We start from the raw sequence: 576716 nt of genomic DNA on the forward strand, positions 1-576716 counted from the left end.
ATTGAAAAATAGCAGCAATTGGACAGCAGCTGCTGTCTCATGGTGATGAATCATACAATTTGAATAACTTTATCCATGAATTCGCAGAGGAGGGCTAAGTTGTTTAAGTTGGATCTGGTATATTTTGGAAAGTAACTAATCAAACAGAAGACTGAATTAGAATACTGTCTAACAATGAGAACCAGCGATTTCAACTGACACACCTTTTCCCTTAAGTGAACTTTGCCCAACCAGCACTCAAAATACAGTAACAAGTGAATGTCATGCTTAGCAACCTGTAGGAGAAATATTTGGTATAGGGTGATGGAATCTTTTAAAACACCCAACATCAACGCAAATTCTGCAACTACATTTATTAATTCAAGAAAAGAAATGGCTCAAGAATAATTACAAGATTAATATCCTTTCAGATCGGTCTTGTTAAGATATGCATCTCCATGTGAAAACCCATATCAATAGTTTACAAGGAACTTCCACAGAAATGCAACACTGAACAAAAAATGGCACACAATGCATTTTCTTTTTAAAAAAGCACAACAGCAGTAGTACCATTAAATCAAAGAAGCAGTACACACAAAAGGAGCAAAGCTTCTTCAAAAACACAGCTACAGCAAAATACAGAACATACACAGCAGACACAGAAACAAATGAATTTTCATACAGAAGAAAAACTGTGCACATAACCAGTTCAACATCCAAACATTTAACAGTTGAATTAAATTTATAAAGCTCATGGTACCTTTGGAAGAGCTAAATAAAAAGCATGCTAGTGGAACCATAATTATCCTGCTGCAACTGCTTGCATAGAGGTTGTTTCACACCACCAAATGCAAAGCATTCTGAAGTGAGAAGAGTATGCTGAAAGTGCAGTAGAGTTCGTGGTGCACATAACAGTAACATGAATTATCTGAAACACTAGCTCATTTTCCATTGGAAGTCTAATCATTTACACTTAATAGCTTTGCAATATCACATACTTAGGTAAACAACACTATTTCTCCTAGCATGCTGACAAAGGGTGAAATGGTGTTTTTGCAGAAAGTTTATGCGTTACACTTGCAAACGGAATCAAAAATATGCATACATGTAAGCAAATCCTCTTTCATTTACTAAGTCATCTTAGACCAGCATTAGCACAAATGTTTGATCCACAGAACAATTAAACATTAAATTTTACTTGATTGTCTTTTAGCAGGATTAGATTCACATTCTAAGACAACTCAAGTTGCATAGTTATGGAGGCCCACGTTAAAGTTGTGATGTGCAGAGTTCCTTAGTTATACTTTATGGTAAAGTACTTCATTTTAGCCTCATGAAGGATTAGCTACAAAGTGTTTGTTTATGAAACCAATTACAATTTTCCTGTGATCATTAACTGATTCTACTCCCACCCCACTCAATGTTCCTGTTTAATGTACCAATTCTCTCGATCTCATTCAGTGGAGCGGCAGCAAGGTTACTGTGACCTAATTTCATAACTGCAGCTACATGGTCCAAGTGTGCTTGTAAGTGGTAAATAACTTATTGGTATTTGAAATTTTCAATGCAAAGGTGAAGGAAGATGAGGTACACTCTAGCTCCTCAGACTTGAATAGCAAAACTTACAAGTAGTAGCTGAGTTACAGCATTGACAATTTATGATTTTGTTTAATTCAGAAGGGTGACACTTCACCTAATCTGTGCTATTGAGCCACATTATGCAGCTGAATATTTAGCAGTGTGTGGGGGTATTTTGGCTCTTTTTCTGAAGTCTCAAAATGTGCACCTACTTACAAAATACTTAAGCTTTTGTGTTGTGTGAAACAATTACATTAATGAAACAAGCTCCAAGATAAAGGATTTTAACATCAACTGTCATTTTCCACCAGCATGGACACCAGAAGTTCTGTTGCAGGGTTACGATTACATCCTTTACAAACCATGATTTTCTTGCCTCCATAATTGAGGTACTAAATAAAGGGCTAAGGCCCATCAGTACAGGACAACAGCAAAGTTGAAAATAAAGAAGAATATTAGAAAACAGCATTAGGTGATCAGTTTGGGTTTCAAAAGCCTGAAAACTGTAGGGAGGATTAAATCTGAGGAAGATGAATAGCTCCAGTTTTCAACCTGCTGCAAGGTAACATTTTTAATGTATGAAATGCTAACTCCTGGCCTGGCAATAGGAGTTTAACACCTTTTAAAAAGATTTTCCTTAGTGTTTCCTGCGTACATTGTTATAAAAATGGTTGCACTGACTAAAAAGAAACATGGCTTAAATTTACTTTGAAATAGCTGAAAAATCATTGCTATTTAATGAAGAATCTCTGAAACAATTTTGAATTTTTAAAAAAATTCTTGGCTCATTACAGCCAAATATGCTACTCCAGTCGCATTAATAAAGATTCAAAATGCATTAGTTTCTGCTCCCTCCTCTCCCAACTTTAGAAGTTGCATTCACAAACAGCTTTGTGTTTTAAAAACACTTAACAGAAGATTTATAACAACTGACAACACTTATAGGCAACAAAACAAAGCTTATATTGTGGGTATGTTTTTCTTTGAAAATATACAATGTGATATGCAATATGCAGCCCTGCATAGCAATATCTGGAAAAACACATCAGCTTCAAAATAGGAAAACAATGCAAAATCTGGTACATTGGGCTGATACCATTTTACTTGATCCGACTCTCCCAGAGTGTCAGAATCTGTACATATTACATACTATGATTTTACATACTGTGTGCCACTTTTTATTGAAGTCTTTTTCTTCAGGTTTTACAGTTTTATAATGCAGGCTTAAATGCCTAAATTCTACAAATCTGGCACTTTGTTACGATGATCCAATTCCTTCACCTACCAAACAAAGCATTCCCTTTCTCATCTTAATTCTGGTAGATTTCCAAAGTGCCAGTTTGCTCTACGTATTTTAGTCCTCATTTATTTCTCAAACCAGTCATTCCTTTTTGATACACTTCCTCAGTTCAGATCAAAAGAAACATCTCGAATGGATACAATTAACATATCAATGTTCTTTCTTCAGTCTTTTTCTATCCCTGGTTTTGCAGTATCCGACATTCCAGCTGGTAAATCTTGAAGAATGTAAACAAGCACCAATAAAAATAGGCCCCAACATCCCCAACACGGAGATAGTTTTGCCACTCTCAATTAACTTGTGCTTTCTTAAAAAGCACTTCAGGAATTTACATTCACAGCTCCATGTGTTTGCTTCTCCCAGTTAAATCTGTGGAAAGCTCAAGTTCACTTAGCACACTGTCTTCGGAATAGGAGTCAAACTGAATCTGAGCAAAGTAGTACGAGCCTTTTCAATGGCCTCAAGTCTAGCAACCAAAAACGAAAGTGTTTAGCTCTCATCTTCTCTGATTAGCGTATACTGGATAGGCTAGTGTGACATTGAGAGAGTCATTATGCTGTACAAGCGATGTGTGCTGATAATGTAGCACCAGTTCTCTAAGTGAGTTATACAAATTGTACGGCTCAGCAAATCCATATCCTGTGGGGGTTTTGTTTATGACACAATGTTTTACATCACCATCAACCCTACAAAAGAAAGCAAGCAACACCATTAACAATGAATGGCCACAGAAATATTAACAACCAAATGGAGTTCTTTTATAAAGACAAGATATAAATATTTCCAATTTTAAAAAAAATCAAAATATACTTCTTAGCTTAGGGTGCATTGCAGGCTATTTTATTTTTATACAGTGGTGCACCAAGGGATGAAAAGTATACTCTAACAAGGGAAATTGGGATATTGCTATAAGAAAGGGTGTCACCTCAGACTAAACAATTAACCATAGATTAAATAGGTGGCTTGAATGTCAATCCGTGACCACATAAAAGAAACCATTACATTGAGGTATTGGTAGAAAGTTGGTAGAGGAAAAGTCAGGCACTGGATTTTTAAAAGAATAAAAACAAGGTATGGGGCTAATAATGATGGTCAAAACTTGTCATGTGGAATCTGGTCAAATTATTAGTTAAAAATTGCCATCTTAGATCAATTGGTAGCATTCTATTCCCCATCAACAGCACGTTCTAAACCAATGACTTTTATCACCCTAGACGGTCAACAGCAGCAGATACACTGGACCACCATTACCTGCAAGTTCCAATCAAAAGGCCCAAATAAATCACTGTTCTTTCTTTGTGGAAGAGTCATAATCCTGGAAATGATTATCTAACAATATGGTGGGTGCACCTATACACCAAGAAGAATTGCAGTGGTTGAAGGAGGCAGTTCACCATCTTCAAAGACAGTCATGGATGGCCATTAACTGCTGACTCAGCCCACATCCATGAATATAAAAAAAGGAGTTGTGGCTTCAAGCCACACCCCAGGACATAACACTCTGGACTCTCAGCGAAGGTTGTTGTTGCAAGTGAAGTCCCTCAGATAGAATGCTAAATTGAAGCCTCATCTAACATTTAAATCATGATTTTTTAAAATTGTAATCTTGCTATGAACAAAGAATTCTACAAAAAAGTATGAGACATTTTGTTACAGATTAAATTGAATGTTAATTTGATTTATACAAGCAAAGATTTTGCTTTAAAATTTCTAGCATATCTGTAAAGGATAAGTATACATACACGACTGAGCAAGCGTAACAGCCTGGTTTGCTGCTCTCCCTGACTAGGAATGTTCCATCACGTTTTCCTCTCAGTAAGCTCTCTGCCCGAGTCCTGTTGATATTTCCTACATTCCATGTTCGTTCATCATGATGGGGTAGATCTTCATCATCATCTACCATAGAGTATTGGCTAAAAGAAATCAAAATTGTTTTCAATAATAAAAACAAAATATATAGAAATGTGTACACTCTTTTAGAAATTAGTTGCTCACTTACTCTTCAGCATTCTCATTCTTAATTCCAAGCCATTCATTGATCTTCTTTTGCCGAACACCCTTCTGCGTCAACCACCTTCAAAAAGAAAATTTAAAAAAGATATTACTGGGAGTGTAATTGAATTTAAGTGTACTTTGTGGGACATGGAAGACTGTTCTGAATTACCACTAACTGTATAGGTCATGTTTCTTTACCCAAATTAGTTATGACTATACATGTCTCCATCACTACATTCAAAAACACAAATCTATGCATTGACAAGTAGCATCTAGAATTATCTTGTTTACTGGTACAGGTGAAGCACAGAATGCAATAGCGGTAGATTTAATTTCCAAACCAAGTGATACAGTTGAGTCATGAAGTTAAAAACTGATGCTAAGACTTTATTCTAAGCATAAAGAACGAGAATCATATAAAACTTATTTGAAACGCTATCACAATCCTGTTTTTGATTATAAATATTGGCTTTAAAAAAAAGTTAAAAACAAAAACACTGCAAATGCTTTAGTTCAGAAATAAAAACCAAAAAAATTCTTGAAATACTTAGTATGTCAGACACCAGCATTGGAAAGAGAAGCAGAATTAATATTTACGTTTCTCCTTCCAGAAATATTGCCTGACCAAAACATTTCTGGAGTTAAATGCTCTTTAAATAAGAACTTTGCTTACGAAAGGTATTGGTCTCTTGTCTTTCTTAATTGAATCAAATCAGGTTTAATGCTGTTCATTCTTTTGTCAGTTTCTCGATAAACAGCTGCTTGTTTCTTCAATTCTTCTTCTAATCTTCGCTTGCTGTCAACAATCTCACTGATGCGGGACTTCAGTTTTTCATAATTTACCATAATTCTGGAGAGAAGTCAAACATTAACAATGACGAAGTTGAAAACAAATGGCGATATTTTGATACTAAACTGTAAAAAGAGATAATATACAACCTTAACTATAAAAAGACCATCCCTCATGATACGTTCTAAAGTCCATTCCACGAAAAATAAGCAAACTAACCAAAGAGATATGAGAATTAAAAAACACTAAATCCAAACAAACAAAAAAGCATGCACAAAGTCTATAATCAGGAAGAGAACCTAACCAGAGAATATAAAAATATTATAGAAAAACAAATAGAAAACAAAAAAATATGAAATGAAATGAAAGCACTAAAACATGAAAGAACTGGGAGTACACAAGAACAAAAAAAAACGACTGGAATAAAGGAGGATGACAACAGTAAAAGGAATATTACAATGGTGAAGATAGAATGAGAGAGATATTAGAAGAATATTCCACATGTGAGGACTGTTTCAGTGGCTAATCAAAAATCTAAAAGCGGTGACTGTGGAGTATCCATGTACAAAAATCCAGTTGGAAAAGGAAGTCTGGCACACAAAAATATAAACTTTTATCTTCAAAAGACGTTAGAGTTATTCCAGAAAATTAACAGACCAGTTAGCTTTTTAGCAGTAGTCAGAACGACACGAGAGTATTCAGATAACAGAAGATAATAAAAAGTAGTCAATAAAGATTTCTGCAAGGGTAGTGTTTAACAAACCTTGTTTAATTCTAAAAAGGTCAAGAGGAAGAAAAAGACAGATGACAGGAGTACATTGCACCTGCTGCAAAACATCAACATTCAGAAATTTTTGATGTTACCGGGTCAAAATCATGGAATTGTCTCCCTAAAGGCATTGTGGACCAACCTATAGCACATGTTCTGCAGTGGTTCAAGGCGGCAACTCAGCACCTAGGCACAGGCAGAAAATGCTAGCCAGCCTGCAACACCCACGTGATTATATAAAATAAATGACGTATCATGGAAACACTTGTAATCAATAGTCATGAATAAGTTAGCAGAACAAGTTTGAGGCTGAAAGTCAGAAGTTAAGGAAAGTTTGAGACTGGCAGAAAAATGGAAGGTATATGTCCCACAAGGATTGATGTTAGTACATTAGCTGTGTGTACTGTAAAGATGAGATATAAATTTAAACTATCAAATGTTTGTGGTGGCAGTGGTGTTGGGGGCAAGCAAATAGTCAGTTACTAATGCCGAAGACAGCAGCAAAATACAGGATGCCAAATAATAATGATGGTTTGATTAATGGTTGGCTAAGTCAAAAATAACGCTCCATATAGTGAAGTATGAAGTAATTTCTTTTCATTGACAAAATAAGGAATTCACTTAATCCTTGGAAAGTCTGGAAGCTAAATGAAATATGGGCATATAGATACATGAATCAAAAGTAGCCACCATACAAACTGATAACCCACAGTGTGCACAGTAAATACAGCATACACATACCCATTCAATGCTAGAGTAACAACATTCAAAAGCTGTATGTAACATTAAATTTATATAGAACCTAATATGTGCAGTTCTTGTTTCCATGCTACAGAAAAGATAATGAAGCACTGCAGAAGAGCAGAAAAGGATTTAAAAAAGTGTGCTAACAGAATTTAAAACTATAAATAAATGTGGTACTGGTTGGGGGTGGTTTCTTCTCTGGAAGAGAAACAACTTTGGAAAAAATGAAGTGATTCAATAGGGTGATTGTGGAGAAACATTTTCTAATCGCGGGCAAGTCTGGAACAAGGGATATAAAATCACAAGTGTTACACTGCTGAAGGAGGCCTTTCAGCCCACGATGTCAGCACCAGCTTGTTAAATGAGCATCATTACCTGGAGACAATATGCCATTTTCCTTCCTGTGCCCTTGAAAATTATTTTTTACAAAATAAATTATTCACTACCCTCTGAATGCCTCAAATCAAACCTGCCTCCACCACATGTCCAGGTACTGCATCCCATAATCCAACTACTCGATTGAAAAAGGAATTCTTGCCATATTTGCTCTACCTAGCCCGATCACTATTTTGAAGACCACTATCAGAGGTCTTCATCATATTCTCTCCAAGGAGAACAGTCCCAACTTCTTTGATCTATCTTCATATCTGAAGTTTCATATTCTTGCAAACAGCTTCTGCACACTACTGTGTTCATATCCTTCCTAAAATGTAGCACCCAGAACTGTACACATTGCTCCTATTGTGGTCTAACAAGTGCCTTACACACTGATAAAATACACAGATAAGATAGGTTTCAAGGGAACAAAGCAAAAAAATGTTTCTGCACAGAATGGTGAAAATGCAAAACTTGCTGCTAATGAGTTATTCAAGGAGAGGTTTGATGCATACATGTGAGAGGTGTATGGAGAAGAATAAAAAATAGTAATGAGATGGAGGAGGCTTGAATTGAATATAAATTCTGGATAGATAGATCAGGTGAATCCAAGTTGTTTGCTCTGATGCTTTAGATTCCATGTGATTCATACAGAATATTACAACTACGAAAGAAAACTTGCATTTATAACTTTTCAATACCACTTCATACATCCAAGTGCCTTACAAATACTTTAAGTGTAGTCACTGTTGTAGGAAACAGCACAGAAACCAGCCAATTGCAAACCAGTTCATCCTGGCCTTTACATAAGGCTTCTCCAAAACTTCATCTAAGTTCACCATGGGGAGGTGGTAGTTTAATGAAAATGCTACTGGACTAGTATTCCCGAGTCCAGATCAAAGGTCAGCAAATGATGGAATTTAAATTCCATTAATCAAACTGGAATTAAAACCTGCTCTTTGTAATGGGATCACAAAAGCTTCATCGACTGTTGTAAATACTTATCGCTAATATCTTATAGGGAAGGAAATCTGCTATCCTTACCAGGTCTGGCTTGCATACAACTCCAGACCAACAGTAATGTGGTCAACTCAGAAATGCCCTCTGAATTGATCGAACAAGCTACTCAAGTATTTCAAAACTCCCTTCAGTATATCCTCCTACATCATGTATGCATTCACTGACCCTTAAATTCATCAATACCATGTATCATGGAGTGATGGTGGCAACGATTTCCATGTTCTCACTATTCTCTAGTTAAAGTTTCTTCTGAATCCTCTATTTAACTTTCTAAAAAAAATTAAATAAAATACCAAATGAAACAAAAAAAAATTACCATTTCTGGAAACTAGACCGTGATGAACTTTTAAAAAAATCTAAACCAAGAAGATTAAACTAAGACAAAATACAAACCTCTGAATCTCTTTTTCATTTCCTTCTCGTCTGAATTTTTCAATATACTCCTTGCTGTACCTTTCCTGCGTTTGACACTGTTCCTCAAATATTTTGATTGTTTCATTAAATGCTTCAATAGCTGTCCTTTTCATTTGAATTTCCTAATTGAAAAAATAAATTAGTATGCACAAAACGCAATATTTATCAGAAGTGCAAAATATTTGATGCACTACAGAATTCACTCCAATAAAAATATCAATTTTTAATGGAAGCAACTTAGTAATTGACAAAAAAAACTCACTTGAGATGTTCTTGTACATTCTTCATAAAGTCTGTCGTACTCTCTACTCTTTTCCTGGTACTGAGTGTGATACTCATGCAATTTTTTGCCTACTGCATCAATGTTGTCCTCTTTCACTACCTGATCCTGAAGAAAATGGAAGATGACATGATACAAAACTACAAATACTATGCAATATTTAAAATATGGTTGCTCTTGAAGACCATCTCAAGTAGTATTAAAATGTCTAGATTTAAATACGTAGAGTACAAGGAAACATACAATAAATATAGCACAGCAGGCTTTCTTTTAACAATTTAAAAGAATAGGATATCCTTCAAAGTATGATAAAGTTCAGAAATTGGACTTAACTATACACAAGACCAACAGGTATATTTTCCTTCAATACAATACAGTCTTTCAACATTCAGATCAAAAAGGTCATGTCATACCTGCTGGAACTTAGAGACTGGGTACAATAACTTAACATCTAGTTTAGGGTTGTACTGTGCCAACGATTCATGACGATAGTGATTTATAAGCTCCACCACGGAATTGAATGTCAGTGGGTCAGAAAAGCCATATTTGCCATCTCGATGAAAAATTTTGATTAACTTATTGTTGCCTCCTTTCCTGCAAAAGTGACATTTCACAGGTTCAGGTGATATGTTGCATGTTAATATCTATTAAGATGTTCCAAAGAATGAATATTTGATAATAAATGTTCAGAAAATTTACCTCAGGGTAAGAGTATAGTCACCATGCATTTTTGTTGAAGCATCACGGACTAAAAAGGTACCATCAGCGGTGTCTCGCAGTTTTTCATTGACTTCCTCTCTGTGGGGTTTGGCAAAACGGTGGGTCGGAGGGAGGAGTTGGCAGTGGTGGTTGCGGGGGAGAGACAGACAAAAGAAAGTTGCTCAATTAGACCATTCTGCAAAACTTTTAATTCTGCATGAATTCTAGCAAGATCATCACTTTCTTTGGAATTCTGATGATATTTTGCAAATCCATAATGAAGTAGTGAGGTTTAGTTTAGACCGAGGACATTGGCCCAAATTTCACATCAAATGGAAATGATCCACAGCTAAGTTATATAGCCAATTGCATCTGGCAAGGTATGCCTACGAATTTAGTTAGCAGGAACAATTAGTTTAGAAGTATTTACAAAGTCCGACTGGAGAAAAGTACTGGCAAATGCAAAGTTGTCACTTTGAGAATTAGCTTTATTTCTACCTTAGGTCATCCTTCGTTTAGGAAAAGGAAATTTATATTCCAAACAAAATTTTATACACTATAGATAACGTGTACAGTTTAGAAACAGATTATTCAGCCAACCTAGCTCGTATTGACACTTAGTTTGAATGAAACTGTCTCCAATCTTTCCTCATCTAAAATCAAATCACAACCCTCCACCATTTCCATCTCCCTCAACTGCTAGTCTACCTTCCCATTAAACTGCATCACAACTACTTCTTTCAACCATATCCTGTGGCAGAGTGTTCCACATTCATATTATCCTTTTAGGAAATTTCTTCTGAATTCCCTATTGGATTTTCTGGTGACCCTATTATTGATGGTGTTGAGTATGCTCTTCCCAATATGAGTAACATTCTCTCTAAATCTACTTGCATCAACACCTTTTGAAATTTTAAATATGTCTGTTGGGTCACCCTTGGAACTTTTTTCTTCTAAGGGAAAAAGAGACTCAGCCTAGAAATTCTTTCCTGATATGTATGCTCATGAAACCAATCCAGTTCGGTTTTATCCTGAATTGACAGTCATGAAAGAAATCTTTTCATCAAAATGTAATCTTGACTTCTGAACACCTCTTTGAATTAAGTAATGTTCTTCTGTTCTATCCTTGCTGACGACCACAAAAACTCACTATTCAAATAATTAAAATTTCTGGTTTGCTGCTATCCAACTTTAAGTAATCTTCTGCCTTGCAACCCTCTGCTACTTATGTTTGGAACATACGAATACAAATAACTAGGTATTTCCCTGAGCAGCTGTCTGAGATGAACTAATATGCTCAGTTTTATTCCGATTTGGGAGTACAGAGAATATAATCAAAGCTATAGGCTTACCTTGAAATGTCTCCCCAGTACCATTCAGCATCCTGCAGAGACATATTGCTGTTTATCCCGTTATTAGTTACAGGTGTGGGTTTTGGTGGCTTTGGGGGTAAAGCTGCGTAATTAAAAATAAAGAACAATTACATAAAATTCCCAACTTAACAAATCTGCTTTGCAATGCTATAATATGGCATGTACAAAATATTCTGAATAAAGCATTAAATAGAAGGGGAAACAAAAAAGTTTCATCATTTGCCAATGAGCCAAAAACTCCACAGTTTAAATTTGAAGCAAATAATGTGGATGCTGGAAATCGGAAACAAACAAAATGCAAGAGAAACTCAGCACAAATACTGCCAGACTTAGAGGGAAAGAGTTAATGTTTCAAGTCCAATAATACTCACGTTTAAAGCCCATTAGATCATGAAATAATACTGGAATTCAAAATGTGAACTTTGTTTCTTTCTGCACAGATGCTGCCAGACCCAAGTTTCTTCAGTATTTGTGTTTGCAACATCACATATTGCTTTAAAATGCTTTAAAATAGTCAAATTGCAGAGCAAAATGTACTAATTAAAGTAGTGGTTGCTCTGTTTAAAATCAGATTCTGTTCAACTTCACTTTACTGAAGCATATTACATTTATAAATCAACCTGCTTTGATGTGTTATGACATACCTCCATCCCCTGGACTTTCTCATCCAGAGATAGAGACACTGTCACTGCATCTCAATATCATTAATGAAACATTTCACACCAACAGATAACGTATCTTAGCAGCAGTCCAGAAAACTAGTTTCCGAAATTAGTAGGTTGACCAAAATGATATAAGTGCACTAGTACAGGATATTCTTGCTGTAAGGATTCAATTACAAGGAAATGCATCTTCACACAATATGGAGAATACTCCATCTATAATGAGGTCAACTTTACTCCTTCCTTTCATTCCGTTCTGAAGAGTGTTCCAAGATTTTGGAAAGCAAAAGGGACAACAATAAGAATAAACCAAAGAAAAACTTTCAATTTCTGACAAATTGGAGTCAAATAGCACAGAAACAGGCCCTCGGTACAATCAGTCCCTGCTGTCCATGCATCCATTCCACATATGAACCACGCGGTATGTAAAAACACTATCCCTCAGGTCCTTTTTAAATATTGCCGCTCTCACCTTAAAAATATGGCCCGTTGTTTTGAACTCATGCACCCTAGAGAAAAGACCTTTGCAATTCACCTTATCTATGGCCCTTATGGATTTTATAAACCTCTAAAGGTCACCCCTCGACATCCGATGCTAGTGAAAATAGTCCCAGTCTCCCAGCCTCTCCTTGTAGCTCAAACCCTCCAGTTCCAGCAACATCCTGGTAAACCTTTTCTAAATACTCTCCAATTTAGTAACATTCTTTCTATAGCTAGATGACCAGAATGATACAGTACTTCAGATGAGGCCCCACCAACTACTTGTACAACCTCAACTTGGCATCCCAACTTCAATACAAAAAGGTTTGAGAAATGAAGACAAGCATGCTAATTGCTTTCTTCCTCACCCTGTCTACAAGTGATGCAAATTTCAAAAAGAATTATGCTCCTGAATCCCTAGGTCTCCGTTCTACAACACTACCCAGGGCCTTACCATTACGAAGTCCTGTCCTTGTTTGTTTTACCAAAATGCAATACCTTGCATTTATCCAAATTAAACTCTGCCATTTCTCAGCCCACTGATCCAACTGATCAAGACCTCTTTGTAATCTTAGATACCCTTCTTCACGGTCATCTATACCACCAATTTTGGGTCATTTGCAAACTTACTAACTATGCTTAAGTTCACATTCAAATCATTTACATTAAAATATTTTAAAATATGACACTAAGACTGAAAATCAATACTACACAAGAGAATTGGAATCCATGCACTACTCTGACTTTATACTGAAATAATCTGGGTGATTTTCCAGGTGACGAAGTACAATACTGATATATTACTAAAATAAATTTTTAGGTGATACACAAACTACATCAAATTGTAAGCATCTCACATGATTTTAAAATTAAATGCAGAAGCACATTTTAACGTAACCACTAGCTGGTATTAGATGATCAGCAGGAAATTATGTAGATAAGAATTGTTAATTAGACATTCAGTTTACTGCTGCAATCAATTCACATTTGACAGATAAATTAAAATCTGAAATTTAAGCATGACCTCAACCTTTTCAAACAAACAAACAATCTTTCTCCATCCTCAAAAAAAACTACTTCACATTTCAAATTTATGGATATAGTTTACAAAAAGCTGCTTCAAAATACTTCCACACCTATTAAGTGTAATTCTCTCCCAACAACTAAAGTAATGAAAGGGTTAAGGCACTGTACTGAAACCTTGCTTAAAAAGGTTTTTAAATGAACCATGCAGAAACAGATTCTGCAGCCAATAAAAACAATACTGCATGATTTTTTTCAGCTTCAGTGGATATTAAACCTTCAAAAGATTAGTCATTAATATAGTCACAACACTCAGCATAGCCTAGCTCTTTATAGGATTTTAGATGAACCTTAAATATGGTGACTAGGACATCTCACTAACCACAATACCTTTTAAAAAATTATTTCAGCAAATACTATTGTGCTTTTACAAAGAAAAACTACAAGTTTTCATAAATCAACTACTTATTCGTCTCAATTTTGTGAAATAACTGTTTAAAATGGTAGATAAGTACTTAGCATTTAGCAAGAATGTTAACAGCTAGCTATTTTATAATTAATATTTCAATACAAATAAAACTAAAAGCAGAAAGAACAGCCACATGCTTAATCTAAAGTGATGTATCATTTCATTAATTTAGTTCCAGAAATGTACAGATATAGTTCTTAAGCAATCTTGATCAAGTAACTTTCCTCTTAAAATCCTGTTCTTCTACAGATAATTATAATTTCGTAACACAAGTAAACAAATATATACTGCTCTAGCAATTAATTTAATTTTGAACTTGTCAATAAAATACTATGCTACAACTAATAAAAAGTAGTTAATGAAGCTGATAGGACTGCACAAATTCCACTGTTGACCCATTACAAAAAATATATTTTGATGAATGCATAATTTTTACATTGCCACTTCAGTTTCAAGAATGCGCATAGTTATTTACCTTCCTGAATACCAGCCACAAATTACTAACCCTATAGCAAGATAAAAATGACAAATATTTCACTAGAATTTTAGGCTCTCTGTTTTGACACAGATTGCTTTCATTATTCATCCTTGTCAAATATGCCAAATGCAGTCCTATCTCCTGTTAAATGGAATTACAAGCACAATGTAAGTACCCCCTTCAGCACTAAAGTTAACATATCTAATATAAGAGGAGGGAAAATACTCATCAGCAGCAACAAATATGCTTTGTCTAGACTGAAAATTTAAACATTTAACATCCAGAAATCACAAACAACTTCACTATTGTCACAGATTGTGCACAAATACCTACATTAAACCAGTGCTGTTTTGGTTTTACTGTAGAATTACCTGGTGGATCCATCTCTATGTAAAACATCAAATCTGTGGCACAGGGGATTTCTGTTCTATGATAATCTAATTCTAGTTCTTCCATATTCCAAACTGTCTTGTACATTAAGATTCGAACATTGCTGATCAGGGTCAATCATAAGAAGAAATGCAGTCTTTTTACAATGATGTCTTGGAATTCATTTTAAAACCTATGAAGGGCTGCACTGTAACCTCTTACATCATACACTACAGCCAATCCAAATCAAGATAATGTCACCAGACCACTCCTGCTCATTTCCTATATCTAGTGACTTTCAGTATTAATAAGTATCAACTCCCAAATTCAGTAAATGAAAATCATTTTACAATAAAATTAGTTAACAGACTAAAATCCTACAAAGTTAGCACTAATAATTTTCTATTTTCTATCTAATGCTTCCAGCTTGGTACATCCCACTTTGGCAACCTGACAAGAGCTTAACTGCAGCACGTAGGCTCCTCAATGCATCTGGCAGTACACACAGCTAGTCCATTCTAAGAAGTTTTAAGCTTTAAAAAAAAATTGCATCTTTTCAAAACTGTGAACCTTAAGTGGCCAATGAGAACAAAATACAGCATGGTTAAACATACCCATGAATTGTTAAAACAAAAGATAGATAAATTCCAGTTATACTAACAGATTTAAATAAAGTGTTCTAAAATATACATCCATAATACTGAAAGCTGACATTGTGGCATATTGGTACAAATGAAACAGGAATCTGAATGAAACAACACCCACCTGGAAGATTAAGGCTGAGCTACTGGCAGGAATTCACATTTGCCCTAAACACTGGAAAGCCCAGTACCAAATGCTTTCCTGTATGCAGCATTTTAATAGTTATATTCCAAAAGCTGTGTGTGTGGGTTGAAACAGTGTTCTTAGAATTATAAATTTTACAAGATTTTAAGTGATCAAAATGAATGTGAAGATTAAATAAGATGCCTTCATTTAACTCATGTCAGAAGGTGGATCAGATTTAAATGCAACATCACTATTTTACACCTAAATCACTACACCATTAGCCCAATATATTAAGAACTCTAATGCAAAATCCAAGCATAACCAACCATACACATCCATGAGAAGTCTTGTATAGCAATTAACAATAATTCAAAAGGCCTTTACAAATGATCAATTCTAAATCATTTTCAAATTAAAAAAAAATTCAGTCACTATCATCTATCTGTTCTCATCAGTAAACAGAACACTACTTATACCAGTGTGCACTCTCACCACACAAGCAACAGCAGTTCAAGAAAATGGCTTAGCACTACTTTTCAAGGGCAGTAAGAAATGCCTTTGCCAGCAACACCCACATCTCTGGGCAAATAAGAGCATTTGGAGGAAAATCCCAACGGGAGCAAAAGACGGCAATCCACTGCTATTTGCACAATATTCAAAACTGAAACATGTTTTTCCACCAACCTTGTAACTGAAGCACTTGAATTTTCTGCAAGTTTTCATACAAACAGTAGAACGAAAACATTTTATTTAAAAGTTTGAATTTAAAAAGAGCTGAACTCTAAACTGAACTATACTGTAATCAGCTAATGTGGAAAAAAGGTGTGATAAAGTACTCCGTGCAAAAAAAAAGTCTATTTTTCACTTCTATTGCTAAAAAAGTTTTAAAATAAAGAAGACTGGAGTTCTGCAACTAGGGGAGTAAAGCTTTAATCCCTTGAGGGCTTTACCAAAAAAAAACCAAACCCTGGATGCATACACTTGTACAATCAGGTTAATGCTCAACTCAAACCAGTCTAGCTTGCTGCGACACCATATGTTAAGCTAGCATAGACAGAAGTGACAGACAGGTGATTTTCCACTGCCACTGCATGGTCTGGCTAAATGCCAGATATGTACTAAACTAGGCACTGGGAACAAGGTTTGGGGTGGGGTGGGGGAAAACACGAGTGACAGAAGAATCAAAATCCTATCCTAGCTATAAGTCATAATTCTGGAAGAGCAATTTTAAACCAGATTCTTAAACACTAAATATGCATAGACAAGCTTACATATTGTACTATACAATGTGAGTTTTCTACTTCATTATGTATTTCGACAATTTACTGTATTAATCAATCAGTTTCCTTGCATTAACTATACAGCTCTGAACTACTTTATTTAACTGTAAAGGCAATACCTTTTGCCTTCTGCAAATGGTTTCAAGGTACAGTTCAAAAGCTGCAGAAGTATCATACTATCAGCAGTGAAAACATCAGACTCTGCATCTGAACATCAGGTTCTTGTGATCAGCTAGTCAAGAAATGAATGCAATTTTAACAAGTGAACTCTTTGCAGTAGTGTACAGATATCTTTGTAGAGCACAAAGTTAATAATTAAAAAGTGAACCCAAGTTCTGTACTTGCAGCACATCAATGGTCTGAATTCAACTAATGATAAAAATCTTTTTAAACATTAACCCAGGCAAGTTCAAATATTTGCTGAGTTAGGGATTTCTCTCTTTGGCAGGGCAAAACAGATGAGGAGGACTAGAAGGAAGAGCATGAGAAAGCAGCTGATTAGAAATTTAGGTAACTTTCATTAATAAAAAAACAACTTCTTGTTAACAGGGAACGAATATCAAAGACATTAGGGCTTGTTTAAGAGGACCTATAAGTGTTCATAAATGGTCACTGCATTTGACTATTACTTTATGGAAAGCAAACCACTTCAGACTGCCAAGTGTAGGAAGCAGCAAAGCTGGTTCAGCAAAAATAGAATCAAAGCTTTCCTAGAGTTGCTTCCCTCCACTAGCAATCCAACTCAGAATCTGACTACAGCTATTGCTTCAGGTCAGACTACAGGTGCAGAACAAAGACGACACTGCACTACTTTAGACTGCTCATATTTCAATCCTCCGTGTATTTCAATAATAAAAATGACCACATAGGCAAAATACACAGACCAAATATAGTTGAATCAAGAAATTAAAACAAAACCAAAAATTTTAAAAACTTGTTACACGCAAGTACGTACTTTTAAAATTGCAGTTTACAATAGCAAACTTCATAATCCATTTTAAAGACCAGAAACAAGTATTCTGATCATTTTATTCCCAACCAATAGGAGTTTCAACTTCAGGGACTCAAAAGTTCAACTAGAACTCAATCTGCATTGGGTTGGAGGATTAAATTTGAATTTCAGGCCAGCTGACAGTAAAATCAGCTTTAGCAAAATTTAAGAAAAAGTATTTTTTAAATTTAATCTAGTCTACTAGAAATTGCCATAAAAAAAAACTTGTAAACTCAATCAATATGCACCTTTTTAAATTTTGCTGAATTAATGAATATTCAAAATATTAACATATTAATAAGTATGACCTTTAATTCCACACACACCTTAGCTAAATTTTTTTAATTTTGAAAAATATTACAGCTTTTCACAATAATGGACATCCATTCAGTCTCTAAAACTCTGGTTTATTGTGGGAAGTTCATGACTTCAAAAGGTTATACAAAACTTAATTCATTTATTTAGGAAAATAATGTGTACTGATTATTCAAGTTATCTGTAATTTAAGTTATAAGAAAGAATTCAATTGAGCTTATTCGCCTCAGAAAAATCAAAATATGCTGAAGTGACACACTTGATCATTTAAAGGGAATTGGCAAATTTTATTACAAATTTAAAAAACTCAAAGCTAAACTTCTTTCCCTTGTGTCAAAGAGTAGCTTTAATGATGTACAACTGAAATTAATGAAGTCTCAATACAAGATCTTGGAAAGCAGTTGAAGGAACGGAAGTAAAATCCAAAATAATGAATTAAATGAGCCTAACTGAGAAGATCACGTCCAATGGGCTAAGTTCAAACTTCAGCTATACACTTCTAAAATTTGCTAAAAAGGAAATTTAAATGTTTCAATGTGATAACTTAGAAATGCTTCACCCCAAAAATAGAGGTTATGCCCAAGACAGTCAAAATTAAAACTATTTTCTTCCTTCTGCAAAGCACTAACTTCCTTATTAGATATGATGCTGTGGGGAATCTTTAACAAGTGGCCAAAATTACCAGCCCTCATGGCAAATACCAGAATGCTTTTCAGTCTTGCATTACAACTGGAGTCTGCCCCTTCCTCAACATGTTTCAAAGACATACCTCTGACAGGAAATCAGAATGTAGCAATCAGAAACCGGCACTCTGGCAAACCTTTCCTCCCCTAAATTGGAGTGGTGTAGCGAGTTGCTACCTCAACTGAAATCAGTTAACTCAGTACTGACCAGATCTAAAACTTCATGGACATTCTTGGTTCATACAACTCAGGTAACAATCCAACCTCAAAGCCATGTCGAAACTGTAAAGACATTGTAATCTGTTCAATTATTTTGCTTTGAATGATACAGGAGCAAACTGCACAGAAGCTACAACACAAGGGTTCCTAATCGTTTCTCTATCATAAATGCAACTACATTTGATTGTAAAAATTTCATGGAATGGAAATGGAAAAAAATGGAATGTAGCTAACAGAAATTAGCATCTTCAGCAGTGAAGAAGAAAATTCAGAATGCAAAACAAAACTACGTATGCGCGTTAAAGTCTGCTTTAATATTCAGAGCCCTCTTCAGGTTAAATATAAAATTTCATGTAAAATAAAACAAGGTTCAAACTTAAAGTGCATCCAAACATGTTACTTGACCAGCATATTCCCAGCTTCATTTTAGGTTTGTAGCACCCACATTTTATAGCTTTTGTTCTAGTAGTCCATAAGTTAGTTTAAAGCTAAAGCTCTAGGCCACTGTTTAACATTTGTTTTACATTCCTGCTGAATATCCCAGCCATTTCTATAACTCAGTTGAAGGTACTATGTTAACCATTGTTTTTATTTTCTTCTTCCTTCCTATAGATTTTTGTAGAATCTTTTATAAATATACTAAACCGGAAGCAAGAAATACACATAATTGCAGTCATATTGGTTCTCAAAAAATTGAAATTCATACATGCTTTACAATAGGTTCTAGCAGTTATCATGCCCAGGCTGTGCACACATCAGGAAGCTATATATGACTTGTTCCATTTACGATTGTTTTCTACATCATGTTGCTATGCTAACAAAAAAGAAAGATTTGAGCAAAGCCTCAACAGTTGAGACTCTACTCACTGGAGTTAAGAATGAGAGGTGATGGTGCTGGTGTTGGACTGGGGTGGACAAAGTTAAAAGTCAGAATACCAGGCTTTAGTCCAACAGGTTTATTTAGAAATACTGAAAGATGTAGGAGCTTAAAGGGCTTTACAGGTTAATTGCTTAGAGTATGTTTCTTCTAATGGGAATGAGATAGAATAAGGGGACGAAATTTTATTTTCCGAGAGTTGTCACTCTTAGGAACTCCTTGCCACAGAGAACTGTGGAGGCAGAGTGTTTGTGTATATTTAAGGCAGAGATAAATTCTTGATCAGTAAGAGAATTAAGGGTTTAGGAGGATAATGCAGGAAAGCGGAATGTCAGTTCAGCCCTGTTGAATGGTGGAGCAGGCTCAATAGGCTGAACAACCCACTCCTTTTCCGAATTCTTATGGTCTTATTGATGCTTTAGAAATACAGAATTTTTTTGTAAGCAGCCCAATATTGTAACATGCCCTTTAGAAGTCAAACAAAAAACACAAATGATTGCCGATTTTCTAATAAACCTGTTCAGATTTATTACATACCTGTACAGCAGGTGGGACTTGAGCCCCAAGCCTGCTGGCCCAGACGTAGGGACGCGGAGCACATCACAAGAGACCCTCAAGCCACCTTAAAGCTATTAAGAGTAGGCATACTAAACCTTCCCATAATGTTGAATACTATTGGAAACATTTTGCAATGGGTCGTAAGAGATTTTTCCATATTCCATAACAAAAATGTGATTGACAAATGCACTATAATTACTAGTACACCCCAAGTACTTTACAACCAATGAATTATTTTTGAAATGAATCTGTAAACATAGTAACCAAGTTAAACACAGATTCATACAGTAAATTAATGAAAACCAGAAAGAGACAAAATCAGAACATTAATGATCAAATATTCAACCACCTTGCTTTGGCAAAGAGTTGAAAAATAAAGTGGCTCAAAATTCACTTAAAAAAAATTAACATTTGATTTTAATAACAGGCTGACTACAAATGATAAAAACAATGACTGCAGATGCTGGAAACCAGATTCTGGATTAGTGGTGCTGGAAGAGCAGTTCAGCCAGCATCCAAGAAGCTTCGAAATCGACGTTTCGGACAAAAGCCCTTCATCAGGAATAAAGGCAGTGAGCCTGAAGCGTGGAGAGATAAGCTAGAGGAGGGTGGGAGTGGGGAGAAAGTAGCATAGAGTACAAATAGTAAAGCCACAGAGAGTAGTTCACAGTTAAGAAAATAAAGATGCTTCAGTATAATTTTGACCAACAATTTAATGCTGGTTTTAATTCAACTCTAGAAAACCTCTTTCCCTGCATTGTGTCTTGCACGGGAACTGTTCTTGACTAAAGTTAAACTGGCAAAATGAATGAGTTCCAATTATTTAGCTGTATTTTTATTTAATGCTCTATACTAGCCATCATCGCAAATACATGACATTATCATAACATTTTTATGCTAAGGATCTCCAGTAGTCAATTGATTGACTATACAACTGAGTTAATAGGAGTGTCCATTGTTCTAATCCAGAAGCCCATCAAGTTCTTAAACCAAGAGTTTTAGAGACTAAAGAAACATCTATCGGAAACCAACTGGATATAACAGATGGCGGTGGTCTTGGGCTTCAGGAGATAAGAATGGATAAGATCATTTTAAAAATTGAAAATGACCAGTAAGCCTTTCCTTGTTTTGGACTCTATAACAGTTACTAAATAGGAATTGCAAACAAATACTTTAAGGAACCATAAATTTTTGGATCTGCACAAATACATTTTATATTATAGACTAATAGAAACTGTATATTATAGCATATACTGTACATTGTCAGCTTTTAACAGGAGAAAGTTTAATTCAACATTCCCATAAAATTGTATAACTATCAATGAAAAGGTAAGTTCATCTACAGCAACCTGATGAATTTTATGCATTTTCTAATTTTTAAAAACAATTTATTCTTTCGATATAGCAGTCACCAACATCACTGTTGCTGACAATTAAGAATCTATGATGCCATGGGTTGGAGTTTCATATAAGCTATGGGACAGGTAAATTAGCAGTTTTCCATGATAATCTAAAAACTCCAATAACCACTTGTTTAAATTCCAGGTTTATTCCTCAAATTGTCATACTGCTACTTAGATACCCTTTGGATTATACTCCAGGATTCTGGATCACTAATTCAGTAACATAACTGTTATACAGTTATTCCAGATGAAAGTTTCTACAAGCAAAATATCTCACTAAAACATTTCAGTAATTAAATCTATTACTTTATTTGCTGTGTACCATTTCTTCAACTATACCATAAAATCATGATGATATTGACAAAACATAGCAAACGCAAGTGAAACTTAACACTACCATTATAGTAGTACTTCCACATCAATGCAAGGCAATTTTAAGTATGCATGAATGCAAAAGTGACAGTACAAGGTCAGTACAGTACAGCAAGAGATGTAACCATCTTGAATAGGTAACATCACATTGCTTTGCACCAGACAAAAATTACTACAATCCAACATGGAGCCACATGTAAGAGAACCTAGGAAGTTCACAAGTGCCCTGGGAATGTCAAACTTGTTTTCATCCTTTTTAACCAACTTGATAAAAGTGAGACAGCTTCGCATAGGTAATGGAGGAACTTAAAAGGACTTAAATCTATATCTTACCACCAGCATAAAATTCCTAGACAGTATCCAAATCCTTCATTTAATTGTTCGATTTCCAATTTAATTTTTTCAATAATGATTTGAGACTATTACAAATGATTGATACCATGCAGCCCACCATAGCTCATTCATTCAGAAATTCTTCAGTGTGCTCCCAGTGTAATATCCAAATAAACCTATACCACTTGAAATAATTTAGGAATCAATATCAAATCACACATCGATCTTTAAAATACAAAGAACTATGAACAGGAAACAGATGAAAAAAAAAGAGATGCAAGTCATTTAGGTGTTTGAATTTGTTTTATTATTTAGTAAGGTTGTGGCTGATCGGATTGTGGTCATCTTTGTGGAATATAGAAAATCTCCAAGAAATACTAGGAACTAAGGGACTTGTGAAAACAAGGAACTGAAACAAATTTGGAGGCAATACTCAAAAAATTAACTGGAGAAGGCTGATAAATCCCCAGATGATCCATATTGCAGAGTGCTGAAGGTGGTGGCTAAAAAGAGAATGGATGCATTGGGGTCCATGTTTCAAATTTCTATTGATTCTGGAAAAGTTCCTGCAGACTGGAAAGCAGAAAATGTAACCTCATTTAGAGCAGGAGAGACATGAAAAAAACAGGGAATTACAAATGACAGGGGAGGGAAGATAACTAGGCACTTGGGGAGGAGTCAGCATGGATTTAGGAAAAGAAAGTCCTCTGATAAACCTGTTGAAGTTTTATAAGAATGTTACCTGTAGCATTCCAGTGATGTAGTGTATTAGGATTTTTAAAAGCTTTTGAGAAGATCTCATAGGAGATTAGTCAATTATGGAATTGGGAATAATGCACTTGCATGGATTGGGAATTGGTTAACAGAGCAGAAAACAGTAGAAATAATGGAGTCATTTTCAGGTTAGCAGGCTGTTACTATTAGGATTCTGGGAGGATCACCACAGGGGCCAAAGTTGTTCACAATCTACATAAACTGCTTGTTATGAGGACTCAAGTGTAATTTTTCCAAGCTTTATGACGCAAACCTAAGTGGACATTTATATTTAGGTGAATACAAGGAAGCTTCAAATGAAACTTTGACAGAGTAACTGTGCAATAATACAGCAGAGACAATATAATTTGAATAAATGAGTTATTCACCTTGGTAGAAAAAAACCCCAGAAAAACAGTATTTCTTAAATGGTGAGTTAGGAAGTATTGATGTCCAAAAGGAAATCGAGTGATCTTGTCACTAAAAACTAGCTAGCAAGCAATTAAGAAAGCAAGTAGCATGTTGGCCTTCAGAAATAAAAGACTAAAATGTCTTGCTGTAATAGCACAGACTTGCTCAGATCATACTTGGGAGTACTCAAATTTTTGTTTCCTAATCAAAGAGGGATACACCTCCCAAAGAGGTATTGAGATGGAGATTCACCAGACTAGTCCCTGCAATGAAGTTCTAAGAGGATTCGTACTGGACTTAAAATGTTCTTTCTTTCTCCACAGATACTGCCAGGTTGCAGAATTTCTTCAGCATTCTGTGTTTAATCCCAGAGTTAGCTGGATTATCTTTTATAAAGGAGATGGAGGAAAATGGGCTTTTATTTGTTAGTTTTGAAGAATGAGAGGTGATTCAATTTAAAAACATGAAACTTTTAACAAAGTGTGATAGAATAGATATAGATAGATCTAGTGAGCCGAAGTAATGGTAGGCCAAAGACTGAGATTAGGAGGGATTTCTTTAATCAAGTTTGTAAACTTTGGGAATTCACTGCCCAGAGGACTATGCCAGTAGGGTCACTAACACAAAGACAACTGATATCAATGGATACTAATGATTTGGGAATACTACAGGAAAGTAGTCTTGAAGTAATCAGCCTCAGTCCAATTAAATAGTACAGCAGGTTCAACAGGCTGAATAGTCTCCTCTGGTTTGTATTTGCTTCCAATAACCATGGACTCTCTTGTAGATCAAAATGTGGGCTATTTCACACCATATCTACAAATCTATGGCCCCGATCACTTAACAGAACAAAAAGTTAATTTCATTTGTTGCCGCCTTTTTTTCTAGTTGAATTCAAAACAAAGTCTACATTATCCAACTGAAATTAGAATTATGTAACCAGTTAATTAAAATACCCTAACAGGAGTCTCTAAAGGGAGACTTCCAAAACATATACTTAAAGAATGCAATTTCCTATATTTCTCACTTTACTTTTCTTAGAAACAAGCTGTATGATACATTTCACTTTTAATCATCATACGTAATCCAATAAAAATGAAAGAAACAAAAAACGTTGAGCAAGATCAGCTACTTTATATTTAAGACTGAACTGAAAAGGAAAGATGGAAAGAGATCCAATTTTGATGATCTTACTAAGTTCACATTAAAATCTTAATGCAAAGAACGCATTAAAAATACACAGAATAACAGACTGCATTTAGTTCCTCACCAAAGACATAAATATCATGTTAGACAGCACACTGTCTTTAGATACATCGAGTGCTCCAACAAAACAGAATAAAAATAGATTGGCAAATCTCGACTGTTCTGCATCAATTCCATGAACTTATTTCTATTTTACAAAATATACCTCAACAACTCTTACCTAAAAAGGTCATCATGGAAATAAATAAGTGCATACTTTAAAAAATAGAAAAGGAAAAGCAAAAGGATAATATGGGAAACTACTGCAAATTTCAGAATTCATTATATACGTTAAAAAGACTTGCAGAAAAAGAGTGAAAAAATCCAGCAAAAGAAAGCCACCCAATTTTACATAATTAAGTTTTAAAACGCTCAGTTTAAGGTGCATTACTAGATCTTACCTGGTGCAGGTGTATGTGTAGTCTGTGTTTCTTGGTATTCACTGGCTACAAGCACTTCTATGATTTTAATATGGTATTCAGGATTTGTATCTGAGCTAGATCGAAATAAAAAAATTCAAAATCTAACTTATACAATAATAGAAATCTTAAACAATTTTCCAAAAAAAGTTGGCGTTCAAGTGTTATTTACATTAGCGTTGCTACTGTACATTTTACAAAATACATACGTATTCCCAAGGAAACTGTCTTAATGGTCATGTACATACCTCGCTGCCTGTTGTCTGAAAAGCAAAGGATTGAAGATTTCTGCCAATGTTCTTGGACTTAGATTGTTCTTTCCAGAGCTTTGGCAAAGTTTACAGAAGTGCTTGATCAAATAATGAAGTGTAAGCCAATACTGTTGAGGCACATTATGGGACTGGATAGCTCTCTTTAGCAACTGTGCACACTCTTCTGTATTGAGTACTTCTGCATTTGGGGAAATTAAAGATCATCACTCAACAGTAGGGCACGGAACCACCAGCATTCAGAATTCCTATCCAATATCCAGTACCGCTCCACATGCTATTCCTAAGCAAACACTCAGACGACTGACAGTTACCAATCTGTGTTCGGTACAAGAAAGCTTTTAAAAAGCTACTGTGAACAACAAATGGAAAACTATATGCTTGTGATGTGGACCACAAATACTTAGTACAGTACATACAATAGGTTCTGTTCTTCTTGTGATGCAGATGATTGGGCAATTTATAGATACAGCAGATAAGGCCAACAACCACATCCTTTACTGCATTATGCACTTGTAGATAGGGCTTCACTTTGTGCAGACTAATAGCTCTATAGACTCTGCAACAAGTCTTGTTTTTGATCTTTGTAACCTACTCACACCCAAAATTTACAAACCACATAGTAAAATTCGCGGTTATGTCTCAGTACTTTGTGACACATCAAGATCACGTCACAGGTTTGCACTGATATCTGAACAGAGTTGATTCTTGTCATAATTGCATTCATTAACATCTGCAGACAACCTATCACCATAAGCTAGAACATCGATCCTAGTTTGCATGGCTAATGATTTAAACTGGTGAAATTTTTGTAAACAAAGTTCAATACAGAAGAAAAATTACAAACTGTAAACACAATGAACGATATCACATGGGCTCACTAAAAAACTTACCCAGAGGGCAGACATTAAAAGCAGTTATGAAGCAAACTGATAGACATGAACGAGGTACATGGAAGGGTTTGCGAAAGAGTTCAGGGAATACAGAAAAGAAACTCTTTATTTAATCAGGCCTATAGCATCAATAAGATAAATTCTGTGGCATTGCATCTTTTTGCATAAACATACTAATGAGCATTCTTAAAGCATTTAAACAAAAATAAATACAGCATTTTTCTGAAACTGCCTAAAAATTTTAAGACAGTTGATAAATACATGTTTTATTTTTGGAAATTTTCTGCTTAAATTTTTAAAAATTGATTAATATGAAATAACAGTTAACTCCATGATAGTACTTCCTCTTCTAAATCAGAAGGTCGAACTTAAGCAGACAATCTCAGATGACAAAGTGCAACATTTATCGCTCAACCATAAATTAAGCATTAAACTGTCAAATTTGTTATTTAATGTGTTTGTGGGATCTTACCCCACACAAACTGGCTTCTGAGTTGCCCTACATTATAACAGAATATACTTAAGAGTCATTCGGCACAGCAACAGGCCCCTTGGCCCAACTCATGCATGCTGAGCAGGTTTCCTAAACCGAACTAGTTTCATTTGCCTGTGTTTGGCCCACATCCCTCTAATCCTTTCCTATCCATATACTCGTCCAACTTCCTAAGTATTTTGTTAGCTTTATAATGTTCTGGAGTTACACAAGATGCTACATAATTGCAAATTTTTTCTTCCTTACCTTGAGCAGTAAAAACCATATCACTGTAGATGGATGCTGGAATGACAGGATTTGGCAGTTCCTGAAGATATTGCTTTAAAGCATCAGTTAGTGACTGCAGATCAAACTGCTCAATGTCCACGGAGGCTGCATCTGGTAAGTTGAGAAATGCATATGACTACAGAAATGTTTACAAAATAAACTGGCTGTTGAGAGAGATTTACTTGACTTGTCTGTGAGATATATACCAGGTTACAAGTATGCAGAAATTTGTTTTCAAAAGGCTGTGCCATTGTTATAGGATATATTTTCTGAAGAATTCATGTTTTATACAAATGTTCACAACTTCAAGAAGCATATTTCAATAAATAAAAACAATTAATCAGGCTTCTTAATGAGGCAGCTACCTGGAATCACACTGCATCTACTAAAATCTGTAATAACTCTGGTTCAATCTTTCACCTATCCTGATCTAACCAATCTTGGCAAAGCAGTATTAGCAGGATAATTAAGAATACCATCCTGCCTAACAGTGGGGAGAGAAACAGCTAGGAGTACCAGTTCACTTTAAAATGCACTTTTGCAGAACATAAGTCCAAGAAAGGTAAAGTCATGACCTGAATACTAATGGGCAAGTGATCAGTTCAGCTCAGTACAGAAAGTATTAGTGATACCACTTTCTGAAAAGGGCAGAAAAACTAAGAACTGCAAAAACTAGCGGCATAGTATTATTGAAGAGATTCCTACGAACAGAAATGGTACTTTGCCCCCAGCATCCAAAAAGAAATTAGAGATTATGGCTTGAAGGAATATCTTTGTCTTCACTGTACCACGTAGTATACATTTGAAGATTGAACATACAGTTCATAAGTAAAAATTAATTCCCAAAACACTGGACAAAATTAAAATTAGGTGCAATTAACAATTACGAGAGAATTCATAGAGCTAGTTTTGAATGCATTTTCTAATGGATATATAAGAGTCCAAAATCAGCTTCTTCTAAAACTTTCAATTATTGCAATACAACCAACACAACATTAAAGGTGCCCCCTAGTGGTAACACAGCATTTATATAAAGAAGCTCTGTTTTGGTAAAAACACGTGGCTACCTGGTTCAACTTGTGTTTCCAGAAACTTCACACACAATCTATGTAAAAACTGGGAATTTACAATCCCACCATGCCCAAAAGAAAACACTACTGCAACATTTATTATAATGAAGTGACAGCTAGAAACACAAAAAGGGAGTAAAAGTCTATTGTAGTGACAATGCACTTAAACCACAAATATCTGTACCAAACAACTTGGAAAACATCCAAAAAGGTGCCATATATTTACCATAATCCAACAACTGTTTTAATTCAGCACCACCACATGAACCAGACATTCGGTATAAATTGGCACTCTCTAAACCTGTAAAATACAAGGGCATTCATTGGGTAAGTTACACGGTTTTACTCATACCGGAACACTTAAGAACCATGAAGGAGTCTAGGCAAGTTAACAAGCAACTAACTAGAGTGTGTGCTAGTAACTAGAGTGTGCATGTTGAACAGTTCATTTGTAGCAATACTAGCTAAATGCAATTTAAGATATAGTGGCTTTTACACTAAATTCTGACATGACGCCTTTTATTCTGAATGTAAAAACAAACTGAAGATTAACTTGTATTGCAAACAAATCAGCACTGTAAAGGTGGCTATAGCTAAAAGCTTACAATTAAACCTACAACTGCAAAATTACTGTGATGTGATTTTTAAAATCTAGAAAACCTTTAACATACACTTGCTTGATCAAATGGATTGGATATAGACATGCAAAACTGTGATTGTTAATCATATTGCCAGCAGCTCTTACAATGAAAATCCAAATACACAAATATTTGAAACAAAAAAATTGGAAACGTTTACCAAAATTTTCTGTGACAGGATTCTGCATCAGTTTTGCAATAGATAGCCATAGTGTTTGAAATTAAGAGGATCTATTTTACCAAATATTCCAAACTATTCTAGTACAAATTAATATTTGTACAACTATTCTAGTACAAATCAACTCCAGACTGGAGTTACATCAATATAGGTAACCTAATCCAACAATGTTGCCCATATGTTTGTGGTTGCTTAAACCCTTTCAAGAAACTCTCCTTTAAACAGAAATCAGGCAGAATTTTAAAAACCAAATTAATTAAAATTGCAAACTTTACCTGTTTTTTCAATAGCCTCTACTAATTTCACTAGGATGGTTGGTGCAACGTCTGGGGGTGAGAACTGCTCCGTTAAATCTGGTAGGACAGAAGCTGCACAAGTCAAAAAAAATTTAGTTAATGTTTTAGTAATCTAAAAATAAATGCATGACTGTTTAATTTTTAAATCCTAAATAAATGTTCTTATTGACTTTGTCAATATTGCAGACACATCCTCTCCACAACTCTGGCACACTCAAATAGATTGTACTCACAAACTACCTTTATTCCGATTACTCAAAAGATCACGAGAAACTTTTCTGGCTTAATGTTTGACTTTTCAAAAAGATATGGGGCTTAAAAGTAATTTATTACCATATTTAACAAAAGATTGTCAAAGGCTATTCTGATTTGTTTAGCTGGTTTACTCCTCCCATTTTCTACTCTAAAAGAACTCCCAGCTTGTAATTTAACTGATGGTTTAAAACAAAAGTCTCTTGGCATCTGTTTTTCTTGAGCTTAAAATTTTATTGCAAGTCCAAAAGTTCTATGAAAGCAGTTCTCAGAAGTTCTTTGGGGCTTAATTGGAAACACAACAGATATCTGGATGACTATGGATTTTTTAGACCCAACTGGTTTCATGTATATTTAAATATATTAAGAGAAATTTACAACACAAAACTTGGTTGGGTTTGAAATTGTGCACACATGTAATCTAAGAAGAAGAACCCAGAGGAGGAAACTCACTCAAAAAGATGTAAATATTTGATTCTTGCTTTGCTCTTGCATTTCAAATGAAAACAGTTTGCAAAAATTTCCAAACTTAAGTTGTGCTACTTGATTGTTACCAAATGAGGGCACTGCTGCTATACTGTTGCTCTCAGAATTATACTGTAGCAGAATATAAGTCTGCCCAGTTCAGCATTAAGTCCAAAATTCAGGGAATCAGAATATGAAACATTATGACACATTGGAAAATATAGGACAGGAAATCTGTAGTCCACGTGTCAGGTTCCAAAATATAATGCCAAGGTGCTTATTTCAAATAATCCCTACAGTGTAGAAGCAGGCCATTTAGCTCAGTCCACACTAGGTGGAATGCTCTTTGGAGAATCAGAGTGACCCCCTCCCATAACCTATTTCCCATAGATAATCTACCTAACCTACATATCCCTTGGATCCTATGGGCAATTCGGCACAGCCAACACACTCAACCTGCAAATCTTGGGACTTTGGGAGGAAACCCGTGCAGATACAGGGAGTGTGCACACAGTCACCGAGGCTGGAATCAAACCTGGGTCTGTGGCACTGAGGCAGCAGTGCTAACCACAGCCACCATGCTGCCCACTTTCACATAAATTTGTAACATTTTTTCACACTATACCAGACAGTCCATTCCACATGTTCACTAACCTCAGCACAAAGTATTAAAATAGTGTACACCATCCCACATCTGGTTTGGCTCTACATCCTTTGGTATTCAAAACATTGAGCTTTAACTTGTATATTTCTTTAAGGTTCATTAGCATGCATTAAAACTGGGCTGAATAGCTTATCTTATTACTGGACTTTAACCTGTTTTACCATGCTGTCATGAAATGCCTCTTGCCTACAGAGCTGTAGAACATCATGACAATAGTACTGCATTTTGGCAAGACAAACAAGGGCAGTACTTATTACAGCTAATCTGGGTCCTGGATAGTGGTGTTGAAAAGAGACCTAGGGTTCAAATACGTAGTTTTTTGCAAATTGCATCACAGGTAGACAGGGGGAATTAAAAGGTTCTCATCATGCATGCCTTAAAGATGCTCAGACCATCGAGTACAGGAGTTGGAACGTCATGTTAAGGCTGTACTGAAGGTTTGTGAGGCCACAGAGTACTGCAGATAGTTTTGGTTGCTCTGTTATAGAAGCATATTATTGAACTGGAGAGGGTTCAGTAAAGATTTACCAGGATGTTGCTGGAACTGGAGGGTTTGAGTTAAGGCGAGGATGGATAGGTTGGGATTCCCCCCTCCCTCCCTTCCAGAGCATACAGGGGTTTACAAAATCACGAGGAGCACAGATAAGATTAATAGCAAAGGTCTTTTCCCTGGAGTGCTTGGGGGTGGGGGGAGCGGAATGTGTGGTGGTGTTCAAAATCAGGGGACATATTTACGGTGAGAGTAGATAGATTTTAAAAAAAGGGACCTGAGGGGTAACTTTTTCCACAGAGGGTGGTTTGTATGTGGAATGACCTGCCACAGGTACAGGCAGAAGTGATTACTGCACATGCTGGACATTAGAGTCAAGATTGGAGTGGTGCTGGAAAAGCACAGGTCAGGCAGCAGAGGAGTAGGAAAATCAACCCTGATTCCTGATGAACAGCTTTTACCCAAAATGTCAATTTTCCTGCTCTTTGGATGCTGCCTGACCTGCTGTGCTTTCCCAGCACCACACTCTCTCTGATCTCATTTTCTCCTAGATGCACGTAACATTCACACCACACAAGTGCCAGGCAATGACCAAACACATACATAATCTAACCATCACTCTTGACACTCAATGTCATTAATGTCACTGAATCCCCCACCATCAACATCATGGGGACTTACCACTGGCTGGAAACTCAAGTGGACCAGCCATATAAAAACTGACTACAAGAGGCTAGGAATTCTGTGAACAACGGACCTTCTGACTCCTAAAGCCTATCCAACTTCTACAAGGTATCAGGAAATATAACAATACTCCCCACTGACCTGCCGAGTGCAGCTCCAATAACATTCAAGCAGCTTATCATCCAGGACAAGCACCACATCAACAAGCATCACTGTCACTCATTAACAGTACTGTGCACCCATCTATAAGATGCATCGCAAAAAGTCAAAGGTCCTTAAATAGTACCTTCCAAAACCAGGCTCAATACCATCCGGAAGGACAGGGCAGCAGTGTTCCCATGTATCTGCTATGTGCAGGTTCCTCTCCAAAATCACTCACCATTCTCATTTGGAAATAAAATGCTGTTTCTTCAGAATCAATGGGTCAAAATCCTGCAGCACCCTCCCTAATGGCATTGTGAGTCCATCCACACCAAATGGACTGCAGTGGTTCAAGGCTGAAACTCCAAGGCAACTAGATATGGGTAATATATGCCGGCCTACCTAGCATCACTCACTTCCAATGAAAATAAAATAAAATGTTGTCTACAAACTTATTTTGTGATAATTTGGAGAAAATAGTAATCTTGTGCATACAATTATCCTTCAAAAACATGAATACACAGTTGATTTTTCTTTCCTTTTGGCAACCTACACAATCACAATTGTGCAATGCTATCAAATCACAGTTGGTTAGTAAAGGTTGCATGAGTCAATATCCATCTGAGCAGAGAAAAAGATTGCATAGTCGGGGCTACTTCTAACATGCTTAAATGCAACAAACAATACAAGGATATCCTAGCTAAAAGTTAACTGGTGCACAGCATGCATACTTCCTTTTGAATATTCAAGTTTCTTTAATAAATACAATATAACAACTGAAGTTGTTTCAATGTCCTTCATTCATTTCAAATATACAGAGCTAAAATATAGTTTGAACAGATCAGATTCTGTAATTTGCAATTTCATAATGTGAAGCAAACAAACTGAAAAATTTATTAATGTAAACTACAATCAAGTTTGAAGTACATCCAGGTGAATTTTATGGAATGAAGAAATGTTTATGACCAATTTGAATCAATTAAAATTTGAAGATTCATGATTCCATCTTCATCATTTCTCACACCTACCGCCAAATATATAGAACACTAAAAAAAAGAGATGGCACTAAAAAGTTAGGACTCTATTATAAGAGATATTAAGCGCTGGACTGATTGCAAACTCTTTGGAATTATTTTTCAACATTAAATGTAATTACAAAATACTTATATAATCTCCTAGTATGTGAATCCCAACCGCCTATATAAAATCAAGCATCTTTAACTGAAAAAAAGAAAAGCAACCAAGGTTTTAGAAAGAACTTTTTAAAATATGAGTTGCATAATATTCCAGTCATAGACTGATTGACCATTGTGCGCTCTCACTTGGCACACCAAGGATCTTTCTTTGATTTCTTCTTGGCCAGGTTTTCAAGTTTTACATGATTATAAGATTTTCACAATGCAAAATGTGTACAAGTATTATACTTTACCATCATAGACAGTTTCCGAAACATAACTTGGAACAGGCTTTCCTAGTTAGAGTAGCTGCACTGCAGTCAGCCTCAAGCAGATTGAAATTAAGACAACCGTCTATGAAGTGAACCTCATCTGTATTTGCTCTCTGATGCAGCCTTTCCTTCTTCCTGCTCCAATGCCATTTGCAACACAACACTCTGTCACATTCTCAGACATGAAAGCGAGCAAGTCTCAGCACCTTGACCGTTTTCTGCAATTTTGTGATAGAAGTTTCCTCATCACTGCACTGAGATTACATGTATAGCCAGTGTTTTTGCTGAAATCTACTGACTGATGTTTGTGGGCTCAAATGCAATCTCAGAACACTTTAGTGAAGTTAAAATGCTGTTATCAATGGTGTGTACTTCAGATAAAATATTATATTTGCCTGTTGTTTAGGTGGATGCAAAAAACATTCAAGGCAGTACTCATGGAAGAACAGGCAATGTTCCTTGTATCACATTCAATGTTGATGCCAAATACACCCATGTGGCCCTGTTTTCCCACAACACATTATTGAGGATGAATGTATACAATTAAACATTGCCTTCTGTAATTTCTAGAAACTGTTGATTCTGGCAACAATTTTGCCCATAATTTGGTTTTAATGACTACTAGATCTAAGGAAACTGCATCTCAACACTTGTGTCTTAAACCAAATTTCCTCAGTGATGGATTGTTCTAACACACTGAAGCCCCAAGACTCCACAAGTGACCTTGTAATTTTTCAGTAAGATTAACCCTTTCCTCAATGTTTTCCAACTTCTTGCTAACAAAAAAAAAGGTGGTTCCATAACAGCAGCAGATCATGTCTTATCTGTACTTGACCCCATTTTCCTTATTCAACAAAAATCCATTGATCCCATTGTTTGACATTTAAAATTATCCTGGCATTCAAAGCCTTACAGGGAAGCAAATTCCAGTTTCTCCACTACCTGGAAGGAGATCAACATTTCATCCCCAAATAGCCTAATTTCTTATATTATGGCCACTTGCTGTGGAATTCTCCACCAGAAGGAATTCCTTTGCATCAACTCTACTGAATCACTAAGTTAATTTAGAGACTTAATTGGACCACTCCTTAGCTTTCTAAACTGCGATGTACCCTTCTACAGTCAAAATGTATTTCTACAGACACTTGAACCCCACTATTTCAAATTCAGGACTATTCAATAAAGTAGTTTTGAACCAATGATGATATCAAATAAAACTAGCTACTACTAATTAATTCATCACACTGAATGATATGTACAACTGCTCATTGACTACTTGACAGCATAAAATCAACAGGCTGCAAGTTTTGAGAGAAAGCAAGGACTGCAAATGCTGGAGATCAGTCAAAAAGTAGGGTGCTGGAAAAGCACAGCCGGCCAGGTAGCAAAGGAGCAGGAGAGAGTACTTGAAAGGTCAACTCTTGCTCCTCAGTTGCTGACCTGCTGTGCTTTTCCAGCACCACACATTGTACTCACAAAACAGAAGACAAACATGAAAAGACAAAAAAACTGTGCAGAGTTCTAAAAAAAAAGGAGAATGCATGCAAGCAATGTTCATAAGCATGAAAGTGGAAAAATCACAGCAAATTGGGAGAGTACTACAAGAACTGCTAAACTTATCAGCAGTACTCCTCAAACAAAAAGGAGTGAAAAAAAATTCAAGTGGCCTTAACAACTGCTCAGATTATTTAAATTCAGTTAGTAATTGGTCAATAATTACATTCACGTGGCCAACATATTACAAAGGAGCCATTCAAAGCAACTATTTTCAGCTAAGTATGGTTTCCAGGTTACATAAATCTATTATAGTAACTTATGACTCCTGGTGGGAAAATACAAGTTGCATAAATTATCTTTATTTTCACCATTCTGACAAATATCAAAAATACTTAAGAGTAAGCCTCAGGTATAAAATTAGGAGAAAGTGAGGTCTGCAGATGCTGGAGATCAGAGCTGAAAATGTGTTGCTGGAACAGCGCAGCAGGTCAGGCAGCATCCAGGGAACAGGAGAATCGACGTTTCGGGCATAAGCCCTTCTTCAGGAATGAGGAACCTGAAGAAGGGCTTATGCCCGAAACGTCGATTTTCCTGTTCCCTGGATGCTGCCTGACCTGCTGCACTGTTCCAGCAACACATTTTCAGCTCAGGTATAAACTACACAGTCAAATTCAGTAAACTATACACCATAGTTTGCTTACAATAAAGCAGTACAAATAAAGTGCTTTCATGAACATAACAATGAAGCACAAATGATTCCAGAATAAACTCACTTCAAAAATCTGTATAACTTTGTAGATGCATTTATTGCTGTTTTCAGCCAACATCTCACTTAAAGTCATTATTTTTATTGAATCGAGACAGAACAGACTAACTACGGATTGTCAAAGAACTTGGAAAGGAAGAGATAGCCCAATTAAAACACAGTACACACATTTGTAAATCCATTCAATTGGCTGTGCTCGATCATAAATCATCTAGACTTCTGATGACATATACTATAGTCAGATTCCATATATTCTATCTTTTACTAGGTCAACCTACAATCAATCATACAAATGCAACTCAAGAAAACTTTTCAATCCATGCCACAGCCCTTGACAACAAACTGAAATCCAAGCAGAAACAGACAATACTTTCATAAACAACAACAGTTTTCAAATTGAGTTTCAAAGGGCATTCTCAGCTGGATTTTGTTTTAAATCTTGCAAATTGTATCATGTATGATTCCTCTATGAAGTCCAATATGGATTACAGTTGGTGTGTTTCAACTATAGTATTTCGATCCCATACACTAAATTTGAACTTGGAATAATACAATTATTCTATCAAGCATGTCACAATGATTCATTGAAATCATTCAGAATCCTTATTGCACAGTTTAATTATATGACAGAATGGCCATTATTTCAGTAATATTTGAACAGATGGAAACATAGAAAAACTTGTCAAGGGATTTCTGTAGCACTTAACATTTCAGTGAATTATTTTCAGGAGTTTTGTAACATTTTTCTCCCATAGCTGGTCTGAACATACAAAATCCCTAACATGATTTTGTTTAAACTGCTTTAGTCAGATTTCAAACTTGATAACCAATTATTTCAGGAAAACAAATTAAAATCTTCCCAAACAAGACTGGTCATGGCAGCCAAACTTTCATTCATTCCCTCACCCTGTAAAAGAAGTGATCAAATTTTATTCCCAAATAATTTTATCCGAATTGCAACAATAGTTTTCACTTATTGTGAGGCAGAACTAGGGGAAACGGAAATAAAAGTTCTAATTAAGCTTATTTACTTAGGGAACACACCATTTTAGAAGTTATAGCGCCGAATCCCATCTTGATGCCAGGATCATCTCACCACAGTGTTGCCAAATTCCTTGAAAGTGTACACATTCTCATTTGGGAAAGCAGCAACTAGCTCTACTTGCCATGGGTTGCAATCTTACCAACATATACAAATTGCCATTGGGAAATTAGATATGAAATCAGTTTGGATTCTTGGCGGGATAAATTTGCCACATGCCCTGCTGGATATCAACAGCTAAGGAACAGCTCCATGGACACCATCCATTTGCACATCACATTCATAGATATTGGCACCTGTTTCATGCCAGTGTTATGAACCCCCATGCCACATTTCTGATCCACTTACAGTTCTTTCCTGCACCAGCATCTAATCATTGCAATGCTGCAGAAAGGAGAGGTCAGAAACAGACACCCAAGTCAAACACTGGACAAGGCTCCACCTCTGGCTTGTTACTGGTTCTCAATGCTCATTCATTCTAAGCCTACCTAAATGGTCCCTGTATTCCAAATGGTTTATATTTTTGCACAGAGTCATGGAGCACAGAAACAGACCCTTTGGTCCAACTCTCCTGTGCCAAGATATCCTAAACTGATCTGTTCCCTTTTGCCAACATTTGGCCCATATCCCTCTAAACTCTCTCCATTCCTGTACCCATCCAGGTGCCTTTTAAAATATAAAATTGTATCCACCTCTAACCACTTCCTCTGGCAGCTAGTTTCGTAAACTCAACACCCAGTGTGAAAATGTTGCCCTTTAGGGTCCCTTTTAAATAATTCCCTTCTTACCTTAAACCTATGCCCTCTAATTTTGGATTCCCTTACCCTAGAGAGAGACAAAAAAAGACCTTGACAACTCCACTTATCAATGCCCCTCATGATTTCATAAACCCCTAGCCTATTCAGCTTCTCCCTATAGCCCAACATCCTCAAACATTTTGAACCACCTTTGCCCCCCCGAAGCCAGAGATATCTGGACTACCTGCTGTAACACTTGCTACACAGTCGTCAGTGGGTCTTAAGTAAAAGGCAGATAAGCCTTCACTTGGGGTGAAAAATTGGACTTAGCACACATTACGAGGGCAGGAATGCCAATAAATGCAGGCAGTTTGTTAAGATATAGTGAAAAATATTGCCTCTCAGCATGAAAATCCACCACTCTAAATGATTAGTACCTAGTAAAAAAATTCAGAGTATACTTCATAAATTGTGCAATTCCATGGCATGTCCACAAGAGTACAATACCCTTTCAGTTGATGCTGTTTTATTATGGGCCCACCCATCTGATTAGGTTGAGGAGATAAGACTACTAAAACTGTATATTTGACAGCTAGCAAATATGCACATAATCTCAAGAGAGCAACATCATACTCAAAACACTTGGTAATAATTTTATATATTTTTTCTAGTGAATATAGAACTTTAAATGTCCTTAAATGTAAATTCCCACATAGAATTTGAGACATTTGCTAACAAAAAAGACCAACTCAAACAATGCACAGGCAACAAAAAGAAACTGCCCACTTATTCTGGGATCTCAGAAACAGAATTAGAAGAGAAATCTGATATGAACCCTTCTAAATATTTGAGAGGTATTGAAATCTTAAGAGCCATAAATGCTGACAAAGAAATATGCAAAAATGCAGCTGAAGTGCAGAACTCCTATTTCAATTGTTGACTTTTTTTTATAAATAGCAGTGACACCCAACATCTGGGGGGAAAAAAACCTAATTTTCACCAACAGATGACCATAAACAAAACAAAACAAAAAACAAAACATTCTAGGCAATAAGTTTCACCTTGCAGAAGGGGGAGGTAATGGTTACAAAAATATACAGAATGTGTTATTTCTACATCTAGATTTAACTATTTGAAAAATCTAGATAAACCAGCAGAAGAAAATTTTGAGATTTAAAACTTGCAGTGAGGGTATGATTCCCAAAAGTCAGTTAAGCCACAAACTTTGAAGTTTAGCCATGGGATGACTTTACTTTTTAAAAAAGTGAAATGGAAATTCTGGGATTTAAGGGTTAATGAACAGCACAATTTATTTTAAGGTATCAATTATCCATCTAATTCCTATAAACATATTCTAGGAAAGTATGGTACAAATAATGACAGATGATTTTGAGACCTGACAGCTCTTACAGCAGCTTAAAGTTCATTAGCATTAAAGAATTGGGTTTTCCTCAACAGCTAATTAATACCTCCTTGACCAATACAGGTAAAGTCATTTTTTAAAACATACTAGCAGTACAAAAAACAATTTAGTTATTGCTTTTGGTTTGTTCAGGACAGCATGATTTCAATAACTTGATTTTTGAGTTAACAAGCACACACCTGCAGGTACAAATGTGTTGGTAACTAAGTTATCATAAGAAGAGAATTCATTGAGCTTTTTTCATATTATAGGAAGGTGACCTTTAAAGCTGGGAGCACTTTGTCAACACGGCCCTCTGTACACAGCTTAAAAACAGCTTAATTGACAGTTGCCTACAGACAGAATCTGGACTAGTAGAAGTATTTGGCCTGTTAGTTTAAAAATTTTAAATCTTGTTACAAAAACACATACATTACAGCACACATTCAAGCCTTCCAGTTCAGTACATCAAAACTAATGTTTTTCACTCCACACAATTCTCCTACTTGAGTGCAACCTATTACCACAACTTTCATGAATTTAATGTAGTTTCCCCTTAGCTACAATGATAGAACAAATACTGAAGAATATACCACATTCCCACTTTCTCAGTTTACAAGTTGATCATATGGAAACAGTAAGATACTTGAAGATATTTCAATACAAGTGTGCTCAAATAAATAAGTCACCCAATTCACAAGAAAAAGCATATTTGGTTAATATACATTTAGAGTAAAATTCATTTATTAAACAAGACTTTAATGCTTCTGGGATGCATTATCTGCTCACAATGAAAATCCAAATTCACAAGTTGCAGAACCAAAACAGATATTTATAATCATTTAATTGTTATAAAGAAAAAAATTAAAATCTAATAAATCCCCTGAAAGTTCTTACATAGCTAGATATTGCTGTTCTCTATAAATTGTGTTTTATGGTTCAATTATCTGAAAATTAGTTTCCATAATTCTGCTGTGTCAAACTGCCAGTATCATGCCAAGAATGTTTTGAACAAAAGCAGTAAAAACATAATGCAAACCCAATTCAGATAAGCTTGTTTCCCAACGGAATATGACTAGATTAAGCATATTAATCAAATGAAGAGTGGGAAAACAGTATCTCGCAGAAACAGAATTCCCTGCTTTACAGTGGGCATCATCACTAATCAACAAAAAAGTATGCCATCTAATTTTTAAAAAACCCATTTAACCAACTAAAGGCACAAACTGAATCATGCTAATGTCCATGAATAAGAATTTGTAATCCATTCTGGAAGTAGTTCTAATTTTTAAAGTTTTGAGTGGAATTAAAGCAGTACAAGTACTGTAGTACGTATGTTCCTGGGTAACATACAAGTACAAATTATGATCTTACAACACGTAGGTAAGAGCAAGTTAGTCCATTTTGGTAGAAAGAATAAAAGAGACTACATACAGCTTTGATGAAATTCAAAGTAGAATAAAAATACAAATGGATTGAGGGGCACAAATACACAAGTCACCAATGCAAATTTATTCTTTCTGCATTTTTATTATGGAATGTGGGCATTATTGGCAAAGCCACTGTTTGTTCCCATTCCTAACTGCTCTTATGATGGTGGTAAGCTGCCTTCTTGAAATGAAGTCCATCCATTGTAAGCACACCAACTGTGCTATTATAGAAAAGAGGTTCCAGGATTTTGATCCAGTGACAGTGAAGAACAGCATGGTATTAGGTTTGGAGTGTTGTTAGAGCTGCATGCACAGGCAAGTAGAGTTGATACCAATACACTCATTCCTTATGCATTGTAGATGGTAGACAGGCTCTCGGGTTAAGTGCCAAGTTAGAAGCCAAGTTAATTGCCGCAGATGTCCAACCTCTGATCTACACTTATGGCCAGGGTATTTAATAAGTGAGGTAAAAGATCCCCTGGGAACAGTGATATAACATGGCAGAATTTAGCATTCATTCAGTTTAACAGAGAATCATAAACAATTGTGCTAAGGTTAAATAAGGGTAATTATAATGGAATGAAGACAGAGCACAAACTAATTTTAAAAAAGGCTCATTGAACTGGGAAAGGAGTTGAGCAAAGACTATTGAGGAGCAATGTCAAGACATTTAAGTGGTTAGTTCATGATTCACAGCAATTACTTTCTAGTGAGAAAAGAAGATTCTACAAAGGGGATAAGGCAAACCTAGTTAACCAGGAAAGTTAGGGATAAAGAGAAGAAACATACATATAATGTGGCAAAGATTAGCAGTAAACCAGAGGAATTAGAAGCCCTACAACCTAGAAACACTGACTCTCCGAAGAATATCCCATCCAAACCCATTCCCCATTACTCTACATTTACCCCTGACTAATGTATGTAACCTACACATCCCAGATCACTATGGACAATTTAACACAGCCAATTCACCTCACCTGCACATCTTTGGATTATGGGAGGAAACCCATGCAGATACTGGGAGAACGTGCAAACTCCACAAAGACAGTCGCCCAAGGCTGAAATTGAACCCGCGTCCCTGGCACCGTGAGGCAGCAGTGCAAACCACTGAGCCACCATGCAAACAGAAAACTGAAAGTAGTAATGAAGAGGGAGAAAACAAAAGGGTAAATTTGCAAGTAATACCAAGACAATCAGCAAGAACATCTTTATACATATGAAAAGGAAGAGGAGAAAAGCCAAAGTGAACATCGGCTCCTTAAAGGAGGCGGCTAAGGATATAATAATGGGTGAAAGAAGAAATAGCAGAGAGTTTGAATAAATATTTTGCATCAGTCTTCACAGTAGGAGACACTAATAGTATCCCCAAATTATTAAATATTCAAAAGTGGAAAAAAGACTAGAAATAAGTACTATAATTATCACTAGGGAAGTTAATGGGGTTAAAGACCAATAGATCCCTGGACCTGATGAGATGCATCCAGGTATATTAAAAAGAAAAAGGTAGAGACAGTAGATGCACTAGTAATAATCTTCCAGGAATCCTTAGATTTTGAAAAAGTTCAAGAGGTTTGGGAAGCTGCCAACGAAAACATCTTTATTTAAAAGAGGAAGGAGACAATAAAGGAAACAATAAATAATGTAACAGAAGAATATTTAGAAATACATAATTAAGCAAAGTCACATGGCATTATGAAGGGGAAATTTTGCATGACAATTTTACTACATCTTTGAGATGGTAAGAAGCAATTTAGATGGGGGGGAAAGAGAAAGAGAGAAGCAATAGACATAATATATTTGGAGGGTCAGAAGGTGCTTGATAATGTATCACACATTAGGCTACTTAATTAGACAAGAGCCCATAATGTTGGAGGAAATGTAATAAAAGAAGGCAAATGGAATGTTGGTCTTTGCTTCAAAAAGAATGGAGTATAAAAGTAGAGTGGTTTTGTTCAAACTATACAGAACACTAATCAGATCCCAGCTGGAATACTGTAAACAATTCTGGGCCCCTTGTCTAAAGAAAGGCATCATGATGGAGGCTGGCCAGGGAAGGTGAACTAAGTTGATACCAGATATGGAGGGATTGTTTTTTGCTCAGTTAAATAGATTGGCCTATGTTGATTAGAATTTAGCAGAACGAGATGTAAACTTATTGAAAAGTAGAAGATTCTTCAGGGACTTGACAGGGTAGATGCAGAAAGGTTGCTTACCAATGTGGTACAGTCTAGGGCCAGAAAGCATAATTTCAGAATAAAGGAGTGACACATTTAAGACAGAGACCACAAAGAATTCCTACTCAGAAGATGGCAAATGTCCTCAGATATTGAAATAGTTTGTGTGGCAATATCTGGACAAATACTTCCATTTCAATGTGTTTAAGGAAGCATCTGAACACCTCACTGCATTTAGTGTGTACTATTATAAAATCACAACTCTTTCGGAGATAAAGGATACTAGGACAGTACAAGTAGTTCTTCTATAACACCATGGTTGTGTTTTTGTGCAATCCCATGTAACATAAATCACACCTTAAACAGAGTTTAAAGTTTTGGCAATGTACTTGACACAGAGGTAAAAAAACAAAACCAGATTCTGGATTAGAGTGGTGCTGGAAAAGCACAGCAGTTCAGGCAGCATCCGGGAAGCAGGAAAATCGACGTTTCGGGCAAAAGCCATGTTATTTGTTACAGTCAACATGTTTTAAAAGTTCATGCTTTAGGAACAGTGACCCCAATTTGTCAATCACATTACAGCAAAATCATGGTAACGAAACGAGTTTTTATAGAACAACCTGTATTAAAAAAAATTGAATACCATTTGAAGGGAGCATCATTTTCCCCTTTCAAATTTATCAAGCCATTGCAGTTTCTTCGATAACCACAAGAAGCTTTATGCAATCTAGTAAAAAGCATATCTACATTCGGCACCTCCAGTGATGCAAATTAGCATCATCATTAGTGTGCACTATTTATAAGATAATCTGCAGAAATTTACCAAAGCTTGTAGACCGTTCCTTCTAAATCCATGACTAGTAGCATCTAGGAAGACACTGCAGCATATGGAACACTACCGACTTAGAAACGTATTGCCACCTATTAACGGGATCAAAATCCTGGAACTCCCACTGTTTTGGGTGTATCTACACAAATGGAAAGCAGTTGTTCAAGATAGCAGCGCAACACCTTCTCAAAGGCAATCATGGATGATCAAATTACTGCTGGCTTAGTCAGCAAAGCCACGTCATTTAGTGAAGAACAATAATAAACATAGCTGATCTGTCAGTTTGCCTCCCTTAGAATTATTATGGGAAAGAAGTTGTGTTACATTTTTGCAATATAATGTTCTTACTGCTAGGTGGCACTGTGTGGCAACATAGTGCTCTGCTAAACCACTGCAATGAATTCAAAGCGACTGGAATAGAGTCATAGAGATGTACAGCATGGAAACAGACCCTTTGGTCAAATGAAAAGCACTACAAATATCTCAAATTCTTAATTTGAAAAGCACACTCAAAATGTACAACAGTTCTGTCAGCAGAAAATAAAACTATTACACATTTAAATATTAAAAACATCTTTCTTTGCTTGAGACTGACATGAAACTCTACATTTTCCAGTAATTTTAAATATTACTGGACAAGAATCAACAGCTGCAGGAATCATTAGTTAATAAGCAAATATATCTTCTGTTCAAAATTAGCAAAACATAAAATGAAACTTAAAATACATTCTTGGATTTAAAAAAAAAAGTTGTTTTAAGAGTTAAAACTTTATCAGCCCTTCCTGATAAAGGGCTTTTGCCCGAAACGTTGATTTTCCTGCTCCTCAGATGCTGCCTGACCTGCTGTGCTTTTCCAGCACTCAACTCTAATCTCCAGCACCTGCAGTGCCCACTTGCACCCTCTTATGGCAATGAATAAAGTAATGAGTGTCAAATTTCATGCCATTTTAATCTTTTCTGAATTTTTCTTATTCATTGACTCATGGGATATGGATTTTGCTGGCTGGCCGGCCTGGTTGCCCTAGGGATGGCGATAGTGAGCTGCCTTCCTGAACTGTCACAGTCCACCTGATGTGGGAGTACCTACAATGCCCTTAGGAAGGAAAGTCCACAGTTTTGACCCAGTGACAAGAAGGAATGATGATATATTTCCAAATTAGGATGGCAAATGGCTTGGAGAGGAACTTGTAGGTGCTAGTGTTCCCATATAGTTGATGCCTTTATCCTAAATGGAAATGGTCATGAGTTTGGAAGATACTTTCCAAGGATCTTTGGACAATTTCTGCAGTGCATTTTGCAGACAGTACACACTGCTGCTACCAAGCATTGGTGGAGAAGGAGTGGTCATTTGTGAATATGGTGCACCAATCAACTGGACTGATTTGTCCTGGATGACATTCAGCTTCAAGTGTTGTTGGGAGTTGCACTCATCCAGGTAACTGGGGAGTATTTCATTACACTCCTGACTTGTGCCTTGTGGATGGTGGACAGGCTTTGGGGAATCAGGTGGTGAGTTACTCACCGCATTATTGCTGTCCTCTGAGCTGCTTTTGTAGTCACCATATTTATATGGTGAATCCAGAAGAGTTTCTGGTCAATGTAAATTCAAATGGGGGGTTTAAGTGATGGTAACACCAGTAAATTTCAAGGGGTGGTAGACAGATTAGCTTTTATTCAAGATAGTCATTGTCTGATATTTGTGTGGTGAAAATGTTACTTGCCACTTGTCAGCCTAAGCCTGGATATTGTCAGTACCTCATTGCGTTTGAACATGGGCTGCTTCAGAATTGTGAATGTGCAAAGTTCAGCACCAATCATTGTTGAACATCCACACTTCAGACCTTATGATAGAAAGGAGGTCATTGATGAGCAGTTGAAGATTATATAGTTTTGGAAGGGCTAACCCAAAACTAGTCTTTGTGTCAAATAATTATGGATCAAAATTATACCAAAGCACCGCTATCTAAAAGAAATAAAATTTCTCAAACAATTCAATAAGTATTAATATTGCCTTACCTTAGTCCAAATTGCTTAGCCCACTTTACAATTTAGACAGAATTAAAGTTTGATAAAAGTTTGAAGGCTGGTGAAGGATTAGTCAAACAGACCAGATTAATGTTTATAGAACGCTGATCAATGGCTAGTTTTAATACCACTTTTGCCAGGCTAAGTATTCCAATCACATGGGTAATGCTAGCCAGTCTGCAGGAATGTTTAAACAATAAAAGATTATTATTCATTTCAGAACAAATTAATATTCAGTTTTAAAAATTAATTTGTAAAATTACATTTCAAAGAATTATAATATTGAAATGCGCCCATATCCCATGAATGAATTAAAAAAAAACAAAATTGTAACTTTAACTCAGGGAAGATATCTCTGTTCTTCTCCCATTCTGGATCTCTGGCTCATGCAAAAGCACACATTGCTGCAAATCAATTGCCAACTGATCAGCATGCAAAGTCTAGAATGACCAGGTCTCCAGTTTTCCTCCCTCTTCACTGTATTATGCTTGGCTGCAAACTGGGACTTCTCCAACATATCACAATAAATGTGCAACATTTTGGGTAAATGGTCAAAAATGGTTAGTTTAAATAGAAGCAGATGGGCAAGACAGTTGGTGTTCAATTCCCACCTGCTTTGGAGGTGCATCATAAAATGTCCAAACAGGTTGATTATTAGTAATTATATAGAATTTTCTTCAGTTATGAGTAATCAAAAAGCATTTGAAAAATGCAGTGAAAGATATCTACTTAGGTTCATCTTAAAGATCCATCTAGTGAGAAAGTGTACAAGGTATAAGCAGGTAGGGAAAGAATTGAGTTTGGTGAAATAAGATGTTCAGCTGAGCATGACTCAGATCAGATAAGAACTTGTAGTTAACAATGGGGTGCTGGAGGCAAGGGTAATGGGTTAAGAAGATGGAAAAGCATTCATTATGTAGAGCCATTTAACAAGATGAGGTAGCATTCACTATGTAATATCAGTTACCAAGGGGAAAATTATTCATTATATGAAGCCAGTCAACAAGGTTAAGAACATTCACTGTATAACAGTAAAGGGCTTGGTTTCTGCTATAATACTCATTGATTGTAATGGTCACCCAATTAATATGTATGTTGCCTTATCTGGATGCTCCTCCCTGTAAAATGACTATATTGTTAATTGAGAAACTGTTCTTCCAGAGAAGACCGTGAATTCATGTCCCTGTGCACTTGGGTGATCATACTCTCTTCCTCCAGGGCCTGGAATAAAGATGAAGGAGGTAAAACTATACTGCGTCTGAGTGTTTTGCTTTGACTAAAGGGGGGGAAAAAAGCAGGACAACACTAGAACTAAGAACATCCAAAACTTGAAGGATTTTTAATTTTAAAAAAAGGTGTGGCTACATTGAAATAAATCTCAAAACACCAAGGGGCCAGGTGTGAAAAGTTTAGTTTTAGCCTTTTTCGGTAAAAGAAAATTGGAAAAGAACGTAACGGTTGGATAAAAATGAATAATATTAAAGTGATTCAAATGTTTTAGAGTGCAAATCCTACTCAATATTCCATGATTAATTAGATAACAGAATATTAGAATTTTAATCAGGAATCAGTGAAGAATGGTACAAGTCAGAAGAGAAGTGCCAAGAAATGTTAAATATACAGGTTATAAAAACTAGCAAGTTCAGTCTAAACAGGTGTGATACGAAGTAGATTGTCCAACATTAAAAATCAAAATGGAAAGGTGGTGGAAGGGAAAGCTTTTACAAATTCGGTGAAGAAAATGCCATGAGGTTAGTTAGAAAAACAAACACACAAACATAGAAGACGACTAGGCCATTCAGCCTTTGAACTGGTGCCATTCAAAATGATCATGGCTGATTAGATTATAACCTTAACTCTACACTCTTGCTTCACTTGATAATCAAGAATAAATTTCTGCTTTAAAAATATGTAGAGATTCTCCACCAACCAGGAATTCCAAACCTTTATCTGACATTTCCCCCCTCACCTCAGTCTTAAATGAGCAACTTTTTAATTAAACCATAATCCTAGTCCTGTAATCTTCCATCGGAGAAAACATCCTTTTGGCATCCACCTGTGTCCCTTCAGGATGTTGTTTCAATTAAGCTATCTGACTCTCCTGAACTACAGGAGATACAATCCTCAAGAAAATCTTCTCATTCCAGATATAGTCGAGTAAAGCTTCTCTGAACTGTGTCCAACATATTAACATCTTTCCTTAAAATACAATGACCAGTACTATTAGTTGTACTCCAGATGCAGCCTCACTAATGCCCTGAATAATTGAAGTATAAAACTTCAGTACTCTTGCATTCAATTTTCCTTACAATAAAAACTTCTATATTTGCTTCCCTCATTATGTGCTGTACCTGTAAACTAACTGTGATTCATGTAACTTTTGAATACGTATAATCAGTATTACAGAGGAGACCGTCCTCTTCCTAGGGGAATAAGTGCTGCAAGCACTGGACAGTTGGTATTATGATCATCATGGTTTCCAATTTACAATGATTGACTCAAACCCAAACTGGCATACAAACAACTTGTGATAGGCAATGAAATCAAAAAAGGCAAATGTAAGTCTAAATAAGCTGGATAAAATAATGTAAGCTGCCAGAAAACAAGTAATATTTAATATCAGTGTGAAGTAGGTACAGTGCATAAAATGAATGGTATTAAATATTAAAGGACTATTTTAAAAGTCTTAGGAGTTTGACATTGAAAGTCTAACATGCCATAAAGAGAGCCAAAAGAGGATTGGGTTATATGGACAGAATACAGAATATAAAAATTACTAACTGGCTAGTAAGCGGGTCAGGCACATCTAGAATTCATTGCCCAGTGCAGGTAATAAAGACACAGGAATGGTATTTATAGCCTGCAAAGTGAAACAAGGTTGATTTCTAGTCTGAGCTCTAGGTACCAGTATTCTGGAGAAATAGAAGTTCTTTGGTCTAGAAAGTAAGTGATCCTATGACAAGATGTTCTTTTAGGAGGGATTTTTCTCTCCTGTTTCTCTATGAGAGGTGTGTTACAAGCCTGGTAATGAGATATCTGCTCCACAGAAAAGCAGAGCTAAGAACTTTGGTATTTTTTTTTAAAGTAGGCAAAAGAAGCATTAGTGGGTGGAGTCAGGCTCACAGAGACTCTGAATTTTAGTTTTGCTTTCAGTTATTGGACCATTATCACTAAACCGTAACCTGTGACTCTGGACTACCTCATCATTGGAAACAAACATTCTTCCTGCATCTATTCTGTTTAGTCCTGTTAGGAAGGGAAGTATAGCTAAAGAGCATCAAAAAAGCAAAAATGCTGGGATGACTAGAGGCTGTTTTGCAGAGATTTGAGAGTTTTCTCTGAATGAGCTAAAATCGCCCAATATCTTGCATACTTAGAGAAGTTACCAGCATACTGTCAATCCTGCAGTGCAGCAGACATAGGAAATTTGCATACACTATGTACAAGTTTGGTTTTCTTCCAATGTATTTGAATGGAAATCTAGAAGAACCACACAGTAAGAAAAATCATGAAAGAAGGCCTGCAGATGTTTGACCTTTTTATGACTATCATAGCTTTAACAGGTACAACTGGTATCTTTTTACTGAATTTCTCCACATAGAGCAGAGTAGAAGTCTTGTGATAGTGACCATTCCTTAAATAGTCACGTAACTTGCTTTCTCGCTACTTAAAATTGCATACATTTTCCCAAATAAATATTAAGTGCAGGGGTGGCTTTGTGGCTAGCACTGCTGCCTCACAGCGCTAGGGACCCAGGTTCAATTCTGGCCTTGGGTGACTATGTGAAGTTTGCACATTCTCCCTGTGTCTGCGTGGGTTTCCTCTCACAATCCAAAGATGTGCAGGTCAGGTGAATTGGCCATGCTAAATTGCCCATAATGTTAAGTGCATTAGTCAAGGGTAAATGTAGGGAAACGAGTCTGGTGGGTTACTCTGAGGACCGGTGTGGACTTGTTGGGCCAAAGGGCCTGTTTCGACGCTGTAGGGAATCTAATCTAATCTAATCTAATCTAACAAAAGGAAAAAAAATATTTTAGTGCTCATCAGCTGCCTCCTTTTGCTCGATCCTTGAGGGGATCAGCAAGAACTGCTGGATAGGGTGAAAGGGCATTTTTTGCAATAAACTGAGCAAGACTCTGGCAGGTGTGCCAGAACACACAATACTGTTGATTGGAAAGGACAGTTAAAGCAAAAAGTGACAACTTCTGTAACAAATAAACACGAAAAGGAAAAACAGAATGTCAGCTCTTGTTTGAGCCACATCTAGTTTGACAAATAGCTGTAAAATCAATGCTAAAAATGATTTTTTTAAAAAGAGGATGGCATGATGTAAATGACATAACAGACTATGTACCTTTATCTGGACAAGTAACACCAATCAGCTGACTATTTGCAGAATAAATCAAGACAAAACAGTCAAGAAGTCACTGAGAAATCCTGGCATACCCAACAGTAAGAAACTACTGCATATCAGGTGATAAATAAGCATTCAGCAGACAGTTCTTAACAATTCTAACAGCGAAGTTCACACTTCAAGGCTCTGGATGACAGTACTACAAACACTCCGCAGCTAAAAAAATATTAAAATGTTTTAAAATGCTAGCATTTTATTTAGAAGTATTTCAACATAAGGAAGACGTATATAAAAGGGAGTGCTCAAAAGTTATAACAACTTCATATCGGAAATAATTTAGTCACATGTGGACTGACATATTCAAAGTGTCCAATGATAAGATTATGAAATGTAAAGTTTTCCAAGGGAAAATAACCAGAACTTGCTGCCGCACATGGTGCATTTTCTCTGGCATGCAGTTAATCCTGCCAGAAGGCAAGCTATGCTTCCACAAACTAACCTTGCCAACTTAAACAAAAAGCTCCAGCAATCAAGTAATGGAACACACATGTATGTACATGCATACAAAAACTGAAGGAACGCAGTCGACAAAGTTTCCAAATTAACTAGAAAATCTAAGGGTACAGTTAAAGGGAAAAAAAAATCTCTACTTTAAACTACCAGCTCTTTAGAACTAATTGAACAGCAGTTAAAAGCTTAGAGGAACAGTTATGATGAGTAAAGCCCTTGTTTGTTCAATAAAAACAGTGCTGGAAAAACTCAGCAGGTTTGGCAGCATCTATGGAGTGAAACAAAGTTAATATTTCAAATCGATCCAAAAACATTAGCTTTGCTCATCTCCCCACAGATGCTGCCAAAGCTAGAGCTTTTTTGGCTTTTTTATTTCAGATCTCAAGCATCTGCTTTTACTACAAGAATGATGTTAAAAGCACAAATGGCATCATTGCATTCTAATAACCAGTGACTAAAACTATTGGCAGAAGTACGACAAATAATTAGTTAGCAGCATTGAAGTGAAAATAATGGTAATCCAATGTAAACCGGGCTAAAACTTGGTGACAATGTTTCACTATGACAGGGAACTCATTTCATACAACAGCAAACTTGAGAATCTTATTACATTCAAATACATTATGTAGATTATTTTTCCGCTACAATTTCAGAGTTTATTTGGTTGTATTTCATACAAGTGAAACATTTCTTCTGTGAATCATTTCTTCTGGGAAAAAAAAATTGGTAAACTGGTCCCTTTCGGAATGGCAGGCCAGAGGAGTACCACAAGGTCCAGTGCTGGGACTGCAGCTGTTTACAATGTACATTAATGATATAGATAAAGGTATTAAAAGTAATATAGCAAATTTGCTGATGACACAAAGCTGGGTTGCAGGGTGAAATGTGAGGATATGGTTATGAGAATACAGGGTGACTTGGACAGGCTAGGTGAGTGGATGGATGCATGGCAGATGCAGTTTAATGTTGATAAATGTGTGGTTACCCACTTTGGTGGCAAGATCGGGAAGGCAGATTACTATCTAAATGGAGTCAAGTTAGGTAAAGGGAAAGTACAATGATACCTAGGTGTTCTTGTACATTAGTCAATGAAAGCAAGCATGCAGGTATAGCAGTCAGTGAAGAAAGCTAATGGCATGCTGGCCTTCATAACAAGTGGAATTGAGTACAGGAGCAAAGAGGTCCTTCTGCAGCTGTACAGGGCCCTGGTGAGACTGCACCCAAAGGAGTACTGTGTAGTTTTGGTCTCCAAATTTGAGGAAGGACATTCTGGCTACTGGAGGAGTGCAGCGTAGGTTCACTAGGTCAATTCCTGGAATGGTGGGACTATCACATGTTGAAAGACCAGAGCGACTGGGCTTGCATACACGGGTTTAGAAGGATGAGAGGGGATCTGATGGACATGTATAAAATTATTAATGGATTGGACACTCTGGAGGCAGGAAGCATGTTTCCGCTGATGGGTGAGTCCAGAACCAGAGGACACAATAAGGGGTAGGCCATTCAGAACAGAGCTGAGGAGAAACCCCTTCACCCAGAGAGTGGTGGATATATTAGATTAGATTACTTTACAGTGTGGAAACAGGCCCTTTGGCCCAACAAGTCCACACCGACCCGCCGAAGCGTAACCCACCCATACCCCTACATTTACCCCTTACCTAACACTACGGGCAATTTAGCATGGCCAATTCACCTGATGTGCACATCTTTGGACTGTGGGAGGAAACCGGAGCACCCGGAGGAAACCCACGCAGACACAGGGAGAATGTGCAAACTCCACACAGTCAGTTGCCTGAGTCGGGAATTGAACCCGGGTCTCTGTGAGGCAGCAGTGCTAACCACTGTGCCACCGTGCCGCCCAAAATATGGAATGCTCTGCCCCAGAAGGCAGCAGAGGTCAAGTCTCTGGACTCTTTCTTGAAAGAGATGGTTAGAACTCTTAAAGATAGTGGAATCAAGGGTTATGGGGATAAGGCAGGATCAGGATACTGAATGTGGATGATCAGCCATGATCATAATGAATGGTGGTGCTAGCTCAAAAGGGCCAAATGGCCTACTCCTGCACCTGTTGTCTATTGGGTTTAATAAAAAAAAACAATGTTCATATAATCTGGGGCATAGGATAACTCACTGTTCTATCTCCCCAGAGATTGTCCAGAACTAACATCAGCACAACTGAATGCTTAAGTGGAAAACAGAGTCTGCTGCAACACTGTCTAATACATTACTAGCTTCATGTGACCCCCAAAAAAAGACTAATATGCTCAGCAATAACACTTCATCAGTGTATGTACCTGAACTTTAACCCTTTAGTCTGCTGGTTGGCAAAACTGTAGGATGGAACAGCAGAGCAAGTTTGAAATTTGAGTGCTTTTGTCCTTTGGATGTTAAGCACGTGACAGACAGCTATGAGGGGCATGGATTGGGTAAACTGCCAACACCTTTTCCACAGGTGGGGAGAGCCCAAACAGAGATAGCATAGGTTTAAAGGTGAGAGGGATAAGACTTAAAACTTCTCAGAGGGTGGTGCATGTTTGGAAGGAGCTGCTAGAGGAAGCAGGGGAGTCTGGTACAATCAATCAATCAACATTTAAAAGGCATCTAGATAGGTACATGATTGGGAAGGGTTTAAGAGGGATACGGACCAGATGCAGCTAAATTTAAGATATCTGGTTGGCATGGATGTGTTGGACTGAGGAGTCTGTTTCTGTGCTGTATATCTCTAATTACTCTTACAGCAAAAGTTGCAGAACATTCTCATTATGGTCATTTATTCTCTAATCCAATGACTGCAATCAGATGAGGTTATAAAATAATTTTTGACACGTTCCTGGCTAAAATTGGCTTTTTAGATTAATGTGTATTTACTTCACTACAGGAGGAGAAGAAAAACAGTTCATTTTGCTTCCAAATCAAATTGACATCAGACTTAAGTTAAATCTTGTGCTGCTGGAAAAGTGCAGCAGGTCAGGCAGCATCCAGGGAACAGGAGAATCGATGTTTCGGGCATAAGCCCTTCTTCAGGCTTATGCCCGAAACGTCGATTCTCCTGTTCCCTGGATACTGCCTGACCTGCTGTGCTTTTCCAGCAACACATTTTCAGCTCTGATCTCCAGCATTTGCAGACCTCACTTTCTCCTCAAGTTAAATCTTCCTTGCTAAGGAACCACAAATCTAACTGTTTAGAAAAGTATTGTTACGTTAAAATTGGAACAAAAGCATTGTCTCACTGCATTTCATCTGCTTTTTACAAGAATTTATTGTACAAACAGGTCAAATGACCACATGTCAAAAGCAAGTGGGTTTTCGCCAGCTTCTTGGTACCATGCATACTGTAAATAGAGATCAAATCCTGAGTTAGCAGGATTTTCATTAGTATATACCGTGATAGTATATACAGTGATATTTTGAAGGCTAACCAAAATATTAAAAATCCAAAATAAATTACCAGTGCAAAGTTCTTACAGCAGGGATAAAACTTCTCATTTCTTATTCCAATGTAATGTTTCAAATTTCTTGCTAAGGAAACGAGCAACAGAATCTTATTTAATAGCTGTATGCCATTTTGCTTTATTTTATTTCCAGAGCCATTTGTTTGGCACCAAGTATTCCTCTATTCTAGCCAACTACTTCCTCTGTCTGAAAGCAAAGTAAATAAGACTATAAGGTAAATTAAAGAACAAAGCTGAAATACATAACATACCAAAATTGCAATTATCACCCATGACTTCAGCCGTTTATCCAAATTATTTGCAAAATATTAAAAAGTACAGTACACCAACAACCTTCTGTAAAAAATATTTTTTTTAAATCAACCTGTTTGGACATGACAAGTTTCACTTCCAGGACAGGAATGTGTTCTGACCAGTAGTAGGGACTTAAGACTAATGATAATGGACTTCGTAAGAATTGTAAATTTGCACTTAAGTTACCAAACAGAAGCAGAACATTTACAACACAAGAGGGGCCCAGTTTGCTGACCTTATCAGTACTAGATGTCTTCACTGTAATGATGTGACATTGGGTATGTTACTAAATTCTTTTATATTTTTCCTCTTCAAATAATTATCCAAGTCCCTTTCAAACTGGAAGAAACTTTGCCAAAAAAAACTTAAATCTTAAAATTTTGTCAGCAAATACAATCATGATCAATACAATCACGACAAGAATTGTCAAAACTGATATCAGCCTTCAGAAATTCCTAAATAGCAGTGGGCAAAAAACAAAAGGGGCTTCAACAGTTCAATCAGTCTTGTAAATGTATAAAAAAAACATAAAATAGTTAGGAAGTTCTACAGCATAAGTTGCAATATGTCCCATCAAGTCTGTACCTTTTGAAGAGCAATTCAGTTAGTCTTGCGCATCCTATTTTTCCTCATAACTACTGCTGATTAAAATACTACAAGGCTGCATGACATTCATAGCCCCATGCAGTCAGTTACATGATGCCATTCAGGTCACCTATTCTTCTGAAGCCACTGACCTGAGTAGCATACATAACTATCAGTAACGTTTTCCTTATCACAGAATTATTATGGTATAGGAAGCCATTCAGCACTGATTCTGAACCTTTTGGACTAGTATCAATTGCTTGCCTTTCTTCATAACTGTTTCTTTTTAACCTAATTAAATAGATTAAAAAAGAATACAAGTAATCTATAGGTCTTCTTCAATGTTTCACACTCCATGTGTCTGCTGTCTTTGTTCTTTGAGGTGGCAGGGGTTTCTGGGTTGCAAGGTGCACTACACCATCACAGTAATGGTACAGGAAGGTGGGCTTTAGGATTACTGAGACAGACAATGGGAGGGATGGCATCTTGACAAACTGAACATATTGCCTCTGATCAGAGTCAGTGTTGAGTTTCTTGTGTAGCACTAGAGGTTTTAAGGAATTCAGCAGTAGCAAGAACTAGGAGAACACAAAGTAAAGGCTGGATGCACAAGTGTGGAGACGGACACAAATCAGTAAAACACAATAGTATATTAACAGGCAGAGTTCGAGTAAGCAAAAAAAAAGGCTAAATTGGATTATAGTATTAAGATTGGGCACTTATAGGCACACATTGCTTTCAGAGTTTATGATGTTGTGGGGAATAACTTTAGGAAAAGACAGATCCAAGTATTAAACATTCTCAGTTACAAAGTATTCAGAAAAGACAGGAACAGAAAGGAAAAGTGACCATTTTGGTTAAGTGTTTTAATACTGGAGAAAAAAAAAGGGAGGTTTCAGGGGGCTCAGGGTCAATTTAGATACAGATAAGGAAGAACAGTGTAAATTACATGCTTTGTATAATAGAGATCACTAGTTAATGAGAAAGATAGAGTGGGGTTGACTAGTGACACGGTGACAAACACTGCTGCCTCACAGCACCTGCGAGCCATGAATTTGAACAGCATTTGTAAAAGGAGGCACTGCTAGAATGGATTCTAGAAATTAATAGGGCCAAATATATCAAGAGCGAGTGGGGGAACATTTAGAGGGCAGCAATCATTGATGACAGAAAGTGACATTGGTTAATTCACAACAAGAATGTTCACTGGTTGACAGCAGACTTCAATAGGGCAAGACAGCTGGACCAAATAGAATGAAACCAAAAAGATTGATGGTATAAATAGCAGCTGAACAATAGACTACCTTCAAAACAGGAGATTATTTGGATCATATACTTTGTGCCCAAACTAAGGGGAAAAAAAAGGGATAAAAATCCAGAGGTCTCTGGATAGCAAGAAAATGAAAAAAAATGTGCTTATAACAGGGCAGGTGAGAAACAAGTGGAGTATTGAGGTTTAGAGAAGTGAAAAGCAAAACAGATTATGAAAAGACTGCTACCTAACACAAAGGGAAATCCCAACGTCTTCTATGAGCCCATCAGTACTAAAAGGGTAGTAAAAAAAGAGACAGCACAATTAGGTAACAAAAAGATGATTGACAAGAAGAGGCAAACAGCACTACCAGACCACAGTGAGAAAGGAGGAAACTCAGTCACTAGAAGGGTATAACAATAAGGTGGTGTTACTGGATAAACTTTGAGGAGAAAGTGAGGTCTGCAGATGCTGGAGATCAGAGCTGAAAATGTGTTGCTGGAAAAGCGCAGCAGGTCAGGCAGCATCCAGGGAACAGGAGAATCGACGTTTCGGGCATAAGCCCTGAAGAAGGGCTTATGCCCGAAACGTCGATTCCCTCGTTACTGGATAAACTGTTGCTTAAAGTTCATAAGGCACCTGGACCAAATGAGATGATATCAGGATATTGAAGGAAACAAAAGTGGAAATTGCAGGCCACTGGCAATTACCTTTCAATTTTCCCTGGGTTCAGAAGTGGTGACAGAAGATTAGAGAATTGCAAACCCTTGTTCAAAAAGGCAGTGAAGACCAGTTCAGCATTACAAATCAGTTCAACTTTGTCTGTCGGCAGGCTTCCAGAAACAGTTATTCAAGAATAAATTAATAGACACATGGGAAAACGTAGATTGACTCCCAAGAGTCAGAATGGATTAAGAGAAAGTCATGCTTTAAAGAGCTTGGAGTTTCTTTAACGAGAGGTAACAGAGAAAGCTGATGAGGAAAATGCTGAGAAAACTTTCAAGTGACATCCAATACAGTGCCACACTTGAGAAAAGTTACAGGTCACAAAATAAAAAGGGCAACAGCAATATGGATACAAAGTTAGCTGAGGGATAGGAAAGAGAATAAATGATTAATGAACATTTTTGGGGGTGGAGTAAGGTTTGAAAGGATAAGTGTAGAACATCGGTGGCAGATATGGAGGAGCGAGAGGTGATACAAAACAATGAACATGGAGACACAGTATAAAAGGATACTATTGTAAATTATGTGCAGGAGCACAGAAACCTGAGTGTATATGTATAGGTCATTAAAAATGGTTGGACAGGTAGACAGACTAATTAAAGTTACATCATTTAAGCCTCACATTAAATACAAGACCAGGAGGTTATAAAGAATATATGTAAAATGCATATTAAACTTCAGCTGGATTATTGTGTAAAGTTCTAAGCACCACAAAGGATGTGAGTGCATAGAAGTTAGTGAGAATAGTTCTAGGAAAACACTACTTCAGTCATGAATCAAAATCAAGGAGATATTATGACTGCTTACTGGAGAAAAAGGAGGCTCAATAAAAGTTTTCAAAATGAGGGGCATAGACAGACTGGATAAGAACATCGAACAGTACAGGCCCTTCTGCCCACAACATTAAGATAAATGTTTGGCACAATCTAATATCAACCTAACCTACATCTAAATTTGTTGCTGTCCATGTGCTTGTCCAGCTAAGGCTTAATGTCTCTAATGTGCCTAATGTCTCTGACTCTACAACCACCACTGGCAGTGCATGCCATGCACTCACTACTCTCTGCATAAAGAATCTCTGACATCTCCCCTATACCTTCCTCCAACCACCTTAAAATTATGACACCTCGTGAAAGCCATTTCTGCCCTGGGGAAAAGTCTCTGGCTATCTTGTACACCTCTATCAAGTCACATCTCTTCCTTCTTCTCTCCAGAGTGAAAAGCCCCAGCTCACTCAACCTCTCTTCATAGGAGAAGCCCTCTATCCAGGCATAATCCTGGTAAATCTTCTCTGCACCCTCTCTACATCCTTCCCATAATGCAGTGACCAGAACTGGCACAATATCCCAAGTGTAGTCGAACAAGGGTTTTATAGAGCTGCAGCAAAACCTCGCCACTCAAACTCAATTTCCCTGTTAATGAAAGTTAAAACACCATACGGCTTCTTAACAACCTTATCAACTAGAAGGGGTGTACATGGACCCAAAGATCCCGCTCTATAGTGCCAAGAATTGTGTCTTTAACCCTGTATTCAGCATTCAAATTAGACATTCCAAAATGAATCACTTCACATTTATTCAGTTGAACTCCATCGGCCACTTCTCAGCCCAGCTCTGGGAATTGTAGGAAATAGTTCCTACTTAGATTGAATAGGAAGGCAATGGCCTAGTGGTTTTATCACTGGACGGTTAATCCAGAAAACCAGGTAATGTTCTGGGGTCCTGGGTTTGAATCCCACCAGGATAGATGGTGGAATTGGAGTTCAATAAAGAGTTTGGAATAAAGAGTCAATGATGACCATGAACTCATTAGTTCACTAATGCCCCTTAGGGAGGGAAACTACCATCCTTACCTGGTCTGGCCTACATGTGACTCCAGACCCAATGTGGTTGACTCAACTGCCCACTAGACAACTAGAGACGGGCAATAAATGCCAGTCTAGCCAGGAAAACCCACATCCCATGAACGAATATTTTAAAAAATGAACAACTAGGAGGGGACAGTTTTAAGTATTTGTAAAAGAAACAAATGGAGATAAGAACAAACTTTATCACATGATTAGTTAGAGTTCTAAATGCACTCCTGAAAGCATGATGGGAGGTTAAGTTCAGTTGATGCATTTGAGGGTCATTGGTTGGTTATTTAGTGAGAAAATGTGCGGAATTATGGAGAAGGTAGGAGAACAACAATCTAAAATCTCTTCAACATTTTTTAGCCCCTTTCTGAAGTTTGGTGCCAGGACTTGGGTACAATACTTTAAGAGGCTTAACTTAAGATTCAACAATAGTCTGCCTATTCAGCAACAAGAATTTCCTGAAATCTGTACTGAAATTCAGCTGTGCATAAAGTTAAGAAATATGATCTAGTTTGGAAGAACATCAAGTATTAGCCTTCTCCCTCAACCTTTCCTGGACTTTATGTCCACTGCATACTCAAGGGTTTGGCAGTTCAAATAAAATGAGGTAATGTTTAAGTAACAAACAGTTTGACTTAATTAACTGCGATAAATCAGACTTCTTTATTCAACCAGAAAGGGGAGCTACAAAAATCCACATGCAGGTATCTGCTGGAGTACTGTCCAGTTCTGGTCGCCCCTTTATAGGAAGGACATTATTAAACTGGAGAGGGTTAAGAGATTTACCAGGAAGTTAACAGGAATGGAGGGTTTGCTTAATAAAAAGGAGAGGCTGGATTGGCTGGGACCTTGTCTCACTGGAGCATAGGAAGTTGAGGGGTGACCTTACAGAGGTTTATAAACTCAAAGAGGGGCAGAGTTAATGGCAGGTATCTTTCCCTAGGGTGGGGGATTTCAAGACACGGGGACACAATAAGGTGAGAGAAGATAGATTTTAAAAAAAGGACTTAGGGCCATTGCTTTTTTAAAAAAAAGAGGAGGGTGGTTCGTGTGTGGAATGAACTTCCTGAAGAAGTGGTGGATGTGGGTACGCTTACAAATGCTTAATAGACATTTGGATATGTACATGAATAGGAAAGGTTTGGAGGAATATTGGCCGGGAGCAGGCAGGTGGGATTAGTTTAGTTTGGTGTTTTGGTCTGCACTGGTTGGATTGGCGGATCTGTTTCTACACTGTAGATATATCCAATTACAGCAGTAATACAGTATCAGCTCAAAAAATGCATACAGTTAACAAATTTCATGGAAATTAAAATTAACAATGCAAAGCACTTTTGCATAACCCAAAATATGTACAACAGGGAAATCCTGTGATATAGTATGCAAAGCACTGATTTACAAGCACATTTCAAACTCAAAGTTTCTACAACCCAAAAGAGCAAGAACAGGAAAGAGGGACACCACCACTTGAATGGTGACCAACCTGACTTGAAATTATAACATCACTCCTTCATTGTCACAAGTCAAAATCCTGGAACTCCCTTAACAGAACAGTGGGTGTATGTGCAGTTTAAAAAGGTGGTACTTCACTTTCTCAGACAATTAACAACTGCAATACTGGTCTTGCCACTGATGCCCAAATCCCAGAAACAATTTAAGAACTCACATCAATTCACTATTTGTGTTGTATATTTGTGAAAACTGCAGTTATGTACCCTATGGAGGAGGAGCAAACTATGACTAATGGCAATTACCAGGTTTCCATCTTTAACTATACATACACACATATATGGCATGAGTTGCTGTTCTTGCCAGTTTTATGCATCAGCAACAACAAATGCTGATGTTTGCCTACAACTGCAGTTTCAAGATCAATGAGACTGTAGAGATAAAACAAAAAGAAACTTTCCCAAATGACACTGGGCTCTGATTTGAATTTTTAAAGATTCCCTTTTCCAAATCAAAACAACTTGTTTTTTTAAAAAAATCTCTTTCAAGTGAAAATATATCCACTCTGAAATACAAGTTGCCAATATCCACAGGATTATGATCAACAGTCAATCTACACCATAGTGCAGGCAACAGTTAATTTTACCAACAATTAGGGTACCAGAAAATTATCCTAATATCCCTCGAGGCAAATTAAGTCTTTCAAAGTTGGATCAGTGACTACACACTTTACTCAAGAGACTGAAGAAAATTTGGATAGAGACTAGTTATGGAGTACATAATATACACTGAAGCAGCATTCTTGACAAACTGAACTGCTTTTGTTACATAAATTGTCATTAAATTTTAAAGGCAGTCATTGTTATCTACTTTAATCAGACTCACCATTGGCAAGCTCATCACAACACCAGTTACTCGTACATTTTCACTGACATTCGGGGAGGGAGGGAATTTAAAAGTCAAATCACATTCCTGTGGATCTGTAGGCACATGTAGTGAGACCAAGTAAGCATGGCAGAATTTCTTCTTACAAAAAAAGGACATAAGTCAACCAGATGGGTTTTTACAACAGATGACAACTGTGACAATTGCCATTAGTCCAACTATTAATTCAGTTTTTTAAAATGAAAATCAAATTTTATCACCTATCATTGTAGAATTCCAACCAGTATCCCCAGAACAACTGACTGGGGGTCTGGATTACTAGAACAGTGAAATTTATTTTATGGCCTCACCTCTCATTTGTAACATGAGCATCATCACAGGAAATTCAGTGGCTTTAATTTTAAAAAAGTGACAGCAGTAATGTTGAATCTGAAAGGTTAATTTCTTCAAAATTGAAGAGACATTGAGCCTTTGAACATCAGAGTGAAATACACCATTTTAAGTTGAAGAGTCAAATAGAAAAGTGTGGCAAAGATAGTGGGATAATAAGACACAATTTAAACAAAAAAATCTAAGGATTACTGCAACTTAATTCAAAAAGCAGCAATCTAAGGAATTCATCTGTATTCCCCTGTTACAAAAATTTGAGTAATTAGCTTTTGTTTTCATTCTAAGTTCCGATCAGGGAAAGGAGTTTAGAACTTTGCCGTATAAAAAAAGACTCACCCATTAAATTTCATGCTTAATAGCTCCAATGGGCACTTTGTTAGACATTCAGTGCTGAGCTACAGTGATGGCAAACAATATTCTCTGCCTTCTCCATTAAAACAGCACAATAATTTCAAGTACAGACTATCTATAATGCATTCAACAGCTATTGATAGAGTAATAGAGTCAGACAACACAGAAACAAACAGACTCTTTGGTTCAACTTATCCATGCAAACCAAGTTTCCCAAATTTAACTAGCCCCACATCGCTAAAACTTTCCTATTCACATACCTATCCAAATGTCTTTTAAATGTTGTAACTTTACCTGCATCCACCACTTCCTTGGGCAGTTCATTCACATATGAACCACCTGGTGTGTGAAAAGGTTGCCCCTCAGGTCCCTTTTAAATCTCTCCCCTCACTTAAATATGTTCCCTAGGTTTTAAATTCCCCTACCCTAGGAAAAAGGCCTTTGCTATTCACCTTATCTATGCCCCTCATGACTTCATAAATTTCTATAATAGTAAATAGGGAAATTTAAGATTCAATAGGAAGACTAAATTAAATATGGAATTCCAATGTTTGAATACTAGAAGCAGACAGCTATTAAATTGAAAGATGTTGCAAGAGGAAGACAAAAGGCTGAAGAGATTTAAATTAAATATGCATGTCGGAAGCTATGTATTCATACATAGCACACAGTCCTTTGCAATAGAGAAATATTGCACTTTTTCCTACCAAACTGAAGCCTGGGGACAACCATTCTTTGTATCCATGGCAATGTTATGACCAGTCAACTTGCTTGGTTTGAAGTAAAGCAAAGTTTGGCAGTTAATTCTTGATGCATTCTCCATTACAACATTTCTGCTAGAGTATACTTGCCAAACCCCTCCAACTACAGTATAAATTGTTGAGATTTGGTATTCCTGCAATTCTGTCCTGACAAGTGTCAGACAAACTTCAGTATGCTGCTTTTTACATCAATACAATTTTATAGTACAAATGTTAACATGCAAGGTATTAGCAATGAAACAAAGTAACAACTAACAGCTTAAACTCAGATGATCCTGAAAGGGTGGCACAGCGGTTAGCATTGCTACCTCAGTGCTAGGGACCTGGATTCAATTCTGGCCTCAGGCGACATTCTCCACAGTTGTGTGGGTTTCTTCCCACAGTTCAAAGATGTGCAGGTTAAGTGGACTGGCCATGGTAAATGCAGTGTTACAAGGATAGAGTGGGATGTTCAGATGGTGCAGATCTATTGGGCTGAATGGCCTCTTTGTATGATGCTCACACATTTTGCTCGTTCAATTCTTAAGATGTTTTTTAAAAACTGGGCCACACAAATGAAAGCATCCATTGACTAAGAAGCTCTTTCCAATCCACTGAAATATTCAACTTTATTGGATTGGCCACAAATCTTCATATGCATGAAGTATAGTATTGAAAAAAAAAATTATGCCAAGAGGAGCTATTTTCAGCAGGTACAGAAGAAACAATGTCATATTTAATATTAAAAAAAACAGTTGAGAAAATTGTTATTTAGACAAACAATACTAGTTGCTGAGTTAGCATATTTCTAGCAAGATAAACTCTGACAAACTTAAGAGTGGAACTGTTCTATCCCACCAAAGCGATATTGAACTTGGTCCTATTTTTCTCCCACATTGACCGAAGACCAAACAATTTGCACAAATTAATTTAATCAAAGCTCATTTACACAAACACTAAAAATCAGTTTTGCCAAAAGGAATTTCCACTTTACATACAATTAAAATGGATGTGACAATATGGAAAAATATATTCAACTTCACACCTGCCAGTTACCACGTCAACATTTCCTTTAACATTAAGTTAAATGTTAAGGAGAATTTTTTCGTGTAAACATACTGATCACTTGTAAAACAGGTTTCATGATACCACCCACTCAAGGCCACAGTATTTAAAATACATTCAAGGACTCCAGAGCAATGATGCTCGAGCAGATTTGCTCAAATTCAATTGCTGCATTATGTAACATTTAACTTTTTTTTTTAAAAAGTATATTAACTGGTAGATTAAAGGACTAAATATACCATAGAACAATCAAGAAGAATGATATTATTCTTCAAAGTGCGAAGCGTTAGGTCAGTGTTCCATCCACTTCTGTTCTAAATCAGGAGGTAAATATAGGCAAACAGAATAAGATTCATCTTAATTATTCCATCTAGAAACACCTACAATTTGTCCCTTGTCACAATCCTTTTTTAACATGTTAAAATATGCTAATTACCTCCATCAATTAATCCAAAACCCAGAGAATTATCACTTTTGTGATAAAGAAAAATATCCCAAAATAAGTATATAAGATGATACAAATTCGGAGCAACAGTGGGCTACTTAAGCAATACCCCCTCTGCTTAGAGGGGACTCTAATGCCAACCGGCCGTATACAACATCAAAGCAGAATTCAACTGTGAGGCATCATGCTGCCTTAGTAACATTGGAGTTAATGAGAAATGGGGAAAACTCTCTAGCTGGAGTCATAGCAAACATAAAAGAATATGTTTGAGGTTGTTGGAGGCCAGCCACCTCAATTGCAAGAGTTCCGCAGGGTAATGTACTAGGTGCAGCCATCTTCAGTAGCTTAATGACCTTTTTGGCATAAAGATCAGAAAAAAAAGGAGTATAAACTTAAATGGGGAAAAAAAACACTAAAAGGGTGTGTGGGCTCCGAAATACACAGTTCTTTGTATTACAACAGATAGATAAAGTCATAAAAAGGCTTGTTGCATTTTCTATTTCTTAATTAGGGAACAGAGTACAACAGCAAAGACATGGAACAGACGCCAAAGAATACTGTGAACATTTTTAGACACCCTCACTAGAGAAAAATAATTTAAGCTATCAGTGTACAATGGAAGCTGACCAGACTGAAATTTTAAAACACTTGAGGGATTCAAATTACTGGACCAGAGAAGGCCAAGAGGATTTTACAGTTAAAGTGCTTTTAATAAGACAAAAGAAAGCATTTCATAAATAGGGGAATCATTTTAAAACTCACTAAACAAATGAGGTAGATAATACAAGCAGAAGTGAACTTCTAAAGAAAACTCATGACATGGTTGGAGTAGGTGAAGTAAAACAACATGGTATTCTTTAGAAGGAAGAATATGATAGATATTTGCCTTGCAAATAAGGATACTGAGTACATAAAAAGGGAATTCTTGCTAAACATTCACAAATCTCCAAGCCTAGGTAACAAAGTCCACAATTTTAGGTACTACTTTTTAGGAAGAACGCGAAGGGTAGGGTAAGGGAAGGGTAAGAGAATCACTGCGAAATTTATAAGAGTTATCAACACTACAATAGTGGAGTGCAGTTAACTATGTGGATGATACTGAAAAAAAAGTGGTCTGTATGGTTGGTCGAGAGGTAGAAAACCAAAAAGATCTGATACACTAGTCAGGTAAGAAGTGATAAAATGAATGCAATCCAGAAAAATGCAAGGGAATGCATTTGTTGCTGATAGTGGAACACCGGGACTTTGAGGTGCATGCTCACAGGTCTGTAAAAAGATAACAGGTCAAGTAGACAAGTAGTAAGACAGCAAACAGGAAAATCAAGATGGATTGTAATAGCAGGAAAACTATGGTTAGACTTTTATAACAAACTATTTAGGCTATAGTTAGAATGCAGCATGCAGTTCCAGTCACCAATTGCAGGAAGGATGTGACTGTATTAGAAAGGACACTGAAAAAGCAGGATATTGCGATGACTACAGAATTTTAGCCATGGGGAAAGACTGAGGCCATTTTGCTTCAAACTACTGAGGCTGGGGAAATTTAATTGGAGTTTGCAAAATTACTTAGGTTTCAGATAAAGTGGACGGGACAGACTTATTTCCCTTAGCAAGGAGTGGGCATAGGTTTAAAATATTTGGCAGGACTGTTATGATCCTAGCTGATGGTAATACTGGATGTGTCAGATCCCAGACAGAAATCTGGCTTGATAAGCTATATTTAATTCATACTAGTTGATAACAGAATAACAGATTATACAAGAAAAGGAAAAAGCTATAAATTCATACAGAGGAAAGAACTTAACAAAATCAAGGGTTAAAGATATATAAATAGAAAAAAAAAGAGTTAAAGGGTTATGAGCCAAATGCAGGCATATGGGACTAGTTTAGTTTAGGAAACCTGATCAGCATGGACCATGCTCTATGACTCTACATAATTCTTTGGCTAGCAGAGAAATGACATACTGAATAAAGTCTCCACTTTATAGATCTTTTGTGTTTTCACAAAAAAAGAGCTATGGAGGAAAAATGCAAAAGCACTGAAGCTAAATGGATTAGCTCTTTCAGAAACCAATACCATACAAGCACAAATGGCCTTTGCAAATATCTATATTTCAATAAACACTTCAAACAAAAAGATAGATAGCTATAAGCTCTGCCATTTCACAAGATCAGAAATGATCCAACTGTAACCTGAGTCACATTCCTGCCTATCCCTGAGGACCTATCAAATCTTTGCTCAATACAATAAAGAACTATCCTCTGCCTTAAAATAGTCAAGAATTCTTGCTTTCACCACCTTTGAGTGCGCCCCAAAGACAACTCCAAAATAAAAATTCACCACACCCATTTTAAAATGGGAAACTTTTAAAATAGGAACCCCTGCTTTTAGATTCGCCTAAGAGGAAATCTACTGACATCTACTGAAATCCACATCTACTGACAAGATTCCTTGTATCATGTTTAATACAATTTCTTGTAGGTTTGATATTTTCAAATGGGCAAAAGTCAAAATCATATATAAAAAGCAAACTTTGCAAATCTGCAAATGAATAAAAAGTACTTATGCAGTATGAAATAATAGGTATGAAACAGTATTTTGCAAACATTTGAACTGAACTTTATGGGCGGCACGGTGGCACAGTGGTTAGCACTGCTGCCTCACAGCGCCAGAGACCCGGGTTCAATTCCCGCCTCAGGCGACTGACTGTGTGGAGTTTGCACGTTCTCCCCGTGTCTGCGTGGGTTTCCTCCGGGTGCTCCGGTTTCCTCCCACAGTCCAAAGATGTGCAGGTCAGGTAAATTGGCCATGCTAAATCGCCCATAGTGTTAAGTAAGGGGTAAACGCAGGGGTATGGGTGGGTTGCGCTTCGGCGGGGCGGTGTGGACTTGTTGGGCCGAAGGGCCTGTTTCCACACTAAGTAATCTAATCTAATCTAAATCACTATGAAAAATCTTAGTCTTCAAATGAAATCTTTCTAGATTTGTTAATGTTTCAATCTAAAATAAATGACCTCAGATATATCACCATTCCTATTAGAAAGGGTTATAAAATATACGCATGTACTTTGTAAAGCATATCAACATCTCTAAACTACATATACAGACTTAAATGATAGCAATATTACTTTGCATCTGTAGAGACTTGTCTAGACCTGAAGCTGGTCATTGAAGAATTGCCCTTTCAAAGTTTTAGATGAAGAAAATTAAGCAGTATATACCTTACAAATGCATGAACTCTTTTCTTAAACTGGAGAAATATAGTTTTCTTCAGCCAAAAGCAGTTATGTCTCAAAATTATGCAATAGAATGCTTACATAATGGAACAAAACGGGGTGAGTGGGGTGAGTGGGGTGAAATCATTTTAGGTAAAAACAATGACTGCAGATGCTGGAAACCAGATTCTGGATTAGAGTGGTTCTGGAAAAGCACAGCAGTTCAGACAGCATCCGAGAAGCCTGCCTGAACTGCTGTACTTTTCCAGCACCACTCTAATCCAGAGAAATCATTTGCCAATTGGAGACCAAAATGGAAATCTTTAGATTTTTGAGAGCTGGATCCCAACACTAAATAGTTAGTTGAAAGGGGTATCTAGCTAGCTGTACACCTGCCACCTTGCACATTGTCATAAGTTGTAATTCAATCCATAAACTGAAAATGCCCTACAAAAGCCTGAAAGAAAAATTGGGAAGTGGCAAAGAGAAAAGGTGGATTTCAACAAAGAAAAATAAATTGGCACAGCAGCAACATCTACTCTTAAAATAGAGATTAGAAACACTGCTCAACTATAGGAAGCATTCAACCCATGGTGTATTTACCTTGCGCAGCAGCATTTGATAATGGGACCAAAAGGAAAAAGTGTGCCAGGGAGTGAATGGAGGATGACAAGATGTAGCAAAATAGTAGTAGCAAAAAAAAAATACACAAAGCCATCCAAAACAGTTGAGTTAAGTGTTATTAAAATATATTTGCACTGAGTTTTACTTTTAAGTAGTTAATGGGATGCAGGTGTTGCTGGCTTAGTCAGCATTTACCGCCCATCCCTAATTACCTGAGGTTGGTGGAGTTAGCTTGCAGTCTCAGGTGTACTGATACCTTTGTTAGGAAGGAAGTTCAACTATTTTGACACAGCACTTAGATCATAGTGGTGCTGGAAAAGCACAACAGGTCAGACAGCATTTGAGCAGGAAAATCCTGCTCCTCGGATGCTGCCTAACCTGCTGTGCTTTTCCAGCACCACTGATTTAAATTTTGGTTTCCAGCATCTGCAGTCCTCACTTTTGCATATTTTGACACAGCATGAAGTTAGGATGGTGACAGAGTTACAAGGGAACTTGGAGGTGGCGCCAGTGTAGTCACAGTATTAATTAATTTTACAAAATAAAAAATCCAAATTTGACATGAAGCAAGATAAAAATAATAGTACAGTAGACCATCTTGCTTTCTGCACCCTTAGTAGTGCTCTCACCTGGAGACTAAAAGGTAATCAAATTAATATATGTCCTACTCAAGGATCTGAACCTTATAATCTAAGATGGTTCCCAGCAGTATCAAGTGATACTGTAGTGTGGAGGTTCCATCTTTCAGAAGAAAACAACCCCAAACCGAGACCCGACTTTCCCTTTGTGATAGATACAAGAAAAAAGTTCTGGCTCAATTTCAGGAATGGCGAGAGAGGTTATCTCTGTAGCAAGTATTCCAACTTGCACCATCCCAGTCATCTGCACACCTGCTGACTTGCATTATGAATAGTCATGAGTCAATTTTAAAACTTTTCATGCCAGTTTTAGAAGTCCTCCATGGCCTCGCCCTCATTCCCCAGAGAATGCATGCCAATATTTGTAGCCTCAAGGTCCTGGATTTTAACAGCTCTACCACAGGTGACCATGCCTTCATTTACAAAAGCTCCAAAATCTAGAATTCTTAGCCGAAGTGTCTAGGCCTTTCTTTCCTCCTATCAGCCTTGGTCTTAAACTTATTTCTTTAAGCAAAGTCTGACATTTTCCATAAAATCTCCTCTTGTGGCTGCAATATAAAGTGTCTTTGAAAGCAAGATACAGTAATATGAACTGATTCCTGAGCAGTGATCTTTCACTCAGCACTCCTGATGCGTTGCTTTAAAAAAAAATATGAAATTAAAAAATCAGTATCACACAGCAAAGTTTTAATAAGGATGGGTATGTTCCTAAGGTGTTGTTTAAAACTTGCACTTAAAAAACCTACTGCCACTTTCAACCTAAGTAGCCCAAAATTCCTTTCTACACACACTAAATATTACACTTAATACTTCACTTCTTTTCAACTCTTCACTTCCTGTTTGCTACCCTTCTCCTTCCTACTTCCCTCCAGTTAACCACTTCCCTCTCCTGATCCCATTTGCTTACAATTCCTCTTCCTCCCTCATTGCAGCATTATTTACCCCGTTTCCTTCTTGATACTCAAGGGAAAGGGGACAAACAGGTTTGGAAGGAAAGCATTTTAGAAGACTGAATAATGCAGTTACAATAGTACTCTTGGCGAATGCAAGTGACTGCGTTAATACAAAAAAAAAGTCAAGACCAGTAGCACAATTTGAGCAAGTTCCTTCATTTACAAATCCCATTAATGAGAGTCTTATGACAGACTTCAAGATGGAGAACACTTGTAATTTCTTTGGTCTTGTAACTTAACAACAGTCAATTATTCTGGATGACCCAACATTGGATGGACTTAAAACACTGTACAGTAAACACAACGAGAAATTCACAGGCTCAAACTCAAGTCAAGCCCTCATTTCTCCAATTAAATTAGTGAGTGATAATTAGAAGCCAGCTAATTACTTGCCTCCTAATACAAGTAATCTAGAACACAGATGAGACTACTGATTAGATTAGGTTTATGATGCCCCAAAAAGGAGCACTCAAAAAAAAAAGTACCAATTCTAGACCAGGCCACATAGCAACAGTATCAGTAATCTATAACTAGCAATAGGGGTTAGACAGTGATTAGTAAAGCCGATTCAACAAAATTAAACAACGTTGCCTAGTATTTCATACCATTGGCAAGTATTCAAATCAGGATGAAGGGCTTATGCCCGAAACATCAATTCTCCTGCTCCTCAGATGCTGCTTGACCGGCTGTGCTTTTCCAGTACCACTCTCGACAAATATTCAAATCAGGCAAAAGTACAGAGCCTCAATGACTTATCGGAAATATTTGGGCCACACTTAAAACTTGGAACACTGAAGACACTGGTTAAAGTCCCAGCTCCAAGCTTTATTTCTCAGTTGATGCCAACACACACTCTCTTTGGCAACAATTTGAGATTATGCTCATCTTTGCATAAATCTTGATTTCACGCTTTATCTGGAGATGAGCTTCTGACCTAGTACTTTGGGCATCAATAACATTGCCCATCTTCAATTCTGTATGATCACGGAATTTAGCTGGTTCAGCTCACCTGTTACTGAAACCCTCAACCATGCCTTCATTACTTTTAGATTCAACTTGTTCCAATTCACTCCTAGCTGTTTTCTGCCCTCCATAAAACACAAATTATCCAAAACTCTGCTATCCAAGCTCTAACGTGAAGAACTGCTCCCATGTTCAGGGATCTACAAACATCAATTTTAAAATTCTCACCTGGGCTTTAATTCAATGATCTTATCCCTAGAAACCGGAGCCCTCTCCTTACCTCAATTCTGGCTTGCTGTGCACCCCCAATTTGAATTACTTCTTTATTAGTGACTGTGCCTTCAGTTGCTTAGGCCCCAGTATCTCTAACTCACTTTGCTATTTATGACACTTTAAAATCTATTGCTTTGACCAAATATTTGGTAATCAGACAATATCGCCAAGTGAGAGTCAAAGTCTCCTTTTTAAACTAAGGCTCCTGTGAAGTGCTTTGGGATGCCTCGTTACATTAAAAGCACTAACATTATTTAAGTTGTACATAATCTTGAACTGATGCTCTAAAAGTTTAATTATTTAGTAACACCTTTTCCTTGAATTTCTACCTTCCTAATACACAGTCTGAAATCAACGTGGATGAAGATGATTGCAATGAACACCTTAAAAATGGTTCTGAAGGTTACTTCTTCAGGTTAGCTACGAAACAGATATTAAAGTGATTAAAATGCAGCATATAACAGTGTCAAAAATTGTATCTCATTATGATTCACTGATCAGTCAAGAAGAGCAACGAAATAAGTCACTGGTGGCTCACAATTAATCTGGATCTTTTTAGAGCATTAATAGTTTCAGAGCTAATTTCTCAATTTTAAAAAAATAGGAAATTTATGCTAAATGTCCACTGAATCCTAGTTAAATTCCATTCAAGAGTATTACATGGAAAAGGATCAACAGGCTGGGTCACTACTTCCATAAAAAGAGTTACATAATAGATCTTTAAAGGATTACAGAAGGTTTTTGATAGTGTGGATTCTGAAAACAATTTCTCCTGTGAGGAAGTATAATGATTGATCAATGTAAGGAATGTAGGAATACAGAAGTTAGGAGAATTAGTAGGCAATTCAACCCTTTGAGCCCACTCCACTATTTATCATGATCTTATTCCAGTCTCAACTCCATTGTTCTGCCTGCTCCCCATAGCCCTTTAACCCATTTTTTTCCCCCATCAGGAAAGTATCTATTTCTTTCTTGTATCTGCTGATAGATTCTGGCACTACTGCAATCTGGAGTAGCGAGTTCCACAGATTCACAACCCTGCAAGTGAAGTAGTTTCACCTCGCCTGTTATGAACCTTCCTCCTATGACCTTGTGCTCAAGACTGCCCATAAAGAGGTAAATCTGTTCAACGTTCACCACAGCAAACCCCTTTAGCATTTCATACACCTCAAATCAGACCTCCCCTCTACTGAACTCGAGTACAAGCCCAAGGTATTCAACTGTACCTTGCACAGTCATTTCATCTACGTAATCAATCTGATGAACCTCCTCAACTGCCTCCAGTGCCACCACATCATTCAAGTAATGAGACGAAAACTGATATGAATTCAGAAGAACATCCTCATCCAAAGAGAGCACAACAAAGTGAAAATTGCTACAACATGGAGCAACTGAAGCAAACAACATGAATATATTAAGGAGAAACTAGAGTGTTTTTTTGGGGTGGGGGAAGCAGTGGAGAGTTAGCTCTGATGGTAGATTTAGAAAGAAAACTAATCAGAAGGAACAGTCTGTTTCTGCGGAATTATTTTTAAAAAAATCACAACACCAGGTAATAGTCCAACTGTAATTAACTAGCTCAGTTGTGCAGAATCCGGTTATGCAAGCAAGAAAAGGCTAAAAAACCAAAAGGTTTTCAATCATGTGACATATTAATTGTAAAAATTCCAGAGAAGTTAAAGGGATGCAACTCTGGATATGATAGCAATTTTTTCAAAGTGACAAACTGTCTTTTCTGGTGCAATCTATTTCACCTAGAATGTCTATTGTGGAATTACATTGCTCCATTCTGCACGGAGTGAACAAAGTCAGTGGTTTATTATCCAAGTGACTGGACTATTTTAATTGCAGAAATGGTAGGAGATGAAGACAAAAATAATCAATGCACCTGTTCTAATTCTCTATTTAGAGACACTTGCCTGAAAGTCTCCATTCATGCATGAATGCCAAGAAAGTTAACACAGATCCAAATATAACGCTTATGACTATAAAACCTGAATCAAGTCCAAGGCATCTAATGATATCCACGCAATTGCACACCAGAACTAAACATCTTCTAATTTAGACATCTCTCATCTAAGAAATTAATGTAATATATTATCGTGCAAGCATAAGTTGTTGTTTTACAAGAACCATATTTTATAACATTAGTGAATAGTTCCTGAATTATTTCTTCGGTTTATTAGATGAGTACAGGAAATTAAGTTTTGCAATCAATCCATTAAAAAGATAGTATTGCACAGAGTTAAGAAATGCTCATATTAGGTGACTTCGCCATCACTCCTAGATTCTCATTCTGAAGATAACTGAACTGACTGACCTTGTTGGTCAGAATCTTCTGATCTCGATGGATTTGGAGCCACAGGTAGTGGTCGAGGTGGTCGTGGCTTGGGTGTTGGTGGCGAAATTTTCCGGAAACCATGAAACTCGACATAAGTTCCAGGGAAATCTCCCCTTTCCTGCGTTGTTTCATTTAAGCCAGTGAGCCAGCCAATCTCATCTGGTCTTGCCTCATCTCCCTCGCTGAAACCCAGGGCTAACAGAGTATTTTTAGTGACAATCAGTATATCACCACAATGTAGATCAATATCCTCTTCTCGCTCCTTTTTGTATTCATATAGAGCTCTATATTGATATCCATCAGCACTCATTTTCTCTGTTGTTGTAGATGCAAAACATGCAAATAGAATTTCAGTCTTATATGTTCAGCAGGCAAATTTAAAAAAAAGTGTCAAGCGAATGTTTCACATAAGGTACTGTCAACTGTGAACAGTGCTCACTTGGTTAAAAAAAATGTAAGTCTTTGTACCATTTCCTTCAAAAAAAAATGCAATATCACTCTACAAAATAAGCAATAAGGACTTGTGCTCTTCTTGATTTTGTCAGCACATTCTAAAATCAAAGTACAATTCCACTGCTGAGTAATTAACACATTTCTGGCGCCTCATCCACAGCATATCCATCAGTCAACTACAAACTATCATTGGTCTTTGCAAGTAGTCCAAACCTAAAAAAAAAGAAAAAAAATTATATTACAAGCAATTTAAAAGCAACATTTATTACAACAGTGCTGCCAATTTGACAATAGATCACAATGAATCCTTATCCAGACTGCAGTAATAGATCTACATTTATACCAGTCAGGAGAAAAAGTGAAGACTGCAGATGCTGGAGATCAGAGTCCAAGTGTGGCGCTGGACAAGCACAGCAGGTCAGGGAACATCCGAGGAGCAGGAGTCAACATTTTCAGCATAAGGCCTTCAGGGCTTATTCCCGATGAAGAGTTTATGACTGAAATGTCAACACTCCTGCTCCTCGGATACTGCCTGACCTGCTGTGCTTTTCCAGCGCCACACTTTTTGATTTATACTGGTCAGTAAAACAAAGAACTGTGAATGCTGAAGACCTGAAACAAAAACAAATTGCTGGCAAAACTCTGGTGTTGAGGCAACATCTGTGGGAAGATTATATCAGAAGCATCAGACTCAAAATGTTAAATCTGCTTTCGTTCCACAGATTCTACCAGACCGACTGAGTTTTGCCAGCAATTTCTGTTTGTGCTTATACAAGTCAAATTTGTTCCGATTCACAATCTTATCAATGCATTTATCATAGGTCCAACTTTCAACACATCAGCAAAGTTAGCCAGTTACGTAAAAAGGAACAAACTGACATGGAGATACTAGCAAGCATATACATTGCAACAGGAACTAGTTAATAACGGTTTGAAATTACCAAGATTGAAATATTGTAACTTGAGTTAGACGGAGATAAATGGTGTCAAACCTTAATGCAACAGCTGTTCCAAAGTAATTTTGCATGAAGAAATTGATAAATTCTTGATGTCACAAGGAATTAAGGGCTATGGGGAGAATGCGGGCAAGTGGAGTTGAAATGCCCAGCCATGATTGAATAGCGGAGTGGACTCGATGGGCCGAATGGCCTTACTTCCGCTCCTATGTCTTATGGTCTTATTACTAAAGAGAGAAATGGAGCAGGTATAGTGATTGTGTCTTAAGCTCCGACCATTCCTGCAGTAATGTAGTTGGAGCTAAATGGGAGCTCAGCATATCTCAACCTGCCAGACAGATCTTACTCCAAAAAGAAATCACCAAGCTGGAGAGCTTTTACAGCTGTAGTAAGGTGATCAACCATGCAAGAAAAACAATAAACTTGATAATTATGATCATTCACGAGTTAAACAGAAAGAAAGAATAATGCCAATCTAAAATACTACTGTGATTGAGCTGCAAGATTTAACTCTTCAGCAATGTTAGATTAGAATGATGAAATTAAATTCAAACTATTCATTTTGTTAAGTGGGTGCATGATAAATGAGTGCACTACAATGTAAGATGATAGGTTATCTTACAATAAATGTTAGCATTTTCAAAGAGCTAAAAGGGAAACTGCAACCTGGAAATAGAAGTTTAGCAAAAAAGGCAAATGTCTTCCAGACCATGTGGATTTGATTACTTGTAGTGAAGCTCAAATTCAATGTGTTGTAAATTTCTGAAAAAAAAAACTCTTCAGATCAGAGCAAAAGATTTTTTCCAAACCCTGTTCATAAAAAGTAAACAAGTGCAAAATGGGTTCGGCGTTTTGTTAATTAGTATACAAGGCTCAATACAGCATCGAAGATTCGTTCAATCCAAAGTCAATTATAACTGGACCTGTGTATATTGTTTCAAAAGGAAATAAATTCAAATCTTCACCTCCACAACTGAGGAGATCAAAAGGTTTTTTCTGCATCTCAAGAAAAAAAAGTGTTTAAAATGTACTACTGCATCAATATTTCTTCTGAAAATAAAATAAGTTTAAGGAGAAACCCTTCAAGTTAAGGGTACAGTAATTTGAAACGTCGCAGAACAATCCATATGGACTGCATTATTATCGATACGTGGTCAGCATATGCTCTGAGAGGCTCTCAAGGTTTCTTTTCCGTTACAATTTCTTCCAAAAATAAACAACCATTGAAAAGTGCACCAACGCAACTAATGCATCCGAATAGATAATCGAAGGTTAGTCGGTGTCGGTTTTAGCTCCTCAATCAGGGACAATAAAACATCATTAAACCGTTTATGAAGAACAAAACGGTGGGTGGTGGGGGGAGAAACACTGCACAGTTATCACTATTTTCTTTTCAATTCTTCGATTCACTCAATTCGGGCGATCAACCTTCCCTATAATTTGCCCCCTTCCCTCTTGTAGCCAAGAGCCAGCAGCTCTAGCTCCGTTCACAAAAAAAAACGCTTTAAACCAAAGCCGAAGTCTGACAGAGGAGACGGACGTCCGGTCAGGCCGCACTTCCACCCCCGCTGCTCGAGTCAGTTGCCCAGAGGTGGTGAGCAGAGCCCGCAGACAGCGAGGAGTGCCAGGCAGGCGGGCAGGCCGCGCACCCTCTTTCCCTTTCCCTCCCATTTCCAGACCGGCCGGCCCGGCTCGAGCCGTGCTCTCTGTAACTGTCACCACCTTCCCTCCTGCCCCGCTTCAAATAACCGCCGCTTACCGGATTCAAACTTTCTCGAAGCCCCCAGTACCAGCTCGTGCCCTCTTTCTCGCGCGAGCGCGCTACTCTCTCCAGTCGCTCCCCACTCCACAGTCACTAATGGCCTCGAGCCGCTCCTCCTCAAACTCAAGAGTCAGTATTGTTCCGAGAAACACGCCCTCCCTTCCGCTTCGCTCGTCGCCGGTTGGTCAATGTCGTGACGAGAGCAGCACATTGCGCTGTCAATCACCGTCTCCACCGACCTTCCAGCCCTAGTTACCCCCCCCCAAAAAAACTAAGAACCCGTGCTCAATTCTTGCAGCTGCAATGTTGGCAAGAAGTGGTTGTTCACTGTTCCGGCATGTAAGAACTCATTACATTTTTTTCTCTCAATATCATTTGCGATCTATTTATTACAATCGAGAAAACGAGTGTACTTTGTGCAAACCATAAATATGTACCTTATGCTAATAAGTTTAATGATATATGTGCTTTAATTTTAGTTTCTTTCCCCCCCATATTATTTCTTCAGGGGCCCCTTGCAATTGTGACACACTTGATGGAAAGCTCCCAAGACTCTGCGGTTCTGCTTTTTGACAACCGCATTCTAGATTTATACAGTGCCTTTAGGGTGGCAAACTATTCCACAGCACTTCAAAAAGGTGTGATCCCTCGGGCAGTTTGGGGAGAATACCGAGGGAAGAGCTGAAGACTGCGTTGAGCGTTTAGAAACTTTTTTTAAAAATATGAGTGGATTTTTCTTTAGGACTGAACAGCAGTCGCGGAGTCCTCCATGGCAGTGCTGATAGAATTACAATCCCTACAACGTGGGAACAGGCCCGTTGGGGCCACAAGTCTACACCGACCCTCTGAAGAGTATCCCACCCAGACCCATTCCCTTGCCCTACATACCTACCCCTGACTAATGCACCTAACGTACACCTCCCTGAACACTACGGGCAATTTAGCATAGCCAATTCAGCTAACCTGCACATCTTTGGATTGTGGGCGGAAACCGGAGCACCCGAAGGAAACCCACAGGGAGAATGTGCAAACTCCAAACAGCCTCTGGCTGGAATCAAACCTGGGTCCCTGCCGCTGTGAGGCAGCAGTGCTAACCACTGAGCCATTGTGCTGCCCCATCAGAGATAATTTCAGAGGCTTACAGCACAGAAAAAGGCCCTTCAGCCTATCGAGTCTGTGCCAGTCAAAAAAAACACCTAACTATTCAAATCCCATTTTCAGTAGTTCCGATGAACAATTGCCAGACTCGAAACTAACTTTTTCTATCCACGGATGCTGCCAGATCTGCTCAGTTTTGCCGGCAATTTTTGTTTTTGTTTTTGTTTCAGGTCTCCTGCATTTGCAGTTCTTTGCTTTATTTTCCAGCACTTGGTCCATAGCCTTGTATGCCTTGGCATCTCAAATATGCATCTAAATATTTTGTAAATATTGAGAGGGTTTTTGCCTCTACCATCCTTACATAGAGAGAGTTCCAGTTCCTATCACCCTCTGGGAGAAAAAAAATCCTCACATCCCCTCTAAACGTCCAGCTTACCTTAAATCTATGCCCCTGGTCATTGATTCCTTCACCAAGTGGAATGGTTCTATCTAATCTATACCCCTCATAATTTTATATACTGTATCTCAATTAGGTCCCCACTCAGTCTCTTCTATTCCAAGGAAAATAACCCTAATCTACCAATCTCTCTTCATCACTAAAACTTTCCAGCCCATAGACAACATTCTGGTAAAATTCCTCTACACCCTCTCCAGCACAGTCACATCTCTCCAATAATGTGGATTCCAGAATTGCACACAATACTCTAGTTGTGTGCCAATCAACTTTGTATATGGCTCCAGCATAACCTTCCTGCACTTCCACCCACCCCTTTCCGCTTTCCGCAAAGACCATTCCCTCCATGACTACCTGGTCAGGTCCACGCCCCCCAACAAACCACCCTCCCGTACTGGCACCCTCCCCTGCCACGGCAGGGATTGCAAAACCTGCGCCCACACCTCCTCCCTCACCATCATCCAAGGCCCCAAAGGAGCCTTCCATAGAGTCATAGAGATGTACAGTATAGAAACGGACCCTTCCGTCCAACCTGTCCACGCCGACCAGATATCCCAACCCAATCTAGTCCCACCTGCCAGCACCCGGCCCATATCCCTCCAAACCCTTCCTATTCATATACCCATCCAAATGTGTCTTAAATGTTGCAATTGTACCAGCCTCCACCACATCCTCTGGCAGCTCATTCCATACACGTACCACCCTTTGTGTAAAAAAGTTTCCCCTTAGGTCTCTTTTATATCGTTCCCCTCTCACCCTAAACCTATGCCCTCTAGTTCTGGACTCCCTGAACCCAGGGAAAAGACTTGGTCAATTTATTCTATCCATGCCCCTCATAATTTTGTAAACCTCTATAAGGTCACTCCTCAGTCTCCAACGCTCCAGGGTAAACAGCCCCAGCTGTACAGCCTCTCCCTATAGCTCAAATCTTCCAACCCTGGCAACATCTTTGTAAATCTTTTCTGAACCCTTTCAAGTTTCACAACATCTTTCCGATAGGGAGGAGACCAGAATTGCCTAACCCATGTCCTGTACAGCCGCAACATGACCTCCCAACTCCTGTACTCAATACTCTGACCAATAAAGGAAAGCATACCAAATGCCTTCTACACTATCCTATCTACCTGCAACTCCACTTTCAAGGAGCTATGAACCTGCACTCCAAGGTCTCTTAATTCAGCAACACTCCCTAGGACCTTACCATTAAGTGTATAAGTTCCACATCCATCAAAGTTTCACCTGCACATCCACTAATGTCACTTATTGTATCTGTTGCTCCCAATGCGGTCTCCTCTACATTGGGGAGACTGGACGCCTCCTCGCAGAGCGCTTCAGGGAACACCTCCAGGACACCCGCACCAATCAACCCTACTGCCCCATGGCCCAACATTTAAACTCCCCCTGCCACTCTGCCGAGGACATGCAGGTCCTGGGCCTCCTCCACTGCCACTCCTTCACCACCCGACGCCTGGAGGAAGGCGGCCTCATCTTCTGCCTCGGAACACTTCAACCCCAGGGCATCATTTGGACTTCACCAGTTTCCTTATTTCTCCTCCCCCCACCTTATCCCAGTTCCAACCTTCCAGCTCAGCACTGTCCTCATGACCTGTCCTACCTGCCAATCTCCCTTCCCACCTATGTGCTCCAAACTCCCCTCTGACCTATCACCTCCATCCCCACCCCCCATTCACTTATTGTACTCTTTGCTACCTTCTCCCCAGCTCCCCCCCCCCCCCCCCCCCCCCCCTCCCATTTATCTCTCCACCCTGGAGACTTCCTGCCTCTATTCCTGATGACAGGTTTTTGCCCGAAACATCGATTTTCCAGTTCCTCGGATGCTGCCTGACCTGCTGTGCTTTTCTAGCACCACTCTGATCTAAACTTCCTCCTCTTAAAGTCTATGCCTCAGCTCATAAAAGCAAGTATCCCATATGCCTTCTTAACCACTTCATCTATTTGTCCTGCCAGTAGACATGCACACCAAAATCTTGCTGATCCTCAATGCTTCCCAGGGTCCTACTATATCATCATATATTCCTTTAGGAGAAAGTAAAGACCGCAGATGCTGACGAGTCAGAGTCGAAAAGTGTGGCGCTGGAAAAAGCACAGTTGGTCAGGCAGTATCTGAGAAGCAGGAGAGTTGATGTTTCGTGCAAAAGTGCTTCATCAGGAATGGAAATTAGAACTAGTACACCAACTGTCTGACTAGCCACTTCTTTTAAGACCCAAAATGAAGCACATCAGAACCCAGATACTTGCCCAGACACCAGTGCATAACCCAGAGTCATAGTGTTATACAAGAAGGAAACAGGCCCTTCAGCCCAACTGTGACCAGTTCCTAAACTGAACTAGTCCCATTTGCCTGCATTTGGCTGTTTCCCTCTAAACCTTTCCACACCTGTCCAAATGTCTTTTAAACATTGTAGATGTATCTACCTCTACCAAACCCACTAGCAGTTCATTCCACATACACCCTCTGTGTGAAAAAAAAATTGTCACTCAGACCACTTTTAAATCTTTCCACTCTCACCTTAAATCTATGCCCTCTAGTTTTGGACCCCCCTACACTGAGAAAAAGAACTTTGTCATTCTCTCTCTACTTGCTTTTTTGCTCTTAATATACTGCAGAAATATACTTTGGATTCTCCTTTACCTTATCTGCCAAAGCCAACATATGTCCCTTTTTGCCCATCTGATTTGTGTACTCCTACACTCACTATACTCCTCAAGAGATTCACTTGATCCCAGCTGCCTATACTTATTTGAGGGGGAGCAATGGCCTGATGGTATTAATCCAGAGGCCAAGATATTGTTCTGGGGTCTAAGTTTTGAATCTTGCCACGGCAGGTGATGATGTTTGAATTCAATTAAAAAATTCTCGAATTAAGAGTCTAATGATGACCATGAATCCATTATTGATTGTTGGAAAAACCCATCTGGTTCACTAATGTCCTTTAGGGAAGGAAACTGCCATCCTTACCTGGTCTCCAGACCAGAGCAATGTGGTTGACTCTTAACTGCTCTCTAGGCAATTAGGGATGGGCAATAAATGCTGCATAGTCAGCAAGCCCACATCCTGTGAATAAATAAACAGAAACCTGACATATTCCTCCTCCTTTTCCTTGACCATAGCCTCAATATCCCTAATCCTCCCACCCTTGCCCTTCACACTAACAGAAACATGCTGGCCTGAACTCTTATTATCTCACTTTTTAAAACCTCCCAGTTGCCAGATGTTCCTGTACCAGTGAACAATCTCCACCATTCAACTTTTGTAAGTTTTTGATTAAAATTGACCTTGCCCCCAAATAGAACTTTAAGTTGAGGACCAGACCTATCCTTTTCCGTAGCTATTTTAAAACTAATAGAATTATGCTCACTGGTCCCAAAGTGCTCCCCCAGTAGCACTTGAGTCTCTTGCCCTGCCTTATTTCCCAAGAGGAGGTAGACATTGTCCCTTTTCAAGTCGGGCCAACTCAATATTGATTAAGAAAGTTTTCCTGAACACTTAAGTTCCTCCTCATCCAAGCTGTTAACAATATGGCAGTCTATGTTTGGAAAGTTAAAATCCCCCTACTATTACAACCCTACTATTCTTAAAGCTGTGTGTGATCTCCCCACATATTTGCTCATCAATTTCCCGCTGACTATTGCGGCCCCTATAGTACAATTCCATCAAAGTGATCACCTCTTTCTTATTTTTCTGTTCCACCCATATAGCTTCAACAATTTTCTCAATCCTACTTCCTGGTGAAAATAATTTTCTTGAGTTCCTTTGTGCCTTTTATTTCCTGATTTATGGATATTTCTGGGATATTACACTAAAGGGAAGATCAATTTGAAATACCTATCTAATTCACGTTTTATTACCTTATTTTTTCGATATTAATGCCTCTGACTCACTTTGTATAGGACCAACACACATTTTGGTAACTTTTTTAAAATATCCATTGAATCCAGATTAATTGTGTGGCACGGTGGCTCAGTGGTTAGCACTGCTTCCTCACAACTGGGTTTGCTTCCAGCCTCGGGTGACTGTGTGGAGTTTGCACTTTCTCCCCGTGACTGCATGGGCTTACTTCAGGTGCTTCAGTTTCCTCATACAATCCAAAATGTGCAGGTTTGGTGAATTGGCCATGCTAAATTGCCCATAGTGTTCAGGGATGTGTAGGCTAGGTGCATTAATTAGGGGTAAAAAAAGTAGGGTATTAGAGAATGGGTCTGAATGGATTACTCTTTGGAGGGTCAGTGTGTACTTGTTGGGCCAAATGGCCTGTTTCCACACTATAGGGATTCTAAAAATCTCTTACTATCTGTCTTTTATATATCTAACTCACTTTCTAGCCTACTGTAACTTTACTTTGTTGATAACCTCTTAGTCATTCATTGCTGTTTTCTATATTTTGTCCAATCTTCTGTACTGCCACCAACCTTTATGCAATTATATATTTTCTTATTTCATCTATTTATCTAAAGAACCTGTTCAGAGATATTATTACATACCTCTGGAGCAGATGGGATTTGAACCTGAGCCTCCTGGTCTAGGGGCAGGGACACTACCGCAGCACTATTTGTGCAATATATGCTTTAAAAAAAATGTAAATACTCTTTCACCTTTTTAGTTAACTATGAATAGTTGGTCCTCCCCTCAGAATTTTCCTTTCTTGTTGGAATGTATTTATTCTGTGTATCCACAAATATTGCCTTACCATTGCATCTTTATTGAACTACTGCTTGATCTAAATTGCCAGTTGAATTTAGCAACTTCTAGGTAATATGCCTTATTAACCAGTTTCTTCATTTGCCCTGTCACCTTTAATAATTTGTGCATACATACTCCAGCTTCCATTGCTCCTATACACATTTAGGACTGTGTCATTTGCTTTAATGTTGTTTCATCTTATCCTTCCTAGTTATCAATTCACACTTCTTTGTGTTACATTTCATCTATCAAATGTCTGCTCAATCCATCAATCTGGCCATTTTTTTAATGTTATTACTACCCTCCTCTCAGTTGACAATACTTCCATGTTTTGTGTCATTTATAACTTTTGAAACTATGGCCTTTACACCTAAATCTGGGTCATCAGTGCAAATCAAGAGAATGATTGGTTCCAGTTTTAACACTGGGCTGCTCTACTATACATCTTTCTCATGTATTAAGTAAAACAATCTTTGTCACTGCTTTGTGTTTCCTGTCCCTCAGCTATTTCCATATCCTTGCTGCTGTTGTCGAAAGTTCTAATGGTGAACTAGACTGAAAGGAGAAGCACAGAAGTCTTGGGAAGTAACTTTCTGGGATTCAACTTCAGAAACTGTTTCTCAGAATCACTGCACAATGTTTTTCTAATGAACAGCACTGCATTTCATGTTAGCAGATTAATGCAAAAAGCTGTTTTTAATTCTATATATACAGCTTACAAGGTGTATCAAGAAAAGCAACACAGAGTAGTCTGTCTTGTTGGTCAAAGATCGCTTGAATGGCCTGTACTAGCTTGGATAGATGTACTAAACTCTGATCACACAATTGTAATCTATTCTTAGTGCACTGGTCAACATTCTTCTCTCAACCCACACTACTTGAAGACAAAACTATTTGCTAATTCAATTAATCATTGCCTGTGGTACTTTTTCTATGTAAATTACTTACGTAACGATAATGACTGCCCTTCGAAAGTAAACAATTGACTGTGAGACATCCTGAGGAAGTATTAAGCCTCTGTTTAAATACAATTACTTTCTTACATTCAATTTTTTATTTTGACATCTAATTTACCTTTTTGAGTAATCTCAATCATTTGCTTCAATTACTTAGCCCAGCTGGCTTGTATTGTTTCAACTAGGTGGTCAGGGTTTGGTTCCCCTCTCGATAGCAGTAGTTAGTCAGTTTTCAAGTGACAGGACAAGAAAACTTACCTTAACAAGAGTACCACATGAAGAGTTCTGCTGTCTCTGGGTATGTAAAGGTACCACTTGTGAAAACAGAACAAATGCACTAAGCGCAACCTTAGTCAACTTCGTCTCCACAACAGCAGAGTACGGCTACTCAACCTGGCTCAACTGACATATGAGCATGGTGGTTGATAGCCATCTCTAGAAGTGTAGTATTATTTCTAGATCATTTGGACCAATCACACAACTTGAGTGGTGTGCTAGCACATGTCGAACCTTTTGGTGTCAGCAGAGAAAGCATCCACCTCAAAGTACATTGGCAGCTGACAACTAACAAATGCTTCCAATAACACAGGACCTAAAAAAAACCTGTCTGAAATCCCATAGCTCCTGCTGAAACACAGTCCACACCCTACAAACTGATGACAGCTCCATCCCATACTGGTGTGTACTCCTGGTTGACTGCCAGCATCACAAACTGCAACTTGGTAACTGAAACAGCAGTGAAGTCCCAGGATCCAATTTCCTAAAGAAAATCTGCACAACCTTCAGCCATTCGAGGACAAGCCAAGGAAGATACGATTCTGATGTTAGGAAAATGGATTCTGGTGTCTGACTGTTTCTCTCCATCTGTTTGTCATCAAGTCATTCAACATGGAAACAGAACCTTTGATCCAGCTAGTCCCAAAACAAAGAACTGCAGCTAGCGTAAATCAGAAAGAAACACAAAATTGCTGGAAAAGCGCAGCAGGTCAGGCAGCATCAAAGGAGAAGGAGAATCGATGTTTCAGGCATAAGCCCTTCTTCAGGAATGAGGAGGATGTGCCAAGCAGGCTAAGATAAAAGGTAGGGAGGAGGGACTTGGGGGAGGGGCGTTGGGAATGCGATAGGTGGAAGGAGGTTAGGGTGAGGGTGATAGGCCGGAGAGGTTGGGAAGAAGTTTGCAGGTCAGGAAGGCGGTGCTGAGTCTGAGGGCTGGGACTGAGAAAAGGTGGGGGGAGGAGAAATGAGGAAGCTGGAGAAATCTGCATTCATCCCCTGTGGCTGGATGAATGCAGATTTCTCCAGCTTCCTCATTTCCCCTCCCCTCACCTTTTCTCAGTCCCAGCCCTCAGACTCAGCACCGCCTTCTTGACCTGCAATCTTCTTCCCGACCTCTCCGCCCCCACCCCCTCTCCGGCCTATCACCCTCACCCTAACCTCCTTCCACCTATCGCATTCCCAACGCCCCTCCCCCAAGTCCCTCCTCCCTACCTTTTATCTTAGCCTGCTTGGCACACCCTCCTCATTCCTAAAGAAGGGCTTATGCCCGAAACATCGATTCTCCTTCTCCTTTGTTGCTGCCTGACCTGCTGCGCTTTTCCAGCAACACATTTTTAAGCTCTGATCTCCAGCATCTGCAGTCCTCACTTTCTCCTTGTTTTACCAATAAACTAGACAACACTGTTTGCATTTACCTTTTCCCAATGGCAACAGTTCCCTAAGTGGTTATATGCAGCTTTCCCAATACAAATATTTTCATGTAAAGTTTCTAAATGTTGACTACAAAGTAATCCAGGAAATTAATATAATGATAGGCCTGAGAAGCTTTTGGAAGTTTATTGCCACTACAACCATTCTTGCTGGTACTTCCTGGTAAGCTACTGATACCATAAGGGAATAAGCCACCTCAGGTTTATTATATGGAGCCACAAAAGGAGATGGTTGTGATTGTTGGTGCTTATTCATCTCATCAGTAAGGTGCTAGATGAAATCATCTAAAAATCTGTCAAGCAGCACTTGCTTAGCAGTAACTTGCTCATTCTGGTTTCTATCAGTGCCACTCAACCCTTGACCTCATTACAACCTTGGTTCAAATATGGACAAAAGAATTGAACACCAAAGGGGAGGTGAGAGTGACTGCCCCTGACATCAAAGCTACATTTGGTTCGATGAACACTAGAAAAACTAGTGTTAATGGTAATCGAGAAACTCCTCTGCTGCTGGAGTCTTCTTTTCATCATAAGGTCAGAAGCATGGAGTTTAGATAATATTCGGGAACTGAACTGGACTCCATTGAAGAGTGGCCACTATTGCCTTCCACATCCTGTAAGTTAAAAGTGAGCAATGGAGATGAAAATGGCTGCTACCACACCCAGATTAGGTGGGGTAAGTGCTTCATTCTGTGAAGGAGGGAGCTTCATGTTTATGAAGTGTGAGAACATTCAAAGGGCAACGCCATTACACCAAAACCATTCACTGCAGCTGAAACACAACTGCAAGCAATCCATTCCTTTTGAGATTTGACAGTAGTCTATTGTGTGCAGTCTTAAGCACCCCGACCATAACATTCAAGAAAACTATTTTTAAAAAGTCATTTACGGGATGAGGGCGTTGCTGTCCAGGCCAACATTTGTTGCCCCATCCCTAATTGCCCAGAGGGTAGTTAAGAGTCAACCATATTGCTGTGGGTCTGGAGTCACATGTAGGCCAGACCAGGTGAGGATGGCAGTTTCTTTCCCTAAGGAACATTAGTGAACTAGATGGGTTTTTACAACAATCGCCAATGGATTCATGGTCATCATTAGACTCTTACTTCCAGAGTTTATTGAGTTCAAATTACATCATCTGCTGTGGTGGGATTCAGACCCGGGTCCTCAAAACATTATCTGAATCTCTGGATTAACAGTCTAGAGACAATACAACTAGTCCATTGCCTCCCTTGACCCCACCAGTAATGCAATAAGAATGTTTATCTATCTGGAAAAATGTTCCCAAAGTATCAGTCATCTTTGATTTAATCATTGTTTGCATTTGACACAGGAGCTATTCACATCACACTTTGGATCATGGAAATATGTTGCTTAAGGATGGATGGATTCTGTACCTTCTACATTGAAGTTGCGATTGAACACACACACATGCGTGCGCACACACACACACAAAATGGTGAAAGAGAGCATATATTTGCAAAGGCCCAAAATTACTTAGTGACATATCACCTGTGCACGTATGTGCACTCAGACCATCTTCTTCTTTTACAACTGTTAGTGCTGGTGCAGGTTTGTGAAAATTGGTGAGGCTGCCCCAGTGAGTGAGTAGGAAATGCAGAGGACTTGCAGGGTTAGTAGTCTGGGTGGATTGGATGCGATGGAGTGAGTGAAAGTAGACTCCATGTACTAGTGAAAATGGTTAGCCTTGGAGTGAGATAGATGGAGTTTAAGATAGAAGAGAGAACATGGTGGTACTTAAGCTTGCCAAGTGCAGAGCCTTTTTGTAGAGCTTGGAGACTGATCTGGGTGCTGACTTCAAACCAAGTTGGCAAGATCTGGTGACATTGCTTCCTTTGGCAGTTCTGTGGGAATAGGACTGCTCTCCTCTGCACCATCCAACCACCAGGACCCCAAGTCCCAGTCGGCAAAGTGAAGCTCCACTTTGACCTTATGAGCCATTCCCTGGGACAGTGTGTGAAAACATGATTGGCAGCAATGCCAGTGCTTAACTGGGTGCAGAGCAACATTTTAAGTATGGCACCATGATGCCAAACACATAGTGTATACTTCTGGCTACAGCTAATGGAAAAGTTGGGCTAGCATTGGACAAGAGGGTTACTGTAGGACTGTGGTAGGCAGTTGATAAGGTGAGTCTTAGACAATAGTGTGAGAAAACTTGCTAAGTCTTGTTGAGAGAAATACTCAAAATTACATTTTGCCAAATATGTGTTTTGGAAAGATTCAGCCCTCTATTTATGTGCTGTTGCTTTCTCTAATTTAAAGCATTTCTTGACAGTTGTTGATGAATTTTCTAATGTCTTGTAGATAAAGCTGTCCTTACTCACTTCAATAGTATTAAATCTTGAATCTTCTTCAGCAAGTTTTCTAATGATTGTAATTATTTTATTTAATTACTGGATAATGCAGATGAGTTGCTCATAAAATATTATCTTTAAGCTATGATGTTTTATCATGAAGAGGTTTGAACTGTACATTCTTATTTTTCTTTTCAGAAATTGTTAAAAAGTTTTAACTTTGCTTGTTTGCTTGATATATAAGCCATCCTTAAGCTTCTCAGCTTAGAATTTCTCTTTAAATATAATAAATTTAATCTTTCCACTTAACTTACATCGAGTGTCTGATATCGATCATTTTATTGTGGGTTTATGATGTGGATTTTCTCCATGACTCCTACAGTCTTTCTCTATGTTCTACTCAAGCTTTTAACACTATTTTTCACTATATTTTGCTGTTTTAGGCTTTCACTTGCTAGCTTATTCCTCCTGACAATGCTGCTGCTCTTTTAATTACTGGCTTCTGCATTTACTGAAGCTGTTAGACTCTGTGCTTTTTAATCTTCTGAATATAGAAATACACACTTAGTTTTCTGACTGGAATGTTTTTTTTCTTTTTTCTTCCTCTAGGTTGGCTATGGCATTTGTAAAACTGAATATCTTCAGATTGTGACCACTGCTGCTGTAGCATTGTAGTATATTATATTATGTGAAACAGCAGTGCCCACCTTATAAGCATATTATAATATACAGCTAAATTAAGTCTTCAGGTGACCACTGCTGCCACCATTCTATAATGGTAAGACTAAGAAGCTTTGGGTGGTTTCTTGACACTTCTTGCCGGTGTTAATTTAAGTCACTGATACAATGTCAGGAAGGATGTCCACACAATGTCTTTGGTAATCTTGAAGAACAGTGAACAGTTTATTACATGTTACTTAATAGCAAGTTATGTGACACCCGAGAAACACGGTGGTCTCCTGTGAGGCATTAGACTCAACTAAAAAGTAAATTCAATTACTACTACTAAACCATTTTCACACAGTTTTGATAACAAATACAGAATCAGTATAGAACTGGTTGGTTCCAACTAGAGAGAGTTCTTTTTCTCCTGGTGGGTGGGGGCTTAATATTATTTAATCCTTTGCAGATATTAATTGCTTCATACGACAGAATTCATACTTATGGACTAAGAATGTACATCATTCTCAAAACTGTTAACAAATGTAGAGATAAATAAGCTTCTTTAACCATTGTTTAATTACTGTTTCTGGGATGTTTTGTTTAAGTCTCTAATCTTGCTCATAACCCATGATGTTAACTTTGGAATCGTCTTCCTTTTCTTCAGGGAATTGAAACCTAGAAATGTGTCATCTGCCATGTTGAGTCAAATAAACTCACCATTAAAACATATGGTTAGGAGGTCACAATAATGTATTGAAATTACATCAGTATATGCCTCAAATGTTTCAATTTTAAAGTAATCACGTGTTTTATATGAAGATAACATGATGTGATAACTAGGCAGAAATGCCCCCCATACTTATCTGAATGTCGTACAGGGAGGAGCAGGTATGTTCCTCCCAGACTTTACATTAAAAGATCACAGCCTAAATCTAGCCCTCCCAACTGATGATCCTTCTGATCCAGGTGCTAATTACATCAATGCCAGCCACCTGAAATAACTCCATGAGGCTGGTATCCTGTTACCAAGTCCCCATTTATTTATACATGGGAGTCCTTGACACTTTTCCATCAGAGCCAGCTCCCAGAGCGTCAATATGTTTGACACACCCTGTTTTTTTTTCTTCTTTTTTATGTTTATTTCTTTTGTTTAACCCCCACACTACCACCTAAGTGCGGTAGTGCTTATTTTTTCCCCCAGCACCCATGGTGTGTGTGCGCAGGTGTGAGACACAGTGAAAGACACACCTGTTTTTATCTGTCAGCCATGGCTCCCTGATTGGACTGGATGAACAGCTCCAATCAGGAAACCCATATTCTATGAGGTCCATCTGTCTGACTTAATTACAATCACTACATACCTGTCCCTCTGAGTCTGAAGATCTAGGACAATTGTTTTCCTTGTATCTCCTCCCGGGCCGTATTAGCACTGGGTCGGGTTCCTCTGACTCTGCTTCAGATACAGGTAGCCCCCTTGCGCCCAGAGCATCTTGGAAGAAATTCATCCTCCTCTTCAGGTGTCAAAGGCATGAAAGCAACGACATCAGCTGTGTCCATCTTAGATTCTGAGGTTTCTTCACTGCCTGATTGAGGGTGGAGAACCCATGGGTTCCAGCAGCCTTTCCAAATGTTCTGAGGAGCCAGGCACACTGACGTCTGCCCTGTTTGCAAGTTTGCAGCCTTCATATGGCCCACGTGTTTGCTCAGCATTGTTGCACCTACCCAAATTTTATACGTCACTGGACCTGACCTCGCATCGACCGTGCCTCTTACCAATGTAGGGCCATTCCATGGTTTCTACACCAAACTTTGTCCCCTGTAGCAAACTGTCTCTCTCACTTAGCGGAGTCTTCTGCACTGGCGTTCCTGATGCTGTTTCACGCTTCCTCCAGATCCGGGAAGATCAGATTTAAGCTGGTATGGAGTCTTCTTTCCATTAGCAACTCTGCAGGGGCTATTCCTACAGTTGTATGAGGGGTGGTCCTATATTCAAATAGGAACTGGCTCTGGTATCTAGTGAAGCTGCAGACTGTTTCTTTAACCTGGACTTCAAAGTTTGTACTGCTCTTTCTGCCAGACCATTGGCTGATGGATGGTATGGAACTGTCCTTTTCTGTCAAATGCCATTCAACTTTAGGAAATGCTCAAATTTCCTGCTGGTAAACAATGGCCCATTATCTGTGACCAACAATCCTGGGAGTCTGTATATTGCAAAAGATGCCTGCAGTTTTTCAGTTGTTGTCTCCGTATTTGACAAATTAACTCTATGCACGTCCAACTATGAGTGGGTGTCCACAATGTGCAATAACATTGAGCCCATGAAAGGACTTGCACAATTGACATGTAACCAAGTTCAGGGTTTACTTGGCCATTCCCACGATTATGTAGGAACTGCTAGTGGTAATTTTGCCCTTGTTGGCCTTCTGGGCACTGCCCCATCAATGCAGCTATGTCGGTATCCAGACCTGGTCACCAGATACAACTTCTCACCAGCATCTTCATTTTGGAAATCCCTGGATGACCCTGGTGGAGTTAACCCAGTATCTGGCTGCGACCTTTAATTAGGACAATCAGTCTTACTCCTCATAATTGTATGCCATCTGCTACAGCGATCTGGTCTCTCCGGATCCAAAACTGTTTCAATTCTGGTTTAATGGCCCTTTATTTTCCTCCATCACCACAAGCTGCTTCAGTTTTGCCAGGACCAGATCTCTCTGCATCCAAAGTCTGATATTGTCAGCTGTGACTGGAAATGTGTCTAGAAAATTTAAAACCTTTACGGATTCTTCCAGTGGCAGTACCTATTGTTGTGTATCTGCCAGTGGGAGCCGGCTCAATATATCCACATTTGCTACTTGGCCTCCTGGACAATGTTCCAACTTGTAATTATATGCACTTAGTAGTACAGCCCAATGCAGAATTTAGCTTGAAGCTATGGGCAGCACTGCTTTGTCCTGTTTAAGTAGACCCAGCAGGGGTTTATGGTCTGTTATTATTACAGGTTTATGTCCATGAAGGTATTGGTGGAACTTCCTGACTCCAAATATGACCGCCAAACCTTCTTTTTTGGTCTAGGTGTATTTACAATCTGCATTAGCCAAAGTACTGGATGCTTATATTGTTGGGCATTCCTCTCCACCAGGCCACCTATGAGCTACAACTACCCAGAAGCTTTATGGGGAGGCATCGCATGTCAATATCAGATCTCACTTGGGATCATACTGTGCCAACATTTTCGAGGATGTTAGCTGTTTCTTCACTTACCTGAAAGCTATAGCTTGGTTACGCGACCAGTTCCAAGGATGACCTTTTTTAGGAGTTGATGCAAAGGTGCCAGAATGGAGTCCGGGTAATGTTTGAACTTTTCAGAATAATTCACCAGCCCAAGGAAAGACCTAAGCTCCGTTACAGGTGTGGGCACCAAGGCACCTTTGATTGACCCTACTTTATCTTCCATTGCGTGTAACCCAGTCTTGTCAACTCTGTACTCCAAGTAGGTCACTTGGGATGCCTGGAACACACATTTTTCTCTTGTAAGGGCATGTGCCTGCCTGGGAGAAAGTAAGGGCTATGTCCAAGTTCTCTAAGTGCTCCTTATTGGTCTTCCCTATTATTAGCATGCTGTCCAGATAAATGATGACCTGGGGTAGACCTTGCAAAATATTCTCTGTTTTTTGCTGAAAATTTGCACAGGCTGATGATACCTAAAATGGCAGTCTCGTATATTGGTACGAACCCTTATGTTACTAATGTAGCATGTTTTTGGAATCCTGATCTAACCACAGTTGAAAGGATGTATGGCTCATGTCCAGCCTCGTGAAGGACAACACCCGCCAGCTTTGCATACAAATCCTCGATGCAAGTGAATGAGTATTTATCCAGTTGTGAAAAGTGGCTTACCATTTGTTTAAAAGACCCACAAGGTGACTCGGTACGACCTGTGCTGCACATTCTGCAAACTGGACTGGTTTGATCATTTCTTCACTTTCCAGCTTTCTGATTTCTGCCTCTACATTTGCACAGTATGGACTTTACAGAATTATGGAATTGCTTTCTAGTCAACATGCAAGGGGGCCTTGGGTCCTATGATAATTCCTAGATTTTCCTGAAAAACATCCCAGCAGGCAGCCATTTTCTAATCAGAAATGTTGAGCCAAACTAGGTGAATTTTTCTCAACCAATTATGCCTTATCAAGTTTGGGCCTGATGTTTTACTACAATCTGCGATAACTGAACCAGCTGTTTCTTATAAAAGACTGGAACCAAAGTTGTAATCTTAAAATGTAAATGTTTCCCAGAATAGGTTTTTGGTCGAGCCGAGGGCTTGTGCCAATTTAACGGTTGGACTCCAGAGAAAATTTTGTTAAAGACTTGTTCTACGATCACTGAAGTGGCCGCACTTGTATCGACCTCCATTAGAACTAGGTGACCATTTAACCAGATGTTTATTTTGATTGGTTTGGATTTGGATTTTGCTAAGCAATTGAACTGTTCCAAACCAAATGTAGGGGGACTTTTCAGGGTGTGGATTCTCCTGGATACTGGCCTATCAGTTCTGTTATTCAATTTACATCTAGTGGGGCTCTTTTGCTGTCTCGAGTCTGCATTCTGCCAGCAACTGCAATGGCTTGCTGGCCCAGATCCTGAAGAAAATTTTAACCATTTGGCTGAGGCTTGGCTTTGTTTTGGGGCTTGATGTGGGCTGACCTCGAGTGAATCTGTTCATGATATGTCCTGAGTGAGGCTATGCAATTACTTCCCCTCAAGTGAGGGTGTTCCCCAAACTCAGTTAGACTGGCAAAGGAGTCCACCTCCTTTGGAATACGCTGTAATTCATACTTTACTTGCTGCATTTTCCAATGATAACATCAATTGTAGTGCTAATTTGAAGTCCAGTTGAGCTTCAGCTAATAGGCTTTTTTGCACAGTTACATCATTGATCTCACATACTGAACAATCTCTCAGCATCTCATTGATGGTTAAACCAAAATTATATGCTTCTGCCAGTCATTTTAACTTAATCAAAAATTCTGATCAAAATCCCTTGGTTCTCAAATTGTCGAGTAAAACCAATAGCATCTCACAATTAAAGGAGGCTTGGGGTGATAATGTTCCTTAACTAATCCGTCAACTCTTGAAAGGTTTTAGTATCTGGTGCCTCGTGGAAAGCCAGGCTCCTAATAACCAATAAAGCTATGCATCCATAAGCTGTCAGAAGAACTGCTTGTTGCTTTTAATCTGCCCCAATGTCATTTGCCTAGAAAAATAACGTGGAAAAATAATATCTTTCCACATACTAGGCTAAGTCTTCGACGGTAGGATTGTACAAGTCATGCTTCCCAAATAACGACATGATGCCAGAAATGCTTCCCCCAACTCAAAGATGACTGTTGCGAGTGAAATTCTTCAGAAGCATACTTTACTCTTGCTGCCTCTGAAATAACTCCACAGAGGCCAGTGTACTGCATACAATTCTGGTCTCCCTGCTAAAGGAATGATGTTGTGAAACTTGAAAGGATTCAGAATGGATTTGCAAGGATATTGCCAGAATTGGAGGGTTTCTGCATGAGGAGGAGGCTGAATAGACTCAGGCTATTTTCCCTGGAGCATCAGAGGCTCAGACGTGACATTATAGAGGTTTATAAAATCACGAGGGGCATGGATAGGGTGAATAGCCAAGGTCTTTTCCCTAGGATGGCGGAGTCCAAAACTAGAGGGCATAGGTTTAATGTGAGAGGGGAAAGATTTAAAAGGGCAAACCTTTCATATAGAGAGTGGTGCATGTATGGAGTGAGCTGCCAGAGGAAATGATAGAGGCTGGTACAATTACAACATTTAAAAGGCATCTGGATGGGTATATGAATAAGAAGGGTTTGGAGGGATACGGGTGAAACGTTGGCAAATATGACAAGATTGATTTTGGATATCTGGTCGACATGAACGAGTTGGACCAAAGGTTTTTTTCCATGCTGTACAACTCTGTGACTGTATGACTCTAAGTCACCCTTTATCTACATGTGCAGAATCCTTGTCACTGATCCAGCTCTCAGAATGTCAGGATGTCAGGATGTCTGACATACCTGTTAGTATATCTGTCAGCCAGGGCTCCCTGATTGGATCAGGTTAGCAGTCCCAATTAGGGAACTGATTTTCTATGAGTTGCATATCGTTGACCTCATTGCAATCACTGTACCCCTAATCACACCTCACCAGTTACTAGTATTCCTTCTCTGGCTATCAATCCCCTTGAGCCAGTCAGCAAGCTTTTTACCCCTATACCCACCAAACACTATTCACTCCCCATAGCCAACAATCGCTCGTAACAACCCACTTATCGCATCACAACCATAAGCCTCCCTTCCAGGGGAGACAATAACATAGTGGTAATGTTACTGGACCAATAATGAAGAAACTCAGGATAAAGCTCTGGGGACATATGTCCAGATCCCTCCATAGGAGCAGATGGAAGTCAAATTCAATTTGTAATTTTGGAGTATATATGCTGGTCTCAGAAATAGTGATGATGAAACTATCATTGATTATTGTAGCAATTCATCCGGTTCGCTAATGTCCTTTAGATAAGCAGATTTGCTATATAACTAGTCTGGTTTATGTCAGTCTCCAAACTCTCAGGAGTACAGTTGAAGTGGTCTAGTAAGTCACTCAGTACAAAAGTGACTAGGGATGGCCAACAAATGTTGATCTTACTGGTAACACCATCATCCCATGAAAGAATAAATAACTCTTCCAGCCCTGAAGGTCAAAATGCCCACTCTTCTCTGTTGCAACCTTCAATCACAAGTTTGGTTGGAAGTTCTGTATGAGTCATCAAATTCATAGAAATTAATTCCAAGTCCAAATATCAGTGACACTTTGCCATCATTTGGACTTCGGCAGAATTTTAAAAATTGTATGATTTAATTAGGAAACCAATATTTCTGTTTTAATATCGTGAGGTGAAATTGTCAGCCCTTGACATCAAGGCTGCATTCAACCAAGTGTGGCACGAAGGAGCTCTAACAAAACTGGAATCAATGGATATCAGGGGCAAATACTCCACTGGTTGGTGTCATACCTGGCACATAGGAAGATAGTCCTGATTGTTGGAGATCAGTCATCTCAGCTCCAGGACATCTCTGCAAGAGGTCCTCAAGATAGTGTCTGAGGCCTACCTATTTTCATCCGCTTCATCAATGATCTTCCCTCCATCTTAATGTCAGAAGTGGGGATGTTCGCTGATGATTGCACAATATTCAGTACCATTTGTGACTCCGTAGTCAGTAGCAACAATGGATATAACATTAGCAGAGTGATAGGACACAGTGAATAATGGTCAATGGACATTTTGAGGTAAGTTTTGTAGTAGAGATCCCCAGGCATCGGGACTCTTGTCTTTCCTGATATATATTAATAATCTAGATTTCAGTTGCAAGGGACAATTTCAAAATTTGCCGATGACATAATAAGGGAAGAATTGTAAACCATGAGGAGGACAGTGTAGAACTCCAGAAGGACATAGGTAAGTTGATTGGTTTGGGAGAAAGCTGGTAGATATACCTCATTGCAGAGAGTCCACTTTGGTAGGAAGAATTTGACATCAATATAAAATTTGGGATAAAATTCTTAGGGGGTGCAGGAGCAGTGGAACCTACATATATACACACAGACACACTGATCATTGAAAGTGGGAAGCAGTAAGTAAAGCATACATATCCTCTGCTTTATTAATAGGGGAATAGAGAATAAGAGCAAGGAGGTGATGTTAAACTTGTATAAGACACTTGTTAGATGTCAGATGAAGTATTGTGTACAGAGCAAGGATCTGAACACATTGCAAAGAGTGCAGAGACAACTTATAAGAATGATTCTTGGGATAATTTAGTTACAAGGATAGATTTAAAAATTTGAGACTTGTCTGATTGAAGTATTTAAAATCATGAGATGGCTAGATAGAGTAGAATCATAGAATCATTGAGTCTATGCAAAAAACTTCAAAAAATATGAATAGCAGCCAGAAGCAGTCTTGGTGCGAGCTAGGTACGGGGTGCAAATGAAGGAACAGGCCCTTTAGCCACCAAGACTACACCAACACACGATGCCTTTCTAAACTATGCACCTTTTGCCTCTACATGGTCCGTATCCCTCTGTCTATGAGTGGCACGGTGGCTAGCACTGCTGCTTCACAATGCTAATATGAATAGCAGATTACAAAAGACATTACATGAAAATCTGAAGAGAATTTACATGATGTAAAGGTTGTAATGTGTAACATGGGGCGGCATGGTAGCTCAGTGGTTAGCACTGCTGCCTCACTAAATATTTCCTTTGAAATAGGAATTACAATCCATCAGCGTTTATTGGCTGAGAGATTTGTATGGGAGAAATTGGGTTGAATTTGTGAGCCATTGGCACCAGTACTGGGAAGGAGGGGCAGGTGTTACCTGAGTCTTGCTAGGTCTAGAAGATTAAAAAATCAAAGATAAAGGAGAAGGTAGGATTGCAGGTTAGTGATGGGCTGATATTATCAACAAATAAAGGAAGGGAAAGAATGTGAGAATGTCACATTGCACCAAACAGCAATAAAATGTATGGAAATTTGATAATAGAACAGATTTAAAGGCTTTGCATCTTGATGCATGAAGCATTTTGAATGACCTGGATGAAAATTGAGGTAAATGAATATGATCTCAGCCACCATGGAAGTAGGTTACAAGGAGATCAAAACTGAGTTCTTACCATTCAGGGTTATTTGACCTTGTGGAATGGAAAAGGTGATGAAGTAGCACTGTACTAAATGAGGACAGTTCTAAAAAAAAAGAACAAAGAACAGCACAGGAACAGGTCCTTTGTCCCTCCAAGCCTGAGCGGCCATATTTTGTCCTTCCATGCTAAAACTGTCTTCATTTAAAAGATCCATATCCCTCTATTCCCTTCCTATTCATGTATTTATCCAGGTGTCTCTTGAATGCTGCTATTGTGTCTGCTTCCGTCACTCCCTCTGCCAATGTGTTCCAGGCACTCACCACTCTGTGTGAAAAATTTGCCCTGCACATCTCTTTTAAACCTCCCCCTCGCAACTTGAACCTGTCTTCCCTAGTGATTGACCTGTCCACCCTGGGGAGAAAGCCTCATAGTTTCCACTCTATCCATGCCATTCACAACCTTATAATCATTTATTAGGTTGCCCCCTCATAGTGTTGCGTTTCAGTGAAAACAAATCCAGTCTATCCGACCTTTCTTTATACCTAAAATCCCTCATACCAGGCAAAATCCTGGTAAACCTTTTCTGTACCCTCTCCAAAGCATCCTTCTGGTAGTGTAGTGACTAGAACTGTTTAGATTAGATTAGATTAGATTACCTACAGTGTGGAAACAATATTCCAAACTGTATGCAATATCCCAAGTGTGGCCTAACTAAAGTTCTATAAAGCCGCAGCACAACTTGTCTATCTTTGTACTCAATTCTTCTTCCATTGAAGGCAAGCATGCCATAAGCCTTATCTACCTGCGCTGCCACCTTCAGTAATCTGTGGACCTGCACACGCGGATCCCTCTGCATGTCAATACTCCTAATGGTTCTGCCGTTCACTGTATAATTTCCACCTGTACTTCCAAAATGCATTACCTCATATTGGTTCTGATTAAATTCCATCTTCCATTTTTCTGCATTGCCTCCTACTGATCTATATCCTGCTGTATCCTCTGACAATTCTCCGTCAATCTTTGTTTCATCTGCAAACATACTAACGTGACCAGTTACATTTTCCTCCATAGCTCTTCTGTATATCAAGAACAGCAGGGGTCCCAGTACTGATCCCTGTGGAGCACCACTAGTCACAACCCTCTATTCTGAAAAGCATTCTTCCACTCCAATCCTCTGTCTCCTATGACTAAGCCAGTTCTATATCTATGTTGCTACCTCACACTTGATACCATGTGACATTACCTTTTGTACCAGTCTGCCATGAGGGACCTTGTCAAAGACTTTACTGAAGTCCATGTAGACAACATCAACTGCTTTTCCGTCATCAATCATCTTTGTCACCTCCTCGAAAACCTCATCAAGTTACTGACCTCCCCCGCACAATATCATGCTCTCTATTGATAATAAGTCCATTTGCTTCTATATGCATATAGATCTTGTCCCTGAGAATCTTTTCCAATAATTTCCCTACCAACGACATGAGATTCACAGGCCTGTAGTTCCCAGGATTATCACGACTACCCTTCTTAAACAATGGGGTAACGTTGGCTATTCTCCAGTCCTCTGGGATCTCACCTGTGGCCAAAGAGGATACAAAGATGTTCTGGGGAAATATCAAAGAATTGCGACACTGCTAATGTGATACCCCTATTCAAAAAAGGAAGGAGGCAAAAAGTGGGTAACTGGCCAACTAACCTAACATCTATTGTTGGAAATGCAAATGGGATTAATTATAAAGAAAGTAATCGCAGAACATTTGGAAAATCACAATGTAATTGAGCAGAGTCAGCACAGCTAAATAAGAGGGAAATTATGTCTGACCAATTTATTAGAGTTTTTGGAGGAAGTCTGAACCAGGTTGGATAGAGTTGAACAGTAATTGTGTTGCCTTTGGACTTCTAGAATGCTCTTGACAAAACGTTAAGGCACAAGATAAGAGCCATTGGTATTGGAGGTAATATGGTGGTATGAATAGGGAATTGGCTATTAGGCAGGAAACAAAAAGTTGGGATATGGAATTCTTCTTCAGGTTGATAACCTATGAACAATGGTATTCTACCAGGATCAGTGCTGGGACTGCAACGGTTTACAATATGTATTAATTACTTGGAGGAAGGAAGTGAATGTACTGTAACCAAATTATCAGAAGGCATAAAAATAGGAGCAAAGGAAGATTGTGGGAGGGATATAAACAGTTTACAGAGAGTTATTCATAGGTTAAGCACATGTGGAAAATGTTGGGTGGAGAGCTTGGAGTGACGACAATCGACAACCAACAACCTGTCTTGGACTTCCATATAGATGTGACGGTCAAGAAGGCACAACAAGGCCTCGTCTTCCTCAGGTGGCTCAGGAAATTTGGCATGTCCATAAAGAACCTCACCAATTTTTACAGATGCACCATTGAAAGCATAATGGCCTGGTATGGCAACTGCTCAGCTCAGGACCGTAAGAAACTACGGAAGATGGTGTGCTTAATCCTGACCATCCCAGAGCTAACCTTCTACCCATGGACTCCATTTGCATGGCTCACTGTCACGGAGAGGCTGCCAACATCATCAAAGACCCATCGCATCCTGGTAATGATCTCCTACGACCTCTTCCATCAGGCAGAAGATACAGAAGTCTGAACACACGCACAGGCAAGTTCAGGAACAGCTTCTTCCCAGCTGTAATTAGAATGGACACCGTAGCATCAAACAATGCTGATATTGCCAACGTTGATCTTGACTAGCACATGCCCTGTGCAATGCAACCTGTATGCCTCTAAATCTTTTTACAACCTCTGACCTGTACATCCTTGCTTACTATGATCTGCCTGTACTGCTCGTAAACAAAACTTTTCACTGTACTTCGGTACATGTGACAATAAATCAATGAATCAAATGGAGTATAATGTGTGAACATCTGAAGTATTTCATTTTAGAAGGGAGAACAAAAGAGGACAGTATTATTTGAATGGAGGGAAGCTGCAGTTCAAAGGGACCTGAGGTACTAAGATACAAAACCAGAAAACTAGTGCGTAGGTGCAGCAGGTAATCAGGAAGCTTTATGGAATGTTGCCCCTTATTTCAAAGAGGTTGGAAGACAAGAGGGAGGGAAGACTTGCTGCAATTGTACAAGGCGCTGGTCAGACCACATCTGGAGTACTGTGATCAGTTTCCATCCCCTATTTAAGAAAATGTGTTATTTAATTGGAGGCAGTTCAGAGAAGATTCACTAGGATGATCCCTGGCAGGGAGGGATTGTTTCATAGTTACAAGTTAAACAGGTTGGGACTCTGCTCATTGAAGAATGAGAGTTGATCTCATTGAAATGTATAGACTTCTTTCAGGATTTAACAAGGTAATTGCTGAGTGGATGTTTCCCCTCACTGGAGATATTAAGACCAGAGTGCATAGTCTCAAAATAAAACAGTGCCAATTTAATACTGAGATGAAGAGGAGTTTCTTCTCTCAAGAGGTTGTGAGTGTTTGGAATTCCTTCACAGAGCGCTGTAGAAAAGGAATCTGTGTGTAAATTTTAAGTATTTGATAGGTAGAGGAATCAAGGATTATGGGGAAAGGGCAGGAAAGTGGATATAGTGAATTGGTCAAGATCCTATTGAATGGTGGAGCAGGCTTGAGAGGTCAATAGCCTACTCTTGTTCCTATTTCTTTTGGTCTTAACATAACAATAATCTCTTGATAAGCACTCAACTCCAGAAGATTTCAAATCCATTCCCTTCCATCTCTTTTTATTGCCTTTCTGCAGTTCATGGCTGCTCTTTGAAGCAGAGATTGACTGGTAAGTGAGGCACTTGAATGGAAGATGACAGTTGCTCTAAATGATCTACTAAAATGTTTAAATTTATTATACCATCAAATTATCAATGAGATGTTGAATTTTATTAGGGGTTTTACCTTTCAGCTCAATTTTGAGCTGTCTTAAGATGTAAAGTCACATGACAGAAATTGAAATACAAATTTGGGTCACTTAATTTACTTTGAAAAGAACTATGTACGATTCTGAAACATATGTATTGTACTTAAGCACTAAGTGGTCTTGATCAGATTAGGCAGTTTATTGCTAATTGCTGAATGAACAATGTCCATATCCCTCTGTCCAAACTTTCTTTGACAAAATGTTCATCTGTTAATTTGTAAGAGATGTCACTTTATATAAAAGATGGTCTAAACTCCTGTTCATGCTTCAACCACACCTAAGCCAAGCACTAACATGGAAATAAAGTAGTCTGCTGCTGTTCTTTTTTGCCAGATTTTCAACATTTGGCTGTTGTGAAGCAATTGTTGTCTACTGGCCATTTCTGCTGTATTTTAATTAGTTGTTGAAATTAAATACATGGAAAGGAACCTGACTCAACCTTATTTGCAGTCTGAAATTGGATAAAACAAAGAGTTCAATTAAAAATGCCATCTGGCACCATTACCTATATTGTAGAAATGTAATGCTTCAAGAACATTTTTGATATAGCACGTTAGCTGGCTACAGAAAGAACTTTTATGAATATATCTGGTCCATTCCAGCAACTATTTCATCTAATGGTTGAAAGTATAGTAGACCAAATGCAGTTCTGGGGCAAATGCCTTAGTTACATTCAACTCCATGCCAAGAAGCTTGTTGCTAGATATTTTGACTCATTGATATTTTTTCTTCACTTCTAGGACTTCTTTTAAAAATTGCTTTGTCTGTTACTGAAACCAGTGAGGTAACATTGGACAAGTTTAATGTCAGGGACATTGTCAGGCACCGCCCCAGATGAAGTATCACTGAAGTTGAATCAAACTAAAAATTGGTTCCTTTATACTTAATTTGGAAATGTGAACCAATCATCCATTCAATATTTTGCAGGTGGGCCTCTAGTCAAGGAAACCTGCTGATGAATTTGAAACCATGAAGTCATTTTCTCTGGTAATCGAGGTATAACAGTAAATGGACAAAGAATTTGTTCTACATCAATTAGCTGAAAACAAGAACATAGAAAATAGGAGAAGGAGCAGGCCACCTATCTCCTTCAACCTATACAACCATACTATCATAACTGATCTGATTGTAGTCTTCAGTCCATTTACCTGCCTGACCCCTTTTGATTCCCTTTTGGATCAAAAATCTGTCCAATTTAGCCTTTCATGTATTCAATATCACAGCCTCCATTGCTATCCGTGGTATGGAAATTCAAAATTCAGTGACTGCTCTATAGAAGAAATTCCTCCTCTTTGCCATGTAAAGGGGCTTCTCACTGGCCAGATATCATTGGGGAAGGTAGGCTGTGTCAGCATGTTGCATAAGTTGGACAGCAACTAACAGATATATCTTGCAACCAACTATAATATGCTGTTGATAGGCTAAGGCAGACAGTGGACTTCCACCAGTGATATCCTTGAAAGTTGCTAGCCAATCTGATTGGCCAGTAGGACTAGAATTTCCAGCAGCATGACACGCCAGTGACCACTTCCAGCACTGCAAGCAGGCTCGCACAAAACTGAATGACCATAGAGCCAGCTGGTCCCCTGGGATGAGGGTGAGTGGGTTGGGGGTGTGGAGGGGGTGAATGTGTCTTGGAGGCCAGATGGAGAGCAGGGCAAGATCTTGGGGTTGGAAGTACACACAGGGCACCTGTGAAAAGACATTCCCCATTTCCTTACTGTCTTTCTACAGCTTGTGTTTGATAAAAGGCCAGCTCATTCCTGCATGTCTGACATGGCAACTGTCTTATGATGTGGGTAGTATCATATTTAAGCAATTCTTTGTAATAAGCTAAATTTACTGTTAATATTCTATTTGGAAATAGCAAGCTGCCTGTTAATTGCCTGCCCACCTACTGGCCTAACAATGTGATTGGGATGGTCAGTTTGACAATTGTTTGTCTCTCGTATCTGACATGCTTCTCTTCTTAAACATATCCAAGAGGGAGTCATAAACCATAGTCCTATATTTTGAAGCTGAGCCTCTATTTCTAGATGCTCCCATGATGAGAAACATCATCTTAGTATCTACCCTCTCACGAACCTTAAGAGTATTACATGTTTCAAAAAGATCACCTGACATTCTAAATGCTAATAAGTAAATGCCCGCTAACCTGCTCATTCCTTCCTCATTAGTCAACCTCATTATCACAGAAATAAACTTAATAAATCTTTGAACCGCCTCCAATGCAATAATATTCCTATTTAAATAAGGGAACCAGAATTGTACACAGATTAGTTGGTAATGATGTGTTCAGTTGCAACAAGACCAGGATCTTCTGCCTTCACTTGTGGAATGTTTGGAGATAAGGAGTGCATTTAATCAGAGTGGCTGGTAGTTGGAGAAGGCCCTCTTATCTTCCTGCCTCTATCCCGATTCAGTTCATGTGGGAAGGCCCAGGAGTTGCCTTCCTGCCCAATTGGGATCCTTAAACATCTCAACTCATTGCAGCTGGTATTAACAGTGGGGAGCATGAAAGACAAACATGTGCAAGATGCTTGTAATCTCCCCAGTGAGAGATCAAAACACTCCTTTACCCTTTCTGCCAACCTCTTCCCTTACAGAACTCTGCCCTGCAACCCTAACCTTGTGAAATTGCTCCTGACATTACCTGCTTAGCTTTTGATCACTCCTTGATCTTGAGGTTTTGATGGATGCTGTTCTAGCAGTAGCCACTACTGCTGCTGCTGTGGAAAAGAGCTGACCTCTGGCAGACAGCAGTCTATAGACAGTACTCCGTAGGGCTCTGATCCTGTGGAAAGCACATCAGTAGCATCTCAACTGCTTGATTGATTCTAGATTCAGTGACATCCAAAGGAAGATCTGCTGCCAGCATTCCAGCAGGTAGTTGAGACTCACATTGCCCCCAGATGATTCATTCAATTCTTCCCTGCTGTCATACTCCATCTTACGAGTACAGACTGCTTCAGTGTATCTTACAGATTGTGCACACTGCTGACAGAAGTTTTGGTAATGGAGGGACTGATTGTTTGTGGATGTGGTGCCAGTTAAGTGGGCTGCTTTGTTCTGGATGATGATGAGCTTTTTGAGTGTTGTTGGAGCTGCAGTCATCCATGCAAGTGGGGAATATTCCATCATACTCCGACTTGTGCCCAGTAGATAGTAGACAGGCTTTGGGCATCAGGAGGTCAGTTACTTGCTGTAGGATTCCTAACCAATGCCCTGCTTTTGCAGGCACAATATTTATATGGTAATGTAGTTCAGTTTCTAGTTAATAGTACCCCTCAGGATGTTAATAGTGGGGGATTGGTAATGTGATAATGTCATTGAATGTCAAGGGGGTAATGGTTAGATTCTCTCTTGTTGGAAATGTTCATTGCCTGACATTTGTATGGTGCAAATGTGATTTGCCATTTGCCAGCTCAAACCTGGATATTGTCTAGGTCTTGCTGCATTTAGAGATGGACTGCTTCAGTATCTAAGTTGTAAATGATTCTGAGCATTGTGCAATCATCTGTGACATCCCCCACTTCAGATCTTATAACGAGGGAAAGCAACTGAATATGATTTGGCTTTGGACACTACTGTGAGGAATTCCTGCAGAAACATCCTGGAGCAGAGGTGACTGATTTTAAATAACCATGACCATCTTCCTTTACACCAGTTCTCACTCCAAACTGCAGACAATTTCCCTCAATTCACATTGGCTGTGTTTTTGCTAGGGCTCCTTGTTGCCACACTAAGTTAAGTGTGGCCTTGGTCTAAAGGGCAGTTACTCTCATCTCACCTCTGGAATTAGGTACTTTTATCCATGTTTGAACTAAAGCTGTAATGAGGCTAGGAGCTGAATTGCCCTGGCAGAACCCAAACTGAATGGCAACAATCAGTTTATTGCTAAGCAAGTGCTGCTTGATAACACTGTCAATGACACCTCCATCACATAACCGATAATTGAGAATAGAGTGACTGTTGTTAATTGGGTAGTTTGGTTTTTTCCTGCTTCTTATACACAGGTTATACCTGTGGAATTTTCCATATTGTCAGTAGATACCAATGTTGTAACTGTACTGACTCGAGGTGCAACAAGTTCTGAAACACACATCTTCAGTAGTATTGCTGGAGTGTTTTCAGGGCTCATTACCTTTGCTATATTCACTACCTCCAGCTGTTTCTTAAACTCATGTGGAGTGAATTGAATCGGCTAAAGATTGGTGTTTGTGATATTAGGGATGTTGGAGGAGGCTTTTTATGGTTAGTACTTTTTTGCTGGTGGACCAAGATTGACTAACAGATTTACCCAGCTCCTCACGGAAGTCTTCAACTTCCTTCTTGCCTCCAGCCTTTCTGAAAGCTCCCCTCTTCCTAATCCCAGATATTCTCCTGCATGTGAGGACCACCCCCAAGACCACCCACTCTCAACTCCAGCTGCTGGTGTACCCTTCAGAATTCCAATTTTTCCAAACTATTTCATTTTCCCCACACCTGACTTGGCAGCCCCTTAACAACAGTGGTTTTGTAATATGGCATGACAGCTTCAGTTTTTAATCAATGTAATACATTTTGGGAATGGGCAGTGATTTTGGTGGCCTGTAAAATTGATATGCATACAAATTTGATAACATTCAAAACTATGGTACAATTTGACAATTTTTTTTCTGTCAACGTCATAACTGAATATTAACGCCCAAATATATAATAGTTCCTTTGCACTTAAACAAGGAAATGTGCACGTCTTCCTGTCAGTGTTATGTTCCTTTTTTTAAATTCCTCCCAGCAGTTGATCAGAATTGCTGTTAATGTTTCTGTTTTGACTGCCATCTGTCCACAAGTCTGAATTCCCCTTGCTCCTCTGTCTTCTATTGCCCTATTGCCTTCCTCTTTTCAATTGTAATACAAGTATCCAGCTTTACAGTGACAAAATCCAGAGTCCACTTCTAGGATATGTCCTGATATTACAGCAACCCCTTCATTATCAAATTCATCTTCAATTCACAGATGGTTAAATATTTAGAAAATTATCAATTGTATCAACAGCATACTTGAGAGTAAAAGGGTAGATATGCTGTTGAGTGACACTAGCACTGGGGCAGAATGTTAGATCGGCCTTCATTTGGTATTCTCTTTGATTATTTAAACTGTTGAATTGTAGTGGATTCATTAACCTACTTCAGAGCTGTTAAATAATTGACCAGGTACGCAGACATTTGCAAAAACATTAATCCTGTTTTGCTGGGACAAGAGTTAAACTCAATGTTCAGTATTCCTCCTTTGCCGTGAAACTTCATCCTCATTCAATTTCAGGTGGAATTGCCCAAAAAAATCCAATCCACATGGCAGAACATTTTACACCCTGGAGATGGCACACTGGGGAAATAAATGGGTAAGTTGGGGAGGGGTGTGTGGGGTGGGGGTGGGGAGAGGGGGTGAGTGGAGAGTCAACTAACAGCCTGATATAGTCATATTTTTGGAATCATACTGTGCAATATCCCAGAAACCACAATTACTAAGTCCTGTCCCACCAGCAGGACAGACGCAGTCGAGGTGACACCACAGTGGAATACTGTTGAGAGAAAGTTGCTCTGGAAGTCCTCAACATTTCTACGGAGACTAGAAAGTCTCATGGATTATGATGAAACATGGGCAAGGAAACCTCCTGCCTGATTGCATGTATCATCCTCCTGCAGCTGATGGAACAGTACTCCTCCATGATGAAACACAAAAGGTGGCAAAAATACAGCATGAAGGGCTTTTGCCCGAAACGTCGATTTTGCTGCTCGTCGGATGCTGCCTGAATTGCTGTGCTCTTCCAGCACCACTGATCCAGAATTGGGAGAGTTCAGTGTCCACCACCAAGAGTGGTTCAGCAGCAACACGACTGACTGAGTTGGTCAGGCCCTAAAGATCATAGCTGCTAGACTGGTCAATGGCAGGAGGTCAAGGAACAAATGATTGGAAAAAATAGACTTGACCTCATCCCCACCAATCTGCCTGCTGCAGACCCATCTGTCCATGACAGTATCGATAAGAGTGACCACTGCACAAACCTTGAATTCTCATCTTCACACAGAGAATAACCTCCATTGTGCTAAATGGGTCAGACATCAAACAGATCTAGCAACTCAAGACTAGTCATCTATGAATGCTGTGGGCCATCAACAGTAGAAGAATTGAACTCCAGCACAACCTGCAATCTCATGGCCCAGCATATCTGTCACTCAAACATTACCATCAAACTTGATTCAATGGAGAAGGGCATACCAGCAGCAGAGAGACCTAAAATGTGGTGTCAACCTTGTGAAGCAACCAAATGGGCTACTTGTGAGTCAACCAGCATAAACTGCAAGACATAACTAAGCAATCCCACAATGCTCAGATCAGTCCTGACACATCTAGTCTTGATTGGTAGTGGAGAAGTAACTCACTGGTTGGGGCAACTCCACATATGTCCCCTTCTCAAACATGGAAGAGCCCAGCACATCAGTGTAAAAGATAAAGCTGAAGCATTCAAAGCAATCTTCAGCCAGAAGTGCCAAGTAGATGGTCCATCTTGACCTCTACCAGTGGCCTCAGCATCACATATACTAGCCTTCAGCCAATTCAAACACTCCATGAAATAATTGGAGGCATTGGATACTATCATGAAACAGTTGGATGTACTGGATACTGCAAAGGCTATGGGCCCTGACAACATTCTGATAATACTACTGAAGACTTGTGCTCCAAAAGTTACCACTCTCCTAGCCAAGCTGTTCCAGTACACCTACAACACTGGCATCTGCCCAACAATGTGGAAAATTGCCCAGAGATGTCCTTTTTACAAAAAGCAGGACAAATCCAGCCCAGCCAATTACCACCCCATCAGTCACTCTTGATCATCAGCAAAATGATAGAAGGTGTCATTATGAACAGTACTGTCGAGCAGCACAGCTCAACAATAACAGTGATGCCCAGTTTGGGTTTTGCCAGGGCCACTCAGCTCCTGACCTCATTACAGCCTTGGTTCAAACATGGACAAAAGCATTGAATTCCAGAGGCAAGGTGAGACAGTCCCTGACATCAAGGCTGCAATTATCCAAGTGTGACATCGAGGAGACTGTGGAAGCAATAGGAATTGGAGCAAACTCTCCGCTGGTTGGAGTCATACCTGGCACATAGGAAAATGGCTGTGGTTGTTGGAGGTCAGTCATTGCAGCTCCGGGATATCTCTGCAGGTGTTCTTCAGGATAGTGTGCTAGGCCCAATATCTTCAACTGCTTCATCAATGACTTTCTGTCCATCATAACATTAGAAGTGGGGATTGTCACCTTTAGTTGCACAATATTCAGCAGTATTCGTGAGTCATCAGCTATTGCAGCAATCCATATTCAACTGCAAGAAGACATAGATGATATTCATGCTTGGGCTAAGAAAGTGGAAAGTAACATTCATACCACACTAATGCGAGGCAATGACCATCTATAATAAGAAACAATCTAATCACTGCCCCTTGATATTTAATGGCATTACCATTACTGAATCCCCCACTATCAACATCATGGGAATTACCATTGACCAGAAACACAACTGGATTCACCATATTAATATATTGACTACAAAAGCAGGTCAGGGGCTAGGAAAACTGCAGTGAAAACTGTACCTCCTGACACCCTACAACCTTTCCACTATTTGGAAGGTACAAGTCAGGCGTGTGATGGAATAATCCCTATTTGCCAGGATGAATGCAATTCCAACAACACCCAAGAAGCTTGCCATCATTCAGGACAAAACAAGCTTGAATGGCACCACATGCACAAAACAACATCCACTCCCTCCATCACCAATGCTTAGAAGCAGCAGTGTGTATTATCTACAAGATACATGACAGAATTTTTTTTTTGTTTTTTTACACAGTACCTTCAAAACGCATGACCACTTTCAATTAGAAGGACAAGGGCAGCAAATACATGGGAACACCACCACATTCAAGATCCCCTCCAAGCCACTCATCATACTGGCTTAAAGTCATAAAGATGTACGGCATTGAAACAGATCCTTTGATCCAACTCATCCATGCCAACCAGATACCCTAAACCGATCTACTCCCATTTGCCAGCATTTGACCCATATTCCTCTAAACTCTTTTTTTCATGTACACATCCAGATGTTTTTTAAATGCTTTTATTGTACCAGCCTCCACAACCACCTCTGGCAGTTCATTACATATACGTACACCACCCTTTCCCTATAGCTCAAACTCTCCAACCCTGGCAACATCCTAGTGAATCTCTTCTGAACCCTTTCAAGTTTCACAACACCTTTCCTGTAGCAGAGAGACCAGAATTGAATGTATTATTCCAAAAATGGCCTAACCAATGCTACATACAGACGCAACAGGACCTCCCGACTCTTATACTCAATGCAGTGCCCAATAAAGGCAAGCATAACAAATGCCTTCTTCACTATCCTGTCTACTTGCCACTCCACTTTCAAGGAACTATGATCCTAAAACCCAAGGTCTCTTTGGCAACACTCCCCACGACATCAACATTAAATGTATAAGCCTGCCCTGATTTGCTTTACCAAAATGCACCACCTCATATTTATCTAAATTAAACTCCATCTGCCACTTCTTGGCCCATTTGCACATTTGATCAAAGTCTCGTTGTACTTTCAGGTAATCTTCTTTGCTGTCCACTACACCACAAATTTTGGTGTCATCTACAAATTTACTATGTTTCCTATATTCACATCAAAATTATTAATTTAAAAAGATAAAAAAAAATGGAGCCAGCACTGTTCTTTGCAGCACACCAGTCTCAGGCCTTCAGTCTGAAAAGCACCACCCTCTGTCTCCTACCTTCAAGCCAATTTTGCATCCAAGTGTCTAGTTCTCCCTGTACTCCTTGTGATCTAGCCTTGCTAACTGGTCTACCACATGGAACCTTGTTGCACGCCTTGTTAAAGTCTATATAGACTACATCAACCGCTTTCCTTTCATCAACCTTTTTCGTTACTTCTTCAAAAAACTCAATCAAGTTAGTTAGAGATGATCTCCCATGCACAAAGCCATGTTGACTATCTCGAATCAATCTTTGTCTTTAGAAATGCATGTAAATCCTGTCCCTCAGAATCTCCTCCAATAACTTTCCCACCACTGATTTCAGACTCACCTGTCCGTAGTTTCCTAGCTTTTCTTTACCACGTTTCTTAAATAATGGCACCACAATGGCCAATCTTCAGTCTTCCAGCACCTCACCCGTGGCTATCAATGATACAAACATCTCAGCAAGGGCCAGCAATTGCTAACCAGCTTTCCACAAAGTTCTGAGGTACACCGGATTAAGTCCCGGGGATTTATCCACCTTTATGTGTTTGAAGACGTCCAGCACCTCCTCTCTGTGATATGGACACTTTTCAAGACATCACTATTTATTTCCCCAAGTTCTCTACCACCAATTCCTTCAGTAAACATTGATGCAAAATTCTCATTTCATGTCCCACCCATCTCCTATGGTTCTGTACATAATGACCTTGTTGATCGTTACGGGGCCCTGTTCCCTCCCTAGTTACTCTTTTGTCCTTAATGTATTTGTAGAATCTTTTTGGGTTATCCTTAACCCAAACTGCCAAAGCTATCTCAGGTCCCCTTTTTGCCCTCCCGATTTTCTCTTCAGTACAATCCTATTGCCCTTACACTCTTCCAGGAATTTACTCGATCTCTGCTATCTATATCTGACATATGCCTTCTTCTTTTTCTTGATCAGAGCCTCAATTTCTCTAGTCATCCAGCATTCCCTACACCTACCAGGCTTGCCCTCCACTCTAACAGGAATATATTGTCTCTGAACTCTCATTATTTCATTTTTGAAGGCATCCCACTTTTCAGCTGTCTCTTAACCTACGAATAGCTGCTCCCAATCAGCTTTTGAAAGTTCTTGCCTATTAATGTCAGAATTGACCTTCCTTCAATTTAGAACTTTAACTATTAGATGAGATTTATCTTTTTCTATGACTATTTTAAAACTAATAGAATTATGATCACTGATTCCCAAAGTGCTCCCCCACTGACAATTCAGTCACCAGCCCTACCTTATTTCCCCAAGAGAAGTTAAGTTATTCTCCTTCTCTAGCAGGTACATCCACATACAGAATAAGAAAATATTCTTGTACACAATTAACAAATTCCTCTCCATCTAAGCCCTTAACACTATGAGAGTCCCAGTCTATGTTTAAAAGTAAAAATCCTTGACCATTATAACCTTATTATTCTTACAGATAACAGATCTCCATACAAATTTGCGACTCAATTTCTCCCTGACTTGGTGGGGTGGCGCAATGTGGCTATCATACAATCCCAATAAGATGATCATTTGTTTCTTATTGCTCGGTCCCACGCAAATAATCTTATTGGATATATCCCTGGAATTTAGATTAGAGTGGTGCTGGAAAAGCACAGGAGGTCAGGTAGCATCCGAGGAGCAGGAAAATCAACGTTTTGGGCAAAAGCCCGAAACGTTGATTTTCCTGCTCCTCGGATGCTACCTGACCTGCTGTGCTTTTCCAGTACTACTCTAATCTTGACTCTAATCTCCAGCATCTGCAGTACCCACTTTCGCCTATACTCCCTGGAATGTCATCCCTAAGTGCAGCCATAATGTTTTCCCCAACCAAAAACACCCTCCTCTCTTGCCCCCCCTTTCTCGCTTTCCTATAACATCTATTTCCTGGATCATTAAGTTGTCAGTCCTGTCCATCCCTGAGCCACTTTCTGTAATTGCTATGATATCCCAGTCCCATGTTCCTAACTATGCCCTGAATTCATCTGCCTTACCTTTAAGGCCCCTTGCATTGAAATAAATACAGTTTAATTTATCAGTCCTATCTTGCTCTCCACCTTGCTCCCGGCTGTTTGGCTTGACCTTTTTCTCAACTATGTCAGCCTCAGACTCATATCTTTTCTCACTATCTCTTTGGATTCCCCACTTTTACCAGTTTAAAGTCTCTCCTATCGCTCTAGCAAATCTCCCCACCAGTATATTAACTCTCTTATAATTCAGGTGTAACCCGTCCTTCTTATACAGGTCACTTCTACCCCAGTAAGATTCCAATGATCCAAAATATGAATCCTTCTCCCCTGCACCAATTCCTCAGCCACACATTCATCTGCCTTGTCCTTCCATTCCTACTATTCCTTCAATGTTACTGGGTCAAATCCTGGAATTCCCTTCTGAACAACATCGTAATATGTGCACTACAACAGTTCAAGAGGGAAAATCACCACTACCTTCTCATGGGCTAATAAGAACAGGCAATAAATACTGGCTAGTCAGTGACATCCAGGTCCTAATAAAAACAAGTGCCTCTCATCACCTCCCTAATTAGATCCTGGGTGAGGGTATATTTTCTCATCATCCTGTTCAGAGATGTTATCTGGACCAGGTGGGACTTGAATCCAGGCTTTTTGGATAAGAGGTGAGGATTCTACCATTGTGCTACAAAACCCCCAGATTCTAAATGAAAAAGTCTAGGGATGATCAATTTAAGTCCTTAACTGATGAATTAATGACCACTTGAAATCTTCAACTCAACACCTTGCTGATTTGTGGCAAGTGGGAATGGTAGCTGGTTTCCTGACTGAGAAGCCAAGGTAACCTGCTTGCTGCATTTGGGGATACTCTATTTGCTGTAATCTGGATGGGGACCAGAGTATTGACCTACCTTGACCCCCCACCACCTGCAAGAAGAGTATAAAAATTACTCATTGTGCTGGATTCCCTGAGAAGTAGGCATCGACCAAGAGTCCTTATTGGTCTGATTGGTCAGCAGATTCCAGTGACTTGGGACATCAGTATTGAGGCCTATGAATTGCTGAGAAGCTCACCTAGATATTTTCAAACAACCTGTTCAGGTGTTGTGGTACACTTTTGGAGCAGGTGAAATTCGAATCCAAGCCTTCTGGCTCAGAGATAGGGATACTACCACTGTGCCTCAAGAGCCCTTTGGGAAACTCACCTATGTTTGCCTGACAGCTCTAAATGGGGGTGCCATGTCAGTAATCATTCCCATCCCACACCTTTTTAAAATTTGAAGAATCGCACCACTAATGTTTAAAAATTCTTTCAGTGTTAATATGCATTGAAAACTTGGATTACAAATCATTAATAATAATTTCAAAGTTGCCTGTGCATATATATGTATAAGTCAACAGTACTGGGCAAGGAATAGGGGTGAAGGTCATAAAGTTTCTGTGGACGCTCTGAAAAGTGTTTCCATTGGCACCAGTTGAATAAAACTATTTCAAAAAGAAATAAAAAGGCACTGGATGGACGCCATTTGGTGCATTAACTTAAATATGGAGCTCTGTTCCCAGAATTTGAAAACTTATTTACTTGTGAATTAGATTTCTCTTCATCTGGCTCCAATTGATTTTACAGACTGAACATGGCTCCAACCACAGTGCCTCTCCAATTCTCTTATGCTTAACATGATTATCTTACTTGCATGGAATTCTTATTCTGTCTAGAATTTTACTTCCCATAAAGTTAGCCTCAGAGTATTCAGACCAAGAAAAGGAATTTTTAAAAAAATCAGTCAAGGTTCCTGCTCTGGCTTGATATCCAATAATCTCTGCTGGAAATTGCTTGTCAATGAACATCAGATGGGAGGATTATATTCAAATGTTCCCATGCTCCAGTCAAATAATTTCCTGAAACTCACTGTCTACAGCTCAATTGTTTGTCTAATTTGTTGGCAAACTGCTAGTGTTAATGAAATTGAAGTCCAGTGTGGGTTAATACTTACTTCCAACCAATAAATTGGATAAGAAGGCACATGGGATATTTACTTTTATTAGCCGAGGTATAGACTTTAAGAGCAGGGAGGTTATTCTGGAACTCTATAAAATGTTAGAGTATTCTGTGCAGATCTGGAATCCACATTATAGGAGGGATGTGATTGCACTGGAAGGAGGGCAAAGGAGATTTATAAAAAAGTTTCCTAGGCTGGAAGTTTTGGTTGTGAAGAATGATTGGATAGACTGGGGTTGTTTTTCTTCGAGTAAAGGAGACTGAGTGGGGACAAGTTTGAGATATATAAAATTATGAGGGGCATAGAGAAGGGTGACAGGAAGAGGCATTTCACTGGGTGAAAGAATTCCTCTTCATCTCATCCTAAAATGCCTACTCCTTATACTTAGGATGTGATCCCTGCTTTGGAACTTTCCAGTCACCAAGAGCATTCTTCCTGCCTCTACCTGTCTAACTCTGTTAGAATTTTATAGGTTTCCGTATGAAACCCCCTTTCTTCTAAACTCTCATGAATACATTCCAAGCTGCAGTCATTCCACATACATCAGTCTTGCCATCCCAGGATTCAGTCTGGGAAACATTCTTTGTACTCCCTTAATAGCCAGAACGTTCTTCTTCAGATAAAGAGTCCAAAACTGCACACAATACTCCAGGTGTGATCTTACCCATGCCCTCCTCCTGTACTCAAATTCTCTTTCTATGAAGGCCACCATACCATTTGCCTTCTTCACTGCTGGTTGCATTTGCATCTTATTTTCAGCATTTGGTATACACTTAGGACTCACTGAACGACTCTTAATCCAGCAGCATTCCGATAATAGTCGAGTGTGGGGTGCTGGAAAATGTTTTTTATCTCTCCACCCCCGAGCCTCCCAGCCTCACTCCTGATGAAGGATTTTTGTCTGAAACACTGATTTTCCTGCTCCTCGGATGCTGCCTGACCTGCTGTGCTTTTCCAGCAGCACACTCTCAACTCTAATGTCCAGCATCTGCAGTCCTCACTTTTACCTAGCATTCAGATAATAATCTGCCTGCCTATTTTTGCAACCAAAGCAGATAACCTTACATTTATCTACATTATACCACATTTATAGCAATTCAGACATGTGGCAAATTGATGCTGTTCAATTTTTTGAATGACACAATACAAAGTTATGTGTAGAGTTATAGTGAAGCCTATCAGTATTGGAACTTAGAATGTAGAACTGCACAGTGCACAATTTTCTATATGCAAAGGATGGTAGATATTTGAAACTCTGTTCCACAAATGGCAGATGATTCTAGATCAGTTATTAATTTAAAATTTGATGTAGATAAGTTTTTGTTAAGCAAAGGATTTAAGGAATATGGGCTAAAGGTAGGTATATGGAGTTAGGCTACAGATTAGCCATGATCTCACTGAATGGCAAAACAGGCTCAAAGGGCTGAATGGTCTGCTCCTGTACAAACGTTCCTATAAATACTTTTTAAATGTTATGAGGGTTTCTGCCTCTCCCACCCTTATAGACAATGAGTTCCAGTTTTCCTCTGATTGAAAAGACTTTTCTCATATCCCCTCAAAATTTTCCTGCCCCTTACTTTAACTCTATCCCCCTAGTCATTGATCCCTTCACCTCTGCCACAGGAAACTGTTGAAGTAGTTGCAACGAGGTCAGTCAGGTGGACCTCACTGAATATGAGTGTCCTGATTGGGACTATTAATCTGGTGCAATCAAGGTGCCGTAGCTGACAGGTATCAACAGGAGTGTCAAATAACCCGCTCTGAGAGCTGGCTCTGAGGGAGTTGGCTCAGTGTCAAGCATTCTCCATGAGTAAATAAAGGATGATTTGGTGATGGGATACAGTGGACTTATTTCAATTGTTGAGTCCAAAACATTGAAGATTTTCAAAAAAGGTGTAGATATAATTCATAGGACTAAAGGGATCAAGGTCTCTGTGAATAAAGGGAACAGAATCATCCATAATCATATTGAATGGCAGAGCAGGCTTGAAGGGCTGAATGGCCTACTCCTGCTTCTGTACTCAATGTTTCTATGTTTACCTGTTGTGAGTAGCAAATGTATTGGACAACACATGTTGGAAAGCCATTCATACTTACCCTTCCAAATAACATTTTTGTCCTCATATTAGCCCTTTTTGAAGTAACTGAAATTGCTATTAATTTGCAAATCATACTCCATCTTGAAAGTTCCAACCTGACTGGTTATTTTCAGTAAAGCGTTTGATTAGCTTTCAGTTGATGTTGCCTCCAGTGTTATATACTTCTTTCCTGCTCTGTGGAAAGTTATCTGAATGTGTCTCACTATTTTAGACATCTCCAAAGTTTTAAGTCGGGCGTGGAACCTTTCTGTTTGACATCACTGAAAAGTGACACATATTGCTAAAGCTATTCATCTTTAGGACAGAAGCATTAATGCCAAATTTCAAATGATCACAAAAGTTTATACCACTGAAGAGTTTTGGTTAACCAGTTGACTCTAATTAACTCAAAGGTGTTAACATAGAGAAAGCAAACCAGGGTAGGATAGGGTCACAAAGCTCCAGGATAATTAAGAAATATGCAAGGTCTGAAAATGTTTGTTTTATTTGCAGAAAACATATCCCTTGTATGAATGTATGTAGCATCAATGTGGAATCATATCCAACAGTTAGTGTTTTGTTTTGGATTTTATAAGCTTGGACTTGTTGAGCATGTCTACTCGGCATGTTACAAATTACTGAAGGAACATGCTGTTTGAATCAATTCACCATTTGGACGTACAATGTACATTACATGATGTTGATCACTTGTGTCATAGCCTATTGAGTAAGATTAACTTCCCTACAGCATGGAAACAGGTCCTTCGGCCAAACAAGTCGACACCGACCCTCCGAAGAGGAACCCACCCAGACCCATTTCCCTCTGACTAATGCATCTAACACTACGGCAATTTAGCATGGGCAATTCACATAACCTGCACATCTTTGGACTGTGGGAGGAAACCAGAGCACCCGGACGAAACCCACATAGACACGGGGAGAATGTGCAAACTCCACACAGACAGTTGCCTGAGGCAGCAATTGAACCTGGGTCCCTAGTGCTGTGAGGCAGCAATGCTAACCACTGAGCCACCATGCTGCCAAGGGTGTGTATGAATTCATTACTGGTAGAGTAATAGAGTCATACAGTATAGAAACAGGCCTTCGGCCCCTTTCATCTATGCTCACCAGGTTTCCTAACAGAACTAGTTCCATTGAACTGCATTTGGCCCATATCCCTCTAAATTTTTTCTAATCATGTACCTGTCTAAATGTCTTTTAAATGTTGTAATTGCACTTGTCTCTACCATTTCCTCTGGCAGTTCGTTCATATAGACACCACCATCTGTGTGAAAACGTTGCCCCTTAGGTCCCTGTTAAATCTTTCTCCTTTCACATTAAACCTAAGCCTTCTACTTTTGGACTCCCTTACCCTGGGGAAAAGACCTTGGCTATTCACCTTAACTATGCCCCTCATAATTTTAAACCTTCATAACATCACAGCCTCCCAAGTTCCAAGGAAAAACATTGAAGCCTAAGAAGCCTCTCCAGTCTTGGTAACACCTTCATAAATCTTCTTGAACCCTTTCCACCCTTAATATGTCATGTAGTTTTAATACTTGTCCCAATAATTAGCTGAATCAAAGAACGTATTCTTTCAGTTGTTCATAATAAACAAGACTTCAGACTGTACTCAACAAGCCAATACTTGTAAATGGAAAACAAAATATCTTAGGTTAAGTGTGATTCCATAGTTGAATAGCACTTGGCTGAACTGTCCTCAGAATCAACCCACGTTGCTGTGTGTCTGGTATCATATGAAGGCCAGAATAGATAAGGATGGCAGATTTCCTTTCTTAGCTACATGGTAACCATTAGGTCAGCACTTTGTTACAAGTGTTTTTATTGAATTTAAATTTCCTCATCCACCATAGTGTGATTTGAACACATGTCCCTAGAACAGGAGCTGGTCATATTACCACTACCCCTACCACCCAAATTTAACAATCATTTCAAATTTGTAATCTTTCTATTTCATATGTTCATGCACAGGAGCCCATTCTCTGTAAGCAAATGAAGTACATTCAAGCTTTGAACCTTTTCTTTGAATTACCCAGGCACTTTGGAAGCCAACAATTCCTTGGTGCTCCATCAATGGCAATCCCTCGGCCAGTTAGAATTGACTTGACCACCAGTCAGTGCCCTTCCCTCCTTAGTATTAGATGTTGCATTAGTTTGAAGTTTGACAATCTTGCCTTTCTCCTGATGAATGTAAGACAAAAACTTTACAACATAGAGAGTCAAAGTCATGCAGCACAGAAACAGACTCCCCTTCAGTCCAACTAATCCGTGCCAAACATAATCCCAAACCAAACTAGTCTGACCTGTCTGCTCCTGGCCTGTATCCCTCCAAATACTTCCTATTAATGCATCCATCCAAATGCTTTTTAAACATTTATAATTGTACCCACATCCACCATTTCCTTGGGAGATTCATTCCAAATGCGAACCACCCTCTGTGTAAACAATTTGCCTCTGTCTTTTTTAAATCTCTCTCCTCTCACCTTAACAAAATGTCCCCCCCCCCCCCCCCCATCTTGAAATTCCCCATCTGGGAAAAGACAACTTGTCTCATCTTCCAGCAATATTCAACTTATGGCCTGCCAAAGTTTATTTTATAATTATCATATCACGTTGTTGCCGTTACCCAATATTTTTAAGATTACTTTACCTTTAGTGTAGTTGTGTGTATTTTCTAATTTTGTATTAGTTTTGTATTAATGATCTGTTCTCATGTGATCTCCACTTACCATCCAAACCTATTTGCTATATTTTTGCTGATGACTCAGTCTTACATGCATGCATTTCTTTCAGATTTCACCTCCCAAATGCTTACCATCTATGGAAGTATCTCAGTGCAATATTTAGTGACTGCATTGTGATTTCCTACAGATTTTTTTTAAGAAAAGGAAATTAAAATATTTTTTCTTTGTTTATGATTATTGTAATTCCAACTGGCAACTATGATCTCTTATATTTACTGGGTTTTATCCTCAGGTAGTTTTCATTGATTAGTATTCCTGACTTCACCTATTCCTCTATAGTAGTCTTTTGTCTTAAACTTACATTCATAAGCCTCCACATTTTACCCATCAGTAACTCTGAACCCTCTTGTGAATATGAAGATTGTGCCAGATTTGGGCAGCTTCACTAGCTTTTCACACACAAAGATGTAAAGCAAGGAAAATGTTATCAGCTGCGATATTTCACAATGTTAATTGTTCTAAATAAATAATAATTTTTGTTGCATAACACACTTTAGACTATCGTGTTTAGTGGCAGACCCTCTGTTAAGCATTTAAATAGCCTAGATCTTACTTTTCATTAAGCATTCCTTGTTATCCCTACTTTGTGAAGCTTCATTCACTGACCATGACAGCCATGCAAGGATATTGAACATTTCTGCTTCCAGGTCCCAAGGGTGAGACACTGCAAATTGATTTTCCTACTCCCATTATTTTCAGAGGGTTTGGATTAAGCAGCTTCCTGACGCCTCAAATAAATAGGCAACCATTTGAAATGGAGGAATAGGCCATTTGGCCCATTGAACAGACTGTGTGAATTGAGAAGCTCATGGCTGATTTGATTGTGGCCTCAACTTCACATTTCAACTTAACCCACTACCCTTGGATTTTGTTGTTAGTCAAGAATCTATATACATCTACTGAGAAGTATTATGATCATATAGTCAGAGATCTACAGCAAAGAAAAAAGGTCCTTCAGCTCATCAAGACTGCACTAGTCAGAAAAAAACAACTATTCTAATTCCATTTTTCAGCACTCATCCCACAGCCTTGTATACTTTGGCATCGCAAGTGGACATCAAAATACTTCTTAAATATTATGAGAGTTTCTTCAGGTACCACTCACACAAGCAGTGAATTTGAGATTCCCATCATCCTCCAGATGAGAAAAACGTTTCTCATATTCATTTCCTAAACCTACAGTTCTTGCCTTAAATTCATGTCCTCTGGTCATTGATCCCTCCACCAAGGGGAAGAATTCCTTTCTATCTGTTCTCTCTATATCACTCATAATTTTATACATCTCAATCACGACCACTGGCAGACTACTCTGCTCCAAGAAAACAATCCCTGCCTGTACAGTCTCTCTCCATAACTAAAATTCTTCAGTCCAAGTAAATGGTAGATGTCCTTTACACCCTCTCCAGTGCAATCACATCGCTCTTGCAATGTGAATGTACACAATACTCCATCTGTGGCCTAAGCAACATCTTATACAGTTCCCATATAACCTTCTTGCTCTTAAACTCTTATGCCTTGGTTAATAAATGCAAGTATCCCTTATGCTTTCTCAAATCACTTTTTCTACCCATCATGCTACTTTCAAAGACCAGTCGACATGCGCACGAAGATCCCTTTGATCCTCAGTGCTTCCCAGGGTCTACGATTCATATGTATTCCCTTGCCTTGTTTGTCCTGTCCAATGCTGAAAATGTGTTGCTGGAATAGCGCAGCAGGTCAGGCAGCATCCAAGGAGCAGGAAAATTGATGTTTCGGGCATGAGCCCTTCTTCAGGAAAGCCGTTGGAATTTTAGTTATGGAGAGAGACTGTACAGGCAGGGATTGTTTTCTTGGAGCAGAGTGGTCTGCCAGTGGTCGTGATTGAAATGTATAAAATTATGAGTGATATAGAGAGAATAGATAGAAAGGAATTCTTCCCCTTGGTGGAGGGATCAATGACCAGAGGACAGGACTTTGTCCTGTCCAGTGTATCACTCACACTTATTCAGTGAATTCTGATCAGTCCATCTGACCAGCCTGTCTATACCCTCCTGTAATCTTAGGTTATCCTCCTCACTATTTACCAGCCCCCAATTTTAGTATCATTCACGCACCTGCTGCTCATCCCTCCTGCATTTATATTTAAATCATTTATGTATATTACAAACAACAATGGCCCCAATACTGATCCCTGTGGAACCTCACTGGACGCAGGTTACTAATCACAAAAACACAACTCAACTGTCATTCTCTGCACCTGCCACTCAGTTAGCCAAATTTCCTTGGATCACATTGGTTCTTACTAGCATCTCCATGGGGAACCTTATCATAGTTGAAACTTTATTGCTGGAACAGCACAGCAGGTCAGGCAGCATCCAGGGAACAGGAGATTCGACTTTTCGGGCACAGGCCCTTCTTCAGGAATGAGCAGAGAGTGTTCAGCAGGAGAAGATAAAAGGTAGGGAGGAGGGACTTGGAGGAGGGGCGTTGGAAATGTGATAGGTGGAAAGAGGTCAAGGTGAGGGTGATAGGTCAGAGTAGGATGGAGGCGGAGAGGTCAAGAAGAAGACTGCAGGTCAGGAAGGCGGTGCCGGGCTGGAGGGATTCGGCTGAGACAAGGTGGGGGGAGGGTGGATGAAGAAACTGGTGAAGTCCAAGTTCATCCCCTGTGGTTGGAGGGTTCCCAGTCGGAAGATAAGACGCTCCTCCTCCGACTGTCGCGTTGTTGTGGTTTGGCGGTGGATGAGTCCAATGACCTGCATATCCTCGGTGGAGTGGGAGGGGGAGTTGAAATGCTGTGCTACAGGGTGGTTGGGTTGGTTCGTCCGGGTGGCCCAGAGGTGCTCTCTGAATCGCTCCGCAAGTAGGCGGCCTGTCTCCCCAATATAGAGGAGGCCACACCGGCTGCAGCGGATGCAGTAGAAGATGTGGGTGGAGGTGCAGGTGAATCTGTGGCGGATATGGAAGTTTCCTTTGGGGCCTTGGAGAGAAGTGAGGGGGGAGGTGTGGGCGCAAGTGTTGCACCTCCTGCGGTTGCAAGGGAAGGTGCCGGGAGTGGAGGTTGGGTCGGTGGGGGGTGTGGATCTGACAAGGGAGTCGCGGAGGGAGTGGTCTCTACAGAAAGCTGATAGGGGAGGGAAATATATCCTTGGTGCTGGGGTCTGTTTGGAGGTGGCGGAAGTGACGGCGGATGATGCGCTGTACATGGAGATTGGTGGGGTGGTAGGTGAGGACCAGTGGGGTTCTGTCCTGGTGGTGGTTGGAGGGGCGGGGCTCAAGGGCGGAGGAGCGGGAAGTGGAGGAGATGTGGTGGAGGGCACCGTCGACCACGTCGGGGGGGAAATTGCGGTCCTTGAAGAAGGAGGCCATCTGTGTTGTACGTATTTTGAACTGGTCCTCCTGGGAGCAGATGCGGCGGAGACGAAGGAATTGGGAGAATGGGATGGCGTTTTTACAGGGGGCAGGATGGGAGGAGGTGTAGTCCAGGTAGCTGTGGGAGTTGGTTGGTTTGTAGTAGAACCTTATCATAAGCTTTGCTAACGTCCAAGTAGCCTACATCAAATGCACTGTCCTCATCGACACACCTCTGAAAAAAATCAGTCAAATTTTTCAGACATGACCCTTAACAAAACTGTGCTGATTGTTCATGATTAATCCCTGCTTCTCCAAGTGTAGATTAATTCTGTCCGTTAGAATTGCTTCCAATACTTACAACATATAGGTTAGACTGACTGGTCTGTAGTTCCCCGATTTATCCCTTGCTCCCTTATTGAATAACAGTACCATATTGGCAATCCTTTAGTCCTTGAGCACCTCTCCAATGGTCAGAGAGAATTGAAAATTATTGCTAGTGCCCCTGCTACTTTGTCCATTACCTCTCTCAACAACTTGGGATACATTTAATCTGGAAATGTGTTGCTGGAAAAGCGCAGCAGGTCAGGCAGCATCCAGGGAACAGGAGAATCGACGTTTCGGGCATAAGCCCTTCTTCAGCCCTTCCTGAAGAAGGGCTTATGCCCGAAACGTCAATTCTCCTGTTCCCTGGATGCTGCCTGACCTGCTGCGCTTTTCCAGCAACACATTTCCAGCTCTGATCTCCAGCATCTGCAGACCTCACTTTCTCCTCATACATTTAATCTGGCCCTGGGGATTTATCTACTTTTAAGCTTGTCAGATCACTCGGAAACTCGTCTCTGTCTGTGTTAATGTCTTTAATTTTTTCAAAGTCCTTCTCCCTGATTTCAATACCTCATCATCCCTCTCACTAGTGAACATCAACAAAGAATTCATTTAGAATCTTACCTACATCTCCAAGCAAAAATAACTACTGTGGTCCTTCATAGGCCCTACTTTTTACTTAGTTATCCTTTTAATCATAATATACTTACAAAATAACAGGATTTTCCTTTATTTTACCTGCTATTGTTCATCATGACCCTTCTTAAATCTCCTAGTTCCCATTTAAAGTTCCTTCTTACACATTCTGTACTCCTCTAGGTCTTCTGCTGTTTGAGCCACCAGTATCTGCCTTAAGGATTTCTTTTTGTCTTTATTCAATCATGCACATTCTTTGATGTCCAGGGTTCACTAGATTTGTTGTTTCACCATTTGTATTTATTGGAAACATTTTGGCTCTGTACTCTTCCTATTTCCTTCTTGAATGCATCCCACATATATTTTTTGGATGAACTGAATGCCAAACATTTTGTGATGAATTAGAGTACTTTTTACAACCCCTGAATTAAAGTTAGCATATTCAATCACACAGTTGTCCTCAGCATTTTGAGTAAAACACAGATTAAATTTGCAATGTAGTTCCTTGTAGTAACACTATTAGCAATGAATGGTTGATATGTCCAAGGCTAACTCTACTTTGAACTTCATGAAAATATGGGATTTTAATTGAATAGTATGGGAGAAGGCTAATGACCTAAATATTGGCAATTGCAGTGGTATGACTTTGTACTGCTGACAATAAACATTAAAAGTAATTAATGGATATTCCCTGCAGCAACAATTGAAGATGTGTTCTAAAATTGTCTGGTGAACTTGGCATTCTATGTTAAAGTAATTGGAGGAAAACTCCTCGGCCTAAATGTAAATACTTTTAGTCTCTGCTTTGAGGTTCAGAAAGTCATCTTTACTGCAGAGGGCTGTTGAGGTTGGGTCACTGTCTATATTCAAGGCTGAGAAACACAGATTTTAAATCATTAAGGAAATAAAAAGTTATAGGGAAAAAGCAGGAAAGTAGAGTTACGGATTATCAGATAATTGCATTGAATGGTGGTGCAAACCCAATGGGCTAAATAGCATACTTCTGCTCCTATGTATTATGGTCTTATGCTCTGACTCATATTTACCTAAAAGTATCTGTTTCCAATCCACTCTGGTCAAATCATAACTGACCTTATTAAAATTAGACTTCCTCCAGTTCACAACTTTGACTTCAGGTCAATCCTTGTCTTTTTCCAAAACAACCCTGAATGTACTGGAGTGGTGATCACTGTCTGCACAATGCTCCTCCACTGATACTTCAAACACTTGCCTGGCTTCATTACCTAACACTAAGTGCAGGACTGCCCTCTCGCTTGTAGGGCTTGTTATGTTACTGGCTTAAAAAGCTCTCCTGGGTACATTAAGAATTCCACTCCCTCTAAACCTTTCACACTATGACAACCCAAGATCATGTTATGGAAGTTGAAATTCCCTACTGTCATGTCCTTTTGCTCTTCTTTGAAATTTGCCTCCGTATGTTCTATTCTGTTTATCTCAGACTATTAGGGGGCCTATTGGACACTCCCAGCAATACTATTGCCCTGTTCAGTTTTAAGTTTTACACATATGGCTACATTGGAGGAGCTTCTAAGATATCATCCCTTCTTACTGCTGTAATTGATTCTGTGATCAATGTGGTAACAGCACTCTGCTTTTACCTCCTTCCCAGTCTTGAAAACCCTTTTTCTTGGGATATTTAGCTGCCAATCCTTCCCCTATCCCAACAACGTGTCAGTGACAGTGATAGCAGACCTGTACGTTTTAACTGTGTTGATGTTTATTACTTGGTGAACGTTGTAGTGATTGTAACAAGGTCAGTCAGGTGGACATCATAGAATATACCCTGTTGAGGCTGTTAATTTGTCCAGTGAGAGCACCCTGGCTGACAGATATAAACAGGAGTGTCAGAGGTTTTGTTCAATCTGAGTGCTGGCTCTGAGGAAGCTAGATTAGTGTCAAGGACTCTCCATGTGTAAATAAAGGATGACTTGGTGACAGGATACCAGTCTGTATAGAGTTATTTCAGTGGCAATGAGAGAAAAGCATGCTCCTGAAAAAATTTACAATAGTCATCTTTAAGTTGGATAAACATTTCTGGCATCATGCCATTATTTGGGAAGCTTGACTCATTGAATCCTGCCATTGAAGACTGGACCTAGTATATGGAAAGAACCTATTACTTTTTCTGGGCAAATGATATTGGGAAGATGAAAAGCAATGAGTAATTCTCCTGACAGTTTGTGGATATGCAGATTTTTTGATTATTAGAAGCCTGACTTTCCCTTAGGCACCAGATACTAAAAACTTTCAAGAGTTGATGGATTTAATTAAGGAATATTACCACCCCCAAGTCTCATCTAATTCTGAGATGCTATTGGTTTTACTCAGCAATTCAAGAACCAGGAGAATTTGAATTGGGATTTTTGACTAGGTTAAGATGACTGGCATGTGACTTTGGTTTAAATCTTAATGAGATACTGGTAGGTGGGACTAGTGATCATGCAAAAGGGCTTACTAGCTGAAGCTCAACTGGACTTCAAAATGGGTGCTACAACTGGCTTTGTCATTGGAAAATGTGGCAAGAGGAGCATATGAGCGACAGGGTATTCTGATGGAAGTGGGTGCCCTCGCCAGACCAACTGAACTTGGGGAACACCACTTGAGTGAAGGAAATGGCATTGCTTCACTCAGGACAAATCCTGGACAGAATCTGTAGATTAGCCCTAGTAAAACCCCAAAACAAAGCCAAGTCTTAGCCAAATGGTTAGAATTTTCACCAGGATCTGGGCTTGCAAGCCATTGTAGTTGCTGTCAGTATATGGACTCAAAGGAGTCCCACTCTAGCTAAATTGAGTAAGGGAACTCATAGGCCAGTATCCGGGAAAGTGCATACCATAGAAAGTCTACCTACATCTGGTTTGGAACAGTTAAATTGCTTAACATCCACATCAGAACCAGTCAAAAAAAAAACTTCTGGTTAAATGGTCACCAGGTTCAGTGATCACAGAACTAGTCTTTAACAAAATTCGCTCTGAACTCCAACCCTTAAGTTTGCGCAAAACATTGACTAGACCGAGAATCTGTACTGGAGAACCTTTGCAGATTAAGGGTATAATTTTAGTTACAGTCTATTATGAAAAGCAGTTGGTTCAGTTACCACTGACTGACTGTACTAAAAGGCTCAGGCCCAAGCTTGAAGGAACGAAATTTGTTGAGAGAGTCACCTAGATAGGCATTTTCTCATCAGAAAATGATGAGCCAAAGTCCTAGTTAAATACCAGGAAGTTTTCAGTAAGTCTAGGGACTATCAAAGGAGCCAAGGCTACCTTGCATATTGAGTGGGAAGCAATTCCATAATTTGGCAAAGCCACCCAGTGCCATTACCTTATGGACAAAAATCAGACAGCTAGAAAGTGAAGGAATCATCAAACCAGTCCAGTTTGCAGAATGGACAGCACTGGTCATACCAATTATGAAGCCTGATGGATCAGTTTGCCTGTGAGGATTTTAAACAAATGTAAACTGCTTTTAGCAGCTGGATAAATACCTGATCCCTCGCAGAAAGGATTTATGCACAAAGCTGACGGGGGTTTTGGGGGGGGTGCGGGGGGGAGGGGAGTGGGAGGGTGCTGTCCTTCACAAAGCTTTCAATTGTGGGTAGATGAGGATTGCCAGAAGTATGCTACAATTAATACCCATAAGGGTTTTTGTCAATGTACGAGAATGCCATTTGGGGTATTGTCAGCTTGTGCAATTTTTCAGCAGACAATGGAGAGTATTTTATAAGATCAACCACAGGTCACCATTTATCTAGATGTGCTACTTACAAGAAAGAGCAAGAAGAAGCACTAACAGAACTTGAATAGTTCTTAGGTGTTTCTCCCAGGCGGGTATATGCCGTAGAAGGGAAAACTATGTTTCAGGCATCCCAATTGACCTACTTGGGCTACAAAGTCAACAAAAATGGGTTACACACCTTGGAAGATAAAGTGAAGGCAAATCAAAGATGCCCTGGCTCCCAAATCTGTACCAGAACTTCGGCTTTCCTTGGGCTGATGAATAATTATTCAAATTTCATACATAACCTGGCCTCCATCCTGATACCTTTGCATCAACTCCAAAGAAAGTGTCAGCCTTGGAAGTGGTCGCATAGCCAAGCCATAGCTTTCATGGAATTGAAGAAACAGCTCACATCCTCTAAGTTATTGGCACACTATGATCCCAAGTGAGATCTTGTATTGACATGTGATGCCTCAGTGTACGGCATCGGGGTAGTATTAGCTCATAGGTGGCCCAATGGAGGGGAATGCCCAATAGTGTATGCATCCAGAACTTTGGCTAATGCAGAGCATAAATATACCCAGATAAAGGAGGAAGATTGATCATATTTGGAGTCAGTAAGTTCCACCAATACTTTTACGAACATAAATTTGTAGTAATAATGGACCACAAACCCTGCTAGATCTACTTGAAGAGGACAAGGCAGTGCCTCCCATAGCTTCAGGCCAAATTCAGCTGTGGAGTCTAATACTAAATGTGTATAATGACAAATGGGAACACCATTCAGGAGGCTAATAGCAAATGCGGATGCATTGAGCTGCTTCCTACTGGTAGATACACAGCCGGCAGTGCTGCCACCAGAAAAGTCCATAACAGTTTTACATTTTCTGGATATATTTCCAGGCATAGCTATCAGACATTGGACCCAGAAAGGTCCGATCCTAGCAAAACAAACAGCTGTTGATAGGGGCAGCCGAATGGCCATCACAACCAGAATTGTACTCGTTTTGGACCCAGAGAGACCAGATCACAATAAAGGATGGCATATTACTATGGGGTGCAAGAGTGATTGTCCTGAACAAAGGTTACCATCAGATACTGGCTGAACTGCAACGAGGGATGTCCAAAATGAAGATGTTGATGAAAAGTTGTCTGGTAGCCAAGACTGGATGCAGAGACAGCCACATTAGTTGGCAGTGCCCAGAGTGCCAAAATGGACAGAAATTACTGCCAACAGCTCCCTCATATTCATGGGAATGACTGGGTAAACCCTGGACTTGTCAATTATGCAGGTCTTTTCAAGGGCTTAATGAACGAGCAGTCCAAACTTTGAAGGCAGGCTTAAAGAAACAGCCTACAGCTTCACTAGATACCAAGTTGTCCCAGTTCCTATTGATTATAGAACCTCCCCTCTTGTAACTACAGGGATAACACCAGCAGAGTTGCTCATAGGGAGAATGCTCTGCACCAGGTTAAATCTGATCTTCCCGGAAGTTTGGGAGAGATGCAAAGGCTTCAGGAACGCCAATGCAGGACATGACTCCACTAAGCAGGAGAGACTATTTACTTTTATGCATGATGTTTGGTGTAGGAACTATGGGAATGGCTCTGCATGGGTAAGAGACTTGGTTGACACAAGGTGGGGTCCAATGACATTACAAGTTTGGTAGGTATGACAGTCCTGAACAAACATGTGGACCACATGAAAGCTGAAAACTTGCAAACAGTGAGGGAGCTCCTCAATTACCTTTGACTGTTTTGGAATCCATGGGTTCTCCCTCTCCAGCAAGCATTGAAGATGGATACAGCAGACAATGCCATCTCAACACTTTTGCCACCTAAAGAGGAGAATGAATTTCTCCCCAAGATGCTCCAGCTTGCGAGGGGAGCTACTGTGTGTTACACACTACCCATATCCGAGGTAGAGTTGGAAGAACCCAAGCAGCTAAAATGCCACAGGAGGAGCTACCAAACAAAAGAACTAGCCTGTGCCCTCGGACTCAGAGGGAGAGGGATGTAATAATCATAACAAGGTCAGCCCATGAGAATGAGTTCCCTGATTGGGCCAGATTAACAACCCCAATCAGGGAGCCCTGGCTGACAGATATAAACAGGAGTGTCTGAAGTTCTTTTAATTGAAACCTGATTCTGAGGGAGCTGAAACAATTTTAAGGATTCTCCATGCATAAATAACGGTGATTTGGGGAGAGGATACAGCCTCTGTGGAGTTATTTTAAATGTGTCTTTGTTATCATTATTAAAATATATAAGATGTTCATTACATTAGGGTCTAAAACTTACTGACAATATCATCAAACTGACACTTAGCATACTTGGGTGATATGTTAATAGAGACCATTAACTTAAACAAAGATGGTTTGAACTTGCTTTAAAATAGTAAATTAAGGAGCATGATACTTGTGTTAACTATTTGACCCGAATATAAGAAACAGTAATTTAGAGATTATACGCACTGGAGCCTGTCAATTGCCCAGTGACTCACTAAATTTGTAGTGTAAAAGCAAATCCTGCAGTGTGAACATTAACATAAGCCAAAGCAAGGGTTGTTATTGACACTTGACCAATATGAATAGTACAATACATAAAACAGGATAGGTCCTGAATACAATATATTAAAATTAACAATTGCAGATAACTGGGAATAATTTTAACAATATCATTTAATCTTTGGGTTTGGACAAATGTTATAAATTGTTTCAGCATTACCGTTCCAGTTTATGACTTCATGTGAACTTCTTGATTATGGCCTTGGACTAACTCCCAGATAGCTTTTATTGTCTGTTTCTTGTATGGGTATTTAAGAGCATTTCACTGCCAAGCCATGCATTCATTCATTGCAATTAAGTTACCACAGCAAATTCTCATGTGTTAACTTAATCCATGAAGTACATTCCAGAATGTGACTAAATCCTAATAGGACCTAGTGAATGAATATATTAGATAACATACTTTCTGTAGTCTCATCTGAGGCTGCAACATTTTGGAGGGGTTGAGTGATCACACCACGAACCACAACAACAGTTCACTCAGTCAGTAATTCAAACTCATAAGGAATTATTGACTTGGAATATTTTCAATATAAACAAACAATCTACAGAAACTTCTAGAATTACTGCTTGTTTCTGGATTGTAATTTATGAAAACTCACTTTAGATCCAGTAAAATAGTTTATCTCTATTTATTCCTTTCAGTTCATTAATAAAACATGTAATGGATATTTTGTTAATTATTAAAAGGCTTAAAATATGGATTCAAAGTTCTCCACAGTGCAATGTGTCACATTCAAGTAACACTCTTCCATCCTCCTTGACTTTGGTAACAATCTATGTAGGAAGAAAGTCAGTGATTTGTGGTGCAGTGTGTTTGGGTGATTTGCCTGCCACAGCTGAATAGCTGATCGTTCTTGGAGACAGAGAGAGGCAGGGATTATTGCAAGGTGTATGAACATGAAGTTTTGTTTCATTCTTTTGCGGGTTGTAAACATGACTTGCAGATCAAGCATTTATTCCCCACCTCTAATTGCCTGTGAGAAGATCATAGTTAGCCACTTCTTTACTGCAGTCCATTTGATGCAGGTTCATTTAAAGTGATACTGGGAAGGGAATTCCAGCATTTTGAGTTTGCAGCTGTGGTATCTAAGTGCTAGGCTTGTGTCCTGAATGTTGATGGGTCATGGGGAGCATGAAAGGTCAAAAGGAGTGGAGAGTAGAGGATGCTATGTGAAGCTGCATTCACTGATCATGACTGCCCATGTGAAGATAGTGAATACAATTGCTTCCATGCCCTGAGGGTGAGACAAGGTTTACTTTCCTGCTCCCAATTCTCTCCTGAAAACCTTCTATGAGACACCTCCTGGTTCCCATAAAAGCATATGACCATATGAAATTGGACCAAGAGTAGGACATTTGGCACATCAAACTTGTTCTGCCAGTAATAGACTGATTTGATTGTGCCTTCAGCTCCACTTACCTGCCTGCCCAAATACCTGTTATAGAGTCACAGAGATGTACAGCATGGAAACAGACCCTTTGGTCCAACTCGTCCATGCCGATCAGATATCCCAACCCAATCTAGTCCCACCTGCCAGCACCTGGTCCATATCACTCCAAACCCTTCCTATTCATATACCCATCCAGATGATTATTAAGTGTTGCAATTGTACTAGCCTCCACCACTTCCTCTGGCAGCCCATTCCACACACGCACCACCCTCTGCATGAAAAGGTTGCCCCTTAGGTCTCTTTTATATCTTTCCCTGCTCACCCTAAGCCTATGCCCTCTAGTTCTGCACTCTCACCCCAGGGAAAAGACTTTGTCTATTTACTCTATCCATGCCGCTGTATAAGGTCACCCCTCAGCCTCTGATGCTCCAGGAAAGCAGCCCTAGCCTATTCAGCCTCTCCCTATAGCTCAAATCCTCCAACCCGATAACATCCTTGTAAATTTTTTCTGAACCCTTTCAAAGTTTCACAACATCCTTCCAATAGGAAGGAGACCAGAATTTCGTGCAGAATCCTAAAAGTGTTCTAACCAATGTCCTGTACAGCTGCAACATGACCTCCCAACTCCTGTACTCCATACTCTCTGACCAATAAGAAAAGCATACTAAATGCCACCTTCACTATCCTATCTACCTGCGACTCCACTTTCAAGGAGCTATGAACCTGCACTCCAAGGTCTTTGTTCAGTAACACTCCCTAGGACCTTACCATTAAGGTGTAAAAGTCCTAAGATTTGCTTTCCTAAAATGCAGCAGCTCGCATTTTTCTAAATTAAACTCCATCTACTACTCCTCAGCCTATTGGCTCATCTGATCAAGAGCCCATTGTAATCAGAGGTAATCTTCTTCGCTGTCCACACCACCTCCAATTTTAGTGTAATCTGCAAACTTACTAACTATACCTCTTAAGCTCACATCTGTTGACTCCACCTGTAGTCAATAATCCATCTACTTCTGCCTTAGAAGTATTCAGTGACCCTATCTCTACAGGCAGCAGGCTTCCCCACTCTACTACACTCCCACTCTGCCACCCACCTCCCTGTTATGAAATTTTGCCTTCTGTGTTACCAGTGCATTGCATAAAAGGAGGGACATTTTGCTTCAGTTATAGTCCATTCTGCTTCCATTTAATGATTACATTTCATTTGCTTTCCTAATCACTTGCCATACCTCATAGCACTTTGAGAGATTAATAGGGCAGTATTTTACATGGTGCATGTTCTCTGATCTCCAAACGAAACAGTCTGTCAGCAGACTGTCTACATAAAAGGCTGGCATCCTCAGAGCCACTTTACACTTGCCAGAGAATTCACTGGTTCATAGCAATTCTTCCATCTACATCCAGAGTTGGACATTCCACTTTGATAGCTGATAGTTAATCCCGTAGTCCCAGCAATGCTAGATTTGAGAGATGTCCACTTCAGGATCACAGCCAGTTCTAAACAAGCAGAAAGTAATGGAGATGAGACTGAAGGTAGTCCCAGGAGAAAGGATAGCTTGTGGGTGGGGTGGTCAGTTGTACACAGTCAGTAGCAGCCTTCTTCTATAGTCAGGACAGATGTTATTTAAGAACTAGATTAATTTAGGATATCTGGTCAGCATCAATGAGTTGGATGGAAGGGTCTGTTTCCATGCTGTAGAGCTCTATAACTCTGACTTTAACTGCTGCTTACCTCTAAGATGGAACATGCAGTAGCCATGCATGTTACTGGGACTCCTGCTGAGTATTCCATCACAGAATGTGCTTGGTCAAATGCCACAACCATAGAAAAGAGCATACAGCACATAATTTGTGAGCTGATTGCCTCATTGAGAGGAAGTTGAAAATCACACAACTCCAGGTTATAGTCCAACAGGTTTATTTGAAAGTGCAAGCTTTTGGAGTGCTGCTCCTTCATCAGGTAGCTAGTGGGACAGGATACATAGGACACAGAATTTATAAGTAAAATATCAAAGTGTCATGCAACTGTATTAGACAAATCTAGATGGTTATTAAGTCTTTAGTCACGTTGAATGCGGATGCAGGTTTCAATTGATTAATATGTATTTTGCATTTGTAGGTATTTGCAGAGACAATTTATTTTGTTTAAAAACAGACAGACAGACAGACACTTTATAAATACCTACTTTGGAAATAAAACCAGTCTGACTCAAGGATGGGACACACAGACTCTAACCTCATTTTTAATGCATTGTCTGAGCTGAGAGCGCACTTTTTAAAAAGCATACACTGATAAAAATCTTAAGTTATCTCAGGGTAGTGATTTGAAAGAAATTCTGTGATTTACATACTAATCAATCGAAACCTGCAATGTATCCTAGATACCTCTACTACATAATTGTGTTGGAAACATGTCTAACTTCTTTTAAATTCTTGCAGAGCCCTACTCTAACTTTGTTTGAAAACTCAAACAATGTTTATAAAGCAAATTGTAAATTATGTAACTTATACAGTATACCTGATCCTCTGTCATCCTATAGTAGAGCAATGCTCTGAAATATCTGAACTTTGCCAATTCTGGCACTTTTTCATATCCAATTTAAATCTTTTCATCATTGGCAACCTTACTGTTAGCCTCCATGGCCCGTTGAATTGAATCGATTGTTATGTGCACCGAAGCACAGTGATAAGCTTTGTCTTGCATGCAATATAGGCAGATCACAGAGTTAAAGTAACATAAGTAAGTAAATAGGTAAACTGTGGCAAAAATAAAACCACAGGTACAGGCAAATGTTAAGAGTTTGACAGTCCATTCAGTATTCTAACAACAATAGGGTAGAAACTGTTAAGAAACTGGATGGTGCACGTGTTCAGGCTTCTGTGCCTTCTCCCTGATGGTAGAGGTTGTAGAAAAACATTGCCAAGGTGGGATGAACCTTTGAGAATGCTGGCAGCCTTTCCTTGACACGGGACCTGGTAGATGGATTCTATAGATGAGAGGTTGGCCTTTGTGCTTGTCCAGGCCGAGTTCACCGCTGTCTGTAATAGTCTATGATCTTGAATGGTACAGTTGCCATACCAGATAGTGATACATCCAGACTGAATGCTCTTGGTGGCGCACCTATTAAAATTGGCAAGGGTATTCGCCATCATGCCAAATTTCCTCAGCTGCCTGAGGAAGAAGAGGCGTTGTTGGGCCTTTGTAACCAGTGAGTCCACATGAAGAGTCCAAGAAATCTTGTTGTGGATGACCACTCCCAGGAGCTTGACACTCTCCACTCGTTCCATCTCCATGCTGTTAATGTAGGGGGGGCATAAGTAACATTCTGCTGAAAGTCAATAATGAGTTCTTTGGTTTTGCCAGCATTGAGAGCTAGGTTGTTCTCCGTGCACCATTTTTCCAGGTCTTCCACCAGTCGTCTGTAGTTTGTTTTGTCGTCACCTGAGATTCGACCGACTACGGTGGTGTCATCAGCGAACTTGTAAGTGGCTTGTTTTTGAAGGTCCTCATCAAATCTTTCCACTTCTCTACCTGTCTTTCAGCTTTACATTTTAAAATTTACCTCATAGATCATAGTGATCGTTTTAATAACTCCTTATGTCATTCTTTATCAGCATTTCACTTGCAATGGTTCTGAAGAGTCTTGGGACAGTATATTATACTAAAGTTGCTGTATAAATACATGTTGTTCTGCCTTTCTTTCCTGTAGAATGTACCTCAAATAGCCTAACTACATTGAATAATCAAAGAATTAGATGTCATCAATTACTTCATAATTTAGCTAAATCAAGTTTCCTTTATTTCTGCCTTTGAGTAGAAAAGTAGAAATATACTAAGTGTATTGTGATATTGACGGCAATTAAGCTAAAATTGATTTAACATCCTTTGCTGAACATTCTACACAGCTTTTAAAATTGCTTAATGAGCGAACTAAAACTGGGCACAGTATTCCAAATGAAGATTTAAATTGGATATGAAAAAGTGCCAGAATTTGTTTTGTTATTTAATCACCCCACCAAAACATTGTAACACTGCTGGAAGCACTGATCATAGAACTTTAGAAAGACTCAAGAAGGAAGACAGTGTACTCGTTCTCTTGTTTAGGAGCCTTGAGAATTCAATTCCTTATGTTGCACACATGCTTGACATTGCCCTTACCCACTTGCATAACATTACATTTATGAATGATTAATGCCATCTTCCAAACTTAGACCAATTGCCTTAACTTATCAATATTTGTGCGCAATTTCTTTATCTTGTTTCAGGCATATCACTCACACAAGCTTTTGTATCATCCATGGACTTGTGGACAGTTGCCCTGAAACCTTCATCCAGATTTGAAAAAATTCTGTGATTTACATACTAATCAATCGAAACCTGCAATGTATCCTAGATACCTCTACTACATAATTGTGTTGGAAACATGTCTAACTTCTTTTAAATTCTTGCAGAGCCCTACTCTAACTTTGTTTGAAAACTCAAACAATGTTTATAAAACAAATTGTAAATTATGTAACTTATACAGTATACCTGACTAGTGACTAGTTTCAACAGTGTTCTACACATAACTAATAATTGAGCTTATGGAGCTGATGGCAAAAAGGTTTAGTTTTATGGATCAGCTCAATAGATAGTTTTGCTTACTGTGTAGCATTTAATAGCTACAACATTGACATATATTCATATGCCAATTTATGTCCTGTAGAGAAAAAGTAGGACAAATTCAAGCCTGCCAATTACTGCTACATCAATCTACTCTCAATTATCAGCAAAGTGTGAACAATGCTATCCTGCTTAACAACACCTGCTTAGCAATAGTCTGTTTGCTGACATATCAGTTTGGGATTTGTCATGATTGCAGCCGATGTTATTACTGGACAATTCAGATCCAAAACTAAATTCTGGTTTGACAAATCATTTTCTTTCAGTTAATGATCAGATCTTTCACTAGAATGTAAGTACATAATGCCAAAGATCTGATTTTAACAGAATAAACAGAAGTTTAAACAAAACAAACAAAAAAAGAAGATAAAATAGAATAACCAAAGTATTCATACATAATATAAAAGATTGAAATATACAGTAAAATACAATATTCCATCTATTCCAACAGTAAACTTTTATCATACCCAAACACCAGAAAGAACAAATTTCTCTATCATACTGGGTATCTATAATTTTTGACTTAACTGTTGCTTTCAATTCCTGGTCTGGAGACTGATAGCCTCTTCCTTGAGTATTCACCCATCTGATGTTAGACTCCCAGCTTTGAATATCGTCAGGGTTTTAACTAAACACTTCTGGTCTGGAACTTGCAAATTACAACCTTTACATGGAGGTAAGCTGTTTCAACTGTTCAGAATTAACCACCTTGCTCCAAGAAAACTGTTTCAACTTCAGTTTGGATGGCTACAGACTGAAACCATAATGTTTCCAAAATATGGTTGTTTTCTCTAAACAAATCAGATCAATCATAGTTGCTTCAAACTTAAGCAACTTAATGCTTTTTGTAGTTTCCTCTATCCTTTCATAAAAGCACATGCACAAATAGGTGTGTGATGATATACTCCACTGGCCTGGATGACTGCAACTCTAATAATCCTGGTGAAGCTTGAAACCATCTAGGACAAAGCAGTCCACTTGATGGAAACTAAATTCACCATATTTCAGTTCCTCCACCACAAAATGTTCAGTAGAAGCAGTATGTATTATCTGCCAGATGCATTGCAGAAATTACTGCAAAAATTGCTGGTGAAAATTTCTCCAATGGGGGTGAAATAGGGCAATACTTAAACATTTGGGACTCAGGTTTCATTCTCATCACTCAAGGATGCTTAAAAGCTGCAACTGCCTTACCTTCACTAGACAACATCCTAAAGTTTATGATCTGTGTTTAATATGTATATTTTAAATCATGTTTTAATTATTTTATTCTGGGTAGTAGGTAATAAAACTCCTCTTCCTTCTACTCAAAGAAATCTTGTACTTGGCTTCTTCATTTTGAAGTAGTTAACAAAGATTTAATTGAATTAATATAGCTGGGTGCTAAAGAAGAAAAAAAAACTACTTGCAAGCAACAAAAGGGTGTTAAAAGTACAGGATCGTCTCCTTCTCACCTGAGGAGGCCAATGACACTAAAGATTCTAATGAATAGCCGGTTTCCTGGATGATGCTATGATGTTCCTAAAGATGCTTTGGGGCTTCGTATGTTAGAACAAAGAGACTAAAATATGTTTAATGTGTTTCAACTATGCTTTTTAAGATATTCACTCATGTGACAAGGCATTGCTGGCTGGATCAGTTGTTGAGTTTTCCTTGAAGGTAGTGGTGAGCTGTCTTCTTGAACCCCCTACAGCACACTGAACCCCAAAACCAGACTGATCTAAGCATCAGAATCTCATCTTCAGCAGGATGATAGTCTGCTCCATGTGGCCCTACTGGAAGAATGGGCTGCATTGCATCTCTACTCTGCCTCAGTTAGGGGGTTGCGTAACAGATTTCAGTCACATTTGTGAAGCACAGGCCTTGTCTCCCAGAAGCCATCCCTTGTAATACATCCAACCCTTAAAATTAAGCAGGAAAGTTGGGAGTTATCAAGCATGTAGACATTACAGCAGCTTCAAGGGTACCTGGCACAGACCTCTATGATGTGATACTGATGATTGCAGATGACGTGTACATTGTCTGGATGTCTCCGTTTATTAAGTCAGTCATGTTTATAACATACCATTCTCAATTTGATGTGTGTCTAGTGTATAAGCTAGGGGAAGCCAACTATATTGGCAACTTGTTGCCTGGGCTGCAGCAATAACCTTGTGTTCCCGTAACAAGGCTAAGTAGTGTGATCTTACACAAATTGTATCAGTAACAGACTTGATACTTTTGTGGGTTGAGGATTGAGAGATCTCATGCAGTTTCCCAATGATTCTCAGAAGCAGCAAGTCACTTAAAAAATTAGTGCAGCTGTCACCAGGACAAGATAGCCACTGATATTTAGATTCTAAGTCCTGCTCCAGCATATGACAAGTATTGTGATAGTATCCCAGGACATCCACATTTGGTAGCAACACTGTCTTGCTCATCTGAAAGAAAATATATCCAGGATAATGGACTCTGAGCCTCACGTATCACATCATCCTGACGGGACCTCTGCTGCAACCTCTTCATGAGGAATGTTTGGTAGCTGCTGCTGGTCCTGGCTTAGTGCTGGCCCTGAATAAAAATTTCAGAAGCTCTAGTGGTCTGATTCTCTTTCACAATGACCAAGGAAGAATTTTCTTAATTGACCAGGTAATCTCTTGCTTCCTAATCATGTGGGAACATGATACAACAGTTTCAATGTCCATTTCTTTTCCTGATGCCCTATTTTCTGAGAATGTCAGAGGCATTCCCAATATTACAATTGGTCTCCTATTTAACTTTCAGCAATTATTTTTATTATATCCAGTCTTACTACAATGTAAGCATTTATTTTCTTTATATTGATTTTAGGTTTCTAGCTTTTCTTCTGTATTATATTGATGGCCTTATTTTTTCCATAAAGCTGAAACTTTTCCATTCCTCCAGGTTCCTTGTTGATTCCTATATGACAATTTTCCCAATTGTCTGTGTGATATAATTATCAAACAGAACTGCCTCTTCTCAGATCAATGATACTTGACCATTAAGTAAGTCTTTAGAGTTACTGGAATACGAGTTTGGAATACTTGAATAGTTATGACTTCCCTCACATTTGCAAAAAGTTTCCTCTAACTTCAGTGATTGAAAGCACTGGTCTCAGCATTTTATTTTCCCTTACAAATTCTACGAATGTCTGATTGGTTTCTGTTTTATAGTCCTCAATTTTTGATAAGTTTCAGAAAATCAAGCTCAAACATTTAACACTTCATACTTAACACATTACAGAGGAGATTACAGAGAGTTAGGCAGGAATTTAAAAAGGAGGTCCAAGAGTACTAATATCTGAATTACTCCCGGTGCTATGAGCTAGTGAGGGCAGGAATAGGAGGATACAGTAGATGAATGTATGGCTGAGGAGCTGGTGTATGGGAGAAGGATTCACATTTTTGGATCATTGGAATCTCTTTTGGGGTAGAAGTGACTTGTACAAGAAGGACGGATTGCACCTAAATTGGAAAAGGACTAATATACTGGCAGGGAGATTTGCTAGAGCTGCTCGAGAGGATTTAAACTAGTAAGGTGGCAGGGGTGGGGGAACCCAGGGAGATAGTGAGCAAAGAGATCAATCTGAGACTGGTACAGTTGAGAACAGAAGCGAGTCAAACAGAGTAGGCAGGGACAAGATAGGATTAATAAATTCAATTGCATATATTTCAATGCAAGGGAAAGCAAATGAACTCAGGAGTTGGTTAGGACCATGGGACTGGGATATCATAGCAATTACAAAAACACAGCTCAGGGATGGGCAGGACTGGCATCTTAATGTTCCAGGATACAAACACTACAGGAAGGATAGAAAGGGAGGCAAGAGAGGAGGGAGAGTGGCGTTTTTGATAAGGGATAGCATTACAGCTGTACGGAGGGAGGATATTCCCAGAAATACATCTGGGGAAGTTAGTTGAGTGGAACTGAGAAAGAAGAAAGGGATGATGATCACCTTATTGGGATTGCATTATAAACCCTCCCCCCCCCCCCCCCCCCTTAATAGTCAGAGGGAAATTGAGAAACAAATTTGTAAGGAGATCTTAGCTATCTGTAAGAATAATAGGGTGGTTATGGCAGGGGATTATGACTTTCCAAACAGACTGGGACTACCATAATATTAAGGGTTTAGATGGAGAGGAATTTGTTAAATGTACGAGAAAAACTCCGATTCAATATGTGGATATATGTACTAGAGAAGGTGCAAAACTTGACCTACTCTTGGGAAATAAGGCAGGGCAGGTGAGTGAGGTGTTGGTGGGGGAGCACTTTGGGACCAGCGACCATAATTCTATTAGATTTAAAATGGTGGTTGAAAAGGATAGACCAGATCTAAAAGTTGAAGTTCTAAATTGGAGAAAGGCCAATTTTGACACTATTAGGCAAGAACTTTCAAAAGCTGATTGGGGGCAGATGTTTGCAGGTAAAAGGGACAGCTGGAAAAAGGCAAGCCTTCAGAAATGAGATAACAAGAGTCCAGAGACAGTGTATTCCCGTTAGGGTGAAAGGAAAGGCTGGTAGGTATAGGGAATGCTGGATGACTAAAGAAATTGAGGGTTTGGTGAAGAAAATTAAGGAAGCATAGGTTAGGTACAGACAGGATAGATCGAATGAATCCTTAGAAGAGTATAAAGAAAGTAGGAGTATACTTAAGAGGGAAATCAGGAGGGCAAAAAGGGAAAATGAGATAGCTTTGGCAAATAGAATTTAAAAAGGAGAATCCAAAGAGTGTTTATAAATACATTAAGGACAAAAGGGTAATTAGGGAGAGAATAGGGCCCCTCAAAAGGTCAGCAAGATTGCCTTTGTGTGGAGCCGCAGAAAATGGGGAAGATACTAAAATGAGTATTTTGCATCAGTATTTACTGTGGAAAAGGATATGGAAGATATAGGCTGTAGGGAAACAGATGGTGATATCTTGAAAAATGTCCATATTACACAGAGGAGGAAGTGCTGGATGTCTTGAAATGCATAAAGATGGATAAATCCCCAGGACCTGATGAGATGTACCCTAGAACTCTGTGGGAAGCTAGGGAAGTGATTGCTGTGCCTCTTCTGGAGATATATTTGTATCATCGATAGTCACAGGTGAGGTGCCAGAAGACTGGAGGTTGGCTAACGTGGTGCCACTGTTTAAGAAGGGTGGTAAGGACAAGCCAGTGAACTATAGACCAGTGAGCCTGACATCTGTGATGGGCAAGTTGTTGGAGGCAATCCAGAGGGACAGGATGCACATGTATTTGGAAAGGCAAGGACTGATTAGGGATAGTCAATATGGCTTTGTGCTTGGGAAATCACATCTCACAAACTTGGTGTTTTTTGAAGTAGTGACAGAGGATTGATGAGGGCAAACCAGTAGATGTGATCTATATGGACTTCAGTAAGGTGTTAGACAAGGTTCCCTATGGGAGAATGGTTAGCAAGGTTAGATCACACGGGATGTGGGAGAACTAGCCATTTGGATACAGATCTAGCTCAAAAAAAGAGAGCACGGAGGGTGGTGGTGAAGGGTTGTTTTTCAGATAGGAGGCTTGTGACCAGTGGAGTACCACAAGGATCGGTGCTGGGCCCTCTACTTTTTGTCATTTATATAAATGATTTGGATGGGAGCTTCAGAGGCCTAGCTAGTAAGTTTGCAGATGACACCAAAATTGGAGGTGTAGTGGACAGCAAAGAAGGTTACCTCAGATTACAACAGGATCTTGACCAGATGGGCCAATGGGCTGAGAGGTGGCAGATGGAGTTTAATTCAGATAAATGCAAGGTGCTGAATTTTGGGAAATCAAATCTTCGCAGGACTTAGACACTTAAATGGTAAGGTCCTAGGGACTGTTGCTGAACAAGGTCCATGGAGTGCAGGTTCAAGCTCCTTGAAAGTGGAGTTGCAGGTAGATAGGATAGTGAAGGCAGCGTTTGGTATGCTTTCCTTTATTGGTCAGAGTATGGAGTATAGGAGTTGGGAGGTCATGTTGCAGCTGTACAGGACATTGGTTAGGCCACTGTTGGAATATTGCATGCAATTCTGGTCTCCTTCCTATCAGAAAGATGTTGCGAAACTTGAAAGGGTTCAGAAAAGATTTACAAGAATGTAGCCAGGGTTGGAGGATTCGAATTATAGGGAGAGGCTGAACAGGCTGGGACTGTTTTCCCTGAAGCGTTGGAGTCTGAGGGGTGACCTTATAGAGATTTACAAAATCATGAGGGACATGGATAGGGTAAATAGACAAAGTATTTTCCCTGGGGTGGGGGGAGTCCAGAACTAGAGGGCATAGGTTTAGGGTGAGAGGGGAAAGATATAAAAGAGACCTAAGTGGCAACTTTTTCACACAGAGGGTGGTACATGTATGGAATGAGCTGCTAAAGGAAGTGGTGGAGGCTGGTACAATTGCAACATTTAAAAGGCATTTGGATGGGTATATGGAGATTGGTTTGGAGGGATTTGGGCTGGGTGCTGGCAGGTGGGACTAGATTCATTTGGGATATCTGGTCGGCATGGATGGGTTGGATCAATGGGTCTCTTTCCATGCTGTACATCTCTAGGACTCTATGACCTAGATAGTCTGCAGACAATTCTTCTGATAAACTGGTGTACACATTCATAGTAGTGATAAGCAAGTCACTCTAACAGTAAGGCCCAAGCATTGTTTGGTCATCTCAACGTGATAGCCATCTTTTCAACTGAGATAAACTACACTTTAGACATTCAAAAAAGGAATTCTAATTAAAATCAAATCCTGAATTGGAATCAGAATCATCCACTGAACTACTATCTTCTCATACTTCCTTTATTCTAAGCTTTTCTCTAGCTGAGTCATAGAACAATACAGCGCAGAAAGGCCCTTCAGCCGTTAATGTTGCACCGACCTGTGAACTATGCTCAGCTCATCACCTACATTATCCCATCATCATCCATGTGCTTATCAAAGAATTGTTTAAATCTCCCTGATGTGGCCGAGTTAACTACATTAGCAGGTAAGGCATTCCACACCCTTACCACTGAGTAAAGAACATGCCTCTGACATTTAACTTAAATCTATCACCCCTCAATTTGTAGTTATGCCCCCTCATACAGGCTGATGTCATAATCCTAGGAAAAAGTCTTTCACTGTCTACCCTATCTAATCCTCTAATTATCTTGTATGTCTCTATCAAATCCCCTCTTAGCCTTCTTCTTTCCAATGAGAACAGACCCAAGTCTCAGCCTTTCCTCATAAGGCCTTCCCTCCACACCAGGCAACATCCTAGTAAATCTCCGCTGCACCTTTTCCAATGCTTACACATACTTCCCGAAATATAGCGATCAGAACTATACACAATATTCCATGTGCGGCTGCACTAGCGTTTTGTATAGTTGCAGCATGATATTGCTGCTCTGGAACTCAGTCCCTCTACAAATGAAACCTAACACACTGTATGTCTTCTTAACAGCACTATCAATCTGGGTGGCAATTTTCAGGGATCTATGTACATGGACTCCAAGATCCCTCTGCACATCCACACTACTAAGAATCTTTCTGTTGACCCAGTACTCTGCCTTCCTGTTATTCTTCCCAAAGTGCATCACCTCACATTTAGCTGCATTGAACTCCATTTGCCACCTCGCAGCCCAATTCTGCAATATTCTCCTTTTCCTGAGTGAAAACAGATGAGAAGTGTTCATTTAGCACCTCTCTAATCTCCACAGGGTCTGCACTCAACTTCCCACTTCTGTCTTTGACTGGACCTATTCCTACTCTAGTCATCCTTTTATTCCTCACATACCTATAAAAAGCTTTAGCGTTCTCCTTTATTCTATTTGCTAAAGACTGCTTGTGTCCTCTTTGCTCTTAACTCTTTAAATCCTTCCTAGCTGATCTGTAACTCTTCATCGCCTCATCTGTACCATCTTTCCTCATCAATACATAAGCCTCCTGCTTAACAAGAGAGGTTATTTCTGTAGTAAACCACAATTCCCTTACCTTATCACTTCCTCCCTGCCTGACAGGGACATACCTATCAATGAGACGCAATATCTGTTCCTTAAACCAGCTCCACATTTCCATTGTCTGCATCTCCTGAATTTTTCTACCCCATTCTATGCATCCTAATTCTTGCCTATTCACATTATAATTGCCCTTGCCCCATCGATAACTCTTGACCTGTGGCATGTACCTATCTCTTTCCATTGCTACACTAAACGTAATTGAATTATGGTCACTCTCTCCAAAGTGTTCACCTACATATAAAGTCAAACGCGTTCATTACCAAGCAGCAGATCCAGTGGGTCTCCCCTCTTGTCAGCCCTTTGACATACTGTGTCAGGAAACCCTCCTGTACACATCGGATGGATCAGTTTTTGTCCAATGTACTAGAGTTATAGCATTTCCAGTTAATGTTGGGGAAGTTAAAGTCCCCCATAATGACCACCCTGTTCCTTTTACTCCTATCCAGAATAGTTTTGCCAATCCTCTCCTCCACCTTCCTGGAACTCTGCGGAGGCCTATAAAAAACACCAAGCACTGTGACCTCTCCTCTCCTGTTTCTAACCTCAGCCCATACTACCTCAGTAGATGAGTCCTTATCAAAAGTTCTCTCAGCCACTGTTATACTATCCTTGACTAACAAGGCCACACCTCCCCTCTTTTACCGCCTTCCCTGTTCTTAATGAAAGATCTAAACCCTGGAACCTGCAACATCCATTCCTCATCCTGCTCTATCCATGTCTCCGAAATGGCTACAGCATCGAAGTCCCAGGTACTATCCATGCTTCAAGCTCACCTACCTTATTTTGGATACTTCTGGCATTGAAGTAGACACACTTCAAACCAGCTTGCTGTCTGCCAGCACATTCCTGTGACCGTGAAATCCTGTCTGTGCCCTCCCTACTCTCATCCTGAGCACTGCAACTACACCTCAGGTTCCCATCCCCTTGTTGGGATGGTTTAAAACCACCCAAATAGCACCAGCAAATTTCCCATCCAGGATATTAGTACCCTTCTGGTTCAAGTGAAGACCGTCCTGTTTGTACACGTCCCACCTTCCCCAGAATGAGCCCCAATTATCCAAGTACCTGAAACCCTCCCTCCTGCACCATTCTTGCAGCCACGTGTTCAGCTGATACCTCTCCCTATTCCTTGCTTTGCTATCACGGGTAACAAACCAGAGATAACAACTGTTTGTTCTAGCTCTCAGCTTCTACCCTAGCTCCCTGAAATCCTGCCTTACATCCTTATCCCTCTTTCTACCTATGTCATTGGTACCTACATGGACCACGACTTGGGGCTGGCCACCCTCTCCCTTCAGGACGCCATAGATACGATCAGAGACATCATGGACCCTGGCACCTGGGAGGCAACACACCAACCGTGAATCTTGTTCATTCCCAACAAACCTATCTGACCCTCTAACTACTGAGTCCCCAATGACTAACACTCTCCTCCATTCCCTCCTTCCCTTCTGTGCAACAGAGGCAGGCTCTGTGCCAGAGACCTGGTCCCCACTGCATACCCCTGGTAAGTTGTTGCCCCACAACAGTATCCAAAATGGTATATGTTTTTCAGGGGAATGACAACAGGGGATTCCTCCACTGACTGTTTTCCCCCCCCCCCCCTTCAAAAAGTCACCCAGCTTTCATGCCTAGGAATAACTACTTCCTTGTAACTCTTATCGATCACAGCGTCTGCCTCCCAAATGATCCAAAGTTCATCCAGCTCCCACTCTAGTTCGCTAATACTGTCTTGGAGCCGCGAGAGTTGGGTCCACTTCCTGCAGATGTACTTGGATGGGACACTAATGGTGTCCCTCACCTCAAACATCATGCAGGAGGAACATTCCTCTCCCTGCACTGCCATCCCTGCTAGTCCCCTATCACAAGTAAAAAAGAGGAGATGCTTACCTGATATGTCCCTGGTCTTTAAGGTTAGAGTGATGTTTGTGGAGGCCCTACAAAAGGTAGGGTCTCAGGCTTAGAAAAAACACTGACTTATATAGCTGGACGGAAATAAAAGAAAAGTCCCTCCTTTCCCAGAAAACTGCTCTCTGTTGTCTGAGTTTCCTCTTTGGAATTGTATTTCTTTAAGATTCCATTAACCAGTAATATTTACCTCCACACGTACCAGCAACAACGATCTCCAACAATAGAGAATCTAACCATCACCTTGGGCATTCAATGGCATTGCCATCACTGAAATTCCCACACAATCAGTATTCTGGGCATTACTATTAACCTAGAAAAGGAACTGGACTATGCCAGTCATTGCCAAGGCTAATGGAACCGTGTTGAATAGAATAAAAATAAATAATGTAGCTACAAGAACAGGCCCAAGACTAGGATCCCTGCACTGTGTAACTCACTTCCTGATTACCATTGCTTAAAGACAAGAGAGTGTGATGAAATACTCCCTATTTGCCTGGATGATTACAGCTCTAACAATGCTCAAGAAGCTTGACAGCATCCAAGACAAAGCAAACAGTCTACTTGATTGTAATTGCATCCATAAACATTCACACCCACCACTATCAATGCCTAGGACCATATACAAGATGCACTGTAGAATTCACCAGGGGTCCTCAGACAGCACCTTCCAAACTGACAACCATCACCATCTCGAAGAACAAAGATAAAAGATACTTGAAAACACCACCAGCTGCAAATTTCTCTCCAAGCCTCTCACCATCCTCACAGTCACAGAGTCAAAATCCTTGAACTCCTTCCCTAATGGCACTATCTGTGTACTCACATTAAAATGGTTTACATAGGTTCGAGAGGCAACTTACCATCAACTTTTGAAGGGAATTTAGGATGGACAATAAATGCTAGCTTGGCTAACAATGCTACCATTTCTATCTAACCCCTTTGTCAATTTAGTATTCTTATTTCTATCTCTCTTTTCAATTGTCAATTTTATGACTATTCATGCCATTTCTCTTTTCAGTTCTTATTTCACCCTTTCCATTTAGTTTTAATTGTTCCTCTACCTCTTTGATTCTTTATTTCCAGTTTTCCTCCAATTCAAGTATATTTCATTTTTATCTTTTTCCTCTTTTTCAAGCATTTTTCATTTATAACAGGATCTTAGCTAATTCTACCAGTAATACCTCAATTTTATGTCCTTTCCTGTTTAATTCCATGGCCTGGGTAATCAATTTATCTGCTAATTCTCTCAATTTAGCCATAGTCAAAGATTTAAAATAATTTTAAAAAATTTTTTTACATCTTATATGCTCAGAAAAAAGTCTTAACAACATTCAACGCCATGTTGAAATTCAAGCCTGTCTTATGTTCTTCACAATGTTCCTATTTTTGTGCCCAGGATCTCCATGTGCTCGCTTTTTAAAGGGGATCTGTGAACCTTTTTAACTCAAAGATGCCAATCAAAGAATCCCACTTTGATATGATTCTAGCTGGTAATAGTACTGAACAAGTCAGATCCTGGAGTGGAAACTGGCTTGGTAGACAATCACTTTTTTTTCTTTTTGTTTACTGGGTGATCAGTCACTGAAGTCACAAGGGCTACCAATTCTCTTTTAACAAAAGACCTTAAAAGTGTATTACATAAATGAAAAATATCAACTATATTGCATGACACAAGAACTATTTGAATTTATACTTAGATTTGTAGAAGACATTTGATAAGGTGCCACATCAATGGACATTGCAGAAAGTAAAAGCTCATGGTGTGATTGTAACATGGATAAATGATTGGCTGACTGATTGGAAGCAGAAATAAGTATTTTTTAAGCTGGCAGGATGTCATGAGTGGTGTGTCAAATGAGTTGGTGCTGGGGCCTCAACTCTTTACAATTTATATAAATGATCTGGATGAAGGGACCAAAGACATGGTAGCTATATTGACAAATGACTAAGATAGGTAGGAATATGAGTGAAGAGAACATAAGGAGCTATAAAGGATAAATAGATTAAGGAAGAGAGCAAATATCTGGCAAATGGCATAATCAGTAGGAAAGTGGAAAATTGCCCATTTTTGTAGAAAGAATAAAGAAAAGAAGCATATTATCTAAATGGTGAGAGGCTTAGAACTCAGAGCTGCAGAGAGATCTGAGTGTCTGTACAAAAGGTAGTATGCAGTACAGCAAGTAATCAGGAAATCTTTAGAATGTTATGATCTATTGCAGGCAGAATTGAATGCAATAGTAAGGAAGTTGTTCTTCAGGATAGAGTGTGTTGGTGAGATCACATCTGGAACAATTGTAAAAAGTACTGGTCACAGTACTTAAAGACTGTTAAAGCGTTGGAAACAGTGGACTAATTCCTAGAATGAACAGTTTGCCTCATTTGGAAAGGCTAGACATTTACCCTCCAGAGTAAAAGCAAGCAAGAGGTGACTTAATTGAAACAGAAGTGCCGGAGGGAATTCAGCTGGATGGATCTAAAACTAGGGGGTTTGGTTTAAAAAATGATTGGTCGTCCATTAAGACAGCAATGAATAAACACTCACTTGAGAGTCTTTAGAGTTCCTTTCTCTGAAAGGCAGTGGATGCAGAATCTTTAAATATTTGCAAGATAAAGATATAGATTTTTGATTATCAAAGGGATGAAAGATTACCTGGGGTATGCAGGAATGTATAGTTGAGGTTAAAAAAAAAATCAGGGTAACCATGATCTTATTGAATAGCAGGATAGGCTTGAAGAGCCAAGTGGCCTACTCTTGTTCTTTGTAGTTTGTAATTTCAGAAAAAAAAATCAACCTAACAACTACAGACACTTTAATGTTACTGAAGACAATTGGCCATAAGAGTAGATTAAGTCCTGTGTTGTTGAGTATGTCTGGTCAGAAAGCTTAAACCTATGGGATACTCAAGAAAAATTCTCTCAAAGGCAATTTCCAAAAATAAAGTGTGGTTGTCCTTGTTAATAATGAAAGATGGATGGATGGATGGAGTTTGCTTGAAATATAGCTGAAGTAAATTTGTAGTATTAGGCTGACTGATTATATAAAGATAAAAGTTTTTCCTGCTGGGACATGTTCAGATCATACCTTGTTGATGATTGTTTTACAGTCTAACTTCAGCCACACAATGAATTTTGATGGCCTAAACAGCTTTGTTCAACTATTGTATGTGTCTTTAAAAAAAAACCCTTCAAGACTGACATGAGAAAAGAATAGAAAGACTATGTTTTGAGGAGAGATGTTCATAAAGGAAGGCAGCAAAAAGGCTTTGATATACAACATGGTGGCATTATTATACCACTGGACTTATGTTTTCATCAGTGCTAGTTTCTGAGGTTGAGTTAGGGATGGACAGAATATTTTAGTACCCTTGCTGTTAGCAGGCCATGTGACTTTCTCTCTCATTTGTGACTCAAAGACTGCTGTTAACACAGTTCTTTAATGCATTCTGGGTTTCATTCTAGCCTGGATAGCTGTAATGAGCCTTGAACCTCTGAATGCATCATGCAAGTGTGGGCAAAACAAGATGCAAACTTCTTGATGCCTCGGAGTTTCAATTCCTCTTGATTAAAACAGTAATTCTGATGCAGTCAGTCAGTTTCATACATTCGGTCTGGTTTGCCTGGGCTTGTCGAGTGATCACAGCAGCTACTAAGTCAGTAGGTTTTTTTAAAAGAACCAAAGTCGTTTTTAAATTCATGAAAGTCTCAGGAATGAAAACCAAATGATGGAAGCTGAATATTGTAATCTGTTTTCACTAATCGTAACAGACTGCATTGACCAGATGGCAGACAATATTATACACCTTAAAAATAGCACACTAAGTTGAGGAAGACAGCAGAGTTGTTATAATGCTAAATCCCAACATTTTTCTTGACCCCTGACCTTTTAAGGCCAACATGTATATCATGAATGTAGTGATTGGAATGAGAGCTAGGTAGATCTCATTGGAGTATAAGTAATACAAGTTTGTAGGCATAACCTGGACATGTAATACCTTGGAGACAAATATGGGCAAGCTCAACAATCAAAGCTCTGTTTAACCTGAATTTGCTGAAAGCTCCTTGTAATCTTCATTTATACAGCTTTCCCTTAAATGGTTTATGGAGGTTTGAAGTCACTGGTCTTGCATCACAATTACAAAGTCAGCTATTTCTTGATAAAGTTTAGTTCTTTATTTTCAGGTTCTCTGAAAATAACTCAGTGGCTCAAAATAGACAAAAATTGTACAGTTGAAAATATCAATGTTAATGACTTTGAAAAATTTTGGTATATGTTGGTGCATAGTCGGCACTTTCTGAATGAAGTAACTTCAAATTAAAAACAGATAGTAACCTTATCCATATGAAATTGAAGTCAGAAATTTAAAAATATATAGTTGTCAATTTTTCTCCCATTTTAGATAGTCTGAGGCATATATGGATTGGATATTTCCATTTTCTTGATGATCAAGAATGGTAATTTGTCTTATTTTTTTTTTATAGATATTTTTATTAGAAATTTAACATTTTTACAAGTTTACAAAAATAAACACAACTCTCAGATATAAACATTGATATACAATTAGCTCAAATATACAATAGCCAAAATTTGACAAAAAAAAACAAAACAACAAAAAAAAAAAACAAACAAACAAAACTCAACTATCTACTAATCTAACCTACAACTAACCAGGGTGTATATTTAAGTCTCTTACATGCTCTTACATGATAAAACCCGTATTCGTGTGGGATTCCTCCCCCGAGGGGCCGCGGACCAGCCAGGTTTGTAATCTCAATTAAATAAAAGCCCTTGTTAGGATAGCCGAAATATCTGTATTTATGTAATTCAAAAAGGGCTGCCATATTTTATAAAATAATTCGGTCTTTCGGTGCACCATATTTGTAAGGAAGTCAAGGGGAATACATTCCATAATTAGTCTGTGCCAATTTGAAAGTCCAGGGGGGCCCTCCGCCACCCAGTTCATCAAAATATTTTTCCTTGCACAGAAAGAAAGAATATAAAATAGTCTCTTCCCGTACGTGTCCAGGGAGGGAAAGTTCGAAAAGCCCAAGAGGAGAGATACGGGGTCCACTTTTATTTCCGTTCCTAAAATTTCTGTCAGGGTACTTGCTACTTTAGTCCAATATCTACGGATCTTATGACAGGTCCATAAGCAATGTACAAGAGTGCCCACCTCTATTTTGCATTTAGGACACATTGGAGATGCTCCTGCCTTAAATTTTGCCAATCGAACCGGTGCTATATGGGCCCTATGAAGTATCTTAGCTGGATAGCCTGGGTTCTGTTACAAATAGTAATTCTTCTAGCATTTTCCCAGATATCATTCCACGTTTCTGTGGAGATTTCTAGTCTCAGATCCTGATCCCATGTTTTAAGCAGATTATCCATATCTCCCGATACTTCATCATGTAATAAATTATAAATATTACTGACGGAAGATACCCCCACTGGTCGTAGGACACTACATTCTCTATCGGATTTATAAAGACTATCTAATAACGTAGTCTTCTTCTGTATATAATCTCGAATTTGGAAGTATTGAAAGAGGTCTCCATTGGGTAATCCGAATTTCTGACGCAGCTGTCCGAAAGACATCAGGACCCCATCTTTAAATAAATCCCCGAGACATGAGATACCCCTGGATCTCCAGAGTTTAAAAGTGGCATCTGTTAACCCCGGTTGGAATCCCCATGCTCCCACTATCGGTGCATAGGGGGATGTTTTATGTGAATTACCCTCATTTTGCCGCATTATATTCCAAGCCTTGATTGTATTCAGTATTATAGAGTTTTTACAGTGATCTGTAATGATTTTCCTCTTGTCTGAGAATAAAAGGTTAATAAGTGGGTATTTTACTTGAGAAGCCTCGATGTCCAACCAGATTAATTGTGGATCAGACAAGACCCAATCAGCTATGTAACTTAATAGGGAACTTAATTGATATTTCCTAAAATCTGGGAAGTCCAATCCACCCCTTGCCTGTGGAAGCTGTAGCTTCTTCAGCTTAATGAGGGGCCGCCTATGATTCCAGATAAAGGAACTCAGCCAGCCGTATAATTTACATAAAGCCGTCCTCGGCAGCATCACCGGAAGCATTCTCATAGGATATAGGAGATGGGGCAGGATATTCATTTTGATTAATGCTATTCTACCCAACCAGGAAATTGGCAGGTCTCCCCATCGCTGGAGGTCCTGCCTTATCCTTTCCAATAAATACACAAAATTAGCCTTATACAACTGACCAAATACTGGAGTAATAAAAATGCCTAAATATAAGAAACCCTCCAGGGACCAGCGAAAGGGAAAAAGGGAACCGTCCGCTAAGCGGGGTATCACAGCAAGGCCACCCATTGGCATAGCCTCCGATTTTGAAAAATTAATTTTATAGCCTGAGAATGCACTAAATGTATTAATAACTTGGATTAAGCGAGGTATGGACATCAAAGGGTTACTGAGGAATAGAAGAACATCATCTGCATAAAGGGTAATTTTATGTTTACCTGTACCAATCCTTGGGGCCACTATATTAGGATCAGCTCGTAATTTGTCTTATTTTAAGTCCTGACCAAAAAATGTATCCCTTAACTCACCAATATAAACAGATAAATAAAATGACAGATTATTGGCTTTAAATCACTTTCAGTGAACTTGAAATCATGAAGACAAAAACAAAGTCTTCCTTTCATTTTTCGTAAAATGAAAGTTTGGTGTGAAGAATGAGGAAAGCCATACATGTGAAATGATATAATTTTAAAGGGGGCACAAAAAGTTCTACAGAGACCTGCATGTATTAATGCAGACATACATGAACAAAATCCGTTAAGGAAACATTGGACAATGGAAACAAAAAACACTGAGGAAAACATGCCTCGCAGCATCTATGGAGAGAAAAAAAATACATTTTTGTGTTAATACTCCTGAAGAGGAGATACTGGACCTGATAAGTTAATTCTGCTTTCTGTTCGCAAATCCTGCCAGACCTGCTGGGTTTCTCTCAATTTCTCACTTTTGTTTCAGATTTACAGCATCTGCAGTTTTGTTTTCTTTTAAGATTTGTTCTTTGATGTAGGTTTGCTTGCTGAGCTGAAGGTTCATTTGATGTTTCATCACCATAATAGGTAACATCAGTGGGACATCAGAAATGACTGCCAGACTACTCAGACCTCTTGGCAGCCCACAAACCCACCAACACTAAAACAGCAACTAAATGAACTTAAAGGATCCTATACAGACAACAAGCAAAAACTAAATGTCATTTACAAAATACCTTGCAAGAACTGTAACAAACTTACATTGGACAAAAAAAAACAGGCAGAAAACTAGCCACCAGGATACATGATCAACTAGCCACAAAAAGACATGACCTTCTCACTAGTATCCTTACATACAGTTGAGGAAGGACACCACTGACTCAGACAACACATCCATCCTAGGATGAGCCAAACAGACACATGAGAATTCCAACTGGAATGGTCAACGCTGATATGGATCCCAGTTATCACCCCCTGAGAAAAGAAAACAGGAAATGGCATCACGACCCAAGGAAACCTAAACACAAAGCAGGCCATACCACCAGAGCTTCATCCAGAGGCTCACTGATGTTACCTAATATGGTGACAAAGCATCTGAAAAGTAACCTTCCAGCTCAATGAGCAAACCTACTTCCAGAACCTCAACTTGAGCTACAAATCTTAAATTCTGTTTCTTTTCTCAGATGCTGATGGACTTGCTCCAGCATTTGTGTTTCAGATTTCCAACATCCTGTATTTTGCCTTTATATTGGACATTGGGCTTTTTAAATAGAAGAGCATAAAAGCTAGGACATATTCCTTAAGCCTTATAAATCATAGGTTAGACTCCAGCTAAGACATTATATTCAAGTCTGGGCATTACACTAATGATAGAGGCTTTCGATCAAGAATGGAAAAGAATTTCTAGAATGGTTGCAGGGCTGAAAAATTACAATTGTGAATACACTGGAGAATAGTTTAAGCTACAAATGTCAAGACCTGATGGAAGTGTTTAAAATTAGGGATTTAGACAAACTGAGTAAAGAGTTTCACAACTGTTAAAGAGGCAGTAACCAGAGGATAGAGATTTAAAGTGAGGAACGAGGAGACAATGAAGAATTTTTAATGTGATAAATAGTTGGCATTTAGAGTGTACTAGTTCATAAACAGAATACAGATTCACAAGTGGTCTTCACTTGAATAAATTTAATAGAAAAAATGCAGTGAAATTGTTTTGAGCTAGGGAATGGAACTTGTTTTCTTTTCAAAATATGGGTTCAATAGCCTCCTGTGCTATGCTAGCCAATGATTCCATGATCCCAAATACTTAAATGCTAAAGACACCTTGAGCATGAAGCTATCTTGATGAGAAAGTTAAAGCTTGCACTAACTGCCTGTTAAGTGGCTGGTTGTCATCTAAATTGTCTGATGGTGATAATTAAACAGGCTACCCAACATTTTGAAAACTAGCGTCTAAGGCATTTTCCTAACAGCAGGAATCTTTTTGGAAGTAAAGACTGAGTGGACTTTGGTGCTCTTCTGTTGTAGTCAGAGTCCCAGACTACAGTGATCCAGAAGGCCTGAGTTCAAGTCCAACCTGTCACAAAACAGGTGATTAGGTTGATGAAAATATTCATGTCATTGATAATTCAAGACATAAAATAGTGGAAATATTCAGCCAGGCAGCATCTGTAGAGATACAAAATAGTTAACACTAAGTCTGACCTATTATCAAAAGTTGATGTTGGTTTCAAGCATTACTTAAAGGGTACTCAGCACTTAATATTCACTTTGAGTATTGAAGAGAAACTTTGAAACAAATTTTATGAGTCTTTTGGGTCCAGGACTTCACCCAGATGCTATGAAAATGCAGTGTGTTATTCTAACACGATAGTTGTGCTCTCATGTGATTTCACATTATAGAAAATTGCACAATAGAAATATCAGGGCCTATGGGAAAAAATACAGGGTTGGGATGGAACAAAATAATAACAAAAAGGAAAAAGAAAATATACAAATGATAGCAAAGTAGAAGTAAATGTTAAAATCATTTTAATGAAATAATACAATTTAACACTTTTCTGAAAAACCAGAAGGTAACTTGAAGGGGTTTTTGGAGTTTGCTGAGTTATAGTACTGTTTTAAGACAGGAGCAGAGGATCATCACCACTTTCAGGTGCAGTTCTGGGTGCAGGGTTATGATGAAAAATCATTTAGCCCAGAAGTGGATGGCTGTGGTTTGTTATCCTCTGACAGTTTCTTGGGGGTTGGCTTAAAAGGCACCTAGTTTTTGCTGCTTTGCCATCTTGCTTCTTCATGAAGGTGTTCATAGGGTGCCAGATAAGACTTAATGCCACAAACTATCTTGCTGTGCATTATAGTCATTGTCTAAGAGCTGCAACTACTCCTCAACTTCCATTAGGATAGAAGACAAAAGAAAAGTGGAAAGCTATTGTGATGCTGCAACCTGGACCTCAGTCTTAATCTTGAGCTTCAATTTCATCTGTAGTAACAAGTTGTAGATCTGCTTTAGAGAAGTCTTCACAATGGCACTCAAGCAGCTTCCACTTCAAATCCAACTTGCTTTGCAAGAGCGACAGTGTTTTTTGATTGCTGGAAACTCCTCTGATGGTTCAACACCTTTAAAAAGAAAATCTGGGAGAAGTTTCTGCCAAGATGCATGCAAGCACTCATTACTGACATCACTCAGGCTTCCACAGTGAGGTCAATAGCATTCTTAACATTAAAGCTCTTCCAAAATTGAAGAACACTGTCCTCATTAGCTGCAATCAACTTCCAGTTGCTACTGCACCCTGGTCCATGGATTGAATGAGAGGTGGTATTCAGAGGTAAAACAGCACTTTGTTATCAGAAAGAGGGAGGAGAGGGGGGAGAGGGGTGGAGTAGGAGGGGGTGAAGAGTTGGGGGGGGGGCCTTGGTGCATTGTCCAGAATGAAAATCTGGAAATCCAAATGTTTTCTTGCAATAATTTCTAAAAATATCAATAAAAGAAAAGTTATCCCATCATCCAACCTCTTGCTTGACCTGAAGTAAACACCTAGAGAGTGAACTGAAGGTAACATTAAGGCTTGTGGATTGGCAGAGTGGTATATCCTAGGATTAAACTTGAAGTCTGCACTTGCATTGGCACCCAACACAGTCATACAATCCTTTGATTTTAAAATCTGGATCATTTGCTTCATTCTCAGAAAATGTAGGTTCTGGATGGTATTTGCTTCCAGCATAAACCAGTCTTGTCCAAACTGAAGATTTGACGTAAGGTATAGCCTTTTTCCTCAAGTCAATTTTTTCACCACAGGAAGGAGTAAATGATAGCACATTCATCATCTGCACTGGCAGCTTCACCACAACTTTATGAAAAGCATAGCGGTTCTTAAGTCCAGCAAACAAGCCACTACTAGCACTGAAGGAAGCACATCTGCAGGATTTTCAGCTTTTTACCTCAGGTCCTCAAGTTGATAAGGCTGTGTGTTTTAAGGTGGGAAAAGTGCTCCCTGGTGGCGCCAGGGATGGAATCGCATAATAGCCAACAGGAGGTCCCAATTCACCAATTGCCTTACAGCCAAATTACATTGACAAGAGAACTTAAGTATCCTGGAAGTCAGAGATGGAGTCCTACAGCACAGACTGGGCAAAGTTAGTCCATGCTGATCATTATGCCCACCTATACTAAAACCATTTCCCTGCACGAGGCCCATATCCTTCTATTCTTTCCTATCCCTGTATTTGTCCAAATGCCTTTTAATTGTTAATGTAGCCTCCTCAACCAGTTCCACTGGCAGTTCATTCCATGTGCATACCATCCTCTAAAAATCAGCCAGGGCTCTTGCAACTACTTCTCCAGTCACTAGCAAAGTTCTTGGATATATCTGGTCAGGACCAGGATATTTATTCACCTTCATACATTCTAATAAGTCCAGCATCACCTCTGTGATATAGATCTTTTGAGAATTCACCAAATAAAAGCTGCGTATTTAGTTCTGGAGTTCTGAGGAAGGGTCACTGGACTGAAAATGTTAACTTTAATTTCTCTCCACAGATGCTGCCAGACCTGATGAGCTTTTCCAGCTATTTCTATTTTTGTCTGATTTCCAGCATATAGTTTTTAATGTTGCAGTACCCTCTCATTTGGCATTTTATCAGATCAAGAGGTGAAGGAGTGCTTGGCTATTACAATCTTGTCTACAGGAGGAATGAGAGAAGGACATGAAATCAGGTAGAGCAGCCCTTGTAGGGGAGATATTAGAGAGGTTTGATTCACACATGGATCCCATAAAAGTAATATTCTGACTGCCGAACAGTTGACCCATTAAAACTTACCATTCTAGAGACTTTTCTGCTTACTGGTTAAATCTCCAGCCTATGATCCTAATAAAATTGCCTACTAACCTATTTCATTTCAATACTTCAAAAAAGTACCTTTTTTAAAATTTAGTCAAGTAAATTAAACAGACAAAAGTAAGGCATCTTTCATTGATCTGAAAGACAAGTAATTATATTCCAATTAAATGTACCTTGTGGATATTTCTTACAGTCTAATTTCTAGATACATCTTGTAAGCCTTGAATTTTATGCATTGAAAAATATTGATTATTTTTGCTTGAATCTTTGCTAAGCTATACGTGACAAATTTACAGATACTTCAGAGGTGAAGAAATTAGTATTAAAATATTCTGTGCAATCTTGCATCCAGATGGCCTTTTTTGAAAGAATGTAATCATTTTAGTATTGCATGAGGTAACAGTCTTTAGTTTTTGTTGTGTTAAACTACTTATATGGTGTTCTGAAGATGGAACAAAGTAAAGGTGAAATCACAGTCAAAGCTAGAGATCAGATATCATTAGATATGGCCTCAAATAGTGCATATTTTTAAAGAGCTAATTGCACAATGATAAATTTGATGCAAATATATTAATATGCTTATGATAATAAGCATCATAATTACAGGCTTCAGACTCTTAGTGGGTCACTCAATGGGAAATCTACATTATTTGTGGGCGGCACGGTGGCACAGTGGTTAGCACTGCTGCCTCACAGCGCCAGAGACCCGGGTTCAATTCCCGCCTCAGGCAACTGACTGTGTGGAGTTTGCACATTCTCCCCATGTCTGCGTGGGTTTCCTCCGGGTGCTCCGGTTTCCTCCCACAGTCCAAAGATGTGCAGGTCAGGTGAATTGGCCATGCTAAATTGCCCATAGTGTTAGGTAAGGGGTAAAGTAGGGGTATGGGTGGGTTGCGCTTCGGCGGGGCGGAGTGGACTTGTTGGGCCGAAGGGCCTGTTTCCACACTGTAAGTAATCTAATCTAATCTAATTTCTAAATTGATAGAACAGTAGATATAAGTCAACTTTTCACAGGATACTGTCTAGTTTTAAATAGAAGAAAAGTTGAGGTGAAATCAAGAAATGGTAGTTAGGAGAGGCCAAGCTCAGATTTTAAAGGACTTGATAGTTAGGAGGAAAGAAAGATTATTTGGATAGGAATCCTAAGATTTTATGCAATTGTTCATTCTTATGAGTGATTGAGTTTCACCAGGCCATTTTATTTCTCATCTGATTTTTGCTGCCATTGACTTCACTGAAATTGTAAGATCGCATAAAGTTGAGATCTGCCCCAGTGTACCAAGTCTAGTTTTCAACTGAGACAATAAAGGGAAATTTATGGAGAAAAAACACAAAATGCTATTGATTCATGCTAACTTCTGGATCATAATCCAGTGTTCATGCATTAAGACATATTGGAGAAGAAATTTTAGTGACTGGAAACTCCTAGCTCTTCATTTATAAAGAATTTTCTTTATAGAATGCACTGAAGAGTTAATATTTTTAATTTCAATAATTTCAGGTACAATAATAAAAATAAAAAGTCAAAGATAGGTTTCTGGTATGAATTGTTATTCCAGGCCAAATCTTACAAAGGTTTGGGGTATGGCAAATTTGTGGCCATTTGAGCTAAGTCGAGCAACACCAATCTCAACATTGGGAACATCTTGCTACATCTTTTATGTTTTTGATAAGTGGTGTGGCAAGTTTCTCATCAGGAAGTGGTGAATTGTTAAATAAGTAGGATTATAGCTTGTTAAACTGATGTCATTAATAGCTTTAGTGCATTTAGGAAAGCAGAAAGCTATGTAGACATACAAAAAGAAACTTATCAGGGAAGTCAGAGCAGGTACCTGGTGGAATTCATCTCACCACTTACTCCAAAGAGCCTTTATCTTGCTAGAACCAAAACTGCTTCTCAGGGCATAATCCATGGGAACCAGCCACAAACAAGCTTCAACCACAGACATTAACATTTGGCATTGCCAGCCTCTTATGATGATCACAGCATTTCTGATCCACTGGCAGATTGCTTAGGAAGCACGGTTGCATGCGAAACTAGTATGGAAAGGCTCCACCAAGGAAAATCTGCACACATGGTCAGGCATCCAGCTCAAGGATTGGACCAGGCTGCATCTCAGAGCACTTCACTTGTTCATTTGGCATTCACTTAACACCTACCTGCATGTTCACATCATCCCTACCTTGCTTTGCCTTGTGAAATATCTGCACAGTGGCCACAATCCCATCACCAAGCCATTTACTTTTACATAGTACACTACCAAATCTAGCCAGCCAGCTGCAAATCAGTCTCCCTGAACTAAGGGGATGCTAAGTCCTTTGTTAATTTAAAAAAAAATACTTTTTCTTCTTTTTTTTTCGCCTAACTGCGGTAGTGCTTATTTGATATCCTCTTTTCTTTTTTCTTTTTTTTTATTTAACCCTCACACTACCACCTAAGTGCGGTAGTGCTTATTTTTTCCCCAGCACCCATAGTGTGTGTGTATACGTGTGAGACACAGTGAAAGACACAAAGTGCACCAATCTTTATTCAATTTCCACCACTAGGAAGATAGGAAAACACCCGAGTGGCCAGTGACAAGCACTGCCCTTCACATCAAAGGGCAGTGCTGTGTGATCAACACCTGTTTATTTTTTTTAATCTTTTTTTTTAAAGACACAAAGTGCACGAATCTTTATTCAATTTCCACCACCAGGAAGATAGGAAAACACCCAGGTGGCCAGTGACAAACACTGCCCTTCACATCAAAGGGCAGTGCTGTGTGATCAAAACAGTGAAGGGGAGGGTAGGGACTAAATCAAAATAGAATTAGAGGGAGAAATGATGCACTCCACTCCCTGCGGCGCCCACCTCTCCCTGAACAACTCCAGGGTGTTGGTGGAAAGTCCTTTGATAATTTTTTTTTTCTTAGCCTGTCAAACAGGTAAAAACTCCCTTTTTATTTTTTATTTTTTTTTCTCTCTTTTTTCCTACTGTGTTTTTTTTCTAAACCCCCACACTACCACCTAATTGCGGTAGTGCTTATTATTTTTTTCCCCAGCACCCATGGTGTGTGTGTGTGCAGGTGTGAGACACAGTGAAAGACACAAAGTGCACGAATCTTTATTCAATTTCCACCACCAGGAAGACAGGAAAACACCCGGGTGGCCAGTGACAAGCACTGCCCTTCACATCAAAGGGCAGTGCTGTGTGATCAACACAGTGAAGGGGAGGGTAGGGACTAAATCAAAATAGAATTGGAGGGAGAAATGATGCACTCCACTCCCTGCGGTGCCCACCTCTCCCTGAACAACTCCAGGGTGTTGGTGGAAAGTCCTTTGGTAATTTTTTTTTGGGGGGAGGACTCCCGCGTAGAGAGCACTCCTGTTTTTTTATTTATTTTTTTATTTTCTGTTTCCCCACACTACCACCTAAGTGCGGTAGTGCTTATTTTTTCCCCAGCACCCATGGTGTGTGTGTGTGCAGGTGTGAGACACAGTGAAAGACACAAAGTGCACGAATCTTTATTCAATTTCCACCACCAGGAAGACAGGAAAACACCCGGGTGGCCAGTGAACCTTCTGTTTATTTATTTATTTATTTTTTAAATTTTAACCCCCACACTACTACCTAAGTGCGGTAGTGCTTATTTTATCCCCAGCACCCATGGTGTGTGTGTGTGCAGGTGTGAGACACAGTGAAAGACACAAAGTGCACGAATCTTTATTCAATTTCCACCACCAGGAAGATAGGAAAACACCCGGGTGGCCAGTGACAAACACTACCCTTCACATCAAAGGGCAGTGCTGTGTGATCAAAACAGTGAAGGGGAGGGTAGGGACTAAATCAAAATAGAGTTGGAGGGAGAAATGATGCACTCCACTCCCTGCGGCGCCCACCTCTCCCTGAACAACTCCAGGGTGTTGGTGGAAAGTCCTTTGTTAATTTTTTTTTTATTCCTTCCGACCACTCTAAGGCAGCCCGCCCCTACCCACCTTCCGGTTCTCGGTCCACCCCATGCCCCTTCCAGTTCTCAGTCCGCCCTGACACACCTTCCGACCACCTCTGGGGCAGCCCACCCCAGTACCCGCCCGGGGTGACAGCACTGAGGACGGCTAAATTTCTTGATTAATTTTTTTTTTTTCCCCTTTCTTTTTTAACCCCCACACTACCACCTAAGTGCGGTAGTGCTTATTTTATCCCCAGCACCCATGGTGTGTGTGTGCAGGTGTGAGACACAGTGAAAGACACAAAGTGCACGAATCTTTATTCAATTTCCACCACCAGGAAGATAGGAAAACACCCGGGTGACCAGTGACAAACACTGCCCTTCACATCAAAGGGCAGTGCTGTGTGATCAAAACAGTGAAGGGGAGGGTAGGGACTAAATCAAAATAGAATTGGAGGGAGAAATGATGCACTCCACTCCCTGCGGTGCCCACCTCTCCCTGAACAACTCCAGGGTGTTGGTCGACACCGCGTGCTAAGTCCTTTGTTAATTTTTTTTTCAGTGAAAGACACAAAGTGCACCAATCTTTATTCAATTTCCACCACCAGGAAGATAGGAAAACACCCAGGTGCCAGTGACAAACACTGCCCTTCACATCAAAGGGCAGTGCTGTGTGATCAAAACAGTGAAGGGGAGGGTAGGGACTAAATCAAAATAGAATTGGAGGGAGAAATGATGCACTCCACTCCCTGCGGTGCCCACCTCTCCCTGAACAACTTCAGGGTGTTGGTCGACACCGCGTGCTAAGTCCTTTGTTAATATTGATCAGCCAGTACCTCCTGATTGGCCCACATTAACAACCCCAATCAAGGACCTCATAGTCAACAAGGTCCACCTGGTTCCAATCACTACACCTTGCCAGGCCAACTAGTCTGGAGTTCTGTGTACAGTTCTCTGTATGTTTCTTAAGGAAGGATGGATGTAATTGCATTGGAGTCAGTTCAGAGTACATTCTCTAGATTAGTTCCAGAGATGGAAGTTCCTCTTATGAGGAGAGATTTAGCTGTCAGGCCTGTACTTATGAGAGCTTAGAAGAGAAGATCTAATTGAGCTCTGTAAGATGCTATAAGGGATTGACAAAGTAGACCTGGGGCTGCTGTTTCCCTTTGGCAATGTAGAGCAAAACGTCGTAGTTCTGGATAAGGGATAGCAGGTTTAGAACAGAGGTGAATGATTGATACATATTCACAAGCATCCGCTCCTTCTACTATAGATGCTCAGTAGCAGAAGTGTGTACCATCTACAGGATATATTGCAGAAATTCACCTAAGATTCTTAGACAGCACTTTCCAAACCCATAACAACTGAGCTGAGCAGGAGTTCTTGTCAGATTGTTTAATTTTTCTAAAAGCAGGCCTCCTCAATACATTTTCTTTGTGGATCCAAGAACAAGAGTGCTATTTCGGATTATACAAGGAGAGTCCTACCTCCATGGTCATAGATGCCACCAACCTTCATCATTTCACACCTTTGAGACTTTTCAAGTGCTCGCAATGAGTCACATATCTCAAACTTATTGAGAGGCCAGGGATACTCGATCACCTGCTGTCTGTAATGGCATTGCTCCCAATTCATCCCTTTTCCAGACATTTACTGTGGATTGGATTGTTTAAATGAGTTGTGGGAGTTAAACTAACTAGGGCCTAGAAACTCATGTCACTGAATGGGTTAGGCATTGATCCATCTTTCACCCCAATGATTAATTCAAAACTCTCTCTGAATTAAAATTAAATCCTTATTGAATAGAATACTGCTCACAGTTTAGAATGACAGGAACCTAGGAAGTGTTTTCGCCAGCATTTTCCACATTCCACAGTAGCTACTAGTCCTCTCTAGGCCAAAGAGCATCAGAATATTTAGCATCAACATAAGGAGACCATGATGGGCGGTTCAGAATCTGAGGTCATTGTTTCTACAGCCTTAGCTTAACGTTTGCTGCATTCAGGTTCTCTTGAGCCATCCTGTGTATTACATCCCAATTTATTTCACAATCCTCAGTTCATTGTGAAGCAATATGCAACAGATTATTTGCAATGTTAGCAAAGTAAGCAGACAGACAGCTCTATTTCCCAACAAACCATTAACAACAGCTGCAGAAACAGTGAACAGTGTCAGAAAAATAATGTTACTGGATTTCTCAGGGTTCTAAGGGTTATCAGTTTCAAACATATGGAGGCTGTTGCTTCACAGAGTTAGATTCCTTATCACAACCAATATAGGCACAGTTCTGCATACGTTCAGATAGAGTGGGATCTGTTTCTTACTAAGTCCAAAAAGGGAATAATTCCATGAACCTGCCAAAAATATCACACAAGTATAAGTAGCATTGGAAGAATTGTCCCCATTGTCTTGTTTGTTTTGTCTCAATCATATACATAGAAGATAGACAAGAATTTTAATTTGTAATGGGTAGAAGAGTTAGAACACAGAATTGGAATAGACCTTTCAGCCCATCATGTTTGTGCCAGCCCTGATGCTATTACTAATCTCTTCTGCCTACACATGGACTGTATCCCTCTATTTTCTACCTGTCCATGTCTCTTAAACTTTGCTAATATATTTGCTTCTACCAGCTCCCCTAGCAGCATGTTCCATACTATCCTCAGTGTATAAGTTTTGCCACAGACATCTTTATAATTTTCCGATCTCATCTTAAACCCTGATATTCCTGATGAAGGGCTCCTGCCCGAAATGTCGATTTTCCTGCTCCTTGGATGCTGCCTGACCTGCTGTGCTTTTCCAGCACCGCTCTAATCTTACTCTGACATTTTCACACTGGATAAAAGACTCTGACTATCCACCCTATCCTTGCATCTTATAATTTTATGTACTTTGATCAGGTCACCCCGAAGTCTCTGCAGCTCTAAGCGAAAAGAATCCAAATTTATCTAACCTCCCCTGATAGCTAAAACACTCCAATCCAGGTAACATCTTGGTAATCCTCTTCTGCACCATCTCCAAAACTTTCACATCCTTCCTGTAGTACAGCGACCAGAACTATGCACAGTACTCCAAGTGTGACCTGACTAAAATCTTATACACTTGCAATATGACTCGTCAACTTCCATTGTCAATGCCCAGACTGATGAAGGCAGGCATGCTGTATACCTCCTTTACCATTTTGTCCACTTGTGTTGCCACTTTCAGGGAGCTGTAGTTTTGCACCCCAAGATCCCTTTGTATATCAGTGCTCCTAAAGGTCAAGTTGTTTACTGTATACTTTCCTCTTCATTTGACCTCACAAAACCTAGATGTTTGAAAAGGAATAGGGAGGAAGGTAAATGAGGTGGGGGAGTAGCATTGCTAATCAGGGATGGTATCATAGTTGCAGAAAGGGAGGTCGTTGAGGAGGGTTTGTCTACTGAGTCAGTATGGGAGGAAGCCAGAAACAGGAAAGGAGCAGTCACTTCATTGGGAGTTTTTTATAGACCCCCCAGTCGCAACAGAGACATGGAGGAGCAGATTGGGAATAGATTTTGGAAAGGTGCAGGTATAACACGGTTGTTGTCATGGGTGATTTCAATTTTCCCAATATTGTTTGGAACCTTCTTAATGCAAATATTTTGGCTGGAGCAGATTTTGTCAGGTGTGTCTAGGAAGGATTCCTAACTCAATATGTAGATAGGTCAACAAGAGATGAGGCCATATTGGATTTGGTGCTTGGCAACGAACCAGGTCAGATCTCTCAGTGATAGTGATCATAACTCCCTGACCTTTACTATATTTATGGAAAGGGATAGGAGCAGATAGTATGGGAAAGTATTTAACTGGGGGAGGGACCTTAGGATGCTGTTAGACAGGAACTGTGGAGCATAAATTGGGAACAACAAAAATATGGAGGTTGTTTAGGGAGCACTTTCTGTGAGTTCTAGACAGGTTTATCCCACTGATGGTAGGGTAAAGGAACCTTGGGTGAAGAGATGTAAACATCTAGTCAAGAGGAAGAAGGAAGCTTACTCAAGGTTGAGGAAGCAAGGATCAGATAGGGCTCTAGAGGGTCACAAGATAGCCGGAAGGAACCGAAGAATGGACTTAGGAGAGGTTGAAGGGGGCATGAAAAAACCTTGGCGGGTAGGATTAAGGAAAACCCCAAGGCATACTACACTTATGTGAGGAACAAGAGGATGGCCAGAGTGAGGGTAGAGCCAATCAGGGATAGTGGAAGGAACTTTTGCCTGCAGTCGGAGGAGATACGGGACGTCCTTAATGAATACTTTACTTTAGTATTCACTAGTAAGAGGTACCTTGTCATTTGTGAGGACAACATGAGATAGGCTGATATGCTCGCACAGCTTGATGTTAACAATGAGGATGAGGTTAGGAATTTTGAAAAACATGAGGTTAGATACATCCCTGGGCCAGAGTTGCTACAGGAAGCGAGGGAAGGGATTGCTATGCCTTTGGCAATGATCTTTGCATCCTCACTGTTCACTGGATAGTACCAGATGATTAGAGGGTGGCAAATGTTATTCACTTGTTCAGTAAAGGGAATAGGAATAACCCTGGGAATTACAGACCAATCAGTCTTACGTCAGTGGTGGGCAAATTATTGGAGAGGATTCTGAGAGACAGGAGTTATGATTATTTGGAAAACCACAGTTTGATTAGAGATAGTCAGCATGACTTTGTGGGGGGCAGGTCATGCCTCACAAGCCTTGTTAAATTCTTTGAGGATGTGACAAAATACACTGATGAATGTGGAGCAGTGAATGTTGTATATATGGATTTTAACAAGGCGCTTGATAAGGTTCCCCATGGTAGGCTCATTCAGAAAGTGAGGAGGCATGGGATACAGGGACACCTATCTGTCTGGATACAGAATTGGCTGGCCCATAGAAGGTGGTAGTAGATGGAAAGTAATCAGCCTGGAGCTCAGTGACCAGTGGTATTCCCCAGGGATCTGTTCTAGGACCTCTGTTTTTTGTGATTGTTATAAATGACTTGGATGAGGAAGTGGAAGGCTGGGTTAGTAAGTTTGCCAATGACATGAATGCTGGTGCAGTTGTGGATAATGTGGAGCGCTGATGTAGGTTGCAATGAGACATTGACAGCAGAATTGGGCTGAAAAGTGGCAGATGGCATTCAACCTGGAAACGTGTGAAGTAATTCATTTTGGAAGGTCAAACTTTGCAGGGTTAAAGGCAGGATTCCTGGCAGTATGGAGGAACAGAGAGATCCTGGGGTTCATGTCCATAGATCCCTCAAAGTTTCCACCTAAGTTGATAGGGTTGTTAAGAAAGCATATGGTGTGCTGACTTTCATTAATGGGGGATTCAGTTTAAGAGCCGTGAGGTTATACTGCAAATCTATAAAGCCCTGGTTAGACCTCACTTAGAATATTGTGTTCAGTTCTGGTCGCTTCATTATAGGAAGGAAGTGAAAGCTTTAGAGAGGGTGTAGAGGATATTTACCAGGATGCTACCTGGACTGGAGGGTATGGCTTATGAAGAAAGGTTGAGGGAGCTAGGGCTTTTCTCGTTGGAGTGAAGAAGGATGAGAGGTGACTTGATGGAGGTATACAAGATGATGAGAGGCATAGATAGAGTGGATAGCCAGAGACTTTTTCCCATGGCAGAAATCACTGTCATGAAGGAGCACAATTTTAAGGTGATTGGAGGAAGGTTTAGGAGAGATGTCAAAGGTAGGTTCACCCACAGAGAGTGGTGGGTGCATAGAGACATTTAAGCAACTCTTGGATAGGCACATGGATGATAGTAAAACAAAAGGCATGTAGGTTAGTTTGATGTTAGGGTAGGAGAAAGGTTGGTACAACATTGAGGGCTGATGGGCCTGTACTGTGCTGTACTGTTCTTTGTTAAAGTCCAACACCTCACAGCTGTCAGGATGAAACTCCATCTACCTTTTCTCTGCCAGCTTTCCATCTGATCTATGTCATGCTGTATCCTTTGATAGCCTTCCTCACTATCTATACCTCCAAAAATTTTCCTGTTATCTGCAAACCTACTAATAAGACCACATACATTTTCATCCAGATCATTTAACAACAGAGGTCCCAGCAGGGATTCTTGCAGAACCCCACTAGTCATAGACCTCTGGTCAAAATATTCCTCCACAATTACCCTCTGTTTTCTGTGACTAAGCCCAATTAGTATTCACCTTGTCACTTCACCGTGGATTCCATGTGACTTAATCTCCTGGACCAACCTACCATGAAGAACCTTGTCAAATGCTTTAGTAAAATCCGTGTATACAATATACATTGTCTTAACCTCATTAATCATCTTTGTCACTTCCTCAAAAAAATTCAATCAGGCGCGTGAAACAAGAGATGCCCTGAAAACGCTATGCTGACTACCCTTACTAAGTCCATTCTTCTTCAAATGCAAGAAAATCTTGTCCGTAAGAGTCCTCTCCATATGTTACCTACCACTGATGGAAGGCTAACTGGCCCATAATTACTTGGGTTATCCCTGTTGCCCTTCTAAAACAAAGGAGCAACATTGGATATTCACCAGTCTTCTGGGACTTCATCTGTGGCGAAAGATGAGACAAAGATTTCTGTCAAGGGCCCCAGCAATTTTCTCCATTGCCTAGGATAGATCCCATGATGTTCTAGGAATTTATCTATCTTAATATTTTTCAAAACACCAAACACCCCTCCTTCTTAATATCAACACGCCCCAGAATATCAACAAACCCCTTTTTAAACTTACCATCATCTATGTCTTTCTTCTTGGTGAATACTGATGCAAAGTACTCATTACAGACCTCATCCACTTCCTTTGGCTCCCCACATAAATTTCCTCTTTGTCTTAGAGAGGACCTACCATTTTGGCGAAAGTGGGTACTGCAGGTGCTGGAGATCAGAGTCAAGATTAGAGTAGTGCTGGTAAAGCACAGCAGGTCAGGCAGCATCCAAGAAGCAAGAAATTTGATGTTTTGGGCCAAAGCTCTTCATCAGGAATGTAGATTTTCCCCTGCTTCTCAGACTGCCTGATCTGCTGTGCTTTTCCAGGACCTACCATTTTCCCTAGTTGCCCTCCTGCTCCTAATATACATATGAAATGCCTTGGGATTCTTCTTAATCCCACTTGCCAAGGATAGTTTATGGCCTCTTCTAGCTCTCCTAATTTCTTTTTAAAGCTCCTTTTTCCTTCCTTTATACTCCTTGAGAGTCTTGTTTGATTTCTGTTTCCTAAACCTTACAAAAATTTCAGTTTCCTTTTTAACTAAACTTAACAACATGTCTTGTTATTGAAGGTTCCTGAATCATGCCATCATTATCTTTCATCCTCACAGGAACTCTGGCCAACTAGCTTTTAAAAGACTCCCATATCTCAGATGTGGATTTATCTTCAAACAGCTGCCCCCAGTTAAATTCTTCCAGTCCCTACCTAATACTGTTGTAATTAGCCTTCCTCCAATTTAGCACTTTCACCAGAGGACCAATCTTATCCTTATCCATAATTAGCTCAAACCTTACAGAATTATGATCCCAAAATGCTCTCCTGCTGAAATTTTAGTCACCTGGCTAGGCTCATTCCCAAGTACAATCTCTAATAGGGCCCCTTCCCTCGGTGAACAATTTGTATATTGTTTCAAGATACCCTCCTGGATGAACCCAACACAATGAGCCCCATCTAAGCATCTAGCATTATATGAGTCACAGACAATATTGGGGAAATTAAATTCACCCAATACAACAACCCTGCTGTTTTTACATCTTTCCATGATTTGCTTACATATCTGTTCCTCTATTTCGCACTGGCTAGTGGGAAACCTATAGAATAACGATTGCACGTTTTGTAGTTCTAACTTCAACCTATATTTCTGGACTCCCTCCTATAGGATGGATATGCTAAAACTTGAAAGGGTTCAGAAAAGATTTACAAGGATGTTGCCAGGATTGGAGGATTTGAGCTATAGGGAGAGGCTGAATAGACTGGGGTCGTTTTCCCTGCAGTATCGGAGGCTGAGGGGTGACTTTATAGAGGTTTATCAAATTATGAGGTGAATGGATAGGGTAAATAGACAAGGTCTTTTCCTGGGGTGGGGGAGTCCAGAACTAGAGGGCATAGGTTTAGGGTGAGAGGGAAAAGATTTAAAAGAGACCTAAGGGGCAAGTTTTTCATGCAAAGGATAGTATGTTTATGGAATGATCTGCCAGAGGAAGTGGTGAAGGCTAGTACAATTGCAATATTTAAAAGGGCATCTGGATGGGTATATGAATAGGATTAGGTTAGAGGGATATGGGCCAAGTGCTGGCAAATGGGACTAGATTAAGTTACGATATCTGGTCAGCATGGACAAGTTGGACCGAAGGGTCTGTTTCCGTCCTGTACATCTATATGGCCTCACTGGATGAGCTGTTCAAGATGTCCTATCTGAGTGCAGCTGTGACATTCTCCTTAAACAGTAATGCAACTCCCCTTCTACATCTGGCACGGTGGGCGGCACGGTGGCACAGTGGTTAGCACTGCCGCCTCACAGCGCCAGAGACCCGGGTTCAATCCCCGCCTCAGGCGACTGACTGTGTGGAGTTTGCACGTTCTCCCCGTGTCTGTGTGGGTTTCCTCCGGGTGCTCCGGTTTCCTCCCACAGTCCAAAGATGTGCAGGTCAGGTGAATTGGCCATGCTAAATTGCCCTTAGTGTTAGGTGCAGGGGTAAATGTAGGGGTATGGGTGGGTTGCGCTTCGGCGGGGCAGTGTGGACTTGTTGGGCCGAAGGGCCTGTTTTCACACTGTAAGTAATCTAATCTAATCTAATCTAATCCCCCTCTGTTTTGCCTGAAACAGCTAAACCCCGGAATGTTGAGCTGCTAATTCTGCCCTTCTCTCAACTAAATTTCTGTAATGGCTACAACCTCATAGTCCCATATACTAATCCAGACTCTAAACTTATCTGTTAGACTCCCTGCATTAAAATAAATACTTCAGACTGCTAGTGCCATAATGTTCAATAACCTTGTCCTGCCTGTTCTTCCAACTAGACTTACTTGATTTGGTCCCTATCTTCTATTCAAATGCCTGACATGCTGATGCACAGGACTGCTCCTGCCCCAGTCTCAGAATATCCCGTGCCTACTCAGGCACATTCTTGATCGTGGCACCAGGGAGGCAATAAACTATCCTGGAGTCTCACTCATAGCCACAGAAGCGTCTGTCTGTCCCCCTAACTATACAGTCCCCTATCATTACTGCTCGCCTACACTTCGAACCTGCCTGCTGTACATCAAAGCCAATCATGTTGCCACTGATCTGGCTGCTACTGCTGCATGCATGTGAGAGGTCATTGACCACAGAAGTATCCAAAATGGTACACCTGTTTAAGAGGGGAATGGCTACTAGGGACTCCTGCAACCTATTTGTCTTTCTGTGGTTACCCAATGCTTTTCTTACTTGTGGTATGACCAGCTCACTAAATATACAATCATGACATTCTCAGCATCATGGATGCTCCATAGTGAGTCCACCTGCAGGTCCAGCCATTCCATATAGCAGATCAGGAGCTGCAGCTGAAAACACTTGCTGCATACATGGTCAGCACTCATTTCCTACATATTGCAGGAGGAGCATCTACTAAACTGAGTTCTTCTGCCAATGTGAACCTTAACAACTACAGACAATAAACTAAAAAATAATTACACCCCCTTATCCACAAAATCAGATTTTTCACTCTGGCTCCCTATTCCTAACAAACTACAAAGACATAAGTAAGTACTTTATACTCCACCTCTCTCCAAGTACTATTCACCTAGTCTCTAGACCTGGTTCCTGATCAACCAAGCCTATATCACTTCTTGAGTCATGGTGTCACCTCTGGTGCTCTGCCTCTGGATTGAGCTCCACTCTCAGTATCGCTGCTGTGCCAGAGCTCAATCAATTCCCAACTCCAATGTAATGATAGTATTTATTTAGAAACTTTCGCTGTTGTTCACTCTGCTCTGTTGTGTTTGCTCTGCTGTGCTTCCACTGCTGCACTGACTGATGGAGAAGAGCAGGAAAGTGGAGTTGAGGCTGAGATGAGATCAGCCATGATCATGTTAAATGATGGACCAGGCTCAAGGGGTTGAATTGCCAACTCCTGCACCTACATCTTACATTCTTATGACTTATATTCAATATCAGCTCACAAAATTCATCAGACATCATTCTGTACTTTTACAGAGTGAACCAACCTGTCAAAAGCAGTTCATGTTTGCTTTGAAACTCCAAATAGATGCAAATGGATGTCTTTTGGGCATTCCCGACCCGCTGGCTAGATGGTTCCTGGGCCTCCTCATGTGCCCCAAGGATGACAGATTTTATCTGCTAATCAGCTTTCCCAGTTATAATTTCTTGTGTCCATTATTAGCTGTCCAGCTGCCTTTTCAAATTGGTTAAAAAGGACGCCACCTCATTCTCTTCAAATTTAGGCATGACTTTTATATATTTAATAGCCTCGAGGCTTTTTTCAAGATCATGGAAATTATTATAGAGAGGTGTAAGGGGTGGCAAGGAGTAATTTTCCTTAGTCGTTTCTAGCTGCTCAACTTTTTTCTGGACCTGTAATTCCAACCACAATGTTCAGAGCTGGAGAACCCTTCCCTCTCTCTCCCTGTCCCTAAACTCTAGCTACATTCTCAGCTTTTCCAGCTTTTCTTGCCAGTTGATGAGGCATTGTTCAGTTTACATTTCTAACTCCACATCTAACTGTTGTGAATACAGCCTGAGGTTAAGATGCTCAAACAGCATCTGGAGCATTCCAGTCCTTTTGGCTCCCTTGATACCACTTTTAACTGATCTGTGTCAGGGATGTTATTGTTTCACTAGTCAGGTCTCCTTGCTCTAGAAGTGCCTATGTATTAATATTTGTTCTTGTTTTAGTATTAGATCAAAAATAGCTTGCTGTAGTTCTTGTATTTGTTTCAGAAGTAATTTGAGCCACTGCCCTTTCATTTTTTTGGGTTCCAATTAGTTTCTTTTGATCCAAATTAGGTTCATTTTAAAATTTTGGACTACTGTCATATATTTGTACTTCTGATCTACTTTTGTTTTGTTTTGGCTCATATAAGTGGATCAGTCCCAGACACGGGCTCTCAACACTGTCAGGGACAAAGGGAAAAGGGAAATTTAAATAGTAATTGCTTTTCCCTTTTTAAACCAGAAAAGAGAGCTATTGTGCAATTTGCTCCTTTCCCTATTCATAACTGTTTATTACTAGGTAAGCTCATTGTGTTTCAAAACCATGGTTTTCAGCTTCAAATTTTTGAAGTAAGTCCAGAATAAAAGAAAACCAAGCATAAATAGGGTTTATTAATAAAACAGTCAAAACACTGGAGGTAGTGGGATGCTTTGTTACTCCAACCACACACACAAGCACTCAGGATATTAAGGAAGATAGGAGGGGAAGCAGGTTATAAGTTACTCATTTTGGTAATTCCAGAGGTGCTAAAAAGCAGTTCATATGAGTTAGAACTTCCCAACGGTCAGTGTCCAATAATCATTTTCTCAGTGACCTGGGTTGAGTAAGTTTCATACTTGCAGGCAAAATGATCTTAAAACTAGGGGGCAGAGATAAAGGTCCAAAGCAGGGTGCCAACTCCTCCTCTGGAGGTCATAACACCCATGGCAGGCCATGGATAAAACCAACAGTAGCATTCTTCACTCTAGTAAGAGCTTTGCCATCATAGACCACTATTTTGCTTCCTGTGAGTTTGACTAGCTGACTTCAACATCACTGGTTAGATTGTAGAATACCTGAAACCACACTTTGGTTGAGTCAGCATTTCTGAGATTGTGATGAATAACATTAGACTGCCGTTCTCAAGTGAAATTCAACCACTTCAGAAAGAATTCAGAAATGCAAGGCTATGCATCATCTATAGTCAAATGGAAAGCTGAGGTAGCAGTGAAAATCGATAAGGGAATCATAAAGAAATTGAACAAATCCAGCATAAATGTATGCAAGGCAATCCTCATGTGAGTAAAATACATCTACTGAAGACATGGAAAGTAGCTCAATACAAAGGTTAATGTTGTGCTCTATTCACTCTGCTCGTCCAATAGCAAAAACCTTATTTAAGCCAAACAGAATCAAGTGACAAAATCAAGGTGAAATGGCCAAATTTAATTTTGGCAAAGCTGCCAAACCATTGCCAACCTTCAGGTTTGTAGAATCAGTTCAGGTGCAAACCTTCAACACTTTCAACAAAAGTCAACCTAAGTGACACCTTGGGATCTGGATAGAGCAGTTTTCACTTTGATTGTTTGTGGTGAACATCAACGATCAAGACTACCTTTGCAATCACTGATCTATACATCACAGTAGTGTCCTTTACTACAGCTGGCAAATCTCAAAGATGAGAATTCACCACCATCTGCACAGACCTTAGAAGTCCACCATTTCCCAAAAAGAAATGAAATAACAATGGTAACAATAAGTGACTCAGGAACAACACTTGCAAGAAAAGTAATATCACTTAGATGAGCATTTAGACAAATAATGTGTATGCACGCCATTAAGAGATCAGCACGGTTTAAAGAATAATAGAGGACAGTTGTGGGCATTGTGGGTAACTTGGGAAACTTGAGAACAAATCTGGAATACTATGTCCAGTTTTGCTCCCCTTACTTGAGGAAGAATCTTATTGCATTAGAGGCAGTTCAGAGAAAGTTCACTAGATTAATTTCAGAAATGAAAGACTTGTCTTATGAGGTGAGATTGAGTAATTTAGGCCTATATTCACTAGACTTTAGAAGAAGGAGAGGAGATCTACTTGAGGTATATAAGATGCTAAAAATTTCAGAGAGGATTGACAATGTAAATGTAGAGTGGATGTTTCCCCTTGTGAGGCAATCTAGAACGTGAGGTCATAGTTTTAGGCTAAAGACTGGCAGATTTAAAACAGAGATGAGGAAGAATGACTTCTCTCAAAGAGTTGTGCATCTGTGGAATTGACTACCCCAGAGTGGATACTGGGACACCGAATACATTTAAAGCCAAAAAGAAAGACCTGTAATTAGTAATGGGTTTAATGGCTATGGGGAACAGGCATAAAAATGGAGTTGAGGCTGAGATTAGATCTGCCATGATTGTATTAAATGGCAGATAAAGCTGGAGGAGCTGAATTGCCGGTTTCTGCTACTATCTTCCTTCTTATGTTCCTATGTTCTTATGTTATTAAATAACTCACAAAGTAAATGATAGTGTATGAAATTTTTTTCTCACATAGAAAGGGAAATATTTGGTTAGGAAAACAATACGGTATTAATCTGTTGCTGGCAAGGAGCCATTCATTAGCAGCCATGTTACCGCAGCTCTTCTCCATGTTAAATGTCATTTGGAGGACACACCGAGGGCAGTAATGGCTCAAAATGTACTCTGGGTGGGGGAAATCACAAGACTGACTTAGTAGCAGCACTATTACCCAAGCTAGCTGAGTCCTGATGGACATAGCTACTTGATTGGGTGTGTGCATTGGTGAGGGAACTAACAAGAAGGAAAATCTTAGTTGGTCTTGTCCTCATCAGTATTCTTGCTGCAGATGCATCTGTCTATGACAGGATCAGTAGGAGTGACAATGCCACAGGCCTTGTTGAGACAAAATTGTGCCTTTGCATTGAGGATACCCTCTATTATATTATATGGTACCATGCTGAATTGGGTAGATTTCAAAAAGATGCCTCCGCATAGCATTGGGCATAGAGAGTTGCTGAGGGAGCAATTGTATTAAACTACATCCTGTAACTTCATTGTCTGGCATATCACACTTTCTACCATGATCACAAAACTAGGGGCTCTTTGAAGAATGAGAGAGCATGAGAGCATGCTAGGAGTAACACGAGATGTATCTGAAAATGAGGTGTCTATCTGGTGAAGTTACAACACAAGATGACTTGTGTGACAAGCAATTGAAGCAACATGCCATAGACAGAGGTCAGTGATCCCACAACTAATGGATCTGATCTAAGTTTTTAAATCCTGCTATTCCAGTTATGAATGATGAGAATAGGAAGACTCCCTTGCTCTCTGAGTATTATCAGCCAAACATCATCAAAGGAAGCAGGACTAAAGGATTTTAATGAATTCCAAAGCCAAGAATCTCAAACTCAACTGTTCAATTATCAATGTTTCATTATATCCTGTTCATGAACTATTTAGAGAGATTTATCTATTTATCTTTTAGTTTATAATGTTTTCTTTTGGACTCATTTCTTAATCCTAAAGTATGTGTTTTTGCCTGTTTTATTATTATTTTTATATTTAGTAATCAATAACTCAAGAAAGCCTGGTTAAATTAGCTTCTTTTAAAATATCAATTCATTTAGCTTTGGAGAAAGACATTGATAAGGGAGGGATCAGTTTTAACTTAGTCTTCTTGTGAGCACCTGAGGGGCTTTTGAATAAACAAGTGGAGCCAATCATACCTTCTCACCTAGGAGCTTAACAATTTTGGGTATCTATCTAAAACTGTAACAACTTGGGAACCTCACCCTCGGTATCAAGATTGGAATGAGGTCAGCCAGTGAATTTCCCTGTTAACCTGGTCCAATCAGTAGGTCTTGGCTGACAGATATAAACAGTAGTGTTAGCACTACCGCACGTAGGTGGTAGTGTGGGGGTTTAAAAAAAAAGCAGCTTAAAAAAAAAAACAGCTGTGGTAAAAACTAAGCACTACCGCAGTTAGGTGCTAGTGGGAGGGGGGTTTAAAGAAAAAAAATTTAAAAAAAGAAGAAAAAAAAATAAACAGGGGAAATTTGATTCGTGCACCTTGTGTCTCTCACCTGCACACCCACACACCCATACCATGGGTGCTGGGGAAAAATAATAAGCACTACCGCACTTAGGTGGTAGTGTGGAAAAAAAATAAAAAAAAAATAAACAGCAGTGTTTCACTGTGTCTCACACCTGCACACACACAACATGGGTGCTGGGGGAAAAAATAAACACTACCGCAGTTAGGCGGTAGTGTGGGGGTAAAAGAAAAAAAAGAGAAAAGAAAGAAAAAAAAACACGAGTGTCAGGGATTCTGTTCACTCTGACATGGCTGGGTCAGCATCATGTACCATGCACGTGTAAATAGAGGGTGACTTTGTGACGGGATACCGGCCCTTCACTTGGTCGGGTTGTGACAAAGCTGAACCATCCAGAACAAAGCTGCCTGCTTGGTTGGCACATTCTATTCACTACCTTAAACACTTATTCCCTCTACCATCAATGCACAATAGCTATAGTGTATACTGTTTACAAGATGTACTACAGCGACTCACCAAGGCTCTTTTGACAGCAACTTCCAAACCTGAGACCTCTATTGCCTTGAAAAGCAATGGGAACAGTTGCATAAGAACATACCCCTGCTTGTTTCCAAGTCACACACTATGCTAACCTAAAAGTATGTTTACTGCTTCACTGTTACCGGGTCAAATTTTGAAAATCTCTACTTATCAGCATAGTGGATGCATCCACGCTACATGAATTGCTATGCATCAAGAAGGTATATCAAAGGCAATTAGGGATATGCAATAAATACTGGCCTTGCCACATTCACGCATAAATTAAACAAACTATCTTTGGCTATTGATGTGTGGTGTATAATGTGTGTATTTATAAGACTGATTGAAAGATGGTGTTACACAGCTTTTGCAGACTTTCTTTGGTCATGACAGTGTTAATAATGATTGAAATTTTCTGCCCATATGAATCCAAAAAAACATTGAATTCAAGTGGTGACATATAAGGGGTTAAAAAGTATAATGAGAGTGTGAATCCATTGTCTGGCACTATATGATTTCCTTACAACCAAAGTTTTACTCTGTCATATGGGGTGTAAAAATAAGATTCAAAAAATGTGGTGCTGGAAAAGCACAGCCAGTCAGGAAGCATCTGAGGAGCAGAAGAATCAATGTTTCGAGCATTAGCTCTTCATCAGGAATGTGGGGGAACCCAAGGGGGCTGAGAGATAAATATGGGGGAGGGGGGTTTTTGGGGCTGGGGTTAAGGTAGCAGGGAATAGGATAGGTGGATGGAGGTGCAGGGTGATGGTGATAGGTCAGAGTGGAGGGTGGAGCGGATAGATGGGAAAGAAGATGGACAGGTATGATAGATCAAGAAGACAGTGCTGAGTTGGAGGGTTGAATCTGGGGTAAGGTGAGGGGAGGGGAGATGAGGAAACTGGTGAAATTAACATTGATCCTGTGTGGTTGGAAGGTCCCAAGCCAAAGATGAGGTGTTCTAGCCATCAGATGCCTGGCGGATGAATCTGTTGGTGGAGGCACCCCAGGACTTGCATGTCGTTGGCAGAGTTGGAGGGGGAATTGAAATGTTTGGCCACAGGGTGGTGGGGCTGTTTAGTGCTTGTGTCCCAGAGATGTTCTCTGAAACGTTCTGCAAGTTGGTGTCCTGTCTTCCCAATGTTGAGGAGATCACATCGAGAGCAACGGACACTCGCGATGACATGTGTGGAGGTGCAGGAAAATCTCTGCTGGATGTGGAAGGATCCTTTGGGGCCTTGGATGGAGGTGAGGGGGGAGGTGTGGTGTAGGTTTTGCACGTTCTGCGGTGGCAAGGGAAGGTGCCAGGAGTGGAGGGTGGGTTGGTGGGGTGCATGGACCTAACAAGGGAATCATGGAGGGAATGGTCTCTGCCGAACGCAGATAGGGGTGGGGAGGGAAATATATCTCCGGTGGTGGGGCCTGAAGGTTGGTGGGGTGGAAGGTGAGGAATGGGGGAGTTCTGTTATTGTTGGAGGGTTGGGGTTCAAGAGAAGAGGTGTGGGAAGTAAGAGGGGAAATTGCAGTCCTTGAAGAAGGAGGCATTTGGGATGTTCTATGGTGGAATTGGTCCTCCTGGGCAACTATCTAATTGTAAATGATAATGTAAAATCTCAGTCTTTATAAAAAAAGATGAAACATAAGCAGTTAATGCACTGTACAAAAATGTCTCAAAGTGGTTCTATTTACCATTAGACATTTTCAACTTCAAAAACAGTCAAAACCATGAAATGTTCTCAATAAAAGATGTCAGTTCTCAGAACAGTTTGATGGATATGTAAGCTCTGCTTTAATTTTACAACTTTGAAGATTTTTGAGAAGTATTTCATTGGTGAATTGCCCTGCCATTTTGAGTTACAGTGTGGTTTGAGGATAATGGCAGAAGTGAGGAGCGCAGTAAACTGAACAGAAGGAAAGGCAAACTTGTTAATTAGAGCTGATTGTGCAGATTCAATCATTTGCAATTCCAAACACAAGGGAAATGTAACAGATGTTGTGCATGAACAATATGACCTCAAAAAAGTATTCTGCCAAGTTTGGACACATGAACAAGAACTACTTTAAAATTACTGAATGTGGGGAAACTGTTTCCACTTATGGGTGGGTCCACAACCAGGGAATCATAAATATGAGTTAAATGTTAACAAATTACATAAAACTTTGGTATCCAGTGTGCAACAGATCTTTGTGTTCAAATTAAACTAATTAGTAATTTTCAAGCGCAATACACCTGAAACTCAACAAATTCTGGTTGATCCCTTCAATTACAATGGACAAACACATGCAAAAGTATTTTGGAGGATTTTCTTTACATACACATTGAAAATGTCAATAGGAGGAAAGACATAAAGGAAATAACTAACATTTGTGTGCCTGTAATGCCTTTTACAACATCAGGATTCCCAAAGCAATTTGCAACTAATGAACTTGCTTCCACCTGGAATGTTTGATTGTTTGATGGATACTTGAGTAAGAAGGGAATAGCACCATTTGGGAATCAAATAGAAAACGCCGTAAGAATTAAAGTTGGTTCACATGGAGTATATAAACACTGGCATAGAACAGTTGGGCTGAATATACAGCAGGTTCTAAGTAATTCTATAGTTTCTATTCTCCCCATCTTGTAATCATTTTAAAGATTTTTTCTTCTTTGAAAAATTGCTTGAATATACCGCAGTATGTGACATGATAATTATAGAAACAGAAGATTGATTAGACAAACATGGAAAACCTTCCCTGTACTGTGTGTAATTAAATCATAAAATCTCTTTACAAAGAGCTGTTTCATTTTACATCACTTACAAAAAGTAATCCTTCTCTCACATAATTTAAATACATTTTGCATGGGTATGACCTGTAACACTATATCGAGGTCAAACTGCCCACAATATGATTTGTATTTTGTTGCTATGAAATCAATCACCTTAACTTGAATTGTTGCACAAGTAGTTGCTGCTGAGAAGCAAACTGATTAGAGCCATGCCCTCGATGTACATTCTTTGGATACCAAGTAAGCATAGACCTTTTATTAATTATTGAAGTTTAAAGAAAATATTGACAATATGTATCTGCAGAATATTTATTTGAAAACCTTTGTGCTTTTCGTGAGGTTCATGGGCAATAGGCCAACACCTATAGTAACATTAATGCCATATTTGGTTAGATTCCCTACAGTGTGGAAACAGGCCCATCGGCCCAACAAGTCCACACTGACCCTCCGAAGAGTAACCCAGCCAGACCCATTCCCTCTGACTAATGCAACTAACATTATGGGCAATTTAGCATGGCCAATTCACCTGATCGGCACATCTTTGGAATGTGGGAGGAAACTGGAGCACCCGGAGGAAACCCACGCAGACACAGGGAAAATGTGCAAACTCCACACAGACAGTTGCCCAAGGCTGGAATCAAACTTGGGACCCTGGTGCTGTGAGGCAGCAGTGCTAACCACTGAGCCACCATGCCACCCCCCCATTTGGGGGTAGAAAGGTACAACACCAGGTTAAGTGAAAAAAATCATAAACAATAAGAACTTAAAAATCATTGTATTTTGTTTTTCAAACATGAATGCCTTAAGATGCCGAGTAGAGTGAATAATACTGATGGCAAACTAATCTAGGGGAAAAAAGTCTTGGAATTTATTTCAAAGAATTGGATGCCGTAACAGGAGATTTTTGGATGAATAACTAAGGCAAGCTGAATGGATTTTCTCATTCATAGTTATCTTACAATCTTCTGAACACTACAGAGCTCCTTGTAGCTTCAATAACACAATAGGCATGTAGATCATAAATTCTGTTGTGCTCAATACCATGAAAGGAAGCTGTCAGCAAGGCAGACTAACTGGAACCACTTCTTGCCTGTGGGTGCATTGTACTGAGATTTCTTATAGATTCAAGAAACAGTTTTACTGAGTACTGAAGGAGCATTACAATCAGAAAAAGTACAGGTAACAATTGTGAGGGGATGCTTACTTTAAAGACTTTAGAAACTGTAGAATTCCTAGGTTAAATTTTGATGAGTGCACATTGGCCAGCAATGGATAGACCATTCGTCTGCTGGCACCAACGGATGATCTAACTTATTTTCATGGTTGACTCAATGTAATCTGGTTACTTATTTGCAAATTCTGAATGAGGAATAATGGGCAACTCTGAGATGGAGAGATAGGGGCAATAAAGTTTAATGTATAATTAAGGTCTAGGATTTTTAAATTAGTAATATTTGTTTCTGAAAATTTCTTGTAATCAATATACATTTCTTAAGTTAATGGACAGCTTTACATCGATCCATATTTTCATAAAGCCAATTTTGCTTTACATGCTTTGGAAAGATCTGGCGAGATATTTTTGGCTTTGCTTTCAGATGCTAATGATCCTCAAACAATTAGGAGTTGGAATCTTGAACTGAAACAGCAGTTTAACTCATGTTTAGCAGAAGACACCATCTTGGTAAGGGAATTGAAGCATACACTAGAGTGAGTACTCTGAAGGTTGTTGAGGGACTGATCACCATTTAACATCTCTTTTCAGAGTCAGTAACAAGCCGGCATGGCATTTTGGTGATTAGTGCTACCATCTAACAGTGACCCACTGCTATTGACATTGATTTCAAGTGCTACTTAAAGGAGCCACTCACTATTTCATGACCACTGATGCTGGAACTTTAAGGACCGATGAAACACAGTGGGATATTGACTAAGGTACTTTTCAAGACTTCACCAACTGTTTTTCAACATTTATTCTGGAAATTCTTGAATTGTTCATTAAAAACAGCTGTTCTTCCTTATTGTGTTGAACATTTTCTAAGAGTCAGCAGGAGAAAGGGAGTACACTCTTCTCCCTTGGTCTGGATGAGAGGACAGAAGACTAGGCAGAACTGTATTCACGCAGCTGCGGGAAAGAGAATGGTGGTTGTTGGTTGTGGAGGTGATGAGGTAACACTCTTACCTTTGTGGAGTCAGAACATCCCTCCTCCTCTGGACCTCCAACAGAGCCTTCATTTTGTATTCAAAAATCTGTGTCTACTGTCTGGTTATCCCTGACCCAACTTGCAATATGCTGTGGTATGCTAGCCAGAGTGCTCCACAAGTGTATGTGATTGTGAGCACCCTACATATGTACCGCTTCACAAAATTTGCATCAAATTGGCAATGATTGCTATGCCTTAAGATCTGCAGGCAAATCAAGACTGATGCTCAGTAATTAGGCACAAAATTATGTGATAAAACCTTACTTTCAAATTGTGGGTCTTATTAACTCAACATGAATTTAGACCTGTCTTCACCCTTTTGCTCAAAATACACCTCTCTGTACCTACCACCTCCCAGTAAGCTCTGCTGCAAGGTGACAGTTTACTCAAGTAATAGCCTGTCTTACTGCATTGATGCAGCCTTTGTATAGTGGTCACATAATGGCATAGGGTACAGAATTCCTGCTTCTTGATGCCAGTGATAGTTAGGGAACAGTGATGTATGTTTGAATCAGGATGGAATGTGACTTGGAAGAGAACTTGGTGGTTATGGTGTTCCTACAACATTGCTGCTCTTGCTCTTGTCCAGGGGTGGGAAATTCTGCCAACATATATAATTACAAATAGAAGATTAAAAATGATATGTGATATTACATTCAAAAAGTTGAATCTGCCAAATCATTTTTAAATTGCTAAATATTGTGATCTTGCCTTTCTCTATTTTGTATAAGAAGTTGGATAAAATCCTTATTTTTACAGACATCAATTTTTCAAAATGCAGTCATAACAACTGGATTTTAATTTATATTACGCGTTCAATATTTCTTTCCTGTGAGGATAACACTTGCAACCAACTTTAGAGATGAATGAAAGTTTTCAAGGAGCCATCCATATTCTCTTAGTTTTCTTTCAGAAAGCCAGATGTTTGGCAGGGGCACTAGCGTTACATAATGCCACATCATGGAATGGCTGTGTCATCTGCAATGTAAGCTGCTTTTATTAAAAACAAGTGATGAGTGGAACAGAGCAGGGTGTAGATCAAAAACACCTTTTTGGCTGAAATCTTGTGGTTGCAGTAAAACAGATGGAAGAATTTTTGGAGAAATCTGTGACTTTGAACTCAAAATTATATGCCTTCACCGTGTTATTAAGTAAGTAGAGGTCCATCATTGATACTGGTGAAAGTATTCTTTAAGGAGTTAACAGCATGCCACAGTCTGTGTCTGTTCCTTTACTCTTGTTGGCAATTTAAAGCAGCCAACATAATTTTGGAAGTGGGCATAATTCAAATGAATAAATTGTTTTACTAAATGTCCACACGTACAATTGAATTTTATCAGCAGAATGTCAGAGATGCTGTATTCCAGAGCACTGTAGCAGGTTGAGAAACAATTTTACAGTGTATGGTTTATACACTGCATATTATACTCACAAACAGTTTCTTAAGTTGTTGCATAATTCTTTCAGATGTGTATTTCCCAGATCGTGGCAATTGTTTTGGCTGCACTAACAGTTACAGTAGGGTTCACGTGATATGTGAGATAGATTACCAATTGTTTAAGAATTGGCATTCAATAAAAATAAGTTATTATAAGAATTTAAGTCTAAAGTTGGTTGGCATCCATCTGTCTCAGGAAGCAATGGACTACACCCAAAGTATATGTCAGTTCTGGTTCTCTCATCACCTGCTGTGGCTGTAGATATGATATGTGACTAGCAGTCCCTTGCATGGCTGGCACAGATGAATAGCATTAGCCAAGAATTGAGTGATTTTTTTCCCCTTTTGCAGGATTCGATTTCCTGCCATCTGCTTATCTCTTTTTTTTCTCCACTGCTTTTACCACAAACTCCCTGACTGTTTATGTTTAGGCATTCACATTTGTAACAAGGGTGTCCCTCATGGACTCTGATCCCAGACAACTTGAGATCTCATTTACAGACATACTTGTATTATCAATTCAGGTGGCCTATTGGTCTTGTCTCATTAGCAAGTTCACGCCAGAGCATAGAGTCAGGAATTGTGTGAATGGCTTGGGTCCCCTATCTAAGATATACTGTTAGTGGAGATAATCCAGAGAAGGTTAATTTGAGTGATTTCAGAAGTGGAGAGAGTGTCTAGTGAAGAGATGTTGAGTGGATTGGGCCAGTAATCACTAGAATTTAGGAGAATGAAAAACAACCTTGTTGAACCATACAAGACTCTGAAGGAACTTGACAGGGTAGAAGTGGAAAAGTTGTTTCCCCAAATGGGAGAGTCTATGGTCAGAGGGCATAATCTTCAGGATTAGGGATTGTCCCTTTAATAGTGATGAGAAGGTTTTCTTCTCTCAGAGGGTCATAAATCTGTGGAGTTCTTTATCCCAGAGGATTGTTGAGGCTGGGGCATTAATTATATTCATTGAGATAGGCAGATTTTTATTAAGGGATCAAGAGTCATGGTAGAGGCAGGAAAGCCACAATCTCATTGAATGGCAGAGCAGACTCAATAGACTGAATGGTCTACTTCTGCTTCTATGCCATTTTGTCTTATTGTCATAGGATCACTGATTTGTGAGGGCATGCAGGCTGGTGATTTCTACACACTGGTGTATTTTTGTATTTAACACCTGACCTGTCAGGAGATGCCATATGTATGACTGAGGCAATAGAGATGGAAGATGTTCAGCAATTATTTTTATGCTTGCATAAATTTTCCATGCTTTGCCATTGTAGAGGAGAGCATGAGCAACACAAGCTTGGTGCTTTGTTTATTTGGTTATTGATCCACACTCACCTTCTCAACTTTGGCAGGACAGCTGTGTCCTTGGCAATGGTGGTTCTGGTTTCAGCATCAAGGGACAGATGGCAGATGGTTATTGATCAAAGCTACACATCCAGACTGATGTTGATGTTGTCAATGTTAATGGAAATTGGAGTCTATAAATGCTAGTCCATAGTCAGCCTCAGGAAGACCAAAATTATCAGTACATACACTTAGCAGATCTGGGACAACTGATCCACAAGTTGCTTCCAATGAGCTGCCATGTGGGATGTCAATCTCATGACATCAGCAAGTATCAACTCATGGACTAAGACATTATGCATTTTTGCCTTGGTATACAGACTGTCAAGTTGAACAGCTTGTTTCAACTTTGGTAAGCAGGTGGATACACTCATTTGAATTGTCAAAAGTATACAATTATGGGATGGAGAAGAGTATGTCAAAGAGCACAAGGACATAGCTTTGATCTACTCCATTTCTGATTTTGAAAGTAGTTGCTATTTCTTGGGTCGTGGGTATCATTTGTAAGGTCAACATTTGTTGCTCATTCCCAACAGCCCTTGAACTGAGTGGCCTGCTGGGCCATTTATGTCATTTCAGAAGGCAATTAAGAGTTAATCAGATTGCTGTGGGTCTGGAGTCACATGTAGGCCAGGCTAGGTAGGGAGGGCAGATTTCTTTCTCAAAAGGGACTTTACTAAACCGTATGGGTTTTTATAAACAACCAATGATAGTCTTCTGGTCATCTTTACTGTGACTAACTTTTAATTCCTGATTTTATTAATTGTATTTAAATTCCACCAACAGCCATGATGGAATCTGAAACCATATCCCCAGAACATTCCCTGGCTTCCATATTAGTAGACCAGTGACAAACTACACCACTGTCTTCCTCATGTTCCATTGCAACTCAACAGTGCATATTCTCATAGAAAAGAGATATAATGTCCAAGAATTCACATGGACAGTCTGTCTTCTGAAGCAGTTTGAAAAGTTTGTTAATGATGATCAGTAGTCTTGAAGTGGTATATGAAGGCAATGTAGAGTAATTCATGCCATCCATGCACTTCTGTAACTGTTGAAAAAGATCATATCAACAGAGGATCCACCAACTCTGAAGCCAAAGCAAGACTCAGGATGTACCCTGTATGTTGCCAGGAGATGTAAGCTGGTCAGAGTAAAGGAAGTAGACCTTCCCCATAATACTTAACAGTTACATAGAACATAGAACATAGAAAAGTACAGCACAGATCAGGTCCTCTGGCCCATGATGTTGTGCCGAGGGTTAATCCTAATGTAAAATATAATAACTTAACCTACGCACCCCTCAACTCACTGCTATCCATGTGCATGTCCAGCAGTCGCTTAAATGTCCCTAATGACTCTGCTTCCACCACAGCAGCTGGCAATGCATTCCATGCATGCACAACTCTCTGCGTAAAGAACCTTCCTCTGACGTCTCCTTTATACCTTCTTTCAAATATCTTCAAACTGTGAGTCCTCGTACCAGTCAGTCCTGCCCTGGGGAAAAGTCTCTGGCTATTCACTCTATCTATTCCACTCATTATTTTGTACACCTTGATCAGGTCTCCTCTCTTCCTCCTTCTCCCCAGAGAGAAAAGTCTGAGCTTATTCAACCTTTCTTCATAAGGCAAGCCCTCCAGTCCAGGCAGCATCCTGATAAACCTTCTTCGCACCCTCTCCAAAGCCTTTGTATCTTTACTATAGTAGGGCGACCAGAACTGGACACAATATTCCAAGTGTGGTCTCACCAGAGACTTGTAGAGCTGTAGCAAAACCTTGCGGCTCTTAAACTCGATCCCCCTTTTAATGAAAGCCAAAACACCATATGCTTTCTTAACAACCCTATCCACTTGGGTGGCAACTTTGAGGGATCTATGTCCATGCACACACAGATCACTCTGTTCCTCCACACTGCCAAGAAATGTACCTATGTAATTGTTGCAGAAATTATAATCATTGTTTATGTCCAATGTTACTATGTTTGTATCATTCATATCTTGTGAGTTCGGTCTCTCCTTTTATAAGAGATGCAAGAGTTCATGGAGATGTTGCAGCAGAGACAGATTTTAATTATGATGATTCTGATGGCATATTCCTGGGGATGTACCATAGCTAAACAATTGCTTTGCTATGATGGATTTGTTCCATACTTCCATGACAATGAATTTTGGACTAGTGCTGGGGACTTTGTCACTGACAAAATTCTCTGTTGCATGGAGTCCAAGGTAATGCTTCACTCAACTTTTATACCTGATTACTAAGTTTAGTAATAATCACGCCTTTTTTTTATAACTGTCTATTCCACCTCGGCTATCTCCCTTTGTTGATATCACCTCATGAGTTTGGATTCTTTACAGGCCGATTGTGGAGAAGACAAAGTCAAGAGCTGTCTTTGGGTTTATATTTCAATGCACGACTACTTATTATATTTTCATACTAACTACTCTATACATGGTCTTTATACAGTTATAGTTATATAGTTCTAACTTATAGCTCTGATAATGCCTAATCTTTCTTGCGCAATGTTAATACCCATGTTGTCTCTGTGTTTCTTTTAGACAGCCCGTCATTCCGGTGTATCTTCTAGTATGATTATTCCAGATTTTTCTAATTCTAACTTTTCTATGGTACTCATACCCAGTAATGTGCTGCTCTGTGACATCATCACCAGACTGTTCCAGGGTCATAATTCCCTTACACAACAACCCCAGACATGGTCTTCAATTGAGTTGCATTGGTTACTCCTGTGCATGTTGCTTTCACAGTCCTCTCTATCTCTCTAGCATCCTCTCTAGCATCCTCAATATATATCTCTCTAGCATCCTCAAATTCAGCAGTAGCGATTATTTTCTGCTGCAGAGTTTCAGCCAGCATTTATTAAACAGTGTCATGCCATCTGCTGAGAGACTTGTTCCTGGCATCTCTGAGAGCATCTTGGTTTTGTTTGCTGTGGACTTGTTTGTAGGTCAGGCAATAATTGACTCAATTTCAGTCAAATAAGTCATATTCCACTGATCTCTTTTTTGCCTTATACAGCCAGTCCTGAGTTGTGAATAGCAGTGTGCACTCTGCATTCAGGCCTGGCTATGATTGTTCAAAAAAGCCTGATCAAAGATGTAGAGGACCTGCTGGATCCTTTCTGGGTCAGTGGTATTGTAAGTGTTTATCCAAAGAAACTTCTCTTCTTGAAGTGATACAGCTTCCTCGACTGAAATTTGAGCTTGCTGCTCACCAGGGAGTGTTCAGTGTCATGGTCAGTGCTGTGATAGCCATGAGAGATGAGGATGCTGTTGAGTCCCATTAAAGTCCAGATTAAAACTCTCCCGCATCTTTCACAGATTTTAAGGCACCTATAAGATTTATCAGCAGAAGTACATATTGATTGGAATTTCTCAGTGAAATTGTAATTAAATAAACATAATGCCTGCTTTGTTCAGGGTGAATGCTCATGCATCAATAATGACCACTTGGGCAGATGACAATGGTGGGTAGTAAGCAAGAAGGAAAAAAGAACAGGAAGATGAGAAAAAAAGAAAAACATTGCAAATGGAGGATTGAGTCAGCTATCCACCCTAGTACTCAGGTAACACTCTGGTGATCCCCATTTTCCTATGTCACAGCTGATTGTTCAGCTCAGTTTTGCTAGCATCCCCACCACTAAAGAGAATCAGGTGATTTACCAAGACTGGTCTCCCATTCATCATATTTTTGGCAATAATAGAGTAACCACTCCATGCTTGGGGTGAGGAGGAAATTGGAAATTGATTGGGAACAGTCCTTCTCATGTAAGTTGGAGCTCTTTTTGCTAGGGATGGAGATCACCTTGCAGTAAAGTACAAAGGTAAGATAGTCTCAAGTTATCAGGACCAGAAAGGTCACTGGACTAGATTAGATTAGATTACTTACAGTGTGGAAACAGGCCCTTCGGCCCAACAAGTCCACACCGACCCACCGAAGCGCAACCCACACATACCTCTACATTTACCCCTTACCTAACACTAAGGGCAATTTAGCATGGCCAATTCATCTGACCTGCACATCTTTGGACTGTGGGAGGAAACCGGAGCACCCGGAGGAAACCCACACAGACACGGGGAGAACGTGCAAACTCCACACAGTCAGTCGCCTGAGGCGGGAATTGAACCTGGGTCTCTGGCGCTGTGAGGCAGCAGTGCTAACCACTGTGCCACCGTGCTGCCCACTAATTCAGCTTTTGAAGGTATTCCCCATTATTTTTTGTTTTTGAAGTTTTGAGTATCTATGTTCTGATTCAGAACATTTTACAATTCTGTAAGCTCAATTGAATAGACTAGATGGATTTTTTTCATCCATTGCTATTAATATATAACATGATAGTCAGCAAACAAAAGCAGTATTGCTGGAAAAGTCCCACAGGTCTGGAAGTATCTGTGGAGAGGAAATAAAGTTACTGTTTCAAGTCTGGTGGTATTTACACTAATGATGAGTAGTGAATAGATAGGTAGAGAGGGAGCCCAGAGTGATAGAAAAATAGGTAGGCAGACAAAGGGACAGTTGATAGCAGGAGAGGAGCTCGATTGGTGATAATGGGGACTTTGACTAGTCAAAAATGGGTTCACACTACTGAAAGCAACCCATTTCATGACAGGATCGAGGGTGATGGGAGACATATGTAATAGACAATGAAGGGTGTAGTCATGCTCTAAAATTGTTAAATTTAATGTTGGGTTATGAAGGCTGTAAGGTGTTTAATTGGAAGATGAGGTATTGTTCCACTAGTTTCACTGAGCTTCACTGTGTACTGCAGCAGGCCTGGGACAGGAATGTTGGCATGGGAACATTGGGTGTATTCAAACAGCAGGCAACTGGGTGCTTGGGGGTTTTTTTACACACAGAATAAAGCTGTTCTGCAAAGAATCACCCTGTCTGCATTTCATCACCCAATGTAGAGGAGACCACATTGTGAGCAGTGAATACATTAGACTACATTGAGTGAAGGGCAGGTAAATGACCACTTCACCTGGACGGTTTGTCTGGAGCCTTGGATGGTGAGGAGAGAGGAGATAAACTGGCAAGTATTGCACCTTCTGCAATTGCAAGGGAATGTGGGCATGTGGGAAGATGTTGACAGAGAAGGATTTGTGGACCAGAGTATCCCATGATATGAAACTGGTTAATCATCCAAATCAGTACTCTGTTCCCACTTTCTTTCTATACTTTCTGACCCTTTCAGCCCTATGAATTGTATCTGACTCCTTGAAAACATTAAATATTTTGGTCACAACTTTTTGTGGCAGAGAATACCATAGGCTCAGCACACTCTGGATGAAGAGGCTTCTTCACATCTCAATCCTAACTGACATCTCAGGAATCAGTCTGTTACACCTTTGTTGCACTCACTCCAGAGCTAAAATATCCTTCATTGGATAAGGGGAACAAAACTCCATGCAATACAGAGGAACCTCGATTATCCGAATATCAATTTTCCAAATATTGGATTATCTGATGGAGATCTCGAGGTCTGATTGAAACATTACATCAAAGAGCTGTTTCAACCCTGATTGCGTCTTTTGTTTACAATGATTAAAAACGATCTCAGCTTACTGAAAATGCTGCCGATAACAGTCCTGGACATCGATGGGAGCCCAGGCACCAGCTCCAAATGACTGACCTCCCCCAACCTCTCTCTCTCCTCACACTTTCCCTGGAGTTCTACACAGGGGTGAACCCTAAACCCTGCTTCCCCAGATAATCTCTCCAACATTGTCCTGTGCAGGCCAGAGGTGGAACTTGTCAAAAAGTTACAGTTAAAATTTGTGTGTGTGTGTGTGCTATTTGGAGATTTACCCCATAAAGGCAGCAGCAGTCTTACTGTTGGTGTCCACTCTGGCTGCCCCAGAGGGGTAAGGATCTGACGGGGGCAGGGGCGCACGGTGTGGGGGGAGCAAGAGGACACGGGGGGGGGGGAGGGTGGCAGGGGGGTGGCTGGTGGGGGCAGGGCATTCGGGGGCGGTGGTTGGACATTGTGTGGGGGCAGACGGGGGAGCGGTGCTGGCAGGTGTTGGGGGCAGTCAGAGGGCGGTGTTGGGCAGAGTTGGGAGTCGGGCTGGGGGGCAGTGTTTGGGGCCCGGTGGAGGCCGCTGTTGGGACGGCAGATGGAGGGCAGTGTTGGAGGGGGGGCTGGAGGGGCTCGCGCATGGTGTGCTGCTGTCTAGTCTGCTGAACAGGGAGTGGACTTAACAGAAAACTCTAAGCCCCAGAATGGGATCAATTAACTGAATAATCAATTATCCGAACAAAATAGTGCCCGCCCATCTCAATCGGAAACTCGAGGTTCCTCTGTACACCAGGTGTGGCCCCACCAAGGCCCCATTTAACTGCACCAAGACACCTCTGCTCCTGTACTCAAATTCTATTGCAGACCATTGGGCTGCTTTCCCTTTAGAGAGAAGAGGGACAACCTGAGGCTCACCACATGTCAGGAGGGGTGCAGGAGAGTCCTTCATGATAAATTCAGCCAGTACAGAAATTGAACCCATGCTGCTAGTGTCATTCTATATTGCGAACCATTCAACCAGTCAACTGAACTAGGAACAAATTATGCAGATTCTGGATCAGTGGTGCTGGAAGAGCACAGCAATTCAGGCAGCATCCGACGAGCAGCAAAATTGACGTTTTGGGCAAAAGCCCTTCATCAGGAATAAAGGCAGAGAGCCTGAAGCGTGGAGAGATAAGCTAGAGGAGGGTGGGGTGGGGAGAAAGTAGTATAGAGTACAATGGGTGAGTGGGGGAGGAGATGAAGGTGATAGGTCAGGGAGGAGAGGGTGGAATGGATAGGTGGAAAAGGAGCTAGGCAGGTCGGACAAGTCCGGACAAGTCAAGGCGACAGTGCGGAGCTGGAAGTTTGAAACTAGGATGAGGTGGGGGGAGGGGAAATGAGGAAGCTGTTGAACTCCCCACATTGATGCCCTGGGGTTGAAGTGTTCCGAGGCGGAAGATGAGGCGTTCTTCCTCCAGGCGTCTGGTGGTGAGGGAGCGGCGGTGAAGGAGGCCCAGGATCTCCATGTCCTCGGCAGAGTGGGAGGGGGAGTTGAAATGTTGGGCCATGGGGCGGTTTGGTTGATTGGTCCGGGTGTCTCGGAGATGTTCCCTAAAGCGCTCTGCTAGGAGGCGCCCAGTCTCCCCAATGTAGAGGAGACCGCATCGGGAGCAACGAATACAATAAATGATATTAGTGGATGTGCAGATGAAACTTTGATGGATGTGGAAGGCTCCTTTAGGGCCTTGGATGGAGGTGAGGGAGGAGGTGTGGGCACAGGTTTTACAGTTCCTGCGGTGGCAGGGGAAAGTGCCAGGATGGGAGGATGGGTCGTAGGGGGGGCGTGGACCTGACCAGGTAGTCACGGAGGGAACGGTCTTTGCGGAAGGCGGAAGGGGGTGGGGAGGGAAATATATCCCTGGTGGTGGGGTCTTTTTGGAGGTGGCAGAAATGTCGGCGGATGATTTGGTTTATGCGGAGGTTTGTAGGGTGGAAGGTGAGCACCAGGGGTGTTCTGTCCTTGTTACGGTTGGAGGGGTGGGGTCTGAGGGCGGAGGTGTGGGATGTGGACGAGATGCGTTGGAGGGCATCTTTAACCACGTGGGAAGGGAAATTGCGGTCTCTAAAGAAGGAGGCCATCTGGTGTGTTCTATGGTGGAACTGGTCCTCCTGGGAGCAGATACGGCGGTGGCGGAGGAATTGGGAATACGGGATGGCATTTTTGCAAGAGATAGGATGGGAAGAGGTGTAATCCAGGTAGCTGTGGGAGTCGGTGGGTTTGTAAAAAATGTCAGTGTCAAGTCGGTCGTCACTAATGGAGATGGAGAGGTCCAGGAAGGGGTGGGAGGTGTCAGAGATGGTCCAGGTAAATTTAAGGTCAGGGTGGAATGTGTTGGTGAAGTTGATGAATTGCTCAACCTCCTCGCGGGAGCACGAGGTGGTGCCAATGCAGTCAACAATGTAGCGGAGGAAGAGGTGGGGAGTGGTGCCGGTGTAATTACGGAAGATCAACTGTTCTACGTAGCCAACAAAGAGACAGGCATAGCTGGGGCCCATACGTGTAACCATGGCTACCCCTTTGGTCTGGAGGAAGTGGGAGGATTCAAAGGAGAAATTGTTAAGGGTGAGGACCAGTTCGGTCAAACGAATGAGAGTGTCGGTGGAAGGATAGTGTTGGGGACGTCTGGAGAGGAAAAAACGGAGGGCTTGGAGGCCCTGGTCATGGCGGATGGAGGTGTAGAGGGATTGGATATCCATGGTGAAGATGAGGCGTTGGGGGCCGGAGAAACGGAAGTCTTGGAGGAGGTGGAGGGTGTGGGTGGTGTCTCGAACGTATGTGGGGAGTTCCTGGTCTAGGGGGTATAGGACAGTGTTGAGGTAGGCAGAGATGAGTTCAGTGGGGCAGGAGCATGCTGAGACAATGGGTCGGCCAGAGTGGTCAGGCTTGTGGATCTTGAGAAGGAGGTAGAACCGGGCAGTGCGGGGTTCCTGGACTATGAGGTTGGAAGCTGTGGGTTGGAGATCCTCTGAGGTGATGAGGTTCTGTATGGTCTGGGAGATGATAGTTTGGTGATGGGGGGTGGGGTCATGGTCGAGGGGGCAGTAGGAAGAGGTGTCCTCAAGTTGGCGTCTGGCTTCAGCGGTGTAGAGGTCAGTGCGCCAGACTACCACTATGCCCCCTTTATCTGTTGGCTTAATGGTGAGGTTGGGATTAGAGCAGAGGGATTGGAGGGCTGCGCGTTGTGAGGGTGAGAGGTTGGAGTGGGGGAGGGGGGTCGACAGGCTGAGGCGGTTAATGTCCCGGCGGCAGTTGGAAATGAAGAGGTCGAGGGCAGGTAATAGGCCAGCGCAGGGTGTCCAGGTCTGTGTTGGAGGTGGGCGAAGGGGTCCTCGGAAGGTGGGCGGGAGTCCTGATTGTGAAAGTAAGCTCGGAGGCGGAGGCAACGGAAGAAGTGTTCGATGTCACGGCGTGTATTAAATTCATTGATGCGTGGGCGGAGGGGGATGAAGGTGAGTCCTTTGCTGAGGACTGATCGTTCGTCCTCAATGAGTGGGAGGTCTGGAGGGATGGTGAAAACTCGGCAGGGCTGGGAGCTGGGATCTGGTGTGGGTGTGGAGCTGGGAGTGGGGTCGGAGCCAGTACCTGGAGTGGGTGTGATGGTGGGGGGAATGGGGGTGGAGGCATGAGCAGGGGTAGTGTTATGCAGATGCTGGGCTCTGTACTGAAAACAACAAATGCTGGAGATCACAGCAGGTCAGGCAGCATTCATGGAGAGAGAGCAAGCTGACATTTCAAGTCTAGGTGACTCTTCATCAGAGCTGAAGTAAAGCATTTATGTTATAATTCGGGGGGTGGGGAGTGGCAGTGGCAGAGAAAAAATGTTAGTATTTTTACATTAAGTGATTGGAATATGGGAATGGCAGAACAATGGTGAGTCTCCTGCCAGACTTGAAATGGCAGTAAGTGGGATGGGAAAGGGGAGGACATGATGACAAACTAAAAGAAAGGAAAGAAATGGTTCACAATTTAAAGATGTTGAACTCAGTATTAAGTCCAGAAGGCTGTAAAATACCTAGTCTGAAGATAAGATGTTGTTCAGCCACTTTGCGCTGTGATTCACTGGCTCGCTGCAGCATGCCGGAGACAGACATATGTACATGCAAGCAGGATGCTGTGTTAAAACGATCAGCAACGGGAAGGTCGGGATCTTGCTTGCACACAGACTGGAGGTGTTCTGCAAAGCGGTCACTCAGTCTGCATTTGGTTTTTCCAATGTAGATTTGGCCACATTGGGTGCAACGAATATAATACACAAGATTGGAGGAGGTTCAGGTGAAATGCTGCTTTACCTGGAAAAACTGTTTAGGCCCTTGGATGGTGAGTAGGGAGAAGGTGAAAGGCAGGTGTTGCACCTTCTGCGGTTACATGAGAAGGTGCTGTGGAGAGGGGGTTTGGGGTTGGTGTTGGTGGTTGTGGAATGGGCTACACTATTCCGGAGGGAACGATTCCTGCGAAATACAGACACTTTTCATCCTACCAGCCTCAGCGTTCAAAGGACCATTGTCTGCCATTTTAGACTACTCCAGCAGAATGCCACCACCAAACACATCTTCCCCTCACTCCCCTGTCTGCATTTCTGTGCAGTGTTTGTCCCAGCAGCCAAAGCAAACTGACAGAAGCATGCAAATGTCTGAGTTCCAAAGTGCCGTACTGAAGAGCTGAAGTGGTGTGTGAGTTGGTCCAAAAGTAGCCATAATGACACATTGAGGCTGAGGATTTGTCAATGACCTGCATGAAGAAAGGATAGAAGAGGACAGTGTCCCTAGAGCATGCAGGAACATTGCCATAAAGACAGAGTTGTCTGAAGGCCAGAAAAGCAATCAGTGAGCTTCTGCTACCAGGTCACCACTCTGACTTTCATATCAGGAAATGGCATGCCTAGTTACTTGAGGAAGAAGAGGAGATTTAGGGGTAACATGGAAATAGTGTACAAAGTTAAAAATCACACAACACCAGGTTATAGTCCAACAGGTTTAATTGGAAGCACACCAGCTTTCGGAGTGACACTCCTTCATCAGGTGATAGTGGAGGGCTCAATCCTAACACACAGAATTTATAGCAAAAATTTACAGTGTGATGTAACTGAAATTATACATTGAAAAATTGATTGTCTGTTAAGCCTTTCATTTGTTAGAATACAGTGATAGTTTCACTTCTTTCATGTGTGAATCACAAAACGTTTTTTTTAAAAAGTTGCATTCTTGGGTTAGCTGTTAACAATGGTGATAGCTAGACAATATGTTGAAGGTGTTGGCCCCCTGTGTTCTCTGTCTATGCCATGATGTTTAGATTGATTCTAATCTAAAAAGTGAGATAACGGAGTTTTACATAAATTCATGCAGTTTTGAGTTCAGAGTTCTACATGAATTCATGCAGTTTTTGAGCAAAGTACAATGTAACCTTGCAAGTACAAATTCACCCCACAAAATATATATGTGCATGTGGGTCTTTGTCTGTCTGTGTGTGTGTGTCTGTCTGGGCTGGGGGTTGTGAGTGTGAGAAAGTGTATGTGTGTGTGTAGTGAGTGCAGAGTGTCTTAAGTCTGTGAGGGGGTGCATGTGTGAGTGTGGGAGTGTGTGTCTGTAAGGGTGTGTGTGGGTGTCTGTGTGCCTGTGTGTCCGTGTATATGTGTGTATAGGAGTGCCTGTGTGTGTGTGAGAGTGTGTGTGTGTAGGAGTATCTGTCTGTGTATATGTGCAATGGTGGTCACCTGTAATGTGACATGAACCCAAGGTCCCAGTTGAGGCCCTTCCTATGGGTACCGAACTTAGCAATCAGCCTCTGCTCGGCCACTTTTCTCTGCTGCCTGTCCAGAAGTCCACCTTGGAGGATGGTCACCCGAAGGTCCGAGGCTGAATGTCCTGGACCACTGAAGTGTTCCCCAACTGGGAGGGAACCCTCCTGTCTGTTGATTGCGGTGCAGTGCTCGAAAAAGTGGCCGAGCAGAGGCTGATAGCTAAGTTCGGTACCCATAGGGAGGGCCTCAACCGGGACCTTGGGTTCATGTCACATTACAGGTGACCATCATTGCACTATACACACACACAGATACTCCTACACACACACACTCTCTCACACACACAGGCACTCCTATACACACATACACACGGACACACATACACACAGATGCGCACACAGACACCCACACACCCCTTACAGACACACACACTCCCACACTCACACATGCACCCCCTCACAGACTTAAGACACTCTGCACTCACTACACACACACACATACGCTTTCTCACACTCACAACCCCTAACCCAGACAGACACACACAGACAAAGACAAACATGCACACATATATTTTGTGGGGTGAATTTGTACTTGCAAGGTTACATTGTACTTTGCTCAAAAACTGCATGCATTCATGTAGAACTCTGAACTCAAAACTGCATGAATTTATGTAAAACTCCGTTATCTCACTTTTTAGATTAGAATCAACCTAAACTTATGGCATAGACAGAGAACACAGGGGGCCAACACCTTCAACATATTGTCTAGCTATCACCATTGTTAACAGCTAACCCGAGAATGCAACTTTTTAAAAAAAACATTTTGTGATTCACACATGAAAGAAGTGAAACTATCACTGTATTCTAACAGATGAAAGGCTTAACAGACAATCAATTTTTCAATGTATAATTTCAGTTACATCACACTGTAAATTTTTGCTATAAATTCTGTGTGTTAGGATTGAGCCCTCCACTATCACCTGATGAAGGAGCGTTGCTCCGAAAGCTAGTGTGCTTCCATTTAATCCTATTGGACTATAACCTGGTGTTGTGTGATTTTTAACTTTACACATCCCAGTCCAACACCAGCATCTCCAAATCATGGAAATAGTGAGTTTCAATAATAATGAGATGCATGTGCAGGGAAGTAAGGTAGTTGCTGCTCTGTGAGATCCAGAACTTGCATTTAAACTCTAAGGGGAAAATTAGAAACATTACTCTCAATATCAAAAAAACTGATTTTTTTTCACTATTGCCAATTTTTCCCAACCTCCTCACCATCGTACACACCACTCAAGGGAGTGGAAAATTCCTCCCAATGGACTCAACCCAAATTGTGTTTTATTTTGTGGAGTGGAGAGCAGCTTTCCTGCTGTCACCAGCGGAAGGAGAAAAGAGATTAGAGGAGATAAAAAATTAGAAATGGTTTGTGTTTTCAGTATAGCTAACCTGAGCAGCAACTAATCTTAGCAGCAAACATTTTTAAATAATCAGCATGTCATATATTAATAAATAAAATAAATTCCCAAGTTATTACTATTTTAAAATGAAGCACTCAATGATAAACACCAATCATTACATTTAGATTCCTTGCATAACTGAATTTCTTGAAGAAAAATATTCATATTCATAGCCCTAAAATTTCTTTGTACCCCTTGGAGCTGTCAAATTGTGAACTGACAGGCTGTGAAACAGTTTGTGAAATCAGTCCAATTGCACAAATCCTGTAATGACTATCAAGAATCAAGGTGGAACAGCAGTGTTCTTTGTTAAGACGACACACACTTTTTACATTTAAAGGAGATATAAATGATCCCTGGAATGGTAGGCCTAACAAGCGATGAACGGCTGAGGATCCTGGAATTGTATTCATTAGGGTTTAGAAGGTTGAGGGGAGATCTAATAGAAACTTACAAGATAATGCATGGCTTAGAAAGGGTGGACGCTGGGAATTTGTTTCGGTTAGGCACGGAGTCTAGGACCCGTGGATTAGAGGGGGTCAATTTAGAACGGAAATGAGGAGACATTCCTTCCGCCAGAGAGTGGTGGGCCTGTGGAATTTATTGCCACGGAGTGCAGTGGAGGCAGGGACGTTAAGTGTATTCAAGGCAGATATTGATAAATTCTTGATCTCGCAAGGAATTAAGGGCTACAGGGAGATTGCGGGTAAGTGGAGTTGAGGTGCCCATCAGCCATGATTGAATGGCGGAGTGGACTCGATGGACCAAATGGCCTTGCTTCCACTCCTATGTCTTATGGTCTTACTTTTTATTTAAAGTACATTGATCTTACTTCCTCTCCTTCATTGTGCATTTCCTACTTCCCGTGAAAGATTAGTAGTTTATATGGGAAGCATAACAAATCTTATTATAAAACTGAAACTGCTGAAAAAACACTCAGGTGTGGCAGCATCTGTGAAGAGAAAAACAGCATAAATGTTTGAATCTAAAATGATACTTCTTAATTGGAAATCAGAGGCATATTGGACTCAAAGTGTTTTCTTCACATTGATGCTGGCACATGGCTGAGTTTTTCCTGTACTTTTTGTTTTTATTTCAGATCTCCAGCATCCATGGTGTTTTGCTTAATAACTGACCTTGTGTTTGAAATTTGCTCAAACTGGAAGAACCAATTCTCTATATTTAATAGATTAGTGTTGGTTAATAAGGTCATTAACATACCTGCTGAATTAAAATATATCATTGGTATATACATATTCTGTAGTATACAATATGCACTTGTAAACCCATTATCCAAACTGTTCAATGCTTCCATGGCAAGAGTTTAGTTAATGATCTGTGGAACCACTCCCTGAGGGATTTTTTACAATATTGGCTGGCGTCCTTGTACTGTAGAAACTACCACTGTGGGGTGTTTTGTACACATCCTTATAAAAAGAACTGCACATGTCCAAGCTTCAGAATGCATTGTTGTTTCAAAGTTGCAAATGCCACTCTTTGCTGTGGACTGTTACATTTGCATTAACCAGAAAAGTCTTCACAGTGAACCTGCTGCAAGTGTAGGTGTGGCTCTTCAGCCATTCAGAATCCCAGCAATCTCTAGCTCTTGTGCAGTAGTAGAGTTCTGACCTCTCACCCATGAGCCCTGGGTTCAAGTACTAGTGATGTGTAATATTATCTCTGAATATGTTGATTAGAAAATATATATTCTCTCTCCCTGCAACCTCTAATCAAAACACATAACAGCTTTGCCTTCTGCCAGCAAGTCACTTGACATATATCTCATTGATAAAGCCAGGGACCCAAATACTTCTTTCAATTGTACTGTCAGTAGCAATTAGAACTTTAAGAAAGAATGATTACATATTCCGCACTATAAAATTAATAAATTAAAATTATTTAGGTTGAAATCTTAAATAGCACATTTGTTTTGTCCAGACTTGACTATTTCAAAACACTCCTGGCTGGTCTTACATACTTACAGGGCAAAAGTGAGGACTGCTGATGATGGAAATCAAGTCTAGATTAGAATGGTGTTGGAAAAGCACAGCTGGTCAGGCAGCATCTGAGGAGCAGGAAAATCGACGTTTCGGGCAAAAGCCCTTCATCAGGAATGAAAGGCTCCATAAACTTGAGGTCATTCAACGTCTGCTGCCTGTCTCTTATTCAAACTTCCTTTCAACTATCACCTGTATATGCAAATGTCTACAGTGGCTCCCAGTCAAGCAAAATCTTGATTTTAAAATTCTCACCACTGTTTTCAACTCTCACTGTCACCTCGCCCCTCTCCATCTTTTGCAATATCCTCCACTTCTACAACCCTCTGAGGTGTAGGTTCACAACTAATTCTGGCTTCTTGGGCATTTCCTATGTTATTGTTCCATCAATGGGGCTTTGCCTTCACACAGCATAACCCTAAACACTGTAATTTCTTCCCGAATTCTTTCCTATCTGGATGATTATGTATATTCAAGGCTGAGACAGACAGATCTTTAATCAGTAAGGGAATCAAGAGCTACGGGAAAAAGGCAGGAAAGTGGAGTTGTGGATTATCAGAATAAGCATAAACTTATTGAATGGTGGAACAGACTTGAGGCCCTGAAGGACCTGCTTCTACTCTAATGTCTTTTGGTTTTATGGTACTACATTTTGTTTTATAATGTTTTTGTGAATGTTTTATACATCAGCAATGATATATCAATATAGGTTGTTAATGATATATCAATATAGGTTGTTAATGATATATCAATATAGGTTGTTGTTCTAAATTTGATGTAGAGTATAGATTGCGTAAAGCATTCAATGTGTATTACTTATGGTAGTGAGGTTCTCAAATAGGGATGGAATAGAGACAGGGATTCAACAACACCGTCCATACTCGCAACCTCTACCACCTAGAATTGCAAGAGCAGCAGCAATAAATGTTGGCCATCCAGCGATGCTCACGTGTCATGAGGAAATTAAAACAAACTTCATGGGAACACCACTGCGTGGAAATTCCCCACTAAACTGCGCACCACCCTGTCCAGGAAATATAGCACTGTTCCTTCGCCATCTTTACATCAAAATCCTTCAACTCTCTTCCTAACAACATCGTGGGGTGCCCCTAACTGATGTCTAGCTTGTTTGGCAAGTTTGATAATTTGAGAGACTGTATATATAAAGAGGCATGTTGCAGCAGTAACAAGTTGTTTAACAAGCACTGATCTCTGTCAATTGGCATCTTTCTGCAGCTCAGCAAGAATCTTGTGAAGCCTCTTGTGAAAAGCAGAAAGGAATAACATGAGTCGCTCCTGACATTGAGATACCTTTTGCTGCACTTGTCACCCAATTCTGCCACACATCTCAGCATAGGCCACTTTACAGAAGCCTCTATAAAATTATGCCTTTTTTTTGTAATTTTCTTGTGAAATACTTGGGATATTTCATTATGTTAAAGACTTCATACAAATTGTTAGAGTTTGCAGACATTTGGAGGAAGTGGTGATGGCACTTGCTATGAAATTGCTATTGGCATGGTCAATATCAGCCGGCCAATATTAGTCCGGTCCCTGGCAAGAATGCAAATGCCTAGAATGAGAGCAGTCTTCAGGTTCCCATAGGCGATGGAGTCCAGTCCAGTGTTGGGAGGGGATGACTCCCTAGCAGCTACCAGTGGAATGAGTGGAAAGGTGGCAGTGCCTTGGGTAAGCAGTAACACAGTATACAGACCCAGCAAAATAATGACCAGGCTGTTGAATCTAGTTGTTTTAAAGATTCAAAATAATTGGAATGTGAGTGCCACCATCTCAAAGCACCATCTCTCTTATCTATTGCTCTTTTGCAGCCTCTCAAGGACAATTAAGAAATGATGGCCTAGCCAGCCTTGCTCACATAATGTTACCAGGGTGCATACTTTCAACTATTTCTTGAAATCACATTGAGTGAATCAAATTAACTGATGATGAGCATTTGGGATACTGGGCTCTTCTAGAGGAGGCTGAGATGGATCGTTCATTCATCGCTTCTGTCTGAATAATTTAATATTTTCTTTCTTCACTAATGTGCAGGTCTCCCCCATCATTTGGAGGGGATATTTCTGGAGGCTTTGTTCAATGAGTTGTTTGATTGACCACCACCACTTGTGACCAGATGTGGCAGGACTGCTGAGTTCAGATCTGATGCATTGGGTACACAACCACTTTGCCCTGTCTATCACTAGTTGCTTATGTTGTTTAGCATGCAAGTTGTCTTGTTTAATATCTTCACCAGGTTGACAGCTCATTTTTAGTTATGTCTGGGACTGCTCCTGGTATGCCCTCCTGCAATCTTCACTGAAACAGGGTTGATTCCCTTCTATGATTGCAATGGTACAGTTGGGTAAGAGGGGTGGTGGTGTGGTCTGGTGTGGTGTGGTGGGTGGCCGAATATGCTAGGCCAAGAGGTTGCAGATTGTCTCGGAGTACAATCCCGCAGCTGCTCATACAGTCTCATGAATGTAGTCTTAAGTCACTAGATTTGTTTGGAATCGATCCAATTTAGCACCATGATAGTACAATTCAACAATGTAATTATGGAACTTCACTCTTAACAATACTATTGTAGACCAATGAATATGTGGCAGGCAGATTGGTGAGGGTGAGGTCAAATATTTTTAATATCCTGTTAGTTCCCTCACCACCTGCACAGACCAAATCCAGCAGCTATGCTCTTTGGGATGAGCCTGGTCACCAATGGTGTTCTAAGCTACTCTAGAACATTGAAGACCCTGCCCAGACTACATTCTATGCCCTTGCTACCTTCACTGCTTCTTCCAAGTGATGTTTAACATAGAGGAGGACTGGTTATTTAGCTGGAGGACAGTACATTTTAATCAACTGCAGGTTTCCCTTCCCATCTTTGGTCTGATGCCATGAGGCACCTTTGTGCCAGAGACAATGTTGAGGACTTCTAGGGCAACACCCTCTCAAATGTATCTAAATGCTCTTCCATCTTTGCTTGGTTTGCCTTGCTAGTGAGATAGAATGTACCAAAGGATTGGTGATGATATCATCTGGATATTGTCTGTAAGAAATGGTTCTGTGAGTATAACCATGTCAGGGTGTTGTTTGAACCGTCTGTGCGACAGCTCTCCCAATTTTGGCGTGTTAATAAGGAGGACTTTAAGATATTGAGTTTGTCAATGTCATTTCCAGTGCCTTAGTCAATACCAGGTCATGTGTCCAGTTTAGATTCATTTTCCTTTCCAGTAGTTGATTGTGTTGTTGGGCCATTTAAGTGTCAACCATTTCACTGTGGACCTGCAATCAAATATGCGTCAGAGTTTCCTGAAAAGGAATTAGTTAACTCAATGGATTTTTCTGACAATCGATCATTGGACTTTAAATTCCATATTTTAAAAAAAATTGAATTCAAATTCTACCACGTGCCATTTGAATCTGTGTCCCCAGGGCATTGCCTGCATCTCTGGATTACTGATCCAGCAACAATATCAGTTTGCCACTGAAATCAGTGCTGCAGATGAACAACACAGTATTGATCATCGAGCCAAGATGGCAATGGAGAAATCGAATGGATGTCACTGGCATCAAGCACTTTTACAAAAAGTTTCTTATTTCAGAATTGAGCAGTATTTGAAAGCAGAGGCCAAAATATTCTGTGTACATAGAACGGCAACATGTTGGGCTGGGCGTGGAGCATATTTCCTCAAGACAAAAGTGGCAAGTGCATTTGCAGTTCACAAATCAGAATTTAGCATGCATGTGTTGAATGCATACGCATATTAATTATCATGGTCAAATTCTTTAGCAGTAACAAATTACTAGAGGTCATTATTGACATGTTTGTGCTCATTCAAGCCATCATTGTATTGATGCAGTGAACCCAGCAACACTTTCACAGAAGACATCAGCCAGAAATACAAGATGTACAGTGATTATGAGTGAGTGTACTTTTTAATGTTTAACTTGGAGCAAGATCAATACCACCTCATTTATTTGACTTTGGATCAGATGGTGCTTATTTCACAAGACTGAGAAAAGTATTTGCCAATAATTTGATCCCAGTGAGATCTTCTTACAACAAATATTTGCCCAGAAGTATGAAGGTTTCTTCAGTGCTTTCTTTTTAGTAGTTAACATAGAGTATGCTTGTGTTTTGTTTGCATTGACTCTGTCAGTGGTGTAAATTAATACTTGGTCACACTCAGTTTCTATTTTTGTACTGCTTTTTCTTCTGTTGGCATTTTTAGTAAGTATACACAGGTCCCAGCCACAAGCCTCCATGTACTTAGTGTGCTCTGGTAAAAATGTTGAATGATCTCTAAAATAACTGAGTCTAGAAAAGCTCCTTCAGATCTATATCAAAAAAACGAATGGAAACTCAGTGAGGTCCTCAAAATTAACAAAATAAAAAAGCTACCTATCGTTAAATTAAACTGGAGTACAATTACATTCTGACATTATTTACACCATTTAACATGCTTGTTTTGTTTCAGTATCAGAAAAACGTGGACCAGAGTTCTCTTATTCCCAGTGGAGACCTGGGGGATAATACATTAAATTAAACCAGTAATACGTGAAATGAACATGCTGTTTGACTGGACCTCAATTTTGAAGTATACAAGTTGAGCTAGACCAGAATGCCTCATTCGTAAATGTTACTTATTTTTGCCTGGGCAGTGGGAATGGGATTGGGAAAACAATCAATGCAGAATTCTGGTAGGTTGAGTAGCCTAGGGCTGTTTTCCCTGAGTGTCAGAGGCTGAGGGGTGACCTTATAGAGGTTTATAAAATCATGAGAGGCATGGAAAGGGTAAATAGACACAGTCTTTTCCCTGGTGTGGGAGAGTCCAGAACTAGAGGACATAGGTTTAGGGTGAGAGGGGAAAGATATAAAAAAGACGTAAAGGGCAATTTTTGCAAGGTTTGTGAAGGTTTGTAGCTCAGGTTGAGGTTTAGGGTGTAGGTTTGCTCGCTGAGCTGTAGGTTTGATATCCAGGCGTTTCATTACCTGGCTAGGTAACATTATCAGTGACGACCTCCAAGTGAAACGAAGCTGTTGTCTCCTGCTTTTTATTTATATGTTTGTCCTGGATGAGGTTCCAGGGGTTTGTGGTGATGTCACTTCCTGTTCGTTTTCTGAGGGGTTGATAGATGGTATCTAGATCTATGTGTTTGTTTATGGCGTTGTGGTTGGAGTGCCAGGCCTCTAGGAATTCTCTGGCATGTCTTTGCTTAGCCTGTCCCAGGATAGATGTGTTGTCCCAGTCGAACTGGTGGTTTTTTTCCTCCGTGTGTAGAGCTACTAGGGAGAGAGGGTCGTGTCTTTTTGTGGCTAGCTGGTGTTCATGTATCCTGGTGGCTAACTTTCTTCCTGTTTGTCCTACGTAGTGTTTCTGGCAGTCCTTGCATGAAATTTTGTAGATGATGTTGGTTTTGTCCATGGGTTGTGCTGGGTCTTTTAAGTTTGTTAGCTTTTGTTTGAGAGTGTTGGTGGGTTTGTGTGCTACCAGGATTCCGAGGGGTCTTAGTAGTCTGGCTGTCATCTCTGAAACTTCTTTGATGTATGGTAAGGTGGTTAGGGTTTCTGGCTGTGTTTGGTCTGCTTGTCATGGTTTGTTCTTGAGAAATCTGCAGACTGTATTTTTTGAGTATCCGTTCATCTTGAATACGTTGTATAGGTGGTTCTCCTCTGTTTTCCGAAGTTCGTCTGTGCTGCAGTGTGATGTGGCTCGTTGGAATAGTGTTCTGGTACAGCTTTGTTTGTGCGTGTTGGGATGGTTGCTGGTGTAGTTAAGTATCAGGATTCATAGCAGAAGCGGTAATGCAAAGACTAGAACAAATAGCCCTACCAACCATCAAACCAAAAATCTGGGTCCGCTACGTAGATGACACCTTTGTCATCACAAAACGAAACAAGATAGAAGAGACATTTAACATCATCAACAACACCCTCAAAGGCATAAAGTTCACCCAGGAGGAAGAAACCGACAACAAACTTGCATTCCTGGACGTCGCAGTTGAAAGAACGGACAACAGAGAACTACAAACCTGCGTATACAGGAAACCGACAAACACTGACCAAATACTTAACTACACCAGCAACCATCCCAACACACACAAACTAAGCTGTATCAGAACACTTCGAATGAGCCACATCACACTGCAGCACAGACGAACTTCGGAAAACAGAGGAGAACCACCTATACAACGTATTCAAGATGAACGGATACTCAAAAAATACAGTACGCAGATTTCTCAAGAACAAACCACGACAAGCAGCCCAAACACAGCCAGAAACCCTAACCACCTTACCATACATCAAAGAAGTTTCAGAAAAGACAGCCAGACTACTAAGACCCCTCGGAATCCTAGTAGCACACAAACCCACCAACACTCTCAAACAAAAGCTAACAAACTTAAAAGACCCAGCACAACCCATGGACAAAACCAACATCGTCTACAAAATTCGATGCAAGGACTGCCAGAAACATTATGTAGGACAAATAGGAAGAAGGTTAGCCACCAGGATACACGAACATCAGCTAGCCACAAAAAGACACGACCCTCTCTCCCTCGTAGCCCTACACACGGAGGAAAAAAAAACCACTTCGACTGGGACAACACATCTATCCTGGGACAGGCTAAGCAAAGACATGCCAGAGAATTCCTAGAGGCCTGGCACTCCAACCACAGCGCCATAAACAAACACATAGATCTAGATACCATCTATCATCCCCTCAGAAAACGAACAGGAAATGACATCACCACAAACCCCGGGAACCCCATCCAGGACAAACATATAAATAGAAAGTAGGAGACAACAGCTTCGCTTCACTTGGTGGTTGCCACTGATGATGTTACCTAGCCAGGTAATGAAACGTCTGGATATCACACCTACAGCTCAGTGAGCAAACCTACACCCTAAACCTAAAGGGCAACCTTTTCACACAGGAAGTGTTACATGTGTGGAATGAGCTGCCAGAGGAAGTGGTGGAGGCTAATACAATTGCAACATTTAGAAGGCATCTGGATGGGTGTATGAATAGGAAGGGTTTGGAGGGATGTGGGACAGGTGCTGGCAGGTGGGACTAGATTGGGTTGGGATACCTGGTCGGCATGGACAATTTGGACTGAAGAGTCTGTTTCCGTGCTCTACATCTCTATCACACTATGACTCTAATTATTGGCTATATGTTCCAATTTGCATGGCCCCATTCTATTTTTGTGTAGCCTTTGCTCAAGGTAAGAAGGCCATTAATGTGAATCCAACAAGCTCCTCTCCTGGAAAAGCAAAGATTCAGTTTTACACTTTTTTTGTGCACAGAAAATGGTGGGCTTTTAAATTTTTTTAAATTCTGCCAGGTCAGTGAAGCAATGTCACCTATCCCAACAGCCTCAAATGCACCTATACCCACAGTCACCTCCACAGACATTAGATCATTGTTCTTGTTAGTGAGGCCACAGAAAGCGACTGACCCGGATGGAATCCCAGGCCATGCACTCAGATCCCCCGCAGATCAGCCGATGGCAGTATTCCCAGACATCTTTAACCTCTCTTTACTTCGGTCTGAAGTCCTGACCTGCTTCAAGAAAACCACCATCATCCTGGTACCAAAGAAAAATCATGCAGCATGCTTCAATGACTATGACCTGGTGCCTCTGACCAGTGTAATTATGAAGTGATTTGAAAGGTTAGTCATGGCTCACATCAACTCCAGCCTACTAAAATGCCTTAAACATTTGCAATTATCCTACAGCTGCAACAGGTTCACAGCAGGCGCAATCTCCCTGGCCCTGTGCTCATCCCTGGAACATTTGGATAACAAGGATACCTATGTCAGGCTCCTACTTATCGACTACAGCTCCGCCTTCAACACCATAATTCCAAACAAACTAATTTCTAAACTCTGAGACCTAGATCTCAGTTTCCCACTCTGTAACTGGATTCTTGACTCCTGACCCATAAACCACAATCAATAAGGACAGGTGACAACACATCCTCCACAATAACCCTCAACACCCATGTCCTGCAAGGCTGCATACTCAGCCCCTTAATGTAATCCTTATACGTACACGACTGTGTGGCTAAATTCCACCTCAACTCCATTTACACGTTTGCTGATGACACCACCGTTGTAGGTCGGATCTCAAACAACGATGAGACAGAGTACAGGAAAGAGATTGAGTGCTTAGCAGCATGGTGTAAAAGCAACAATTTCTGCCTCAATGTCAGTAAATCAAAGGAGCTGGTCATTGACTTTAGGAAGCAGAGTGGAGGGCACATTCCTGTCTACATCCATGGTGCTAAGGTGGAGATGATTGAGAGCCAAGAGTGTTGTGCTGGAAAAGCACAGCAGGTCAGGCAGCATCCGAGGAGCAGGATGATCAATGTTTGGGCATAAGCCCTTCATCAGATGATTGAGAGCATCAAGTTTCTGGGAGTGATTGCAACATTTAAGAGGCATTTGGATGGGTATATGAATAGGAACGGTTTGGAGGGATATGGGCTGGATGCTGGCAGGTGGGACTAGATTGGGTTGGGATATCTGGTTGGCATGGACGGGTTGGACCGAAGGGTCTGTTTCCATGCTGTACACCTCTATGACTCTATGACTCTATCTGTCCTGGTCCACCTATGTCAACATGATTGTCAAGACAGCACACCAAGTCTCTACTTCCTTAGGAAACTAAGGAAATTTTGCGTGTCCACAAGGACTCTTACCAAATTTTTTAGATGCGTCATAGAAAAAGCCTATCTAAACCTCCTCTGCACCTTCTCCATATCCTCCACATCCTTCCTGCAACGTGGCGACCAGAATCAAATGCAATAATCTAAGTGTGGCCTAACCAAAGTCTTATAAAGCTGCAACATGATATCCTGACTCTTGTACTCAATTCCCTAACCAATAAAAGCAAGCATGCCATACGCCTTCTTTATAACCCTATGTACTTGTGTGGCCACTTTCAGGGAGCTAAGGACTTGAACCCCAGGATCCCTCTGTATATCAATGCTGATCAGGGTCCTGCCATTAAATGTATACTTTTCCTTAATATTTGATCTCCCAAAGTGGAATACTTCACAATTACCTGGATTAAACTCTATCTGCCATTTCTCTATCCATATCTGCAACTGATCTATATTCAGTGGTATTCTTTGACAAAATTCTACACTATCCACAACTCCACTGATCTTTGTATCACCTGTAAATTTATGAACCCACCATCTACATTTTCATCCAAATAATTTATATATACACAAACAGCAGAGGTCCCAGTATGGATTCCTGTGGAAACCACCAGTCACAAACATCCAGCCTGAAAAACACCCTTCCACCACTGCCCTCTGCCTTCAATAGGCAAAGCAATTCTGAATCCACACAGCCAACTCACCGTCGATCCCATACATCTTAATCTTCTGTATAAGCCTATCATGAGAGAACTTGACGAAAGCTTCACTAAAATTCATATAAGCAACATCCATTGCTCCACGTCATCAATCACCTTTGTCACCTCCTCCAAATATTCAGTTAAGTTTGTAAGATATGACCTGCCCTGCACAGTGTTATGCTGACTGTTCCTAACTAGCGAGGAGAAAGTGGGCACTGCAGATGCTGGAGATCAGAGTCGAGAGTGTGGTGCTGGTAAAGCACAGCAGTTAAGGCAGCATCTGAGGAGAAGGAGAATCAACATTTTGGGCATAAGCCCTTCATCACAATTGTCAAACATAAAGAATTTCTTAGTGTTTCCAAAACCTGCAGCAGCACACAACAGTAACACAGAGGAGGAAATTCAAATTTCCTATATTCTTCACAACCTAATTATTGTCAAGTTTAATGGATATAAAATTGTCAACTTGTATTTAATTTATTGCTGTCAAATAACTACAGGGAAGGTATGACCACTGAAGGGCTTATGCCTGAAATGTCAATTCTCCTGCTCCTCGGATGCTGCCTGACCTGTTCCTAATTAGGAGGACCAGTTCCAAAAACGCACAACCCAGATGGCCTCCTTCTTCAAGGACCGCAATTTCCCCCCCCCGACGTGGGCGACGATGCCCTCCACCGCATCTCTTCCACTTACCGCTCCTCCGCCCTTGAACCCGCCCCTCCAACCGCCACCAGGACAGAACCCCACTGGTCCTCACCTACCACCCCACCAATCTCCACGTACAGCGCATCATCCGCCGTCATTTCCGCTACCTCCAAACGGACCCCACCACCAAGGATATATTTCCCTCCCCTCCCCTATCAGCATTCCGTAAAGACCACTCCCTCTGTGACTCCCTCAGATCCACACCCCCCACCAACGCAACCTCCACTCCCGGCACCTTCCCCTGCAACCGCAGGAGGTGCAAGACTTGCGCCCACACCTCCCCCCTCACCTCCCTCCTCACCTCCCTCCAAGGCCCCAAAGGAAACTTCCATATCCGCCACAGATTCACCTGCACCTCCACACACATCATCTATTGCATCCTCTGCACCCGATGTGGCCTCCTCTATATTGGGGAGACAGGCCGGCTACTTGCGGAGCGTTTCAGAGAACACCTCTGGGACACCCGGACCAACCAACCCAACCACCATGTAGCTCAACATTTCAATTCCCCCTCCCACTCCACCAAGGATATGCAGGTCTTTGGACTCCTCCATCGTCAGACCACAACAAAACGACGGTTGGAGGAAGAACGCCTCATCTTCCGCCTAGGAACCCTCCAACCACAAGGGATGAACTCGGATTTCACCAGTTTCCTCATTTCCCCTCCCCCCAGCCTGTCTCAGTCAAATCCATCGAATTCAGCACCGCCTTCCTAACCTGCAATCTTCTTCCTGACCTTCCGCCCCCACCCCAGTCTGACCTATCACCCTCACCTTGACCTCTTTCCACCTATCACATTTCCGACGCCCCTCCCCCAAGTCCCTCCTTCCTACCTTTTATTTTAGCCTGCTGGACAAACTTTCCCCATTCCTGAAGAAGGGCTTATGCCCGAAACGTCAATTCTCCTGTTCCCTGGATGCTGCCTGACCTGCTGCGCTTTTCCAGCAACACATTTCCAGCTCTGTTCCTAATTAGCCCATGCGTTTCCAAATGCGCATAAATCCTATCCCTAAGAAATCTCCCCAATAGCTTCCCAACCACCGATGTGAGACTCACCATTCTATACTTTCCTGGATTACTGCTATTTCCCTTCTTGAGCATTAGCTATTTGTCAGTCCTCCAGGACCTCTCCAGTGGATAGTGAGCACATAAAGAACTTGGCCAAGATTCCAACAATCTCCTCTCTTGTCTCTCTCAATAATCTTTCGGTAGATACCATCAGGCCATGTGGATGTATCCATCTTAATGTTCTTTAAGATATCCAACAGCACTTCCTCCTTGACCTCAATATGCCCTAGCATATTAGCATGCTCCACACAAAGCTCAGTATCCTCCATATCCTTCTCCTGGGTGAATTCCGACACAAAGAACTCATTTAGAATCTCGCCCATATCCTCTGTCTCCAAGCACAAGTTTCCTCCTTTATCTTTCAGTGGTTTTACCTTCTCCCTAGTTATTTCGATTATGTGACAACAATAAATCAAACACAAGTTGACAATTTTATATCCATTAAATATGACGACAATTAGGTTGTGAAGAATATAGGAAGTTTGAATTTCCTTCTTCATGCTACTGCTGCTAGATTTGGAAGCAATAAGAAATCCTTCATGTTTGATGATTTGTGACTGCTGGGGGGATGGTGGGGTGGAGCTGGAGCATTTTTGCAGGTAAGTCTTAAATGTATTGATACTTGCAGATGTCATTATTACATATTTTAGAGCTTGCTGTTTTGTATTAATTTGCATATATTACAATATATTTCCCAATGGAGAAAGTGCCATAAATATTCAAACCTATAAAACAATGTGCTGGAAAAGTGTTTCTCATACTTTTTGACTCATATTTAAATATCCAGTGATTTCTTTACTTTGGAAAAAAAACTGTACCTTTGAAAGTACAAGCAAACTTTAATTACACAGTTCACCATTGTCAGATAATCTGATTTAAAACTGAAATGAAACATGATCTGTAGCCCAAAAACAGTCAACTTGTTTTCCAGTTTTAATGAACTCCATTCTTTATGTTCTCCGCGTTTGTTTTGATGGTTTGGGCGATTATGAATGCTTGATTGGAGTTCAAAGCATCCAAAACCACTTATCTCAGCAGGTTATGTTTATGTTTTGGTTCACAGGTTTAAGAGATAATTAAAGAAGCATTTATTGCTGATATGCTTATTCCAAAGGGGCATGGGGAATATGTGGGGTTATGGATGTTGCATGGGTATTATGAGTGGGTAGTGAAAGTATGACATGAATGGGGGCGTAAAAGGGGTCATTGGATGGCATGAGGATTATGAGGAGGAGTGGAGGAGGTATGGGGAATGGGTGTGAAGGGACGGTAAGGGTTGGGGTGCATGGAACCACATTGGATAGCTAGGCTAAAATTTCAGCAAACTGAAGAGAGCCATCTAACCAGTGTCTCGAAATCTGGATTGCTCCAATATTGCCACAGGACTCAAAAAACATGAATCATGCCCAAGTACATCTCCAGCAGATAGAACTATGGTAAGTATGGGAAGGGTGCCAAGTTGGGTTTCTGATCTCAAAAAATGGCTCAACCTGCATTTTTCAGACAAAACTCAAAAATCCTGTTCCATGTCTTGTATATCCACCTTATTTTAAATGTAATGTATAGAATGTGGGTGTCAGAATTTTTTTTTTCGGCTGGCCGGCATTTATTTCCTATTCCTAGTTGCCTTGAGAAGGTGGTGGTGAACTGCCTTCTTAAACCGCTGCAGTCCTTGTGCTGTGGTTAGACCCACAATGTCTTTAGGGAGTGTCCAGGATTTTGATCCAGAGACAGTGAAGGAACAATGTTATATTTCCAAGTCAGGATGGTGAGTGGCTGAGAGGGCAACTTGTTGGTGGTGGTGTTCCCATGTATCTGCTGTCCTTGTCCTTCTAGATAGAAGTGATTGCAGGTTTGGAGGGAACTGTGTAAGGATCTTTGGTGAATTTTAATGCATCTTGTAGGTAGTACACACTGCTGCTACTGAGCATCGATGGAGGAGGGAATGGATACCTATGGATGTGGTGCCAGTTGAGCAGGCTGCTTTGTCCTGGATGATGCCAAGTTTCTTGAGTTTTGTTGGAGCTACACCTATCCAGGCAATTGGGAAGTATTCCATTACACTCCTGACTTGTGCCCTGACAATGGTGGACAGGCTATGGGGTGTCAGGAGGTGAGCTATTTAGTACAGTATTCCAGCATCTTGGAGCCATTGTATTTATATGGCGAATCCAATTGACTTTTTGGTTAATGGTAACTCCCAGGATGTTGATAGTAAAGGATTAATTGATGGTAACACCATTGAATTCAAAGGGCAGTGATTAGATTGTCTCTTATTTGTCATTGCCTGGCATTTGTGTGGTGTGAATGTTACTTGCCACTTGTCAGCCCAAGCCTGGATATTGTCCAGATCTTGTTGCATTTGAAATTGACTGCTTCAGAATCTGAGGTGTCATGAATGGTGGAGAACATTGTGCAATCACTGGTGAACATCCCCACTTCCAACTTTATGATAGGGAAGGTCATTAATGAACAACTGACGATGGTTGCGCCTGGGATATTACCCTAAGGAACATCTGCAGACATGTCTTGGAGCTGAGATGACTGACCTCCAAGAACTACAACCATGTTTCTATGTGCCAGATATGACTCCAACCAGCGGAGAGTTTGACTCTTGATTCCCATTAATTCAAGTTTTGCTAGGACTCCTTAATGCTGTACTCAGTCAATGCAGCCTTGATGTCAAAGGTTGTCACTCTCACCTCACCTTGAGAATTCTGTCTTTTGACCAGGTTTGAACCAACGCTGTAATGAGGTCAGGAACTGAGTGGCCCTGATAAAACCCAATCTGGGTTTCACTGAACATATTGCTGAGCAGGTACTGCTTGATAGCAGTGTTGATGACACCTTCCATTCTGATAATCGAGAGTAGACTGATGTGTGATAATTGATCAGTTGGTTTGATCATGTTTTTTTGACAATTGCCGTGGACAATTGTCTACATTGTCAGGTAGATACTGGTGTTGCAACTGTTTTGGAAGAGCTTGGCTAGGGGAGCATAAGTCTTCAGTACTATTGCCAGAATTTTGTCAGGGCCCATTATCAACACAAAAATATTAATGAAATATCAACAATCAGACTGAACAGAAAGGGAACATTTCAAAAACAACTAATTCTTTAGAAAGAACAAAAAAGCCAAAGACAATTTGACAGCTTTTGCCAATAGCACAAATTAGGTTTACTTGATCTCGAGATTTGTCTAATAAGTGAAATTAATTGAACAACATACTTCAACAACAGACTAATATATTGATTACATTTTATCTGTCCAGAGTTTGCTGTCAAATTAATAGCAAGGCGAGTCAAATATCAGAGGTCCAAGCCACCTATACACCAGTCTGTAATTTGCAAGTCACATCTCCACTTGCCCATTGGCTGCTGCTACAGGTCTTCTGTCTTCTCCATTTCCAGTAAGGAAAACAAAACTACACAGCAATCAATGTGGAGAAGGAGGTTTGTGTGAAATACTTACACTGCATTGTCTTCCAAATGGTAAGCCAAGGCAAGGTCTTAGTAAAGATCAGGATGTAGTCCATTTGTCTGATATAGAATCGTGAGTAGATAAAGCATTGCGTAGAATTGTAGAATAGATGAGATATTCTATTTTTTCTACATTTGATTCCATTGAACATTGATCAAGTTAGTGATCAACACTAGTCACTTCCTAGCATGAATGCTATTTGTCCGACTCCCATATTTCGACAGTATGGGAATGATTGATCCAACTGATAGCACCCTGTTATCTCAGATATTCGTCATATAGTTCCTAAAGTGGCCTTGTCTCATTAAAGGCTGCAAGCCCACATTCAGATTGTATTGAAAATGGAAGTAAGATCGCGATGAGGGCTTTCTTCATGAAGGTGATGGCAGTATTCAGCTGCAAAGATTTTTACTTCTTTCAACAATTGCTTTGCACTAAGGTTCTATGTCCTTTCTCAAGAAGACGTAAGATATATTATGGTTCAATTCAAAGAGCAGAAGAGTTCCTGGTGACCTAGGCAACAATATCCCTCAACTCATACTTAAAGCATATGATCTGCTTTTTCTTTACATTGTTGCTTTCATGAGCTTGTTATATAAAATATTGGTTGTTATGTTTCTTTATATTTCAACAGTGACTACTATTTAAAAGTATTTCATTGTTTGTAAAATATTTAGGATGTTCTGAACTGTGAAATATAATATATAAATGCAAATATTTCCTTCCCATTGCCAAAAGTCCTTAACATTGAGGCCTTTGTCTAAGTCGTCAGTCTGGTTTCTACACCATTGCTTTATAATTTCTGATGGAATACAGTTTACTTTATAGCTGACTGGGGTTGTTTAAATGCCGATAGACAGGAATAAAGTAAGTTTACCAAGCTATTTAGCTTGAATGTGAGAGAATGTAACATGAGGGAAAATTATCATAACATTAATAAATCTTAAGTAGACAAAAACTAAAGGTTTTTCACAACAAATGCATACACAAGAATGTCATTGGTAGAGAACAGCTAATAAAGCTTAATTAAAGTAAGTCTACATTTATAAAATAGTTTTGAAGTTTTACTTGAAGAAAACGAGAAATTTAGCAGAGCTTTTTTTCTCGAAAGGCTATATTAGTGGGTTGATGTTCTTGTTATAGCCCTTCTGTAAAAGGGTTCAACAGAAAGGTCATTAAACTGAATCAGATTTGCTTCTTTCCACAGATGCTGCCTAAGTATTTCCAGCATTTTTGAACACTTGGATTTTCAGTAGTCACAGTATTCTGTTTTTTTATAGAAGGATTTGACTAAGTGGACTGCTGCCTCACAGCGCAAGGGATGCAGGTTCAATTCCAGTCTTGGATGACTGTCTATGTAGAGTTTGTATGTTCTGGAGAAAGTGAGGTCTGCAGATGCTGGAGATCAGAGCTGGAAATGTGTTGCTGGAAAAGCGCAGCAGGTCAGGCAGCATCCAGGGAACAGGAGAATCGACGTTTCGGGCATAAGCCCTTCTTCAGGAATGGGGAAAGTTTGTCAGGAATGGGACAAACTTTCCCCATTCCTGAAGAAGGGCTTATGCCCGAAACGTCGATTCTCCTGTTCCCTGGATGCTGCCTGACCTGCTGCGCTTTTCCAGCAACACATTTCCAGTTTGTATGTTCTCCCAATGGCTGCATCGGTTTCCTTCAAGTGCTCTGGTTTCCTCCCTCAGTCCAAAGATGTGCAGGTTAGGTGGAATGGCCATGATAAATGACAAAGTACGTGAGGGTGAATCTGGGTGCTCTTCAAATTGTTAGTGCAGACTTAATGGGCCAAATTGCCTCTATCTGCATTGTAGGGATTCTGTAATTCTATGACTAAACAATTCTTTGGACAAGCTTACAAATATAACAAGCTGGTATAAATGAGCTGTCCCTAATGGCTGGATCATTGGGACCAAACATTTCCTTTAACATTATTTCCAAATTGCAAATTGAAATTTTCTAATTCCTCTTAATTTTGGTACATTTTTATTTATAGAAGCAAATGACATCTCAATTAAACATCTTACAAGCTATTTACATCACTCTTCCTCTGAAAGTTGCTCTGTATTGAAAGTGAATAGCAATTTAAACAGGTGGGATTGGGAAGTATCTCAGAATGGAATAGTTAGCATTTTTCTTCATAAATGCTGAAAGAATAAGAAACTAACAATTATACCACAGATGCAAAGCAACTCAATATACCTTAACTTTAATTGTAAAATAAAAAGAAGAAGGAACCTACAACTATATAACAGGCTTCACCCTCAGGCTGTTCAGAACTGATTTATAACCAATGAAGTAGTTTTTAAGTGTAGTACTGTTTCAGTATAGGATTTCTCTACTACAATAAGGTCACGCATTATTTAAGTGACTGAAAAAGAATGTTTTAGAGGGGTAAAGAAGGAAAACAAAGAAAAGTACTTGGGTTTTAACCAAATACTCCAAGTCCACTGTAAGAGGCACAAACTTATTCCTTTATTTTCCTAGTTTAAACTAAGGAAGGCTTTAATGTGATCTATTACCTGTTTCTTTATTCTTCTGCTATTCTATGAAGTAATGCTTAACTTTTAACTCTCAGTTCTCTTACTACCTTGTACCTAAGCTTTTTATGTAACTAGGTACCTAACATGGCGCAATGTTTGGCAACATTATACACTATCCACTATACTCCCATACTTCTGTACTTGAGTACACATGACAATAAAATCTAAAATTTGAAATTTAAAAAAAATTGGCTTTCTTCTCTGTACATTCGATCTAACCTTATTGTACAAACTACCGTGAATTAGCACCAAAATTTAATTTTTACAATTCTGTGCACTTCAGACTAGGTGCACAATTGCTGGAGTAAACATTTGGTTATATCTAATCTGTTTCTTTTTTCTTCCATATGATGTTGCCCATCCCTAATTGCCCTCGAATTGCAGCACCTGTTAGGCCATTTCGGGTGGCACTTAAGAGTCAATCACATTGCTGTGCATCTGGAGTGATATGTACTCCAGACCTAATAAGAGTAGCTGATTTTCTTCCCTACAGGCCATCAATGACCTGGAAACATTTTTTAAACACCCAACTTCAGTTTCGAGATCAAACAAATGGAGGCTACCTTTGTAATACCAAATTATGTTCATTAAATTTAAATTCCTACCAGCTACTGTGCTGTGATTTAAGCCTGTGTCCCAAAAACAGGGCCTCATCTACTCGGGTGACATCACCACTATGCAATCATCCCTCAGTGCCTTTCTGGGTTCTCTGCAAGTGACAGGGAGATTGATCGGATTTCTGTTTTTGCAGTGTAGACACCTCCCCCCCCTTCCTCACATTGATATGAGCATGGGACCTTCAGCAGTATATACGCAATGATAAACTTCAATAAACATACTTGGTAGAGCAATTTAACAGATAATGTACTTGATTGTTTGGCTTTCTATTTTTAACATTCATGCTTAGCACTGCTGTCAGCATTCTTGCTCCTCACATTGGAAGTTAAAAATCCAAACAAAGAGAAGTGACAATAAGGATCAATGTAATTTGTTCAAGGTAATGCAGGATTTCACAGCTGTCCGTTCATAGTAAGTAATGAATATTTTACTCCAAGTATAACCAGAATTTAGTACAGTTAACATGAGAGACAAACTTTCAAAGTATTGTGATTGAAATTAATAACAGAGAGTAAGCATGTATATACAGGTATTTCAGTAATGGAAGAGAATGAGAGGACTACTTAAGACTGCAAAAAGTATAGAAGTTACACAATCAATTATTGTATCATAAAACCATCAACCAACAGTGTGCATGGCTGAAGATATATTTTTGCAGTATACAATCTGAATCATGAAGACCAGCAGACACCATCTACCATTCACAGTGCACCACCAAGGAAAATGGACACCTCTGGCTTTAATGCTACAGGGCTTCTCCACATGTCCAAAGAGAACATTAGACCACAATTCTCCAGTTTTCATGCTAAGTGTAGAGTGGGTGTCCTCAGGGGCAAGAGATTCATTGCCTCCACCAACCCAAAGAAACCCAAACATATAAATAGAAAACAGGAATTTTCAGCATTGCTTCACGTGAGGTCCACTGAAGATGTTACCTAGTAAGGTAACTAAATGTCTGGAAATGAACCTTTCAGTTCAGCGAGCAAACCTACATCCAAAACCTCAACCTGAGCCACAAATCTTCTCAAAACTCGCTACGCAGAAATTTATCATATCAAGTGCCAGACTACATGCTATGAGCCGACTGAGCTTCTCTGCCTATCACAAGTTGGACCCTGCCTCATCAGAAGCTAGCAGTTATCAGAGACATGATTCACCCAAGAGGGAAATCCAAACTCAACAGGGCCATTTGAACTCAACAGAGCCATTAAAACACACCCAATTTTTGATTTTGCAAGTGTTTTAACCTGTTGTTTGTGAGTCATGAATATATGGAGTCTTTTTTTATTCATTCACAGGTTTGTGTACATGAGCAATGCTAATAGTGAGGTAGAAGATGCAGATATATTTGATGGTGTGATAGTGTATGTATAAAATATATGTACAAGTAGATTCAGGAACAATTTCCTCCATGTTGTTATCAGACTCTTGAATGGACCTCTCAAAGCATTGGCTGTTTTTGCGGGGTCTGAAAAGAAGTTTGTTTGTGCAAGAGATTAATCATATAATGAGAATTAAAAGCTTTGAATACATTCTATGAAGAGGAGGGTTTTTTTTTGCTATTTAATTTCTCAGAGTGGGAGGTTTATAAAGATTGTAAGAAGTTTTTAAAACTTTCCACATGGTACCTAGTGGATATTGGCTGAGCAGCTATGGTGTTGGCTTGTGGGCATAAGAAGGCATATAAGGGATGTGGGGGAAGGGGAGGGGAGCATAAGTTGGCATTGATTTGGTGTAAAGAAATAAGAGTCACGGAAGGGATTTAGAGGTAATGAGAGATTATGGCTGGGGGGGTCTAATAGCTTCTGAAACTACTGGGATGAAGTTGGTTACCTCTGTGGCTGCTTAGGCTCTGCTTCCAGAGCTGGCGAGCCAGGCTTTATTCTTTCATTGACACCTTTCACTCTAGAGTGAAATTAGTAAAAAGTAAGCAGATTCAGCAAATCAGGAAATTTCTGAACTTGAGCTATGTCTCTCTAGTGAGAATTTGGCCTCTGGCCTGAATATATTTTGGATTCTATTGTCTATAATTTCTGTGGTAACAGAGGCCCATTCTTTTCAATTAGATTGCTACCTATATTTTAGTCAGAACATATGGACCTATCTGTAAAGTTTGTAAGTATAACATCCTGAAACAGTCACAACCTAATTAATGGCATGAAATCTGCTTTTATTGCTGTAAACCAACACTGAAAATGGTTGAAGCTGAAAATGGATTTGTCACACAGGCGCAGCAGAGCTTCTCTATAGGTGTCAGGGTAAGATCCATTATTTAAAAAGAGAGCCATTTACTCTTTTTTTAGATTAGATTCAGATTGCTGGCTGCCATAAAAGGATACTAAAAATGAAAAAAAATCTCAAGAATTGAATGTCATTCAGAATTGTCCTTTAAATTAATAAGCACAAAAGAAAACCTCAATACAAATTTTGAAATGGCAGTTGCAGCCCTTTTAAGGCTAGGACATTTCAATACAAAATGGTGACAATGGTGATAGACATTGAAATTTAGCTGTTACATGACTCATAGATAATTGCACATTAATGGTATAACTTAGCTTTTCCTGTGTTCTAATGAAGTGGTATTGAATTCACCATCTGCACAAAGTATAAAAATATTGAGATTTGGAATATCATCACAGCACATCCCCTGCCATATAATTTTTGCTGTGTATGACCTTTTCTCACTGATAAACATTTAATGATACAATTATCACTCTTGCTTTTAGACTTGCTCTTTATCTCACTGCACATGATGAAGGTTTGGACTACTGTGCACAGCTGCACCCCATGTTACTACTTCTAATCTAATGAAGGCAGGGCAGTGTAATATGTTCCAAAGAATCACCCAGCAAGTCCATTACAATTTATTTATTGTTAGGAACATACTAAGTGATTATACATTATCAATCAGACAAATTTATTGTTCCATTGCTCAAAATCAAAAGTTTGAATTTTGTAGCCTCAGCTCTGTCTATTTTAGTGTGATCATTTTTTGAGAGTTGAGTTCTGGTTCTTGTTACATTGTTATATAACAAACAGCAGTTGTGCTGCCTACATGAATTCCAAATGTTTCACAGCATTTGCAAATTGTCATTGTTGAGTCAAAACACAATTCTCAAGTTAGAAACTATTCTTAATGGTGTTAACATTTGAGTGCTTAATGAATTTATACCTAATTCCACTTGTTGCTATTGTAACAGAGATCCTAAACTTTCAATAAATTAACAGAAAGTTGTTTGATATGATATATTAAGAGCTAACACAATAACACCATAAATGGTAATTACTACTCATTGTGGCACATGGTTATTAAAGCATAATCCAGCATGCAATGTTCAGTTCCTACAGTAACACACTGATGACTTTAGGAATCATGGTCCATCTTTTCACTGAGGCCTGACAAATAATAGGAGAAAGTGAGGTCTGCAGATGCTGGAGATCAAAGTTGAAACTTTATTGCTGGAACAGCACAGCAGGTCAGGCAGCATCCAGGGAACAGGAGATTCGACGTTTCGGGCACAGGCCCTTCTTCAGGAACTGTCAACAACTGACAAATAATAGGGCTTGTGTAAAAGTGAAAATATTATTCCACTGTGAGTGTCACTGGCTTTTGTTACCTATTCCAAATTGTCCTTGAGAAGGTGAAAGCTTTGTGTTTCAGGCATTCATAGGATTTGGGTGTCACTGGCTGGACCAAAACATATTTTACCTTGAATTGAGTGGCTCATTGGAAGTGTTTCAGATGGTAGTTAAGAAACAGCTACATTGCTGTTGGTTTGGACTCACATATAGGCCAGACAAAGTAAAGGGCAACATATTCCCTTCTCTAAAGGACTAGAGAGCCAGATGGATTGTTATGACAATCAACAATGGTTGCATGGTTGTCATCAGAGTAGCTTTAATTCCGATTTTTATTGAATACAAGTTTTACCATCTACCATGTTAGAATTCAAACCCATGACCCAGAGCCTTAGCCTGGGTCTCTCAATTACTAGCCCAGTGATATTACCACTATGCCATGGCATCCTGCTCAATGAAAGCATTGAGCCTGTAAATTATGAATTGTTGGAAGTATGAGTTGACAAGTCCCTAGGTCTTGATGGATTTTATTCTATGATCTTAAAAGAGCAATCAGTGAGATAGTTGATTTTAATTTTCCAAAACTCATTAGTTTCAGGAAAGGTTCCTCTAGGTCAGAAAATAAGTAATGGAACTCCTTTATTCAAAAAGGGAGGCAGGCAGAAAGCAAGGTTAGTTAACTTAACATCTGTCATAGAGAAAATGTTAGAAGCTGTTATTAAGGATATTATAACAGGATGTTTGGATAAATTGAAGGTAGTCAGGCAGTGCCAACATAGTTTTGTCAAAGGGAAAGTATATTTAACTAATTTATTGGAGTTCTTTGAAGAAGTAACTCGTACTGTACATAAAAAAGGAACCAGTGAACATATTGCACTTAGATTTTGAGGAAGTGTTTGATAAAATGCCACATCAAATTTAATTGAATAAGATAAAAGATCATAGTGTGGGGTTAACAAATTGGTGTTGGTAGAAGATTGGTTGGCTAATAAGAAGCAGAAAGTAGAAATAAATGACCCTTTTTCAGGTTGGCAGGATGTCACGAGTGGTGTGTCGCAGACTTTGGTACTGGAGCCTCAACTCTTTACAGTTTGGATGAAGGGACCGAAGATATGGTAGTTAAGTTTGTTGATGACACAAAATAAGGTTGGAAAGTGAGTTATAAAGAGGGCATTAGGGGTCTAAAAGATATTTTTGGGTTAAGTGATTGAGCAAAGATCTGGCAAATGGAGCACAATGTGAGAAAGTATAAAATTGTCCATTTTAGCAGAAAGAATAAAAAAAAGCACATTATCTAAATGCTGAGGGTTTGCAAGGCTCTGAGATGCAAAGAGATTTGGATGACCTAGTAGATGAATCACAGAAGGTTAGTGTACAGGTACAGCAAGTAAACAGGAAAGCTAATTGAATATTAAAGTTTATTGTGAGGGGAATAGAATGCAAAAGTAGGGAGCTTGGTGGCTTAAGTGTGATGAGGCTATCTATCACTTTAAAAGGTTTATTTTGTCCTTGGTCTTTTCTGAAGAGTGTTTGTAAAGGCAGAGGTGTCAAACAGTCTAGTTTAACAATGGAAGGGGAGTGGCCAGTTATCCAAGTTTGGGTGTTTTCTTGTCTGTTTTTGGCTGGAGCAGTCACAAGATGTGTGATTCCAAGAGAGTTGCAAGCGTCAGTGAACAATTCCTCTGACTTCCTCTGAAATCTCTTTCTGGATGTAGCTTCCTTCTGCCTGTAAGAATCTGTGCTTGAATTTACTTTTTGCCAAAGGGTGTGTTTATGGGATGTTACTGTTTTGGAACAGTTATTAGCAATAGTACTGTATTAGGTCAGTTAAGTTTTCCAATAGTTAAGTCATTCTAATTTCTGCTTTCTTTTGTTCGTGTTTCAACTGTAGTGTTTAAATAAATTCTGCTTTGCTTAAAGCTGAGTGGTTTGACCAGTTGTATTACACCTGGAACAGCCACTTCACATCTGCCTTTAAAATAAGAAAAAGTTAGGGTCTAGGCTACCTTCTTAAAATATTTTGAGAGGGTCTGGCCTGGTCCATAACATCAGTTTTTGAGTTATGATTAGATTAGATTAGATTAGATTACAGTGTGGAAACAGGCCCTTCGGCCCAACAAGTCCACACCGACCTGCCGAAGCGAAACCCACCCATCCCCTACATTTACCCCTTACCTAACACTACAGGCAATTTAGTATGGCCAATTCACCTGACCCTGCACATGTTTTTGGATGGTGGGAGGAAACCGGAGCACCCGGAGGAAACCCACGCAGACACGGGGAGAATGTGCAAACTCCACACAGTCAGTCGCCTGAGGTGGGAATTGAACCCGGGTCTCTGGCGCTGTGAGGCAGCAGTGCTAACCACTGTGCCACCGTGCCGCCCACGATGATAGGACTGCATCTGGAAAACTATGTACAGTCTGGTCACTGTACTTAGATAAGGATGTTAATGCATTGGAAACATTCACAGAAGGTTTAATATACCCGGAATGAGCAGATTGACTTTTGAGAAAATACTTGATAAGCTAGGGCTGTATTCTCAGGGGGTTAGAAGAGTCAGAAGTGATTTAATTGAAACATATAAGATCCTGATAGACTTGACTAGGTGGATATTGATACATTTCCTCTCGTGGGAGAATCTAGAACTAGAGGTCATAGTTTAAAAATAGGAGTCCTTCATTGAAGACCAAGATGAGGAAACTTTTTTTTCTCTCAGAGGGTTGCATGTCTTTGGAATTCCCTTCCTCAAAAGGCAGTGGATGCAGAATCTTTAATTGTTTTATTAGACAGTAGTAGGTTGATTACGAAGGGGATGAATGATTATCCGTGATATGCAGGAATGAAAAGTTGAGGTTAAAATCAGCTGAGCCATGATCTTATTGACTGGTGAAGCAGGCATGAGGCCTTGTTCATAGGCTATAGCCCTTTTGAATGAGGTTTTCAGGCAGGGACACGGGTCACCTGTGAATTCCATTGTGTAAAAATATGATGAATAGGGTCAAGCAGCAGGAGCAACAAAATACTGCTTTGACCTCTCAGATTAAGGTTCATAGCACCTTGAAAGTAGTGTTGCAGGTAGATAGGATAGTGGAGAAGGCATTTAATATGCTTTTCTTTATTGGTCAGAGCATTGAGTATAGGAGTTGAGAGGTCATGAGGTCATGTTGAGGCTGTACAGGAAATCGATTAGACCATTTTTGGAATATTGTGTGCAATTCTGTTCTTCTTCCTATGGGAAGAATGTTGCGAAACTTGAAAGGGTTCAGAAAAGATTTACAAGGATGTTGCCAGGGTTGGAGGATTTGAGTTATAGGGAGAGGTTGAATAGGCTGGGGCTGTTTTCCCTGGAGAATCAGAGGCTGAGGGGTGACCTTATAGAGGTTTATAAAATCATGAGGGGCAAGGATAGGGTAAATAGACAAAGTCTTTTCCCTGGGGTGAGGGAGTCCAGAACTAGAGGGCATAGGTTTAGGGTGAGAGGGGAAAGATATAAAAGAGACCTAAGGGGCAATTTTTTCACACAGAGGGTGATGCATGTATGGAATGAGTTGCCAGAGGAAGTGGTGGAGGCTGGTACAATTGCAACATTCAAAAGGCAAGAGCTGGTAAATGGGACTAGATTATGTTGGGATATCTGGTTGGCATGGTCGAGCTGGACCGAAGGGTCTGTTTCCGTGCTGTACATCTCTATGACTCTTATTATGTACCATTTGACAATAAAATTTAAATGAGTTCCACCTTGCAAAAAACGGTTACATTTAGATTGAGAGGAAGCATTGGCTGCAGAAAGGCATTCCTGTATCACTCAAGCACACTTCTTACTGAGCCGACTTATACATGAAAAAGGTCAGATTGAATGTTAATGTAAATGGAATAATATAGAGAATAATCAGAGCAGTGAAGATGCAGTGTTTTTGTGATGTCTATTACACTTATAACTATCGACTCTAGAAAATCTAGATAACACAAACTCATTAAGTCATTGATTCAGTTATCAAAGAATGCAAGACTTAAAATGAGACCATTAAAATAACAGAAGATGCAGACTTGGAAACTATAATATTCTAATATCATTAAGCTATCATTGGACTACTTAGAAGGGTCCCTTGAAAAAGGGTCCTGAAGAAGGGTTACACTCGAAACGCTGACTTCTGATCCTGCTGACTGGCTTGCTGTGTTCTTCCAGCCTCCTGCCTGTCTACATTGGACTACTTAAGGCACGGTTCAAGAATGTTGCAGTCAGTTACCTGGTTTGTTATCAAAACATTTTATTTTGATACACTCCTTATGTCATACTGTCCCTTACAGTGAGTCAGAGGAAGATCTGATATTTACCTATTAAGGTAAAACATCTTCTTGCTATTGTAAAATGTATGCTGATTTTGATTTGTCATCCAACAAATGTTTTGTTGGATGACAAAAAGATTCAGACACAGTTGTTTACGACAAGGGAATCTTATAGCTTGACTATTACTAAGCTATAACTACCAATAGCAACCACCCTTACTGGAAGGTAAGGATATTTATGGCTAGAAGTTCCTGCTGTCATCAGTAAAACTTCTGTACAATTTGTTTTCAATTAGCTTATATGAAAGTCTAAGTTATTGTTCCCAAAGAAACTTTCATGTAACGGCTACAAAGGTTATTAATTGGTGACAGTCAACTACAGTATTTGAACGGTATTCGCATCACATTTTGTAAGATTTAGTATTTTCCCATAACCACCTTTCCTGGGACCTTAATTACAGTGCACGATTAAACCACATTGTGGCTGTTCTATCTTCAGATGTTGTTGAAATGATAAAGCAAAAATGTCTTTACTGTTGACATATTTGAGTTTGAAACCTCATCAAAAGAATTTTTTTTTGAATCTATGCTTCTTTCTTCCTGGCATCTGAATCCCACTTCCCCTCCCCAGTTTTTGTTTTGAAGAAGTTATTGCACTAAGCTTTGACAGAAGTAGCCTTTGGAGTTTATTTGCATATTGACTCAGGGTTCAGTAGAAGAGTGAAGGTTTTTGTAAAGAAATATGTATTTAATAAAGATTGTGAGATGCATAGCCGAGGAGAACATTGTAATAGCTGAGACTAGAAGAAAGATGCAACATCTAATGCTCACTGTGACGGGCCAGTTGTTTAACAAACCAGAAAACAGATAGTAGAAATAAATGGGCCATTCTCAGGAGCAGTCTATCACTATTGAGGCACCAGGAGGATCAGTGCAAGCTCCACAGCTGTTCACAATCTGTATAAATAACTTGGATGTGGTGACAAAATGCAATATTTCCAAATTCGATGATGCCACAAAACTAGTTGGGGGCAGTGATATAGTGGTAATGGTGCTGGACTAAGTATTCCAAACACCCAGGCAAATTCCTTTGAGGCTATAGGTTCTAATCTCAAAAAGTCAGGAAGTGAAATTTGAATTCAATTAAAAGCTAGCCCAATGGCAACCACTATTAATTGTCATAAAAAAAAACCTGTTCTCTAATGTCCTTTGGAAAAGAATATTTGCCATCCTTCCTGGTCTAGCCAATGTATGGCAATGTAGTTGACTCTTACATGCCTTTGGACTATTAGGGGCAAAAATGCTGGTGTAGCTAGTGACGCCCACATCCCATGAACAAATTAAAATCACAAGAATTTATGTTATGAGGCAAATGTAAGGAGGTTTCAAGAAAACTTGGACAAGCTAACTGAATGAGCAGAAATATGGCAGATTTAATCTATATAACTGTGACCTATTCATTTCAGTAGAAGAAACAACAAGACTGAACCTTTCCTAAATGGTAAGTGTTCTTAACCGGAAAGTGTTGATGCTCAAGGTGACCCGAATCTCTTGTACACCAGTCACCAAAAGCCAGAATGCAGGTGCAACATGCATTTAGAAAGACAAATGGTATGTTAGCCTTCATTTAAGGCTGTTTGAATATAGGAGCAAGGAATTCTTAGTATAGCTGTACAGAGCCCTGATGAGACAAAACCTGAGTGTTGTGTGCAGTTTTGGCCTCCTTAACTATGAAAAGATACATTTGCCATCGAGAGTGCAGGAAAGGCACGTAGAGCCAGACTGCTGGATGGATATATTGTCATGTGAAGAGTGATTGGGTCAACTGGGTCTAAATGCAAGGGGTTAGATAAATAAGTTTGCAAATGACACAATGATTGGCCGAATAATTGACAGTGAGGAAGAAGGTCTTAGGTTACAGAAGACTAGACATGGATTGGTCAGATGGGCAGATCAGTGGCAGATGGAGTATAACTCTGATAAGTGTGAAGTGATGTTCTTTGGAAGAAGAAACAAGACAAGCGAGTACTCAATGAATGGCAGGACATGAGGAGATTCAGAGGAGCAGGGGAACCTTGGATTGCTTGCTCACAGATCCCTGAAGGTGGTAGGATAGGTTAATATGGTAGTTAAAAGACATATGAGCACTTGCCTTTATCAATTATGGCATAGGGAGGTTATATTGGAGCTGTCCAAAATGTTGGTTAGCCACAGTTGCAGTACTATGTGCAATTTTGATCAATGCGCTATAGGAAGGATGTGATTATGCTGGAGGAGGTACAGAGAAGATTCACTAGGATGTTGCTTGATTTGCATCATTTTAGTTACTAAGAGAGGTTGCATAAGTTCAGGTGGTTTTCTTTAGAGCAGTGAAAGCTGAGAGACAAAAACAGAAATTGCTGGAAAAGCTCAGCAAGTCTGGTAGTATCTGATAGGTCATAGAGACGTACCGCAAGGAAGCAGACCTTTCAGTCCAACTCGTCCATGCCAATCAGATATCATAACCTAATCTAGTCCCATTTGCCAGCACTTGACCCATATCCCTCTAAACCCTTCCTATTCATATACCCATCCAGATGCCTTTTTAAATGTTGTCATTGTACCAGTCTCAACCACTTCCTCTGGCAGCTCATTCCATACACGCATTACCCTTTGTGTGAAAAGTTTGCCCTTTGGGTTCCTTTTAAATTTTTCCCCTCTCATGCTAAGCCTATCCCCTCTTGTTCTGGACTCCCTCACCCCAGAGAAAAGACCTTGTCTATTTATTCTATTCATGCCCCTCATGATTTTATAAACTTCTATAACATCATCCCTCAGCCTCCAATGTCCTAGGAAAGACAGCCCTAGCCTATTCAGCCTCTCCCCGGCAATCCTCCAATCCCAGCAACATTCTTGTAAATCTTTTCTGAACCCGTTCAAGTTTCACAACATCTTTCTGATAGGAGGGAGACCAGAATTGCATGCAATATTCCAAAAGTGGTCTAATCAGTCTCCTGTACAGCCACAACATAACCTCCCAACTCCTATACTCAATGCTCTGACCAATAAAGCAAAGCATACCAAACACCTTCTTCACTATCCTATTTACCTGCAACTCCACTTTCAAGGAACTATGAACCTGCACTCCAAGGCCTCTTTGTTCAGCAAAACTCCCCAGGACCTTCCCATTAAGTGTATAAGTCCTGCTCTGATTTGCGTTTCCAAAATGCAGCACCTCACATTTATCTAAATTAAACTCCATTTGCCACTCCTCAGCCCATTGGCCCAACTGATTAAGATCCCATTGTAACCTGAGGTAACCTTTTTCGCTGTCCACTACACATCCAATTTTGGTGTCATCTGCAAACTTACTAACTATACCTCCTATGTTCGCATCCAAATCATTTATATAAATGATGAAAAGCAGTGGGCCCAGCACCAATCCATGTGGCACACCACTGGTCACAGGCCTCCAGTCTGAAGAGTAACCCTCCACTACCACCCTCTGTCTCATACCTTCAGGCCAGTTTTGTTTCCAAATGGTTAGTTCTCCTTGTATTCCATGAGATCTAATCTTGCTAAGCAGTTTACCATGAGGAACCTCGTCGAACGCCTTACTGCAGTCCATATAGATCACTGGACTGCAGTCCACCACTCTGCCCTCGGTACTTCTTCGGTACTTCTTCAAAAAACTCAATCAAGTTCGTGATACATGATTTCCCATGCGTAAAGCCATGCTAACTATCTCTCATCAGTCCTTGCCATTCCAAACACAAATACATCCTGTCCCTCAGGATTCCCTCCAACAACATGCCTACCAGCAATATCAGGATCTGTGGCGAGAAGTCAAAGTTAATGTTTCAGTTCCAATGACCCTTCCTTCAGAACTATCTGTGAGAGCCAGTTTGAGGTATAAGAGTTTATGGGGGGGTACAGACAGGATGGATAGAAACAGCTGCTCCCCTTAGTTGAAAGCCCAAAAACAAGGGGAGAAAATATAAGTTGAAAGGCATGAGGTTTAGAGGGGATTTGAGGAAAATCCTTTTCCACCCAAGGGTGGTAGGAATCTGGAATGTACAGCCTGGGAGGATAGTAGAGGCAGAAAACCACACAACCTGCAAAAGGTACTTGGATGAGCATTTGAAATGTTGTAATATTCAAGGCTCTTGGCCAGTTGCAAGAAGTTGGGATTGATGTAGATTTAAAGTAGATTTTGCTGGTACAGGCATCTTGGGCCAAAGGGCCTCTTTTGTACTGAATGATTCTATGATTCTAGAATCAACCATGATCATGTTGAATAACAGAATGGGCACAATGTCCCAAAAGACCTATTCCAGCTCCTACTTTCCATGTATCCATGTTTCAAATTGGCAATGGGTACATCAAATTAGAGAGATGAATATGTAGCTCTAAGAATGGTTTGGGAAAGTGAATTCTGATTTGTGGAGCATTGGTACCATTACAGATAAGTCAGGGCTGTACTATTGGGGCAGTCGTTCGTGAACTGTGCTGTGAGCAGTGTTCTTATAAACTGCATAACAAGGGAAATAAAGACTGTTTTAAACCAAATAGTAGAAAGAAGGGATGAAATGTGGAATGGTATGGTGTATTGAAAAGGAGAGACAAGGTAAGAGAGAAAAATTATAAAATGGGAAATGACAGTCAGAGACTGGCAGGAAGGACAGAGAGAAAATACCCTAAGCATAAATCAATAATAAAGACTAGATATTACAAAGCAAAATGAAAATACAAATCTAAAGGCTGTGTAGCTGAATGTCTATACATTCATAACAAAATAAATGAATTGATAGTATACATTGAAATATGATCTGATAGTCATTACAGATATATGGCTTCAGAATTACAAGGATTCACTCCTGAATATTGAGGGGTATTTGACATTAAAGAAGAATAGGTAGCTAGGTGAAGGTAGAGAAAATCAGTTTTGATTTGGAATGAGATGAGGAATAGCAGATGGAACATAATGTGGGAAAATGTGAAGTTGTTCAGTTTGGCAAAAAGAATTTTTTAAAAAAGCAAGGTAATTACTTAAATAGAGAACAATTGGAATTCCAATGTGCAGAGGGACTTAGGTGCTCTAGTACATAAGTCTCAAAACATTAATGTGCAGGTATAGCATTTATTAAGGAAGGCTAATGGTACGTTATCCTTTATTACGAGAGGAATTGAACATAAAATTAAAGATGTTATGCTTCAGTTATACAGTCAGATCACATCTCAAATATTGTATGAGGTTAATTGTGGGAGAAGACAGAAGAGGAGAGTGCCTCAAGCTGACAAATTTTCCTTCAGCTGTAGGGCATGACACTCACCAGGAATGCAAGTTGAAGCAAGATACAAATAGGATAATCCAGGGACCTGGATGTACCAGAGGGAAAATGACAGAATAGTCCCAGTAGAACCTCCTGCACACTACACAGCTTTGTCAACCAAGGAAGCTTAAATATTGACTGTATCCCCAGCAGCCAGATAATCTAGATCATAGTTTGTAAGAGACTCATACTTAGTGCTAAAAATATTAAAGTGTGAATTCATGTAAGATCATTGCTTTTCAAATGAAAGCAAAAATTAAAACATTAGTACATTTAATATATAGTGAGTCTTTATGCAAAATTTCTGTGGTTTGAATAATTTATGTAGAATTTATAGTATAGAATAAGTCCTGTGCTGGCGTTAATGGCCCCCAACAGTCTCATCTTCCCGCTACTTCACTCAACCCTCAAATGAACAAAATTTGCTGGAAATTATTTCACTGCTTTTCTACTGCCTGCTATATTACAACACTTCACACAACCTGCTGCCGACCATTCCTGTTTGATGAACATGTTTCTAGAGGTTGCAGTGCATGTGCAGCTCTATCAAATGTTGTTTAAAGGTAGTCTTAATTTCAATGAGTTTAATCTATGTCATTGCACTTGCTGATTATTAACATTAGCAAAGTAACTTTGAACAGTTTATTCTGTCAATCTACAAAAACAGAGGTCAAATGTAGTTGTAAACAATGATAAAATAACAAATTCAACAGAACATTAACAGGAGAGATTAATTTATCACAGCAAAGCAGAGACGGTCCCAAAGAGCAGAAACAGAAGATGTACTGTATGTCCTACTTTGCAATTTAATATTATGTCTGGAGTAGGATTACAGTTCAAGGCTAATTTCATGACTCTTGTTAGCACGTTAAGCAATTATCTAATTGTCTACACATTGCATGATTGTACTCAGTACTTAACACTTCAGTGGTCTACTTAATTCCTTGCAGCAATTTACTCCTCACCACAATGCCAAATTCAGTATAAATCCTGTGTATTTTCAGCCGTTTCAATGTTTTGCTTCTTGTTTATTATCCCAAAGCATTTCATAACCAAGGATCGAAGTATATCGCTGCACTATTATAGGGAAATGTAGTTCCAAACCTTTCAATAGGAGGTCTCTATGCAGCTGACTCTGAAAATTGTCTGAAAAATTTAATCCTCCAATGGACAATTACCTGGCACCTGGAATTCTCTGAAAAGGTTCTCAGTTAAAGTTGGAGACAAAGGTTTTGAGTAGTTCCTCATGATTTAGTTATATAGAAAATGTTAGCGGAATTAAAACGTGTTCTAATTTCTGGCTAATTATAAAATTGATACGCTCCCTCTCCCATCAATCCCTCCTCCAACATATTACTGAGCTCCATTCCACATACCCCTAGGGCAAGTATCTCCAACCTGACCCATGGCTTCTGGATCCAACACCACTTACCTCCCCAGGTTAAAACTTGCTCTATTGTCTGGCGAGCTACAAAACTGATTCCACCAACATGCCACCGAAACATTCTCCTGACGACACCAAGGACACACACTTGACCCATGACCTGTCAGACCTGCAACTCTCCCTCATTCCCAAATCTCCCATAAACCCAACTGTTGGGTAGAGCATTAGAATACATATGGGTAAAAACAAGGACTGCAGATGCTGAAACCTGAGTCTAGATTAGAGTGGTGCTGGAAAAGCACAGCAGGTCAGGTAGCATCCAAGGAGCAGGAAAATCAACGTTTCGGGCAAAAGCCCTTCATCAGGAATAGAGGCAGGGTGCCTGCAAAGTGGAGTGATAAATGAGAGGGGGATGGGGATGGGGAGAAAGTAGCATAGACTACAATAGGTGAATTGGGGGTGGAGATGGAGGTGATAGGTCAGAGAGGAGGGTGGGGGAAGGTAGCAAAGAGTACAATGGGTGTATGGGGGTGGGGATGAAGGTGATAGATCAGAGAGGAGGGTGGAGTGGATAGGTGGGAAGGAAGATAGGCAGAGGAGATGACCTGGGGGTTGCAGTGAAAGAGAGACTCACTGAGATTCTTGTCGAGAGAGGAGGAAAACTTCTTCAAGACAGGCCTGTCTTGAAGAAGTTTTCCTCCTCTCTCTACAAGAGAGAGACCTATCCACTCCACCCTCCTCTCTGACCTATCACCTTCATCCCCACCCCCATTCATCTTTTGTACTCTATGCTACTTTCTCCCCACCCCCACCTCCTGCTCATTTATCTCTCTACTCTGCAGGCACCCTGCCTCTATTCCTGATGAAGGGCTTTTGCCTGAAACATCGATTTTCCTGCTCCTCAGATGCTGCCTGACCTGCTGTGCTTTTCCAGCACAACTCTAATCTAGACCCCCCCATTAGAATACATATGATCTATGATAATTTAAATCAAAAACAAATCTGAAAGTTTTCTTTTCAACCCCTTAGAGCAACTAAAATGGTCTAGGAGACCATGTCAACCCTAAATTATGTTACAATGTACATGCCTCTCATATGATGTAATCTCTTCTCCATCCAGCAAGATTCAATTCTCTCTCGAGTGAAATTAGAGCTGCCTGACATCTGGCCTGGTTCTACATTATAGTCAACTAGAAACATCCTCCCTAACCTGTTCAGTTGAAACAATTTGTGCACATACTGTCTCATCCCTCTTTTGAACTGTCTGCCTACAATTCTTTCATGAAAATCAATTTCAGCTTATCTTGGTAGCTATGGTGTTTTAAACTGGGAATAAATTTTCCACACAGATAACACTGTTCAATGATATTCACAACTCTTCGGATACTGAATCAGTCTGTATCCAAATGCAACAAGACCTAAATGACATTCAGGTTAGTGCTGATAAATAGTAATATTCATACCTCCCATGGGGATTCAAGGGGTTGGGCGGGGGGAAAGGGGGAAGTGAATCCAGTTGAACTGGAGGATGAGTTCCTAATGAGCATGAGGGCAAAGGGTAAAACTATGTTCCAGGTCAATTTTTTTAGGTTGGATACTCTACAGTATGGAAACAGGCCATTTGGCCAAACAAGTCCACAATGACCCTCCGAAGAGTAACCCACTCAGACCCATTCCCCTACCCTGTATTTACCCCTGACTAATGCACCTGACACTATGGGCAACTTAGCACGGCCAATTCACTTGACCTGCACATGCATGTAGGTTTGCTCGCTGAGCTGGAAGGTTTATTTCCAGACATTTCATCACCCTATTAGGGTACCAACTTCAGTGGGCCTCCGGGTGAAGCACCGCTGATAATTTCTGCTTTCTGTTTATATGTTTGGGTTTCTTTGGATTAGTGATGTCATCTCCTGTGGTAATGTCAGTTCCTGTTCTTTTTCTCGGGGGTGGTAGATGGGGTCTAACTCGATGTGTTTGTTGATAGAGTTCTGGTTAGAATGCCATGCTTTGCACATCTTTGGATTGTAGAAGAAACCAGAGCACCCAGAGGAAACCCATGGAGACATTGGGAGAATGTACAAACTCCACAGACAGTTGCCCGAGGTGGGATTCAAACCCAGGTCCCTGGCACGTGAGGCAGCAGTGCTAACCACTGAGCCAGCCAAAAGTTGGCAATGGATTTGTGGTCATCATTAGACTCTTAATTCCAGATTCTTTGTTTTTTATTGAATTCAGATATCATCTGCCATAGTGGGATTCAAGCCCCAATCCCCAGAATATTACCTGAGTGTCTGGAGCTTAATAGTCCAGTGATAATACCACAAGGCTATTGCCACCCAACATTGTTGCTTTGCTTGACAACCTCTCATGGTAGCCCTTCAAGAATGTGATTCTTCCTCTCTGCAATCCCACTGGATTGAGGGTGGCAAGTGATATGGAACCTTTGGCTGCCATCAAATATATTCACCACTGCCTGCATTAGCAGGGCTGTGAAATAAGTTCCCTTGTCTGAATCTATATTGTGGGGAACATTCTGTCTAAAATGTGTTGAATTAAGATGTCTACTGCAACCTTAGAAATGTTTGTTCAATTGGAGAGCACGTCTATCGATCAGTTGAAAATGTCCATAATGACCAGGATATACTGAAGTCCCCATTTATAGAGTGGTGGGTGGGCCAATGTAGTCTATTTGGCCTAGTATGCCTTAACTCTCCTTTATTGGTGTACTTGTCAGGAACTTTCTGAGTTCTCAACACAATGTCTTATGTCATTTACCATTTCTGGCCACCAACACAATCCCTTAATTCTGTCAGTCATGGCTTCTGTCCCTTGATGACTCTGGACGTCATTGCATTTCAATCTTGGACCGGTACCAGGTACTATCCATCTTTGAGAACCAGTCCATCCTCTGTATTGAACTTGCTATATGAGCGGGAGATTGTTCCCTCCTGTACTTGCTTTAAATCAGTGTTGCTGCTCTGACCCTGTACCAGATCTTTGATTTGGAGCTCTTAGCAATAGTGTTGATTTGTTCTGGAGTGGCGGGAGCTGCTACGGTTTCCTTCATGCTGAGCCAGTTGATTTGCCCTTATGTTTCCAGTTGGGGAAGATTCGTAGTAGGCTTTAACCTTAATAATGCCGTATTCGTGACCTGAGGCAATTGAGAAAATATGTTTGAGCAGGGTGCAGATGATAATGGCTTCCCATCAGCTGAGGTGAATGCTCTAGATTTCCACACTGAATGTAAGTCTGTTGCCCTGTTGCAGACATCCATGCAGTCTGAGTGTCTGTCTGTTGCTAGAGGAATTTTTCAAGATGGCTGACCACATAGACTACAGCTGCTAGCTCGGCAGCCTGAGCACCCATTTTGTTGGGGAGCTTCAACATTAACCCTATTAGGGGTTCACTTCTGTGTTTCTCCATATAGTTACAAATATGGTATCGACCCGGAATTATCTTGCAATAAATTCTGAGCCTGTGCACTTCCCTCCACTTCACCTGATGAAGGCGTAGCACTCCAAAAAGTTGTGATTTCAAATAGATCTGTTAGACTATAACTTGGTGTCATGTGACTTCTGACGTTCTCCATATACACTTCACATCCTGTCTTTCAGAGTCCATTCTCCATTGTAGATAATCCGTCTATGACTATTCTTATGGGAAAGGGTCACTGTTCTGCTCTCCAGGTTCCTTTGGGCTGTCCCCATTTTGTTTTGCTACAAATGATCCCATTGTTGCCACTACCTGATACTCATGGAGCTCTCCTCTATAGTAGTCTAGCAGAAGTGGAAATGGGGGTGTGCTATATCAGAATGGTTAGGGGCTTTAGGCCAATACTGTAATCCAGGCAAAATACTGTACCACTCACAATACAGCTAGCAAATGCTCCTCACTCATAGAGAAGCCCTGCACTACTGGCGAAAGAGTCTGGGAGCAGAGGCTACTGGCCCGAATTTATTGTGTCATTCTAAGAGAGGAATGGCTGATGGTGTGGCATTGTGGCTACAACTTCTAGGTGAAGGGAAGTTCTGGGTCAGGTGCCTGCAGTATGAGGCCCTGTGCTAAAGCCTGTTTTAATTTAGCAACAGCACTCATGTGCTGTTCAGTCCATTCCCACAGGGCATTCCTTTTAAGGAGGTGGGAGAAGAGGGTGGTGTTAGTGGTGAAACCATCAAAATGGTTCTGACAGCCTTCCACAAAGCCCAGAAAAGAATGCAGCAAGCTCCATCCCTGGGGAGGGGAGAATGAGTTACAGCCTCGATGTGCTTCCCTTCTATTTCATGTTTCCTTGAGCTCTCGCAGTCCCCATGTGTGAGACCTGGACCTCACGATCTGTGCCTTCTTGGAGTTTAGTCCTTGGAGGGTGAGGAAGGTTAACAGTTCCTTTAACAGTGTTAAATGTTCACTCCTTGTTGCTGTCTGCAGGAGGAGATTGTCCAGGAGGATACTATACCAAGCAGTCCAGACAGGAAAACCTCTCTAACCCTTTAGCCAACATTTAATGAAATATTGATGTAGAATTTTGAAAATCCTGGATCAAGCAGGTCTATTTGCATTGCTGGCCCTGAAATGTGAAAGTGAATTTAAATTGGTAGTGATGGTGGAGGGGCATGGACCAAAATCCATTACTAATCTCCAGTCCAATGGAATAGTTTGCCTGGGGGCCTGCCTCATATGGTTTTCGGGCTAGTCACTACTGTCAGTGCAATGGATAGATGATTTTATTTATTTATTCGTATGGGAAAGGGTCACTGTACTGCTCTCTAGATTCCCTTGGGCTATCCCCATTTTGTTTTGCTACAAATGATCCTTTTGTTGCCACTACCTGATATTCATGGAGCTCTCCTCCATAGGTCAGTGGCAGATATAATTTAACCCTGAAAAAGCGTGAGGTGCTGCACTTTGAAAGAAGTAACAAGACAAGGAAGACAATGGCAGTACAGAGAGATCTTGTGATTATTGTCTCCAGATCTGTGACAGGCTAATAAGGTAGTTAAAAAGGCACACTTGCCTTTGTCAGTCATTGCATAGATTAAAAGAGCAGGGAGGTTATGTTGGAGCTGTACAGTGCTTTGTTTAGGTCATAGCTGGAGTACTGAGTGTAGTTCTGGTTACCGCATTATGGGAAGGATGTGATTGTATTGCAGGGATGCAGAGGAGATCCACTGGGATGTGGTTGCCTGGTTTGGAGCATTTTATCTATGAATGAAGACTGAGGGGGTATCTGATAGAGGTGTACAAGATTATGAGGAATAGGGACCTGTTAGAGATGTATAAGATTATGAGAGGCATAGACACAATGGATAGTGTGTTGCATGATCCTCTGACTCTATTTTCACTTACGTTTAGAATAAGTAGGAGCAATCGCATAGAAACCTCAAAATTCTAATCCGACTCAGTAAGGAAGGATGTTTCCGATGATTGGGAAGTCCAGAAGCAGAGGTCACCATGTAAGGATTTGAGGTAAGCCATATAGGACTGAGATGAGGAGAAATTTCTTCTCCCAAGAAGTGGTGAGCTTGTGGAATTCTCTGCCAAAGAAAGTGGTTGCGTCCAAAATGTTGAATGTATTCAAGAAAGTATTGAATGTGGGCTAAATTGATCGAAGGGATTGGGGGTTAAAGACGGAATAGGATGTTTAGTTGGATGATCAGCCAGGATAATATTGAATAGTGGAGCAGGGAATACTCGCTACTATAGAAGGCTGTGGAGATAGATCCTTGAGTATATTTAAGAAAGAGATTGATTATATTTCAGTTGCTAAACTATAGCTTCTATGTTTCTAGAAGTGTACGAAAAGGCAGTTTCACTCCCAATCTCTCCTCTCAAAAAGTCTGCCATCTCCAGTATCAGCATAGTGAACTTTCGCTGCACTCCCTCTATGGCAAGTATATCCTCTCTCAGGTAAGGAGACCAAAATTGCACATAAAACTCCAGGTGCAGTCTCACCAAGGCCCTGATTAACTGCAGCAAGACATCTCTACTTCTGAACTTAAATCCTCTTGCAATGAAGACCAATGTATAAGTTGGCATCCTAATTGCTTGCTGCACCTGCCTGCTTACTTTTATTGATTGGTGCACAGATCACTTTGTTAATCCACATTTCCCAAAATATCACTATTTAAATAATTTTCTGACATTCTGTTTTTCACACTGAATAGTATAAATTCACATTTAGACCTGTTATATTTGTCCACATACTTAAATTGTCTAGATTGCTCTTAAACCTCCTAGCATCATTCTCACAACTTTTGTGTCAGCAGCAAACTTGGAAGTATGGCATTTAGTTTCCTCATCCAAGTTATTTATATATATATTGTGAAAAGCTGGGCCAAAGCACCAATACCTGTCGGGGAGATAGTAAAAAAACATTTATTCCCACTCTGTTTCCTATCTGTGAAACAACTCTCAATCCATGCCAGTGTACTTCCCCCTACCCTATATGGTATACTTCTTCCCACTAGCCTCTTATGTGGGACCTTCTTGAAATTCAAAAACACCATATCACTTGTTTTCCCTTATCTATTCTACTCGTTACATTAAAAAAAAACTCCAATAGATTAGTTAAGCATGATTTCCCTTTCATAAACCTATACTGACTTTACTAATCCCATTAATGGTTTCCACTTGTTTCATTATTACTCCTTTATATTAGATTCTAGTATTTCCCCACTATGTTTCTTTTTTCTCCCCTACTTTTCTAAATAGTAGAGTTATATTTGCCACTCTCTAATTTGTAGAAAATGTGGTAGACTTTATAGAATTTTGGGAGATGACCACCAATGTATCCAATATATCCAGGTCCGCTTCCATTAGTATTCTGGATTGCAGATTATGAGGCCCTGCAGGTTTGTCAGCCTTTAACCTCACTAATTTCTTTAGCTACTAATATCATCATTGATTTTCTTCAATTCCCACCTCTCATTAGACTTTTGGTTCCCAAGCATTTCTGGGAAATTATTTGTGCCCAATTTTGTGAAGATAGAACCAAAATATATGTCCATTTTTTTCTGCCAATTCTTTGTTCCCTATTATAAACTCTCCCATTCCTTAGTGTAAGGAACCAACATTTGTCTTCTCTAATCTTTTCTTTTTCACATACTGATAGAAACAAAACTGTGATTAGTTTTTAATTGGTAAGGAAATTTAGTGTTATGTGGAAGAGGCAGGAAAATGGAGTTGAAGATTATCAAATCAACCTTTGAATGACAGAGCAGATTCAATGGGCCACATGACCTATTTTGTTCCTAAGGCTTGTCGTCTTATGTTGTTGCCAAAACCTAGGCACATGAGTGACTGGCCCCATGGAGTTGCTATTATGGTTTTCTGAAATACAACCTGAAACCAGAGTGTCAATTAAGATTCAATCCCTTTTAGCTGATTTTTGTGAATCACTTTATCAAAGTTTATTTGAAGCTTTCTCTAATATTTGGATCATGGCTAGTCTTCTACTTCGAATCTACATTGTTAACCCATCTCCGCATTTGTTCTATCATTCATCAATGTTGAAATATCTTCAAAAATGTGGTGAAGTTTGTGTGTGTGTGTGAGAGAGAGAGAGCGAGAGAGAGAGAGAGAGACAGACAGATTCTCCTTTTTAGGAAACAATGCAGCCATTCCTTGATAACTTCTGCTGTTTGTAGATGATCACAACATGTAACTCCAATAATTAATGACTGAACTTAAACTGAAGAATGTATATTTTGCTAGTATTGCTAGTCTTTTTGAATATATTTGTATTGTATTTCTCTCCACTCCAATACTGGATTCACTGAACTGTTAAACAGATGAGCCAATGGTTTACAAGTTTTGCTTCCATTTATTTCAGCACCTTAGCATGAATAGAGCCTAATCTGCTTTAAGAAGCCTAATTTGAGGTTCCATAGATGTGTCTTTCAACTTTACACAGATCATGGTTTGGGCTTTCGGCCATGAGCTGCAGGGAAAATTACTATAATCGTAGGCCCTTGAGGCTTCTGCAGTATGGTAATTACTGGAATTGCAGTTTCTTAATTGAGCGAAGCTTGCTGAAACCAGCTTGATTGCTAATGTAGTCAGGTATGGTTCCCAGCAGAAATTCTTATAATGTTTTCTAGCACAACATGTAGTCTGGCTCAAGTGAGTAAGATGAGAGCTTTTGTGTGACTTGCTTTCCCTTCACTCATATGTGTCTACCACTTCATTTAAATTTGGAAACCAAAAGAGGGTTTTGTGTTCCCTTGAAGACTATTTTAGGCCTAAGGTTCCCTACCGTAGTAAATTTAGGCCACATACAGCAGTCACATTGATAAGGCAGAAATAAACTTAATTACAATTTAATTAAGATCTGCACAAATGCTTACATAAAAACAGGAATTTACAATCTTTAATTTTAGGTGTAGAAATCCATGACTGCCACTGTCCCAACAATGCCTGAATGGCTTAATCATGATAAATCTCAACCCCAATTTTAACATACCTCACTCAGCAAGACTGGGGTGGGAAAGATATACTGACACTGGAGGCAGCCGAGAGAAACTTGACTAGGTAGATCCTGGGTATAGAGGGGTTTCCTTAAGAGGAGAGGGGGCTTGACAGGCTACATGTGAAGAGATTGTTTCCCTTTGTGGGAGAATCGAGGACTAGAGGACACATTCTCAGATAAGGAGTTGCAACTTTAAGACACAGATTAGGATTTATTTTTTTCTCCCAGATTGCAGTGAATTTGTGGAATTTAGTGCTGCTATAGGCTGTCAAGACTGGGTCATTGCGTACGTTTGAAGCTGACAGATCCTTTGAACAGTTAAGGGAATCGAAGGTTGTCAGGATAAGACAGGAAATTGGAGTTCAGGATTATTAGATATCATTGAATGGTAGGGCAGATTCAATGGGCTGTATGGCCTACTTCTGCTACTGTGTCTCATGGTCTAATTCAGCCAAGAATGCAAAGATTTTAAAGGCTTACGTGTTATATTTAACCACTGGCGTATGGACCATTGTATTTTTTTTCCCTGGGATTCTGGGTCTGAATTCAACTGAAATAATGAGTCAAATTCTCCTCTGTCTCTTGCATATAAGGTGCCAATATGAAAGCAAGAAAGTAGAGTTGAGGATAATCAGATAAGTTATGAATGGTGGTGTTGACTCAATGGGCCCTTACAACCTACTGCTGAGCTTCCATCTTATATGGTCTTATTTACATCGGCCAGTATCATGTTCCATTAACATTATTGTTCGATAGGGCAGGTTCAGTTAAAATCAGGATGAATTTCATTTATATAATGCTTTTAATGTTAAAAATCTTAAAGTATTGGTGCAATAAAAGGCCTCCTGAAGGGCAATGACTTTTTTTGTTAGCAAAGGCATTCCTTCTTTGACATCATCAGGGTGGAGGATGATTTGCTTTCAATCGGGGTGGGTGAGTCGGGTTCAGCGGTGACTGAACAGTCTAATCTTTTTTTAAATTCATTTTTGTTGGATGTGTGCATCGCTGGCTGGCCAGTATTTATTGCCCATACCTAGTGGCCCTTAAGAAAATGGTGGTAAGCTGCAGTCCACCTATTGTGGGTTAACTATAAGGGACCAGGATTTAGACCCAGTGACAATGAAGGATTACTGATATATTTCCAAGTCAGGATGATGAATGGCTTGGAGTGAAACTTAAAGGTGGTGGTGTTGCCATGCACCCTTTGTCCTTCTGGATGGAAGTGGCTGTGGGTTTGGAAGGTGCAGTATGAGGATCTTCAGTGAATTTCTGCAGTGCATCTTGTAGATAGTAGACACTACTACTACTGAGCATCAGTAGTAGAGGAAATAGATGCTTGTGGATGTGGTGCAGCTGCTATGTCTTGGATGGTGTCAAGCTTCTTGAGTGCTGTTGGAGCTGCACCCATCCTGGTAAGTGGGGAGTATTCCATCACATGCCTGACTTATGCCATGTAAATGGTGGATAGGCTTTGGGGGGTCAGGAGGTGAGTTACTTGCTGCAGTGTTCCCAGCCTGTGATCTACTTTTGTAGCCACAGTGTTTATGTGGTGAATCCAGTTGAGTTTCTGGTCAATAGTAACCCCCAGGATGTTATACTGGCAGATTCAGTAATGATAACACCATTGAATGTCATTGGGCAGTGGTTAGATTATCTCTTATTGGTGAAGGTCATTGCCTGGCATTTGTGTAGCGCCAATGTTACTTTCCACTTGTCAGCCCAAGTCTGGATATTGTCCAGATCTTGTTGCATTTGAACATGGACTGCTTCAGTATCTGAGGAGTCATGAGCGAACATCCCTGCTTCTGATCTTGTGATGGTGAGAAGGTCATTGATGAAGCTGCTGAAGATAGTTGGGCCTAAGATTTCTCTGAAAAACTCCTGCAGAGATGTCCTGGAATTGAGATGCCTGACCTTCAACAACTACTACCATATTCTGTGTGCCAGGTATGACCCCAACCAGCAGAGAATTTGCCTCTGACACCCATGAATTCCAGTTTTGCTCGGGTTCCATGATGCCACGCAAATGCTGCCTTGATGTCAAGAGCTGTTACTCTCACCTCACTGGAACCAAGGTCAGGAACTAAGTGGCCCTGGCGGAACCGAAAATGGGTGTCACTGAGCAGGTTATTGCTGAGCAGGTGCTGCTTGACAGCACTGTTGATGACACCTTCCATCACTTTTCTGATGATTGAGAGTCGATTGAAGGGGAGATAATTGGACAGGTTGGATTTGTCCTGCTTTTTAATGTAAGAGAATTTTCTATGTTGTCGGGTAGATACCAGTGTTGTAACTGTACTAGCATACCATGAGTTTGCAGATTATGCTGGAGTACAGTTCTGCTGCTGTTTGTGGCCCACAGTGCTTCATGATTTCCCAGTCTTGAGTTGCCAGGTCTGTTTGAGGTCTGTCCCATCTAACATGGTGATAGTGCTACATGACACAATGGATGTTATTCTCAATGTGAAAGTGGGACTTTGTTTCCACAGGGACCGTGCAGTGGGCACTCTTTCCAACACCCTCATGGACAGATACTTCTGCAGGCAGCAGATTGATAAAGATGAAGTCACGTATGTTTTTCTCTCTTGTTGGCTTCCTCCCCACCTACTAGAGACCTAATCTAGCAGCTATGCTCTTTAGGACCCAGGCAATTCGATCAATAGTACTACTGCTGCCAAGCCACTCTTAGTGGTGGACACTGAAATCCCCCACCTAGAGTATATTTTGTGCTCTTGCCATCCTTAGTGCTTCCTCAAAGTTCTATTCAACATGGAGGAGTATCAATTCATAAGCTGAGGGAGGATGGTAATCAATAGGAGATTTCCTTGTCCCTGTTTAACCTGAAGCCATGTGGGTGCAGAGTCAATGTTGAGGACTCCCAGGGCTGTGGCACATCACTGTGCCACCACTTCTGCTGGGTCTGTCCTGCTGATGGGACAGGACATATCCAGGGATGGTGATGGTGGTGACTGGTACATTGTCCATAAGGAATGATTCCATGAGTATGACTATGTCAGGCTGTTGCTTGACTCATCTGAGAGACAGCTGGCACTAGACCCCAGCTGTTAGCGAGGAGGACTTTGCAGGATCGACCGGGTGGTTTCTGCTGTTATCTTTTCTGGTGTCTAGGTCAAAGCCAGGTGGTCCTCCAGTTTCATTTCTTTGAGACTTTGTAGCAATTGATACAACTGAATGGCTTGCTAAGCTGTTTCAGAGGGTAACTGAGAGTCAACCACATTTCTATAGGTCTTGATTTACATGTAGGCCAGACCAGGGGAGGTAAGCAGATTTCCTTCACTGAAAGACATTAGTGAACCAGATGGGTTTTTCCAACAATTGACAATGGTTTCATGGCCATCAGTAGATTCTGAATTCCAGATTTTTTTTTGAAATTGAATTCAAATTCCACCATCTGTCATGTCAGGATCCAATCCAGGTCCCCAGAACATTAGCTCAGTACCTGGAGCCACAGACTCTGCCATGGGTGGGGCAGGTAGTTTTTGAGGAGATGGGTGTTATGACACTGAGAAGAACCCCTCTGTTAATTAAACCAAACACCCAGAAAAACTCACCTTGCCTTGTAATCTGTTAAAATATGAGTGACAGAGAACTCCCAAATTCCACTATTTAAAGAAAATAACATCAATTTATTTTCTGACTCTAAAAGTGAACATTAAACAAAAACTATTCACAAATCTAAGCCTCCCTTTCTCTTAACTGCTTACTATCTGCCTCCAACTCTATAATGAAATGCTGTTCCAATAAGACACTTATTAAAATTACATCAACTTCATTTCAAAACCATACAGTCTCTATCTTTTGTGTCTTCACCCTTCCAGCTGCTGATCTCCCTGGGTCATCTTCTTTCTTTTCACCGCAAGTATATTTCACATGAAAAGGTACTTTTGATAGACAGTGTTTCCTAATTTGTTTGAGAGCAAGGTGTTAAGATGGGCAATTAACTCTCCAGGAATTACTCTCTCTATGGCAGATGCTCTCTGACCAATTTCCAAAATGTCTGCATTCTTATAACCCCCAGTATCAGATAGTCTCATTGGGTTCAATGTTGGCAAAACAAGAAATTCAAACTCGATTGGGTTTTAGTATACTGGGGCATAATTTAAACTGATTGGTTATGTTTGAATTGTTGTCAACATAGCAACCAAAACTGAGGTATCCATTTAACAGCCAAATGTTACATGTTTTCAATTTTCCAGTGCACTTTGAGACTGCCATCTAGTCATATACACAGGTACTTGCAATCTCTCGGTTCATAACAGCAATCTCTCTCTCTCTTAAAGGCACAGTACACACCTTCAACTTCACAACAGCGGGTGAATGGGATGCTCTTGATTCTGCAAGCACTTTCCACTGCTTGAGCTTGACCTCTGTGTGCTCCATTCAGTGATGCTCAAAGTGATGGGCACCTCCAGTTTGTGCATTCTAGGGGAAACTGTTTCTGTGTCTCAGTGGGGATGTTGCATTTATTTAAGGAGAATTTCAGGGTGTCCCTATAGCATCTTCTCTGTTCTCCTAATGATCACTTACCATTGCGGACTTTGGAGTAGAGCATCCATTTAGGGAGTGTTGTGTTGGGAATGTGGACAATTTGGCCTGCCTATCTCAGCTGGTCATGTGTGACCCATGCCTGGACACTGGAGCTATTGGCTGGAGAGGACACTCACTTTAATACACTTATCCTGCCAGTGCAGGATTTTGTTAAGGCAGTGTAATAATCTGCAGGAATTTGAGGTGTCTGAAGTGCATGGTCCATGTTTCTGATGCATAGAAAGGGTTGGAGACTATGGCTGCTCTGTAGACCATGAGCTTGGTGTTGGATTGCAGGTCACAAATTTTGAGCACTCTGTTTCTCAGATGTCTGAAAGTTGCACTGGCACGTTGTAATCAATGTTGGATTTCATCGTCAATGCCTTCCCACATCAAGAGAAGTAAATGCATTAAGTTCTTCGCATGAAAGCAAGATTGTTTTAATTTGAAGAAGCAGAAAGAAAGATTCAATTCAAAGATTCCATGTTTGAAAGCTGAGTTTCTGTTTGTAGCCTGTTGAGATAAAGTATTGTTTCCAGTTCCACCAATCCAGGAACTACAAAGTCAAAATTAGCAACACAGAAATGGTGTTGGCAAAAAGCCAAAGGCCTACTGCTCCTCCCAGTCTAACATCTGCTCAGCAACCAAGAAATGGTGCTGCCTTAGCTCATCCACCATTCACATATAAGAAAAAAAATGGATTTTGGGTGAATCAGAATTTTATTACGTAAATCCAACATCAATATCATATCAGTGTTTAGCCATGAAGCTGTTCATTATTCAGCAGTATGGAGAAGTTGCAGCAAACATGTTCAAACAGCTCTTCACCAAGGCCCAAGAGTAAGTTGATTGATTGCCATTCACAGACTCAGTAACCAAAAGTGGAATATTGAAATTTCAAATATTTTCATGCAAGCAAGATACTTTGGCTGGAATCTTTGAGGGTGTTTCAACATAAGTCCAACTGTAGAATTGAGCAGGAACAGGAAAGAAAGAACATTTTGCAGGATGTGGGATTCCCATGGTACAGTGTCAGCAACTGGTTTGTGAAAAAGATTAAGAAAGATCATTGAGTAACACCAATCTTTAATGCTCTGATTAAGAATTCCATCCCTTACAATTTGTCTTTATTGTTTACTGTATAATTTTAATCTTGCAAGGAAACAATCTTGATAAAGTTTAAGGAAACACTTTGGCAAGGATAAGATTGCACTACACTACCAGCATAAAGCAGAATGTTAATGTCTAATATGACCACAGTAAAATGTGTTCCATGCTGGAATGCCACAAAATCCATTAAATGTAATATTTATTTCAGACTTTTTTTTTATATTGGACTTCCTCAGCACCTGACATGCCACATGGGCAGTCAGCGTTTACCTGCCTAGATTGTTATTTAGCAGAGTTTTTACTCCATTTAAATGACCACCATCTACAAGGCACAGACCACTTGATTTGCCTGGGTGTGCAGCTGCAACAACATTCAAAAAGATCAACAGCATCCAGGACAAAGCATACCATTTGACAGGCACCTTATCCATCACCTTCAACATTTACTCACTTAACCACTAATGTTAAGCAGCAATACTGTGTACAACAGTAACTCACCAAGGCTTCTTCAACAGAACCTTTCTAGCCCATAATTTCTATGACGTATAAGCACAAAGGCAACAGGTACATGGGAACACCACTACCTGCAAGTTCCCCTAAATTTGCACATCATTCTGACTAGAGTTAGGTTGCTGTTCCTTCACTGTTGCTGGGTCAGAATCCTAGAAATCCCTTCCCAACAGCACTGTGGGTGTCCCTAATCCCAAGCAGTGTAGTAGTTCAAGAAGGCAGCTCACCATTACCTTCTCCAGGGGAATAAGAGGTGGGCAATAAACATTGGCCCAACCAGCAATGTTGTCTTCCCATACATGAAAAAAACAAAAGTGACAAACAAAGATGGCATTTGAAAACGTTGAGGAACTTTAATGTGTGGAGCTAGAGGAATTGACTGAGGTCTTTTTATGAGTACTTTATATTAGTATTCACCATGGAGACGATTATGGATGTTGATACAGTATGTTGATACTTTAGGGCATGTCGATATTAAGAAGGAGGAGGCTCTGGGTGTCTTGAAAAACATTGAGGTAGATAAGTCCCTAGGTCTTGTTGGGTTCTATCCCAGGATACTAAGGGAAGTGAGGGAGGAGATTGCTGAGGCCTTGAAGAGATCTTTGCATCTTCTTTAGCCACAGATCACGTCCCAGAAAACCTGAGAGTAGTTAATGTTGTTCCTTTGTATTAGGACGGCAACAGAGATAATCAAGGAAATCATAAACTGGTGAGCCTTACATCAGTGGTAAGAAAAGTATTGGTGAAGATCCTTAAGGACAAGATTTATTTGTATTTCGTAAATAATGGACTTATTGTGACGATGCTGCTCCTTTAACAAGGTTATGTTGTCCTTGTTTTTTTCCAAAAGAAGTCATAAAGGCAGAGGTTCTGATATGTCTGGAACTATCTACTTGAGAATGCTTTTAAATCTTTCTTTTAAAACACTTATACGATAAAAGGGGAGTGGCCAGTTCTCCCAGTTCACGGTTTGGTTTGGTTTGGTTTTAGCAGGCAGTCGGTTTGAAGCTGCTGGTCAAGGTTTAGCTGGGGAGAAAGTTCCCAGACTCAACAGAGGTTTTCTGGCTGACTCACTCTCTGACATCTCTCATGTAAGAGCCTGTGTTTGATTTTACCTTTTTTTTTGCCAAGGGAGTGTTTATGGGGATGTTGCAAGTATTTGGAACAGCATCATTAAGTTGCAATTGAGTCAATAGGGTTTTCATATGGGTTAAGTTATTCTAAATTCAGTTCTCCTTTGTTCGTGTTTCATTCAGTAATCTGTAAATAAATTTTGTTTTGTTCAAAACTGAGTGGTTGGGTCAGCTGCATCGCTCCAGGAATATCCACTACACACCTGCTTAAAACAACTAGAAAAGTTAGGGTCTGGGCTGCCCTCTTGAAATGTTTTGAGGGAGTCTGGTTTGGTCGACAACATTATTAAAGAAAGTCAACATAGCCTTGTGTTGGGGAGGTTTTGTCTTACAAATTTGATTGAGATTTTTTGAGGAAATGACAATAAGAAATGATGAAGGTAAGGCAATAGATGGCGTCTACATATAATTTACTAAAGCAATTGATAATGTCCTTGTGGTAGGCTGGTTCAGAAAATTAAGTTCACATGGGATCCATGGTGAGTTGGTAAATTGGATACAAAATTGGCTTGCTTATAGAAGAGGGTAGTTGTGGAGGGGTATTTTTCTGACTGGAGGTCTGTGACTAGTGGTGTTGCACCAGGGTCAGTGCTGAGACCTCTGTTGTTTGTAAATATATAAATGATTTGGATTAAAATGTTGGTGATCTAATTAATATGTTTGCAGATTCAGTTTGAATTTGTGGATAGTGACAGCAGGATAGAGAACAATTGGAAAGTTGTGTGGAGAAATGGCAGATAGAGTTTAATCCGGACGAGTGTGAGATGTTGGAATTTGAGAGGTCAAATGCAAGAGGAAAGTATGCAGTAAATAGCATCATTGGTGTACAGAGAGATTTTGGGGTACAAATCCATAGCTCCCTGAAGATGGCAACACAGTTGGATAAGGTGGTAAAGAAGGTGTACGGCATGTCTGCCTTCATCAGGCGGGGCGGTTGTATAAAAGTTGTCATGTTATATTGCAGCTGCATAAAACTTTACTTAGGCCACATTTGGAATGCAGTTCTGGTTTCCACATTATAACAAGGGTGTAGAGGCTTTGGAGAGGGTGTGACAAAGGTTTACCATGATGTTGCCTTGATTGGAGTATATTAGGTATAAGGAGAGGTTGGGCAAACTTGAATGTTTTTGCCAGAGCATCAGAGGATGAGGGACAACTTGATATAAGTGTACAAAAGTGGATCTGATGGATAGTCAGAGTCCTTTTTCCCAGGATGAAAACATCAAATGCCAGGCAGACCGTTTTAAAGTAAGAGGGGGCAATTTTAAAGGAGATATTTTTTACAAAGAGGGTGGTAGATGACTGGTACACTTGCAAGGGAAGATGGTAGAAGCAGGTACAATAGCAAAGTTTAAGAGGTATTTGGATAGACTCATGAACAGGCAAAGAATAGAGGGATCAGAGACAGGAGATGGTAATAGAGGATTGTTTTTTGGACTGAAGACTGGAACCGGTGGTTTTCTGCAGGGGGGTCTGTGCTGGGTCTACTGTTGTTCATCATTCACATAAATGATATTGATGAAAATACAGATAGCATGGTTAGTAAGTTTGAGGGTGACACCAAAATTGGTGGCATAGTGGATAGTGAAGAAAGTTATCTAAGAATACAGCTTGATCAGCTGGGTCAATGGGCCAAGGAGTGGCAGATGGAGTTTAATTTAGATAAATGCAAGGTGTTGCATTTTGGTAAGACAAACCAGAGCAGGACTACATAGTTAATGGTTTACACTGGGGATAATTGTCAAACGGACATGCTTAGGGGTTGAGGTACATAATTCCGTGAAAGTAGTGTCACACCAGGGTGGTGAAAAAGGCATTTGGTTAGACTGTTGAGGATAGGAATTGGGACGTCATGTTTCAAATGTTCAGGTCATTGGCAAAGCCATTCTTGGAGTACTGAATATGGTTCTGATCAACCTGCTATAGAAAGGAGATTAGTAAATTGGAAAGGATGCAGAAAAGATTTACAAGCATGTTACCAGGACTGGAGGGTTTGAGTTATAAGGAGAGGCCGGTTAGGCTGGGACTTGTCTCCCTGAAGCATAGGGAATTGAGCGGTGACCTTAAGAAATTTATAAAATTGTGAGGGACATAGATTAGGTGAATAACACAGGTTCACTCCCTAGGGGAGTTTAAAACTAGAGGGCATAGTTTTAAGATGAGAGGGAAAAGATTTAAAAGGGACCTGATGGGCATGTCCACACAGATGGTGGTGCGTATATGGAATGAACTGCCAGAGGAAGTGGTAGATGGAGGTACCGTCACAACATTGAAAAGACATTTGGACAGGTATATGAATGGGAAAGTATTGGAAAAATATGGGCCAAATGCAGGCAAATGGGACTAGTTTAATTTGGGAACTCTGGTCAGCATGGATGAGTCTGTTTCTGTGCTGTACGACTCTATGACTCTGTGGATATGGACATCGTGGTCTGCACAGACATGGTGGGCTAAAGAGCCTGTTCCTGTGCTTTGTTATACAGTTCTGAGTTCTAATTCAAATTACCTTACTGTTGTGGCATTCTATTCCAGAAGAAATGGACCCAGTGCTATGTTTGCAAGCTCTGTGACCCTTTACATTGTTTACCTACTTTTAACAATTCATTTATTTGCATTTCCAGATCTCTTTACACCCCTACCCTTTTAGCTTCTCATGTTTCAAGGAATTAGCAGCCTCCTTATTCCTCCTACAGAACTGATCGCACTACGCTGTTTGAAATTCAATCTTCCATTATCTGCCAACTCTATAAACTTGTTCCTGCAAGCATTGATGCATCCAGAATAATGGAAGGAGGGAGGCTTAAGTGGAATTAATGATCTCAGTCACTATTCTATGAGTTAGAGGAGTTTTTTCCAAATGTGTCTTCCAAAGTTGTACTGTTGTAACTGGCTTAATGGACCAGCTGGTCTTTCTATTTATTCATATGTTTTTATATGTATTTATGTATTTTTATATGTCTTGGTCTCCAGCACAGGAGAAAAAAAATCTGAAATTGTCTTCACAATTAAGCTTGGATTTCCATCAAAGTATACGTCTGAAAATAGAGATTGTAGCCAGGGTTTTGACATGTGTGTTTGACAGACCATAATTTTACACCCATTCATTTAGTGGATGGAAAATCACAGGCTAGCAAGTGCAGAAGTGGAAAACTCTGATGGGCATCTCCTCTGTCACCAGGAAAGTCTCTTCCGGTAACTTCACTCAAGTCACTAACTCGATTTTTTGGCCGCCCCATTGACCCGGGGATGAAGAGGGGATTTCAGCAGTAAACGAGTGCTTGGTTCTGAGAAGCATATGGTGCTAACTTGTTAGCTTCCTTTTTTGCCCTTAAAATGGTTATTTGTTGAGTTATCATTCCTGATATCTAGCTGAGATGACACTTGCATAAAACATATACAATTAACATGTTGTGATGATGAGTTGGCTCAAGACACATGGACTCTCTAAGCTATAACTTTCTATTTTTGTATTATTCTTAAAACTATTCAAAATGGCACAGCAGTGGTAAAGCGTTTCACTATATTTTACTATTTTTCTCACTGTAAAATACACGTGACAATAAGATCATTCTTTATTCAAATAATGTCATGCATATTTACATTAAGGTTATAAATATATTCTGCATATTATTCTTTAAAAATATTGCATTTAAATCTCAATTTCTATATTTACTACACTAATTAATCAGTAAATGTGGAGTTCATATTCTTGCCTATAAGACCAAATTTACTCAACTGCACATTTATTTTGTAGCCTTGTGTAACATACTCTTTCTAAAAATTAGGTCTGCTATGGCTCCAAAAGAAGAGCTACTTTTCATTAGCTTTTCCTCCAGTTGTTTCTCTTTCTCTCCCCCTCTCAGATGCTTCTTGGACAATGTCCATTACCTCATTCAGGTGATTATTCTTCATTAGACCATACAACCCTGGAAGGTCTGTACACTCCTCTCATTCTGGCCTCTTGTGCATCCCTTATTTTCAACTTTTTAACACTTCTTCTCCCAGACCAGGCTCTAAGCTTCCAAATTTCCACTCGAAATCTTTCTTGTTTCATGTAATGCCATATAGCAATTTCATACTCACTCTGATTTTACAAATATTTTGGGTACTGTGCAAGTGATGCATAAATAAATAAATATCTTCCACTATGACATAAAACTAGAAAAGAAAATAATTAAGATCCAAAGATTTTTAAAAATTACAATTGCTTAGAAATTATCTCCTAGGAAATATTTGATTTTTAAAGTTCATTTGGATTTGTATGAAATTGCCAATTAATTCTACATCAGAAGAAAATCTTCAACTGTTCTAATACTTAGTTTTCACTCAGATTGATCAACTGAGATTTATGAGTAGTGGTGACCAATTTTAAGTCTTAACTAGTGACAACTTATAAATGGCTTTTGTGCTGTAAGGTCATACCTATTATAAGGTAGATATTTTAAATCAACCTGCTCTGACACGTTACAACACATATCTGCAGCTGGTGGGAATTGAACCTTCTGTTCTACAGTTAGGACACTACCACTGCACAATAAAGTCTTCCCCGTTAGAAGGTATACTAAAACTAAAGAAAGTCAATAGAAACAAAACTACAGCTGGTGGAAATCTGCAACAAAAGCAGAAAGTGCTGCAGAAATTCAGCAGGTGTGGCAGCATCTGTAGAGAGAAAAATCGTAGTTAATGTTTTGAGACTGAATGGTCAGTAGATTGCTTTTAAAATCAGAAGAAACTTCTTTGCAGACAAAGTTCCACCAAAATGCCATGTACCTCATTGCAAAAATCATTCAACCTGCAAAGGAAACCAACAGAAATACCTTGATAGCAGGAGACCCCAAGAAATGAGAAGGATTCACCAAAACGGTTCCAAATTCAAGTTTACCGTTTCTTGGAGGTCATTTCTTGGAACTTTGAATAAATCTTGCAGCCTTTGAAAATATCAGAAACCACAGACTTGTGACTAAGAGGCAGGTAATTATAAGCTGCAACAGTATATTAGCATCAACTTTATCTCATCTCTGTGTGAGAGAAGTGTTGCATTATTTCTGACATAAGAGGACGTGAATAAATAACCATCTTTGTTCTTAAACTGTTAAATACTTGCTGCAGAAATAATTAAATTTGGATCGACATGCCCAGATTAGAAAAACACTTCTTACATACAAACATACAGACCTTAAACAGTAAAGGGAACACATTCTGTCCTTGTGACCGAGATTTGTCAGTTTTGATAGGCTGGATCTTAGATTTTTTTGATTAAGTGCCAGTTTCGTTGAGCATCATAGATGAATTCTCTCTGCAATGTCTTGTGAGTTTCCTCTTCACATCTTTCTAATCTCGTTTCATTAACAACCTACCCATCGCCATTTGGCACCCCTCTTGTCTAATTCCCACCCCACTCTACCACTCTCCATACCTGGTGCAACATCCCACTGTCAGGATATCCTGGAATGGATTGGCAACTTTGAAACCTATACCATCTATAAAAGGCTGTTGTCCAGCCAGGTAAGCATTGTTAATTTGGAACTACCCTCCATGATTCCTCTCATTTGCCCTGAACATGACAGACAAGGGAAAATAGATGTTCCTCAATATAGCATTGATATGGACATCCTGCCCAATTGCGTGGTACAGAGGTGAGACTTCCTTTTCCCAAGGAAGAGCAGAGAAGGCCAAGATATTAGAGCATGCCAGCTTGATGAGTCTGTCACCCATGTCAATGCAGTCTCATTCATCTGGACAAATGCTCAGCAGTGTACTGGGAAGATCAAAGACCTCCACTCTGTCAGCATGAATGCCACCACCTTTTCTCCAATACCTCACACTCAGTCCACCTCTATGACTGTAACTTGTCTCTCCAAGGCACGTTGTCTATCATTATCATGATTGGCTGCAATGTCTTCCATCATTCATCTCACACATATCAACTGCCACAGAAATAACATTGTATCCCCTCTGTGCCACCTACTCACTTGGTCCTCACTTGCAGCAATAGTAATAGCTGTGCCACCCACACTGTGCAAAAAGGCCAAAGGCAAGGCAGGGATACTGATAGCATTCAAGTAAACAAGCGAGTGCTAAGGGAGCAAGCAAATGGCCCAGGCATGCATCCTGGTCCTTGAGCTGAGTGCATGTCCCTGAGCACAAAGTGTCCATGCCGCTGCAATGATAGTTGCTGTTGTGCCCTGAGATGCACTGAGAAGTGCAAGGTAGACCAAAAGTAGATCAGAGATGTTCCAAGAGGGTTCTTAGAGGTTGGCATATGTTGGGTCAATGCCTGTAGACATTGGGTTCATGTGACTGTTCCCAGTAGAGCATATTCTGAGATGTTGGTGCCTAGTATCCATCATGGAAGCTTGTTAGAGCAAGTAGCAAGGTGAAATCTTGCTTTAACTTCCATGTCGAGAAATCTTGGCATCTAGTTCTTTTGCAGTATGTAGTAGGGTAGAAAACTACATATTAATCAGGCAAGATCTGCATTTTATAAGGTCATTAATCATCCACTTTAATAGCGTGCTCACTGATGTTAAGCAAGAATCTCGCATAAACGCGAGGAACTTAGTTAAAAGCTGCAGCGAGTTGTTCTTGATGTTGAGATAAGCCTTGCTGGATTTCTCACATGATTCTGCAGTATTTCATGTAGTAGCCCACATTACTTAGGCTCCTCTAAGATTCTACTCAATAAGATCATTGTCATATTTAAAATCTTATTCTATAAGAGGAATAAGCAGTGTTTGTAAAGGCTAGGAAAAACTAACAATAACACATGAGATTGTTCCTATAAGCTAACATGCCCTGCTGATTCTAATTTAACAACCAATGGTTAAGTTTATATTTGATCGTCTGAATGCAAGGAATAGAGCCTCGAGCTATAAACATGCCTGGGAGAAGTTGAGTGTGAAATTGTTCTATTAGTATTCACTGTGGATTCTTGCAGTGTTGCAGAATGTTCAGTTACAGTTGCAGCAGTTCTTCTATTTTGAGCATTGTAATGAAAGATTATAAACAATTAACTTATAAAGTTGTCCTAAACTAAATAATAGGAGATGCCAAATTGTATGGGTGACATTTGTTATAACAGTTCCAAAATGCAAGGCTTACAGATTCAATAATTGGGTTTTGCAGTCATTGGCAAACCTGGCAAAGAAATAGGAGCAGGATTAGACCATTCAGACATTGACCCTGCCTTACCATTTTATAAGATCACAGCTTTTGTGATTGTGCAACTTCATTGTCCTGCCTATCCTCCCAATTCTTGATTCCCATATAGTTCATGACGAACATGACAAACATGATCAGTATGAAGGAGATATCAGCAGACTAAGACAAATGCCAAGTGAGTGTAGTGCTGGGAATTTGGTTTAAAGTGAAAATTAGTGCAGAGGGCAGATGTGCTTTACCTAAAGTTTATTGCAAGAAGTAAACTTTCCAGAGGATAGATAAGAAAAAGGGTGTGAATCAAGAGGCCGATTTACAATGAGATGAGCTCTGGAAATACAGCATGATGTGAGTACAGGGAAAGAAGCTGATGGTTGAATGTTATTGCTCAAGTATGTAGTGCATTGTAGTCAAGTAGAATAGCACAATAAGATCTTACATTTCTAACGTTTACTCATAATAAAGACATTTATTTTATGGTTCAACTATGAACTAAAGACTTGATATTGACCTAAAAATATGATTGTGTGTAATGTGTCTGACATGTGGTGCACTTCCTCTTTTGACCAAACAACTTATAAATATTTCTCTTTCCAGAATCTCGAAGTCACACAGTGCCTCACGTTTGTGTGAATTTATATGCTCTTTAGGTAATTGATAGAATAATGGAATTTTTTACCACTTTTAGCATGTAATGTGATCATCAAGCATCTACAGGTCAGATTTAACATAAACATAGGCCAAATGTAGTCAAAAGTTCCATCTGCTTTATCTTGAAATTTGCTTTCCTAATCTTAAAAGATCTGAAAGTACAGAGGGAACATTGTAATGAAGATTTAAGAGCAAAAGTCTTAACACAAACTTGATCATGTAGAGTCTGTATTTTTAGCAATGAGGTTGCCATTTCAGGTCCAAAATCGCATAATTTCTGCATACACACACTTCACATGAGCTGCACAGACATGATTTTGATGAAATCATTTGTAAGGGTACTGGAAACAGACAGAATTGGCAAATTGTGACATCAGTCAACTTGCAACACTGATGACATTAGCAATACCAGTTTGAACTGAACCAATCAGCTGATGCTCTGTCTTAAACTCGTCCAATAAACTTGGATTGAGCAGCAATAATAATCACTCACCTCATCCCCTCCCCCACCTTCCTTGTACTCCTATTACATGTTATTTAATAGGATCAACTACATTTAATCCAGTGTTTGATTTCTCCTAGCTGCTGAAAATGTGTTGCTGGAAAAGCGCAGCAGGTCAGGCAGCATCCAAGGAGCAGGAGAATCAACGTTTCGGGCATGAGCCCTTCTGCCCTAGCTGCTGCTGAGTTAGTAGAAGATTTTGATGTTGGTGGCATGTTAAACTTGGCTCAGGGGTTGAAAACACAGATCTGGAGAGATGGATAGGGTGTCCATTCTCTTGCATGAATGACCATGAATCACTGTTGGTCTTACTGTCTGCCATTGGCATGTGTTGTAACGACTTGTAGGTTGATACCTGTGTTATGTTATGATATTGGATATCAATTCCTTGGGAGAAACTTGAACCTGGGACTGCTAACTCAGAGGTAGAGATGTTCCCCAGTGCATGACAGGATCTCGTGGTACTTTGTACTACTACTTAAAGTTACTGAACTACAGTGTTTTAAAGCAATGTGATGAAAGCATTGGCTTTGACTTCTCAAGAGGTTTGCTCAGATCACTTACTCCTCTTCATGCTTGCAATGGTTTCTTGGCTCTTAGCATTATAGGGAAAATTGGCAGACTTAACATGGAGGAGGACAAGATAGTTGAAAGAAGAGGAAGAAGGTAGAAGGACTTTTATTGGAGAAGGCACCATCCATCCAGACTCTTTAGGCAATAATTCTCCCTCCACAAACTAAGTGGGCAGCAATATGTGCAATATCTCTGTTTTGCTAAGGAAGTAAAGGCTGTAAGGGTGACATTGCCCATGAATACCTTTGAACCCTTCCATTTTGATTTAATTTGATTTGGTTTGATTTGATTTGACTTAGATAAAAACAATGACTGCAGATGCTGGAAACCAGATTCTGCATTAGAGTGGTGCTGGAAAAGCACAGCAGTTCAGGCAGCATCCGAGGAATACAGGCAGAGTGCCTGAAGGGCTTTTGCCCGAAACATCGATTTTACTGCTCCTCGGATGCTGCCTGAACTGCTGTGTTTTTCCAGCACCACTCTCATCCAAAATTTGATTTGATTTAGTATTGTCACATGTACCAAGATACAGTGACAAGTATTGTTTGGCATGCTAACCAGGTAAATCATACCTTACATATTAAGATAGTAGAACAGAATGAAAAGTACAGTGTTACAGCTACAGATTAGGTGCAGAGAAAGATCAACTCTAATATATTCCTACGTCTGATAACAGTGGGGTAAAAGCTTTTCTTAAATCTGTTGGTACATGTTTTCAAACTTTTATGTCTTCTGCCTGATGGAAGAGGATATAACCGGGGTGGGAGGGAGCTTTGATTATGTTGGCTGCTTTTCTGAGGCAGCAGGAAGTGTAGACGGAGTTAATGAAAGGAAGGCTGGTTTTCGTGATGGACTGGGCTGTGTTCACAATTCTCTGTAATGGTGTGGGTGGGGGAGCAACATAGGAACAGGGTTAGGCCATACAGCCCCACTAACCTATTCCACCATACAGTGATATCATGACATATCTGTGGCCTAACTTCATATATCTACCTTTGGCCCATATCCCTTAATACTTTTGCTTAACATCTCACTGTCTTTATCTTGCACAATCCTACAAGGAATGTTGCCAGCACACTATATGTTGAGGAAGAAGAAATTATAAGCTTCTTTCCAGAGCGAAGCAGGGAGATTGAGTTTGCAGCTTTGACAGACTAATGTCATCCCCCATGATTCCCACTGATTGCACACATGTCATTTTTGCAGGGCCTGCATGTACATTTAGAGATGAACTGTAAATACAATAGGTTCTACTCCACCCCAAAGACTGCATAATTGTACTCAACGTACCATACACATAATTGTTTGGCGCAGTTATGGTGCCTTTAGTCTGCACTGCTCCATTTACCACATATATATAAGCTGAACCATGTTGTCACACATAAAAATTACCACATGCAATAACTTGTGTACATAAGCCATACTTCCGCTGAGTCATAGAGGGTTGCAGCATGGAAACAGGCCCTTCCATATTTGAACTGTAGTTCTCCTTGAACAAGTCCTGTGGCACTGCTAAATCAAATTTCAAATTTCAACTCAACTTTTTAATGAATAAAATTGTCCAGTATTCGATGCAAAGGTCAACTGACCAACTTTGCCTTCTCATAGTCCTTGTCTTCTGTGTGCCATAGTCTCTGATTATGCTTCTGACCAATGTTATTTCCGGTGGCTACAAACTTTCAGAGATGGAGACTGCAGATAACTTTGCAGGATTACTTCATGCAACTCTGGGCCAAGAAGACCTAGTTTGAACTTCATTATCACAGTAAAGACAGCAGCAATCGGTTCAGGATCATTGTCAGGCTACTGCTGGAGTGGCAGTAGGAGAATAAATACTGTCTTCTTGCGGGGGGACTGCAGGTTGTTCTCAATGACACCAAAGTGTCATTTGCAGCAGAGAGCTGCGGGAGCTGGGCGGAAGTGAAGTCGGAGCGCAAAGCCGGTCGGGAAGGTAAGTGATTGTTATTTGAGTGGAGAAGGAACCCGAGACACTACACGTGTAGTGTTTCCCACCCTCTCTCCTCCTCTAACCTAAAAAAAGAGGTAAGCTACTTAGTGTTCTTGTTTTGGAGACTAAGTGTAGAGTTATGGCAGTGCAGGCAGTGGAATGTTCCTCCTGCAGGATGTTTGAGGTAGGGGTGACCACCGATGCTCCTGCTGACTTCATCTGCAGGAAGTGCAGCCAGCTCCAGCTCCTCACAGACCGCGTTAGGGAACTGGAGCTGGAGTTGGATGAACTGAGAATTATCCGACAGGCTGAGAGGGTGATAGATGGAAGCTACAGGGACATAGCTACGCCAGAGAACAGAGGTAGCTGGGTAACAGTTAGAGGTGGGAATGGGAGGAAGCAGGCAGTGCAGGGATCCCCTGTGGTCGTTCCCCTCAACAATAAGTATACCGCCTTGGACACTGTTGGGGGGGACGGCCTAGCAGGGGTAAGCTGCAGTGACTGGGTCTCTGGCACGAGGTCCGGCTCTGAGGCTCAGAAGGGAAAGGGGGAGAGGAGGAGAGCGCTAGTTATAGGAGACTCTATAGTTAGAGGGACAGACAGGTGGTTCTGTGGACATGGGCGAGACTCTCGGTAGGTTTGTGCCTCCCGGGTGCCAGGGTCCGAGACGTCTCGGACTGTGTCTTCAGAATTCTTAAGGGGGAGGGTGTGCACATTGGCACCAACGACATAGGTAGGAAGAGGGGTGGGGAGGTCATTCAGGAGCTCAGAGAGTTAGGCTGGAAGCTAAAAGCTAGGACGGACAGAGTCGTCATCTCTGGGTTGTTGCCGGTGCCACGTGACAGTGAGGCAAGGAATAGGGAGAGAGTGCAGTTGAACACGTGGCTGCAAGGATGGTGTAGGAGGGAGGGCTTCAGGTATTTGGACAATTGGACTGCATTCTGGGGAGGGTGGGACCTGTGCAAGCAGGACGGGTTGCACCTGAACCAGAAGGGCACCAATATCCTGGGAGGTAGGTTTGCTAGCACTCTTTGGGGGGGTTTAAACTAATTTGGCAGGGGGATTGGATCCAGACTTGTAGTCCAGCAAGTAGGTTAGCTGTTTTTCAGGATGTCCAAGAATGTAGGGAGGCTGTGGAGAAGGTAGCACTGACAGGGAATACTCGCGGACACAGAGATAGGCTCAAGTGTGTATACTTCAACGCAAGGAGCATCAGAAATAAGGTGGGTGAACTTAAGGCGTGGATTGGGACTTGGGACTACGATGTTGTGGCCATCACAGAAACGTGGATAGAAGAGGGACAGGAATGGTTGTTGGAGGTTCCTGGTTACAGATGTTTCAGTAAGATTAGGGAGGGTGGTAAAAAAGGAGGGGGGGGTGGCGTTGCTAATTAGAAATGGTATAACGGCTGCAGAAAGGCAGTTCGAGGGGGATCTGCCTTTAGAGGTAGTATGGGCTGAAGTCAGAAATAGGAAAGGAGCAGTCACCTTGTTGGGTGTTTACTATAGGCCCCCCAATAGCAGCAGAGATGTGGAGAAACAGATTGGGGAAACAGATTTTGGAAAGGTGCAGAAGCCACAGGGTAGTAGTCATGGGCGATTTCAACTTCCCAAATATTGATTGGAAGCTCTTTAGATCAAGTAGATTGGACGGGGCGGTGTTTGTGCAGTGTGTCCAGGAAGCTTTTCTAACTCAGTATGTAGATTGTCCGACCAGAGGGGAGGCCATATTGGATTTGGTACTCGGGATATATCCTAGGATTATGTGGGAAGCAAGATAGGAAATTGCAGAGCCGTTGACAATGATCTTTTCGTCTTCACTGTCAACGGGGGTGGTACCAGGGGACTGGAGAGTGGTGAATGTTGTGCCCCTGTTCAAAAAAGGGAATAGGGATAACCCCGGGAATTACAGGCCAGTTAGTCTTACTTCGGTAGTAGGCAAAGTAATGGAAAGGGTACTGAGGGATAGGATTTATGAGTATCTGGAAAGACACTTCTTGATTAGGGACAGCCAGCACGGATTTGTGAAGGGTAGGTCTTGCCTTACAAGTCTTATTGAATTCTTTGAGGAGGTGACCAAGCATGTGGATGAGGATAGAGCAGTGGATGTAGTGTACATGGATTTTAGTAAGGCATTTGATAAGCTTCCCCATGGTAGGCTTATGCGGAAAGTCAGGAGGCATGGGATAGTGGGAAATTTGGCCAGTTAGATAGAGAACTGGCTTACCGGTCGAAGTCAGAGAGTGGTGGTAGATGGTAAATATTCAGCCTGGAGCCCAGTTACAAGTGGAGTTCCGCAGGGATCAGTTCTGAGTCCTCTGCTGTTTGTAAGTTTTATTAATGACTTGGAAGAGGGAGTCGAAGAGTGGGTCAGTAAATTTGCAGATGATATGAAGATTGATGGAGTTGTGGATAGTGAGGAGGGCTGTTGTCGGCTGCAAAGGGACTTAGATATGATGCAGAGCTGGGCTGAGGAGTGGCAGATGGAGTTCAACCCTGTCAAGTGTGAGGTTGTCCATTTTGGAAGGACAAATAAGAATGCGGAATACAGGGTTAACGGTAGGGTTCTTAGTAAGGTGGAGGAGCAGAGGGATCTTGGGGTCTATGTTCATAGCTCTTTGAAAGTTGCCACTCAGGTGGATAGAGCTTGTAAGAAGGTCTATGGTGTATTAGTGTTCATTAGCAGAGGGATTGAATTCAAGTGTCGTGAGGTGATGTAGCAACTGTACAGGATCTTGGTAAGGTCACATTTAGAGTAATGTGTGCAGTTCTGGTCGCCTCACTTTAGGAAAAATGTGGAAGCTTTGGAGAGGGTGCAGAGGAGATTTACCAGGATGTTGCCTGGAATGGAGAATAGATTGTACGAGGATAGGTTGAGACTGCTAGGCCTTTTCTCATTAGAACGGCGAAGGATGAGGGGTGACTTGATAGAGGTTTATAAGATGATCAGGGGAATAGATAGAGTAGACAGTCAGAGACTTTTTCCCCGGGTGCAATAGAGTGTTACAAGGGGACATAAATTTAAGGTGAAGGGTGGAAGGTATAGGGGGGATGTCAGGGGTAGGTTCTTTACCCAGAGAGTGGTGGGGGCATGGAATGCGCTGCCTGTGGAAGTGGCAGAGTCAGAATCATTGGTGACATTTAAGCGGCAATTGGATAGGTACATGGATAGGTGCTTAAGCTAGGACAAATGTTCGGCACAACATCGTGGGCCGAAGGGCCTGTTCTGTGCTGTATTGTTCTATGTTCTATGTTCTAAAGTCACACCGTGGACAGCCTCTTGTGAACTCTAGCAACAAAGCACAGATTACTGAATTGCTGTGAGCCCCAGCAAGACATTGACCATAGGTATGAGCAGTAATAGACTGACAATAATTGGCTGACAGGAAACAAAAAGTAGTGATAAATGGTTCCCTTTCGGAATGGCAGGCGGTGACCAGTGGGGTACCGCAGGGATTAGTGCTGGGACCGCAGCTTTTTACAATATATATTAATGATATAGAAGATGGTATTAATAGTAACATTAGCAAATTTGCTGATGATACAAAGCTGGGTGGCAGGGTGAAATGTGAGGAGGATGTTAGGAGATTACAGGGTGACCTGGACAGGTTAGGTGAGTGGATAGATGCATGGCAGATGCAGTTTAATGTGGATAAATGTATGGTTATCCACTTTGTGGCAAGAACAGGAAGGCAGATTACTACCTAAATGGAGTCAAGTTAGGTAAAGGGGCAGTACAAAGAGATCTGGGTGTTCTTGTACACCAGTCAATGAAGGTAAGCATGCAGGTACAGCATGTAGTGAAGAAAGCTAATAGCATGCTGGCCTTCATAACAAGAGGGATTGAGTATAGAAGCAAAGAGGTTCTTCTGCAGCTGTACAGGGCCCTGGTGAGACTGCACCTGGAATATTGTGTGTAGTTCTGGTCTCCAAATTTGAGGAAAGACATTCTGGCTATTGAGGGAGTGCAGCGTAGGTTCACGAGGTCAATTCCTGGAATGGCGGGACTATCTTATGTTGAAAGATTGGAGCGACTGGGCTTGTATACCCTTGAGTTTAGAAGACTGAGAGGGGATCTGATTGAGCCGTATAAGATTATTAAAGGATTGGACACTCTGGAGGCAGGAAACATGTTTCCGCTGATGAGTGAGTCCTGAACCAGAGGACACAGCCTAAAAATAACGGATAGGCCATTTAGGACAGAGATGAGGAGAAACTTCTTCACCCAGAGAGTGGTGAGTGTGTGGAATGCTCTGCCGCAGAAGGCAATGGAGGCCCAGTCTCTGGATTTGTTTAAGAAAGAGTTGGATAGAGCTCTCAAGGATAGTGGAATCAAGGGTTATGGAGATAAGGCAGGAACAGGATACTGATTGAGGATGATCAGCCATGATTATAATGAATGGTGGTGCAGGCTCGAAGGGCAGAATGGCCTACTCCTGCACCTATTGTCTATTGTCTATTGTCTAATAAAGGAAGAATCTGAAATAGCTTTCCATATTTCTATGATAACACCAGAGCTGGCATCGTTTCAATTTCAGGTACTCTGCATCATTCAAATATTAAGTAGTTGCTACATGAAGTGCGGAAGAAGCTGAGACATCATATGTTCACAATGATGCTGACAGATTTTGGCCACTATTTCCACATTGGAAAGGACGGGTTCCACATTTGTGCAAATCTTAATGCCAAGTGGGTGCCAGAGTCCTCCATATGCATTAACATTAACTGACGAATTTCTGGCAGATCTGTCAATGCCAGTTTGCAGTTTGTCAGATATGGATGTGATGCTTGAAGAAGTGATATATGTGTGAACATGAAGTATAATTGTTTAAAAAATCACTAACAGCATGTGGGCATTGCTGGCTGGATCAGCATTTATCATCATCCCTAGTTGTCCTGGAGAAGGTAGTGGTGAGCTGCCTTCTCAAACTGATGCAGTCCTTTGCAGATTAGTATACCTCATTGCCAATATGGAGGGAGTTCCAGGATTTTGACCGAGTGACAGTGAAGGAACAGCAATATATTAGCAAGTCAGGATGATGAGTCTTTTGGAGGGGACACACAGGTGGTGGTGGTGTTCCGATGCATCTGTTGCCCTTGTTCTTCATGGATCTTGAAGGTATTCTCTAAAGAGCCTTGGTGAATTTCTGCAGTGCATCTTGTAGATGGCACACACTGCTGGTACTGTACATTAATATTGGAGTGAGTGAATGGTGCCATGTCCACAAACAATCAAACATTGTCCTTGATGATGTCAAGCTTCTAGAGTGTTGCTGAGAACTGAACTTATTCAAGCAAGTGGGGAGTACACAAGATTTACTTATAATTGATAGAGATTGTTTACATGTGGATGATGAGTGTAAAGTGCATTGAGCTGTGAATGAGGCTCGTGACGCTCATCATAGGCACCTTGAAGATGACCTGACTACATGTGTGAATTCATTGAACTTCTGTGGCTCTGCACCCAGGTCCTTAACCCAACCCCTGCATTTGACATGGAAGGATACTGTTCCCATTTACTTCACAGTGACTCTGTTTAGACCGTCCTAACCTCCCTTAGATAAAGATTCTCTCTCACTGTGTGCTTCTTTTAGCAGACCATCAGTGCTTCATCAGAGCTCACCTTTGCTTTGTTTATGCATTTTAGTATCTTGAACGTCAAGTCCACTTTTGGAATGATTTCCAGCAAATGGTTCAGTAATAAGGCATTCTTTGACTGGTGCATTCTGACTTGTAAGTAATGCAGGCCAGCTTGAACTAATCCCTCTCAATTTTACATGCCCTGTTGTGGTGTGCAATTACTCAAAGGTGTGTTTAGCACTGGCTCCAAACAACAGTCTTGTAAGTTGTTATGATCCATTGTGACAGTACTATTGGATAATTCAAATCCAATAACCTAGCTTGATAGATTTTTTTCACTTAAGAGTGTTCATTATTTGCTGAGACATATTCACATGAGGCTGCAGATTGCTTTCCATAACAGAAGTTTATTGCACAAATGAAGGCTTTTTCAAAAAAAAGCAATCTAAATATAGAAAGCGGTTAGAAACATCTTAAAACACTCAGCAAAACAAAGTTGCATCCTGTTTCACAACAACAGCCATTGCTGAGGTGCAACTCCAAGCAAACTACACTGCTTATTCAATTCCTGAATCTTCAACTAAACTGACTCCTTACTGTTTCTTTGCAGTAACTGTGGAGCCAAGTTGCTTAATTCTCTTCCAGTCTGTTTTTTCATAGAATCCCTACAGTGTAGAGACAGGCCATTTGGCCCAAAAGTCCACACTGACCCTCTGAAGGGTAACCCACTCAGGCCCATTTCCCCTAACTTATTACTCTACACCTACCCCTGACTAACGCACCTAACCTACACATCCCTGAACACTATGAGCAATTTAGCATAACCAGTTCACCTAACCTGCACATCTCTGTATTGTGCGAGGAAACCAGAGCACCCAGAGGAAACCCATGCAGACAAGGGGAGAATGTGCAAACTCCACACAGACAGTCGCCCGAGGCTGGAATCAATTCCAGGTCCCTGGTGCTATGCGACAGCAGTGCTATGCACCACTGAGTTGAGGTGAAGTTTTCACAAATATGAAAGCCTCAACTTTCTCAGTTGTCATGATCTGCAGCTTTCTTAGTAAATCTCCTGCTATGTAAGATGCCTAAGCTAACACTTCCGATAAGGTGGCTGGTTTTCCAGACTGCCCTGAAAAACTCCTAGGAGCGAAACTTAACTTGCTGCTGCACTATCCTTGCCTCATACTAAATTCTCCTGAACTGAAAACATGTTTATCATACCTCTTGTAAACACAACAGTAATTAATGCCACAGAAGGGTCTGCAGTCTGACCTGCTCTCTGACAAACTGATGTAGGTCAATGGTTCTGGACGGACTCTGATTTTTTGTAAAAAAGAAAGTAATTCACGGACATAACCCAACTCCGAGTGCTTCTATTTTGAAATCCAAATTCCAGGAAAAAAATGTATAAACTATATATCTTAAATCACAAAGTGAGCAGACTGCAGAATATATCTGAAAGAACAGGCATATGTTATTCGTACTTGATAATCTCTGTATTTTTCAGGAGCTATCAACACTTGCCTCTGCTTTGCACACTTGCAAACTCTCTCTCAAAGTCTGCTGCATTTTCTGTTCTGTACCTTTATCAGTTAACCAGTTGTTCAACCAAGGAACTTATAGTGTGCCTCTGACTATGAAATACCTCTGTTTACATTTGTGTATTTGCTGAATAATTGCTTGGTTGATTGTGGGGTAGAAGGGAGATAAAGATATAAAAATTCCAAAACAAAATCCTAACCCACCTGCTTCAGTTTTAATGGAGGCTAGTCATGAACAGAGCAACCAATCTATTATCAAAAGTTAAGATAGTCAGCAGAACTTCTTTGAACATGGTGAGACTCAATATTAACAGGCTTGCCTTCTTTAACCCTTAACCCTTATTCGCTGAATTTTCTGGAGCTTGATACTCTTGACCGGCAAAAAGTAATGAGAAGCCCTATATCCTCCATGGTCCATGCTTTTACTTCTAAGCTTGTGGGTCAGGAGTTTTCGCACAATATCCAACAAACAAGACCTCCACAGAGCCAGAAATTGTATGACCTAGTTACCCATATCTTATGATCTTCAAATAAAAGCAAAGTACTACAAATGCCAAAAACATAAATAATAACATGGTGCTGGAAAACTTCAGCAGGTCTGACAGCCTTTGTTGGGAAAGAAACAAAGTTAATGAGCTTGATTTTGTGAGATCCTCCCCAGCAGTTGGAGAACTGATGGAGTGGGCAGATTCCTGCATCAAGTCCTTTTCATCTCCAACTTAACTTGATACAGTTTTCATTATGCTGGGAACCAGTGTGTGTACTCTCATACATTCTCCAACACTCTCCTCTCCACTACACGCTGTCCACCACACCACAAACTACTACCACCATGCCTTTTCCATTGTCTCAACAGAAATCCAACCCACACTTGAATTCGATGGCCTTGAGGAGCATAGTTCTAATAATAGGTCAAAGACTCAAAATGCTAACCTTGCAAGATGTCTGAGATCTTCAAAACCAGGCCATGATCTCCACTTACCAACTACCATCTCCCATCATTTACCCCTATTCTGGTTCTCTGAATCACCCCCTGTGAATTCCAACTCCATCCATAATCTCCACTCCACGACTCATTTACTGTCATTTTACCGAGAGCCCTTAGTAGTCTACTTTAGAGAGACCATGAAAGAATTCTTAATGTTCTTGCTCAGAGGTCTTATGGGGATAGTGTAGAGTATGGAATTTTATGAATGCATTTAGGTGCGTTAATTGTAAGAGGCAACAGTGTGTCAGAGAATATTTGAACAGCTTTGATCCTTGTTTAAAACCAACACAGGAAATTATAAAATGTATATTGTTGGAATTCTGAAGCAAGTTAAACAAGGAAAAGAATGTAACATAGGCTTTCAGGGTGTAAAAAGAAAAGAGGTAGAGAATTTAAATGAGTTTATGCAGCTGCAGATGTGAAAGAAAGCAGTAGTAAATAATTTCTATCAACTGAAAAATGTTAAATTCCTTCTGTATCCATTTTGTTTTCTCACTGGCAACCCAGTATAAGTTTTCCCAGAAGCAGCAATTGCTGTCAGATTGCAGCCCTTGTTCCTTTTTTTTTGCTGTCACTGAGCTCCATGTTTTTGGCCAGGACTTTCAAGTTCAGTCTTTTCAGAAATTTTGGGCAAGAGCAATATCAGAGACTTTCTTTGTAATGCAGGACTATTGAAGGAAGCCAAACTTCAATCCTTTTTTGCTATATTCTGATAAGTCTTCACTCATTGACACAAAGAAGAATGTCATTGAGACATAGATTTCAGCGTTTGAGTGACTGATGTGACAAGTGGGTAAGGTAATAGGGCATTAGCATGGTAGAGCAGCGGAGACTGGATGCAGGGTCAGTCAGATGATAAGATAGTAGGGTTGTGTTTTTTTCATTTATTTAATCTTTCTTGGTAATTTTGAGACAAGGGGATGGAGGCTCGGGCAGTTGCGTGCTTCTCTTGCAGGATGTGGGGGGGTAAGGGTCACCACGTGTGTCCCTGCTGATTTCGCCTGCGAGAAGTGCACCCAACTCCAGCTCCTCTCAGACCACATTAGGGAACTGGAGCTGGAGCTGGATAAACTTTGGATCATTCGGGGGAGGCTGAATGGGTGAAAGAGAGGAGTTATAGGGAGGTAGTCACACCTAAGTTACAGGACAAAGGTGACCATCAGGAGAGGGAAACGGAATAGGCACATAGTGCAGAGACTCTCCCGTGGCCATTTCCCTCAATAATAAATATACTGTTTTGGATACTAGATGACCTACCAGGGGAAAGCCACAGCGGCCAGCTTTCTGGCACCGAGCCTGGCCCAGTGGGTCAGAAGGGAAGTAGGTAAATAGGAGAGCAATAGTGATAGGAGATTCAATTGTGAGAGGAACAGATAGCAGATTCTGTGGTCGCAAACAAGACTCCTGCATGGTGTGTTGCCTCCTGGGTGCCAGGGTCAGGAATGTCTCTGATCATGTCTACAGGATTCTTAAGGGGGATGGAGAGCAGCCAGAAGTCGTGGTATACCTTGGTACCAATGACATTAGTAGGGAAAGGGAGGAGGACCCGAAATGACAATTTAGGGAGTTAGGTGGGAAGCTGGAAAGCAGGACAAGCAGAGTAGTAATCTCAGGAACACTTCCAGTGCCACGTGCTACTGAGCAAGGAATAGAGAGCGACTGCAGATGAACACGTGGCTGCAGAGCTGGTATAGGAGGGAGAGCTTCAGATATGCGGATCATTGGGATACCTTTTGGGGAAGGTGGGACCTGTACCAGAAAGATCAGTTGCATCTGAACTGGAAGGGCACTGATATCCCGGGCAGGAGGTTTGCTAAAGCTCTTTGGGAGGTTTTAAACTAGGTTGTCAGGAGGTGGGAATTTGAGCGACGGATCAGATGATGGAATAGGTAGTGAACAGCCAGATACAGCATGCAGAGAATCTGTGAGGAGGGATAGGTACTTGATAGGGTAAAGGTGCATTCACTGTGATAGGTTGAAGTGTGTCTATATTAATGCAAAGTTAATAATCACACAACATCAGTTTATAGTCCAACAGGTTTAATTGGAAGCACTAGCTTTCAGAGTGCTGCTCCTTCATCATCTTATATTAATGCAAGAAGTATCAGGAGTAAGTGTGAAAAACTCAGAGCATGGATCAGTACTTGGAACTATGATGTTGTGGTCATTATGGAAACTTAGATATCACAGGAGCATGAATGGTTGTTGGATGTTCCAGGGTTTATATGTTTCAAAAGAATAGGGTGGAGGTAAAAGGGGTGGAGGAGTGGCATTGCTAATCAGGGATAGTATCACAGCTGCAGAAAGGAAAATCATCAAGGAGACTTTGTCTACAGAGTCAGTATGGGTGGAAGTTATAAACGGGAAAAGAGCAGTCACTTTATTGAGAATTTTCTACAGGCCCCCCCAATACCAACAGAGACATGGAGGAGCAGATTGGGAGGCAGATTTTGGAAGTGTGTAGAAGTAATAGGGTTGTTGTCATGGGTGACTTCAACTTCCCTAATATTGATTGGAACCTCTTTAGTTCAAATAGTTTGGGATGGACCAGTTTTTGTCAGGTATATCAAGGGTTCCTGACACAATGTGCAGATAGACCAACTGGAGGGGAGGCCACATTGGATTTGGTGCTTGGCAATGAACCATACCAGGTGTCAGATCTCTCGGTGGGAGAGCATTTCGGTGATAGTGATGACAACTCCATGACCCTTACTATATTCATGGAGAAGGATAGGAGCAGACGGTATGGGAAAGTATTTAATTGGGGTGGGGAATTATAATGCTATTACGCGGGAACTGGAGTGCCTAGATCGGAGACTTCTGTTCTCAGGGAAATGCACAACAGAAATGTGGTTGTTGTTTATGAAGCACCTGCTGATAGTGGTGGACAGGTTTGTCCCCCTGAGGCAAGGAAGGGATGATAGGTTGGAAGAACCTTGGGTGACAAGAGATGTGGAACATCTACTCAAGACGACGCAGGAAGCCTAATTTAGGTTGAGGAGACAAGGATCAGACAGGGCTTTAGAGGGTTACAAAGTAACCAGGAAGGAAGTGAAGAATGGACTTAGGAGAGCTAGAAGGGGGCATGAAAAAGCTTTAGCAAGCAGCATTAAGGAAAACCCTAAGGCATTCTACACTTATGTGAGGAACAAGAGGATGGCCAGAGGATAGGACTGATCAGGGATAGTTGAGGGAATTTGCATCTGGAGTCGGAGGAAGTAGGGGAAGTCTTTAATGAATACTTTGCTTCATTACTTGCTACTGAGAGGGACCTTGATGTTTCTGAGGACCGCTTGAAACAGACTGATACGTTAGAACAGGTTGATGTTAAGAAGTAAAATGTGCTGAAAATTTTGAAAAACATAAGGATAGATAAATACTCTGTGGCCAGACGGAATATACCCTAGGTTACTTTAGGAAGTGAGGGAGGAGATTGCTGCACCTTTGGTGATGATCTTTGCCTCCTCACCGCCCACTGATTGGCCAAATGATTGGAGTGTGGCAAATGTTATTCCCTTGTACACGAAAGGGAATAAGGATAATCCTGGTAATTACAGACCAGTCAGTCCTACGTCTGTGTAGGCAAAGTATTGGAGACGATTCTGAGAGACATGATTTATGATTATTTGGAAAACCATTGTTTGATTAGAGATAGCATGGCTTTGTGAGGGGCAGGTCATGTGTCACAAATGTTATTGAATTCTTTGAGGATGTGACAAAATACACTGATGAAGGTAGAGTAGTGGATGTGGTGTACATGGATTTTAGCAAGAAGTTTGATAAGGTTCCCCATGGTAGGCTCATTCAGAAAGCAAGAGGCATAGGATACAGGGAAATTTGGCTGTCTGGGTACAGAATTGGTTGGCCCATAGAAGACAGAGGATGGTAGTAGATGGAAAGCATTCAGCCTAGAGCTTGGTAACAAGTGGTGTTCCATAGGGATCTGTTCTGGGACCTCTGCTCTTTGTGATTTTTATAAATGACTTGGATGAGGAAGTGGAAGGATGGGTTAGTAAGTCTGCCAATGACACAAAGGTTGGTGGAGTTGTGGATAGTGTGGAGGGCTATTGTAGGTTGCAGTGAGACATTGAGAGGATGGAGAACTGGGCTGATAAATGGAAGATGGAGTTCAAATGGAAGATGGAAATTTGTGAAGTCATTCACTTTGGAAATTTGAATTTGAATGCAGAATACAGGGTTAAAGATGGGAATCTTGGCAGTGTGGAGGAACAGAGTGATCTTGAGGTCCACGTCCATGGTTTCCTCAAGGTTGCCACCCAGGTTGATAGGATTGTTGAGATGCACAGTGTGTGGTTTTCATTAGCAGGGGTATTGAGTTTAAGGGCTGCAAGGTTATGCTGCAGCTCTACAGAGTCCTGGTTTCCCACACTTGAATATTGTGCTCAGTTCTGGTCGCTTCATTATACGAAAGATGTGGAAGCTTTAGAGAGGGTACAAAGGAGATTTACCAGGATGCTGCCTGGACTGGAGGGCATGTCTTATGAAGAAAGAGTGAGGGAGATAGGGCTTTTCTTATTGGAGTGAAGAAGGATGAGAGGTGACTTGATAGAGGTGCACAAGATGTTGAGGGGCATGGATAGAGTGAATAGCCAGAGACTTTTTCCCATAGCGGACATGCCTGTAATGAGGGGGCATAATTTTAAGGTAATTGGGAGAAAGTTTAGGGGAGATGTCAGAAGTAGATTCTTTACTCAGACAGTGGTGGGTGCATTGAATGCACTGCCAGTAGTGGTAGTAGAGTCAGATATATTAGGGACATTTAAGAGACTTTTGGATAGGTACATGGAGGTTAGTACAATGAAGGGTATGGGCGTTAGTCTGATCTTAGAGTAGGACAGAAGGCCGACACAACTACAAGGGCCGAAGGGCTTGGAATGCACTATGTTCAATATTCTATGTTCTAGGTTGACAGATTGGGTAGGGTGCCAATTGGGAAGGGTGGAAGAGTGATAGGGTGTTAAGATTGAGCCAGATCAGATCAAGGGGATTGGGAGCAGTTGGCAGTTGGTGGGAGTGGAGGGTGGAAGAATGATAGGGTGGTGAGAATGGGCCAGGTCAGGTCAGGGGGTTGTTGGGAAGTTGCAGTTGGAGGGAGCAGGTGTGCGGGAGAGTGATAGGTGGTGAGGGAGGGTCACCAGTCCTGAGACATTAACTTTGATTTCTCTTCATGGATGCTGCCAAACCTGCTTAGCTTTTCCAGCAACTTCTGTATTTCTTTCTGATTTACAGCATCCACAGTTCTTTTGATTTTCTTTTGGTAAGGTGGTGAGATTAGGTCAATTGAGTCGATGGAGTATCAGGGCATCACAGGGAATGAGGGTCAGAGTCCTATGGGATACTCAGATGAGAAGGGGTCAGAATGCCTGGGTTTCTGAGGAGGAGTTGGAGGTTCAGGAGATCTGTCAGCTAAGGGTGGGGTCAGCGGGTCAAAGGAGGGTATCAGTAGGAAGTCAGGGGTGAAGGCAGAGGTTAGCTGTATAATTACGACAGCATTCGACACAGTTCTAATCTGTCTAACATTTCCTGGGTCTCCAATGCTGAATCAGAAGTATTTGTGCAGGAGTACCAGTGTCTGGTGTCTGAGAATCTGAAGGGGTTGGAGGTTCAGGAGATTTGTTAGTTAAGGGTGGGGTCAGCAGGTCTAAGGCGGGTTGGGGGGTGGTATCAGGAAGCAGTCCAAAAGCCAGAAGTCCAAGAAGATGAAGGCCAATGTCTCAGCTTGAACGTATCCAACTGAAAAAATTAATTCAAAGCACAGCTCACCTCTAACTTGGAAATGCACAAAATTGTGTCTCACCACTGTGATTGAGTTTTTTAAAGAGGTAACAAAGAGGACTGACAGAATGGTAGACTGGTTCGTAAGGTTAGATCACCAGGGGAACTAACAATTTGGATACAAAATTGGCTTGAAGGTAAGAGACAGAGGATGGTGTTAGAGGATTGCTTTTCAGACTGGAGACCTGTGACCAGCAGTGTACCCAAGGATCAATGCCGGATCCACTGCTTTGAGTCATTTATATAAATGATTTGGATCTGAATATAGGAGTTATGGTTAGTAAGTTTGTAGATGACATCGAAATTGGTGGCTCAGTGGACAGTGAAGAATATTATCTCAGAGTACAATGGGAATTTGTTCAGGTGGGTCAATGGGCCAAGAAATGGAAGGAGGAGTTTAAATTTAGATAAATGTGAGGTGTTACCTTTTGGAAAGGCAAATCAAGGCAGGACTTACACACATAATGGTAGAGCCCTGGGAAGTGTTGCGAACAAAGAGACTTGGGGTGCAGGTGTATAGTTTCTTGAATGTATAGTCACAGGTAGACAGAATAGAGAAGAAAGCATTTGGTACACTTGATTTTATTGGTCATAAGTTGAGAATAGGAATTGGAATGTCATGTTGCAGCTGTACAGGACATTGATAGGCTACTTTTAGAATACTGCTACTTTTAGAAATCCTTAGCTGACCATTAGGCTACTTTTACAATTCTAGTCACCCTTCTATAGGAGAGAGGTTGTTTTCATGGAGCATCGGAGAGCTTTATAAAATCGTGAGGGGGATAGGTAGGGTAAATAGCCAAGATCTTTTTCTGAGGTTTTGGGAGTCCAAAACTAGAAGGCATAGGTTTAAGGTGAGAGGGGAAAGATTTAAAAGGAACCTAAGGGGTAACATTTTCACACAGACTGTGCTGTGTGTATGGAACAAGCTACCAGAGGAAGAGGTGGAAGTGGGTACAATTGCAACATTTAAAAGGCATCTGGATGGGTATATGAATAGGAAGGATTTAGAGGGATCTGGGCCAAATGCTGGCAAATGGGACTAGGTCAGATGGGATGCCTGGTCAGCATGAACGAGTTGGACTGAAGGGCCTGTTTCCATGCTATATATCTCTATGACTCTAAATAAAGACATTTGCACTTGACTCTTGATTCAGACCATTAGGTTCAAGCTTTATCATTACTCAGACTGGTTTGATGAAAGCATAAGTATGTGCTCTCCTGGAAGTCTTCATTGCATGGCAGAACAAACCAAAATCACAAGTCAAGAAAGGCAGCATTCCAAAATCTCAAGGCTGACACCCAAAGACAAATTTGGAAGAGAAATAAACAATGGTGGGAAGAAAAGAATTCAGGATTTCCAACAATATGGTGACCACATACCAGGCGTGTCTACAGAGTGGTCTGTCAGCTAAGGATTTCTAAAAACCCCCTTTTTTGTTTTTGATCATTTCAATTTTAAAATTACCATCAGCCCAATTTATGCTTGAATAAAAAACAAAGAATTTAGTTTATTCTGCAACTATTGCTGAAAGTTATGTAAGTAAAGAATGGTAAAGTTATTAGATAGAGTGTAGACACAAATATTGAAAACAAGATAGCATAAATGTCAATTATGAAGATGACAATTATTAGCATCATGAGTCTGCCTACTTGAAGGTTCTCTTTCTGAAGTGGTGTTGGAAACATGAAGTCAGAATCAGCGCTGTGATGGCATCTGCAGTTGAATAGGAGGCTGCTCTCAAAGGTGGACTGAGTGTGACAGACACTTGTGTTTCACTTTTACGGCACTGTAGATTATGGCTGCAGTTCTGAACATCTTTCATCATCGTATAGCCGTTTTTTAAGATGCTGCACTCTTGTTTTCTAAGTGGGGAGAAAATTCAGAAGTATGAAATGCAAAGAGACTTGGGAGTTCTAGTCTAGCATTCTCTCAAGGTAAATGTGCAGGGTGAGTCAGTAGTTAGGAAGGCAAATGCAATGATGGCATTTATTTTGAGAGGACTTGAATATAAAAGCAGGGATTTACTTCTGAGGCTCTATAAGGCTCTGGTCAGACCACATTGGAGTACTGTGCGCAGTTTTGGTCTCATATCTTAGGAAGGATGTACTGGCCTTGGAATGTGTTCAGAGGAGGTTCATGAGAATGGTCCCTGGAATGAAAAGCTTAACATTTGAGAAACATCTGATGACTCTGGATCTATACACAATGGAGTTTAGAAGGGTACGGGGGATCTAATTGAAACATACAGAATACTGAATGGCGAAGACTGAGTAGACGTTGGGAAGATGTTGGTAGGAGAGTCTAGGGCCCGAGGGCACAGCCTTTGAGTGAAGCTAAGTCTTTTTAGAATGGAGATAAAGAGAAACTTCTTCAGCCAGAGGGTGGTGAATCTATGGAATTTATTGCCACAGAAGGCTGTACAGGCCAGGTCATTGCATATATTTAAGACCGAGACAGAGAAGTTCTTGAGTATCAAGAGGATCAAGGATTACGGGGAGAAAGTGAAAGAATGGGTTGAGAAACTTATCAGCCATGACTGAATATCAGGGCAGACTTGATGGCCTGAATGACCTAATTTCTGCTCCTAATTCTTACTGTCCTTAACCATGAATAGAGGATAGAGAATAGGGAATTGGATAGAGGATTGGCTAACCAACAGATAGCAGAATCTGGATAAATGCGTTTTTTTTTGGTTGGCAAGATGGCACCAAATATTTACAATTTCTATGAATGGTCTCACTTGGATGAAGAGACTGAAGGTAGTATTGCCAAGCTTGCAAATGACATTAATATAGGTGAGAAAGTAAGAATCATAGACTTACAATGAGGAAGCACGGCATTCAGCCCATCAAGTCCACACCGACCCTCAGAAGAGCATACCTGCCCTATTCCCTGTAACTCTGCATTTCCTATAGCTAATCCACCTAGCGTGCACATCCCTGGACACTATGGGCAATTTACCATGATCAATCCACGTAACCTGCACATCTTTGGACTGTGAGAAACCCACGCAGACACAAGGAGAATGTGCAAGCTCCACACATATGCTTGCGCAAGGCTGGAATTGAACTCAAGTCCCTGATGAGGCAATAGTGCTAAACACTGAACTACCACACTACTGTAAGTTGTACTAAAGAAATAAATAATTTACAAATGGCTATGTAAAGGTTAGGTGAATGAGCCAAACGTAACATAAATGTAAGATTATCCATTTTGGTCTGATGAATAGAAAGACAATTTTTCTAATTAGGGAGAAACTTCAGAGTGCTTCAGTGCAGAGGGATCTGTGTGTCCTTGTGAATCACAGAAAACTAGTATGCAGGTACATCAGATAATAAAGAAGGCAAATGGAATTTTGGCATACATTATTAAAGGGATACAGCTTAAAGGTAGGGAGGTATTGCTACAATTGTACAGAGCCTGAGTGAAACTACACCTGGAGTATTGTGTACAATTTTGGTCCCCTTACCAGAGGAAGGAAGCAGTTGAATTGGAGTTAGTTTGGAGTAGGTTCAAAGAATTAATTCCAGAGATGAGGAGTTTGTCTTTTGAAGAAACATTGAGCAGTATTACCTATACTTTCCAGACAAAATCAGAAGTCACGCAACACCAGGTCATAGTCTAACAAGCTTATTTGAAATTATAAACTTTTGGAGCATAGCCCTTCATTAGGTGAACTGAGAGAGAAGCACACAGAATTTATAGACAGAGAGATAAAAAAAATCATAAAAATAGATTAGATTAGATTACATTACATTACAGTGTGAAAACAGGCCCTTCGGCCCAACAAGTCCACACCGACCCGCCGAAGCGCAACCCACCCATATCCCTACATTTGCCCCTTACCTAACACTACGGGCAATTTAGAATGGCCAATTCACCTGACCTGCACATCTTTGGACTGAGTGAGTGGAGTAACCAATAATAAGTCTCTGCAAGTGATCAAAAGTGTCAAATGGTGTGAGTGAAGTGTAAACAGCTGAATAACAAGTGAAGAGATGATTTATAATCTGATTAAATAAGGCAGAGAGATTTGGATTACTTGTTACTTTGGTTAGACTCTCAGCATGCAACTCCTATACCTATCATGTTATTCCAGTCATTTGGTTTGTCTCCAGCACCATCTTATTTTTAATTTTCTGTAATTATCTCTCTGCCTCATTTAATCAGATTTAAGGTCATCCCTTTAGAACATAGAACATAGAACATAGAAGAATACAGCGCAGTACAGGCCCTTTGGCCCTCGATGTTGCGCCGATCCAAGCCCACCTAACCTACACTAGCCCACTATCCTCCATATGCCTATCCAATGCCCGCTTATATGCCCATAAAGAGGGAGAGTCCACCACTGCTACTGGCAGGGCATTCCATGAACTCACGACTCGCTGAGTAAAGAACCTACCCCTAACATCTGTCCTATACCTACCACCCCTTAATTAATGCTTGTTATTCAGCTGTAGACACCTACGCACACCATCTGATGCCTTTGATCACCTGCAGAGATTTACTATTCGACACTCCACTCACAAGATTTGTATGATCTTTTGATCTCTCTGCCCTTGATGTCTCTGCCTATAAATTCTGTATCTGTGTGCTTTTCTCTCACTTCACCTGCTGAAAGAGCTACACTCTGAAAGCTTGTGATTTCAAATAAACCTGGTGTCATGTGACTTCTGACTTTGTCCACCCAAGTCCAACACCAGCACCTCCACATCATGGCTATATTTCTGAGTTTGGAGAAATGAGAGGCGATTTCATTGATTTGTAATGAGGGGTCATAATCATGTGGGGTAACCTAGAAAGAGAACTAATAATTTTAGGATAAGGGGTAGCAGATTTAAAACAATGATGAGGAGAAATTACTTCTCTCAAAGGGTTGCAAATTTGTAGAATTTACAATCACCGTGTGTAGTGGATGCTGGAATATTGAGTAAAGTTAAGGAGATTTTTAAATAAGTGACAGGTTAAAGGGTTATAGAGAACAGGCAGGAAAGTGGAGTTGAAGTCAAGCCAGAATCATGATCTTATTGAATTACAGAGCAGGTTCGAGGGGCAGAATGGCTGTACCTGCAGCAAGTTCTTATAATGAACAGGGAGCAGGCTCAAATGCTGTGACCTATTCCAATTGCTAATTTTTCCCCTGTGTTTCTATGAACCCATGGAAGCTGCTGATAGTCCTTGAGCTATACCAGACGCCCATTGAGGAAACAGCTGCAACCAGCAATCGAACTGTTAAAAAAAACAACAGAGCCTGTGAAAAAACGTAATTCCAGCTGAGGCTTCAAAGCTGATAGGCTTTTGCTCTCATCAAGACTCCATGATCTCATTCTATGGATTTGAGAACAAAGATGCAGCCTCAACCCTCCCAAACCCAGATTTCAGCAATCAAAGAATTTTAACTGTCCTCAAGAAGGGAGAAAAATCTTGCTGAGCATGCCATTCGTGTATTTACCTCTTATCCATGTCAAGGAAATTCCTGACATACCTTCTCCTGAGTCACCTACCTGTGGCTGGGAAAAGCCTCCTAGATATGGCACGGTGGCTCAGTGGTTAGCACTACTGCCTCACAGCATCAGGGTCCCAGGTTCAATTCCAGCCTCGGATGACTGTCTGTGTGGAGTTTGCACATTCTCCCCATGTCTGTGTGGGTTTCCTTCGGGTGCTCCGGTTTCCTCCCACAATCCAAAGATGTACAGGCCAGGTGAATTGGCCATGCTAAATTGCCCATAGTGTTATCTGCATTAGTCAGAGGGAAATGGATCTGGGTGGGTTACTCTTCAGAGGGTTGGTGTGGACTTGTTGGGCCAAAGAGCCTGTTTCCATACTGTAGGTAATCTAATCTAAAATGTGGAATGAAACCTTGCAGAGAAGCCCCTGACATGTTGCCAACTAAATCCAAGAAACATTTCAAGATCAAACTGGGAGCTCCTTATTATCTTCATCAATCTGTCCAAAGCATTTAACTCATTGCTGTGAACCTTTTGGTAGTGCTCCAGAGATTTGGATGTCTAAGAAACTGAAACACAATTATGTAACTACTTAATTATGATGCGACTGCAACTGTTTTGAGTGGGGGAATCTGAAAAAGTCCTCTTCAAAATTTGGATCAGTGTCAGTCAAGGGTGTGTGTTAGCATCTATATGATTTACAGTGCACCTGACAATGATTATTTACCATCAAAGATCAACTGCCTTCTGGTGTGAACATTAAATATTTTCTAGATGTACAACACTTTCACCTAAATTGTTTCTGTTCCAAAACTAAACTGACCACAATAGTTCAGCCTTTTACAAGACCAGAAATCCATAAGATGTCAAAGCTGAAGTAGGCCAGTCAGCCCATCAAGTCTCCTTTACATTAAATGAGATCATGGTTGATCTGATAATCATCAATTCCACTTTGCTGCTTTTCTCCATATACCTTGAACCCTTTACTGTTTAAAAATCTGTCTGTCTCAGCCTTGAGCATACTTATTGATCCAACCTCTCCAGCTGTCTCTAGTGCAAACTGTCGCAGTGAGATTTTGACAATAAAAATGCTTGCAATAAAATTACTAGTGAACAAAACTGTAGTGGCCGCCAGGCTACTGTGATGCATTGAAAATCGAATTGTGTGTCAGTGACACATAAGAGCTCTAGAGAAGTCCAACTGACAGTGGTTCCCCTGCATCCTTCAGATTCACAGGAAAGATGTGAACAAATGCTGATGTTCTTACGGCCAACTTCTGAAGTGTTTGAACAAAACTGCAAATCAACTATGAAGGACTGGACCTGGTGTACAGGTGGCCAGAAAGCATTCCCCCTGGTCCCTGTTTTCTCAACTCACAAATAGTGATCATTCAAAGAAGACTCCAGAAAGACAATCTGCAGTTCTCCTTGAAGTGTGACAGCATTGACATTTATGATATGTTACTCATCATTCAAAAAGGCTACAACTTGTCCGTCGCATTTCACCATGCTTTAAGGCTGAATGATGAAGCAGATTAGTAGCAGAGGAGGAAAGACAAGGAAACAAACCCTAACTATGGATTTCACTATCTTGTAAGACATCCATTACCTTGGCTGCTAGTCAAGAATCAACCTGTGCAGTCACATGCAGATCCATAGCAAAAGCTTATGACTGTGAGTAGATATCACCTTCAAACAGAGGGATAATGGACCACTGTAAAGTTTAGTAGACAATAAAACATAGAACATAGAACATTACAGCGCAGTTATAACACTGCAGCCCTCGATGTTGCATTGACCTGTGGAACCATTCTGAAGCCCATCTAACCTACACTATTCTATTCTCATCCATATGCTTATCCAATGACCATTTAAATGCCCTTAAAGCTGGCGAGTCTACTACTGTTACAGCCAGTGCATTCCACACCCCTGAGGCTGGATGCACCTCTGGGGTAAGGCTAAATTTTTACAAACTTTTGTATATGGTATCAGTTGTAAAACAATTGTTCTGCTATTTATGAGACCCGATAGAACTACGTATGGTCAAATGTATCGCTATTTTCAGGTATGAGTGGAGAAAATAGATTGCCTCAATGCACAAGATAGAAGAGATTGCAATTAACTTACTTTTCTTTCTTGCAAGGAGACCATGAGCACAGATTCTGTTTTTACTTTGGTGCATGGTACATTGAGCAGGAAAACAAAGCCTAAACCTATGGGCTATTAAATCTTCTGAAGTGAGTCAATTGAAGATCAAAGTAATCTGATCAGAAGATAGCTGTTACAATATTTGTTGTTAAAAAGGACTTTAATAACTAAAGAAAGCATTGTAACTTAATAGTTGCCAGAACATGACCGTATGATCTGAGCAGAAGAACACTTAGGCACTTGGTTATCAAGTGACACATATGTTTGACAGGCACAATATAAACTGTGGTAACAAAAATACACAGAACAGCAAGAAGTTGTGGTATAACCAACTCTGTGCACAGGATGAATCTATTTATCCCAGGCTGTTCAATTTTTGCATTAGGATGTAGAACACATTATGCCATATGATATTAGTCTATGGACAAATTAAATCTCATTGTAACTTCATAGAAGCTGTTAAATAGCACAGAAATTTCAAATGAATACATCAAAACTACACAACAGTTTTCAAACAGTGGTGATGTTTCATTATGAGGCTAGTTTGGGCTTAGTTTTTGTCCTTTTTAATCTTTTTCGCATGAACAGAGCTTTAAACAATTTAAAAATGAAGAAACATTACTGGTAGATGCTGTATTCTGAAGAAGAAAACAAAAGATACTGGATGCACTTGGCAGGTCAGGTAGGACCTGTGGAGGCAGTAATAGATTTCACAGGGTCACTTTTAGTCTAAGAGAAACAGGTGGGTGTGATGGTGTGGGATTTAAAAAACTACTTTCTGGGACAAACCTGCTTCCCTTATTTCCAGCTTCAACTGAGGCTGGACTTTGAGAAGGTGCCCCCAACTGCTTCAAGGCTGTAAACGTACTTCTCATTATACCATTTAACTGCTGTCAGATAGATTTTCTAAGAACTTGGTGCATTTAGGTGGCAAGTGCCTTCACATCTATATCCTGGATCCACGTATCAACTGAGGAATCTGTACAATTCAGCACACCTCATCAACTCCCCCAAGACATCTAGTCCCATCATAAAATCTCTGACCTCCCGTACTTTATCACCTAGCCCTGAATCCACCATCCAACCACCAGGCTCTGGTTCCTACATCACCACAGGCCCATGTTCCATCCCTCAAATGCCAAGCCTCGAACCCCCTCCCACTACTTGCCATGACACGCAACCCATCCCGAAGCCTTGACTCCATCCCTCAACCTCCGGGCCTTGACCTCCTCCCACTACTAGGAGATGACCCTGACTGCACCATGAGGCCCCATTGCCACTCCTCAACCAACAGAACTTGATCCCTTTGCAATACAACTCAGTGATGCACACCCCACCCACCATCCTTTAACCACCTCCTATCTCCAGGCTCCAACCTGTTTTTATCCACTCATGGGATGTGGGCATCACTGACTAGGCCAGCATTGCCTGCCCATTCCTAGTTACCTTTGAGCTGTCTTCTTGCACCACTACAGTGGTGCTGTAGGTAGAACCACAATCTTGAATGGAGAGGTTTCCAGAATTTTGACCTAAGAACAGTGAATGACCAATTATATAATTCCAAGTCTGCAGAGGCTGCAGAAGCACTTGTACAGGGTAGGAGAGTGGGCATTACAATGGAATACAATGTGAGCAAGTGTGAGCTTATTCACTTTGGTCAGAAGAATAGTGACATAGTCTATTTTCTAAACAGGGAAAAGCTCCGTAATCTAAAGGACAAAAGGATTTAGGTGACCTAGTCCAAGATTCACTGAATGGAGAAAGTGAGGTCTGCAGATGCTGGAGATCAGAGCTGAAAATGTGTTGCTGGAAAAGCGCAGCAGGTCAGGCAGCATCCAAGGAACAGGAGAATCGACGTTTTGGGCATAAGCTCTTCTTCAGGAATCACTGAATGCCAACATGCAGGCTCAGTATCAGGTGGGAGGGCAAATGCAATATTAGCATTCGTTTCTAGAGGGCTAGAACACAAAGCAGGGATGTACTGCTGAGGCTGTATCAGGCTGTATCAGGCTGTAGTAAGACCGTATGTGGAATATTGTGAGCTGTTTTGGCCCGTATCTAAGGAATGATGTGCTAGCCTTTGACGGGGTCCAGAGGATTTATAAGATCCGAGGAAGGAAGACCTTGTCATTATAAGGAGCAGTTGAGGACTCTGGGTCTGTACTTGATGAAGTTTAGAAGGATGAAGGGGATCTGATTGAAGTTTACAGAATGCAGAGAGATCTGGATAGAGTGGAGGTGGAGAATTCACAGCACAGTGGAATTGTATTTGTCTTTATAAAGCTGCTGGTAGATTATACATTCACCATTTATTGCACAATCAGCTGTTATATTAACATTTTTGCTTGTATGACTCATGGACAATTTCAATTGAATTTCATTCAGTTTCAGCATCTTGCCTGTGAAGTCTGAATTGAGATTAAAGCCTCAATGTTTAAAGAAATGTTGAATGTAATAAATCATGTTGAAATATGGATAAATATCAATGAATAAGCCTTGTTAGAACTGGAGCAAGTAAAACGTTTGATGTGGCTGAACATCGTGTTACTATTACTTTCCATTTCCCAAACGGGCACAGAATGTGAATATATTTATCCTGGAACTGAATTGCTCGGATTTAATCCTGTTCTAGATATTACTGACCTTGGCTAGTTTGAAAGTTTTAGATTATAATGGGTGATATATTTCCTGAAAGGTATACTTCTGTTACACTTCCATTTTCAACAATGCTTCCTATCTTTTTATTGGTTTTCCCAAATTCCTCTTGTGATAATACAATGACTTTAAGATGTATATTTTATCCTTGTTTTGAAGAGAGGTTTGAGCCATAGGTACAGAACTGTCTCTTCCGAGCCAATAAAGTAAATGGCTTGTGAAGCCTTGGGACTTTTTTCAAGTTGGAACAATAGATGTAGCCTGAATGGGTGGAGTCAGGGTCCCATAAACCAGAGTTTTAGCCTAACTTTCAGTAGTTGTTGGCGTTTTGAAGTTGATTGTGGGAGGTGCCATACCAGAGACTCTACCAGAGTTTCCTCTTGCTGTTCTTTTCTCCTGGACTGGAGAAACGTAAGACAGTCTATTTTACTTAATTCACTTTGCAAAGGGTGTGCTACAATATTGGAACAATTAGTCATAGAGAGTCACAGAGATGTACAGCATGGAAACAGACCGTTCAGTCCAACTCGTCCATGCCGACCAATTATCCTAAATTAATTAGTCCCATTTTCCAGCACTTGGCCCATATCCCTCTAAACCTTTCCGATTCATATACCCATCCGAATGCCTCTTAGAGGTTATAATAGTACCAGCTTCCAACATTTTCTCATTCCATACACACACCACTTGCTGCATGAAAAATTAGCCCTTAGGCCATTTTAAAATTTTTCCCCTCTCACCAGAAACCTATGCCATCTAGTTCTGAACACCGCCACCCCAGGGAAAGGGCCTTACTGTTTACCCTATCCATGTTCCTCATGATTTTATTATCCTCTATAAGGTCACCCTTCACCATCCGACGCTCCAAGGAAAACAGCCCCAGCCTATTCAACCCTTCCCATAGCTCAAACTCTCCAACCCTGGCAACATTTTTCTGAATCTTTTCTGAATCCTTTCAAGTTTCATAACATCCTTCCAATAGGTAGGAGATCATAATTGCACATAATATTCCAAATTGGCCTAAATAATTTCCTCTACAGCTGAAACATAACCACCCAACTCCTATACTTAATGTTCTGACCAATAAAGGAAACCATACCAAACACCTTCTTCACGATCCTATCTACCTGTGGCTCTACTTTCAAGGAACAATGAAACTGCACTCCAAGATCTTTTTGTTCTGCAGCATTCCCCAGGACTTTACCATTAAGTGTATAAGTCCTGCCTTGATTTGCCTTTCTAAAATAATGCACCTCACACTTATCTAGATTAAGGTCCATCTGCCACTCCTCAGTCTATTGGCCCATCTGATCAAGATCCCATTGCAGTCTGAGGTAACCTTCTTCACTGTCCACTACGTCTCCAATTTTGGTGTCATTTGCAAATTTACTCTCTATACCCCCATGTTCATATCCAAATCATTTACATAAATGACAAAAAGCAGTGGACCCAGCACCGATCCTTGTGACACACCACTGGTCACAGGCCTCCAGTCTTGAAAGCAACCCTCCACCACTACCCTCTGTCTTCTACCTTCGAGCCAGTTCTGTATGCATATGGCAACTTCTCCCTGTATTCCATGTGATGTAACCTTGTTGACCAGTCTATCATGACGAACCTTGTCGAATGCCTTACCAAAGTCCTGATGGATCATATTCATGGTTCTGCCCTCATCAATCCTCTTTGTTACTTTTTCAAAAAACTGAATCAATTTAGTAAGATATGATTTCCCACACACTAAGCCATGCTGACTATCCCTAATCAGTCCTTGCCTTTCCAAATACATGTACATCATGTCCCTCAGGATTCCCTCCAACAACTTGCCCACCACCGATGGTCAGGCTCACTGGTCTATAGTTTCCTGTCTTTTCCTTACTACCTTTCTTAAATAGTGGCACCACATTAGCCTACCTCCAGTCTTCCAGCAGTTCATCTGTGACTGTCAATGAAACAAGTATCTCAGCAGGGGCTCAGTAATCACTTCCCTAGCTTCCCTCAGAGTTCTAGAGACATCCAGCATCTGCTTCTCTATAATATGGACATTTTTCAAGATGTCACCATCTATTCTCGCCAATTCTATAGTTTCGATGTATTTCTCTACAGTAAACACTGATGCAAAATATTCATTTATTATCTCCCCATCTCCAGTGGTTCCACGCATAGGCAGCCTTACTGATCTTTGAGGGACCCTGTCTTCTCCCTACTAACCCTTTTGTCCTTAATGTATTTATAAAATCCATTTTGATTCTCCTTAACCCCATTTGCCAAAGCTATCTCATGTCCCCTTTTTGCCCTCCTGATTTCCCTCTTAAGTATACTCCTAATGCCTTTCTACTCTTCTAATGATTCACTGAATCTCTGCTGTTTATATCTGACATATGTTTCCTTCTTTTTCTTATCCAAAACCTCAATTTCTCTAGCCATCCAGCATTCCCAACACCTACTAGCCTTACATTTCAACTAAACAAGAACATACTGTCTCTGGACTTCTGTTATCTCATTTTTTAAGACTTCCTATTTTTCTGCTGTCCTTTACCTGCAAACATCCTCCCCCAATCAGCTTTTGAAAGTTCTTGCCTAAAACTATCAAAATTGGCCTTCCTCCAATTTAGGACATTAACTTTTAGATCCGGTCTATCCTTTTCCATCACTATTTTAAAACTAATAGAATTATGGTCGCTGGCCACAAAGTGCTCACCCACTGACGCCTCAGTCATCTGCCCTGCATTATTTCCAAGATTAGGTCAAGTTTTGTACCTTCTCTAGTAGGTACATTCACATACTGAATCAGAAAATTTTCTTGTGCACACTTAAGAGTTATAGAGTCATGGAGATGTACAACATGGAAACAGACCCTTCGGTCCAACTGGTCTATGCCGACCAGATATCCCACCCCAATCTAGTCCCACCTGCCAGCACCCGGCCCTTATCCCTCCAAACCCTTCCTATCCATATACCCATCCAGATGCCTTTTAAATGTTGCAATTGTACTAGCCTCCACCACTTCTTCTGGCAGCTCATTCCATACACGTGCCACCCTCTGAGTGAAAAAGTTGCCTCTTAGGTTTCTTTTATATCTTTCCCCTCTCACCCTAAACCTATGCCCTCTAGTTCTGGACTCCACTACCCCAGGGAAAAGACTTTGTCTATTTATCCTATCCATGCCCATCATGATTTTATAAACCTCTATAAGGTCACCCCTCAGCCTCCGACGCTCCAGGGAAAACAGCCCGAGCCTGTTCAACCTCTCCTTATAGCTCGAATCCTCCAACCCTGGCAACATCCTTGTAAATCTTTTCTGAATCCTTTTAAGTTTCACAACATCTTTCCGATAGAAAGGCGACCAGAATTGCACACAATATTCAAACAGTGGCCTAACCAATGTCCTGTACTCAATACTCTGACCAATAAAGGAAAGCATACCAAATGCCTTCTTCACTATCCTATCTACCTGCACTCCAAGGTCTCTTTGTTCAGCAACACTCCCGAGGATCTTACCATTAAGTGTATAAGTCCTGCTAAGATTTGCTTTCCCAAAATGCAGCATCTCACATTTATCTAAATTAAACTCCATCTGCCATTCCTCAGCCCATTGGCCCATCTGATCAAGATCCTGTTGTAATCTGAGGTAACCTTTTCTGCTGTCCACTACATCTCCAATTTTGGTGTCATCTGCAAATTTACTAACTGTACCTCTTATGCTCCTATCCAAATCATTTATATAAATGATGAAAAGTAGTGGACCCAGCACCAATTCTTGTGACACTCCACTGGTCACAGGCCTCCAGTCTGAAAAACAACCCTCTACCACCACCCTCTATCTTCTACCTTTGAGCCAATTCTGTATCCAAATGGCTAGTTCTCCCTGTATTCCATGAAATCTAACCTTTTCCATCTAACCCTGAACACTATGGCAGTCCCAGTCTATGTTTGGAAAATTAAAATCCCCTACCATCTTCCGGCTAGGAACCCTCCAACCACAAGGGATGAACTCGGATTTCACCAGTTTCCTCATTTCCCCTCCCCCCAGCCTGTCTCAGTCAAATCCATCAAATTCAGAACCGCCTTCCTAACCTGCAATCTTCTTCCCGACCTCTCCGCCCCCACCCCAGTCTGATCTATCACCCTCACCTTGACCTCTTTCCACCTATCACATTTCCGACGCCCCTCCCCCAAGTCCCTCCTCCCTATCTTTTATCTTAGCCTGCTGGACCAACTTTCCTCATTCCTGAAGAAGGGCTAATGCCCGAAACGTCGATTCTCCTGTTCCCTAGATGCTGCCTGACCTGCTGCGCTTTTCCAGCAACACATTTCCATCTCTGATCTCCAGCATCTGCAGACCTCACTTTCCCCTACCATAACCCCACCCTATCATTCTTACTAAATCTTTTACTGAGACAACAGATTTCCTTAAAAAATTGTTTCTCAATTTCTCACTGACTACTGGGGAGGCCTATTGTACAATCCCAATAAGGTTATCATCCCTTTCTTATTTCTCAGTTCCACCCAAATAACCTCCCTGGGCATATTCTCAGGAATACTCTCCTCAAATACAGCCGTAATACGATCCCTTATCAAAAATGTAACTCCCCCTCCTCTCTTGCCTCCCATTTCTACCCTTCCTATAGCATTTGTATCCTGGATCATTAAGCTGCCAGTCCTGTCAATCTCTGAGCCTATTGTTTAGTAGTTAAACAGTCTATTATTCTGTTACATTTTTCAATAAATTCAAAAGTTATATCATTTCTTATTTCTTTTGTTTGTATTTTAAATGCAGGGTAAGAATAACTTGTGTTTTGTTTGTAATGATGCTGCCCCTTCAACAAGATTATTTTGTCTTTGGGGTTTTTTAAAGAGAGGCTGTACATGCAGAGCTGTTGAAATGTCTCGAATAGAGCCTGTTTTAACCATATCAGTGGATTGGCCAGTTTCTCCCAGTTGAGGTTTTTGTCTAGTTTGGTTTAGTTTTAGCAGGCAGTCAGAATCTGCTGCAGTGGAACAGATTTCATGCTTCAGCAGATGATCCCTGGCTGACTTCTCTCTGAAATCTCTCCTGCCTGGAAGAACCTGTGTTTGAATTTAGCTTTTGCCAAGGGGTGTATTTATGGGATGTTGTGGGAATTGGAACAGCTCCTTGGTTAAGTTGCTATATCGTATTGTTAGAGTTTTCAAATAGTTAATTTATCCTAAATTCTATTTTCTTTTGTTCGTGTTTCAGTTGTAGTGTTTAAATAAATTCTGTTTTGCCTAAAGCCGAGTGGTTTGATCAGTTGCATCACTCGTTGAATATCCACTTCAAAATAGGAAAACGTTAGATTAGATTAGATTAGATTACTTACAGTGTGGAAACAGGCCCTTCGGCCCAACAAGTCCACACTGACCCGCCGAAGCGCAACCCACCCATACCCCTACATTTACCCCCTACCTAACACTATGGGCAATTTAGCATGGCTAATTCACCTGACCTGTACATCTTTGGACTGTGGGAGCACCTGGAGGAAACCCACGCAGACACGGGGAGAACGTGCAAACTCCACACAGTCAGTCGCCTGAGGCGGGAATTGAACCCGGGTCTCTGGCGCTGTGAGGCAGCAGTGCTAACCACTGTGCCACCATGCCACCCACGGCTAGGCTACCTTCTTGAGATATTTTGAGGGAATCTGGCCTGGTCCATAACAGATTGAGGGCTCTTGTCAGGATTGATTCTGTCATTCCAATTTGGGATTCGGGTTGTTTGACTCAAAGACAGCGAGTGGTAGGTGTAAGGGTCTTTTGTTCCAGGTGTTGAATTCAGTTGGTTTAAACAGTACTTGATGTAGCAATGGCTCACTAAGATTTTTCTCAGCGTTGAAGAATTGACTGAAAGCTTTACAAAAGGTGAACAAGGCAAAGCTCCTGGAATTGGCAGACAAGCTGGAGTTGGAGTTGCATTCATCCATGCAAAAAGGAGAAATAATTACAGCAATAGCTCGGCATTTAAATTTCCTGGGAACACCATCGGAATCTTTGGAAATGGCTGAAGTTCAATTGAAAATGAAGCAGTTTGAGTTAGAGGCAAAATAAAATTAAGGAGAAAAAGAAATGCAACTGTTCAAATTACAATTAAAAGCTGTGGGAAGAGGAAAAGAACAAATCGCTTTAGCAGAACAAAAAGAAGAGAGTTTGAACTCCATAAATTGGCACTTAGATAGGAAAGTCTGCTTAAAAGGATGGAGGAGTTTAAAAATTCACTTCCTAATGTAGTGAGGACTCATGTGGAAAAGCAGAAATGGAATGATTAGCAGCTGAAATGGCTAATGATTATGATTTGGTTCATAAATCAAAGTTTGGCATGCAACATGAATTTCAATCCATAAGGGATAGAAATTGAGGAAAAGAGAAATCCTCACATGGTAAGGGAAAAGTGGATCTTGGTGAAGATCATAAAGATTTCTTACCACAGGGTAAAAAAGAAACTCGTGAAGGGGAAAGAGAAGTTAAAAAGCTCTAGGCCCCATGAAATCTCAGTGTTGGTGGGTTAGAAAAACCACTGGGAAGACAGATGTAGGAAAACGGGATAAGGCATTGAATTTAGTTGAAGTGGTCAAGGAAAGGGCAGTGGAGGCTAAAAAGCTGCACCAGAATGTACGACCTGGTCGGAGATTGGTTAAGGAAGAAGTGCTATATCTTCCTAAACCATTTACTTGTGAAGGTAAAATTTTGATTGATCAATATTGATCAGGTGCAGTAGTTAAAGAAATTTGAGTCAACACATCTATCCTGGGACAGGCTAAGCAAAGACATGCCAGAGAATTCCTAGAGGCCTGGCCTCCAACCACAACGCCATAAACAAACACATAGATCTAGATACTATCTATCAACCCCTCAGAAAACGAACAGGAAATGACATCACCACAAACCCCAGGAACCCCATCCAGGGCAAACATATATAAATAGAAAGCAGGAGACAACAGCTTCGCTTCACTTGGAGGTCACCACTAATGATGTTATCTAGCCAGGTAATGAAACGTCTGGATATCAAACCTACAGCTCAGCGAGCAATCCTACACCCTAAACCTCAACCTGGGCTACAAACCTTCACAAACCTTGCAGTGAAGAAGCAAGTTCAGAGGATCCTGAATTGGATATTTCTCAAATTAAATTGAAGAATGAGAAAGTTGTCAAATATTGGGATAAATTATTGAGTTACTTTTCACAAGAAAATCAAAATGACCTGAAAGAGTTATTGCTATCACATGGGGAAATATGTGGGAATAAGCTGGGAAATAGTAATCTACTTATGCATGGTGTAAATATAGGAAATGCTGTAACAATTAAGCAACATCCTTATAGAGTTAACTCCCTACCGTTGGCACAGGTTCGAAAGAAGATTGAATGCATGCTCCAAGACAACATAATCAAAGTGAGTTGTAGTGACTGGAGCTTACCCATTGTAACGGTGTCAAAACCAAATCGTACCCAACGGTTATGTGTAGACTATTGCAAAGTCAGAGCAGTTGCAAATCTGATTCATATCCAATTCCACGTTTAGAAGACTGTATTGAAAAGGTAGGTCAAGCAATGTATATTTCTAAGTTAGACTTACTCAGAGGACACTGGCAGGTACCTTTATCCAAAACAGCAAAGACAATTTTGGCTTTCATAACACTGAATGGGCAATATCAATTTAAAGTCATGCCATTTGGTATGAAAAATGTTCCAGCCACATTTCAAAGACTAACTAATAAAGTCATTTCTGGATTACCCAATTATGTGATATGTGTTGATGACCAGGTGATTTTTAGTCACGCATGAATGGAGCATTTGCAGCATTTATCAGAATTATTCGATCAACTTCGGTAAGCAGGCTTGGTGATAAATGTGGTTAAGAGTAAATTTGCTAAAGCCCAAGTCACATTCCTGGGCCACTTTATCAGAAATGGACAGGTGGCCCCATGGAATGTGTAAACAAAGGTTATTGTGGAGTTGCCCATAGCATCGAGCAGTATTATGATTCCTGGGACTGAATGGGTTTTATCAGAAATTTTTACAGAATTTTAGCAGTGTGGCTGCTCCACTCACTGAATTACTAAAGAAATGCAAGATGTTTCAGTGTATCGTGGACTGTCAAAGACACTTGACAGCCTGTAAGCTGTCTTAACCACTGCCCCAGTATTAACCACGCCTAATTATGCAAAGCCATTCAAAGTGGCTATTGATGCAAGTTAAGTGGGTTTGGGTGCTGTACTCTTACAAGAAACCGATGAGAAGATAGGAAGACATATTGGATATTTCTCCAAGTAATTGAATATTCATCAATAGAAATATTCGACAGTTGAGAAGGTGACCTTGAGCTTGGTATTGGCATTGCAACATTTCATTGTCTATGTTGCAGTAATGTGTCTGAGACAATCATATATACAGATCATAATCCATTAAAGTTTTTGGAGAAATTTAAGGACAGTCATTCCAGACTGTTTAGATGGAGCTTATTATTATAGCTTCAATTTGAAAATTGTTTATGTGGCAGGATGAGAAAATGTAATTGCCGACCTATTATTGAGACTTGGATAAATAAACGAAGGTGTTTGGTGGCAAGAGTAAACAGACTGAAGTAGAATGTAGGAAAGAATGTTTGTATGGTTATAGTCAGTGTTATGTATATGTGTTGTTGTGTACTAACAGAGTAAGCCCTAAAGGATTTAAAATGAAGCCATCTTTATATATTGATGGTTTACTTTTTTAAGTGAGGGCAAGTGTGATAATGCTGCTCCTTCAACAAGGTTATTTTGTCCTTGGGGTTTTTTTAAGAGAGGTCATAAAGACAGAGGTATTGAAATGTCTGGGAAAGAGCCTAGTTTAACAATGGCACGGGAGTGGCCAGTTCAAGTTTTTTCAAGTTTGGCTTAGTTTGAGCAGGCAGTCAGAAGCTGCTGCAGTGAAAAGGGTTCCATGCATCAGCAGATGATTTCTGGCTTAATTCTCTCTGGAATCTCTCCTGTCTGTAAGAACCTGTGTTTGAATTTACATTTTGCCAAGGGGTGTGTTTATGGAATATTATGAGAATTGGTACAGCTCCTTATTTAATTTACTATATCGATTTGGTTGGGTTTTCAAATAGTTAAGTTATTCTAAATTCTGTTTTCTTTTGTTTGTTTTTCAAGTGTAGTGTTTAATTAAATTCTGTTTTGCTTAAAGTTGAGTGGTTTGACCAGCTGCATCACTCCTTGAATATCCACTTTACATCTGCCTTTAAAATAAGAAAAAGTTAGGGTCTAGGCTATCTCCTTGAAATATCTTGAGGGGATCTGGCCTGGTCCATAACATTTTTTTTAATAGATGTTTTATTGAAAATTTAACATGTTTTTACAAGTTTGCAAATAAAAAAATCCAAGTATAAACAGTGATATACAATTAAACCTTAAATAAATAATAGCCAAAATCTATCAAACAAAAGAAGAGATACTGAAAAAAAAGACAAAACTTAACTAACTACTAATCTAACCTACAACTAACCAGAGTGTATGATTAAATCTCTTACATTATTCAAGAAAAGTAAGAACGACGGTTAACACAGAAATTGAGTCGTAAAGTACATGCTCGGAATGTGTTGACATCAGATCATAACAAAACCCATATTCATGCGGGATTCCTCTCCCAAGGGACCCCGGACCAGCCAGGGTCGTTGTCTCAATTAGATAAAAGCCCTTGATAGAATAGCGGAAATATCTGTGTCTGTGTAATTCAAGACGGGCTGCCATACTTTATAGAATAATTCAGTTTTTTGGTGCACAATGTTTATAAGGAAGTCAAGGGGAATATATTCCATGATTATTCTATGCCAATTCGAGGGTCCAGGAGGGCCCTCAGCCATCCAGTTTACCAAAATATTTTTCCTTACACAGAAAGAGAGAATGGAAAATAATCTCTTCCCATGCACATCCAGGGGGGTAAGTTCGAAAAGCCCAAAAGGAGAAATACTGGATCCACTCTAATTTCCGTTCCCAAGATTTCTGTCAGAGCATTTGCTACTTTAGTCCCATATTTATGGATCTTATGACAAGTCCATAAGCAGTGTACAAGAGTGCCCACCTCTGTTTTACATTTGGGACACATTGGAGATGCTCCTGCCTTAAATTTTGCCAATCGGTCCGGTGTATATGGGCCCTGTGAAGTATCTTCAACTGAATGGCCTGGGTTCTGATGCAGATGGAGATTTTTCTGGCATTTTCCCAAATGTCATTCCACATTTCTATGGAGATTTCCAGCCCCAAATCCTGATCCCATGTTTTACGCATTTTGTCTATATTTTCCGATACTACTTCATGTAATAAATGATAAAGAGTGCTGACCGAAGGTACCCCCTTTGGCCATAACACTCTACGTTCTCTGTCTGATTTATAAAGACTATCTAATAGCATAGTCTTCTTCTGTATGTAATCTCAAATTTGGAAGTATCAAAAGAGATCACCATTAGGTAATCCAAATTTCTGATGCAGCTGTTCAAAAGACATCAGGACCCCTTCCTTAAACAGATCCCCTAAACAGGAGATACCCGTGGATCTCCAGAGTTTGAATGTGGCATCTGTAAGTCTCGGTTGAAACCCCCATGCCCCCACTATTGGAGTATTGGGGGATGTTTTATGTGAATTGTCCTCATTTTGCCTCATTATATTCCAAGCTTTAATTGTGTTTAGTATTATAGGGTTTTTACAGTGATCCGTGATGATTTTCCTCTTGTCTGAAAAGAAGAGGTTAATAAGTGGGCATTTTACTTGAGAAAGCTCGATGTCCAGCCAGATTGATCGCAGGTCAGACAAGACCCGATCGGCTATGTAGCTTAATAGGGAACTTAACTGATATTTCCTAAAATCTGGAATATCCAGTCCTCTCCTTGCCTGTGGACTGTAGCTTCCTCAGCTTAATGAGGGGCTGTCTATGATTCCAGATAAAGGAACCCAACCAGCCATACAATTTATGTAGTGCTAACCTCAGCAGCATCACCGGAAGCTTTCTCATAAGGTATAGGAGACGGGGCAGGACATTCATTGTAATTAGTGCTATTCTGCCTAACCAGGAAATTGGAAGGTCTCCCCATCGCTGGAGGTCCTGCCTTATCCTCTCCAGTAAATGCACAAAGTTAGCCTTGTATAGCTGGCCAAATGCTGGGGTGATAAAAATGCTTAAATATAAGAAACCCTCCAGGGACCACCGAAAGGGAAAGTGGGATCCGTCCAATAGGTGGGATATACGAGCGAGGCCACCCATTGCCATAGCCTCCGATTTTGAAAAATTAATTTTATAGCCTGAAAATACACTAAATGTATTAATAACTTGGATTAAGCGAAGCACGGACATCAGGGGATTACTGAGAAATAGGAGAACATCATCTGCATAAAGGGTAATTTTATGTTTACCTGTACCAATCCTCGGGGCCGTTATATTAGGGTCAGCCTGTATAGCTTCTGCTAGTGGCTCAATTATTAGCATAAATAGCAATGGCGAAAGAGGACATCCCTGACGGCAGCCCCTATCCACACTGAAGCTATCCAAGCCTAATCCATTGGTAATCACAACTGCTTTGGGAACACTATACAGTGTTGAGACCCATTTGGCAAACACCTTTCCAATGCCAAACCTTTCCAGTGTGTAAAACAAATATGACCATTCAACCCTGTCGAATGCCTTTTCCATGTCGAATGAAACTACTCCTGGTATTTTTCCCTGATGGCAGGCTTGAATCACATTCAAAACCTTTCTAACATTATTGGATGATCTACGGCCCTTAATAAACCCCGTCTGATCCTCCTTTATGATATGTGGCAATACCCTTTCTAGCCTCAATGCTAACATTTTAGAAAGGATTTTAAAATCTACATTTAACAAGGATATTGGTCTGTATGACCGCAATCTTCTGGGTCCTTTCCTTTTTTGAGAATAAGGGAGATATTCGTCTCTTTCAGCGAAGGCGGGAGACAGCCCTGACTGTATGAGTAGTTATACATGTCCATAAGTGGACCAGCCAATATTCCAGTAATTCTTTGTAGAATTCAGCTTGAAAGCCATCTGGGCCAGGTGCCTTACCGCTCTGAAGTTGCCTGATTGCGTCAAGTATTTCTTGGATTTTTAGGAGAACATTCAAGACCAATACCTGTTCCGGGTTAGGTCCGGAAAGGTCAAGTTTTTAAAAAATGATTGCATCCTCCTAGTCCCATCTTCACAATCCTGTGATTTATATAAATCAGAATAAAATGGTCTAAAGATTGCGTTAATCCTTTTGTGATCATGAGTCAGAGTACCCGCACTTTCCTTGATTGACGTGATAGTTTGAGGGGCCTTTTTTTTCTTTGCGAGAAATGCTAAGTATCTACCAGGTTTATCGCCACATTCATATAACCTTTGTTTTACAAATAATATTTCCCTCTTAGCTGTTTGGGTAAGCATGGTGTTTAGAGCTGTCCTAAGGGCCATAATCCTTTGCAATTTGATAATAGAAGGTCTGTCAGCGTATGCTGTTTCATCCGCTTTTAAGCGAGCTTCAAGCAGATGCTGTTGTTCTCCCTTTAATTTTTTCTGGGTCGCCGAGTATGAGATGATCAAACCTCGCGCATAAACTTTAATGGTCTCCCACATCATTGATGGGTTGCTAGCCGTACCTAAATTAATTTCTAAAAAAGTTTTAAATTCTTGAGATAAGTACTTTACAAATTTATTATCCTTCATCAGGAAGGAATCCATACGCCAATGCCGGGGGGATGTCTCATTGTTCCTCGCCTTGATTTCCATATATACAGCAGCGTGATCAGAAATTGTTATACTGCCTATTTTACAGGATGATATGGAATCTTTAAAAATCGAGAGGGCAAAAAACATATCGATTCTGGTGTGACATTTATGTGGATTGGAGTAAAAAGAAAAATCTCTGCCTTGTGGATGAAGGCATCTCCATACATCTACTGGTCCTAATTCTGTGTTCAAATCCACCAATTGTCTGGATCTAGGAGATACTCCTGCAGTACTCTTGGGAATCCTATCTATTTCCTGGTCCATAATACAATTAAAGTCTCCCCCTATAATTGTATGACGAGCACCAAGAGCCATCAATTTGGAGAAGGCTTCCACTATAACTTTAAAAGGATGTGCCGGGGGACAATACAGATTTAAGATCCCATATTCCTCTCCATTTATAAGGGCTTTAATTAGAATATATTGTCCAGATTCGTCTTTTATCTGATTTAGGATTTTGAAAGAGAGATTCTTCCGAATAAGGATAACAACTCCCCTACTTTTTGAGCTGAAGGAAGAAAAGAAGGCCTGATCTAACCCACCCTGATGTAATTTCAAGTGTTCTTTATCCAATAAGTGTGTCTCCTGTAGGAGAGCTATATCAACCCTTTCTTTCTTGAGGTTTGATAATATTTTCTTCCTTTTGATTGGTGAATTACTCCCCTTGACATTCCAGGTGCACCATTTAATCGACTGACTAACCATAATCGTCCAGGCAAGTCCAAGATCCCCGGGGAGAAGAAACCCCATCCAAAACATCCCAAGCATAGAACATATAAAATTCACAAAAATAGAGGTTCTTTAATACACTCACATCAATATAATAAAAAACTATTTCTAATTAGCAAAAATATAAAACATATTTGAAAGGAAATTTTCCCCCTTGTTCCCAGGGGGCATCACTTCCTTTCCAAAAACCCATCATATCCTCTCCCAACCTGTGCCCCACCCTTGACCCAGACACCCCACGATATAAAGAAAATTCAAATATACTACAAAGCTAGAGTTAACAGTGAGTACCCTACCCCTCCCCCCCCACCCACACCAACATCTAGATATATTTGGTAATGTTAATACCATGTATGAACATATATAACTATAAAATTACAGTCTAAACAAATAATCATTAAATATAGTAATACAAAATGACAGGGGAAAACAGCCCCGCTCTTACAGACAGAGATAAAATAGGATAAGGTAACCACCTCCCCCCACCTACATTAACTAGACCACCCAGCCTATATATATATATATATATATTAAAAAAAAGGTCGGGGGGAAATCGCTAAGTGAAGAACAAATGAATAAACCCCTCTCCCCACTCCCTGGAGATAATATTAAGAAGTAAGGTAATAAAAGAAAAAAAAAGGGGGTGAACCGGGGTGGGGGGGAAGGGCAGAACAACATCATTCACCACTTGAATTAACTCTTACAATTTATCTAAGAGAGTCCAGAAATTCCTTGGCCTTCTCCGGCGATCTGAAGTTGTACACGGACCCTTCATGGCTAAAATGTAGCGTTGCTGGGTAGCGCAGGGAGTACTGGATGTTTAAGTCCCTTAAATGCTTCTTCGCTTCGTCAAACGTCTTCCTCTTTCGGACCAAAGCTGGGGAGAAGTCCTGGAATAGCATAATCCTGGATCCTTTGTAAATCATGGCTTGGGGATCTTTCCCAAGATTTCTGGAAGCTCCTAAGAGTATCTGCCTCTCCTTGTAGCTCTGCAGCTGGAACAGGACCAGGCGGGGCTGCTGGTTCGAGCCAGGCCCGCACATTGCAACCCGTTAGGCCCATTCCACCCTTACCTGGCCTGTTCCAGCCTCCAGATTTAATAGCTGTGGAAGCCACTGCTCGAGGAATGCTGTAAGCTGGCCTTCCTCTTCCCTTTAGAGAAGGCCCATCAAACGATGTGATTTTCTAAGGTCCGGACTCACTGTTCGATAGTCCGGACCCGACCCACGGCTGATTCTGCGATAGTCTCGGAGGTCGCGGCCTTTAGCTCTGCCCATCCGACTCGGTGCTCAATTTCCTCGATGTCTCAGTCATGCTTTTGTAGCGTGGCCAAGAGTGAATTGCATCTACTCCGGGATTCTTCGATGAAGGCGTTGGTCTTCGCGTCAAGTTTGGAGATTATTTCCACAAGGCTCGCCACCTTAGGTAAGTCCCCGGGGCGGCTGCGGACGCCTCTGCTGCAGCTGGAGAGGGTGGGGGAGGGGCTCCTGCCTACTGAGAACTGCAGGCACCCTTCCTCTTAGTCATTTTTGCAGGAGACTAGACTGTTTAAATTTAGTACAGAGCAATTAATTATATTAAATAAAAACTGTTTGAAATGATTTGGTAGGTGTGGTGGAGGCGGGTGGCCCACTTTGCCCAAGTCTTGGGAGGAGCACTATAGACTCAGACTTGCTGGGTCGTCGCCATATTGGATCTCGTCCATAACATTCTTAAAGCAGAGTAGTGTAACTAATCGAATTATATCTGGTGCACAACATGTTACACTTGCCTTTAAATAAGCTAAAAGTTTGGGTCTGGGCTATCTCCTTGATATTTTTGAAGGTGGTTTGGTCTGGTCCATAACACTCTGGAGAAGATGGTGATTAGCTGCTTTTTTTAACGGCTGCAATCCATTTGGTGTAGCTGCACCAACAGTTTTAGGTAGGGAGTTCCAAGATTTTGACCCAATGATAATGAAGTCGAGAGTGTGGTGCTAGAAAAGCACAATAGATCAGGCAGCATCTGAGGACCAAGAGAATCAATGTTTTGGGCATAAGCCCATCATTCCTGATGCTGCCTGACCTGCTGTGCTTTCCCAGCACCACACCCTTGATTCTGATCTCCCGCATCTGCAGTCCTCACTTTCTCTCAATGACAATGAAGGAACAGTGAGATAATTTCAATTCAGGATAGTGAGTGGCTTGGAGGGGAACTTTCAAGTGGTGGTCTTCCCATGTATCTGCTGCTCTTATCCTTCTAGATGGTAGTGGGTTTGGATGGGTGGCATCTAAGGGGTCTTGATGAGTTTCTGCAGTACATTTTGTAGATGGTTCACTTTGCTGCTACTGAGCATTGGTGGTGGAGGAACTGAATGTTTGTGAACATGATGTGAACTGCTTTGTCCTGGACAGTGTCAATCTTATTGAATTTTGTTGGAGCTGCACCCATCAATGCAAGTAGGGAGTATTCCATCACACTCCTGACTTGTGCCTTAAAGATGGCAGACGGCTTTGGGCATCAGGAGTTGACTTACTTGCTTCAGAATTCCTAGTCTCTGGCCTGCTCTTCTGTGGTATTCACCCAATTTAAGAATCATATTTGGAGGATGGAAGAGCCTTTATAAATAGCATATTATCTGAAGTATTTTGTGATGGAATAAATGAAAATAAAATAATTTAAGGATAATTCATGACAAATCAGCTCTGCCATTTGATGTAGAAGTAAGGGATATTTCCGCTGTTCCGAGTGACCATGTAAGCAGCATGTATCTTCAGCTGTAGCTAATAGAAATCCGTGTTTCAGATCTGGGCTGGTGGCTGGTGTCACTGTGGACTATCAGCAAGGCTGAGATCTTCTTGGAAAGCATATACAACAACATTGTAATGTCATAGGTAAAGAGTGCACAAGCGGAAAGAAAATGGATGACTGCCAGAAGGAGAAAAAGCTCTTGTCAAGTTGTGCATAAGTCCTCTGGTATTGTCTACCTCACTAACAGGTTTTCCATTTTGGATACTGCGGGGGAGATGGCTTCGCTGGAGAGTGCAGTGAGAGCCGAGGCTAGGACTCCAGGAGCGGCTCAGCAGCACAAACAAGAGGAGAAAAAAGAGCTGGAAGGCAATAGTGATAGGGGATTCTATTATCAGGGAACAGGCAGGCTTGACACCAAGATTGTACACTGCCTTTCTGGTGCCAGAGTTAAGGGTGTCACTGAATGGTTGCAAGATATTCTGAAAGGGGTGGGAGAGCAACCAGTTTCATATTCATAATAGTGACACAGGTGATGAGATTATAGGGAACTAAGTAATGAATTAAAAAACAGTAGTATTCTCAAGATTACTCCCAGTGCCATAAGCCAGGGAGATCAGAATTAGGAGACAGGACCAGTTGAATGTGTGCCTGGAGGGATGGTATAGCAGAGAGGGATTTAGATTTTGGAAAATTGGGATCAACTGGGGAAGAGAGAATCTGTACAAGCTGGATATGTTGCACCCCAGCAGGACTGGAACCAATATCTTCCCACATGGAGAGGCTGGGGAACACGAGTTTGAGCAGAGAGACAAGACTGAGGGAAACAAAGAAAAAAGTGAAAGATGGACTAGTAATAGGGTATAGTAAAAAAATGTGTAAGCTGTCAAATAGGTAAAGGTATTATAACTGAATGCACAGATCATATACAATAAGGTAGATGAATTAACAGTAAAAATAGTTGTAAACAGGTATGACATGACTATGATTTCTGTAACATGGCTGCAGGCCAACCAAGGCTAGGAAATGCACATCTAAGAATATTCAATCTTTAGGAAAGACAAGCAAATGGTAAAAGGAGGTGAGGTAGTATTATTATTGAAATATGCAATCACTGCAATAGTATGAAAGTATGTCAGAAAATATAGATGTGAAATCAATATTTGGAGTTGAGGAGCAACAGTGGGCAGAAAACGTTGGTGGCAGTTGTCTGTGGTCCTGCAAACAATAATGATAAAGCAGGGATGGCATTAAACAGGAGATTAGAGATACATACAACAAAGTACTACAAAGATGATGTATGATTCAATCTCTGCATGGACTGGTAAGAGCACATTAGCAATAATATTGTAGTGGATGGTGGATGAAGTTCTGAAGTATGTACAAGATAGGTTTTTTAGACCAACACATTGAGGAACCAACAAAGGATAGGCTATTGTCTTTGGTTTGGTTTGGAGCAATAAGAAGGGGTTAACTTTGTTTTGAGAAGTTCTTTAGGAAAAAGTAAGCATAATGTGATATAATTTTTCATTGGGAAAGAAAGTGAAGTACTCCAATCCAAAACTAAGGTCCTAAGTTTAAACAAAGGAAATTATGAAGGTAGGGTTGGATGCGGTAGATTGTGTAACTTCATTAAAAACATAGCAGTGAATGGGTCATAGTTCATTTTTAAGGAACTAATGTATGCATTACAAGAGTTATTTATTCCTTTCAGGTGAAAGAGCATAACAGAAAAATGGCCCAACTATGACCATCAAAAGCAAGTAAATATAGTATTAAATCCAAAGAATAAGTATAATAAGCTTTAAGGTTGGGAGCATTTTGGAATTCGTCAAAAGAAACCAAAAAATTCAAAAGAGGCAAAATAGTAGATTGAGAGCAAACTTTCAAGGAGCATAAATGTGGCATATTATAGTTTTTAAAAGTATGTAAAAATTTGAAAAAGGCAATTAAAATCAAATGAGAGATAAAAACCAACAATTACAGACTGGTCAGTCTAACATCACTAGTAGGAAAAGTGCTAGAATCTATCATAAAGGATGTGATGAAAGGACAGTTGGAATGTGTCTGTGGTATTACGCAAAGTTAGCATGGATTTATGAAAGGGAAATGTTTGACAAACCTAATGGAATTTTTTGGGGACATAACTGATAGAATAGATGGTAAAGAATCAATAAATGTGGTGTACTTGAATTTTTCAGAAAGCTTTTGATAACATCTCACATATGAGGTTCATGTACAAAATCAAAGCATTTGGAATTGGTGATAATATATTGGTTTGGATTGAGAATTGGATAGCAGACAGCCAATAGAAAGTAAGAGTAAATGGGTCTCTTGGAGTGGGAAACATTGACAAGTACTGCAGGGATCAGTGGTTTGGTGTCCCATAGTCACAACATATATCAATGATGTGGATGAAGAAATCAAATATAATATTTCCCTGGATGCTGACAACACAGAACTAGTATTATGAGTGATAAGGAGAACGTAAACAGATTTTAAGGAATTTTAAATACTTTGAATAAGCGGGCAGATGCATGGACACGTTTATGCACTGCACCCTGTTCAACTCAACAAAGCAGGTGACAGACATTCACTGGTTCATTCCTCAGAGAAGTACCTTTATCTCTGAGCCAACCTGCCTGTCTTAAAATTTAAAGAATGCGTGTGCATTCAAATGGACCTTTCAGTTACAGCCCACTTGCAAATCAGTCATCACTCTTCTCGTACATAGGATAAATGTTGGCTTTTCCTATTGCTATTCTTGTGAATTCTCCTGATGAATGTTCAATTTAAAAACTTTAAAAAGTTATGTTTTCCAGCAATATTCATTTATTTTTCACAAATTTCAAAATTAAAGTATTACCCTCTTCAGAAAAGCAGAAGTAAAAAAAAAACCACAGCATGGTGCCACTTCCCATTTCTATCTTTAGCTGATCATTTGCACCTTAGACAATGATATCTTTGTAAGAAGCCTTGATGTAGGGGGGCCAGTGTTGGACTGGGGTGGACAAAGTTAAAAATCACATAACATCAGGTTATAGTCCAACAGGTTTACTTGGAAGCACTAGCTTTCGGTTGTCACCTGACCACCTGATGAAGGAGCAGCGCTCCGAAAGCTAATGCTTCCAAATAAACCTGTTGGACTGTAACCTGGTATTGTGTGATTTTTAACTCTGTAAGAAGCATTAAATAAATCTATAGCCAATCATATTTTCTCTCACCCTCCTTTTTACAATTGTCTCTCCCCGTCCCTATCCCCTTGCTTTTCCAATCGTCATCATCAGTCTTCTGTCAAAGCCCACCACCTCCTATCTCGCAATATCATCCTTTCTTCCAATCCCATTCTCCATTCTCTACCCTTCCAAATCCCATTCCCTCCAGTAATGTTCAATTATTTTCATTTAATTTATGTGAACCTGTTCATTATAAATGTTTGCTGTGCTTGTTTGGTTAAGCTTGGATAAGCTGAAAATGTGTTGCTGGAACAGCGCAGCAGGTCAGGCAGCATCCAGGGAACAGGAGAATCGACATTTCGGGCATAAGCCCTTCCTCAGGAATCCCGAAACGTCGGGCTTATGCCTGAAACGTCGATTCTCCTGTTCCCTGGATGCTGCCTGACCTGCTGTGCTGTTCCAGCAACACATTTTCAGCTCTGATCTCCAGCATCTGCAGACCTCACTTTCTCCTCTAAGCTTGGATAAGGACTCAGAGAGTAGATAAACTGTAAGTAGACATGGAATCTAAAGCTGAAGCATGGTGTGGACATTTTAAAGCACAAAATATAATCCATTATATACTTTTAAACTGTGGTATATAACTGAGATATAAAAAAAACAACACTAATCTCTTCTCAACCTCCAGCCTTTCTCCCCCTGTTAATCACCACTCCCTCCCAAACCCCACCCCTTCCCTGTCCTAATCCATATTTATCTCCCTCTTCATTCCCAAACTCCAAACTCTTTTCCTCTCCTACTTCCCATTCTCTTTTCACCACCGATTTGTCACCCTATCTTCTCCCACCTTCTGAATCTCTACCCTAGCTCATCACTCTCAATGATTAGCTTCCTCACCCCACCCAATTTCTACATTTTCTCCCTTTTCCCATCACTGCCCTCTTGCTGACCCAGTCACTGTTTGCATTCACCCTTCCCCTGCTCTCTACTTCTACACTTTCCTGATCATCATCCTCTCTTCCCCTCAACCTCCTTATATCTTCCCCTCTCCTAACTGTAACCTTACTGATCTGAGGCATCTCTAAATTGTTTGGTGCCATTTCCAAGGAACCCTGGTTGTGAGCTCCAGCCAATTCTGTTGGCCAGGCTAACCTCCTGCTGGGCAGGGAAACAGAATTAAAAAATGACAAATGGGTCCTTCGATTACATTTGACAAAATTCCACACCAGACTTGATGGATTCATTGGTCTTTTTCAACTGCCATGCACACTCTCTATCTTCTCATAAATATTAACAGTGCAACAGCTTCTTCTGTGGAAGAGTTAATTAACATTGATGCTAAGGAGAGAGATCAGGATTTTGACCCAGTGGCAGTGAAGGGATAGCAATGTCAGGATGAAATGTGGCTTAGAGGGGAATTTGCAGATGGTGGTTTTCCCATTATGCAACTAGTAATAAAATGTCCAATTTAATATTTTGGGGCTATTACTTCTGACTTATACAGGTTTTCCCACTATCCTGTTGCAACTTTAGTGAAATATCATGGGAATCTTCAGATAACTAACATGAAAAGCTTTTTTGCAACCATGTCCTTGCCATTTCTCCAGGTGCTGCGCAGAGCTTGCAGTGGATAATCCCTGCTTAAATTCCAACTAGTCATAAATTTAGAAACTAAATCCAGTCCAAACATCATAGACAAAATCCAGGTCATGATCAGGGTAGTGGAAGATTTGTTGGTTTCATTGTCAATAAGTTGCAAGGCCCTTAACATGCCATGATCTGTACACATTGACACAGTACAGTGGAAAACAGTGAGGTCCTGTGGTTAAGTATCTATTAAGAACAAAAAAGGAAAGCAGCATATTTTCGCAATGTTGAGCCTGTATCAGATGCCTTTGAGAAACAACACTGAAGAAATAAGAAACATTGAAGAAATCTGAAAAACATAGTCGAGCAAAGAATCTCCCTGAAACTTATCTATATCTTCCATATGCTCTGTGGACTTCCTGTTTTTACTACAAGAACTAATGAAATGAACAAAGAATCAGATCGTAAATCTAGCTACACAAGTAAAAGGCGTATACCTTATTTGCATGTGAAGTGGTAAAATTCTCTGGTGCTCTTCATGATTCCCACATGCAGTGCACCTGCAGTTTGCGTACTGATTGGCTGCAATATCAAATATATGAAATTACAATGAGTTACAATGAACGTTCACTGAGTGTGCACCTCAAATATTCACAAATAAGTGGGAATTGTAGCAAATGAATAACATAGAACATTACAGCCCGTTCGGCCCTTGATGTTGCGCCAACCTGTGAAACCAATCTGAAGTCCATTTAACCACACGATTCATTTTCATCCATACATCTATCCAATGACCATTTAAATGCCCTTAAGGTTGGCGAGTCTACTACTATTGTTTAGATCAGAGTGGTGCTGGAAAAGCACAGCAGGTCAGGCAGCATCCGAGGAGCAGGAAAATTGACGTTTCAGGCAAAAGCCCTTCATTAGGAATCAGGAGTCTACTACTATTTCTGCGCCCCTACTACTCTCTGAGTAAAGAAACTACCTCTGACATCTGTCCTATATCTATCATCCTTCAATTTAAAGCTATGTCCCCTCATGTTAGCCATCACCATCCAAGAAAAAAGGCTTTCACTGTCCACCCTATCTCGTCCTCTGATTATCTTATTTTAGGTCCAACAAGTCCACATTGACCCTCCGAAGAGTAACCCACTTGGACCCATTCCCTACCCTATTACTCTACATGTTCCCTGACTAATGCACCTAACCTACACATCCCTGAACACTATGGGTAATTTAGCATGGTCAATTCACCTAAACTGCATATCTTTGGACTGTGAGAGGAAACCAGAGGGAACCCCTGCAGACACGGGGAGAATGTGCAAACTCCACATGGACAGTTGCTCGAGGATGGAATCAAACCCAAGTCCCTGGCACAGTGAAGCAGTAGTGCTAACCATTGAGCCACCATGCTGAGCTAACAAATCATTTGATAAGTTTGCTAATTTAGCAGCAAGTTAACAATAAAAGCAAACTACACAAAGCCCACCAATGAACAATCAGTCAACAGGAGCAATAGTTACTGAAATTACTCAGTGGACAACACCTCCCAGAATGTAAATTAAGACCACCATCTTCTACTGAAATGAAAACAGAAACTGCTGGAGAAACTCTGGCAACATTTGTAGAGAGGGAAACAGAGTTAACGGGTTCATATGAAGAAGAATCATATCAGTCTCGGAATATTAATTCTGCTTTTCTCTCCATAGATGTTGCCAGACCTGCTGAGTTTCCCTACTATTTTCCGTTTTCATCTGCAATATTTGGTTTTATTTTATCTTCTACTGAATCTCACTTTTTGATCTTCCACAAATAACAAATAACTTCTCTCTGCGATACTACTTATATTGGAAATCAGATTCAACATAAGAAATACTTGCCAAAATAGCTGCCATTACAGCTTATTATGTCAGCGTGACCCGTTAGTTCATTACAAAATCAGAAATTGATGGAAAAATTCAGCGGGACTGGCAGAGTCTATAGAGAGAAAACCGAATTAATGTTTTTGGGTCCAGTGACCCTTCATCGCAACAGTTGGCTAGATGGCTCAGTATCATGCTGACTTTGATTCCTACTCTGGCTAAGCTGGACATAGCACCATCCTCTTTCCCTTCCTCTGAGAGTGGAAGATGGTGACAAACCACAAATGGCAAAGTAACTGCCAAGTAAAATGACTCATGATGAAGCATCACCAGACAGTGAACCAATGCCTTCTGACAGAGCAAAGATATACACTCAGAGAATGGAATGCCCCTCATGCTATTAAAGAGATAAAGTGAAGTGAATTATAAATCTGTCAAGGGAATTAATAGGCAATGGCTAGTAAATTGATGTCAGTCATGTTTTGGGTGTCTTTGGCAGAAGTTTCAGGCAAAACTATATTTGAGATTGTGTGGAACTCTATGAAGTGAATGGTACTGCATGTTTTTGTGAATTATTTCAGTTGGTTTTATGTTAATAATTAGCTGAAAGGAAATTGAGGCAAGCCTCTGCTTGTTTTAAAGTTCAGTGCTTTGAATTTGAATTTTCTTTGAACTTATTCTTTTCTTACTGATGTCTCCTGCTAAAGTCTGCTCTGGTCTTCCACAGTGCTCCACAATTCTGTGTAATACTCTGCCTTTTGGTTTAGAATGGGAACAGATTGTCACAACCATTCTTTAAACATCATTGACCAAAAGAGCATCAGCCAATTTCTAGAATTTTATGTAAACACAATGATGTTTATGACAGTAATGTGGTCTGTGAAGCACTGGTGCATGACTTCTGCTCGAACTATTTTAACAATCTCAGCACAAGTGGCATAGGGCAGGTGCTGCACACACTACTGCCACTGTTCGACTATAGAACAACTCACATCTGCTACTTACTCAAGCACTGGTCTCTGACTTCTGCACGCTATGATGCGACTGTCACTATACTAATCAGTGACTTATTATATAAGATCTATCAGTCTTCATACACCTCCAAGGCAGCTTATACAATAACAGGACTTCCTTGTCCCTAAATGTATTCCAGTTCAATTACCATCCTCACCCATCACTAGATTTGAACAAACTATTAACAACTATTCATAAATATACAAACTGCACCACAGTGAAACATAGATTGAACTCACAGATGTCATACAACAGCTGCCTAGACTTTTCACATGCCAACCCTGTCCCTATTTATCAAAAATTCTTTCACATTTTCAAAAGAAAAACAGCTCCCAATTTCTCCTGTGCTGTACACAATTCCTGACCAAAATGATCCGTTAACCTGTTAGGCTGTTATGCCACAGCAGCTTTTGATCCACTGTCAAGCTGTTGCATTGTCTTTAGAGCTGAAAATGTGTTGCTGGAAAAGCACAGCAGGTCAGGCGGCATCCAAGGAGCAGGAGAATCAATGTTTCGGGTATGAGCCCTTTTTCAGGAATGTCGGGCATTATCTTTAGAGCTTAGATCTTATCCATTGGTTGTGGAAGCACTTTGCTCTGCCTTTTACTTGCTGCATCTACTGTTTTGCATGTAAGTTCTGCTTGTAGTTTCATCAGATCAACAGCACAGTTTTAGGTGTGCATGGTGCTACTCCTAGCAAGTCCTCCAATGTAAACAGCAAATGACAAACAGAGCTAAGTGATTTCATATCCAAGGGGTCAGCTCAAAGCTTTGTAGTCCTGTTACATCCAATCATGAATGGAAGTGAACAATTGAACAACTCACTGTAAGCTGGCTCCATAAATATCCCCATCCTCACATAATGCAAAAGCCCAAATAAGTCTGAAGCATTTGCAACAAACTTCAATCAGAAGTGCAAAGTGGAGGTCTGCAATGCCAGTCTTAAGCCAATTCAGTTCACTTCATGTTATATCAAGAATTGACTGGAGGCATTGGATACTGCAAGGATTGTAAGTCCTGACAACATTCTGACAATAGTACTAAAGATGCATGTTCTGGAATTTGCTGCACCACTGTTCCAGTAACCAAGGAGGACATCCGAACATCTTCTGTGTATCCCTTAATTGAAGTTTCAAATTCCTATAACCTATACTTGTAAATGGTTTCTGCACTTTCTCCAATGGAATCCCATCCTTTTTATAGTGTAGTTCCCAGAACTGCATGCAATACTCCAGCTGAGATCAAGAGAGTGTCTTATAAAGTTTAAGATCGTCTCCTTGCTCATGTACTTGATGGCCCTAAAAATAAAGCTGAGAACACTGCTTTATCAGCTGCTCTCCACCAGTCCTTCGAGCTTGAATAATATGAGCACATAATCACCCAAGTCCATCTGCTCCTGCACTCACTTAGAATTGTACCCCTATATTATATTGCCTTTCAATGTTCTTCCAAGCATACCTCACACTTTTTTACATTGAATCTCATTTGCCATCTATTCGAGAACCCCGCCAACCTGTTATTGTCCTTTTGAAGTTCCACAATGTCCTTCTCACAGTTTACAGTTCTTCCTAGCCTAGAGTCATCTGCAGATTTTGAGCTTTCACACTTAGTCAAACGAGACCTTGACTTCAAAGGCAGTTATTCTCATTTCCCCTCTGGAATTCAGAGTGTATGTCCAGGTTCAGACCAAGATTATAATGAGGTCAAAAGCTGATTGGGCAAGATGGAACTAAAACAGTGCCTCCCTGTGCAGTTTATTGGGAAGCAAGTGCTTCCTGATAGCACAGCTGATGACACCTTCCATCACTTTACTGATGATCAAGAATAAACTGATGGGGAAGGAATTGGCCTGGTTTGATTTGTCCTGCTTTTTGTGTATGGGACATCTTTGTGCAATTTTCCTCATGGTCAGGTCGATGCTGGTTTTGTAACTGTAGTGGAACAGTTTGCCTAGGGATTAGCAAATTCTGCAGGACAGATTTTCAAGACAATTTCGGAAATTTTGCATGGACATGCCTTTGCAGTATCTAATGCCTCTAACTGTTTCTTGAAAACACATGGAGTGAATAAAAGTGGTAGACAGCTGGCATCTAGGATGCTGGTGATCCCTAGAGGAGGTCAAGATGAATCATCCATTGGTACTTCCGGATGTACAGTGATAGAACAATTTTCAGCACCATTCATGATGACTTAGATATTAATGCAGTCCATGTCCAAATGAAGCAAGAATTGGACAATTCAATGCTATTACCACTTATTAACATCCTAGGGTGTTACCATTCACAAAAAAACTGGACTGGATTAAATACAGCGACATTTGGTAAGATCAGAGGCTAGGAATCCTGCAGCAAGGATCTCACCTTCATAACCCCCTCCCCAAAAAGAAAAAACCTGTCCACTATTCACAAGACACTAGTCAGGAATACTCCTGGGTTACTTGGATGGCTGCAGCTCCAACAACAATAGTAATGGGGATGGGCAGTAAGTGCTAGCCCAGACAGAGATGCCCAAATCTTGGAAGTGAATTTTTAAAATGTTGTGAAATGATACATTTATCATGTCTGGAGTTCACATCATTGGTTCAGTCCTGCCATCCCAACAGTCTGGTAACCTTTGATACACTTCCTCCATAGCCAGAACATCCTCCTCAGATAAGGAGAACAAACTTCGTATGTTCCCTACAAGTTTACACTCATACTCTATTTTTGTCTTCAATCAATCCCTTTGCTCTCCTTTGCAGAAATCCAAATTGCTCCCCATGCTCAGGTCTGCGACTTTTTTTGGACAATTTGTACATCCGATCATGTGATCTAATATTATCCATGATTTCCCTTACTCGCCACAGTCAGGCCACATTTCCCATTTTATTTTTGTACCAGACAAGAATGAACAAATATTGTAATTCATCCCTGTGCCTCTTTAAATGTTTACCATTGCTAACTACCACCATGGTAGTTAATGTTTCCTACACTAATCAACGTTCTCTAATTTATCAAAACCAGCTCATGTCTCATAGTTCCCTTTATTTGGATTCAGGATGCTTGTTTCAGAATCAACTATTTCACTCACCATCTTAATGAAGAATCTATCATATTATGGTCACTCTTCCCCAAATGGCCTCACACAGCTAGATTACTAGTTATTCCTTTTTCACTTAAGAATATCCAATCTAGGATGACCTGCTGTCTAGTTTGTTCCTCAGAGCATTGATCGAATAAAACTATTCTGTACACTAGAATTTCTCCTTTATGGAACTGTTTCTGATTTACTATACCTCTATTCTAATTTCTACAATCCATTCTAACGTCTCTAATTTCCTTTTGAATGTCTTTCCTAAAATTACCACTACAGTTTGGGGATCTATATAGAACATTTACTATTATTTCTAAGCTCTATTTATACAGATTTCACTTCACTGGAGGTAATATCCTTCTTCACTATTTTGTTAATTTCCTCTTTAACCAGCAATACTACCCCATCTCCTTTTTCTTTTTGTCTGCACTTCCTGAAAACTGAAACCTCCTGGCTATTCAGTTTTCATCGCCGCTCACCCACAGCCATGTCTTCATAATGCCAACTATATCATTCTTGTTTATAATTCTTTGTTTTTTATCTACCTCCTTTTTTAAACAGGCAGGTTTACATTAGCTACTCTCCAATCCATAAGAACTTTCGCAGAACCTATTGAATCTTGAAAGACGACCACAGTGTTATGTCTATTTCTATGGCCACTTCCTTAAATACTCTAGAATATAAATGATCAGACCTTGGCTATTTAATCCCATTAATTGCCCCAGAGCACATGGGAACTGTACCACCTCCAGGATCTTCACCAAGGCTCACACACACCACCTTGACCTAGCAATACATCATCATTTCTTGCAAAACTAAAATCCTGGAACAACCTCCATAACACATTTGTGGGTATATCCACACTATATGAACTCTAGTAGTTCAAGAATGCTGCTCACAAGTTCTTTCTCAAAAGGCAATTACGGCTGGATGCCCACATAAAAACAATGATTTAGGAGCAGGAGTAGGCCACATAGCCCAATCAAGTTTGTTGTATCACCAAATAAGTTTATGGCTGATCTGATTGCTCCATGTTCTTGTCTATCCCCAATAACCTTTAATTCTCTTGCTTATCATAAATCTATCAACCACTATTTAAAAAATATTAAAATATTGTTTCCACCATCTTTTGAGGAAAAGTTCCACCAATTTGCTACACACTGAGGAAATTTTTTATAAATTCTTATCTCTGCCTTAAATGGGCAGCTCTTTCTTTTCAACAGTGACCCCAGTCCTAGATTATCTCATAAGACTAAATATCCTTTCCATTTGACCCTTTCAAGATTCCTAAGGATCTTATTTGTTTCCTTCAAGTTGCCTCTAACTCTCCTAATACAAGCATATATTATAAATGGAATAAAGGTTGGCCTGTCTAACCTTGCTTCATAAGACAACCCATCAATTTCAGGTATTAGTCAGGTAAATCTTCTCTGAACAGTTTCCAATGCATTTACATCCTTTCTTAATTAAGGGGATCCAGTTCTCCAGAGGTGGTTTCATAATGCGCACTAATATATAACTGAAACATAACCTCCTCAATTTTGGATTCAGTTATCCTCGGAAAGAACAATCACATTCTATAAGCTTATCTAATTACTTGCTGTACCTGCACATTTACTTTTTTTGATTCATACATGAGGCCGCCCAGATTCCTCTTCACCTTTTTACTCTGTAATCTCTCGATATTCGACAATATAGTTCCTTTTTTAAAATTTTTCTTGCCAAAGTTGAGAGTTGCACGTTTTATATGACCTTTGCCAGATCTTTGCCAACTCACTTAGCCTATTTATATCCTTTTATAGCCTCTTACCCGTTCTCCACAATTTACATTCCTACATATATTTGCGTCATCAGCAAATGTAGCAAGCACACCTTCAGTCCCTTCAGCCAAGTCATTTATACTAGTTACAAAAAGTTGAGAGCCCATCTCTGATTCCTGTGTCTAATCACTCATTATGTCCTGGCTACCAGAAAATGGTCCATTTATGACAATGATTGCTACTGGCTTGCTGTTCTTCCATCCATGTCAATATGTTGTCCCCCCTACCATGAGCTTTATTTTCCTTACCACTGATATCCACATCCTGCAAATGAATTTAAAAAAAAAACACCTAGACTTTTTTTTAAATCATTAGCAAAGAGTAAACTCCCACCACCAAAACCAAAGAGTAAAGTCTGTAACAACCCCATATGATAGAAGTAAATTGCAGAAAATTTGGTTGGGTAATGAGATCAACTTCTTATGTCACTGGAGTTCACATTTGAATGAGTTATTTGGGCCAACATTACTCAGTAGTCGGGTTTTTCCATGTAGAACAGTTCCTGTCACATGTTCTGTCCACAGGCAGCATTCTATTTAAGTGTATGTGGCAGAAGAGAAACCCAAATTCATTTTTTAATATTAAAGTGACGCTGTCATTCACAGAGTTCAAACAGATTCTTTGTCTCCTTATTTGAATCAAATATGTATTAGTTTATGAGTCTTTGGGGTCCAATTATTTTTGAAAGCTACCTCATTTTTTTAATGAGAGGGCTTTTGAAATTAAGCAAGGAATTAAAAATGGCTTACCTTTGCTTTTCTAGTTGTCGGTGTAAAATTTTTTACTCATCTAATAATTTTTGTTAATGCAGTGTTATTAGGTGACATCATATCCTTATTCTACTGACATAGCAATAAGCATTTTAATGACATTTGGTAGCTAACAATCCATCTTTTTCTTTTAAATTTATATATTGCTGTATATTTCCATCAGATATAAATTTGCCAAACAGCTGTTGATGTAACCATGTTAGGGAACTACTTATGACAGAGCTTAGACTTGGCAAAGATTCAGGCCAAAGAGTTTGGTTGTGAAAATCTGTGATTCTTTAGGATATGCTGATGTTATATGCAGAGATCAGTAGAAAAATGATCAATGTGCTCAGCACAGCAATTTTCATCAAGTGAATGAAAGAAACTGCTGGAATGAATACAATCAAAGAGCAGTGTGACTTCAGCAGTGTGTCATGAGGAAGTAACACATTGCTGATACAAACACCTTCAGATCCCTTCCTGTTAAAACTCTTTGAGTTTTTCAGAATTACAGCCAAGTACAACAGTTTTATTTAATCTGTCTAAGTCTAATCAGAAGAACTTCCAGTTTTAAACAAAATGTTTTCCCCGTTGCTGTTAGTAGCTACTGCACATTGTCCTTCAATGCTGTACTCTGATCTTCGACATCTCCATAGTAAGCATTAATGATTTTTAATGACACATCAGTGCATAGAATTCACAGTAAGGGATTTCCTTTACTTTTCTCCACAAGTCAGGACATTCTGCTATTCTACCTAAATCAGGAGGGGCTGGTTAGCTTAGTTGGCTCGTGTATGGTGTGGAATAATGCCAAAAATGTGAGTTTAATTCCTACTCTGGTTGAAGAAAGTTTGGGACTGCTTCCTTATGTGTCCCAAGATTGATGCAGATTGATGTCCCTCAACTTTTATTTGCAATTGTTTATGTCTCTCTCTCTCTCTCTCTCTCTCTCTCTCTCTGTAATAGAGGGCGATGCTTTTGGTCCTTTGTAGGCCAAAGCTAATTATGGCATGGTCAGTTGAGGTTCTGTAAGTAAGCACTCTTGCCTCTGAGTCAGAAGATTGCATATCAAAATTCGATTAATCAGACTTGTGCACAAAAGTATGAGTTGGCACTACAGTAATGAGTGTGGATTTCTCAGATGAGATAGTAAACCAATGCCACGTCCAGTTGGCTCAACATTGGTTTTCAAAAAGAGAAGGCGTGTTTTTCTCTGGTGAACATTTATCCTTCAATCAAGATACAAAAACAAATTATCTGGCCATCATCCCATTGCTGCTTTTAGGAGTTCAATTTGTGGAAATTGATTGCTGCATTTTCTAAACTCCAAGACTGCCTCTACTTCTAAAGTGCTTTGCTGGCTCAAAAGCTCATTGAGATGTCCCGAGATTATGAAATGCAAGTTCTTCTTTGTCTTTCTGAAAAATGTTCAGTATTAAAGAGCAAATTGTAAATAAATTCATGAAGCACTGAAGACATCAAGGTCTTTACATGAAACTTAACCTGCTGAGTGGATGAATGTCTCCCCACTCTAACACATAAAGTCGAAAGCCCCAAGTTAAATTTTTGAACTCTTGTTACTGATATCAGATTTTGTGAGACAGTATGAAGTTCTTGTAGGAATGGAGGAGGAAAAAGGTGGTAAAATAATTTAAAATACTGGTTGATCAATAACCAAAATGAAAATAGTGTTGCATCATTTGTATTCTTGACGTTTCAAGTTGCTCTTCCTGTAGTTTGCCATGATTCTGTTTATTGAATGCTCTACATACATAGAGGGGAGGAATAGTTCTGTAAGGAAGAAGGCTGATAGAAAGATGTTAACCTCATCTAAATAGCAATGTTTGTGTTTCCCACTGACAGCAGTCTGTCTTTCGGAGAGAACGGGACATTTGGCTCAGTAAATAATCCACAGTGACTCTGTAATGACTTTCAATGTTGTCCTGTTGACGTGTCAGGCATTCTTTTAGGAGGAAGAATTTGATTTTTAACTTGGTTTATTCTTTAAACTTCTTAAAAACCCATCAGAACTTCAGTGATGAGTCATTGGAGGATTGGAAGAAACCTATTCCAAGATTGTGCATTATTTGTTCATATGCCAGCCTTGTTCATTTTAAGTACACTTGCTCTGAGTCAGAAGGTTGTGGGTTCAAGTTCTGTTCCAGGAATTGAGTACCTGATCTATACTAGTGCTTCAGTGCCATACTAAAGGAATGTTGCATTGTCAATTGGATGAAATTTTAAACTAAAGCTTAATCTGCCTCTCCAACTGGTTCAAATAGCAATATGATTCAATGCCAATACTCAAAGAGCTGGTCATTCTCTTAATGTCTTGAAAATATTCCTTCTTCAATTGATACTCCCATTATTGCACCTACTAACCACCAATATATTTGCTGTTTTGCTGTTTGCAAAATTGTTGCTAGATTTGGCACTATCTGTACTTCCAAGTTATTTATTTAGTATTGTTGTCCATTCTTGATGCTTGTGACCTTGTGCCCCACTGAGTTTTAGAAGACTAGCCCCTCCTTTTATTTCTAAATTATTCCAACATTCCGAACCCAGAGGAAAACAAGCCTGGCACCAAGTTAAATGGGAACCACAAGGTAAATTTTACTGTTTTGTGCACATATCCAACACCACAAAAGTCTTAGGACCTACTGGCTGTTGTCCTGAAACAATTCGTTCATGTTACTTCAGCAGCCAGAAGGCGCAAGGCTGGCAATGAGGAAAACAAGTACAGGCCTGAACAATCATTCTTGTTTTCCCATTACTGGATGGTGTCACTAGACCACTGTTAATGACTCAGGCCTATTATTACTAAATAGTATCTTCACCATCCTGACTCTAGAAAGGTGCTGCTGTCAGACTCTGTCCTGTTAATAATTTGATGGTATACCTGTTTCTTTGTGGATTGCTACTATTATACTATTGGGTTTATCCAGAACTTGTTCACCCTCTCCACTAACTGATTGAATGCCTGCTCTTCCATTTTTATTTTCTTGTAGTGCAGATAGTGGAGGAAAACCTCTATAAATGCATTGTGATTTCAATATGTATTAAACATGTTTAATATGACATTTCATGTTTTGTCATATTATGTGATGTGGATTCACAGACTCACTGACCACTCTACTCAAGATGCGAGCAACTACTGTTAAAAAACTAACATTAAAAAGTGCTGACTTTTTAAGTGTATTTGTTTCCATGAGGAAAGCAAGTCAAATAACATCATCTAAAATGTGAGCGGATATTGCATATGTTTCTCTACAGCATGCTGAAAATAAAGTATAAAATACTTAATTTTCAAAAATAACAAATCCACCTTTGTTTTATTCACTCAAGGGATGTGGGTGCTGATGGCTGCTTCAGAATTTATTGCCCTTCCCTAGTTGTCCTTGAGAAGATGGTGGGAGCTGAACCATAGCAGTCCACAGGCTTTAAGTACACACACAGTGCCAGTAGGAGGGAATTCCAGGATTTTGATCTAGCGATATATTTCCACGTCAGGATGATGGGCGACTTGGATAAGAACAGATTGTGGTGTTTCCAGATTGCATTGGAGAACAATTCTGCTGCTGCCAATGACCCACAAAGCCTCATGTATGTTCAGTCTTGAGCTGCTAACCTTTCCCTTTTCACACAGTGATAGTGCCACATAACATGATGTGAGATATTTTCTAATGTGAAGATGTGACTTCATCTCCGCGAGGACTGTGCAGTAGTCATTCTTTCCAATACTGTCATGGACAATTGCATCTGCAGCAAGGACATTAGTGAGGATGAGGGGTCAAATATGTTTTTCCCCTTGTTAGTTCCCTTGCCATGTGTAGTCGACCCAGCCTAGCAGCCATGTCCTTTGGGATTTGACCAGTTTCATTACTAATGCTGCTACTAAGCCATTCTTGCTTGTGGACATTAAAATTCCCCAGCCAGAGTATATTCTGCACCCTTGTTACCCTCAGTTCTTCCTTCAAATGTTATTCAACATGGAAATTTCACAAAAAATTCTTTCACTGAGGTAACTTATTCCCTTACTGCTTTGGATAATGGGTGTCTTCTAAGAGAAACTATATTTATATCTGACTTCAGTCAGGTCTCAAAAAGCAAATGCTTTTGAACTATTTTTTTTAACCTTCCCAATACTTGATTCTCCTAAGCTAATTACTTAATGGTTCTGTCTCTCTCGCTCTCTCTCTCTCTCTCTTTTCAGTTATAAATGCTGGAAATTAAACAAACATTGCTAAGCGGAAACTAGAAATGGAAGATTTTTACCATGCACTTATCAGAACTTGGACACAGAAATGGATTTGAAAAAGAAGACATCAATTAATACAAATTGAGAAGCTTGTTTGGATCGTTAGTGAAATGGGGTTGCAGCAAGAACAGTTAACCATAAATCTTAATGTCAGCTAAACAGATAGATTCTTATTGGCTGAGGTGTTTCCATGGGAATGCAGCAGAGTTTAGCAGATTTTTTTTTAAAAAGGTACAATGTATGTGCAAATTCCTTTTTCATAAAACCAGGTCTTGTGTATTTATGTATGTAACTTCTTCTACTCACAGTGGAAGACAAAAAAATCAACTTCTAGTCTCCTTTTTGTGATGTTTAAGTTCTGTACTATCAAACATTTATTGCTAAACAAACTTTCATTAACACTGCAGGAGGCCTTTCAGTCATGTGATCTCTGACACATACTGGTTTATTTGATTCTGAAAAGCATGACTTAATTAATTTATAAATCCCTTCACAAATCTAAGCCAACATCCATATTCCATTAGTTTAAAACTCAAACTCTTTCATATATACATTTTTATAAATCAAATGCCTTTCATCACAGTTAGATACTGTAGATGTGCCTCTGATATAGAGTCATAGTCATAGAGTCAGAGAGATGTACAGCATGGAAACAGAGCCTTTGGTCCAATTTAGCCATGCCAACCAGATATCCTAAACTGATCTAGTCCCATTTGCCAGCACTTGGTCCATATCTCTCCAAACCTTTCCTATTCATATACCTATCCAGATACCTTTTTAATGTCGTAATTGTAACAGTCTCCACCACTTCCACTGGCACTTGGCACCCTCTATTTAAAAATGTTGCCTCTTGGTCCATTTTAATCTTTCCCCTCTCATCTTAAACCTATGTGTTCTAGTTTTGAACTCCCTTTTCCTGGGGAAAAGACCAAGACTATTCACTTTATCCATGTCCCCCATGATTTTATAAACCTCTATCAGGTCACCCCTCAACTCTGACACTCCAGAGACAATGCCACAGCCTATTCAGCCTCTCCCTACATCTCAAACCCTCCAACCCTGGCCACTTCCTGGCCACATCCTTGTAGATCTTTTCTGAACCCTTTCAAGTTTAACAACATCCTTCCAATAGCAAGTAGGTTCTGACCTCCTGTCAAGAAGTGACTATTGTGACAGTACATCATTAGAGGACATTTCATTGGCATTCATTGAGTCTTAACAAATTTAACTCATAGAATCATAGAAGTCTGCAGTACACAAAAAAGCCCTTCATTGATGTTTTACTGATCATAAACAACCACTGAACTATTTTAATCCTATTTTCCAGCACTTGATCATAACCTTCTATATCTTGGCATCACAAAGGCACATCTAAATACTTTTTAAATGTTATGAGGTTTTCTGCCTCTACAACCCTTACAGGCACTGAATTCCACATTCCCGCCAGCCTCTGAATGAAAAACAATTTCTTCACTTTCCCTTTAAATCTCTTGCTGTTTACTTTATATCTATGCCCCTTAGTTATTCAACCAAGGAGAAAGGTTTCTTCATGTCTACCCTATCTATACTACACATAAACTTCGTGATAAACCTCCACTGCACCCTTTCCTGTGTAATCACATCCCTTGGATATGTGGATTCCAGAACTACACACAGTACTCAACCTTACCAACCATTTACAGTTCCAGCATCATCTCCTTGCTCTTCAACTCTGTACCTCAGCTCATAAAGGCAAGTATTCTATATGCCTTCATAACCATTTTATCTACCTGTCACACTGCCTTAAGGGACCAGTGAACATGCACACCAAGGTCCCTCTGATCCTTGGTGCTTCCCAGGGTCCTGCCATTCATCATGTAATCCTTTGCCTTGTTTATCCTGCCAAAGGTATCATCTCACACTTCTCTGGATTGAAATCCATTTGACATTTATCAACCCATCTGACCAACCCATTTATATCCTCCTGTAGTCTAAGGCTAACCTCCACACTATACCATCCCACTAATTTTCACATTATCTGCAAACTTACTGATCAATCCTCCTACGTTCAGCCTTATTTATTTAAATGCATCACACAAAGTAGGGATCCGAATATCATCCCTGCAGAACCTCAATGGATATAGGTTTCCAGTCACAAAAACACACAGACAATCATCCTCTGGTTCCTGTCATTCAGCTATTTCTGGATCCAATTAGTCACAATTTTTTGGATCTCATGGTCTCTTACCTTCACTAGCAGTGTCCTATGTGGGACCTTATCCAAAGCCTTGCTGCAGGACAACATGGTGGCTCAGTGGTTAGCACTGCTACCTCACAGTACCAGGGACCTAGGTTTGAATCTAGCCTTGGCTGATTGTCTGTGTAGAGTTTACACATTTTCTTGTATCTGCAGGGGATTCCTCCCACAGGTTAGGTGGTAAATGGGTACAGGGATAGGGTAGGGGACTGGATCTGGTTGGGAATGTTCTTTGGAGGGTCAGAGCAGACTTGTTGGGCTGAATGGCATCTTTACACACTATAAGGATTCAATGGCATTGAATGTATTGCCCTCATCTACTCAGCTGGCCACTTCTTTGAAAAATTCAATCAAGTTATTGAGACATGATCTCCCCTTAATCAAGAGCCACCTGCTCTTGATTAATCCTGAGATTGAAAATTTGCTTATTGTTGGCAGCATGCAAACAAGATGAGGTTAATGTCAACTGAGCAAAGGCCTGAACAGGTTTCATGCAGCGATAGAAGTTGTACCTGATTTATATTTGGAGAAGTCACTTTTTTTAACTTCACACTGATTTAAGGTGCTGCCAAGAATCCTGGGTTCTTGGCTCTTTGCACCTGTGTGAATGTTTCAGAACTTTGCCACATAATATTAATCACTGCACATGAAAAGATTGGCAGTGTTACTAGTCCAGTAGAACTTGCTGTAGCTTAATGCTTTCAAGCTCTGCCACCTCCCTAGGCTGCCTAAGCCAGCTTCAGTACTTTTCACTTCAACAGCAATTCCAATAATGAGCTCAGGTTTTCCTGACAACTCCCAGTTTTGTGGCCACGAGCCTGTCTAACCCAGACAGCTGGTATTTGCATTGGATTATACAGGCATATCCTTGTGCATTTACCAGCATCTTATATTGCTTAAATGTAGGCGTAAAGCAGGAGGAGTTGAACCTTTTAAGTCATAAGCCTATAATGAAACTCTAAGACTTTGCAGCCCTTGTTCAGCTCGTTTTATGAAAATGAAATGCAAGCTGTTGAAAAGTGTGAATTTTTATTGTATTTCCTGTCATTTGTTAATTACAGTTATGATTCTGTAAGGCAATATTATCATAGGAACTCTTAACCCACTCACATCAAAAACCACTCTCCACTATTTTAGCTGAGACACTAACCCATTCATTTAAGCAGGTTAGGATGTCTATTAATTAGCCCGGTGAGGAATTTGGTATATGTATTAAGTACATTTATGACAAATAGTAATTTCAAGTATCATAACTCACACTATGATATTAAATTTGAAATTAAAATTATAGTTGAAGTTATTGCTTGTTAGGTTTTTAATACTGTATGCAATGTCACTAGATATCAGGTAGGATCATGACTGAAAATGAACCATTTCAGTCAGTGTGGCCTTCAGCTACCTTGAGTAAGATTTCCCTCCCTCTTTCTCCTTACATACTACTGCTCACAACTCCTTTCCAACACATGTGCAAACAATGCCAGAGATTAGGGCCTGATCTGGGATTTTTCTCTCGTCCACTCACTAGCCACAACTTCTCATGAAAGATGGTGACACTGGATTCCCCTGAAGTCATGATAAAGTCTCTATGATTTCAACTTAGCTTGGCCAGTTCACCTAACTGTCACATCTTTGGACTGTGGGAGGAAACCGGAGCAATGGCAGAAACCCATTGGAAGGAAAGGACCTTGTAACAGTCATCTCTCCCTTCTGTCCAGGCACAACTCTTATCTACTGTAGGTTTTTGTCTTTGCAGGGCACTTTTACCCCCTTTATGCTTTCTTGTTGTACTTCCTAGCACTGAGGGTTCCAATTTAGAAACCCATATGTAGAAATCGGGAGTTCACGTGCCACTATTTAAAGCTGTGAAATAGAATTCAGTAAATCTGGTTATTTGTGGATGAGAAAATTATAGAGTTATTATGAAATACCACCTCGTTCACTGTGCTCTTCAAGAAAGGGGGCCGGTTGTTTCTATCTTGTCAGATGTATATGTAACTCTGGTCCTACACTTCGTAATTGCCTTTTAATGCCTTCAGCGCAATTAAGAATGTACAATAAATTTTGCCTTGTCTGTGTTTCCCACATCCCAAGAACAAATATTTAAAATTCTTGGCCTGAATCAACTGCTGCTCCATATTGACTGGTTCCGATTCCCTACTCATTCACATAAGATATTCAGAAGGACTCTGTGGTTCATTGCAAATACGCCACCAATTGGCATCTGTTGCCTAACTCAAAAGCCACTGGCGTGAGTGAGTAATGTGGGTTGTGGTGCAGGAAGTTTATTTTCAACCATTCTCAATATGTAGTCTATTTGCATGATGCACACTAGATATATTTAGTCCTTTTTTTCAAAAGGAGTATTTTTATCTCTGATGCTTACAATTTTAATTGTGCCATGATACAGTTCGTATTGTGCTGTTGAAAACATTACACTTGCTAATAATTGGGTTCATGATACAACCACATGATCTGAAGATGGAAATGATAGACAAATAATGAAGAAGACAAGTTGTGTATCCACCATTTTATTCATATTAAGGGTAAAATTTCTGATAAATCATGCGGAATTTACAGAAGAACTAAGAACTACAAAAAGATTAGCCTTAAGCAAAAGAAAAGTAAGAGTTTCAACCTGCTCTCCAGTGTCACAGCATTGCACGAGGAATGCCCAATTTGGAAAAATAAGAATTAAAGAAGACCATTGAAGTTCTTTTAACAGTACTTTAAATTACCCCTGTCCCTTTGCCTCTGTTACCTGGTGTAGTGATTCTAAGCATTTAGAACACTTTTAAATTAGAGTGTTTCACAATATACCCTCTATCAATGGCAGGTTTGTGGATATTGTCAAAGTAGATTATAAAATTGACTATTTAATTCTGTTTCCAACATAGCTGCTAGCATATGTAGCCTAATAACATCAAAATTCCATTTTATTATGTTTCACTTCAGAGACATTTGTCCATTAACAGCTCACTGAATAAAATAGGCTATTTTAAAACTCATAATTATAAAAATAAATAAAAGCAAAGAGCTGTGGATGCTGGAAGGCTAACAAAAATACAGAATGCTGGAGAAACTCAGCTGGCCTGGCAGCATCTGCAGAGACCAAAGCAGAGTTAACGTTTTGAGTCCATTGACCTTGAAAGCAGGTATCTGAATGGCAGAAAGTTTATTTGTATCTTGTAAAATTGTAAATCTATGCATTAACTAGAGATGTTCATCTTTTATTCACACAAATAATTACTTTTCCTGACTTCTATTTGTTTGAAATTGTAAAATGGTAGTGTGGGTTGGGCATCTCTTTCAGGGTTCCAAATGCATTGCACAATTTAAGCAAAGAACCAGAGCTTGTGAAGGACTAATAAATGGAATTGAAACAGTCTTGAGGCATTCTGACCAGACCATCAGCCACCAAGATCATCATAGCGTCCTACTGTCTTTTATCTTTCTTCTTTAAACAATCTTTTGCAGAGGTATACAACTGCATTCCACTACTGAGGAAACAGGAGTTGGATTTGTTTTTGGGTCATAAAATTGCCTCGGAAAACTGATCTTATAGGGGTCTGAGCAACTGTGGTGACATTTGTGATGGAATTGGATGAGAATTCCATCAGGCCTGATCTGTACGTTAGAAGCTTCTCGTTTTATTTCTCACTAGGTCGCAGCAAGATGCCAAATTGGGGGTTTGAGTGGGGTGGGGGGCGGGGGCTTGGTTATAACTTGTTAAACACATTGTTAATCGCCCAACTTGCTTTCATTAGTACTCAGCATTCTACCTTACCAAACTCACCAAACAAGCTAAATATGGAGAAAACCTAACATGGAAACCAGAGTAGGTATCTGATGGTTTCGGCTCTCTTGTTCCAAACAACCTCTGTTGCATATGACCAAAGTGTGGCTCAGGGCATGATCCACATGCATCAACAACACACCTCTCATCCATGAGTCTTGGCATCCGGAATATGCCAACCCCTCATGACCATCAAGCCACCTTTCCAATATACTTGCAGGAAGCACAGACTCGCTCAGGTTAATTTGTGTGCATTGACAGGTACCCAGCTCACTGGCTGAATCCCAGGCTCCTCATTTACCCTCCTAGTGCGCACCCATTTTTTATGTACTTGCTTTCTCGCAGCATCCATGTCTTGCATTGTTTTGCTGTGCCATTCCCATTTGTGCTTCAGCAAGAACCAAAGGCTATCAGTATTGCATTGTTGAGGTATTCATTAGTGCAGATAAATGGATGGGCTGCTTGTTATATTTGTCAATAGGGATCCATCTGGGTTGGGGCCATCTTGATGCATGGCAAGACATCAGTGTAACTCCTGCAGCATGTGCCAGCTGCCTGTGTGGTAAACACACTGCACATTCATTCAACCAAATACAGTGGCCATATCAGAAACTGATGGCGGCTGGTCCTCAGCCCAGTCAAGGAAATGATGTTGTCAGTCATGGGTCACAGTACCGTCAGTAATGGGCAGAATCTAGACACAGTCCAGGGACTTGGCCACTGTCAGTAGTCCACTTGGGATGCTCACAGCCAGGGAAGGGGCAACAGTCAGTCCTGTACCACCAGGGTAAGCAGTTAGGGAACCATGTACTGTCAGTGGAGAGCCGCAAACAAAACGGTCAGGGGTCTGCTTAATCATGTCTGAGAACATTGGTAACTGGGAGGATAAGGACTGCGCACTGTGACCATGGACACCATTGTGTAATCCCCTGACTGATCTGGAGCTCAGATTTAATGTTGCCCATTCCTCAAACAGAACCATGATGGAGTAGAGTTTCAGGCTGTCAAAGGTGCAGTTTTGCTGCTTGGATGAGGCTGAGGAGGATAGATCCTTAAGTATGATCTGGAAAGAGTGCACTGAATCATTCTGGTGTGCTGTACTCTGTGCTTTTGCAACAGGTAACAAGATAATGTGCTGGATGCTGAGGAACTGGGGGGAATCATATGCAGTCTTACAAGGAGGAGGAATGATGGGATAAAGACACTGGTGAGGAGGAGGCTGTTGTTGTCCATAATAGAGTTCAGCTTTATTGGGCAGTATAAGCCAGACAGGAACTTATTGATTCATGACCTGATTCCAATGGATGAGGCTGGGGATTGCAGACCATTGTGCATTGTAAAAATGTTCATTGGTCATGTTGCCAAAATCTGGTTTGCACTGTCAGAGTGAACTTCAGCCTCTTTTGATTTGGTTGCTTGTTCATTTTTCTACTTTGTAAATAAAAGCTCATATTTGGATTTCTCCAATTGGTTGCCAGTATGTGATGTTCCCCAAATGGAAGATGACAAGTTGAGGGTCTATAGTTATCCGTGGGGACAAGGTAGAGTGATGGCTAAGCAACAACAAGGGTGAGAGAATGAAGTTGTATGTGCAAGGTTGAGTCAGCCACTCTGTCTATGTGCCTGGAGCAGTGTGGCATTCTGCTGTGCTAGTGAGGGAAATGCCAAATTGTCCACACTTGTTTGGGTGCACAGCGCCCTGTGATTAAGGACAGAAGGGTATGACTGCAGATGATGTGATATGAGAGCCCAGAGGTTTACATTTGAAGAGCTTTAGCCCTTGCAATTTTTCAACAGTTACAAGCTGTGCAGATGAGGGTGAGGACTGCAGGCAGGAAGAGCAAATTGACTACAGCACTTTGGTACAGGGAGCCATTCATGCACTGGGAGGAAATAGGAAGGGAGTAGTGGTAGGGGACAGTATAATTAAGGGATACCGTTCTCTGCAGCCGTAAGTGGGATTCCTGAAGGCTATGCTGCCTGTCCAGTGCCAGGCTAAGGACATTTTTATTCACTCATGGAACGTGAAGCATTGCTGCCTGGCCAGGATTTATTGCCCATGGCAAGTTGCCCTTCAAAAGGTGGTGGTGAGCTGCTTCATTGAAACACTGCAGTCCCTGTGCTGTAGGTTGACCCACAATGTTGTTAGAGAGGGCATACCCGAATTTTGACCCAGCGACACTGAAGGAACAGGGTTGAAGATGGAGAGGGAGGGAGGGATCCAGTTGTTATTGTCCATGTTGGTACAAAGGTATTGATTGAACTAGAAAGACAATTCTGCTGAAAGATTTTGAACAGTTAGGAGCTAACCTAAAAAATATAGAACCTCAAAAGTAATAATCATTTGATTACTACCTGAGCCATGTGTAAACTTGCATAGGGTATATAAAGTCAAGAAGTTAAATGTGTTGGTGTGGTTGGAATGAGTTTCAGTTCTTGAGGCACTGGCACGAGTACTGGGCTAGAAGGTTCTGTTCTCATGGAATTGGTTTCACTTGAACTGTGCTGGGACCAGTATCCTATCCCTGGTAAAAAGCAAAATGAATGGATGTTTACTTGAATGTGCATATTCAAAACAAAATAACAACTTAGGAGTCGAAATGCAGGTCAGTGGGAATTACAGAGTCAAGGTTACAAGGATATCAAAGCTGGGAAATAAACGTTCAGGGTTTGTAACTTTTCAAAAATATGTTGGAGAGGAAGGAAAGGGCAGTGGGTAGCATTGTTAGTACCTGTACAGTATGGAATAAGCATGATAACAAGTGATAATCTAGGATTGGAAGATGTAGAACCCATATAGAGTCATAGAGTCATAGAGATGTACAGCATGAAACAGATATTTCGGTCCAACCCGTCCATGCCGACTAGATATCTCAACCCAATCTAGTCCCACCTGCCAGCACCCGGCCCATATCCCTCCAAACCCTTCCTATTCATATACCCATCCAAATACGTCTTAAATGTTGCAATTATGGGTAAAGATAGGAAATAAAAAGAGGAAGGCAACACTGGTACATGTAGTCTATAGGCGATCTAACACTAAATATTGGAACATAGAAAATAGATGCAGGAGAAGATCATTTAGCCCTTCAAGCCTGCTCCAGCATTCATTCTGATCATGGGTAATCATCCAACTCAATAGCCTATTCCAACCTTTCCTCCATATCCTTCGATCCCTTTAACCTCAAGTGCTACATCCAACTCTTTCTTGGAATCATACAATGTTTTGGGCTCGAATTGGTAGCGAATTCCACAGGCTCACCACTCTCTGGGTGAATGAATCTCTCCTCATCTCTGTCCTAAATGGTTCACCCCGTGTCCTTAGACTGTGATCCTGGTTCTGAACTCCCCTGCTACTGTAAACATCGCTCCTACATCTAACTTGTCTAATACTGTTAGAATTTTATAGGTCTCAGGATATCCCCTCCTCATTCTTTTGAACCACAATGAAAATAATCCTAACTGATCCAAGTTTCCCTTATATACTGGTCCTGCTAACCAAGGAATCAGTTTGGTAAACCTTTGCTGCATTCCCTCTATAGCAAAAACATCCTTGCTCAGGTAAGGAGACCAAAACTGCACACAATGTTCTGGGTGTGGCCTCACCAATGCCATGTATATTTGCAGCAAGACATCCCTGTACTCAAATCCTCTCCCTATACAATGAGACAGAGAATAAATCAGGAGATAAATGAAGACAAATTAAAAAGGCAGTAAATTAATCATGGCTCAGTTTGATCTTCTTGTTGATTGGGATAGTCAGATTGGAAGAGGTAGTCACAAGGAATCATTCATAAACTGTGTTCAGGACTTCAGTAAGGCATTTGACAAGGTTCTTCATGGTAGACTGGTCAGCAAAGTTAAATCACATGGAATACAGGGAGAAGCAGCCATCTGGATACATAACTGGCTTGAAGGAAGAAGACAGAGGGTGGTGGTGGAGGGTTGCTTTCAGATTGGAGGGCTGTGATGAGCGGTGTGCAGCAAGGAATGGTGCTAGGTCCACAGCATTTCATCACTTATATAAATGATTTGGATGTGAAATAGGAGATATGGTTAATAAGTTTGCAGTTGACCACAAAATTGATGGTGTAGTGGACAGCGAAGAAGGTTATCTCAGAGTACAACGGGACCTTGATCAACTGGGCCAATGGACCAAGGAATGACAGATGGAATTTAATTTAGATAAATGTGAGGTGCAGCGTTTTGGTAAGGCAAATCAGGGCAGGATGTATACACCTAATGGTAAGGTCCTGGGGCATATAACCGTGCAAGGAGACCTTGAAATGCAGGTTCACAGTTGAAAGTGGAGTTGCAGATCGACAGGATAGTGAAAAAAGAGTTTGGTATGCTTGCCTTTACTTTGAGTGCTTTGAGCATAGGAGTTGGGAGGTCACGTTGCAGCTGTGCAGCACATTGGTTGGGCCACTTTTGGAATATTGCATGCAATTCTGGTCTGCCTGCTATCAGAAAGATATTGTGGAACATGAGAAGGTTCAGAAAACAATTACAAGGATGTTGCCAGAGTTGGAGAGTTTGAGCTATAGGGAGAGGCTGAATAGGCTGGGGCTATTTTCTCTGGAGTGTTGGAAGCTGAGAGGTGACCTTATTGAAGCTTACAAAATCATGAGTGGCATGGTTAGGGTGAATAGACAAGGTCTTTTCTCCAGGGTATGGGAGTCCAAAACTAGAAGGACATAAGTTTAAGGTGAGAGGGGAAGATTTGAAAGGGACCTAAGGAGCAACCTTTTCATTCAGAGGGTATAAGGAACAAGCTGTCAGAAGAAATAGTGGAGGCTGGTACAACCATGACATTTTGGATGGATATACGAATAGGAAGGGTTTAGAGGGACGTGGGCCAAGCAATGATGAATGGAATTAATTTGGGATATCTGGTTGGCTTGGACGAGTTGGACTAAACAATCTGTTTCCATGCTGTACATCTCTATGACTCTATGAGGACAATTCTGAGAACAATATGTGGATCCAACCAGGGCTCAGGTTATTTTGGATTTGGTGATGTATAATGAGGCAGGTTTAATAAATCATGTCAGAGTAAAAGATCTTCTCAGAAATAGTGACCATAACATGGGAAAATGTAGCACTCAAGTTTGAGAGAGAGGAAATTGGGCTGGATGTAACTGTGCTAACTGTGCTAATCTTAAATAAAGGTGTTAAAAAGTATGTTTAACAGCAAAGATGATTGAGAAACAATGACAGATGTTTCATGGTTCACAGCATGCCATATTCTAGTGAGGTAGAAGGATTCTCGGAAGGGAATAAATCAACAATGGTTAAATAAGAAAGTTAGGGATAGTATCAAATTGAACCAGAAAACCACACAAAGTAGCAAAGGTTAGTGATAGAGCTGGGAAAGTCTTAAAAACCAACAAAATGCAACCACAAAGAAGAGGGAGGAGTTGAACTTTGAGGATAAATCTGCAAGTAATATCTAGATAGACAGAAAGAACTTTTTTTTAATACATAAAATGAAAGTGAGAAGCCAAGTAAGCATCGGCCTCTTACACAATGAGGCTGGAGAAATAATAGTTGGAAAGCAGGAAATGGCAGAGGAATTGATTAAGTACTTTGAAACAGTCTTCATGGTAGAAAACACTAATACCATTCCAAAATTACTAAAATAATCAATAGGCCAAAAGAGGAGAGACATTAAAGTGCTAGGGAAACTAAGATTAGGGATAAAGAACAATAAGTCCCCTGACCTGATGGGATCATCGTAAGCTATTAAATGAAGCAGCTACAGAAATGTGCAGGCACTGGCAATAATCTTCCAAGAATGTTAGATTCTGGAAAAGTTCAAAAGGATTGGAAAACTACCAATTACTTAAAAAGAGGAGACAAAAAATAGGTAACTTTACGCCAGTTAGCTTAATGTCCGCTGTTATTGGGAAAATGTTAAAGTCTATTAGAAAATATATAATTGCAGAACATTTAGAAATATGTAATTTGATTAAGCAGAGTTAGAGTCAATTTGGCTTCATGACGGGAAAATCATGCCTGAAATATTATTCAATTTCTTAGAGGACAAGTAAGCTGGATAGATAAAGGGAAAACAATGGATATTTGGATTTTTGAAAGGTGCTTGATAAGGTGCCATGCAAGGCTACTTAATGAAATAAGAGACATAGTGTTGAAAGTAGTACATTAGCATGGATAGAAAATTGGCTAACTAATAGAAAGCAGAATTACAATAAGGGGGACATTTTCAGAATGGCAATCTATTAACTAGTGGTGTGCCACATGGTTCAGTGCTGAAGGAACAAATATTTGCAATATATATATATCAATGATTTGGATGAGGAAGTTGAACGTTCTATAGCCAGGCTTGCACATGACACAAAAATAGTTGGGAAAGAAAGTGATGAGTGTGCCGCAGACTCTGCAGAGGAATATTGACAGATTGAGCGAGTGTTAAAAACATGACAGATGGAATATAATTTTGGAAAATGTGAGGTTCTGTAATACGGCAGGAAGAATGGAGAAACTGAATATTATTTAACTGAGAAAAACTGCAGAAAGCGTCAGAACAGAGGGATTTTGGAGTCATTGTTTTTGAATCACTAAAAGCTAATGAATAATAGGGGAGGCAGATGGAATGTTAGCCTTTATTTCAAAGGGAATGGAGTATAGAAGTAGAGAGGTTTTAATAACACAACAGAAGGCACTAGTCAGTCCACAGCTGGAATACCCTAAATAGATTTACATCCCATATCTAAAGAAGGATTCACTGCATTTGGAAGAGAAGATTCACTAAGCTGATGCTAGTTATAGAGGACTGACCCATAAGGAGAGGTAAGTAGTTCAAGCCTGTGTTCATTGGAATTTAGGAAAATAAGAGGTGACCTCATTGAATCATTCAAGATTCTTAGGGGTCCTGACAGAGTAGACATGGAAAGGTTGTTTCTTCACGTGGAAACATCTAGGACCAGAAGGCATAATCCCAGAACAAGGGGTCACCCACTTGACAAATTTTGATATCATTTCATGTCAAAATTGACAATTACCACCAAATAATAACATTCACTAATTGGAAAAACAATAATTAATTAGCACGGGACTTTTCAATGGAAAGATGTGTTATGTCAAACCAAAATGAGCATAGAAGTTCATCATATCACCTTTTAAGAGTTTGTACTGAATTATTACTCAGGAGGTGAGACCATGGTATCATCATCATTGTCAGTGTGGACTTGTTCGGCTGAAGGACCTGTTTCCACACTGTAGGGAATCTAATCTAAAAATCTAATCTAACCTACATCTAAAAATGTGCACCCCCAGCCATTAAACTGGAAACAGCCATGGCACTTCCAATGCCCAGCATTCTTACTACTCATTATTTCAAGGATGTGAAAAGATCTTAGCAAGAGTAAGCTGTCCTCTGCCCCCACTGATGCTGTACAAATTAAGAAAATCCCAAACAAGCTGTGGTACAACTTAGCCTGGGTATCTTCGTTCCTCAGTAACTTCCTCTACCTACAAGACAGGGGCTCCATGCAGTATAGGCACACTGGGTAGATGTGTGCAAAAGGGCAATGTTTGTGCACTGTTCTTCGAGACACGCTTCCCATAATGTACAGTATTTCCCAAGTTATAGTTGTATGTTGTGTCAGCAATGAATTTCTTCCTTATTTGCGATTATGTACAGGGGATCTAATTGACATAGGATTAAGATGAGAGGGGAAAGATTTAAAAGGGACCTAAAAGGGGCAACTTTTTCATGCTGAGGGTGTTCCTTTTTGTGGAATGAGCTGTCAGAGGAGTTGGTGGAGGCTGGAATAATTACAACCTTTAAAAGCCATCTGGATGGTTACTGAATAGGAAGGGCTTAGAGGGATAAGAGCCAAAAGCTGGCAAATGTGACTAAATTAATTCAGGATATCTAGTCAACATAGATGAGTTGGATTGAAGGGTCTATTTCCATGCTGTATATCTCTATGACGCTATGATTGCCTTACCTGTGGTAGTGACATTCCTCTACACAATTGGCACCCCAGTATAATGTAATAACAAGAAAGTTTGTTGTGTACCATGTTGCCTGTTCCACTTGTGTCCGATCTTATAATAGCAATAGCTACACTTCAAAAGTGTTTAACTTTATGTAAAATGTTTTGAGCTGTGATAAATTGTTAAATAAGTATGTTATTTCAACTCTGAATGATTATTACATACAGCTCAAGATAAAGTATTATAATTTAATGATCTAATAATACAATAAATAATACCATATTGCTGAAGTCTAGATTATCAAAAAGAACAGGCCATTAACTTCAATAAATTAATAAATATTTTCCCTTAGTTGGTTGTGTAATTCATGTGCCAATGCCAGGAGACTAACCTCTTGCAGCATTCTTCTGAATTAGGTTATTTTTCCTTACGTTCTATTTACATTCTTTTGCTTCTCATTAATTTTTAATTGAAGACCTTTCATATGAGAGAGGATTGACACGGCAAATGCAGATACATTGTTCACCTTTGTTGTGTTTGCACAGTATTATAAGGACACTAATCAACATCTCATTATTTTCATATCACTGGTTCATAAATACAAGGACAGAATCTCAAAGCCTGCTATCCAAAAAACAGCACTGTCTGAGATAGTTTTTGAAAGAGTTTTTGTACTGATTTTTGTGAGGTAACCTTTCCCTTGTCAGCCTACAGAGCAGTATCATGGCAATCTCTGCAATTTTAGCTAGAGGGCTTTTGATCTATTCAAGCTATTGAAGTCATTACATTCTCAGCTGTCTGCCAAAGATGAGATACATGTCTATACTGAGAAAATAATAATATAGTTTTACTTAGCTGTCCAACTCGAAAACAGACATGATTCAAGATCTAGCATAGGTCCAAGGTTCATTAGTTTTGTGATACGGTCCACTTTAATAATGTGTCCATTTTTACCTTGCTGAGTATGAACCATTTTTTAATTCCCCACCTAATTCTCCAACAATTATTTGTCCAACATATTTCTTGTTTCGATTATTCTGGCATGTAGGAATCATTAATATTCCCAAGCAAGCACAAAACCAACAATTAAGGTCATAGTCAATGCATATTTAATAAGTAGAGTCACGGAGTCAGAGAGTCATACAGCATAGAAACAGATCCTTTGGTCCAACTACTCCACGCCAAACATATTTCCAAACCAAAGTAGTCCCACTTGTCCCATATCCCTCCAAACCTTTCCTATTCATGCACTTATCCAAATGTCTTTTAAATGTTATAACTGTAGTTGCATCCATCACTTCCTCTGGCAGTTCATTCCACACATGAACCACTTTCAGTGTAAAGAAGTTGCCCCTCATATCTTTATTAAATCTTTCTCCTCTCACCTTAAAATATGCCCCCTCATTTTGAACTCTCCCACTTGGGGAAGAAGAACCTTATTATTTACCTTATCTATGCCCCTCATGATTTTGTAAACCCCTCAACTATGCTTCAGTGAAAACAGTCAGCCTATCCAGTCTATTTTTATAATTTGAGCCTTCCATTCCCAGTGGCGTCTTGATAAATCTTTTCTAAACCCTCTCCAATTTAATAATATCCTTCGCAGGGCAATCAGAACTGCACACAGTACTTCAGAAGTACTTGATTAATGTAGCTAATTGGCTTTTTTCAGTGATCGAGGAATCCAAACTTCAATATGAGCAAATTACTACAGCCAGTGTGCTTTATGATTTATGGCATGCAGCTTCAAATTTACAATTGCTGCAAAATGGATGTGAGTTGCTCCATGGGTTCAGGGAGACTGACCACATTGACTTTTCAAATGGGAGTCTTGCACACCAGTTTTGATTTGGGTACCAGCAAATGACAAACTTACTCAAAGAATTTAGTTTGTAGCACACTTGGCTGGAAGGAGAAAATCTGCTGATGCAGCATCTTGTAATGAACCAACCTTGAGATGCTGTTGCAACACAGGACTACAAGCATTCTAACAGCAAAAGTAGCAGGCAATGGGCAGAGCTAAGCACTCCCACAGAAAGTGGATAAGGTCAAAGCTGTGCAATCCTGCCATTTCTGGATAATCAATCAAGTAACCAGAGGAGATGGTGCCACAAATATCTCTGTATTGAGTAACTTGGAAGCCAGTAAGTCAGTGCAAATACAAGGCTTGAACATTTCCAAGCACCTTCAGCCGAGAGTAGATTACCCTTCATCACATCATGTGGTGCCCAGCAGCACAGATGGCAGTCTTAAACCACGTCAATTTATGCTGCATGATATCATGAAATGACTGAAGGCAGTAGATGCAACGAAAGCTACACAGCCTGAAAACAACAGTGGGAATAGTTTTGACGACTTGCACTCCAGAACTAGCTGCACACCAACCGAACTGCTCCACTACAACTACAACATTGGCATATATCCAGTTGCCCACCAAAGGCAATGCAAATCCATTCTGGTCAAGTCAATCTAGTTCAATCATCAGCAAAGTGATGGAAGGTTTGGTTGATAGTGGTATCACATACCTCTTACACAGGAATAACATCATCTCAGTCCCAGGACATTGCTGCAAGAGCTTTTCAGCATGTTTTAAATTCTTAATCAACCTGTTCTGACATGTTATGACACACTTCAAAGCAGTTAGGATTTGAACATGGTTCTCTTGTCTTAAAGGGAGGGACATTAACACTGCACTGCAAGAGCCCCCTAAGATCTCTTCAGCATAGTTTCTTGGCCAATCATCTTCAACTGTTTAACTTTCATTTAAGGGTCAGAAATGAGATGTTTCCCGATGATTGTATAATATTCAGTGCCATTCAGTGAAGCAGTCTTTCCACAGGCAGCAAACCAGAACAACTTTCAAGCAAGAAATATAATAGTTAATAAAGGGATTACCTCAGGGTAGATTTTTGATGATACAAGATATACTTTAGAAAATGATACTAATGTGTTGAGAGAATGACAGTCCATATGACTTGAAATGGTAACAAGACAGTCATTGACAATTGCCTGTTCATGGATCAGCATAAGGAGCAACAAGTCCAAGCATGGAGCAGGTAATGAGTAGCAAACATAACGCAGTGAAAGGGTTTATGGGCAAAGATTTGTTTGGTTTATCTGTGAAATGGTGACAGATGGGTATTACGTGATGTAATTATGGAGTGTTACAGCAATAAGGCAGGCAAACAAGCTCTTGTGCTGTACAATGGGATTTCAGATTGCTTTTCGGATATTGCTTATGCTGGTGCATTCTTTACTTTTCATGTGCTTTACTTAAATAATAAACAAACCATGTCAGGATAGCAACAGAGCCACAATTCTTAAAAAGTTTGTCATTCATTTGGAGTCTGAATAATGGCAGGCAAAAGACTGAAAATGGTTCGAAGCAGTTGGTAATATCCCCTAGTTGCTATGCACTGCATATTTTCACAACCTTTGACAACAGGTAATAAAAATACAAGTCTGCACATGCCTTTTTGAGATATATTAATACTAAAAGCAGGTCCTAACAATTGCAAACGTTAGGCAAGTCTCCTCCTATATTTGCTTGTCTATTTAATCTTGGTTCATGGAGAAATCTGGGACCTGTCCCACTAAACGATAATTCTTAAAGTCACATGGCATTTTTTAATTGGCAGAATTATTTGAGAGGTTTTTTTAATGATACTTTGCCATGTGCGATCATTAATTGGTCTGTCAGATTTGCCTGTTTTGTATTTCTTACGATTATTTTCCTTCATTCAGTTTTGTTTCTACTAGCATGGATCGTGCACAGTTAGGCGGGTATTCCTTTGGCAATTCTGAACAAAGTTCAGAATTGAAAAATAATCCAGGAATTTGTGAAGTGAATAACATACAGGTGTAATGCGATCAGAGGCATTTTGACTATACCTATCAGTAATCCAGTTCGCTCAAACATTCATTTCTTCATTCAGATAGGTCAGGGAAAGAAAGGATTGATGAAGTTGTACTATTTGAAATAGAATAACTTTGTACAAAAAAATTGTAAGTAAGGTGGATCTTGCAATAACAGTTCTTATAACATGAAGTTACATGAAGGAGTTTAGAAGGATGGGGGGAGGATCTTATTGAAACTTACAGAATACTGAGGCCCCCTGGTAGAGTGGACATGGAGATGTTTTCACAAGTTGTAGGGACTGGGACCTGAGGGTAAAACGAGGTCATAGAGTCATTGAGTCATGTACAGCATGGAAACAGACCCTTTGGTCCAACTCATACATACTGATCAGATGTGAAGATGACCCTTAGAACTGAGATAAGGAGGAATTTCTTCAGCTAGAGAGTTGTTAATATATGGAATTAATTGCTGCAAAAGGCTGTGGAGGCCAAGTCATTGAATGTTCTTAAGACAGGGTTAGATGGATTCTTGAATAGTAAAAGGATCAAAAGTTGTGGGGAGAAGGCAGGAGAATGGGGTCAAAAAACATGTCAGCCATGATCGGATAGCAAAACAGGCATAATGGGCCTAATTCTGCTCCTATATCTTATAATTTTATAGTCTAAACATAATGTTTACAAGGACATCACTTTCTCTTCACGATTAGGTATTGCATACAAGTACGATATAACAAATTCAAAGCTTCCAGCCTTGTAATCACAATAGCCCCCTACATTAATCCATGATCAACATTATGCAGAAAATTGCACTCAATTATGGTGTTAGCTGTTAGCTAGCTATATGATAGCCTTACATTTCATATCTGTCTTATTCTTATTATACTGCATTGTGTATAAAAATCATTACACCATTTTGTTTGTTGATTGTTGGTCCCACCACTGCATTCACCATAAATTGAAGATGTCTAAAGCCTGCCAATGCTCCAGGATCATTTCCAAGATAATATATTCAATCTTTGCACTTCTCTATCTTAATTTACACCAGCCACGACTGCATCTAGTTACATATTATACATAATTCACCTGGTAGGAATTGAACTGTTTCCTCAGCTTCCATTACCTCTCCTTTGAACACTTGGTCATTCTAGTTTTGGTTGGAAATTTCATTGGTTTCCACTGAGTTTCTAAGTCTTGATATTGATCTCTGGAACAATATATTGTGCACTGTTCCCAGTCTCGGAAACAGACAGTACTTCTTTAATATGTACTCATTGACTCATTGCATTCACTTATACAGCACTTAATACATGATGTGGTTTGTAGTATTTCAAATATTCATTAGTTACTGAAAGAAAATTTTCACAAGCACATTCTGTAAAGATACACTTTCCATGTAAGTTTATACAATAATAGCGGTAAAACATAATTCAGTATAAACTATCGACCATGTATTCTCAAGGCAAGGTTAACATTTACCAAAATTTGATTTATTTTTCTATCCTACATTTCTAAAGGGTTATTTTGTTTGGTTCATTTTCTGCATGTACAGAAATAATGATCAAAATGGATGATTAGATCTAACATTAAGTAAATGATAATTCACAATAATTGGCTTAATGTTGGATTTTGTCACTCTACAGGTTTTGTTCACATTTCAGCATCAAGTAAAATGTTAATTTAAGTAAGATCTTTATGTGACATCTCAAAGTGTTTTATTGAAGAGTAATCACACATAGACACTGATACCGAAATAAATATTAGGTCAGATAGTCAAAAGCTTAGTTAAAGTTAAAAGATCTTCAAGCAGAAGAGGGAGGCAGGACAGTGTAGGAAGGCAATATCAGAGTTTAGGGCCAAAGCGGGTGAAGGCAACCTATCAAATGTGGGGTGACAGAAGTTTGTGTCTCAGGGGGTTTCAGATGAAAATTTTAAATTGACGATGATGGTAGATTGCAAGAACAGGAATGCCACAAGTACAGTCACCAGAATCTTGAAATGTATGAAGGGTGATGAATAACAGTTAGACAGGGGAGAAATTAAATAATCAAGTTTGGAGAAGAGAATTGGCATGGATGAAGGCTTTGATGGTAAATAGGTTGATCCATGGAGAGAAGCGTGTAATATTATGCAGCTGGTGGCATTTGTCTTTGTGACAGAGATGATGTAATCAGATACGACTCTGCTTTGGGATCTGGTAAGACATGGGAGACTGTAAACAAGCAACTTTAACTGGAGACAATGGCTGATGAAAATGATGGAATACGTGCAAGGCAGAATTTGTACCAAGGCTCAAATGCAATAATTTCTTAATTGGGAATGAATAAAAGGAAGTCTTTGTAAGTGTAACTATAGGATGTGCTGTATTATATTTTGTAAGTAGAATTTTCTCAGATGAGCAGGCTAGCATTCCCAATTCTTGAGATGTTGAGTTTAGCATCCAAACATCTGACAAGACTTTTGGAGATCTTGCCAATGAATGTTCAAGTAGCCATAGCACTTATAATTCTGGCAATGACGTGGAACTTGGCTCCATGCCAAAATCACTGATAGTTTTCATGTGGCCAAACTATTCTTACCCAAATAAACTGCGTCTGGTCAGGCCTTTAGACATGTGTTTCTTTAAGGCAATTGCCAATGGAACTTTGTGTTTTAGATCACTTTAATTTGCTTCTCTTCCCATTGGTAGTTGGTTCTGTTCTTTCATAACCATTTTCACATGTTATACTTGCTGATAGCTAATATTTCACTTCCAACAAATGAGCTGATCAGCATTGGAAATCCCCATCTCATGCAAAGATTTGGAGGAGGAGGATGTGCTTACATGAAGGAAAGAATGAACTCCTTTCTATATGCAGCTCTGTTCCCCACAAGCTGAGAGATCCTGTCTCTACAGCTGCTTCCTGTTTCCAATTCCATGTGCTCCTGTTTAATAGTAGTGTTGTTTTTCCAATGGCTCCTTTATGATCTTGGCTCATCACAGTCTGTCCATCATTTACAAGACACATGAAAGGATATGGTAGAATATTTTCCACTTGTGTGGATGACAGCAGTTCCAACAGTGCTCAAGCTCAACATTATTCAAGACATGGAGGTCCTGATTGATAGGAAGGAGCAAAGGAGGGATGTTCTCTTCCTAAAGGACTAGAAGAGGATGTTGCAATATCAGACCCTGACTCTGGTGGTCCAAAGTAGCCATTCACTAGGGAAACTATTGGAGAAAATTCTGAGGGAAAACATTAATCTCCATTTGGAGAGGTAATGTTTGATCAGGGATGGACAGCATGGCTTTGTCACAGGGAGATCATGCCCAGCAAACCTGAAGGAATTTTTTAAAGAGGTGACAAGACGTGTAGATGAAGGTAATGCAGTTGATGTAGTTTATATGGATTTCAGCAAAGCATGGGAGGCTGAAAAAGAACATAAAAGCATATGGGATCCAGGGTAACTTAGCAAGTTGGACTTAAAGTCGCTGAATGGTAGGAGACTGAGGTTAGTGGTAGAAAGTTGTTTGTGATACTGGAGGCCATTATGGCAGTGCTGGGTCCCTCATTATTCATGATAAATATAGGTTTTTCATGAGAATGTGGGAGGAATGATAAGTAAGTTTGTGGATGATGTGAAGTTTGACTGGCTATTAGTATGTGGAGGAGGGTCTTAGGTTTCAGGAAGGTATCGACAGATTGGGCAGATCAGTGCCAGGTGGAATTTAACCCTAAAGTGTGACTTTAGAAGAGGTAACAAGACAAGGAAGTACTCAATGAATGGCAGGACATTAAGAAGCTCAGAGGAATAGAGGGATCATGGGTACTTGTCCACCAATCCCCAAAGGTGGCAGGAGATGTTAATAAGGTTACTAAGAAGGCATATGAGATACTTGCCTTTATCAGGGCAGAAGTGGGTATTGCAGATGCTGGAGATTAGAGTCAAGATTAGAGTGGTGCTGGAAAAGCACAGCAGGTCAGGCAGCATCCGAGGAGCAGGAAAAATTGACATTTCGGGCAAACGCCCTTCATCAGGAATCCTGACAAAGGACTTTTGCCCAAAACATCAATGTTTCCTGCTCCTTGGATGATGCCTGACCTGCTGTGCTTTTCCAGCACCACTCTAATCTTGACTTGCCTTTACCAGTTGAGGCATAGATTATAACAGTATGCGGGTTATGTTGGAGCTGTTCAGGACTTTATTTAGGTCACAGGTGGAGTTCTCTGTACAGTTCTGGTCACCACATTGTAGGAAGGATAGGTTTGTCCTAGAGGGGGTGCAGAGGAGATTCACCGGGATGTTGCCTTGGGATGGAGCAGTTCAGCTATGAAGAAAGTATCTTTGCAGCAGCATTCCAATGATAGTTTTCAGTGTGCTCCAAAATGCAACTTTAAAGTGCAGAAGTGGACTGGGGGTGTGCCCTGAGATGTGCTATGTGTGCAGGATCAAGGTTCAGATCAGAAAGCAGCAAACTGGAGTTGCAATGTACTGACTTTCATGTTGAGGATTCTGGGCACCAAGTTTTTATTGTTGTGGTTCTGTTTGCCGAGCTGGGAATTTGAGTTGCAGACGTTTCGTCCCCTGTCTAGGTGACATCCTCAGTGCTTGGGAGCCTCCTGTGATGCGCTTCTGTGATCTTTTCTCCAGCATTTATTGTGGTTTGAATCTGCCACTTCCGGTTGTCAGTTCCAGCTGTCCGCTATATTGGGTCCAGGTCGATGTGCTTATTGATTGAATCTGTGGATGAATCCCATGCCTCTAGGAATTCCCTGGCTGTTCTCTGTTTGGCTTGTCCGATAATAGTAGTGTTGTCCCAGTCATGCTGCTTGTCATCTGAGTGTGTGGCTACTAAGGGTAGCTGGTCATGTCGTTTCGTGGCTAGTTGGTGTTCATGGTTGCGGATCGTTAGCTGTCTTCCTGTTTGTCCTATGTAGTGTTTTGTGCAGTCCTTGCATGGGATTTTGTATACTACGTTGGTTTTGCTCATGCTGGGTATCAGGTCCTTTGTCCTGGTGAGTTGTTGTCTGAGCGTGGCTATTGGTTTGTATGCTGTTATGAGTCCTAGTGGTCGTAGTAGTCTAGTTGTCAGTTCAGAAATGTTCTTGATGTATGGTAAAGTGGCTAAAACACTACATAGGACAAACAGGAAGACAGCTAACGATCCGCATCCATGAACATCAACTAGCCACGAAACGACACGACCAGCTATCCTTAGTAGCCACACACGCAGACGACAAGCAGTATGAGTTTGACTGGGACAACACTACCATTATAGGACAAGCCAAACAGAGAACAGCCAGGGATTTCCTCGAGGCATGGCCCTCATCCACGGATTCAATCAACAAGCACATCGACCTGGACCCAATATAACGGCCACTGCAGTGGACAGCTGGAACTGACAACCGGAAGTGGCAGATTCAAACCACTATAAATGCCGGAGAAAAGATCACAGAAGCACTTCACAGGAGGCTCCCAAGCACTGAGGATGTCACCTAGACAGGGGACGAAACGTCTGCAACACAAATTCCCAGCTCAGCGAGTACCCAAGTTACAAATCTTCGCACAAACTTTGAACCCAGCTTTTAACTAGTAACTGGTAGAATAGGAGAGGTGAGATCAATGAGGAGAGATTATGTAATGAGAGAGAATTCACATTAATAGGCCTCTTATCATTCAAAACAAGAATTATGTCTCAACACTGGAACACACAAAGGGAAAAAACCTTTATAGATCTATATGAAACTAATTTGTTATCTACTGATGTATTTTGGTGCATGGCAGTTTTGATCTGGCTGGATTGGATTTGTGGTGAACACAAACACATTCATTACTGAAAGAACTGCGAATGCCTTAAATCAGAAGCAAGAACAGAAGTTGCTGGAAAAGCTCAGCAGTTTTGGCAGCACCTGTGGAGAGAAATCAGTGTTAATGTTTTTGGATTGAATGCCCCTTCCTCAGAATTGTTCCTTGTCTAATGGTGCATGGAGGAGGCTACGCTAAAAAGGTGAAGTAATAACACCATTATGTTAACTGTGGCTTCGAGATTACAACATGCAAACATTTAGAAAGTGTTTAATTGACTGTAAAGTACTTTGAGACATTCTGAGATGGTGAAAAGTACACATGAAAAGTAAATGTTTCATCCTTGGTTTTAAATCTATAAAATTATGAATGCTTCCAGATACTGTGGCTGAGGTCATAACTTTTATTTGTTTTAGATTCCTTTCATTGGGCTAGATTGTTGTAATACTGGCCAAAGTGCTTTGTCCACTTGCACTGCAAAGGTGATGGGTGCACTGACCCAGGGTCTGGTGAGCTCTATAAAGAGTGCAATAAAGCGGTAAGTCACACAGCAAGCACTTATAACATTGCAGGCTCCAGCTGAGATTAATGTCATTATGGATGTTGTTACATATTCCTACATTATTTTTTTCTCACTCCATAAATGAGCCTGGACTAACTTGAGTTCAAGGACACGTAGGCCAACTATTAGTGAATGATTATGGACTGCATGCATTTGAGAATTCATATTGTTTTTGAAACCCAAAATCGTTAAGGGAGGGAGAGGCCAAGTTCCTCTCTGAAGTATCATTGCCATCCTCTGTGCTGCTGTGATGGGTGGCATTGTACTCTGCTCAAAAATTCTTACAAGTTCAGAAATTTCTATCCAAGCTGTACAGTTCCAATAATAAGAAGTACAAGAAAGAGAGAAGGGAAGAGAAGTACGATAAGGGGTGAGTTGGAACTTAAGGGTGATACTATTGGAGGGATGGAGAAAGGCAAGCAAAGAAAACAGGAGCATCAGTTCACAAAAAGGATAAAAGTGAGCAAAGGAAACCCATAGTGGTGCATAAGGATGGAAAGTTGAGTTGGGAGAGAGAAAAAAAGAGATGTTCATTAAAGAATTGGAGAGAAGTGAGAAAGAAATACTGGAAATAACTTGGGGTGGTGAAGTAGTACATTAATAAAGGAACCTTAATCCTTCAGAATACCTTTCAGAAGTGTTGGAGATGCCAAACCTTAAGTTACAAACCCGTCTCCCTGAAATTTTTATGTAGACACTTTCCTTTACATGTCAAGATTTTATTCAAAGCTCTTTTTAGTTATTAGCTTACCAGAACAGCTTACCAGTTATTAACTTACCAGAACTTACTCCAACTGTGGGGTTGGAGGTGGTGGGGGAATTTTGGTGATGGGAGGAGTGGGGGGTGGGTGGGAAACCTTGGTGGTGGAGTCGGGAGGGGTAGCATTGGCCACAGTTCAGCCCTCTGTGTTCATATGGAGACTGGGTAGTGCCAGGAAGCCTGAAGGTCTTGTCATCCTTACTGTAATACTCTGTATTGCGACCATAAGATCACTCGCCTGGCATACCAGAGTTTGATTAATACCTCAAAAGCAAGCAGTGGTATTGCTATGAACTCAGTCAGTCACGCGTTAGTCAACTTGTGACATGAGCAGCTCCAGGCACCGGGGAGCGTTTTAGGGAACATTTCCAGGACACCCACAGCAAACAACCCCACCGCCCTGTGGCCCAATGTTTCAACTCCCCCTCCCACTCTGCTGAGGACATGCAGGTCCTGGGCCTCCTCCGCCACTGCTCCCTCACCACCTGACGCCTTGAGGAAGAATGCCTCATCTTCCACCTCAGAACACTTCAACCCCAGGGCATCAATGTGGACTTCACCAGTTTCCTCATTTCCCCTCCCCCCACCTTACCCCAGTTACAACCTTCCAGCTCAGCACCATCCTCATGAACTGTCCTACCTGCCAATCTTCCATCCCAACAATCTGCTTCACCCTCCTCTCCGACCTATCACCTTCATCCCCACCTCCATCCACCTATTGTATTCTTGGCTACCTTCTCCCCAGCCCTACCCCCCTCTCATTTATCTCTCCAACTTGGAGGCTCCCTGCCTTCATTCCTGATGAAGGGTTTTGCCCGAAACGTCGATTTCCCTGCTCCTCGGATGCTGCCTGATGTGCTGTGCTTTTCACTGAGTTGATATTGTGCTGCAATCATACAGAACAAGCTGTCAGAGTATCCAGTGAAGGTACACAGTGTTTGAACTGTGGTCAAACTGGCCACTTTCAACTGTTCTGCAATGAAACATTACCCCTTCAGAGCAATTTCTGACCATAAGAAAATTCATAACATTTTAAAAGAAGCAAAATACACATAATTTATTCACTTCCTTGGCCAAATCAATAGTGTTGACCCTCTTGAGAAATTTGTTGATCTAAACCAAGACTTTTGGTTAGTCCATTTAAATGTCTAGAATTTGATACTACACATTGTTATTGAATCAGGATAAACAATTACTGCCCTGCCTGATACTTTGAAATGGCTCGGCAAAGTATGCATTTCATCAAACATCAACATATAAATTCTTTAAAAGCCCTACATTTCACCGAACAGGTGTATGAAGCAACACTTACAGTAGGAAAGTTATTCAAGAGGCTAATTAGGCTGGTTTGCATGATATTCGGTCATCTACATTTACTAAAGTATGATTTCTGTCTATGATTTGACAACCCTTTAATTTGTGAGAGATTCCCTCACCTTTTTTTGCCTGAAATCTAGGAAAACTAAAATGTTAAAAGGGGTGACCGATGGTTTCCAGGTGAAAACTGAGGACAATAAAGGAATTTGAGAAAGTTTGAAATTAGAACATTGGAAATTAGAATTTCAAAAAAAAAATGAGATTGAACAGGAATGAAAGAGGAGAAAGGAAAAGAGAAATGGTAAAGAGAGAAAAGCGTTTGAAGAGATGGGAAAAAAGTTTCAGGAAAAATGGCAGAAAAGGATGATTGAACTAAGACAGCTCAAGCTGAGGGGCAGGAATCCTAACATGTCCTCCAAAGACACCATTGGCTCAAAGTTGAATGTAAAAACGTTTTGCTCATTTAGTTCCGAAGTTTGATAAGGCAGTGATGGAAGCGTTATTTCTCTTTTATCAGGTGGTGGCACAGCAGTTAAAATAGCCAATCACTTTTGGGTTATTACTGCTGAGTAGGTTTTCAGAGAAAGTTGATGAGATTAACTCCCTCTTGCCTCAGACCCCTCAGATTATTTTAAGTGCATACCTGTTAGTGTCAGTAATGTGCCATCAGAAAATTCTGTACTCTCAAGAAACAACCTGACCAGATGGACCTGGAATTTGAAAGGCTCAAGCAGCCTGCTCTTGACCAGTGTATGGTGGCACTTAAGACAAAACCCACTTGCAAAAAAACCTTTGCGAAATAATTGTTCTTGGGTTGTTTAAAAACCCCCTTCTCCTTCCAGATAAGAATGCACATTAAGAAACGCAGAGTGACTGGGTCCAAGGCAGCCATATTGACTGATGTTTGTAAGCTGATCCACAATCTCCTTTTTCAAAACAAGCACAAAACTAATAGAAAGGATAAAGGTGAGGAAAGTGCATACCTGCGGGAGAGAGGGAAATGTTGAGAAATGTCCTGTCCTCCTCAGAACAGAAAAAGTGTTCTGAGGTGAGAGGTGAGGCCAAGAAGTCTATGTGTTTTATTTGTCCAAAGGTCAGGCCAATTACTGGAGGCTATGGGAAAACCCAAAGTCATGTATTTGGACTTATGCACTCTGATTGTAACAAGGTCAACCAGGTGGACCTCCTGGAATATGAAAGATATATACAGGAATGTCTGCTCTCTCTGACAGCTGGCTGTGATGGAGCCAGACCAGTGTCCAAGACTATGCACATGTAAATTAAAGGATGAACTGGTGACAGGGTACTGACCTCTGTGAAATATTTCACACTCCTTGCAGAGGATGGGAACCAATCAGAAGGCATAGCAGACCAGGCAATGAAAAACCGAAAGATCTACCGATGCTGGAAATCAGAAACAAAAACAGAAATTTGCTGGTCAAATTCAGTGGAGAAAGCAGGCTGTGATTCTGACTGCAGCTGTGAATCCCTTTAAAAGTGCTCTTGAGAATGCAGCTTAGGTTCGATGTATCCCTGTGATTTAACCAAGATTTTGTATCCAAAGTAAAGTTAGCCACTTTTCCCCAGAGTGATGCAAGTAAACCCTGAAGGATATCAGGGCCAGCCAAACTCTACTGCTGGGAAATGCATGACCCACTCACCAGAGAGCACTGTGAGTGCCAAGGCACTGGTAAGAGGGATGGAAGGACGATGTATGCCCACCTCCCTGTACTGGGTTCATCTGGCATACAACCTTGTGTCAGGAACAGCGACCATGGGAATCTTTACTGATGGGGCCAAACTGGTAATAGCAGCCCTGGCAAGAAGCCTACTGAGGTCAGGGAGACTGAACAACTCTGAGGAAAAGCATTTCCTTAATTGTGTGGTCACTCTGTTCAAAACAAGCTCAGCCAGTGGTGCTTGTGGTGGCATGGAAAACAGAAGACACTCCAAGCTGGTTATCTGAAGCTTTTTCTGAAAGCTAGAAGACCCCAAAGAGGCAGTTTAAAAAAAAGACTTAAATTGCTGGAGAAATTCAGCAGGTCTGGCAGCATCCGTGGAGAGAAAACAGAACTAACATTTTGAGTTAACTGTTCTGAAGAAGGATCATTGGACCTGAAATGTTAACTTTGCTTTCTCACCACAGATGCTGCCAGACCTGCAGAGTTTCTCCAGCAATTTCTATTTCTGTTTGTTTCAGATCTCCAGCGTCTGCAGTTCTTTGTTTTATTTTAATAAAATAGACTTCCTTGGCAGCAGCCTCTACTGTATGAATGAAACAAAATCCATTCTCATTTCATTAGAAAAGGATTACCTATGTAAACAGCACAGATACACACAGATACATGCACATACACATATATATTCATATTGGTCAATATTACTTTTCAATTCTAACTTGGCATCTTTAAGTAGTAGGTTTGTGTCAACTGACTTACCCAGCCATCAAACGTTTGTGAGCGCGACATCATCTTTCCCTGCAATACTTCGGTGGCACCACTACCTGGTGGACCACTGAATGATCCTCATTTGTAGCTCGGTGAGGGGGGTCTCCATTTCCTCAAATGCACCTCATTTTTAATGCAGTGTCATTCAAGTACTGCTTCTATCTAGGTTTCAAATGAGCAGTCTGGGCTGGTGCATGAACACACTCAAGTTTAAGAACAGCTTCTTCCCTGTTGTTATTCGACTGATGAATGGACTCTCTAACTTCAAATAATGTTGATCTTGTTAATGCTGACCTTGCCTCACGTATGTCCTGGATGATGTAACCTGTACGCTTTACTCTGTCCAAGTTTTTTTCACCCTATGATCTGGGTGTCCTTGCTTACTATGATCTGCCTGTACTGCTCCTAAACAAAGCTTTTCACTGTACTTAGGTACATATGACAATAAATAAATCAAATTATGAGGATAGATTGAAGAACTTAGGATTGTTCTCCTTGGGAGGAAATTTGCTAGCGGTTTTTAAAATCATGAAGGGGCTGGATAGAGTAAATAGGGACAAACTTTGCCCATTTGTAAAAGGATCAACAAGCAGAGGATGTAGATTTAAAGTGATTTGCAAAAGAAGTAAGGGTGAAGTGAGAAAGAACTTTTTCACAGTGAGTAGTTAGGGTATAGAATGCACTGCCTGGAACTGTGATAGAGGCAGGTTCAATCGAGGCATTCAAGAGAGCTTTGGCTGATCATGTGAATAAAATGTATGTGAAAAGGAATGCAGAAAAAGCAGGAATTTGCGTTTAGGTAACAATGCTTATTTGAAGAGTCTGCAGAAATACTGGCTTCTTTCTACACAATAACACTTCTGTGATTCTGTGTGAGCAATAGCTATGCTGCCATACCACTGTAAACGTTTATCAGGGTTGAATGAGAGAGCATCAGATTTTGTTTAGACTTCCATCTGTTTGTAACCTTGGCTTTTACTACACAGCAGGACTTGCATGGAAAAATCAAACTGCACCTGCAGTAATGCTTGCCTCAGCCACATAAAATGTTTAAGTCAGTGAAAGATGACTTCCCTCAATACAGGTCAACTGAGCAACTTTCACGAGGTTGTCCGTCCTGTGTGGTTTGGCCAAATTATTCTATAGCATATTCAATGCTCCGTTCTTTCTGAGGAATATCCTTATTATAGCTTTACTTCAGCTCTTGTCCATCCCATAGCCTCATTGCATCTTCCAGAGCAGAGATTCCAAGGAGTGGATGGTCTGATCCGAGTCACTCAATATGACCTTGTGTAGAAACCTAATATCAACAGCCTATTAGCCCCAGTAGGAAGATGTACTTCATTGCTGAAATGCTGGACACCGTGGCATGCAACATCAATCTCCCCCTCTGGACAGAGTACAGCACACTATTTCACTCTTACCTACACATTATTCTATGGAAGATGATTGTGGCTCTCCTGCATCTTTGTCATATCATGTGGGCACTTATAGCTATAGTAGGGCCAGCTCCACATTTACCGCAATTTAGTGCTGATTGCTGATCCTGGGCTTGTGAACATATCTGTTCCTCATCTTTTCTTGTAGCAGCCCTTAAGACAGTGGCCACAGTGACAAACACAACTTCTGTGCCTCAATCCATTGGGGATCGTTCCAATAATCAATGTAAGCAATATCACAACCAAAGCATATTCTCAGTAAAGTGATCATTCAGTAGTCACAGGTTACAAATAACAATTGAACAGCTTCATCCAAATATTGAGTCTTTGAGGCCCCCCCATAAGGAGGAAAGTGAGATACCTCTCCATTGACATTGCACACTGTTGCTCTGATTCAGGTGTCTGTTGATCAAGCCAATTCATTACACACATAGTAAGGAACTGTAGACGTGGCAGCAATAATAAGGACCAATGCCACTCCCACACCCCATGAAACCCAAGAAAGATAGTGATGTATATAGGATAATGATGTGGGTGCTTTATGGACCATGATGTGAAGTAAGCACTCCCTGAAATGGGACTTTGAATGGTAATAGCTATTTTGGCAATTAGGGTGAATCATGGTGCCAGGCTGGTAGTCAACACAACAGATCAATGCATAAGGGTTCAATAATAATGACATGCTAATCTGTGCAAGTGTATGTAAATAGACCACTTGCTGCTCATGAGGGAGATTCTCTCTTACTGTCTGAAACTTGTTTTTTCCCTCAGCCTTCCAATGTTAAGAATATAATTTTTGCCAATTTAAACATGCTTTCCCAAGTGATTGGCCAATGCTTTGGTAATTCACAGGCTCAGAAGATTCTATCCATTGAAAATAGGATCAAGAGTGGGCCATTTGGCCCTTTGAGCTTGTTGTGCCATTCAATACAATCATGGCTGAACCTTTATCTTAATGCCTCACTCCTGCACTCTCTATGCACACCCTGACGCCTTTAATGTCTAGTGATTTGACAATTTATTTTTTAACTTAAGTTTTGTGACTTGGCCTCCATTGCCTTATGAGTGAAGACCATTCATCATAGAATCCCTACAGTGGGAAAACAAGCCCTTCAGCCCAACAAGTCCACACCAACCCTCTGAAGAGTAACCCACCCAGACCCACTCCCCTATCCTATTACTTTACATTTACTCCTGACTAATGCACCTAACCAACACATCCCTAAACACTGTGGGCACTTTAGTGTGGTCAATCACCAAGCCTGCACATCTTTGGATTGTAGGAGGAATCTGGACCACTTGGAGGAACCCGACGCAGGCACAGGGAGAATGTGCAAACTCTGTGCAGGTAGTTGCCCGAAGCTGGAATCGAAGCCAAATCCCTGGCGCTGTCAGGCAGCAGTGCTAACCACTGAACCACCAGATTCTCCTCATCTAAGTCTGAAATGGCCTATCTTATATCCTGAGGCGTTGGCCCCTCGTTCCAGATCCTAAAACCAGAGAAAGTATCATGTCTGCATCCATTCTGTCCAGCCCTGTGAGAATTTTCAATATTTCAGTGAGACCTTACTCACTCTTCTAAGTTCCACTAAATATTGGTTGAGCTGACCTAATCTCTCCCTGTAGAACAAACCAACATTCTGAGGAATCAGCCTAGTGAATATTTGTTGAATAGCCTCTAAAGTAAGTTTTTCTATTCTTAGGTAAGGAGACCAAAACTGCACACTATATCGCAGGTATGGTCTCAGCAAGGCCCTATACAGCTACAGCAAGAAATCATTGCTCTGTACTCAATTGCCTTGCAACACATCAGTTGACTTCCTAACTGCTTGCTGTATTTGCATGCTGGCTTTCAATGAATATGTGCAAGAGCACCTAGTTTCCTTTGGGCTACAACACTTCCCAATCCATCACCATTTAAGAAGTAAAAACAAAACAGAAATTGCTGGCAAAACTTAGCAGGCCAGAGTTCAGTTCTTCTTAAGTTCTGAAGAAAGGTCATTGGACCCGAAATGTTAACTCTGCTTTCTCTCCACAGATGCTGCCAGACCTACTGAGTTTTTCCAGCAATTCCTGTTTTTATTTTTGTTTCCAATTTGGGGCCGAATTGGTAGGTGGAGTCAGGTTCTGGGTAAGTAGGGTGCCCGCTGTGGGGCAAAACAGGTTGGTACAGGGTAGGGTGGCAGCCAGCTGGGTAGGGCAGAGGAATTTGGGGAGGAGGTTTGTTGGGTTGGTGCAGCAGTGGAGAGAGAGGATGTCAGGTTGGGTGCAATGGCAGAAGAGCTGGCTCAGATCTGGTTTGGCAGGAGAGGAGGAGAGGGTGAGGTGGGAATAAGATTCAGTCTGACAGCAAGGGCTCAGCCTGGGTCCTGTGGTTGGAGAGGCGGGAGTCAGTGTGGATTCATTGGTGAGGGAAGGGAGGTTTGTGGGTGAAGCAGAAGGAGGGGGTCATGTCTAGGGAGAGGGGGAGCATCAGGGACTTGGTGGTGGAAGGGAGGGGAGGAGGTGTCATTCCAGTGATGTGAGGTAGGTCTGGTGACAGTCTCATACTTATTCAGGAGATTGTCCTGGGTAACTATTTTACTTAATTTCAATAAAACTCTCAGAATTCTTTGATTTAAATTGATATTTTTGAAATGTTCCAGATGTAGGGAATTTCCCTGTGGATTTCCTGGGCAGTTTCTTCTAAGTGTGCACCCGTGTGGGTTTCCATAAGACCATAAGACATAGGAGTGGAAGTAAGGCCATTCGGCCCATCGAGTCCACTCCGCCATTCAATCATGGCTGATGCGCATTTCAGCTCCACTTACCAGCGTTCTCCCTGTAGCCCTTAATTCCTCTAGACAACAAGAATCTATCAATCTCGGCCTTGAAGACATTTAGCGTCCCGGCTTCCACTGCACTCCGTGGCAATGAATTCCACAGGCCCACCACTCTCTGGCTGAAGAAATGTCTCCGCATTTCTGTTCTGAAATGACCCCCTCTAATTCTAAGGCTGTGTCCACGGGTCCTAGTCTCCTCGTCTAACGGAAACAATTTCCTAGCATCCACCTTTTCCAAGCCATGTATTATTTTGTACGTCTCTATTAATCTTCTAAACTCCAACGAATACAATCCCAGTATCCTCAGCCGTTCCTCATATGTTAGACCTGTCATTCCAGGGATCATCCGTGTGAATCTCCGCTGGACACGTTCCAGTGCCAGTATGTCCTTTCTGAGGTGTGGGGACCAAAACTGGACACAGTACTCCAAATGGGGCCTAACCAGAGCTTTATAAAGTCTTAGTAGTACATCTCTGCTTTTATATTCCAACCCTCTTGAGATAAGAGACAACATTGCATTCGCTTTCTTAATCACGGACTCAACCTGCATGTTTACCTTTAGAGAATCCTCGACTAGCACTCCCAGATCCCTTTGTGCTTTGGCTTTATTAATTTTCTCACCATTTAGAAAGTAGTCTATGCTTTTATTCTTTTTGCCAAAGTGCAAGACCTCGCACTTGCTCACGTCAAATTCCATCAGCCATTTCCTGGACCACTCTCCCAACCTGTCTAGATCCTTCTGTAGCCTCCCCACTTCCTCAGTACTACCTGCCTGTCCACCTAACTTCGTATCATCGGCAAACTTCGCTAGAATGCCCCCGGTTCCCTCATCCAAATCATTAATATATAATGCGAACAGCTGTGGCCCCAGCACCGAACCCTGCGGGACACCGCTCGTCACCGGCTGCCATTCTGAAAAAGAACCTTTTATCCCAACTCTCTGCCTTCTGTTAGACAGCCAATCCTCAATCCATCCCAGCAGCTCACCTCGAACACCATGGGCCCTCACCTTGCTCAGCAGCCTCCCGTGTGGCACCTTATCAAAGGCCTTTTGAAAGTCTAGATAGACCACATCCACTGGGTTTCCCCCCGGTCTAACCTACTTGTTACCTCTTCAAAAAATTCCAACAGGTTTGTCAGGCATGACCTCCCTTTACTAAATCCATGTTGACTTGTTCTAATCAGACTCTGCTCTTCCAAGAATTTAGAAACCTCATCCTTAATGATGGATTCTAGAATTTTACCAACAACCGAGGTTAAGCTGATTGGCCTATAATTTTCCATCTTTTGCCTTGATCCTTTCTTGAACAAGGGGGTTACAACAGCCATCTTCCAATCATCCGGGACCTTTCCTGACTCCAGTGACTCTTGAAAGATCTCAACCAATGCCTCTGCTATTTCCTCAGCCACCTCTCTCAGAACTCTAGGGTGTATCCCATCGGGGCCAGGAGATTTATCAATTTTAAGACTTTTTAACTTTTCTAGCACTATCTCTTTCGTAATGGCAACCATACTCAACTCAGCCCCGTGACACCCTTTAATTTTTGGGATATTACTCATGTCTTCCACTGTGAAAACTGACGCAAAGTACTTGTTAAGTTCTCCTGCTATTTCCTTATCTCCCATCACTAGGCTTCCTGCATCAGTTTGAAGTGGCCCAATGTCTACTTTTGCCTGTCGTTTGTTTCTTATGTACTGAAAGAAACTTTTACTATTATTTCTAATATTACTGGCTAGCCTACCTTCATATTTGATCCTCTCATTTCTTGTTACACTCTTTGTTATCCTCTGTTTGCTTTTGTATCCTTCCCAATCTTCTGATTTCCCACTGTTCTTAGCCACTTTATAGGATCTCTCTTTTTCTTTAATACATTTCCTGACTTCCTTTGTCAGCCAAGGTTGTCTAATCCCTCCCCGGTTAATCTTTCTTTTCTTGGGAATGAACCTCTGTACAGTGTCCTCAATTATACCTACAAACTCCTGCCATTTTTGCTCTACTGTCTTCCCAGTTAGCCTCTGCTTCCAGTCTATTTTAGTCAGTTCCTCTCTCATGCCCTCATAATTACCTTTATTCAACTGTAACACCATTACATCCGATTTTGCCTTCTCCCTTTCAAACTCCAGACTGAACTCTATCATATTATGGTCGCTACTTCCTAAGGGTTCCCTTACTTTAAGATCTTTTATAGAGTCTGGTTCATTGCAAAGCACTAGGTCCAGAATAGCCTGCTCTCTTGTTGACTCCATGACAAGCTGTTCCAAAAAGCCATCCTGTAAGCATTCCATGAATTCCCTTTCTTTAGATCCACTAGCAACATTATTTACCCAGTTTCATAGTGTCTCCATGTGCAAATCCCATCTACACTCAATGAACAACTGGCGGACCATCAGAAAATCCAAGCTAATCTCTGTTTAAATTACCAAAGTGGATAACTTCGAATTTTTGCTTATTATACTATATTAGCCATATAGTTGGCCAGTCACTCTTCTTGCATTGAAGCCTCTTTACTTGCTCTTCACCACTCGCAAATCCTCCTGGTTTTGAGTCATCACCTAACATGGAAATATTACATTTAAGTCCCTCAACCAAATCATTGATCACTGTGAGAGATTCACTCTTGGTCTTTACTAACTACATGCCTTCCCAGCTTTCCAGTGTGGAAGTATACAGCAGAAATTTCTCATGAAAGAAAACATGTGACAGAGGCTAGATCCTTCATTTTGACCATCTACTTAATCTTGTCGTCACTGACTATCTGTTACTGATGCATGACAGTATTGCTGAGAGTGAGCACTGCATAGTGTTTATGGGGATAAAGGCCAGCCTTCGCTTTGAGAATATTCTCCATTGTGTTATGTGGCACTACAACAACACTACATTTCAAATGGCATCTATTTTGATCAGATCTGGCAACTTAATTCTACAATGCCAACTGTCTGACACCTCCTCCTACTGTCCCCTCAATTATGACCCCACCTCTGATCACCAAGCTATCATCTCCCAGTCCATCAACAACCTCACCACTAATCTTCAAATCCTCTGACATTTCCACCACATTCAATCAGACCCTACCAATAAAAAGATATTTTCTTCCCCACCCCTATTCGCCTTCCACAGGGACTGTTCACTCCATGACTCCCTCATCAACTCTACACTCCCCACCAACTTCTCCACCACACGCTGTAACACCTCCCTTTTCATCTCTGTTGAAGGCTCCAAACAATGCTTCCAGATCCGGCAGAGATTCATCTGCCCTTCATCCAACCTAATCTATTGCATCTGTTGCTCCCAATGCAGTATCCTCTGTATCAGGAGACCAAACACAGACTCTGAAGTGGTTCATAGAGCATCTGCACAACTTGACCTTCGGGTTGCCATCCATTTTAATTCTCCATCCCACACCCCCAGCAACACGTCCATCCTTGGTCTCCTCCACTGTCAGAGTGAGGTCAAGCATAAATTGGAAGAACAATACCTGATACTTCACTTGGGGAGCTTATAGCCCAAAGGCCTCAATATTGAGTTCACCAGCTTAAAAATCCTTCCAACCCCAGACTTATCCCAAGTCCAGCCCCCACTTCCTCCTTGCCTCCCTGACCTGACCTAACCTAACCAGTCCATTTTCCCACTCACCTATCCACTCCATCCTTTCCACTGATCAATCTTAATAACCCTCTATCTGCATCCACCTATCACCATCCCACCTACCCTTCCCCCAATCACACCCCAACCATCTATTTACTTCTGGGGTCCCCTCCCTCTCTCCAGTCCTAATGAAAGGTTTTGGCCTGAAACATTGACTTTTCTGCTCCTCGGATGCGGTCTAACCTGCTGTGCTTTTCCAGCTTAATATCTATTGACTGATGAATCAGACCTCCATTATGCAACCCTGCCACATGCAGCCATGAATGGTGATGCACAGTTGAATAATCAACAAAAGGAGGATGTTCCACAAATATCCCATCCTCAATCATGTGAAAGTCCAGCACATCAGTACAAAAGACAAGGCTCGTACATTTGTAACCATCTTCAACAGTAATTATCGAGTGGCTGATCCATCTCAGCCACCTCTTGAGGTCTGCAGCATCATGATTGCCCATCTCAGCCAATTCAGTTCACATGATATCAAGAAATGGCTGGAGGCACAGGATACTGAAAAGTCTTTAGACCCTGACAATATTCCAACAATAGTATTGAAGATGTGTGCTCCAGAACTTGTCGCACTCCTAGTTAAGCTGTTCAAGTATTGCTATGGTGCTGACATTTTCCTAACAATGTGAAACTTTGCTCAGTTATGTCTTATACATGGCTAAACCAACCCAGCCAATTACCACCATAGGTGACAGAAGAGTGTCTGCATTTGGCATAAGGGCAGAATTTGACCAGGTAGGGCACCAAGGAACCCTAGCAAAAGTCAAAAGGGAGTGTAAGAAACTTCTCTGCTGGTTGGAGTCATACCTAGCACAGAGGAAGATGATTGTGGTTGTTTGGAGTCAATCATCTCACCCCAGGACATAATTGCAAGAATTCTTTAAGGGATTGTGTGGGCCCAACCATTTTCAACTGCTTTATGAATGATCCTTCCATTATATTGTCAGAGGTACGAATGTTTGCTCGTCATTGCATAACATTCAGCAACTTCTCAGATACTGCCCAAATGCACCAAGATTGGAACAACGTCCAGATATGGACTGAAAAATGGCAAGTAACATTAACATCACACAAGGGCTAGGCAATGCCATCGCCAAGAAGAGAAAATCTACCCATTTCCCCACTTTACCATCATTGATTCTCCCACTACCAACATGGGTGTCACCATTGGCAAGGAATTACACTGACTAGCATATACATACCATGGCTAAAACTGCCAATGAAACATTTTTATTTAAAATGGGAAGGAGATGAGAAAAGGTAACTGTAAGCTAGATAGCTTAATATCTGTAATTAGAAAAATGTTGGAATTTATTATAAAAGAAGTAATAGCAGAGCATTTAGAAATGCAATATGATCAAGCAGAGTCAGCACGACTTCATAAAGGGGAAATCATAATTGACAAGTTTACTAGAATTCTTGAGGAAGCATCAAGCAGGATTAATAAAGGGGAAACTGTGGATGTAATAGGGATTTTCCAAAGGCATTTGAGAAGGTACCACACATCAGGCTATTTAATAAGATTTCAGTGCCTGGTTTGAGGGGTAGTATATTAGGGTGGATAACCAGTAAAAGACCGAGAGTTAGGATAAGTGGCTAAATTTTCAGGATGGCAACCTGTAACCAGTGGAGTACTACAGAGATCAGTGCTAGAGCCAGGATTGTTTAAAATATATATATATATATTAATGACATGGATGAGGGAAGTGAGGAATATTAATGGCTATTGCCAAATTTGTGTATAACACAAAACCTGAAAAATGTGTTGCTGGAAAAGCGCAGCAGGTCAGGCAGCATCCAAGGAGCAAGAGAATCGACGTTTCGGGCATAAGCCCTTCTTCCGAAACGTCGATTCTCCTGCTCCTTGGATGCTGCCTGACCTGCTGCGCTTTTCCAGCAACACATTTTCAGCTCTGATCTCCAGCATCTGCAGTCCTCACTTTCTCCTATAACACAAAACCTGCTGAGAAGGCAAGTTGTGAGGATAACATCGAATTTACAGAGGGATGGAGACAGTTCAAGTGAATGGGCAAAAACGTGACAGATGGAAATGTGAGGAAGAATAGAAGAGTTGAATATTTTATATAAATGGTGAAACACTGCAGAAAGCTGCAGAACAGAGGGATTTGGAAATCTTTGTCCATAAATCACATTTAAAAAGTATTTAAAAAGAATAGGGAGGGGGAAAAAGAGGAGGGGGTGTAGCACTACTAATCAGAGAGGGTATCACAGCTCCAGAAGCTTCCATTGTTTAGGAAGATCTGCCTACCGAGTCAGTATGGGTGGAAATTAGGAACAGCAAGGGAGAAACACCTCGTTAGGGGTTTACAATAGGCCCCCCAGTAGCATCAGGGAGATTGAAGAAAGCATAGGTCAGCAGATTTTGGAAAAGTGTGGACGTAGTAGGGTTGTTGTAATGGGTGACTTTAACTTTCCCAATATTGATTGGAACCTCCTTCGAGCAGAAGATTTGAATGGAGTTGTTTTTGTAAGGTGTGTTCAGGAGGGTTTCCTAACTCAGTACGTTGACAGGCAGACGAGGGGAGAGGCCATTCTAGACTTGGTGCTCGGAAAAGAGCCAGGGCAGGTATCAGATCTTGTGGTGGGAGAGTATTTTGGTGATGGTGACCACAACTGCCTCACATTCTACATAGCTATGGAGAAGGAGAAGATTAGGCAAAATGGGAGGATATTTAATTGGGGAAGAGGAAACTATGATGTGATTAGACATGAGTTAGGAAGCATGGATTGGGAGCAATTGTTCCATGGTAAAGGCACTGTAGACATGTGGAGACTGTTTAAGGAACAGTTGTTGCAAGTGATGAATAAATATGTCCCTCTGAGACAGGCAAGAAGTCGTAAGATAAAGGAACCTTGGATGACGAGAGCGGTGGAGCTTTTCGTCAAAAGGAAAAAGGTAGCTTACATTAGGTGGAGGAAACTAGGGTCAAGCTAGGCTCTATAGGATTAAAGGCAGGCGAGGAAGGTGCTCAAAAATGGTCTGAGGAGAGCCAGGAGGGGGCACGAGAAAGGCTTGGCAGAACAGATTAGGGAGAACACAAAGGCATTTTACACTTATGTGAGGAATAAGAGAATGGTCAAAGAAAGAGTAGAGCCGATCAGGGATAGCATAGGGAATTTGTGTGTGGAGTCTGAGGAGGTAGGGGAAGCCCTAAATGAGTTTTTTGCTTCTGTCTTTACGAAAGAAATGAACTTTGTAGTGAATGAAACCTTTGAAGAGCAGGTGTGCATGCTGGAATGGATAGAGATAGAGGAAGCTGATGTGCTGAAAATTTTGTCAAACATTAAGATTGACAAGTCACCAGGCCCGGACCAGATTTGTCCTCGGCTGCTTTGGGAAACGAGAAATGCAATTGCTTCGCCACTTGCGAAGATCTTTGCATCCTTGCTCTCCACTGGAGTCGTACCTGAGGACTGGAGAGAGGCAAATGTCATTCCTCTCTTCAAGAAAGAAAATAGGGAAACCCCCGGCAATTACAGACCAATAAGTCTCACATCTGTCGTCTGCAAGGTGTTAGAAAGGATTCTGAGGGTTATGGCCATCTGGAAGAGCATGGCTTGATTAAATGCAGTAAACATGGCTTTGTGAGGGGCAGATCATGCCTCACAAACCTTATCGAATTCTTTGAGGTTGTGACTAGAAAAGTTGATGAGGGTCGAGCTGTGGATGTGGTGTATATGGACTTCAGCAAGGCATTTGATAAGGTTCCCCATGGTAGGCTCATTCAGAAGGTCAGGAGGAATGAGATACAGGGGAACTTAGCTGTCTGGATACAGAATTGGCTGGCCAACAGAAGACAGCGAGTGGTAATAGAAGGAAAATATTCTGCCTGGAAGTCTGTGGTGAGTGGTGTTCCACAGGGCTCCGTCCTTGGGCCTCTACTGTTTGTAATTTTTAATGAATGACTTAGATGAGGGGATTGAAGGATGGGTCAGCAAGTTTGCAGACAACACAAAGGTTGGAGGTGTCGTTGACAGTATAGAGGGCTGTTGTAGGCTGCAGCGGGACATTGACAGGATGTAGAGATGGGCTGAGAGATGGCAGATGGAATTCAACCTGGATAAATGCGAGGTGATGCATTTTGGAAGGTGGAATTTGAAAGCTGAGTACAGGATTAAGGATAGGATTCTTGGCAGTGTGGAGGAACAGAGGGATCTTGGTGTGCAGGTACATAGATCCCTTAAAATGGCCACCCAAGTGGACAGGATTGTTAAGAAAGCATATGGTGTTTTGGCTTTCATTAACAGGGGAATTGAGTTTAAGTGTCATGAGATCTTGTTGCAGCTCTATAAAACTTTGGTTAGACCGCACTTAGAATACTGCGTCCAGTTCTAGTCGCCCTATTATAGGAAAGATTTGGATGCTTTGGAGAGGCTTCAGAGGAGGTTTACCAGGATGCTGTCTGGACTGGAGGGCTTATCTTATGATTGAGGTTGATTGAGCTCGGATTTTTTCATTGGAGAAAAGGAGGAGGAGAGGGGACCTAATTGAGGTATACAAGATAATGAGAGGCATAGATAGAATCGATAGCCAGAGACTATTTCCCAGGGCAGAAATGACTAACACGAGGGGTCATAGTTTTAAGCTGGTTGGAGGAAAGTACAGAGGGGATGTCAGAGGCAGGTTCTTTACACAGAGAGTTGTGAGAGCATTGAATGCGTTGCCAGCAGCAGTTGTGGAAGCGAGATCATTGGGGATATTTAAGAGACTACTGGACATGCATATGGTCACAGAAATTTGAGGGTGCATACATGAGGATCAGTGGTCAGCACAACATCGTGGGCTGAAGGGCCTGTTCTGTGCTGTACTGTTCTATGTTCTATGTTCTAAAAAGCTAGCATCTGAGTTCAGGAGTAGAGTAAGGATAGCAAAAAAAATGACCTTCATTTCAAAGAGAATGAAATGAAAAATTAGGGAGGAGTTGCAAAAGTTATACAAGGCACGGAATGCTGTAGGCAGTTTTGAGCTCCTTATTTAAGGAAGAATGTATTGACATTAGAAGCAGTTCAAATAAGGTTCACTAGGTTGACACTAGGTATGGAAGGATTGTTTTATGAGGAGATTTTGAGTAGATTGAGTCTGTACTGGCTGGAATATAGGAGACTGAGAGGCAACCATATTGAAACATACAAGATTCTTAGGAAACTTGAATGCAGAGTGGTTGTTTCTCCTTATGGGAAGAGCCTAGGACTGGAGGGAATAAACTCAGAAAAAAAATCACACATTTAAGACAGAAATGAGGAGAAAATCCTTCTCTTTGATGTTTATGAGTCTGTAGAATTCTTTGCCGTAGAAAGCTATTGAGGCTGGGTCATTAACTATATTCTAGGTTGAGATAGACTGATTTTTAATCAATAAATGAATCAATTAAAGTGTTATGGGGGGAAAAGGCAAGAAAATGGATTTGGGGATTATCCAATCAACCATGATCTCATTGAATGGCAGAGAATACTCAGTGGCATGAATTACTTATGTTTGTTCCTAAATCTTATGGTCTGAGGCACTTATAGTGGCCATACTAATTCATACCAGTTCATGTATTTTCCATCCTGTTCATCCATTAAACATTTTGTACAGAACCATAAAGTAACAAAGGCATATATGGAACTGCTGAGAGAATTAAAAACACTTATTTAAAAGCTTTCTTTTGAAATGAAAAGTGCTATTCCTAACACTCTATAAAAATGTCATTCAATCCGACCATTAGACTATCAATAACAGTGGCTTCAAACACTTCATACCTCTCAATTTTGTGCAAATGAACTTTGAAGCATTGCAAAAAGCAGAAAAAAGAAAGAGCACAGAAAGAACAACTTATTATAGCCACTTAAGACATGTCAATGAAGCAAAGTCAGCAGTTTGCTCCAACTGTTAAATAGAACAAAGGTAGTCTTTTTAAGTGTATGGGATCTCAGCCAAATTTGCATAATGAGGCCTTGTATTTGAATTTAAAGAGTTTTTGTGGCTATATTTATTATGAATTAGCAGTGAGATTATGAGGTGCAGTAAGGGGCCATACAGAGTGGATGGGGACATGAGTTGGCATGGGTGACCATGGAGGAGGGGAGATACAATTTGAATAGCGGGGGAATGGTGCAGGAATGGACATGGAATGGGCATGGGGTATATGGATGTGACCTTTTGAATTGAACGTTCGAAAGATTACCAGATCTAGACAACGGTTCACCACTGTTCTAAGAAGAAGAGAAGTTTCACAGAGAAACTGTCATAATCATTTGGTGGACTTGAAGATGCCTACCCTACAATGTAGGAGCCAGGTCGGGAGTACAATGTGTGGGATCAATACCTGGCCTTTTATCTCAAAAAAGCCAACAAAAAAATGAGCATGCTGGCAATGGAAGTGGGAATCCCAGAATCGGGTCCATTCCACCATTTTTAAATGGTTCTGCTATCTCCACAAAAATACAGACCTAGAGTCTCCTAGTGATAGGTGGAAAGCCTGATTTCATGATCCAGAACTAATTGTAATTGAATTTTAGCAACAATATCTGAAACAAGCCCAAATGCTGACATTCTTTATCATGTCTTTTAGATTATTCCAAGGTCACTCTGCACATTTACTTTTCAGTGATCAGCATTGTTGTGCAGAAATAAAATAACCCTGTTGTTTAGTGAGTTGTCTGTGCATGGGACTGGGATGGTATCCAAATTTCTTGCAGGCTCCAGATACAAGCTGCAATGATTGTTAACAATTTATTCACAAAATGTGAAAGCAAATCAAATCTGTGACACAGAGCAGCAGAAACAGGCACAACTAGTTTAGACAAATAAGGAGCAGCATGAGACATACTGCTGAGGCACAGTACGGGGTAACTTCTGCAAAGTCCTACATGTACCAAATTGGCCATTTCTTGGTGACTTGATTAAGAACATCAATACTTATGTAAAACATGCCTTGTATTTTTTCCAGAAACTCCTTGGCAACAAAGTATGAAATTCTTTATATTGCTAACCTTAAATATATCATTCCAATCTCGTTCCCCAGGCAACCACCCTGAAAAAGAAATGGGTTTGTGACTTTAACTAGAGTAACTGTGGTGGTTAAAAAGCAGTTGGATTGCAAAACCATTTTTGACTTCATCATTATACTAAACGTTAACATTACCACATCATTTAAACAGTAGTTCCAGCAATTTCCTCTGTTGGAAAGTGATTATGTCTGTAAATGGAAATGTGCATTGGTTTAACCCTTTGTGAAATTACCAGCTAACTAAATTACCAGTATGTGAGCAGCCAAAAAGGAATGCCAAATTGATGGAATGGCTGATTTTCATTGTGGTCTTTGGTATCCCAAGACAGGTCAGGAATTGCTCCCTGTGTGTTTAAGGATGGCTGACAACTCAATCACGGTGGCTCAGTGGTTAGCACTGCTGTCTGCGTGTGTTTCCTCCGGGTGCTCTGGTTTCCTCCCACAATCCAAAGATGTGCGGGTTAGATGAATTGGCCTTACTAAATTGCCTATTGTGTTAGGTGCATTAGTCAGGGGTGAATATAGGGGAATGGGTCTGGGTGGGTTACTCTTCGGAGGGTCAGTGTGGACTTGTTGGGCCAAAGGGCCTGTTTCCACACTGTAGGGAATCTAATCTAATCAATCAGAGCTGATGGCCCTATCAGAGAATTCACATGTTGGAAGCGTTCTGAGAGAGGAGAGCACTGCTGAGAGGCAACACAGAGACAGCAAGTGTATAGTCCCCATGTCATACACAGACTACCCCTGCCCCAATGCTGTATACAGTCTATCCTCCTGGCCCCATGTCGTACACAGACTACCCACCTGCCGCAATGCTGTTTACAGTCTATCCTCCTGGCCCCATGTCGTACACAGACTACCCCCCTGCCCCAATGCTGTTTACAGTCTATCCTCCTGGCCCCATGTCGTACACAGACTACCCCCCACCCCCAGCCCCAATGTTGTACACTAGGTAAAAACAAGGGCTGCAGATGCTGGAAACCAGAGTCTAGATTAGAGTGGTGCTGGAAAAGCACAGCAGGTCAGGCAGCATCCGAGAGCAGGAAAATTGATGTTTCGGGCAAAAGCCCTTCATCAGGAATAGAGGCAGGGTGCCTGCAGAGTGGAGAGATAAATGAGAGGGGGGTGGGTAGCAAAGAGTACTTTCTCCCCACCCCACCCCCCTCTCATTTATCTCTCCACTCTGCAGGCACCCTGCCTCTATTCCTGATGAAGGGCTTTTGCCTGAAACGTCAATTTTCCTGCTCCTCGGATGCTGCCTGACCTGCTGTGCTTTTCCAGCACCACTCTAATCTAGACCCCAATGTTGTACAAAGTCTAGCCTCCCGCCCCAATGTTGTACACAGCCTATCCTCCTGGTCCCATGCTGTACACAGACTGGAGCACCCGAAGGAAACCCATGCAGACACAGGGAGAATGTGCAAACTCCACACAGGCAGTCACCTGAGGCTGGAATCAATCCTGGGTCCCTGCCTCCATGTTGTACATAGTCTATCCTCCTGGTACCATGTTGTACACAGTATATCCTCCTGCACCAATGTTGTACACAATCTATCCTCTTTCACCATGCGGTACAGTCTATCTTCCTGCCCGTATGCTGTACACAGTCCATCCTCCTGTCCCCATGTTGTACACAGTCCATCAACCTGCTTCCATATTGTACACAGCCAATCTTCCTGGCCCCATGTTGTAACCAGTCTATCCTCCTGGTCCCGTGTTGTACACAGTCTACCCTCCTGACCCCATGTTGTACACAGTCTACCCTCCTGGTCCCGTGTTGTACACAGTCTATCCTCCTGTCTCCATGTTGGACATTCTACTTCCCTGGCCCATGTTGTACACAGTCTATCTTCCTGCCTCAGTGGTGTACACAGTCTATCCCCGGTCCATTTTGTATGTAGAATCATCATAGAATAGAATAGAATTCATACAGTGTGGAAACAGGCCCTTCAGCCCAATTAGTCCAAACTGACCCTCCAAAGAGTAATCCACCCAGACCCATTCCCCTACCCTATTACTCTACATGTACCCCTGACTAATGCACATAAACTACACATTTTGGAACACTATGGACAATTTAGCATGGCCAAATCACCTAACCTGCACATCTTTGGATTGTGGGAGGAAACTGGAGCACCCGAAGGAAACCCATGCAGACACGGGGAGAATGTGCAAACTCCACACAGGCAGTCACCTGAGGCTGGAATCAATCCTGAGTCCCCGGCGCTGTGAGGTAGCAGAGCTAACCACTGAGCCACTGTGCCGCCTTAACCACTACGCCACCATGCCACCCTATAGTCTACCCTGCTGCACCCATGTTGTACACAGTCTATCCTCCTGACCCCATTTTGTGGATAATCTGTCCTCCTATTCCCATGATGTGTGCAGTCTATCCTCCTGCTCCAATGTCATACACAGTCTAACTTCCTGGAGTCTGCCACTGGGAATCTTGCCCAATGGTGGAAACACGTTGGGAAACTGCTCCAATTTTTCTGAGGCAGTTGGTAAGAGGTATGAGGGAGCAGTGGGAACTTCTGGTTCCCTAACAGATCCAGAAGGTTTGCTATTTTAGGAAGGTTTCAGAGATTCTCAGCACCAGGAGGGCTATCCTCTGGAGTAGGGTGTCAGTACAAGAAGGTCTTCATTCAGCTGCATAATTTTTTTATTCAATAATCCAGCTACATTAAATTTTTATGCAACTGGTTCCTTCCAAGGACTCACTGGGGGCCTTTGTGGGATCTCTCAGCCCTCAACTCACAAATACATCAAAGCCGTGACTGAGATAATTTGTGCCAGATTGTGGTGGAAGGAGTGAATGTTTGTGAATGTGCTGCCAATTAAACAGGCTGCTTTGTCCTGGATGGTGTCAAGCTTCTTAATTATTGTTAGAGCTGCACTCATCTAGGCAAGTGGGGAGCATTCCATCCCACTCTTGACTTGTGACGTGTAGAAAGTGGACAGACCAACTGGCAATAGATTCATGGCCATCATTAGACACTTAATCTCAGATTTTCTTTCTTCTTGGATTGAACTTCCACCATTTGTCATAGCAGGATTCAGACCAGAGTCCCCAGAATATTATTTGGGTCTCTGGGGATATTATCACTCAGCCATCATCTCCCACAATACCTAGGTTATTGATAGTGGGGGAAGTCAGTGGTGGTTATACCATTGAATGTCAAGGGGCAATGGGTAGATTCGCTGTTGCTGGAAATGGTCTTTGGCTAGTCCTGAGCCTGAATCAGAGATCTAATGCAAATTCATCAACTTGAAATTTAACTCCAATTCTCTCTCCCTATGCACAAATGCTGTTGATTCATGGAATATTTTCAGTATTTTTGGTTACCTTATATTTCAAATATCCTTAGTATTTTGCTTTTACTGTCATGACTCAAGTTGATAGATTTCTGAAGATGAAGTCATATAATTCAAACAAGTATCGACATTAATTGAAGTACTGTTTATATTCCACTTTCAACAGTTCAGTTGTGCTACCAAATTTTAAACATGTTCTTGTTTTCATTACCGTGCTGCAACACTTATCTGCTGCATGCCATGTGTTGGATGCAGGGGGTAAATTTAATGCACAAATGTCGCAGTGGTATAGTTCGCAAACAGCTCATGTGAAGTTTACTCAGGAGGGACTGTTGTTACTAGCTGGGCTGTTATGAACATACAAACATGGAACAACAGTAGGCCTCTTCTACCCTAAAGCCTGCTCTGCTATTCAACAAGTTCGTGATCGATCTGATTTTAACCTCAGATCTATATTCCAGCACACTTCCAATAATCCTTTGTTCCCTTCAGGTAATGCTGTCTAAAGGACAACAGATCTTGCAAATGTTGGGCACACCATAGAGCATAGCAAGAGATAACAGATACTATTGTGGGTGATCTATAAGTACAAAAATTCAGCGTAGAAGAAAATGGAGCCCTTAGGCTGCCAAGATGAGCTTATCTAACAGTAATATTTACAATTTAAAAGCCCATATATTCATACCACGCGATGTTGCCAAGCAACCTTTTACACATTTGCTAGTGGTTTATGCTATGTCCTCATATAACCTTGCAGTTCTTTCATTGCTCATCGTCAAGCCCTAAGGGTATGTCTTATAGTTGGTGCTTATAATTGTAAGCTGTGATACACTTATATAATTCCAGATATAAGATCCCTACTGCATGACAGACGGCTGTGTAATGAGCTGCATACATTTTTCCTTTTGCAATTTTCCCTCCTACTTGCAGCATAGAGACATAGAGTCAGAGAGATGCACAGCACGAAAACAGACCCCTTGGTCCAATTCGTCCACACTGAACAAATATCCTAAATTTATCCAGTCCCACTTGCCAGCATTTGGCCCACATCCCGGTAAACCCTTCCTATTTATATACCCATCCAGATAACTGTTAAATGTAATATTAGTACCACCTCTACTGGCAGCTCATTCCATACACACACTACTGTCTTTGTGAAAGAGTTGCCCCTTAGGTCCTTTTAAATCTTTCCCCTCTCACCTTAAAACTATGCCCTCTAGTTTTAGACTCCCCGATCCCAGGGGAAAGATCTTGGCTTTTCACCCTATCTATGCCCCCCATGATTTTATAAAACTCTACAAGATTACCCCTGCCTCTGATGCTCCAGGGAAAAAAAACCCAGCCTATTCAGCCTCTCCCTAATGCTCAACCCCTCCAAACTGGCAACATATTTGTAAATCTTTTCTGAATCCTTTCAAGTTTCGCAACATCTTTCCTATACCAGGGAGGCCAAAATTGAATGTAATATTCCAAAAGTGGCCTAACCATTGTCCTGTATAGCTGCAAAATGATGTCCAACTTCTATACTCATTGCACTGACCAATAAAGGCAAGCATACCAAATGCCTTTTTCACTATCCTGTCTACCTGCACATGTTCAGCATGGGGGTGAATTTTCAAAGTGATTCTCCTGATCATTGACCCTAACTTAAATGGGAGGACCTCGGAAATATAGAAACATTGAAAATAGGGGCAAGAGCAGCTTCTATCTGCTCCATCTTCAGTATGATCATTTATCTCAACAAAATACTCCCGCTTTTCCTTGCTGCGTTCATTGACCCAAGTGCTATCTATTTCTTTCTTAAATATATTCAGTGACTTGGTGTCCATGGTTATGGTTGGTAAAAAAAATTCCACAGGTTCATCACCTTAGGGTGAAGTAATATTTTCTTATCCTAGTCCAAAATGGAAGACTCTGTATCCTGAGACCTTGTTCTAGACTATCCAATCAGCGTTAGAAGGAATATCATTCCCGTATCCAATCTGTCCAGCCTGCTCAGCATTTTCGTATCAATGAGATCCCCACTCAATCTTTTAAACTCCAGTGAAAGCAGAAGTCAACACCTTGAAATTTTTTTTGTTTTTTTTAACTCAACAGTGGTAGGACTCAAGAAATAGGCCCTAGAAAAGATGGACACCATTTTATACAGCACAAGAAGAGGGTGGGGGTTGATTGGATCATCATTGACATGGAGATGCAGCAAGAACAGTTAACTGACAATCTTAATTCTCAGACCAGGTACAAAGATTCTGCTTGACCAGAGGTTGCCATGGAGATGTATCAATGATTGACTGTCTCCATGACCCTGTTTTTAATGAAAAGCTGCAATGTATGTGAAAATTTGTTTTGCCTACATAAGACAGTCTCCTGAATATTTATATACATGTTCACATTTCCAGCATGTGCAAATTCATCACACCATAAACCTGACTGATGATCATATATTGATTTCTGGTGCAACTCTTAACACATTTTAGATTGCTGACTGAATGATTTCCAACAGCAGAATCATATTTAATGGTTGATATACTTTATTGAGGCTTGCAAGCACTGACCGGTTGAGCACAATCAAAATGCTGTCCACTGCAAATGTTTCATGGAACATGTTATTTGATACAGTCATTGGGATATACTGCCTGGTGTTATACCAGCACTGAAATTCAAAGATCATAGTGCTCATTTGTGTGGTAAGCAGAATGGTCTTTAAACCTTACAGCAACAGCCAGCCAAGTGAGGAAACCGCTCATGGATTTACTGTATAGTAGCAGCACAAGGCAGCCAGCTTCACCTGTCATTCAAATGTTTGAGATACCTTCCGCTTCCAGAGTAATCTAAGCACTGGGCACCATTCAGGATCAAAAGTGTTAGACCTGGGCCCTTTCAAAAGAGTTTTTATGATATACAGCTCATAATGATTTGACCAAGGCATCTGTTACCACACTGGATAGTTTTGAAATGCCCAATCTCAGCATCAGTTTCACAAAGTGTGCAAAGGCCCATATGACAAGGTTATAAACACTGACCTGGTATGTTGATCTGTAGGAATCCCAGTGCATATGTTGACCAACAGGTTTTTGGTAGGCATTATTTGAGAACCTACTTGCAGATTTCTCAACTAATATATGAATCATATGATTGCTCCATGTCAGTGGTATATTTGAGCACAGGATGAAGTTTATCAAGTCACATAATTAAGTTCTTTGATGCAGCTACAAATTCAAATAACTTGATCATGTCCATCTGCAAGGAGGAGGAATATGCAATGAGGAGGAGGCTCGTTGTCATTCCATTGAAGAGGCCCTTCTCATGGTAACCAGCAAAGATATCAAGAAGGGCTAGGCCCCGGGGAAATCCCATGACAACACCATATATTTTAGTGTACATAGTACCATTGAAACTGAACTGCAGGATTAACTAAATTCATGAGTTCAATGAACACAGAATGTGACACCAGTGGCATATTCAGGTGAAGATGGAACAGTTCAATTTCTCATCTCCTTTTAACAATAAGTTCTGTAAAACTAAGTTGAAAGTGACTCACTGTCAGTTTCCCTTTAACATGATCATGTTGACATTATGATTGCATTGAGATTTTCTAGGTACCCTGTTATATCCTTCCCATTTTTCCTGTGACTGATGTTAAACTATCTGGCCTGTAATTTCCTGCTGTCTATCTCCCCTGCCTTTCATGAATAGAGCAGTAATATACTCTGTTTTCCAATCTGATGGGATCTTTCCAGAATCTTATGGTCTTGATGAATTTCATTCTAGGAACTTAAAAAATTTCCTACTGATATAGTAAAAAGCCATTGGTTTTAGATTTGCAAAATTCCTTAAAGTTCCAAAGATGAAATTCATCAAGACCCTGGAACTTGTCAGCTTTTAGTGTTAATAATTCTCTCAGTACTATTTCCCCAGTGAATGTAATTGTTTTAAGTCCCTCCCTTCCTTTTACTTCCTGTTTCACAATTATTCATTACTTGTATCCTTTACAGTGAAATGCAAAATATCTCTTCAAATCATTTGTTTTACTTATTTTTCATGATTAATTTCCAGATTTACTCTCTAGAGGATCAACAGTCCCTTTATTTACAGTTTTTTAAATATAATTCATGTAGAAGCTTCTATTATCTGTTTTGTATGTTTCTAGTGAGTTCTTTCTCATTCTCTAGCTTCTCCTTCTTTACTAATAGCTTAGTTACTTTGTCCAATCCTCTTCTTCCTGAAGAAGGGCTCATGCCCGAAATGTCGATTCTCCTGCTCCTTGGATGCTGCCTGACCTGCTGCGCTTTTCCAGCAACACATTTTCAGCTCTGATCTCCAGCATCTGCAGTCCTCACTTTCTCCTCCAATCCTCTTCTTACCATTCAACTTTATGAGTTATGGACTTCTTATTTCAATTTGGTATTATCTTTAATTTTCTTAGTTGACCATGAATGGTGCATCCTTCCCTTAGAGCCTCTTTTTCTCACTGGAATGTATTTTTTCTGAGATTTCTGAAATACCTCTTTATATGCCTTCTACGACATCTCCTCTGACTTATCCTGTAACTTAATTCAACATTTCGCTTAAACTCTTTGTGCTCTCATAATTCAGTGTAAAATCCTTCTCCTAAATCCATTCGTTTCTCCCTTCAACTGAATGTGACATGCAATATTATAATCACTACTATAATCACTAGAGACACTTCATTATGTGGCCAATAATTAATCCTATCTCATTGCACATTAGCTGACCTAGTATAGCTTGTACCCTGGTTGGCTGTAGAGCATGATGCTCTAAGAAACTGTCCTGAAAACTTTCCATGAACTGCTTATCCAGACTACCTTTGCCAAATGATTTGCCCAATCTACATGAAGATTAAAATCATCAATGAGGATTACCATTCCTTTCTCACCATGTCCATTGTTTATTCCTGTACCTCCTGTTCTGCATTGTTGTTCCTGTTCGGGAACCTGCATACCTTTGAATCTCAGCACTTTATTCGCCACTTGCTTATCTTATGTAATTATTATTATTCAATGTCATTTATCTTTTTTCTTTGTATTTAATCCTTTTTCTCTCTTAAGATTTTGGTCTTAGGAAATGCCTCACCCCTTTATGTCTATCTTCACCCTACAAATAACTGGTTGCTTAGATTTTCATCCTTTACAGCCTTTATACCTTCTGCATGCTATCCTTTTCACATTGCCATTTATCTTATCTATTTCTATTTTGTTTTTTGTCACTGTTTTTGCTGCCAATCTGATACTGCTGCTTAGAATATTACTCCTCTCCATGGGATAACAATGGTTCAAGCTCTTTTGGAGAGGATAATTTGTTCTGCCATTTTTGCCAGATGGAAAGTCACCATTACCATGGTTATTTCAACTTTTCATGTGATTACACTGTGCAATTCATTTAAATTAACAACTACCACAAGAACAGACAGGGACATTGATGTGCTTATGAATCTGTGGTAAATGTTTAAGGACAAAATTGTATTTTTATTTCAACACCTCAGGATATCTCAAAACATTTTAAGGCAAGTGAAGTACTTTGAAGTTTATTCACTGTTGTGATATAGGCAACACAACCCACAAACATCAATGGAATAAGGAACAGATTAGTTGCTCTTTATTGATTTGAAAATTATATAATGGCTAAGACACAAATAGAACGGCTGTTTTATTTTCAATACTATGCCTTAGGATCTTTTACATCTATATTCAACATCATTCAAGGCTTTATTTTAACAGTGTGTCAGTGATGGCATTTCCAATAGTGCAGCACCCTCTCAGCACTGAAGTGTCAGACTAGATTTTGTGCTCAATGCTATGAAGTGGAACTTGAATCTACAATCTCCTGACGAAGAGATACAAATGTCCTATTAAATTGTGGTGTTTGGGTGCATTTTAACACTAAAGTAACTTAGCTGCCTTGTATATGATGATGTTCAGTTGATGTTGGAGAGGGGGATGGTGGCTTATTGATAATTTATCAGACTAGTAATTCAGAATCCAAGGCTAATGTTCGAGAGAATGGGTTTGAATTCCACCTGTGACGATACTATCTTTAAGAGGCATATTTTGTCCTTTCTTTATGAAGAAAGGTTGAGACAGAGGTGATGAGTGTTCTGTTCAAAGCCAATAAAGTATATAGCTTGGGCTTGGCATTTTTAAAAATTTGAACAACAAAAGCAGCCTGAATGGATGGATTCTAGCACAGAACCAGGATGTTTAGATTTAGGTTTGTGCAGTTACTGGGGTCTTGAAGCTTGATGTGGAAGCCTTTCTTCCTCTCTCTCTTATAGCGAAAAGCTGGGGTTCTGTTCCTGCTTTTAGAATTGCATGAGACAATCTATTTTCCTGGGTAAAAACAAGGGCTGCAGATGCTGGAAACCAGATTCTAGATTAAAGTGAAAAAGCACAGCAGGTCAGGCAGCATCCGAGGAGCAGGAAAATTGACATTTCGGGCAAAAGCCCTTCATCAGGAATAGAGGCAGGGTGCCTGCGGGGGTGGAGAGATAAATGAGAGGAGGGTGGGGGTGGGGAGAAAGTAGCATAGAGTACAATAGGTGAATGGGGGTGGGTATGGAGGTGATAGGTCAGAGAGGAGGGTGGAGCGGATAGGTAGAAAGGAAGATAGGCAGGTCATGAGGGCAGTGCTAAGCTGGAAGGTTGGAACTGGGGTGAGGTGGGGGAAGGGGAAATGAGGAAACTGGTGAAGTCCACATTGATGCCCTGGGGTTGAAGTGTTCCGAGGCGGAAGATGAGGCTTTCTTCCTCCAGGCGTCGGGTGGTGAGGGAGCGGTGGTGAAGGAGGCCCAGGACCTGCATGTCCTTGGCAGAGTGGGAGGGGGAGTTGAAATGTTGGGCCACAGGGCGGTGTGGTTGATTGGTGCGGGTGTCCCAAAGATGTTCCCTAAAGCGCTCTGCTAGGAGGCGTCCAGTTTCCCCAATGTAGAGGAGACCGCATCGGGAGCAATGGATAGAATAAATGATATTGGTGGATGTGCAGGTGAAACTTTGATGGATGTGGAAGGCTCCTTTGGGGCTTTGGATGGAGGTGAGGGAGGAGATGTGGGCACAGGTTTTGCAATTCCTGTGGTGGCAGGGGAAGGTGCCAGGATGGGAGGGTGGGTTATTAGGGGGCGTGGACCTGACCAGGTAGTCACAGAGGGTACAGTCTTTGCGGAAGGCGGAAAGGGGTGGGGAGGGAAATATATCCCTGGTGGTAGGGTCCGCTTGGAGGTGGCGGAAATGTCGGCGGATGATTTGGTTTATGCGAAGGTTGGTAGGGTGGAAGGTGAGCACCAGGGGGATTCTGTCTTTGTTACGGTTGGTGGGGTGGGGTCTGAGGGCAGAGGTACGGGATGTGTACGAGATGCGTTGGAGGGCATGTTTGACCATGGTGGGAAGGGAAATTGCGGTCTCGAAAGAAGGAGGCCATCTGGTGTGTTCTGTGGTGGAACTGGTCCTCCTGGGAGCAGATAGATGGAGGCGGAGGAATTGGAAATACGGGATGGCATTTTTGCAGGAGGTAGGGTGGGAAGAGGTGTAATCCAGGTAGCTGTGGGAGTCGGTAGGTTTGTAAAAATGTCGGTGTCAAGTCAGTCGTCATTAATGGAGATGGAGAGGTCCAGGAAGGGGAGGGAGGTGTCAGAGATGGTCCAGGTAAATTTAAGGTCAGGGTGGAATGTGTTGGTGAAGTTGATGAATTAGATTAGATTAGATTAGATTCCTTACAGTGCGGAAACAGGCCCTTCAGCCCAACCAATCCACACCGACCCTCCGAAGAGTAACCCACCCAGACCCATTTCCCTCTGACTAATGCACCTAACACTATGGGCAATTTAGTGTGGCCAATTCACCTGACCTGCACATCCTTGGACTGTGGGAGGAAACCGGAGCACTGGGAAGAAACCCACGCAGACACAGGGAGAATGTGCAAACTCCACACAGTCACCCGAGGCTGGAATCAAACCTGGGACTCTGATGCTGTGAGGCAGCAGTGCTAACCACTGAGCCACTGTGCCTCCCCATTGCTCAACCTCATCACGGGAGCACGAGGTGGCACCAATGGTGCCGGTGTAACTACAGAAGATGGACTGTTCTACGTAGCCAACAAAGGGACAGGCATAGTTTGGGCCCATACGGGCACCCATGGCTACCCCTTTCATCTGGAGGAAGTGGGAGGATTCGAAGGAGAAATTGTTGAGGGTGAGGACCAGTTCAGCCAAATGAATGAGAGTGTCGGTGGAAGGGTACTGTTGGGGACATCGGGAGAGGAAGAAATGGAGGGCTTGGAGACCCTGTTCATGGCAGATGGAGGTGTAGAGGGATTGGATATCCATGGTGAAGATGAGGCTTTGGGGGCAGGGGAAACAGAAGTCTTGGAGGAGTTGGAGGGCATGGGTGGTGTCTCGAACATATGTGGGGAGTTCCTGGACTAGGGGGAATAGGACAGTGTCAAGGTAGGTAGAGATGAGTTCAGTGGGGCAGGAGCATGCTGAGACAATTGGTCAGCCAGGGTGGTCAGGCTTGTGGATCTTGGGAAGGAGGTGGAACCGGGCAGTGCGGGGATCCCGGACTATGAGGTTGGAAGCTGTGGGTGGGAGATCTCCTGAGGTGATGAGGTTCTGTATGGTCTGGGAGATGATGGTTTGGTGATGGAGGGGTGGGGTCATGGTCGAGGGGGCAGTAGGAGGAGGTGTCTTCGAGTTGGCATCTGGCTTCAGCGGTGTAGAGGTCAGTGCACCAGACTACCACTGTGTCCCTTTTATCCGCTGGCTTGATGGTGAGGTTGGGATTGGAGCAGAGGGAGTGAAGGGTTGCACGTTGTGAGGGTGAGAGGTTGGAGTAGGGGAGGGGGGTAGACAGGTTGTGGCAGTTAATGTCCCGACGGCAGTTAGAAATGAAGAGGTCAAGGGCGGGTAATAGGCCAGCGCGGGGTGTCCAGGTAGATGGAGTGTGTTGAAGGTGGGCGAAGGGGTCCTCGGAAGGTGGGCGGGAGTCCTGATTGTAAAAGTAAACTGGGAGGCGGAGGCGGTGGAAGAAGTGTTCGACATCACGGCGTGTATTAAATTCATTGATGCATGGACGGAGGGGGATAAAGGTGAGTCCTTTGCTGAGGACTGATCGTTCGTCCTCAGTGAGGGGGAGGTCTGGAGGAATGGTGAAAACTCGGCAGGGCGGGGAGCTGGGATCCGGTGTGGGTGTGGAGCTGGGAATGGGGGTGGAGCCTGTAACTGAAGTAGGTGTGGTGTTGGGGGAATGGGGGTGGAGTCATGAGCAGGGGTGGTGTTCCCCTCAGGGTTCTGGGGGGCCGGGAATGGTGACAGTGGGATCTGTGGGGAGCGTGTCAGCAGAATGCAAGTGAGTGGCGTCGGTGTGGGTGGAAGTGGTGGCAAACACGGCAGTGGGGGGGGGGGGCGGAAGTCACTGAGCATGTGACATCAGCGATGATGTGAGGGGTGGAAGTGATGTCATGTGTGGTGCATGAGGAATTGTGAGGGGCAGAAGTGGCTGTGGAAGTGGCCATGATGGGGGTGGAGGTGATGTCATTACTCACCGTGGAGTTGGTAGCTGCATGGCTAATGGAATCCGAGCAGTTCCAGAGGCTTGGGGAATCTTCTGGAATGTTTGAGGAGTGCTGGTTATGGAGGTGGGTAGATAAAAGTTTGTTGTACTTACAGTTTTTGATGTTTGAGACAGTGTTGAAATACTGTTTGTTGAGAGTATGAATTCTGACGGTGTTGAAATACTGTCTATTCCTGATGAAGGGCTTTTGCCCGCAACGTCGATTTTCCTGCTCCTTGGATGCTGCCTGAACTGCACTGCTTTTCCAGCATCACTTTAATCTAGAATCTATTTTCCTGAACTTGCCTTTGCCTCTTATCTGTACTGGTAACTACCATGGGACCCAGGCTTCATGCTGGATCACTCACATCATGAAGGATGCTCATTTAATGAGCTGGTGAAGGCACAATGGGCCAAATGGCCTGGTTCTATGCTGTAACACTTCTACAATTCTGAAGTTCGTGGTCTAATTTGATCAGATGTTCTCGGAATTTTATGATTGGTGACTTTTGGTACTTTAGTTTCTGCCTCTTGACAGCTCATCCCTGCAATATTTTTCAGGGTGAGGGAAGGCCTCCTCACATTGGATGTAACCCCTGAATTCACAACACACAGGTCACTTCAGGATTCCTCACTCGAGTCTGTTTCCACTTCATTCAAGCCATATGCACCAGCCCTCAGGTTCTGCAATAAGTCTGAGTGAGTTGCTTCTTTCCACCTCATATACCAAATCGCTGGCCTCAAGCAACTCGCCTCAGTGAACTGTTTTCTGAGGATGCTCTCGAGTTATTAGTTCAACAATGTAGGTGTGGCCATTTGATCACTCTATGGGGTTCGGGGTCCCACACATCCAACATCTTTTTCTAACCTCTGATATTACAATTTCGATTGAATACATTTGTGCTGATTGGAAAGTCAGTCCTGTCAGCCTTACAATCATTCAGTGTTTTTATTCTCAGCACTTCTCTCTCAGCCTCCTTGGATGCTATCTCAAGTCTGACTTAACCTTGTGTGATTCTTAGCTGGGTCAGCCATCGCCATCAGTGGTGAGATCAAGGAGATGGTCCACAGAAAGGACTGGGTCTCATTCAAAGAAGTGATAGTGTGGATAAAAGCCTGTGACTGCATGCAGGCTGCTATTAAACCAACTCCAAAAGGCATTCATGGCTACTTTTGCTTAGAGGCAAAGTACACAGATGGTCATACAAAGTATGGTTGGAATCGTTCGCACTGTCCATGACCTTTGCGATGATATGGAGTGGGACCACTCTTGGCAATGTCATAGACCTTGCAAAGCTCCTGTGGATCTTGCTCCCGAGGTTGTGACCTTGATCATCATGAATTTGGCATGGAACACCAAAACAGACAAAACTATCATGCAATAAAACTCTGGCTGCAGTTAAGGTTTTTTGGTGACAGGTGGGAAAAGCTTGCATTAACTTAAGGAAAATATTCTTAAGTTTGAGAATGTGCTTGGTCTCAAGGCACCAAGATGGCTATGGAGTAGGATGTTTCAGATGCAGCTTGTCTGCTCTGTCTGTTTCCTTTCCATTATTCTTTTTTTCCCTTCTCTTTGTGTTTGTTAAATTCTACTTTCTTTTCCTGGACACAGACCCCTGCCCTTGGACTCAGTGCAGACCTGGCGAGGCAGCCTCCCAACCCAGCTTGGCGGACTTTTGGCCCGGTGGGGCAGTATTTCGGCTCTGCCCAGAGGACCTTTGGCCTGGCATGGCAATGTCTAGACCCAGCATGGCGGTCTTTCAGCTTGGCATAGCAGACTCTCAACCCAGCATGGCAGTCTCTTGGCCTGGTGTGGCAGACTCTTGACTCAGCATATTAGACTCTCCACCCAGCATAGCTGTCTCTCGACCTGGAGTGACCTCAGTATGGACTTCCGGTCTCGAGGTGATTCCTTGAAGTGCGGTGTCACCGTTGCTGAGCACTTAAAGACTGTAATGTTTGAACTTGCAGCTTTATTTATTGTCTAATTAAAACCAATAATGTCTGTAGTGTGTAACTTTTAACATTATTTCATATATTTTACTCTATACTATAATTACTGTAACATTTAACTTTTAATTTTGTTCTTTCTTTCTACCTTGTTCTTAAGATTCTGTACCTAGGTACTTGTATCTAAGATGGTGCCTTGTGTGGCAACGTTATCCACTTTTCACTATACTCCTGTACTTTTGTACTTGCGTACATGTGATAATAAAATCATAATCAAATCAAATCACTACTAATATGTTCAAGGATTGCAAGGAATGATTCCATTGCAAACATCTCCAGAGGTCTCTTGGTGACCAGGATTCCCTTTCTGATACACAATCGCTTCCCTTCTTTGGCCAAAGTACACTTCTCACAATTTCAACAGCCACCTTTTTTGTTGCTTGATGTCCTGCTTCATCATGAACCGCTAGCAACACTTGACAGCTGAAGCCGTTGAGAAGCAAGTTTTTTCATCTCTCTCTCCTTGTAATGAACCAGCCTTTGCAGGAGTCCATCCTCCTCCCTGCTCTCTTCCAACATTACAATAGTTTCATGCACATTTGGACTTCCTCATCAGCTGGCTTTCCTGTATTGGTGGAGTGTCCTGCTGTCCACCAATCAGCTGAAGCTGTCTGAGGTCCTCTTTTCAGATAGATTTGAACAGAGTCATAGAGATGTACAGCATGGAAACAGACCCTTCGGTCCAATCCGTCCATGCTGATCAGATATCCAAACCCAATCTAGTCCCACCTGCCAGCACCCGGCCCATATCCCTCCAAACTCTTCCTAGTCATAATGACAAAACATAGATGACAAAACAGAAACCACATCTGACTTCACATTTCTGGGACTGATTTAGATCTGATTCATATGTGCATTGGTGACACTCGCTGACTCAATCCAAATGTCTCAGGGAAAGGGAGTCGGAATGATGCCTTTACCTAGGTGCATGGACACGGTGTCATCTGCCAGGCATGCAATGGTGGTTTTGCAAATATGGTCAGTCTTCCAATTAAGGGCATCAGCATTTGCATTACGTTTGCCTGACCTGTACCAGACCTAGAACTGAAACTGAGTGATTTTAGCAGCCCCTTGGGTCTCTGTTGCTTCAAACTTGGCTGACATGTAGAGATTAAGAGATTACTTAGTGTGGAAACAGGCCCTTTGACCCAACAAGTCCATACCGACCCGCCGAAGCATAACCCACCCAGACCCATTCTCCTACATTTACCCCTTCACCTAATACTACGGGCAATTTAGCATGGCCAATTCACCTGACCTGCACATTTTTGGATTGTGGGAGGAAACCGGAGCACCCAGAGGAGACCCACGCAGACACGGGGAGAATGTGCAAACTCCACACAGAGTCGCCTGAGGCGGGAATTGAACCCGGGTCTCTGGCGCTGTGAGGCAGCAGTGCTAACCATTGTGCCACCATGCTGCCCACTAATTGTGATTGAAGATGGAAAGCTCAATGTGTCCATGACAGAGAATGTCTGACCCCTGAGAAACAGATTGCATAAGGGAAAGGACACCAATCAGATCACACCCTTACAGAGAAATGATTGACACCTCTGCTCCTGTGGCGAAAGTGAGGACTGCAGGTGCTGGTAGTCAGAGTCAAGATTACAGTGGTGCTGGGAAAGCACAGCAGGTCGAGCAGCATCCGAAGAGCGGGAAAATCGATGTTTCGAGCAAAAGCCCTTAATCAGGGATGCTCTGCTCCTGTCTCAATTCAATATGATGCTTCTCTCTTGCTAAATTTTGTGCTCACTACAGGGCAAGTTCTGTCGCCCTACATAAGACAGAGCCTCTTCCTAAAGAACTTTGCCTTCTCTCTGGCTTTCAGTTGAAGGGTCTAACTAGTTTAAAGACTGGTGAGAAGGGAAGGCCATTGGACTGGATAGAGACTTTGTGCCTGATGCTAGTTGTGGTTATGGTTATTGATGGCAATCTCGTTTGAAGTGCCAAGCCTTGCCACAAGCGCAACATCTCTTTGAGCATTCCTTGAGAGGTAATATTCGCAACTCTTCCCTGGGATCATTCTTCTGCCAATATCTATGTCACCAATAATACTTTAGCATCCCTCATGGATCTTGCCAGTTTCAACATCTCCACAACCTGGTCCTATTTTGTACCAGAACACTTATCCTGTTCCCCACCCCCACCTTGGAAAAATGTCTAATATTCAGCTAAGTACTGATCTTCATGAGACATAGGGTGTATTTTGTCTTGCAGAGCAGGCTAGGTAGGGCATATCTCCACTGAAATTTTGAATTCAATTTCACGATAGAAATGAAGAGAAGTACATTAGGAGGTCTGAATGGAATGTTAATATAGAAAATATAAAGATTCCTTAGAAGCCCCGTTGTTACAATTCTGGACTATTTCTTTAAATTTAGGTCAAAATGAATGAAGTCATGTGACTATTCCAAATCCCACCTGACCACAAGCCTGGCTAAGTCAAAGGACTTGCCAAGCAAAGTGCTAAATTTTCACTCCTAGAACAAAGGGTCTGGTCAGCTAGAGTAGACTTGTCAGCTCTAGGTTTTCTTTTTGCTGAACAGCTGAAGAGAGAGATGGGCAAAATACACAAAGGTTCTATTTGGTCACCTGAGAAAGATGTTGCTGGACTTTGTGAGCTATCAAAGGTGTGAATTTTTTAAACTCTCAGGAAGCAAATGAAAGCATCTGACACAATTACTCAAAGTTAATATTTGGAGAAATGGAGATCTGGGAACTCATTGGAAGCTGCGAGCAAGTGTTGACTTTTTGTTATAAGAACTATAATTTCAAAGTTTGGGAGAAGATTTGTAGCTCGGGTGATCGTTGTTGTGGTTCTGCTCGCCGAGCTGGGAATTTGTATTGCAGACGTTTCAATCCTTGTCTAGGTGACATCCTCAGTGCTTGGGAGCCTCCTGTGAAGTGCTTCTGTGATATTTTCTCCGGCATTTATAGTGGTTTGTACCTGCCGCTTCCGGTTGTCAGTTCCAGCTGTCCACTGCAATGGCCGGTATATTGGGTCCAGGTCGATGTGCTTGTTGATTGAATCAGTGGATGAATCCCATGCCTCTAGGAATTCCCTGGCTGTTCTCTGTTTGGCTTGTCCGATAATAGTAGTGTTGTCCCAGTCATGTTGCTTGTCATCTGAGTGTGTGGCTACTAAGGATAGCTGGTCATGTCGTTTCGTGGCTAGTTGGTGTTCATGGTTGCGGATCGTTAGCTGTCTTCCTGTTTGTCCTATGTAGTGTTTTGTGCAGTCCTTGCATGGGATTTTGTATACTATGTTGGTTTTGCTCATGCTGGGTATCGGGTCCTTTGTCCTGGTGAGTTGTTGTCTGAGCGTGGCTGTTGGTTTGTGTGCTGTTATGAGTCCTAGTGGTCGCATTAGTCTGGCTGTCAGTTCAGAAATGTTTTTGATGTATGGTTGTGTGGCTAGTCTTTTTGGTTGTGGCATGTCTTTCCCTTAGGCATCTGTTGATGAAATTGCGCGGGCATCCGTTTTTGGTGAATACATTGTATAGGTGTTCTTCTTCCTCTTTTTGCAGTTCTGGTGTACTGCAGTATGTTGTGGCCCTTTTGAACAGTGTCTTGATGCAACTTCTTTTGTGTGTGTTGGGGTGGTTGCTTTCATAGTTTAGGACTTGGTCTGTGTGTGTGACTTTCCTGTGCACCTTAGTGGTGAATTCTCCGTTCGGTGTTCTCTGTACCATCACGTCTAGGAATGGGAGTTGGTTGTCGTTTTCTTCCTCTCTGGTGAATCGGATTCCTGTGAGTGTGGCGTTGATGATCCGGTGTGTGTTCTCTATTTCTGTGTTTTTAATTATTACAAAGGTGTCATCTACATATCTGACCCAGAGTTTGGGTTGAATTTGCGGTAAGACTGTTTGCTCTAACCTTTGCATTACCGCTTCTGCTATGAGTCCAGAGATGGGTGAGCCCATGGGGGTGCCATTGATTTGTTCATATATTTGGTTGTTGAATGTGAAGTGTGTTGTGAGGCACAGGTCCAGTAGTTTGAGTATGCAGTCTTTGTTGATAGGTTCCCCGTCTTGTTGTCTGTTCTGTATGTCCAGCAGGTTGGCTATTGTTTCTCTGGCTAGGGTTTTGTCCATAGAGGTGAACAGTGCCGTTACATCGAATGAGACCATAGTTTTTTCTTGTCTATATGTATATTTCTGTCCAAGAATTCCTGTGTTGACTGTATAGAGTGTCTGGATCCGCTGATCAGGTGTTTCAGTTTCTGCTGTAGTTCTTTAGCCAGTTTGTGTGGTGGTGTCCCTGGTAGTGATACTATGGGTCTGAGTGGGATGTCTGGCACTCATCCACAAACTCCATCAACAAACACATCGACCTGGACCCAATATACCGGCCACTACAGCGGACAGCTGGAACTGACAACCGGAAGCGGCAGGGACAGGCCACTATAAATGCCGGAGGAAACACCACAGAAGTGCTTCACAGGAGGCTCCCAAGCACTGAGGATGTCACCTAGACAGGGGACGAAACGTCTGCAACACAAATTCTCAGTTCGGCGAACAGAACCACAAGAACTATAATTCCACAGAGAGTGGGTTGGGTGACAAACATAAAAGGGGAATGTTCTCTCTGTGGTTTAAATTATGAGTAACCTACATAAAGAAAATAGTGTTTAGTCAATAGTGCTGTTTTAGTTAATTGTTACAGTAAAAGTTTCAAAATATGAACTCTTACCATGTCATTCTTTCATTAACTACAAATTTAAATTTTAAAAAATTGTGATGTTTATGGAGGTTGTAAAAACCTGAACCATTATTTTAATATTCTTAAGCAATGATTGCAATTAATTTTAAAATTGTGATTTGTTCAGTGGTATTTGAATTGAAACTTCAGGTTTATATTTATAATGATAAACATCAAATTTTTTGGTAGAATTGAGCAGGGCTTGTCTCTTTGAATGTGATGCTAACTGATGACAGAGTGATGTTGATTGATGTAGAGTGACAGCCATTACGAAGCTAGCTGTCTTGTGCAAAGATTCCAACAAACCACACCCAGCTAAGGAGGAAACCTCACCAGTGAGTAAAGAATTAGAAATACTTGTTGGAAGTCACAGTGGCTGAGCTCCACTTTTAATCCCAGTTCCTACTAATATTATTCAGGTAGTTCATGGTCCCTTCCAGGAGATACTTGAGCAATCTGGGAGACTTGGGAGATTCATCAAGTTGAATTCACCGCAAATTATTGCCTTGTACAATACCCCTGGCTGGGTTGGGGGAAATTACTGGGGTCCCTCCATAAAAATAGCAGGTGTGCCCATCAATGCCCCTCACTATGAGTGGGTGAAAAAAGAAAGTAACACATTTAAAACCTGTCTAGAGTTCAAGCTAGTGCATTGACCATGCCTTTGAGATTTACCAGATTATTGTCCTGTAAACCTGATCGGAGTCAGTGTACCAGTCCACAGCTCCTGCACAAATAAAGGTCCAGCCTGTGTTAGTTTCTGGGCACTTTGCATTTGGAACATGTACAAAGATCTCAATCAGAATTCAACCCAGCAGAGCCACAGATTCATGGCTTGGGTGAGAAGCAGCAGGGTCTAGGTGCCATGAGATCTTTTAGCATTACGTATTCCAATTATAGTAATAGCCACATGCATTTTTATGATATTTCTGTAACAAATTTTGGTTGGCTTTAAATTGCTCTGTGTTATATAAATGGAAATGCTTAAGTGAGCCAACTATCAAGCAGTTTAATCCTTTCAGGACTAAATGTCCTTGGCCCATTTTAGAATATTGCATAATTCTGTTTCAAGTCTTACAAAACGTCCAGGCTCTGCTCTCTTGCTAATCTTTTCTGTGTTTACATTAGACGTTGGTAGATTGAGACTCAAATCAAGACTGCAATTTAAATTGCAAGCTGGAAGTGTCATCAGATGGAGAACAAGCTTCTGTTTTTCACTATCATATAACTCAGAAGGTTGGGAGGTCAATCCTCACTTCAAATTTGTGCCCAAATATCTAGGCTAACATTTCTGTGCAATTCTAAATGAGCGTTCGACTGTCAGAGCTACCATCTGTCAGATGAATTGTTCAAACAAGCTTTTTGCTTTCTTTCAGGTAGACATAAAAGCTTTCATGGAATTTTTTTCAAAGAAGGTTTTTTTTTCCCTTGATGTCATGCTGACATTCATTTCTCAACAGTATGATAACAGATTAACTGTTTATTTAAAACATTTGTGTTTATGGCACCTTGTTTTGCATGAATTGGTGGGCACATTTTTCCACAAAACACTTCAAGAGTAATTTATTGGCTGTGAAATATCCCCAGGATATTAACCACACTACATAAATGCAAATTCTTTCTTTGCTGACTGAATACTATTCAGATTCACTTGAACTACTGAACACAGTCTTCCATTATTATCTGCGAGTGACCGTATTCTTGTTAGCTTAGCAAAGTCAGTGTTGCAATTCGCAATGTGGGGAGAATCAAAGCTGAGTCTGTTATTCCACTACCCAGTGTCAACCCACAGACTTAGCAGCAGAGGTCACTTGGTAGAAACCAGAACTGGAAGTAAGGTCAAGAAGGTTAAATGAGGGTCAGAACCTAGCACTGCTAGGGTACAGTCATCTGATGTATTATTATACAGATCTCAGAAAGACAATGTACCTTTAAGATAGCTTGATAATATTGCGATATGCGACATGCTATAAAATGATTCCATCTTAGTTTAGTTCAGTCAGTTAGTCTGTTAGGAGGTTACCAGCCAACTACATATATAATGCAACAGCAAACTACGTATGCATATAACCCACATTATCTGAGATTTTATAACAGTGTATGTAGTTAGTTACTAATATTTAATAAAATTCCAGTTATCTGACTCAATATGAACCTGTGAATCTAACATATAGAAAACCATGAGCACATAATCACCTGACAGGGGTGTTCCTCTATGAGATGGGTTCACCATCCACTTAAAGCTGGCAGACAGGTCTTGAAACTGGAGGGCCAATTGGAGGCTCGAAAGAGGCAGTACCAGAGGCAAGAGAGAGAGAGAAGGGGAGGCATCTAAAGATGGAGCTAGCCCTTCAAATTAAACTTGAAAACAAAAACCACTTCACATCCAGGTCACCATTGTGAATGGGCATCCTCTCTGTAGGAAAGCTTATGGCTGCAGCTGAGGTCAAACAGGACAGCCTGAAAGCCTGCCTGTTGTACTGGCCCCCAAGCAGGGGGACACCTTTAGGAAGCTGGTCCCAGCTGGCTTAGGACACTCACATACAATCAGCCTTTGCTAATAGGTCTCAATAGGCTTTTTTTTTGGTTATCACTTCATGGGTACTCATGCTGCCCTTACCCCTATTTGGCAGCTAGAAAGATGATCCAAGGGCCGAATGGTGCTGGTGAATTGGCACACTACCAACAGCGTAAACTTTCATGCACATCCCTTGCTGGTGCTCACTTCTTATCAGAATCCAAAATCTAATGCGAAGTTTCATTTTTACTTCAAAAATGATGATAATATTTGGAACATCTCCACCCAAATCCTGGCTGTGACCTGCTAAGTCAGTGTGGATGAGGTATGGTACTTGACAGCATCCAGATGTGTAATCCAACAAAGCTCATTGAAAGGCCCTATTGATCTACAGGTACAAATGGCCCCAGCTTGTGACTTTGGCTGCTCAGAATTCTTAGAAAGTCCTCCTGCAATTTGATACTTATGGAAAAGATGATCACATCACATTCCTGCCTGTCTAATCTGGGTCCCAAAGTTTCCTAACCCATTAATCAGTAATGTAACGACTCCTCATATCTTATTCAAGCTATAGATAGGGTTGTCTATGAAACCAGAGTATCGCCTTTGGGAGGAACAGTATCATTATTGCTGTCACCTGACTAATTATTCTGCAAATTCTGTTCTTGGTTACAGACATGCTGGTTATTATTGGTTTAATGAGTTTGACCAAAGTTCACACTAAAATACTGACACAGTAAAGAACTAGAACTGAGAAGAGAAAATAAGTGATTGTATGATTAGCCATGTGATTGCTAGCAGGTACTTATGCCCTGTGTGTGTGTGTGTGTGTGTGTGTGTCACATTGATGTGTGACAGTGGTATGTCGCTCTCACAATGCAGTCATGTGCTTACTATTTACAGTCTCGCATAATACTCATGATATTGGGTCCTTGTGGCCTATGTTCAAGTCCCACCCACTCCCGAAGTGAGTAATGACATCTCTGAGCAGGTTGACTAGAAAAATAGGCTAATTTGAAAAAAAAATCTATGCTTCTTACAAGATCCAATCTGTGGGATTTCTTCATAATTTTTCCTTCTTTGCTTCTCAGCTGTTGTATTGCAGAACTCCGTTGCTGCTGACATAAAACCATCTTTAAACTTGAGTGATTTTTTTAAAACTGTGAATCCATTTCCTTTACAGCTAACTGCAAGTGAGATCCTGGGTGAAAACAAAAGTAAAGGTTTTGTAATTGTGTCAAACTGAGCAGCTTTTGTTACAGTGTATATTTTAATTGTTCAGCTCTGGTAAATGTTTTCTTTGTCCTTTTGTGCTTACTTTGTTAGAATGCCAACAAAGCCTCATGCTTGTCTAGCCTCCTGGGCAAATGGATTACTCTGTCTAAACGTACCATATTAATAAATAACCCCAGATGGAAGAAACTTCTGTCAGACAGCCCCAAACTGGAACTGTGAAGACAAGAAATCAGTTAACTGCTGGATCCCAATAACAGAGAGTGAGTCTCAGCATTGTGCGTCACAAACACCGAAGTGACAGTTTGTTAGAAAGCCTTGCTAACAGGACCATCGGTGACAGCTGGAAGAAGTGAACAGGAAGTGATATGAACTTCCATGAGTTACAGCCAGTCATCTGCTGCGGCTTTATAAATGAATGGGCTAACATGTGGAAAATTTCTTTCTTTTTACTGAGTATAGTCCTCGTGAGAGTCTCTGAAGCCTGATCATCTGATTCTTTTCCTGTTAATTCCTCTGAGTAGGAAGTAATTTCAGAAAGAACAAAATCTTTCGTGGCAGCAATGATCTTTGCAACAACTCCCCCTCTTGAAAAGTTGGTTTAGACTGTTTTTTATGCTTTGGTGACTTTTTAACTGAACTTTGACTTTGAATTTCAAAACGTGAAAAGATCTTCTCATATAATGATGAACTTTGAAGGTGACTAATTAAACCGGAATCATTCAGCGTAACAGTGAACTCAAAGTTGGTTTAAAATAGATTCAAATGGTTATCAGAATCTCCACTCAAACTTTAAAGTTAACTAATTAATTTTATTCTATCAAAAAAATCTAAAATGTCAGGATGTTTATATGATTAGATTAGATTCCCTACAGTGTGGAAACAGGCCTTTCAGCCCAACCAGTCCACACCGACCCTCCGAAGAGTAACCCACCCAGACCCATTTCCCTCTGACTGATGCACCTAACACTACGGGCAATTTAGAATGGCCAGTTCACCTGACCTGCACACCTTTGGAATGTGGGAGGAAACCAGAGCACCCGGAGGAAACCCATGCAGACACGGGGAGAATGTGCAAACTCCACACAGACAGTTGCTCAAGGCCAGAATTGAACCTGAGTCTCTGGTGCTGTGAGGCAGCAGTGCTAACCATTGAGCCACCATGCCAATAGAATATCATAGAATTTATGCAAGTGCCAAACAATAACCATTGCTATAAGTGACAATCTAACCATTTCTCCTTGACATCCCGTACTGACAGCATCTACACCTGCAATATCAACAATGATGAGTGACCAATTGGTGATTCTAGCTTGTTTATCAATTTATTCATGCTACAACTTACCTCATTAATACCTTTCTGAGCATGTTGAATAAGCTAGCTGTTCAGAATTCTCAGAACAGTTACCGGGTAACTTCAGATTGTCAATTGCTCCAAAAGGACCTATATGCTGATCACTAGGTACCATACTGATCACGGCATGCTCTATGGTCACATGCACCCCACAGACATTAGCATCTGATATGTGCCAGCCTCTAGGATTCCTTATGCCCACATCTGGGGCTGCACCAGCAATTTTCATTGTAATGCTGCAACAAGGGCACTGTGCGTTCAGGGACACGCATCCAATTCATGGACTGGACCAGGCTGCACCTTCAGTCTATTCATTTGCTGTCATAGCTCTACTTCACTCTGAATATACCTGGATGCTCAAGCATCCTTGCCTTGCCCCTTTGCCATTTTGCCCCTCAGCCTTAGATGCCAGGCTCTCAGTACTGCTGCATTATTGTGGAAAGCCAGGAAGCTTGTCATAGTTATCAGCAGTCTTCAGTCAAGGGAGATAGTCTTCGCCCAGGGATTCTGGGACAATAAATCGAAGGTAGCTACTGACACCAGTCCAGAGGCTTTGATACAGTTAGTCAGCCACTAGGGATGGTCAGAGTTGGGGTACTTTGCACATTAGGGGTGAGGAACAGAATGTTGGGCAGCCCATCATCCGTATTGACTGTTGTTACTATACACAAGCTACTTTCTTCCTGGAAAGGGAGAGAGGCAGATATTATGGGAGATGAAAGTGGGTGGCACGGCTGTTAAATTTGGTGCAAATCTCTCTTGATACTCTGCCACATTTTGAGTCTTAAAATTCACAGAATATGTGCACTCTTTGCTTTTCAATACCAACTTATCTGCATTGAAATCAATTTGTCAATTATACAACAAGGCTTACAGTTCATCTCTGAAAATCTCATATTTACAATTTGTCAAATGTTGATAGTGCTTAATTGAGTGTTCCTCAACATTAACAATGTAGCTTTGCGTTACAGGCATCTCAAGGGAAGCCTACAAGAAAATGGAAGACCCAAATTCCTGGATGATCGCCTCCAAATAAAAAAAAACTTTGCAAAATATGCTGCATTCTTTCCAATTCTTGAGCAGTGAGTCAGATCTTTACCTTGCCATCTATTTTCTTTAAATCAAAGTCATCACATTTAAAGAACAACTTTTAACAGTCTGAAAACTTGTCCCAGTGACTTCAGCTTTCTTCCACTTTTCACTAGACTGTCAATTGAAATATTTACATTAGCTGGTTTCATATAAGGGACACGGTCAGTTTGAATCTTTCAGATCTAAATAGCAGATGATTCATTTAGCAATTTTTTACATTTATTATTACAATTTAATTACGTTTTGTTTCTTCACAGGATATGGGCAATGCCACATTCATTATCCACCTGTAGTGATGATCCAGCTGAAATGCTGTTCAAGAAGATATTTAGAGTCCCAGATAAATTCTTTTTTTTTAACTAGTTAAACAATCTCAATTGACAAACATTGTCCAACACAGGCAGTACAACTGCAGGCAGATCTAATGACCATGTCACTAATTAAATTAGCAATACAACAATAACAAAAATTGGAGAAGTTAGGAAGAGAGTTAGGAGTAAATTAAAGTAATGTTGAAGTTGTAAGGAATTCAATTCACCCCCTGTGGTGCCCATTTCTCACTGAAAGCTTTCATGATGTTGGTGGATACTGTGTGCTCCTTCTCCAAGGAGACCTGGGCACTAACGTAACCTTGGGAGAGGACAGGCACTTGTGAGTCATGACCCTGTCCATAGCCTGCTGTCTGGACCTGTTGGTCACTACTTTGGCGATGTCCCCGTCCCTAACACGATGGGCACCCAAAAGTCCAGGAGTGCAACCGAGAGAACAATGACATATGTATTAAAAAACCGAACGGGAGCTGCAACTGCCCACAACCAACGTGCAATCCTTGGACTCCACAGCACCATAAAGTAAATTGATTCCAAGATGAATTCTTCAATATGCTTCAGCAGCCTGCATAGTCTGCTCTTGTGTTCTTGCCTCTTATACTAGCAAGGATCTGAGGGGGCAAGTTAAAAAAAAACTACCATGAGGTGATAGGCCAATCAAAGCAGTACCAGTTGTGGTGCATTTTGGATCTGAGTGCCCACTGATCAAAAGGAGTGGGTACTGATAATACCAGACTCTGCAGACCCTGGGAAATAATGCTGACCTATTCTCTGGAGGTTGTTACTATTCTTTGTATATCATGTCAAGCATGGAAGTGAATGTTTGGTGCAGCCATTTTGGGTGCACAAGCTGCTAGTGACACTGTTAGTGAGGCTAGATGCAATTGATTTGGAGTCAGCATCCAGTCTAAGTGGTACTGTGCATTTAAAATTAGTTTCATATGTAATGGCACTGAGGATTGACGTTGGTCTCTAGCATGATCCATGATATCCATCTCATCCAGAGGAATTAGAATTAGACCACTGAAGATGCTCACGTTACTGTCTTGTTTTAAGAATAAGATCCGAGAAATCTTAACGTACCCAGTTTTCAGGGGCATGAAAATGATTTCAGCCAGGTTTTGCCACTCACTGTCAGATCAATATTTTCACTTTTGACTTGCTCTAACACCAGCAGAGTAAGGTAAAAAAAAATCACGACACCAAGCGGGTCCAGCGGGTTTATTTGAAAACACTAGCAGAGTAATGACTGAAAAAAGAGCGGCACAGTCTGCTGGGAAGAATTGTGGGAACTTATCGTTCACTTTAGCTTCTCTGGTGTGGTTACTACTTGTTTCTTGCATCAGAAAGGAGTCCCCGTGGGGGAAAAGAAAGTGTCACTCCACCTCAGTGACCTCCCTCCACAAATTAACAGCACAGACTTGGCAGCTCTCAACCTGAAATAGTCCCTCTTTCCTACTCTATGCCTCAATGAGGGGGATGCTGAGGTCAGATTTCTTGAAAGCTTCTTCTTGTTCCTTCAATCCAGCTCTCACCTTCACTCTAAGGCTGCTTGTTTTCTCTGATGCTGCTGTAACCACTTATGCAGCAGCTGATTTCACGTCCGGCAACAACACAGGGCTCCTTTGAGGCCTAACCCATACTTCAACCAAAGTATTCCTCTCCGAAACCTCTGACATATCTGAGGTTTTACACCACTTGTGTAATTCTCAGTATGCTAATTACATGCCCAATTTGCAGTAGGGTCAGCATCGGGATGGTATGGTTGACCAAATCCTGGACTCACCTTGCTTTTAATATCAAAAAATCCATCAGAATCACGAGACCAATCTTCTTTTATCAATGCAGTGAAATGAAATAAAATGAGTGCACCTTTTGGAAACTGTCGGGTTATTTACATATTTAAAGATTAGGCAGATGGACTGAGTATACAAATAGCTTTTATTGTGGGCTGTGGCAGAGAGAGTAACAAGAGGTCATATGACATGTATGGAGGATTTGGTGCAGTTAAAATAGGCAATCTATCATCGAATGGTTAACATGTGCTAGAAATAGCAAAGCAGATCATTAATCTCCAGGGACATCAAAGGGAACGTATTGTTGCATGTTGGGTTTGGAAGTTAAGTCAAGTATTGACTGAAAAAAATAAAATGCAAGAAGATCTAATTATTAATCTGGAAATGTTTAAACCATGGCCATTCCACAATTGTATTAGAATGCCAACATGTTAAAACTTGTGCAAAGTTGGTTCTGCTCCAAAGGTGCTTGAGGTAACACCAGCTTCAGAAATACAAAGGACCAAGTGCACATAACTCTTCTGTGCTTGCTTTTATTCCTTTCATTCCTGGCTTTTTGGCCAGGGGTTTTGTTTTACAGAGTTGAGATGCAGCTGTGGCACCGCCTGTCTCAAAGCCAACTCCGCCAGACACATAGTTTATAACAAGTGGGAACTGAAGCTATAATTATATGAAATAGATTTAATTAAAGGTCTATTTCTCGGAAGGTAACACATAGCAAAGTGCAACAACGTTACTTTAAAGTTCAGGCATGCTGAGAGGGATGGGATAGATCGTTCTATCATTCTGTCCTTTTTTTTAACATTTGCCTTTTTTGCTAACACACTCACCTGTAACTCATGAACAGGAAGAGTGGTGGCACTGCCCCTGAAACAGACACTGCAAACACTGGGTGGCCATGGAAGCTGCGATTGTGATGTGGTCAAAAGGATTGATTATCAACCTGTAAATCTTTGCAATGTGCCGAAAGCAGGCAGCAAGATTGGAATGATCTCCTGCCTGACCAGAGGTGTATAGCAATTGCATTGCTGTAGCCTCCCCACTTTAAAAGATTCCATATGCAGGTTTATGTCATCAGCTCTATTCCTCCCTTTGAGGGACAATCAGAATAACGAGAAGCTCGTGAATTCAAGTCTAATTTTGGAGGCTTGAGGACATCATCTAAGCTGATGCGCAGATACATTACCGAGGGAGTTCTAATTAGTCTCCAGTGGGTGTGGTAAACTTGATCACAATATTGCTGGCAGTATTTTCCATTCACATTGCCTGCTATTTTAAACAACTACTTCTCCACAGTCAGTTCTACATAGACTGTTCATTTGCTGCATGCATCAGCAACGGGTCCAATCATCACCATCTTGTGTGCTTTGTGCAAAAGCAGATCTTTGGCTTGTTGCCTTCTGTTGTTTCTTTGGCAGTATTTTCCATCAGTGACGGTTTGTATTATTTGCATGGCATTGCCTTCCATTCTGAAGGGCAAGGCAAGGAGGCAGAGGGGATTTGGTTAGAGCAAGTGTATCGTGTTATACATTTATGGTCTCCTTATTTAAGAAAGGACTTAATTTGTCCACAAGGTACTCCAAATTATTTTACAGCCAATTAAGGAGTCGCAGGTAGATAGGATAGTGAAGAAGGCGTTTGGTATGCTTTCCTTTATTGGTTTGAGTATTGAGTACAGGAGTTGGGAGGTCATGTTGCGGCTGTACAAGACATTGGTTAGGCCACTGTTGGAATATTGCATGCAATTCTGGTCTCCTTCCTATCGGAAAGATGTTGTGAAACTTGAAAAGGTACAGAAAAGATTTACAAGGATGTTGGCAGGGTTGGAGGATTTGAGCTGTAGGAAGAGGCTGAACAGGCTGGAGCTGTTTTCCCTGGAGTGTCGGAGGCTGAGGGGGTGACTTGTAGGGGTTTACAAAATCATGAGGGGCATGGATAGGATAAGTAGACAAAGTCTTTTCCCTGGGTTTGGGGAAGTCCAGAACTTGAGGGCATAGGTTTAGGGTGAGAGGGGAAAGATATAAAAAAGACCTAAGAGGCAACATTTTCACGCAGAGGGTAGTACATGTATGGAATGAGCTGCCAGAGGATGTGGTGGAGGCTAGTACAATTGCAGCATTTAAAAGGCATCTGGATGGGTATATGAATAGGAAGGGTTTGGAGGGATATGGGCCAGGTGCTGGCAGGTGGGACTAGATTGGGTTGGAATATTTGGTCGGCATGGACGGGTTGGACAGAAGGGTCTGTTTCCATGCCGTACATCTCTATGACTATGCGCTTTTTTTAAGTGTAGTCACTGTTGCTGTGTAAGAATTGAGGCAGCAAATGTGCACACATCAAACTCCCATAAACAGCAATGTGATAATTGCTAGATAATCTGTTCCAGCAATGTCTATTGACTGAGAAATATTGGTCAGGACAACAGCAATTAAATCTTCAGCTTTTATTTGGAGTAGTGCCGTAGGATCTATTGCATTTATCTGAGAGACATTAATTAAATGTTTTTAATAAATAGTGGTTACCTTATTTAAAGAAAGATATAAATACATTGGAAGCAGTTCAGAGGAGTCTTATCAGACTAATACCTGGAATGGATGGTTTGTTAGAAAGGCCAGACCTGTATCCAATGGAGTTTCAAACAGTAAGGGTTGACTTGATTGAAGCATGAGGAATCCTGACAAGGTGGATGTGGACAGTATGTTTCCTCTTAAGGGAGAATCTAGGACCAGGTTTCACTGTTTAAACATTAAAGTGTGGCCTCTTCAAAACACAGTTGAGGTAAAATGTTTCTCACTGAATTTTTGAACACGTCCTCAAAAGCCAATGGAACCAGAATCTTTGAATATTTTAAAGGCAGAGATGGATAGATTCTTAGTTAGCAAGGAGGGTTGAAAGGTTATCAGTAGTTGGTGGAATTGTACATTTGAGATTGCAATCGAATCAGTGTGGACCTTGTTAAATAGAGAGCAGGTTGGAGGCGCTGAATGGCCCACTACTGCTCCTTGTTTGTATTTGACATTTCATTTGAAAGACAACAAATAGTGTCAATAGTGGAGCACGCTGTCAAGAGACTCTGGGGGTAAGCCTAGATTACTGTGCTTTCCTGTATGTTTCTGCTCTTGGCGCACCCTGCAATCAAAGTGGACAGGAAGTTAAGAGGGTGGTTTGTTTAAGAGGCCAGGTTCTGCACCCATCTTCAGTGATAATGCTTCACGGGTGCTGATACAGCATTCAGGAGAGCAAATACCTGTCAATCTGAATGAATTGACATTGCAATAAAGCATGAGGTGAACTCACTATGCTGAAATTTCCAGTCAGTCACTCTCTCGCTACTTCATTATCAGTCCCATCATGTTATTGCCAGTAAAGCAAGGGACCCCAGAGATGATTACACTGGGGACAGGCAATTCTCAAAATTAATCTTGTAGAATTGCTAAAAGATCACAAAGATTTCAAGTAAAGCTGTGGAGTTCCAAACATCAACCAAAGGATTTCCCGGCATCTCCCCCACATTAAAACCCAACCCACTTCTCTCAGAGAAACAAGTTAGTGCTTGTGTCCCTCTTCAGAAATGTTTAACTCTGTCTGGGAATGATGATAGCACCTGTACATGTGCTTGGCTTTACAAACATTCTGAGCAGTGTTTGGTTGAATTGACAGGGCCTCACTTGCGAGCTGGAGAGCCTTGCTTGTTTTTTTTAGGAAAATCTGCCAAATTATGTGCCAATTAGGCACTTAATTGAGCAGCAGCACTCCTTCCCCTGATCAAGGTTCCTAGGGATAGATGTCCCGCCAGCCAAAAGCTGCCAAATATTGTTCTTTTTTTCTTAATTAACTTTTAACAATAAATAGGAGCAACACAACCTACCCTAATGCAGAGATACTGAAGCTTTAGAAATGTTTCTACCCAGTTTTGAACTGGAACCTTTTCACACGTTAGGTGATTGCCATAGCCACTACACTACAAAAACATGACAAACCCATGCTAGGTGAGAGTTGAATTTATAATCTCAGTAGCTAACCTGCCTCTATATTTTTCACCTACTATGCACTGAAATCAATTGTGTTACAACAAGACTAAATAAATAAATCCCATTAACTATTACCATAAATAGGAGCAGCACGTCTTTTTTTCGCGGAAGGATACAGAGGCATTAACCCTGTTTCAACCTGGGGACTCACTGTGTGTTAGACAAATGTGGCCACCACTACCCCACACAGAAACACCACCCGTATTGATGGAATGTAAGTTCTTTGAGTTACCAAGACAGGACTTTAAAGACACAAGAGCATTACACTGAGCCTCTGAATTACTAATGGAGTGAAATCATCGCTGCGTCATCATTTGTCCCTTTGTCCATCCATAATTTCACTTTCGATTTGGCGTTACATGTTGACCAAACAGACAAGGATGGCAGATTTCTTTCCTAAAGGGTCATTAGTGAAAATCAATGGTAGTTTCATGGTCACCATTATTGAGACTAGTATTTTAATTAAATAAATGGTGGAATTTGAGCCAGTGTCTTTAGAGCATTAGTCTGGGCTGCTTGTGGACCGATAGCAGCATTGCCACTAAATTACCATCCCCCCTCATTAGCCAGCTCTATCACCAGGGAGGTGGTGGCTACTATCGTGATCACCTAAGGCCTTGGATCACTAAGGGACACAGACACTAAGTGATGTCAGGAGTGGGTTTGTGGGTTCAGGTTGTGGGTAAGAGAGAAATAGGGTTGAGGGTGGGTCTCAAGGGGCACACCTTCCCATGCCATGTCCCTCCATCAGACACTAAGTGTCTTTGAACAAGGAATACACTCAGAGCATAAAAGTAACTCCAACAGGTTTTGATGTTTGATCTTTCCACCTGACAAGTACCCTGTTTATTGTTGATTGAATAATGAAGTTGTTGTGTAATGAAGCCCTCAACATAGTTATTGTATGCCCATTTAAGTGCTTCAATTGGCAGAGGAATATTCACATCTCCCACATAAGTTTGGTATCAGGATCATTTAGTTATCATTGGCAGGTCATTAAACTCAGTTCACTGAATTAAAAACCCTAATATCAATCATAATAAATCATGAACTGCTGCTCCACCTCCACTTTCCTAAGACTCACTGCTCTGATATCTTATACTACCATGTTGGTGGTAGCTTACCTAGAAACAATTAGAAGTTATTTTTGAAAATCATCAACATAGATCATTATTACAGAAATGAAAATATATACTGAAGTATCAACACTCCCAAGGATGCCTATCTGTTCTGTGGGCCTTAAGTCAAATTATCTTTTCATTTTCTTTGCATCCGTTCGTCATTTTGAAATATTTATTTCTTCATGGTATCATCTTTCTTATTAAAACTCCCCCCCCCACATGCCCCTGCTTTTGTTTTTAATTTCCTCACAGTGACTCTTTTTCTTCATGAATGGTTTAATACCCCCACAACGCCACCAGCCAACCAAATCTTTCTTTCCATTATTCAGTCAGTTCCTCTGAATGCATGATTTGGAGATGCCGGTGTTGGACTGGGGTGTACAAAATTAAAAGTCACACAACACCAGGTTATAGTCCAACAGGTTTAATTGGAAGCACTAGCTTTCGGAGCAACGCTCCTTCATCAGGCGACAACCACCTGATGAAGGATGGCACTTAGAAAGTTAGTGCTTCCAATTAAACCTGTTGGACTATAACCTGGTGTTGTGTGATTTTTAACCTCTGAATGCATGTCTCTTTATATCATTTGCCTTTTGAATCTATTTTCCCAACCAATCGAGTCACTTGATCTTGGCCAACTATAACCTCTTTCTTTTATTAGCCTGAGGATGTTAGGAATCAGACTGGTTTTGCAGACATATTTCTCAGTTTCAATGTGTAGACTGTCACCCAAGTTCCCCTTTGTCACAATGGTCTGACAATATTGTGTGTTGTGAAATGCAGCACACACTCTGAAGGGTAAAGAAACAGTTGCAGAACCAGACGGAAAAGGGTAAACCCAACACAATTAACACTGGGTGTGCATTTAAATATTTATGCATTAAATCTGGCATCTTAATGAGGCTTGCAAAGGAAGTAGGCATTTCACTAAAAATAGAAGGGTGCTGAATTGCAGACTAGGAGGAATTTGGCTCAAAGCCTGCTCATCCAATTGAGTACGCCCTCTCCTCCCACAGCACCAGGATCACAGAACCAAGCCAGGCAGAACCTCTCATCAGAACTGTGCTAGAGTCACAACGCTACAAGATAACACACTTTTTTTTGGTGAAAACTTTCCATTTCTGATGCATTACAAAAGGTACAAAACATATTCTCTGTTTCCATTTCCAACGTTCAAGACTTTATAGCTTATCTTGTATCTATGCCGCTCATGTTGGCAAAAGTAATGATCAGGCATTAAAAGACTGTGGGTGACTCAAAGTGGAATGGTCACCAGTGGAATATGGAGATGGGCTAGATACCATACAGCGAGACCCATCATTCTATTGGATTGCATCCCACCTCCCGCAAACATTTGAACCTGAGTGCTAGCATTGTACCAGTAACAAGCAATATAATCCTTCCCTGCCAACAGTGTTCTGACCCCTCTCTCCCACACCAGTCCTGCCGAATCTCCCTTTCTTGATCCTCCAAATTCCAGAATGCTTATTCAACTCAGAACTCTGGACCTCCTGGGTTCAATTAACTATACCAAGCTCAATAATTAAGAGCGCTATAGAATATTTTTATTTGTCAATGGATCGTGCCCATTACGTTACATCATTTGCTTGTTAATGAGAGACAGCCTCCATGCTGCACATTTCTTTGCCACTTTCCACACAGAATGGGTTAGAAATTGGCTCATGAAATTAAAATGGTTAAAATTCAGCCTAAATTTGTCAGTTTTTCAAATACTTTGGCAAAGTGGATAGTGAGCTGCAACAATTTCAACCCAGTATAGAGCTAGGCAAAAGGGATGGCGTAAAAAAAGGATAGAATTTTGGAATTCTATAACATCGAAGAGAATTGCTTGTTGCAGCTTTACAGTCTTTAGATGTTGGGACCTCAAACAGTTTGCGTGTCTTGATCCATTCGTGAAATCCTGAAGTTGAAAGGTATGCAGTCTTTCTGAAGTGTGAGGACAATCCTTTCACAGTGTTCTTAATCTTCTCTGTCATGCATTTGGCATGACCTGATTTCAGCAGGCATGCACTGCCTTCCCTTCTCCTCTTACAGACATCGATGTACTTTTCAGATGCACAGCTGCACATTCTCTTGTAAACACAGTAACTCGAAGCAGTTGGCAAAATACAGACCGAAGCTGAGACCAAAAGGGCTTCTGTTTTAGTGCTTTGGTGAAGCTGACGCTTGTGTGGGTGGAGGATGGTCACATATTTATACCTGAGTTTTGAGCTGTGTGCACACACGTCAAGCTGAGATGAGGTCAGAGCCAGGGCAGTCTATAGTGTTCCCATTGTTCCTTGGCATGTCATGCATGTTGAGGAGATGAAAGTGCCAAATAAAACTGTGTTTGCAGTTTAAGCCGTGATTTTATTTTTGCATTTGCATAAATATAAATTAGCTTCTCATGCCAGCCTGGGGAAAATGCACTAAATATGATGGTCACTGACAAAAACCATGTGGACTTGTGGTTGTCTTGGCTACCATGTCTGATTAAAGTATTTTACATATGACCTTGTCTCTGATTCCTTCCTCTACTTATTGTTTTTGGCAGGGACTTTGCAGTGGAAAAAGTCTTCAGCAAAGTTAAAGTGGAGTCAAGTCCCTTTTCTGCAAGGTCAGTTTTGACATGAAGTGATGTTGTTTTTCTTTTTCAATACCCTCTGGTCAATACAAATGAAATGAAGCCAGGTGACTTCAGAGAATCATGTAACAGGGCCAGCATGCCAGCTTTTATTAAGAACATAAGTCAAAAGACATAAGTTTATTTTAGTCTTTCGAGAAGCTCCCTAACACACTAAATTCCCTCTTGTAATACTCAAGCTCTCTTCCAATATCACGAGGGGTCAGACTCCTTTGGCTGCCCACATCGCTCTTGTCTCTGCCCACCCCTACACCAACCCAGCCCTGGTGAAAATGGGGTGAAGTAGAAACTAGGAAGAAGGGCCAAGCGTGTAGGGCTACATCAGAAAGTCTAGCTCTGAACAATCTACTGAAATATTAAGGACCAGTTAACTGTACCATGATTGTACCCCTAAATCCTTTCTGGGACAAAGTTGTGGTAAAGTATGATCAGCTTCAAAATATTCCAATCCAGCAACATGAGACAACTTGATTTTCCTTAAGGAACAATTGCCTTCCCCTTGACAAAGTTTGGGACCTTTCCAAAGCTTCAGAGGTGTCCAACTTAGTCACTTCACAGAGCTTCAGAGACACTGTCGCCCCACTCCCATTCTAGGAGAGACAGCCACATTCACTCCATCAGAAAACTACAGATGGAATCCAGGCCAACCAAATTTCACCTACTTTCTGGTCCCTGGCTGAGGAATCAGTCCCAGAACCTGATCCAAAAGCTGGGCCACTAAGGCTGTCGCTTCTACTAAAGCACCAAATAGATTTTTCAAAACTTTATTGTTCTTAAAATCTTAGAAATGTCCCATGTGGAAGGAGGCCATTCAGCCCATCATATCAGTGACAGTCAACAAGTAACCACCAGCCTAATCCAACTTCCTAGCCTTGTGCATAGCTGTGCAGGTAATGGCACTTTGACTTCATATCCAAAAGCTTTTTAAATGCTGTGAGTGTTCTCAGCCTTTACCACCCTTTATGACTTCATATCCCCTCTGCACTCTGGATGGAAAAATGCCGCTCTGAATCCCCCTCCTCCGTGACCAGAGTGCGATCACCATGTTAGATTGGATAGGCCTGAGGAATATCCAAATTTAGGCAATAAGGCTCGTGAGCTGCATACATTGACTTGCTATCCCCATAGGCAATGAGGGAAAGAGCCTGATTTGAATGTCAGGCTGCTGCATCACTGATGGTGATTTTCATGTAGTCCTGGTGACAAGAGAAGTGCGTGTGATTAGTGAGTGGACAAGGGAGCTCCATCAGCAGTCTTCACTGATCCCATGGAGCTGGAAGGTACAGTCACATGCTGATAACTTTCAGTATGTCAGTGATTTTAAAGGCTGCTGGTTTGGCCACTTGAAGAGTGTATTTTACTGGAGATGACCACCTTAGCACTGGTAATGCTCAGGGCACTCCAAATTTATAAAGGAGACCTCAAATAGTCTTCTCATCTGCAGATGCATAAAGCCTAAAGGCTGTTTCAGATGCAGATTTAGTTTCGGAGTTTAGAAGAATGAGGATGGGGAATCGGATCAGATTAAAAGTTACAGGACACTGAGACGTTTGGACAGAATGGATGTGGGGAAGATGTTTCCACTAGTAGGAGAGACTAAGACACAAGGGCATAGTTTCAGAGTGAAGAGACAACCCTTTAGAACTGAGATGAGAATGAATTTCTTCAGCTACAGGGCAGTGAATCTGTGGAACTCATTGCTGCAAAAGACTGTGGAGGCCAAGTCATTGAGTGTATTTAAGACAGAGATTGGTAAAAGGCTCTAGGGTTACTGGGAGAAGGCAGGAGAATGGGATTAATAAAGATATCAACCATGGCAGAGCAGACTCAATGGGCTGAATGGCCTAATTCTCCTCCTGTACCTTTTGGTCCTATAGATCTGGATGCTCCAATTTCTGTTTTCGCTGACACTTCAGGTAAAGAATTTGCATGCACATGCCAGATCAATACAGGATGCTCAGGCATCTCTAAGTAACCCACTGTGCATTGAATTTCTTCAAGAACAAGCTAGATAGATCTTTGATGAACAAGGGGATTCAGAGTTGTGACAGACAGCAAAGTTGATTTGAGACAATAACAAGATCAGCCAAGGAGCTAAGTAGCCTATTCCTGCTCCTAATTCTTGTGCTCTTTTGTAAATGAAAGAGTGCACTGTGTGTTAATGTCTTGACCTTTCAGCAAGCATATTCTTCCCAATATCTGTTCTAAAAGTGTTCGTTCATTTTTAATTTTATCTCTGATTCTACTTTATCAAGTTGTTTTGAAGCAATATTTAGATTTTGCTATATCCATAGCACTTAATATGCTGGACGTGTTCAGGCACAAATGATCAAACAGTAAAAAAACAAAGTTGGAACGAGATTATGTTTCCATCCATTTCTGTGACCTTTGCTAATCTACAACAATGAATTGTCAAGAGACCAACCTTTTAACTGAAATATGTTTCTGAGTTTGTCTGGGATCACTGCCAGTGTGAATGACAGAGGTTCAAGTATACAATAGTTCAAATGGTGAGGGACACTAAACATCACCTGGTCCTTATTATTTTGTGTAATAAGCATTACACTGGAGTTGAATAGGTCTCAGTAGTGACGTACAGTGCTACATCACAAAAGCACAGACGCACTGGTACTCATGATATAAAATTACAAGAAGATAATCTGAACATTCTGCTATGAAAAGTGGGAAGCTGAATCATCCAAGGTGTGGACAAAAGGTTCTTTCTGCAGTAACTGCTTCGAATTACCATGAAGCTACAAGAAAATAGCTTTCCATAGTCTTGCAAGCCATTTTAATGCCAACACCAATCTAAGCTTTCCTATGAAAGGTAACATGATAATGTACATTTAGAAAAATAACAAGCATAAATGCATCATTTAACTTTTGTTAACAAGTGCCACATATGATACTCAAGATGGTAAATGATAAAGATAGAGAGAATTAATTCACAAGTCAAAGTTTGAAGAACAAGGATAAGTTATTAAAAATGAGTCAACTCAGCAATTAGTGACAACACCATACTACAGATACTTGTTAGACACAAGCACTTGCAATAGAACCCTAGTAACGCTGAGTTTTACAATTAGCACAGCCCCATTGCGAACCAGGAGTAGGATCTGGTGTGTGATGGACAAGAGCTGAGTAGGGTTCTGGATTATGGGAGGGAAGGCAAATGACAAACCCCTCCCAATGCCAGCAGCCTAACATGCCTTAATTTCAGTTGACGGAGAGTTATATTGAACTTTAAATGTTAATTCTGTTTCTCTCATCACAAATGCTGCCAGAACAAATTTTTCAAGCAGTTTCTCTTTATATTTCAAATTTCAGGCATGCATTCTCCTTATTCACATATAGTCAAGATCACCACGCCTCCTGTGGACAGGTCAGACACCCAGGAGCTCCCACAATCCTCCCACTTTTCTCTGCTTTCCCTCAACCTGACTTTGTTAAGGCTAGAAATGGAGTGGACAAGGATCATTCTTGTCATGTCTAACTTTTTAACCATCCCTTGAGGATTAATCTGAGGTTCTTAAGTTGATTAAAACAAAAACAATACAACTAGGCCAAAACCAAAAGTCATGATACTAGTTAGCTGAAATGAAGAAACAAATAATCAAGTATAGAGAAATAATCACTTCGATAGTTGCTGAGGAATGCAGATTAAAGGTGCAGCACAATGAAGGAATCCATGATTGGAGAAATATTTGGTCAGAATCAGGAAAATACAGTTCCAATGGGTTGATTTTGGTAATGGGTAAAAACAAAGACTGCAGATGCTGGAAACGAGATTCTGGATTAGTGGTGCTGGAAAAGCATAGCAGTTCAGGCGGCACCCGAGAAGCAGTAAAATTGACGTTTCGGACAAAAGCCCTTCATCAGGAATACAGGCAGAGAGCCTGAAGGGTGGAGAGATAAGTGAGAGGAGGGTGGGGGTGGAGAGAAAGTAGCATAGAGTACAATAGGTGAGTGGGGGAAGGGATGAAGGTGATAGGTCGGGGGGGGGAGGGTGGAGTGGATAGGTGGAAAAGAAGACAGGCAGGTAGGACAAGTCATGGGGACAGTGCTGAGCTGGAAGTTTGGAACTGGGGTGAGGTGGGGGAAGGGGAAATGAGCAAGCTGTTGAAGTCCACATTGATGCCCTGGGGTTGAAGTGTTCCGAGGTGGAAGATGAGGCATTCTTCCTCCAGGTGTCTGGTGGTGAGGGAGCGGCGGTGAAGGAGGCCCAGGACCTGCATATCCTCGGCAGAGTGGGAGGGGGAGTTGAAATGTTGGGCCACAGGGTGGAGTGGTTGATTGGTGCGGGTGTCTCGGAGATGTTCCCTAAAGCGCTCTGCTAGGAGGCGTCCAGTCTCCCCAATGTAGAGGAGACCGCATCGGGAGCAACGGATACAATAAATGATATTGGAGGATGTGCAGGTAAAACTTTGATGGATGTGGAAGGCTCCTTTAGGGCCTTGGATGGAGGTGAGGGAGGAGGTGTGGGTGCAGGCTTTACAGTTCCTGCGGTGGCAGGGGAAAGTGCCAGGATGGGAGGGTGGGTTGTAGGGGGGCATGGACCTAACCAGGTAGTCATGGAGGGAACGGTCTTTGCGGAAGACGGAAAGGGGTGGGGAGGGAAATATATCCCTGGTGGTGGGGTCTGTTTGGAGGTGACGGAAATGTCGGCGGATGATTTGGTTTATGTGAAGGTTGGTAGGGTGGAAGGTGAGCACCAGGGGCGTTCTGTCCTTGTTACGGTTGGAGGGGTGGGGTCTGAGGGCGGGGGTGCGAAATGCGTTGGAGGGCATCTTTAACCACGTGGGAAAGGAAATTGCGGTCTCGAAAGAAGGAGGCCATCTGGTGTGATCTGTGGTGGAACTGGTCCTCCTGGGAGCAGATAAAGCGGAGGCGGAGGAATTGGGAATACGGGAGGCATTTTTGCAGGAGGTAGGGTGGGAAGAGGTGTAATCCAGGTAGCTGTGGGAGTCGATGGGTTTGTAAAAAATGTCATTGTCAAGTCGGTTGTCATTAATGGAGATGGAGGAAGGGCAGGGAGGTGTCAGAGATGGTCAAGGTAAATTTAAGATCAGGGTGGAATGTGTTGGTGAAGTTGATGAATTGCTCAACCCACTCACGGGAGCATGAGGTGGCACCAATGCAGTCATCAATGTAGCGGAGGAAGAGGTGGGGAGTGGTGCCAGTGTAATTACGGAAGATCGACTGTTCTACATAACCAACAAAGAGACAGGCATAGCTGGGGCCCATATGGGTGCCCATGGCTACCCTTTTGGTCTAGAGGAATTGGGAGGATTCGAAGGAGAAATTGTTATGGGTGAGGACCAGTTCGACCAAACAAATGAGAGTGTCGGTGGAAGGGTACTGTTGGGGACGTTGGGAGAGGAAGAAACGGAGGGCTTGGAGTCCCTGGTCATGGCGCATGGAGGTGTAGAGGGATCGGATATCCATGGTGAACATGAGGCGTTTGGGGCCGGGGAAACGGAAGTCTTGGAGGAGGTGGAGGGCGTGGGTGGTGTCTCGAATGTATGTGGGGAGTTCCTGGACTAGGGGGGATAGGACAGTGTCGAGATAGGTTGAGATGAGTTCAGTGGGGCAGGAGCATGCTGAGACAATGGGTCAGTCAGGGTGTCCAGGCTTGTGGATCTTGGGAAGGAGTTGAACTGGGCAGTGCGGAGTTCCCAGACTATGAGGTTGGAAGCTGTGGGTGGGAGATCTCCTGAGGTGATGAGGTTCTGTATGGTCTGGGAGATGATGGTTTGGTGATGGGGGGTGGGATCATGGTCGAGGGGGCGGTAGGAAGAGGTGTCCTCGAGTTGGCGTCTGGCTTCAGCGGTGTAGAGGTCAGTGCGCCAGACTACCACTGCGCCCCCTTTATCTGCTGGCTTGATGGTGAGGTCGGGATTGGAGCAGAGGTATTGGCGGGCTGCGCATTGTGAGGGTGAGAGGTTGGAGTGGGGGAGGGGGGTAGACCGGTTGAGGCGGTTAATGTCCTGGTGGCAGTTGGAAATGAAGAGGTTGAGGGCAGGTAATAGGCCAGTGCAAGGTGTCCAGGTGGATGCAGTGTGTTGGAGGTGGGCGAAGGGGTCCTCGGAAGGTGGGCAGGAGTCCTGATTGTGAAAGTAAGCTCGGAGGTGGAGGCGGCGGAAGAAGTGTTCGACATCACGGCGTGTATTAAATTCATTGATGCGTGGATGGAGGGGGATGAAGGTGAGTCCTTTGCTGAGGACTGATCGTTCGTCCTCAGTGAGGGGGAGGTCTGGAGGGATGGTGAAAACTCGGCAGGGCTGGGAGCTGGGACCCGATGTGGATGTGGAACTGGGAGTGGGGGTGAGGCCAGTAACTGGAGTTGGTGTGGTGGTGAGGTGAATGGGGGTGGAGTCATGAGCAGGGGTGGTGTTCCCCTCAGGGTTCTGGGGGTGTGTGGATGGTGACAGTGGCATCTGTGGCGGGCATGTCTGCAGAATGCAGGTGAGTGGCATTGGTGGGGGCGAAAGGTAGATTACCAGGAGGAACCATTTGAAATAAACACCATGATCACCTTGCCTGAGAATCTTAAGATGGCTTCTGGAAAATGTCTCATCAAGCTGGCTAACGTTTAGTTGCAAAGTTGGTTCTGTTGCTAACCTCCCTGCCATTGAATATCATGGTTTTGACATTGTAGAGGAGGGACAAATGTTGGTAATGTGAAATAAATTGGCATGAAACATTAAAAATGTTTATCCCTCAACAGATGCGGCAAAACCTGTTGAGTATTTCCAGGATTTTCTGATTCTATTTCAGATCCACAATATTGTGATTTTGTAAAGACAGGGAGTAGAATCTTGTTGCAATGCCATGTGTCTCAATGATGGGACTGGGGGTGAGCAGGATTGTAAGTAAACAGGGCACCTAGCATCAGTAATGTTTTGCTCTTCAGCTTCTTGAGCTCAATGCAATACCTCAGCTTCTTCTCCCCGGGTCCAACAAACCTTCTAAAGTTGAGTGGGTGGTGGAAGTGAGGGCATAGCTTGGCACTGGGGCATGAGGGAGCATGGAGGGTTTTGTGAAGGAGTGCAGTGGCATGGGTAGTGTGAGGGGCTGTGACGGGTGTGGGTTAGAGGCTCATACGGGTATGAACTCCCACATCATTAAACAATGTGGATGTCACTATCCACTTCCTCAGCTGCGGCCTCCAGCCAGCCCCTTGCTGGGAGGATCACCCCGTCCACAGCTAATTTCTCCAGTGGGAAACATGCCACACACATCGACAATGAAAATCCATTGCACGTGTTTTAATGTGTATGCTAATACACTAAAACGAAGTTCTCACCACTTGCCATCTGGAAACACAATCTACCAACTTTATAACTTTCATCCCACAATCAGGAAGGTGACATTTCATCTCCTACACTATTAGGTGCCATGCACACCCGCTTTGTTTCCCTCTCCTGGTTACTTCACGAGAATCCTTTCAAAAAATGCATGCTACAGTCAACAAGGTTTGGCAGTAACATTTAACAAAATTGAATTCTGTGATTTGATCAAGCAATTGGCTGCATTTTCAAAGGCTGAAGTTTATTGTTAATGGTAGCAATTCTGTGATGTTACTGGGTACTAGTGCAATGTCAGAAAGGTCAGTTGATCAGGCTGTTGCTCATCACCTTGTTCATCAATGATCTGGATAAATGCATTTGTGAAACTGGCCACAAATTTGCAGATGGTATAAAAGTATATGTTAGGATGGTAGCTGAAAAAAGGTGGGTGAATGAGCCAGTATCTGGTCTTACATTAAAATAGATAACATAAGACCAATGCTAAGCATGTGTATAACTTGCAAAATTGCACATGATTGCAAAAAGGAGGAAAGTTCTCCTCCTGTTAAAATGCATTTATCTCTGAAGGTCCACAGTCATTGTTGGAAAGTTGCTGAAAAAAAAATTAAGACATGCTGCCTGGATGATTAATTTCATAAATTAAATATTCTGTACTGACCTTGTATAAGTTCTGAGGTCAACTCCATTTAAAACTGCATATAAAATTACATCTAAGCTCCGATACAAGTTAATATTTAGAAAGATCAAAAGTACAACATCTATCTAAAACAGGCCATCAAGAACATTGCATATGATGCCAAAATAAATATTGCACAGATATTCAAACTGAGGTTCAATGGCATGATACCTATGCTTTTGTCATGTAGTAAGCACATTGACATATGTTTCTTTTGCTTACTGGAGATGTGTAAGCCTATGCAGAATTCAAAGTGAAAAATTAAAAGTGTCTTCAAAGATGACTCCACTACTATCTGATGCAAGAAATTAGAACAATTTCAGAAGAAGAATTGACACAGTAGCCACAGACTGCGGACAGATTCCTATCACTATTGAAGACCACGTGAATCCATTCAATATATTCACTTGCCATTCATATAGAATATGTGTCCAACCGCAAGAAGTACCTGAAACTTGTGTCATTTAGAGGGTGAGACACGCAACTTGAACTGTTGATATTGCAAAGTTTATGGAAGTACTGTGAAATATTTTCTGGAGAAGCTGTGATGAGTTCCTGGATTTGACAGGGAGTGTTGTTGTATCTTTATAGGAAGGAAATGGATTTGGTGACCGGTCCACACAAAGGCAGCTACAGATAAGCTGACAGCTGCCTCTGTGTCTCCAATAGGACTCTGAGAAGGACCAGCAGCTGTCATAAGGTTAAGTTCTGCATATTGCCCTCAGCCAGCTTGAAGGAGAAATCCTCCAAGCTCTTCAACACTGACAGAAAACTTTCAAACTTGTCAGTGCACCCAGTGTGTCAATGTGCATCCTCCTCAGTGCTATCCCAAATGATGACCCACAGAAACCCTCATTTCTGTCCTCTATAGCAGAAGTCATTAGTGGTCTTGTTCTTCTGTAACTGGCACACAAACTATCCTTTCTGCCCTGATCAAGCTGCAGTGCGCTGTAGCTCATTGACTCACGACATGCAGATCCCAGCTAATCTATACATGTTTCTAAGACCCAAGAGGAGGTTCTGCAACATTCATCAACATGACTTCCCACAAGTCAGTTATACGAGCATCTGTCTGGATCCCAAACGTCTCTTATCCATGTTGTTCCTGAGAGATATTCTGTATTCATTTGCAACTTCTTACATCAGCAGCAAAGACCATGTGATGTCATAACAGCTCCATTTAGGAGAATTCATATAAATACGCAGGGCATTCGTCCGTGAGTACCCAGCAGGGTACAGTACACACAGGTCAGAGGGTGTCTGGCTTCCTTGCCCCCATCTCCAGTGGGACAAAGGATCTACATTTGGCACCAACAAGTCCTACAATGGGGGTGCAATTCTTTGTTAAGTAAATGAGGTAAGGTCAGTATCCTTTTCCTTGTAAGTGTATGTGTGCATGTGAATATCTGAGAACAGGACTGAGCTTGACTACAAAGTCTGTTAACATTCACTTCGGTCCTCTCACATGAACACTGGTCAATCTGACAAAATACTGAAAGGCTACACCTATTGCTTCCACAGAACCACACTCATGTAAGGCATTAAATGTTTTTGGATATAAGGGCATGGTAGAAAAAAAAAACTACAAGGTATTTCGTTCACTAAAGGAAATCAATGCACCACACAATAAATGACCAACCAGTCAACAGAGAGGTTAGAATGGTGCGTGTGTAAATCTTACAATACATCGAACAATGTGTTCTTTTTTTATAATACACATTCTGTTTCCTACAATGGGAATGGGAGCTGAAAGCAATATTATACAGCAGATTCCCACAACTAAATTGTGAATTTTGACAAATTTTTCCCAGAGGGCTGGAGGCTAAAGAGTGACCTTATAGAAGTTTATAAAGTCATGAGGGGCATGAATAGGGTAAATATACAAGGTCTTTTTCCTGGGGTGGGACAGTCCAGAACTACAGGGTACAGGTTTAGGATGAGAGGGAAAAGATTTAAAAGGAACCCAAGAGGCAACTTTTTCACGCAAAGGGTGGTGGTTGATTGGAATGAGCTGCCACTTGAAGTGGTGGAGGCTGATACAATTACAACATTTAAAAGGCATCTGGATGGGTATAGGGTTTAAAAGGGTTTAGAGGGATATGGACTAAGTGCTGGGCAAATGAAGCTAGATTAATTTAGGGTGTATTGTTGGCATACACAAGTTGGACCAAAGGGTCTGTTTCCGTGCTGTACATCTCTATGATTCTATGTTTGTAAAAGTGGGATTTGTAGAGCTGGAAGATGCAGGGAAATATTGTTTGTATTTACAACTTGTATGTATAAATCCGAACACTTACGCAGTTACATGTGGACCAATCAGGAGAGATATTTTTACTGTTTCTCAGAAAGAAACAGTCATGAGTGTGACATACATTTAGAATGATTCTTTCTTAATTTTCTTTTGTCTTGAGCTGATCAAAGAGGAGTAAAGAAGATGAACTACTGCATGTCAATAACACTCCTTATGGGATTTTTGTTTTCTGATAAAAATTATTTGGCGCAAAGTCTACTTTTGGTTAATGCACACAGTCACTCAATGCACACAGTCAAAGATTAACAAAAAGGAAGGCTGATTACATTGCTCACCTAAAACCTGAGAAAGTACCAAGGCATAATGCCAAAATATGCACATTCTTATAGCTGATTCCAGAATTTTCCAGTCAAGCATGCCCACCTCGGCATTCTTAACAGTCTGCCCTCCTCAGCCTTTTCAGATGCCCGGTGTACGATACTGCCCACATACATGAACAAAGCCAGATAAAGACAGGCATTTCACAGCGTGATTATCTATTCAAGTAAACCTGTCACATCAAGGCAAAGAATGCATGGGGAGTCTTTTATGACTCAGCCCAGGCATGCTCTATCTTTTCAGTCGGCTGTTTTTTGAGATCCACATGATTGAAGTTTTTTGATTTTGAGATAGGAAACCTTTAGCAAGATAACTTAGTAATGTAATAAAGAACCTCAATGCCCCCTGCAAAGGCTGCAAATCCAAAGCAGCCCATTTAGGTTCCCACAGGTAAGAGTGACCCTGTAACCTCCTCTGGCAAGTCTTCTCAAATAGTTGCATGTGAGATTGGAATGGTACCTTTAAAACAAAACAATTAAAATAAAATTTGTGCTTTATATATTCCAAGATCATTGTCTATCTATAAATGTGTGTGTTTGTCAGATATTGTTTTACCATGGTCTTGATTAAAAATTCCTTTTTGCAAAGGTTGTATTTAAACTTTCTAATACTCATTATTCAAAGGATTAGTGCAGTACAACAGAACTTTTGTTCTATGAGATGAAGCAGTATTTATCAGAACAGTAATATCATGTGCTTTGCATATCACAATAAGCAGTTAATCATATCTATTCATCATCCTGCACAAAATTCCCTTTTGCAGCCCAAGTATAATTTTATATCTTTCATTTATTGACTGCCTGCAGAAGTATTCTTGATACATTTCACATTCTCTGACCTGTTCTCACACTCATTTGAATTAAAATCGATAAAAGCCAATGTGCACTTGAAACTTGGGCTCTTTGTTTCTGTGTTTGTGCATTTAAGATTAGATGTTGCTTATAACATTGTTCTGGCAACCTTAAAGGTGTCTAATGTGCTGCACACTATGGTTTCAGTTGACACAGGAAGCTTATGTTTTACTGTTTCACTCTATTTGCTGCTAAGTGTCAACCAAACTACCAACATAGGAACAAGAGCAGACCTTTCAGCCCCTCAAGCCTGTTCCTCCATTCAATTGAATTATGCTTGATCTGAATCCTAACTGCTTTTATGATTCTTGCTTCCATCACTGAAAAGTTTGGTTATGTAGTAGCACCCATATATATGTAGTAGCACCCATATTTTATATGCCATGGGTGCCTTTTCAATTCTAAATTTGTACCATATGCACCTTATTCTGGTGCAGGGCATCACAAATACGACTACGGTTAGGTTGTTAGCTTGGGTACAGGGCACATGTGCAGTGTGATGCTACTCAGCTTGAAACCATGCTGCCACTCTCAATCTCAAAGCCCGAGCTAACAATTGCTATTAACCTTGTGCAGTTGAACATTGTTTTGACAGCACAATCAAAAATCATCCCAGCCCCTTCCAGCACTGGCTTAGATCAGACACTGAGTAATTTCTCCCAGCAGTTGCTGAGTTTGTACATGAGTTCGGTGGTTTGGATTGCCTTTTAAAAGTTTCTGACCTCTGCAGGATGTTTACATGGCACAAGCTGAAGGACTAGGACCTGACAAATTGTTGGACATTGTGCAGCCCCTTTGCTCACTGGTTTGTAGCTATAATAGCTGCAGTCTGAACATGCATGGCAACATGCTGACCTTTTCATGATTTTAGAATGAACTTCCACTGTAGCATCCAGACATTGGTTGTACTTTAATGAAACCTGACATGTTGGAGCTATCTGATGTTCCTTTATGATTAATCTGCAAGTTTTCTCAAGGAATTTACCAACATTTCTATTCGAGACACGATGGATGAACATTTGTGCAATGCCCTGTCTCCGCAGTGGTGTTTGTGATGCCATGCACCAGAAGTACATGCACACACACGGGCTACAAATTTTAGAATTGAAAAGGCGTATAAAATATGGGTATTATTTCTATCCTCCTAGACATGCTTTCTGGCAGGCCTTCTGCCAACCTCAGCAAGCATTTCATGACCACTCCTCGGCCATTTTCTGATTGAAGTTTTCATTTGAGTCTTTTGCTGTAGAACTTCATCCACTCGTGAGGTGGAACCTGCACTACACCTGTCTGCTTCCTGGCTGCAGAGCCCTAGTACCCTGTACCTCTCCACATCCAGATCCCACCACAAGACTGTCCTTTAAGGGCACGCAGTGCCAATGTCTGAGCTGGTAGCTCTGAGTGTGAGAGTGACTCCAGATCGCCACTGTATGTCTGTCAAGTGCCAAGGTCAAGGGATTTCATAGAGCAGCTGCAGCATATTCTGAAAGAGGAGGTGAACAGCCAGAGGTCATGGACCATGATTCGACTCGTGACATAAGAGGAAAGATAAGTGAAGTTCTGGAAACAGACCTTAAGGAAACTGAAAAGCAGAACTTCAAAGATGGTAATCTCAGATTACTCCCAGGGCCATGCAGTGCCGAGTATAGGAATAGGAGGGCAGAGCAGATGAATAAGTGACTTGAGGGATGGTGCAGGGGGCTGGTCTCGAGATTTCTGTGGCATTGGATCCCTTTCTGAGGGAGGTGAGAGCCACATAAATTGAATGTGTTGCATGTGTGCAGGAATGGGACCAACAACTTTGCAGGGAGCTAATGCTTTTGGGGTAGATTTAACAAGGTTGGCAAGGGGTTGGGATCTTGCCAAGTATTTGGTGGGGGGTGAAGCTGAGATGGAGTTAGAAGTTACTTTGCTGGTCAGTGAATTTGGAAGGCAGAAGAAACAGAGAAGGAAGAATTGAGTTTGACAAGGCTAAATGGAGTATGTTTTAATGCAAGGAGCCTGACGAATAAGACAGATGAGCTGCAGTCACAAATAGGCATGTGAGAGTCTGATAGCCATGACCTTAGTTGAAAGACAGGAGTAGAGGATCAAAGGGCATGAGGAGAAAGTGGGAACAGGGTCCTGAGTTGGATGCTCAGCCAGGATCATATTAAATGGCACAGCAGGGTTGAAGGGCTGAATGGTGTACTCATGCTCCGAGTTTCTAAGTTTCTGTGATTGGCAGCTCATCATTCCAGCTAGAAGTCATTCACATGAGATGGAAGGGACGAGAAAAGGAAAGGCAGCACTCGCAATCTTGGTCAAGTAATTAATTAGAGCATTGAGGAGGAATGATATACTAGAAAGATCATCTAATGAAACCACAGGGCTAGATGTAAGGTCTGATTTGGCTCAAATAGACTGGAAGCAGCTATTTGCAGGTAAAATGGCACCAGAGTAGAGGAAGGTATTCAGGAAGGAAATATGTTCTTAAAAAAAACAAAGGGTAGACCCAAAATTGGAGAACACTGGAAGCCAAAAGGCTAGAAGTTCAGATTAAGATAAATGATACGTATATAGCATACAAAACTTCAGGGGAGAACTTAAAAAGGAAATTAGAAAAACTAAGAGAGTGCATTAAAAAATGGCTTTTGAATTTATAATCGGCAAAAGAATAACTCGGGGAAAAAGATAGTGCCCATTAGGAACCACAAAGATAACCTACGTGTGAACACAGAAGATGTAGGCACAGTCATCAACGAATACTCTGTGTTAGTTTTCACAATGGAAAAGGATAGAGATACAGACATTATGATGAGGGACTGTGAAGTATTAGAAGACATTTACATGGAGAGAGAGAGAAAGAGAGAGAGGAGGAGATACTAGAAAGTTTAGCAGCTTTAAAAGTGGATAATAAATTTGCAAGCCCAGGTGAGATGTATTGCATGCTGTTGAGAGAGGCAATGGAGGAGATATCAGGGATTCAGGCAGTCATTTTCAAATCCACTCTGGCCACCAGGGAGGTGCTAATATTGTCCCATTATTCAAAAAGGAAGGAATGGATTGATCAGGATATTACAATACAGTCTAACCTCACTAGTAGGGAGGTTATTATGAAGAATTCTGAGCAACAATATGCATCGGCATATCTGAAAAGAAGGAAAGTCAGCACAGATTTTTTTAAGGGATGGTTGTGTTTGACAAATTTAGTTTAATTTTATGGTGTGATAATCAAGAATGTTGATGAGGGTATTTGATGTTGTCTACATGGGCTGTGTTTGTTTGTAATGGAGTTCCGCATCACAGGGTGCTGAGGGCCTTGCTGTTTGTGGTGTACATGAATGAATTAGACATAAGACTCCACCTGGAAAAATGTGAGGTCGTGCAGTTGGAAGGGCTTACAAGGCAAGGGGTCACAAGATCAACGATTGGACCCTGGAAAGTACTGAAGATCAAAGGGACACTGGTGTGTACATTCACAGATTCTTGAGGTTAACAGGGCAGGTGAATAAGGAGGTTAAGAAAGCACATAAGGGATACTTGTCTTTATTGGCCGAAGCACTGAATACAAGATTAGGGAGGATATGCTGGAACTGTGTGAAACACTAGTTAGACAAAAACTGGAGTATTGTGTACAACTCCAGTATAAGAAGGATATGATTGTACTAGAGATGGTGCAGAGATTTACCAGCTTGCTGCCTGGACTGGAATATCTGAGCTATGAAAGATTCGATAGGCTGGGGTGGTTTTAGCAGTGAAGGACACTTGATAGAAGTGTATATTGCCTGAAAAAGTGTTTGAGTCAGACACTTAAGTATCTAGTTATCCACTTGCCTTGCCATAGCCTCCAGGGCTATGGGCCAAAAGCTGGAAAATGAGATTAATGTAGTTAGGTTATTATTGACAGGCACAGACCTGATGGAATGAATGGCCTCCTTCCTTGCCTATAAAAGTCTATATGTCTTAAATAAATACTTAGTAGTTTATACAAGCTGAGAGATGTGGTCATGAGGCTTGCGTGCAGGAATATTAAGTGTTAGAGGGCAAGGAGAAGCAATGTTTGTAAGGAAGGAATTATGATAGGTAGAGATTTTTGGGAGGTGAGTGGGTTGGTTTGGGTAGTGAACAGTTTCTGGGATTGTGATTCATTTGTTGGGATATAGCATTTGAAGATTAAATCATTGACCTTGCACTCTTCTGTGAGGACATTAAACTTCTTCTGGATACTGCATCCTCAGCGCTACATTGCTGGCATAGACTGTGTTGGTTATCTGTTCCCATTGCCTTTGCAGAAATTGACTAGAAGAGCCCAGCCCCACTATGTGTTGAAGATCTCTCTCACTCTGTCAACCTTCCATACCAATGCTTCTCCTGCTGCATTTGAGAACATTGGAACACATTGTGCATCATGTTACACGATTAGCTGTGTGTGTGTGTGTGTGTGTGTGGGCCCAGGGATTTCCAGCACCTTCTCCAGCTAGAGTGCACCAACCCACCCTCATCCCCGCCCCCTTTAGAGAGGCAGTCTGATTTTAAGTAGTGCAGGTTAGCTTTAAGTGGTGCTAACCATGCATGAAGTTATTCTCCCTGCTGAAGCATGCAACTTCTCAAGATTGCATTTACTACTGGTTGCATTTCACAATCAACTAAATTAGTAAATAAAAATCTAAAGAACTGCAGGTGCTGTAAATCAGAAACAAAAACAGAAGTTGCTGGCAGCATCCGTGAACAGAAATCAGAATTAACGTTTCGGGTCCTGTGAGGGTTCTGAGCAAGGGTCACCGGACCTGAAACGTTAACTCTGATTTCTCTGCACAGATGCTGCCAGATTTGCTGAGCTTTTTCAGCAACTTCTGTTCTTGCAGCTAAATCAGTAGTCTGCTCAAACGTTGCACGCTGCCTGCATCAGAAGGGATACTTAGAGATAAATCACACTTTGCAATCCCCACCCCTGATTCGAAGCAATTACATTTGTCCACACTCCCCCTCCTTATCTTTCAATACTCGTAACTGACAAAAATCTACCAATCTCAGTTTTAACATGTTCAATGGAGCCAGCCTCACCAACTCTTTTAGGGAGGGAGAGAATTCCACATTTGCACTCCCTTTGTATTGCCTGACATTACCTTTGGATCGGTGCCTAAATCAGAAGTTATACAACTGAGCACGTCTCAACTTGGAGTATGGGGGTCAGAAGTGCCTTGATTATTAGCTTCTTTGCAGCACTTTCAGTGAAGTTCGCACAAGGAGGTTGTGCTGCCTCAGAAGTTCCTGAGAGCTACCTAACAATGAGTTTTGCCATTGGTGCCAGGGACCACTTACAGAAAATTAAAATGCTTTTAGGAGGTGAGGCCACTGCATGAACAGAGCTTTCCCTGCCAGCAGTGAAAGGTCTGAGCCAGAAATCAAGCCAGGAACCTTAGTTATCTAACAAATGCTCAGACAGCAATACCATTTGTTTGTTGCTTTGGTGCTGTGATATTCTTGCTGAAATGCAAAATAGGAGAAAGTGAGGACTGCAGATGCCAGTCAGTCAGGGTTGAAAAGCATGGCACTGGTTGTTTAATGGTGAGGTTTGGGTTGGAGCGGAGGGAGTGGAGGGCAGCACGTTGCAAGGGTGAGAAGTTGGAGTGGGTGAGAGGGCTGGATTATGTTGACGCGGTCAACCAGCACCACACTTCTCAAAATGTAAAATTAGGTCAATTCCACCTTGCTGTAAATCCTTAGCATATTAAAGAAGCTCTTTAATATAAAAAAGAGGGTCATAAATTCAAGAGAAAACAATGCAACAGAATGTTGCCACTATTTCACATTACAAATAAGAGAGTGCCAGATTTCTGTTCAATAATCTGATTTTATCACCACAGCAATTTTCACGATTATTAAACAAACATGATTCTGCTATTGGGATGCTGATGCTAACCACAAAATACACCTGCAGTTGGTTAAAATAGAGGTAATGCTGGAGTCTGTACCTAGAGTAATAAATAATATATGTTAAAGGTCCAGAACTATACAAGTGTGTAGGTTCTACAGAATGCTACATCTTATAAAATGACAACATTAACTTTTCCCCTTACAATTTAGATATTGAGTCAATAGCAGATTATGACATTGTTTGATTTATTTTTGCAAGGCACCCATAAATTAAAATCAAAAACATAAATTAACTTACAACCACTGGGTAACAAAAATTCAGATTCTTTATGATAGTAATTAAGCCTAAAAAAAGTAGCTGATTCTAGTTGTCCCGGACTGAATTACCTTCCTGTATATCCTTTAATTCTTGTCACCAAACGTGATGTGATGACTTCCACCCCACCCCTCCCCCACTGATCAGAAACTGCTATAGACTGGCTCTAATGAAAGACCTTTGACACATTTATATACAATATTACAAACGTAAGGACATTTTCTCATTCTTTCTTGGGATATGTACATTGCTGGCAAGGTTAACATCTGTTGTTCATCCTTAATACCCTCATGAAAGTTGGCGGTGAGCTGCCCTCTTGAACTGCTGCAGTCAAGGGTGGGTAGGGCCACTATAGTGCGGTTAGAAAGGGACAAAGTCAACAATCACATTAAACCAGGTTTTAGTCCAACAGATTTATTTGAAACCACAAACTTTCGGAGCCCCCACTCCTTCCTCAGGTAGCTAGTGAGAGGGAATACGTCGGACACAGAATTTATAAGTAAAAGATCAAAGGGTCATACAACTTACGCAAATGCACTGAACAAATCTAGATGGCTGTTAAGTCTTTAATCAGTTAGAACGGAGGTGCAAGTTTCAATTGATTAATATGTAAGTCCTAGAATTTCTTTCAAGTCACTGCCCCAAGATAACTTCAGGTTTTATCACAATAAAGGTGACACCTCTGGTCAGACAATGTATTTTAGGTGTAAGGCCATGTGTCAAATCTATTTGTATCTGTCAGAGTGATTTTATTTCCAAAATAGGAATTTATAAAATGCCACATTGACTGACTGTAGATTCTGTGATTTTTTTGAACAAAATAGAATGTATCTGCAAATACAAATCTGAAAATTGCAAATTCGCCCCATGTGTTTGTGTGTGTGTATGCTCTTGAGAGAGTACATGCGTGCACGCTTGAGAGGGAGTGTGTGTGTGTGTGTGTGTGAGGGAGTATATATGTAGAATTCCTACTGTATGGAAACAGGCCCTTCAGCGCAACAAGTCCACACCGACCTTCCGAAGAGTAATCCACCCACACCTATTCCCCTACCCTATTATGCTAAAGTTTACTCTTGACTAATGCACCTAACTTACACATCCCTGAACATTATGGGCAATTTAGAATGGCCAATTCACCTAACTTGGTTTGTGGGAGGAAACTGGAACACCCAGAGGAAACTCACACAGACACTGGGAGAATGTGCAAACTCCACATAGACAGTTGCCAGAGGCTAGAATCAAACTCGGGTTCCTGGTGCTGTGAGGCAGCAGTGTTAACCACTGAGCTTCTGTGCTGCCTTGTGAGAGCGTGCTTGTGAATGTGTGTGTATGAGAGAGGGTCTGTGTGTCTGTTTGAATGTGTGTGTGAAAGAGAGAGTGTGTGCGTGTGTGTGTGTGAGAGAGAGAGAGAGATAGAGAGTGTATAAGGTGGTGTGACACAAACTCAAGATTCTGGTTGAGGCCATCCCCATGGGTACTGAACATGGAAGGGAGTTCCTGGACTTTGACCCAGTGCAGCAATATTGTTCTAAGTCAGGATGGCTGGGGCTTGCATGGGAATTTAGCACATTCCCATGTATTTGCTGCCCTTGTCTTTCTAGGTGATAGAAGTCATGGGTTTGGAAGGAGAGTTGCTGCAGTACATCTTGTAGATGGTACATACTGCTACCACTGTACACTGGTGAGAGAGGGATTGAATGTTAATGACAGATAGGGTGCGAATCAAATGTGTTATTTTGTTCTGGCTGTTTCCAAAATTATGTGTGTTGTTGGATGAGATTTGGGGAGTCAGGAGGTGAGTTACTTGCTGCAGGATTCCCAGCCTCTGACCCACTCTTGTTGTCACAGTACTTAAATGGCTGGCCCAGTTTAGTTGCTGATCAAAGTTTCTGTGGAGGGGAATAAATTTCCATTGACACATTTCAGTATGCTGGGCTAATTACCAAACTGACGAATAGGATTTAATCTACATAAGTTCCATGATATGGATCACCAAATTGACAGACAATTAATGTGGAAGCAAAGTGAAACTGATTTTTAGTTAATTGTTCATATTTTTCTAAAGATTGCAGATGAATATTGTGAAGATTGATTGATTGATTGTCACGTTTACCAAAGTATAGTGAAAAGTTTCATGTACAAGCAGTACAGGCAGGGTGTACAAGTCAAATGTTGTGAAAAGACTTAGACAGAGGCATACAGGTTACATTGCTCAGGGCGTGCACGAAGCAAGATCAACGTTAGCAAGATCAGCATCATTTGAGGCTAGAAAGTCCATTTATCAGTCTAATACCGGCCAGGAAGAAGCTGTCCTGAAGCTGCTGATGCGTGTGTTCAGGCTCCTGTATCATCTGCCTGATGTTGTAGGAAATCATTACTGGGGTGCGATGGGCCTTTGATGATGTTAGCAGCCTTTCCATGGCAGTGAGCTGAGTAAATGGAGTCCAAGGATGGAAGGTTGACTTCCATGATGGTCTGGGCTGTGCAGACCACCTTCTGTAGTTTCTTGTGGTCCTGGGCAGAGCAGTTGCCATACCAGGCCATCATGTATCTGGACAGTATGCTTTAAATGGCACACCTGTAGAGGTCGGTGAGGGTCCTTATGGACATGCCAAGAGAGAGGTTGTTTTCATTGCACCACGCCACCAAGTCCTCTATCTCCCTTCTATATTTTGTCTTGTTTTTGTTAGATATTCGTCCTACCACAATGGTATTGTCACCAAATTTGTAGATGGCGTTCATATGGAATTTGGCAACACAGTCGTGGGTTTATAGGAAGTACAGTAGGGGGCTGAGGACGCATCCTTTGGGGAGCTCCAGTGTTGAGTGTTATTGTGGAGGAGGTGCAGTTACCTATCTTAATTGATTTCAATCTGTGGGTCAGAAAGCTGAGGATCCAGTTGCAGAGGACAGAGCCAAGACCAAGGTCACGGAGTTTTGAGATCAGTCTGGAGGGGATAATGGTGTTGAAAATGGAGCTGTAGTCAATGAGGAGGAGTCTGATGTAGATGTCCTTGTTCTCCAAATGTTCCAGGGATGAGTGCAGCATCCTCTGTGGACCTGTTACATCGTAGGCAAATCATACAGGATTGAAGCAGCCTAGGAGACTGGAGTTAATATGGGCCATGACCAACCTCTTGAAGCACTTCATGATTATTGATGTCAAAGCCACTGGGTGGTAGTCATTAAGGAATGTTGCATGTGCTTTCTTAGGAATTGGGATGATGGTTATATATAAAAGATAAAATTAGAATTAGAATTTAGAGGCAAGAAGTGTGGCTGAGTGTTAAATGAATACTTTGTACCTGTCTTTCCCTACAAAGTAGATGCTGCCAATGCCATGATTACGGAGGAGGAAACTCAGTCACTGGAAATATGACAAAGAAAAGTATTAGATAAGCTGTTGTTTCTTAAAACTGATAGTATCGAGGCCAGATGAGATGCACAGAAGGGTGGCACGGTGGCTCAGTGGTTAGCACTGCTGCCTCACAGCACCAGGGACCCGGGTTCAATTCCTGCCTCGGGCGACTGTGGAGTTTGCACATTCTCCCCGTGTCTGCGTGGGTTTCCTCCCACAATCACAAAGATGTACAGGTTCGGTGAATTGGCCATGCTGAATTGCCCATAGTGGTCAGGGATGTGTATGCTAGGAGCATTAGTCAGGGGAATGGGTCTCGGTGGGTTACTCTTCAGAGGGTCGGTGTGGACTTGTTGGGCCGAAGAGCCTGTTTCCACATTGTAGGGATTCTAGTTCTAAAAGGTCTGCTCACTCATTAAACAGAGATGATTGGTGGTAGTTTAACATGTGGATCACCATGCCTCAGGCAAGAGGAAAGGTCGAGAAGAAGAATCTTTCATAGTAACTTCTGCAAATGCAGGAACTGAACCCTCATTATTAGCATCACTCCGCATCCAGCCAACTGAGCTAACTGGTGATGCTGTAGCATCAATATCTATATAATAACAAGAAACAACATAAAACAAGGAGTAGCAATCTGAAAGCTTGTGATTTCAAATAAACCTGTTGGACTATAACCTGTTTTCATTTGATTTCTGACATAAAACGAAGTATAACATATTGTCTTTGTGCAAAATTGAATTTATAAAACTTCATTCAGCTTTTTGTCTACACTCATGAGCTCCTTTAAGTTACTTTCAGTGAGTGGAGCATTTGTGGTACAGATATTTTGGAAAAGGTGCTGAGCAAAACCACAAGACTAAGTCCAGCTTAAAGCACGTTAGCAATGAGATAGACATCAGAACTGGGTCTGTTCACATTAGAGATGTACTGCAGGGTAGTTTGCATCACTTGTGCCATTTCAGGAGCTGACAACTACTGGACTGACCATCAATTTATTTGCTCTGTTATCTTCATCAGCCTCTGCTGCAAATTCAATATTAATGAACTCAAGGAATCTGCAGAAAAAAAAACTACTTTGACAGTGTCCCACATCCAACCTGCTGACACTAAACAACAGGAGCCACAGAAAGTCCACGGTATATTGTCTGCTCTTTAATTCATCAAATGTTGTATTTGCAAGTAAAGTCTTGATTTCTCTACCAGAAACATCAAGGCAGACTTGACAAGAATGACCAGGGGTTCTGGAAGTTACTAATTTATGAATGTAAGCTGTTCCTGAACCAGAAGAATCACAAAAACTCAAAGAAAGTTGGGCCTAGAGCAAAATAAAGGCTGAGGTCCCCCAAAAGCAATCACTTAAACTACAGATGATGGGTGGAAAGACTACAGACAGCAACCTGCCATGTAGGAATAGATTCTTCAGCACATTCAAGACATGATGGACCCAAACATACAAGGACCTATCCTGCTGACCTGAAGACAGAATGACAGAGTAAGGTCCCCAGATGAAATATCAGAAGGCCAAACACAGACTCGGGAACTGGTTTGGGGAGCATCTGTGCTCTGCACGCATCAACCAAACCCCAACCTTCTGATTGCCATCTATTTCAATTCCCCCTCACACTCTCCTGGCAACATGTCCATCATTGGACTCCTCCACTGTTAGAGTGAGGCCAAATGGAAACCGGAGGAACAACTCCGGATATTTCACCTGGGTGCTTACAGTCCAATGGCCTCAATATTGACTTCACCAGCTTCAAAGTCCATCCACACCCGAGCCTTAGCCTAAGCCCCCACCTCCTCCTCGCCTCCCTGATCTGATCTAACCTGTCCATCTTCCTACCTGCTCCATCCTTTCCACTGACCTATCACAATAGCCCTTAACCTGCACCCACTTATCACCATCCCACCTGTGCTTTCCCCAGCCCCCACACTTTATTTACCTCTGGTCTCCCCTCCCCCTCCCCAGGCCCAAAACGTTGACCTTCCTACTCCTCGGATGCTGTCTGACGTGCTAGGTCACATTGACTGAAGACTCTCAAAATAAATTCTCTATTCGTGGCTTCATCATAGCACACAGTTACTTGGAAGGGACAGGAAACACTTTGAGGGCATCCTTCAAAAAATGCAACATTCCTAGTGACGAGCGGGGATCTCTTGTCCCAAACTGGAGAAAAACATTGTGAAGATGTCAATTACCTCAAACATTTTCGACTAGCCCTGGTGGAGGCCAACCACAAACAGTGGAAGGGGTGTGTGAAATTCTGAGCATTTCACTTCTTCATACAGCACTTGACCCCAGCTGTGACTGTATGTGCAGGACCAGCATCAGACTATTTAGTCACCTCAAGACATAACAATGCTGGACGAAAGTCAACATCCATCTCAAGAAATAGAAGAAGTGTGGCTGAGGTGGTAAATGGATAGGGTGATAGGTAGTTGAAATGGTACATAGATAAGACGGTAAATGGATAATGTGGAGGAGGGGGCTGAATGGCAGATGGGTACAGTGACAGGTAGGTGAGGTAATAGGTGGGATGGGTGTTAGTCATGGGTCAGAAAGGAGTCAGGGGGCCAATGTGAGTGATTGTGGGCATTGGTTCTGGAATTATTCAGGAATTCTTCTGCCTAATATTCCATGGACAACTATTCTGATGTTCCCATGGAACTGTCCAAAGTCATTGACATTAGTTTAGAATTGGGGACTTTTCGGGGGAGTGTGGAATTGCACTTCAGAAATTCAAAATTTCCAGACAATTGCATGTGAGACCTTGGGACCTCTGTGGCGTTACAACGGGCATCTTGGCTCATAAATCCAGTCGCTGAGATTCGGAGACTGGCAGATCTGGGCCTCTATTTTCAAATATCTCATAAATTGCATCATTTGCCATGCATATTCTTGTTAAAGAGCGATTTTTTTGTTATACTTACAGCCAATCTATGAAAACTCAATTTCAGGGATGTCCAGAGTTGTATTCTTCCTTTTCCATGGGTAACATTTCATGGTGTGTGCCCGTGAGTGGAGACAAAAAGTACATAGTTGAGGGTGTAGGTATGGAAATGTATAGGTCAGCTGAAATTTCAGGAATATTTGTGTCCACTGTGCATACAAGTAATGGAAGGGCTTTAGTTCTTTTAATTGCTTCTAAATACAAATTACATTCAACATAGAAGAAGATTGAAAATAAAAAACAGATTTTCATTATTTGTTTTAAGATTATCTTAATGCTAAGTCTCTGTGTAAGATGGCTCACCACAAATGTGCAGAGCGTAACCAAGGAACATTGGTTGTGCTTCAGTCACAGACTAGGTCTGCTCAGGGTACATCTGGAACATATTATTAAAAGAGTGAAGCTCAGACTTCAAGCAATTTCTAGCTCCAACTGGTGAAGAGGCACAGCTTTCAATGGGGACATTGTGTAGCAGCAGTTCAAATACAGATCCGGCCATGTTTAAAAAATGTGTGCACTTTGGTGCAAAAAAAGAACATTGCAAACTCAGGATTCTCATGTTCATTCTTTAAGTAGAAACATTAGATCCAAACTGCTCGAAAATGAATGCTTTTATGAAGGGAAATTTGGTATGTGATCCAAAACATAAAAGTACTTGGACTGTAGCCTATTCATTCTTGACTGTGTAATGGAAATCGATCTGTGGAACAGGACAATTCAATGCTAATTGTGCATGAAGCACCCAGGTTTATTCTGTACAGAAATCTGAAAATACTGTTAGGCTCTAAATCGCACAAAAATGACAGATGGTTGGCATCTTTTTCTGGAAAGATATAATGTTTGCTGAATTTGTAAAGCACATTGAGAGGACATTGCACTATCATGGCATCTGGTTGCTACATTTAGCACAGCTGCATAGTCGTGCTGGGGGAAGTGCTGATGCGGTAGAGGCAAAAAAAATCACTCGCATTTACAGAATGTTCCCAGGAAAAATCTCTTCAAGTAACGGAGGATTGCAATCCAAAAGCCACTAATGAATGGCGTGCTTTACAAAGGAAATCTTTTATTTACAGAAGTTGAGTAAGAATTCAATGGCAAATTATGTTTAACATTTCAGCTAGTAATTACGTTTGCGTGCCACTGTTGCATTTTTTTCTCACAGTGGGATTTCTTTTTTACAAAGAGGTTTGTCAAATTTTCCGGGAACATTCTTGCTATGATGAAAAAGAAATTATATATTTTTAAGGCTAACATTCCTGGAAGTGAAACTTCAGAGTCAAAACCAACATACATCTGTTCTGTACAAACTGCAGACAAATTAATACTGGATTACAAAAAGAAAATCCTGTCTGCTGCTTTAAAATGTCTGTACAAAAACCCTTTCAAAATCTGCTGTGTGACCTATTTTTCAACCATGGTTTGCTAATAATTGCATGAGTGAAGTTCAGTGACGAGTACTACAAAATGTCAAACATAATCGCTATTTATAAAGCTACTGATAGAACATTTTTTGAAGTATATTTTTTTCTCCATCACAGCCTATAATTTATACTTATTTTCTGTGGCTAGATAAATGATAGATCATGATAGATTTATATGTCAGAGTGAGTCAAATATATACTTTGATATTATTCTGTCACCTGTGTCAGTAAACTCCACATTAGCAATGATAAGTACATAAGCAATCAACTATAAAGTTTTAATGAATGATAAAGAATAGGAAACTGAAAAAAACAAATGCATAGCTTGTTCATTTAATGTATAAATATTATATTATAAACGTTATTTATTATTTAAATAGAAGCACTAATCCATTCAAAATAAAAAAGGCAAAGAAATGTCTCAGTATTCAGACACTAATATCCAAAACAGTGACTTACGGACTCCAAAATATATAGAGAAATACATAAGCTAGTTAACCCAGACCTTACAGTGCATGATAGGGGAAGCATCTGCTTTCAACAGAATCAAGAGGTAGGAATTTTGCATGTTGGGTCAAGACCTTGTCATTGAGATCAAATGCAGATCAGGCACTTGACAGTGGTTTTGCCAATACTGACCAGTTAGTGACCAAGGATGCACTTATCATCAAAATAAGTTAAAAATCATACACCACCAGGTTATAGTCCAACAAGTTTATTTGGAAGCACTAGCTTTCGGGCTCTCTCAAAGTTGAAGGGGCAATAAAAGGAGCCCCAACAAAGAAGAGAGATAGTGCATCTCTACTTTGAGTCTGAGGTCCTCTTTCATCAATTTGAAAAATGACTGCTGGTCCCAGGCCACAGATGTGAACCCATTGGGGAGTCTTTCCACAAGGCAACTTTTGACTTCATTTATGACCACATTAGCTGCAGGGGAAAGGGTGGTGGGGTGTTGAGAGTTCTTTTTTCATTTTCTTTCACAGGATGTAAATATTGGTGACAAGGCTGACATTCCTTGCCCATCCCTAATTGCCCTTCAAAAGAGTAGTTAATGGGCCATTTCATAAAAAGGTAAGAAATCAATCATTAATTGCTATGGATATGGAGTCGCGTGGAGGCCAAACCAAAAATAATGTCAGATTTCCTACCCTATGTGACATCAATAAGTCAGATGAGTTTTTACAACAATCGATGACAGTTTCATGATCGATACTACTAATACTAGCTTGTGATTTCAAGTTTTATTAATTAAATTCAAATTCCACCAACTGCATTGATGGAAGTTAAACTCCACTCCCAGCACATTAATCTGAGCCTTATGAGTGGATTATGAGTCCAGTGACATCATCAATATGCCCTTTGAAGGGCCATTCAGGAGCAATGGGAGTCTGGTCAGCTACAATCAGGACGATACAATCAGGAAGTTACCATGCACTCCACATCACAGAGAGAAAACATTCCAGTTAGTAAAAAGCTAAGTTCTGTTGTCACTAGTTACCCTCTGATAATTGGCCTGTCCAAACTAGGTACACAGTGCTTGTGGTCGGTTAACTGATCCATCTCCCAAAATCATCTTTGTTCAGGAAAATGTTCCATAATGGTCCAAGATCCAGGTCTTCAATGAAGGAGATTAGAATTTTTTGTTGCTAAATATTTAAAAATATAAATAAGTTTTATTTGATGCATGTTACAATTAATTACAAATGGGTAAATCTGGAAGAGTTTTACCATTAATTGAATGCAACTTTATAAATGGTGTCTTGTCAATGTGTCAAAGCAGATGAATAACATAAGTGTTCACATTTGCATTAAGTGCAAAGTGGCACAGATTGGTTGAGAACCACATTTTACACCTGAAAGAAAGGAACAGAACGGTCAACCTATTGCTTTTCTGAAGTACATTTTCCTCACGCTGTGTTCTGGCTCCTACACTTCCATTATGGAAACAGTTATCCTATTCGACTGCAATTCCTGTGATCTGCAATGCTGGAGGTTGAACAAAGATGGTTACAATGCAAGAAGTAGAAATTTCTTCAGCTTGTTTTTGAGCCTAAAATTGGTACTGCATGTATGAACCAACCAGGAGGCCAAAGATTAGACCAAAATCAGGCCTTGGTCAGATAATAGTACCTCCATGGGTACCTTGCTCATTTGAAACAGGTGAATTTTGGTTGTTTGTTTGGTAAGTTCAAAAAAGGAGGAAAGAGAAGCAGCAGTGTCTGATTTGGGAATGGGAAATAATGCAGAAATGGAATACTCACACAGTCAGAAACTGGGGGCAGAATTTTCCTTTTTGCATCGCGACCTTGTTGCTGTACTGTACTGGGGGCTGTAACCTGACAAGCAATCTTTGCTGGATTGGACAATTAATGGCCGCCGAGTGTGTGGATTGTCCAACTCTAGATGGTGGGCAGGCAGATTCTCAAATTTGGAGGCCAACTGAAGGCCCTCCAGAACAAGAGAACATGTAACCTGCAGAGAGTGAGGAGGGCATCTCCATTTTGATGCTTAAGAATTCTCAATTTTGTTGGTGAGAGCCTGCTTGAATTATATTTTGGACGTTGAAGAGTGCTTCAATTGTGTAAGATTACTGTGTGCAATTTCAGTGTCTATCACAAGAAGGTTCACACAGACTAGTTCCTAGGATGGTGGGACTGTCCAATGGGCGATCTAGGTCTGCATTCTCTACAATTTCAAAGAATGAGAGTCGATCTTACAAAATACTTAAAGAGGTAGAAGGTTAGATGCAGATAAGCTGTATCCCCTGGTTGGGAAGTCTAGGACCATAGCACACAATTTATAAATACCGAGATTGCCAATTAGGTTTGAGATGAGGATTTTTTTTTAACTGATAGAGTTATGAACTTTTGGAGCTCTGGAGGCTCAGTCTTTGTGTATGTTTGAGATAGAAATTGATAAACTTCTGGTTACCAGTGGTGTACAGGGTTATTAACAGGATGAGAAAAAAAACATCCAAGTGTTCAATCAGCCATGATTGTATTGAATGAGCAAGATAGGCTCAATGGGCTGAATGGCCTACTTCTGTTTCGATGTTCTGAAGCTTGGGCCATTGGGCCTGTTTAGAAATCCTGAGCTGAACAGGCCTCATGCCTTCTCCTCTCACCACAAACTGATACCTCTCAAGTAGGTGTTAGGTCCTCTTATTGCACTTGGAATTATCAAAGGCCAGCTTTAGGTAGTTGCTAGAGTTCCTTGAAAATTATCACAGCCAAATATGTTGATTGTCTTTCAGAGGTACTTCAGGCACAGAATATTAATCCTTGAAGTTTGTGCTCATCACATCCATTTCACAACATGCACAATAGAGTTGAATCATTAGCCCTGAATTTCACTTCCACTAAACAAACACAATATCCCACAATCACATAACATCAACAGATGTGTAAGCTTTTCACACTGAACAATATTTCTCAAATACTGTCAAATCAAAGCAAAACACGATGGATGCTGGAAATCTGACATAAAAACAGAAAATGCTGAAGAAGCTCAGGAGGTCTGGCAGCATCTGTGGAGAGACAGAAACAGAGTTAGCATTTCAAAATCAATATGATTCTTGTCCGGAATTCAAGAGTCATACCAGACGGGAAATTATAACTGTTCCTCTCTCCACAGAAGCTACTAAACCTGTTGAGTTTCTCCAGCATTTTCTGTTTTTATTTCTCAAATACAGTGTTGTTCATCACAAATTTCGTTCAAATTACAGTATATTGGTCCTTTTCCTTCCATTTTCTGACTGGATAATGGCTATAATAAGGACCAATTTCTGCCCTTTTTTTTATTATGGTTCCAAGAATTCAGATAGCTATCAGAAGATCTCTCAGTACCTGTCAATGCAATTGGCCATTTAAGGGCAATTGAAGGTTGTGTTTTGTAAAATAATTACTTTAAAATACTTTTATAAGTCACTTTAACAAATGAAGGCAGGCAAACTATCATCTTAAATGTAGATGTCATGTATATGGAACAATATTTAGATAATAATGTTTGTAGGTTTAAAGCCAGCCCTGTCTGACACATTTTAGATATTTTGAATAATGTAGGCCAGCATGATGCACACGGCAGCTTTTTGTCAGACCTACCAGTCTAACAACCTGGATATTTTCCAAAGCTGTGATAATTAACACAGGCTAACACTGGAACTTCAAATTGGCCAACTGCATTCATACTTTCTGCATTGTTTTGGAACATTTAGGTAGATTAAAGACTTAGCGCTTTGACAGATAATCCCAGTTAAGCTACTGATAGGTATTTTAAATGATAGGATCTGATACAAGTGTCTGCCCTGCCTCATGCAAAGCAACATCTGTTGGCCCTTCTACAACTAGCTACAATATGTTGATTGTAATTTTGATGTTGTCAATATTGTAATCCCTGATGGTCCACTTCTGTTTTCTAATTTTATAGTATCTTTGTCATTTCAACTCTGTTGAGAATTTTGAAGGAAACTTGTATTTACACTAATTCATAAACCTTTGTTTTGTTGTTGTGAGAAGAAATTTACGCATCAAATAAACCAAACAACACGAATGGTACAATGATCAATTGTCTTAAATCTCATGAATGGTGTGCAGCTTTCATAACATTGGTCAAAATTGCTTCCATGCAGAGACCTTTGTCTTACTTAGTCACAAGCTTCTGAGAAAGTATACTCATCACCACACTACCCTGTACAAAAAAACCGAAAGAACTATGGATGCTAGAAATTAGAAACAAAATCAAAAGCAGAAATTGCTGGAAAAATTTAGCAGGTCTGGCAGCATCTGTGGAGAGAAATCGGAGTTAACATTTCAGATCACTGGAATATAAAAGAATATAAATTGCAATGTAAAAGAAATGTGTTCCCTTTAAACCAAATAGATCTGATTTGTGTAACAGGCGGAGTTGGGATAGACCTGTCTCTTTGAAACAGTCATGGTGCTTGCTACAAGAATGGAATTGCCAGTATTTCACACACAGCTGCAAGATTTGTCACAGGCTTATGCTGGATGGGAAGCAAGATTCAAGTCAGAGATCCCTTACTTATCTGCGAAGGGGAACATGCAGTGATGCAGAAAGTTGGTTTGTGACACCTACAATGGGTTAGTGCCACTATCTTCTCTCTGCTACCTCAACCTCACACAGGGCTACCATTCGCTCTATCTCTGCTACTGTGCCCACCTCCCACCAAGGCTCATGATCTGCTGTGCATAAAGTATCCCTAAATCACTTTCACCATCCTGCCCCATCATTAGAGCACAAGATGGCTGATAGGGTGTCCACTATTTGGCTCCTCAACCCCTACAAGAAGCAAACCTTTCCCTGGGTGGAAGAGGAATGTGTTAGTTGGCTGGTTGGCTGGTTTGCAATCAAAGTGACACCAACAGCATGGTTTCAATTCCCACACTGCATCAAACATCAAACTAATTATGGATGCAGTCAGGCCAAACATGAGCTGTTCTCTCATCAGAGAGAGAGGTGACTGGTGGTGCTTTAATCTGAGGATAATCATGCTACCAATGAGGGGAGAAGTTGAGAAGGAGAGTCCTTCATGTAACCTCAGCCGGTGTGGGAATTGAAATCATACTGTTGGTGTTACTCTTCATTGCAAACTAGCCAACCAACACATTCCTCTCCCACCCAGGGAAAGGTTTGCTTCTTGTAGGGGTTGAGGAGCCAAATAGTGGACACCCCATCAGCCATCTTGTGCTCTAATGGTAGGGTAGGATGGTGAAAGTGATTTAGGGATGCTTTATGCATAGCAGATCATGAGCCTTGGTGGGAGGTGGGTACAGTAACAGAGTTAGAGCGAGTGGTAGCCCTGTGTGAGATTGAGGTAGCAGAGAGAAGATAGTGGCATTTACCCTTTGTAGGTGTAACAAACCATCTTTCTGCATCACTGCATGTTTCTGCAGACTAAGGAAATAGCTCAGAACACAGTGACAACTTCGAACCAGGTTGACAAGATCTGGTGCTGTGGAGTCCTTTGGCAGTCCTGAGGAGAGAGAACACCCTGACACTGCATCATCCCATTCACAAGGACCTCCACACTAATAAAGTGAAGTGGCAACTTCCCTTTCTCAGCCATGTCTTTTTGGCTTGTGCAATAACGCACTGTGAAGGACAGATTTTGTTAGGCAGCAACTGACCTGGGATTTTTAAATTAGATTACTTACAGTGTGGAAACAGGCCCTTTGGCCCAACAAGTCCACACCGACCCTCCGAAGAGCAACCCACCCAGACCCATTCCCCTACATTTACCCCTTCACCTAATACTGTGGGCAATTTAGCATGGCCAATTCACCTAACCTGCACATTTTTGGACTGTGGGAGGAAACCGGAGCACCCAGAAGAAACTCACGCAGACACAGGGAGAATGTGCAAACTCCACGCAGACAGTTGCCTGAGGAGGGAATTGAACCTGGGTCTCTGGCGCTGTGAGGCAGCAGTGCTAACCACTTGCCACCTGTATTTTAATATGGAAAAAGTGGTAGAGATCACACAGGATCTAGGATTGCCAAGTATACATACTAATAGCTGTTTACAGCACAGAAAAAGGCTACTCAGCCCATCATGTCTGCACCAGTTAACAAAGATGCAACTACACGGATCTCATTTTCCTGCTCTTGGCTTATGAGCCCTGGAGGATATGGCAAATGGATATCTAAATGCTGCAGAAAGATTATGGTAGTATCTGGCTTAACTCACCTTTTAGGTAATGAGTTACAGACTTCCACCGGGCCTTTAGTGAAAATAATTCTCCTCAACTCTCTTCTTAGGTTTCTACCTCACCTTAAATCTATGCTCCCTGGTTCCACTATTAATGGGAAAAGTGCCTTGCTATCCATGCTATCTAATGCCCCTCGGGATCCTAGGTTTCTCTGTTAGGTTCCCTCTCAGTTGTCGCTGCTCCAAGGTAAAAAAAATAATCTATCAAATCATTCCCTATAGTTTAGACACTCCACACCACACAGCATTCTCATAAATCTCCTCTGCACTCTAGTGCGGTCACCAGAACTGCATGTAGTACTCTATTTGTCACCTAACAGCATTTTATACAGTTCCAGCATTATCTCCTTGTTCTTCTCCTTTGCCTCATTAATATAGGCAAGTATCCCATGTGCCTTTAAAATCACCTTATTGACCTGCCCTGCTACCTTCAGGGTCCCTCTGGTCTTCTGTACTTTCTAGCATCCTACCATTCACATTGTAACCCCTTACCTTGTTAGCTCTTTCCAAGAGCATTACCTCACAATTTTCTGAGTTGAGTTCTATTTGTCACTGCTCTGCCTAGCTGACCAGCCTATTAATATCTTCCTGCAGTTTATGAATGTCCCCCTCACTATTTACCACACACCAATTTGAATGTCATCTGTGAACTACTTCATCATATCCCATATTTTTAAATCCAAATCATTAATGTACACCACAAACAAGGACCCCAGCACCAAGCACTGGAGAATGTCACTGAAATCAGACTTTCAGTCACATAAGCAGTAACATCAAAAGGGTGAAATTCCCTCCTGTTCACCTATAGGATAGATGCAGAACCTGTAGTGGTAATGAACCATTTTGCTCAAGAAGATCCAGATTCTATCCCCATTCAACAACTAGAGTGATTCCCTATCTTTGGATGGAAGGGAATGTTCCTAATCACTCCCCTTTGTTCTTACTTGAAACTGCACATATTTGGGCTTTTTGGGTGAGGGGAGGATCTGATTCAGTTGTGGTTGTTTTAATACACAAATATGATCCTGATGCATTCATTCAGATTTTGTTGCCACCTTCCAGAATGGAGGAGGGAGGTCTTTACAAATTCCAGGAACCTAGTTCCTATTCCTAATTCCAGCAATTTTTCTCAGTACAGGATAAGGATGTGATACCAAGCCCACGTACAGCAATTCTGATTTCGCCAGTTTCATTAAGCATTTCAGGATTGCAGACTTCAGCAATTTTGATATTATTGAGCCGGTATTTGCAGGAAACACGGTTCATGGCTCTTCAGAACTGTTGTGATCCTTAATCTGGAGGAGAACCAAAATGCAAATGGGCATTTCCTTTGGAAAACAATCCTCTATTACCTTTTCAAAGAACTGTAAATCAAACAGAGACAGTGAAATTCCAAATAAGGAACCTTCTTTCTTTTCCAAATAAACACAAAGGCTCTGAAAGTGACTTTTAAAAAACACTTCAGATAAAGATCAAGATATAACAAGGTAAAAAGGCTGTTGATTAAACAAATTTGGCAGTGCCTTTTTGAATTGTATTAATAAACATCTGACTGGATGAGTCCATGAATCAATCTTAAAGTTCAGTCAAACATTCACAATGAGGCCATCTGGCAACTGTATCAAAACAAGGCCATTCAGAGAACTTTATAGTGTAGTAGTAGTATCAAGTCAAGAAGGCCCATTTTATGTCTCTATCTGCCCCTGGCATTTGTCATAATGTATCTGAACAGATTGGTTAAAGATAAACAAGCCCATTCAGGTGCACCACAATTTCAGGATTTGAGCAGAGGTCAGATGCCAGGAAGTTATGGTTCTATTGTGGAATTCAACAACAGCAAACTGTTTAGTATTTGCAAGATCCATGCCAATATTTTTAAAACTCTTAAGGATTTCCTTATAGATTGCTTACTTTTGTGTCCAGGATATTGATCATTTGTAAAGAATCCAGATCAATTCTAGTGCATTGAAAATCCTAGACAATAGACAAAGGTCTTACTTTGTTTCTTCTCCTGCTTCACTGTATTGGCTTCTACAAGAAAAATCACCACTCAGATTCGTGCCATTTCACCGACTGTGTCTGTGCTAGCAATTTGAAAGTGCTATCCAGTTAATTTTGATTAGATTAGATTCCATATAGTGTGGAAACAGGCCCTTCAGCCCAACAAGTCCACACCGACCCTCCGAAGAGTAACCCAGCCAAACCCATTTACCCTCTGACTAATGCACCTAACACTATGGGCAATTTAGCATGGCCAATTCACCTAATCTGCACATCTTTGGATTGTGGGAGGAAACCGGAGCACCCGGAGGAAACCCATGCAGACACAGGGAGAATGTGCAAACTCCACACAGACAGTCGAACCTGGGACCCTGGTGCTGTGAGGCAACAGTGCTAACCACTGAGCCACCATGCCACCCCATTCCATTCCCTTGCTGTTTCCCAATATCTCTGCAAATGCCTCCCTTCAAGTATTAATGGGATTCCATTTTGAAAGTTATTATTGAATTTGTTTTGACCTACTTTTCAAATAGCCCAGACCAGATTATAGCAACTCGCTGTGTAAAATATTTTCTTCTTCAGTTTTGTTGTCAGTAACCTCAAATCTGAATCCCTCCTTTACCAATCATTTTGCCTCTGGATACAGTTTCCTCTTGTTCAGTCTCTTAGTCAAAATCCTTCCTGATTTTGAACAGCACTGTTAAATCTGCCAAAACCTTCTCTCAGGTAGGACAACTTCAGTGTTCCAGTATGTCCAGCTCACTACAGCTGGACATAATACCATTCTAATAAGTCAATTCTGCACCATCAGTCCTTAACATCCTTTATTATGCAAATTGCCCAGAAGTGGGCACAATACTCCAGCTGTAACCGGTAATTTATAAAAACAAAAAAAAGCCTTCCTGACATTGGCACTCTTGTTGGGTGACATGGTGGCTCAGTGGTAATCATTACTGCCTCACCATGATTCCAGCCTTAAGTGACTTTCTTCGTGGAGTTTGGATGTGTCTGCAATGGATTTCCTCTGGGTGCTCCGGTTTCCTCCCACAGTCCAAAAATGTGCAGATTAGGTGGATTGGTCAGGTTAAACTGCCCCATAGTGCCCAGGGATGTGCATGCTAGGTGGATTAGCCATGGGAAATGCAGGGGTTACAGAGGGAGCGGATGAGACGGGAAGGGATGATGTTTGGAGGGTTGGTGTGGCCCAATTGGCATGCTTCCACACTTTAGGAATTCTATGGTTCTTCACAAAACCCAGGATCCCAGCTGTCTGCTGAACTCGTTCTGCCACCTTCAAAACCTTGTGCAAGTTGACCCTCAGGCCTCTGTGCTCCTGCACCCTTAGGCCAAGGTATGGGGATGAGTGCCAACAGCCACCGAAGTTTAAAGTGAGTGCGGGGGTGAAAAGGCGGTAAGGAAGAAAAGTGACGATTTATCTTATCTTTCATTTGAGTCATAACTGGAGGCGGTCCAGCAGCAATTTCTTCCTTTCTCCCCTCGCTTTGGAAGGGAATGCAATCATGAGAAGGCAAGAGCAGGGAACAGCCTGAAAATAATGCACTCCTGTGGGCCCACTGCTTTTTCAATTGAAAAAAAAAGAACTCGCATGATATCGAAGTTTTCATCTTTGCAAAAAAATAAATTCCCCAATTATTTCAGCTCGGGTGAGGCTCTTTTTGGAAGCTGTATAAATGTTATTGCAGTAATGTGTTCCCTGACAGCCTCCCTTCCAGCTCAGTACTCAGTGCACTGGCAGCTCGAGCCGGAATGTTATGAAACTGACCTGTAATTGACACGCAGAGCCCGAGGACTGCATGTCCCCTGAAACTGCATACTGCGCTTTGGAATCTATTTCTGTGTGTCTCAGCCAGACTGCGAGGTAAAGTAGCGCCTGGGATGCAGTGCACATGTCAGGGCTGGGGGAGGAGGGGAAGAGAGAGAGAGAGAGAGAAAGCAGCATTCTGGTTTCAGTAATTCTGCTTCAACTGCACCTCCTGCCAGCCAAAGAAAGAATAACCCCCCGGCCAGGATTTAGCCGAAGCAATTCTTGGGCATGGAGGTGCCGGTGTTGGACTGGGCTAGACAAGGTCAGAAGTCACACGACACCCAAGTTATAGTCCCAGCAGGTTTACTCGAAAGCACCCCTTCTGACAGAGACTTGTCTGCAATTGCATGTGGGGGTGCAAACACAGAACAGAGTGAAGGGGGCACAGGACTGGGACCTGTCCTTTTCCCAATACCACAGCCAGTCTTCTTCCCTAGCAAAAGTTACTGCTCCATGTTCCACTCAGCAACACAACATTTATTTCTACTCTCTGGCTTCCTATAGCGGCCGGCACCCGTCTTCGGTTTCTTTCCGAGTACGTTACATTCAGGACCTGGGTTGTTTGAACACGTGGGTGGGAAGTATTCGGACAGTTTCGCAACTGCTGACCTTTCCGCCCCTTCAACAGAAGTTGCCTTCCCTCCCATACGCCTGGCGACCAAATGTCCAGCCCATTTAATGAACAGCGCAGCAACTCCGAACTGTTGCAAAGGCCTGAAAGGGACTTTTAATGAAAGCGGCTAAAAATAGAGAATTGCGCCTAATGCCCAAGAAGTGGGAGGCTCAAACCCCAGCGGATGAATAGAGCTCTCAAGAAATGCAATGGGAACAGAGCCAAAAGAACTGTGTCAGTACTGGGAGAAATAAGGAATAAAACAATTTTCCGAGGCATTTATTTTATTTAACATTTGAACTGCGTCATATTTTAAACCAGCAACGTTTGCTCTTAAAAATGAAACGACCATACATTTCAACAGACCTGTGATGATTTTAATCAGACACACCTCTCAAGCTTGCAGGCTCAGAGTGAGGGACACTACCAAAGTAAGACAAGAGCTCTCTTCTAATTGGCTCATAAACTTACAATGACTGCTACTTCACTTGAGATGAGCATGTGACCAGTCTGTAGACACCAAGTGGAAAAGTTGGGACAACTCTGTAAAATGGCGGTTGTTGTCCCAAATTGCTGATTTGTTAACTTGATTCCCCAGTGAAGACTCAAATAAAAGTGCAGACAATACAACAGATGAATGTAAACTTCTAAAAGTTTTAAAGTTGAAGTGAAGTTACACAAGGACACTCACAATCCAGGGGACTATTCAGATGGTCGAGTGGAACATGAAATAAAAACCCTGGCGTGGTGTGTTGAGAATTTCAATTCAGACCTTTTGCGAAGTGACAATGGCCATGAAGCTGTTGGTTGTTGTAAGAATCCAGCTAATTCGCTCAGTAATGTTCGTTTGGGAAAAGAAACTGGCCATCCTTACTTCACAGAATGGCAGAAGTGTTTAGGTGAAGAAAAAGGCCTTTTTACTCATAGAATCTGCACTAGCTCTCCAAATAAGCATCATGGCTCAGTGCTGTTCTCCTACCATTCCCCATACCCTCCGACTTCATTTCTATTTAAATGATCATCCAATGCCAGTTGAACCCTGCCTTCACTCCACTGCTACGGAGTACATTCCAGACTTGATCTACTTATTGTGCATAAAAGTCTTTTTCCCCTCTTGCATTTGCTTCTTTTGAAAATCACTTTAAATCTGTGTCATATTATTGATTCTTTTACAAATGCAAACAGTCTCTCCCTATCTACTCTAGCCAGCCCATTCCCAATTTTGAAAACTGCTATTGGTCCCCTTTATCTCTTTAAGGAGAACTGTCCCAAATGTCTCCAAATTATCCTCAGAACTGAAGTTTTTTATCCCTAAAATCATTCTTTAAGGTCCCTTCTTCACTCACTCCAGTGTGTTCACATCCTTCCCATAGAGTGGTATCCAGGATCGATGGGCTGTACATGAATCCAAAGTGGCCTAGCAAGCTGCTCAGTGTTGAACCTTACTCAATGAGACTGCCCATCACTAGCTTCTGGGGAACTAAGATGCTGTGGTTCTGTTCACTGAGCTGGAAGTTTTTGTTGCAAACGTTTCGTCCCTTGTCTAGGTGACATCCTCAGTGCTTGGGAGCCTCCTGTGAAGCGCTGTGTTGACTGTATAGAATGTCTGGATCCGCTGAAACACCTGATCAGCGGATCCAGACACTCTATACAGTCAACACAGGAATTCTTGGACATCATCAGAAATATACACATAGACAAGGAAGAAACCATGGTCTCATTCGACGTAACGGCACTGTTCACCTCTATTGACAAAGCCCTAGCCAGAGAAACAATAGCCAACCTGCTGAACAGACATAACAGACAACAGGACGTTGAACCCATCAACAAAGACAGCATACTTAAACTACTGGACTTGTGCCTCACAACACACTTCACATTCAACAACCAGATATACGAACAAATCAACGGAACACCCATGGGCTCACCGATCTCGGGACTCATAGCAGAAGCAGTAATGCAAAGGTTAGAACAAACAGTCTTACCACAAATTCAACCCAAACTCTGGGTCAGATACGTTGATGACACCTTTGTAATCATTAAAAACACGGAAATAGAGAAAACACACCGGATCATCAACTCCACACTCACAGGAATCCGATTCATGAGAGAGGAAGAAAAGGACAACCAACTCCCATTCCGAGACGTGAGGGTACATAGAAGACCAAACGGAGAATTCACCACTAAGGTACACAGGAAAGCCACACACACAGACCAAGTCCTGAACTATGAAAGCAACCATCCCAATACACACAAATGAAGTTGCATCAAGACACTATTCAAAAGGGCCACAACACATTGCAGCACACCAGAACTGCAAAAAGAGGAAGAGGAACACCTATACAAGGTATTCGCCAAAAACGGATATCCTCGCAATTTCATCAACAGATGCCTAAGGGAAAGACAACGGGACGAGGACATGCCGCAACCCAAAGGACTAGCCACACTACCATACATCAAGAACATCTCTGAAATGACAGCCAGACTATTGCGACCACTAGGACTTATAACAGCACACAAACCAACAGCCACACTCAGACAACAACTCACCAGAACGAAGGACCCGATACCCAGCATGAGCAAAACTAATGTAGTGTACAAAATCCCATGCAAGGACTGCACAAAACACTATATAGGACAAACAGGAAGACAGCTAACGATCCGCATCCACGAACATCAACTAGCCACGAAACAACACGACCAGCTATCTCTAGTAGCCACACACGCAGACGACAAGCAACATGAATTTGACTGGGACAACACTACCATTATAGGGCAAGCGAAACAAAGAACAGCCAGGGAATTCCTAGAAGCATGGCACTCATCCACAAACTCCATCAACAAACACATCGACCTGGACCCAATATACCGGCCACTACAGCGGACAGCTGGAACTGACAACCGGAAGCGGCAGGGACAGGCCACTATAAATGCCGGAGGAAACACCACAGAAGTGCTTCACAGGAGGCTCCCAAGCACTGAGGATGTCACCTATACAGGGGATAAAACGTTTGCAACAAAAACTTCCAGTTCGGCGAACAGAACCACAGCAACGAGCACCCGAGCTACAAATCTTCACCCAAACTTTGAACTAAGATGCGTGGATTAGTCAGTCCAGGAATGTAGAAATGCAGACATTTTATTAAATTCATAGATTGTTGTTGTACACATTTTGAGTTTAAAAGCTAGGGTTATGAGATTGCCAAATGTGCTAAAACAGCACCTCCCAGTTCTATAAACTACCACAGAGAAGTGCCAGTAGTTTCATCTCTTTCCTGTTTTTCAGTTAAAGTCCTGGAAGTCCCTACACATTGCACTGCCATCAACACAAGTTAGTTCACGGACAAAGTCCACTATCACCAACTGCAAGATACACAGCGCTTTTATGTATATTAAATCAGTTAATGATTGTGGATGGAACTGACTAAATCTTTTCTTGTTTTCTTCCATCTCTTCTCCATACGCACAATGGATGCAATTGTAATAACTGTACTGAGAAGCCCCTTCATTGTGTTGCATCACACTGCCATCATGTGAAATGAAATAGTCTGAACACGCCTTGCAGTCCAAACTGGGCACACTATGAGGCAGAGTGAGCTATAAATTATATTAAGCTACTGTATGGAATCTCATGAACTGGTAGGTCCCTCAGGAGTAGCATCAACCCATTTGCTTGGTACCACATCCACTTCCTTAAACATTCACAACCTCTGATGCACAGTGGCAGCAGTGTGTACCATCTTCAAATTGCATCGCAGTAATCCACAAAGGCTACTTCAAGAATATCTTCCTAACCCACAACCTCCACCACATCAGAGAGGAAAGGCAGCAGATGTATGGAAACACCATCATCTGCAAGTTCCTCTCCAAACCACACACTATCCTGACTTGGTTTCGTACACTGTTCTTTCCCTGTTGCTGGATCAATCTCCCTTCCTAACAGCACTGTGGGGATGCTTACATACATGAACAGATTCGATTCAAGAACCAACACCTTGCCAAGCATGCTTAGGTAAAGGCAGTAAATGTTGGCCTTGCTCACATCCCATATGAATGATCTTAAATAAATTATAATGACAAAGAATGACAATAAACTGTTAATTCCATGCTCAGGTCCTCAAGTGTTACTCATGTCTAAGATGACCTTGGTTAAAACTAGTTACCACAAGCACTATCACTGGTTCTCCATCTCAGTGTGGCACTGATATCATAGTAAATCTACTTACGGACATCATCTGCACCATTTCAGAAAAGACAAGAAACACATACCCAGATGCGAGAAGAGCAACTCATCATTTAATGTAGTCCCTAACAACGAAGATGAAAATCACATCATTTCAAATGAAATATGAACTTCTTTCCAAAAAGTAAAAGTAATCTTAATTGTCCTGAAGAAAGAAAATACACCATGTGATAAAAGGCTCATTGCTTGACATTAAAAATTCAAAGAGAGCTAGACTGGCCGAGGTTCCGTGATCAACAAAGAGGACCAATAATCCTAATTTACAAAGCCCTGCACTTACACTAATCAATGTTATTACTGGTGCAGAGTGTTGGTATTTGCTAGTCTAGACTGCATTTGATGGGAAAGATATCTATCTCAACGCAGATCGCTAGTTGGCCATCAATCGCTTCCTTGCCCTAAATCCAGCCAGTGTCTTTTATATGTTTAATGTTGGGCTACTCTTAAAATGGAATCCAATTACTTCTTTGGAAAATCGGAATGCCTGCTACAGTTGGTGACTAGGGTTTTCCACTGTGAGTGCCAGGTCATAATTTTCTGCCCATTAAAGCAGTGGGCAGAAAACCACAGGCTGGCAAATGCAATTGCGGAAAACCCTGACTAGTTTGTTGTTCAGAGTCCCAATTAATCACTTTGAGGGTTTTTTGAAGAACATACACTGACTTCATTCCAACCATATGGAGGGGTTGGATTTTCCAATTATTAACAGGTGGTAATAAATTATTAGGTTGCTCAGAAACCTCAGTTTACACCTTAAGTGAAATTTCAGAATCTAATTAGATTGCACAAGTTTGGTTAGTAAATTGCAACAGTAGTATTTTTTAAAGATTAGATTACTTACAGGGTGGAAACAGGCCGTTCAGCCCAACTAGTCCACACCGACCCTCCGAAAAGCAACCCACCCAGACCCATTCCCCTACACCTAACACTACGGGCAATTTAGCATGGCCAATTCACCTAACCTGCACATTTTTGGACTGTGGGAGGAAACCAGAGCACCCAGAGGGAACCCACACAGACACGGGGAGAATGTACAAACTCCACTCAGACAGTTGCCTGAGCCAGGAATTGAACCCAGGTCTCTAGTGTTGTGAGACAGCAGTGCTAACCACTGTGCCACCATGCCGCCCATAAGCTAGTTCGTAGCTTGTGTACATTATTCAATCCGTAAACTGATCATAGGAACAAGGAAGCAGGAGTAGGCCTGGAAAATGTGTCGCTGAAAAAGTGCAGCAGGTCAGGCAGCATCCAAGGAGCAGGAGAATCGATGTTTCGGGCATAAGCCCTTCTTCAGGAATGAGGAAGGTGTGCCAAGCAGGCTAAGATAAAAGGTAGGGAGGAGGGACTTGGGGGAGAGGCGTTCGGAATGCGATAGGTGGAAGGAGGTTAAGGTGAGGGTGATAGGCCGGAGAGGGGGTGGGGGGGGGAGAGGTCAGGAAGAAGATTGCAGGTCAAGAAGGCGGTGCTGAGTCCGAGGGTTGGGACTGAGATAAGGTGGGGGGAGGGGAAATGAGGAAGCTGGAGAAATCTGCATTCATCCCTTGTGGTTGGTGGGTTCCTAGGCAGAAGATGAGGCGCTCTTCCTCCAGGCGTCGTGTTGCCATGGTCTGGTGATGGAGGAGGCCAAGGACCTTCATGTCCTTGGCGGAATGGGAGGGGGAGTTAAAGTGTTCAGCCACGGGGCAGTTGGGTTGGTTGGTGCGGGTGTCCCAGAGGTGTTCTCTGAAACGTTCCGCAAGTAGGCGGCCTGTCTCCCCAATGTAGAGGAGGCCATATTGGGTGCAGCAGATGCAGTAAATGATGTGTGTGGAGGTGCAGGTGAATTTGTGACAGATATGGAAGGATCCCTTGGGGCCTTGGAGGGAAGTAAGGGGGGAGGTGTAGGCGCAAGTTTTGCATTTCTTGCAGTTGCAGGGGAAGGTGCCAGGAGTGGAGGTTGGGTTGGTGGGGGGTGTGGACCTGACGAGGGGGTCGCAGAGGGAGTGGTCTTTCCGGAACGCTGATAGGGGAGGGGAGGGAAATATATCCCTGGTGGTGGGGTCTGTTTGGAGGTAGCGGAAATGACAAAGGATGATACGATGTATCTGGAGGTTGGTGGGGTGGTAGGTGAGGACCAGTGGGGTTCTGTCCTGGTGGCGATTGGAAGGGCGGGGTTCAAAGGCCCCACGCCTAACCCCGCCCCCATGCCGATCTCCGCCCCTATGCCCAATCCCGCCCCCAAGACCAACTCTGCCCCACGCCCAACTCCACCCACATGCCTAACTCCGCCCCCACACCTAACCCCACCCCCACTGCCAGCTCCAGCCCCACACCAGGTCCTAGGTCCTAGCTCCCAGCCCTGCCGTAGTTTCACCATCCCTCCAGACCTCCCCCTCTCTGAGGATGAAAGATCAGTCCTCAGCAGAGGCCTCACCTTCATTCCCCTATGCTCTCGGATTAACGAGTTCAACACGCGGCAAGACATCGAACAATTCTTCCGCCGCCTTCACCTCCGCGCCTACTTCTTCAACCAGGATTCTTGCCCACCCTCTGACGACCCCTTCTCCCACCTCCAACACACCCCATCCACCTGGACACCCCATGCTGGCCTCTTACCCGCCCTTGATCTCTTCATAGTCAACTGCCGCCGCGACATTAACCACCTCAACCTCTCCACCCCTCTCACCCACTCCAACCTCTCACCCTCGCAACGTGCAGCCCTCCACTCCCTCCGCTCCAACCCCAACCTCACTATCAAACTGGCAGACAAGGGAGGTGCGGTGGTAGTTTGGCACACCAATCTTTACATTGTTGAGGCTAAACGCCAGCTTGCGGACACCTCCTCCTACTGCCCCCTTGACCATGACCCCACCTCCCACCACCAAACCATCATCTCCTAGACCATCCATAACCTCATCACCTCAGGGGATCTCCCATCCACCGCCTCCAACCTCATAGTCCCACAACCCCGCACCGCCCGTTTCTACCTCCTGCCCAAAATCCACAAACCTGACTGCCCCGGCCGACCCATTGTCTTAGCCTGCTCCTGCCCCACCGAACTCATCTCTGCATACCTCGACACGCTCTTGTCCCCCTTAGTCCAAGAACTCCCCACCTACATTCGGGACACCACCCACGCCCTCCACCTCCTCCATGATTTTCGCTTCCCAGGCCCCCAATGCCTTATCTTCACCATGGACATCCAGTCCCTATACACCTCCATCCCCCATCACGAAGGCCTCAAAGCCCTCCGCTTCTTCCTTTCCCGCCGTACCAACCAGTACCTTTCCACTGACACCCTCCTTCGACTGACTGAACTGATCCTCACTCTGAACAACTTCTTTCCAATCCTCCCACTTCCTCCAAACCAAAGGAGTAGCCATGGGCACCCACATGGGCCCCAGCTATGCCTGCCTCTTCGTCGGATATGTGGAACAGTCCATCTTCCGCAGCTACATTGGCACCATCCCCCACCTTTTTCTCCGCTACATCGATGACTGTATCGGCACTGCCTCGTGCTCCTACGAGGAGGTTGAACAGTTCATCCACTTTACTAACACCTTCCACCCCGACCTCAAATTTACCTAGACCGTCTCAGACTCCTCCCTCCCCTTCCTAGACCTCTCCATTTCTATCTCGGGCGACCGACTCAACACGGACATTTACTATAAACCGACCGACTCCCACAGCTACCTAGATTACACCTCCTCCCACCTTGCCCCCTGTAAAAACGCCATCCCATATTCCCAATTCCTTCGCCTCCACCTCATCTGCTCCCAGGAGGACCAATTCCAATACCGAACAACCCAGATGGCCTTCTTCTTCAAAGACCACAATTTCCCCTCAGACATGGTTGACAATGCTCTCCACCGCAACTCCTCCACTTCCCGCTCCTCCGCCCTTGAGCTGATGCTGCCTGACCTGCTGCACTTTTTCTGCAGCACATTTTTCAGCTCTGATCTCCAGCATCTGCAGTCCTCACTTTCTCCTAACAGGAGTAGGCCATTCAGCCCCTCAAGCCAGATCCTTCATTGAGTGTGATCATGGCTGACCTGTGACCTAACTCTATATTCCTTAATATCTTTGCTTAACAACAATGTCTTTGTCTCATATTTAGAGTTAAAAATTGATCCAGCATTCACTGCCATTTCTGGAAGAGAGTTTCAAACTTCTACCACCCTTTGTGTATAGAAGTGCTTCCTAACATCTCTCCTGAACTGTCCGGTCCTAATTCCCAGACTATGCCCCTATTTCTAGAATCCCTAATCAGTGAAAACAGTTTATGTTTATCTATCCTGTCTTTTCCTGTTAATATCTTGAAGACTTTAATCAAATCCCCCCTTAATTTCCTAAATTCTAGAGAAAACAGACCTAACTTGTGTAATCTCTCCTCATAATCTAACCCCTGAAGTCCAGATATTATTCTTGTAAAACTACATTGTACACCTTTCAAGGCCAATTTTTCAGTCCTAAGGTTCACTGCCCCGATCTGTTCACAGCACTCCAACTGGGGTCTAACCAAGGCTTTGTATAACTGCAGAGAGAAAGTGAGGGCTGCAGATGCTGGAGATCAGAGCTGAAAATGTGTTGCTGGAAAAGCGCAGCAGGTCAGGCAGCATCCAAGGAACAGGAGAATCGACGTTTCGGGCATAAGCCCTTCTTCAGGAATGCCCGAAATGTCGATTCTCCTGTTCATTGGATGCTGCCTGACCTGCTGCGCTTTTCCAGCAACACATTTTCAGCTTTGTATAACTGCAGCATGATTCCTGCATCCCTGTACTCCAATCTTTTAGGTATAAAGGGCACCATTTCCTTAGCTTTCTAGATTATTTTCTGCACCTCTTTGTGATATTTTAAAGATCTGTGCACCTGAACCCCCAGGTCTCTTTGGAAATCCTCTGTATTTAACTTCATATCACTTGTGATGATCTCATCAAGCTTTACTTTGTACATTTGTGATTGAGTGTTAGCATTTTCTAGCTTCATAGGTTATGGCAGATGTGCCATGTATATGACAGTATGTGAATCCTAAGATTAGAGGCTAACTGTTAAACTTGAGCATGCTAAACATGTATTAGATAATAACAACATGAGTTCTAAGTATCGCATATTCAAGCCCTTGGTAGCAACTGCTGTTTAGTCATAAATGCAAATTAAAATTCACAGAAGAAAGCCCAAGCCATAACAATAATTGGTGTTTACAGCGAAAGACAGCTATAAGTCTGCACCTGAATGTCGCCTATCATGAACTAAGCAGCAAAAGTGTGAAGAACTTGGTTTAATGAAAATATGATAGTCATCAAAAATCATATGAGCATACCTTTTACTGTAATCTCCATAAAGCCAACATGGGAGTTTCAAAATGAATGAAACACGAGTACCATTAAAAAGTGTGCTCTATCTGTTTATGCACCAATATTCATTATTGTTATGCATAGATCAACACTTCCACTCTTCAGCTCCTCAGTTTGCTCTCCTATGTGTGTGACCAACCAAATGCACTGCTGAAGAACATCAGTTTGCTGGATTATCCACCACTTAAGCTCCAAGCAAGTGTCAATGTCATGGTCCAATACAATGAATCACATAATCATAGAAATTAAGCAGAGAAAGATATCTAGAACAGCCTGCCAGAAGAGATGCACAGTATCCCATGTGGTATTTGATACAATCCCTGTGGAGCCTGATAACTACATATCTCTTCCTCTGGAGGCTTTTTGCCAGGCTTGAAATGTCAACTACAAGAGCGCACAGGTTCAAGGTGAGAGGGGGAAAGTTTAGGGCAGAAGTGCAGGGAAAGGTTTTCGTACAGAGGGTGGTGGATGCATGGAACGCACTACCAGTGGAGATGGTGGAAGCAGGCACATTAGCAATAAGTAGCAGGTCTAAGTAAGAATTAGGAACCAGCACAGGCTTGGTGGGCTGAATGGCCTATTCCTGTGTTGTATTCTATTGTACATTGTATCATATAATGAGCTCACCCCATAATTTTGGTATTTTTGAGAGATAGTCCAGAGCCAATGGTTTCAAGTACCCCTGTTCCACTGAATCACAAAGTTCCAAGACTGTAAAATATCCTTTTCCTCAATCTCCCTGAGAATTCCTGAACTGACTTTCAGCAGTAAGGCGAAAGTGACCCCACCACCAGGGATATATTTCCCTCCCCATCCCTTTCCGCTTTCCACAAAGACCGTTCCCTCCATGACTACCTGGTCAGGTCCACGCCCCCCAACAACCCACCCTCCCATCCTGGCACCTTCCCCTGCCACTGCAGGAATTGCAAAACCTCTGCCCACACCTCCCCCCTCACCTCCATCCAAGACCCCAAAGGAGCCTTCCACATCCATCAACGTTTCACCTGCACATCCACCAATGTCATTTATTGTATCTGTTGCTCCTGATGCGGTCTCCTCTACATTGGGGAGACTGAACGCTTCCTCACAGAGCGCTTTAGGGAACATCTCCAGTACACTCTCACCAATCAACCACACCGCCCCGTGGCCAAACATTTCAACTTCCCCTCCCACTCTGCCGAGGACATGCAGGTCCTAGGCCTCTTCCTCCACCGCTCCCTCACCACCCGATGCCTGGAGGAAGAACGCCTCATCTTCCACCTTGGAACATTTCAATCCCAGAGCATCAATGTGAACTTCACCAATTTCTTCATTTCCCCTGCCACCACCTTACCCCAGTTCCAACCTGCCAGCTCAGCACCATCCTCATGACCTGCCAATCTTCCTTCCCTCCTATCTGCTCCACCCTCCTCTCTGACCTATCACCTTCATTCCCACCTCCATCCACCTATTGTAATCTTAGCTACCTTCTCCCCAACACCATCCCCTCCCATTTATCTCTCCACCCCGGAGGCTCCCTACCTCATTCCTGATGAAGGAGTTTTGCCTGAAATGTCGATTTTCCTGCTCCTCAGATGCTGCCTGACCTGCTGTGCTTTTCCAGCACCACTCTAATCTGGACCCCTACTTTCAGCAGTAAGGCCCTCTTGGCATCACCAAGACAAATGTTCTGGATTCCTTAGTTAGCAACCTGTGTCTTCAGCTTACAAGGATGTTGTCGAGGTTGGTGAGTTTGAACTATAGGGAGAGGCTGAACAGGCTGGGGCTATTTTCCTTGCAGCATCAGAGACTGAGGGTTGACCTTATAGAGGTTTATAAAATCATGAGGGGCATGGATAGAGTAAATAGTCAATGTCCTATTCCCAGGTTAGGGGAGTCCAAAGCTAACGGGCATAGGTTTAGGGTAGAGGCAAAAGATTTAAAAGGGACCTAAGGGTCAGTTTTTTTCACACAGAAGGTGGTGCATGTATGGAATGAGCTGCCAGAGGGAGTGGTGGAGGCTGGTACAATTACAATATTTAAAAAAGCATCTAGATGGGTATCTGAGTAGGAAGTGTTTAGAGAGATATGGGCCAAGTGCTGGCAAATGGGACTAGATTAATTTAGGATATATGGTCGGCATGGACGAATTGGAACAATGAGTCTGTTTCAGTGCTGTATGACTCAACGACCAGAGACCACCTCCTTCTCAACTTCTACATAACAGCTCATAGAGGTCCCACAGTTTTCTCTGTCAATAACACCAGATTTTCTCTTTGTGAGACCACTGTCTGTCTCTATCTATGTCTCTCTCACTGTCCAAAAACTCAGAAGAAAAGCCTGTCCACAGTCAGCCAAGCTGTTCCTGACTATGTTTATCTACCTTTCTACCTTTTACACATATCTACCTTTTACACCTTTTGTCTTAGTAAATCTAAACGTGAACCCCTCCCCCCCCCACCACTCTCCATCATCACAAAGGCACCCTGTCTTGATGTTAGACAGAATGTGTTGTAAATCATATGGTTTTTTTCCATTCTCCAGTTTATCTCAAACCAAAGAATCAAACCAAAAGATTATCATCTTATGAACCTTGCATTCACAACGCTGTGACTGAAGCTGTGCACATAAACTTAGAATTTAACAAGTTAGTTAACACGGCATCAGTCAAAGACATATAAAGATGCTTGAACCAACCTGCTGCACCCTGTCTTTCTAGAAGGAATTGAAATATTTCTGCGTAACAAGGGGAAGATTACTAATATGTGCTCCAGTGAGAAGATAAGTCCCTCAGAAATCCAAAGGTTGGTTGAATCTTTGTTCTGTAAAAATCTGCAGCAAAGGGTACAAACTCCAAAGCAGTTTAAAGCCATACTGCCATCCATAAAGTGCAGTAACTAAAACACTCAACATTTTGCTTGATAACGTGCTTGTACAGGAGCCATAAATTTTATAGAAGGTTTTAAAGAACCGCTAAAGAGCTGAAAGGCCATCAGCAAATTACATATTCCTGCCCAGGTAAGTCAGCAACACAAAAGAGAACATTAAAAAAGCAAATTTCAGCAAAACTAAAAATGCAGTTCATAATTAAATGCTTAATTCCTGGATACTGAAATACTTTAAAAAAAGCAAAGTACGGACTTCTCTTTAAACTGCGGAGAGCATTAAGTAATAATTAGACTGTATGTGATCATTGACATTGTCAAATGAGCAAAATCTTTGCAGATGTAAAGCAAGCTGAAGAAAATAAAGTAATCCATATAGAAATTATTAAAACCATGAATGCTGGGAATATTGGGAGCGTGTGAAAATTGTTTGGCAGTAAAGGCAAAGTGGGTCAGAGTAATCAACAACTCATTTTACACTTCAGCCAGTCTATGCTTCATTTTTGTCTGTTTTAGGGCATTGCCTAAAATTAATTTATCTCTCAACCCTGACTGCTCCCCTTTACTGAAAGGTAGACAGAAACTGCTGGAATGTGGTCCTGCTGAAAGTTCATATGCATTAATCCATTTTTCACTTTCAAAAGTGGACCGACGTCCTGTGTCGTTCCAATATTTTCTGTTTCTACTTCAGAAAGTAGCACTTTGTCAATGGGTATGATCAATAGCTAGTTCATACTAACACACAAGCACACATATCAATTCCCTTGGACTCCCCGAACATTTCCTTAAACGCTGCCTCTGGAATGACCTCAGTTTTTATGATGATAAATTTTACAAAGTTAAAGCTTTGGCTAATATAAGACAACTTGAGGTAATGTATACCAACAGAATGAGATGTTGCTCACTGGCATTCAAATTAATTTTGATTTTAATAAAAACAAACTTCACTAAGCTTAAAACTTGCTCAAAATTTGCTCAGTGACCACTTTATTCTCCATGTTTATTAGTATACTCTGAGGGACAGTCAGTAATCTTTTTGCCTTATGCTGCCAAACACTCACATCTCATTGCCAAGTCAAACCTTAATTCCTCCAAGCATTAGGATAACTGCCAGAAATGCTCATTATTTTTCTTTGACTAACTGAACTGCAGAATATTGACTCCAACTGGTAATGTTCCGTTTCCAAGTGGTAACTAAAGTTATCATTCAGAGGGAGGTTTCTTTCCAGTGGCATTAAGGAGAAAGAAGTCTGATCAGACAACCTTCGCAGAATTGTCCACAACTATCACATAAAACTTTCCTTATTGGAAAGGTATTGACACCAATGGTAAAATAAGTTATTTAATCAGAATTCATGCTAAAGTTTGCCAATCTTGTAACTTCTGAGAGTAAACCACTCGCGCTATGCAAATAACTTCTTGTTCTCCTAAAAGAAAATTGGCACCTGTGGCAGGCACATGTGGATACTGAATTCTCCATGTTATATTTATGGGGGCTTATGGGACAGTTCAAAAGATTGTAAAGTGTGCTCTTAGCACATATGAGCCCAACCACTCACCATTAGAGTTGCTGACGTGGTTGGAAAATCACCACAAAAAGTCAGTGCATTTTCCAGAGCAGTTTGAATACCTGAGGACATCTGTAACTAAACTCTGAAAGAAACTGCTTTTAATCAACAACAAAAAAAATGACCCAGCACACCAACATATAACATTTTGCTCAGTAGACGGTCCCAACATGATCAAAACAGAAATCAGTGGTTTGGGAATTATTGTATTGTTTTATCTCAGCTTTACCCTGCTGATTTTAACATTTCTGTGAACATATGCGCTGCACTAATTTACACAAAATGCCTTGAAAGTATCGTCCGGTGCTATTAGCTATCTCTGTAACAATAGTTAGTTTTTGGTCTGCCCAGCCCGCTTTAATTGGTCAATTTAAGAGTTGTATCTCTTGGTGGGTTTATTTGGAGGATAGAATCTAGCAGCAAAGGGCTGAGGCGCAAAATCACGTGAGACTGAACAGATGACGGCTGTAGCAGGAGAATGGAAATGGAGCTCATGGAGAGCTAAAACAGCAAAAGTATAGCCCAACAACAGGTTACTTCAATTGGAAAGGGAATGACTTGGGAGAAATGGAAGGCATACATGGGACAATGGCATGAGATGGGTGAAATGACATGCAATGGGTATGGCATAGGAGGGATGGGCATTAGCAAGATATATATAGATGAAATTATGGGGCTGGTTAACTGAGACAAAATGGCTGAGCTAATTATTTGATGCAACTTAATATTCAAAAGGTATTCTTTATATAAAATGAAGTTGCACCACGTTTGATAGAGCTTTATTAGAAATGTTGTCAGGTAAATTCAGATAATACATAAGCATTGACCCAGGGATTGTAAGAGTACATTGCTAATGGCATGTGAGGGTAGATGGTGTAGGGTGAAGACGGCATGAAAGGGATACAATGGCAGGGGGAGATGATCTGGGAATGGGCATAACATGGGAGGCCTGGATAAAATTATGGAGTGGGTTACATGGTTCCAACTATTTGATACACCTCACAGTTAGGACCCTTTTAGTCAGCTTTTATTGCCTGTAACCGATATCCTGTGCAAAGTTGGTGGTGAGCTGTCATTTTGAACTGCTGCAGTTCATTTAAAGTAGGTACACCCACAATACCCATTAGAGCGGGTGTTCCAGGATTTTGTCCCAGTGACATTGGAGGAACAGCAATAAATTTCCAAGTCAGGATGCTGAGTGGTTTGGAGGGCAACTTGCAGTTGATGGTGTTCCCATTTATCTGCTGCCCTTGTCTTTCTACTGAGAGTTGTGACGGGTTTACAAGTTGCTGTTTAGGGAGTCTTGGTGAGTTGTGTTTTGCATCTTGTAGATTTGCATCTTGTAGATGATGCACACTGTAGCCATTACAACTCAATGATTGAGGGAATGTTAAACGGGGTGCCAATTGGGTAGGCTGCTTTACCCTGAATGGTATCAAGTTTCAAGAGTGTTGTTGGAGCTGCACTCATCCAGGCACATGGTGAGAATTCCATCACTCTCCTGACTTCTGCCTTGTCGATGGTGGGCAGGTTTGGAGAGATCTGGAGGTGAATTACTCGTCACAGCTTCTTCTGGTCAATGGTAGGCCTCAACATGTTGATGATGGGGGAATTCAGTGGTGGTAACAACAGTGAATGTCAAGAGGTGGTGGGATCAAGGAGCCCCAGCAAAACTGGAGTCACCAGTAATGGGAGAAAATTCTCTGCTGGTTGGAGGGATGTCTAACACAAAGGAAGATGATTGTGGTTATTAGAGGTGAACCATCTCAGATCCAGGATATCTTTATAGGAGTTCCTCAGGCTGGTATCCTGTGCCCAAACAGCTTCAGCTGCTTTATTAATGACTCCGTAAAGCCTCCATTACATTGTTTCTTATTCAAGATGGTCATTGCCTAGCAATTGTGTGGCGCAAATGTTACTTGTCTGGATATTGTCCAGATTTTATTGAATTTGAAGATAAGCTGCTTCAGTATCTGAGGAGTCGCCGAATATTGCTAAATTGTGTGTATAATCACTGGCGAACATCCCCACTCCTGACCTTATGGTGGAGGGAAGCTCATTGATGAAGTAACTGAAGATGGTTCAGCTAGTTTGTCCACATTTGGAAAACGTCTATAATGAGCTCAGGAACTGAGTCAGCCTGGTAGAACCCAAACTGAATGGCAATAAAGAGGCTATTGTTCAGTTCTGCTTGATAGCTCTGTTGACAACACCTTCCATTACTTCACAGATGATTGAGGATAGACTGATGGGGTGATAACGGATTAGGTTGGATCTGCCCTGTTTTTTGTTGATCGGACGTACCTGGGCAATTTTCCACAATGTTGATTAGTTCCCATATTGTAACTGTCCCAGAACAGCTTGGCTAAAGGCATAACTTGTTCTCGAGCTCAAATACTATTGCTGAAATTTTGATTCTGTGTCAGCAGAGGAATGGTAACATAATTCCAAGTCAGGATAGTGTTGGTGTGGCAGTGAACTTGCAGGTAGCGGTTTTTCCATGCATTTTCAGCCTTTGTTCTTCCCAGTGATAAAGCTTGCGGATTTGAAAGACATGGTTGAAGGAGTGTTACTGTGGTGTGTCTTGTTGATGATATACATTATGTCATTGTGTATCAGTGTGGTTTGGGCACTTAAAAGCTGTGGGGAAAGAAATGGATATCATTTGTCCTCAACTGTTGGAAATTTAGGGCTTCAAACTGCTCATGCACAAGCCTAATGTCATATTGATGGAGGTGTCAGTGTCAGTAGAGTGGACAAGTGGTCGAAGTATATAGAGCATGCACACCATGCTATCAACCAGGGTGCAACGCTGACTTAATGTCAGTGGTGACATTTTGGAGCTCAGAGCTCCAGTTATAACCTTCTCTGAACATTACAGAGTCAACAGCAGCATGAAGCAGCCTTTCACCGTGGTTACTGAAATTGATCACAACTACTCACAGGTTAGTTGCCGGTTGACTTCTTCTGTTTATTACATTGACTTTTCAAGTTTTTAATATTTTGTAAAGCCTACAGAGTGGTGTGGCAAGTGCTAAAGGAGTGTTGACTACCTCAAGGCTTCTGCACAAAACAATTATTCCTCAAAATGGACGCACTAGTCAGCTTTCTTCCCCCGAGAATGTCAGAAGTCATATGACACCAGATTGTAGTCCAACAGGTTTATTATAAATCACAAGTTTTCGGAGTGCTGCTCCTTCATCAGGTCAAACGGAGGAAAGCGCACAGGCACAGAACTTACATGCAGAGAGATAATGGCAATATAATTCCAGTTAATTAAGAATGGTGGCACGGTGGCACAGTGGTTAGCACTGCTGCCTCACAGCGCCTGAGACCCGGGTTCAATTCCCGCCTCAGGCGACTGACTATGTGGAGTTTGCACGTGTCTGCGTGGGTTTCCTCCGGGTGCTCCGGTTTCCTCCCACAGTCCAAAGATGTGCAGGTCAGGTGAATTGGCCATGCTAAATTGCCCCGTAGTGTTAGGTAAGGGGTAAATGTAGGGGTATGAGTGGGTTGCGCTTCGGCGGGTCAGTGTGGACTTGTTGGGCCGAAGGGCCTGTTTCCACGCTGTAATCTAATCTAATCTAATGTGAAAAGATAAACACAAATAGTGTGAGTGGAGGGTCAACAGGCTGAATAACAAGTCTTTGTAAGTGTCAAATGGTGTGAGTGAAGTGTCAGCAGATGAACAGCAAGTGAAGGGGTGACCTATGATCTGATTAATAATTACAAAAAATCAAAAATAGGATGGTGGTAGAGACAAACCCAAATGGCGCAAATACAATGATAGGTTTAAGAGTTACATGACGAAGGTCTAACCAAAGTAAAAAGTAATCCAAAACTGTACAAACTAATTAAGGTAGACACATAGTAACAAATTATCAAGGAGATGGTGCCAAAACAGGACAGTCTTCTAAAGAAGACTTCTCCACAAAGTCCACGTCCTGTGAAAAAATAAAAAAAATTAAGCTTGTCCCCATTGAAATCTACCACCACTTGCAGTCATAACTGCAACCTGAAATCCCCTAACAGCAAACAGAATTCCCTACGACATCTATCGTTAAGATTTATACAGTACATCGCCTTTGACATTATGCTGAGATGTTTTGAACACAGCATCCTGTAATGACATTGAAGTTTGAGCTTTTAAGGTGGCCTAAAGAAAAGCTTTAAAATTGATATTTCTCAGGAACACAGGAACTGTAGTGTTCTCAAGATCGACTCTCATTTTGACAAGCATTTGCCTTCTATAACATGCTTTGTATGCTTTGAAACAGCTTTTTGGGAATATCCCACAAACCAGTTGCTTTTAAAATTTCTGAAAGCCTGCGATATACTTAAACGAAGCAAGAGAAACCAAATAAAAAGAGCTGGAATACGGGGGCAGAAACCTCCAGATGTCACACTAATTCTGTGAATGTAGTGAGGCCTCACTTGGAAAACTATTCCTATCTTATTATCAGGCCACAAAAAAAAACAAAAAAATCTGTTGGTGTAGGTGCAGAACAGTATCAGATTGACCCGAAATAAATCAGATGAACTATGTCAAAGAATTAGGGAAACTCAATCTCTCTAGTCAGCAAAAAATACTGCCGAGGGGAAACCCTGGCTAAAATGTCTGAACAAGAAATAGCATAACGTAAGCATAAGGCATTTCAATTTAAACCTGAAACTGCAATTAGAAGCATAAAATCTTAAATGGTGAACAGTTTTCATGTTGTAATGAATTTTGTTGCTTGTCATTTACAAGGGCAACAGATTCATGAGAACACAATCATTTTCCCCTGGAAGCCACTCACCATCCTGGCTTGGAAATATATTCCTGTTCCTTCATTGTCGCCAGGTCAAAATCCTGGAACTCCATTGCTCTCACTCATGTGGGTGCATCCTATATTCCTACCAGACCACAAGAGGTGCCATCTTATCAGAGAAAGAGATGACAGTTTAATTTGAGGATCACCACACCTCAGGTGAGGTGAGAAGTTGAGAAGGAGAGTCCTCCATGGGAACCTCAGCCAATGTGGGAATTAAACCAACGCTTTTGGTATCACTCTGCATCACAAACCAGCCATCCTGCCAATTGTATCCATCATCAAATGACTTGCAGCAGTTCAAAAAGGCAGCTCATTACAACCCACTGAAGGGATGGGCAAAAAATGCTGGGTCCAACAGCGATGCCGAGATCTCACAAGTGATTTTTAAAAAGCTTACAGTTCAGTACTGAATGTTCCAATGTGAAATGCTGTTTTCTCCTGCTTGCTATGGAGTGACAGAAACACAGAGTTGTTATAGCACAGAAGGAGACCATTTGACCCATTGTGCTTGCAACACTCCCTAGTGCCAATCTCCTGCCTTTTCCCCATACCCCTGCACTCCTATTTCTATCCAAATAACTAATCAATTCCCTTTTGAATGCTTCAGTTGGACTTGTCTATATCACATTTTTAGGCAGTGTATCCCATATCCTAACCATTTGGTATGTGAAAGAAAGGAGCAGTAACTTACTCCTTCCACTTTGCATGTGATGCCAGCTAGTTTGTGTAGTTATTGCATAGTTGTCTTTCAATTCAGCATTGCACAATCACAACTTTGTTTCGGGGAGAATGACTTGCATGATTTGCCTGTGGTGTCTGAACTTCCTTCCAAACTCTTGTGACTGTTACAATCTCCAGCCTCCCCCAACTTCCCGTTGAGCCCTTTGACATCACTATTGATGACACCCAGAGTCCTAGACTTTGGACGTTCCCATCCTTAGTTGGCCCTGCACCCTCCTGATGTTGAAGTTGAAATTCCCACAAACTGTTTGAACTCTTCTGAACCTTCAAATCACCTTCTGTTCTCTGTGGGGCTGCACCCTATTATTTATAATTGCCCCCATCACTGTCACCAGACCATAAGACCATAAGATATAGGAGCAGAATTGGCTATTCGATCTATCCTGTCTGCTCCACCATTCAATCATGGCTGTTGTGTTTCTCAACATTTTCTTTCTTTTTCCCTGTAATCCTTGATTTCCTTATTAATCAAGGACCTGTCTATCTAGCTCAGTCTGAAAATCACTCAATAACTTGTCCTCCACAGCATTCTGAGACAAAGACTTCCACAGATTCACCACCCTTTGGATGAACAAATTCCTGTTCATCCCAGTTCTAAAGGTCATCCCTTTGCTCAGAGTCTGTGCCTGCAGCTCCTAATCCCTCTGACCATTTGAAACATCTTTTCTGCGTCCACTCTACCTGGGCCTCTTAGTATTCTGTAAGTTTTAATAAGATCCTCTCTCATCTTCTAAACTGCATCAAGTACAGACCCAGAGTCCTCAATCACTCCTCATATTAACCTGAAGAGAATCCTGAACTAGGAATTTAAAGTCGCTTTATGTTGCAGATTTCTGAAATCTTTCTCCATTTAGAAAACAGTCTATATCTCTATTCTTTCTACCTAGTGTATACCCTCAATGACTTAATATAATAAAGCCCAATCTGCAGACTTGAGCTGTTTGATTTCCTCAGGATTCTATGAACTGTCTCTTGACCATTATTGACCAAAGGACTAAATTGTAGCTATCCCTTAGACTGTCGGGCAGGAATGTCCTGACTGACCACAGCCAATCCTAAGACTGTATGTGGGTTGGTCTGACAGCAGACATGAGGATGTGGTGAGGCTGGTGGTTTGCAGTTGCCAATCTACTGGGATGAGTGTTTGAGGAAAAAGATGTCCGTGGAGTTTGCAGGGACATTGTGCTGAACACAGAGTTAGGATGATGGTGGGGGCAAGTATTTGATGAGCCACAGTCATGAGGCACATGCTCTGATTCTGTGTTTGGATCTTGTTCTGCTTAGTTTCTTGGTAAAGGAGAAGAATTTAAATAAGTCAGGTTGGAGTTTTAATCCAATGCAAATGCATGGATATGAGGTAGTTCACTGTTCAGTAGTCAGATTCTGAAAGGTTAAGGGGAAAGTTGGGAAAAACTTCCTTGACGTCAAGAATCTGATATTTTAAAAAAATTCTTACATATTTTCCAGCATTCTCAACATTAGTCACACCAAACTAAGGAGGGGAAAATTCTACCCTGAATGTAATCTGATGTTCCTGTGCTATGCACATGGTGCTGCACTGTCCGAAGCAGAGTTAAAAATCAATGGTTAGCACTGCTGCCTCACAGCACCAGAGTCCCAGGTTCGATTCCAGCCTTGGGCATCTGTGTGTGTGGAGTTTGCACATTCTCCCAGTGTCTGCGTGGGTTTCCTCCGGGTGCTCCGGTTTCCTCCCACAGTCCAAATGTGCAGGTCAGGTGAATTGGCCATGCTAAATTGCCCGTAGTGTTAGCTGCATTAGTCAGAGGGAAATGGGTCTGGCTGGGTTACTCTTCGGAGGGTCAGCGTGGACTGATTGGGCTGAGGGGCCTGTTTCCACACTGTAGGGAATCTAATCTAATCTAAATTCAGATTCTGGGTGGGTAAGTTGCAGTTGTTGTTGATAGCCTGAACGTCATTGCTGTCCAGTGATATACAGCAATCTGATGGTCATGTGCAACTTTTTGCTTCAGTTCCTATTAAGATCTGCATCAGCACAGGTCAGGCTACTTCCTGTCTCAGGAGAAAGTGAGGACTGCAGATGCTGGAGATCAGAGTCGAAATGTGTGGTGCTGGAAAAGCGCAGCAGGTCAGGCAGCATCTGAGGAGCAGGAGAATTGACTCGTTTTGGGCATAAGCCCTGATCCTGTGTCGCCCAAGCATCTTTAGGTGCTCATGACATGTTTCACTCTTACAAAGTCCTCTTGCAAAATCTATAATGAGTATACCAGCAAAATGCTTAGGTTAGTGGAATGCAACGGCTTTTGCAAATAGAATAAGACTACCGATTATGCCAGCAAAAAAACTGTGATTTCAGTATTTGATTTTTCTGGCATTAATTTAAAGAAGAATGCTTGGTTGCCTTTTGCAAAACAACGTTTTTTAGCATAAGCATTCTTTAATTGATTTATTTCATTTTTATCTGAACTACATGACACTAATCAAACTAACTGGTTGGTTGACTGTTGGTCTGTTTAATAAATTATGCTATTCTTTGCAGAAAATCACTATTTTAACAGTTTGACATGGGGCCTGAATGAGAAGGTTGGTGGTAGATATGTAATAAAATGAGGACAGGATGTACACATGGTCATGCAAAAGCAAAAATGACATCACAAAACTGATGATCTTACATAAAGATTAATCAAAGTCGTGTGATGGACATTAATGTACCTGTAATGAATATCTTTTCTCTCCTGGATTTGAAGAAGCAATCAGCACTTGATTTTAGTGCATGGTAAGCTGAAATTTAATTTCCAGTTTGTGAAATAGCCCTGATATAAATCCAAATTTAAACAGGAAAGAAGAGGCAGAGTTCCACATCCATCAAAGTTTTACCTGCACATCCACCAAGATCATTTATTGTATCCGTTGTTCTTGATGCGGTCTCCTCTACATTGGAGAGACTGGACGCCTCCTAGCAGAGCGCTTTAGAGAACATTATCCAGGACACCCGCACCAATCAACCCCACCGCCCTGTGGTCCAACATTTCAACTTCCCCTCCCATTCTGCTGAGGACATGTAGGTCCTGGGCCTCCTCCACTGCCGCTCCCTCACCACCCGACGCCTGGAGGTAGAATGCCTCATCTTCCGTCTCAGAACACTTCAACCCCATGGCATCAATGTGGATTTCAACAGTTTCCTCATTTCCCCTTCCCCCACCTCACCCCAGCTCCAGCCTTCCAGATCAGCACCATCCTCATGACCTGTCCTACCTGCCTATCTTCCTTTCCACCTATCCACTCCACCCTCCTCTCTGACCTATCACCTCCATCCCCACCCCCATTCACCTATTGTACTCTTTGCTACCTTCCCCCACCCTCCTCTCTGACCTATCACCTCCATCCCCACCCCCATTCACCTATTGTACTCTATGCTACTTTCTCCCCACCCCCATCCCCTTCTCATTTATCTCTCCACTCTGCAGGCACCCCGCCTCTATTCCTGATGAAGGGCTTTTGCCCGAAACGTCAATTTTCCTGCTCCTCGGATGCTGCCTGACATGCTGTGCTTTTCCAGCACCTCTCTAATCTGGACTCTGGTTTCCAGCATCTGCAGTCCTTGTTTTTACCTAGAAGAGGCAGAAAGCCAAGTGTGAAAAAGATCTTTTAAAATTGACATTTTAAAGTTACCACAAGCTATTTATTACCTTGAAAGCATGAGGGTTCATTGTTTGAACAATGTTAGTTCTGGGGTGTTGAATCAACAATGGTATGTCACTGAACTGGTACTAACAGTGTACTACAAAGCTTACTTTCTGTGGTGAGTTTACTGGAACATTGAAGGTAAAAATTCATTATGGTCTATTTTTGGCACAAAGAGTCAATGGTTAAATACTTGCTCATGCTTAGTACTGTTTAACATGCAAACTGTGCTGGCTTCTGATTAACCTGATTATAGCAATAGGACCTGTATTGTTGGCTGCCTTCTCTCCAGCAGAGAGCCCAGCTGGTGGTGCAAATAGCCTGCCCCTCTGGAGTCTTAAGCAGTTTAAGGGAGCTGCTGCTCATTCCCTGTATTGACATTAGATGTATATAAGATTTGCCAAAAGGTGTACAAAGGGGAGTGAGAGTGGTTCCTGGATTCACAAGTGCAGCTCTTGAAGCCTTTCTCATGGAGATGGATTTGGGCAAGGAGGGTATGTTTCTAGCGAGAGTGGGGGGAGGGAATACAGAAGACCATTAAGAGCCCCTTTACAAACAGAGTTGGTCCCGGTAGCCAAGGAGCTCACTGCTTCCTCCAATTTCTTCTGTCCTTATGCTCTGGCCCTGAAAAGCTGCCCACTGTTCCTGAAGAAGTGTAATGACTACACATGGATGAGTCAATGTTAGTGACTGCATCTACAAAATGCCTCATACATTGTAGCACTAACCTGTCACAGTGTTCAATAAACCCATCAATCACCCTTCAGCAGTCCCTGGCACTTAGGCCTAACATCCAAATGTTCAATGCATTAGCATTCTACCTCATCTCCATCTATTCAGCTATGACAGTCTCATCAGGTAAGCATATGCAAAAAAACACTTTTCATAAGGTAAGAGCCCACCGTGTTAGAAATAGTATACTAGCATGGATAGAGAAATGGCTCATGAGTAGGAAACAGTGAGTGGAGATAAAGGTTGGCAAATCATGACTGATGGGGTTCCTCAAGGATCGGCACTGTTTATGGTATGTATTAATGACTTGGAGGAAGGAAGTGAAGGCACTTCGCCAAATTTGCAGACAACTCAGAAAAAGGTGGAAAAACTCAGTTACATAGAGATGTTGATAGATTAGGTAAGTGGACAGCAAGTTAGCAAATGGAGTATAATGTGGGAAAATGTGAAGTTGTTCAATTTGGAAGGGAGAACAAAAGAACAGAATATTATTTGAATCAAGAAAATCTGCAGAATGCTGCAATTCAAAGCGACTTGGGGATATTTGTACATGAAACACAGAAAGCTAACAGACAGGTGCAGCAGGAAGGCTAATGGAATATTGGCCCTAATAGAATTAGCTTTATTGTTGCATGTACTCAGATGGGTACGGTGAAAAGCTTATAAGTTGCCACTTATGGTGCCATCTTAGGTACAAAGGTATCTAGATATCGATTATTCAGTCTAAGTTCTTAGGGGAAAAAAATTAGAAAATAAAGAAATAAAGAGTCCAGCATTGCAGATTGTAGGAATAGATAAGAAAATAGAGCAATAAAAAGTTCAGAACAACAGTCCTTCAAACCCAATGCACGCTGGCACCTAGCCTCCAGTCCACACTAGGCCTTGACTCCACACCAAGGTAGGCTTCACCTTGAGATTCATGGGGTTTGGAGACCACTCTGAAATCACCTCAAGATCAGAAATCCCTACTGAGGCCACACCGGTCCAAAAGGCCACTGTGGGCTGCTGAAAAACCACCACGTTGGGCTGCAAAACTGCCACAAACTGCTGAAAGACCACCAGGCCAGGCCGAGAGACTACCACACTGGACGAAAAGATTACCACGCTGCACCACTGAGAGACCAATTTCAAAAGGGTTGGAGTAAAAGTGTAGGGCAGTACTACTGCAGCTGAGACCAGATCTGGAGTACTATGACTAGTTTTGGTCCCCTAATGTAAAGAAAGCATATAATTGGATGCATTCAGAGAAGTTCACTAAGATGATTCAGATATGGAGGGATTGTCATATGAACAAAGGCTAGGCAGATTTGGACTCTATGCACCGGAGTTTGGAAGAATGACTAGTGATCTCATTGAAACATATAGGATTCTTAAGGGGCTTGACAGGGTAAATGTTGAGAGAAGTTTTTCCCTCATGGGAGAGCCTAGTACCAGGGGCATAGTCTCAGAATAAATGGGTGCCAGTTTAAGACTGAGATGAGGAGGAATTTATTCCCTTGGAAGGTTTTGTGTCCTTGGAACTCTTTGCTACAGAGATGTAGGGGTAGAATCCTTATTTATATTGGAGGCTGTGGTAGACAGATTCAGGATGGTAAGAGACTCAGGGTTATCGGGAAAGGACAGGAAAGTGGATGTGAAGAATGTCAGATCAGCAAGGATTCTATTGAATGGTCGAGCAGGCCCGAGGGGCTGAATGGCCTACTCCTGTTACTATTTTTTATGGTCTTATCATCTGACATTCTTCCCTCTCTCTAGAACAGGTTGGCACTTGTCGGGGAGTGGGAGTGGGGTGGGGGAAGGGGGTAAAGCTTAGTAGTGATGAACAATTCCATGCCCTTAATGCTGAAGTTGAGCAAGTTTTACAAGTAACAAGAAAGCTAAGGACGGGATATCATTTGTGCTAATCAAACAACTGAGTGGCATACATTGACCAGCAAGTTTTAGAGATTTGCACCCATGATGTTTCTCTTAATCCCTTATTCGCTGATTCACTCCACAAACACTTGTTGAATCAGTCTTCATAATTTGGGACATTTCCTACACATTTGACAATAGCTGGAATAGTAAACTATCACCTAATCATTATTAGATGGCAAGTTCTTGAAGATCCAAACCTGGAATTTCTGAAGCAACTTTGCCAGATGAGCAGAGCTAACCCTGAAGATGAAGTATAAGTGGCCAGTGGTATTATTACTGCGAGGTTTCTAATCTTCTATTGAATTTCTGACAGGAGATCAAATGACCTTCTGTGGAAAGAATTCTCCAACAGCAATCTTTCTTTACTAAATATGGAAGTTCAACTAAATATAGAATCATAGAAATATTACTGCACAGAAGGAGGCCACTTGGCCCATCAAACCAATTCTGGTTCTATACAAGAGAGATTTAGCTAGTCCCACTCCCTACACCTCTTCCTTGTTGCCTTATAATTCTGTTGAAAAAACAATTGATTCTACCCCTTCTTACTTTCAGACAGTGCATTCTTCACCCTAATCACTCACTACATAAAATAACTTATCCTCAAATCCCTTCCGGTTCTTTTGTGCAAGCACTTTAAATTAGTGGCCTTAGATTTTCAAACCAACTGCTAATAGGAACAGGCTCTCTTTTTCTACTCTGTCAAGACCTCCTAATGTTTTCAAACTCAGGATTATAAGATTTAGGAGCAGAATTAGACCAATTGGCCCATCATGTCTGCTCCACCAGTCGATCATATATATTTCTATATGTGATATATTTCTGATATATTTCTAACCCCATTCTCCCCCTGCTTCCCATAACCTTTAGTCCCCTTATTAATTAAGAACTTATCTATCTCTGTCTTAAAGGCACTCAATGACTTGGCTTCCTCAGTCTTCTGTGGCAATGAGTTCCATTCATTAAAACGCCCTCTGGCTGACGAAATTCCTCCTCATCTCAGTTCCAAAGGGTCATCCCTTCACTCTGAGGTTGTGCCCTTGTGCCCTAGTCTCCCCTACTAGAGAAAACAGCTTTGACATGCTTACTCCATCCAATCATCTCAGTATTCTGTAAATTTCAAGGAGATGCCCCCTCATCCTTCTAAATTCCATCAAGTACAGACCAGAGTCCTCAACCACTCCTTGTATGACAAGTCCTTCATCCCTGGGATCATTCCTTTAAACTGGATTCTTTCTGGATCCCCTCCAGTATCAGCATATCCTTCCTTAGATAGAAGGTCCAAAATTGCTCACAATATTCCAAATGTGGTCTGACCAAAGCCTTTTACAATCTCAGCAGTACATCCCTTTTAACCTAGTCATCTCAAAATGAATGCTAACATTATTTTTGCCTTCCTAACTGCTAGGAGAAAGTGAGGTCTGCAGATGCTGGAGACCAGAGTTGAAAAATGTGGTGCAGGAAAGACACAGCAGGCCAGGCAGCATCCCAGGAACAGGAGAATCGACGTTTCGGGCATAAGCCCTTCTTCAGGAATAAGCCCTTCCTAACTGCTATCTGAACCTGCATATTAACCTTAAGGGAATCCTGAACTAGGACTCGCAAGTCCCTTTGTGCTTCAGATTTCGGAAGCCTTTTCCCATTTAGAAAATAGTCTGTGCCTCTATTCTTCCTAGCAAAGTGCACACCTTTGCACTTTCTAACATTGTATTCCATCTGCACCTTCTTTGCCCACACTTCTAGCCTGTCCAAATCCTTCTGCAACCTTCTCACTATCTGTCTAGATAGTCACACTATCAAGACTATCTGTCCCTCCATCTACCTTTATATCATCTGCAAGCTTAACAACACTGCCCTCAGTTCCTTTGTCCTGATTGTTAATGTCTAATGTGAATACCTTTGGTCCCAACACTGACCCCGCGGAGCTCCACTAGTCAGTGGCTGCTGTTCTGAAAAAGAACCCTTTATTTTCACTGTCTTTATCCCCACTTCTGTCAATCAGCGAATCATGCACATCTATTAAATCTCCTCCCAGCATCAGTAAAGAAAGACTGGATAGACTGGGACTTCTTTCACGGGAGCATAGAAGGTTGCGTGGTGAACTGAAAAAAGTTTATAAAATAATTAGAGGTATAGATAGAGTTGATGGTAGTTATCTTTTCCCTAAGATGGGGAATTTCAAGACTACAGGGCACATTTTTAAGGTAAGAGGAGAGAGATTTAAAAAAGACATAACAGGCAAATTTTTTGCATAGAGGATGGTTTGCGTGTGAATGAACTTCCTGAGGAAGTGATGGATGTGGGCACACTTACAACATTTAAAAGACATTTGGGATAAATACATGAGTAGGTAGGATTTGGAGGGAAATGGGCCAGGAATAGGCAGGTGGGACTAGTTTAGTTAGAGATTATGTTCGGCATGGACTGGTTAGACCGAAGGGTCTGTTTCCATGCTGCATGGCTCGATGTCTGTGACTAAGTCCATGAACTAGGCTTGCACCTCAACGCAGTGCAGTGGAAACATTGTCCTGATAGAGGTGCCATCATTTGGAGAAGACCTTCAAACAATGTCATGACTGGTTTCTCAAGGGTTCATGAAAGAATCCATAAATCTTGTTTGATGAAAAACAGCAGAGTTCTACCTAATTACCTGGACAATATTTATCACTCTTTTAAAATTACTGCAACAAATGATGTAGTCATTATTTCATTGCTATTTGTGGAAACTTACTTTGTGCAAATTTGCTATCGCGTATCCCAGTTACAAAATGACTATGGAAATCCTGAAGTCATGAAAGGTGCTATATAAATGTAATTTGTTTCTTTCTCCATAAGTTTAATCACAACATCTCACCTGCTTTCTTTATGGCTTTATCATTGGCCCTGTATATTTGATCAATATTCTAAGCTTCACTGTTATCTTGGAACTTGAAGATAACTTATCGGTTCCCTTGTGAAAGCTGCCTCGAAGAAGCTGGATTTTCTCTTCCATGCCAAATATTATATTTTCTTTAACAACTCTTAATCCTATATTAAGCCCAGGTCCATCCTGCTTTACAAATTGTTTCTGTATTGTTGGACTGTCTTTTAATGCTAATATAGTACCCATCCTCCTGAGCACCCTGAAAAGCAAAGCTGTTAAGCAAATCTTATATCTTCTTTTCAAGTTTTCATTATTCTTTACAATTTTGCTAAAAAGCTGCACAGTTTGTTAAAGCTTTTTATCTTGCACTAATACTGTGTACTGCTCAAGTTGTTTACTACATAATTACTGGGAGCACTGAAAATGCAGACCAGGGGGCTGCTGGGAAGGTAAATTTCCCTCTTAAAGACTTACCTTGTGAATAGGTGGAGCAAAGGCTCAACAGGAATGGACACAGACACAGGGATTGCTGGGCACGTGAATTGATATATTTGGGCTGTGGCTAAACCTGAGACACTATGCGTGTAGTGTCTCCCATCCATCCTCCTCCTCTAACCATAGAAAAAAGACCGTATGTGGAGACTTGGTATGGTAAGGCTTTATTTTCATTTATTTAATCACTCTTGGTAATTTTGAGAGGAAGGGATGGAGGCTCGGACAGTTGTATGCTCCTCTTGCAGGATGTGGGGGGGTAAGGGTCACCACTGGGTGTCCCTGCTGACTTCGCCTGCGAGAAGTGCACCCAACTCCAGCTCCTCTCAGACCACATTAGGGAACTGGAGCCAAAGCTGGATGAGCTTTGAATCATTCGAGAGGCTGAGGGGGTGTAGAGAGGAGTTAGAGGAGATAGTCACACCTAAGTTACAGGATAAAGGTAGCTGGGTGACTATCAGGAAAGGGAAAGGGAATAGGCAGACAGTGCAGGGACTCCCTGTGGCCATTCACCTCAATAATAAGTATACTACTTTGGATACTGTTGGGGGAGATGACCTACCAGGGGAAAGCCACAGCGGCCAGGTTTCTAGCACTGAGCCTGGACCAATGGATCAGAAAAGGAGGGAGGAGAATAGGAGAGCAATAGTGACAGGAGATTCAATTGTGAGAGGAACAGATAGTTGATTCTGTGATCGCGAGCGAGAGTCCTGGATGGTGTGTTGCCTCCTGGGTGCCAGGGTCATGGATGTCTCTGATCGCATCTACAGGATTCTTAAGGGGCAGGAAGAGCAGCCAGAAGTTGTGGTACACATTGGTACCAATGGCATTGGTAGGGAAAAGGAGAAGGACAAAATAGGGAGTTCGGTGGGAAGCTAGAAGGCAAGACAAGTGGAGTAGTAGTAATCCCAGGATTGCTATTGGTGCCCGGGCTAGTGACGCTAGGAATAGAGAGCGACTGCAGATGAAGACATGGCAGCAGAGCTGGTGTAGGAGGGAGGGCTTCAGATATGTGGATCATTGGGATACCTTCTGGGGAAGGTGGGACCTGTACAAGAAAGATGGGTTCCACCTAAACTGGAGGGGCACCAATATCCTGGGTTGGAGGTTTGGTAGAGCTCTTCGGGAGGTTTAAACTAGATTGGCAGGGAGGTGGGAACCAGAGCTATGGATCAGATAATGGAGTAGGTAGTGAATAGCCACATACAGCATGCAGAGGAGGGATAAACAGTTGATAGGGCAAAGGTGCAGTCACTGTGATGGGTTGAAGTATGTTTATTTTAACTCAAGAAGTATCAGGAATAAGGGTGACCAACTTAGAGCATGGGCTATTACTTTAAACTATGATGTTGTGGCCATTATGGAGACTTGGATATCACAGGGGCAGGAATGGTTGGTGGATGTTCCAGAGTTTAGATGTTTCAAAAGGAATAAGGGGGAAGGTAAAAGACATGGGGGTACGGCATTGCTAATCAGGGATAGTATCACAGCTGCGGAAAGGAAGGTTGTCTAGGAGGCTTTGTCTACAGAGTCAGTCTGGGTGGAAGTCAGAAAGAAGAAAGGAGCAGTGACTTTATTGGGAGTTTCCTATTGTCCCCCAATAGCAACAGAGACATGGAAGAGCAGATTGGAAGGCAGAGTTTGGAAAAGTGCGGAAGTAACAGGGTTGTTGTCATGGGTGACTTCAACTTCCCTAATATTGATTGGAACCTCCTTAGTTCAAATAGTTTGGATAGAGCAGTTTTTATCATGTGTTTCCAGGAAAGGTTCCTGATTCAATGTGGAGACAGCTGACTAGAGGGGAGGACATATTGGATTTGGTGCTTGGCAACGAACCATGCCAGATGTCCGGTCTTCTTGGTGGGAAAGCATTTTGGTGATAGTGATCACAACTCCCTGGCCTTTACTATAGTCATGGAGAGGGATAGGAGCAGACGGTATGGGAAAGTATTTAATTGGGGAAAGGGGAATTACAATGCTATTAGGCAGGAGCTGGGGCACCTAAATTGGAAACAGATGTTCTCAGGGAAATGCACCACAGATATGTGGAGGTTGTTTAGGGAACACTTGCTAATTGGGCTGGACAAGTTTGGAAATGTGTTGCTGGAAAAGCGCAGCAGGTCAGGCAGCATCCAGGGCACAGGAGAATCGACGTTTCGGGCATAAGCCCTTCTTCAGGAATGAGGAAAGTTTGTCCAGCAGGCTAAGATAAAAGGTAGGGAGGAGGGACTTGGGGGAGGGGCGTCGGAAATGTGATAGGTGGAAAGAGGTCAAGGTGAGGGTGATAGGTCAGACTGGGGTGGGAGCGGAGAGGTCGGGAAAAAGATTGCAGGTTAGGAAGGCGGTGCTGAATTCGATGGATTTGACTGAGACAGGGTGGGGGGAGGGGAAATGAGGAAACTGGTGAAATCTGAGTTCATCCCTTGTGGTTGGAGGGTTCCTAGGCGGACGATGAGGCGTTCTTCCTCCAACCGTCGTTTTGTTGTGGTCTGACGATGGAGGAGTCCAAAGACCTGCATATCCTTGGTGGAGTGGGAGGGGGAATTGAAATGTTGAGCTACAGGGTGGTTGGGTTGGTTGGTCCGGGTGTCCCAGAGGTGTTCTCTGAAACGCTCCACAAGTAGCCGGCCTGTCTCCCCAATATAGAGGAGGCCACATCGGGTGCAGAGGATGCAATAGATGATGTGTGTGGAGGTGCAGGTGAATCTGTGGCGGATATGGAAGTGGACAAGTTTGCCCCAATGAGGCAAGGTAGGGATGGTAGGTTGAAAGAACCATGGGTGACAAGGGATATAGAACATCTAGCCAATAGGAAGTAGCAAGCTTACTTAAGATTAAGGAGGCAAAGATCAAAAAGAGCTCTAGAGGGTTACAAGGAAGTAACTGAAGAATGGACTTAGGAGAGCCAGAAAGGGGCATGAAAAATCTTTAGTGGGTAGGATTAAGAAAAACCCTGAGGAATTCTACACTTATGTGAAGAACAAGATGATGGCCAGCGTGAGTGTAGGGCTGATCAGGGATAGTGGAGGGAACTTGTGCCTGGAGTCGGAGGGGTAGGGGAGGTCCTTAATGAATACTTTGCTTCAGTATTCATTACTGAGAGGGACCTTGATGTTTGTGAGGACAGCATGAAACAGACTGATATGCTCAAACAAGTTGATGTTAACAAAGAGGATATGCTGAAAACCTTGACAAACATAAGGATAGATAAGTCCCCTGGGCCAGACGGGATATACCCAAGGTCACTACAGGAAGCAAGGGAAGAGATTGCTGCACCTTTGGTGATGATATTTGCCTCCTCACTGTCCACTGGAGTTATGCCACATGATTGGAGGGCAGCAAATCTTATGCCCTTCTTCAAGAAAGGGAATAGGGATAATCCTGGGAATTACAGACCAGTCAGTCTTACGTCTGTGGTGGGTAAATTATTGGAGAGGACTTTGAGAGACAGAATGTATGATTACATGGAAAACCTTAGCTTGACAATCAGCATAGCTTTGTGAGGGGCAAGTCATGCCTTACAAACCCTATTGAATTCTTTGAGGATGTGACAAAACACATTGATGAAGGTATTGCAGTGGATGTGGTGTACATGGATTTTAGCAAGGCATTTGATAAGGTTCCCCATGGCAGACTCATTCAGAAAATAAGGAGGCATGGGATACAGGGAAACCTGTCTGTCTGGATATAGAATTGGCTGGCTCATAAAAGACACAGGGTGTTGCTAGATAGAAAGTATTCAGCTTAGAGCTCGGTGACCAGTGATACTGGCAGGGATCGGTTCTGGGACCTCTGCTTTTCGTGATTTTTGTAAATGATTTGGATGAGGAAGTGGAAGGACGGGTTAGTAAGTTTGCTGATGACACAAAATTTGGTGGAATGGTGGATAGTGTGAAGAGCTGTTGTTGGTTGCAACAGGACATTGACAGGATGCAGATCTGGACTGATAAGTGGCAGATGGAGTTCAAAAGTGTGAAGTGAGTCATTTTGGAAGGTCAAATTTGAGGGCAGAATACAGGGTTAAAGGCAGGATTCTTGGCTGTGTGGAGGAACAGATGGATCTTGGGGTCCATAATCCATAGATCCCTCAAAGTTGTCATACAAGTTGATAGAATTGTTAAGAAGGTATGTGGTGTGTTGGCTTTCATTGGCAGGGGAATTAAGTTTAAAAGCTGTGAGGTTACGCTGCAGCTCTATCGAGCCTGTTTAGACCACACTTGGAATACTGTGTTCAGTTCTGGTCAGATCATTATAGCAAGGATGTGGAAGCTTTAGGATGGGTACATAGAAGATTTAGCAGGATACTGACTGGACTGGAGGACATGTCCTCTGAAGTAAGGTTGAGGAGTTAGAGCTTTTCTCATTGGAGCGAAGAAGGATGAGAGATGACTTAATAGAGGTGTACAAGATGAAGAGAGGCATAGATAGAGAGGATAGCCAGAGATGTTTTCTCAGGGTGGAAATGGCTATCACGAGGGGGCATAATGTTAAAGTGATTGGAGGAAGGTTTAGGGGAGATGTCAGAGATAGGATCTTTACACAGAGAGTGTGGGCACATGGAATGCACTGCCAGCAATGGCAGGGGAGTCAGATACATTAGAGACATTAAAGACACTCTTGGATAGGCACATGGAAGATAGTACAATGAAAGGTATGTAGGTTAGTTTGATCTTAGAATAGGATAAAAGGTCGGCACAACATCAAGGGTGAAGGGCCTGTACTGTGTCCTATGTTCTATGTTCATAGGCCTTTGATGCTCCCACCATCAGGGCTCCTCTTAATAGTCCTCTCCTGGGAAGTACAAACATTTCAAGTTACATTGCCTTCTTTGCCCTGTTCATTGTGTTGAAATCAGGATATATCGTATAATCTCCCAATTTAGATAATTTTTCCTGATAAATTGTCATTCAAGTAGTCTAAAATGATTATACAAACCCAACTCAACTACTGAGAATTGTCTCGGCCTTGATGTATAGCTGAAGAGAACAGGACAAGCTCAGAACCATCGTCAAAACAAGCTGGACAAAGGTAGGCAATCCCCACAATCTGGAAACATATGCAAGAGATATGCTTCGTTATATTAGTCTAATCTTCAAAGAAGCAGGAATGGGGGTTGGCTGAGACCTGAGGCAGAGTTGAAACCCCAACTGTGGAAATTTTTTTTAACAACCAATGTTATGTACTACAGCCCCACCATTAAGGGGTCTGTGGGATGATCCAAAGCAAAGGAAGAAGTAGATGTACAGAGGGACCTTGGGATGCTTCTCCACAGATTTCTTCATAGAAGGCGACTGGACAGGTTAAATAGAGCAGTTAAGAAGGCATATGGGACACTGGCCTCTGTCATTTGCAGCATAGATATAAGAGCAGGGAGATTATTTTGGAGCTGTACTTCAGTTTGGTTAGATTATTGTGTGCAGGAATACTGTGTGCAGTTTGGTCTTCCCACAATAGAAATGAATGTGACTGGAGGGGATGCAGAGATATTATCTGGGTTGGAGCAGTTCAGCTATGAAGAGAAGCTGGATAAGCTCAACTTGTTCTCTTTAGAGTAGAGGAGGCAAAGAGAGGACCTGATGGAGGTGTATATAGATTATGAAGGAAATGGACATGGTGGATAGGAAGCAACTGTTTCACTTATTTGAAGGGTCAATAATGAGGAGACACAATTTTAAGGTGAAAGGCAGGAGATTTAGAAGGGATTTGAAGAAAAGTATTTTCATTCAGAGGGTGGTGAGAATCTGGAATGTGCTGCTGGGACGGTAGCTGAGGTGGGAAACCTCACAACTTTTAAACATGTATAGATAAACACTTGACATGCCATAACATTCAAGGCTATGGGCCTTATGCTAGACAGAAAGCCTCCTGTTACATAGAGTGACCTTTTGTCACTGCAATTTCGATGGACTGAAAGACCACTTCTATGATTTCTATGATTTTATGAAAATGCTCATTTTGGTGGCTGTGATGTGAACACCCCTATCCCCAGTTATGACTGGAGGTATTCTTGACCAGATGTTGTCTGCTATATCTAGTGAGCACATATAATTGTCGGCTAGATCATCTTTCAGTACTAACTCCTTTAATTTTGGTGGGCTCCATGGTAGATCCTCTGGTGAGCACTTTTAGCAATGCATCTTTCTTGTGGAAGATTTTTCAGGATCAAATCCAATGTCGCTAACCTGTGATTTAACTCGCATATTGCTAAAAGGAAACATGAAGTCAAAAATGTCCATCTTGCATTCATCATTACCTGGCACAAAAAGCCAAACTGTGAAAAGGAACATCAATTTATACATCATGAGAAGAGGGTGCTGATTTATTGAATTTGGTCAGCCCAGTGACACTGTGCACAAGCAAAGTGCCGTACAGTCCACCAGTTGTTGAGATATATGGCCTACATAGCTGGCATTCATATACCATATGACTCATTTGTGTGGTAGACAGAATGTCATTTTGGCTTGATGGTAGCTACCAGTTATTTGTTTATTGCAAGCAACTGTGTCAGCGTGCTAACTTCATCTATTGTTCTAAGGTTTGAGACACCTTCCCCTAACAGTGTAATCTTAGATAGAGTGTACACCTGACACGGACAAACATGTGTTTTTGTGTGGTATACAACAAGTTATGATTTGATAAGTTAACCATTATCATACAAGATGGAGTGATCCCAAGTCCACCAATTGGAGTCCATCTGCCTGGTATGAGGTTAAGCAACTGAGTAAGATTAACATTTAACAAATCCTGCTGTATCCCCATGCCAACCACGGTCCAACCAATCAACACTGTCATCCCATGCTGTATAAATTGGTGTTGCCTTTCAAAGTTTGGTTTCTTGTGTCTCAGTCATGATGAATGCAGGACAAAAAGCTTCAACTTTGTGTTTGTTTTTAGCAAAGTTTAAGATTTACCTTTACTTTGTTTGTCTTTAGTGACACAAGTTCTCAAATGAAGATACAAACATATGGCTCAGGAGCAGGAGTAGGCTATTCAGCCCCTCTAGATTGCTCTGCCATTCATTAAGACCATGGCTGATTGAAATATAACCTCAAATCGGAATTTCTGTCTACCCCTGATAAACGTTCACCCCTTTCTTGACAAGAATCTCTGTGCCTCTGCCTTAGAAATATTCAAGGACTCACAGTCACCTTGATATCTTAATAGTAAAACAATCTGTTTATATCTTTCAAATTATGTTGCCTGATTATTAATATGCTTCCCCATTGTAGGGGGTTGACTGGAAGGCTGGTTTGCAATACAAAGTGACCCCAACAGCATGGGCTCAATTCCTTCACTGGCTGAAGTTACCATGAAGGACTATCTTTCTCAACCTCTCCTCTTTCCTCAGGTTAAATCACCACTGTTCGTCTCTCTCTAATGAAAGAGCAGCCCTATGATTTGTAAGACAATAGTGACTTCACTTTACTTACCTTGTTGTTTGAAGCTAACTATCAGGTATAGCATCCATTACATATAATTTCACTGCACATCATTAGGCCACTTGCATATTAAGAATGGCTGTCATCTACTTAAGAACACCATTGAGAAACTGAACAGCACTTTGCAGGGTTTGCTTTGGCTTAACCTATAGCCATTCAATTAAGAGGCTGGTTTTAAGAATCTACTTATAATTGTATGTTCCTCCTGTAGAATGTGGAAGGTAAGGATCACCAGTATTGTCCCTGCTGATTGCATCTGTGGGAAGTGCATCCAACTCCAGCTCCTCGACAATTGTCTTAGGGAACTGGAGTTGTTGCTGGATGAACTTCAGGTCATTCAGGAGGTGGAGGGGGTTATTGAGAGGAGTTACAGGGAGGTAGTCACACCTCAGGTGCAAGGAGAAGGTAGATGGATTACCGTTAGGGGACGGAAAGGGCTCTGGCAGGCAGTGCAGGGATTTCTGTGGCTGGTCCCCTCAACAACAAGTATACTGTTTGGATACTGTTGGGTGGGGTGACTTACCAGGGTAAGCAATAGGCACAGGTCTCTGGCACAGAGTCTGTCCCTGTTGCTCAGAAGGGAAGGGGGAAGAGGAACAAAGCATTAGTCACTGGGGACTCCATAGTTAGGGGACAGACAGGAGGCTCTGTGAGAACCAGAGAGAGACTCACAGTTGGTGTGCTGCCTCCCAGGTGCCAGGGTTCATGATGTCTCTGACTGTGTTTTCGGAACCATTGATGGGGAGGGCAGCAGTCCCAAGTTGTGGTCCACATAGGCACCAATGACATAGTGAGGAAAAGAGATGGGGATTTAAGGCAGAAGTTCAGGGAGCTAGGTGGGAAGTTTAGAGCTAGAACAAAGTTGCTATCTCTGGTTTGTTGCCCATGCCACGTGCTAGCGAGGCGAGGAATATGGAGTTGAATACCTGGCTACAGGATGATGCAGGAGGGAGGGTTTTGGATTCCTGGATAATTGGGGCTCTTTCTGGGTAGGTGGGCCCTCTACAAACAGGATGGTCTTCACCTGAACCAGAGGGGTACCAATATCCTGGTACCGACATTTGTTAATGGTCTTCAGGTGGATTTAAACTAATTCAGCAGGGGGATGGGAACCGAAATTGTAATTCAGTATACAGGAGATTGAGAGTATTGAGGTCAGAAATAAGGTTTCAAGATCATAAGAGGGCACCCAGCAAGCAAGAAGTTGGTTTGAAGTGTAAATAGTTCAACGCCAGGAGTATCCAGAATAAGGTGGGTGAACTTATAGCAATGGTTGGTATCTGGGATTTCGATGCTGTGGCCATTTCAGAGACATGGATAGAGCAGGGACAGGAATGGTTGTTGCAGGTTCCAGGATTTAGATGTTTCAGTAGGAAAAGAGAAGATGGTAAAAGTGGGGGAGGTGTGGCATTGTTAATCAAGGACAGTGGCAGAAAGAATGTTTGAGGACTCGTCTACTGAGATAGTATGGGCGAGGTTAGAAACAGGAAAGGAGAGGTCACCCTGTTGGAAGTTTTCTATAGGCCTCCGAATAGTTCCAGAGATGTAGAGGAAAGGGTAGCAAAGATGATTCTCAAAAGGAGTGAGAGTGACAGGGTAGTTGTTATGGGGGACTTTAACATTCCAAATATTGACTGGGAATACTATAGTTCGAGTACTTTAGATGGGTCGGTTTTTATCCAATGTGTGCAGGAGGGTTTACTGACAGAGTATGTAGACAGGCCCACAAGGGACAAGACCACATTGGATTTGGTACTAGGTAATGAACCTGAACAGGTGTTAGATTTGGAGGTAGGTGAGCACTTTGGTGATAGTGACTACAATTTGGTTATATTTCCTTTAGTTGTGGAAAAGGATAGGTATATACTGCAGGGCAAGAGTTATACCTGGGCAAAAGGCAATGAAGATGTGATTAAGCAAGATTTAGTATGCATAGGATGAGGAAAGAAACTGAAGGGGATGGGCACAGTCAAAATGTGGAACTTATTCAAGTAACAGGTACTATGTGTCCTTGATAAAGAAGTACCCATCAGGCAGGGAGGAAGTTGTTGAACAAGGGAGCCATAGTTTACTTAAGAAGTTGAAGCATTTGTCAAGAGGAAGAAGAAGGCGTATGTTACGATGAAATGTGAAGGCTCATAGGGTGCTTGAGAGTTACAAATTTGCCAGGAAAGACCTAAAGAAAGAGCTAAGAAGAGCCTGGAGGGGACATGAGAAGTCATTGGTAGATAGGATCAGGGAAAACCCTAAAGCTTGGTATATCAGGAATAAAAGAATGATTAGAGTAAGATTAGGGCCAAACAAGGATAGTAGTGGGAAGTTGTGCATAGGATGATAGTCAGAGGAGATAGGGGAAGCGCTAAATAAATATTTTGTGCCAGAATTCACACTGGAAAAGGTGATGTTGTCGAGAAGAATACTGAGATACAGGCTATTAGAATAGATGGGATTGAGATGCACAAGGAGAAGGGGTTAGCAATTCTGGAAAGTGTGTAAATAGATCAGTCCCCTGGGCTGGACGGGATTTATCCTAGGATTCTCTGAGAAGCCAGGGAGGAGATTGTAGAGCCTTTGGCTTTGATCTTTATGTCATCATTGCCTACTGGAATAGTGCCAGAAGACTGGAGGATAGCAAATGTTGCCCCCTTGTTCAAGAAGGGGAGTAGAGACAACTCTGGTAATTATAGACCAGTGAGCCTTACTTTGGCTGTGGGTAAAGTGTGGAAAAAGTTATAAGAAATAGGATTTATAATCATCTAGAAAGGAACAAGTTGATTAGGGATAGTCAACATGGTTTTGTGAAGGGTAGGTCATGCCTCACAAACCTTATTGAGTTCTTTGAGAAGGTGACCAAATAGGTGGATAAGGGTAAAGTGGTTGATGTGATGTCTATGGATTTCAGTAAGGCGTTTAGTAAGGTTCCCATGGTAGGCTATCTCACAAAAGACAGAGGCATGGGAATGTGGATGATTTAGTGGTTTGGATCAGAAATAGGCTAGCTGAAAGAAGACAGAGGGTGGCGGTTGATGGAAAATGTTAATCCTGGAGTTCAGTTACTAGTGGTGTACTGCAAGGATCTGTTTTGATGTCACTGCTATTTGTCATTTTTATAAATGATCTGGATGAGGGCATAGAAGGATGGGTTAGTAAATTTGTGGATGACACTAAGGTCTGTGGAGTTGTGGATAGTATCGAAGGATATTGTGGGTAACAGAGGGGCATAGATAAGCTGCAGAGCTGGGCTGAAAGGTGGCAAATGGAATTTAATGCGGAAAAATGTGAGGTGATTCACTTTGGAAGGAGTAACAGGAATAAAGAGTACTGGGCTAATGGTAAGATTCTTGATAGTGTAGATGAGCAGAGAGATCTCAAGTGTCCATATACATAGATCTCTGAAAGTTGCTACCCAAGTTGATAGTGCTGTTAAGAAGGCATACGGTGTGTTAGCTTTTATTCATAGAGGGATTGGGTTTCAGAGCCATGAGGTCATGCTGCAGCTGTACAAAACTCTGGGACGGCCGCAATTGGAGAATTTCGTGCAGTTCTGGTCATCGCAATATAGGAAGGATGTGTAAGCTTTGGAAAAGGTTCAGAGGAGATTTACCAGGATGTTGTCTGGTATGGAGGGAAGGTCTTATGAGGAAAGGCTGAGGGACTTGAGGCTGTTTTTGTTAGAGAGAAGAAGTTTGAGAGATGACTTAATTGAGACATATAAGGTAATCAAAGGGTTAAATAGGGTGGATGGTGATGGCTAGCATGAAGGGACATAGCTTTAAACTGAGGGGTCATAGATTTAGGACAGACGTCAGAGGTAGTTTTTTTGCTCAGAGTAGTAGGGGCATGGAACAGCCTGCCTGCAACAGTAGTAGACTCGCCAACTTTAAGGGCATTTAAATGGTCATTGGATAGACATACGGATGAAAATAGAGTAGTGTAGGTTAGATGGACTTCAGGTGGTTCACAGGTCGGCACAACATTGAGGGCCGAAGGGCCTGTGTTGTGCTGTGATGTTCTATGTTCTATGAACTCCTGTCATCCATGCTACTTCTCGGATATACTCCCCAAATACATCCCTTCCTCACAACTTAGCTGAGGGCCACCACTGATTTAGTAAGTGGACAAGTTGGATCCTGCTATGCACACGGGCTACCTTCGGAGGTGTGACAGGGACCATATGTTTATGACAATGAGACCAATAGGCAATCTCTGTTAAACTTTTGGTCTCTTGATTTTAGAGCTATGCTGGCAAATATCATCTGTTTCAGACCAGAAGCAGAGCTCTCATTGATATTAATAAATGAATACCTTTCAACAAACATTAACCTAGATTTGGCTGGAAGTTTTGGAAAATTATCTCCAAATTGGCTACATTTCCCACATAACAAGTGACTACAAAACGTATTTCTTCATGTCATGTGAAGTACTGTGGGGTGTGTTGAGGTTGTGAAGCATACTGGACAAGTATAAATCTTCCTCTTTCATTCAGGGAAAGGAGGATAAAGTCAACAGAAGTATCTTTGTACCTTCAACAAATCAGAGTTTGGTTCTGCTGCAAATGATCCCAGAATGGGAGGGTGGTTTGTAAGTTCAGATGGGTCCACTATCCCTTATACAATAGAGGTTCTATAGTTTCTGAAATCCTTCCTCCAAATCATATTGAAACTTGAAGCGCCACCCATGAAGAACAGAAAGGCAGAAAGAAAGTAAAACCACTAGAACATAAGAAATAGCAACAGGAGTAGGTCATTCAGTCCCTTAAGCTGCACTGCTATTCAATCGGATCACAACTGATCCGACACTCATGTCCACTTTCCTGACCTTTCTCCATAGTCTTTGATTCCCTTACAGATTAAGAATCTATCTGTCTCATCTTTAAAGACTATTTCTTTCACCCAGAAGGACTATTAAAACTGTCTGCAGGCATTTCCAAAATCAGTAAGGTTTCACACAGAAGTAATGTTCTTGACATGTTTGTTCCATCTTGATATGCTTGGCACAGCCCATTATATATTTATTGTGGTAAGAAGGATGGTGTAGGTTTCTAAAGGATGAAAATTGATCTCTGAGAGTTAATTTAGAGTGCACCAAACTGAGTCTTTTCTAGTGAGTTAATCTATCCATCTAGTATAGTGAGATTTGTTAGCTCTGGTTTTGCTTCAGTTAACCAACTTCTGTTAACTTAATGAAGAAACCACTAAAATGTAGCTCACATTATCAAGAAGGGTAACAGTAAGTTGCATAATAAATATCTATAAATAGCTTACATAACTAATAGCACTTTGAGCTGAATCACAACAGATATTTTTCAAAAATTTGAGTGAAATATATCATGTGAACGTTAGTATCATAGATCTGAAGTAACGATTGTGTACATCAGTAAGATCAAAAGGTCTCTTTCAATGAAAGCAGCTTTATTGCTCAACCACCACTCTCATTTTTCCAGATACTGATACTACTGTCTTCTCACTACAGCATTGCTGTCTTCCCGCAATGGATCCAATGTCTTGGCCTTGACATGTTTCCTGGCAAACAATTCTGCTGTTGATTATATTCTGTGTAAATGTTGGCTTTAAACCTCTGAACTTTAAACTTGTTTTATTTCCTATCATGCACTACTGTATTGAAAACTCACTGATATCTGAGGAGGACGTCATGGTGTAGTGTTAACATCACTGGGCACATAATCCAGATCTCCTGGATAATGTTCCAGGGACATGGGTAGATAGTGAAATTTGAATCCAATAAAAATCTCACCTAATGGTGACAATTGTAAAATCCCATCTGGTTCACTAATGTAGTGGGGGGCAAATGCTAGATTCCCTTATGGAAGGTTTAATAGCAGAGTGCTTGGAAAACAATAACAGTATTTGATAGAATCAGCATTGACTTACAAAAGGGAAATCATGCTTGACAAATCTAATAGAGTTTTTGTAGGTATAACTCAGAATTGAAAAAGGGGAACTAATGGTAATGATTTACTTGGGCTTTCAGGAGGTTTTCAATGAGGTCACATGTAACAGATTAGAGTGAAAAAGTAAAGTGAATGGGATTGGGGGTATGGACAGAGAACTGCTTAGCAAATAGAAAAGAAAGAGTGGGAATAATTGGGTCTTTATCCAAGTGGCAGCTAGTGACTAGTGGGGTACTGCAGGGATCAGAATGTGGATTCTCAACTATTCACAAAGTATGTTCATGATTTAGATGAGGGAACCAAATACAATATCTCCAAGTTTGCAGATACCACAAACCTGGGTGTGAGAGTGAACTGCAAAGAGGATATGGAAATGCTTCAGAGAGATTTGGACAAGTTGAATGGGTGGGCAAATGCATGGCAGATGAAGTGTAATATGGATAAATATGAGATCATTGATATTGGTAACAAAAACAGGAGGCAGATTATTATCTGAATGACAATAGATTTTGGAAGAGGGTGGTGCAAAGAGACCTGGGACTCCTTGTATACCAATCGCTGGAATAAGCATGTGAGTGCAGCAGGCAGGGAAGAAGGGAATCCTCATAGCAAGAGGATTCGAGAACAGGAGCAGGGATGTTTTGCTGCAATTGTACAGTGTCTTGGTGAGACCATAGCTGGAGTATTGTGTTCAGTTTTGGTCTCCTTATCTGAGGAAGAAATTTTGGTTATTGAGGGAGTGCAAAACAAGTTCACCGGACTATTTCCTGCGATGGCAGGACTGAAGAGAGACTCTATCAGTTAGGACTATTGTCCCTGCAGTTTACACGAATGAGGGGAAGGGATTGCATAGAAATCTATAAAATTAACTAAACTAAACAAGATAAACATAGGAAGGATGTTATAATGGTCAGGGAGAACGGAGCCAGGCTACATTCCAGAAATAGACAGTAGGCCATTCAGGACTGAGATGATGAGAAATATCTTCACCTAGAGGGTGGTGAGCCTGCGGATTTCTCTGCTACAGAAAACAGTTGAGGCCAAAACACTGAATGTTTTCAAAAAAAGAATTGTATATAGTTCTTGGTGCTAAAGGCGTCAAAGGTTATGGGTGAATGCAGAACAGGGTACTGAGTTGGATGATCAGCCATGATAAATTGAATGGTAGAACAGGCTTGAGGGGCTGAATGGTCTACTCCTGTTCCTATTTTCGATGTTTGTGTATTTCTATGAAGCATTGAAGGGATATTGATATAGGGAGAGTCAAAATGACCTTTTCAAGATTTGTCACAACTCGGTGACTATCATGAGGGATTGAACCACATGTGACTCATTTGTAATATCCTCATAGACGGTTACAGAGCTACAAAACTGCAGCACAATATGACATAAGTGCAATGTCATGCTGCTGCTGCTTTTTCCTTAATGTGGTGTAGGGCAGTTCATGCTACTTTAAAGTTGGTGCTTCTGAAGAGATAATTCACACGTAACATGAATAATATAACATTTATTCTACAAGACAAAAAATGATAAATGCCAAGCCAACATATCCTTTACTTTAGGTGGGGGCTGCCTGCCAGATGAGCAACGTAAGTATTCAAACAATGTCTGAACTCAGCTCAGTCATTCTCAAAGCAGCTGCCAATGAGGTTTCCTCCAGCCACTCGGGCTCTCTGGAACATTGCTCAGTATTTCTCTTCTGAGAACGCTCAAGATTAATGTTGACCCTTAGTCTCACCTTCAACTGCTCTTGTTCCCCCACTTCACCTCCATCCATCCTCCCTTTGGTGGATCAAATTGTGAAGGGCACAGCATTCAACAATGAAATGGGGCACCATGTCTGAGCAACATTGCAAAGCGTCATCTTCAGGAGACCTATGGTCAACTCCACTGTAGCTCTGATAGAGGTGTGGCCAGCATTGTAAGTGTTCTGTGGCAGTCTATGGATTTTATTAAATATTTCATGAGCCAGTTTTGGAGGACATACCCTTGTCTCCAAGTCACCATCCTGTGTGGATTGAGGATCTTGGAAAGTGGCAGGAACCTGTGAGTGCTCCATTATATTTGTGGGCGGCACGGTGGCACAGTGGTTAGCACTGCTGCCTCACAGCGCCTGAGACCCGGGTTCAATTCCCGCCTCAGGCGACTGACTGTGTGGAGTTTGCACGTTCTCCCCGTGTCTGCGTGGGTTTCCTCCGGGTGCTCTGGTTTCCTCCCACAGTCCAAAAGATGTGCAGGGTCAGGTGAATTGGCCATGCTAAATTGCCCGTAGTGTTAGGTAAGGGGTAAATGTAGGGATATATGTGAGTTTCGCTTCGGCGGGTCGGTGTGGACTTGTTGGGCCGAAGGGCCTGTTTCCACACTGTAATGTAATCTAAAATCTAATCTAATCTAAATCTAATCTATACACAAGTCATGGTAACTCCCAGGACGTCTGGAGCTGACCTGTTAAATCTGGACTCCATGATGATCATACATAGTTGAAAGTTAAGAGAATCTAATCCTTTCCTGTTCACGAACATCATTGGTTGGTCATAGGACACTTTCAAAGCAATGTGGGTGCACTCAATCCATGATGGTGAAGAATCATGTTTTTCTCACTGGAGACTCTTAGTCAAGATTGAAGGTAATGAAGAGCTGGGGTCTGCTAAAAATAGCATCAGGAAGACTGGGATGCACTGTTAAGTGGAGGATTGAGAGATGCCAGAGCCCCCAGTTGTTCTCTGGAATGTGTAGCTGGCATAAAGATGAAAGGTGGATGTGACCTTGATGGCCACCAGGTGGGATTGCCACCCAGTCCTTCCTGGCAGCTGCCATAGCTCTGAAATGGTAGATAGTAATGTCCTTAATCTCTGAGAGGGTGGATTGGATATCTTTGATCTTTGACAGCGTAGCTGTTTAAATGTTTGCAGATGACTTCAACAAAGCCATTAAAATCTCGTTCTCATCATTCTTCTGTGGCTTGTTGGTGGATCTTATCCTACTGCTGCTCCCTCTGGAGGCTCTGTACCAGCCACTGGGATTTACTGTTCTTGCTGAAACTCTATAGTATCCTTCTCTATTGCCTTCTCATTAAGAGCAAAGCCACAAGAAAGGAAGACATAACATAAGACATTTCATCTCCATGAGCAGATAATTTATGTGGAAAGTCAGGGAGATCATGCATTGTTATTGAAGGGACACTCGAGCCCTCACGTGTGTAGCAATCAAATGGAATGTGCTGCCCTCACACAGGGACAATGTCCCAGATGGCCATCATCATGTCTCAATAAGGAGCTCTGAGGTGTGTTACCTTAACAAATACTTCATAAATAACCAAAGACTTTATGTTTTATTGGTAATAAATGTCTGGCGGCAAAGCAGTATGAAATGCACCCCCTATTGAAACTTTCCTTCCACATTATAGTCCATACCCTTGCAGACTTACTTTTCTGTGCCAGAATATGGAAGCTGCTATTGTCTTCAAATGCTTTCTCTAGGTTGTGGTTGACCAATGGAAACATCAGATTCTGCTTTAAAGTTCCTTCTTACAATGTGGGGTGGGGAGGGGGTTTTGGTTAGCTCCGTTCGGATGGACAGCTGTTTTGCAATGTTGAGTAATGCCAACAGCATGGATTCCATTCCCGCACTAGCTGAGGTTACCAAGAAAGATTCTCCTTCTCACTTTTTCCCCTCACCTGAGATATGGTGACCCTCAGGTTAAACCACCACCAGCTATGTCTGTCTCTGTTTCTCTCTGAGAGAGCAAGACTATGATGACTTTATCCTTTGGCTTTTGTTGAGTTTACAAAACAAGGAGGTAAACAATGGGCACAGTGTAATCTCATGTTTGTTTGAAACCATAACTTGTTATTTGCATTCTTTGATAATTAACCCCCTCCAGATGAAGTGAGTATAGAAGGCAAATGGATGGCATTGCTTTATCAGTGAAGGCAATGATCACTGCAATTGTCCCTTACAGGGCCTTAAAAAAATACAATCTCCACCCCCAATAAAGTGTAACTTATTCTTAACACTTTGCATGTATTTCTAGCCAGTTTGTTAAGGAATTGTACAATTGACTCTCAATCCTACATGGTAATGTTCCAACTTCTGCAGTCATGTTAGTGGCTTACAGTCTCAGCCTGTGACCCATCAATTTCTCCTCATTCTTGATGTTCTCTTTGGTGTTGCCATTCATGTGACCCAGAAGATCCTTTTCAGCTTTCTCTGTTTTGGTTGTGCCCTTACATATTAACTTACCCATTTTACCCCTGACTCTATGACTCTGTGCAGTCCTATGCCCTTGAAGGACCTGCTTGATAACCCCTTTTGAGACCTCCTAGTCTCCTCCCAACAACATTTAGGGCCTACCCTACCATCTGAAATTGCCTCCAATCACAGTGATCAATTTGTCAGCAACCCACTGCAATGAAGCTTAACCTCAGGCTGAATGGCCATTTACTCCAAGTCGCAACAGACTGCTCCCCCTCTCCCCCACCATAATCTCCTGAGCAACCATTCATCTGTAAAACCTGTATTTTTCTACTACTCTGTATTTTTGATTGTGGACTGAAATGAGAAAAGGACTGTTTTAAAAAACAAAAATTGTGGAAGGACCAACTGCACAGTTTAAAAGCAAATTATTGAACTTCATTATAAGGCAAGTCTACACTGCTGCTTTGTTCAAGCAGTGGGGAGATTGGTTGAAGGTGGGGTGTGTAAGGGGTATGTACAAAGTGAGATTCAGGTTGCTGATTGGTTTATAGAGTTGTGACCAGTTGTGGATACTCAAAGGCCTTCAGCATGACTCAACAACCTGATTGTTTCCTGGGTAACTGAGCAGCTTGTGAGTATGAATGATACTGGCAGAAGCATTCAGAACGCTGCAAGAGCAGATGGTGTGTCTTTTTCTTCAGTAAAATATTGAAAGCCCAAAGAAAACCCAATATATTTACCCTCAACAGTTGCCGTGGACTATGAGCTTCAACAAGTAACAAAGAGACTACTGTAGTGAGTGGACAAATCACATGTGCCTCCTGCAAGGATTTGAAAAAAAAGTAGAAGGGAAGTTGAAGAACAGAAAATCCTGGCAAGTAAAAGCTCATCTCAATGAAGCCTGTGGAAAAGGATGATTGAACAGCTTCCCCAATTTTATTTTTTCCACTTTTTTTTCGTTGTTTGTTGTTTATAGTGTGTGTTTGTGTCTTTAGAGGGGGTTCAGAATTTTAACTAGTAGATTTATAGGTGAACAGTTTATTGTTGCTTACCTGTCATCAAAACCTATTTATTTGTCATAAATAATTGTTCTTGTTATATACAAAAAGCTGGTCTGTGTTTTCTAATGGGTTGAGTCTACCTGACAGGTAAATTGTGGACTTTGTAGACTTAGCAGTAGAGTAGAGCTTCTCAACCCAGAGCTCGTCCACTTTATGTGCTTTCCTTTTTGTTTATTTTCTTTTCTCTTTTATTTTACTTACCTCTTGTTGAAGAGCTCAGTTGCGGTGACAGCACTGGCAGTGAGTGAGTGAGCGAGGTGTAGACTGGTAATGGCAGTGTAGGAGGTGAAATTTGTGTTCCGAGTGGCTTCTGCTTCTAGCGCCATCTCATGGCTGCTGAAGCAGAAGTGAGTTGGGATTCCTGGTGGTGTCCGTGTCTGCCTCCATTGCAGATTCATGGAGGTGGCAGTGGAAGTGGGTTTGGGCCCAGTACAAGACCTGGCAAGATTGGCAATGGCTACATTGGTGAGGTGGGCCTGAAGTGGACACAAGGCGATGGCAGAGTCGAGTTTGGGCCAGTATGTTACCTGGCAGCATCAGTGGCATGTGCATTGACGAGATCCAGCGAGGAATCATATGGGCAAGTGTGTTGGTGGAGGAGAGATAACGCCGAAGAGTGACAACTTGCGTTCAAGCAGCAGTGGCGTGGTGAAGGGGACTCGTGCCTAGTCACCAGGCCCATGACCCATGGTGGAGCACTTAACAACAAGCACTGTTACGTTGAACACTTTTTTATTTTGTTTTATTTTATGTTTTTTGAGTTCATTTTTCTGTGTATTAAGATGGCGCTGGACAGTTGTGACATTATACAACACGTTTTGCTGCATTTGTAATAAAATACATGGGACAATAAATAAATGCATCAAATAAATCAAATACTTGGATAGAATTTTTAACTTCTGTGACCAAAATATCGTGAATGCTGGAAATTCAAAATAAAAATAGAAAGTGCTGGAGAAACTCAACAATTCTAACAGCATCTATGGGGAGAGAAGAGGGTTAAAATTTTGAGTCCCCGACAAAACTCTCGTTCAGAACACAAGAGTCATATCGAACTCAAAACATTAACTCTTTCTTCCTTCATAGATGAAATATTAACTTTTTTCAATACACTCGTGGGATATGGGTGCCTCTGGTTGGTCAGCATTTATTGCTCGTGCCTAATTGCCCTTGAGAAGGTGGTGGTGAGCTGCTATCTTGATCTGTTGTAGTCCATGTGCTGGAGGTTGACCCACAATGACATTAGGGAGGGAGTTCCAGCGACACTGAAGGAACGGCAATATATTTCCAAGTCAGGATGGTGAGTAGCTTGGAGGGAAATTTGCATGTAATGGTGTGCCCAGGTATCTGTTGCCCTTATCCTTCTAAATGGAAATGGTCATGTATTTGGAAGGTGGCGTCTGAGAATTTCTGCAGTGCATCTTGTAGATAGCACTCACTGCTGCTACTAAGCATCAGAGGTGGGGGGAGTGGATGCTTGTGGATGTGATGCCAGTCAAATGGGCTGCTTTGTCCTGGATGGTGTATGGTATACTTACTGAAGAAAGGCTTATGCCCGAAACGTCGATTCTCCTGTTCCTTGGATGCTGGCTGACCTGCTGCGCTTTTCCAGCAACACATTTTCAGCTATGGTATACTTATGCTTTGGCAGTTCAGGAGGTGAGTAACACACTGCATGATTCCTAGCCTCTGACCTATTCTTGTAGCCATTGTATTTATATAGTGAGTCCAGTTGAGTTTCTGGTCAATGGAACCACAAGGATGTTGACAGAGGGAATTCAGTGACGGTAACAGAATTGAATATCAAGGGGCAATGGTTAGGTCACCTCTTGTTAGAAATACTCATTGTCTGGCACATATATACTGCAAATGTTACTTGCCACTTGTTAGCTCAAGGCTGGATATTGTCCAGATCTTGTTGCATTTAAACTTGGACTGCTTCAGTATCTGAGGAGTCACGGATTGTGCTGAACATTGTGCAATCATCGATGAACATCCCCAATTCTAACCTTTTATAATGGAGGGAAGGTCACTGTGGAACTAGCTGAACCAACGGGAGTACAATTCTGTTGATGACCCATGGTGCCTCTTCAATGTCTAGTCTTGAGTTGTTTGATCTGTTTGAATCTGTCCTATTTAGCATGGTGATAGTGCCCCACAACAAGATGGAGATTATTCTCAATGTGAAGGCAGGACTACATCTCCACAACGACTGCGCAGTGGTCATTCTTGCTGATTCTGTCATGAACAGATGCCTCTGTAGCTGCCAGATTGGTACGAACGATGTCAAGTATGTTTTCCCTCTTGTTGGTTCACTCATCACTGCTGCAGATCCAGTCCAGCAGTATGTCCTTTCGGACCCGACCAGCTCAATCTATAGTACTGTTACCAGCATTTTGTTGTTGCTGGATATAAAAATCCCCCAATTAAGGTGCATTTTGTGCTTCCTCCAAGTGTTGTTCAACAAGGAGTACTGATTCATCAGCCAAGGAAAGACAGTACATGATACTAAGGACTTGTCCATGTTTTGTGTGAAGCCATGAGATTTCATGGGGTTTGTCCTGTTGTGGGACAGGATCTATTCAGGGATGGTGATGGTGTTGGACCCACTGTCTATAAGTATGATTCTGTGAGATTGGCTATGTTGGGGTGTTGCTTGACTACTCTGTGGAACAACTCTCCATATTTTGGCACTAGCCCCCAGGTGTTAGTAAGGAGGACATTGCAAGATGACAGGCTGTTCCTGCCATGGTCTTTCCAGGTTTCATGGTCATGAATTCAAACTCAACCATCTGTGGGATTTGAATCTGGGTCCTCAGAACATTAGCTGATTTGTAATTCTAGCAAAAATGTCACTTGCCCATTGCCTCCCCAAATTCTGTTTCTCTTTCCATAGTTGCTGCCAGAATTGCTGAGTTTCTCCAGCACTCTGTTTGTATACCAGTGAGATTTCCACAGCTCTTCTTCACATTGGTCCTATATCAATCTGAGAAGATTGAACCAATGCTCTATGTATCATTCATAAACACAGCATTTCCTCCATTCTGCATTGAATTATCAGTCAGGCTTGACGCAAAATTTCCTGAAGGAAGAGTGCAACACGCTGAGCTACAACTGATAATTAAGATGCCTACATGACTTCAAATGGAACCTTGCCTGCTTTCAAGGGATTGTTAAAGCAAACTCACAGTTTGTGTTATGGTGAAGTGTTCTTGTTTGTTAGGGAGCAAGTTTCCACTTCTGCACTGAATAGCTAGCATTCCTTGATTGTTTTTCCATTCTGTTAATGCCTTCAGACATTAGAGCCTCATTTTCCAGAAGTCTTATCAAATACCATAAAAGATGCAGTGAATGTGGAGGGGTATAGATTACATTCTTATTGGCTGTTTCCAAGAATCAAATTAAATAAATTATTGGTGACACACAATCTACAGTCCCAAAATCACCTGTATATGGGTATATGTTCACTGCTGTCAGTACCTAAAGACCCAGCCAGACTTATTTCCTTCATTTTCCTGCAGAGGTAATGATCAAGCTATTTATTAGTGGCAGGTTCATTGAGATTCTAGAGGCAACTCTTTGCATACTATGATGACTTCTATAGATATGAAAAAGATTCTTCCACACTGCCTCATGCAATGTCCACCATATAAACCTCATCAAAACACTTTCCTGTTGACCATTTTTGTCTTTTATTCAGCTACAAACTATTCCCATTTGGACTGAGGCTGGAGGGGACTCATTACCTTTATCACATTCAGGTTTCAAGAGTTAGGTCATTATAGGTTTTGCGATATTTTGGAATATCAGCAGATCACTGTTGTGGAGGTCACCAGTTATTGTAGGGTAGATATTCTTAACTTTGAGGCTAGGCTCCTGTAATTTAGAATGAATTGATATTATAGACTAACTACAGTCTCAAGGATCCAGATGTACATCTTTTATTGGTTAGTGTTGTGTTGAGGATAGATTAGAGTGGTGCTGAAAAAGCACAGCAGGTAAAGCAGCATCCGAAGACCAGGAAAACCGACGTTTCAGGCAAAAGCCCTTCATCAGGAATAGAGGCAGGGTGCCTGCAGAGTGGAGAGATAAATGAGAGGGGGGTGGGGGTGGGGAGAAAGTAGCATAGAGTACAATAGGTGAATGGGGGTGGGGACGGAGGTGATCGGTCAGGGAGGAGGGTGGGGGAAGGTAGCAAAGAGTACAATGGGTGAATGGGGGTGGGGATGAAGATGATAGGTCAGAGAGGAGGGTGGAGTGGATATGTGGAAAGGAAGATAGGCAGGTAGGACAGGTCATGATGACTGTGCTGAGCTGGAAGGTTGGATCTGGGGTGAGGGGGGGGAAGGGGAAATGAGGAAACTAGTGAAATCCACATTGATGCCTTGGGGTTGAAGTGTTCTGAGGAGGAAGAGGAGGCGTTCTACCTCCAGGCGTCGGGTGGTGAGGGAGCGGCGGTGGAGGAGGCCCAGGACCTGCATGTCCTCAGCAGAGTGGGAGAGGGAGTTAAAATGTTGGGCCACAGGGCAGTGGGGTTGATTGGTGCGGGTGTCCAGGAGATGTTCCCTAAAGCGCTCTTCTAGGAGACGTCCAGTCTCCCCAGTGTAAAGGAGACCACATCGGGAGCAACGGATACAATAAATGATATTGGTGGATGTGCAGGTAAAACTCTGATGGATGTGGAAGGCTCCTTTGGGGACTTGGATGGAGGTGATGGAGGAGGTGTGGACGCAGGTTTTGCAATTCCTGCAGTGGCAGGGGAGGGTGCCAGGAAGGGAGGGTGGGTTGTTGGAGGGTGTGGACCTGACCAGGTAGTCACGGAGGGAATGGTCTTTGCAGAAGGCGGAAAGGGGTGGGGAGGGAAATATATCCCTGGTGGTGGGGTCTGTTTGGAGATGGCGGAAATGTCGTCGGATGATGTGGTTTATGCGAAGGTTGGTAGGGTGGAAGGTGAGCACCGGGGGGGGGTCTGTCCTTGTTACGGTTGGAGGGGTGGGGTTTGAGGGCAGAGGGGCGGGATGTGGACGAGATGCGTTGGAGGGTATCTTTAACCACGTGGGAAGGGAGATTGTGGTCTCTAAAGAAGGAGGCCATCTGGTGTGTTCTGTGGTGGAACTGGTCCTCCTGGGAGCAGATACGGCGGAGGCGGAGGAATTGGGAATACGGGATGGCATTTTTGCAGGAGGTAGGTTCGGAAGAGGTGTAATCCAGGTAGCTGTGGGAGTCAGTGGGTTTGTAAAAAATGTCAGTGTCAAGTCGGTCGTCAATAATGGAGATGGGGAGGTCCAGGAAGGGGAGGGAGGTGTCAGATATGGTCCAGGTGAATTTAAGGTCGGGGTGGAATGTGTTGGTGAAGTTAATGAATTGCTCAACCTCCTCGTGGGAGCACGAGGTGGCGCCGATGCAGTCATCACTGTAGTAGAGGAAGAGGTGGGGAGTGGTGCCGGAGTAATTACGGAAGATCGACTGTTCTATGTAGCCAACAAAGAGACAGGCATAGCTGGGACCCATATGGGTGCCCATGGCTACCCCTTTCATCTGGAGGAAGTGGGAGGATTCGAAGGAGAAATTGTTAAGGGTGAGCACCAGTTCAGCCAAACAAATGAGAGTGTCGGTGGAAGGGTACTGTTGGGGATATCGGGAGAGGAAGAAATGGAGGGCTTGGAGGCCCTGATCATGGCGGATGGAGGTGTAGAGGGATTGGATATCCATGGTGAAGATGAGGCGTTGGGGGCCGGCGAAACGGAAGTCTTGGAGGAGGTGGAGGGTGTGGGTGGTGTCTCGAACATATGTGGGGAGTTCCTGGACTAGGGGGGATTGGACAGTGTCAAGGTAGGTGGAGAATAGTTCGGTGGGGCAGGAACAGGCTGAGACAATGGGTCGGCCAGGGTGGTCAGGCTTGTGGATCTTGGGAAGGAGGTAGAATCGGGCGGTGCGGGGTTCCTGGACTATGATGTTGGAAGCTATGGGTGTGAGATCTCCTGAGGTGATGAGTTTCTGTAAGGTCTGGGAGATGACGGTTTGGTGATGGGGGTGGGGTCATGGTCGAGTGGGCGGTAGGAGGAGGCATCTTCGAGTTGGTGTCTGGCTTCAGCGGTGTAGAGGTCAGTGCGCCAAACTACCACTGCAGTTGTGTTGAGGATGGCTCATGGTAGATACTGAGGGATTATGAAGGCAAGCAGAAGTATGTTGGAGAGGATGCAGATGAATGCCTGTTGCCAACTGAAAAACAGCCATGCCAATTTGATGTGAGAGACCTTCTCTTGACAACTGTATTGGCTCACAGCAGGAAAATCTTCACTTGCCACCATAAAGATATAAATACAGATTAAATTACTTACAGTATGGAAACAGGCCCTTCGGCCCAACAAGTCCACACCAACCCGCAACCCACCCAGACCCATTCCCCTACACCTAACACTACGGGCAATTTAGCATGGCCAATTCACCTAACCTGCACATTTTTGGACTGTGGGAGGAACCCCACGCAGACACGGGGAGAATGTGCAAACTCCACACAGACAGTCACCTGAGGTGGGAATTAATCTCTGGTGCTGTGAGGCAGCAGTGCTAACCTCTGTGCCACTGTGCTGCCCTGAGAGATCTTACTCTCTTTACATCAACTCACATAACTCTCCTTCATGCCATTTCATTGAAGCCACTTTGAAGCCTTGCCAAAAACAATGTTTGCCTCTACAACTTCAGTGCAACCATAATTTTATTTAATATCCATTATGCATGTAAACCTTGTGCCTCCTACCACCATGTTGCCCTTGGTACCAAGGAATGATATTGGAACTCCTCACCCTAATTTAGTGTTCCTTCTAAATGTTACCTTTAATGGCAGGAGCGTATTGCAACAAGCAAGTATGTCCCTATGTGAGTCAGCTGTAGACTGTACCTCATGTGTTGCAGCACAAGTAGTTTTTAAAGGGCTGACAAAGGGCATGCTGGTTCTGGTATCATCATGTGACTGCCATGCTCAGTACACTACATTTGATTCATGGGAAATCAGACATTGGAATATTGAAATTGCTAAATGTGAAAAATGTCCAGCTGGAATCTCCACTAGCATTTCACTGTTTAAATGATAATAATAAATTTGTTGACTGAACAAACTATCAGTTGAATAACTGAAGCCCTGAAAGATAGTGGTCTGATTCCCTTAGACACTAGAAGAGGTTGTGATCTCTGGTTCGGGCATGAGGTTTCTGTGACACCGGATTGAGCATTTATACAAGAAGCTGGCTACTTTGTGGAAATATCCACTGCAGCTATACCTTTACCAACAAGGCAGATGCTGCCTAGGCCATGGCAATAGTTAGACCCCACTTAGAGTTTTGTGAGCAGATCTGGTCATCACTCCTTAGGAAGGATATTTTAGCCTTGGAGGGAGTACAACATTGGTTTACAAGAATGAAATGTGGTCTTCAGGGGTTAAATTATGAGGAAAGTTTACAAAAGTTAGGCCTGTTTTCTCTAGAATTTAGAAGATTAAAGGGTGATTTACTCAAATTCTTCAAGATATTAACAGGAAAAGGCAGGATAGATAAAGATAAACTATTTCCACTGGTTGGGGATTCTAGAACTAGGGGGCATAGTCTGAGAATTATGGCCAGACCATTCAGGAGAGAGATTAGGAAGCACTTCTACACACAAAATGGTAATGTTTGGAACTGTCATCCTCAAATGGCAGTGGATACTGGATCAATTGTTAATTTTAAATTTGCGATAAAATTTTGTTAAGCAAAGGTACTAGGGAATATGGACCAAAGGCAGCTTTATAGAGTTAGGCCACAGATTAGCCATTGAATGGGGGAGGTTTGAGGAGCTGCATGGCCCAGTGCTCTTACTATGTTCCCATGATAGAGAATGAAACTCAGTCACTAGATGGGTTTATCATTGAAAAAGTGGGATTATTGGATAAACTGTCAGTACTTAAAGTTGGCAAGGTACCAGGACCAGATGAGATGCATCCATCAATATTGAAGGAAATAGGAATGACAATTGTAGAGGCACCGCTGATGGTCTTTCAATCTTCCCTAGACTCATTGGTAGTGCCAGAGGACTGGAGAATTTCACCCATTACTCTTTTGTTCAAAACGTAATGTAAAGGTGAGCCCAGGTTACAGAGCGGTAAGCTTAGCATTGGTGGGGAAACATCTAGAAACAATTACTCAAAATAAGATTAATAGTAGCTTGGACAAATATGGGTTAATTGGAAAAAATAGCATAGATTTATTATGGGTTAATTGTTTTGGAGTTTTTTGCTGAGTAAGAGAGAGGGTTGCAGACTAATGCTGACTTAATGCAGTGTACTTGGATCTTTAATATAGTGCCACACAATGTGTCAAAAAAGTTAGAACTCCTGGAATAATAGGAATAAAAGGAAGAATAGCAACATGGAGACAAAATTGGTTGGGGGAGAGGACACAAAGGGTAATGGTTAATGGTTATTTTTCAGGCTGAAAAGATTTGTAGTGAAGTTTTCCAGGAGCAATGTTGGGAGTCTTGCTTTTCCTGAAGTATATAAATGATCTAGATTTTGATCAGCAGGAGACAATTTCAAAGTTTGAGATGATACAAAACTTGAGAGCATTGTAAACTATAAGGAAGACAGTGTAGACCTTCAAAAGAACATTAACAAGTTGGTGGAGTGCATGGATAGGTGGCAGATTAAATTCAATATGGAGAATAGTGTGGTGACACATTTTGATACAAAAAGCAGAAGAGATAGTGTAAAATAAAGTGTGCTATTCTAAAGGACATTTAGGAGCAAAGGGGCTTGGGTGTACGTGCACACACATCATAGAGTTATGGGAATGGAGCACAGAAATTGGACTGACTGGATAGCTCTCCAGAATCAGGAGGGCCAAATGGTTTCTTTCTCTGATACAATGACTCCGCAAAACTAAATCTGAATGTTGTCCAGATCCTGCTTTATTTTGCATCAGCTTTTTCATTATTTACAAAGAATGAATGGAGCTGAACACTGTGTGACCTATCCAGTCCTGCATTTCTGTCTGAGGGAAAGTTGTTGCTGACACAGCTATTCACCATTGTGCGAAAGACAATGAGTGAATGTGATAGTGATATTCTAGGACTGCAAACTTTCTTGTCCAATAATGACTGCCTTCTTTAGTGCTGGGTGTGACTCCAATCACTCTAGGGTTTAATTAATCACCTCCTTTTGAGCTCACTTTTGCTGTTTCCTTGATCCTACACTCTTGTCAGATTCAGATTGGTTTAAAAGGCAATGGCTCTCACTTCCCTGCCATTCAGCTCTAGAATTCACATTCAGATCAAGACTACAATGAGGTCTGTAGCTGAATGATGTTGGGAGAACTCAAGTACACATCAGCAAACTGTTTTTTTCCTTGAGTCAGTACTTTCCAAATCATTCATTATGTATATTTCCATTATCCACATAGACTGTGAGTTTCAGTTCATTACTTTACTGTGTGCACATGCTTCCTCTCATGACCGCCCCCCCCTCCCCCCATGCCCATTGCTTTAACCCTTACATCTATTTCCCATAGGCTTTGCATCATTAATGAAAATAAAACACTTTTTTTGTCTACTTTACCTAAATCTATTATAGACTGGGATACTTCTATCAAGATTTCCCTTCAGACTCTTAGGTTATGAAAAACCAATCACAGCTTCTTCAATGTAACCTTGGAGCTAAATTCCCTCTGCATCTTCTCCAGAACTCTCGCATCCTTGCTAATGTGTAGTGGATGTAAAAGTCTAGTTCTGACGTAACCAGAACTTCTTATAGGTGCAATATACCTTCCCTGCTTGTGCACCTCTCCTTGCAAGCATCATGGTCCCATATGCTTTGCAAATTACTCTCTCAATATGCCTCTTTTAAAGATGATCTCCTGCTCCCTCAGTCCTTGCATAGATTGTAGAAGCGTTACATCTATATTACCTTTCCCCATCTCTTCAGCCAAAATGTAGCATCCCACGTGTCTCTGTTTTTGTTTGCAATTTGTCTGCTCGTTTTGCTTACCTACTTATTTCCTGTTACAGTCGACTCATATCATCATCACTGTTAGTCAGACTTTGGTATCGTTTCCAACTTCTGAAATTTTACCAATTTTCCAATATTCAAGTCCGTTAAATTTACGGAAAAGACAGATGACAACTAACACCCTTATGCTCCATCTCTTTCCTTTTCATATATGCTTCCCGCCCATTTTCTCCTCCCCTTTCCTTCACCTTCCCTTACCCTCATGCTACCCCCATCTCTTCCTCCACATCTCCCTTCCATCTTCCCGCTCCATCCACTCTCTCTCCCAATCCTCCCCTCCCTCTCCCTGCTCCTCCCTCCAATTCTTCCACTTGCCTATCAGTCCTTAGTTTGGTCCATCAGAACAGTCTAGCTGCAGATCATTCCTGTCTTTGACTGTACAGGGATACAAGGACGAATTCCAAACATGAGATGAGAACACCTGTTTTAGTCACTAAGACAGCATGTGTCCATGTGTGACATTGAGAAATCCAGTTATGACAGCATGCAATGGGAATTGGGGTGTGCTGTTTCTACTGACTGAAGTCATCATTAATACAGAGGACGATGTAGTTTTCAGAGGTCAATCATTAAAGTCTCAGGGCCATATCCAGTAGAATCTCTGACTCTTATAAGGGACAAAATGTTTGTGGTGTGGACATTGGTGATGGCTATGCTATTAAATGTCAAGGGGGAATAGCTGGGCTCTTTTGTTAGTGGTGGACTTTGCACAGCATTGGTGTAGCATAATTGTTACCCGGCATTTATTAGCCAAGTACAGATATTATCCAGATCTTGTTAAATGTGGATATAGACTTCATTGTTTCAGAAGTTCTGAATGCAACCTAACACTGGACAATCATCAGCAAATATCCCCACACCTGACATTATGATACATTATGATACAGGGACTGTGTTTCATGGAGAAGCAGAAGATGGTCAGGCCAAGGGTGCTGCCACGAGGGATTACTTCAGTGATGCCCTGGGTCTGCAATGGCTGACCTCTCTTAACTACATCTTTCTTTGTACTATCTCCAGACACTTTGTAATACACTCTTAAAAGTTATATTACTGGTTATTGGATATTTGGCCTTTTAAGGAATATTAATGCAAATGCCAAGATTTTGCAGTTTAGTGCTTGAAGATTATTTAAAGAATGAAGTCGAAATTCATTTGTACTTCAAATGATGTATCCTACTGTTGCATCAACTGATTGGAGAGTAAGATGTCAAGATGGTTGTGTCACTGCTTTCGATGACTTTCTAGGGATATTGGCAAATGCACCCTTCTCCAGAGGCTGCACATGTACCCAAGAGAAACAGCAGGAGCCAATGCTTCACAGGTGAAAAGTCTCACCCATTAGCTATTTCTTATTCTTTCTCAGGTTGTGGGCATCCGTGCCTAGCTTAGCATTTGTTGTCCACCGTAACTGCCCTTAAGAAGATGGTGTAGAACCAGCTTCTTGAATGACTACAGCCTATTACTGTTAGGGAAGAACTTCCAGGATTTTGACCTTGGAGTAATATAGTTCTAAATCAGCATTGTGTGTGGCTTGGAAGAGGACCATATGTCAGTGCTCCCAAGTATCTACTATACTCTAAGTGGGGTGCTGGAAAAGCACAGCAGGTCAGGTAGCATTCAAGGAGCAGGATGAAGGGCTTATGCCCTTAATGTCGATTCTCCTGCTCCTTGGATGCTGCCTGACCTGCTGTGCTTTTCTAGCACCGCACTCTCGACTCTGATCTCCAGCATCTGCAGTCCTCACTTTTTTCTCCACTGAACTTGGCATGGGTTTGGAAGGCAGTGCTTAATGAGCTACTACATCCCATCTTATAGATGGTACACACTGCTGCCAATGTAAGTCGATACTTGAAGGAGTAAAACTCGTGGTAGCAGCGTTGTCAATCAAACATTCTGCTTTATCCTGGATGATATTAGGCTTCTTTGGTATTGTTGGAGCTGCACCAGGCAAATAGAGAATGTACCACCACACTCCTAACTTGTGAATAGACTTTGGAGTTGAGTTACCTGCTACAGAATTCCCAGCTTCTGACTTGCACTCATTGACACAGTACGTGTATGATGACTGTAAAGGTCGTTTCTCAGGATAGCGATGGTGGGGGAATTCAGCAAGAGCAATTTCATGCTGGACTTGAGAGGAACATAGTGTCATGTGTGTGGGTGAATGCTTTTTTTAAAAGGTCAGGTGTACTTAGACCCAAAGACGCAATCAAAATTTCTTGTTAACCTCAATAGCATTAATTCAGGTCACTCTTTGTATGGCGTATTATTTGGCTCTTGTTCCTGTTGTTAATATTTGGCCTGAACTTTCAGATTTTAGATTCAGATAACTTTGTCACTTTTGATCCCAAAGAATGAAATCTTTAGAAATTTAGAACAAAGTGGTATCAAGTTACACAAACATCTCTCCAACATTTGCTAATTTACAATTTAGAGTAGCCCCATCATGTTAGAAACTATTATTTAAGACTTTTAAACATGGAGAAAAAAAATACAAAACACGTTGCTTGCACATTTAGTTTTTCCACTCTCCTGTTGCAAAATGGTAATCATCCTTCTTTTAAAAGATTGCTTGGTGCACTGACTCAGGCATTTGCATTGTACAGATGTATCATCTGCAAATTAAGCTTGGGCTATAACTGAAGGTAACCTTTAGGTATTGGACATTTTATTTCTCAGGTTCCATTAGAATATCCTGGGCTCAAAACACTCGCAATTTGCTTCCAGTATTGAAATAGCTATAGCACTGCTGCAGACAAAGCCAGCATGATTCTCAAATGTATATGAAGTGAGGTAACCCCTCCTAAAGCTGACTTGCTTTTTCCCAATTACATTTGCTGTGCTGAAAGTATTGTTAAAGCGACCACCCCTGTTGGAAAAGATTTCCTGGTAGACTGGATGAGCCACACTGCCTCACCTTTCATTAATGTCTCCTTGACGTTTCCATTAAGAACTCGAGGACAATGAGGAGCAAACTTTTCCCCAAAAGATGCCATATCTCCAGGCCCAGTTTTACACAAAAAATGGCTGAAAGAGAAGAGCTGGTGTTAACGGGATTCCGTGACCTGATAAGAACAACAAGGATGATTACAACACTTCATCTCTACACCTCACTCAAACACACACGTCACCTTCTCTGGCATGTCTCTCAACATTCCCTCACCTCAATTGTAAAGTTCACAGCAGAACACTCTTATTAAAAGTGCATTTACCTCATTGTTTCCCCTCTCAATACTGGCCTAATCCCAGACAAGACCAGGAACTTCTTTAGAAAGGAATCCAAAGCCCCAGTTATTCATTAAAAATATGAAGCCGTACGGTCCCATGGTTTAAAACAAAAGATCCTTTACTATACAAGAATCAACTAATTAAATGAGACACTAAGTACTAGCTTAAATAACAGCATAAGCTCAAAAACCTAGAATCAACTTGCAATAAACATGAATTACCAGGCAAATTACAGTCAATTATAAACTACAAATCAAATAAGAAAACCAATGCAAGATACAACCAAGATGTATCTAATGAAGTGGCTGACCAGTCCACTCAGAATATAGTCAATCAATCTCAGTCACAAAATCCTTAAAACCTCTGGCTTCCTCACAAAGAATTTCAGCTGCTCTTTGTCTGAGGTTTAACTTGATTAGCAGCCAACTGTAGCACACAACTAAACTGAATTGCATGGGCACAGATTTAGGTTAAAAAAAGTCACAGGTTTAGAGAACTTCCTCAACTCAATTTATAATAGCCTCAATGCCAGAGATATACCAATGTTATCTTCAAATAACAAGAGAGTCATCTGCAGCAACTATATTATTGCTCATTTTCAGTTTCTGAATCTACTTATGTCGTCTTTAGCCTGACTATACTGCAGCACTGGAATCATCACCCGCCACTGCGCTCTGATGGTTCAGTATTCTTTTATATAGCTTTAGGATAGAGTTTTGGATTCCTATCTCAGTTTCAGTCTTACTTTCGCAGATTTTAGAAGTGGAATGATGGACCAGATCTGAGTGCCAGGCTGAGAGGGTTAAAAGGGAGAGCTTATGAACTTGGCAGAGTGGGGGTGTTGGCTGTTTGAGGAACATGAAACTTCAAAGGAGGTTCCCACCCCTAGTTAGACACCAGGCCACTCAATGAAAGTTCACAGTTGCTGTCTTAGTAAAATCCTTCCCTTGCACCAGGTAAAATCTCAGTGAGGGCAGGAAAGAAAGTCATTCATTGGGCTGCCTTAAGCCTTCAGCACCTTCTGCAACATGCAAGTAAAGTGAAGGATGAGTGGCAAGTAGCACATGTGCTGCATTTTAGCAGCATCAGCTGCCCAATACCCCTGTAATAAGAGGCCATAAAATCCAGCCTGGGGACAAAGAGCAGAATTTCACATTTTGCAAATGGCACAAAATTTAGAAACATGGCAAACTGAGCAAGATAATAGTAGACTTCAAGAGGACAAAAATAGCTTGTTGGAACAAGTGAACATTGCAAATAACGTCCATTACAGCAAAGCACCCAGCTATTGTTAAGTTAATGCCATCGAAGGTAAGGTGAAAATAAATAGGCACGAATGGCGCTCTCAGCTATCAGCTGCATAGGAAGGCTGTGCACTGTTGTTACCTTGGTGGATTTAATCAGGATTTAATCACCCCTCCCAACCAGCAAGCCCCTCAAGGGAACATATTAGATTCAGTTGTATTGACCAGCTCCAGTGAAAAAGGCATTGGTGATTTGTACAATACTGCAAACTGGGAGATATCAGGAATATTCAGCATGGAAATACTGAAAAAGATCTTGCAAGTTACTGGCAAAGCCAGATGCTCTGGTCTAGAAGAGGAGGTGAACACTCAGAAACCTTTTCTTTAGACTTCTTGGGTCCCAGAGTATGATCTTCTTCTTCATGAACAGCATCCTAATTCCTGATATAATTAAGTAAGGCAGTGGACACCATATATATGCTATTTTACTTAAGATTAATCTCACAAACAATAAATCTAAATTGAGCATACAGTCTATTTTACTACAGTAATAACATGTAGATGGACAATCAACCTAATCTATTCTAATATTGTGCATCTCCTTTCCAGCAACTTGCTTTTGGTGGGCATTGTGTGCAAACATTCATTGCAAAAAATGTTTGGTAGCAAGTTCATAGATGAAACAAAAATAGGTGGGAAGGCAAGTAGTGAGACTTGCATAGACAATACAGATTGCAGATGAATGTAGACAGGTTTAGTGAGTAGGCAACAACTTGGCAGGTGGAACACAATGTGAGAAAATGTGAGATTTTGCACTTTTGGAAGAATGGAAGAGCTGAATATTATTTAAATAGATTGTGAAAGGATGCAGCCCAGGACGATTTGGGGATCCTTATGTATTAATCACAAAAAGCTAGCATGCAAGGTAATAGGGAAGGCAAATGGAATTTTAGATTAGAATGGTACTGGAAAAGCACAGCAGGTCAGGGAACATCGGGGAGCAGGAAAATCAATGTTTCAGGCAAAAGCCTTTCATTCCTGATGAAGACCTTTTGCTTAAAATATGGCTTTTCTTGCTCCTCGGATGCTGCCTGACCGACTGTGCTTTTCTAGCACCACTCTAATCTAGACTCTGATCTCCAGCATCTGCAGTCCTCACTTTCGCCAAATGGAATGTTAGCATTTATTTCAAATGAAATGAAGAAAAAAATATAGTGAGGTCTTACTTAAACTGTACAAGGCATTCGTTAGATCATACTGGGAACATTTTTGGTCCCATGCTTGCTCAGAGTGAGCCTATCAGCAGAGCTCATTTCAGCCCCTAAGGGCAAAGTTTCCAGCATGCAAAAGCTCACAATGTATAACTGCAAACACTTTACACATTGCCTGCACCCATGCACAAAAGAAAACAGTCTACGAAACATAACATAGTTGAAAACAGCATTCAACAATGAAAAACACTGATTACATAACTCAGCTCCCCCTGACACCCTCCGGTCCCTGGGTACCCCACACACCACCTGAAACTGGTCCACACCGTGTGCTGATGCAGACCATCCTTTGACTAGCTTTCCTGCAGGACATCCATTGGCCTTCCGGTCTCTGGTCGCCCTGCACCCTGACTGACTCTCCTCAGGCCCACTTTCCTCTGGTGCTGTCATCAGCCTCCAGCACCAGGTCACTCCATGTACTAACTGGATCACCACCAGACCTGCTTTCCTACAGTCGGGCTGTCGGCCTTCCAGCACCCGGTCACCCCGCGTACTGACTGACCCTGTCCCCTGGCCAGCGCTCCTATGGACCGGCCATCGGCTATCCGGCTCCCAGCCTACCTGCATACTGACTAGTCTCTCCCCCCCACCCCGGTCGACCTTCCTACGAGCTGCTGTTGGCTGACTGGCTCAGCTCCCCGCAAACTGACTGGCCTGTCCTATACTGAATTTTCTGTGAGGATGCTATCAGTTACCTGGCCCCACCTGCCCTGCATACTGACAGGCTCCTTCTGGCCCACTTTCCTCCAGGCCGGTCACCGACCTTCCAGCCCCCAGTTAGCCTGTGTACTGGCTGCCCCTCCCCTGCCAGCTTTCCTATGGGCACGCTGTTGGCCACCTGGCCTCCAGCCACCCTGCGTACTAACAGACCCCCACTGGCTCACTTCCTGCTTCCAGCCACCCCACAGACTGACTACCCCATTCCAACTCACATTCCTCTGTCATTTGCCTCATCAAGTTTTTATTCCTGATGAAGGGCTTTTGCCCGAAATGTCGATGTCGAAGCTCCTTGGATGCTGCCTGAACTGCTGTGCTCTTCCAGCACCACTAATCCAGAATATTGAACTTGATGATCAACCATCATCATGTTGATTAGCTGAGCAGGCTCAAGGGTTGAATGGCCTAATCCTGCTCCTATTTTCTATGTTGTAAAATTAAACGGAATTGTGTCTATTTGTTGAGTAGACCTTTACCTCTATCTTTGAACAAGGACTTTTTTTCTCAGTTATCATGCCTGAATCTAGAGAAGATTGAAGAATACTTTCTGGTGTCCCTGCAATTTCTATTCACATCCTTCAATATCCTTCGATGCATCTCATCTGGCCTAGACACTATCAATTTTAAGAAACAACAGCTTATCTAACACTCTTCTTTGTCATATTTCTATGACTGAGTTTCTTCCTCCGTAACCATGGCCTTGGCAGCATCTACCTTGTAAGGAAAGACAGGTACAAAGTATTCATTTAACACTCAGCCACTCTTCTTGCCTCTAAATGCTCTTTTAGGTTCGTGTTCAGCATTACTCCTCCTTCTAACACTTTTTTGCTATTGATATGCTGTAGAAGTTAGGATTTTCTTTTATTTTAGCCGCCAGTCTTTATCCATAATTCCTGTTTGATTCTTGTATTTGCTTTCCATAACCCTTCTGAACATTCTGCTGACACCTTGGCTCTCAATTATACTTGAAACCTGTCATAAACATATTTTTCTCTTCTTTAACTTAACTAATATCTTGTTTTTCCTCTGGGGATCTTTAAATTGGTCTGCCTCACATTTCCCTTTTGAGGGAGTTTAACCCTTGACCATCTCACTTTGACGATGGCCCTTTGTTCAGTTGATCTTCTTGCCAACCCTTGGTTCCAGTCTGTCCGGCCCAGCTCTGCTCTTGATCCATTGAATTCCACTTTCCACTAACTGACTGTTGTTACTCTGGATTGATGAATGCTATTTTCCATAGTCACGCTAAACTTTATGATACTTTAACTGTCCCTGAATTGTTTCCTCACTATCACTTTATTTACTTGGTCCATCTCATTTCCAGGTACCCTCATCTGCACCATCATTTCAGCAAAATATTCATTTGTCTTATCTTCCTTTTTTTATTTCAAAAATATACTTTACCCAGAAAAGTATATATATACATAGTCACGAACGCAATTCGGTTCTATACAGTAGTATACGAGAAAACAATCAAACATTGGAGTTTGTCGCTATTCAACAAACAAATCAAAGATATCTCTCACTTGTGCAAGATTATTTTGACATATAATTAAGCTACCAGAAGAATCTGATAACTGAATGGGCCCCCCATTTGATTTTGGCTGAAAGACCTCAAACCGTGGTCTTTCCCCAGTTGACAGCAGCTACCCCAGGTTTTAGTGCATCCATCAGCCCCAGGCCTTGGAATGTGACAGCCTGCAACACTCAGTTGAGGTCAACAGTTTTGGGCACCCAAAGAGCGTCTTTCACTGAGGTGATGGCCCTCCAGCTGCAACCGATGTTCATCTCGATGTGTGTCCCGGGGAACAGAACACATCAGAGATGATCAGGATGAACCTCGTCAAAAACCATTGCATCACTCTCCAGACTTCCTTTGCAAAGGCACATTATACCAGGAGATGTGAGACAGTCTCTACCTCCCTGCAGCTGCCATGAGGCTTGCAATGGCGTAGAGAGTCCAGGGGTACAAGGAGGATCTCACATATTGTGCCCTTCTCACCACCAGCCAAGCAGTGCCTTGGTGCTTGTTGGAAAGTTCTGGTGATGGGGCGTTCTGCCAAATGACTTTGACAGTCTGGTCAGGGAACCATGCAGAAAGTCCACCCTCTCCCTTCTCCTACAGGGTTTCAAGGATGCTACGTGCTGACCACTTCTGAACGACTTGTGATCAAAGGTGTTTTCATTTGCAAATTTCGCCACGAAGGACAGATGATACAGAACGGCCCAAATACTTCCTGTTTCTCTACTCGTTTGCATGTGATACTGGGGAAATATCAGGAGATTGTGGACTGAAGAACCCCAGGTCCTCCTGTTTCTCAAACACGTTGGGTGCTTGTGACTGTCTTCAAGTTTGCCTTTTCCCCTTTCTTGTCTTGTTAAGGCAGCAAGTGACTTGTAAGCCCAGAATTGTACACTTAAGCAACTCAACAAGCTCTGATTTTAATCATATGATAAAGACAGGCATTTCAGTTGTTAAGAGTTCATTTCAATGGGTTGACTGGATGATCATTAAGTTAATTGGACTTTCCATTGTGAGCTAATGAGGTAACTAAAAGCATTAGTGCTCATTTTAATATGCAGACGGTTCCACTATAATGCGTGTTTCTTCCATGCAAATTAGCTTTTACGGAATTGAAGAATTTAGACAATTATTTGCAAAATGTAAACTTGCCTTACCTGTATTGGCTATAATGTGAGTCTAGCCCCACTGGATTAAATCGCACAGCTTTTGTGTGATTTTATTATAATGTGAGATCGCATGAGAACGGAACTCTCTCATTATTTCATAACCGATTATCATAGAGTTTGATGTTTTCCTTTATCCTGAGCTGGCTGGAGGCTGACAGCATGTCTCCAAGCAGAACTTCCCGCGAAGTTGAGAAGACCTTGGCAGGGATATTGATGGATGCTATGCTGATTGGGACCATAGGTACCTATGGAGTCATGAGGCAAATTTTCCATGAAACACCAAAATTGCCTAAGGAAAGTCTCTCAATGCAGCGATCAATTCAAAAAATGCCTTCCCAGTAAACACAACTGTCAAAATCTGTGAGGAGTAGTTCATTCAGTCAGAGGCTTTTCCCTCATGCTTGCTCAGAGTGAGCCTATCAGCAGAGCTCATTTCAGTCCCTAAGGGCAAAGTTTCCAGCATGCAAAAGCCCACAATGTATAACTGCAAACACTTTACACATTGCCTGCACCCATGCACAAAAGAAAACAGTCTACGAAACATAACATAGTTGAAAACAGCATTCAACAATGAAAAACACTGATTACATAACTCAGCTCCCCCTGACACCCTCCGGTCCCTGGATACCCTACACACCACCTGAAACTGGTCCACACCGTGTGCTGATGCAGACCATCCTTTGACTAGCTTTCCTGCAGGACATCCATCGGCCTTCCAGTCTCTGGTCGCCCTGCACCCTGACTGACTGTCCTCAGGCCCACTTTCCTCTGGTGCTGTCATCAGCCTCCAGCACCAGGTCACCCCATGTACTAACTGGATCACCCCCAGACCTGCTTTCCTACAGTCGGGCTGTCGGCCTTCCAGCACCCGGTCACCCCGCGTACTGACTGACCCTTTCTCCTGGCCAGCGTTCCTAGGGACCGGCCATCGGCTATCCGGCTCCCAGCCTACCTGCATACTGACTAGTCTCCCCCCCCCCCCCCCCCGGTCAACATTCCTACGAGCTGCTGTTGGCTGACTGGCTCAGCTCCCCGCATACTGACTGGCTTGCCTTATACTGAATTTTCTGTGAGGATGCTATCAGTTACCTGGCCCCACCCGCCCTGCATACTGACAGGCTCCTTCTGGCCTACTTTCCTCCAGGCCGGTCACCGACCCTCCAGCCCCCAGTTAGCCTGTGTACTGGCTGTCCCTCCCTGCCAGCTTTCCTATGGCCTCCAGCCACCCTGCATACTAACAGACCCCCACTGGCTCACTTCCTGCTCTCAGCCACCCCACAGACTGACTACCCCATTCCAGTTCACATTCCTCTGGGTCAATTGCCAATCACCCGACCCCTGGCTACCCTGCGTGCTAACTGGCCCATAGCCTGCCTTCTATCGCATGGGCTGGCTGAGGGCCATCGAGCCCCCAGCATCTCACAGTCCCCAGTCAACCTTCTAACCTCTAACTACCCAATTACACACACAGAAACCCCAAATACAATCATACTCCAAGACCCACATAATTTACAATATCTTCACAGAATAGAAATTACCAATGCCCAGGCAGAATCCACACCTGAAGGCAGAGTCCACATCCAAGAGCTGGTTCCTCACTCAAAAACAACTCCACATACACATAAGCAAAGTTCACTCATGAGAACAGATTCCACCTGTAGAAGCATGGTCCACGCACAGGAGATGGGCCTACCTGCAAGGACACAAGCCATAAACCAACAACACAAGGCCAGGTCACATCATTGAGTCATCCTGGAACTCACAGGTCTCTCCAACAGTTCTACTGGCCATTTAGTCAACCTTTCCAGGAACCTTTTTGAATAAACAAACAACAGTACATATTGGCTGTAACTCAGCCATTACAGAATACAGTTCTCCTCGCTGGAGCACACTGACTATGTGGCCAGCCAGCTTGGAGTCAATCTCCAGGACTCAGGAGATTCTAGGTCTCTTGGTTATAATGGTCAGCCAGGATTTTCCTGATTAGCCCAGGTTAGCAACCAGTCAAAGATCTCGTAGTCAACATGATCCAGCTGGCTCCAATCACTACAATAAGTAACCAGCAACTGCTGGAGCGAGAGGTGAGTGAGGAGTACGGCAGGAGCTAGAACTGGAGCTGGAGCTGGAACAGAGAACAACTGGAACTGGAGGAAAGGAGGTCGAAGCCAGGAAGAAGAGTTGGAGGGTATGATGCTTCTATAGAGGGTGTGGTGGGCTGGAATGGAGCTAAGGGAAGTTAAACTATAGGGCCTAGTGTTTAGACTGCAACTGGAGCAACAAAGTGTAGTTTTATGTGCCAGGAAGTGTCAACTATGTACCATGAGCAGTATGTGTTTGAATCAGTTGTGCTATTACATTGTCAGTGAAGGGCAACTGCCAATGCTTGCCCATGTATTCAACCAGGGTTCAAAGATGACATTGGTACCAGGAATGCCAGTCTATTCCAGTAAGTGCTTCCAGTTATGGTGAGATGGTAGAATCAGGCAACCACCGAATGAGGGAGCACCAGAGGGATGGGGCAGATAGTTAATGAGGTGAGTTTGGGACAATGCAGTGAGAATCTCACTGGAGTTTGCAGAGATAAACCCTCCATGAAACTAACAAAATATACGTTTAGCCAAAGTATTCTAAAATTCAGCCCATATTTTTCTTTGGGCTCTCTCTTCATGACCTCTGGCAAGAATAGTCATCATCTTAACTGGCTGCATTTTAACACGGAAACAAATGCACCATTACAGTCATCACATCATTATTCTAGATCATTCACCTCCAACAAACAAAATGTTTATTATTAAATTCTTCCCCTGCATTTACAATATTATTGTATTTCTTTTTTTTTAGTGGCAGAAAAGGTGGTTCAATGAACTTGCCAAAATGTCAATTAAATTAAAAAAGGCAGCATGGACCAAAACCAAAGCACATTTCATGCACTTAGTGACATCTTGAGTCACTGCCAGCCACTCATAACAAATTAACTGAACAAATTAATGATTAAACAATAATCTAAGAATAGCCCTCACCATAACGAGATCAAAAGCAAAAAAAAATTCATCTGGCTTAAGATTAGAATACTAAGAACAAATCTAAAGAAGTTAATAGATTGAAGAGCAAATGAAATCAGTCAAATCACACTATCGGTTACTTCTAATTTCTGTGGTCTTAATGCATCCAGTTAAAAGAAGAAAGCTATTTTCTACACAGAAGAAAGTGAGGACTGCAGATGCTGGAGATCAGAGCTTAAAAATGTGTTGCTGGAAAAGCGCAGCAGGTCAGGCAGCATCAAAGGAACAGGCGAATCGACGTTTTGGGCATAAGCCTTTCAACCACAAGGGATGAATGCAGATTTCTCCAGCTTTCTCATTTCCCCTCCCCCCACCTTATCTCAGTCCCAACCCTCAGACTCAGCACCGCCTTCTTGACCTGCAAGCTTCTTCCCGACCTCTCCGCCCCCACTCCCTCTCCGGCCTATCACCCTCACCTTAACCTCCTTCCACCTATCATATTCCCAACGCCCCTCCCCCAAGTCCCTCCTCCCTACCTTTTATCTTAGCCTGCTTGGCACACCCTCCTCATTCCTGAAGAAGGGCTTATGCCCGAAACGTCGATTCTCCTGTTCCTTTGATGCTGCCCGACCCGCTGTGCTTTTCCAGCAACACATTTTTAAGCTATTTTCTACACAGGCTTGTTTCAAAATCCAAGCATGAGCAGTCAAAGAATTTCATCTAGTTGACAGTCACACTAGGAATTAATCCTTGGGGGTGATTTTGTGGTTGGGTCAGTTTCATCCAGGAAATGTTGACAATGTGTCTATCAGTGGCTTTAAAATTCAGCCAACTCGTCATCATTTTACTTCCTGGTTTTCCATTCAATAATGGGCATGATGAGAGTTGACATTTATTTTATGAATTCCAAAGATGTGAGCTTTGATAGTATTTGTAATTACTAAGTGAGTTTGAGTAAGTGGCAGTGTGCCTCCTTCTCAAAGTGCTACAGGTCATCTGATGTAGATACACCCAGGATGCTTTTGATGAGATGTTCTATAATTTTCACCCAGCAACACTGAAGAAAGGAAGGTATGGTTCCAAGTTGTAGTCATACGTAGCACAAAGGAAGAAGACTTTTATTGTTGGAGGTCAATCATCTCAGCCCAGTGACGTCTCTGCGGTAGTTTCTCAGTGAAGTTTCCTACACACAATTATCTTCAGTTGCTTCATTAATGAACTTTCCTCCACATGAGGTCAGAAATTGGAACATTTGCTGATGACGACTCAATATTTTGTATCATTCGATTCTCCTCAGATACTGCAGCAGTTCATATCCAAAAATAGCAAGGCCCAGACTACATTCAGGTTTAAACTGCTAAGTGGCAAGTAACATTTGCGTTATGTATGTGCCAGGCAATGTCCATTCCAACAAAAGACAATCCAGCCATCTTCCATTGTCAGTCAATCGCATTCAATCACTGAATGCCCCAACAATCAATATCCTGGATATTACCATTGAGCAGAAATTGAACTGATCAAGCCATACTGTGCCATAAGAGTAAGTCAGAGGCTAGGAATTTTCTCCTGACTCCCCTTGGTCTATAAGGCAAAAGTTAGGATTGTGGTGGGATACTGTTATGAGGGTGTAAAAATGTACTATACCTTTAAGAAAGTTAAAAGCCAGCAGAACTACCTGACAGTACCAAGTGTTCTGAATAAGATATAATGTAACCTTTGGTCCAGCAGCTAGTGTAGCTGGTTGCCTGGAGACAAAAACAAATCTGAATTAAGCCAATCAGTTTAAATTACACCCCCAAAAAAATAAAACACCAATCAAGTTTGAATTTAGTATATTGACAATATTAAAAGCCAATGACACAATCTGATGCTTTGGGGTTATAAGACCGGGGAAAATTGAACAGTTGGGAGAAAACTGCCCAGAGAATAGGCCTCTTAAAGGTACCTTTATTGATCAGTAACCTGTGAAACAGAAATCCCTAAGAAGAAAAAGAAGACAGAGGAAGGTATAAAGAGAAGATTTGACAGCTGACTGGTTTTAGAATTTGAATTTTTGGTAAATCTTAATCGGGGGTTTTATCAAACTCGTGTTACAGAAGGGAAAGTAAAAGATAGGTTAGAGAACGGATAGATAGTTGTTAGTTAATTATTCTCTGTTATACAATAAGAAATAAAGTTGTTAATTTTTACTTTAAACAGTTCTTGGCCTCTCAAATTTTCACAGATTACTGCACGGGATAATTCTTTTCTGTGTTGCTAGTTTAAATTAAGCAGGAGGGTTTACCCCGTGTTGTAACAATACTCTCCACTTGCCTGAATGAGTTCAACTTCAAGGACATTCAAGAAGCTGAACATCATCCAGGACAAAATACTCGGCTTGATTGATGCCTCATTTAACAGTTTCAACATTCACTCCCTGTTCAACATACAATGGCAGTGTATACTACTCACAAGACCTCCTGCAACAACTCATCAAAGCTCCTTAGATAGCACCTTTCAAACCCATGACCACCACAATCCAAAAGGACAAAGGCAGCAGATACATTGAAATACCACACTCTGCAAGTTCCCCTCCAAGCTCCTCATCATTCTGACTTGGAACTATTGTTACCATTCCTTCCCTGTCTCAGTGTCAAATTACTGAAATCCCCTCTCTAACAGCAAAGCAGGTGCACTTACCAATATGTAGACATCAGTTCATGAAGGCAGCTCACCACCACTTTCTAAAGGTAATTTGGGATAGACAATATACGCTGGACCAGCCAGCAATGCTCATATCCCCTGAATGAATAAATAACAATTAAAATAGCAGACAGGTTTAGACTTGGAACTATTTCTTTACTGAGTAAACATCCTGGAATTTCCTCTCTCACAGCACTGTCAGTTTATCTACAGCAACTGGTCTGTAGAATCTCAAGTTGGTGACTAACTACCACAGGACTTAGGGGGCAAGTTACTCACCACAGATTTCCTAGCCTCTGACCTGTTGTAATCACAGTAGTTATATGATTGTAATAGTTAATTTATGGCCATTAGTAATGCCATTGAACGTCAATAGAAATGATTAGAATTACTATTACTGGAAATAATTATTGCCTGGCATTGATGAGAGTTTTGTTTGCCATTTACCAATCTAAGTCTGTCTATTGCACAGGTCTTGCTATATATGAACACAGATTGCTTCAGTTAGTTAAGGAGTTTTGATTGTGATCAAACACTGTGTAAATCATCAGTGAAAACCCCACTTTTGACAAGGATAAAATCATTGATGAAGCTAGTAAAGAAAGTTGGGCCAAAGACGCTACCACTACCTGATGTATTGTCATGGGACTGAGATGATTGGTCTTTACCAATCAAAACTACTTCCCTTTGTACTTAGGACTCTGACCAATGGAAAGATTTACCCCCAATTCCCATTGACTCTAATCTTGTCAGGATTCCTTGGTAGCACTCTCAGTTAAATGCTGTCCTGATCTTAGAACATAGAACATTACAGCGCAGGACAGGCCATTCAGCCCTCAAGGATGTGCTGACCTGTGGAACCACTCTAAGCCTATCTATCCTACTCTTTTCCATTTTCATCCATATATTGATCCAATGACCATTGAAATGCCCTTAAAGTTGGCGAGTCTACTACTGTTGCAGGCATTGCATTCCACGCCCCTACTACACTCTGAATAAAGAAACTATCCCTGACATCCTCTATCTATCACCCCTCAATTTAGAGCTACGTCACCTGGTGCTAGTCCTTACCATCCAAGGGAAAAGGCTTTCACTGTCCACCATATCTAACCCTCTGATTATCTTGTATGTCTCAATAAAGTCACCTCTCAACTTTCTTCTCTCTAACGAAAACAGCCTCAAGTCCCTCAGCCTTTTCTCATAAGACCTTCCCCCCTTACCAGGCATCATCCTAGTAAATCTCCTCTGAACCCTTTCCAAAGCTTCCACATCCTTTCTATAATGCAGTGCCTAGGACTGCACGCAATATTCCAAGTGTGGCCACACCAGAGTTTTGTACAGCAGGAGCATGACCTCATGGCTCTGAAACTCAATCCCTCTACCAGTAAAAGCTAACACACCATATGTCTTTTTAACGACCCTATCAACCTGGGTGGCAACTTTCAGGGAACTATGTACATAAATACCTGAGGTCTCTCTGCTTATCTACACTACCATCTCACCATTAGCCCCATATTCTTTTTTCCTGTTGCTCCTTCCAAAGAGAATCACCTCACACTTTTCTGCATGATACTCCATTTGTCACCTCTCATCCTAGTGTGAGTAATGATGAAAAATATTCATTTAGCACTTCCCCATCTTCTCTGACTCCAAGCACCACTTCCCACATATCCTTGATTGGCCCCAACCTTTCTCTAGTAATTCTTTTATTTCTGATATACCAATAGAAAGCTTTAGGATTTTCCTTGATCCTATCTGCCAATGACGTCTCATATCCCCTCCTGGCTCTTCTTTAGGTTCTCTTTAGGTTTCTCCTGGCTAACTTATAACTCTTAAGCACCTTAACTGAGCCTTCATGTCTCATCCAAACATAAGCCTTCTTCTTCCTCTTGACAAGAGATTCAACTTCCTAAGTAAACCACAGCTCCCTCGCTCGACCACTTCCTCCCTGTCTGACAGGTACATACTTACCAAGAGCATGCATTAGCTGTTCATTGAATAAGCTCCACATTGCAATTATGCCCATTCCCTGCAGTTTCCTTCCACATCCTACGCATCCTAAATCTTGCCTAATCACATCATAATTGCCTTTTCCACAGTAATAACTCTTGCCCTGCATTATATACCTATCCTATTCCATTGCTAAAATGAACAAAACTGAATAGTGGTCACTATCACCAAAGTGCTCACCTACCTCCAAATCTAACACCTGGTCAGGTTCATTACCCAGTCCCAAATCCAAAGTGGCCTCAACCCTTGTTGGCTTGTCTACATACTGTGTCAGGAAACAATCCTGCACACATTGGGCAAAAACTGACCCATCTAAAGTACTTGAATTATAGTATTTCCAGTCAATATTGTTACACTCGCTCCGACCCAGAACTGTCTTTGCTATCCTTTCCTCTACATTTCTGGTACTCTTTGGAGCCCTATAGAAAACTCCCAGCAGGGTGACCTCTCCTTTCCGGTTTCTCACCTCAGCCCATACTACCTCAGTAGAAGAGTCCTCAAATGTCCTTTCTGCCACCATAATACTGTCCTTGACTAACAATGCCACACCTCCCCCTCTTTTACCAGCTCTCCGTTCTTACTGAAACATCTAAACCCTGGAACCTGAAACAACCATTCCTATCCTTGCTCTACCCATGTCTCCAAAATGGCCACAACATCAAAGTCCCAGCTACAAACCCATGCTGCAAGTTCACCGTCTTTATTCCGGATGCTCCTGGCATTGAAGTAAACACAATTCAAGCCACCTGCTGGTGAACTCTTGCGACCTTGAAACCTCACTACTCTCAACCTCCTTGACCCTGGAACTACAAGTTAGGTTCCCATCCCCCTGAATTAGTTTAAACCCTCCCAAAGAGCATTAGCAAATATCCCCCCTAGGATATTGGCACCCCTCTGGTTCAGGTGTAGACCATCCTTTTTGTAGAGGTCCCACATACCCCAGAATGAGCCCCAATTATCCAGGTATATCCAAAATCCTCCCTCCTGCACCTTCCCTGTAGCTACTCCCTATTCCTCACCTTGCTAGCACATGGCACAGGCAACAAACCAGAGATAACAACTCTGTTTGTTCTAGGACTAAGCTTCCACCCTAGTTCCCTCAATTTCTGCCTTAAATCCCTATCCCTTTTCCTACCTATGTTATTAGTGCCTTTGTGAAACCTTAGGGGCAACCTTTTTTACACAGAGAGTGGTACACATATGGAATGAGTTGCCAGCAGACACGGTTGTGGCATGTACATTAAAACATTTGAAAGGCATTTGGACAAATACATGGATAGGCAAGGTTTAGAAGGATATGGGCCAAGTACAGGGAAATGGGGTTAGCATGGATGGACATTTTGGTCGGTATAGACCAGTTTGGGCCGAAGTGCAATCTTGAGTGCAATCACTTTCGCCTCACTGAGTGTAATGAGACAAGCCTGGACAAACCCAACCTGAGTAGCATTGAGCAGGTTATTGTTGATTAAGTGCCATTTGATAACACTGTTGATGATGCAACCATCACTTTGCTAATAATCAAGAGGAGGCTGAATGAATGATTAGATTATCCCATTCCTTATTGATAGGATATACCTGGGCAATTTTTCACATTGTTGTTGCATGTTGGTATTTTGCACTGGAATGGCTTAGCTAGAGAATCAGCAATTCTGGAGCACAAGCCTTCACCCCCACAACCAGGATCTTGTCAGGGTCCTTTTGCTGTATTCATTGCCTTCAGCCATTCACATGGAATGAATCAAATTAACTGAAGACTTGTTTTTCTGAGACTGGGAACCTCAGGTTACAGCTAAGATATATCAGTCTCTCAGGTGCTATTGCTCCTCACCTGGGGTCCAGTCTAAGGCCATCCATTCTGATGTGATAATCAAACTTTCTAGTTGTAAACAAAAACCATTAGGGGGCTCTTATGGCCAAGTAGTAGTGTCCCTGTCTCTGAATCAGGAAACCTGGTTCAAGTCCCACCTGCCACAGCGTTGTGTAATATAATGTCTGAATAGGTTTATTAGGAAAACAAATCTATATATTAAACATTCAGAAAATGTCTTGATAACACCCTAACTAACAGAAGAAAGTAGCTGTGAAAACTGAGTACTTATTGGCATGCTTACACAAGATAGACTGACCCCAGTTAGTGCTGATATGTTCTTGACTTGTATACACTGATGAGTTTCAGCAAACTGATGAGTTTCAGTTCAGTAAACTCTAATTATGTAATGAAGATATATTAATTGCCAGTCTGCCATTTCTGATTGAGTTGCACGTACACGATATGTACTGAAATGATACTTAAATGTTGGCAGGATGAAGTTGACCTCCCCTCATGCTGTAATTTTCCTGGAGATTGATTTTCTACAACTGCTCCCAAACTCACTTGTTTCTCCATGATAAAATAGCTCCCCCTTGGTCACTTCCAGGTATAATTTCTTTGTTGACAACTATGCAACTACTTGGGATGACTCTTCCTTTGAAAAAAGAAAAGAGCTCTGGATCAATTGATGCTTGAACCTTGAGTTCCTAGTCCAGAGATAGAAACACTGCCACAAGAGATCCTGGAATAATCATGTTAGATATTTTATAACCAACGTGATCAGAGATTTGTTTGAGTTTGAGTTTGACTTATTGTTGTCACATGTAACAAGGCACAGTGAAAAGTATTGTTTTGTGTGCTATACAGGCAGATTGTACCATACAAAGTGCAACAGTCTAGCAGAACAAAGTGCAGAGTAGAGTGTTCCAGCCACAGAGAAGGTGCAGAGAGAGAGAGAGTGATCAGTATTAACATTTGAGAGGTCCATTCAAAAGTCTGTTAACCGTGGGGAAGAAGCTATTTTTGGATCGGTTCTAACATGTATTCATACTTTTATACCTCCTGCCCAACAGAAAAGAGTGCAAGGCAGAATAATTGGGATGACAGGGGTCTCACACCTCTGGAGCAGGGAGGACTTGAACCTAGGTCAGAGGGAAAGACACTACCACTGAATCACAAGTACCCCTTGAAATGATCATGCTTTTAAGCAAACTGTTTTCACATGTTTCCGTTGAAAGTGAAACTTGAACTTGGGCCTCCTACCTCAGAGGTAAGGACACTACAATTGTGTCATGAGATCCCTGAAATGATCATTTCTAAAAAAAATTCTGACTATCCTGTTCAGAAAGTTATCATTCACCTCTGAAGCAGGCAGAATTTGACTGCAAACCTCCTAGCTCAGAGGCAGAGTCACTATGACTGCACCATGAGATCCCTTGGAATGATATAAAAAAAATTTAGCCTACTTTTAAAATCAACCATCTATAACAGCATTTAAGAGACATCATTGCACATCTCTGGAACAGATGGAACTTGAACCCAGGTCTCTTAGTTCAGGGTAGCGACACTATCACTGCATCACAAGAGGGCCCCTGGAATAATCATGTTAATATGTAAACATAATGTGATCCACATGCATTTTCAGCGATGAGTAATAATTTGCAGCTTATAAACATTGCAACAAATTGAAGTTGATCCAAAAAATGTATAATTGTTCTCAGTTCAGTGAAATCCATTAAATTGATATCAATTTAGACATCTAAATCAATTTAGAGGTCTTCCCAACTGACTACTAAAAAAGCTTATGTCCATGGAATCAAAAGACTGTGACCACTTTAGTCACATGTTGCTCTAAATCAATAACTCGTCAGCAGAATTGATATATTAGCAATTTCTGCCACTAACAATGATTCACTCATTAAATAGTTGACAAATTAAAATCTGCTTCTCATTATTCCGCAACATCTGAATCTTCACTTAAAATGTTCCATTTGTGCAGAGATTTTACATAATCAACCGAACCATCCAAGAAAGATTGTGAGCTGCAAACAGTGTCAGCAGGAATGTTGAAATGTTTTTCTCATTAATTAACTAGAACATCCCCACTCCCTGTACCTCTCTCCCCAAAAAGGAAGAATGTGGATAACCTAGATTCGAAATGTTTTTGTTATACATCGCATTACAAAACAATCAAGCAGCAATTGTTGTAGCTCATAGATATATTTTCAATTCGTATTTGATGTACAATGCTAGAACAGATTAAAAAGTAAACACTTCTGGGTGCCATGTGTAAATAAAATTCACCAATAAATGGATATACTGGGGTTTTTTTAGCCTCTCTATGACTAAAAATTTAACAGTGATTTGATTGTAACTTCAAATCCACATTCCCCATGGACACCAATGTGTGTACATGTTCTTTCTATTTGCAAAAAACAAGACCCTGTACATTAATACATTTAGTTTCCAATATGTACAATTGTGCCACACTGAAGTCTCACAAACTTGATTGAGTTTTTTTGAAGAAGTAACAAGTTCCCCACTGGAGACTGGTCAGTAAGGTTAGATCTTATGGAATACAGGAAGAACTAGCCATTTGGATACAGAACTGGCTCAAAGATAGAAGATAGAGGGTGGTGGTGAATGGTTGTATTTCAGACTGGAGGCCTATGATTAGTGGTGTGCCACAAGGATCGGTGCCTGAGTCCACTACTTTTCATCATTTATATAAATGATTTGGACATGAGCATAAGAGATATAGTTAGTAAATTTGCAGATGCATCAAAATTGGAGGTATATTGGACAGCGGAGGAGGATACCTTTGGTTACAATGGGATCTGGAGGAGTGGGCCAATGGGCTGAGGAGTGACAGATGCAGTTTAATTTAGATAAATGCGAGGTGCTGCATTTTGTGAAAGCAAATCATAGCAAATCTTATACACTTAATGGCAAGGTCCTAGGGAGTGTTGCTGAACAAAGAATACTTGGAGTGCAGGTTCATAGCTCATTCAAAGTAGAGTGGCAAGTAGATAGGATAGTGGAGAAAGCGTTTGATATAATTTCCTTTATTGGTCAGAGTATTGAGTGCAGGAGTTGGGAAGTCATGTTGCAGCTGTACAGGACATTGGTTAGGCCACTGTTGGAATATTGCATGCATTTCTGGTCTCCTTCCTATTGGAAGGATGTTGTGAAACTTGAAAGGGGTCAGAAAAGATTTACAAGGGTGTTGCCAGGGTTGGATGATTTGAGCTATAGGGAGAGGCTGAATAGGCTGGGGCTGTTTTCCCTGGAACGTCGGAGGTTGAGGGGTGACCTTATAGATGTTTATAAAATCATGACGGGCATGGATAGGATAAATAGACAAAGTCTTTTCCCTGGGGTCGGAGAGTCCAGAACTATTGGACATAGGTTTAGAGTGAGAGGGGAAAGATGTAAAAGAGACTTAAGGGGCAACGTTTTCACGCAGAGAATGGTGCGTATATGAAATGAGCTGCTAGAGGATGTGGTGGAGGCTGGTACAATTGCAACATTTAAAAGGCATCTGGATGGGTATATGAATAGGAAGGGTTTGGAGGGATATTGGTCGGGTGCTGGCAGGTAAGACTAGATTGGGTTGGGATATCTGGTTGGTATGGACGAGTTGGACCGAAGGGTCTGTTTCTGTGCTGTATATCTCTATGACTCCATGACTCTAAGTCTTTCTGGCAATCTTTAAGTTGTTGCCAGAATAATTCTTATACACACAGGATTATTTCAAAGACAGAGATAACAGGTACACACATTTTGCCTGTTTCCACTTAGTAAAATAGACAACAGCCATTCTCTGGTTCATTCCTCAGTGCCTTGATGAATCAGAGTCAAACTACCAGGTTAAAATTTAAACAAAGTTTGGTAGTTAAATGTCAGTCATCATTTGACTAGTGCATTCACCATGTCACCACTTTTACTAATCAGAGTCCATTTACAAACCAACCAGCACTCTTTACCCATTAAAATATGATTCCCTTTACAATGGTATTGTTGCAAATATTCTGATGAGTGCATTCCAAATATACTTTTTATCAGCAATACTCAAGTTCCATTTAACCAAGTCAATATTTGGTGGAAGTACAACTGCACAGGCATTCAAAAACTTTAATAGATAATTTATAATACATTAGCTCCTTCAGCACGGTTTGGGGGTAGTTTGCCAAGATTGTGTCAAACTTTAATTAAATTCTCATGCCAAGTACCCTATAAGTAAAACATACTATCACTTCCCTGATATATCACATTATGTAAAAGCTACAATACATATTGATGGCAAGATTAAAGAACCAATCAGATTTGCACAAAATCTGTTGCAATGTGGTAAAGTAATCCTTTAAAAATTCCAGTCATGTTGGAAAGGAAAAGGAACATTCACTTGTGCCAAAACCATTCTGTGCTTGGTCCCAATTTCCACTTAAGAGATCAGGTCTGTCTCACTTGCAGACTTGGCATATTTATTTTTGCTGAAAATCTGAGATCCCTGTGTAATGTCTTTCCTTCTTAAAGTTGGTAAAGTACAGAAGTGAAACCCTTCAGCTCAATGGGCCAGATGAGTACCCTTCAAATCTTAGTTTCAAAAACAGTGCAGAAAGTTAATGGTTTAGAATTGACTATTTTTAGGAATTTTTAAAAATATAAGTCACATTCCTGGCACATTATTAGCAACATTGCTGGCCAGTAAATATTGTGAGAATTGGGAAATTCTATTGGATTATTGCAATCATTTGTTGAGCTAGGAGTTAAGAAATACAAGTTGAGCATGGTAAGTTAGCCAGGTGCAGCAAATAAGTAAAAGTTGAGATTTTTGCAGGTTTGATCCATGTTACTCGCACAATCTACAGTGGGCCCACCAGTTGAGTACAAACAAAGCAATACAGCACAATTGTCACTGGGTTGTATGCTTTTCACAATATTGCAGATCCATGAGGAGACAGTTTGCCACCATCACCAAGCAGTTGACAGGATCTATGTGTTTTTCAGAACATCTGAGCTATAATTTCTTCTTATTTTGTATTCTGGTTTTCACTGTAACAACAAACCACAGAAAGCTTAGTGAATGAACCGTTCAGTATCTTCTGCACAAGGATAGACTGTTTGCCTAATTATGGCTTTTAGTAGGTGATTATTTTGCTGCGCCTGTGTATTTTCCAGGCTTTGAACTGTTGTCATTACTGTTGCTAGATCATACAAGGAAGGGCTTTTAATTTTCAGTCATTTAGTATTTCAACTTAAGAAGAAGTCAAGAAGTCTTCACAGACTCATTGCCCCATTTGAATGTTTGTCAGTGTGTCAAACTTGGGTTTGCTGTGCAATTTCTTATTATCCAATCCAAATTGACTCTCTTCTTCCATCTGGAAAACTTTAGCATGTGAACAGCTCTGCTGCTAATTTCCTAAACCATTCTAGACTACATTGATATTTAGGAGAAAGTGCGGACTGCAGATGCTGGAGATCAGAGAGGTGAGTGTGGTGTTGGAAAAGTATAGCTGGTCAGGCAGCATCCGCGGAGCAGGAGAATCAACATTTCAGGCATAAGCCCTTCATCAGGAATGAGGCTTGTGGGTCAAAGGGGCTGAGAGATAAATGGGAGAGGGTGGGGATGGGTCTGGGGGGAAGGTAGCTGAGAGTGTAATAGGTAAATGAAGGTGGGGGTGAAGGTGTAGGTCAGAGAGGAGGGTGGAGTGGATTGGTTTTTAGTCTGCAACACCAGCATCTCAAAATTCACATCCTCATGTTCAACATTTTTCAAGGTCTAGCTTTCCTTATTCTGTAGCCCCACCACACCCACAATCCTCTGAAAACCACTGGAGGCCATACCTTCAACAGTCCAGGCCCTAACCTCCAGAATTCACTCATTAAATCTTTTCTTCCTCTCCATTTCTCTGTCTTTATTTAGGACTCTCCTTAGGACCTACCTCTTTAATCCAATTTTTCAATGATCTTCTTAATCTCTCTTTTGGCTATGTAAATTGTTACCTGTCTTTATGCATAGGAAGCTGGACATTATCTTACATTGAAGGGACTACCTGAATACAACTTGTTGTTATTGTTGAGTAGCATGGTTATTGCACACGAGCTGCAGATGCATTCCTCCCATCCTCTGCCTCTTCCTTGGAGGTGGCAAGTTCACTCTTGTTACCTGTTGTCAATTTAGCTCATTTCTTTTGCAGGTTGTGCAGAGAACTGTGCTCCATCACAATACCTTCAAGGGCAGTATTGTAGGGTTCTTACAGATCAGAGTAGGCACCTCAAAGATATTTTCAGAGGGTCACTTGCCCACTCAATGTTCACCAGAGCAGCAGTTATAAATCCTCTCCTTGGTGTTGTCATTCCACATTGGCCTGAGCAGCCATTACTTTAGTGAATAGCGCTCATTATCCAGGACCCATCCATGAAGCCATTCAATGGAATGGATTTGATGTCAAGGGCTGTCACTCTCACCTCACCAATGCATGTCGTCTGCAGTCCTCTGAATCTGGAAAAATTCTGCTTTGGCACCAATCCCAATTGTTTCCTGAAGAAGGGCTTATGCCCGAAACGTCGATTCTCCTGTTCCCTGGATGCTGCCTGTCCTGCTGCGCTTTTCCAGCAACACATTTTCAGCGCTGTTGTCTGTGGCTAGCTAGTCAGATCAGTAAGAAATCTGATGAATTCTCCTGTCCTCCCAAACAAAGAGGGGCACGGTGCCTCAGTGGTTAGCACTGCTGCCTCAGAGTGCCAGGGACTGCGGTTCAATTCCATCTTCGGGCGACCATCTGTGTGGAATTTGCACATTCTCCCCGCGTCTGTGCAGGTTTCCTCCGAGTGCTCTGGTTTCCTCCCACAGCCGAAAGATGTGTAGGTTAGGTGAATTGGCCATGCTAAAATGTCACAGTGTTCAGGAATGTGTAGGTTGGGTGCATTATTCTGGGGTTAAATATAGGTGAATGGATCTGGGTGGGTTACTCTTCAGAGGGTTGGTGTGGACTTGTTGGGCTGAAGTGCCTGTTTTCACACTGTAGGGATTCTATGATTCTGCTTGATGCATATAGACCGGTCCTGAGAGATTTCATAACCCTTTCTAGATGATCTCTGGAAGAACCCTGGAGTGAAAACATTGAACACCACAGTCACTTTCAGAACCACAAGCAATAGATTGCTACCACATTCCAGAAGTGTCAATCCCTTCCTCAGGACTCCACATCCCCGGCCTTGTCAGATGCAGCATTTAGAAATACTGATGTTTTGATATTTCTGTGAAACTAAACCTCTGTCGGTAGACCCTTTGCTTTGGGGACCATGTTTTTCAAAACTCTCTTGCCTTACTGCCCTCAATGTACCTTCTACGTCAATCTTCCATCACCATATACTACCAGTGGTCCTAAACCCTTCTGTCCTCCCTACGTGGCCGATGCCATTTCTCTCACTCAATTCCCTCCTGACTGGAGGAGTCAAGCTTGCAGTACAAGCTTCCCCCTCCCTTTGTCGTACTAGCTCTCACTCCCGGTCTCCATCCCTTCACCGTCAGTCCTCCCTGCTGGGAATTGACACTCCTCAGTAGTGGAAAGTGAGCTCTGCAAATGCTGGAGATCAGAGTTGAAAAGTGCGACACTAGAAAAGCACATTACTGATGAAGGGCTTATGCCTGAAACATCAACGCTCCTGCTCCTTGGATGCTGCCTGACTTGCTGTGCTCTCCGTGTGCCACACTTTTCGACTCCTCAGTCGTGGCCTTGCCCACAGAAATCCCTCTCAAGGCCCCTAATCTCAGCCTGAAGCTTTCCTTCTTAAAGGTGCACATGAACTGAATGGCTACAGGTAACAGATAACATTTAAATGCCACTCAGCTCTCGCCTCCTTTGATCCGATGAATTGGCTGAAGCTCTGTGGGATGCACATTCTTCACGGACAATCCTGAACTTGGTACAATATTGTTTTCAGTCAACAATTTAACAGGCTTAATTGCCTGCCTTGTTCCAACTTACACATTTCCCTTTGTACAGCCAGCTGCCTCTGGGAAATTTGGCCAACAGTGGGAGGAGATCTGACACATTCTCCCACTATTGCCTGAAGTCCACCGCCTCCAAACCCATCACCACGGAGCTGGTAGAATTCCACCCTCAGGAGTAGGGTACCTGAGGAGTAAGGACTGTGCAAAGGTACACAGCTATAACGGTTTGTACTTAATGGACGAGGATGTAAATCTGAAACAGTGCATTCCATGGATAAAGGCATCAGTCCTGAGTTGTGAACAGCAAATTAACAATAGATAATAAGGAAGTATTTATTCACATGGAGGTAATTTAGAATTAAAAATCAGTGATGGAGACCATGGCTCTGGTCTCATTTAAGGCACAGTTCAATGCTGAGATGGAAGATGACAGAGTTATTCATCATGCAGGAAGAGCTAAAAACTGTCATTGCATCTCAACCTATTTGTGTGATTTAGATTCATACACCACATGACATAACTAATCTGTAAACAGCCCCATGTTCTTGATTAAATTTGCACGATGTGGGGGTCAACATCAATTATCACTTTCCACTCACAATGGAAAATCACTGGTTTCAGATTTCTCTTTAGTGTGAGCCAGAACTGGTCCTCTGAGCCAAGTATTCTGTTCCAGTTCATTGTGTCTGAAAGATCAAATATGGGTTGGCTGAATTCTTAGAATCAGTTCACTGCACAAATGAGTACTTTCAGCTGTATGGCTCTAACTGACTGGAGGGCTTAACAAGTTAAGTCAATTTATAATTGGCAAATGGATGTCTTGGTTAGTGAAGTGAGCTCTTGTCAGACTACAGTGGCAGACTGGATGTCTCCTAGAGAGGGTTAGAGCCAAAGCTTTTCAACATATAATCAAAACAAAAGGGGCATTATTCTTAATTACTGCTCAGATGTTACTTTGAATCTAATATTATCTAAAGAGATCTTTCACAGGCCAATAATGAATGCATGGTATAAAATATAGAAAAGATGTTGAAGATGTTGATCATAAGTTTGCTCACATGTATGGTGTATAACTTCTTCTATTATCACTCCTTTTGAGTAAGGAATATTAATTTTCTATCTCTCCAAATTGGCAGTGTCAAAGTACAAACTTGTTTACATTGTATCAGATCAGGATAAGCTCTCCAAACATTTTTTTTCTGAAATATTCCATGTCTTCAGTAAAGGAAGATAGTTTGATTCCAAGAAAACACAGCACAGATTGGACTCGTGTGCACGCACAGTGCACAGTTTCCTGGAAAGTTGTCTGTGTGTGAAGTCCAACAAGAAGAACTTGTTTTCATTAGAAATGGAGGGGTATCTGCATTTCAAGGCTAACTTCAAAAATGCTTTGGAAAAAGAGAGTATGTTAATAGATAAAATCTTGCCAAAGTAGAAAAGTATCTATAATTCATTAACATCTAGAAAAAGAGTTGACACAGCCCTCAAAAAGCGAACACCTTAAGAATTACCTTGACTATAGCCTGATAAGGCTGTTCTGGTTTGGAGAGGGCATGAATAGAATAGAATGCCTATCCAAGAGGTAGTGGATTTTGAGCCAGAATCCCTCTTTGTAAAGTTTCTGCCTCTTTTTAGTCTAGCTTGAAATCTTAAGCTCTTTTAGCAATGATGCATTATGTCTCACCAGTAGTATATCAATAGAACCTTTAAGAGACATGCTCATGAAGTCATCAATGTATTATAGCGTGTGATCTACGGTATAAAGGTCTCAGACTGTATCTTAATTCAGGTTACTTGTAGCATGCCATGCTTTGTAACTGAGTAATCCAGACACAAAAATGTCCATGAATGCATTATTTGTATATATTCATGAGCTGTAATTAACATCTATTGGGTCTTTCAATATCACATTACTCATGACCTAGTTTACTCTTTATTGTCATACAGAGTAAAGATACTCTGCTGAAGCAAAGCCCACAGTATGGTTAGTAGCATTGGCTGTCAAAAAAAAAATCTTGGTGGTAGACTTTTGAAAACCTCATTGAAGATCACTTAGTCCACAGCCCTTGACACAGAAGAATTAAGACTGTCAGTAACATCAGGTAGAGTGAGTATAGATTTTAAGTAAAGCATTAACTAGTCAGAAGACAGAGCAAATTTCTTTTTCACTAAAATCTACATTCTTACAAATTAGAAGACCAATCTTTCTTTAAAAAGAATTAGTGCCTGCAGTTCAGATTTGAAGATAAAGGGAGTTCCCAACAGCATAGACACAAAAGCCTTCTAAAAGAAAGTACAGCTATTAGAATACTAAAAATTATTTTTGTACACTAAGAAATCTTACCTTCAGATGCCAGTTGATTCTAGTTTTCTCTTCAAATTGATGTCAAACTAGAGAGAAGCTCATGTGATGTTATCAATCATTTTTTGGCATAAACACCATATAAAGATTAAAACCTGCAACTAAAAATCTGCAATTTTCACCCATAAGGCTGTTGTTCATGTAACAACACTCCTAAAGGCCTCAAGGTAAGTAAAGGAGCAGCAAGAAAACTGATGTGAAACAAAAGTGGAAAAAGGAAAAATTGAAAGAAGGAAAAGCAAAACCAATGAAAGAAATAGACGAACACTGCACTGCAATGTACTTCTGAAACAATACAAATACCTTCAGTGAGAAATGGAAGGCAAACACCTATTTATGGATTGGGCTGCACTGTTACTAAATTGCAACATTTCAAACAACTTACGCCTTGTTATTTCACAGCTGAAATGATGACCCCAAGAGGAAAGTTCTTAAAATCTTGCTTGTCAACAGTAAGGAGAGGCTTTATAGAATTATTTGGTCTTTTCATAGTTAAACAGAAATATCTGGAAGGTTCTCAAAGACCAGCTCAAAGTAAGAATGAACCGACTCCAACTTATGTTATCCAGACATCAAACCCAAGAGTCTATTGACCAATTTGTTCGATAGTGCCTCAAGAAAAGGGGTTAGTGTCTCCTTTCCAAAAAGGAAACATCAGAGAGGGTAACTGAGCTACTTACTACCTGTACACCAAATGAAGCCTCTAGAAAAATTTTGTTGGGCAATGAAAAGTGGCAAAAAGTCAGGCAGCATCCAGGGAACAGGACAATCGACGTTTCGGGCATAAGCCCTTCTTCAGGAATGAGGAAAGTTTGTCCAGCAGGCTAAGATAAAAGGTAGGGAGGAGGAACTTGGGGGAGGGACGTCGGAAATGCGATAGGTGGAAAGAGGTCAAGGTGAGGGTGATAGGTCAGACTGGGGTGGGGGCGGAGAGGTCAGGAAGAAGATTGCAGGTTAGGAAGGCGGTGCTGAGTTCGATGGATTTGACTGAGACAAGGTGGGGGGAGGGGAAATGAGGAAACTGGTGAAATCTGAGTTCATCCCTTGTGGTTGGAGGGTTCCTAGGAGGAAGATGAGGCGCTCTTCCTCCAACCGTCGTGTTGTTGTGGTCAGGCGATGGAGGAGTCCAAAGCCCTGCATATCCTTGGTGGAGTGAGAGGGGGAGTTGAAGTGTTGAACCACAGGGTGGTTGGGTTGGTTGGTCTGGGTGTCCCAGAGAACACCTCTGGGACACCCGGACCAACCAACCCGACCACACTGTGGCTCAACACTTCAACTCCCCCTCCCACTCCACCAAGGATATGCAGGTCTTTGGGCTCCTCCATCACCAGACCACAACAACATGACAGTTGGAGGAAGAGCGCCTCATCTTCCGCCTAGGAACCCTCCAACCACAAGGGATGAACTCGGATTTCACCAGTTTCCTCATTTCCCCTCCCCCCACCTTAGTCAAATCCATTGAACTCAGCACCGCCTTCCTAACCTGCAATCTTCTTCCTGACCTCTCCGCCCCCACCCCAGTCTGACCTATCACCCTCACCTTGACCTCTTTCCACCTATCGCATTTCCGACGCCCCTCCCCCAAGTCCCTCCTCCCTACCTTTTATCTTAGCCTGCTGGACAAACTTTCCTCATTCCTGAAGAAGGGCTTATGCCCGAAACGTCGATTCTCCTGTTCTCTGGATGCTGCCTGACCTGCTGCGCTTTTCCAGCAACACATTTTCAGCTCTGATCTCCAGCATCTGCAGACCTCACTTTCTCCTCAATGAAAAGTGGCATACATTTGACAAATTACTAACAATGGGCTGAAGAATAATATTTTTTATAAACCTACCCTACCTTCTGCAAAAATATGATGTCGTATTCCTAATTCCTCTGTCTCCACTGCATCTGCTCCCAGGAGGACCAGTTCAACTACAGAATACACCAGATGGCCTCCTTCTTTAGAAACCGCAATTTCCCTTCCAACATGGTTGAAGATCCCTCCAACGCATCTCATCCACATCCTGCACCTCCGCCCTCGAACCCCACCCCTCCAACTGCAACAAGGACAGAACCCCCCGGTCCTCACCTTCCACCCTACCAACGTTTGCATTAACCGCATCATCCACCAACATTTCCGCCACCTCCAAACAGACCCCACCGCCAGGAATATATTTCCCTCCCAACTCCTGTCCGCTTTCCGCAAAGACCGTTCCCTCCGTAACTACCTGCTCATGTCTACACCCCAACAACCCACCCTCCCCTCCCGGCACCTTCCCTTGCCACTGCAGGAATTGTAAAATCTGAGCCCACACCTCCCCACTCACCTCCGCCCAAGGCCCCAAAGGAGCTTTCCACATCCATCAAAGTTTCACCTGCACTTCCACACTTCATTTATTGTATCCGTTGCTCCTGATATGGACTCCTCTACATTGGGGAGACCAGACGCCTTCTTGCAGAGCAATTCAGAGAACATCTCTGAGACACCCACACCAATTAACCCCACCGTCCTGTGGCCGAACATTTCAACTGCCCATCCCACTCTGCCGAGGTCATGCAAGTCCTGGGCCTCCACCATCGCCACTCCCTTACCACCCGACACCTGGAGGAAGAATGCCTCATCTTCCACCTCGGGACCCTCCAACCCCATGACATCAATATGGAATTCACCAGTTTCCTCATTTTCCCTCCCTCACCTTACCACAGTTCCAACCTTCCAGCTCAGCACCGTCCTCATGACCTGTCCCACCTGTCAATCTTCATTCCCACCTAGGCACTCCACCCTCCCCTTCGACCTATCACCTTTACCTCCACTTCTATCCACCTATTGCACTCTCAGCTACCTTCTCTCCAGCCCCACCCCCCATCCATTTATCTCTACATCCCTGAGGCTCCCAGCCTCATTTCTGATGAAGGACTTTTGCCCAAAACATCGATTTTCCTGCTCCTCGGATGCTGCCTGACCTGCTGTGCTTTTTCAGCATCACTCTAATCTTAAGAATAAGTGGCAGGTCACCAACAATTGCATGTTTTACATGCAGCCAACACTACTGCTGCAGTAAACAAAATGCATGAAAGTAACAAATTTGTAACAGATGTGGTTTGGTGCACGTACCTAAAAGCTGTCCAGCCCTTTATAATATCTGCAAGTCATGTGGCACCAAAGCTATTGGGCATGCACGTGCAGGTAATCTGGCTCAAAAACCCAGCCAGACCGCAGAATGAAACACATGCCACCAACAAAACTGCTCAACATCACAACACTAGCAGCAAAGAAAGTGTTTAGAATAAACAGAAATGCTGACAAATCATTGAAATTCAAAATGAACCAATAGTTGGCAAATCATTTCAATATATTTGAACTAAATGGAAGTAAGCCATAGTACATCACCTTAGTATCCACATTCAAATGGTTTAGCAGAATGTTTGACATAATACTACCAAGTCAATAATTATTAGAAGTTAGAAACTAAACAAAAGTTTCACATTGTCATGTACCATCAGTGCAGAAGGGACTACCGTCCCCAGCGCAACTTATGCTTGGATGGTAGATACAAAAGACCCTTGCCCAGAAACCAATTGTATGACAGATACATGACATTCATCATCAAAAACAGAGAAGAATGAGAGAGATACACTATCACATTATCATCAGTTGCTTGCCCAGATCTCGCCACCTTCCCACTTGACTGAATTCTGTCTTCTTCGTACTCCGATCACATAGATGATATATCATAGAGTCATAGAGATGTACAACACGGAAACAGGCCCTTCTGTCCGACCTGTCCATGCTGACCAGATATCCCAACCCAATCTGGTCCCACCTGGCAGCACCCAGCCCATATCCCTCCAAACCCTTCCTATTCATATACCCATCCAAATGCCTTTTAAATGTTGCAATTGTACCAGCCTCCACCACTTCCTCTGGCAGCTCATTCCATACACGTACCACCCTCTGCATGAAAACATTGCCTGTTAGGTCTCTTTTATATCTTTTCCCTCTCACCCTAAACCCATGCTCTCTGGTTCTGGATTCCCCCACCTCAGGGAAGATACTTTGTCTATCATGTTTCCCTCATGATTTTATAAACCTCTATAAGGTCACCCCTCAGCCGCTGATGCTCAACGGAAAATGGCGCTAGACTATTCAACATCTCCCTACAGCTCAAATCCTCCAACCATGGCAACATCCTTGTAAATCTTTTCTGAACCCTTTCAGGTTTCACAACATCTTTCCGATAGGAAGGAGACCAAAATTGCACGCAATATTCCAAAAGCGGCTGAGCCAATGTCCTGTACAGCCGCAACATGATCTCCCAACTCCTGTACTCAATACTCTGACCAATAAAGGAAAGCATACCAAATGCCTTCTTCACTATCCTATCTACCTGCGACTCCACTTTCAAGGAGCTATGAACCTGCACTCCAAGGTCTCTTTGTTCAGCAACACTCCCTAGGACCTTACCATTAAGTATATAAATCCTGCTAAGATTTGCTTTCCCAAAATGCAGCACCTCGCATTTATCTGAATTAAACTCCAACTGCCACTCCTCAGCCCATTAGCCCATCTGGTCATGATCCTGTTGTAATTTGAGGTAACCCTCTTCACCGTCCACTGCACCTCCAATTTTGGTGTCATCTGCAAACTTACTAACTTATACCTCTTATGCTCACATCCAAATCATTTATATAAATCTAAGGATTCACTCGATCTATCCTGTCTATACCTGACATCCGCTTCCTTCTTTTTCTTAAGCAAACCCTCAATTTCTTTAGTCATCCAGCATTCCCTATACCTACCAGCCTTTCCTTTCACCCTAACTTTCTCTGGATTCTCGTTATCTCATTTCTGAAGGCTTCCCATTTTCCAGCTGTCCCTTTACCTGTGAACATCTGCCCCCAGTCGGCTTTTGAAAGTGCTTGCCTAATACTGTCAAAATTGGCCTTTCTCCAATTTAGAACTTCAACTTTTAGATCTGGTCTATCTTTTTCCATCACTGGTTTAAAAATAATAGAATGATGGTCACTGGCCCCAAAGTGCTCCCCCACTGACACCTCAGTCACCTGCCCTGCCTTATTTCCCCAAGAGTAGGTCAAGTTTTGAACCTTCTATAGCAGGTACATGCACATACTGAATCAGAAAATTTTCTTGTACACACTTAACAAATTCCTCTCCACCTAAACATTTAAAACTATGGCAGTCCCAGTCTATGTTTGGAAAATTAAAATCCCCGACCAAAACCATTATTACAGATAACTGAGATCTCCTTACAAATTTGTTTCTCAATTTCCCTCTGACTATTTGCGGGTCTATAATACAATCCCAATAAGGTGATCATCCCTTTCTTATTTCTCAGTTCCACCCAAATAACTTCCCTGGATGTATTTCCAGGAATATCCTCCCTCAGTATAGCTGTAATACAATCCCATGTCTTGTACAATTCTGCACTGTCACCAAGATACTCAATTCTCTTTCAACTGTTCATGTTCACATTTGACGTATTCAGTCACTTTCATAGAACACAGAACATAGAATAGTACGGCACGCCACAGGCCCTTTGGCCCTCAATGTTTTGCCAATCTTTTATCCTACTCTAAGATCAAACTAACCTACATAACATTCATTTTACTATCATCCACGTGCCTTTCCAAGAGTGGTTTAAAAATCAATAATGTACCTAACTCTATTATAACTGCTGGCAGTGCATTCCATGCACCCACCACTCTCTGTCACCCTCTGACATCTCCCCAAACCTTCCTCCAGTCACCTTAAAATTATGCCCCCTTGTGATAGCCATTTCTGCCCTGGGAAAATGTATTTGACTATTCATTCTATCTATGCCTCTGATCATCTTGTACCCTCGATCAAGTCACCTCTCATCCTTCTTAGCTCCAATGAGAAAAGTCCTAGCTCCCTCAACCTCTCCTCATAAAACATGCCCTCCAGTCCAGGCAAATCTCCTCTGCACTTGTCTAAAGCTTCCACATCCTTCCCATTGTGAGGCGACCAGAACTGAACACAATAGTCCAAGTGTGGTCTAACCAGGGCTCTATAAAGCTGCAGCATAATCTGTGGCTCTTAAACTCAACCCCCCGCTAATGAAATAAAAAGGGGTAAAAACAATGACTGCAGATGCTGGAAACCAGATTCTGGATCAGTGGTGCTGGAAGAGCACAGCAATTCAGGCAGCATCCGAAGACAGGCAAAATCGATGTTTCGGGCAAAAGCCCTTCCTGATGAAGGGCTTTTGCCCGAAACGTCGATTTTGCCTGTCTTCGGATGCTGCCTGAATTGCTGTGCTCTTCCAGCACCACTGATCCAGAACCCCCGCTAATGAAAGCCAACACACCATATGAGTTCTTAACAACCCTATCAACTTGTGTGGCAACTTTGAGGGATCTATGGACATGGACCCCATGATCCCTCTGTTCAACCGCACTGCCAAGAATCCTGCCTTTAACCCTGTATTCAAATTCGACCTTCCAAAATGAATCACTTCACACTTTGCCAGGTTGAACTCCATCTGCCACTTATCATCCCAGTTCTGCATCCTGTCAATGTCCCGTTGTAATCTATAACAGCCCTCCTGACATCCACCACTTCACCAACTTTTGTGTCATCGGCAAACTTACTAACTCACCCTTCCATTTCCTCATCCAAGTCATTTATAACAATCACAAAGAGCAGAGGTCCCAGAACAGATCCCTGTGGAATACCACTGGTCTCCGAGCTCCAGGCTGAATACTTTCCATTTACTACTGTCTTCCATGAACCAGCTAATTTTGTATCCAGACTGCCACATTTCCCTGTATCCCATGCCTTCTTATGTTTTGAATGAGTCTATCATGGGGAACCTTGCTACAATCCATATTCACCACATCCAGTGTTCTACCTTCATCGATGCTTTTTGTCACATCCCCAAAGAATTCAGTAAGGTTTGTGACATATGACCTGCCCCTCACAAAGCCATGCTGACTATTTATAATCAAACAATGGTTTTCCAAATAATCATAAATCCTGTCTTTCAGAATCCTCTCCAATAATTTGTCCACCACTGATGTAAGACTGACTGATCTGTAATTCCCAGGATTATCCCTATTCCCTTTCTTGAACAAGGGAATAATATTTGCCACTGTCCAATCATCTGTCACTACTCCAGTGGGCAAAGAAGATGCAAAAATCATTGCCAAAGATGCAGCAATCTCTTCCCTCGCTTCCTGTTGTAACCTTGGGTATATCCCGTCTGGCCCAGGGGGCTTATCTATCCTTATGTTCTTCAAAATTTTCAGTACATCCTCCTTGTTAACATCAACCTGTTCTAACGCATCAGTCTATTCCACGCTATCCTCACAAACATCAAGGTCCCTCTTAGTAGTGAATATGGAAGTAAAGTATTCATTAAGGACATCCCCTACTTCCTTTGACTCCAGGCATAATTCCTTCACAATTTCTGATTGGCTCTACCCTCACTCTGGCCATCTCTTGTTCCTCACATAAGTTTAGAATGTCTTAGGGTTTTCCTTAATCTTACCCGCTAAAGCTTTTTCATGCCCCCTTCTAGCTCTCCTAAGTCCATTCTTCAGTTCCTTTCTGGCTACCTTGTAACCACCTAGAGCCCTGTCTGATCCTTGCCTCTTCAATCTTAAGTAAGATTCCTTCTTCCTCTTGACTAAATGTTCTCCATCCCTTGTCACCCAAGGTTCCTTCACCCTGCCAGCCCTTGCTTGCCTCGGTGGGACAAACCTATCCAACACTATCAGCAACTCCTCCTTAAACAACCTCCACATTTCTGTCGTGAATTTCCCTGAGAACATCTGTTCCTAATTTAGGTGCCCCAATTCCTGCCTAATAGCATTGTAATTCCCCCTCCCCCAAATAAAATCTTTCCCATACTGTCTGCTCCTATCCCTTTCCATGAGTATAGTAAAGGTCAGGGAGTTGTGATCACTATCATCGAAATGCTTTCCCACCGAGAGATCTGACACCTGGCCTGGTTCATTGCCATGCACAAAATCCAATATGGCCTCCCCTCTAGTCAGCCTATTTCCTTTTAATTCATCCAAACATATCCTCCTCCTTCTTTTTAATATTAGTTGGATCTCTTCTTTCATCTCCAATTCCTGCACGACTCATCATTTTCCTCCTTTAACTTAATCAGGCACTCGCCTTCTGCAAAACTTGTTCAATGGTTCAGTAAAAGAAATCCCTGATGCTTCACAGTCCACAAGTAGCAATTTATTTATTTAACTCTAACAGTAAACAAATTAACTAAACAATAATGAGACCAAACAATTCTTCTTTGACTACTAAGTATTCCTGAATATCACAGGATTCGAACAGTATGCTATTCCAATAAATAATAGTCCCAATTATATAACAAAACAATAGAATTTAGTCTCTCAAAATTACAGCCAGGTTACATGTCTTCCAGAACTTTCTGTGTCTTCTTCACTGATCCTTCTGTCAGGAATGCTTTCTCTGTAGATTCTTCTGTTAGGAATTTAGATGGTGTGTTTGGTAAATGGAGTGGCACGGTGGCGCAGTGGTTAGCACTGCTGCATCACAGCACTAGGGTCCCAGGTTCAATTCCATCCTCGGACAACCGTCTGTGTGGAGTTTGCACATTCTCCCCATGTCTGCGTGGGTTTCCTCCAGGTGCTCCAGTTTCCTTCCACAATCCAAAGACCTGCAGGTTAGGTGAATTGGCCATGCTAAAATTGCCCATAGGTGCATTACTCAGAGGGAAATAGGTCTGGATGGGTTACTCTTCGGAGGGTTGGTGTGGACTGGTTGGGCTGAAGGGCCTGTTTCCACACTGTCGGAAATCTAAATAAATGGTGTTATCTCTAAGAGCTGCGAGCTGTTATTTCAGTACATCGCAGTATTAATAGGCAGGTACTTCTAGGATTTTAACTCAGCAATACTGAAGAAATAATTTGTAGTTCTGTGTCAGGGTTATGTATGGCTTGTCCTTTGCAGGTGGTCAAGGTCACTGTAATGTTAACCTGTTCTTGCAAGAATTTCTATTGATCTTATATCAGAGTAAAGTAATTTCTACACATAGTCAGAGTGTCAGCGAAAGACAGTGACCCAACCAGCAATAATTACTTTAGTGGTACTTGTTGACCTGAAACTATAAAACACTAAATGGTATTTATGAAAACACTTTTTTCCCATATTCTTGTGTTCAGCAGACAAATTTAGGAAGAAATTGTATAGTCTGAAGCAAAGTGCCAGCAAAAGACTCCCCATTCTGTGCACCCTTAATGTATCTGACTATAGCATGCATAGGACATTGAATTTACTCATAATCTTGTACAGGCTCATTAGTGCAGCAATAAAAGATTCAGACAACCTTTCATCTCGATGAAAGTCTATGAAGAAATGGGAGGGGAACAAGGCTAAGTGAATGGCTCTTTCAGAAATCAAACACAAGTGCAATGTACTGAATGGTCTTGTTCTATACAGTAAAATTCTAAGAGTCTATAGTTCAATCACACATGTACATCCGTGCTGATATTGTTTCCGGCAAGACTTGGTCATTGGCACTGGCAATATAATTCTAATGTTGCACATAAATCTTGAAAGTTGAGTTCCTTAACACTGCCAACACAAGGTACTTGTATGCTGAAGTTTCATTGACTTACAAAGGATGCACTGTCTGCTTTCCATCATTTCAACATCTGTACGTTAATTTCTCCATTGGCTTCTGGCCTTTATGCTGACCTTCACCTTTGTTGCTGCTTTCTGATGAAACTCTGTTTTGTGCTGTAACAACCTCTATGCAACTATTGCTGCTGTACAGCAACTTACTGCTGTTTATTGTCTTAGCTCTTGCTGATCTGGATTCTCTTCCAATGCCACTTCATTATCACTGTCCTTTTGTCCTATGTTTGCCTGTCATAGATTCTGACTCCATTCTATCCTTTTGACTCTTCTTTTATTCTTCCATTGAACTAGATTGCACTAACTTCTCAAATTCCTGTTTTTGCTCCTGCTTTTCTGTGCTCTTAGTTTCCATGCAGCTGTGTGGCAGAACCATTTACTCAGCTGCAATGCTCCAACTAGATTCACATTTGACTCCTAGGTCTTTACTGCCTTTGTCTTTCTTTTATTCCAACTGCTCCTTGTTCTTCAGCTGCTAGACTTGATCTTCTTGCATACACTGACACTACCTGAGGGCAGTATGTACTTCCAGCTAAGCCCTGAAACATCTTTGACTGGCTCTTAGCTGATTCTCCATTCCTCCATCGCACTCAACAATCTCTACTGATATATCTGTTCTCTTCTCCACCAGTGGCTCTGAAATCCATTCTTACTCTTCCAATCATCCCCAAACCTGATCTCTGGTTTCTGGATTCTCCAAACCACACCTATCCTGCCTGAACTTTGGTTGCATCTCAACACAAGCACAATGATTTTAATTTTGGATTACTTTGTCCTCTAGCTATGGTTAAGGCATACTCCTCCGAATATCTGCCACATTATTGTAATCTGTGCTGTTTGGGTGCACACTTAGTTTATTACCAGTGTTTATATTGACTGTGGAAAGGTATAAAGAACAACCCATTGTAAAACTAATTAAGTGGAAGAAAGCGAACTTCAATGAGGTAAGAATTAATCTGGGATAAATAAATTGAAGTCAAATATGGCTGGAGGACAGTCACTGGATCTACTTTCAAAGACAAGCTTACTCAGACATAGTTGAGTTACATTCACAAGAAAAGGATGGTTCGGTCTAACAAGTCCAGGTTTCCTGGATGACAAAAAAGGTAGAAATTATGATCAAAAAAATTAAAGCCTGCTTAATACAGATACCAGGATACAATGGTGAAATAGACAGAATATATTTCTATAAATTTTCTACAGTTATAAGATTTCTGTAAATATTTAAAGAAGGAAGGAGTTAACATGAAATGACAGTCTCAAAGACGTTTACAGGAGAATTAATTAGGGAAAATAAGCAAATGACAGATGAATTGAACAGGTATTTTTCATCAGTCTTCACTAATGTATCAGGAAATGTAAGACAGTGAAGAACTCAGGGAAGTCACTACCATCAGCGAAATGTTACTGAGCAAGTTGTTGGAGCTGCAATGTGCTTTTACTTTGTGACATTATTCTTCCATGAGAGAGAAGGAGCACAGCTCTATGAGGAGACCCATTTAAGAAATATGGAGAATGAAATGCGTTTCAAGATTAGGTGATATTTTACAGCATGAAATGGGCAAATCAGCAGAGGCAGCTGAATCAATGGTTTCAGATTGGGCCCAGAAATCCCTTTTCCTGCCAGCTGTAAGTGAAGGTGGAAGGAAAAGAACCGGGTCATTGTCAAAGGAGAAAGTAATGAGGGATATCTCCATTTTTAAGGCAGACATGGAATTTTTTGGTAGTGAAACAAAGAAACATAGAAAGTAGGAGAATGCATAGGCCATTCAGCCCTTTGAGCCTGCCCCATCATTCAAAACAATCATGGCTGATCCTCTATCTCAATGCCCACTTTCTCCTCAGACCGTTTGATGCCTTTACAATTCAAAAATGTGTCAATCTCTCCCTTGAATGTATCGGTAACTTGACCTCCACAGCTTTCTGTGGTAGAAACTTCGATATATTCACTAGCCTTGGAACGAAGAAATGTTTCCTTATCTCAATGCGAATGGTCTACTCAATGTTCTGAGACAGTGTCCTCTGATTATAAACTCCCCAAACAGGGAAAATATCCACTCTGCACCCAGTCTACCCAGAAACATGATGGTCTTTGGTACTTGATGTGACCCAATGGAGAATGGTAGTAGGATTTTGTAGCACAGTGTTGATAAAGTGTGGTGCGAGAAAAGGCACAGCAGATCAGGCAGCATCTGAGGAGAAAGAGAGTCGATGTTTCTGGCATACGTCTTTACGTCTTTTCCATTTCCCGCATCTCCACCCTTGAACCTCACCCTTCTAACCCCAACAACAATAGAATCCCCCTGGTTCCGATATTCCACCCCAATCTCCAAATCCAGCGTATCATCCTCCACCATTTTCGCCACCTACAGTCAGACCCCACCACCAAACAAAACCAGTCCTGAAGAAAGGTTATGCCCAAAGTATCGACTCTCTTGCTCCTTAGGTGCTGCTTGATCTGCTGTGCCTTTTCCAGCGTTACACTTTATCAGCTCTGGCTCTTGAGCATGTGCAGTTCTATCTCTTTTTGTAGCATAGTAGTCATGCCATTTGACTCCAGAGGTCTGGGCTGCCCTTGGCCTTCTCTGCCTTCTCACTCATGGAAGGAGGAAGTCACAATGACAAATGTGTTGTTGGGGCTTGAGGGATGGTAAATAAGTTATTAACGCACCAAGGTGTCCCTAAACAAAGTTATAAATCATGTTTTACTAGGAGCTCTCACAGAGGTTTTATCCTCTTACTTGAGGAAGAATGTAATTGTATCGGAGGCAGGTTGGTGAAGGTTCACTTGGTGAAAGGCTTGTCTTATGAGAAGGTAGTGAGCAGTTGATGCCTACACTCGCTAGTGTTTGGAAGAATGAGAGGAGACCTAATGGAGGTATATAAGATGCTAAAGGAGATCTAAATCTAGATGTAAAGTGACAGTTTCCTGTTGTGGGGTAATCTAGAATGAGAGAACATAGTTTTAGGCTAAGGGGTAGCAGATTTAAAACCTGATGGAGCTTTGAATGAAGGAGCAGGCTCACAGGGCTGAGGAGGAATTATTTCTCTCAAACGGTTGTGAATCTATAAAATTCACTACCCTGAGTCCAGGACACTGAATAAATTTAACAAGAAGATATATGGATTTTTATTTAGTGACATGTTAAAGGATTACAGCAAGCAGGCAGGAAAGTGAAGCTGAGACTGGGATGGAATCAGCCATGATTGTATTAAATGTCGGAGCAGACTCAAGGGGGTGAATTGCTTACTCCTGCTCTTAGTTCTTAGGTTCTGATTTTCGGTGACTATGATAGCTGTGCCTTATGTTTTCCTGGCTTCATTACCTTTATTGATGATTTTGATGTGTCATCATCCTCATTGGTGGAACTGTGGTCACTCAATTCCACTCTCCCCTATCTAATGCTAACCAAGTCTCAATCCTGCCACTGACGTAGCAAGTGCGGAGTGGATGCCATTTCCCTCGCCCTGTAATCATCCCTGGAACATCTGGACAACAAGAACATCTATGTCAGACTCCTGCTCATTGGCCACAGCTCATGTTCAACATAATTATTCCCTCCAGACTGATCTCAAAGCTCCGAGACCTGGGTCTAAGCTCTGCCCTCTTCATGAATCCTCAGATTTCTGACCCTCAGACCACAATCAGTGAAGATATACAACAGCATCTCCTCCATGACAATGCTCAACACTGGAGCCCACCTCCAAAGATGCATTCTCAGCCCCCTACTGTACTCCCTGTACTCCCGTGACTGTGTTTCCACATTCTGAAAGAATGCCATCTACAAGTTTGCTGATGACACAAGTTTGGTAGGACAGATATCTAACAACAACGAGTCAGAATGCAGAAGGGAGATAGAGGGCTTGCAGATGTGGTGCAATGAGAACAACTTCTCTCTCAACATTGGCAAAACTAAAGAACTTTCCATTTACTTTAGAAAGAAGGGAGGAGAATGCGCACCCCGACCCCCATCAGCTGAGCTGAGGTTGAGAATGTGGACAGCATCAAGTTCTGAGGAGTGACAATAACCAACAACCTGTCCATGTAAATGTGATGATCAAGAAGGCAAGGTCTCTTCTTCCTCAGATGGGTCAGGAAATTTGGCATGTCCACAAGGTCTCTCACCAGCCTTTACGGATGCACCATTGAAAGCATATTGTCTGGGTGCATTCGGGCCTGGTATGGCAAATGCTTTGCTCAGGACCATAAAAATCTACAGAGGTTGGTGTACACAGCCCAGACCATCACGGAAGACAACCTTCCATCCATGGACTCCATTCATATGGCTTGTTGCTGCTGAAAGGCTGCTAACATCATCAAAGACCCATCCCACCCCGGTAATGATCTCCTACAACCTCTTCTGTTAGGCAGAAGATATAGAAGTTTGAACACACGCACCATCAGGTTCAAGAACAGCTTCCTCTCTGCTATTATTAGACTAATGAATAGACTTCTACCTTCTAATAATTCTGAGCTTGCTAATGTTGATCTTGTCCTGTGCGATGTAACCTGTATACCTCTGTCTAAGTTCTTTCTTCACCTCATGATCTGTATGTCTTGCTTACTATGTTCTGTCTGTACTGCTTGTAAACAATGCCTTATCTACACGTGACAATAAATCAATCACTTAAGCCATCTGTAACACTGGATTCTCTTCCAATCCTGTGCCACAATTTTCAAAAACCTAGAAGGATCCTTCCTTCACTTCCTTCTTTGTTTCATCCACTTTTTTTTTTGACGACATCTAGCATCATCTTAGGACTCAAGATTAGTTTCTGGATGTCCTGCAGCCTTTCAAAGATAAGCTTATGGGAATCATTATCAGCCTCAAGGAGAGAACATCCCACCCAGATGGTGTTGGCTATTCAGAGGCTAGTACTTTTCCAGTACTTCAGGACTGAGGTCTGTCATGTTGGATCAGGATTTGGGCAAGTGCTTGGGGCTTTGTTTGGCATCAAACTGGCAGGCAGCAGCAGGAGGGATGGGAGGAAGGTGGAGCTGAGGGACTAGAGCTTGAGGAGCTAATGAACAGGGGAAACCTTCAGGCTAACACCGTGAGGAAGGACCTTTATTAAAAAAGGATATCCTTGCCCTGGCAAAGCTGCCAGACCAGCTGCTTTCCATTAGCCTCTCCCACCACTGATTAAGTTCCAATAGCTAATGACTTGGGTATCTTCAAGCCAGAAACAGGAAAAATGGCCACTAACTCCATGGGCATCTCCTCAAAGAGACAGAGTCATTCAAAACTGAAGATGTTCTATGGGTGGCAATCATTATACACCTTTATGTGACTGTGCTTTACAACACATGGGCTATTCTTATGGATGAGTTCAAGTCTACGGAAGATGGAAGCTTGTGGGAGTGACTAGCAGAGCATTTGAGCAGTCAAATTTACAGATAATAAAAGCATGGATAAGCATTTTTATAGCTCCTTGTAAAAAGCTAAACACTGAATTAAGCCAGCCATACAAAACATTGTCTACATGGACAGGTCAGAGGGTGGGAATTCTATGGCAAGTGCCTCACCTCAGGACTCCTGAATGCCTGTTCACCATCTACAAGCCATAGGTCAGGAGTGTAATGGAAAACTCTCCACTTGCCTGGATGGGTGCAACTCCAAAAGCTCAATACATCCAGGACAAAGAAGCCTGCTTGATTGGCAATACACCAAACACCCTCAATATTCATTCCCTTCACCAATGACACACAGTGACAGCAGTGTTACCATCTTCCGATGCACTGTAGCAACTCTCCAAAACTTTATGTGACCCACAAACCCACAACCCCCATCATCTAGAAGCACCATCAAAAAAACAGGACATATTCAACCCAGCCAATTACTGTTTCATCCATCTACCCTTGATCATCAGTAAAATGGAAGGTGTCATCAAAAGTGCTATCGAGCAGCACCTGCTCAGCAATAACCTGTTCACTGGCATGTAGTTTCAGTTCTGCCCAAGGCCACTCAACTCCTGACCTCATTACAGCTTTAGTTCAAACATGGACAAAAGAGCTGAATTCCAGAGGTGAGGTGGGAATGATAGCCCTTGACAGCAAGGCCGCATTTGACCAAGTGTGGCACCAAGGACCCCTAGCAAAACCGGAATCAATGAGTATAAGAAGAAAAACACTCTGCTGCTTAATGTCATACCTGGCACAGAAGAAGATGAGCATGGTTGTTGGAAGACAGTCATCTCAGCTCCAGGACATCTCTGCGAGTGTTCCTCAGGGTAGTGTCCTAGGCCCAACTACCTTCAGCTTCTTACTCAATGACCTCCCCTCCACCCTAATGTTCATCAATGATTTTACAATGTTCAGCACCACTTGCAACTTCCCAGGTACTGAAGCAGTCCATGTCCAAATGCAACAAGATACAGGCTGGACAATGCAGGCTTGGGCTGGAAAGTGGCAAGTAACATTCAAGCCTCACAAATGCCAGGCAATGGCCATCTCTAATAAGAGACAATCTACCCACGACCTGATCAAGATATACCAAATTATGAGGGGCACATATAGGGTAAATAGGAATAAAGATTTTGCCCTAATAAATGGGTCAATAGCCAAGGACCATAGATTTAGAGTAAGGAACAAAAGGTTTAGAGAGGTCTTAAGGAAAGAAAAAGTACTTCACCCAGAGGGTGTTGGTTATCAAGAACTAACTTCCTGAAAGGATGGTGAGTGAGAATCATCACAACATTTAAGAAGCATTTAGATGAGCACTTGAAATGTTATAGCATACAAGACCATGAATAAAGTGCTGGGACATGACGTAAGAGTAGATAGGTGTCCGATGAATGATGGGGACATGATGGGCTGAAGGGCCTCTTTCCATATTGTAAAACTATGACATTCAACAGGGAGATGGATTGCCAAATCTGAATTTCCTCCTTCTCCCTCTTCCATTTGTAACTGAGGCTGATGATGCCTTTCAACCTGGGTTCAGACATGTTGCTGGCTAGAAGCATACTCCTGTATACCACCAATAGGTCTTGGAGGATCAGGTCTCACAGTGATTAAGATAGCACTGGCAGTAACCTATCACTTTTAGGTCTCTTGCTCTTCTCAAAGATTTCAAGGGCCAGAGGCCATCCAGAGTTAACAATTTGTTCAGGGTCTTCCCAATGTTCTGGCATCTCCTGGAGGTGAAAATGTGTTGCTGGAAAAGCGCAGCAGGTCAGGCAGCATCCAGGGAACAGGAGAATCGACGTTTCGGGCATAAGCCCTTCTTCAGCCCTAAACAAACAGTTCTTCCTAGTATTAGATTCTCCTGTTCCCTGGATGCTGCCTGACCTGCTGCGCTTTTCCAGCAACACATTTTCAGCTCTGATCTCCAGCATCTGCAGACCTCACTTTCTCCTCATCTCCTGGAGGTCCTCCTCAAAGATATTCACCAACCTGGCTTGGAACTATATTGCTGTTCCTTTACTGTCACTGCACCAATATCCTGGAGCTCCCTTCCTCACAACCTTTTCTGTGTATCTAAACCCCAAGAATGCAGCTTACATCTACCAGGGCAATGATGGATGGACGATAAATACTGGCCCAGCGAATGATGCCTATACCCAGGAAAGAATGTTTGAAAAGCATATATTACATTGGGGTTGTTAATAAGCTTCTTTCTGAAACATTCATCAACACCAATTCTTCTTCTATCTGGATATTGTGCGCAGTGGAAATTAAGTAAGAAAAATTCCAATGTATATTCACCTCATGGTCTCATCCCACCTCCACTCAAACTGCATATAAATCCACAAGAAAAGCCAAAAAAAACCCCACAGTACTGAAACAAAATGATACTGATTATGAAACAAAAGCTTTTTGAAGTGGCAAGTATTTATAATTAGGAGAAACCCAGATATGCAGAGTGATTCGAAACAGCTTCCGAACTTCATTGTGCTGAAATATGATGAGCCCCCCCGAGACATCATGTCCAGATTTGGATTTATAAGCAAATAGATTTAAAATGAATTAAAAAGAAGACTTTAAATCCTTTGTGAAATTACACCATATTAGACAGTGTAACAAACTGGATGAAAGTTAAAATGGAAGGTTTCTCAAAGTGTCATTATAACATTTTTAGCTTCTCAATAATTGCCTTTGTGTTCTGAAGGTTTTTGACTCTTGTTCTTTGATGTTTCTTTTGACAAGAACAGTACAAGTAGCAAAGAATTAACGTTGTTGAGGTCACTTTTTTATACTTTAATCAGTAACTCTCTGCAACATGGCAGATATATTTGCTGTATGATTAAAAGCAATATTTTTATGAGTTATGGCAATTACTCAATTTACTAGTCTAATTAAACCATTTGGGAATTTGCCTTTTGCTGACATCTCAAGCCTGAATGCAACATTGTGTTTGGAGCAGGAAGAGAACAATTTTTCATATCCATAATATGTGATTCAGCAACATCAGCGCTATGAATTCACCCCCTTCAGATTCCTCCTGGTCATGCTGTCTATGGAACAAGCGCAGAATTTATTTTCACTCAACAATTAGTGCTCTTTGTATTGAATATTCCCTTGTGTGATTTATTACTGATGCTGTTATCTTGGAAAAAGCAAAATGAATTGCACCAAAAATGCCGGGAGCAAAAGCCAAAATAAGAGCAGGGAATGTAAGCAGCGATTAAACCGTACGAAACAATTCCCTGGGACAATGATAACTTAATGTGGCTGAACAGGACTAGGACAATTCTATGGGAGCATGGACACAAATCCCATAATGCAGCTGGGAGAATTTAAATTCAATTAATAAATCTGGATAATGAAATTAGCATCAATAATGCTAGCCTTGTAACCATTATTGATGGTAGTAAAGTCTTATCTGCATCCTGACATCCTTTGAGGACAGATGCCTGAAATCCTTGACTGATCTGGCCTGCATGTGAATCCAGACCCACACCAATGTGGTTGACTCTTCAGAGCTCTCTGAAGTGGCCTTGTCAGCCACTTAGTACAATGTGTTTTCTTCAGAACTATGTACCAGGAGATACATGAAAACCTAAATTCAGAGCATCTCTCTCTGTTGGGAAACAGCCAACATGTGTTCACTAGTTCCACACAACTGCTCAGCAGCAGAAAACTCCTAATCACAACCAACCACTTGTGGAAGCTTTAACAAGCATCTTGAAAATAACTCTGTTTAAATGATTCCAATAAGTGTTGTGTGACTCTTGTTTATTGTATTTGCAAGAAAATATTCATAGCTTTTCAAGTCAATTTAGTCTGTTATTTTCTTTGGTACATAATGTTCTAGCTAATTACAGCCCTTGGTTCTGACAGATTGGTAAATAATTGAGTGATTCCTCAGTATCAGGTTTTTCTTTAAGAGATAAGAGCTAAGCACTCGCCAAGTATAATTGTTCATGTACTTTTGCTGTATTTGTGCTTCTTATTGAAGTATAGACTGTCAAACAACCAAGTGTTGTACAAATAAAAACTCTGAAAATCTAGTGCTTGACATCGCTTTCAATTAAGATTGCAGGAATCTGGCACCCTGTGTTTACGCTATTTCATCTAACCTGTGTGGGAGATTCAGACCCTTAAAAACAATGAATAGGCCATTTGGCCCTTCAAGCCTTCTCCACACTTCAATATGATCATGGCTGATCATCCAACTCAGAATCATGTCCCCACTTTCTCCTCATGCCCTTGGATCCTTTAAGCCCTAAGAAATATATCTATCTTCCTCTTGAAAATATTCAATCTTTTGCCCTCAACCACTTTCAGCAGTAGAGAATTCCATAGGCTCACTACTTTCTGGGTGAAGAAATGTCTTCTCATTTCGGTTCTAAGTGATTTACCCCACATCCTTAGACTGTGACCCATGGTTCTGTCTAGTTACCAGGAATATCCTTCCTGTGCTTACCCTGTCTAGGCTTCCTGAAGAAGGACTTATGCCCGAAACGTCGATTCTCCTGCTCCTTGGATGCTGCCTGACCTGCTGCGCTTATCCAGCAACACATTTTCAGCTCTGATCTCCAGCATCTGCAGTCCTCACTTACCCTGTCTAGTCCTGTTAGACTTTTATAGGTTTCTATCAGGACCCCTCATTCTTCTCTAAATTCCAGTGAATATAGTCTCTCTTTAAACACCAGTCCTGCCATTCCACAAATCAGTCTTACATGGGACCTTGTCAAAAGTCTTCTGAAAGTAAACTACTTTCAACTTGACTGGTTACATCCTTGAAAAAGTCCAGTAGATTTATCAAGCATGATTTTCCTTTTGTAAATCCATGTTGACTCTCTCCCATTCTGCCACTCTATTCCACATCCTCTGCTATTAAATCTTTCACCGTGGACCCGTTTACCCTCATTAGCTCAGCTTTTATTTCTTTATTTCGGTTGAAAATACAAATATTAATCTTTTCCCATTTAGCTAGACGTAAAATTCAGTCATATTTTTGTTACTGCTACCTCGCAGTGCCATTCATCTGAAGAACTTATTAATCTGAGGGACTTATTAATCTTTTTATATTAACACAAATAAGCCTTATATAACCTGATTCGGAGATGCTGGTGTTGGACTGGGGTGTACAAAGTTAAAAATCACACAACACCAGGTTATAGTCCAACAGGTTTATTTGGAAGCACTAGCTTTTGGAGCGCCGCTCCTTCATCAGGTGACAACCACCTGATGAAGGAGCGTCGCTCCGAAAGCTAGGGTGCTTCCAATTAAACCTGTTGGACTATAACCTGGTGTTGTGAGATTTTTAACTTTATATAACCTGATCTCTGATCAGTTCAAGAACATGCTATTCTCAGAAACGATCTCAAAAGTATTCTCTGAATCCTTTTTCCAGACTATTATTGCAAATCTGATTTTTTCAGTGAAGTCACTCATGATTATTGTTGTCCCTTTATCACAAGCATATGATATTTCAGTTATGCCAATTGGTTGAACTTAAACATGAACAAATTATTCATTTGGGTCATTTTTGTCCAGACATGTAGCTGAAAAGTACTGTCTGAAAAGATGGTAGATGCAAATTCAGTAAGCAATTTCAAAGGCAGTATACACTGAAAGGAATAATTAAAAGTCTGTGCAGAAAGATCATGAGAATGTGATTGGCTGGAATTGAACCAATGCCTGAATGGCCTGTGCTATGCTGTGAGATTCGGTTCCATGTGCAGGCAGGGAGATGAGAAACTAACATGTCTCCAGTAAAAGACTTCAAATTTATTTTTCAAGCACATAATTTATTTTATGCAAATAGAATCTATTTCAACACTTCGCCTGTTTAACTAGAAAAGCTGCATCTTCCCTTTTCTTTATGAAGACAGAGACAAAATACTCCGAACCCTGTACATCTGCACCCACACTTAAGTGCACCTCTGCTAGGCCCAACCGTTTCCTTAGTCATCCTCTTATTCTTAATGTATTTACAAAACATCTTTGGATTTTCCGTAATTTTATTGGCCAATTGTATTCCCTCTATCCTTTCCTAATTTCTTATTTCACTCTGCTCCTTTATTTCCTTTATTCCTCTAAGCTTCCGAAGTATTACTTTTTGTGAGATTGTCATAAGCTCAATTTTCCTGCTTTATTTTACCTCGTATGCTTCTGGATAATGAGTGGACTCTATATATAGCAATACCGCCCTTTCCCTTTGTGGAAAAATGTCGACATTGTGCCATAGAATCTGATGTTTGAATGTCTCCCATTGATTTGCCATGGATCTTTTCTCAGGTCACTGCAAACTATCTTCTTTTGTTAGATCATGTCTCAACTTTGTAAACTCTGCCAACCTCTACTTAGAACTTCAACCTGAAAACAAAAAAGTGCTGGAGATCATAGTGGGGTCAGGCAGCATCCTTGGAAAGGAAGTAAGCTCATGTTTTGAGTCGAGATAACTCTTCATCAGAGCAGCAGCTTCAAGAGTCATCTAGACTTAAAAGGTTAGCTTGATCTCCAGCTTTTTTGTTTTCAGTACAGAATCCAGCATCTGTAGTAATTTTCTTCTATATTGTGTGAGAAATTTTATTTCTGTCCTATCATTGCCCCTTTCTATAATGATGCTCAATCTAACTGTATTATGATCACTATCTCCAAAATGGAGACCCAATGCAAAACTTTGTCTACCTGCTAATCTTCATTTGCAGAAACTCCATGCAGTGATAAACAGCAGTGGGGTTGCTGTAATCACCAATGTTTTATTCCCCACTGACTCTACAGGTGGCAAAGTGGAAAATCCCACCCAATGTCTTTACTATATCCTTCAAAGCCCAACTCATACCATAATCACTTTTTCTCTTTTTTCTGTTCTATATTCTACATTTGATGCAGAGTCTTCAGGCTTTGAAACTCCATCTCTTAAAGCTCTTCTAAAGCTTCTTCAATACTTATATCATTAAAAGTATCTGTTGTTATGTAATTTCCTCTCTGTCCTATTGTTGTAAATGTCCAGCCCTGAGGTTCTTTGGATTATAATAAATTACACAGAAATGAATGTGAATTGTCATTACACAAGCATTCAGATTTTCACTCAGATGTCTAGTGTCAAGGTTTTGTGTCGAGCCTTGCTTATTTTGGTAATGCCACCTTCAGAACTTAAAAACATTTGTCTGAATGGGAATGAAGAGGCAGTAAAATTAAAGTAAGAACTGGCTCCTGCTGTTGAACTGACCCAATTCTAACAGTTTTTAATTGTTCTTTTGAAGCATTCTGCTCTCCCAAATTTCTTTGAACATCCAGGTTTTGCAGATACCCCAGTGCACAGTTCATGAGAACAGTTTAGATGAAGGTTTTCCACCTCTAACCTCAATCAGGCATTACCATTTCTCATAATCCTCCCATATTCCCTGTCCCCCATTTCTTATTTGAAAAGAAAAGCATTGACAGAAATTGTGCAAATGGAAATAGCTATATGCATGATCAAATACAGCACATAACTGTTATAAATGTTTAAAACCTGTACTTAATCAATGCTGTAGCTTTATAGAAGAATTAGCACTCTATCATGCTTTTTTTGTTTGCAGATGCCAAATTATTTGGACATGTAAATCTTGGCACCATATTGTGAATGGAAACTGCTGCTGCTTGGGGCCCATTGTCACAGAGAAATGGCATTTTAGTCCCAATTGGTGTCAGTTCCTTCCATGTGAACCATATAAAGGCACTACTTGATGAGGTGAACCTCATCAATACAGATTCCTTTTGTCTGTATATTTTTGTTAAAGACCCTGACATTTTCAATTGAATTAAGTTCACTGTTATATTAAAATAAGTTAATGCTCTGGAAAGGAATGAATAAAATACAGCCCTAAGATTGAATAGATTTCATCTTGCACATTGTCTCCAACAGGATACAAACTACTCTTGATTTGAGGTCTGATGGTCAGAGCACTGATCCTTTCTTCATCCTGTTTGTGCTGACCTCTCTCTCTCTCAGAGTGGAGCTTTTGAATAATTACTGAGCTAGCATCACTCACCATTCCAACATCTGTGCCATGTGTTTATGGTGGGAATCAGTTTTTACAATCAGTATTTTGATTTGGTTAGAGAATAATTCAAATGCTTAACATAAAGGGCAGAGGTTTGATCTGGCACATGCTCATTTATCTTATTTACCACAAAGAATTGAGCTTCTGGCATATTTCACTTTGTACAAGAATGAAGTCTGATAAGTGTGTGCTCTCAAGAGCCAGCCTGTCTTTCTAGTTCTCTCACGTCTCTTTAAAAAGCCTCATTCAGATTTTAACAAAAGCTCTTTCTCGTGATTTTCTGAAGTGAAATGTTTTTACATCACTCAAATATCAGCAAGACTTGTGTCAACCAGTTAACAAGTGTTGAACATTTCAGAGTTTGATTTCAGGTGTAATTATTGATTTATCTTTGAAGTTTTACAATTCAGCAAAGTAGGAAACCTGAACATTCGTGACTCGATAAAACTGTTGTAAAACTTACAAGATCATGCAAGCATTTTTGAGGATTCGAGGAGCTGAACATCTTTAATGTTTCCCATAAGGGTCTCTGTACAGGCAGCTTCAGCAATCTGGTATTTTGAGAGAAACTATTTCAATTGCATCATCAGCTGACAACGATCTGCAAACGTCCTCAAATTTGAAAAGGATGCTTCCATTCGACTGTGGCTGAAAATTACTCATCAAGAAATATGTAGCTCTTTCGAATGAACCTGAAGTGCAATGACTACAGCAGAAAATATCCATTAATAGAATTAGAATTAGATTTATTGTCATGTGTACTGAAGTTATAAGAGATCAGGAGTACAGTGAAAAGTTACAATGGCACCAATGGCCATCTTAGGTACAAAGTAATTGGGTACAAAATATAGAGAAAATAAAGAAAAAAAAGTTACACCACATTACAGATATACATAGTATAAGTTAGGAAATTAAGAAATAAAGCTATAAGGACAGATATTACAGTATTTCGATCAGGGCTTCCATGTGATCTGCTTAGGCTCCACTTGTTTCCAATCTGTAGCCATCTTTGCTTCAGGCTGCTGACCACCATCCACGCTCTGCTCCAGGCTGCTGGCCATTCCCCCTTCACCCGCAGTCCCAGCTCTGCTCCACACTGACAGACTGTCCCTGCTCCAGGCTGCTGGCCATTCCCCCGTCACCCGCAGTCCCAGCTCTGCTCCACACTGACAGACTGTCCCTGCTCCAGGCTGCTGGCCATTCCCCTTCACTCACAGTCCCTGCTCTGCTCCACACTGGCAGACTGTCCCTGCTCCAGGCCATTGGCCATTCCCCCTTCACCGCAGTCCCTGCTCTGCTCCACACTGGCAGGCCACTGTCCCTGCTCCAGGCTGCTGGCCATTCCCCCGTCACCCACAGTCCCAGCTCTGCTCCAAACTGACAGGCCACTGTCCCTGCTCCAGGCCGCTGGCCATTTCCCTGTCACCCGCAGTCCCTGCCCTGCTCCACACTGACAGGCCACTGTCCCTGCTCCAGGCTGCTGGCCATTCCCCCTTCACCCGCAGTCCCTACTCTGCTCACACTGACAGGCCGTTGTCCTTGCTCCAGGCCATTGGCCATTCCCCCTTCACCCACAGTCCCTGCTCTGCTCCACACTGACAGGCCACTGTCCTTGCTCCAGGCCATTGGCCATTCCCCCTTCATCCGCAGTCCCAGCTCTGCTCCACACTGACAGGCCACTGTCCCTGCTCCAGGCCACTGGCCATTCCCCCTTCACCTGCAGTCCCTGCCCTGCTCCACACTGACAGGCCACTGTCCCTGCTCCAGGCCACTCACTATCCCCACTCTGCTCCAGTCCACTGAGGGGAGAGATAAACGAGAGAAAATAAAGAAAAGGAACAGACAGAGCAAATATTGACTGGGAGCACTATAGTACGAGTACTATAGATGGGTCAGTTTTTGTCCAGTGTGTGCAGGAGGGCTTCCTGACACAGTATGTAGACAGGCCTACAAGGTGCGAAGCCACATTAGATTTGGTATTGGGTAATGAGCCCAGCCAGGTGTTAGACTTGGAAGTAGGTGAGCACTTTGGTGATAGCGATCACAATTCTGTTATGTTTACTTTAGTGATAGAAAGGGATAGGTGTATACCACTGGGCAAGAGTTACAGCTGGGGGAAAGGCAATTACGATGAGTTTAGGCAAGATTTAGGAAGCATAGGATGGGGAAGGAAACTGCAGGGATAGGCACATTAGAAATGTGGAACTTATTCAAGGAAAAGCTCCTGTGTGTCCTAGATAAGTATGTACCTGTCAGGCAGGGAGGAAGCTGTAGAGCGCAGGAGCTGTGGTTTATGAAGGAAGTAGAATCTCTGGTCAAGAGGAAGAAGAAGGCTTATGTTAGGATGAGATGTGTTAGGGCGCTTGAGAGTTACAAGGTAGCCAGGAAAGACCTAAAGAGAGAGCTCAGGAGAGCCAGGAGGAGACATGAGAAGTTGTTGGCGGATAGGATCAGGGTAAACCCTAAGGCTTTCTATAGATATTTAAGGAATAAAAGAATGACAACAGTAAGATTAGGATCAATCAAGGATGGTAGTGGGAAGTTGTGTGTGGAGTCAGAGGAGATAGGGGAAGCACTAAATGAATATTTTTCAACAGTATTCACTCTAGAAAATGACAATGTTGTCGAGGAGAATACTGAGATAAAGGCTACTAGACTAGGTGGGATTGAGGTTCACAAGGAAGAGGTATTAGAAATCCTGCAGAGTGTGAAAATAGATAAATCCCCTGGGCCGGATGGGATTTATCCTAGGATCCTCTGGGAAGCCAGGGAGGAGATTGCCGAGCCTTTGGCTTTGATCTTTAAATCGTCCTTGTCTACAGGAACAGTGCCAGAAGACTGGAGGTTAGCAAATGTGGTTCCCCTGCACAAGAAGGGGAGTAGAGACAATTCTGGTAATTATAGACCAGTGAGCCTTACTTCAGTTGTTGGTAAAGTGTTGGAAAAGGTTATAAGAGATAGGATTTATAATCATCTAGAAAAGAATAATTCAATTAGGGATAGTCAGCACGGTTTTATGAAAGGTAGGTCGTGCCTCACAAAGCTTATTGAGTTCTTTGAGAAGGTGACCAAACAGGTAGATGAGAGTAAACTGGTTGATGTGGTGTATATGGATTTCAGCAAGGCGTTCGATAAGGTTCCCCACAGTAGGCTATTGTACAAAATGCTGAGGAATGGGGTTGTGGGAGATATAGCAGTTTGGACCAGTAATTGGCTTGCTGAAAGAAGACACAGGGTGGTGGTTGATGGGAAATGTTCATCCTGGAGTCCAGTTACTAGTGGTGTACTGCAAGGGTCGATGTTGGGTCCACTACTGTTCATCATTTTTATAAACGACCTGGATGAGGGCGTAGAAGGGTGGGCTAGTAAATTTGCAGACCACACTAAGGTCGATGGATAGTGACGAAGGATGTTGTAGGTTACAGAGAGACACAGATAAGTTGCAGAGCTGGGTTGAGAGGTGGCAAATAGAGTTTAATGCGGATAAATGTGAGGTGATTCACTTTGATCGGAGTAACCGGAATGTAAAGTACTGGGCTAATGGTAAGATTCTTGGTAGTGTAGATGAGCAGAGAGATCTCGGTGTCCAGGTACACAGATCCTTGAAAGTTGCCACCCAGGTTGACAAGGTTGTTAAGAAGGCATACAGTGTTTTAGCTTTTATTAATAGAGGGATCGAGTTCCAGAACCGTTGGGTTATGCTGCAGCTGTACAAGACTCTAGTGCAGCTGCATTTGGCGTATTGTGTACAGTTCTGGTCACCGCATTATAAGAAGGATGTGGAAGCTTTGGAAAGGGTGCAGAGGAGATTTGCTAGGATGTTGCCTGGTATGGAGGGAAGGTCTTACGAGGAAAGGCTGAGGGAATTGAGGCTGTTTTCATTGGAGAGAAGAAGGTTGAGAGATGACTTAATAGGGACATATAAGATAATCAGAGGTTAGATAGGGTGGACAGGGAGAGCATTTTTCCAAGTATGGGGATGGCAAACACTAGGGGGCATAGCTTTAAATTGAGGAAAGATAGATACAGGACAAATGACAGAGGTAGTTTCTTTACTCAGAGAGTAGTACGGGTATGGAATGCTTTGCCTGCAACAGTAGTAGATTCGCCAACTTTAAGTACATTTAAGTCGTCATTGGATAAGCATATGGACGTACAAGGAATAGTGTAGATTAGATGGGCTTCAGATTGGTATGACAGGTCGGCGCAACATCGAGGGCCGAAGGGCCTGTATTGCGCTGTAATGTTCTATGTTCTATGTAATTTGTACCAATTTCAGATCTCCAGCATCCACTCTTCTTTACTTTTCAATTATCCTTGTTCATTAAAACTACTTGTTTTTGTTCATTTTAGGTTAGACTTATTGAAATCTCAGTCCAGATCTTCCAGTCGCTGAATGGTCAGACATCAAGATGTTTCTTCCCAAGAGACATTCTGGGAGCTCTTAGATGTAGCAACACAAGGATTCCATAGAAATTGTGCTCAACTTCTAATGGGCAATTCCCTCGCCCTTTGTGAACATGTCACCAGCTCTGTATTAGAGTTGGAGACTTTATACAGTTCCAATGTACTTACCTGAAGAGTTACCTCAGCAATGTTAGAAAGAAGACAGTAACTGTCTCCTGGATAAATATTCAGCTGACATCAATCATACAGAGCACCAGCGCCACCTCTCCCTAGTGCTGACTTTATCCTCGACCACCTAACTATTCCCCTAAACCCCTGACTCCACTACCCAACCTAACCTAGCTCCCAACTTGATTCCCCTCAATCCAATGAGATCCAGCCCCAACAGCTGACTGTCCCATGAACCACCTGACTAACCCTCAACCCATGCCTATTAAATCCCAACCCAATCCTCTGGCAACTCAACCTGACTACTCTCTTAAACTGACCTGACTACCTCTCCCGACCCAACTCAATCACTCACTGAACCATCTATCCACCTCAACAACCTGCTACTCTACCCATTTGACCCATCGACCAAATTCACTAGCCAGCTGCTACCCATAAGAACATAAGAAATAAGAACAGGAGTAGGCCACTCGGCCCATCAAGCCTGCTCTGCCATTCAACAGGATCATGGCTGATCCAACACTCCTCACGTCCACTTTTCTGCTCTTTCTCCATAACCCTTGATTCACCTACTGGTCAAGAATCTAACTCAGCCTTAAATATACAGAAGGACTCTGTCCCCATAGCTCTCTGTGACAAGGAGTTCCAAAGACTCACAATGCTCTTACCCACTTATCTTACCTACTCAATCCTTGTTCACACCTTCCTTCCTTACTTACATTTTCTCTAAGGCTTTTCAAAGAAGTTTTGAGATACTTCAACTCTTTACTTACTAAAATATGGCCTCTGGTATTGCAAAAAGGAGGACCTAGCCTCTATCCAGATTCTCTGAGCTGCTCCCTCTATGCTTTGCTTTGGTGAATCAGTTCCAAAGAATCCTCTGTCAGAAGATTGCTCAGAACGTTCAAAGGAAGGTAAGTGTGCATTCTGTTTGCATTGGCTAAGAAAGCCAATCAATTCAGAGGCAGTTTGGAATGGGCAACAAATGCCAGTCTTGCCAGTGATACCCATATCATATACAAGAATCAGAATTGGTTGGGTTTCCAAACCAGATTAGAAACTCGTCCTACCTGTTATATACACCAGGTCAAAGCAAATTAAATCAGAATTGCGTCCGCATTGTACTTGCGCAAATGTTGATTTTAAGAAACGGTACGAGTGAAACCTTCATAAGAGTATTAATTGTGCTGAACCTCTTCCTCTTGGAGAGATCCAAATTTGTGATCTTGGTCTACACTGTCACATTGTAAGTTAATGCTGTTCTGAATTCCTATCTCTATTTTAATTGGGAGGAGTGCTGTGATGCTTGAAACAGCAAAGAATAAGAAAATAGGCAAGGTGTTTCCAACCTCAATCCTCCGAATGATTGGTGGAATTATGGGCTGGAATTCACTAGCCCTTTGCAGATAATGCTTTTGAAACTGAAGGAGCAGTGGTGTGTTTCCAAGTCAGGATGCTGAGTGGCTTGGAGGGGAAGTTGCAGATGGTAGTGTTCCTATTTCCATCTAGATGGAAGTGGTCATGGATGTGGAAGGAATTTCTTCAGGAGCCTTGGTGAATTTCTGTAGTATATTTTGTAGATGGGAGACATAACTGACCTAGATATTCTGCTTCATGGATTTCTGGATACCGAACATAAAAGCAGAGATGTGTGCCGAACCCTACAGAGTCCCAACGCATTGACTCTGAGGGAATTGCCTGACAAGGCTGAATTTCTCATAGACAACTCCCCTGCTTCCAGAACTTTCCAGAAGAGTCTCCACTTGGAAATATAGACTTGAATAGTTCTAACGTACCTCCCTGTATAGTTTCCCAGAAAATGTTAGATGGAAACTTCTAATCTAATTCCTGGATAAATATACAAAACTGACCGCTCAATCACACTGACTTGCCAAACCCTCCATCTCCTTTGATGCCTGACTAACCCCAGAGTCCCTGGCTCCCCACAGATCCCCACAACCGAACCTAACAACCCCCTGACGCAACCAGACTATCTTTTCACAAGCCACTTATGCACTTACCCACTTGTACCACTTCACCCACCTATCCACCATATGGTTTTCCCCACTACTCACCAATTCATTCAGCCACCCACTCATTAATATTCATCCTTTCATCCATTCACTAACATTCACACAAAACAGTTCAGCTGAGTCGATTGCAGCTAGTGCTCTTTTGAAAGGGGTCGTGACTTGTCTTCCTCTCACCTGACTCAATGTTCCAGTGCTATGAGGGACTAGTTTGACCTCAGCAATGATCTGCATTTCAAAAGAAGATGGGATCAGCAGAGCCAGCCTGAAACATGGAGTTTCATTGGGCTTCACATCATGGGGAAGGAAGCAGCAATTCAATGGCAGTTGGTACTTCGTGAAAGATCTTGGCCAATAAATTGATCAGCATGAGAATTAATGCCAAGACACTGAATTTTACATTCACTCCCGCTCAGCTAAAGGTGAGGGAGAGTTGTATAAAATGAGGGAGCAGTGTGCATGAATAGATCCATGTAACAGAGATACGAGGTGGTCATAGTGCTCATTATAGAGTCATAGAGATGTATGCTGAAAATGTGTTGCTGGAAAAGTGCAGCAGGTCAGGCAGCATCCAAGGAGCAGGAGAATCGATGTTTCGGGCATGAGCCCTTCTTCAGGAATGAGGAAAGTGTGCCAAGCAGGCACAGCATGGACCATGGACATCTAGTCCCTGTACACCTCCATCCCCCATCACGAAGGATTCAAAGCCCTCCGCTTCTTCCTTTCCCGCCATACCAACCAGTACCCTTCCACTGACACCCTCCTTTGACTGACTGAACTGGTCCTCACTCTGAACAACTTCTCTTTCTAATCCTCCCACTTCCTCCAAACCAAAGGAGTAGCCATGGACACCCGCATGGGCCCCAGCTACGCCTGCCTCTTTGTAGGAACAGTCCATCTTCTGCAGCTACACTGGCACCACCCCCCACCTTTTTCTCTGCTACATCGATGACTGTATCGGCACTGCCTCGTGCTCCCACGAGGAGGTCGAACAGTTCATCCACTTTACCAACACCTTCCACCCCGACCTCAAATTTACCAGGAGCATCTCAGACTCCTCCCTCCCCTTCATAGACCTCTCCATTTCTATCTCGGGCAACCAAATCAACACGGACATTTACTATAAACCGACCGACTCCCATAGCTACCTATACTACACCTCCTCCCACCCTGCCCCCTGTAAAAACGCCATCCCATTTTCCCAATTCCTTCGTCTCCGCGGCATCTGCTCCCAGGAGGACCAATTCCAATACCGAACAACCCAGATGGCCTCCTTCTTCAAAGACCGCAATTTCCCCCCAGATGTGATTGACGATGCTCTCCACCGCATCTCCTCCACTTCCTGCTCCTCCGCCCTTGAGCCCCGCCCCTCCAATCGCCACCAGGACAGAACCCCACTGGTCCTCACCTACCACCCCACCAACCTCCATATACATCGTATCATCCTTCGTCATTTCCGCCACCTCCAAACAGACCCCATCACCAGGGATATATTTCCCTCCCCTCCCCATCAGCGTTTCGAAAAGACCACTCCCTCCGTGACTCCCTCGTCAGGTCCACACCCCCCACCAACCCAACCTCCACTCCCCAACACCTTTCCCTGTAACCGCAAGAAATGCAAAACTTGCGCCCACACCTCCCCCCTTACTTCCCTCCAAGGCCCCAAGGGATCCTTCCATATCTGTCACAAATTCACCTGCACCTCCACAAACATCATTTACTGCATCCGCTGCACCCGATGTGGCCTCCTCTATATTGGGGAGACAGGCCGCCTACTTGCGGAACGTTTCAGAGAACACCTCTGGGACACCCGGACCAACCAACCCAACCACCCCGTGGCTCAACACTTCAACTCCCCCTCCCACTCCACCAAGGACATGCAGGTCCTTGGACTCCTCCATCGCTAGACCATAGCAACACGACGGCTCGAGGAAGAGCGCCTCATCTTCCGCCTAGGAACCCTCCAACCACAAGGGATGAACTCAGATTTCTCCAGTTTCCTCATTTCCCCTCCCCCAACCTTGTCTCAGTCCCAACCCTCGAACTCAGCACCGCCTTCCTAACCTGCAATCTTCTTCCTGACCTCTCCGCCCCCACCCCTACTCCGGCCTATCACCCTCACCTTAACCTCCTTCCACCTATCGCATTTCCAACGTCCCTCCTCCCTACCTTTTATCTTAGCCTGCTTGGCATACTTTCCTCATTCCTGAAGAAAGGCTCATGCCCGAAACCTCGATTCTCCTGCTCCTTGGATGCTGCCTGACCTGCTGCGCTTTTCCAGCAACACATTTTCAGCTCTGATCTCCAGCATCTGCAGTCCTCACTCTCTCCTCATAGAGATGTATGCCATGGAAACAGTCCCCTCGCTCCAACTCGTCCGTGCCGACCAGAAATCCTAACTTTGTCTAATGCTACTTTCCAGCATTTGGTCCATATCCCCCTAAACCCTTCCTATTCATATACCCATCCAGAAGCCTTTTAAAAGTTATAATTGTACCAGCCTCTACCACATCCTCTGACAGTTCATTCCATACAGGCACCACCCTCTGCAAGAAAAGTTGCCCCTTAGATCCCTTTTAAATCTTTCTCTCTCATTAAACCTATGCCTTCTAGTTTTGGATTCCCCTACCCTGGGGAAAAGACTTTGACTATCTACCCTATCCATGCCCCTCATGACTTTATAAATCTCTGTAAGGTCATCCCTCAGCCTCAATGCTCCAGGGAAAACAGCCCCAGCCTGTTCAGCCTCTCCCTATAGCTCAAATCCTCTAACCCGGGCAACATTCCTGTAAATCTTCTCTGAACCCTTTCAAGTTTCACAACATCTTTCCTATAACAGGGAGACGGGAGTTGTGTTCATAAACTGGATGCCAAAATTATAAAGAATGATATGCTTGGCAAGCTTATGTTTTTGTTTTAAAAACAGCTTTCTCCAGTTGGTTCTATGTTCTCCCACTGTCCCTGGATCAGCTTCAGTGCCAGTCATGATATTGATACTGTCTGTCACTCTACCGTGAACTCGTCAGGGAAATGGGGTCAGAATCCAGGTGGAGCAAGATTACACAGCTGCAGCCTGCTCTATATAGTCTCCTGGAACACAGTCCTGCCAAAATAATACAAAATTCATGTTTGAAATTTGCAGTTTGTCATATATACATAGTCAGCAGATTGTTGGATGTAGAAATCCAACATTTACAGCTTTATTGTCAGGAAATACTGAAACAAGAAATTCTATTTTATTGCACAAAGAGGCATGAAGCTGACACCTAATACCCTAGCTAATGAATCCTCCATGCTGGTCTGAATTTGCCTCAGAAACCTGAAACTATAAGTGAAGAAAAGCCAGAGAAATGGGTTCTCTCCATAAAGGGACTCGAAATAAGGAGGATGGAACTTGAAGAGAGAAAGAGAAAGAGAGACAGACTGACAGAGACGTGGGATTTTACAACATATTCATATGGGACACATTAGAAGCTCAATAAAGAATAGAAAGAACTGTAAAACAGCAGGCGGCTGCAGTCACTTCTAATAAAGAGCAATTTTGTCTCCTTCCCTAATATTCTCTTCAGAATTCTTCTGCATACATTAACTCCTAACTGGGCTTTAGTTCCATGGAGCATTGTTGTAGATATTAACCTAAAATTTGCTGGGTCAGTTGAAATAAACTTGTGAAAATGAAACACGTGATTAGAAAGGAGCACTGGTTTAGTGTTTCTGTCTCCTTCTCTCTTCCCAGCTAGGCTCAAGCAAGTCCTAATGATTTAATTGATCATAACCAATGTGGAAAACATGACATTGCCATTGGTCAAATTGATAATTTGCTGGAGAATGGACGGTATTAGGGTTTGAAAATCTTCGTCAGAACAAAAACAGGGGAAATGAGAAAGCTTGCCTCCGAGGATAGTTAGCTACCTCAGGGGGTTGGCTGATCAACAACTGGAGGTGGGGATGAGTGGTCTGATCTGAAAACGTGTTGCTGGAAAAGCGCAGCAGGTCAGGCAGCATCCAAGGAGCAGGAGAATCGACGTTTCAGGCATGAGCCCTTCTTCAGGAATAAGGAAAGACACTTTCCTCATTCCTGAAGAAGGGCTCATGCCCGAAATGTCGATTCTCCTGCTCCTTGGATGCTGCCTGACCTGCTGCACTTTTCCAGCAACACATTTTCAGCTCTGATCTCCATCATCTGCAGTCCTCACTTTCTCCTATGAGTGGTCTGATCCTCAGACAAGTCCTTGTAAACTGGTTCACATAATTGTAGGTATTGTATGGGAAAGATTTTCTTCCAGTATTTTTGGAGTGTACTTTACTTCAAAAAATAATATTGGATATATCCCATTGTTAAAACTGCCTTGGATGATTTAAATCCAACAGACCAGGGAAAGGGCGAAATCAAAACCTATGTTGCTCAGAAATCTTGTCAGAGAGTGTTAGCCTAATTGGAGGACTCAAAGCTAGGTCTATCCTCATCTAAAATCTGCACACAGTAACTGGAAATTTGTCAGCCAGTTTTCCCATCTCCAACATTTGGGGTACAAAGGTCAATTGTGGACTAAATATAAATTTAACACTGTCTTGGCCACAGATCATAACCCCAGACCACGTATGGACATATTGAACTTTAATTACTGTCTTCAGGAAAATGGGAAAACCGCACATTTCTCAGCAGAGGTTGGGCTTTACATTTTAGTCAATGAGTTATTCTCGCAGGTTAAAGGAGAAAGCGTAGAAAATCCTGGAGCCTGTCACCCTGATGTTCTGGGCAATCTGGTCAAGTCACTCATCACGCATGGCTGTTTTTGAGGTCTTGCCGATACAGTTTTCTCAGGAAATGCAATCAGGAGATGTTTCTCTAACCATTTTTTTTAGAAAGAATAAAGAAATTTAACCTGAACTCAGCAAGAGAGCTTTATTTTTAGAAATGGGAGAGATCAGCTGGGCTAGCTTTTTCTCAGCGGACTTCCTTCCAACTGTACTAGATAAAACAAGAACCTCGCCAAACCAGTCACTGTTCAAAACAGCCTCAGAATGGTTCTCCAGCCAGTCATGTGATTTCAATAAAGTTTTGCTTATAAAATGTCCAATGTCCACAGTGATCTTTCAGTTACCTCTTTTAAAGAAAGAAATCCATTTTTCTACATTCTTTCGATTTTTCAGTCCTCCAAACATTAAGAAATATTATATATATTCATAACAATACAATTCAAAGTTAAAAATCACACAACACCAGGTTATAGTCCAACAGGTTTAATTGGAAGCACTAGCTTTCGGAGCGACGCTCCTTCATCAGGTGATCACCTGATGAAGGAGCATCGCTCTGAAAGCTAGGGTGCTTCCAATTAAACCTGTTGGACTATAACCTGGTGTTGTGTGATTTTTAACTTTGTACACCCCAGTCCGACACCGGCATCTCCAAATCATGAATACAATTCAAGACATACTACAAAAAAGTAGAAAACAGAAAACATGAAACTGTAAGTCTAAAACTTAACTTCTATCATAGGGAAAATGAATTTGGGAAAACATTGTGGGAAGGCACTCGGAAAGGTTCAAGACAATCAGGCAGAATACAGGATTTTTTGAAAGTGAAATAATGTTCAATCTCAGTTTGTTGACGTTCTTTGAGGAAGTACTGTATGTTGTGGATAGGACTGTAAATACAGGAACAGAATTACCATTCTATCCCTGAGTCTGCTTCACCATTCAATCATGGCTGATATATTTCTCAACTCCATTCTCCTTCCTTCTGTCCATTATTCTGTTCCCCTTACTAACCAAGAATCTATCTATCTCTATCTTAAACATACTCAATGACTTGGCCTCCATGGCCTTCTACGGCAATGAGTTACACAGATTAACCACCCTGCAGCTGAAGAAATTCCTCCTCATCTCAGCTCTAAAGGGTCATCCCTTAATTCTGAGGCTGTGCCTTCAAGTCTTAGTCTCTCCCACTAGTGGAAACATCTTCTCCACATTCACTCTATCCCAGCCTCTCAGTATTCTATAAGTTTCAGAACCCCTCTTGTTCTTCTCGCTACCATCCTGCACAAACTCAGGGTGCTTAACCTATCCTCACATGACAAGCCCTTCACTCTCACGATCATTCTTGTAAACTTTGTCCAGAGCCCCTCCAATGCCAGCACATCGCTCCTTAGATACAAGGGCCAAATGTATTTAAAATATTCCAAATAAGGGAGAAACCAGTGGATATACTGTGTTTAGATTTCCAGAAGACATTTGATAAGGTGCCACGTTGCAAAGATTAACGTGGAACATAAAATCTCAAGGTGTAAGGAGGCAGTCTATTGCCATAGAAGGAAAATTAGCTAGGAAATAGAGAGTTAGCATAAATGGTTCATCTGTTGATTGGCCAGATGTAATGTGCATGCATGAATCAGATGTGATAATGTGGTCTATTTATAACTACATTTGTGGTTGTCATAGAATTATGCTGAGTAAATATCATACAATTAATTCAATGACATAAAGATAAGAGCATGAGTAACTAAAACTGAGGTCAAAGTTCATCAAGTCCAAGTGATAAGTTTCTTTCCAAGGAGACACAAGCAAGTCCCCATTAAGATTAGATTAGATTCCCTACAGAGTGGAAACAGGTCCTTCGGCCCAACAAGTCCACACTGACCCTCCAAAGAGTAACCCACTCAGTCCCATTTCCATTCGACTAATGCACCTAACACAACCTCATCACCTCAGGGGATCTCGCACCCGCAGCTCCCAACCTCATAGTTTGGAACCCTGCACCACCCAGTTCTACCTCTTAACCAAGATCCACTGACTACTCCGACTACTATCATCTCAGCCTGGTCCTGCCCCACCGAATTCACCTCCACATATCTCGATACTGTCCTATGCCCCTGGTCCAGGAACTCCCCACATGCATTCGGGACACCACCTACACCCTCCACCTCCTCCAAGACTTCCATTTCACTTGCCCCCAATGTCTCATCTTCACCATGGACATCCAGTCCCTTTACACCTCCATCCTCTCTCAATGTCCCCACCAGTACCCTTCCACTGACACTCTTATTCATTTGGCTGAACCGGTCCTCACCCTCAACAATTTTTCCTTTGAATCCTCCCACTTCCTCCAGACAAAAGGGCACCCACAGGGCCCCAGCTATGCCTGTCTCTTAGTCAGTTACGTAGAACAGTCCATCTCCCGTAGTTACACCAGCACCACTCCCCATCTCTTCCTCCGCTACATCGATGACTTTATCAGCGCCACCTTGTGCTCCCGCGAGGAGGTTAAACAGTTCATCAACTTCACCAACACATTCCACCCCGACCTTAAACTCACCTGGACTATCTCTGACACCTACCTCACCTTCCCAGACCTCTCCATCTCCATCAATGGTGACATTTTCTACAAACCCACCAACTCCCACATCTACCTGGATTATACCTCCTCCCACCCTGTCTCCTGCAAAAATGTTATCCCTTATTTCCAATTCCTCCACCTTCACCACATCTGCTCCCAGGAGGACCAGTTCCACCACAGAACAAACCAGATGGCCTCCATCTTTAAAGACCGCAATTTCCCCTCACAAGTGGTTGATGATGCCCTCCAGCACATCGCAACCATTTCCTGCACCTCTGCCCTTGAACCCCACCCCTCCAACTGCAACAAGGACAGAACTCCCCGGTCCTCACCTTCCACCCCACTAACCTCTGTATTCATCACATTATCCTCTGCTATTTCTGCCACCTACAAACAGATATATATTTCCCTCCCCACCACTATCCACTTTCCGTTAAGATCGTTCCCTCTGTGACTATGTCATCAGGTCCACGCCCACTAACAACCCACCCTCCCTTCTCAGCATCTTCCCTGCCACCGCAGAAATTGCAAAACCTGCGCCCACACCTCCCCCCTCACCTCTATCCAAGGCCCCAAAGGAGCCTTCCACATCCATCAAAGTTTCACCTGCACTTCCACAAATGTCATGTATTGTATCCATTGCTCCTGATGCAGTCTCTGCTACATTGCGAAGACAGGGCGCCTACTCACAGAGAACATCTCCAGGACACCAGCACCAACCAACCCCACCGCCCCATGGCCGAACACTTCAACTCCCCCTCCCACTCTGCCGAGGACATGCAAGTCCTGGGCCTTCTCCATCACCACTCAGTTACCACCTGATGCCTGGAGGGAAAACACCTCATTTTCTGCCTTGGGACCCTCCAACCCCATAGCATCAATGTGGATTTCACCAGTTTCTTCATTTCCCATCCCCCCACCTTATCCGAGTTCCAACCTTCCAGCTCAGCACCACCCTCAGCACTGTCCATCTCCTTCCCACCCATCCACTCCATCACTTTACCCCCACCTCCCTATCACACTCTCAGCTACCTTCCCCCCAGCCCCACCCTCCTCCTCTCTCCACCCTCAAGGCTCCCAGTCTCATTCCTGATGGAGGGATCAATTCACCTGCTTCTCGGATGCTGCCTGACCTGTTCTGCTTTTCCAGCACCACACTCTCGACTCTAATCTTCAGCATCTCCAGTCCTCTCTTTTGCCTAATGCACCTGACACTACGGGCAATTTAGCATGGCCAATTCACCTGACCTGCACATCTTTGGACTGTGGGAGGAAACCAGAGCACCCGGAGGAAACCCACGCAGACATGTGGAGAATGTGCAAACTCCACACAGACAATCACCCGAGGCTGGAATCGAGCCCAGGTCCTTGGCACTGTGCGGCAACGCTGCTAACCATTGAGCCACCGTGCCATCCCTAGTTAGTTAATTTGTTAATTAGTAAATTAGTTAATTGATAAAACTAAAGTGGAAAACATGACATGATGTGGTGTTTACAAGTCATCAAACTGATAATTTGCTGGAGACTGCCAGCAAATGAATATAAGGTGGGAAGATGTATAATTATCCATTTTGGCAAAAATATTAAATTGGAACATGGCAAGATGGTGTCTCCAATTGGACATCCTCTGCTTCACCAGTTCTTTTTCCTTTTCTTCTTTTCTTTTCTGCATTTCTTGTCTCCCCCCCTCCCCGCCAATCCACGCAACTTTTAACTGCTTAAACCTACCCAGACAGAATGGAGAATGGAGACAAGTCGGTGACCATGCAAGTGCAAGAGGCGATGCCCTGAGGCAAGATGTGGGCTGGAGCCCAAAGCAGGAGGTGGTCAAAGACTAGGCCAGCCTGGGAGACAGGTCCTGGAGCCTGGAGCGCGAGGTGGTCAAAGACCAGGCCAGCCTGGGAGACAGGTCCTGGAGCCTGGAGCGGGAAGTGGTCAAAGACCAGGTCAGCCTGGGAGACAGGTCCTGGAGCCCAAAGCAGGAGGTAGTCAAAGACCAGGCCACATGTCCTGGAGCTGGAGTGGGACGCAGTCCGAGCACAGGCCAGCCTGGGAGATGGGTCCAGGAGGTGAGTCCTGGAGGTGAGTTGTGGGCCGGAGGCAATTGCGTGGAGGCAGCGAGGCCTCATGTTCTGAAACCTGGTGGGCACAGACTCAATGAAAAGGACTACAACTTAAGTACTTTTTAAAGATGCTTTTTATTCTTATTCTGGACTCTGAATATTTAGTGTTATTTTGAAAACTTTGTATTCCTATGCTAGACTATTTTTGTTATGCTTTCAATTCTATGACAAGCACATAGAGTATGAATACCTAGGTACCCTGTACCTAAGGTGGCGCCAAAGTGGTGACATTTAAAACTTTTCACTGCACTCATTCAAATGTACTTGACAATAAAGGCTATTCTATTCAATTCTATTCTATATTATCTAAGTTGTGAGAGATTTCAGAGGTCTGTTTTGCAGAGGGGTCTGGGTGTCCTAGTACATGATTTACAAACGATTAATATGCAGGTACAGTATGTTAGTAATCACAAGCTGAATTAACTACAAGAGTTAAAGGTTACGCTCCAGTAGTACAGGGCATTGGTGAGGCCACGTCTGAAATACTCTACATTATTGGTCTTGTTATTTACAGAAGAATGTAAATGCAGTTCGGGTAATGTTTACTGAACCAATACCTGGAATTGGCAGGTTGTCTTATGAGGAAAGATTGGATTGGCTAGACTTTACTGGGAGTTGAGAAGAATGAGAGGTGATTTGATTGAAACATATAAAATCCTGAGGGTGTTGACAGAGTAGATGCGGAGGAGATGGATTTCTCTTACGGGAGCACCTAAAACAAGGGATCATGTTAAAAAAAAGGCAATGCCATTTAAGACAGTGTCGAAGAGAAGTTTTTTTTCATATCGGGTCATGCTTTTTTGAAACTCTATTCTTAAACAAATGGTGAAAACAGAGGCTGAAGTACATGGAGAGGCAAGGGCTTAGTGGTACTGTCACTAAACTAGTAAATCCAGAGACCCATGTTTTGTTCTTGGGGGCAGCAAATAGTGGAATTTGAATTCAATAAAAAATCTGGATCTGCATGTCTAAAAGTAGTAAAAACCTAAGGCCCATCTGGGAAGGAATCTGCCTCTTTAGCTGATTTGGCTGACAGGCTACTCGAGAAATGTGATTGACTCCTAACTACCCCTGAAATAGGATTCTGGATTAGTGGTACTGGAAGAGCACAGCAGTTCAGGCAGCATCCGAGGAGCAGTAAAATCGACGTTTCGGGCAAAAGCCCTTAATCAGGAATAAAAGCAGAGAGCCTGAAGCATGGAGAGATAAGCTAGAGGAGGGGATTGATTTTTACCCCTGAAATAGCCTAGTAATCTACTCAATTGTATTGTAGGACAATTAGAGATGGGCAATAAATCCTGGCCCAAACCAGAAATGTCCACATTTCTTGAATGAATACAAAAAAAATTAAATAAAGAATCTTGGTGAGCAAAGGGACAGTAGGTTGTTGGATGTAGTTGGACATGTAGAGCAATCATATCAGCAGGGATACTACTGAGCAGTGGATCAGGCTCTGAATTCATATGCTGCTTTGTAACATCATTCCCCTAGTATTGAACCTGAACGGACCAGATTGGCATCTTCAGTCAGAGATTCACATTATCTTGAGTTGTGACAGTCAGGTACAAGGGTGATAGTGATAATGGTAATAATGATGTTAATGCTTACAACGACTGTATAAGTCAGTAAAAGTAGTCTACCGGAACAATGTAGACCAAATAAAGAGGAACAGGAGGAGATGTGCTCTAATAAGATTCAAGTAAATCATGATAATTTAACTGATGAAATGACTCTGACATTAGCAAAAGAGAAGATACCAGTCAATAAGGGGCATATGAACTGGGAGGCCTTACTCTAGAGAACTATATTTGATAGCCTATATGCAGATATAAATAATGGTGAATTACAGTACATAAGGAGTTGAAGTGCCTTAATTATGCGTCAGAAGCAAACAGCCTCAGAGACGGTGTATATATAAACATCTACAGCACATGGAGACCTCCAATAAGTGTTTCAACGTCCAGGTAATAGTATTGACTTAAAGCACAGGCTAAAACCAAGCCATGTTGGGAGTGATTTTTATTTGTGCAGTGACACTCATTTGACATGCTGAGCAATAGTGTTGGCAAGGCAACTCCATGACAACTCAGCAAATTTATCAAGTGTATTTTAATTGCTTTTATCGTGCAATTTGAGGATTGCTGACAAGGCCAGCCTTTATTAGCCGTCCCGAATTGCCCTTGAGAAGGGCAGACCAGGAAGATTTTAGTTGAGTTAACTGACCTCAGTTTGGGGGGAGCTGATGAAGGGCTCCTGCTCGAAACATCGATGTTTCCTGCTCCTCGGATGCTGCCTGACCTGCTGTGCTTTTCCAGCACCACTCTTGACAGTTTTCACAGTACTCTTTACCACACACTTGAGTACACCTGACCTAAATCTGTGTGTGTATGAATGTAGAGGGAGAATTTATAACGGGTTTAGAGTCCAGTGCCGACTGTTCATAGTTGTTTGCCTGTAGCTATATTCTAATCATTTCCAATAAATGTTCTTTCTTGTTAAGTACAGAAGTGTGGTCCAGACTTTCTGTCAACCCGAGTCTGAAGGACATGTAACTTGGCAAAGTCTGTGTACTTTTAGAAATCTTTAGCTTTTTATGACTCCAGGATTAGCAGGGCTGGAATTCCAGTGCACTGTCCCAGTGAAGTGTAGCAGTACATTTTGTTTCACATGACACAAGAATCAGAGGTAAACCCAGTTTATTGATGAGCTACTTTCTTGAAGAACAGTGGTCTGTTTGGTGAAGGTTCCCACACAGTACTGTCAGGTATATTTATGTTCTGCAATAGTTTTAGTTCAAATGAATAACTTTCAGAGGACAATAAGATGTCAACCTCATTCCTGTGGCTCTCAGTTCAGTTCTAGGCCTGGTCGGGTATGGATAGCTGATGATCTTCACAAAAGGCGTTTAGTCATCCAGATGGGTTTTTCCAAAAATATGATTGTTTCACGGCCCCTAGTGCTGAGATTTTGTTTCAAGTTCATTTAATTAAAATATCTAACTATCCTGGTAACTATGGCGGGATTTGAACTTGTGTCTATGAATCTTGATTACTACCCTGGTAACAAAAACTGATAGCACGGTGGCTCAGTGGTTTGCACTGCTGCCTCACAGTGCCAGGGACCCATGTTTAGTTCCAGCCTCGGGTGACTGACTGTGTGGAATTTGTACATTCTCCCCGTGTCTGCGTGCGTTTCCTCCAGGTGCTCCAGTTTCCTCCCACAATCCAAAGATGTGCAGGTTAGGAAGGTTGGCTGTGCTAAAAAGCCCATTCTGTCCAGGAATGTGCAGGGTAGGAAGGTTAGCCATGGGAAATGTAGGGCCATGGGTGATTTGGGTGGTTGCAGACACATATGGCTTCTTTCTGCACTGTCGGTACTCTATGATTCTTAATGGTGTACTACCATACTTGCAAATCTGATCGAGTCAAAGACATTTTGTTTCTCAGTGCTAAAATCCCAAAGTGAAATCACTTTCAACATTACTCGGAAAATGTCCAAATGTGCTTTTAATTCCACATAGAGATACTTACAATCTATTTGAAACTTTACTCTATTGATGCATTAATCTAATATTCCTCAGGCTTGGTGTCAATTGGTTAGAGTTAAAAAAAAACTGCAGATGCTGGAATGCAAGGTAGACAAACAGGAGGTTGGAGGAACACAGCAAGCCAGACAGCATCAGGAGGTGGAGAAGTCGATGTTTCGAGTATAACCCTTCTTTAGGACTGGGGGTGGGTGTAGTGGAAGCTGCAGATGATGGGGGCAGGTTGGTGAAGTGGGGATAGGTGAAGATAGGCAGAGGGTACGACCTGGTTGGTCAATGGGAGGAATGAATCTGGTTGGTGGCAGGGAGCAGTGGAAGGGAGGGGGAGGGGCTGGGAAGGGAGTCAGGGGATGGGAAGGGAGGTTATTTGAAATTGGAAAACTCAATGTTGAGTCCTCCGGGCTGTAGTCTGAAGATAAGGTGTTGTTCCTCCAATAGGAGCTGTGGCTCATTTCGACAATGAAGGAGGCCAAGAATGGTCATGTTGGAAAGGTAGTGGTTGGGGAAATTGAAATGGGCGGTGACTGGGAGGTCTGGTCAGCCCCTGCGGGCCCGGCTGCAACACTTGGTGAGTTGTTCCCTAAACTTATGTTTGGTCTCCCTGATGTAGTGAAATTGCTCCTGGTTTTCCTTGTCCCTGATTCCTGTTTGCGGGTGAGCAGTGTTCAGTTAAGGAACAGAAAGGCCAGAGAGTCCACTGGCTGACCCCTGTACTTGATTCAACCCCAAGTTGCCTTTCAGTTGTCCATATTATGATACAACTGGTATAACTTACTGCTATTCTTTCGTCGCATTCCAGCCTGACTCATTCATGGCTGATATATAAATGGCTCTATAGTCATAACAATGGATAATCCTCTGCCAAATGTTTGTGGTGCAGAGAGGTCCTGGTGAGCTAATATCCATGGGAAACACATATCTTTGGAACCAGTGTTTTAATGCATTACAGATAATAGAACTGGCTTCAACCCAGAATATTTGAGAATCATTTAATTTCAGTGTATTTGGAGCCTGTTTCTTTAATCATTAATAAGATTTGAGTCTCGTTTGGACTATTCTGTCATCTTTGCTGCTTATTTTTCTTTGAATGATGGTGTTGTTGCTGACATTGAAAAATGGAAGGAACAGCAGGTTCATTGTGGGGGGGGGGGGGGGGGGGAGTATATTGTGGAGTGAGCAGGGGGGGGAGTATATTGTGGAGTGAGCAATTGGATATCGAAGTGTTTGGAATTCTCCACACCAGAAAGTTAAGGCTTCTTCCTCATTGAACATATCTAAGGCTGGTCTAGTCAAGGGATATTTGGAGTGGACAGGAGAGTTTCAGTGAAAGCAGAAGATCAGCCACAATCATATTGGATGAGACAACAGGCTCAAGAGGCCGAATGGTCTTCTTCCGCTTTTTTTTGTAATGTGATGAGGAAATCGCTAGATGAAGAAATGGAGGAGGAGGAACAAAGAACAGTACAGCCCAGGAACGGCCCTTAGTCCTCCAAGACTGCACCGACACATGATGCCATGAATGTTTAAATCAACAATTGTCAAATGGAGATTTTTGACAGAAATGGAGTAGGCAGGAAGCATTCTGAAGTTCATTTTTCATGGACAAGTGGATTCCAAATGAAGCATGCGGGTATTAAAATGCATTGGGACATAGGAAACAGGAGCAGGAGTAGGCCATTCTGCCCATCATGTCTTGCTTTGTCATTTGAATAAATCACAGGAGCTTAGCTTCTTGTCCACAATCTCCACATCCCTTGAAGTCATTGGTATCATGAAACCTATTATTGACCTTTCACATCTGAGGTAGAGAACTGCACTGATTCGCCAACATCTGAGTGAAATATTCTTCCTCATCTCAGTCTTAAATGACCTGCCTCTCATTCTGAGCCTGGATGCTGCCTGACCTGCTGTGCTGTTCCAGCAATAAAGTTTCAACCTCCTACATCTAGGCACAACAGCCAGAAGAATTGTCAACTCCCTCATGCTCTGTGGGAATTTTGTAAGTTTCACCTTTAATTCTTTGTAACTGCGGAGAATACAGACCCAACTTCTTCAGAGTCTCCTCCTCAGTCGTCCCAGAGAGAAATCTGGTGAACCTTATTCCGCTCCCCTTGGGGCCAGTACAGCCTTCCTGAGACAAAGAGACCAAAACTGTACCAATACATCGGGCACTCTCTCACAGAGACTCTATCCAATTGCAGCAAGACATCTTTACTCCTGTATTCAAATCTCCATGCAATTAAAACATGTCAGGGAGCACAAAAGAAATGGAGTCAGTCAACAGAAAAAGCTTAGCACTTGAGGGAATTTACTCTGATGTACAGAGTGAATGATATCCTTCATCTACGGCCTGATAAGCTTCAAACATAAATTGGGATGGTGTTAGCAATCATTTTATCCGAGGACTAATTGAAATAATGATTGCATTTTTCAGTTGAATGTTGTCACAGGTTCCTTCTGGGCCTTGTCAGATTGAAATCTAATTTCTCTTCTGCTTTTGGGTGTGAAACATTCAATTTGATTTTAAATCCAGATACCTTTGCTAATGATTAAAGATTACTGGCTAGAAACATGGATTTTAGATAAGGTATTAATTTATTGAGTTAAATTAAACATCGTGTAGATTTTGTGCTGGACTGAAAGCTGATTAGAACTGGAGGATCAGACTTTAATCAACTATTCAATTATCATTTTTAATTAGAATTAGTCATAGTCTGGAGATCCTTCACATATTATGATGAAACCTCAGGGTCCTGAATAATTAATGTTCAGCAGCAGACAGATCTGCAGCAGCTTACTCTCAATCCCAATAGAGTCAACGGGGCCCGATTTTAACTCTGTGGATGGTGGATGAGTTTTGAATGAGTAAATCCACTATAAATAATTATGATGAGGAATGTTAAAAAAAAAACCCCTGCACTTACGCAGAATCTTTCTCAATCTCCGGATGCCCCAAAGAATTTTCACAGTTCCAGAAAGAGATTTGAAATGTTGTAATATAGGGAGGGGCTATCAGTTATTTTGCAGACTTGGTCCCATAAACAGAAGTAAATTAAGTGGTCACGTAACCAGTCTCAATCATGCTTCTTTCAGGCATTACCAAAGGTCAGCCGGGTGAACCCTGCTGCATTTCATCAATCTTTTAGATTCATCTAAGTAGACTTCAGATTAGTATTGCATGTAATTTAAAAAAAAGATTAATTCATTAATTCATTAAAACATTTCTGACTAGGCCAACATTTATTACCCAGAGGGCAGTTAAGAGTAATTGCCGTGGGTCTGGAGTCTCATGCTGGCCAGACCAGGTAAAGATGGCACAGGCAAAAGCCCTTCATCAGGTATACACCTCAAATGTCAATGCTCCTCGGATGCTGCCTGAACTGCTGTGCTTTTCCAGCACCACTCTAATCCAGAATCTGATTTCCAGCATCTGCAGTCATTGTTTTTACCAGGCAAGGATGGCACCTTCCTTACGTGCTATCGTAAGGACAGACTGACAGGCAGAGGGGGTGGGGTGGCCATGTTGGTAAGGGATGATATTCAGTCCCTTGCGCGGGGGGACCTAGAATCAGGGGATGTAGAGTCAGTGTGGATAGAGCTGAGAAATTCTAAGGGTAAAAAAACCCTCTTGGGAGTTATCTACAGATTCCCAAACAGTAGTCTGGATGTTGGATGCAAGTTAAATCAGGTTCTGAAATTGGCCTGTCGCAAAGATGTTACTACAGTTGTTATGGGGGATTTCAACATGCAGGTAGACTGGGAGAATCAGGATGGTATTGGACCTCAAGAAAGAGACTTTGTGGAGTGCCTCAGAGATGGATTCTTAGAACAGCTGGTGCTGGAGCCGACCAGGGAGAAGGCAATTCTGGATCTGGTATTGTGCAATGAACCAGAATTGGTCAGGGACCTCGAAGTGAAGGAGCCATTGGGAAGTAGTAACCATAATACAATAAGCTTCAATCTGCAATTTGAGAGGGAGAGGGTACAATCAGAAGTGATAATATTTCTGTTGAATAAAGGGAACTATGGAGCTATGAGGGAGGAGCTGGCCAAAGTTCAATGGTGCAATACCTTAGCAGGGATGACAGTGGAGGAACAATGGCGGATATTTCTGTGTAATGCAGAAGTTGCAGGATCAGTTCATTCCAAAAAGGAAGAAAGATCCTAGGAGGAGGCATGGGTGGCCGTGGCTGACGAGGGAAGTTAAGAAACATATAAAGTTAAAAGAGAAAAAGTATAACATAGCAAAGATAAGTGGGAAAACGGAGTACTGGGAAGCTTTTAAAGAACTACAGAGGATTACTAAGAAGGAAATACGCAGAGAAAAAATGAGGTACGAAGGTAAACTGGCCAATAATATAAAGGAGGATAGTAAAAGTTTTTTTAGGTATGTGAAAGGCAAAAAAATGGTTAAGACTAAAATTGGGCCCTTGAAGACAGAAACAGGGGAATATATTACGGGGAACAAAGAAATGGCAGAAGAATTGAATTGGTACTTCAGATCTGTGTTCACTGGGGAAGACACAAGCAATCTCCCTGAGGTAACAGTGGCTGAAGGACCTGAACTTAAGGGAATTTATATTTGCCAGGAATTGGTGTTGGAGAGACTGTTAGGTCTGAAGGTTGATAAGTCCCCAGGGCCTGATGGTCTACATCCCAGGGTACTGAAGGAGGTGGCTCGAGAAATCGTGGATGCGTTGGTGATTATTTTCCAGAGTTCGATAGATTCGGGATCAGTTCCTGTGGATTGGAGGGTGGCTAATGCTGTACCACTTTTTAAGAAAGGTGGGAGAGAGAAAACAAGAAATTATAGACCAGTTAGTCTGACCTCAGTGGTGGGAAAGATGCTGGAGTCAATTATAAAGGATGAAATTACGACACATCTGGATAGCAGTAACAGGATAGGTCAGAGTCAGCATGGATTTATGAAGGGGAAATCATGCTTGACTAATCTTCTGGAATCTTTTGAGGATGTAACTCTGAAGATGGACGAGGGAGATCCAGTAGATGTAGTGTACCTGGACTTTCAGAAAGCTTTTGATAAAGTCCCACATAGGAGGTTAGTGAGCAAAATTAGGGTGCATGGTATTGGGGGCAAAGTACTAACTTGGATTGAAAGTTGGTTGGCTGATAGGAAACAAAGAGTAGTGATAAACGGCTCCATTTCGGAATGGCAGGCAGTGACCAGTGGGGTACCGCGGGGATCAGTGCTGGGACCACAGCTTTTTATAATTTATGTTAATGATATAGAAGATGGTATTAGCAATAACATTAGCAAATTTGCTGATGATACTAAGCTGGGTGGCAAGGTGAAATGTGATGAGGATGTTAGGAGATTACAGGGTGACCTGGACAAGTTAGGTGAGTGGTCAGATGCATGGCAGATGCAGTTTAATGTGGATAAATGTATGGTTATCCACTTTGGTGGCAAGGACAGGAAGGCAGATTACTACCTAAATGGAATCAATTTAGGTAAAGGGGCAGTACAGAGAGATCTGGGTGTTCTTGTACACCAGTCAATGAAGGTAAGCATGCAGGTACAGCAAGTAGTGAAGAAGGCTAATAGCATGCTGGCCTTCATAACAAGAGGGATTGAGTATAGAAGCAAAGAGGTTCTTCTGCAGCTGTACAGGGCCCTGGTGAGACCACACCTGGAGTACTGTGTGCAGTTCTGGTCTCCAAATTTGAGGAAAGACATTCTGGCTATTGAGGGAGTGCAGCGTAGGTTCACAAGGTCAATTCCTGGAATGGCGGGATTACCTTACACTGGAAGACTGGAGCGTCTGGGCTTGTATACCCTTGAGTTTCGAAGACTGAGAGGGGATCTGATTGAGACATATAAGATTATTAAAGGATTGGACACTCTGGAGGCAGGAAACTGTTTCTGCTGATTGGTGAGAGCCGAACCAGAGGACACAGCTTAAAAATATGGGGTAGACCATTTAGGATAGAGATGAGGAGAAACTTCTTCACCCAGAGAGTGGTGGCTGTGTGGAATGCTCTGCCCCAGAGGGCAGTGGAGGCCCAGTCTCTGGATTCATTTAAGAAAGAGTTGGATAGAGCTCTCAAGGATAGTGGAATCAAGGGTTATGGAGATAAGGCAGGAACAGGATACTGATTAAGGATGATCAGCCACGATCATATTGAATGGCGGTGGAGGCTCGAAGGGCAGAATGGCCTACTCCTGCACCTATTGTCTATTGTCTAAAGGAGAACCAAATGAGTTTCTCCGAAAATCAACAACAGTTTCGTGGTCATCATTAGACTCTTAACCCTAGATTTTGTTTTTAATTAAATACAAATTTGACCATCTGCCATCGCAGAATTCAAACCTGAGTTTCCAGAACATTACCAGGGTCTCAGGATTAACACTGCAGCGATAATACCACAAGGCCCCTGCCTCCTCTACATCTCCTGACAGTGCAGCGAGAAATGTCAACATGTGTGAGGTGCTCAGGTACTAAAGTGGGTCTTGAACTCTTAACCGCTGTCTCAGGGAAAGTGTGCTACCACTGAGATAAAGGACAATTTCCTCCATGTTTAGTTCTTCCGTGGCGTTGGAAAGTTTGACTTTGAAAGATAAAAACCCATGACAATTCTGCAAATCCCTGCCTTTGGTCAGTGTCATTAAATAATACAGCAGATGCCCACAGAACGTGATTTGAGACTGCGGTGTTATTCACTCCATTGTCACTGCTGTTTTCCAACAGCTCAAAGTCATTTAATAACTGAGTCATTTGTCTCAGTCAAATCCATCGAATTCAGCACCGCCTTCCTAACCTGCAATCTTCTTCCTGACCTCTCCGCCCCCACCCCAGTCTGACCTATCACCCTCACCTTGACCTCTTTCCACCTATCACATTTCCAATGCCCCTCCCCCAGGTCCCTCCTCCCTGCCTTTTATCTTAGCCTGCTGGACCAACTTTCCTCATTCCTGAAGAAGGGCTTATGCCCGAAACGTCGATTCTCCTGTTCCCTGGATGCTGCCTGACCTGCTGCGCTTTCCCAGCAACACATTTTCAGCAAAGTCATTTAATACCCAAGTTAAACAATAATATGAGGGAAGCGCAGTGACAACTCTTACATTCAGCAGTGTCACCAAATTAGGATGTATATTCACAATGACACCCTGTGTCAAAAAGTTATGGTTTCACTCCAGAGATCTGGATGCAGAAACCCAATCAACACTAGTCATTCAGGGAACAAAGTGGAGGGTGTGCCCCTGTCAACATCCGTGGAGCTGAGGTGGAAAAAAAAGAAGTTGAGAATGTCACGTTCTTAGAAGTGATGATCATCAGTGCTGGATGCGGCAGTCAAGAAGTTACAACACCTCTACTTCCTCAGGATGCTAAGGAAATTCAGCATATCCATAAGAATTCTTAGCAACTTTTATAGAGTGCATCACGGCTTGTTTTGCCAACTGCTCTGCCCAGGACCATTAGAAACTACAGAGAGTTGTGACAAAGCCTAGTCTATCACGCAAACCAACCTTCCATCCATTGACTCTATCTATACTCTTGACTGCCTCGGAAAGGCAGCCAACATCATCCCTCCCAAAGACCCTTCCCGGTCCAGTTATAATCTTTTCCAACCTTTGTCAGGCAGAGGATATAAAAGCTTAAACACACGTACCAACAGATTAATAGTTTCTTCCCCGCTGTTATTAGAATTCTGAACATACCACTCCAATTTCAAATCTAATGTTGATCTTGCTTTTTGTGCAGCTGTAACATTGTATTCCTTGCCATGTTCTATCATCCTATGAACTTTGTATGGTATGACCTGTACCTAGATACATGTGACAATAATAAACAAATCCAAATATGCACTGTATGCCACATTGTTGGAGGTGCCGTCCTTTAATGACATCTTCAACCCATCTATCCTCTCAGCTGGATGTAAAATAATCCCCAGATCACCATGGAATTTCCAAATAGCTGTTTATGGGACCTTGCTGACCATGAATTGGCCATTCTCCCTCCCACACTGTAACACTTGCAAAGCACTTCTTTTTGTTTGCTGTCAAGAACTTTGAAACTTCCTGAGGATGTGAAAGATGTGATACAAATGGAAATCTTTCTATCCTTGTGACCATTGACAGCAGATTCTATCTCATATTGCCACCTCCCAATCATCCTTGAACAGTTATAAATGCAAACAAAGTGAGACCAATTTCTCTCATGGTCTGTCAGTGACTCTTAAATAATTTTGACTAAGACACCTACCCATTTTTCAAGAGTGTGAAATGCCATTGCATATTAACATTCAAGGCCCCAGGACGTTAAATCATCCAACAGCACAAGGTTTCATATCACCTTGAATAGACAAGAGGTATTGATATTGCAATGACACTGAAGCCTATACCCAGTGGTCGTGCAAGGTAAGGATAGATATCATCCACAGCAATGAAACTCTGAACTCATTCTCTTTATTATCTGCACGTTTCTAGCAAAACAGTTCAGCTGCATCAAATTTACAGGTAAAAGTAAAGAAGCAAAGAACTTTTGTTCATGAAACACTTTTCACAACCACCACATATCTCAAAGTGCATCATAGTCAATGAAATACTTTGGAGTGTAGTCACTTTTGTTTTGGGAGAAACACTGCAGCTGGTTTGTATACAGCAAACTCCCTCCCACAGCACTGCGGTAATGACTAAATAATCTTTTTTCATGTGTGACGTTGATAGATTGAAATGAATACCAGAGGTAAGTCATGGTGTACTCTTTCTAATAAAACCATGAGTTTTTTTTATATCCAACCAAGCTAACACTGCATCCTAACCTTCAGCAGCTCTGTACTCCTTCGGTACTGCACTCGGGTGTCAGTGTAGAGGTCTGTACTCAGCTCTTGGACTGGGACTTGAACCCAGAACCTTGTGACTCAGAGACTGCTAACAGCTAGGACAGTGATGCTATAGAGGGTTGGATTTTCCCATCCAGAATCAGAGTGGAATGGAGGAGAAATGACAATAAAGGGCATTGTCTCCATTGCACACTGTGTCAACTTGCCTGAGGATGGGGAGTGGTGGTGGTGGTGGTTGTGGTGGGTGTTTGGGGGAATGGGGTAGCACACAGCGAGGTGAAGTTGCTGTACGTTTATTAGGTGTGTTGGGGCCATCAGGAAGCCCATTAACAACTCGTCCCTTGACTACCCGGGATTTTCAAAGGGGTGGGCAGCCGTTTAGGAATTTCATGCAGCCCCAACACCCCCAATGAACATAGCAGCAACTTGACCTTCCCACATGCTACACATCCCCCTAAATTCCACCACCTCCACTCTCCAACCTTCGATGGAAAATAAAAGTGAAAGCTAGGGGAGGAAAGAAGACAATGGGCCAGCAACCACATTTCAATAACCAAATGTTTTCCTCACCCACTCCAGCTCCATTGCCTTTGCCACTTTGAAGATCACATGCAGACAGCAGCCACAAGGATGACTAATCCCTGCCTGACTCCACATCAACGTCTACATCACCCCCAGCCAGCCACTAACTGAGCATCAACCTATCATGAAAACCCTGACCGAGTGAAAATGGTGCTCGATGCAGTCTAGAGGTGGGAGTGGGATCATGACATGGGACTGATCCCACTTCTCCCCTCTTGGCTGTGAGGGGAAAATCAGGCTGAAGATGTCAACTTCGCTAAAGATATGTGTAACGTTGATTATGAGGCAGATTAAATCTGTGAGAAGGAGAAAAGGACAAGGGGAACGGAATGATAGACAGGGATAAAAGACTGGTCAAATGAAAGCCAAGGAAGCAAAACAACACGGCATACATTTGAAGAAATGGAAAGGTCAAACAGTATCTATGTACCAAGCGCGCCTGAATAGGCAAGAACAAAAATACAATCCATTCCAGTTCTGTCAGGAGACACTTCGTTTCTCTCGAAGTTTGGAGCTGCATAATCATTGATGGAGTGAGCTCACCACTGAATTACCTCAGAGTTAAAAGATTCTACAGACTGACGGCATTTGTTAAAAGTTTTCCGATCTGTTGGAAAAATTCCCAATGTCAAGGAACTGCAGTCACATTATTGACGGCGATATTTCAAGTTGTCCTTTTTTCCAGATGTACTGGCAAAGTGGAAAGGTTGTGACCCAATCATGACTGGCTCGCCATAAAAATAGAAGATGCTGTATTCAGCCCCCTTTCGCATTCACGCAACAAAATCACTGCCAATTTTTTTTTTAACCCTCAATTCACCAAAGAGAGTTAAAGTTCAAATAGTGTCTTGTTGAGTCAGCAGCTCACACCGAATACGGGAAAGCCAACACGGAACAAAAAAACCCGAAAGAACCGCGGATGCTAGAAATCAGAAACAGAAATTGCTGGAAAAACTCAGCAGGTCTGGCAGCATCTGTGGAGAGAAATCAGAGTTACCGTTTCGGGTCCAGTGACCCTTCTTCAGTTCTGAAACGTTGATTCTGCTTTCTCTCCGCAATGTTGACGGACTTGCAAAGCCAACATGGAGCTGGCCTCCTGAAGAGAAGATCCAAAACAAACAAAGTATTGCATCAACAACCTCAGACACTCACGGGGCTGTGTCCCAAACCATTTCAGAGCTGTGAGGATAAACAGTAATGGCTGACCAAAGTCACTTCTCCAGCACATAAATATCGACTTACAAAGCATAATTGAGACTATTCCAATGTACAATTTCTATGTACTTTATATTTTCCCATTTTACATCGCAAACTAAGTTCACCAAGAGACCAAAGCCAGCAGAAATTCCTTTACAAAATGTATAATGACTGACATTGGATGCAGTTCAGAGAAGGCTCCCTAGATTGATCCAAGAGGGGATTGTTTGAAGGAGGATAGGTTGAGTAGGTTGGGCCTGTACTCTATGGAGATTGAGAGTTGACTTTAATTTTAAAAAATACAAGGTTTTTCGGGACTAAAACAGAAATAGCTGACCAAATCTCAGTAGGTCTGTGTGAAGAAAGCAGAGTTAACTGTTCTGATGAAGAGTCATCCAACTTGAAATGTTAACTCTGCTTTCTTTCCACAGATGCTGGCAGACCTGCTGAGTTTCTCCAGCAATTTCTGTCTGTTTCAGATCTCCAATATCTGTAATTGCTTGCTTTATTATGAGATTCTTAGGGGACTGGACAGAATTGAGATCACCCATTTATAATGATGGAGCTGAGGAAAACTTTCTTGGGAATTCTTTACTGTAGAGGACTGTATAGGCTGAGTCATTAAGTATATTCAAGGATGAGACAGACAGATTTTTAATCAGTAAGGGAATTAAGGGTTATAAGGGAAATGATGGGAAAGTGGAGTTTAGGATTATAAGGTCAGCCATGATCTCATTGAATGACGGAACAGATTTGATTGTCCAAATGGTCTACAGTTGCTCCAATGTCTCCTGGTATAATGTTTGAAAGTTTGTTTTTTCAAATCCTATCTACTTTCGATCTGATATTTCTTAAACAGATGTTTGATGAATTCTATCCTTTGCGTGAGTGCCTAGTTTTAAAGAACACATTTCTTAAAAAGAAATCCTGATTTTTAATTTATCCTCTTGTCACTATCATGTACGGGTGCAGGAGGAAAGATATCCAATGCTGCCACCTGCTGTCTGAAAGCTCCCATTTCAGCCTCAGGAATGTTTGCTGAACAGATTGTCTACGTACAGTTGGTTCTGATGCAACACGATAGTTCCATTCTCGCATTATAAGAAAATCACGCAATAGTCACACCCTTTAAACTAATGGAGCCGGAATCACGTTACAGCCAATACAGATAAATAAACTCGAAGAAACACGTGTTAAAGCAGAGCAGACTGTAAATGATATCAGAGTATCAATGTCAGAGTACCAGACAGCACAGTGTCCTCTTCATGTTAGCACTGGCTTTTTGGGAGAAAGAAGACTATCAAATTAAACTCCTGGCCTGCTGATTCCCCATATCCCTGCATGGCTTTCCCCTTCAAATATTTATCAAGTTCTCTATTACATATGACTAACTAATTTGCTGTACCCATGCTTATAGGAATTGAATTCCAGATTGTAACGAATCATTCTGTGAAATTATACTCCACCTCCCCTCTGATGCTTTTCTAATGGAGCGTTGACACCAGTGCCAATGGAAATTTTTCACCCTTTCTATCAAAATATTTCACAATTTTGAACAGCTGTGTTACATTTGTCCTTAACTCCTCTGCTCCAAGGAGGCAGTGAAAGTTTTTATGAGATGAGTCCTCCGCACAGCCCATTGTGTTGTACGAGCTCTCAGGCTGATTTGCTGCCAGTATCTGCTTCTCTGGAGTGGCCTGCCTTCTTGTGTAGTAGAGGAAAGATCAGTTAGTTAGTAGTGGGGACGTTCGCTGTTGACTGCACAATGTTCAGCACCATTCATAACACCTCAGATACTGAAACAGTCCATCCCTAAATGTGGCAAGTCCACGGCAATATTCAGGATTCAGCTGTCAAGTTAGAAGTACAATTGTGCTACACAAGTGCCAGGTAATGGCTATCGCCAATAAGAGAGTATCTAAGCATCACTCTTTGGCAGTCAATGGCTTCACTATTATTTAATCCCCCAATTATCAATATCCTGGGAGTTACTGTTGAACTTGACTTGCCATATATAAATACTGTAGCTACGGTAGGTCATAGGGCAGGATTCCTCTATGAGTAACTCACCTCCTGACTCCCCAAAGCCTGCTCACCATTGACAAAACTCAAATCAGGAGTTTGTCGTAATACTCCCCACTTGCTAGCAAGAGTCAAGACGTTTGACACTACCCAGGACAATGCCTGCTTCATCGGCACAACATCCACAACCATCCACTCCCTCCACCACCAACACTCCGTAGCAGCAGTGTGTATTATCTTCAAGATGCCCTGCAGAAAATCACCTAGACCCTTTAGATAATACCTTCCAAACTACAACCTCTACCACCTAGAAGGACAGGGGCAACACAAATGTGGGAATCTCACTAACTGCAAGTTTCCTTCCAAGCCACTCACCATGCCATTCTGACATGGAAATATATCACCATGCCTTCACTGTCGCTGGGTCAAAATTCTGGAACTCCCTCTGAGGGCATTCTAGGTCAACCTACAGCACACGAACTGCAGCAATTCAAGAAGGAAGCTCACCACCACATTCTCAAGGGTAACTAGGGACGGGCAATAAAGTTTGGCCCAGCTGTGAATAAAAAAACACTCATGAAAAGCATAAAATACGAAGTGAGATGATCCTGATGGCAAGATAGGCTTCACAGCTCTTCTCATCCGATGCTGCCCCATATCTTTGGGGTGGCACAGTGGTTAGCACTGGTGCCTCACAGCGCCAGGAACCTGGGCTTGATTTCTGCCTCATGCAACTCCCTGCGTGGAGTTTGCACATTCTCCCGGTTCTGCATGGGTTTCCATCAGGTGACCTGGTTTCCTGCACAGTCCAAGTACGTGCAGGTTAGGTGGATTGGCCATACTAAATTGCTCATAGTGTCTGAGGATGTACAGGCTAGGTGGGTAAGCCATTGGAAATGTGGGGTTACAGAAATAAGGTCGGAAATTGGGTCTGGTTGGGATGTTCTTTGGAAGGTCAGTGCAGACTCGATGGGCCAAATAGTCTCCTTCTGCATTGTAGGGGTTCTACAATCTTGCCATAGTCCACATTGTTCAGACCTCTAAGGTTCCATTCAGAGTTGTTCAGTGAGCGTTATAATTTGGACCTAAAGGAACGTGAGTCAATCCAAAACGTTAATTCTGTTTCTCTCTCCAAGATACTGCCTGACCTGTTGAATTTCTCTAGCATAGAACATAGAACATAGAAGAATACAGCGCAGTACAGGCCCTTTGGCCCTCGATGTTGTGCCGATCCAAGCCCACCTAACCTATACTAACCCACTATCCTCCATATGCCTATCCAATGCCCACTTAAATGCCCATAATGAGGGAGAGTCCACCACTGCAACTGGCAGGGCATTCCATGAACTCACGACTCGCTGAGTAAAGAACCTACCCCTAACATCTGTCCTATACCTACCCCCCCTTAATTTAAAGCTATGCCCCCTTGTAATAGCTGACTCCATACGTGGAAAAAGATTCTCACTGTCGACCCTATCTAAACCCCTAATCATCTTATACACCTCTATCAAGTCACCCCTAAACCTTCTTTTCTCCAATGAAAACAACCCCAAGTGCCTCAGCCTTTCCTCATACGATCTTTCTACCATACCAGACAACATCCTGGTAAACCTCCTCTGCACCCGTTCCAGTGCCTCCACATCCTTCCTATAGTATGGCGACCAAAACTGCACACAATACTCCAGATGCGGCCGCACCAGAGTCTTATACAACTGCAACATGACCTCAGTAGTCCGGAACTCAATTCCTCTACCAATAAAAGCCAGTACGCCATATGCCTTCTTCACCGCACTATTTACCTGGGTGGCAACTTTCAAAGATTTGTTTACATGGACACCAAGATCCCTCTACTCATCCACACTACCAAGTATCCGACCATTAGCCCAGTACCCCATCTTTTTATTACTCTTACCAAAGTGAATCACCTCACACTTAGCTACATTGAACTCCATTTGCCACCTTTCTGCCCAGTTCTGCAGCTTATCTATATCCCGCTGTAACCTGCCACATCCTTCCTCACTATCTACAACTCCTCCGACTTTCGTATCATCCACAAATTTGCTCACCCAACCTTCTAACCCCTCCTCCAGGTCATTTATAAAAATGACAAACAGCAATGGTCCCAAAACAGATCCTTGTGGAACACCGCTAGTGACGGCACTCCAAGATGAACCTTTGCCATCAACTACTACCCTCTGTCTTCTTCCAGCCAGCCAACTCCTAATCCAAACCTCCAACTCACCCTCAATGCCATACCTCCGTAGTTTTTGCAGTAGTCTACCATGGGGAACCTTATCAAACGCCTTACTAAAACCCATATACACCACATTTACTGCTTTCCCCTCGTCCACCTCCTTAGTCACCTTCTCAAAGAATTCAATAAGGTTTGTGAGGCACGACCTGCCCTTCACAAAACCATGCTGACTATCCTTGATCACATTATTCCTATCCAGATGTTCATAAATCCTATCCCTTACAATTCTCTCTAAGATTTTTCCCACAACAGAAGTGAGACTCACTGGCCTATAGTTACTAGGGTTATCCCTACTCCCCTTCTTGAACAAGGGAACCACATTTGCTAGCCTCCAATCTTCTGGCACTACTCCTGTAGACAACGAGGACATAAAAATCAAGGCCAATGGCTCTGCAATCTCCTCCCTTGCTTCCCAGAGAATCCTAGGATAAATGCCATCAGGCCCAGGGGACTTATCTATTTTCACCCTTTCCAGAATTTCCAACACCTCTTCTCTACATACCTCAAAGCCATCCATTCTACTTAATTGTGACTCAGTACTCACATTGACAACAATGTCCTGTTCCTGATTGAATACTGACGAAAAGTATTCATTCAGTGTCTCCCCAATCTCTTCAGCCTCCACACGCAACTTCCCACTACTATCCTTGACTGGACCTATTCCTACCCTAGTCATTCTTTTATTCCTAACATACCTATAGAAAGCCTTAGGGTTTTCCCTAATCCTACCAACTAAGGACCTTTCATGTCCCCTCCTTGCTGCTCTTAGCTCTCTCTTTAGGTCCTTACTGGCTACCTTATAACTCTCAATCGCCCCAATTGAACCTTCACGCCTCATCTTTACATAGGCCGCCCTCTTCCATTTAACAAGGGATTCCAATTCCTTATTAAACCACGGCTCCCTCACACGACCCTTTCCTCCCTGCCTGACGGGCACATACTTATCAAGGACACTCAATAGTTGCTCCTTGAACAAGCTCCACATATCAATTACACCCTTGCCTTGAAGCTTACTTTTCCAGGCCACACATCCTAAGTCATGCCTCACAGCATCATAATTTCCCTGCCCCCATCTATAACTCTTGCCCTGTAGTGCACACTTATCCCTCTCCATCACTAGAGTAAAAGTCACCGAATTGTGGTCACTGTCCCCAAAGTGCTCACCTACCTCTAATTCTAACACCTGGCCTGGTTCATTACCCAGAACCAAATCCAGTATAGCCTCACCTCTTGTTGGCCTATCTACATATTGTGTCAGGAAACCCTCCTGCACACATTGGACAAACACTGACCCATCTAACGAACTTGAGCTATAGCTTTCCCAATCAATATCAGGAAAGTTAAAGTCCCCCATAACAACCACCCTATTACTTTCACTCTTCTCTTGAATCATCCTCGCAATCCTTTCTTCTACGTTTCTAGGACTATTAGGAGGCCTGTAAAAAACTCCTAACAGGGTGAGCTCACCTTTCCTATTCCTAACCTCAGCCCAAACTACCTCAGATGGCGAGTCTTCATCCATCGTCCTTTCCACAGCTGTAATACTATCTTTGACAAGCAATGCCACACCTCCCCCTCTTTTACCCCCACCTCTGACCCTACTAAAACATTTAAACCCTGGA

General features: G+C 41.4%; 1 protein-coding gene and 2 long non-coding RNA genes across 8 annotated transcripts; 2 read left to right on the top strand and 1 right to left on the bottom strand.

Moving 5' to 3' along the window:
- Positions 1-338: 338 nt before the first annotated feature.
- pik3r1 (phosphoinositide-3-kinase, regulatory subunit 1 (alpha)) lies at positions 339-76226 on the bottom strand. Of its 5 annotated transcripts, XM_043706432.2 has the most exons (16): positions 76102-76226; positions 72913-73599; positions 29508-29600; positions 28643-28717; positions 27326-27457; positions 25673-25874; positions 25407-25501; positions 11296-11398; positions 9944-10042; positions 9658-9838; positions 9227-9352; positions 8944-9086; positions 5526-5702; positions 4857-4931; positions 4600-4770; positions 339-3543 (listed from the first exon to the last, which is right to left on the bottom strand). In XM_043706432.2, the coding sequence occupies exons 2-16, from the start codon at positions 73241-73243 to the stop codon at positions 3354-3356; spliced, it is 2193 nt and encodes a 730-aa protein (XP_043562367.1). In that variant the 5' UTR covers positions 73244-73599; positions 76102-76226; the 3' UTR covers positions 339-3353. The 5 variants fall into 5 exon arrangements, with proteins under 5 accessions (XP_043562367.1, XP_043562388.1, XP_043562380.1 ...); XM_043706453.2 differs by lacking the exons at positions 25407-25501; positions 25673-25874; positions 27326-27457; ... (2 more) ...; positions 72913-73599; positions 76102-76226 and adding an exon at positions 16965-16986; XM_043706445.2 differs by lacking the exons at positions 25407-25501; positions 25673-25874; positions 27326-27457; ... (2 more) ...; positions 72913-73599; positions 76102-76226 and adding an exon at positions 16250-16494.
- Positions 76227-76336: 110 nt separating this feature from the next.
- On the top strand, positions 76337-101054 carry LOC148151987 (uncharacterized). Of its 2 annotated transcripts, none has more exons than XR_015761416.1 (3): positions 76337-76443; positions 87945-88113; positions 99004-101054. It is a non-coding gene; the product is annotated as an uncharacterized LOC148151987 (long non-coding RNA). The 2 variants fall into 2 exon arrangements; XR_015761417.1 differs by lacking the exon at positions 76337-76443 and adding an exon at positions 84869-85636.
- A 32287-nt stretch (positions 101055-133341) lies between these two features.
- On the top strand, positions 133342-394224 carry LOC122558155 (uncharacterized). The gene is made up of 5 exons (XR_015761418.1): positions 133342-133735; positions 179916-180085; positions 381871-382040; positions 384103-384213; positions 394055-394224. It is a non-coding gene; the product is annotated as an uncharacterized LOC122558155 (long non-coding RNA).
- Positions 394225-576716: the final 182492 nt, after the last annotated feature.

The sequence above is a fragment of the Chiloscyllium plagiosum genome, unplaced genomic scaffold (genome assembly GCF_037043375.1).
Source record: "Chiloscyllium plagiosum isolate Xiang-an unplaced genomic scaffold, Cpla_swu_hap1 HiC_scaffold_2, whole genome shotgun sequence".
NCBI lineage: Eukaryota > Metazoa > Chordata > Chondrichthyes > Orectolobiformes > Hemiscylliidae > Chiloscyllium > Chiloscyllium plagiosum.

Coding starts and splice junctions, on each gene's coding strand:
- pik3r1 (XM_043706432.2), bottom strand. CDS start 73,243: ATGAGTGCTGATGGATATCAATATAGAGCTCTATATGAATACAAAAAG. Junction 11,399..25,406: donor TACACATACACCTGCACCAG/GTAAGATCTAGT, acceptor TTAATTACGCAG/CTTTACCCCCAAAGCCACCA. Junction 5,703..8,943: donor AATGAAAAAGAGATTCAGAG/GTTTGTATTTTG, acceptor ACTTCTCTCCAG/AATTATGGTAAATTATGAAA.